This window comes from Ranitomeya imitator, chromosome 3, assembly GCF_032444005.1.
Source record: "Ranitomeya imitator isolate aRanImi1 chromosome 3, aRanImi1.pri, whole genome shotgun sequence".
NCBI classification, from domain to species: domain Eukaryota; kingdom Metazoa; phylum Chordata; class Amphibia; order Anura; family Dendrobatidae; genus Ranitomeya; species Ranitomeya imitator.
The window spans coordinates 310,592,817-311,169,532 of NC_091284.1; the positions used below are offsets into that span (position 1 = coordinate 310,592,817).

Genomic DNA, 576,716 nt, shown 5'->3' on the forward strand with positions numbered 1-576,716 from the left:
CTAAATTATAAGCAGAAGAAGACTAAACAGTGTATGGGGGCGAGTCCGTTCCTCCTCATGGTGCCCCTGGAAAAAACCTGCTGCTGCAGGCAAAACTGAACGCGGACAAATCCTGTTGTAAATCTTTTGTGACAGGCAGAACGGAAGGTCTAATCTTCAAACTTTTAGAGATAACAACTGCAGGAATGCCTGCTGTCACAAATAAGAATATGATGAAGAAGAAGAATATAAAGAAGATGAAGAAGTAGAATATGAAGAAGAATAATAGTTGAATAACAAGAATATGAAGAATGTAAAAAAAAAAGAATAATAGGAAGAAGGTGAAGAAGGTGAAGAAGAAGAAGATGAATAAGGTGAAGGAGAAGTTGATGAAAAAGATGCTGCTGCTGAGGATGATGAAGAAGAAAGTGTGGGAGAAGTAAAAAAGAAGGTGAAGAGCATGGAAGTAGTGAAACATAAATATCTGACAAAATATAAAAAATCTTAACATAGCCAATATCTTTGTAACTCCAAACGTCTTAAAAAAAAATTAATTCCTGCTATTCCGTTTGATTGGGCTAAACCTCTATGCCTTTAATGTCTCCTCCACCTCCCCCAATACATCCTACATTATTCTTAGTTGTTTGCCTTCATGTAGAATTAACCTACAAGGAAAGAAAGGGTTTATTTTAATTCCGATATTTTTGTCCCATTGACTTGCATTGTTATCGGGTATCAGTATCGGCGATATCTGATATTTTTTGAATATAGGCCGATCCAATCCGATACCGATATTTCTGAATATCGGAAGGTATCGCTCAACACTAACCACCACATCAAAACCCGGTCATGGGCAGCCCAATCTCCAGACATAAAACCCATTGAAAACCTCTGGAATGTAATCAAGAGGATGATGGATAGTAACAAGCCATGAAACAAAGAACTGCTTAAATTTTTGCGCCAGAAGTAGTGTAAAAGACTGGTGGAAAGCATGCCAAGACGAATGAAAGTTGTGAATAAAAATCATGGTTATTCCACAAATTATTGATTTCTGAACTCTTCCTGAGTTAAAACATTAGTGTTGTTGTTTCTAAATGATTATGAACTTGTTTTTTTTGCTTTATTTGAGGTCTGAAAGCACTGTTTTTTTTTAATTTTGACCATTTTTCTTTGTCAGAAAAAAAATCCTAAATTTATTGCTTGGAAATTCGGAGACATGTTGTCAGAAGTTTATAGAATAAAAGAACAACTTACATTTTTTCCCAAAAACATACCTATAACGAGAAAAATCAGAAAAACTGAACATTCTGCAGTGATCTTTTAATTTTTGTCAGAGCTGTATATACACACCCAAATGCACCACAGATATACACACTCATACTATATACTGTATATATGCAGACACATACTATATACACATATACAGACACACACACTGTATACTACCCATGTACACACACAGATATACATATATATGTATACTTACCAGTTCCTGCTGATTTACTTGTGCAAGCTCTCAGGATAGTGATGTAGGAGCAGCCAGGATGAGGGGGTGCAACACACACAGGGCTGCAGACATTTTCCTGCCTCAGGTCTGACCACTGTTGTGCTGAGCCCTTCCCCCTCACTCTCAATTTCTAACCTGACATGCAGGGGAGAGAGAAAAGGGGGATTGGAGGGGGTTTGGGCGAGACGATCAAGGACTGCAGAGGATGCACAGCATTATTTACTGTAAGTAATACCCTCTGGGCACTTCATAATGGGGCTGCAGACACAGTGGGCCCCCTTCGTGGGTGGGGACCCCAGGCAGCTGGGTGGCTACATGCTCACTTTGAGTATTTGCTTGTAGAAATTTCTGGTAGGTTTCTGCATCTCTTGGCAGGAAAAAAGCTGTGGGAAAAACATGCGTTTTTGCAGCATTTTGGTGCATTTTGCCGTGTTTTTGTATGCATTTTTTTGTATGTGTTTTTGTACAGCAATTAATGCTTTTTTGAGCTAAATAAAGATATTTAAAAGTGTTGTGATGTAATATCTTGGTTCAACACCACATTTTTCATGCTGATGCAGTGTGGCATCAGTGTAATGGGATTAGGGCTTGGTGTCAGCAGCTGTCATTGACAGCACTTTGTAAACACAAACACACACACACATAAACACACACACACAAACACACACACACATTGTCAGCAGCCTATGTAGGAGCGTTAACAGAACAAATGTACATAGGCTATATCCAGACAGTAACTGTTAGTTTTAAAGAAAAAAAAGTAAGAAGCTGAGGGCTGATGTTAATATTATGAGAAGGGGCCAATAGTCACAAAGGTTCCCAGGTTATTAATATCACCTCACAGCTACCTGCTTAGTCTTTACTGGCTAGTTTACAGGGGGACTCCAGAAAAAACTGACATAGGGTACCCCTACAAAATTTAACAAGCACAGTCTAGGCAAACAACTGCGGGCTGATATTAATAACCTAGGAAGGGGCCATGGATATTGGCCCCTCCCAGACTATAAGATGCACCAAATCTGGTGCCTAGCCTCACTCTTCCCACTTGCCCTGTAGTGGTGGCAAGAAGGGTTGATATTTGTGGGGTGGATGTCACCTTTGTAGTTTCAGTTGACATCAAGCCCACAGGTTAGTAATACACCTATCCATTAGTAACCCCATAGTGATATTGCATAAAAACACAGACACGTAGAATAAAGTTTTTTGTTTCAAATAATGACACAGACTCGTTCAAAGAGAAGAAAAAATATCTTTGGGGACCTATATGTTTTAGAAAAAGTTCACAGAAAAAAATCCCCAGTGTTGACCAGATAAAAATTACCTTTATTATTATTATATTAAAAACCAAAAAAAATTAATATAAGTGCACTCAACACAAACCATCACCATGACAGCAACATATCATAGGAAAGACCAGGGTGGTGCCTAGCCCTGTCCTGCACTACCTGCACCCTACCTGCCAGCAGAGGTTGGCACCCTATAATCCTGCGCAATTGGCGCCCCCGCTCACCGTCGACTATCCCTCCTACCCCTATTAAGCCCTAGTAGGATGGGATAGGAACACATAAACAGTCATAACAAATTGTTTGCATGATTGAAGCAAAACTGGGGTCTATAATGTTATCTACTCTGCCCCTGCCTGTCAGCGGAGGTTGGCACCCTGAAATAGTACGACAATGGCGCCCCAATGACGAATATCCACTAACCTGTCCCTTGTTAGATAATTAAGGGTATAATATATAGTAAGGTGCTGTAGTGCTTATACAAAATGCTCCCCAGGGTTACATATATACTGTATGTACGGGTCCCCTTGGTATGACACTCATTCATAAGGCATGTATTCCAGACACAATGCAGTTTGATGTACAAAAAATCACAAGTATCTGGCCCAATACACATCCAGATCAACCTGATGTGTTAATTATTACCAAATATTTACAATGAACAATCAATCGGTGCCACCACTATTCGGACCCCAAGAGATATGTAACCCTGGGGAGCATTTTGTATAAGCACTACAGCACCTTACTCATGCAGCGGTACCGTGAGAGCACTGGAGCTGATGGAAATCCGGTGAACTCTCATGACAGCTCAGTGATACACTGCGGGAGCGATTACCTACTGTCAGTGTATCGCCTTCAGCCTGGTAGAGCAGTCACATCTCCCAATGTGACTGTTCTATACGTGAGATCGCCACGGGACACACGGGATTATGTGGACTGCTACGGACAGGTGAGTATACGGTGGTTCATTATTTTACATTATTTCTATAAGACGAGGGCATCAGAGATTTGGCATTAAGTGAGTAGAGTAGGTTTTTATTTTTAGGTGAATATGTATGTAATAATTTTACTTTTTCTTTTCAAGTATGAGCACAGGTTCTGGCAGATGAAACTACATCTCACATCAGCGGCACCTGCTATTACTGTTATCAGTGACAGCAGACGAAGCCCGATGGGAGCAGTAGTCTCATCAGCCCATGCCTGCTGACCTGCAGTAAGATTTTTATAGCAGGTCACCGCTGTGAGTCACAGTCACAGCTGCAGAGTCATGCTGACATCTGACAGCATGACCCCCGCAGCGCTCTGACCAACAGTCTGTGGTAGTGTTACCACGGGTCACAGTCACAGCTGCGGGGTCACGCTGACATCTGAAAGCATGACACTGCAGCTCTCTGAATGATGGTCTTACCGGCTGTTGATTTACCACGGATAAAAACCACCGTGCCAGTGTTTCCCATTCTGTCACAAAGGTGAAAGTGTGGGAAACGCCATAGGAAGCCGGTAAAATGCAAAACAAAAAGTCAGCAAATCAGCAGCAAAACCGCACACATTTTTTGTCATAGAAAATATTAAAAATCCTTGAGGTCCTTCATGTCTCCTCCCTTCTCTTTCATCTATGATGTGTATTGAGGAGACAATGGTGGATGCCTTTATGTAAAATGGCAGTGACAGAGATGTGAAACAGATGAATTAAAATGCAAGGATTCCTCTTTATGTCCAGATGACTGACATGGATGTGTATTGTCCACCAAGAGAGACAGGAAAGGTCTTATTAGAGTCTAGAATGGATCAAAGAACATCTGACACCCTTTACAACTATACAGCATGGCTCCAGGAGAAAATATGGAATATTGGATTATCTATACATCCCCAGAAGAAGGCACTACGTCGAAATGAGCGTTGGGGTGGGTGGGATCACGGTCCTTCAGGTAATCCCTCAGGCTTATATGCACTTTATGCTAATGGTCTTTGGCTCTGCACCTCTTCCTTGTTTATGGCTGTTAGCTTCTATGAATTTTTTGTACTTTCGGTGTATCCTTAGTTTTGGGTCTGTTTGTAATTATCCTATCTACATTGATATACTCTGCTGCACAATGCACATGTACTTTTGAGCTGACCTACATGTTTACAATAGTTTACTTTGCCTGAGGTCCCCTTTTTGCATGTTTTACTACCGTGGTCCAATCATTTCTTTGGCTTAAGGTACCGTCACACTTAGCGACGCTGCAGCGATACCGACAACGATCCGGATCGCTGCAGCGTCGCTGTTTGGTCGTTGGAGAGTTGTCACACAGACCGCTCTCCAGCGACCAACTATGCCGGTAACCAGGGTAAACATCGGGTAACTAAGCGCAGGGCCGCGCTTAGTAACCCGATGTTTACCCTGGTTACCATCCTAAAAGTAAAAAAAAAAAAACACTACATACTTACCTACCGCTGTCTGTCCTCCAGCGCTGTGCTCTGCACTCCTCCTGTACTGTCTGTGTGAGCACAGCGGCCGGAAAGCAGAGCGGTGACGTCACCGCTCTGCTTTCCGGCTGACCGACGCTCACAGCCAATACAGGAGGAGTGCAGAGCACAGCGCCGGGGACAGACAGCGGTAGGTAAGTATGTACTGTTTGGTTTTTTTTACTTTTAGGATGGTAACCAGGGTAAACATCGGGTTACTAAGCGCGGCCCTGCGCTTAGTTACCCGATGTTTACCCTGGTTAACAGTGAAGACATCGCTGAATCGGTGTCACACACGCCGATTCAGCGATGTCTGCGGGGAGTCCAGCGACGAAATAAAGTTCTGGACTTTCTTCCCCGACCAGCGACAGCACAGCAGGGGCCTGATCGCTGCTGCCTGTCACACTGGACGATATCGCTAGCCAGGACGCTGCAACGTCACGGATCGCTAGCGATATCGTCTAGTGTGACGGTACCTTTACTATTGTCATTTCCCGGTCTATTTTTCAATGCTCTCATACTGTGTGTTTTATTGATACCTCAATAAAGTTTTTTACTTTTAGTATTTTTGGTTCTATTAGTGCTTTCTTTCTGTTATGATATCCAATATTAATGAGACGTACATTGTTGGCACCGGGATAACTAGGCCAAAAATACACATATTTTCTCATAATTATAACCCCCACCAAAAACCCCAAATCCATAGGGCCATATAACCACCAGCAGATAAGCCATGTTTGGTCTCTAAGAGTAGCTAAAATCCCAATACAAAAGATGACATCAGTCTCAATCCTCTGTGATCGTTCTATGAGGAGTTATTATATAAATTGGGATTTCCTAAAATAATGAAGGGCTGACTCCAGCCCACAACTGGGCCCTTGTGAGGTCATCACAGAGGGGTATGTGGGTGGGACTCAGACTCTAATAAAGATCAATCCCAATTATCATCAATGTTGGTGCAGAGAGCTACATATCGTGTATGTATGCAGGGGCCCTGTTTATCAACAGCCGAATCGAAGCTAAACTGAATTGTCTCTACGATCGGTGTAGTAAGTTCTCCTGTTAATCCCTTTTACTTTATGTAACTGTTTATGTTGTATTGTTTTGTCCCTCTTGTAACATTTTTTCTATATTTTTCATAAACACTGCCTCCCTTTGGGTTAAATATAAAATGTAATAGTTCTGTTCAGTGATAGTTCAGATTGCTGCATATCAGCCCTGAAAGGAGATGGCTTTATTTATTATCGGCCAAAACTGGTGACAGGTTCCCTTTAAATGAAATGTACTGATTATGTGCACAACACTTATCCAGATTCCATAGCATTTTTTGGCCCATTTCCACGTGAAAAAATTCTGCAAAAATACATTAAAAATGCACTGTGTGCACATAGCCTTAGAAGGATTAGGTTACTCCATTTTTAATTATGTGATGTGATAGACCTAATCGAAAACATAAGAATTAGGGTGGTTTCACACTTGCGTTTTTGTCTGCAGCGTTTTTTGCACAAAAAAACGCATGCGTTTTTTTTCCTATACTTAACATTGAAAACGCATGCGTTTTTTTGTGTACGCGTTTGGTCGCGTTTTCAATCGCATGCTTTTTGTTACTGCATGCGTTCATTTTCAAAAATGCAACTTGTAGTATTTTTGAGAGGCGTTTTTGGACACAAAAAAAGGCATGCGTTTTCATGCGGGTTTTTTTGGACCAAAAATACATTGGCGTCAATGGGGACGCATGCGTTTTTTTGTACATGCGTTTGCATGCGTTTTTTTGACGCATGCGTTTTTTTTAACAAAGGTTGAATAGACTGTAGATAAGGTTGTCTAGACACTGATAAGCCTCCCCCATAGCAGCAGGGTTATAAAAGGAAGGTTGGGGGAAGTTTTTGGTCACTTCTCATCAGACTCCAAAGAAGACAAGACCCTGCTCGGACGCATTGGTGGACAAGACCCAGAGCAATGTGAGTATATCCTAGCCAATGCATTTATTTTTAATTTTTTGGATCTACATGTCCTAATTTCTTCTTTTTTTTTATTTCAACATGCATCAGAACGTCTTCTGCGGAGTCTTCATCTGATGAGGAGTTTGAGCCACGTCAGTCAGAAGTGGATCATGTCAGTGAGGTTAGTTTTTTGTCCTTCAGCTTGGTAAGTATTGACTGTCACATCGACACATGAGACAATTTGATTTTTTTTTTTATAGAGCACTTCAACTGAGGGACAGAGAGGGACGGAGCAGCGGAGTCAAGGTCCGGTGGGAAGACGTCAGCGGGTATGTATACAAGGCAGACTGTCCTCATTGTAATATTCTTGAATCTTCCTTTCTGTACCCTTGATTTTCTTTTAATTTTTCTTGTATGATCCTTTTCTGAAAGTTGACTTTCATATTCCTGCCCTTTCTCATCTTCTTTTTTTTTTCTTGTTTCCCAATGTGATTGAGCAAACTTATATGATTTTCTTTTACTTTTAGGTTTCACAACGGGACGATGACCGGATCGATAATGACCTCCTGATCACCCTGGTCCAGGAGCGAGTCCCATTGTGGGATGGCCGGGATCCACAGCACGCAGTCAATAGTACGCTCCGTCGGTTGTGGAGTGAGGTGGCCCAAGCGTTGTGGGATGGCTGGGAGAATGCCCCGCCACGGGTCCGTAAAGCATTTGGTAAGTATTGCACTGCAGTGTGAAGCAGCAGAAACCTTGGCCGGGCTCTCTTGACTGTGTGTAATGAAAGAAACTTTTTGGAGTTTCTGTCATCACACACAGTCAAGAGAGCATGGCCAAAAGTACTTTTTCTGACCATTATATGTTTTTGTTATTTCACAGTGGACAAAATAAGAACACGCTGGCGTTCCATGAAGGACCGCTTCAACAAGGACCTTCGTGCAGAGAATCGTGCAGCTAGTGGTTCCGGAGCAAGGCACCGGCTCTACAAATACCACCGTGTGCTGGCCTTTTTAAGACCGGTCCTTCTCATGAGAACGTAAGTATTTCTCACATGCTTCCGGTTGTATTGCATTGACATAATCTGTAATTTTAAATTCCACAGGATGTACCGTCTTGTTATATTTTGGTATTAATTTTCTGTGTTCTTTTTTCACAGCACACACTGCACGACTGTCGCAACAGGTTCTGGAGCGGTCCTTCAGCCGGCAGCCACGGACCCGTCCTAGCCATCCAGCAGCGCAGCAGCAGGTGGGTCTTCCACACTCACTGGAGACCAGGGGGCTGGCCCATCAGGTTTCCCCTTTCGCAGTCCTCTTTCACTGCACCCATTTTTGCGGGCTCATCCCGGCAGCAACAGAGGGCTTTGGATAGTTCCCTCATGCCCGAGTTTTTGCACTTGAGCTCGGTTTTACACGAAGCAATCAAGGCTTTAGGTGACAGAATGGATGTGTCCCATAATCTCTTAGATTGCCGCATCCAGGATGTCACCAAAAGCGTTGATCAAGTTAAAGCCGACCTCCAGAAGCCAGCTCATCATTTTTTTAATCAAATACAACAGGGCATGTCGGAACACCTTAGCCCTGATCTCCAGCTGAGTGTGATGCAGGCCTGCAATGTTGCTTTTGTGCAGGCTATGCAGCAGAGTCAGAGTCGTAATGTGGCGGCATATCCAACTGTGCCGTCACTGTCACGATTAACCACCATTCCTACCTCTGCTGCATACCACTGCACGGCCACCTCTATTCCCTCCACAGGTGTACTCCACTACAGCGCCAACACGATGACGAGTGCTGTTGGACATCCCACCGCCACCACCGTGACAACCGCTGCTCCGGCTTGGACCTCCTCCGCTGACACCACGATGACGCAGGACCCTGGCGTGGCTTATCGGCCCGGCCCCCTCCCGATGCAGCAGGACCCAGGCATGGCATATCGGACCGCCCCCCCCCCCAATGCAGCAGGACCGAGGCATTGCTTTCCGGGCAGGACACCCCCCGATGCAGCAGGACCCAGGCCTGGCGTATCGCACCGCCCCCCCCACGATGCAGCAGGACCAAGCCATGGCTTTCCGGGCAGGACCCACCCCGATGCCGCAGGACCCTGCCAGGGTTTTATGTTCCCCTCCACCAGCAATGCAGCAGGACCCTGGGAGGGGTTTAGGTCCCCCCCCAACGATGCACCAGGACCCTGGTATGGGCTTATGTTCCCCCCCCAACGATGCACCAGGACCCTGGGAGGGTTTTATGTTCCCCCCCCCAAACAATGCACCAGGACCCTGGGAGGGTTTTATGTTCCCCCCCAACGAGGCACCAGGACCCTGGCAGGGCTTTATCTTTCCCCCCCACTGCGATGCAGTTGGACTCTGACGTTGCCGAGCGCTCCACAATGGAGATGGACTGTGTTATTGTGGAGCCGGATACTGACGTGTCTCCCGCCAACGCTCAACATCCAATTAGCCAAAGAAGACATCCCCCTACAAAAAAACCCCAAAAGAAAACCCCCAAAACACACACACAAAAAAAAAAACTCTGAGTATTCCTCCCCCATCACCTACCGATGTGTCTGTATTGTCTGTTGTGTCTCACCCTTCCAGTGTGTCTCAAGCCTCTCATGTTTTAAGCCCCATCCCCGAACTTCCAGACCCTTCCAGTTTTATTGCCCCTTCTCCTGCCACCTCTGCCTCCTCCACGGTGAGCCAGTTCTCAACACCCCCCGGTTACGTCACTCTACCCCAAGCCGTCGCGGTACAACCCGTCGCGGTACCAAAAAATAAATTTGGTTGTTAAAACTCAATAAAAAAAAAGTTTATTTGCAACAATTATGCTTGGTTTATTGTGTCTTTCACCGCTCTCAATACACACCAATAAACTTCGCCACACACTTATTCTTTTGGCCAAAACATATCTCCAGTAGTATAAAATACAAGACTACATCTATATGTGTTTCTTCAGTATACAGATATGAGTTGGCCAAAAAAATATTAGTTATTTCCATACTCTTATTATTGTACCTAGTGTAGTGTCACTGTACAAAGAGAAAATGGTGGAAATCAAGTTCAGTACCCAACTGAACCGGTCAGATGTCAAATTAGACACCTGACCTATTTAGTTGATTACTGCCTTGTATATTCACCATATTCTCTTATTTATATAGCACATTATGTGACAATGGTTGTCAAACTGATGGGACAATGGTTGTCACACGCTACATATCTATGCTCACCTGGCCAGGTGTAAGAAATTGTGAATTCATGAGCATGTATATGTTTATCATGAATTCATTATTTCTTACACTTGACTTGATGGGTATAGAGAGCGTGACAGTCTTGACGCAATGATGTCAAGAAGATTACCAATAAATCAACATTTTTTTCCATTATTATAAGTATGCGGCCTGTGTTTTATATCATTATATGTAAACCAAAATAGGGAGTGCAACAAGAGGTCAATTATGATAAAAAAAAAAAAAAAAAAAAAAACCTCATCATCTATCACCCACTCATGGTTTTGGATTACAAAATATGATATACATATCTACTGCCCATCTTTGGTCAACCTTTGTTTATAGAGGAAAAAGATAGGAGACATGGTCAACACAACCAACACTCAAGTTTATTAATTTTTAAAATTTGTATCAGTATTTAATAAATTGTAAAGATAAACATACAACAGGACATTTAAACAACATTGTCCTGCCATGACACCCGTCCAATATCGGACACAAAATAGGCCGCAAATTGGTCCCGCATAAGACCAACGGCTGCAGTTGACCGCATCGGGTGATGCTGAAAATCAGGCAATGGGTGTGAAACTGGTTCATCAAGTTCAATGTGTGGTCGCTCCTTAGCAATGAGGTAATTGTGTAGAACCACACAGGCTTTGACCACCTCGTCCACTGTTTCCACTTTTAGATTGATGGCTGTTGCAAGAATGCGCCATTTAGCAACCAGAATGCCAAAGGCGCACTCTACGGTTCTTCTGGCCCTGGTCAGTCTGTAGTTGAATATTCTTCTAGTCCAAGTCCCTACTAGAATATGGCTTCAGGAGATTTTCACACATCTGGAAGGCCTCATCCCCAACCATAACAAATGGCAGCGGTGGGCCTTGAGTGTTGGGGAGAGGCTGTGGAGTGGGAAAATTAAAATTGTTGCCATACACACGACGGCCCATATCCGAGCTCTTAAAAGTCTGGGAATCATTGCCACGGCCAAAAGCTCCAATGTCCATGGCGATGAAGCGACACTCCGCATCCGCTATTGCCATGAGAACTACCGAAAAATATTTTTTGTAGTTAAAAAACTCAGATCCAGTTCGGCAGGTTTTATAATGCGGATGTGCTTTCCATCCACCGCCCCTATACAGTTGGGGAAATCACACACGTTGAAAATTTTTTCAGAAATTTCCCGCCACATGTCCACGGTGGGTACTGGTATAAACTCCTCACGGAGTACATTCCATAACGCACGACAAGTGTCCACAACAATTCCGGACAGGGTTGAGATTCCAAGGCGGTATTGGAAGTGGAGGGAAGATAAACTCTCTCCTGTGGCAAGAAATCTAGAAGAAAAAGAAACAAAAAAAAACATTTAAAATCGGCTCTTTTAAAAAAAAGAAAAAACAACATAAAAAACATGTCATAACCAAAAATTTGACGGTCATTGGTTTAGTTTTGGAACGTACCGTAATGTCACTAACAGACGTTCCTCAGGTGGAATCGCTCTACGGAGCCGTGTGTCCTGTCGCCGTATGGATCCTTCGACACGAGACAGTAAATCCCGGAAAGATTCTTGAGACATTCTCGTGTAATCCTGAAATTTCTCCGGGTTGGCATACAGCTCCGCATAGAGCGTGTGATATGCTCCACGGCTCTCATGCACTTCAATGATGGGGTGCCTCCAAAAACGCAGACGCTGTCTCCTTCTCCATCTTTGGCGGTTTCGGTCTTGCTCCCAAGCAAAAACACAGGCAAGGAACATCTTGAAGCTGAACTCCAGTTTGAAATAAAAGTTCTCCATTGAAAGATCCATCTTGACACCGGAAACAGTAGCAAGCTCTGAACATTTCTGTACCCCTAGGGTCTATATATTGAGAGACAATCATATACGCCCTCTTTATTCCCATTGGTTGTGTCTGGTAACCTTTTTTTTTGCATTTTTTTTGGGGGGAAAATGCTCAAAAAAACGCAAACGCATGCAAAAACGTTAAACGCGTGCGTCAAAAAAACGCAGCGTTTACACGCGTTTACACGCGTTTACATGCGTTTTTGCACCGTGCGTTTTTTTTAAAAAACGCATGCATTCAAAAACGCAAGTGTGAAACTAGCCTTAACTGTGTAGTAGCAAAATGAGCAATAGTAAGTACACAGTGGTATACAATATGATGATTGTAATATGTTAAGATGATACAAATTTTGATGGGAGCAGTGCTTCTTTAACCCCTTTCTGACCTTAGACATACTATCCCATCGAGGTGACCTGGGCCTATCTGACCCTCAACGGGATAGTACGTCATAGCGATCGGCCGCGCTCACGGGGGGAGCGCGGCTGATCGCAGCTGGGTGTCAGCTGACTATCGCAGCTGACATCCGGCACCATGTGCCAGGAGCGGTCACGGACCGCCGCCGGCATATTAACCTCTGGCACACTGCGATCAAACATGATCGCAGTGTGCCGTGGTATAGGGAAGCATCGCGCAGGGAGGGGGCTCCCTGCAGGCTTTCCTGAGACCCCCGGAGCAACGCGATGTGATCCCGTTGCTGCGAGGGTCTCTTACCTCCTCCTCCCTGCAGCAGGCCTGGATCAAAGGTGGCCGCGGCATCCGGGTCCTGCAGGGAGGTTGCTTCACTGCGCCTGCTCAGAGCAGGCGCCGGGAAGCCAGGAGAAGTGCACGTCAGATCGCTGATCTGACACAGTGCACAGCAAAGTGTCAGATCAGCGATCTTACACTATAACATGATGCCCCTCCCCCCCTTCCCGGGGCAATGTTATAGTGTAAAAAAATATATATATTCACATGTGTAAAAAAAATCCCCCACCCCAAAAAAATCTTCTTATAAATACATTTCGTTATCTAAATAAAAAAAATAAATAAAAGTACACCTATTTAGTATCGCCGAGTCCGTAACGACCCCACCTATAAAACTATATCACTAGTTAACCCCTTCAGTGAACAACGTAAAAAAAAGAGGCAAAAAACAACGCTTTATTCTCGTACCGCCAAACAAAAAGTGGAATAACACGCGATCAAAAAGACTGACATAAAAAACCATGGTACAGCTGAAAACATCATCTTGTCCTGCAAAAACTGAGCTGCCATACAGCATCAACAGCGAAAAAATAGAAAAGTTATAGTCCTCAGAATAAACCAATGCAAAAATAATTATTTTTCCTATAAAATAGTTTTTATCGTATAAAAGCGCCAAAACATAAAAAAATGATATAAATGAGGTATCGCTGTAATCGTACTGACCCGAAGAATAAAACTGCTTTATCAATTTTACCAAACGCGGAACGGTATAAACGCATCCCCCAAAATAAATTCATGAATAACTGGTTTTTGGTCATTCTGCCTCACAAAAATCGGAATAAAAAACGATCAAAAAATGTTACGTTCCCGAAAATGTTACCAATAAAAACGTCAACTCGTTCCACAAAAAACAAGACCTCACATGACTCTGTGGACCCAAATATGGAAAATTATAGCTCTCAAAATGTGGTAACGCAAAAAATATTTTTTGCAATAAAAAGCGTCTTTCAGTGTGTGACGGCTGTCAATCATAAAAATCTGCTAAAAAACCCGCTATAAAAAGTAAATCAAACCCTCCTTCATCACCCCCTTAGTTAGGGAAAAATAAAAAAATAAAAAAAAATGTATTGATTTCCATTTTCCCATTAGGGTTAGGGCTAGGGTTAGGGCTAGGGTTAGGGTTAGGGCTAGGGATAGGGTTAGGGCTAGGGCTAAGGTTAGGGCTAGGGCTAAGGTTAGGGCTAGGGTTAGGGCTAGGGTTAGCTTTGGGGCTAGGGTTAAGGCTACAGTTAGGGTTGGGGGCTACATTTACAGTTGGGAATAGGGTTGAGATTAGGGTTAGGGGTGTGTCAGGGTTAGAGGTATGGTTAGGGTTACCGTTGGGATTAGGGTTAGAGGTCTGTTTGGATTAGGGTATCAGTTATAATTGGAGGTTTCCACTGATTAGGCACATCAGGGGCTCTCCAAACGCGACATGGCTTCCGATCTCCATTCCAGCCAATTCTGCGTTGAAAAAGTAAAGCACTGCTCCTTCCCTTCCGAGCTCTCCCGTGTGCCCAAACAGGGGTTTACCCCAACATATGGGGTATCAGCGTACTCAGGACTATTTGGACAACAACTTTTGGGGTCCAATTTCTCCTGTTACCCTTGGGAAAATACAAAGCTGGGGGCTAAAAAATAATTTTTGTGGGAAAATGTTTTTTATTTTTTATTTTCACGGCTCTGCATTATAAACCGTTGTGAAACAATTGGGGGTTCAAAGCTCTCACAACACATCTAGATGAGTTCCTTAGGGGGTCTACTTTCCAAAATGGTGTCCCTTGTGGGGGGTTTCTACTGTTTAGGTACATTAGGGGATCAGCAAACGCAATGTAATGCCTGCAGACCATTCCATCTAATTCTGCATTCCAAATGGCGCTCCTTCCCTTCCGAGCCCTCCCATACGCCCAAATGGTAATTCCCCCCCACATATGGGGTATCAGCGCACTCAGGACAAATTGGACAACAACTTTTGCGGTCCAATTTCTCCTGTTACCCTTGGGAAAATACAAAACTGGGGGCTAAAATATAATTTTTGTGGGAATTTTTTTTTTTTTACGGCTCTGCATTATAAACTTCTGTGATGCCCTAGGTGGGTCAAAGTGCTCACCACACATCTAGATAAGTTCCTTAGGGGTCTACTTTCCAAAATGGTGTCACTTGTGGGGGGTTTCAATGTTTAAGCACATCAGTGGCTCTTCAAACACAACATGGCGTCCCATCTCAGTTCCTGTCAATTTTGCATTGAAAAGTCAAAACAGCGCTCCTTCCCTTCCGAGCTCTCCCATGCGCCCAAACAGTGGTTTACCCCCACATGTTGGGTATCGGCGTACTCAGAACAAATGGCACAACAACTTTTGTGGTCCAATTTCTTCTCTTACCCTTGGGAAAATAAAACAAATTGGAGTTGAAGTAAATTTTTTGTGAAAAAAAGTTAAATGTTCATTTTTTCTAAACATTCCAAAAATTCCTGTAAAACACCTGAAAGGTTAATAAACTTCTTGAATATGGTTTTGAGCACCTTGAGGGGTGCAGTTTTTAGAATGGTGTCACACTTGGTTATTTTCTATCATATAGACCCCTCAAAATGACTTCAAATGTGATGTGGTCCCTAAAAAATATTGGTGTTGTAAAAATGAGAAATTGCTGGTCAAATTTGAACCCTAAGGGTATGTGTCCACTTTCAGGATGGCCGGCGGTATCGTCGGAGCGGCTTAGCCACTCTTCGGTAAGCCCCACCCCCTTTCTGGGACGCGATGATGCCGGATGTGTTCATAGCACACATCCGGGATCATCGCTCCTCACCATAGGGCCCTGTGCTATATCTTGCGGCGACCCTGCGTCGCCGCAAGGTATACGGACATGCTGCGATCTGAAAAGACGCGCAGCATGTCTGGAGTCGCAGGGCCGCCGCGTGCATGTTACCACGCATAGTGGAGATGGGATTTCATTCAATCCCCTCCACTATGCTGTAACATCTGGACGCTGCGTGTCTGACGCTGCGGCTCTATGCAGCGTCAGACACGCAGCGTTTCCTGCACGTGGAAACATACCCTTATAACTCCCGAACAAAAAAAATTGTTGGATCCAAAATTGTGCTTATGTAAAGTAGATATGTGGGAAATGTTACTTATTAATTATTTTACATGACATATCTCTGTGATTTAAGGGCATAAAAAATCAAAGTTTCAAAATTTTCCCCAAATTTCCTTTTTTTCACAAATAATTGCAAGTTATATCGAATAAATTTTACCACTGTCATGAAGTACAATATGTCACGAGAAAACAATGTCAGAATCGCCAAGATCCGTTGAAGCGTTCCAGAGTTATAACCTCATAAAGGGACAGTGGTCAGAATTGTAAAAATTGGCCCGGTCATTAACGTGCAAACCACCCTTGGGGGTAAAGGGGTTAAGGTGTCTCTTCAAATCAACAGTAGTTCCATTTATTATGGGCCATTTTATATAAATCTGTCATTGCAGATCTACGTATCTAGAAATCTATCACTTAAGTAAATTAATGCTACATAGACAAGTGGATGAAGAAAAACGTTATTAAAATACATTTTATTTACCATAATTAAATGTGTTTAAACATACAGTACTTCACAAACATGAGTTTCAAAGACCGAGGGAGCGGTCATGTTGGTCCTTACATTACATTGGTAAGCAGTGACTCTTTACTTTTCTAATAAAGTGAATACTGACCCCTTTTATTTGGATTTACATCACATTTACTTGATCCTACCTCTTTAAACCTCATGTTTGTGAAGTATGTTTAAAAATGCTTTCAATTACGGTATGTTCAATAAAATGTATTTTATATTTTATTATGTGTGAGTGGTTCAGTGAATACGTATGTAGGTATAAATATTGGAGTAACTCTCCTTACTTTTCCACATACTGATGGAGAGACTGATATCAATAAGTCTCTAGCCAAAGTGAATATTCATATGTGTTTTTTGAATAGTTTTGGGAAATGTAGCCTTGAGGCACAGAAGAAGAGCTGGCAGAAAATTCAGAAAAACATTAACAGACCACACGTATCGCTTCAGGGTACTGAAAAGAATATAACAAAGGCGTGGGAAATATTCGTGAGTTTGAGAAATCATTGCCGGCATTGCCAGATACATATAAATATTTTACTGTATTTTTTATATACATATTTTTTAAATGCCCCAAAGAACTTCTTTAAGATTGGCCAGCATAAACCTTGTGACAACCTCCAAGTAAGTGTAGTGGTTCAACAGAACTGAAAATCAAAAAATGTCTGACTCATGCCAAAAAATGTCACTCATGGCCATGTTATGTCAAGTGAAAATCCTTCCTTGAACTGGCATGGCCTGCAATACCAAACTATTCCAACAGACAAGAGTAACACTGTAACTACAAAAAGGAATACCTTATATTCTTGTCCCCAACAACCACTTTATGTTCACTCAGCAACATTCAATCATTCAAAATTTAAGATGGCATCCTTATCCTTGCTCGCGGTCTTTATCAAATTGCATTCTTTAAAACAACGTAGTGAACAATACCCCATGCATAATACTCAGAGACATAGATTACAAAAAAGTCTGAAGAAATGTCTGAGGACTTCATGAGCTAAATGATATATTTCTAAAACTCAAAGCCTATTAGATAAAGAAACTATGAGATTATTTTCTACTCCAATATAAGTCACAATAAATGCCAAAAATGAATCCTCACAACCAACACCAAAATTACATTGCGTCATGCTTGTCATTTGCATGCATCACTATTATAAAATGAAAGGCATGCAATAAAGTGTGCCTTCTTTACCTTCTCAGCAGACTGAGCAGTGCCAAAGAAAATTGGAATAAAAGCCAGCCAAACAATGCAGGTGGTATACATGGTGAAGCCAATAGGCTTTGCCTCGTTAAATGTCTCAGGAACTCCACGGGTTTTGATAGCATAAACAGTGCAGGTTACCATAAGAAGCATGCTGTAGCCCAAAAGACAAATGAGGGAAAGGTCCGAAATGTCACATTTGAGCACTCCTCTTGCAAGTTGTGGGTCTGGTGTACGTTGGTTCTCATAATCCACTATAGGTCGAGATGGGTCCACAAAAAACCACACAAGCACTCCCAGTAATTGGACAGAAGAAAGGCTAGCAGTGATAACTAGCTGTGAAGATGGGCTGATATATTTTGGTGCACTAACTGATCTTTTACCCTGTTCAAAAATACGATATATTCGGTTAGTTTTTGTGAGCAATGCAGCATAGCTAATGCTCATTCCCAGGCCCAAAAATACCCTTCTCAGTGAGCAAGTTCCATAGCCAGGTTGGGCCACCATAATAAAAGTGTTGACATAACATAAGAAAATACCAGTTAAAAGGACGTAACTTAGTTCTCGACCAGACGCCTTAACAATTGGAGTATCGTTGTATCTCATGAAAGTGCCCACAACAATTATTGTTGCTAAAATGCCAAGCACAGCAAGAAGTAAGGGCACTACAGCCCATGGAGAACTCCACTCAAGCTTGATCACTGGAATGGGAGTGCAGAATGTGTGGTTCTCATTTGGTCTCATATGGATAGGGCATCTCTTGCAGGTGTAGGCATCAAGTTGGTACTGATAACCTTCACATTTTTCACAATGCCAACAGCAGGGCATTCCTTTTACCACCTTCTTCCGTTCACCTGGAAGGCAAGGCTGGCTGCAAACGGAAGGGGGCATCTGGAGGAATTGGTAAGAAGCAGAATGTGTACCAGGCCAATGCATACGGTCAATCTTGACAACAATTAATTGGTAAAGAAAGAGGAAAGAAGAGGAAAGCATAAATTAGTTTAGTGCATGCATGTTTAAAATAAAATGACAATGATACAAAAGTTAAAATAATAAGATATAAGCATTACAGGTGATTCTCACAAAATTAGAATATCATCAAAATGTTCATTTATTTCAGTTCTTCAATCCAAAAAGTGATTTAACTCATATATTATATTATATAGAATCATTACATATAGAGTGATCTATTTCAAGTGTTTATTTCTGGTAATGTTGATGATTATGGCTTACAGCCAATGAAAACCCAAAAGTGATTATCTCAGAAAATTAGAATAATTAACAAAAAACACCTGTATGGTCTTCCTAAGCATTTAAAAAGGTCACTTAGTCTGTTTCAGTAGGCTCAACAATCATGGGGAAGACTGCTGACTTGACAGATGTCCAGAAGGCAGTCACTAACACACTCCACAAGGAGGGTAAGCCACAAAAGGTCTTTGCTAAAAAAAAAAAAAGCTGTCTGTTCACAGAGTGCTGTATACAAGCATATTAATGGAAAGTTGAGTGGAAGGAAAAAATGTGGTAGAAAAAGATGCACAAGCAACCGGGATAACTGCAGCCTTGAAAGGATTTTTAAGAAAAGGCCAATTCAAAAATTTGGGGGAGATCCACAAGGAGTGGACTGCTGCTGGAGTCATTTCTTCAAAAGCACCACACACAGACATATCCAGGACATGGGCTACAGGTGTCAAATTCCTTGTGTCAAGTCACTCATGACCAATGGACAATGCCAGATGTGTCTAACCTGGGCCAAGCAGAAAATGGACTGGACTGTTGATCAGTGGGCCAAAGTGCTGTTTTCAGATGAAAGAAAATTAGCATTTCATTTGGAAATCAAGGTCCCAGAGTCTGGAGGAAGAGTGGAGAGGCACACAATCCAAGCTGCTTGAGGTCTAGTGTGAAGTTTCCACAATCAGTGATAGTTTGGGGAGCCATGCCATCTGCTGGTGTAGGTTCACTGTGTTTTATCAAGACGAAGGTTAGCACAGCTGTGTACCAGGAAATTTTAGAGCACTTCATGCTTCTCTCTGCCGACAAGCTTTTTGGAGATGGAAATTTCATTCTCCATCAGGACTTGGCATCTGTCCACACTGCCAAAAGTACCAATACCTGGTTTTAAACAACAGTATCACTGTGCCAGATTGGCCAGCAAACTCACCTGTAATCACTCTATATAATATGAGTTTCACTTTTTTGTATTGAAGAACTGAAAAGTATTAACTTTTTGATGATATTCTAATTTTGTGAGAAGCACCTGTAGATCACATTGCAATATTTCCAAGACAGTAACATTTTCTTTATTATTTCTCTGCATATTAATATTTTTTCTGCTACTTCATCCCTTTGCTCTTTAAATGTTTTCCACCTTTAAAAAAGTGGCTCCCAAAATATAGAACTCTTGAAAAAAAATGTAATTTATAGAGCTAGTGTAAAACCAAAAAACAGGATGAAGACTTTGTGAGCTAAATGGTACATTTCTAAAACATCAAAATAATTAATTTAAGAAACCATAAGATGATTTTCCAGTCCATTATAATAAGTCATAATAAATGTCAAAAATGAATCCTCATGACCCACAAGAAAACCGCAATGTTAGATGTTTGTTGTTTGTATTCCCCACTACTATAAATTAAAGGGAATGCTGTTAACCTTCAGATATGGGGTTAATCTTCAGGTTAATAGCGTTATTAACCTGCCTAGAGGCTACTCTTATCGGAACGCTGCAGGGAGAAAATGACCTTTATTCTTCCAGGCAGCATTCAGGTTTCAGTCACGGGGGCGGCATAGGCATGGGTTCAGTCACTGTTCTGACAATGCAGAGCAGTTGTAACAACGGCTCCGACCCAGAATGACACTGGCTCTGACTTGGGGATGGCTGTAAGTCAGCGCCAAGGGCACGGTTACCACCGCCGCTCAGTATACTCAAAACGGTGACTGAACCCGCCGCCCTGTGACTGAAACCCAATTGCTGCCAGGGAGAATAAAGCTCATTTTCTCCTTTCCAGTGTTTAGCTTCGTGCAAGTGCTGGGCAGGTTAGTAAGGCTATTATCCTGCAGGTTTATAGCATTTGTTCTGGTGACAGGTTCCCTTTAAAGGCAAGCAATAAAGTGTGCCTTCTCAAACTATTCAGCACGCTGAGCAGTGAAGATTGGAATGAAGGACGACCAAACAACACAGGTGCAATATATGTGGAAACCAAAAAGTTTTGCCTTGTTAAATGTCTCAGGAACTCAGGATTTTGATATTACTTATTCACACTACTAATGTAGATGGCATGGGACACTTAGCTCAGTGATTGGTGGCACTGGTGATTTGCACAACATGTCAATACCACCGCAGCCAAAACACTGAGACGGAAGCTGTGACAGAGAGCTGGCGCTGGACCCGAGGAGGGTTAATACTATCTGATTCTCTTATTTTACAAATACTTAGAGAACCATTTTTTTTAAGTTGGAAAACTCAGTTTATTTAGATAATTCCTTGATTCTTCTCTTACTTTGAGATGAAGATGATCAGCCCATTGTCCAATCACTTTGTATTCAGGGGTTCCATTGTAGATCTGGTACTGATAAATTTCATAGCGACCTGGAGCATCACCATTCTCATTAAAGGTCACTGGTGTGCCAGCAATTCCTAAAAAGTGATATCTGCTTGAGTTACAAGTAGTATATACAACAGAACAAGAAAAAAGTGCGCCTGATTCATAAAGAGTGGACCTTCATGAGGGAGCGTGCTGGAGTCAGAGACTCCTGATTCATAAAGAGGTGTGCCATGCCAGAAATCTTACTGCCGTCAGGTATTGGAGTAAGATACCTGGTGTAGGGCAGGGGTGTCAAACTGCATTCCTCGAGGGCTGCAAACAGGTCATGTTTTCAGGATTTCCTTGTACTGCACAGGTGATAATTTAATCACCTACACAAATAATGAGTTGGTGATTAAATTATCACCTGTGCAGTACAAGGAAATCCTGAAAACATGACCTGTTTGCAGCCGTCAAGGAATGCAGTTTGACACCCCTGGTGTAGGGAATGCCACAGCTTGTCATGAATTGGACAGATTGTGGCGCTGCGCCCTCATCACACCCCTGTCACACTTTGTCAGAGCTGGGAGAAAATGGTCAAAAGTTGCAAAAATGTGGTGCAACTCAAAATTCTGCATACATTTTTTTCGACTTTTCAAAGCTTTTATGACAGAATTCTGTTGTGAAAACTTTGATAAACTGGGCCTAGTGTGTTATGTTATTGCTAGGGTTACATAGCAACTTTGGTAGCGACATAGATTGCACAGCCAAAGATCGCTACTTGTCACTGCCACATAGCAGCACAATGTAGGTGAATGGGGTTGTATTGTCACCCTTTGTGCACTGCGACTGCAAAAAGCAAGTTGCAAAAAGAAGACTGGGTCTGACTTTTTGCAACTTGCTTGTCAAGGTCAGGGTACACTAGAGGTCATAATGCGACTCCATTCCTATGTATCATGCTGCAATGTAGCCAAAGTGCATAGCGATTTTTGGCCACGTGACCTGTGTTGCAACCAAAGACGCCGTGTAGCTCCAGCCCTATAGAGACTGCAATCAACAAAATTCCAGTATTCATGTTATGTACAAATTTTTAGGATATATAATCATTTTTAATTACAATTACATCAGTAAACATCAGATGAAATTGCGGTGGCACAATTGATGGGATACAGCAATTGCAGGTTGCAAGAGTTTTTTCCTTTTGCATATAAACATATGATTAATTTCATAGATGTCCTACTACATTTCTCATCATGAAAATTTAGCACCAAAAAGAAAAAGTTATGGAGTTTATGAAAATCACAGGATTGACAGACATGTTAATGATATACAAACGTGAAAAAATGGAAACAAAAATTTTAAAACATCCTAATTTATTCAGCATCCAGTATGAGCACAACACACAAAAACATACAAACTTACACACCTGGCATGCTTTTAACCCCTTCGTGACATGCGCCGTACTAGTACTGCGATGCCGGCACTGCATTAGTGCCAGCAGCAGTACTAGTACGGCGCACCGATCACCGCGGTCTCGCGCTGAGCGCCGCGGTGATCGGGTGCGGGTGTCAGCTGTATATGACAGCTGACACCCCGCAGCAATGCCCACGATCGGCGCTATCGCCGATCGCGGGCATTTAACCCCTCTGATGCCGCTGTCAGTAGTGACAGCGGCATAGAGGGGGATCGCGCAGGGACGGGGGCTCCCTGCGCTCTCCCACCGGAGCAACGCAATGAGATCGCGTTGCTCCGGTGACCCGGAAGGAGTCCCCGGATCCAAGATGGCCGCCGGACTCCTTCCGGGTCATGAAGCTAAGAGCAGGCGCCAGAAAGCCACCTAAACTGCCTGTCAGATCGTTGATCTGACAGTGTGCTATGCACAGTGTCAGATCAACGATCTGATCTAATACAGAGATGTCCCACCCTGGGACAATGTTAGAAAGTAAAAAAAAAAAAAATAGAATGTGTAAAAAAAAATAAAAAAAATCCCCAAATTAAAAAAAAAAAACATTTCCCAATAAATCCATTTATTTATGTAAAAAAAAAAAAAACAATAAATGTACACATATTTGGTATCGCCGCGTCCGTAACGACCCGCTCTATAAAACTATCCCACTAGTTAACCCCTTCAGTGAACACCGCAAAAAAAAAAAAAACAAGGCAAAAAACAACGCTTTATTATCATACAGGCGAACAAAAAGTGGAATAACACGCGATCAAAACGACGGATATAAATACCATGGTACCGCTGAAAACATCATCTTGTCCCGCAAAAAGCTGCCATACAGCATTATTAGCAGAAAAATAAAAAAGTTATAGCTCTCAGAATAATGCGATGCAAAAACAATTATTTTTTTATATAAAATAGTTTTTATTGTGTAAAAGCGCCAAAACATAAAAAAAATTACATAAATGAGGTATCGCTGTAATCGTACTGACCCGAAGAATAAAACTGCTTTATCCATTTTACCACATGTGGAACGGTATAAACGCCCCCCCTAAAAGAAATTCAGGAATAGCTGGTTTTTGTTCATTCCGCCACCCAAAAATCGGAATAAAAAGCGATCAAAAAATGTCATCTGCCCGAAAATGTTACCAATAAAAACGTCAACTCGTCCCGCAAAAAACAAGACCTCATATGACTCTGTGGGCCAAAATATGGATAAATTATAGCTCTCAAAATGTGGTGATGCAAAAACTATTTTTTGCAATAAAAAGCGTCTTTTAGTGTGTGACAGCTGCCAATCATAAAAATCCGCCAAAAAAACGCTATAAAAGTAAATCAAACCCCCCTTCATCACCCCCTTAGTTAGGGAAAAATAATAAAATGTAAAAAAATGTATTTATTTCCATTTTCCCATTAGTGCTAGCGTTAGGGCTAGGGTTAGGGCTAGGGCTAGGGCTAGGGTTAGGGCTAGGGCTAGGGTTAGGGTTAGGGTTTCAGTTATAATTGGGGGTTTCCACTGTTTAGGCACATCAGGGGCTCTCCAAACGCGACATGGCGTCCGATCTCAATTCCAGCCAATTCTGCTTTGAAAAAGTAAAACAGGGCTCCTTCCCTTCCGAGTTCTCCTGTGTGCCCAAACAGTGGTTCCCCCCAACATATGGGGTATCAGCGTTCTCAGGACAAGTTGGACAACAACTTTTGGGGTCCAATTTGTCCTGTTACCCTTGGGAAAATATCCGTGGAAAAAAAAATATTTTTTATTTTCACGGCTCTGCGTTATAAACTGTAGTGAAACACTTGTTGGTTCAAAGCTCTCACAACACATCTAGATAAGTTCCTTGGGGGGTCTAGTTTCCAATATGGGGTCACTTGTGGTGGGTTTCTACTGTTTAGGTACATCAGGGGCTCTGCAAATGCAACATGACACCTGCAGTCCATTCCATCTAAGTCTGCATTTCAAACGGTGCTCCTTCTCTTCCGAGCTCTGCCATGCACTCAAACGGTGGTTCCCCCCCATGTGGGGTATCAGCGTACTCAGGACAAATTGGACAATAACATTTGTGGTCCAATTTCTCCTGTTACCCTTGGGAAAAAAAAATTGCGGGCTAAAACATCATTTTGTGGAAAGAAAAAATGATTTTTTAATTTTCACAATGCTACATTCTAAACTTTAGTGAAACAATTGGGGGTTAAAAGTGCTCACTACACATCTAGATAAGTTCCTTAGGGGGTCTTCTTTCCAAAATGGGGTCACTTGTGGGGGGTTTCCACTGTTAAGGCACGTCAGGGGCTCTCCAAATGCGACATGGCGTCCGATCTCAATTCCAGCCAATTTTGCATTGAAAAGTCAAATGGCACTCCTTCCCTTCCGAGCTCTGCCATGCGCTCAAACAGTGGTCTATCCCCATATATGAAGTATCGACGTACTCAGGACAAATTGCACAACAACTTTTGGGGTCCAATTTATCCTTTTACCCTTGGGAAAATAAAAAATTTGGGGCAAAAAGATCATTTTTTGTGAAAATTAATATAAATTTTTTTTTACGGCTCTACATTATAAACTTCTGTGAAGCACTTGGAGGTTCAAAGTGCTCACCACACATCTAGATTAGTTCCTTAGGGGGTCTACTTTCCAAAATGGTGTCACTTGTGGGGGTTTCCACTGTTTAGGCACATCAGGGGCTCTCCAATCGTGACATGGGCTCCGATCTCAATTCCAGCAAATCTTGCATTGAAAAGTCAAATGGCGCTCCTTCCCTTCCGAGCTCTGCCATGTGCCCAAACAGTGGTTTACCCCCACATATGGGGTATCGGCGTACTCAGGACAAATTGTACAATGACTTTTGTGGTCCAATTTCTCCTGTTACTCTTGGTAAAATGAAACAAATTGGACCTGAAGTAAAAATTTTGTGAAAAAAAAGTTAAATGTTCAATTTTTTTAAACATTCAAAAAATTCCTGTGAAGCACCTGAAGGGTTAATAAACTTTTTGAATGTGGTTTTGAGTACCTTGAGGGGTGCAGTTTTTAGAATGGTGTCACTTTTGGGCATTTTCTGTCATATAGACCCCTCAAAGTCACTTCAAGTGTGAGGTGGTCCGTAAAAAAATGGTTTTGCAAATTTTGTTGCAAAAATGAGAAATCGCTGGTCAACTTTTAACCCTTATAACGTCCTAACAAAAAAAAATTATGTTTCCAAAATTGTGCTGATGTAAAGCAGACATGTGGGAAATGTTGTTTATTAACTATATTATGTGATATAACTCTCTAATTTAAGGGCATAAAAACTAAAAGTTTGAAAATTGCTAAATTTTCATAATTTCCGACAAATTTTTGTTTTTTTCACAAATAAATGCAAGTCATATCGAAGAAGTTTTACCACTATCATGAAGTACAATATGTCACGAGAAAACAGTGTCAGAATCACCGGGATCCGTTGAAGCGTTTCAGAGTTATGACCTCATAAAGTGACAGTGGTCAGAATTGTAAAAATTGGCCCTGTCACTTAGGTGAAAACAGGCTTTGGGGTGAAGGGGTTAAAGGGAATCTGTCACCACATTTGACCTATCTAATGATGATAATGTGTGCAAAACTGTAAAGCGCTGCGGAATATGTTAGCGCTAAATAAAAAAAATAAAGATTATTTATTTATTATTTATCTAAAATATTAAAAAGACCATACAGGCTATAAACTGCTGGAAAAAGTCCTACCTGTTTGTCTCATACCACCTGTGTTGTTGCTGAGAAATCATCTTTTATCACTTTATATAAGTGACCTATTCCAAGCTCTGGGATGAATGGTATCTGGAGACAACTCTGCCCCCAGAGCTTATTTTATATGAAGGGGAAGTTACCAGTGTGACATATAATGGCCACTCTCTGGTCTCCTGATCACACTGCAGAGCTGTGTGTGATTATACCTAACATCTGCAGGTCCCTCTCAGCTTCAGCTTCCAGCTCACAGGCAGACAGAGTTGCAATATGCTGACAATAGAGCAGAGCTGAAAGAGAACCAAAAATGTGCTTGCAAGAAGACAAATTTAATTTCTCCTGTTCTGTGTTGTTTACTTGTCTCACACTGGGAACACCTCCATGTAAAATAGTCTCTGGTGCAGAGTTATCTCTCGGCACGATCTGCTCTGATGCCTGGAAGAGGTCACTTACATTAAGTTATAAAAGATGGTTTCTCAGCAACTAGACATCTGATATGAGACACACAGGGTGGTCTGTTTTCAGCCGTCTATAGCCTGTATGACCATATTAATTGTTTAGAGAGGTTAAATGTGGTGATAGATTCCCTTTAATGAGTTTATTAATGTTCTGCCATGCTAAATCCAGTTGTGCACACAATCATCAAGATTCGCTGCTGGCAGCTCCCTTTGCAATAGCAATAATGATGTCTGAGATGTGCTCAATGGCAGATACGTCAAATCATAGTAGCACATCTAGGCCACGCAGGTGCTCACAGTAGCATGAACAACATGCGACCCAGAGTTGTCTAGTTAGAAAACGGCTCGTGGGATACTTTTACACTCCCTCATGAAGGCTTCTTCAAGGCGTTGCCCACATAGTCTCCAGACAAATCTTTAACTATCTTTGTGTCCAAGACAAAAGCAGGATTCATTGCTGAAGAGGATAAACCTCCATTTTAGCCTCAGTTGCCAACTTTCTATGCACCACACCACTTGAGAGCAGTGGCATAAGGTCAATGGAACTTCTGTCAGAATTTGGCCGAGAAGATGATATCCAGCGTGCCAGGAGTAATTGTACAAGTCTTAAAAAAGGGGTCAACATTGTAAATAATGAGTCTTTGCATTAATTTAAAGTTGAAAAATATTTAAAATGCAAAAGCATTTAAATTTGTAACCAATGGAAAAGCTTACTAAAAGATTTAAAAACATTGATGCAGAATCATTATAAAAAACAAAATTAGTCTGAGTCTCAAACTTTTTGGCCATGAATGTACATGGAATTAAGATTGGTCACAGTGGAAGCAGTAGTTCAGCCATTTCTCCAGTGTTCCAGGAGCCATTTCTCAACACTACTTAGCTCTGCTAAGTTGTGCATGGTACTGTAAGCAGTCTCTTTTGCTCAAACCGTGCTACCATGGCCTGCATGCAGCATCTCTGCACTTGTCTCCCATCAAGCACATATGGGACGTCATAAGTTGGCAATTGGAAAGGAAGCTGCCAGAAGCAGATATCGATGACTGGTCTGCCCAAGTGCTTTTAATGTGTCCGAAAATTCCTGAGACAACCATTAATAATGTCATTGATAGCATGTCAACGCATGTAAGTGCGTACTGTATAAAATTAGATGTTTTAAAAATGTTGCTTCCAATTTTGCATGATTTGCATATTACTATTATGTCTATTGATCTTGTGATTTCCAAAATGCCTTTGTAGTGATGCAATTTCAACAATCAGGAGTTTAAATATATTAAAAGATCATAATGCGGACATGATAACTTCTTGACCGGTGAGGGATCTTTTTTTGTCTTGAATTGAAGATTCTAGGGAAGTTGAGGGACTTTTCTTAGGAAGTCAAATTTGTTATTATTTGTCTTATGGTCTGTTTACACAAACTGACCAATGCCACAATATGACTGTCAAACCTATTATGATCAGCTATCATTTTATAACCTGTTTACACAGGTAGACCAACGTAATCAATGTGCATTGAGCAATTTGTAATAGCTCAATCAGTGCGCAAAGGCTGCCAATGTTCTCAGCAACGTGAGTCCCATTTACACAGGACATTGTACTGCAGACAATGATGATCTTTTGTGCTGCAGAGGCCATGCAAGTCCCATTGAAATCTCTAAGTTTAAAGAGACATGAAAAGAACCAAAATTGAAATATATATCTTATCATGGAAATATGATTCCCTTTCTTTCTGGATTGACCTTTTATTCTCAGTTCATGGGTAAAATCTGTACTCTGTGAACAGATTTTCCCATTACTGAGATAAGAAAATTACAGTTGGTGCTTTCAAAATTCTATGTTAAGACAAATTCTGAAAATACAATTCACCTAAAAACTTTATGAACACCACAAATAATTTCCTATCTCAGTATTGACAATTGAGAATTTTGTTAATGAATGGAGGACAAAAAAGCGGGTTTCTTTAACAGGAAAAATTACAAAGTTTCTTATTTTCACGTGCACTATTGATTACTGAAAAAGAAAAGTAAAATGAGGGTTACTCTTTAAATTGGACTTTTAAATCAAATTTTTCATTTTGAACTGGATAAAGCATGTAATAATAGCTGCAGAACGAAATAATCTTTTTATTTATTTATTTTGTCTCTGATGTGGAGATACAGTCATGGCCAAAAGTTTTAACACCCCTGCAATTCTGTCAGATAATACTCAGTTTCTTCCTGAAAATGATTGCAAACACAAATTCTTTGGCATTTTTATCTTCATTTAATTTGTCTTAAATGAAAAAAACACAAAAAGAATTTTCCTAAAGCCAAATTGGATATAATTCCACACCAAACATAAAAAGGGGGTGGACAAAAGTATTGGCACCGTTCGAAAAATCATGTGATGCTTCCCTAATTTGTGTAATTAACAGCACCTGTAACTTACCTGTGGCACCTAACAGGTGTTGGCAATAACTCAATAATAATAATCATCTTTATTTTTATATAGCGCTAACGTATTCCGCAGCGCTTTACAGTTTTGCACTCATTATCATCACTGTCCCCATTGGGGCTCACAATCTAAATTCCCTATCAGCATGTCTTTGGAATGTGGGAGGAAACCGGAGTACCCGGAGGAAACCCACGCAAACAACATACAAACTCTTTGCAGATGTTGTCCTTGGTGGGGTTTGAACCCAGGACTCCAGTGCTGCAAGGCTGCTGTGCTATCCACTGCGCCACCGTGCTGCCTCAATCACACTTGCAGACAGTTGACACGGATTAAAGTTGACTCAACCGCTGTCCTGTGTCCTTGTGTGTACCACATTGAGCATGGAGAAAAGAAAGAAGACCAAAGAACTGTCTGAGGACTTGAGAAACCAAATTGTGAGGAAGCATGAGCAATCTCAAGGCTACAAGTCCATCTCCAAAGACCTGAATGTTCCTGTGTCTACCGTGCGCAGTGTCATCATGAAGTTTAAAGCCCATGGCACTGTGGCTAACCTCCCTAGATGTGGATGGAAAAGAAAAATTGACAAGAGATTTCAATGCAAAATTGTTCGGATGTTGGATAAAGAACCTAGACTAACATCCAAACAAGTTCAAGCTGCCCTGCAGTCCGAGGATACAACAGTGTCAACCCGTACTATCCGTCGGCGTCTGAATGAAAAGGGACTGTATGGTAGAAGACCCAGGAAGACTCCACTTCTTACCCCGAGACATAAAAAAGCCTGGCTGGAGTTTGCCAAAACTAACCTGAAAAAGCCTAAAACGTTTTGGAAGAATGTTCTCTGGTCAGATGAGACAAAAGTAGAGCTTTTTGGGCAAAGGCATCAACATAGAGTTTACAGGAGAAAAAAAGAGGCATTCAAAGAAAAGAACACGGTCCCTACATTCAAACATGGCGGAGGTTCCCTGATGTTTTGGGGTTGCTTTGCTGCCTCTGGCACTGGACTGCTTGACCGTGTGCATGGCATTATGAAGCCTGAAGACTACCAACAAATTTTGCAGCATAATGTAGGGCCCATTGTGAGAAAGCTGGGTCTCCCTCAGAGGTCATGGGTCTTCCAGCAGGACAATGACCCAAAACACACTTCAAAAAGCACTAGAAAATGGTTTGAGAGAAAGCACTGGAGACTTCTAAGGTGGCAAGCAAATAGTTCAGACCTGAATCCCATAAAACACCTGTGGAGAGTTGTAAAAATGGCATTTTGGAGAAGGTACCCTTCAAATATCAGGGACCTGGAGCAGTTTGCCAAAGAACAATGGTCTAAAATTCCAGCAGAGCATTGTAAGAAACTCATCGATGGTTACCGGAAGCGGTTGGTTGCAGTTATTTTGGCTAAAGGTTGTGCAACCAAGTATTAGGCTGAGGGTGCCAATACTTTTGATTGGCCCATTTTTGGAAGTTTTGTGTGAAATGATCAATGTTTTGCTTTTTGCTTCATTCTCTTTTGTGTTTTTTCATTTAAGACAAATTAAATGAAGATAATAATACCAAAGAATTTGTGATTGCAATCATTTTAGGAAGAAACTGAGTATTATCTGACAGAATTGCAGGGGTGTTAATACTTTTGGCCATGACTGTATTAGTAATCAAAATATTAGGAACCTAATGAAAACTTTTGTTAAGTCCTAAGTGGGTTTTATTAGATAGATTTTACTGGGGGATGTACGTCTTCCCTCTATGAGCTGCTTGTAACACACTGGAGAAAGAACATAGCACTGGTTTCTCAATGTGTGAGATGTAATCATAGAGCTCTGATCTCCTGGTATATCCTTCTGAATGATTAGAAAGTGCAGTTGAGTTTAGTTGTGTCACATTACAAACCCTTCTATCAGCTTTCATCCTCTAATGACACTGTCAGCTCTACTGTACTGCATCTCTCCCCACAGCCTGTCCAGAGATGAGTTACACTTACAGTTGTGTGAAAGTGTTTACCCCTTCTGGATTCCCTATTCTTTTCCATGTTTGTAACACCTAAGTGTTTCAGATCTCTAAATATATTTAAATATTAGTCAAAGATAACACAAGTAAACACATAATGTGGCTTTTAAATGAAGGTCTTTAATCATAAGGGAAAAAGAAATCCAAACCTACAGGCTCCTGTGTGAAAAAGTGATTGACCCCCCTCAACACCACTTAAAACATAAATTAACAGTGGTTTATCACATCATTGGGAAGCTTAGTTCAAATTCCCTAGTCACACCCAAACCTGATTACTACCTCACCTGTTCTCAATAAAGAAATCACTTAAAAAGGACCCGCCAGACAAAGTGAAGCAGACCAAAAGTTCCTCCAAAGCTAGACATCATGCTGAGATTCAAGGAAATTCTGGTATAAATGAGAAACAAAGTAATTGAGATCTCTCAGTCTGGAAAAAGTTATAAAGCCATTTCTAAAGCTTTGAGACTCCAGCAAGCCACAGTGAGAGCAATTCCACAAATGGCGAAAACATGGAATACAGGTGAATCTTCCCAGGAGTGGCCAGCCGACCAGAATTACCCCAAGAGCGCAGCAACAACTCATCCAAGAGGTCTCATCTCAAAAACCCCACAACAACATCCAAAGGTCTGCAAGCCTCACTTGCCTCAGTGAAGGTCAGTGTTCATGATCCCAACATAAGAAAGGGACAGACAAAAATGGCCTGCATAGCAGAGTTCCGAGACAAAAACCACTGCTCAGCAATAAGAACATAAAGGATCATCTCAGTTTTGCCCAAAAACATCTAGATAATCCCAAAGATTTTTTGGAGAATGAACTGTGAATTGATGAGACAAAAGCTGAAAATTTTGGAAGGTGTGTGTCCCGTTACATCTGGCATAGAAGTAACACAGCATTTCAGAAAAGGAACATCATACTAAAACAGCAAAATATGATGGTGGTAGTGTGATGTCTTGGGTTGTTTTGCTGCTTCAGGACCTGGAAGACTTGCTGTGCGTGACGCTGTAAGAATCTGGCTGCACTCGGATGTCACCTGAGTGCAGTCCGATCAGAGCATGTAGATTCAAACAGTGAAAAACGGAGAGTGGACCCACTGGACCGTGATGACGAACCCCTCTCGGACGAGCTGACCAGGTGGACCGCCCCCTATACAGGGAGAGTTAGGGGCAGGCCCGTGAGGGACTATCGCCACGGAAGCCGGAGGGTCGACTGAGAACAGATGGGAACACAGCAGGCACAAAGGGAAAGAGGGCACAGAAAGGAACTACTGAGACAAGGGAGAAGATGGGAACGCTATGGAGGCACGGAGGCTGGCAGGACAATATGGAGACACCGAGGCTGACGGGAGCAAGGAAAAGATATAGGAGTCGGGCAGGTACCGCAGAGGAAAAGGAACTGAAGGAACAAGGCAGGAACACAGGAAACAGGCAGGCACTGCAGAGGGCGGAGGAGACCCAAAGTCAGAGAGCTAGGAACGCACAGAGACCACAGGTGGCCAGAAGCACTTGTAAACACAAATGAACATCAGGCACAGAGAAGCAGCAGGAAGCAGTTTGCAGTTTACATAGCAGCATGGGAGCTACTTCCGGGTTACAGTCCTCCAGGATGACGGAGAGGACAGGAAAGAGCGCCAACAGAGGAATCAGATGTGCGCACGCGCAGAGCTGAATGCGACGCGCGCGCGCACCCGGTGAGCTGCAGTGGGGAGAGGCGGCGGCAGCAACGGCATGACACTGTGGTAAATGGACCCATGAATTCTGCTATTTACCAAAAAATCCTGAAGGAGAATGTCCGACTATCTGTTTGTAACCTCAAGCTAAAGCACCAATTGGGTTATGCAGCAGGACAGTGATCCAAAACACATCAGCACGTCCACCTCTGAAAGGCTTAAGAAAAGCAAAAATTAAGACTTTGGAGTGGCCTAATCAAAGTCCTGACCTTAAGCCAACTGATATGCTGTGACATGACCTTGGAAAGGTGGCTCATGCTTGGAAACCCTCCAATGTGGCTGAATTACAACAATTTTGCAAAGATGAGTGGGTCAAAATTCCTCTAGAGCATTGTAAAAGACTTATTGCCAGTTATCACAAACGCTTAATGGCAGTTGTTGCTGCTATGGGTGGCCCAACCAGTTATTAGATTTAGGGGGCAATCACTTTCACACAGGGCCCTGTAGGTTTATAATTTTTTTCCCGTTAATAATAAAGAACTTCATTTAAAAGCTGCATTTTGTGTTTACTTGTGTTATCTTTGCCTACTATTTAAATTTGGTTGGTGATCTGAAACATATAAGCAATGCATGACAAGCAAACATGCAAATGGATTTGAAATCAGGAAGGGGGAAACATTTTTTTCACACAATTGTATGTCTGTTGTGCTCACATCATCTTGTAATCTCTCTGCGATGAGAGCAGAGCTGGGTGTAATTACATATCATACTGGAGCAGCTAGCTCTTTTCCCACTGCAAAGTGATTACCAGTCTCCCTTTGCATAACAATAAGTGTGACTCATCTCCAGACAGTTGGTCGGTCTGTATTTTTTGATTATTGATTGTTAATTACTGTCTAAATAAAATGTATAAAGTTTTTTAATATTTTCTTCATATGGTCTTTTATGTACCAATCCTTTATATGATCCACTCATCTCCAGACAAGCAGAATGAGAAAAGGTGTAGTACAGCAGGGCTGATAGTGAAATAGTGGTAGAGTACTTACAGAAGAGTTTGTAATTTGACACAGCTAAACTCAGCTGTGCTGCCTCTCTCCCACATTGACCTTAACGGAAAGGTATTAGTCATCCATCATCTAATCTCCACTTTCTAATTATGCAGGAAGTTAGACCGGACATAAGAGCTGTATAATAACATCTCACACACTGAGAAAGCTAAGCTATTGTGGGGTGTTTTCTATTGTGTTACTGCCCGTTTTTGGTTTGTCAGCATTATACAGGGAGAAAAAGTACATGTCCCAGACAAAATGATTTAGCACAGCTAGGCACTCACCCATTCTTCGGGACATGGATAGGGTTTGCAGGAAAACTGAGGAGTGCATTATTTCTCTCTGCACTCCTCTGTTTCCCTGCAAACCCTGTCCATGTCCCAAAGAATGGAATAAAGTACTTTACTTTTAATCGATTTGTGAATGCTGCTCTCTTTAGGCTATGTGCAGAAACGCTGCAGATCCGCACTGTGATTTACATTACTATGTAAATCAATGTGAAAAAAAAATGCTGTGCAGATGGTGCGGAAAAATCCGCGAGCAAATGCTGCGGATTTAAAAGAAGTGCATGTCACTTCTTTTGTGCGGATCTGCAGCGTTTCTGCACCCTTCCATTATAGAAATCCGCAGTGGTAAAAACCGCAGAAAATCTGCATCAATTCCGCATAAAAAACGCACAAAATCAGCATAAAATATGCGGCAATTCTGCACCTGCAGATTTTGCCAGGAGATGCGGATTTTGTGCACCCCATTCCGCAACGTGTGCACATTACTCTTTTTCTAGCTGTATTCCACTATTGTTATATGCTGAGCAACGCATACCAGTCGGCATGCCGAAAATTAATTAACCTGGCTGCAACATAAATGCATGACTGCCAGAGTTACTAGTGCCATGATACTTCTTCCATTTTCATCAAAATGATTTAATAACACCAACTTGGACTTAACAATAGTCAAACACGGTGTTAGGGCTGGCGGAACGCACCGAGTTAATTTGAGGGATGTTATTTGGTGCGTTCGCAGCCCGGGGTCCACCGTGCAGGAGAGAACCTGCTGCTGGCAAATGGCAGACCTAAATGGCGGTAGAAACGCACTCTCTTACTTCACAGAGATGCTGTGACGGATCTCACTCTGACCCTCGGTGGCTTTTAAGCGCGCGCCAGAGGACGCCCCGAGTCAGCAGCTGAGACCTTGGCAACTAAGAAATGCGGAACCCTGTTGACTTCACAGGAGTATCCAGCAACTGCCGAGCTGAAGGCAGTGTGTGGCAAAACAAACATACAATCTCCTCACCGGAGGAGCCGGTATTCTAAGGGCTTATTTTAGCCGGGGGCCTAAATCCATGCACACAATCTCCTCGCCGGAGGTGCTGGCATTCTAGGGGCTTACTTCAGCCGAGTCCCTGAACACACATAATGTGACCACACTGGCGCATGCACATAACTGATTCAATACTAGCGCATGGCCGTGCAGTCATGAGAGCCTTAAATAGCTGCAGCAAGTACAGGACCATCCTAGAAGGACCAATGGATTTAGCTGTAGTATCTGAACATGTGACCCTCGTTCTCCACTGAGAGATCTTACTCTGGGCATGCTCAGAACGAGAAAAGCAGGACTTAGTCCTAGAAGCGTCTGTTCGCTGCTGCCCAACACTGACTTCAATGGCAGAAGCAGGAAAAGCAGCAGTAACTCTTTGTACAGAGTCAGACTGAGCGAGACGCTGGGACTGACATCTCCGCTGAGCAGGCTCCACTGTGGCAGGAGAAGAATGGGAGACGGCAGCAGAGATGGCCCGAGACTCCCCCTGTGCTTTGATTGCTAATATCTCCACAACGGAGAAGAGAAATTTTAAAAAAAGTTTTATTTCACTCTGCAGCCATTATTACATCACATGTCCATTTCAACATGAACAATTTAGTGAAATTAGCATAACGTCATATTTTAAATCAACCTTTTCTTTTTACCTTTATAGTTTGTCTGCATTACAGGTTATACATTTTATACATTTTGCAACACTTAATATAGAATTGTAGAAATAAGAATAATATTTACTAGTGCAATTGTGTGCTATCGTGTGCTTTATATTGGCTACATATACCAACATTGTTAAAAACTAAAGTGAACAATACTGCTTGAAGGAACTGTCATTTAAATTTAACCAGGTCATACCCACTTGTACCCATCACAAAGCAGACTTAAAGTGGTGAATCTTACATGTCAAGTTTAATAGGCTCTAAGCTGAAATGTATTTCTCGTTACCAATTTATTTTTGTGTTTGACTATATACGTGGTATATTATGGACTTTCTACCAGCCTTTACACTTTATCGCTCGAGTCCTTTGGAAAATCTGCATAAGTATTTTCTGTAGTATTTGTAATGTACTTAAGTAATTTAGTATGTGTGTCCTGTTTACCTGTCTGTGTATTTGTCTGACTGACCCATTTATGTCTATTTAAGTATGCATCATAAGTGCCTGCCTGTCCACATTTATGTCTTTGTCCAAATTATTTATCCACTTTTCTATGAATACATCTGTATTTCCAGTGCATACATTCGCCTCAGGTGTAACATTAACAAGAACAATATTTGGATCAGGCATAGTAACTGAGTTCTTTTTTTTTTCTTAATAAGAACTATTTTGACTTTTTTTTACGATTTTACAAGTTGGTATTCAGAATTAAAGCTTTACACAGAACGTACAATGTGTTTTGTATTAAACACTGATCAATACACTCGTACAAAACATTTCCACTAATATGCCATTTATATGTTTTCTTATAGAAATGTGACTTAAAGGAATATTCTATTCTATATACTATTTCCTTAGTATAGGGATACTTTTCCGATAGCCAGATGCCTAACTGCTGGGACATCCACCGATTCAGAGTGTGAATAAAGCGGTGGTTGATCATGTCCAGTGTAGCACTTGGCTTGACTATTTCTGGTAATCCCATAGAAAATGATGAATGGAGAAGCAGTGCACGTGATTGACCACCACTCCATTAATACAGGGTTCTTCAGAACACTGGTTCTTGGGATTGCTGAGGGTTCCATCAGTTGTGTACTCAATGAACAGGAAGCTATAACCCATCCTATGGATAAGAAATAACTTCCAAACTTGAGAATACTCCTTTAAGGTGTATTTAGAGAAGCTAAGAATTGACTCTGTGCAAATATTTCTCAGCCTGAATATTGACTCAAGCAAATATGGCAGCAATCACCCAACGAACAAAAAGCTTATTCTTACGGTGACTGGATCACTTAAGTTAGTGTAAAAAATCACTGTTTTCGGTAGCGCATCACTCAATACAATCAGAGGATGTGCTGCCAATTTCATGATGCTATATGGGACAGAATAATCATGTTAATTGTTTTTACCTGTGAAATTGACATTACGAATATACTTCAATAGTTCAGCTCCATCCACTGGGTCCATGCGGCTGCACAATCCAACACTCCCAGGGCATACAGCTTTGTGTATGTTATGAAGGGCATGGGCCATTGCATACACTGCATCAATAACAAATTGTACCTTGCCTTCCTGTTCATAAGCAGATCCCACACCAATCCTTTCCTGATCTGTGTAAAATAGAAATGCAGATAAGTATACATTATATATATATAATATATGGATTGTAACACACTTGGGCACTAGAGAGCGCCATGGCAGTTATATAGGCAGACACAGTCCATATAAGGAAAACGTGGGGCTTTATTTTCAGCCAAAATTTTGCAACTAAAGCAACCGAAAAACAGCAAAGACTTGCCCGGCTAGGCGTTAACTAATACACCATACCTCTAACTCATGCTACTAGGGATGTGTGCAGGGCTTTTTTCTCCGGCAACTCAGCGTCTAGCACAATTAACTGATCTGCATATCCTTCTCATTACAATAAACTATATCAGCCGCGAGGCTGTGTCTCTCTGAAGCTTTCTCCAGCCTTTTCTGTGTCTTTAATGAGGCGACATCTCTCAGCTGAGCTGACTAAGCCTCCAGTACTACCCATACTACAGTGGGAGTGATTAATCCCATTACAAAATCCTCCTCATCACTTCCATAAAACCCTGCCTGGAACTACCATAGATAAAACGGCACACCACCTAAGCTGCTGCACCAATCAGTACTACCCGGTTTTAATATTTCACCCAGGTTATACAGCTCAAGCAAAAATTAAGAGACCACCACAACAAAACCCTGTCATGGGCAGCCCAATCTCCAGACCTGAACCCCATTGAAAACCTCTGGAATGTAATCAAGGGGATGATGGATAGTCACAAGCCATCAAAGAAGAACTGCTCAAATTTTTGTGTGAAAGACTGGTGGAAAGCATGCCAAGACGCATGAAAGCTGTGATTAAAATTCATGGTTATTCCACAAAATATTGATTTCTCAACTCTCCCTGATTTAAAACATTAGTATTGTTGTTTCTAAATGATTATGAGCTTGTTTTCTTTGCATTATTTGAGGTCTGAAAGCACTGGGGTTTTTTTTTTTTACCATTTTTCTTTGTCAAAAAAAAATACAAAATGTATTGCTTGGAAATTCAGAGACATGTTGTTATAAGTTTATAGAATTAAAGAACAATTTACATTTTACTCAAAAACATACCTATAAAAAGAAAAATCAGACAAACTGAATATTTTACAGTGGTCTCTTAATTTTTGCCAGAGCTGTATATATATATATATATATATATATATATATATATGTCTTTTAATAGGGTAAACGAAAAATTGATCTGGTGCCTTAGTCTATAAAATACCATGATTTTTGCAATTTGTGTTTAGATGGTAGCAACACATAGTGCTAAAGCCCCTTCAAACTGCTGCTAAGGTGCCACAAGAAGGACCTCAGCTGATCATATATTGATAACCTATCCTAAGAGAAAGTAACTTACATTTCAAGTGGAGCCCTGCACTTTTTGTGAAACAATATGAAGGTTCCGCTATATATGTGGATGCCCTGTGTACTGTCCTGTTATTTTAGACCGGACAACTCCTTTAACTTCATTACAAGACTGGACTGCGGATTCATCTGCAACATAATTGACTTTCTGAGGTTTTAAACAATCCACAACATGCTCTTTTTTCTCTACAGATTTTTTTCAAAACCCCATCCAGATGAATTGTACTGTTAGTTGCTGCAGATATGTGGTGCAGATTCCATTTGAATTAAAGGATTTGTCCACTACAAATATTTATACTAAAATTGGGCAAAAGGAAGTGTCAATTAATGGTCACCGACTGCTTGAAGCGGTCATGTGATGTGCCCCACCAGAAGAAGAAATGAGGAGACCACAGACGGCAAGACATGTAGGACTGGTGGGGATCCAGTAAGTGGCTTTCTGCATTTTTCTGCTTATTATACATTTCTCATAACAAACTTGCTTGTTTTTCCAAATTTTGGAAGTTAATTGATTGTGGTAAAGTTTTAGAAAGGAAACTATGGTTATTACAAATTTATGTAGATTTAGATTACAGATTTATTATACAATTAATTCAAAAAGTTCAAGTTTTTACTCCTGCATAGTTGCTCACATACCTTATTGCAAATCAAACACGGTAAAAGAGTATGATAAAACAAGTGTATGCTGCAAGACCAAACTCTAGAGTTGTTGACTGTTTCTATATGCAACTTACTGGTGCATTTCTTTCCATGACCACCTCTACGTAATGCATTTCTGCTCAGTCTGCAATGAAAATTGTCTTCCCAGAATTCAGCAAACCAGACATTCCTCCTATTATTGTCTAGTGTCCGACTAGTAAAGTAACGGTCAAACCCTAAGCAAGAGAAAAATCAAAATATAACATCACATTGGAGGATAAAGGAAACTTGAAGAAAAAGATGTTTAGAAGAAAAAACTAAATGTATGCTTATGTGAATAAACCTCTGACTGAAGCCCGCCTTGGTAGTATAGTGACTGCTCCTTCTGCCACTTCCTCCTGCTGAAGTACTGGAGAAATCTTTGAACCCCAACTGTCGGAGCCAACCCACATGAAGTGTCTGGTTTGATTTGCCCTCTTTGCTGCTGCAAGTACTCGCCTGTAGAAAATTACAGTAAAAAGTAAAAGTAAGATTTCTAAGAAAATCTCAGCCACAAGGACCAAAGTTTATCATACTTTGCATGTAGAACACAAGCAACAGACTTTCTGCTTAGTTGTGAACATAAGTTCACATCTGCAATGTAGAATAACACAGGCTTTTCTGAAATCTTTTTTTCATTGATGAAAACAAATAACAAGGTGAAATTAATTCTGTAAATTACTTTCTTGACTATAATTTAATTTAGACACTTTTCAGTTAGAAAACCTTAAAAATTAATCTAATATGTCATGAACACTGTCCTATTCAGGATCCATATGAAAAGATCCCAAAAACAGTGCTAATTTATGCCTACAATTCTTTATCATGGAGCAAAAGAAAAACGAAGAGACATAAAAGGTAGCTTGTCCTAAAGCATTCCATAATACTGAGCTATTCTCAGTAAAAACTATGATGACCCACAGAGGCAGCAAAAGCCAGCAAACACAGTGCAAACTGTACGGTCAGATGAGTCATGCAAATTGCATAAACTGCTGTAAAAAATATGACTATAGTAGTAGCATAGATACCAGGGAGGGGGGCAGAGGGGGAGGATGCCCTGGCCCCATGCTCAGAGGGGCCCATTCAGAGCTACCACTACTCTTAACTGTATCGGTGTGCACAGCATGCCAATATAATTAAGCTGTACAGTAAAGCAGGGAGACATGGCGTGACCAGCTCGGCATTGAATCTCCTGTGCATGGGCCGGTGCCTAATGTCAGTGGCTAATGTTTTGGTGGCTAATGTGAGGGCCGTTATACAATTTGGTGGCTAATCTAAGGGCCATTATACAATGTGGTGGGGGTTCATTTTACTGGGTTATGGGGGAGCAGTGGGGACATCATGCTGTGTATAGGGGCCCTGTGAGGGTGTCATACTGTGTACAGGGGAGTTGTGGGCCCATCATAATGTGCATAGGGGAGCTGAGGGCCCATCATACTGTGTATAGGTGAGCTTTTGTAACATCATACTGTGCAGAGGGATGCTTTGAGGACATCATACTGTGTATAGGGGAGCTGTAGGGGTATCATACTGTGTATAACAGAGCTGTGGTCCCATTGTACTGTGTATAGGGGAGCTGTGGGGACATTATACTGTGCGCCAGGGAGATATTGGCCCATTATGCTGTGCATAGGGGAGCTGTGGGCCCATCATATTGTGTATAGTGGAGCTATAGGCCCACTATACTGTGTAAAGGGGAGTTGTAATATTATACCTGCATATTAACGTATTTGGCTCCATATTTGTCCGGATAATTAGTAAAGTAAGGAATATTTCATATATACTTATTTATATTGTCAACACATGCATTTGGTAAAAGGGTGATACAAGAAATAAGTCACAATTTTTCACCTGATATCATCTTCACTTGCAAAGATGATGACAGCTCGGGCATTGGATGTCTCCAGAAGTCTTCGTATTATCTTATCATATTCTCCTGCCTTTGGCTCCCGAGGAATTTTAACTGATTGTGCTACACACAAACCTCCTGCAAATACAAGGCAAAAATCCTTTTTTATTGTGGTTTTAGAATTCCCTAACAAAAATTAAACACACAGTTTACATGAACCACAGTTGAACACTAATAGTCATTTTTATTTTCCCTTGAACATACACGCTACATAATTAATAAAGCTGTTTTTTTTAAGCAATGTTTATTACAAGAACCACAAATGACTATGCAATGTTGCAAAAGAGCCGATAAATTGTCTTAGTCAGTAAAGTGAGCAATGGATATGATAAAATAATACATGTCATTTTTTTTTTTTTTAAACTGCTTCTTCTACTATCACCACAGGTTAATTTCAAGAGCTAATTTTTGTCCCTTACCATCTTCCCTGGATTTCTGGATAAATGCCTCTACTCCACTTTCACCATAGCTGCCTTCAGAAGCAAGTGTTGACACATAACTCCACCTTAAGGCCTTGACAATATCCACCATGGCCTGAGCCTGATAGGTGTCAGATGGAACCACTCGAGAAAAAAAGTCATATCGACTGTTGTCACTAAGGTCAGGAGCAGTGGAAGCATAGCTCACTTGTGGAATCTAAGGAGATAGAAAATTAGGGAAGGGAGTTCAATAGAACAATAATGATAGAAGACAGGAGAAGGAAAGACTTTGATGAATGGGTCACATACAGAAACACTTTTATTATTGTCAATAATTGAATTTACCTCCAAACTGCATTACCAGCAAATGTGTAGAGGTACTTCATGTGGATTAAGCATCCGTGCATTGCTTTATATAAATGATAAAAGTAACAATGATTTACACATCTAAAAGAGCAGTTCTACAGTTTGTGGTCTTTTGCGTAGAACAAATATAAAGGGAATGTAGCAATTTTAAGTATGGCTGCTCTTTAATGTTTCAGATTACTTTTAGAAGAGAGAATTACAATGATTTTTATTTAAAAAGAACACAACTAGTTCCTGTAAGTTGGACATAAGCATAATATACAGTGACATTTAAAAGTTTGGGCACTACTGGTCAAAATTATTGTTATTGTGAATAGTTAAACAAGTTGAAGATCAAATGATCTCTGAAAGGCCTAAAGTTAAAGATGACATATTTCCTTTTTATTTTAGGCAATAAAAAATATATATATTTTTCATCTTATACATTTTAAAAATTACAAAAAGGAAAATGGGATGATGTAAAAGTTTGGGCACCCTTGGAGATTTGCATGCTTAAATAACTTTAACGGCTTCGTGACCGCCGATGGTAGATAAACGTCGGTGCTAGCAGGGCTTTGTGCAGCACCGTTTGTCTACAGTCAGCGGTTTTGTGCTGATCGGGGCCCCCACGTACTTTATAACGAGGGGATCCCATTGCAAAATGCTTCCTGTGACCCCCGACCTCATCGAGACCTGATTGGCTCAGGTCCTGATGATGTCAGTGTCACACCAGCCAATGAGACAAATCGGTAGGAAAGTTTGTTGTAGCAGCAAACTTTCCCAGGCAATCTGCTTCATAAAAATGCAGTTTCTCCTTAGATCTCCTGTCAGTGAGAGATTTGAGGAGAAACAGTGTTACAAGTGCTGCTGGCATCATCTGTGTCAGTCAGTGCTATTGCTATAAAGTTAAAAAGACAGATAAGGCAGATTAGGGTTTAGTGCTATAGTTAAGGTCAGTGTTAGGGTTACAGTTAGGGTTACTGTTAGGGTTACAGTTACGGTTAGGGTTACTGTTAGGCTAAAGTTAGGGTTACTGTTAGGGTTAGGGTTACTGTTAGGCTAAAGTTAGGGTTACTGTTAGGCTAAAGTTAGGGTTTATTCTAAAGTTAGGGTTAGGCTAAAGAATTAGGCTTTTCTCAATTGTCTCCCCAATAATTTGGTCACTTCAGTCACGTCACGTCAGTCACGTCAGTCACATCACTCAGTTACATCACTTCAGTCAGTCACGTCACGTCAGAGTTTTCTATTTCTGGAAAGAAAAATAAAAAGGAATAAAATGGCCCATCTGTATTAAAGTGCAGAGGAGGATTTTGCACTTTAATGCTCTGACAGTGAAGAAAGTGCAGTGTCAGATGGTGATGTGGATTTCGTGGGCTTTAGTAGCAGCGACAGTGATAGCTCAGTAACGAGCAGTGGTTCTTGTCCATCCTCACACACAAGGACCAGTAATAATAATAATTTTTATTTTTATATAGCGCTAACATATTCTGCAGCGCTTTACAGTTGGCACACATTATCATCGCTGTCCCCGATGGGGCTCACAATCTAAATTCCCTAGCAGTATGTTTTTGGAATGTGGGAGGAAGCTGGAGTACCCGGAGGAACCCACGCAAACATGGGAAGAACATACAGACTCTTTGCAGATGTTGTCCTTGGTGGGATTTGAACCCAGGACCCCAGCGCTGCATGGCTGCAGTGCTATCCACTGAGCCACCGTGCTGCCCAAAAAGGGCAAATAGCGCTTCTGGAGAAATGTCTCCAACTCAGGAAACAATGCCCAGTATTAGCGCTGTCCCTAGTGCTCGTGAATTGGCGCACACCAATGTCCAAGGGGCTTTGCCTCTTGATGCAGCATTTCCCAGATGGGAGGCTTCTGATTCGGCTACTCCATTCATCCCTAGTTTTAATGCTATTCCTGGTATAAATGTGGAGGTAGAAAATTTTGGACCAATTAATTTTTTTAATTTGTTTATGACAGATAGCTTGCTAGAGCATATTGTCCTACAGACAAATTTATATGCGTCCCAATTCATCAGCCAGAATCCACAATCCTATTATGCTAGGTCAAATTTATGGACACCAACTAATGTCCTAGAAATAAAAAATTTTTTAGGACTTACATTTGCTATGGGGCTTGTTAAAAAAACAAGCATTCGGTTCTATTGGCTCAACCGCCCTGTTGAAGCCACCCCTATGTTTCCTGCCATTCTTCCTAGGACCCGTTATGAAATGCTCATGAGGTTTTGGCATTTTAACGACAATAGTCAATCCCTGCCCAGAGATGCCCCAGAACATGACAGACTATTCAAAATCAGACCCCTCATCAAAGACTTGACAGAAAAGTTCTTAAAGCTCTACACCCCAACAGAAAACATTTCCATTCTAAAATTCAAAGGAAGACTGCACCTCAAGCAATTTATTCCTTCTAAGAGGGTGAGGTTTGGCATAAAGCTCTATAAAATATGTGAGAGTTCAACCGGATACACATCAGCTTTTCGCATTAATGAGGGGAAAGATATCGAACTAAACCCACCAGGATGCCCTACTTATCTGGGGACATCTGGAAAAATCATTTGGGAGCTGATGACTCCATTTTTACAAAAAGTCCATAATCTATATGTTGACAACTACTACACCAGCATACTCCTATTTAAAAAACTGGTTGAACATAACATAGGGGCTGGTGGGACCATTTGCAAAAACCGTCAGGGGTTTCCACAATCATTGGTCAACGAAAAGTTCCGAAAGGGGCAGTCATGGGCATTACGCAATTGAGAGCTGCTTGCCCTTAAGTAAAAGGATAAAAAAAAGTTTATCCTGAGCTCAATCCACACAGATGCCACAAGGGCCACTGAAGAACAGGGATCCACTACTCCAAAACCTGTGTCTGTCATTGACTACAACAAATATATGGGGGTTGTGGACCTTGCAGATCAGGTTCTACAGTCATACAAAGGTATCAAGAAAATCATACACCTGGTATAAAAAGTTAGGCATTTATTTGTTTCAGGTGGCCACATATAATTCTTTTGTGTTATACAAAAAAGCCGGAAATGCAGATACTTTCCTTAATTAGCAGGAAAAGGTAATTGAACATCTTGTTTTTGAAAATTTTGTCTCTGCCAATCCTTTAGAATCTGAAGATGTCAGAAGACTCACTGAGCAACATTTTCTAGCACCCATTCCAGGAACTGAAACAAGAAAGAACCCCCAGAGAAGATGTTGTGTATGTTCCAAGAGAGGAATGAGGCATGATACCCGCTATTATTGCCAACAATGCCTATCATTGCCAGCCTTATGCCTCCATGACTGCTTTAAAATCTTCCACACAAAACCACGTTTTTAAACTGTTTTGACATTCAAGCATTTGGTTTAATTAGTGACAGACATATTTGAGTAGAGCTGACTTAACAATTTCCGGGGGTAGGTGGGGGGATGTCTCCAGAGACACAAGCTGGGCACAATATATTGGGCACTACAATGACATTTTTGCAATTTTTGCTCTAAAACTTTCACTACGTGTTTCTGGAAATCATCCATGTAATGAAAATGGTCACTATATTCATGGATGAATTCCCAGAGGGGTGTCATTTTGAAAATTGGATCACTTCAGGGGGAATTCTGTTGTTCTGGCACTTAGCGGCTCTCCAAAGTGCCATAACAGCAGAATCCCCCTGAAGTGACCCCATTTTGGAAATGACATCCCTCTGCAAATTGCAAATGCCACCTCTCTGGACATTGGAAATGACACCCCTCTGAGAATTCATCTGAGTGTATTGACCATTTACCTCTCAACCTATTTTCCAATGTAAGATTTTTCTTCACTGCCCAATGGTATAATTTTCTATGGAACAGATGTGGTGTCAGTATGCTCACTGCACCACTAGAAGAATTCATTCAGGGAAGAATTTAGAATTTTTTAAAATGCAGTCACTTTAGGGGGATTATGCTGTTCTGGTACCTCAGGGGCTCTGACAATGTGACATGACACCATCAAAACATTCCAGCAAAATCTGAACTCCAATATGGCGCTACTTCCCTTCCGAGCTCTGCCATGCGCACAAACAGTGGTTTACACCCATATATGGAGTGTCACCATACTGAGGACAAATTGCACAATAACTTCTGGGGTCCAATTTCTCCTGTTATCCTTTGGAAAAATAATTGAGGGCAAAAAGATCATTTTTTGTGGAAAAAATATGATTTTTTATTATAATGGCTCTAGGTTATTAACTTCTGTGAAGCACTTGGGGGTTCATAGTGCCCACCACACATCAAGATAAGTTCCATGGGGTGTCTAGTTTCATAAATGGGGTCATTTGTTGGGGGTTTCCACTGTTTAGGCATGTCAGGGGCTCTGACAATGTGACATGTCACGCACAAACAATTCCAGCAAAATCTGCTCTCCAATATGGCGCTCCTTCCCTTCCAAGCCCTGCCGTGCGCCCAAACAGTAGTATTCTCACACATATGGGGTATCGACGTGTTCAGGAGAAATTGCACAACAAATTTTGTGAAGCAATTTCTCCTGTTACCCTTATGAAAATGCAAAATATGGAGCTAAAAAGATTTATTTGTGAAAAATGTTATTTTTTTTATTTCCACGGCTCTATGATATAAAACTTCTGTGAAGCACCTGTGGGTTCAAGATGCTCAATACACATCTAGATAAGTTCCCTAAGGGGTTTAGTATACAAAATGGGGTCAATTGTTGGGGTTTAGACTGTTTAGGCATGTTAGGGGTTCTCCAAACGCAACATGTATCCGTTATCGATTCCAGCCAATTTTGCATTCCAAAAGTCAAATGGCGCTCCTTCCCTTCTGAGCCCTGCGGTGTGCCCAAACAGTAGATTTTGCCCAACAAATGGGGTATCGGCATGCTCAGGAGAAATTGCAAAACAAAATGTATAGTCCATTTTCTCCTGTTACCCTTGTGAAAGTAAAAATAATAGGTCTAAAGGAAAATTTTTGTGAAAGAAAAGCAAATGTTTATTTTTTCTTCCACATTCCATTCATTCATGTGAAGCACCTGAAGGGTTAATAAACTTCTACAATGTGGTTTTGAGTACCTTGAGGGGTGCAGTTTTTATAATGGTGTCACTTTTGGGTATTTTCTGTCATATTGACCCCCCAAACTCACTTCAAATGTGAGGTGGTCCCTAAAAATAAATGATTTTGTATATTTTGTTGTAAAAATGAGAAATCGCTGGCCAACTTTTAACCCTTATAACTTCCTTACAAAAAATGTTGTATCCAAAATTGTTCTAATGTAAGGTAGACATGTGGGAAATGTTATTTATTAACTATTTTGTGTGATATCACTGTCTGATTTAAGGGCATAAAAATTAAAAGTTTGAAAATTGCTAAATTTTCTAAATTGTTGCCAAATTTCCATTTTTTTAACAAATAAACGCAAGTCACATCAAATAAATTTTACCACTATCATGAAGTACAATGTATCAAAAGAAAACATTCTCAGTATCATCGGGATCAATTGAAGTGTTCAAGAGTTATGACCTCATAAAATGACACTGGTCAGAATTTAAAAAAATTGGCCCGGTCACGAGGGTAAAAACAGGCTCTGGCACGAAAGGGTTAACCAAGATGTTAGGATTGGTGGAACGCACCAAATATATATTTATTAGAAGAAGTTGGTGCGTTCGCAACCCGGGATCCACCGTGCAGGAAAGAACCTGCTGCTAGATATGGCGGTACAATACAGTAGTATAAACAGACTCTGTTACTTCACAGAGTCTGTTAGCAAGATAATGCTGTGCCCTGTTAAGCTCACAGAGGAACACAGCTACTTAGTAGAGCAGATAGTGGTCATGCAGTCAAATGCAAACATGCATCTCCTCTCCGGTGGAGCCGGAATTCTAATGGCTATACGCCAGCCCTGAATCCACTCACATGAAACTCCTCGCCGGAGGTGCCAGCATTCTAGGGGCTTATTTCAGCCGGGTCCCTGAATACACACACACAAAACTCCTCGCCGGAGGTGCCAGCATTCTAGGGGCCTATTTCAGCCGGGTCCCTTACTGCATACAAACATGACCACACTGGCGCTGAGCTCATACATAAATTGATTGTCACGGGGCTACTGCGACAGAGAGGTTCCAGAGAACCGCAGCGCTCTGAGCCTCGTTCACACACGATGAACAGAAGCTCTTCTCCTGAGTTCTGACCTGGCTGTCTTGTGCCAGCAGGGCAGGAGTTAAACCTTGTGACTGAAGGTGCTGAGAGCTAGGTCTCTCAGCAGATTAGGTTTTGGTAATCATCGCTCCTATATAGACTCAGCTTTGTCTTCAACTGTTGTCAGTGATCAGTTCTGCTGCCTGGCTTGGAGGTTGAAGGAGTGTGGTGTTTTGGAGCTTGGATGTTTATTTACAGAGATTGGTGTCTGCTGTTTTGGTTGCATGTTAAACCTGTTTTCCTTCCTAGTTTTTTCCTTCTCTTCCCTTCTCTGTGTTACCTCTGTGGTTGTGTGAGTATTTGGTGAGTTTGAGACTTTTACTTACCTTGTCTGTATACCCTTTTTATTGTTGTATTTATACCCTGGTACAGTCCTCCTCCCTTGGGGGGAGAGGGGGCCACTAATAGGGCCTGCACAGGAGACAGGGATACGCTGGCGGCACGGGCCTCCTAACCATCATAGGTACCCCTGAGATATGGGAAAGCCAATGCCCCTTATAGTGGCAGGGACAGGTGCGGATCCCCGTACGCCGTCCTACCCCTTATCGCCGTTATCGGCGTGACATTGATACTAGTGCATGGCCGTGTGGTCATGCGCACCTTTTATAGCTGCAGCAAGTACAGGACCTTCCTAGAAGGACCAATGAGAGGCTGCCACAGATGTTGAGCACACCATTGCAAGGACGCGAGCAGACCCCGGGAGGTCCGCCAGGCACGGCCTCAGAAGATGGGCTCCACATACTCACCAGGTACAGGGACGATGGGCCATTAAGAAGCAAGCACTTCTCTTGAAAGCTGCTTCTCTCTGCTGCCACTGACACCAGCAGTCCCCCTGCCATGTGGTGCTTCCAGTATCCTGGATAGACCGAGGTAGGGGACCCCTGCTACCTGAATCAGTCTTCCAGGAGTGGGCTATCTTTTATTCTTCGACCTACTTCACAAGGCCTGCCGGAAGAGCTTCCTCTGTCAGGGACAGGAAACCAACTGATGTGGGAGAGAGGTGCCGCCCTTTTATGTCTGTAGGTTTCCTGTCTCTGAAGGGCGGATCCCCTCTCTCATGGTGCTGTCATGGCGACTGAATAAATTGACTTTTTCTACTTCTCTTTAACCCCTCATGACCTGGAGTATTTTAGTTTTTTCGTTTTCGTTTTTCGCTCCCCTAATTCCCAGAGCCATATCTTTTTTTTTCCTTCAATATGGCCAAGTGAGGGCATGATTTTATGCGGCACGAGTTGTACTTTTGAACTACATCATTGGTTTTAGCATGTCATGTGCTAGAAAACGGGAAATAAATTCCAAGTGCGGTGAATTTACAAAAAAAGTGCAATCCCACACTTGTTTTTTGTTTGGCTTTTTTGCTAGGTTCACTAAATGCTAAAACTGACCTGCCATTTTGATTCTCCAGGTCATTACGAGTTCATAGACACCAAATATGTCTAGGTTATTTTTTATCTAAGTGGTGAAAAGAAATTCCAAACTTTGCTAAAAAAAAACAAAAAAAATGTGCCATATTCCAATACCCGTAGAGTCTCCATTTCTCATGATCTGGGGTCGCGTGAGGGCTTATTTTTTGCGTGCCGAGCTGTCGTTTTTAATTACGGTATACCATTTTTGTGCAGATACCTTCTTTTGTTTGCCCATTATTGCATATTAATGCAATGTCATGGCGACCAATAAAACGTAATTCTGGTGTTTCAAATTTTTTTCTCGCTACGCCGTTTAGCGATCAGGTCAATCCTTTTTTTTTATTGATAGATCGGGCGATTCTGAACTCGGCGACACCAAATATGTGTATATTTGATTTTTTTATTGTTTTATTTTGAATGGGGCGTAAGGGGGTGATTTAAACTTTTATATTTTTTTTTCATATTTTTTAAAATATTTTTTTTTTACTTTTGCCATGCTTCAATAGTCTCCATGGGAGGCTAGAAGCTAGCACAACTCGATCGGCTCAGCTACATAGGAGCGAAATTCAGATCGCCCTTATATAGCTAAATTCCTGCATTGCTATGAGCGCCAACCACAGGGAGGTGCTCATAGCAATCCGGCATCAACAACCGTAGAGGTCTCAAGGAGATCTCTGGTTGTTATGCTGATGCATCTCTGACCCCACATTATGTGACGGGGGTCAGCGATGCGCTCATTTCCGATAGTTAAATGCTGCTGTCAGCGTTTGACAGCGGCATTTAACTAGTTAATAGCGGCGGGTGAATCGCGATTCCACCTGCCGCTATTGCGGGCACATGTCAGCTGTTCAAAACAGCTAACTTGTCCTGGCTTTGATGCGGGCTCACAGCTGGAGCCGGCATCAATGCAGGGGATCTGACCTAGGACGTACTATCCCGTCCAAGGTCAGAAAGGGATTAAGCAATTAAGCAAGGATATAATAAATCGTATGGTGCCCCAGACAAATTTGTATGCATATCAATTTTTTCCAACAAAATCCAAAGTCATATGCCAGATGGACCCCTGTAAATTCAGCAGAAATTATGTCATTTCAGGGCATTGTGTTTGATTTGGGCATAGTAAAAAAAAACCAAAGCTTTAAAAATACTGGAGTACTGATACGGTGGCTTGCAAAAGTATTAACCTCTTGGCATTTTTTCATGTTTTGCTACCTTACAATGTGACAGGTTTGTGCCATTAACTGGTTACATCATCTCTTCTGGTGGTCTTTGGTATCCAGACAGAGTTTCCTCCATATTGGATTGGCTACAGCCAGTTTCTCAAGTCTCTCTAAAGATTCCTTGGTTTTACGTATTAGTAACGTCAGTTTATTACAAACTACTCTCAAGCCCTGCTGAAGGAACTCACTTGGAAGGGTGGTAATTCCTGGAACTTATCAGAATCTGCTGTTTGAGCTTTTAACCCCTTAGTGACAGAGCCAATTTGGTACTTAATGACCGAGCCAATTTTTGCAATTCTGACCACTGTCAATTTATGAGGTTATAACCCTGGAATGCTTCAACGGATCCCGCTGATTCTGAGACTGTTTTTTCGTGACATATTGTACTTCATGTTAGTGGTAACATTTCTTCGATATTACTTGTGATTAATTATGAAAAAAACGGAAATATGGCGAAAATTTAAAAAATTTTGCAATTTTCAAACTTTGTACTTTTATGCCCTTAAATCAGAGAGGTATGTCACAAAAAATAGTTAATAAATAACATTTCCCACATGTCTACTTTACATCAGCACAATTTTGGAAACAAAATTTTTTTTTGTTAGGGAGTTATAAGGGTTAAAAGTTGACCAGCAATTTCTCATTTTTACAACACCTTTTTTTTTAGGGACCACATCACATTTGAAGTCATTTTGAGGGGTCTATATGATAGAAAATAACGAAGTGTGACACCATTCTAAAAACTACACCCCTCAAGGTTCTCAAAACCACATTCAAGAAGTTTATTAACCCTTTACATGCTTCACAGGAACTGAAACAATGTGGAAGGAAAAAATGAACATTTAACTTTTTTTTGCAAACATTTTAATTCAGAACCATTTTTTTTATTTTCACAAGTATAAAAACAGAAATCTAACCATAAATTTTGTTATGCAATTTCTCCTGAATACGCCAATACCCCATATGTGGAGGTAAACCACTGTTTGGGCGCAGCGCAGAGCTTGGAAGTGAAGGAACGCCGTTTTACTTTTTCAATGTAGAATTGGCAGGAATTGAGATCGGACGCCATGTCGCGTTTGGAGAGCCCCTGATGTGCCTAAACAGTGGAAACCCCCCACAAGTGACACCATTTTGGAAACTAGACCCCTTACGAAACTTATCTAGATGTGTGTTGAGAACTTTGAATGCCCAAGTGCTTCACAGAAGTTTATAACGTTGAGCCGTGAAAATAAAAAAAATCGCATTTTTTCTACGAAAATGATTTTTTGCCCCCAAATTTTTATATTCACAAGGGTAACAGGAGAAATTAGACCACAAAAGTTGTAGTGCAATTTCTCCTGAGTACGTCGATACCCCATATGTGGGGGTAAACCACTGTTTGGGCGCACTGCAGAGCTTGGAAGAGAAGGAGTGCCGTTTTACTTTTTCAATGTAGAATTGTCTGGAATTGGGATTGGACGCCATGTCGCGTTTGGAGAGCCCCTGATGTGCCTAAACAGTGGAAATCCCCCACAAGTGACCCCATTTTGGAAACTAGACCCCTAATGGAACTTATCTAGATGTGTGGTGAGAACTTTGAATGCCCAAGTGCTTCACAGAAGTTTAGAATGCAGAGTCGTGAAAATATAAAATATTTTTTTTTTCCACAAAAAAGATTTTTTAGTCCCCAAGTTTTTATTTTCACAAGGGTAACAAGAGAAATCAAACCCCAAATGTTGTTGTCCAATTTGTCCTGAGTATGCTGGTACCCCATATGTGGGGGTAAACCACTGTTTGGGCGCACGGCAGAGCTTGGAAGGAAGGAGCGCCGTTTTGGAATGCAGACTTTGATAAAATGGTCTGCGGGCGTTTTGTTGCGTTTGCAGAGCCCCTGATGTACCTAAACAGTAGAAACCCTCCGCAAGTGACCCCATTTTGGAAACTAGACCCCCCATGGAACTTATCTAGATATGTGGTGAGAACTTTGAATGCCCAAGTGCTTCACAGAAGTTTAGAATGCAGAGTCGTGAAAATAAAAAAATATTTTTTTTCCACAAAAAAGATTTTGTAGCCCCCAAGTTTTTATTTTCACAAGGGTAACAGGAGAAATTGGACCCCAAAAGTTGTTGTGCAATTTATCCCGAGTACGCTGATGCCCCATATGTGGGGGTAACCCACTGTTTGGGCGCACGGCAGAGCTCAGAAGGGAGGGAGCACCATTTGACTTTTTGAGCGCAAAATTGGCTGTCGTGTTTGGAGACCCCCTGATGTAACTAAACAGTGGAAACCCCCCAATTCTAGCTCCAACCCTAACCTCAACACACCCCTAACCCTAATCCCAACCCGATCCATAATCCTAATCACTAACCCTAACGATAATCACAACCCTTACCCCAAAACAACCCTAATGTCAACCCTAACCATAACCCTAATCAAAACCCTAAATCCAACACACCCCTAATCCTAATCTCAACCCTAACCTCAAACCTAACCCTAATCCCAATACACCCCTAATCACAACCCTAATCTTAGCCCTAATCCCAAACCTAACCCTAATCCCAAGCGTAACCCTAATACCAACCCTAACCCTAATACTAACCCTAATCCAAACCCTAACCCTAATCCCAACTCTAACCCTAACTTTAGCCCCAACCCTAACCCTAACCCTAAGGCTACTTTCACACTTGCGTCGTTTGGCATCCATCGCAATCCGTCGTTTTGGACAAAAAATGGATCCTCCAAATGTGCCCGCAGGATGCGCTTTTTTGCCCATAGACTTGTATTGCCGACAGATCGTGACGGATGGCCACACGTCGCGTCCGTCGTGCACTGGATCAGTTGTCTTTTGGCGGACTGTCGGCACAAAAAACGTTCAATGTAACTTTTTTTGTACGTCGCGTCCGCCATTTCTGACTGCACATGCGTGGCCGTAACTCCGCCCCCTCCTCCCCAGGACATAGATTGGGCAGCGGATGCGTTGAAAAACTACATCCGCTGCCCACGTTGTGCACAATTTTCACAACGTGCGTCGGTATGTCGGGCCGACGCATTGCGACGGCCCCGTACCGACGCATTGCGACGGCCCCGTACCGACGTAAGTGTGAAAGAACCCTAACCCTAAATTTAGCCCCAACCCTAACCCTAAATTTAGCCCCAACCCTAACCTTAGCCCTAACCCTAGCCATAGCCCTAACCCTAGCCCTAACCCTAGCCCTAACCCTAGCCCTAACCCTAGCCCTAGCCCTAACCCTAGCCCTAACCCTAGCCCTAATCCTAACCCTAACCCTAGCCCTAACCTAACCCTAGCCCTAACCCTAGCTCTAGCCCTAACCCTAACCCTAGCCCTAACCCTAGCCCTAGCCCTAACCCTAATTTTAGCCCCAACTGCTGTTCTCCTGCCGGCCGGCAGATGGAGACAGATGGCGGGCGCACTGCGCATGCACCCGCCATTTTCTTTTGCCAGCGGCCAGGAGGAGCAGCAGGAGGACCCAGGGACACAGGTGAGTATGATAGGGTCCCCGAATCCCCCTATTTCTCTGTCCTCTGATGTGTGATCACATCAGAGGACAGAGAATTACACTTTGATTTTTTTTTTTTTTGCGGTCGCCGGTAAACAGTTAATTACCGGCGATCGCAAAACAGGGGTCGGTAAAACCGACCCTGATCATGTTCTTTGGGGTCTCGGCTACCCCCGGCAGCCGAGACCCCAAAGTTTCTCCCGGGGCCGGCCAGTGGGCGCACTGCGCATGCGCCCGCCATTTTGAAGATGGCGGCGCCCACCGGGAGCCACAAGGAGCATCGGGGAAGATAGGTGAGTATCGGGGGGCTATCTGGGACCCCTTTTCTCTGTCCTCTGATGTGCGATCACATCGGAGGACAGAGAAATTAAAAAGAGATCGCATTTTTGTTTTTTTTGCGTTCGCCGGTAAACGGTTAATTACCGGCGATCGCAAATGCGGGGTTGGTTAAAAACCCCCCGAATCATGTTCTCTGGGGTCTCGGCTACCCCCAGCAGCCGAGACCCCGGAGAAAATCCGACTCTGGGGGGCGCTATTCACTTTTTCCACCTTAGCAGCCACCGTTAAAAGGCGTATCGGCGGTCGCTAAGGGGTTAAAGAACTCAAGCCTTGTTTTTCTAGTGCCTCCATCTTGTACAGTCCTATTGTAAAAATTCACTGCTTCCTTCAATTGGATGCCTCCAATTCTCTCTCAAAATTCCTCTAGTGCAAGAAATCATCCCTCTGGATTCTTCTGCAGGAAATTTCCTCCAGCAGAGTGGAATTATTCCATTGGTGATGGTGAACTCTTAGCCATAACATTGGGCTTTGAGGAATGGTGACATCTTTTTGAAGGAGCGATGTTCCCAGTGACTATCTATACTGACCACAAAAACCTGGAGTATCTATAATCTGCTCATTTGACTTTATCCTCACCTATCACAGAGCTGGGAGAAACCAAAGAGCTGACACCATATCCAGGTCCTTTGATCAATTTGATGCTCCTGATGATCCGCCTTCACATGACTTTAGATGCAATTAAACAGAAACGTATGGTTGCTGTCATCTCTTCCTCCCATTCACCATATAAGGGAAGTTCTCGTTTGTCAAAGACACTCAGCCGGAATATCTTATCCTGGACTCACTCATCTCTCTCACCATCCAGATGTCAAACTTCTCTCACATTTGTATTGGTAGCACAAATAGAGACAAGACATCCCACCCTCAGTGTGCGCAGTTCAAACCTTCTAATCCATCACTTCTCAATAATCTTCAGCCTCTTCCAATGCAATCTTTGGGTTGAGTGTTATGATTAGGTAATTCAGAATTACAATGGACCTTGAAGTTCAGAGCACACAAAGTGACCTGATAATAACCAAAAGACATAGGACGTGGGAACTCTGCTGACCGCAATCCCTAATCCTATCCAACCCCTCCAAAGGCAGCCGTGGATTGCGCCTAACGCTCCCTATGCAACTCGGCACAGCCTGAGAAACTAGCTAGGCCTAAGATAGAAAAATAAGCCTACCTTGCCTCAGAGAAATACCCCAAAGGAAAAGGCAGCCCCCCACATATAATGACTGTGAGTAGAGATGAAAATACAAACGCAGAGATGAAATAGATTTAGCAAAGTGAGGCCCAACTTACTGAACAGACCGAAGATAGGAAAGATAACTTTGCGGTCAACACAAAACCCTACAAACAACGACGCAGAGGGGCAAAAAGACCCTCCGCACCGACTAACGGTACGGAGGTGCTCCCTCTGCGTCCCAGAGCTTCCAGCAAGCAAGAAAAACCAAATAAGCAAGCTGGACGGAAAAAATAGCAAACAAAAATAACACAAGCAAAACTTAGCTTATGAAGAGCAGACAGGCCACAGGAACGATCCAGGAGGAAGCAAGACCAACACTAGAACATTGCCTGGAGGCCAGGAGCAAAGCACTAGGTGGAGTTAAATAGAGCAGCACCTAACGACTTCACCACATCACCTGAGGAAGGAAACTCAGAAGCCGCAGTACCACTTGTGACCACAGGAGGGAGCTCTGCCACAGAATTCACAACAGTACCCCCCTCCCTTGAGGAGGGGTCACCGAACCCTCACCAGAGCCCCCAGGCCGACCAGGATGAGCCATATGAAAGGCACGAACAAGATCGGCAGCATGAACATCAGAGGCAAAGACCCAGGAATTATCTTCCTGACCATAACCCTTCCACTTAACCAGATACTGGAGTTTCCGTCTCGAAACACGAGAATCCAAAATCTTCTCCACAATATACTCCAACTGCCCCTCCACCAAAACCGGGGCAGGAGGATCAACAGATGGAACCATAGGTGCCATGTATCTCCACAACAATGACCTATGGAATACATTATGGATGGAAAAAGAATCTGGAAGGGTCAAACGAAAAGACACAGGATTAAGAACCTCAGAAATCCTATACGGACCAATGAAACGAGGCATAAACTTAGGAGAGGAAACCTTCATAGGAATATGACGAGATGACAACCAAACCAAATCCCCAACACGAAGTCGGGGACCCACACAGCGTCTGCGATTAGCGAAACGTTGAGCCTTCTCCTGGGACAAGGTCAAATTGTCCACTACATGACTCCAAATCTGCTGTAACCTGTCCACCACCGTATCCACACCAGGACAGTCCGAAGACTCAACCTGCCCTGAAGAGAAACGAGGATGGAACCCAGAGTTGCAGAAAAACGGCGAAACCAAGGTAGCCGAGCTGACCCGATTATTAAGGGCGAACTCAGCCAAAGGCAAGAAGGACACCCAATCATCCTGATCAGCAGAAACAAAGCATCTCAGATATGTTTCCAAGGTCTGATTGGTTCGTTCGGTCTGGCCATTAGTCTGAGGATGGAAAGCCGAGGAAAAAGACAAATCAATGCCCATCCTAGCACAAAAAGCTCGCCAAAACCTCGAAACAAACTGGGAACCTCTGTCAGAAACGATGTTCTCTGGAATGCCATGCAAACGAACCACATGCTGGAAGAACAATGGCACCAAATCAGAGGAGGAAGGTAATTTAGACAAGGGTACCAAATGGATCATCTTAGAGAAGCGATCACAAACCACCCAAATGACCGACATTTTTTGAGAGACGGGGAGATCCGAAATAAAATCCATAGAGATATGTGTCCAAGGCCTCTTCGGGACCGGCAAGGGCAAAAGCAACCCACTGGCACGAGAACAGCAGGGCTTAGCCCGAGCACAAATCCCACAGGACTGCACAAAAGAACGCACATCCCGCGACAGAGATGGCCACCAAAAGGATCTAGCCACTAAATCTCTGGTACCAAAGATTCCAGGATGACCAGCCAACACCGAACAATGAACCTCAGAAATAACTTTATTCGTCCACCTATCAGGGACAAACAGTTTCTCCGCTGGGCAACGATCAGGTTTCTTAGCCTGAAATTTTTGCAGCACCCGCCGCAAATCAGGGGAGATGGCAGACAAAATTACTCCCTCTTTGAGAATACCCGCCAGCTCAGACAAACCCGGAGAGTCGGGCACAAAACTCCTAGACAGGGCATCCGCCTTCACATTTTTAGAGCCCGGAAGGTACGAAACCACAAAGTCAAAATGGGAAAAAAACAGCGACCAACGAGCCTGTCTAGGATTCAACCGTTTGGCAGAGTCGAGATAAGTCAAGTTCTTGTGATCAGTCAAGACCACCACGCGATGCTTAGCTCCTTCAAGCCAATGACGCCTCGAATGCCCACTTCATGGCCAGCAACTCTCGATTGCCAACATCATAATTTCGCTCAGCAGGCGAAAACTTCCTGGAAAAGAAGGCACATGGTTTCATCACCGAGCAATCAGAACTTCTCTGCGACAAAACAGCCCCCGCTACAATTTCAGAAGCATCAACCTCGACCTGGAACGGAAGCGAAACATCTGGTTGACACAACACAGGGGCAGAAGAAAAACGACGCTTTAACTCTAGAAAAGCTTCCACAGCAGCAGAAGACCAATTGACCACATCAGCACCCTTCTTGGTTAAATCAGTCAACGGTTTAGCAATACTAGAAAAATTACAGATGAAGCGACGATAAAAATTAGCAAAGCCCAGGAACTTTTGCAGACTCTTCAGAGATGTCGGCTGAGTCCAATCATAGATGGCCTGGACCTCAACAGGGTCCATCTCGATAGTAGAAGGGGAAAAAATGAACCCCAAAAATGAAACCTTCTGAACACCAAAGAGACACTTTGATCCCTTCACAAACAAAGAATTAGCACGCAGGACCTGGAACACCATTCTGACCTGCTTCACATGAGACTCCCAATCATCCGAGAAGACCAAAATATCATCCAAGTATACAATCAGGAATTTATCCAGGTACTCTCGGAAGATGTCATGCATAAAGGACTGAAACACCGATGGAGCATTGGCAAGTCCGAAAGGCATAACTAGGTACTCAAAATGGCCCTCGTGCGTATTAAATGCAGTTTTCCATTCATTGCCCCGCTTAATACGCACAAGATTATACGCACCACGAAGATCTATCTTGGTGAACCAACTAGCCCCCTTGATCCGAGCAAACAAATCAGATAGCAGCGGCAAGGGGTACTGAAATTTGACCGTGATTTTATTTAGAAGGCAGTAATCTATACAAGGTCTCAGCGAACCATCCTTCTTGGCCACAAAAAAGAACCCCGCTCCCAATGGCGACGATGACGGGCGAATATGACCTTTCTCCAAGGACTCCTTCACGTAACTCCGCATAGCGGCGTGCTCAGGTACAGATAAATTAAACAGTCGACCTTTAGGAAACTTACTACCAGGAATCAAATCGATATCACAATCACAATCCCTATGCGGAGGTAGGGCATTGGACTTGGGCTCAACAAATACATCTCGGTAATCAGACAAGAACTCTGGGACCTCAGAAGGGGTGGATGATGAAATAGACAGAAATGGGACATCACCATGTACCCCCTGACAACCCCAGCTGGACACAGACATTGATTTCCAATCTAATACTGGGTTATGGACTTGTAGCCATGGCAACCCCAACACGACCACATCATGCAGATTATGCAACACCAGAAAGCGAATATCCTCCTGATGTGCAGGAGCCATGCACATGGTCAGCTGGGTCCAGTACTGAGGCTTATTCTTGGCCAAAGGCGTAGCATCAATTCCTCTCAATGGAATAGGACACTGCAAGGGCTCCAAGAAAAACCCACAACGCCTAGCATACTCCAAGTCCATCAAATTCAGGGCTGCGCCTGAATCCACAAATGCCATGACAGAATAAGATGACAAAGAGCAGATCAAAGTAACGGACAAAAGAAATTTTGACTGTACCGTACCAATGGTGGCAGACCTAGCGAACCGCTTAGTGCACTTAGGACAATCGGAGATAGCATGAGTGGAATCACCACAGTAGAAACACAGCCCATTCTGACGTCTGTGTTCTTGCCGTTCAACTCTGGTCAAAGTCCTATCGCACTGCATAGGCTCAGGTTTATGCTCGGATAATACCGCCAAATGGTGCACAGATTTACGCTCACGCAAGCGTCGACCGATCTGAATGGCCAAAGACATAGACTCATTCAGACCAGCAGGCATGGGAAATCCCACCATGACATCCTTAAGGGCTTCAGAGAGACCCTTTCTGAAAATAGCTGCCAGCGCACCTTCATTCCATTGAGTGAACACGGACCACTTTCTAAACTTCTGACAAGAAATCTCTATCTCATCCTGACCCTGACACAGAGCCAGCAAATTTTTCTCTGCCTGATCCACCGAATTAGGTTCATCGTACAGCAATCCGAGCGCCAGGAAAAACGCATCAATATTACATAATGCAGGATCTCCTGGCGCAAGGGAAAATGCCCAGTCTTGAGGGTCGCCACGTAATAAAGAAATAATGATCCTAACTTGTTGAACTGGGTCACCAGAGGAGCGAGGTTTCAAAGCCAGAAACAGTTTACAATTATTTTTGAAACTCAGAAATTTAGCTCTATCTCCAGAAAACAAATCAGGAATAGGAATTCTTGGTTCTAACATAGAATTCTGAACCACAAAGTCTTGAATATTCTGTACTCTTGCAGTGAGATGATCCACACATGAAGACAGACCTTTAACGTCCATCACTACACCTGTGTCCTGAACCACCCAAATGTCTAGGGGAAAAAAAAGGCAAAACACAGTGCAAAGAAAAAAAAATGGTCTCAGAACTTCTTTTTTCCCTCTATTGAGAAGCATTAGTACTTTGGGCCTCCAGTACTGTTATGATTAGGTAATTCAGAACCACAATGGACCTTGAAGTTCAGAGCACACAAAGTGACCTGATAATAACCAAAAGACATAGGACGAGCTCTGAGACGTGGGAACTCTGCTGACCGCAATCCCTAATCCTATCCAACCACACTAGAGGCAGCCGTGGATTGCGCCTAACGCTCCCTATGCAACTCGGCACAGCCTGAGAAACTAGCTAGGCCTAAGATAGAAAAATAAGCCTACCTTGCCTCAGAGAAATACCCCAAAGGAAAAGGCAGCCCCCCACATATAATGACTGTGAGTAGAGATGAAAATACAAACGCAGAGATGAAATAGATTTAGCAAAGTGAGGCCCAACTTACTGAACAGACCGAAGATAGGAAAGATAACTTTGCGGTCAACACAAAACCCTACAAACAACCACGCAGAGAGGCAAAAAGACCCTCCGCACCGACTAACGGTACGGAGCTGCTCCCTCTGCGTCCCAGAGCTTCCAGCAAGCAAGAAAAACCAAATAAGCAAGCTGGACGGAAAAAATAGCAAACAAAAATAACACAAGCAAAACTTAGCTTATGAAGAGCAGACAGGCCACAGGAACGATCCAGGAGGAAGCAAGGCCAACACTAGTACATTGCCTGGAGGCCAGGAGCAAAGCACTAGGTGGAGTTAAATAGAGCAGCACCTAACGACTTCACCACATCACCTGAGGAAGGAAACTCAGAAGCCGCAGTACCACTTGTGACCACAGGAGGGAGCTCTGCCACAGAATTCACAACAGTTGAGATCTCTATGGACTTTGTTACTGATCTTCCTAAAGTGCAGGCACTCACTACTATCTGGGTTGTTGGGGATTAATTCTCTAGATGTCTTGTTTTGCACCTCTACTTTTTCTTTCATCTGCTCCAAAGTTGGCTCAAGTGTTTTTTAAAGAAATTTTCCTGTTCCATGGTCTTCCAGCTCATATAGTCTCTGACTGTGGGGTGCAATTTGAGATCTCCATTTCTCACAGTGTTCGGCCGATAACCTTGTCTCCCAGTGCCTATTCCAACTAAATGCCTTCTTCTACTGCTGTAGATAATGTCTGCCAGTACATCCATAACATCTGGACTGTGGTACAAGCTAATGTGGCTGCAGCAACAGCAAGAACTGAAAAGAATGCTGATAGACACTGTTGACTTTTTCCCAATATTGCTCCATGATATAAGGCATGGCTTTCCACTAAAAACATTTGATTGAAGACTCATTGCAAAAAAAATGGCCCCAAGTTCTTGGCCTATTTCAAATTATTGAGCAAGTAAACTCTGTTTCCTTCAGTCTTAAACTATCTCCTACTCTGAGAATTGATAGGTTCTCTCCTGTGGTTAAGACTGTCCTTGCTCCCACTTTTGATTCTGACATGGACTATAAGGTAATACAATTCTGGACTATAAGGAGGTTTGTGGTAATCTCCTCTACTTGACTGACTGGAATGGAAATGGCCCTGATGAGAGATGTTGGGTACCAAAAAGGACTTAAATTCTACAAAGTTGCTTAAAAATGTCATGTATCTTCCACTACAAATTTATCTGGGAGGGACCATACGAGGGGGAGGTACTGTTATGCACCTGTTCCAAATCCAAATTTTGCTCCCGTCTACTGAACCCTGTGGTGCTCCACATTGGGCCTTGCAGATGACTCAGCTTGATCCCATGTGATCATCTACTTGGACCTATATAAGACCTACCAAGAAACACACCTGTTTCTTAGTATTAAGACTTCTAAGTGCTTCAGAGTCCTGTGTGCCTGCAGCCTCCAGTACCTCGGCTAGTGGTTCCCAGTCTCCTCTCCACCTGCGGTCTCCAAGACCTCTGCTACCTGTTCCCTGCCTACTGTCTGACCGTGGTCTCCAAGACTTCTGCTACCTGTTCCCAGTCTCCTGTCCACTTGCGGTCTCCAGAACCTCTGCTGTCTGCAGTTTCTAAGTTGTCTTTAACCTATCTTTAGTCTCCAGGACCTCTGCTACCTGTGTGCGGTCTCTAGGACCACTGCTACTTGTCGGCAGTCTCCAATACCACTACTACCTGTCTGCTGTGTCCAAGACCTATGCTAGCTGTCTGCAGTCTCCAGGACCTCTGCCACTTGTCTGTGGTCTCCAGGATCTTTGTTACCTGTTCTTGTTCTCCTGTCTGTCTATGGTCTCTAGTACCTCTGCTACTTGTTTCCCACTTGCCTCAACTGACTGGTGCACTGAACATATTCACCTGAGATTAAGGAACTGACCAACTGTGATGTATCTTATCATGGATTTTGTTTGATCAGTGGATGTATGCAAGTGAGTTGACTGACATTTCTTTTCTATATCCTTCTCCATATTATCAGTAGGTTATCGATGTACCTGAACTGCACATGTGAAGTGGAACTTGAAATGTTGTCATGAAAAACCTGCCTCTCCCAATAGATAACACATGGGTTTGCAAGCGAGGGCATGCATGCCGCAGCCATCGCAGTGTCTTGTTTATACAAAAACAGTATGTTGTGAATACAAAATATATGCATCAAGATGAACTGTAATAGTTTCAATATTAGATCACACATTGGGCTGTCACAGTTGCTCATCGTCAGGAAGAAGCAAACTGCTTCAAACACATCATTGTTGTGTATTTGACAGTTATGTCTATTTCATATCATCTTCATTTTTCATAACAAGAGCATTCAAAAACTAAACAGACTTTCAGAAGACCACAAAAAGCATTAACAAAAGTAAATTCACAGTGATGGGATCAGAACCAAAGCCAAATATGTGGTCCTGTCCATTGTGCATGAGTATGTGTGCATGTGATACAACACACAGGCCAGTCTGTGAAAATATCTTGAGCACCAGTGCTATGATAAAACCGAGCCAAGCACATTTCCAATTATTGTATTTATATAGGTAACACATCAAAGACCAAAATACATTAATTAGCCTTCTTTTATTATGGTGCATATTTTATATAAGCTCACTTCTATTAGCTGGAGACGATTGTTCATTAATGCTATTAAGCTTTGTAACAGAAGTTACTGAAACATTTGAATTTAATACACTGTATATAAGGCAATATTTCCTCACAAGAGTTTTTCAGGCTCAAGAGAAATTTCTGCAGTTATATGTGGCTGCATACTGCCAAAAATGTAACAGTGAGCAATTTGCACACTATGAAAATTTCCCTTTCTTTCCATCGTGACTGGGTGGTCATGTGATTGCATGTATGCATAGTGGAAATAGAAGGGAATTGTACACTGTCACGATTTGGCACAAAGTGACTGCAGAAATTTCTTTTGAGCCTAAAAAAAAACCCTTTAAAATTATTTATGTCCTTAATTTTATACATTTAATAATAATAATAATAATAATAATTTTATTTATATAGCGCCAACATATTCCGCAGCGCTTTACAAATTATAGAGGGGACTTGTACAGACAATAGACATTACAGCATAACAGAAATACAGTTCAAAACAGATACCAGGAGGAGTGAGGGCCCTGCTCGCAAGCTTACAAACTATGGGGAAAAGGGGAGACACGAGAGGTGGAATACATCATATCCTATCAATTTTGAGTTTAAAATACAATTTGCCAGCTAGAGACTTACACATTACATCCATTTTTATCCAATACCTATTAACCTACATGGATGTTTCCTTGAGCTGCTTATGCCTTAAGGTTTTTTAGACATTTCCCAGATAATGTGATGGTGCTAACATCTTACTAGATCTTTGTTCAGCAATTTTTGTATTATTAAGATTAGATTGCACTAAAAACCAGTACCAGCAAATACGTCTGCAGTACATCCCTTCATATATTTCAGGAGTATACAGCAGTGTGCCATGTACCTACATAATGTGCTGGCTGAGAAGTGAGAGCAGATATTATGTATTCCCTTTGGTTTTGCACAGCATCTTAATAGGTTACTGTAATAGAACTCCCCAGCCATGCTTTAAGCTACCTCTTATAGAGTACTGTTTATGGTCGCTAAATCTCTAAAAATAAAGTCATCTTACATGAAATCTATAAAAGAATAAGGAGATACATGAAGAAACTAAAGACCATACAAATTACGTATTAGTAACAGTTTTCTCACAGCAGTCTACCTGATGGATTATTATCCATGCTTATATTTCTTCTATATTTCTCTGTGTAGTTAAAGACTAATTAAGGCAGAATAGCAAATGTTATCCATAAAGTAGTAGAAATATGGGACTTCAATGCAAAGAATAACAAAAGAGACGTAATTATCATCAATTTTATAAGTTATCCGTATAAAAAAGCAAGCAAGTAAAGATGAAAGCAGTTCTATTAATTACAGCTACAGTATATCAGTGTATGTTGCCAGGAAAAAGCAAATACAAATTTGAATAGAAGAACACTGATCTATTTGCAAATTGCTATAAGATCACGATTCCTATCCACCGTGCTTCTGCATCTCCTTGCAGAATACAAAAGTAGCAAATAATGGCTGAATTCTAGAGATTGTGTGTAGAGAACTGCCATTTGATTTTCTCATTGCTGCTTTTCTCTATTAATAAACCATACACTCTTGTGAGGCCTCCTTCACACACAGGTTTTATTTCTAATTAAAATGCATATAAGAATGACACATTTATTCAGTTTTATAGGATCACTCCAGTGTTTTTTTATTGCAGCTCTAGAGTGACACTTCTAATCCAAAGTCCCTGACCTTAGTCTTATACTTAACTACCGTCGTCTTCACCTTCTATTGGCGCTCTATCGGTCAGTCTTTAGCAGGTTGTGTCACCTGCTGGATTGCTGCAGTGTTGGCTGGAGTGAGCCCAAGGTCACTTTTCAATGTATGTCTATGAGAACCTCATTCTGGCTGTCAGAGACTTTCATTGAGAGCTTGTGACGGTTACTTCTGACTTCCTATCAGTCGGAAGTGTCGATCACAAAATGATGCCGTGGGACCAGATAGGTGCCGATTAAAGGTGAAGAAGGCGGCTGTTAAGTATAAGTTTATGGGCAGGGATCTTTGATTAGAAGATTCACACCAGTGCTGAAAAAAAATGCAGAGGTGGCACTTTAGTGGCCTTTTTTTAAATGCCTTTTGGCACTATTTTTTGTTTTGTGACTTTTTGTATAGGCAGGTTTCCTATCTTTTAGGAGCAAATTTATGGAGACAAATTCTCAAAAAAGAGACAATTCAAAATAATTTATTTATAATTTATAAGTATTTACTATTCACTTTATTATTTGGGCATACTATTTTGAACCTAAAAGGTGCAAATAAAAAGACCATCTAAATGCTATAAGAGAAGCTACCCTAAAGGGAGTGGTCAATATAACGTGTGCATATTGGAGAACTGACAACCATGTCATTCTCTAGGGCTACTTTCACACATCAGGCTTTTGCCATCAGGCTAAATCCGGCGAATTTGGAAAAAAACGGATCCAGCTTTTTTAACTGAGCATGCTCCGATACAATTGGCCAGCCCCCAGGAAACAGATACAAACACTGCCAGTGAGGCCTTCACTCATCCATTTACCAGCCAGCCAGCAAGCCATCCACAGAACTAAAACCTGCCAGCCACAGAGCTAAACCTTCCAGCCACAGAGCTAACCTGCCAGCCACAGAGCCAGGCCAGCCACAGAGCCAGTCAAGCCAGCAGTAGCCAGCCAGCCACAGAGCCAGGAAAGCCAGCGGAAGTCAGCTAGCCACAGAGCCAGGCCAGCCAGCCATCCACAGAGCCAGGCCAGCCAGCCAGTGGAAGCCAGCCACAGAGCCAGGACAGATAGCCAGCAGAAGCCAGCCAGCCACAGAGCCAGACCAGCCAGCGGAAGCCAGCCAGCCAGCTACAGAGCCAGGCCAGCCAGCCAGCGGAAGCCCGCCAGCAACAGTTTGCCAGCAGCAAGTCGTAGCCATGTCTTCTTCTGGGAGCCCTCCCCAGCATAATCAGCGCTATGAGGTAAAAAAATTTTTTTTTATCTTTTTGGTGATGTTCACGTAATATATATATATATATATATATATATATAGATCACAAAAACAGGCAGCACTCCATATTCTTAAAGGCAATATTCAGGTGCCTTTAAAGGCAATATGCAGGCTTGAGAAAGGCTCAGTTGGAGCCGAAACGTTGCATGGAGATGTGGGCTCAATAAACACCTGCATATTGCCTTTAAGAATATGGAGTGCTGCCTGTTTTTGTGATCTATCTGGATTGGTAAACAACCATTGGACGGGTTGTTTGGGCTTTGCACCCGAAGATAAGTATAGGATTTGTGCTGTTCCATTTTTTTCTACTATATATATATATATATATATATATATATATATATATATATATATATTATCATAAATATATAATTTTTGTATAACAGGAAGCTGCAGCATCTGAGGTACTTCCAGAAGGACACAAAAGGGGTGGAGAGATGCCTGGAGCGGGCTCAATTGGTAAGTTTCTTACATGCATCGCAGAACCACACCATCACAGACATCACAGTACACACAACACATAAGCCTACATCCAAGCACATAATGTTGTTTCTTTTTTTCCCATAGTCTTCTGATTCTGGGGCTCGATCCAGAGGTCCTCAAAGCGCCTCCCAGGGTCGTCGGCGTTAGAGTCAGGGTGGTCGCCATCGAGTAAGTACTTTTTTTATTATTTTTTTTTTCAACTTTATGTTGTTGCTTTGATTCTAATGTCTTTGTTTTTTTTCTTTTTTAACAGGCTTTACAGCGTGCTCCTGACTCAGACGGTGAGGAGGCTGGCCTAAACATCGGCCTCCTCATCGATCTAATTTGAGAGTGGGAGCCGCTGTGGAACATGGGGCACTGCCTCCACGCCGATATAGTTGTGACCTGTCGACTCTGGGAGCAAGTGTGCCATGACGTTGTGGACAACTGGGAGGAACTCGATGTTCGGCCCCAGAATCAAACGCGTAAGTATTCACAGTTATGTTATGTTGCTGCATGTAATGTGTTGTATACTAACCAATTTGTACTTTCACTTTTTAGGCACGAGAATTGTCAAGCAATGGCGGTCAATCAGGGATCGCTTCAAGAAGGAGTTTAACAAAGAGATGCAGGCCCCGAGTGGATCAGAAGGACGCAGGAGCAAGTACAAATATGCAAAGGCCCTGTTGTTCCTCCGATCAACGATGGTGAGCAAAAGGTAAATATTACCCACCCATTTAATAAAAAATTTTACATGTCTAATACTTTTTTGGGTTTCAGCCAGGGCCAAATATATTAATTATATATTTTTTTCTTTATTCCACAGCACCGTCTGCAGCACTCGGGAGCCTGCAGTGTTGGTCCCTTCTGAGGCAACCCCTCAGGAGTCTGCCACCGAGGCACACTTCGACAGTCCCGGCCCATCTGCACCTTCCCAGACTTCCCATCTGACCCCTCGGTCCCATCCACCAGTGCTGGAGCATCGTGGCCGACTGCGTTAAATGAAGCTGCTGGTGAGGATACAGCTTTTCCTTTACCCCACCCCTCTGATGCTGCCATCTCTAGAACACCTGTGGGTTCTGGGCGGCAGCACCAGAGGGGTCAGGAAAAGAGCTTTGCGCCCGAGTTCTTGCATCTGAATGCAGCATTCCAGAACTGTCTCAAACTGTTGTCTGAGCAAATGACTGTAGGATTTACTTTGCTCAGCAACAGTATTCTTGAGATGCACACATGCCTGGATAGGATGCATTCAGATGCAAGTAAATAACCAAACCACTCCTTTTTCCAGGCAGTACTCGAGCGCATGGACAAGCTATCTCCTGATCAGCAGATGCATGTAATGCAATCGTGTCAGTCTGCTCTAGCGCATTTTAGCTCCCAAGCCCCTCCACCCGCCCCGGTATTTCCTCCCGCACCTGCCTCCCTCCAGCCACTGGCCCTCCTCCCCCTTCTATAAAATACCAGCATCATGGCCTGTATCAGCATCCTGCCCCGTGCCAGCATCCTGCCCCGTACCAGCATCCTGCCCCATACCCCATACCAGTTCCCAACCACATCATCCGTACCTCCATTCCCTGCCCGACCTCTACTCACTAGCCACTACCACCAGTCTCCTACAACACCCATCATGCCCCAAACACAACCCTCTTCTCCACCCACCACCTCTTCTGCCTCCCAATCCCTCCACTCCACCCCTCCAACCTTCCAAATTCCCAACACTACTCCCGGTTTCATGTCCACCCATTCTATTTCTTTCTCCACCCCTTCACCTATTTTACCTACTGATCCATCACCACCACATTCCTCTCTCCATACTCCCAATGTCGAAGTGTTCCTATCTGACAGCCCCTCCAGTCTTATCTCCCCCACACTATTTAAATTTGTAAAAAAAAATTTGGTTCAATAATTTAATAAAAAAAAGTTTTTTGGCTTAAAAATGTTGTCTTTCATTTATTTATAAAGGTTAAATATGTTGGTTAAAACAAGGTAACATACTGTGGGCAAAGATGGTAAAATACTTTGGGAAACACCCAACCAGGTACACAACTTTGGGTAAACAAGGTAAAATACTTTTGGGGAAAACCCAACCAGGTACACAACTTTGGGTAAACAAGGTAAAATACTTTGTGTAAAACCCAACCAGGTACACAACTTTGGGCAAAGAATGTAAAATACTTTGGGTAATACCCAAACAGGTACATAACTTTGGGTAAAGAAGGTAAAATACTTTGGGGAAAACCCAACCAGGAACACAACTTTGGGTTAAAAAGGTAAAATACTTTGGTAAAGAAGGTCAATGACTTTAGGTAACAATGTCCAAGACAAATTTTTCAAACTCTCTCATCCTGCCAGTCTAACATAGTAACATAGTTAGTAAGGCCGAAAAAAGACATTTGTCCATCCAGTTCAGCCTATATTCCATCATAATAAATCCCCAGATCTACGTCCTTCTACAGAACCTAATAATTGTATGATACAATATTGTTCTGCTCCAGGAAGACATCCAGGCCTCTCTTGAACCCCTCGACTGAGTTCGCCATCACCACCTCCTCAGGCAAGCAATTCCAGATTCTCACTGCCCTAACAGTAAAGAATCCTCTTCTATGTTGGTGGAAAAACCTTCTCTCCACCAGACGCAAAGAATGCCCCCTTGTGCCCGTCACCTTCCTTGGTATAAACAGATCCTCAGCGAGATATTTGTATTGTCCCCTTATATACTTATACATGGTTATTAGATCGCCCCTCAGTCGTCTTTTTTCTAGACTAAATAATCCTAATTTCGCTAATCTATCTGGGTATTGTAGTTCTCCCATCCCCTTTATTAATTTTGTTGCCCTCCTTTGTACTCTCTCTAGTTCCATTATATCCTTCCTGAGCACCGGTGCCCAAAACTGGACACAGTACTCTATGTGCGGTCTAACTAGGGATTTGTACAGAGGCAGTATAATGCTCTCATCATGTGTATCCAGACCTCTTTTAATGCACCTGTTTGCCTTGGCAGCTGCTGCCTGGCACTGGCTGCTCCAGGTAAGTTTATCATTAACTAGGATCCCCAAGTCCTTCTCCCTGTCAGATTTACCCAGTGGTTTCCCATTCAGTGTGTAATGGTGATATTGATTCCTTCTTTCCATGTGTATAACCTTACATTTATCATTGTTAAACCTCATCTGCCACCTTTCAGCCCAAGTTTCCAACTTATCCAGATCCATCTGTAGCAGAATACTATCTTCTCTTGTATTAACTGATTTACATAGTTTTGTATCATCTGCAAATATCGATATTTTACTGTGTAAACCTTCTACCAGATCATTAATGAATATGTTGAAGAGAACAGGTCCCAATACTGACCCCTGCGGTACCCCACTGGTCACAGCGACCCAGTTAGAGACTATACCATTTATAACCACCCTCTGCTTTCTATCACTAAGCCAGTTACTAACCCATTTACACACATTTTCCCCCAGACCAAGCATTCTCATTTTGTGTACCAACCTCTTGTGCGGCACGGTATCAAACGCTTTGGAAAAATCGAGATAGACCACGTCCAATGACTCACCGTGGTCCAGCCTATAGCTTACCTCTTCATAAAAACTGATTAGATTGGTTTGACAGGAGCGATTTCTCATAAACCCATGCTGATATGGAGTTAAACAGTTATTCTCATTGAGATAATCCAGAATAACATCCCTCAGAAACCCTTCAAATATTTTACCAACAATAGAGGTTAGACTTACTGGCCTATAATTTCCAGGTTCACTTTTAGAGCCCTTTTTGAATATTGGCACCACATTTGCTATGCGCCAGTCCTGCGGAACAGACCCTGTCGCTATAGAGTCCCTAAAAATAAGAAATAATGGTTTAACTATTACATTACTTAGTTCTCTTAGTACTCGTGGGTGTATGCCATCCGGACCCGGAGATTTATCTATTTTAATCTTATTTAGCCGGTTTCGCACCTCTTCTTGGGTTAGATTGGTGACCCTTAACCCCTTAGTGACAGAGCCAATTTGGTACTTAATGACCGAGCCAATTTTTGCAATTCTGACCACTGTCACTTTATGAGGTTATAACTCTGGAACGCTTCAACGGATCCCGCTGATTCTGAGATTGTTTTTTCGTGACATATTGTACTTCATGTTAGTGGTAACATTTCTTCGATATTACTTGCGATTATTTATGAAAAAAACGGAAATATGGCGAAAATTTTTAAAATTTTGCAATTTTCAAACTTTGTATTTTTATGCCCTTAAATCAGAGAGATATGTCACGAAAAATAGTTAATAAATAACATTTCCCACATGTCTACTTTACATCAGCACAATTTTGGAAACAAAATTTTTTTTTTGTTAGGGAGTTATAAGGGTTAAAAGTTGACCAGCAATTTCTCATTTTTACAACACCATTTTTTTTTAGGGACCACATCACATTTGAAGTCATTTTGAGGGGTCTATATGATAGAAAATAATGAAGTGTGACACCATTCTAAAAACTACACCCCTCAAGGTTCTCAAAACCACATTCAAGAAGTTTATTAACCCTTTACGTGCTTCACAGGAACTGAAACAATGTGGAAGGAAAAAATGAACATTTAACTTTTTTATGCAAACATCTTAATTCAGAACCATTTTTTTTATTTTCACAAGTGTAAAAACAGAAATGTAACCATAAATTTTGTTATGCAATTTCTCCTGAATACGCCAATACCCCATATGTGGGGGTAAACCACTGTTAGGGCGCACCGCAGAACTTAGAAGTGAAGGAGCGCCGTTTGACTTTTTCAATGCAGAATTGGCTGGAATTGAGATCGGACGCCATGTCACGTTTAGAGAGCCCCTGATGTGCCTAAACAGTGGAAACCCCCCACAAGTGACACCATTTTGGAAACTAGACCCCTTAAGGAACTTATCTAGATGTGTGGCGAGCACTTTGAACCCCCAAGTGCTTCACAGAAGTTTATAACGTAGAGCCGTGAAAATAAAAAAATCGCTTTTGTTTACACAAAAATGATCTTTTTGCCCACAAATTCTTATTTTCACAAGGGTAACAGGAGAAATTAGACCACAAAAGTTGTTGTGCGATTTCTCCTGAATACGTCGATACCCCATATGTGAGGGTAAACCACTGTTTGGGCGCACCGCAGAGCTTGGAAGTGAAGGAGCGCCGTTTTACTTTTTCAATGTAGAATTGGCTGGAATTGAGATTGGACGCCATGTCGCGTTTGGAGAGCCCCTGATGTGCCTAAACAGTGGAAACCCCCCACAAGTGACACCATTTTGGAAACTAGACCCCTTAAGGAACTTATCTAGATGTGTGGCGAGCACTTTGAACCCCCATGTGCTTCACAGAAGTTTATAACGTAGAGCCGTGAAAAAAAAAATCGCATTTTTTCTACAAAAATGATCTTTTTGCCCACAAATTTTTATTTTCACAAGGGTAACAGGAGAAATTAGACCACAAAAGTTGTTGTGCAATTTCTCCTGAGTACGCTGATACCCAATATGTGGGGGTAAACCACTGTTAGGGCGCACCGCAGAGCTTGGAAGAGAAGGAGTGCCGTTTTACTTTTTCAATGTAGAATTGGCTGGAATTGAGATCGGACGCCATGTCGCGTTTGGAGAGACCCTGATGTGCCTAAACAGTAGAAATCCCCCACAAGTGACCCCATTTTGGAAACTAGACCCCCCATGGAACTTATCTAGATGTGTGGTGAGAACCTTGAATGCCCAAGTGCTTCACAGAAGTTTATAATGCAGAGCCGTGAAAATAAAAAATATTTTTTTTTCCACAAAAAAGATATTGTAGCCCCCAAGTTTTTATTTTTACAAGGGTAACAAGAGAAATTGGACCCCAAAAGTTGTTGTCCAATTTGTCTTGAGTATGCTGGTACCCCATATGTGGGGGTAAACCACTGTTTGGGCGCACGGCAGAGCTCGGAAGGAAGGAGCGCCGTTTTGGAATGCAGACTTTGATAGAATGGTCTGCGGGTATTATGTTGCATTTGCAGAGCCCCTGATGTACCTAACCAGTAGAAACCCTCCACAAGTGACCCCATTTTGGAAACTAGACCCCCCAAGGAACTTATCTAGATGTGTGGTGAGAACTTTGAATGCCCAAGTGCTTCACAGAAGTTTAGAATGCAGAGTCGTGAAAATAAAAAATATTTTTTTTTTCACAAAAAAGATTTTGTAGCCCCCAAGTTTTTATTTTCACAAGGGTAACAGGAGAAATTGGACTGCAATAGTTGTTGTCCAATTTATCCCGAGTACGCTGATGTGCCATATGTGGGGGTAAACCACTGTTTGGGCGCACGGCAGAGCTCGGAAGGGAAGGAGCGCCTTTTTGGAATGCAGACTTTGATAGAATGGTCTGTGGGCATTATGTTGCGATTGCAGAGCCCCTGATATACCTAAACTGTAGTAACCCCCCAAAAGTGACCCCATTTTGGAAACTAGACCCCCCAAGGAACTTATCTAGATGTGTGGTGAGAACTTTGAATGCCCAAGTGCTTCACAGAAGTTTAGAATGCAGAGTCGTGAAAATAAAAAATATTTTTTTTTTTCACAAAAAAGATTTTGTAGCCCCCAAGTTTTTATTTTCACAAGGGTAACAAGAGAAATTGGACCCCAGAAGTTGTTGTCCAATTTATTCCGAGTACGCTGATGCCCCATATGTGGGGGTAACCCACTGTTTGGGCGCACGGCAGAGCTCAGAAGGGAGGGAGCACCATTTGACTTTTTGAGCGCAAAATTGGCTGTCGTGTTTGGAGACCCCCTGATGTACCTAAACAGTGAAAACCCCCCAATTCTAGCTCCAACCCCTAACCCTAATCCAAACCTGATCCATAATCCTAATCACTAACCCTAACCATAATCACAACCCTTACCCCAAAACAACCCTAATGTCAACCCTAACCATAACCCTAATCAAAACCCTAAATCCAACACACCCCTAATCCTAATCTCAACCCTAACCTCAAACCTAACCCTAATCCCAATACACCCCTAATCACAACCCTAACCTTAACCCTAATCCCAAACCTAACCCTAATCCCAAGCGTAACCCTAATGCCAACCCTAACCCTAATACCAACCCTAATCCAAACCCTAAACCTAATCCCAGCTCTAACCCTAACTTTAGCCCCAACCCTAGCCCTAACTTTAGCCCCAACCCTAACCCTAGCCCTAAGGCTACTTTCACACTTGCGTTGTTTGGCATTCCGTCGCAATCCGTCGTTTTGGACAAGAAACGGATCCTGCAAATGTGCCCGCAGGATGCGTTTTTTGCAGATAGTATTGCCGACGGATCGTGACGGATGGCCACACGTCGCGTCCGTCGTGCACTGGATCAGTTGTGTTTTGGCGGAGCGTCGGCACAAAAAAACGTTCAATGAAAGGTTTTTTTGTACGTCGCATCCGCCATTTCTGACCGCGCATGCGTGGCCGTAACTCCGCCCCCTCCTCCCCAGGACATAGATTGGGCAGCGGATGCGTTGAAAAACTACAGCTGCTGCCCACGTTGTGCACAATTTTCACAACGTGCGTCGGTATGTCGGGCCGACGCATTGCGACGGCCCCGTACCGACGTAAATGTGAAAGAAGCCTAACCCTAAATTTAGCCCCAACCCTAACCCTAAATTTAGCCCCAACCCTAACCCTAAATTTAGCCCCAACCCTACCCCTAACCTAACCCTACCCCTAACCTAACCCTACCCCTAACCTAACCCTAGCCGTAACCCTACCCCTAACCCTAACCTAACCCTACCCCTAACCTAACCCTAGCCGTAACCCTACCCCTAACCTAACCCTAGCCCTACCCCTAACCCTAACCCTACCCCTAACCCTACCCCTAACCCTACCCCTAACCTAACCCTAGCCCTAACCCTAACCTAACCCTACCCCTAACCTAACCCTAGCCGTAACCCTACCCCTACCCTAACCCTAACCCTACCCCTAACCCTAACCCTAACCCTACCCCTAACCCTACCCCTAACCTAACCCTAGCCCTAACCCTAACCCTACCCTACCCCTACCCCTACCCCTAACCCTAACCCTAACCCTACCCCTAACCCTACCCCTAACCCTACCCCTAACCCTAACCCTAATTTTAGCCCTAACCGCTGTTCTCCTGCCGGCCGGCAGATGGAGACAGATGGCGGGCGCACTGGGCATGCGTCCGCCATGTTCTTCTGCCGGCGGCCAGGAGGAGCAGCAAGAGGATCCAGGGACCTAGGTGAGTATGCTAGGGTCCCCGAATCCCCCTATTTCTCTGTCCTCTGATGTGCGATCACATCAGAGGACAGAGAATTACACTTTACTTTTTTTTTTTTTTTGCGGTCGCCGGTAAACAGTTAATTACCGGCGATCGCAAAACAGGGGTCGCTAAAACCGACCCCCGATCATGCTCTTTGGGGTCTCGGCTACCCCAGGCAGCCGAGACCCCAAAGATTCTCCCGGTGCCGGCCGGCGGGCGCACTGCGCATGCGCCCCCCATTTTGAAGATGGCGGCGCCCACCGGGAGACACGAGGAGCATCGGGGGAGCTAGGTGAGTATTGGGGGGCCACCTGGGACCCCTTTTCTCTGTCCTCCGATGTGCGATCACATCGGAGGACAGAGAAATTAAAAAGAGATCGTTTTTTTTTTTTTTTTTTTTGCGATCGCCGGTAAACGGTTAATTACCGGCGATCGCAAATGCGGGGAGGGTTAAAAAACCCCCGAATCATGTTCTCTGGGGTCTCGGCTACCCTCGGCAGCCGAGACCCCGGAGAAAATCGGCCTGTGGGGGGCGCTATACACTTTTTCCACAGCGCCGTTAATTAACGGCGCTGTGGTTTAAGTACCCTTAGCGGCCGCCGTTAAAAGGCGTATCGGCGGTCGCTAAGGGGTTAATATAGGGTTTTCATTGTTTCTTGGGATTTCACCTAGCATTTCATTTTCCACTGTGAATACCGTGGAGAAGAAGGTGTTTAATATGTTAGCTTTTTCCTCGTCATCTACAACCATTCTTTCCTCACTATTTTTTAAGGGGCCTACATTTTCAGTTTTTATTCTTTTACTATTGATATAGTTGAAGAACAGTTTGGGATTAGTTTTACTCTCCTTAGCAATGTGCTTCTCTGTTTCCTTTTTGGCAGCTTTAATTAGTTTTTTAGATAAAGTATTTTTCTCCCTATAGTTTTTTAGAGCTTCAATGGTGCCATCCTGCTTTAGTAGTGCAAATGCTTTCTTTTTACTGTTAATTGCCTGTCTTACTTCTTTGTTTAGCCACATTGGGTTTTTCCTATTTCTAGTCCTTTTATTCCCACAAGGTATAAACCGCTTACACTGCCTATTTAGGATGTTCTTAAACATTTCCCATTTATTATCTGTATTCTTATTTATGAGGATATTGTCCCAGTCTACCAGATTAAGGGCATCTCTAAGCTGGTCAAACTTTGCCTTCCTAAAGTTCAGTGTTTTTGTGACTCCCTGACAAGTCCCCCAAGTGAAAGACAGGTGAAACTGTACAATATTGTGGTTGCTATTTCCTAGATGCCCGACCACCTGCAGATTTGTTATTCTGTCAGGTCTATTAGATAGTATTAGGTCTAAAAGTGCTGCTCCTCTGGTTGGATTCTGCACCAATTGTGAAAGATAATTTTTCTTGGTTATTAGCAGAAACCTGTTGCCTTTATGGGTTTCACAGGTTTCTGCTTCCCAGTTAATATCCGGTTAGTTAAAGTCCCCCATAACTAGGACCTCATTATGGGTTGCAGCTTCATCTATCTGCTTTAGAAGTAGACTTTCCATGGTTTCTGTTATATTTGGGGATTTGTAACAGACCCCAATGAGAATTTTGTTACCATTTTTCCCTCCATGAATTTCGACCCATATGGACTCGACATCCTCATTTCCTTCGCTAATATCCTCCCTTAAAGTGGACTTTAGAAAAGACTTTACATAGAGACAAACCCCTCCTCCTCTCTGATTTTTACGATCCTTTCTAAACAGACTGTAACCCTGTAAGTTAACTGCCCAGTCATAGCTTTCATCTAACCATGTCTCGGTTATTCCCACTATGTCAAAGTTACCTGTAGATATTTCTGCTTCTAGTTCTTCCATCTTGTTTGTCAGGCTTCTGGCGTTTGAGAGCATGCAGTTTAGAGGATTTTGTTTTGTTCCAATCTCCTCGCTGTGGATTGTTTTAGAAATGTTCTTACCTCCCTTCTGAGTATGTTTTCCTGGGTCTTCTTTGTTCAAGTCTAATGTTTTTCTTCCCGTCCCCTCTTCTTCTAGTTTATCGCCCTCCTGATGAGTGTAGCGAGTCTTCTGGCGAATGTGTGTTTCCCAGGTTTGTTGAGGTGTAGTCCGTCTCTGGCGAGGAGTCCATCGTACAAGTAATTCACACCATGGTCCAGGAATCCGAATCCTTGTTGTCTGCACCATCGTCTTAGCCAGTTGTTTGCATCAAGGATCCTGTTCCATCTCCTGGTGCCATGCCCGTCTACTGGAAGGATAGAAGAAAAAACTACCTGTGCATCCAGTTCCTTTACTTTCTTCCCCAACTCTTCAAAGTCTTTTCAGATTGTCGGTAGGTCCTTCCTTGCCGTGTCATTGGTGCCAACATGTATCAGAAGAAATGGGTGGACGTCCTTGGAGCTGAAGAGCTTTGGTATCCTATCGGTCACATCCTTGATCATCGCACCTGGAAGGCAGCATACTTCTCTTGCAGTTATGTCCAGTCTGCAGATGGCTGCTTCTGTGCCTCTCAGTAGTGAGTCTCCCACCACCACCACTCTTCGTTGCTTCTTGGCTGTACTTTTTGCTGTCACTTGTTGCTGTGTGCCCATTTCTTTTTTGCTTGCTGGTATTGCTTCATCCTTAGGTGTGCCATCTTCATCCTCTACAAAGATTTGATATCGGTTCTTCAGTTGTGTGGATGGTGATTTCTCCATGGTCTTCTTGCTTCTTTTGGTCACATGCTTCCACTCATCTGCTTTTGGAGGTTCTCTGACACTTTTTTCACCTTCTGTGACCAGTAGAGATGCTTCTGTTCTGTCTAGAAAGTCTTCATTCTCTTTGATGAGTTTCAAAGTTGCTATTCTTTCTTCCAGACCCCGCACCTTTTCTTCTAAAAGGGCCACTAGTCTACACTTCTGACAGGTGAAATTTGATTCTTCTTCTGGTCGATCTGTGAACATGTAGCACATGCTGCAGCTCACCATGTAGGTTGTCACATCTGCCATGTTGCTCCTAGATCCTGTTGACTTGCTGTGTGTTTTCCTTCTTGTGTAATCTACTCAGTCAAGCTCTCTTGCAATAATGTCCTACAGGCAAAAATTTGCGTGCCTTAAGGCGCGCAGTTTGGTGATGCTTTCCAAGCAGCTGGTCCCGGCTGTACCCAACGATCTTCTAGCTTAGAGAGACTCTTCGCTTTTCCCAGAAGGCACCTGGAATATGCTAATTAGCCTCCTCAAGCTTGAATCCCTGGTTTTATATGAAGTCTACTCTTCCTTGAGGTGAAATAAAGTATTCAGCAAATTTGTCCCTCATTCTGGAAACTGACACAGAACTTCTATAAGTAATGTTCTGATAATCATGCAAGGTGGTTTCTTCAGAGTGGAGATCAATAGAAATCTGTTCCTTGCATATCACAAAATTGTGCAGAACCACACAAGCTTTTACCACCTTGTCCACAGTGTCAGTCTTCAGGTTGATAGCAGTCAATAGAACTCGCCATTTGGCTGTCAGAATCCCAAAATCGCACTCCACCATTCTTTGTGCTCATGTGAGGCGGTAATTAAAAATTATTTTAGTTGTCGTCAATCCACTACTGGAGTATGGTTTCAGCAGGTGTTCCAATAGTTGGACGGCTTCATCCCCAACACAAACAAAAGGCATTGGTGGCCCAGAGGTTTCAGGCAACAGTCTTGGGGGTGGAAATTGGAAGGTGTTTCCAAAGAGATGATGCCGCATTGCAGACAATTTAAAAACTTGGAAATCATTGGAGCGGCCATAGGCCCCTATATCGACCGCTATAAACTTGTATTCAATGGAGAAATATTTTTTATAGTTAAAATATTTCGATCCAATTCCAGCAGGTTTGACGACGCGGATATGTTTCCCGTCCACTGCACCCAAGCAATTGGGAAACTGACAGATTTGTTGAAACTTTTCCGCTATTTCCTACAAACTCTCCGTTGTGGGATGTGGTATAAACTCGCCATGTAAAGAGTCCCACAATGCACGGCAGGTGTGCTTCACAATTCCGGAGATGGTGGAAATCCCTAGTCTGAACTGGAAATGGAGTGATGAAAGGGATTCTCCAGTTGCAAGGAATCTGTGGAAAAAAAAGGGTAAAATGAGTACAAAATACCAGCATTAAAATTACAGCTATAAGTCAGCTTTAACAGTTGGAGATACAATAAAAATAATTTGTAAACACTAAATTAAATTAAATTTCTAAGTGTGCTTTAACACGAGGAGATACAATAAAAATGGCTTACCGAAGAGTCACCATCAGACGCTCCGCCGGTGAAATGGAGAAGCGGCAATATGTGTCACTTCTTCTGATGAGGTGTCCAATTCGTTCCACCAATAAATCAAAGTTCTCCACTTTCATCCGCACATATAAGAAAAATGTCTCTGGGTTTCCTCGTAGCTCCATGTATAGTGTAAAATGCACACCACGCGTCATTTTCTGTGCAGTGATGGGGTGGATCCACAAACGTCGTCGGCACAGACGCATGATCTGTCTCGCTCCTTCTCCAGAACAATCGCTTTCAAACAATTTGCCTCAATAGTAAAATCCACATTAATCTTCAGAATGTTTGCAAACTCGCCTTCCATCTTCGCCACTTGCTCCTCTACAACCTGTGAAAGATGGGCTGTAGGAACACTGTATATGAAGGTTTTCAGTAGCCAATCACGCTTGGGAGACTCCAATGGGTGTGTTTAAAAACCAGATCCGTCGAAAAACGGATAAAAAAATGGATGCAAAACGGATGGGACAGATCTTTTTTTTGCCGGTTCCGCTAGTCGGATCTGGCAGAAAAACGGATCCGTTACATTGTTTTTTCGCATTTAACGCGCGACATCAGATCCAGCCTGACGGAAAAAACCTGATGTGTGAAAGTAGCCTAAGAACCACATATTAGCAACCTCAAGTTGATATGCACTTTTCATCAGAATACTGTATGGTGCCCAAATTGATTCCCAATTATCATAAAATGTGCGTGTAACAGCAGTTTTATTTGAAAATCCAAGTGCTCTGAAGAACTTGTCCTGCCGTGAATTACCCAGACAACCTATTGATTAGAATGAGCAATAAATAATACTTTTTTGCTTCTGTAGCAGCAATGGCAGGGAGTTCATTTGTAATCATCATATTGTCAAAGGACGCATCTAACAAGTACATATTGTCCAAAGAGGACAGCTCTTTTGGTTTGGTTCATTAGAATAAATATTTGGGAATCAAATGTGCTGAATTGTGCAGCCAAGGCAAACTGACATTTAATTTATAGTTTGGACATTAGATGAAAACTTTTTGGTTTTCGAAGCAATAAAGATACAGCTCTGGCAAAAATTAAGAGACTACTGCAAAATGTTCAGTTTGTCTGATTTTTCTTTTAATAGGTATATTTTTGAGTAAAATGTAAATTGTTCTTTTATTCTATAAACTTCTGACAACATGTCTCGGAAGTTCCAAGCAATAAATTTATTATATTTTTCTGACAAAGAAATATGGTCAAAATTAAAAAAAAACAACCCAGTGATTTCAGACCTCAAATAAAGCAAAGAAAACAAGTTCATATTCATTTAGAAACATAGCGCTCACATGTTTGGCATTTCTGTAGTGATGAGAGCCCACCTAATTTATAGGTGCGTGTCTCCATAAGCATGAGCTGGGCATAATGTACTGGTCACTACAATTTACTGGTCACTACAGCATACTATACAAATTGCCTCTTCTGGGGAAAAGAGGATTTAAACTCTATAGCGATCCTACAAGTCACAATCAACTCTTTAACGAGTCGTGCAATATGACTTAGGATTAAAGCCAAATCAGTATCTCAATTCGCAAACACAGTGTTTCGGGCTGTTGGCCCTCGTCATTGCGAAGCATGAGAACTGATTTGGCTAGGTGAGAGGCTCTGGACAGGGGTCTAAGGGGTAACGTTTCTCCTTATGGAGAGTGACATACCAGCTGGCTTGTCAAAGTAAGGAGGCCTATTCGCCGTGCAATGTTCCTCTAGGAAATTAAATATGCAAATTGCCTATTCTGAGAAAAAGAGGACATAAACTCTATAGCGCCACCTTTTGGAAGTAGCGATCCTACAAGTCACAATCAACCCTTTAACGAGTCGTGCAATATGACTTAGGATTAAAGCCAAATCAATATCTCAATTCGCAGACACGGTGTTTCGGTGCATGGCGAATAAGCCTCCTTAACTTGACAAGCCAGCTGGTATCCAAAATGGTGTCATTTGTGGGGGTTTCCACTGTTTAGGCACATCAGGGGCTCTTCAAACACGACATGGCATCTGCTAATTATTCTATCAAATTTTGCATTCAAAAAGTCAAATGGCGATCCTTCCATTCCAAGCCCTGCCGTGTGCCCAAACAGTAGTATTCCCCCACATATGGGGTATCAGCATACTCAGGTGAAAATGCACAACAAATTGTATGGACCAATTTCTCCTGTTACCCTTATGAAAATGCAAAATATTGAGCTATTTGGAAAAAAAATGTGATTTTTTTAAATTTCTACGGCTCTATGTTGTAAACTTCTGTGAAGCACCTGTGGGTTCAAGGTGCTCAATACGCATCTAGATAAGTTCCCTAAGGGGTCTAGTTTTCTAAATGGTATCACTTGTGAGCAGTGTTGAGCCACCCCCCTAGTGTTCGAGTTCAGTTCGGTTTGTTGAAATGGGGCGTGTTCGACGGATGTTTGTTGAATGTTCGACAAACACGGTCGAACCCCATTGAAACCAATGGCAGGCAAAGACAAACACATACAAACACATAGAAACACATAGAAAACACCTTAAAAGGTGTCCAAAAGCTGACAAACTGCTCAGAAGACACAACAAACACATGGAAAAGTCACAAGTACATATAGTCATGCAAAAAGAAAAGAGGTGGAGGAGTAAAAGGAGGAGGAGACACAGATATAGGCATGCCATGCCCTTCTAAAATCAAGAAAGGCTGGAGTAAAAATCTAAAATCAGCCTACCAACACCCAGATGTAGTGACAAAAAAATTTAAAAAAGAAATATCTTTAGGTAGAATGGCGGGTCCATTCAGAACACTTTCCTTAGAACAGGGGTGTCAAACTGCATTCCTCGAGGGCCTCAAACCATGCGTGTTTTCAAGATTTCCTTAGCATTGCACAAGGTGCTGGAATCATTCTCTGCAGGTGATTAAATTATCACCTGTGCAATGCAAGGAAATCCTGAAAACATGACCTGTTTGCAGCCCTCGAGGAATGCAGTTTGACACCCCTGCCTTAGAAAACGTAGTGGAATCACCGTTGGGAGTCGTGCCAAAAAAGGAACCCAATACATTCAGACAAATCCACTATTTGTCATATCCGAGGGGCAGGTCAGTAAACAACAACATCGACGCGGAACCAAGTTCAGTACTATATACTGTACCTCCTTTGACGAGGCAATCAGGCGGGTCAAGAAGTTGGGAAGGGGCACCCTAATGGCCAAAACAGACCATTACTACCTGTGCCTCCGAACAGTGTCCGCTTATTGGGCTGCTTCTGTGAAGGAGCATACTACATAGATCGCTGTTTGCCCATAGGGTGCTCCGTATCCTGCTCACTATTTCAGGCGTTTAGTTGCTTCCTCGAATGGGTCGTCATGGACGTTTCTAAGGGGGCACCTGTGTTTGTCTGCGCCACTCAATACAGCTGTCCTCCTCTGAAAAAAGCTGAGCGTCAATTGTCTGGTTTTCAGCCTATAGGAATTTGAAAACTGCATTGGGGCTACTACTTCGGTAGGGCCTACTAACGGTGTCTGCCGCTCCAAGGTGTTCTCCTGGTAGCATTTCCTGAGCTTCAATTTTCAGGCTCTCGTTGAAGAGTTTTTTAATTTAAAAACTGCAGTGGGCCTACTTGTTTGGTTGAGTTCTAGAAACGGTGTCTGCCGCTCCAAGGTGTTCTCCAGGTTGCCTTTCCTTAGCTTCAATTTTGAGGCTCTCGTTAAATTTTGTAATATAACAATGCATTTGGCCTACTTGTTTTATTGGCCCTACTAACAGTGTCTGCCACTCCTTGCTGTTCTCCACTGAACAAACCAGTGCCGCCTGTTTACTTCTGTTTCCAATTTTGAACTGCATTTAGCCTACTTACTGATTTGGGCCTACTCACTGTGTCAGCCTCTCATTACAGTTATCCTCCACTGAACAAAGCAATGCCCCCTGGTTAGTCCTGTTACCAGTTTTGAACTGCATTTAGCCTACTTTATTCTTTGGGCCTATATCTGTGTTTCCTCCTCATCCTGCCCATTGCCCAGCCAGTGATAGATGAGTCTGCTGGTACATTGCCCCAGACCACTACATTCCCCTTGCATGCTACACAGCCAGAATCTGACCCTGCTGAAATTCAGGTTCCCCTTCCCACATACTATACCACCTTACAAGGGGACAAAGAGGAAGGTGAAGATGAAAGTGCAAGTTCCATCATCAGGTGGGGGGGCATACTCGTTGGCGACGTCACTTGCACAGGGCCCCTCATAGTACGCAAAAGTGTCTCTGCCGTGTGTCTGACGTTGGTTGCGCGCCACCACCACCAGAGACACTTTATTGTACTATGAGGGACCCAGTGGCAGTGCCGTTGACCAAAAGCGTGCACACCCACCTCTTCAGACAAACGGGACTCTCATGGGTGCTTGCACCAAGTGGCGAGACCACGGCCCCGTGGGGGGAGTTTGCCCATTTAGGGAGGTGTAAACATGTCGTATGCTGGACAAACAGCTGCTGCAAATTACGAGATTGGAAAACTCAGTCAGACCAGTCCACAAGCAAGACCTTTTCATAGGAAAGCTAGGTGTCAGCCGGGAAAGGTGGGGCAAAATAATTCGAAATCCAGGAGTGTTTCATTTTAATGAAGGTTAGATCATCAACATTTTGGGTAGCCAGACGAGTACTTTTTTCGGTTAATATTGAACCAGCAGCACTGAATACTCTTTCTGATAGCACACTAGCTGCTGGGCAAGCAAGCTCCTGCAATGCATATTCTGCCAATTCTGGCCAGGTGTCTAATTTGGATGCCCAGTAATCAAATGGGAATGACGGTTGAGGGAGAACATCGATAAGGGATGAAAAATAGTTAGTAACCATACTGGACAAATGTTGTCTCCTGTCACTTTGAATTGATGCTGCAGTACCTGTCCTGTCTGCGGTCATAGCGAAATCACTCCACAACCTGGTCAGAAAACCCCTCTGTCCAACGCCACTTCTGATTTGTGCACCTCTAACACCTCTGCCCTGTTGCCCCCTGAAGCTCGTGTGAGAACCATCACTGGCGCTGTGTGCTGGGAATGCCTGAATCAAACGGTCTACAAGAGCTGCTTGTTTGGTTGCTAATATTTGTTTGAGGTTCTCATGTGGCATGATATTTTGCAATTTGCCTTTATAGCGAGGATCAAGGAGGCAGGCCAACCAGTAATCGTCATCGCCGGTCATCATTTTAATAATGCGTGGGTCCCTTTTGAGGATACGTAAGGCATAATCCGCCATGTGGGCCAAAGTTCCAGTTGTCAAATCTGCGGTTGTGCTGGGTTGAGGGGCAGTTACAGGCAAATCTACGTCACTTGTGTCCCTCAAAAAACCAGAACCTGGCCTTGCCACGCAACCAATTTACATTGGCCCCGTAGAAGCTTCCTCATTAAAAAAATACTCATCCCCATCATCCTCCTCGTCCTCCTCCTCCTGTTCGCCCGCTACCTCATCCTGTACACTGCCCTGACCAGACAATGGCTGACTGTCATCAAGGCTTTCCTTGACGCTTGCTCCTTTATGTGCGTCAAACTTTGCATCAGCAGACGCATTAGGGGGATGCTCATGCTTATTATGGCATTGTCTGCACTAACCAGCCGTGTGCATTCCTCAAAATACTGAAGGACTTGACACATGTCTTGTACCTTCGACCACTGCACACCTGAAAACTCCATGTCTGCCATCCAACTGCCTGCCCGTGTATGTGTGTCCTCCCACAAATACATAACAGCACGCCTCTGTTCGCACAGTCTCTGAAGCATGTGCAGCGTTGAGTTCCACCTTGTTGCAACGTCGATGATTAGGCGATGCTGCGCACTTTGAGGAGCAGGTCGGATAACCCCAAATAACTTTTCAGGAAGCACTGCACCACCAGGTTTAAGGTGTGAGCCAGGCAAGGAATGTGTTACAATTGGGAAAGGGCTATGGCAGCCATGAAATTCCTTCCGTTATCACTCACTACCTTGCCTGCCTCAAGATGTACAGTGCCCAGCCATGACTTTGTTTCTTTCTGCAAGAACTCGGACAGAACTTCCGCGGTGTGTCTGTTGTTGCCCAAACACTTCATTGCCAATACAGCCTGCTGACGCTTGCCAGTAGCTGCCCCATAATGGGACACCTGGTGTGCAACAGTGGCAGCTGCAGATGGAGTGGTTGTGCGACTGCGGTCTGTGGATGAGCTCTCGCTTCTGCAGGAGGACGAGGAGGATGAGGATGGGGGGCGAACGGCTACAGCCAACTGTTTCCTAGACCGTGGGCTAGGCAGAACTATCCCAATATTGCTGTCCCCTGTGGACCCTGCATCCACCACATTCACCCAGTGTGCCGTGATGGACACGTAACGTCCCTGGCCATGCCTACTGGTCCATGCATCTGTTGTCAGGTGCACCTTTGTACTCACAGATTGCCTGAGTGCATGGACGATGCGCTCTTTAACATGCTGGTGGAGGGCTGGGATGGCTTTTCTCGAAAAGAAGTGTCGACTGGGTATCTCGTAGCGTGGTACAGCGAAGTCCATCAGGGCTTTGAAAGCTTCGCTTTCAACTAACCGGTAGGGCATCATCTCTAACGAGATTAGTCTAGCAATCTGGGCGTTCAAACCCTGTGTACGCGGATGCGAGGATGAGTACTTCCTTTTTCTAACTAGAGTATCATGTAGGGTGAGCTGGACTGGAGAGCTGGAGATCGTGGAACTAGCGGGGCTGCCGGTGGACATGGCAGACTGAGAGACGGTTGGAGACGGTATTCTTGCCGGTGCCCTACATGCAGTGTTTCCTACTACGAAACTGGTGATTTCCTGACCCTGACTGCGTTGGCCTGGCAATGAAACCTGCACAGATACTGCAGGTGGTGTGGGAAATGGTGGGCTTACAGTGACGGAAGGGATGTAGCGTTGCTGACTAGCTTCATTGGCCGAGGGTGCTACAACCTTAAGGGACGTTTGGTAGTTAGTCCAGGCTTGCAAATGCATGGTGGTTAAATGTCTATGCATGCAACTTGTATTTAGACTTTTCAGATTCTGACCTCTGCTTAAAGGGACACTGTCACCTGAATTTGGAGGGAACAATCTTCAGCCATGGAGGCGGGGTTTTGGGGTTTTTGATTCACCCTTTCCTTACCCGCTGGCTGCAATATTGGATTGAAGTTCATTCTCTGTCCTCCGTAGTACACGCCTGCACAAGGTGCAATCTTGCCTTGTGCAGGCATGTACTATGGAGGACAGAAAATGAACTTCAATCCAATATTGCAGCTAGCATGCAGCCAGCGGGTAAGGAAAGGGTGAATCAAACACCCAAAACCCCCGCCTCCATGGCTGAAGATTGTTCCCTCCAAATTCAGGTGACAGTGTCCCTTTAAGGTAGTTGAACATTTTTGACAGATGACTTTGCGCTGATCATTTGGATGTTGTTTAAAAAAATGCCAGACTGCACTCTTTCTACCATCGGATATTTTCAGGCATTGCAGACTGAGCTTCTTTAACCGGATGGCCACGCTGTCCTCCAACTGGTTTTGGCTTTGCCTTTGCCACGCGTTTTGGGCCAGATACGGGCCCGGCAGATGGAACCTGTTGCGATGTTGATGCCTGCTGCGGCCCCTCCTCCTCCGCTTCAGAACTACTGCCGCCTGCACCCTGTTCCCCCAATGGCTGCCAATTGGGGTCAACAACTGGGTCATCTATGACCTCCTCTTCTATCTCGTGTGCAACTTCGTCTGTGTCACCGTGTAAGCCGGTGGTAGAGCGTTCGTGACGGGGCACCATAGTCTCATCAGGGTCTGATTCTGGATCAGGGCAATGTTGTGGTCTGAGTCAAAGGAACAGCATAGTAATCTGGCTGTGGCTGTGCATCTGTGCACTCCATGTCCGATTCAACTTGTAATGGGCATGGCCTATTAACTGTTTCACTTTCTAACCCAGGAACGGTATGTGTAAAGAGCTCCATGGAGTAACCCCTTGTGTCGCCTGCTGCATCCTTCTCTGTTGTTGTTTTTGCTGAAGAGGACAAGGAAGCGACTTGTCCCTGACCGTGAACATCCACTAACGACGCGCTGCTTTTACATTTACCAGTTTCAGAAGAGGAGGCAAAAGAGCTAGAGGCTGAGTCAGCAAGGAAAGCCAAAACTTGCTCTTGCTGCTCCGGCTTTAAAAGCGGTTTTCCTACTCCCAGAAAAGGGAGCGTTCGAGGCCTTGTGTAGCCAGACGACGAACCTGGCTCCACAACTCGAGACTTAGGTGCTATATTGCTTTTCCCATGACCACCTGATGCTCCACCACCACTACCATCATTACCAGCTGGCAATGACCGCCCACGGCCACAACCTCTTCCACCAGACTTCCTCATTGTTTGCAAAACGTAACCAAAGTAACGGTATTTGTTACTGTAAAACAACTTACAAGGTGAACTCTAACTTCTGTAAGATTTAGATATCCCTTTATAGGTGGGTGAGACTGCAAGAAAAATCAGGCACAATGTTACACACTAGGTTTTCTGTGGCACAAAATGAGAGAGATGCCACACACGCAGGACTGTCACTCAAGCACAAATGCCAATATTAATCTCCCACTAATTTTTTTCTTTTCAGGGAGAATTAAAAAAAAAATAAAACAGTATTATAGACACTAGGCTTTCTGTGCCCCACAATTTGAGAGAGATGGCACACACGACTGGCACTCAAGCACAAATGCCAATATTAATCTCCCACTATTTATTTTTTTTCAGGGAGAATTTAAAAAAAAAAAAAAAAACAGTATTAGACACTAGGCCTTCTGTGCCCAAAAATTTGAGAGAGATGGCCCACACGACTGGCACTCAAGCACAAATGCCAATATTAATCTCCCACTATTTTTTTTTTTTCTAAGGGAGAATTAAAAAACAAAAAAAAAAACAGTATTATAGACACTAGGCTTTCTGTGCCCCACAATTTGAGAGAGATGGCACACATGACTGGCACTCAAGCACAAATGCCAATATTAATCTCCCACTATTTTTTTTTTAAGGGAGAATTAAAAAACAAAAAAAACAGTATTATAGACACTAGGCTTTCTGTGCCCCACAATTTGAGAGAGATGGCAAACACGACTGGCACTCAAGCACAAATGCCAATATTAATCTCCCACTATTTATTTTTTTTCAGGGAGAATTTAAAAAAAAAAAAAAACAGTATTAGACACTAGGCTTTCTGTGCCCCACAATTTGAGAGAGATGGCACTCACGACTGGCACTCAAGCACAAATGCCAATATTAATCTCCCACTATTTATTTTTTTTCAGGGAGAATTTAAAAAAACAAACAAAAAACAGTATTATAGACACTAGGCTTTCTGTGCCCCACAATTTGAGAGAGATGGCACACACGACTGGCACTAAAGCACAAATGCCAATATTAACCCCTTTACCCCCAAGGGTGGTTTGCACGTTAATGACCGGGCCAATTTTTACAATTCTGACCACTGTCCCTTTATGAGGTTTTAACTCTGGAACGCTTCAACGGATCCCAGTGAATCTGACATTGTTTTCTCGTGACATATTGTACTTCATGACAATGGTAAAAATTCTTTGATAGTACCTGCGTTTATTTGTGAAAAAAACGGAAATTTGGCGAAAATTATGAAAATTTCGCAATTTTCCAACTTTGAATTTTTATGCAATTAAATCACAGAGATATGTCACACAAAATACTTAATAAGTAACATTTCCCACATGTCTACTTTACATCAGCACAATTTTGGAACCAAAATTTTTTTTTGTTAGGGAGTTATAAGGGTGAAAAGTTGACCAGCAATTTCTCATTTCTACAACACCATTTTTTTTTAGGGACCACATCTCATTTGAAGTCATTTTGAGGGGTCTATATGATAGAAAATACCCAAGTGTGACACCATTCTAAAAACTACACCCCTCAAGGTGCTTAAAACCACATTCAAGAAGTTTATTAACCCTTCTGGTGCTTCACAGGAATTTTTTGAATGTTTAAATAAAAATGAACATTTAACTTTTTTTCACAAAAAATTTAATTCAGCTCCAATTTGTTTTATTTTACCAAGGGTAACAGGAGAAAATGGACCGCAATCATTGTTGTACAATTTGTCCTGAGTACGCCAATACCCCACATGTGGGGGTAAACCACTGTTTGGGCGCATGGCACAGCTCGGAAGCGAAGGAGCGCCATTTGACTTTTCAATGCAAAATTGACTGGAATTGAGATGGGACGCCATGTTTCGTTTGGAGAGCCCCTGATGTGCCTAAACATTGAAACCCCCCACAAGTGACACCATTTTGGAAAGTAGACCCCCTAAGGAACTTATCTAGAGGTGTGGTGAGCTCTTTCACCCACCAAGTGCTTCACAGAAGTTTATAATGTAGAACCGTAAAAATAAAAAATCATATTTTTTCACAAAAATTATCTTTTCGCCCCCAATTTTTTATTTTTCCAAGGGTAAGAGAAGAAATTGGACCCCAATAGTTGTTGTACAATTTGTCCTGAGTAAGCTGATATCCCATATGTGGGGGTAAACCACTGTTTGGGCGGATGGGAGAGCTCGGAAGGGAAGGAGCGCCGTTTGACTTTTCAATGCAAAATTGACAGGAATTGAGATGGGATGCCATGTTGCGTTTGGAAAGCCACTGATGTGCCTAAACATTGAAACCCCCCACAAGTGACACCATTTTGGAAAGTAGACCCCCTAAGGAACTTATCTAGAGGTGTGGTGAGCACTTTGACCCACCCAGTGCTTCACAGAAGTTTATAATGCAGAACCGTAAAAATAAAAAAATCATATTTTTTCACAAAAATTATCTTTTCGCCCCCAATTTTTTATTTTTCCAAGGGTAAGAGAAGAAATTGGACCCCAAAAGTTGTTGTACAATTTGTCCTGAGTGCGCTGATACCCCATATGTGGGGGTAAACCACTGTTTGGGCGGATGGGAGAGCTCGGAAAGGAAGGAGCGCCGTTTGACTTTTCAATGCAAAATTGACAGGAATTGAGATGAGACGCCATGTTGCGTTTGCAGAGCCCCTAATGTACCTAAATAGTAGAAACCACTCACAAGTGACACCATTTTGGAAAGTAGACCCCCTAAGGAACTTATCTAGATGTGTGGTGAGCGCTTTGACCCACCAAGGGCTTCACAGAGGTTTATAATGGAGAGCCGTAAAAATAAAACAAAAATTTTTTCGCACAAAAATTATTTTTTAGCCCCCAGTTTTGTATTTTCCCGAGGGTAACAGGAGAAATTGGACCCAAAAATGTGTTGTCCAATTTGTCCTGAGTGCGCTGATACCCCATATGTGGGGGGAAACCACTGTTTGGGCGCATGGGAGGGCTCGGAAGGGAAGGAGTGCCATTTGAATGCAGACTTAGATGGAATGGTCTGCAGGCGTCACATTGCGTTTGCAGAGCCCCTAATGTACCTAAACAGTAGAAACCCCCCACAAGTGACCCCATATTGGAAACTAGACCCCCCCGGGAACTTATCTAGATGTGTTGTGAGAACTTTGAACCCCAAGTGTTTCACTACAGTTTATAACGCAGAGCCGTAAAAATAAAAAATCTTTTTTTTCCCACAAAAATTATTTTTTAGCCCCCAGTTTTGTATTTTCCCAAGGGTAACAGGAGAAATTGGACCCCAACAGTTGTTGTCCTATTTGTCCTGAGTACGCTGATACCCCATATGTTGGGTTAAACCCCTGTTTGGGCACACGGGTGAGCTCGGAAGGAAAGAAGCACTGTTTTACTTTTTCAACGCAGAATTGGCTGGAATTGAGATCGGACGCCATGTCGCTTTTGGAGAGCCCCTGATGTGCCTAAACAGTGGAAACCCCCCAATTATAACTGAAACCCTAATCCAAACACACCCCTAACCCTAATTCCAACGGTAACCCTAACCACACCTCTAACCCTGACACACCCCTAACCCTAATCCCAACCCTATTCCCAACTGTAGATGTAATCTAAACCCTAACCGTAACTTTAGCCCCAACCCTAACTGTAGCCCTAACCCTAGCCCTAACCCTAGCCCTAACCCTAGCCCTAACCCTAACCCTAGCCCTAACCCTAGCCCTAACCCTAGCCCTAACCCTAGCCCTAACCCTAGCCCTAACCCTAACCCTAGCCCTAACCCTAACCCTAGCCCTAACCCTAACCCTAGCCCTAGCCCTAACCCTAGCCCTAACCCTAACACTAGCCCTAACCCTAGCCCTAACCCTAGCCCTAATGGGAAAATGGAAATAAATACATTTTTTTATTTTTCCCTAACTAAGGGGGTGATGAAGGGGGGTTTGATTTACTTTTATAGCGGGTTTTTTAGCGGATTTTTATGATTGGCAGTCGTCACACACTGAAAGACGCTTTTTATTGCAAAAAATATTTTTTGCGTTACCACATTTTGAGAGCTATAATTTTTCCATATTTTGGTCCACACAGTCATGTGAGGTCTTGTTTTTTGCGCGACGAGTTGACGTTTTTATTGGTAACATTTTCGGGCACGTGACATTTTTTGATCGCTTTTTATTCCGATTTTTGTGAGACAGAATGACCAAAAACCAGCTATTCATGAATTTCTTTTGGGGGAGGCGTTTATACCGTTCCGCGTTTGGTAAAATTGATAAAGCAGTTTTATTCTTCGGGTCAGTACGATTACAGCGACACCTCATTTATATCATTTTTTTATGTTTTGGCGCTTTTATACGATAAAAACTATTTTATAGAAAAAATAATTATTTTGGCATCGCTTTATTCTCAGGACTATAACTTTTTCATTTTTTTGCTGATGATACTGTATGGTGGCTCGTTTTTTGCGGGACAAGATGACGCTTTCAGCGGTACCATGGTTATTTATATCTGTCTTTTTGATCACGTGTTATTCCACTTTTTGTTCGGCGGTATGATAATAAAGCGTCGTTTTTTGCCTCGTTTTTTTTTTTTTTTTTTCTTACGGTGTTTACTGAAGGGGTTAACTAGTGTGCCAGTTTTATAGGGCGAGTCGATACGGACGCGGCGATACTAAATATGTGTACTTTTATTGTTTTGGTTTTTTTTTATTTAGATGAAGAAATGTATTTATGGGAATATTTTTTTTTTTTTTTCATTATTTAGGAATATTTTTTTTTAATTTTTTTTACACATTTGGAATTTTTTTTTTTTACTTTTTTACTTTGTCCCAGGGGGGGACATCACAGATCAGTGATCTGACAGTGTGCACAGCACTCTGTCAGATCACTGATCTGACATGCAGCACTGCAGCCTTCACAGTGCCTGCTCTGAGCAGGCTCTGTGAAGCCACCTCCCTCCCTGCAGGACCCGGATCCGCGGCCATCTTGGATCCGGGACCTGGAGCAGGGAGGGAGGGCGGCAAGACCCTCGCAGCAACGCGATTATATCGCGTTGCTGCGGGGGTCTCAGGGAAGCCCGCAGGGAGCCCCCTCCCTGCGCGGTGCTTCCCTGCACCGCCGGCACATCGCGATCATCTTTGATCGCGGTGTGCCGGGGGTTAATGTGCCGGGGGCGGTCCGTGACCGCTCCTGGCACATAGTGCCGGATGTCAGCTGCGATAGGCAGCTGACACCCGGCCGCGATCGGCGCCGCTCCCCCCGTGAGCGCTGCCGATCGCATATGACGTACTATTGCGTCCTTGGGAAGTAGGGCCCACCCCCCATGGACGCAATAGTACGTCTGATGGCAGAAAGGGGTTAATCTCCCACTATTTTTTTTTTATTTCTGGGAGAATTGGCAAGAAATCAGGCCCACTGTTAGACTGTATGTTTTCTGTGCCAGAAAATGAGACACAGATGCCACACACAGGACTGCCACTGATGCAGATTTGCCAATTTTAATCTGCACCCTTTTTTTTTTTATTCAGGGAGACTAGTGAATAAATGTGGGCCACTGTATTAGAGTATATTTTCTGAATCAGAAAGTGGCTTGAAGAGATGTAACGAAAAAAAAAAAAAGGGACTGTCCTACAATTACTGTCTCCCTGCAGTAATCTCAGCAAGGTATGGCAGGCAGCAATAACAAGGAGTGGACTGCTGCACAAATTAAATCAAAAGTGTGGACAAACAAGATAGCTGTGCAGAAAGGAAGGAACAACAGGATTTGTGCTTTGAAAAAAGCAGTTGGTTTGCACAGCGGCGTACACACAGCAATGCAGCTATCAGGGAGCCTTCTAGGGCAACCCAATGAGCTACAGCGCTGAGGAAAAAAAAATGTTGCTTCCACTGTCCCTGCAAACAAAAGGTGGTGTTGGACAGTGGAAATCGCTACAGCACAAGCGGTTTCGGGGTTAATGTACCCTGCCTAACGCTATCCCTGCTTCTGACGAAGCGGCAGCAACCTCTCCCTATGCTCAGATCAGCAGCAGTAAGATGGCGGTCGGCGGAAACGCCCCTTTATAGCCCCTGTGACGCCGCAGACAGCAAGCCAATCACTGCAATGCTCTTCTCTAAGATGGTGGGGACTGAGACCTATGTCATCACGCTGCCCACACTCTGCATCCACCTTCATTGGCTGAGAAATGGCGCTTTTTGCGTCATTGAAATGCGACTTTGGTGCGAAAGTCGCGTACCGCATGGTGGACCCCACACAGGGATCGGGTCGGGTTTCATGAAACCCGACTTTGCCAAAAGTCAGCGACTTATGAAAATGAACGATCCGTTTCGCTCAACCCTAGTAAACAGCTCTGCAGACTCAACCATCTGTGTTACCCAAAGCCATAGTGTATGTGGTTTCTAAAGGTTAAAAGGGGTGGGGGGGAGCGACCCCACCCACCTGGAATTCATGATGCCAACATCAAGTAAAACACAGCAAGGGGACTCCAAAAAGAGTCTCCATTTTTTCCAAAAATTGGGCCACAGACACCACTTAAGTGGCATCAATTTCCTCAGAGTTTCTTAAAATGGTTGGTGGGGTGATTTTCAAAAATCATCAAGCTTTTAGTCTCCCCAGGATGACACAGGGGTAGAAAAGTCCTTGCGGCTCTAGGATTTGTTCATCTTGAGGAACGCTAGTCTGTCTACATTCTCACTGGACAGCCGTGTGCGCTTATCTGTCAGCACACCACCAGCAGCGCTGAACACACGTTCAGGGAGAACATTGGCTGTGGGGCACGACAAGATCTCCAAGGTGTGATTGGCGACCTCAGGCCATTTTTCCAGATTGGAAGCCCAAAATGAGCAAGGGTCTAGTTCCACAGTCATGACATCGATGTTAACTTGGAGATACTCCTGTATCATCCTCTCTAGGCTTAGGCTATGCTTCAGACTTCTTGTCTCCTGTGGCCTTGCAAAGGATGGTTTAAAAAATTGTTGAAATGATTGGAAAAAATTGCTGTTACCACCAAATACGATATTACTGTTACTGTTTGAGTGATGACTCGACAGTCCCACAGTTGGCAAGTTAGAACTCAGAGATTCACTATGTGCACCACTGGTGTTTTGTGGAAAAGCAGATGTAAGATTCTGTAACAGTCTCTGCTGATACTCCTGCATGCGTGAATCCCTTTCTATGGCAGGAATTATTTCGCCAAATTTACTTTTGTACCGGGGATCTAAAAGTGTGGCAGCCCAGTAGTCGGCATCACTTCGGATTCTAACAATCCGAGGGTCATGTTGCAGGTAGTGCAGCAAGAAGGCACTCGTGTCTTGCGCATCCAGGAGGACCAAGTCTTGTTGTCATGGTGGTGGCGAGGTGAGAATCATGCTTCCTTCCTCTGCCCTCTCCCCCCAACCTCGCACAACAGAAATTTGATCAAGGACTCCCTCTGATGAGTCTTCCATGCCCAGCGCCAGTTCGTCCTCCACTTCTTCCTCGGCTCCTGCACCTTCCTCAACAGTTTGGCTGCTACCATGTGCCCTCAGTAATCCAGCTTCCAAGTTTGCAAAAAATGTTTGTATTAAAAAATATTAATCCCTTAGTGACGGCCAATTTTGTTATAAATCTGACCAATGTCACTTTATGTGGTAATAACTCTGGAACTCTTCAACATATCCCAGTGATTCTGAGATAGTTTTTTGTGGCACATTATAATTTATGATCATGGTAAATTTAGGTTGATAGGTTTTGTGTTTATTTAAAAAATATATCAGAAATTTGACTAAAATGTAAAAAAAATAATTTTCAAACTTTGAATGATTATCCCTTTAATCCAGTTAGTCATACCACAGAAAAACATTAATATGTAACATTTCCCTCGTGTCTGCTTTACATCAGCACCATTTGTAATATGTTATTTTATTTTGGTAGCATTTTAGGTGGTTTAAAAATGTAGCAGCAATTTTTCATTTTTTCATGGAAATTTGCGAAATTTATTTTTTTAGGGACCTATCCAGGTTTGAGGTGACTTTGGAGGTCCTATATATTGGAAAACCTCCTGAAGTGATACCATTTTTAAAACAGCACCCCCTGACATACTGAAAACTGCTCTGTAGGTTATTAACCCTTCAGGTGCTTTTCAGGAATGATTGCAAAGTGACATGACAGGAATGAAGAAATATACAGTATATGGGGCCAATTATATATGGAGCATGATATGGGCACATCATACACTGGAGCATTATATATGGGGCCCATTATATATGGAGCATTATATGGGAACTATTCTATATGGAGCATTATATGGGGCCCATCATATACTGTATGGACCATTATTTGGGGCTTATTATACTGTATGGAGCTATATATAGGGCTCATTATACTCTATGGGGTCCATCCTAAACTGTATGGAGCATTATATGGGGCCCGCTATATATGGAGCAATATATGGGGCCCATCATATACTGGAGCATTATATGGAGCCCATCATATACTGTATGGAACATTATATGGGACCCATTATGTATGGAGCAAAATATAGGGCCGATTATACAGTACGGAGTAATACATGGGGTTCATTATTCTGTATGGAGCAATATATGTGGCTCATTATACTGTATGGAGCACTATATGAGGTCTATTATTCTGTATGGATAAATATATGGGGCTCATTATTCTGAATGGGGCCTATTATTCTGAATGGAGCAATATATGGTGCCCATACTACTGTACGGAGCAATATATGTGGCTCATTGTACTGTATGGAAGATTAATATGTGACTCATTATACTGTATGGAGCATTGAATGGGGTCCATTATTCTGTATGGAGCAATATATGTTGCTAATTTTTCTGTATGGAGCAATATGTGGGGCTCATTATTCTGTATGGAGCACTATGTGGTGCCCATAATACTGTAAGGAGCAATATGTGGGGCTCATTATTATGTATGGAGCATTATGTGGTGCCCATAATATTTTATGGAGCAATATATTGGGCACTTTAGTATGAATGGAGAACTATGTGGTGCCCATAATACTGTAAGGAGCAATATATGGGGCACATTATTCTGCATGGAGCATTATGTGACGCCCACAATACTGTATGGAGGACTATACTTTCCGGTTTCTGACCTATTGAAGAATTTACAATAGATATCACTCATGTAATGTAAGAAGTGAAATCTTTGGCAATGTACTATACCTATATTTCTCTGCTGTAATTGTGCATTATGAATTGTGATAGGTGTTAAAGGGGCCCACTGAGACTCTTTCACCCGAGGCCCACGAAAACCTGGTGCCGGCCCTGTATATTGTGATGAGTTCCCTCTAGAAAGAGATCCAAAAAGGAATATATCGTGTTGATTGAATGTATAAGTGAAAGAAAGATTGTATGGATTATTGTTGAAGTACTGGATGAAATTCGGTATGGCAGACACATCGCTCCTCCAGATGAGGAGGTCAATGATGTATCTGCCATATCAAAAGACTTTCAGCAAAAAGGGATTATTGATACTGCATGGATAATTAATTTCCTAAAAGGACATAAGTTTCGCAAGGGAAGGCAAATATTTTGCACCCATTGCTTGTATGTGCATCTTTCTGCCTTAAGTTTTGTCTTACGAATGTCTAAATCATGCCTGATGGCGTTTAGAGGTGACTTACTTGGCAACTGCAGAATATTCCACTTCTTTGCCTTAAACTCCAGGGTTGTTTTCGCATTATGTTTTGAGTCACTGCCCATCCGTACTATAGAGCGCTGTCCAATTAACCTTGCTGCATTTAGTTGAATCTCAGCAGAAAGTATCGCCCTGTACATTTTAGAACATTCTAAACGTACATTCTAGGACCAGTGGAAATAATAGGATTGCTTTGGGACTTCTTATATGTATGGTAAAACTCAACTTGCAACAGATGTGTTTCTTTTTATGCAGTAGTCAGTAGATATATGCCCCACTTGTAAATACCATCCAGTTGGCCAATGACCTAATTCTAGCATGAGTAATATGATGAAAATATGTATGTAGCTTCTGAACCTTAAGACATAAAATATAAAAGTAGTTAATATCTTGGTGGTGAAAGATTATGTAGACTTGTTTTTGGCAGCAGCACTTACTATTTTAGCAGTTAACTCTGTATTCAAATGAATTATAGCAGTTCTAATATATGCAAATTATTGCTATTATATAATAATTTGAATTTGACATGGCATACTATACAACAGGGGTGTCAAACTGCATTCCTCGAGGGCCGCAAACCATGCGTGTTTTCAAGATTTCCTTAGCTTTGCACAAGGTGCTGTAATCATTATGTGTGTAGGTGATTAAATTATCACCTGTGCAGTACAAGGAAATCCTGAAAACATGACCTGGTTGCAGCCCTCGATGAATGCAGTTTGACACCCCTGCTATACAACATATTATGCAGCACTTTAAAGAGAATGTATTAATCCCTTGTCCCACCAGAGCTTAGATTCTGTTTCCTTTAATGAATATGAGAAATCGCTGACTGCATTTCGTGGTGCTATAGAGAAGATCCACAGTTAAAGTATTATCTTTGTATTGACTTAATAACAGAAAAAAATTAGTTTGCATCTGTGATATACTGAAAAAGAATATTTTTGTTAATGCCAAAAGCATCATGACATTAAGCCTATTCAGTGATAATAAATGTTTTACATTTGGTAGCACATTTATTTCTACTGCTTTTAGGCTATGTGCACACATTGCAGATTTGCCTGTGGAATTTTCTGCGCAGATTCTTCCTCTCTTGGCAGAAAACGCGGTTGAAAATCCGCGCATTTTTTATGCGGATTTGATGCGGATTTCAATGCGCTTTTTTCATGTGGATTTGTATGCATTTTTGTAAGCTAAATAAAGATATATTACTTTTTTAAAAATAGATAAATTGTGATGTAATTTCCTTGTCCAACCTCTTCTTTCACATACTCCATTGAAGACCATAATATCATTACATGCCATGTTCACATATAATGTTTACACACACAAAACAAATATAAGTGAATATTATATATACAGCTCTAGCAAAAATTTAGAGACCACTGCAAAATGGTCAGTTTGTCTGATTTTTCTCTTCATAGGTATATTTTTGATTTTTGAGTAAAATGTAAATTGTTCTTTTATTCTATAAACTTCTGACATGTCTCCGAATTTTCAAGCAATAAATTCTGTATTTTTTTCCAGGATCCAAGAAGTATCGTTTCTCCTTGCGGAGAGCGACATTGTAGCATGTCGAGATGAGGAGACTTAAAGCCGCAATGCTCCTCTGGGAAATATGCAAATTGTCTCTTCAGAGAGGAAGAGGACTAGAACTCTAGTGCCACCTATTGGAAGTAGCAATCCTAACAGTCAATGTCGACCCTTTAACGAGCCTTGTCACATGACTGGAACAGGTAATATACTGTTGGTTTATTATTTTCCTTTTTTTGTAGGAGATCGAGGGCATCAGGAATTAGCTGTTTGGTGAGTATGAGTGTTTGTTTTTTTTGCTATTGAACACAGTAGCCGGATGAATGAGACTACTATTTCATCATCGGCAAATACTGTCACTGTTATATGTGACAGCAGACATAGCCAGATGGGACTAGTAGTCCCAACAGATGATGCACACACCCGCAGACCCCTGAAGACACCCGCAGACAGAGAAGCACATCTTCTTCCACACATAGTCTCCGCCCACACACTGTTCCTCCTTCCTTTCCTTAGCGTTTTTCGCACGCACATCCACAGCAGTTTTGCTATGGATTTGACTGACTCAATGGAAGTCAATGGGTGCAGAAACGCTGCAGATCCGCAAAAAATTAACATGCTGTCGAAAATAAATGCTGCGAATCCGCGTGGATTTTTCCGCAGCATGTGCGCACCAATTCTGGATTCCCATTGATTAACATTGGTTGTGCACTACACTGCGTATTTGGTGTAATTCCGCGAGTCCTAAAACGTTGTGGATCTGCAACAAAATCCGCAATGTGTGCAGATAGCCTTAGAGACCTTCTGACTTTTCCTAGTATTGCAATGGGCCAGATGACTCTGAACCTATTAAAATCATTTTGCTTATCTCTACTATCATGCGAAATCTGAAATATATAATCTTTTGTGAAGTCTAAATCTTGTTTAAAATAATTTCTTATTCTGAAAATATTAATTTTGTCCAATCATTAAACCTTTAAAATGTATTTTCGTTCCACTCATAGCTTTACGGTCATAAGCAACCAAATATAGGAAACACATTCAAAACAAGAAGATTTAATTTGATATACTTTATTGTTTACTAGCTATAGTGCTGATATTAAAAATTGACAGGCATTATGTTTAATCATTTAATAATTTTAGTTTCTGTGAGCTTTTTAAGAGGTTCTTAAAATGTCAGAATATAAATGCATAGTATTCTATGACAGAAATGTATCAAGAGAAAAATGAAAGTACATGGTGAAAGAACAAAAACACAAATTTAAAGAATACCATTAGTCCTGAATTCAGGGTTTCAATTTAATTCCATGTGGAACAGATAATAAATGGTAAAAGAGAATTAAAGTCAAAACTTTTCCCCAGTAGGTTTTCTACCAGCATAATGTATGAAACTTATGAATTACATATTTTAACCCCTTCCTGACATTTCGTTCAAGTTTACGTCATGCCATAAATTTACATCATGGCGACCATGCCAGGTACAGGAGCAGTTTCCCCAGATCCCCACCAGGAGTTCAGCTTAAGTGAAAGATGAACCTCAGCTGTCCCTACTAGGAGCATTTCCTGGACTCCCTTGGCATATTTAACCCACTAAATGCCACAATTGCAGCATTTAGAAGGCCCGGAGAGAGAGTGAAATCCTTCTCCCTTCAGATCAGCACCCTGCAACTTCATCACGAGGGATCGATACTTGCCATAATGACTTCCAGGTCAGTCAAGTATGGCAAGCCTCTTAGACCATGCTCAGAGCATTGTGTAAGAGGCTTCTGTCAATGCAACACTGAAAGGTATAATGCATTGCAATGCATTATACTAGGGATCAGACTAATAAAATTTAAAGTCCCATAGAGGGACTAAGTGAAAACAGGTTAAAGAAATGATAAAATATTTTTAAAAAATCATAAAATAAACAAAAAACTGAAAAAATACCAGTAAATAGGTATGTTGAAGTAAAATAAAGTTAACAAAAAAATACACTTATTTGGTATCGTTTCATCCAAAACAACCCAATCTATAAAATGTTACACTATTTAAACCCTTCTGTCTACTCCGTAAAAAATTCTAAAAAATGTGGCAAGAAAACTATGCTTTCATGATGCCGCCCAAAAAAAGTGTAAAAAAAAGAAAAGCGATCAAAAAGTCAAATGTAAATAAAATTGTTAATGGTAAAAATGTCTTCTTGTCCCTGAAAACAAGCCACCATACAGCTCAATCAGTGGAAAAATAAAAAAAAATGTATAGCTCTGAGAATACAGCGATGCAAAACAATTCTGTTTTCTATAAAATTATTTTGTTGTATAAAAGCAGCAAAACATAAAAAATATCTATAAATGTGGTATTGCTGTAATCAACCTGACCAAAAGAATAAAGTTGTTCACTTTTACCATATGGTGAGTGGCATAAAAAAAACTCAAAAAAATAGTACCTAAATTGCTTGTTTTTATTCCTTCTGCCTACCAAAAATTGGAATAGAAAGCAATCAAAAAAGATGATGTTATGTGACCGAAAACAGCATAAATAAAAACGTCAAGTTGTCCTGCAGACATCAAACCCTCAAGTGACTCTGTCGGCAGAAATATAGAAAAATTATATCTCTCAAAATATGGCAATGCAAAAACTTTTTTTTTGCAAACTAAAAGCGTCTTTTAGTGTGTGACAGTAGCCAAACAAAAAATCTATATAAATCTGCTATCGCTGTAATCACACGGACCCAAAAATAAAGTCATCTAATCACTTTAACTTTTAAAATAAATAAAAATAATTTTTGACCTGCTGTTGATTTATTCATTTTGTCTCCCAAAGATGGCAGTAAGGCTCAGCTTACATTTATTCTGCGCTCTTCGCTGAGCACTTACAACGAGATTTCTGTGTAAATCTCTGAAATATGTGATTCAGATGGAACCACAGATGGAAGATTCCCTACAATGAAGGAGATGGAGACACTGTGGACTCTGTCTGGCCTATGATGTGGCAACATCGCATTTAATCTGAATTATCCAGACATTATTTCAGTAGGCCCTGTATCTCTACATATGTGTCTCTATTTTTAAGTGTGCATAAAAGCACAGTTTTGTGCATCTCTGAAAAGAATAACACCACTGAACAGAGGCCAGATGGAGTAGAGAGTATCTCTGCTGCTTCCTTATAGTGAATTTATAGCTCTTTGTTCCATCTCAATCATGTAATTTGTAAATTTAAATAGAAACGCCCATGTAAGTGCTCAGCGTAAAGCAAATGATAAAAATTATACAAAATGTTATGTATAATGCTTCCAATAAAAGCTTCTACTCAATCCACAAAAAAAGCAAGTCCCCACTTGGGTCCATCATCTGTCAATAAAAATATAGGATGCTTCCACATTACTGGTAGTACAAATGCTCTGGAAAAGCACTATGGCTCCTTGCCCCCCAAAAGAAATCCAGCAAATTCTGCACTCCCAAACTGAAATGCCCTCTCCTTTCTGAGCCCCAGAGTATACCTAAACCACAGTTAGCTCCACGTTTGGCATTTTTATAGCATTGAAAGCCCACTTAATTTACTGGTGCATGTCTCCATAAGCATGAGCTGGGCAGAATGTTTGGGCACTTCAATGTACTGGCAGATTCGCAATTTTTACTCCGCAACATTCACTGCTGCTTGATTCTGGAAAACATCCATAGAATCAAATCATCACTACACCTGTAGATAGATTTGGCGTGTAATTTCCAAATGTGGTCACAAGAGAGGGGATTCTTCTCTTCTGGCATTTAAAGCAAACCTGTCATAAGGATTTTCCTATGTAAACTACAGACACTAAGTTTGGTGTCATTATACTGATTAAAATGATACCTGGGTTGATTAAATCCATGCTGTGGCTGTTGTTTAATCTGTATTTCCAAGTTTCAGTTAATGAGATTCTCGTGTTTTGGGGTCGACCTGTAGGTGGGTCTTTATTTTGTGCTGTTTTGTGCTTGTACACAGTAGCATCTATTGCTCGCCAATAGATGCTACTGCGCAAGCAGCGTCAACGGCACAATTTTGCTAGAGGAAAAAAAATTTGGTTGCAGAAAAATGACAGTTGGCCAGCAATAGATGCTACTGTGCATGCACCGCTGCCAGCAAGCTACAGATACACTGCCCAATTTTCTGGAGGAAAAAAAATTTGGCTGCAGCAAAATGACAGCTGGCCAGCAATAGATGCTACTGTGCATGCACCGCTGCCAGCAAGCTACAGATACACTGCCCATTTTCTGGAGGAAAAAAAATTTGGCTGCAGCAAAATGACAGCTGGCCAGCAATAGATGCTACTGTGCATGCACCGCTGCCAGCAAGCTACAGATACACTGCCCATTTTTCTGGAGGAAAAAAAATTTGGCTGCAGCCATTTTGCTGTAGTCACATTTTTTTTCAAAGCTACTACACATTTATGCAGTATATAAAACAGGAGGCAGGTCACTGAAGGGTTAGTGACTTGTCATTAGCCCAAAAGGATGAATATAAAAACAGAGCACCAAATAAAGCCTTGCCCACAGTTTTCCTTAACTGAAAATTGCAAATGCAGATTAAACAACAACCACAAATCAGATGTCATCAACCAAGGTACCATTTTACTTTGTATAATGGTGCCAACCTGACAGTGCATGTGATGTACTTAGCAAAATCCTGCTGAAAGGTTCATTTAAGGGCTACAAACTATTCTACGATAATTGACTCAAAGAGTCAAATAGCACTCCTTCCATTCCAAGTCATGCCGTGTGGCTAAACAGTACAACACAGACACATATTTCCACATTCAGCAGAAATTATGAGGCAAATTTTGATGCTATTTTTATCATTTTTCAGTGTGAAAATATAAAGTTTGGAACTAAAACAATATTTGTGTGATAAAAATGTACAGTAATTATTTTTTCTTCACTGACTGTTATTTATTAACTCTTTTGTGTGGTACAACTATCTGGTTTAAGGGCATCAAAATTAATTAAAAGTTTGAAAATTGTTAAATTTTAGCCAAAATTCCCATATTTTCACAAATGCAAAAAAAATCAGCTTAAATTTACCACTAACATGAAGTACAATGTGTTGCAAAAAAGTTTTAAAATCACTGGGATACATTGAAGTGTTCCAGAGTTATTACCATTTAGCACATAAAATGACAGTGGTCACAAGTGTACACTTGGCCTTGTCAGGAAGGTGAAAATAGGTTTGGTGGTTAAAACCTAAGAATTAATTAGATGACAAATAAAAACAATTAGTTCTAATCTTGACAGTCTTTGTTTCAATCCATAGCACTCATCTTCCATTTGACTTCAATCCTAAAAGGGGTTGTCCATTCGGATCAAACAAAAATGTGAATGATCAATGGCCGCTGATTGACTGCAGCAGGAGCTGCATATTGCTTAGGTTAGGTGACCGCTGAAAGACACAGCTCTGAGATCGAAAGATCAGCACTGGTCTGGGAGGTAATTATGGACTTTTTTATCTTATGGAACTATTAAAAGGAACCTATCACCTGATTCATTTTGCCGAAATTACAGGTAGTATGATCGGACACTGCCTGCGGTACTGCAGCAGTGTATATTTTAATGTGCAATGCTGCGGTGTACTTAGAGTAGCCAGTTTCGGAATATGTATCAGGATAACTTGTCTGGGGAAGGTCAAAAATAAGTAAATATACTGCAAAATATGCATGTGCTTCTCAATAAATTATAATATCATCAAAAAGTAAATTTATTTCAGTTCTTTAATACAAAAAGTGAGACTCACATATTAGATAGAGTCATTACAAAAAGAGGGATCTATTTCTGTTTATGTTGATGATTATGGCTTATAGCCAATGAAAACCCAAAAGTCACCTGCAAAGGCTTCCTAAGCATCTGAAAAGGTCTCTTAGTCTCTTGTTTCAGTAGGCTCTACAATCATGGGGAAGACTGCTGACTTGACAGATGTTCAGAAGGCAGTCAAGGACACACTCCAGAAGGAAGGTAAGCCACAGAAGGTCATTGCTAAAGAAGCTGGCTGTCCACAGAGTGCTGTATTCAAGAATATTAATGGAAAGTTAAGTGGAAGGAAAAAGTGTGGTAGAAAAATGTGCACAAGCAACCAGGATAACTGCAGCCTTGAAAGGATTGTTTAAAGGGAACCTGTCACCCCCAAAATCGAAGGTGAGCTAAGCCCACCAGCCTCAGGGGCTTATCTACAGCATTCTGTAGACCCCTGTCTACGTGTCGGTTATTAAGTGGACAATGCCAGTAACTGCATTGGTAAAGGCACAGGTGATGTACACATGCTGGTTGAAGGAGGGGATGACAGACCAGCAGAAAAAGTGGCGACTGGGGACCGATTACTGAGGTACAACGACCATAATGAGTCGACGGAAACCCACTGTGTCTTCCAGCCTAAATGACAACATTTGCACAGCAAGCAGTCTGGAAATGTGCCTGTTTACCATATAGGCCTGTAGGTGGGTAGCTGGGAATTTTCTTTTTCATTCCAAGGCCTGGGGTAGGGACAGATGAATGTTGTGCTGGGACAAGGATTTGGAAGTGCCTGATGATAAGTCAGAATGTGCAAGGATGAGTGCAGGGTAGAAGGCATTTGCGCCAGTGTTTTGGACAGGGGATTGGGAAGAACCTAACACAGGGGAAATAACAGTGTTGTCACCCAATGGCGCCAATCGTGGACCCAGGCTTTTCGCCCACTGACTCAGGTGCTTAGATGACAAGTGTATGTTGTGGTTAGATGACATGTGCCTGGTGGTGGTTAGATTCTTAGTGGTCAGACCCCTACTGATATTTGCATGGCACAGGTTGCAAATGGTCATTTTGTTTGCTTAAGAAATCACTTAGAAAAGATTTCCCAGACTTGGGAACACCTAACTCTTTGACGGAGAAATTCAGAAGTGGCACTGAACAAAGCTATGCTGCCTGTGTACACCTGTTACCATTTTTGAACTGTATTTAGCCTACTTTTTTATTTTGGGCCTACTAAGTCTGTCTGTGCCACTCAATACAGTTGTCCTCCTCCACTGAACAAAGCAATGCTGCCTGTGTACTCCTGTTACCAATTTTGAACAGCATTTAGCCTACTTTATCATTTGGGCTTACTACCTGTGTTTAGCTGTCAGCCACTCATTACAGTTGTCCTCCACTGAACAAAGCAATGCCGCCTGTGTACTCCTGTTACCAATTTTGAACTGCATTTAGCCTACTTTATTATTTGGGCCTATATCTGTGTTTTCTCCTCATCCTGCCCATTGCCCAGCCACTGCTTGATGAGTCTGCTGGTACATTGACCCAGACCACTACACTCCCTTGCACTCTACACAGCCAGAATCTGACCCTGCTGAAAGTCAGGTTCCCCTTCCCGCATACTATACCACCTTACACGGGGACAAAGAAGAAAGTGCAGATGAAAGTGCAGGCTCCTTCAACAGGTGGGGGGGCATACTCGTTGGCACTGGCGCAGGGCCCCTCATAGTACGCAAAAGTGTCTCTGGCAGTGGGAGGCGCCACCCGCCATCAAACACACCGCCGTACTATGAGGGGCCCTGTGCCAGTGCCAACTAGTGCCCCCCCCCCTGCTTGCTCAGGATCACAGCACTTGCAAAGTTGAAATACTTACCTCTCCCTGCTCCGCCGCCGTGACGTATTCCACGTTTCCTGGACCCACAAAAATCTTGAGGCAGCCCTACCCAACCCACAACTTTAGCCAAATGACCCCCTGTTTTCAATGCCTAACTATTATTATAAAGTAAATTAAGATTGATAAGCTTCAACAATACGAATTGATGTTTTTGGCATTAAAATGGGCACTGTAGGTGTTTTCCTGTCCTCCGTCCTCCACTCACTGCCGACTTCCCCATTGACTTGCATTGGGTTTCGTGTTTCAGTCAGCCCCCGACTTTTCGAAATAATCGGCCGATTTCACCCGACCCAACTTCTGAGAAAGTCGGGTTTCGTGAAACCCGACTCGATCCTAAAAAAGTAAAAGTCGCTCAACTCCACTAAGGAGAGTAAAACTAATCCCAAACTGTTCTTCAAATTAATCAATAGTAAAAGAATCACGAGTGAAAGTGTAGGCCCTTTAAAAAATTGTGAGGAAAGAATGGTTGTAGATGGCGAGGAAAAAGCTAATATATTAAACACCTTCTGCTCCACGGAATTCACGAGTACTAAGCGAACTAACTAATGTAACAGACAAACCATTATTTCTTATATTTAGGGACTCTATAGCGACGGGGTCTGTTCCACAGGATTGGCACATAGCACATGAGGTACCAATATTCAAAAAGGGCTCTAAAAGTTAACCTGGAAATTATAGGCCAATAAGTCTAACCTCTATTGTTGGTAAAATATTTGAAGGGTTTCTGAGGGATGTTATTCTGGATTATCTCAATGAGAATAACTGTTTAAAGGGAAGGTGCCGCATTTTATTTATTGTATTAAAAATGATTGCTTATATAAACAATTATTTTTAATACAAATTTACATTTTTTAACTTTAACATTTTTTTTATTATTCATTTTTTTTCAGCCACTGGGCGCCGCCATTTTGCTTTGCAGGAGTGTAAGTGTAGCTGCACGACACTTACACTCTGCAAATATGGCAGCCCTGGGCATAGAGATCTGCGGTCAGCATCCGACCCTATACCTAGCATTGAGCTGCTCCCTGCTGTGATCTGGCCAAGCCCCCTGAGCCGTCCACATCACAGCAGAGGTAGGAGATCGGCACCATCTTTCTGGAGCTTACAGTGTATCTGTGAGCTCCAGTTTCCCAGTATAATCGCAGGAGCCCTGCGGTTATAGGAGGAGGAGAAGGAGGAGACCAAGGACGGGAGGGAGAAAGGACTCAGCAATGGAGCAGTGAAGTAAGTATCAGTGGGGGAGGGGGAGAGGTAATCTAATCCTATCCTTTGTGATGCTGACTCTGAGCAGTGTATCTCCTCCCATGTGTGTTACTGTGCTGATTGTGTATCTATTCCTCTCCTGTGTGATCCTGTCTGCTGAGCTATGCATCTTATCCTATCCTGTGTGATACTGACTGAGCTGTGTATCTAATCCTGTCCTGTGTGATACTGTCTGCTGAGCCATGCATCTAATCCTGTGTGATACTGACTGAGCTGTGTATCTAATCTGTTATGACCTGGTGGTCAGTACAATAATGGACCTGGTGGTTAAGAGCACACGGAATGACCAGATAGTTACTGATAATATAGGACGAGCTCTGGGACGTGGGAACTCTGCTGACCGCAATCCCTAATCCTATCAACCACACTAGAAATAGCCGTGGATTGCGCCTAAAGCTCCCTATGCAACTCGGCACAGCCTAAGGAACTAGCTAGCCCTGAAGATAGAAAAATAAAGCCTACCTTGCCTCAGAGAAATTCCCCAAAGGAAAAGGCAGCCCCCCACATATAATAACTGTGAGTAAAGATGAAAATACAAACACAGAGATGAAATAGATTAAGCAAAGTGAGGCCCGACTTACTGAACAGACTGAGGATAGGAAAGGTAGCTTTGCGGTCAGCACAAAAACCTACAAAAAGACCACGCAGAGGGCGCAAAAAGACCCTCCGCACCGACTCACGGTGCGGAGGCGCTCCCTCTGCGTCCCAGAGCTTCCAGCAAGCAAGACAACAATCAAAATAGCAAGCTGGACAGAAAAATAGCAAACCAGAGAAAAACAAGCAGTCACTTAGCTTCTGCTGGGAAGACAGGTCACAAGAACGATCCAGGAGTGAACTAGACCAATACTGGAACATTGACAGGTGGCATGGAGCAAAGATCTAAGTGGAGTTAAATAGAGCAGCCAGCTAACGAATTAACCTCGTCACCTGTGGAAGGAAACTCAGAAACACCCACAGCCACCAGAGAAAGTCCATGGACAGAACCAGCCGAAGTACCATTCATGACCACAGGAGGGAGCCCGCCTGCCTGCCAGCCAGCATCTGCACATCTTGCCAGCCGGTGCCAAGCCTTCCAGAAGCCAGAGGCCCTTAAAGCTGCATCATCCCAGCGTGAGTATACATACTGCCATTTTTTGGTGTGTCTTTGTGCATGTGTGCGTCTGCATGTGTTTGTGATGTACTGAATACAGTCAGAGCTATACCAGAGCTAAACCTGAACCAGAGCTAAACCTAAACCAGTGCTAAAACCTGAATACAGCCAGAGGCCTGACATCGTACTGCACCAGCCAGCGTCCTCCAAGAGTCCTGCTCCAGCCTGAGGCCTGCCCTTGTGAATCCAGTCAGCTGAGCTCCAGCCTGATTGCTGCCATTTTTGCATTTGTCTGTGGGTGTGTGTGTGTGTGTGCATGTCTGTTTGTGCCTTGTGCTTCTGGCTGGCTGTGTTATTTTGTGTGTGTGCATGTGTTGGTGTTTGCGTACAGCTGTGTGCTTTTGGGTGTGTTTGTGAGTTTTATGCCTGCACATGTGGTGTTTCGTGCATGTGTCTGTGTGCGGATGATGCGTCCATGAACGTGTTTTTTTTTTATTTTTTATTTTTTCTGTGATGTATTTATCAAGTTGTGAGATTGGTGCAGCCTGTGGTTAATGACAGCGTGTGTCAGCATGTGCCAAGCGTGTGTGATCTTTGTTTTACAACATATAATTTTTGTGTTTTATTGCTGAATTAATTTCAATGTGATGAACTTGTACTTAAAATAAAGAGCAGTATTGCTCCTATTGTGATGATAACACACTAAAAAAATTTAAAACCCCCCAAAAATTAATAAAATGTTTATAAAATATCTCCGTTGTATCATTTCACAAAGGTAAATTTGTAAATGCTGTATGTACAAATGTCCACACAGGCAAAACTTGTGTTGGTGCTGGGTTATTAAGGTAATCTAATATTTTCTTAAGAAGGGAAATGTAATCTGGTTCATTTGGATCTTTTAAGATCACATATATATTACATTTTGAACTGGTGTGTAGGCCTTTCCAGTTTACATTTTTTTTTTTTGGGGGGGGGGCAGGGAGTGGTTGGTTTTAAAGGTAGCACATACAATACCATTATGGAGTTCCGCTCAGACTGGAGGGCCTTTTATTTTTTGGGGCGTTTTTTATCTCCAAACTTTCGCAAGTGGCCTGCATGAACATTGCTCTGATAATGTTAGCAGGGTGGTTATGACATCATTTACATTTTGGACTTTGGTGGGTTTTTTCTAACAATATTAACTTGTTATACTTGCAGAGCCAACTGGGACCAGTGCCGAGGCCCGACCGCCCGCCCACCCACATAGGATCAACGCACACCAGGGACCACAGCCGCCTGGAAGTGACCCACGGACCACAGCCACTTACGATGTAAGTATAAAGTCCCCACAACTACAGCTTCACTTTGAAAGTGTATAGTAGATTACAAGGGTTTTTATACTTGCAGAGCCAAGGGTGACCAACATGCACAGGGGTCAAGAACGATATCTTCTTCTGAGAGCCCTTCTCCACAGCGGGAGCTTGTTGCGGTAATTATCGATATTTACATATGATGTAGCTGTTACATGTTTTCTTATCACTATATGCCTTTATTCTTTTTAACAGGAAGCTGAATCTGCTGAGGGACTCTCAGAAGAAGACAATAGGGGTGGAGACACACAAGGAGAGGGCGCACAGAGTGTAAGTTTTTTCAAAACAGCTTCACGCATCACTGAGCAACCAACACAATAAAAACATGACATTCATAACAGTACACATACAACATATGCCTAACTGTCGCGTAATTATTTGTAATGTTTTCCAGTCTGCTGCACGGCAAGATCCTCCAAGGCGCTCCCGGAGCCGACGTTCTCATGGCCGCGGTCGCCGTCAGGTGTGTGTTTTTTTTTTTGTGGCGTCTCTTACAATCTTTTTCTGATTCAGTGTTGTAATGTTCTTTTTATTTTTGTTATATCAACAGCGCGCTGCCGATTCAGACACTGAGGACACAATGGGCATTGATGTCGAACGGCTCATTGAGGAGGTCCGCGAACGGCAGCCGCTCTGGCATATGGGTGACCGCCGCCATGCAGACACATATGTGACCCGTCGGCTTTGGGAGCAAGTATGCCTAAATGTTTTGCCAAGGTGGGAGGACCTTGAACCAAGTCAGCAGAATCAAGAATGTAAGTATGAACTTTACAGTTATGTTTTGAACAGAATGAAATGCGTTATAACTTACGTGATTGTATTATTGTCTTTACAGGTGAAAGGGTTAGGAAGCGGTGGCGGTCACTCAGAGATCGCTACAAGAGGGAGTTCAACCTGGAGTTGCAGGCCCCGAGTGGCTCAGGACGCCGAAGAAGGACTCCATACAAACATGGGCCGGCCCTGTCCTTCCTACGTGAGAGTATGCTGCAAAGAGTGTAAGTATTCAACAGGCCATCGAATGACCAATTGTAACTACCTTGTTTGGTTTCAGTCAGGGCTTTGTCTCAAATCAATATTAATTGCTATTTGTTGTCTATTTCACAGCACCTTCTCCGGGCGCCTGCAACAACCTCAGACCCCTCTGTAGTGATCTCTCAGGAGTCCGTCACCGAGGGCCACGTCGGTAGGCCACATCCCTCTGACCCCTCATCTGTCCCATACGGTACCTCTGACCCATCCACAGCCACAGCCACCAGCGGTGGAGCAGCATCGCAGCCCTCGTTACTTGAGTCTGCTGGTACAGACGTAGCGTTCCCTTTACCACACCCCTCTGATCCTGCCACCTCTAGACCACCATTAGGTTCGTGGCGGCAGCGACAGAGGGGTCCGGAAAGGAGCTATGCTCCTGAGTTCTTGCATCTGAATGCATCCTTTCAAAACTCTTTCAAGATTTTGGGAGAGCAAGTGACTGCTGGTTTCAGCATGGTGCAAGAACGCATCAGTGAAACCCACACTGAAACCAGCAGTCGCTTGGATAGGCTGCATTCAGATGTAAGTCAATCACCGGCCAACCTTTTTTCCAATCAATGCTCAGGAGCATGGAAAAGCTAACTCTTGACCAGCAGATGCAGGTAGTGCACGAATGCCATACTGCTCTACTGCGGGTCATGAGCCACAATCCCACACTTCCCCACACTGGCACTACAAATTTCCCACCCCAGGCCCAATACCAATCCCAGTCCCAATAACAACCCCAGTCCCAATACCAACCACAATCTCAATACCAACCCCAGTCCCAATACCAACCCCAGTCACAATACCAACCACAGTCCCAAAACCAAACCCAGTCCCAATTCCCATCCCGGCCTCAAAGAACACTGTCTTCCCCAATGTTTTCCTCGTCTGGCTTTCCTTCCCCGTTTACTCTTCCTACCCCTACAACACCCTCCCCAGCTCGGGCTATTGCATTTTCTCCGCATCACTCTGCCCCACAAACACATTCCCCACCTATCGACGTGGTCCAACATTCCAGCCCCTCCAGTAATATACCCACCCAGCATTTTACAGATTTGTAAACACTTTGTTGTATGTATTTTTTTTTTCCCCAAAAAAAAAAAAAAAAAAATGAGTTACATTAACAAAAAAAAAAAAATTTACACTGTACCCTAACAAATTACAAAACAAAATAAAAAAGGTTGACACTATTTGATCAGTCAACCAACCAATAATGTTTTCAAATGTTTGTTAAATTTTATTTTTCAATAAATTATGGTTTTGTTTGAAAAAATAATTGCTTATGGTTGATTCTTTTGATATGTTAATAATTGTTAATAAAAACACACCGCACGTTTGAACGTATAAACATTGGGTTTATTACACCACATATACAAAAGTGTATTCTACTAAGTATGAAGTTGGTGGTATTAAAAAAAAATTAATACACAAACATTTATCAACAAGAACTTAAATTAAAGTTCACACAATGTTATCTTGCCAGGGCACCATACCCACAGGTGAAACAAAATACTGTGCAAAGTCGTCCCTCATTCTGGTTACAGAACCGGCAGAACGTACAGAGCTGCTTTGGTAATCCCACAGTGTGGTCTGCAAATCCTCATCATCCACAGAAACGGGCTCCTTGGAAAGGAGTTATGGAGGACCACGCAGGCCTTCACAACCTCATCCACAGTTCGTATGTGCAGAGTTATGGCGGTGAGCAGTACGCGCCACTTTGCAGTAAGAATGCCGAATGCACACTCCACCACTCTACGTGCTCTAGTTAAGCGATAATTGAAAATTTTTTGTTTCTGGTCAAGTTTCGACTTGAGTACGGTTTGAAGAGGTGTGGAGACAACTGAAAGGCATCATCACCCACACAGACATACGGCATAGGTGGTCCTGTTGTTCCTGGGAGTGGTCTGGCAGGTGGAAAGTCGTATGTATCGCCATACAAACAACGGCCCATCGGTGACGTTTTGAACACTTGGGAGTCGTTGGACCGTCCATAGGCTCCAATGTCCACAACCAGAAATTTGCAGTGGGCATCCGCTATGGCTATGAGTACGATAGAAAAGTACTTCTTGTAGTTGTAGTACTCAGAGCCTGTTCCTGCCGGTTTTGCTATACGGATGTGTTTTCCGTCGACTGCCCCCAAGCAATTAGGGAAATGGCACACTTTTTCAAACTGTTCTGCACTCCGCACAGCCAGATGTCCCTTGTTGGTTCTGGAATGTACTCTGTGTGCAAGGCATCCCATATCGCCAGGCAGGTCACTTTCACAATTCCGGAAATGGTCGATATTCCAAGTAGAAACTGGTAGTGTAGTGACGTTAGAGATTCTCCTGTAGCCAAGAAGCTGTGAAAAAGCAAAAGAAAAGTTAGAATAAATTGTAAAGACAGCTAATTACATTTGAAAGCAATTTAAAGAAATATACCGTATATACTCGAGTACAAGCCGAGATTTTCAGCCCATTTTTTTGGGCTGAAAGTTCCCCACTTGGCTTATACTCGAGTCATATACCGGGAGGTCAGCAGGGGAGGGGGAGCGGGGGCTGTGTAATTATACTTACCTGCTCCCGGCGCCGTCCCTGCAGTCCCTGGCTTCCCCGGCGCTGCAGATTCTTCCTGTACTGAGTGGTCACATGGCACAGCTCATTACAGAAATGAATATGCGGCTCCACCTCCTATAGGGGTGGAGCCGCATATTCATTGCTGTAAATGATCGGTAACTGTGACCGCTCAATACAGGAAGACGATGCGGCGCCGGGGAAGCCAGGGACTGCAGGGACGGCGCCGGGAGCAGGTAAGTATACGGGGAGCGCAGCGCTGCGAGATATTTACCTGCTCCTCGCTCCGGTGTGGCTCCATCTGCAGCTTCCTCTGGCAGTGACGCTCAGGTTAGAGGGCGCTGTGACGTAGTCAGTGCGCGCCCTCTGCTGAGCATCAGTGCTGGAGACGGAGCCACACGAGGAGCAGGTAAACATTGAAAGCGCCGGCGTCCTGAGCGAAGAGAGGTGAGTATGTGATTTTTTTTTTTTTATTGCAGCAGCAGCATTATATATGGCACAGCTTTATATGGAGCATCTATGGGGCCATAATCAATGGTGCAGAGCATTATATATGGGCACAGCTTTATGTGGAGCATCTATGGGGCCATAATGAACGGTGCAGAGCATTATATATGTGGCACAGCTTTATAAGGAGCATCCATGGGGCAATAATGAACGGGGCAGAGCATTATATATGGCACAGCATTATAAGGAGCATCCATGGGGCCATAATGAACGGTGCAGAACATTATATATGGCACAGCTTTATAAGGAGCATCCATGGGGCCATAATCAACGGTGCAGAGCAATATATATAGCACAGCTTTATAAGGAGCATCTATGGGGCCATAATCAATGGTGCAGAGCATTCTATATGGCACAGCTTTATAAGGAGCATCTATGGGGCCATAATGAACGGTGCACAGCATTATATATGGCACAGCTTTATAAGGAGCATCTATGGGGCCATAATCAAAGGTGCAGAGCTTTCTATATGGGGCACAGCTTTCTATGGAGCATCTATGGGGCCATAATGAACGGTGCAGAGCATTCTATATGGCACAGCTTTATAAGGAGCATCTATGGGGCCATAATCAACGGTGCAGAGCATTCTATATGGCACAGCTTTATAAGGAGCATCTATGGGGCCATAATCAACGGTGCAGAACATTCTATATGGCACAGCTTTATAAGGAGAATTATATGGGGCACAGCTTTATATGGAGCATTTTATGGGGCAATAATGAACGGTATGGAGCATCTATTTTTATTTTTGAAATTCACTGGTAGCTGCTGCATTTCCTACCCTAGGCTTATACTCGAGTCAATAAGTTTTCCCAGTTTTTTGTGGCAAAATTAGGGAGGTCGGCTTATACTCGGGTCGGCTTATACTCGAGTATATACGGTATGTATTTTTTTGGAACCAATTTAAAAATGACACTTTTTTGGGGGGTGAGGATGTTGCAGTGCACATTAAACATCAACATTTTTATATCTCTGCATACATGGGCCCATACTTGGGAAATATTTACATGGTCCAGAAAATGCAACGTTGTGTACAGCGCTGTATTTTGGGGACCATGTTCACTGCTGATGTTGTTTTCTATTCGTTAAGATATGCTGGCATGGCATTACATATGAGCAATTTGGTAAACCAAAAAATTTACTTACCGCAGGGTCCCCATCAGCCGCTCCGCCGGTGTAATGGCAGACCTCATGCGTGTGTCCTGCCTTTGGATGACATCCCCGACTTTTTCAAGCAACACATCAAAGTGGTCCTGCCTCATCCGAAGATAATTATAGAATTCCTCCGGGTTCTGCCGTAACTCCATGTACAGGGTAGAATAGACGCCCCGGGTCATCCGCAGTGCATTAATGGGATGAATCCATAATCTGTGACATCGAGGGTGACGCTTCCACCATCTTTCTGCTGCCGCCTCCTGCTCCCGAACCATAATATCCAGGCGATTGGTCTCAAAAATCACATCGGTAACCACGCTCGCAATCCTCCCAAGCACTCCTTCCATCTCTGCCACTTTCTCTAAACCCTTTCAAAGATGGGCTGTAAAAACTGTCTGTATATACTTTACCATATTTTCCAGTAGCCAATCACATACAAGGAGACTCCCACTTGTAGGTGTGGAAAACGCATCCGTCATAAAAACGGATGAAAAAACGGAAACAACGGATGCAACGGATCCAGTTTTTCAACGGAACCGTCTAGCGAATCGCCGACGCATCCGTCAAAATAATGGAAGCGTTGTATCCGTTTTCCTGTCTTTGCGACGCATCCGTCAATGCGTCGCAACGACGCTTTTCGGCGCCCGGAGAAAAACGCTAGTGTGAAAGTAGCCTAACAAAGGAGTTATGTACAATAAGGTGTTTACCAACCACAAACAAATATTTTAGGCAAGAAGTTTAATAAAACTTTAAAGGGGATGCTACAAAAAGTTGAGGCACTAGATGTGAAAAACTGACACTGTATTTGACCTATCTTCTGTTTGCTATACAGGAAGTTCCCCAAGCATCTACAGGGTTTTCTCTTTTTGAGTTGTTGTATGTTCGACACCCCAGATGACTTTGATTTTGCCAAAGAGTCCTGGGAGTAGAATGCTATCCAATGTAAAAATTTTATAGAACACATTGTTCACATGCAGGACTGAATTGTAACAGTGATGCCCTTGTAAATGAACACTTGCAGCATGCCAAGGAGAGTTAGTCCTGGGTGTACAATAGCTCTTCAAAAAAGGAGCATATACCCTGGTGACAGGGTCTTGGTCCTTGATTCCACAGTGAAAAGTACGGTAAATATCTGGCTAAATGGCAGGGGCTTTAAAGGGACTCTGTCACCTGAATTTGGAGGGAACAATCTTCAGCCATAGGGGCGGGGTTTTCGGGTGTTTGATTCACCCTTTCCTTACCCGATGGCTGCATGCTGGCTGCAATATTGGATTGAAGTTCATTCTCTGTCCTCCGTAGTACATGCCTGCACAAGGCAATCTTGCCTTGCGCAGGCGTGTACTATGGTGGGCAGAGAATGAACTTCAATCCAATATTGCAGCCAGCATGCAGCCGGCGGGTAAGGAAAGGGTGAATCAAACACCCGAAAACCCCGCCCCTATGGCTGAAGATTGTTCCCTCCAAATTCAGGTGACAGAGTCCCTTTAAGAAGTGGTGGAAAAGGTGTGGGAGGGAAATTACCAGGTATGTCAACCAGGTATACGTAAGCCCTTCCAAATTTACCATGTGCTGTATATCTGACAGAACCCTGCAAGGACCAAGAGATCTTAACAGTAGTAACAATTAACAAGCCAATGATAGTTAACAAATAACAAGTTAACAATACTCCTAAGGGGATTGAGTTTCTAGTGTCTTAAAGGTATCATTTCAGACATTTTATCAGATACAAAATATGAAGGAGTTTGTACAATAGGGATGTTTTCTGAACTCCCATGTCATATACCGTATATACTCGAGTATAAGCCGCCCCGAGTATAAGCCAAGACCCCTAATTTTGCCACAAAAAACTGGGAAAACTTAATGACTTAAGTATAAGCCTAGGGTGTGAAATGCAGCAGCTACTGGTAAATTTCAAAAATAAAAATAGATACCAATAAAAGTAAAATTAATTTAGACATCAGTAGGTTAATTGTTTTTGAATATCCATATTGAATCAGGAGCCCCATATAATGCTCCATACAGTTCATGATGGGCCCGATAAGATGCTCCATAATAAAATATGCCCCATATAATGCTCCATAAAGTATATGATGGGCCCCATAAGATGCTTCATACAAAAATATGCCCCATATAATGCTGCAAAGAGGTTGATTATGGCCCCATAAGATGCTCCATAGAAACACTTGCCCCATACAATCCTGCATAAAGGCTGATTGCGGCCCCATAAATGCTCCATAGAAAATGTGCCCCATATAATGCTGCATAAAGGTTGATTACGGCCCCATAAATGCTCCATACAAAATGTGCCCTGTTATGATCAGGTGGCCTTGGAGCAGCATGAAATGACCTTCGCTGGAGCAGTGGTAACTATACTGACCGCAAACCCTGATTTTATCACTGCAACTAGAAGTAGCCGTGGGGTGTGCCTAACCAGACCTAGACACCTCGACACAGCCGGATAACTAAATATCCCTAAAGATGGAAATAGGAAAACTCTCTTGCCTCAGAGTAGACCCCCAAAGGATAGACAGCCCCCCACAAATAATGACTGTGAGTAGGAGAGGAAAAGACACAGGCAGACTGAAAACAGGGATAAGCAAAGGGAGGCCACTTCTACCTAGATAGGAAAGGAAAGTACAGGATACTATGCGGTCAGCATAAAACACTACAAAATATCCACAACAGAAAAATACAAAAACTCCACCACCTAACTAAAGATGTGGAGAGTATATCTGCGACTCCAGCGAATCCAACTAGACTGAGAAAAACATCAGGCACAGTGTAGCAGGAACAAAATAGAAACAAGATAGCACAGAAAATAAACACACAGCAGTGTGTCTAAAACAAAAATGAAGCAAAACACTTATCTTTGCTGAATTGGCAGCAAGCAGGAGAGGCCATGCAGGACCAACACTTCCAAAGGAACATTGACAACTGGCAGGGACTAATGAGTCCTGCAAAGCTAAATACCCCAGTCAGCTTTGCAATCAGCAGATACACCTGTCCAATCCTGCAGTCCAGGCACAACTGCATTACCCTCTACAACCACCGGAGGGAGCCCAAAAGCAGAATTCACAACAGTACCCCCCCCCCTGAGGAGGGGTCACCGAACCCTCACCAGAGCCCCCAGGCCGATCAGGATGAGCCCGATGAAAGGTACGAACCAAATCAGCGGCATGGACATCAGAGGCAGAAACCCAAGAATTATCCTCCTGGCCATAACCCTTCAATTTGACAAGGTACTAAGGTACTGAAGCTTCCGCCTCAAAAAACGAGAATCCAAAATCTTCTCAACAACATATTCCAACTCCCCATCGACCAACACAGGGGCCGGAGGATCAACAGGGGGAACAACGGGCTCCACATATTTCCTCAACAAAGATCTATGGAAGACATTATGAATAGCAAAAGAAGCCGGAAGCGCCAGGCGAAAGGACACCGAATTAATAATCTCAGAAATCCTATAAGGACCAATAAATCGAGGCTTAAACTTAGGGGAAGAAACCTTCATAGGAACATGACGGGAAGATAACCAAACCAGATCCCCAACCCGAAGCCGGGAACCAACACACCGACGACGGTTAGCAAAACGTTGAGCCTTCTCCTGAGACAGCACCAAATTGTCCACCACATGAGCCCAAATCTGCTGCAACCTGTTGACCACAGAATCCACACCAGGAAGGTCAGAAGGCTCAACCTGCCCAGAAGAAAAACGAGGATGAAAAACAAAATTACAAAAAAAGGCGAAACCAAAGTAGCCGAACTAGCCCGATTATTAAGGGCAAACTCGGCCAATGGCAAAAAAGCCACCCAATCATCCTGATCAGCAGACACAAAGCATCTCAAATAGGTCTCCAAGGTCTGATTAGTTCGCTCAGTCTGGCCATTTGTCTGAGGATGAAATGCAGCAGAAAAAGACAAATCAATGCCCAGCTTGGCACAAAAGGCCCGCCAAAACCTAGAAACAAACTGGGAACCTCTGTCGGACACAATATTCTCCGGAATACCATGCAAACGTACCACATGCTGAAAAAACAACGGAACCAAATCAGAAGAAGAAGGCAATTTAGGCAAAGGCACCAAATGAACCATCTTAGAAAATCGGTCACAAACAACCCAGATAACCGACATCCTCTGGGAAACAGGAAGATTGGAAATAAAATCCATAGAAATATGTGTCTAGGGCCTCTCGGGGACTGGCAATGGCAAAAGCAACCCACTAGCACGGGAGCAAGAAGGCTTGGCCCGCGCACAAGTCCCACAGGACTGCACAAAAGACCGCACATCACGCGACAAAGAAGGCCACCAAAAGGACCTACCAACCAAGTCTCTGGTACCAAAAATACCAGGATGACCAGCCAACACAGAACAATGAACCTCAGAAATCACTCTACTAGTCCATCTGTCAGGAACAAACAGTTTCCCCACAGGACAACGGTCAGGTTTGTCAGCCTGAAATTTCTGAAGAACCCGTTGTAAATCAGGAGAAATGGCAGAAAGGACCACCCCTTCCTTCAAAATACCGACTGGTTCCAAAACCTCAGGAGAATCAGGCAAAAAACTCCTAGAGAGGGCATCAGCCTTAACATTCTTAGAACCAGGAAGGTACGAGACCACAAAATCAAAACGAGAAAAAAACAAGGACCATCGAGCCTGTCTAGGATTCAACTGTTTGGCAGACTCGAGGTAAATCAAATTCTTATGGTCAGTCAAGACCACAATACGGTGCTTAGCTCCCTCAAGCCAATGTCGGCACTCCTCAAACGCCCACTTCATAGCCAACAACTCCCGATTTCCGACATCATAATTGCGTTCCGCAGGCGAAAATTTACGGGAAAAGAAGGCACACGGTTTCATCAAGGAACCAACAGGATCCCTCTGAGACAAAAGGGCCCCTGCCCCAATCTCAGAAGCGTCAACCTCAACCTGAAACGGAAGAGAAACATCCGGCTGGCGCAACACTGGAGCAGAAGAAAAATGACGTTTAAGTTCTTGAAATGCAGAGACAGCCGCAGAGGGCCAATTCGCCACATCAGCGCCCTTCTTAGTCAAATCAGTCAAGGGTTTAACCACGCTGGAAAAATTAGCAATGAAACAGCGATAAAAATTAGCGAAACCCAAAAATTTCTGAAGGCTCTTCACGGATGTGGGCTGAATCCAATCATGAATGGCCTGAACTTTAACCGGATCCATCTCAATAGATGATGGAGAAAAAATAAAGCCCAAAAAGGAAACCTTCTGCACCCCAAAAAGATACTTAGACCCTTTCACAAACAAGGCATTGTCACGAAGGATCTGAAATACCATCCTTACCTGCTGCACATGAGACTCCCAATCATCGGAAAAAATCTAAATATCGTCCAAATAAATGATCAAGAATTTATCAAGATAACTCCAGAAGATATCATGCATGAAGGACTGAAAAACAGATGGAGCATTAGAGAGTCCGAATGGCATCACAAGGTATTCAAAATGGCCTTCGGGCGTGTTAAACGCAGATATCCATTCATCACCCTGCTTTATACGAACAAGATTATAAGCCCCTCGAAGGTCAATCTTAGTAAACCAACTAGCCCCCTGAATCATAGCAAACAAATCAGAAAGCAAAGGCAAGGGGTATTGAAACTTGACCGTGATCTTATTTAAGAGGCGATAATCAATACAGGGTCTCAAAGAACCATCTTTTTTAGCAACAAAAAAGAACCCTGCTCCCAACGGTGAAGAAGATGGACGAATATGCCCCTTCTCCAAAGACTCCTTAATATAACTCCGCATGGCGGTATGTTCAGGTACAGAAAGGTTGAAAAGTCGACCCTTAGGAAACTTACAGCCTGGAATCAAATCAATAGCACAATCGCAGTCCCTGTGCGGTGGAAGGAAACTGGACTTAGGCTCATCGAATACATCCTGAAAATCAGACAAAAACTCCAGAATTTCAGAAGAGGAAGAAGGGGCGATTGACATCAGAGGAACATCATTATGAACCCCCTGACAACCCCAACTAGTTACAGACATGGACTTCCAATCCAAAACAGGATTATGGACCTGCAACCACGGGAAACCCAGCACGACAGCATCATGCAAATTATGCAACACCAGAAATCGACAATCTTCCTGGTGGGCTGGCGCTACGCGCATGGTCACCTGTATCCAAAACTGAGGCTTATCTTTAGCCAAGGGTGTAGCATCAATTCCCCTTAAAGGAATAGGATTCTGCAAAGGCTGCAAGGGAAAACCACAACGCCTAGCAAAGTCAAAGTCCATCAAATTCAAGGCGGCGCCTGAATCCACAAACGCCATGACAGAAAATGACGACAATGAGCAGATCAAAGACACAGATAACAGAAATTTAGGTTGTACAGTACTGATGGTAAATGAACTGGCGATCCTTTTTGTCCGCTTAGGGCAGACAGAAATGACATGAGAAGCGTCGCCACAATAAAAACACAACCTGTTGAGACGTCTGAAACCTTGTCGTTCCGTTTTAGACAGAATCCTATCACACTGCATAGGCTCAGGAATATGCTCTGAAGATAACACCATAGCGCGCAAAGTTCTGCGTTCCCACAAGCGCCGGTCAATCTAAATGGCCAAAGACATAGAATCACTCAGATTGGAGGGTGTGGGAAACCCCACCATAACATCCTTAACGGATTCAGAAAGACCCTTTCTGAAAATTGCCGCCAAAGCATCATCATTCCATTTAGTCAGCACAGACCATTTTCTGAATTTCTGACAATACAATTCAGCCGCCTCTTGCCCCTGAGATAGGGCCAACAAGGTCTTCTCAGCTTGATCCACAGAATTAGGCTCATCATACAATAACCCCAATGCTTGAAAGAAAGAATCAACATTAAGCAAAGCAGGATTGCCAGATTCCAGGGAAAATGCCCAATCCTGTGGGTCACCACGCAGTAGGGATATGATGATTTTAACCTGCTGAATGGGATCACCAGAGGACCGGGGTCTCAATGCAAAAAACAGTTTACAGTTATTTTTGAAACTCAAAAATTTGGATCTGTCACCAAAAAAATAAATCAGGAGTGGGAATCTTAGGTTCTAAAGCAGGAGTCTGAACAATATAATCCGAAATATCCTGTACCCTAGCAGCAAGCTGATCCACACGAGAAGCTAACTCCTGAACATTCATGTTAGTACTAGGTTCCTCAGCCACCCAGAGATTAAGAGGGAGGAGAAGACAGATCAAACTGAAGAAAAAAAAATGGCTCAAGACCTTTCCTCCCTTCTTCTGAGATGCATTTAACGCATTGCGGGCCAGTTGTACTGTTATGATCAGGTGGCCTTGGAGCAGCATGAAATGACCTTCGCTGGAGCAGTGGTAACTATACTGACCGCAAACCCTGATCCTATCACCGCAACTAGAAGTAGCCGTGGGGTGTGCCTAACCAGACCTAGACACCTCGACACAGCCGGAGAACTAAATATCCCTAAAGATGGAAATAGGAAAACTCTCTTGCCTCAGAGTAGACCCCCAAAGGATAGACAGCCCCCCACAAATAATGACTGTGAGTAGGAGAGGAAAAGACACACGCAGACTGAAAACAGGGATAAGCAAAGGGAGGCCACTTCTACCTAGATAGGAAAGGAAAGTACAGGATACTATGCGGTCAGCATAAAACACTACAAAATATCCACAGCAGAAAAATACAAAAACTCCACCACCTAACTAAAGATGTGGAGAGTATATCTGCGACTCCAGCGAATCCAACTAGACTGAGAAAAACATAAGGCACAGTCTAGCAGGAACAAAATAGAAACAAGATAGCACAGAAAATAAACACACAGCAGTGTGTCTAAAACAAAAATGAAGCAAAACACTTATCTTTGCTGATTTGGCAGCAAGCAGGAGAGGCCAGGCAGGACCAACACTTCCAAAGGAACATTGACAACTGGCAGGGACTAATGAGTCCTGCAAAGCTAAATACCCCAGTCAGCTTTGCAATTAGCAGATACACCTGTCCAATCCTGCAGTCCAGGCACAACTGCATTACCCTCTACAACCACCGGAGGGAGCCCAAAAGCAGAATTCACAACAGTGCCCCATATAATGCTGCACAAAGGTTGATTATAGCCCCATAAGATGTTCTATAGAAACATTTGCCTCATATAGTGCTGCACAAACGTTGATTATGGCCCCATAAGATGCTCCATAGAATATTATACCCCATTCCATGCTGCATAAAGGTTGATTATGGACCCATAAGATGCTCCGTAGAAATATTCACACCATATGCTGCTGTTGCGATTAAAAATAAGTGACATACTCACCTCTTGTCCTGAGCAGGCGGGACATTGGCACTTGCAGTATTCACCTCTCCCCGTTCCACCGCCGTGCGCCGCTCTGTCTTCTGTCTCTCTGCAATGACTGTTCAGGCAGAAGGCGGTGCGCACACTAAACATGTCATCGTGCCCTCTAACCTGAACGTCACAGCCAGAGAATGCGGAAGACACAGCGGCGAGTGGTGGTGGAACGGGGACAGGTAAATATAGCAATGCTTACCCTCCCCCATTATAATCACCCTACCAGCGCGGTCCCTGGCAGCTTCTCCGATGCGATGGTTTCTGACACCGGCAGCCTGTTCCTGTGTTCAGCGGTCACTGGTACCGCTCATTAAAGTAATGAATATGCGCTCCACCCCTATGGGAGTGGAGTCGTGTCCATATTTTTTACTTTAATGAGCGGTACCACGCGACCTCTGAACACAGGAAGAACTGCGGATGCCGGAGAAGCAGGGACATGCAGAGACGCGCCGGGAGCAGTTGAGTATGATTTGACAGCTGCCGCTCCCCCTCCCCCACCGAACCCCTGGGACAATGACTCGAGTACAAGCCAAGAGTGGCACTTTCAGCCTAAAAAAATGGGCTGAAAATCGCAGCCTATACTCAAGTATATACGGTGTATATGTATTAAAACATGACATTAAAACAGAAGCAGGGTTCAAGAAAACCAAAAGTCTTACACGGTACCTGAGACCAGATGGAAATCAATTGCAGAGGAGGTTCAAGTTGTTAAAATTGTGGGTTATCAAGGAGTCATATAAAGACCAAAGCTTAATGGCAACATAGGCTACTGCAATGACTTTAGGAAGCTGAATACTCTGCCAAAGTTTGATGTCTATCCAATGCCTCCATTGGATGAGATGATAGCCTGGGCAATGGCAAGTTATTCATGTCATTAGACCTGCTACAGAAAGTTTATATGGAATTTAGTCAGTAATGCTATGACTTTAACTGACCTTACAACAGGTAAGGCTTTAATCAGGCTGAACTGAACCCGTGAAACTGAGCAGGCTCTCTAGGACTTAAAGCAAGTTCTGTGAACCCAGTAGGATTTTGCGTTTGCAGTACAAACAAATGCTTCTGATGTGGTCCAACAGAGTAAAAAGTTGAATGACATTGAGAAAAATTACCCCATTATGCTTGGCTAATAAATGACTCATGAGATGACTCATCAGGAGGGCGTTAAACTAGAAGAAGAGGGGACGGGAAGAAAAACATTAGACTTGAACAAAGAAGACCCAGGAAAACATACTCAGAAGGGAGGTAAGAACATTTCTAAAACAATCCACAGCGAGGAGATTGGAACAAAACAAAATCCTCTAAAATGCATGCTCGCAAACGCCAGAAGCCTGACAAACAAGATGGAAGAACTAGAAGCAGAAATATCTACAGGTAACTTTGACATAGTGGGAATAACCGAGACATGGTTAGATGAAAGCTATGACTGGGCAGTTAACTTACAGGGTTACAGTCTGTTTAGAAAGGATCGTAAAAATCGGAGAGGAGGAGGGGTTTGTCTCTATGTAAAGTCTTGTCTAAAGTCCACTTTAAGGGAGGATATTAGCGAAGGAAATGAGGATGTCGAGTCCATATGGGTCGAAATTCATGGAGGGAAAAATGGTAACAAAATTCTCATTGGGGTCTGTTACAAACCCCCAAATATAACAGAAACCATGGAAAGTCTACTTCTAAAGCAGATAGATGAAGCTGCAACCCATAATGAGGTCCTGGTTATGGGGGACTTTAACTACCCGGATATTAACTGGGAAACAGAAACCTGTGAAACCCATAAAGGCAACAGGTTTCTGCTAATAACCAAGAAAAATTATCTTTCACAATTGGTGCAGAATCCAACCAGAGGAGCAGCACTTTTAGACCTAATACTATCTAATAGACCTGACAGAATAACAAATCTGCAGGTGGTCGGGCATCTAGGAAATAGCGACCACAATATTGTACAGTTTCACCTGTCTTTCACTAGGGGGACCTGTCAGGGAGTCACAAAAACACTGAACTTTAGGAAGGCAAAGTTTGACCAGCTTAGAGATGCCCTTAATCTGGTAGACTGGGACAATATCCTCAGAAATAAGAATACAGATAATAAATGGGAAATGTTTAAGAACATCGTAAATAGGCAGTGTAAGCGGTTTATACCTTGTGGGAATAAAAGGACTAGAAATAGGAAAAACCCAATGTGGCTAAACAAAGAAGTAAGACAGGCAATTAACAGTAAAAAGAAAGCATTTGCACTACTAAAGCAGGATGGCACCATTGAAGCTCTAAAAAACTATAGGGAGAAAAATACTTTATATAAAAAACTAATTAAAGCTGCCAAAAAGGAAACAGAGAAGCACATTGCTAAGGAGAGTAAAACTAATCCCAAACTGTTCTTCAACTATATCAATAGTAAAAGAATCAAAGCTGAAAATGTAGGCCCCTTAAAAAATAGTGAGGAAAGAATGGTTGTAGATGACGAGGAAAAAGCTAACATATTAAACACCTTCTTCTCCACGGTATTCACGGTGGAATATGAAATGCTAGGTGAAATCCCAAGAAACAATGAAAACCCTATACTAAGGGTCACCAATCTAACCCAAGAAGAGGTGCGAAACCGGCTAAATAAGATTAAAATAGATAAATCTCCGGGTCCGGATGGCATACACCCACGAGTACTAAGAGAACTAAGTAATGTAATAGATAAACCATTATTTCTTATTTTTAGGGACTCTATAGCGACAGGGTCTGTTCCGCAGGACTGGCGCATAGCAAATGTGGTGCCAATATTCAAAAAGGGCTCTAAAAGTGAACCTGGAAATTATAGGCCAGTAAGTCTAACCTCTATTGTTGGTAAAATATTTGAAGGGTTTCTGAGGGATGTTATTCTGGATTATCTCAATGAGAATAACTGTTTAATTCCATATCAGCATGGGTTTATGAGAAATCGCTCCTGTCAAACCAATCTAATCAGTTTTTATGAAGAGGTAAGCTATAGGCTGGACCACGGTGAGTCATTGGACGTGGTATATCTCGATTTTTCCAAAGCGTTTGATACCGTGCCGCACAAGAGGTTGGTACACAAAATGAGAATGCTTGGTCTGGGGGAACATGTGTGTAAATGGGTTAGTAACTGGCTTAGTGATAGAAAGCAGAGGGTCGTTATAAATGGTATAATCTCTAACTGGGTCGCTGTGACCAGTGGGGTACCGCAGGGGTCGGTATTGGGACCTGTTCTCTTCAACATATTCATTAATGATCTGGTAGAAGGTTTACACAGTAAAATATCGATATTTGCAGATGATACAAAACTATGTAAAGCAGTTAATACAAGAGAAGATAGTATTCTGCTACAGATGGATCTGGATAAGTTGGAAACTTGGGCTGAAAGGTGGCAGATGAGGTTTAACAATGATAAATGTAAGGTTATACACATGGGAAGAAGGAATCAATGTCACCATTACACACTGAACGGGAAACCACTGGGTAAATCTGACAGGGAGAAGGACTTGGGGATCCTAGTTAATGATAAACTTACCTGGAGCAGCCAGTGCCAGGCAGCAGCTGCCAAGGCAAACAGGATCATGGGGTGCATTAAAAGAGGTCTGGATACACATGATGAGAGCATTATACTGCCTCTGTACAAATCCCTAGTTAGACCGCACATGGAGTACTGTGTCCAGTTTTGGGCACCGGTGCTCAGGAAGGATATAATGGAACTAGAGAGAGTACAAAGGAGGGCAACAAAATTAATAAAGGGGATGGGAGAACTACAATACCCAGATAGATTAGCGAAATTAGGATTATTTAGTCTAGAAAAAAGACGACTGAGGGGCGATCTAATAACCATGTATAAGTATATAAGGGGACAATACAAATATCTCGCTGAGGATCTGTTTATACCAAGGAAGGTGACGGGCACAAGGGGGCATTCTTTGCGTCTGGAGGAGAGAAGGTTTTTCCACCAACATAGAAGAGGATTCTTTACTGTTAGGGCAGTGAGAATCTGGAATTGCTTGCCTGAGGAGGTGGTGATGGCGAACTCAGTCGAGGGGTTCAAGAGAGGCCTGGATGTCTTCCTGGAGCAGAACAATATTGTATCATACAATTAGGTTCTGTAGAAGGACGTAGATCTGGGGATTTATTATGATGGAATATAGGCTGAACTGGATGGACAAATGTCTTTTTTCGGCCTTACTAACTATGTTACTATGTTACTATTAGGCACACTCAGGTATTACTTGATAGGGATCAAATAAATATTTTGTGTGATCAACTTTGACTTTAAAACAGCAGCAATTCTTCTAGGTACACTTGCACACAGTTTTTGAAGGATCTAAGCAGTTCTTGGAGAACGAACAACAACAATTTTCTGTGGATGTAGGCTTGTGCAAATCCTTATGTCTCTTCATGTGGTCCCACAAAGATTCAATGATGCTGAAATCAAAACTTTGTGGGGGCCATATCATCCCTTTAAGGACTCATTGTTCTTCTTTCTTGTCACAGGTTACTCACTATGGAGGGACTGAGAACAGCAATAAGATGCAAGGTTGCTAAACTGCATCAGTAAGGTGTCTCCCATTAAAAGATTTCAAAATAGACTGTGGTGTCAAAATGTGCTGTTCAAGCTCTTTTGAAGTAGCACCATGAAATGGGCAATGCTTAAGACCGTAAAATCTACTTTTTAGGCACAGTGCAAAGCTCAGAAGGGAAGGAGCACTATATCAGAGTGGAGATTTTGATGGAATGGTTTGTGGAGGTGTCAGGACAGCTGGACTCTCCATAAGTGACCCCATTTTACAAATTACACATCTTAATGAAATCACCTAATGTTACAGTGAGCATATTGAAACTAAATGTGTTTCACAAAATTAAATACTATTGAGCGGTGGTGAAGAAAAAAAAAACATCACTATAATGTTTTAGCCCCAGATTTTACCTTTTCACATGGAAAAATAGGTAAAAATGACCACATAATTTGTTACACAATATCTCTTGAATGTTGCAATATTCAATATGTGCTCAAATAGGAGCTCTATTTAACTCTTGAAGAACACATTTTCGTAGAACAGATTGCAGACTCCATATACAGAGCCCTTAGGTGCTAGAAGAGGACAAAAAAACTCCCTCAATTTACACAAATTTGGGAATTACACCTCTCTGTGAAATCGTCTACAGGTATAGTGATTATTTTGACCCCATTGGTGTTTTCCAGGAACAAGCAGCAATGGATGTTGTATAGTGAAAATGCAAATAATTCATAGTAGTGTCCAATACATTGTGCCCAGATCCTGCTTCTGCTATCACACCCAGTAAATTAAGTGGGCTCTCCTCATTACAGTAATGCCAAACATGTGGACGCTATCTGTGATTTGGGCACACTATGGGGCTCATGAGGAGGGGCATTTGTATTTGGGAGAGCAGATTTCTCTGGATTTGTTATGGCGGGGGCAGTGTTACTTTTCCATAGATTTTGTGCTGCCAGTAATGTGGACACCACTATATTTACAGACCTGAGTGGGGACTTGTTTTTTGTGGGTTGAGTAGAATATTTTATTGGTGGCATTTTGGGACACAGAACATTTTGGATCAATTCACATTTATCTTGCGCCCTACGCTGAGCACTCAGGCTGGTTTCACATTTGCGCTTTTTTTTGCGTTTTTGCGGTAAAAAACGCCAGAAAACGCATGCGTTTTTCCCCCTATATTTAACATTAAAAACGCATGCATTTTTTTGCATGCATTTTGATGCATTTTTGCATGCGTTTTTTCGCGGCAAAAAATGTATTGATGTCTATGTAAACGCATGCGTTTTTAAGCACGTGTTTGCATGCATTTTTATAGCAAAACACAAGAAAACACCCTAACCCAAACTCTAACCCTAACCCTAACACAAACCCTAACCCAAACTCTAACCCAAACCCTAACACAAACCCTAACTCTAACCCAAACTCTAACACAAACTCTAACACAAACCCTAACACAAACCCTAACACAAACCCTAACACAAACTCTAACACAAACTCTAACACAAACCCTAACCCTAACACAAACCCTAACCCAAACTCTAACACAAACTCTAACACAAACCCTAACCCTAACCCTAACACAAACCCTAACCCTAAGGGATCCTAATCCTAACCCTAACCCTAAGGGTTAGGTTTAGGATCCCTAGGGTTAGGGTTAGGGTAAGGATCCCTAGGGTTAGGGCTAGGGTTAGGGTTAGAGTTTGTGTTTTAGGGTTAGGGTTAGAGTTTGTGTTTTAGGGTTAGGGTTAGAGTTTGTGTTAGAGTTTGTTAGAGTTTGTGTTAGGGTTAGGGTTAGAGTTTGGGTTAGGGTTAGAGTTTGTGTTTTAGGGTTAGGGTTAGAGTTTGTGTTTTAGGATTAGGGTTAGAGTTTGTGGTTTAGGGTTAGGGTTAGAGTTTGTGTTTTAGGTTAAGGGTTAGAGTTTGGGTTAGAGTTTGTTAGAGTTTGTGTTAGGGTTAGAGTTTGAGTTAGGGTTAGAGTTTGTGTTTTAGGGTTAGGGTTAGAGTTTGTGTTTTTGGGGTTAGGGTTAGAGTTTGTGTTAGAGTTTGTTAGAGTTTGTGTTAGGGTTAGAGTTTGGGTTAGGGTTAGAGTTTGTGTTTTAGGGTTAGGGTTAGAGTTTGTGTTTTAGGGTTAGAGTTAGAGTTTGTGTTAGAGTTTGTTAGAGTTTGTGTTAGGGTTAGAGTTTGGGTTAGGGTTAGAGTTTGTGTTTTAGGGTTAGGGTTAGAGTTTGTGTTTTAGGGTTAGCGTTAGGGTTAGAGTTTGTGTTAGAGTTTGTTAGAGTTTGTGTTAGGGTTAGGGTTAGAGTTTGGGTTAGGGTTAGAGTTTGTGTTTTAGGGTTAGGGTTAGAGTTTGTGTTTTCGGGTTAGGGTTAGGGTTAGAGTTTGGGTTAGGGTTAGAGTTTGTGTTTTAGGGTTAGGGTTTGTGTTAAAGTTTGTTTGAGTTTGTGTTAGGGTTAGAGATTGGGTTAGGGTTAGAGTTTGGGTTAGGGTTAGAGTTTTTGTTTTAGGGTTAGGGTTAGAGTTTGTGTTTTAGGGTTAGGGTTAGGATCCCTAGGGTTACAACAGATCCTAACCCTAACCCTAACCCTAGGTATTTCTGTTTATAGTGGGTTTTCTAGTTGATTTTGATGATTGGCAGCTGTCACACACTTCTCATCATGCGTTTCAAAAACGCAAACGCAGGAATAAATGCTTGTAAACGCGTCAAAACGCCGTGTTTGCGTTAAAACATGCAAAAAATGCATGCGCCTAAAAAACGCAGCATTTAAACGCGTTTTTGCACCAAATGCGTTTAAATGCGTTTGCGTTTAAAACGCGGCAGATCAAAACGCAAGTGTGAAACCAGCCTTACAGCGTAGTTTCCATCTTAATCTAAAAAAATATGTGATTTCACTAATGAGGCATAAAAGTTACTCTGGACAATGTATGGATTCTGTAAAGAGTTTAAAAAGATTTTAAGAAGTGCACAAAACTGTTGCTAACCACGCATTTATACATGCCTAAACAGACGGGCATGGCTGCATCATAGGCTAAAGTCTACAGTGTCTCCATCTGTCTCATTATAGGGAATCTTCTGCCAGGGGTTCCGTCTTAAACATGGATTTCAAATATTTTCATGGAAACTTTGGTGCAAGTGCTCAGCATAGAGCACAGGATAAATGTGCACTCAGCCTTACTGCGATCTGTGGAAGGCAGAATTAACAAATCTGCAGCAGGAGAAGAATGGGTTTTCTTTATTTTTTTAAGCCATTTATTGTGCGGTATACTGGTTTATTTTTAGGGTCAGTGTTATTAAAGCGATACCAGGTTTATATGGGGTTTTTAGGTTTTGCTGCATGCACACATTAAAAATGTTTTTTTTTACAAAAACAAGTTTTTGCATAATAATATTTTGAAAGCTGTAATTTTTCTATATTTCTGTCGACAGATTTTTTTGCGAGAAGAGTTGGAGTTTTTATTCATATCATTTATGAGCTCATAACATTTTTTGATTGCTTTCAATTCTGACTTTTAGGAGGCAGAATAAACAAAAAGAAACAACAAGATTGTTTTGTGGGTTTCAACATGTGGTTAAAGTGATAAGACATGTTTATTCTTCAGGTCAGTACAATTACAGCGATACCACGTTTATATTATTTTTTATGTTTCGTCTGTTGTACACAATAAAAACTATTTTAGAGAAAAAATATTGTTTTTGCATTGCTGTACTCTGAAAGCTACAGCTTTTTTATTTTTCCACTGATGGAGCTGTATGGTAGCTTGTTTTTTGCAGGACAAGATGTTTTTCTCAGCTATTCCATTTTTATTTATATTAGATTTTTTATTTGTGTTTTATTCCACTTTTTTCCAGTGGTTTGAAGAAAAAATATAGTTTTTTTTAAAATGTATTTCTCTTACGGTGTTCGTTGTAGAGATTAACTAGTTTGGCAGTTTTATAGATAGGGTTGTTTCGGATACGGCGATATCAAATATGTGTACTTGTTTTGTTTATTTTTGTTTACTTATTGGTGTGAAATTGTTTGGTCTTTATTTTGTGTTTTGCTTTTTTAATAGTTTTTTCAATCTTCTTAACTTTTTTTTCTTAGTCCCTCTATGGAACTGTAACTTTCATTAGCCTGATCACTGGTCTGATGCATTGCAATGCATCACCACTGCAATGTATGAGATGTGTGAGATGGCACAGGCAAAATGCCTGCTAGACCCTGCTAATGGCTGGATTGCACAGGCCACCATACCTGACACAACAGGAAGTCATTGTTTGAGCTCCAGGTGACATGACAACAATAGGCACCCCAAAATTTTGATGCAGGGGTGTAGATAGGGTTGAAAGAAGGAGCTTCCTACCTATCATAGCCTAATAAATGCCGATACTGCAGCATCTGGAGAGTTGATCAGCCAGAGGCATTGTGGGCATTGGCCCTGGCTGTTGCCACAGGAGCTCGGCTGACACCAGAGCCAGACTCCCAGTGGTGATCATGCAGGGAGTGCTGATATTTCAGCACCTCCTGCCGAAAACAGGCTGGGATCCATCAGCCAAACTGATTGACCGATCATAGCAATTAGAGATCGGGAACTGTTGCAATGGGTCCCCACGTCTCTAGGCATGCTGTCAGCTGTCATTGACCACTGTTGGCATGGAGCTGTCACTGCGTGTTTTCACATACACATCATTGGTTGTTAAGGGGTTAACCCTGTGTATCTAAAGCTGAAGCTAATTGGATTCCTATAGTTGTCATTTATTTTACAGTGTTCATAAAAATGTCTTATTAAATATTTAGGGTATATAAAAGCATAAATGTGCCTAGCAACATGAAGGGGGCGATATGGCAATGTGCATACTTAGCGCTTTTGCGCCCGCATTTGCAGCACCCCTGTGTCTCATATGCCTTATATGGTTGTCTAAGACTAAGGACGGTGGGTGATTGCCCGCCGCTCCTCCATGTTTATTGTTTCTAAGGTACCGTATATACTCGAGTATAAGCCGAGATTTTCAGCCCAAATTTTTGGGCTGAAAGTGCCCCTCTCGGCTTATACTCGAGTCAATGTGGGTGGCAGGGTCGGCGGGTGAGGGGGTAAGGGCGCTGAGGTATACTTACCTAGTCCCAGCGATCCTCGCGCTGTCCCTGCCGTCCCACGGGCTTCTATGCTGCAGCTTCTTCCCCTCTTCAGCGGTCACGTGGGACCGCTCATTAGAGATATGAGTAAGCGGCTCCACCTCCCATAGGGGCGGAGCCACCTATTCATTCCTCTAATCAGCGGTGCCGGTGACCGCTGACAGGAAGAGCTGCGGCACCGAAGACCAGGCAGAGGGACAGCGCGAGGATCGCCAGGACTAGGTAAGTATAGCATATTCACCTGTCCTCGTTCCAGCCGCCGGGCGCCGCTCCATCTTCCCGGCCGGCGCCTCCATCTTCCCGGCGTCTGCGCTCTGACTGTTCAGGCAGAGGGCGTGATGACGCATACAGTGTGCGCGGCGCCCTCTGCCTGATCAGTCAGAGCAGAGACGCCAGGAAGATGGAGGCGCCGGAACGAGACGCCGGGAGCTGCAATCAAGGGAGGTGAGTATGTGGTTTGTTTTTTTATTGCAGCAGCGGCGGCAGAGATTTCTGTGGGGCACAATGAACGGTGCAGAGCACCGTATATGGCACAGCAATGGGGCACAATGAACGGTGCAAAGCACCGTATATGGCACAGCAATGGGGCACAATGAACGGTGCAGAGCACCGTATATGGCACAGCAATGGGGCACAATGAACGGTGCAGAGCACCGTATATGGGCACAGATATGGGGCACAATGAACGGTGCAGAGCACCGTATATGGCACAGCAATGGGGCACAATGAACGGAGCAGAGCACCGTATATGGGCACAGATATGGGGCACAATGAACGGTGCAGAGCACTGTATATGGCACAGCAATGGGGCACAATGAACGGTGCAGAGCACCGTATATGGCACAGCAATGGGGCACAATGAACGGTGCAGAGCACCGTAGATGGCACAGCAATGGGGCACAATGAACGGTGCAGAGCACTGTATATGGCACAGCAATGGGGCACAATGAACGGTGCAGAGCACCGTATATGGCACAGCAATGGGGCACAATGAACGGTGCAGAGCACCGTATATGGCACAGCAATGGGGCACAATGAACGGTGCAGAGCACTGTATATGGCACAGCAATGGGGCACAATGAACGGTGCAGAGCACCGTATATGGCACAGCTATGGGGCACAATGAACGGTGCAGAGCACTATATGGGGCACAGCTATGGGGAAATAATGAACGGTGTAGAGCACTATATGGCACAGCTATGGGGAAATAATGATCTATTTTTATTTTTGAAATTCACCGGTAAATGCTGCATTTCCACCCTAGGCTTATACTCGAGTCAATAAGTTTTCCCAGTTTTTTGTGGCAAAATTAGGGGGGTCGGCTTATACTCGGGTCGGCTTATACTCGAGTATATACGGTAACTCATCATGAAGGCGAAATGCGCAGTCTGTTCTGTTCCGCTCACTCGGCCGCTCCTCGCTGGACACTGTTGCCAGCGTAACCTTGAGTAGAGGCGACATGCGCAGTTTTATCCATCAGGCGCGCCCCCTATCCAGCAGAGCCAGGGGACCAGAAGCGGTCATGGATCGACGTCACCAGAGGGTGGACTACTGTGAGTAGTGTGCGGTCCAGGGCGGGCATGCGCAGTGACAAGTCTGGGACACTGCTGGAGGAGCCTCTGGCTTTGTTTGCACCCCATAGCGGACATGCGCAGCTCATGGCACTGGACGCTACAGGAAATGAGAAGGAGGGGCCTCTTGTGTGATCAAGTTGGCTGGGATTATAAAAGCAGGTTTGTGTCCTAGGGCAGATTGCTTACCATCAGATATGACACATATCATCTCTGCATCAGGCCTCCTGATGAGCCCGGATGGGCGAAACGCGTAGAGGCGCTAAATAATAAGGGCGTATGGGGAACCACTGCAGACACATCGGGAGATGAGTATCTATATATCCCATATATCTTGGTATCTATGCAAGGTGTTTTTTGGTATCAGGACCAGATCGGTTCTTGCAGGGGATCTAAACTAATGACATGCTCTATGAGCTAAATCTTAATTTGTCCTGCATTGCATATAATAACACATCTATCTAATCAAAACTAAATATTTTCTTATCCTGCATGTATCTATGTGTTATATATAGGTGATTCTGTGACCCTTGCTCCATATTAGGGGATACCTATAAAAGTGATATTTAGATCACTGAGGCTGATACGTGAATGATCTCCTATAGGGCGGTATTATTTGTTTCCCCAATCTATACACGCCATGTGTTCATACACTGTTTTTATTATATTGGGGACCTAGCTTTTCCCTAGCACAGGCAGTCCTCTGTTTAGTGTTAGAGGATCCTTTAGCTTGTGGGTAGAGGTGCTCACTAGCGGCGGTAGGACTTATCAGGGCCACTAGGGACAGCCATCATGGAGCAGGGGCGCCACAACGTTCCCCCCTAGGGTGCCAACCTCCGCAGTCAGGCAGGGGCGTATATAGGTGCCGTAGCTAGGGCTGTCTAGTCTTTTCCCCATTAGACTTTTGTTGTGTGTTTGAGCACTTTTTTGTTCTTTGTGTCTGTTTTCTTTTGAGCACGGCAGTTTGTCTTGGTTTTAAACAATAAAGTATTTTTTAACGTTAGGGCATTCTAAATATGATTTATACCTTTTCCCTATTGTACGAATTTATTATTTACATAGTAACATAGTTAGTAAGGCCGAAAAAAGACATTTGTCCATCCAGTTCAGCCTATATTCCATCATAATAAATACCCAGATCTACGTCCTTCTACAGAACCTAATAATTGTATGATACAATATTGTTCTGCTCCAGGAAGACATCCAGGCCTCTCTTGAACCCCTCGACTGAGTTCGCCATCACCACCTCCTCAGGCAAGCAATTCCAGATTCTCACTGCCCTAACAGTAAAGAATCCTCTTCTATGTTGGTGGAAAAACCTTCTCTCCTCCAGACGCAAAGAATGCCCCCTTGTGCCCGTCACCTTCCTTGGTATAAACAGATCCTCAGCGAGATATTTGTATTGTCCCCTTATATACTTATACATGGTTATTAGATCGCCCCTCAGTCGTCTTTTTTCTAGACTAAATAATCCTAATTTCGCTAATCTATCTGGGTATTGTAGTTCTCCCATCCCCTTTATTAATTTTGTTGCCCTCCTTTGTACTCTCTCTAGTTCCATTATATCCTTCCTGAGCACCGGTGCCCAAAACTGGACACAGTACTCCATGTGCGGTCTAACTAGGGATTTGTACAGAGGCAGTATAATGCTCTCATCATGTGTATCCAGACCTCTTTTAATGCACCCCATGATCCTGTTTGCCTTGGCAGCTGCTGCCTGGCACTGGCTGCTCCAGGTAAGTTTATCATTAACTAGGATCCCCAAGTCCTTCTCCCTGTCAGATTTACCCAGTGGTTTCCCGTTCAGTGTGTAATGGTGATATTGATTCCCTCTTCCCATGTGTATAACCTTACATTTATCATTGTTAAACCTCATCTGCCACCTTTCAGCGCAAGTTTCAAACTTATCCAGATCCATCTGTAGCAGAATACTATCTTCTCTTGTATTAACTGCTTTACATAGTTTTGTATCATCTGCAAATATCGATATTTTACTGTGTAAACCTTTTACCAGATCATTAATGAATATGTTGAAGAGAACAGGTCCCAATACTGACCCCTGCGGTACCCCACTGGTCACAGCGACCCAGTTAGAGACTATACCATTTATAACCACCCTCTGCTTTCTATCACTAAGCCAGTTACTAACCCATTTACACACATGTTCCCCCAGACCAAGCATTCTCATTTTGTGTACCAACCTCTTGTGCGGCACGGTATCAAACGCTTTGGAAAAATCGAGATATACCACGTCCAATGACTCACCGTGGTCCAGCCTATAGCTTACCTCTTCATAAAAACTGATTAGATTGGTTTGACAGGAGCGATTTCTCATAAACCCATGCTGATATGGAGTTAAACAGTTATTCTCATTGAGATAATCCAGAATAACATCCCTCAGAAACCCTTCAAATATTTTACCAACAATAGAGGTTAGACTTACTGGCCTATAATTTCCAGGTTCACTTTTAGAGCCCTTTTTGAATATTGGCACCACATTTGCTATGCGCCAGTCCTGCGGAACAGACCCTGTCGCTATAGAGTCACTAAAAATAAGAAATAATGGTTTATCTATTACATTACTTAGTTCTCTTAGTACTCGTGGGTGTATGCCATCCGGACCCGGAGATTTATCTATTTTAATCTTATTTAGCCGGTTTCGCACCTCTTCTTGGGTTAGATTGGTGACCCTTAATATAGGGTTTTCATTGTTTCTTGGGATTTCACCTAGCATTTCATTTTCCACCGTGAATACCATGGAGAAGAAGGTGTTTAATATGTTAGCTTTTTCCTCGTCATCTACAATTTTTTCCTCACTATTTTTTAAGGGGCCTACATTTTCAGTTTTTATTCTTTTACTATTGATATAGTTGAAGAACAGTTTGGGATTAGTTTTACTCTCCTTAGCAATGTGCTTCTCTGTTTCCTTTTTGGCAGCTTTAATTAGTTTTTTAGATTAAGTATTTTTCTCCCTATAGTTTTTTAGAGCTTCAATGGTGCCATCCTGCTTTAGTAGTGCAAATGCTTTCTTTTTACTGTTAATTGCCTGTCTTACTTCTTTGTTTAGCCACATTGGGTTTTTCCTATTTCTAGTCCTTTTATTCCCACAAGGTATAAACCGCTTACACTGCCTATTTAGGATGTTCTTAAACATTTCCCATTTATTATCTGTATTCTTATTTCTGAGGATATTGTCCCAGTCTACCAGATTAAGGGCATCTCTAAGCTGTTCAAACTTTGCCTTCCTAAAGTTCAATGTTTTTGTGACTCCCTGACAAGTCCCCCTAGTGAAAGACAGGTGAAACTGCACAATATTGTGGTCGCTATTTCCTAAATGCCCGACCACCTGCAGATTTGTTATTCTGTCAGGTCTATTAGATAGTATTAGGTCTAAAAGTGCTGCTCCTCTGGTTGGATTCTGCACCAATTGTGAAAGATAATTTTTCTTGGTTATTAGCAGAAACCTGTTGCCTTTATGGGTTTCACAGGTTTCTGTTTCCCAGTTAATATCCGGGTAGTTAAAGTCCCCAATAACCAGGACCTCATTATGGGTTGCAGCTTCATCTATCTGCTTTAGAAGTAGACTTTCCATGCTTTCTGTTATATTTGGGGGTTTGTAACAGACCCCAATGAGAATTTTGTTACCATTTTTCCCTCCATGAATTTCAACCCATATGGACTCGACATCCTCATTCCCTTCGCTAATATCCTCCCTTAAAGTGGACTTTAGACAAGACTTTACATAGAGACAAACCCCTCCTCCTCTCCGATTTTTACGATCCTTTCTAAACAGACTGTAACCCTGTAAGTTGACTGCCCAGTCATAGCTTTCATCTAACCATGTCTCGGTTATTCCCACTATGTCAAAGTTACCTGTAGATATTTCTGCTTCTAGTTCTTCCATCTTGTTTGTCAGGCTTCTGGCGTTTGCGAGCATGCAGTTTAGAGGATTTTGTTTTGTTCCAATCTCCTCACTGTGGATTGTTTTAGAAATGTTCTTACCTCCCTTCAGAGTATGTTTTCCTGGGTCGTCTTTGTTCGAGTCTAATGTTTTTCTTCCCGTCCCCTCTTCTTCTAGTTTAACGCCCTCCTGATGAGTGTAGCGAGTCTTCTGGCGAATGTGTGTTTCCCAGGTTTGTTGAGGTGTAGTCCGTCTCTGGCGAGGAGTCCATCATACCAGTAATTCACACCGTGGTCCAGGAATCCGAATCCTTGTTGTCTGCACCATCATCTTAGCCAGTTGTTTGCATCAAGGATCCTGTTCCATCTCCTGGTGCCATGCCCGTCTACTGGAAGGATAGAAGAAAAAACTACCTGTGCATCCAGTTCCTTTACTTTCTTCCCCAACTCTTCAAAGTCCTTGCAGATTGTCGGTAGGTCCTTCCTTGCCGTGTCATTGGTGCCAACATGTATCAGAAGAAATGGGTGGACGTCCTTGGAGCTGAAGAGCTTTGGTATCCTATCGGTCACATCCTTGATCATCGCACCTGGAAGGCAGCATACTTCTCTTGCAGTTATGTCCGGTCTGCAGATGGCTGCTTCTGTGCCTCTCAGTAGTGAGTCTCCCACCACCACCACTCTTCGTTGCTTCTTGGCTGTACTTTTTGCTGTCACTTGTTGCTGTGTGCCCTTTTCTTTTTTGCTTGCTGGTATTGCTTCATTCTTAGGTGTGCCATCTTCATCCTCTACAAAGATTTGATATCGGTTCTTCAGTTGTGTGGTTGGTGATTTCTCCATGGTCTTCTTGCTTCTTTTGGTCACATGCTTCCACTCATCTGCTTTTGGAGGTTCTCTGACACTTTTTTCACCTTCTGTGACCAGTAGAGATGCTTCTGTTCTGTCTAGAAAGTCTTCATTCTCTTTGATGAGTTTCAAAGTTGCTATTCTTTCTTCCAGACCCCGCACCTTTTCTTCTAAAAGGGCCACTAGTCTACACTTCTGACAGGTGAAATTGGATTCTTCTTCTGGTCGATCTGTGAACATGTAGCACATGCTGCAGCTCACCATGTAGGTTGTCACATCTGCCATGTTGCTCCTAGATCCTGCTGACTTGCTGTGTGTTTTCCTTCTTGTGTAATCTACTCAGCCAAGCTCTCTTGCAATAATGTCCTACAAGCAAAAATTTGCGCGCCGTAAGGCGCGCGGTTTGGTGATGCTTTCGAAGCAGCTGGTCCCGGCTGTACCCAACGATCTTCTAGCTTAGGGAGACTTCGCTTCTCCCAGAAGGCACCTGGAATATGCAAATTAGCCTCCTGAAGCTTGAATCCCTGGTTTGGTGATGCTTTCGATTTGAAGATTACTATTACATTCCAAGTTTGGTATGGCGAGCTTCTTAGTTAGACCTGTCAATTCGGATCTATGGCTGGAAGATGCTAACCAGGCATTTAGTGTAGGTGGTACACAGGAGGTCGGTATAGGTCCTCTTGCTTTGAAGAATCTGTTCAATGAGGTTTATGGTGGCTACAAGGAGTATATTAAATTCTGGTGGGAGATTAGGGCATTGGAGAATTATCTAAAAAACCTTATCGTCCCGAGGGGACTAAGGATTAATATTTCCCCTTCACAAAGGATTGCATCACCTGAGCTTCTGAATATCTGGTTCAAAGAGTTTGTGGAGTCTTCCATTAGATTCATGCAAATCCTCTTAGCAGAGGAGAAAAAAGTGTTCGAGAAAACCACCAGTCAGCTTAATCAACTTATTGAGCGGGTTCTTAAGTGCAAATTAGACCCGGACTTTAACAGAAGGGAGGGGTTGTTACAGACCTCAGTTGAGAGATATCAGGCACTATTAAAGGAGAGGAAACATCTGCAATTTCAGAGGGACCTAAAAGACTTTAAGGAGAATCAGATCTTTACTCCTCAGGCCGAAAGACCGTCGGAAGCTTCCTCCTCAGACATAGACACATCAGACACAGAAAAGGCTGATTTTACAGGGAGTGGAACACAGTTCAGTTTCAAATGAAACAGAGATGGCAGGACGGAAGGGGAAAATCCGGAAAGAGGGGGAAAGGTACATACAGAAGCGGCATAGGCACTATGACTCCGTTTCTAGCAGTAAATCCAGCACAGGCTCAACCACCTGTGGCCTCCTCATCATCCTCTGCCCTTTTTTGGAGCGAAGTGAGAGAACAGGCTATCAACTCAGAACCCGGTTCAATTAAACAGGGGCCAAATCATAAACCTGTCCTCGCACACACTCTCAAGGGAAGAATATGGTGTACTCCAGAGGGGCCTCAATTTTGTCCCAACGAACCATTTCAACTGTTTTGAGTGGACTAAGGACCTCAACCTATTTTGTAGGAAACTAAAATGGCAAAAATTCTTCAAGCACAAGACACGTGAGGAATGCCATGATTTAGGACTTAGTGAGGGAGATTTCGAGGGGTATGAAGCCCTGTATGGTTTGCTTCAGGAGAATAGTGGGGCACCCAAGGAAGGAAAAGGTCCATTTACCACCTTAAAAAAAAAAGCGTGAGAATGCCACCACAGGGGGATACGGGAAATATTGACCTGTTCTCGTTATTAGTATAAAGCGACCTCAAGAAACTTGGGAAAAAGGATTGGGATACTGAGGATAATCTTACGGAGAAGGAACGGGGGGCACTAGATACCCTTTGAAAAAATGACCAACTAATTATAAAACCCTCAGACAAAGGGGGAAATTTAGTCCTTATGGACCATCTTGAGTATCGCACTATGTGCACCACCATCCTACAGGATAGGACAACATACGAGGTACTTGAAAGTAACCCGTTTGAGGACTTTAAGAGTGAATTGAGGCTAATTCTGGAAGAAGCTGAACTGGTCTCACCAAGTGAATTCGACTTTATGTTACCAAAGTGTCCCCTGGTGGCGACATTCTATACACTCCCCAAGGTACACAAGGGGTGTCACCCCCTTAAAGGACGTCCGATCGTTTCGGGGGTGGACTCCTTAACACAAAACTGTGGAATTTATGTCGACCATATTCTCCATCCCTTTGTCACCTCCATCCCGTCCTATCTGAGGGACACATCTGATCTGTTACTGAAACTAGAAGGAGTGCATTTGGGGCAAGATGCGTGGCTAGCTTTGATCGATATCTAAGCACTTTACAGTAGTATCCCGCATCAAGCAGGGGTAGAAGGGATGAGATATTTTTTGCAACAAAGATCAGTCACATGCTGGGAACACAATGAGTTTGTGCTCAGCATCCTCAGCTATATCCTTACCCATAATGCATTCAGTTTTGATGGGAAACACTTCCACCAGCTCAGGGGCACCGCGATGGGGTGTCTCTGTGCCCCGTCGTATGCTAATATGTTCCTGGGCTGGTGGGAGGAGACCATAGTTTTTGGAGGTGATGACAGATGGTGGGATGAGTATATATCTATATGGTATAGGTATATTGATGATGTTTTTTTAGTGTGGACTGGTTCCAAGGAGGGGTTTGAAGCATTTATGAGACATCTTAACGTGAACGACGTGGGTCTGAGGTTTACCTCTGAAATTGCGGAAAAGGAATTGGCATTCCTAGATTTGAAAATTGTTAAAGAAATTAACGGGGGGATAGCCACCAGTATATATAGAAAACCGACGAGTACAAATAGCCTGCTACATTGGAAACCGACGAGTACAAATAGCCTGCTACATTGGCAGAGTCACCACCCGGCCTCCCTCAAAAGAGGGATCCCTAAGGGTCAATTCCGCAGGTTGAGGAGGAAATGCTCCAGATACAACCTGTTCAAAAGCCAAGCAGGGGACATGTATAACAGATTCAATGAGAAGGGATACCCTAGGCATGTTCTTAACAGAGCTTATGATGTTGCAAAAAAAGCGGACAGACAAGCACTTCTGCAGAAACACACAAGAGAGGGTTCGGATGACATTCTGAGGATCATGGGTACATTTGATACACAACATCAGGAGATCAGGAGGATCTTTTCTAGACATTGGGATGTACTTAGATTTGATCCGGACCTTAGGGACCTTGTGGGAGAGCGTCCGAACATCACGTTTAGAAAGGGCAAATCCATTAGGGACATGCTGGTCCATAGCCAGTACCAGAGACCGAAGCCAAGGGACACATGGCTAAATAGGAGACCATGTGGTTTCTTTAAGTGTGGGGACTGCAGCCTATGTAAATGGATGAGACCCTGTAAAATGTTCCAAAGCTCCACCACGGGTAAAATCTTCTATCAGCGTGAGTTCTCCAATTGTAAAACTGAAGGTGTAGTGTATGTGGCATCCTGCTCCTGTCTGAGAGACTACGTGGGAAAGACAAAGAGGGAGTGGAGAAGAGGGGGGAGCATATGGGAGATATCCGCAATAAAAGGGACTCCCCACTGGCCAAACATATGCACACCTATCACAGTGAGGATCCAACGGATGTGAGATTCACGATCATAGACGTGGTCAAGGTGAATCCAAGGGGAGGCAACCACGACAGAATGATTCTCCAACGAGATCGTGAGTGGATCTTTAGGTTGGAGTCTTTGGAACCGAAGGGACTCAATGAGCAGATATCATATACGTGCTTTCTGTAACTGTCTGATAGGTGGGGGCAACCTAAATGCGAGTAGATTCTAAGTCTTGGTCCTCTTTAAGTTTATTGAGCCATACCATAATCTTGATGGATTCCCTATAGCAGGGGTCCCCAACCTGTAGCTCGGGAGCCACATGTGGCTCGCGGGCCCGTGATGTGTGGCTCCCGGCTGCCTGCCAGCTTGGTGCATTAGCAAAGGTGTAAAGAACTATTAAGAGCAGATGTCTAAATGGTGACTTTTGTGTGTAGCCCTGTATGGTAGAGCAGATCTGAATGGAGGTGAGATAGGAAACCGTGGAGCTTGGCATACTGCCAGGGTGTGATTTCAGTGGAAAAGCTTTAGCTCTCATTATACCGGTAATGGAGGCTCTCGGTGTCACTAGTGTAAGTGGGGAAGGAGCTGGTTGTGGCTCAAAACCCTCTCTCAGAGCTGAATGTGGCTCGCGACCCTCTTTCATAGCTGGAAGTGGCTCTCAAGGTCAGAAAGGTTGGGAACTTCTGCACTATAGTTTAAGGAATCATATGGACCTCCATGATACATCAATGAGGGCATTGTCCCTGCACATATCCTTATATATACCTGCTTTTGCAATTCCCCCTTTTTTTCACTTTTTTCACTTTTTACCATTACTTTTGACATTAACCCCCTTTTTTGCTTTGTTTATCTCTTGGGCTCCCGATGAGGAGGCTAATGGGCAATTGGGTTGCTATGCTCTATATCTGTCAGAATATTCGGCACGGGTATATGTGTGCCTCTTGGCCACTGCCTCTGGGATCTAATAATGAATAAACACGGGCATACTGACAAGCCGGTGATATGTTAACAAATATGGCTCGGCGTGCTGGCTCTATGACAGAGCTGGTGACAGAGCAGCCTCCAGTGAATGCGCAGATATGATGCATCTATAATGCCTATGTATCCCTCTAAATAGTATGAGCAAGGTGTGGGGTGTGAAATCTCTCACACAACGCTGCTGAAACTATGATCTAGCTCTTTTTCATCGGATCCGGTGTTTATGTTGGGAGCTGCAGCTATTGCAATGATCAGGCAGCGTTCTTAGGTGCCTAGCAACATGAAGGGGGCGATATGGCAATGTGCATACTTAGCGCTTTTGCGCCCGCATTTGCAGCACCCCTGTGTCTCATATGCCTTATATGGTTGTCTGAGACTAAGGACGGTGGGTGATTGCCCGCCGCTCCTCCATGTTTATTGTTGCTAAGGTAACTCATCATGAAGGCGGAATGCGCAGTCTGTTCTGTTCGACTCACTCGGCCGCTCCTCGCTGGACACTGTTGCCAGGGTAACCTTGAGTAGAAGCGACATGCGCAGTTTTATCCATCAGGCGCACCCTCTATCCAGCAGAGCCAGGGGACCGGAAGCGGTCATGGATCGACATCACCAGAGGGCGGACTACTGTGAGTAGCGTGCGGTCCAGGGCGGGCATGCGCAGTGACAAGTCTGGGACGCTGCTGGAGGAGCCTCTGGCTTTGTTTGCGCTCCATAGCGGACATGCGCAGCTTATGGCGCTGGACGCTACAGGAAATGAGAAGGAGGGGCCTCTTGTGTGATCAAGTTGGCGGGGATTATAAAAGCAGGTTTGTGTCCTAGGGCAGATTGCTTACCATCAGATATGACACATATCATCTCTGCATCAGGCCTCCTGATGAGCCCGGATGGGCGAAACGCGTAGAGGCGCTAAATAATAAGGGCGTATGGGGAACCACCGCTGACACATCGGGAGATGAGTATCTATATATCCCATATATCTTGGTATCTATGCAAGGTGTTTTTTGGTATCAGGACCAGATCGGTTCTTGCAAGGGATCTAAACTAATGACATGCTCTATGAGCTAAATCTTAATTTGTCCTGCATTGCATATAATGACACATCTATCTAATCAAAACTAAATATATCCTTATCCTACATGTATCTATGTGTTATATATAGGTGATTCTGTGACCCTTGCTCCATATTAGGGGATACCTATAAAAGTGATATTTAGATCACTGAGGCTGACACGTGAATGATGTCCTATAGGGCGGTATTATTTGTTTCCCCAATCTATACACGCCATGTGTTCATACACTGTTATTATATTGGGGACCTAGCTTTTCCCTAGCACAGGCAGTCCTCTGTTTAGTGTTAGAGGATCCTTTAGCTTGTGGGTAGAGGTGCTCACTAGCGGCGGTAGGACTTATCAGGGCCACTAGGGACAGCCATTGTGGAGCGGGGGCGCCACAATGTTCCTCCCTAGGGTGCCAACCTCCGCAGTCAGGCAGGGGCGTATACAGGTGCCGTAGCTAGGGCTGTCTAGTCTTTTCCCCATTAGACTTTTGTTGTTGTGTGTTTGAGCACTTTTTTATTCTTTGTGTCTGTTTTCTTTTGAGCACGGCAGTTTGTCTTGGTTTTAAACAATAAAGTATTTTTTAACGTTAGGGCATTCTAAATATGATTTATACCTTTTCCCTATTGTACGAATTTATTATTTGAAGATTACTATTACATTCCAAGTTTGGTATGGCGAGCTTCTTAGTTGGACCTGTCAATTCGGATCTATGGCTGGAAGATGCTAACCAGGCATTTAGTATAGGTGGTACACAGGAGGTCGGTACAGGTCCTCTTGCTTTGAAGAATCTGTTCAATGAGGTTTATGGTGGCTACAAGGAGTATATTAAATTCTGGTGGGAGATTAGGGCATTGGAGAATTATCTAAATATGATTTATACCTTTCCCCTATTGTACGAATTTATTATTTGAAGATCATATACGAGTGCCACTTATATGTTTACTGAATAACGGGATAGGATTCTGTTTGATCACTCACCCACTGGAAGTGCCATATTTTGTAATTTTTCCATAAGGAGGACTTGGGTATTCGGGTTACAAGTAAGCAGAGCAGCAGTACTCAATGTCAAGCAGCAACCGCAAACGCAAACCAGATTTTGAGGTGTATCAGAAGAGAGAGAAAATCCTGTGATCCCAACGTATTATTACCCCTTTATAAATCACTTGTGAGGTCACATCTAGAATATGGAATCCAGTTTGGGTCTCCAACTTTTAAAAAGAATATTCAGAAATTAGAGTCTGTTCAAACACAGGCAACTAGATTATTGAAAGGAATGGAAGGCCTCTCATATGATGAAAGGTTGGAAAAGTTGGGCTTGATAGCCTAGAAAAAAGACACCTCAGAGTGGATCTCATTTACGTGTGTGTGTGTGTGTGTGTGTATATATATATATATATATATATATATATATAGTATATAGTCAGTACAAAGGACTTGCACATGACTTTTTCCCTCCAAGGACCATAAGGACCAGGGGGTACTCATTATGGGTGGAAGAAATGTGATTCCGCTAGCTAAATAGGAAAGGGTTATTTACAGTTAGAGCAGTCAGACTGTAGAATGACCTACCACAAGAGGTAGTAGTGACAAACACTATACAGCTTTTAAAAAAGGGATGGATGATTTCCTCAATACACATAAAATTGCGAGTTATTGTTAATTTAGTGACAAAATGAACAATTGGTGTAGAAAATTTGAACTTGATGGACCTAGATCTTTTTTTAACCATTTTAACTACGTAGCTATGTAACTATGAGAAACAGCCAGTCAGGGGCCTCTCATCTAGCCAAATCAGATCTCCAACTTTGCACTGAGGAGGTGCAACAACCAGTAAATAGTGTCTACAAATGGAGTTTCTGGTTTGGCTTCTTATCCTAAGTCATGTGGCAAGGCTCGTTAAAAGGTTGATATTGACTTTTTAGGATTGTTACATCCAATAGATGTGCCAAAGTTCAAATTCTCTTCCTTCTGAAAAGACTATTTGCATATTTAATTTCCCAGATGAGTAATGCATGGCCTATAAGTCTCCTTATATCGGCATGTCAAGCATGTCACTCTCCACAAAGGCCTCACATCTAGCCAAATCAGATATCTTGCTTTGCAACAGCCCAAAATACATGTCTGCAAATGGGATTTTTGGTTTGGTGTCTTATCCTAAGACGTGACAAGGCTCATTAAAGGGTCAATATTAACTTTTAGGATAGTTACATCCAATAGATGGTGTCAGAGATGAAATCCTCTTCCTTCTGTAAAAGCTATTTGCATATCCCATGTGTTAGGAGTCGAGTTTCCTCTGCTGCACAGGGGGAATCTCGATCCGTCTCCGCTGCGGTCTCCCATTCTCCTCCAGCCGCAGTGGAGCCTGCTCAGCAGGCACGTCGATCCCAGCGTCTCGCTCAGTCTGACTCTGTGAGAAGAGTTACTGCTGATTCTCCAGCTTCTGCCTGTAAAGCCTATACTGGTCAGCAGCGAGTGGACTTCTCTGGGACTAAGTCCTTGTCTGCGCACACTGAGCATGCCCAGGGCAAGATCTCCCGTTGGAGATCGAGGGTCATGTGCTCAGACTCTGCAGCGCATTCTATTGGTCCTCTTGGCAGGTCTTGGAAGGGCAAAGTTTCTGTGGCCGCTTCCTGTCCTGCAACTATATAAACTGCGCATGACCGCACGGCAATGCGCTAGTGTACAATTTAATACGTGTGTTTGTTGTGAGTGCAAGTCGTTCTTTAAATACCCCTACCCTATTGTATGATTGTTCGCGTATGGAGTATGGCTGCTATCTAGCGCCCGACTTATCACTCAACGTGTCACACACGTGTCAGCGTCTACTGCTGTGACCGCCAGTGCGGTGCCACGCGCCAGTGTGCGCTTCCTGACACACGTCTGGGTGCTTAGTGGTGCCTGCCAGCATGGCACAGTTCGCACTTCGGTGCCTTAATTATATAATTCCTTTCACACCCAGTTGCGGTGTAGTGCCAGCAAGGGTCTAATCGGACTACAATCCCTGTTGGGGTTTAGTTCGCTGACCACTTGCTCGCGCTCTATGTGCGATACCGCGGTCATGTGACGCAACAGGATCGCTTTCTTCACGCTGGGTGAGGTTTAACCCACGTGTGTATACTTTTGAATACCGCCATATTGTCTGTCATTTCCTAGCAGCAGGTTTCACCTGCACGGTGGACCCCGGACTGCGAACGCATCTATATCATCTCTCTTGGTGTGTTCCGCCAGTCCTAACATTACACTAGCGCCAGGGTCTGGCTAGTGATGACAGACAAACAGCAATCTCTGCGGCATATCCAGCAGCTGGAGGGTAGGTTGGCGGCTCTCGAAAGCGCGACCTCAGCTGTGGATGTTACTGCAGTAGCTGTACAGGCTGCCAGCGTGGCTGCAGCTACTATGTCCATTGCCACCCCTGTTCCGACATTATCTCGCCTCCCGCTGCCAGAAAAATTTTCTGGTGATAGCAAGTTTTGTAGGGGATTTGTGAGTCAGTGCTCTATTCACCTCGAGCTCCTGGCTACACGTTTTCCCAGAGCGGGCTAAGGTGGGATTTATTCTGTCTCTATTGTCGGACAGGGCGTTGGAATGGGCTACGCCGCTGTGGGAGCGTGGCGATCATGTGGTGCAGAGTGCTCCGCTGTTTCTGAGCGCTCTGAAACAGGTCTTTTTAGGACCTCAAGTCACCCATGATACTGCGCTCCAATTGCTGGCATTAACTCAGGGTGAGTCCTTGGTCAGTCATTTTGCCGTCCAATTCCGCACCTTAGCATCTGAGCTGGATTGGTCGGATAAAGCTCTTATCCCCATATTTTGGAGGGGCTTGGCTGACCACGTAAAGGACGCTCTGGCCACTAGGGAGATTCCTGCCACACTGGAGGAGTTAATAACTGTCTCCACTCGAATTGACCTCCGTTTTAACGAGCGGAGGTTATAGCGAGCCCAGTGTAGGCAGAGGTTTCGGCTGGCTCCTACTTTCGCCAAACCTCTGGAATTTCCGGTCCTGGTTCCTGAGTCACATGAGGCCAGGGAAGTGTCACAAGCAGGATCTAAGTCCCGGACCGCTTGTGCACTCAGGGTCTGTCATGTTTGCCAGCAGTCAGGACATCTAGCCTCCAGATGTCCTCAGCGGTCGAGGAAACGTCAGCGTCTAGTGGTAGTAGGTGGAGGTACACTAGACACGGCGACGTTTGCCTCTAAGTTGTCCTTTAAGGGGACAATTACTATTGGCTCATTCTCCCACTCGGTAGAGCTCTGCGTGGATTCTGGGGCGGAGGGCAATTTTATGTCTTCTGCCTTTGCCCAACGTCACGCAATACCCCTGGTTATGCTTGCTCAACCAGTAACGGTGCGAGTGGTGAATGGGTCGACATTGCCCTCACAGATAACACACCAGACCATCCCATTTACTCTGTCCATGTCGCCATCTCATCAGGAGATAATTTCTCTGCTCGCCATTCCGGAAGGAATTGATGAGGTCCTGTTGGGAATACCTTGGCTACGGTACCACTCTCCTCATATCGAGTGGTCCTCAGGCAGAATTCTGGGTTGGGGTGAATCTTGTGGGGGTAGGTGTCAGAGGGAGTGCGTTCAGGTTGCTACTACTGAGGTACCCGCAGATCTATCCTCTCTCCCCAAGCAGTATTGGTCTTATGCAGACGTGTTCTCCAAAAAGGCGGCGGAGGTCCTTCTGCCTCATCGCCCCTATGACTGTCCTATTGATCTCTTGCCTGGTGCTGAGCCTCCCCGGGGTCGAGTTTATCCGCTATCTCTCCCGGAGACGGAGGCAATGTCACAGTACATCCAGGAAAATCTGGCAAGAGGATTCATTAGGAAGTCAGTGTCACCTGCTGGGGCAGGGTTCTTCTTCGTGCAGAAGAATGGGGAATTGCGCCCATGCATAGACTACAGGGGTCTTAACGCCATCACCGTTAAGAATAAGTATCCTTTGCCCTTGATATCTGAGTTATTCGATAGACTTCGGGGAGCAAGGGTATTTACTAAATTAGATTTGCGGGGTGCTTACAACCTGATTCGCATCCGTGAGGGGGACGAATGGAAGACGGCCTTTAACACCAGGGATGGGCACTATGAATATCTGGTGATGCCCTTCGGGCTCTGTAATGCCCCAGCCGTTTTCCAAGACTTTGTGAACGATATCTTCCGGGATATGCTTTCCACCTCGGTCGTAGTCTATCTGGATGATATTCTTATCTACTCTCCAGATATTGACTCCCACCGGAGAGATGTTTGCAAAGTCTTCGACCTCCTACGGGCAAACTCCCTCTATGCCAAATTGGAGAAGTGTATGTTTAAGCAGGAGTCTTTACCTTTCCTGGGCTACATCATCTCGGCCCAGGGATTGGCTATGGATCCTGCCAAACTACAGGCAGTGATGGACTGGCAGGAACCCCATTCTCTGAAAGCGGTGCAGCGCTTTATGGGGTTCATAAATTACTATCGTCAGTTCATCCCCCACTTCTCAACCCTGGTAGCTCCCTTGGTATCCCTCACCAAGAAGGGAGCGAATCCTAAATCGTGGTCCGAAGAGGTCTCCAAGGCCTTCACTTCTATTAAGTCCCACTTTGCTAGCGCTCCCATCTTACATCGTCCCGAGGTGGATAAGCCATTGCTAATGGAGGTGGATGCCTCTTCCGTTGGTGCAGGAGCAGTCCTCTATCAAAAGGATGCTCAAGGTCGGAAGCATCCATGCTTCTTCTTCTCAAAAACCTTCTCACCAGCGGAGAGAAATTACTCCATTGGGGATAGGGAGTTGCTGGCAATGAAGTTGGCCTTTTCGGAATGGAGACATCTCTTGGAGGGTGCTCGGTTCCCATTCCAAGTCTACACGGACCACAAGAATTTGGTCTATTTACAGACAGCCCAGCGGCTGAATTCTCGTCAGACCAGATGGTCCTTGTTTTTCTCCCGGTTCCACTTCACTCTACATTATCCTGCCGGGGAGAAGAACATTCGTGCTGACGCTCTCTCTCGCTCCCTGGTGTCAACTGTGGAGGAGGAGGACGAGCCTCGGCTCATTGTCCCTTCAGAGAGTCTGAGAACCGTAGCTCCGGTTTCGCTTGAGTCTGTGCCTCCGGGCAAGACTTTTGTCCCCATCAATTTGTGTCCGGAGGTTCTCTCGTGGGCTCATTCGTCCAGAGTGGGTGGACACTTTGGGGCAAAGAGGACATCTGAGTTGTTGGCGAGAATGTATTGGTGGCCACATATGGTTCGTGACGTTGGAGACTACGTTCGGGCATGTGTCTCTTGTGCCAAAAATAAGTCTCTCCGCCAACGGCCAGCTGGGTTGTTATACCCTCTGCCGGTGGCAGACAGGCCCTGGGAGATGGTCGGGATGGACTTTGTGGTGGGTTTGCCCAAGTCACGTGGCTGTACTGTCATTTGGGTTATCACCGACCATTTTTCTAAAATGGTGCATTTGGTGCCGCTTCCCCGGCTACCTTCTGCACGGGCCTTGGCAGCATTGTTTGTTAAACACATCTTCCGTCTTCACGGTATGCCAGACAAAATTGTCAGTGACCGGGGTCCCCAGTTTGCGTCTCGGTTCTGGAGAGAGCTTTGTCGCCTTCTCAGTATCGAGTTGAATCTCTCTTCGGCATATCATCCCGAGACGAATGGGTTGGTGGAGAGAGCCAACCAGACCTTGGTCACATATCTGCGACATTTTGTCTCTGCTAAACAAGATGACTGGGCATCTTTGCTACCGTGGGCGGAGTTTGCTCTTAACAATGCTGTAGCTGACTCCACTGGACAGACCCCATTCCTCCTTAACTATGGTCAGCATCCGCGGGTACCTGTGCCCATGCCCGTGTCTTCCGCCGATTCCAGGGTGGCAGACTGGGCTGTGGAGGCACGGGACATTTGGGATCGCACTCAGGATGCCATTCGGGCTTCCAAGGAGAGAATGAGGTCCTCCGCCGATGTTCATCGGCGCCCCGCTCCGACCTTTGCTCCTGGCGACTTGGTGTGGCTCTCCGCCCGTAACATCAGGCTGCGAGTTGAGTCCACTAAGTTTGCGCCTCGCTACTTGGGTCCCTTCAAGGTTCTCGAACAGGTTAATCCTGTGGTCTACCGCCTGGCTCTTCCTCAACGCTTGGGTATCACCGACACCTTTCATGTGTCCCTCTTGAAACCCGTATACATCTCCTGGTTTTCCGAGTCATCTGCCGGGACATCGGGTTCGTCTACGGACGATTACGAGGTGAACGCTATTTTGGGGTGTAAGGTGGTACGCGGCAAAAAGTTCTATCTGGTGGATTGGAAGGGTTATGGTCCAGAGAACAGGTCATGGGAGCCTGCTGAAAACATTCGGGCCCCACAGCTCATTGCTGCCTTCGAATGTAGCGAGGCCCAAGGAGGGGGGTGCCCTAGGAGGGGGGGTAATGTTAGGAGTCGAGTTTCCTCTGCTGCACAGGGGGAATCTCGATCCGTCTCCGCTGCGGTCTCCCATTCTCCTCCAGCCGCAGTGGAGCCTGCTCAGCAGGCACGTCGATCCCAGCGTCTCGCTCAGTCTGACTCTGTGAGAAGAGTTACTGCTGATTCTCCAGCTTCTGCCTGTAAAGCCTATACTGGTCAGCAGCGAGTGGACTTCTCTGGGACTAAGTCCTTGTCTGCACACACTGAGCATGCCCAGGGCAAGATCTCCCGTTGGAGATCGAGGGTCATGTGCTCAGGCTCTGCAGCGCATTCTATTGGTCCTCTTGGCAGGTCTTGGAAGGGCAAAGTTTCTGTGGCCGCTTCCTGTCCTGCAACTATATAAACTGCGCATGACCGCACGGCCATGCGCTAGTGTACAATTTAATACGTGTGTTTGTTGTGAGTGCAAGTCGTTCTTTAAATACCCCTACCCTATTGTATGATTGTTCGCGTATGGAGTATGGCTGCTATCTAGCGCCCGACTTATCACTCAACGTGTCACACACGTGTCAGCGTCTACTGCTGTGACCGCCAGTGCGGTGCCACGCGCCAGTGTGCGCTTCCTGACACACGTCTGGGTGCTTAGTGGTGCCTGCCAGCACGGCACAGTTCGCACTTCGGTGCCTTAATTATATAATTCCTTTCACACCCAGTTGCGGTGTAGTGCCAGCAAGGGTCTAATCGGACTACAATCCCTGTTGGGGTTTAGTTCGCTGACCACTTGCTCGCGCTCTATGTGCGGTACCGCGGTCCTGTGACACAACAGGATCGCTTTCTTCACGCTGGGTGAGGTTTAACCCACGCGTGTATACTTTTGAATACCGCCATATTGTCTGTCATTTCCTAGCAGCAGGTTTCACCTGCACGGTGGACCCCGGACTGCGAATGCATCTATATCATCTCTCTTGGTGCGTTCCGCCAGTCCTAACACCATGTTCCTGTGACACAATACAGCATATACTGCAGAGGGGAAGGTATACATGGGTGCTGTCCATGAAGCACATGCACAAAAAAGCCAACCTATAATTTCACAGGGACCATGCTGAAAAATATGAAGATGACTGAGACTCTGTACTCTGGAGTGATACGATCAAGATAAATACTTTTGTAAGTAATGGCTTCAAAGAAAAATGAATGGGTACCTACAGTGAAACAGGGTGGTGGCAGTGTCTTTATGTGGGGCTGCATAAGTGCTGATGGTGTCGGAGCTACATTTCATTGATGGTATCAAGAATTCACAGATGTATTGATCTATGTTGAAAGAGAAGATGCTACCACTACTCCATGTCCTTGGTAGACATGCTTAAAGAATGGAAAGAGAAAGATGTTGTAATATGTTGCCAACTTTTTAATTCAATTTCATGATGTCTGTTGGTCATAGAACTTACGATGTTATTAAACTTACTTTCATATTAAGGGTTAACAATTTTTGTTATGAAAGTCTTCTCGATATTTTGGAAATTGCTCTTGTGTTCAGTGAGATATTGATTAAAATTTTACTTTTCAAAGAGGTGTACTCATTTATGCTGAGAACTGTTGAAGTGATAGAATTGACTAGTAAAATGGTGTGCTAAAACAGACATGCACAATTAAATGTCTGTTATTTTGTTTCATATTTTTTGCTAAAATATATTTACGCTTGCAAAAATAAACTTAACAATAAATGCTAGATGAGTACATAGGTAAAAGCAAGTGCCTGCAACTAACTGTTATATTTGCATGGCATGCATGGAAGCTGCATCCCCTGGTGGCATAAACTCATTTGAACTGTAGCGTGGGAATTTTTCTGAATATTTTCTCACGCTACAGTTCATATGAGTTTATGCCACCAGAGGGCGCAGCTTCGGTGACGGCACCACAAGTTCCCGAATCTACGTTACTTTCATTTCATTAATTCCCCAGTCTTTTACAGCCGGGAGGAGTCGCATTAGCAGCACTCCCTGTTGTAGATGTATTTAACCCCTTCAGATGGATTTATAGCGTGGGACATGACTGTATGGCGGACAGGTATAATAATAATCTTTATTTTTATATAGCGCTAACATATTCCGCAGCGCTTTACACACATTATCATCGCTGTCCCCGATGGGGCTCACAATCTAAATTCCCTATCAGTATGTCTTTGGAATGTGGGATGAAGCCGGAGAACCCGGAGGAAACCCACGCAAACACGGAGAGAAAATAAAAAACTCTTTGCAGATGTTGTCCTTGGTGGGGTTTGAACCCAGGACTCCAGCGCTGCAAGGCTGTTGTGCTAACCACTGCGCCACCGTGCTGCCCAGGTATGGGATATTGTTGCTTTTTTATTTTCTTTTTTTTACAGGAAAGCGAGGGTCTTCAGTTGGATTGAGCGTACAACATAGATAATAAAACCCCATGTGTTTATTTCATTAAAATACTTTATTCTTAATGTGTGTGTATTTTTAACCCTTTACTAATATTGGATTAATAATGGACAGGTGTCTTATTGACAACTCTCCATTATTAACCAGGCTTAATGTCACCTTACAATATCAAGGTGACATTAACCCCTTATTACCCCATGACACACCACTACAGGGGAGTGGCAAGAGAGTGGCTAAGTGCCAGAATAGGCACATCTTACAAATGTACCTTTTCTGGGGCAGCTGGGGGCAGATATTTTTAGCCGGGGAGGGGGCAATAACCATGGTCCCTCTCTAGGTTATTAATATCTGCCCTCAGTCACTGGCTTTCCCACTCTGGCGGAGAAAATTGTGCGGGAGCCCACGCCAGTTTTTCCTGTGATTTAACCCTATATTTTAACACCTAGAGCTCCAAAATTTTGCACACACAAACTACTAACATTATTAGTGAGGAATATGTAAAAATCTAACGGATATGAAATGGTTTACTGTATGTAAACCATGTCTCATATCCTGTCGGGTTTGGTAAGGAGTTGGCAAAAGCCGGCAATTGAATTACCGGCTTTTATGCTATCTAGCTCTGTATTAAGTATAATTATTAGTGAGAAACAAATATATATATATGTATATATATATATATATGTTTCTCACTGACATACATATATACTGTATTATATATATATCTATATATATAATTGCCTAAGGGTTTTTCCGTCTGTCTGTCTGTCTGTCTGTCTGTCTGTCCTGGAAATCCCTGCTCTCTGATTGGTCGAGGCCACCAGGCCTCGACCAATCAGAGACCGGCACAGCATCGATGTAGAAATCCCGCGTCTCTGATTGGTCGAGGCCGCCAGGCCTCGACCAATCAGCAACGGGCACAGCGACGATGATGTCATAAAGGACGTAGAAATCCCACGTTTGATTGGTCGAGGCCTGGCGGCCTCGACCAATCAGCAACGGGCACAGCGACGATGATGTCATAAAGGACATAGAAATCCCGCGTCTGATTGGTCGAGGCCTGGCGGCCTCGACCAATCAGCAACGGGCACAGCGACGATGATGTCATAAAGGACGTAGAAATCCCGCGTCTGATTGGTCGAGGCCTGGCGGCCTCGACCAATCAGCAACGGGCACAGCGACGATGATGTCATAAAGGACGTAGAAATCCCACGTTTGATTGGTCGAGGCCTGGCGGCCTCGACCAATCAGCAACGGGCACAGCGACGATGATGTCATAAAGGACATAGAAATCCCGCGTCTGATTGGTTGAGGCCTGGCGGCCTCGACCAATCAGCAACGGGCACAGCGACGATGATGTCATAAAGGACGTAGACATCTCACGTTTCTGATTCAGCGACGGGCACAATATCGACGTAGATGTCATAATGGTTGCCATGGCGACGATGATGTCATAAAGGTTGCCTCGACCAATCAGCGACGGGCACAGTGTGCCGCGAATTCTGGAATCATCATTGTTTATATACTACAGGGACATGCATATTCTAGAATACCCGATGCGTTAGAATCGGGCCGCCATCTAGTATATATATATATATATATATATATATATATATACTAGCTGAAGAGCCCAGCGTTGCCTGGGCATAGTAAATATCTGTGGTTAGTTATAGCACCTCACTTCTCTTATTTTCCCATTACGCCTCTCATTTTCCCAATCACATCTTTCATTTTCCCCCTCACATCTCTCATTTTCTCCCTCACACCTCTCATTTTCTCCCTCACTCCTCTCATTCCCCCCTAACACTTGTCATTTCGACCTCACATCTGTCATTTTCCAATCACTCCACTATTTTCCCTCACTCCTCTCATTTTGCACTCACACCTTTTCATTTTCACCTCAGACCTCTCATTTTCACCTCAGTATATACATGTTTGTCATCTTCCGTATATATAGTATACACCTGTATGTCATCTCCTGTATATAGTATATACCTGTATGTCATCTCCCCTGTATATAGTATATACTGTACCTGCTGTGTGTCATCTCCCCTGTATATAGTATATACCTGTATGTCATCTCCTCCTATATATAGTATATACCTGTATGTCATCTCCTTCTATATATAGTATATACCTGTATGTCATCTCCTCCTGTATATAGTATATACCTGTGTGTCATCTCCCCTGTATATAGTATATATCTGTGTGTCATCTCCTCCTGTATATAGTATATACCTGTATGTCATCTTTTATATATAGCATATATCTGTATGTCATCTCCTGTATATACTATATACCTGTAGGTCATCTGCTCCTGTATATAGTATATACCTGTGTGTCATCTCCTCCTGTATATAGTATATACCTGTATGTCATCTCCTCCTGTATATAGTATGTACCAGTATGTCATCTCCTCTATATAGTATATAACTGTGTGTCATCTCTCCTGTATATAGTATATATCTGTGTGTCATCTCCCCTGTATATAGTATATACCTGTGTGTCATCTCCTCCTGTATTAGACCTCATTCACAAGTTATTTGCTGAGTATTTTTAACTCAGTATTTGTAAGCTAAATTGGCAGCCTGATAAATCCCCAGCCAACAGGAAGCCCTCCCCCTGGCAGTATATATTAGCTCACACATACACATAATAGACAGGTCATGTGACTGACAGCTGCCGTATTTCCTATATGGTACATTTGTTGCTCTTGTAGTTTGTCTGCTTATTAATCAGATTTTTATTTTTGAAGGATAATACCAGACTCTTGTGTGTTTTAGGGCGAGTTTCATATGTCAAGTTGTGTGTTGAGTTGCGTGTGGCGACATGCATGTAGCGACTTTTGTGAGATGAGTTTTGTGTGGCGACATGCGTGTAGCAACTTTTTGTGTGTCGAGTTGCATGTGACAGGTTAGTGTACCAAGTTGTGTGCAGCAAGTTTTGCGCATGGCGAGTTTTATGTGTGGTGCCTTTTGAGTATGTGCAAGTTTTGTGTGAGGCAACTTTTGCATGTGTTGCAACTTTTGTGCATGTGGCAATTTTTCCGCATGTGCAAGTTTTGCGTGTGGCGAGTTTTCCATGAGGTGAGTTTTGCACTTGTGGCGAGTTTTGCGGGTGGCGAGTTCTTTATTAACCAATACATTTTTATTGAGATATTGCATGTCAAACAACACATCAGAAAACTTCAGAAAGAGGAAGGGGAGGAAGGGAGAGCAGGGAAATAGGGGAGGGAAGGGGGACAAAGGGAAAAACCCAGTACATAATACTTGAAGACCACAGCATAATCAGTACAAAATACACAGTTATAGTGCCAGATACAACAAAAAGTCAAAGAAACATGCGTTTTAAATGAGGGTAAGAGCAGTCTGAGAGATGTAGGTCGAGGACACCCAGGGGTCCCACCATGAGAGGACCTTAGTTTTCCTTGATAAACCCTGAGCCATAATAACCTCATACCAGAAGTGCAGATCAATCTTGGAGATCAGTTCGGCTCTGGAAGGGAGATCCGAGGACTTCCAGTACTTCGCAATACATTGTCTGGCAGCAACTAGGACATTAGAGACTATGGGCCGGAGAGGGGAGGGGAGATCAATAAGGGAAATGCCCAGGACAGCGAGCTGCCCACTCAGCGCAAGGGGAAGACAAGTCAGATCAGCAATCAATGCCTCCACCCAGCGCCAAAAAGCCCGAACCTGCGGGCACGACCACCAGACATGAGAAGAGGACCCCATGGTGCCACACCCTTTCCAGCAAAGAGGAGAGGAAGACGGGGAGAACTTCGCCAAGCGGACAGGGGTAAGATACCAATGCAGCTGAATCTTTTACACCTGTTCCAGGTGGCCAAGACATGAGGAGAACTTGGAGGGATGTACCATTGCAAACTGCCAATCTTCCAGGGAGGCCTCAAAGCCCAGCGAGGACTCCCAGGAAGTCATAAAAGGAAACTTGTCAGTAGTACCATAGGATATGAGGGCTTTATAGATAATGGAGATGCCATGGGGCAATATAGTGGCTGGTCTGAAGAACCTATGAGCCGGGTCCTCTGTCAAAGGCGGGGGTGCCCCGAACGACCGACGTGACCTGAGGAAGCTACGGAGCTGAAGGTATTGGAAAAAGTCAGTATTAGTAAGGGAGAATCTCCCTGAAAGGTCCTCAAACCACAGAAGGCCATCCGAGCCGAATAGGTCAGCCGCTCGAAGCACCCCGCGACTTCTCCAGGAGGAAAGAGAAATGTGCCCGATAGCATACTCCAAAGCCTGCAAAGAGACATAATCATACATAAACACCAGATGGGAGGTGCTAAGCAGCGCCCAAAGTTTAGAAGCATTCCTGATAGAACGGAGACAAGGGCCCACAAGAGGAACCCGAAGCAGCTGAAGCTCTAAGAGCAATTTAAGCGAATTTTTTGGGGCAAAGTGAGATTCAATAAGAAACCAGGGCAAACATGAGTTCCCCTCCCACCAAATTTTAAGGGGCTCAAGGATCGCCGCCCTATAGTAAGACTACACCGCAGGAGCGCCCAGCCCACCCACAGAATACGGAAGGGACATAATCCGACGCCTGATCCTGTGAGGTTTCTTGTTCCAAATAAACCGATCTATAAGCGATTGAAAAGCTAAAATAAATTTCGAGGGGATAAAAAGGGGGAGGCACCGGAAAAGGTACATAATTTTGGGTAGGAATAGCATTTTAGCAGTTTGTATGCGGGCCATCCATGAGAGCGACGCACTCGATAAGTGATCCATGCCCTTCCTGACCTCCGCAAGGGTTTCCTCACAATTTGCACAAACTATATTATCTAACCTAGTTATCCTGATACCTAGGTACGTAAAGCCCAGGGGAGCCCAAATGAACGCATATTGAGATTGAATTTGGATCTGAAGGGGGGTTGGGAGAAAAAGGGGAAAAATTGTGGATTTAGTCAAATTGAGTTTGTAATATGAAACCGCAGAAAACTCAGTTAAAATGGAGGTGATCGCATTCAGCGAAGCTAAAGGTGAGGTGCAGGTCAGGACCACATCGTCGGCATAGAGACCAATTTTATGTTCAGTTCCCCCCACCCCAACCCCCCTTATGTCCGCACTTTGCCTGACAATGGCAGCCAACGGCTCCATGACCAGAGCAAAGATGATAGGGGAGAGGGGGCAGCCCTGACGCGTACCATTCTGAATGGGAAATGTCCGAGACCCAAATCCCGCCGATCGAACCGACACACAGGGATTGGAATATAACGCCATAACCGCTTTACCGATTTGCCCAGTGAGCCCAAATTTCTCCAGCGTGAGTTCAATATATCCCCAATGCACCCTGTCGAACGCTTTTTCGGCATCAAGCGACAGAAATACACTGGGGAGGCCCCCCTCTCCACCACATCCAAAAGATCTATCAGTCGCCTGGTACCATCCCTGGTCTGTCTGCCAGGAACAAACCCAACTTGGTCGGGGTGAATGAGGCTAGGGAGAACCGAGAATAATCTGTTGGCCCAGATTTTTGCATAAATCTTAACGTCGCAGTTTAAGAGTGCTATCGGGCGAAAGTTCCCCGGAGATGTTGGGGGTTTCCCTTGTTTGGGAAGAGTCGCTATGGAAGCTTCCAACCCCTCAGCCCTAATACTGCCTACCGACAACCAATTATTAAAAAGGCGCAGAAGATAAGGGGAGAGGACAGGAAAAAACTGGGCATAATAAAGAAAAGAAAAGCCATCTGGCCCAGGTGAGGAACCTTTATTGGCTTCTCTGACAATCTGAGAGAGCTCAGACTCGACAATGGGAGAGTTCAGATACGAGAGCTGCTCCGGGGTGACCGAGGGGAGATTAGCCCTCTCCAAGAATGCCAAAATTGACTCCCGCAAAGGCTGGGGAACCCCTGGGTCAGACCCAAGATCATAGAGAGAGGAATAGTACGATGCAAACTCCTCGGCAATATGAATAGGGTTACACACCCGGGAACCTTCCGACCTGAGCAGGAATGGGATCTTGGATTGAGCCTCTCTCTTCCTGACACGTCTAGCCAGAACAGCACGCGCTCGATCCCCCATTGTATAAAATTTGGCTCTAGTTTTCCTCAGGGCCTTCTCGGCTTTATGGAGGAGTAAGTTGCGAACATGCATGCGTGCTCTAGAAAGATCAGAGAAAAGCGCTGGAGTAGGGGATAGCTTGTGAGCAGACTCGAGATGAGCTATTTCATCTAGGGCAGATTGAAGGGCTGCATTACACTTCCTTTTTGCCGATGCCGCCAACTTAATGAAACAACCCCTAATTACCGCCTTGTGGGCAAACCAAAGGGTGTTGTCACGTATGTCCGGAGTATCGTTGGAGGCAAAAAATTCCCGCAAAGCCTCCTCTACAAACTGGGAATTGGATTGGTCAGCAAGGAGATGGGCGTTGAGACGCCAGTGTGTGGGGGGTCTGATGGCCAAGGGGTCCTTTAGGGTAAGGGACACCGGGGCATGGTCCGACCAGGTAATACTGCCTATATCTGCTGAAATGCAGTGAGGAAGAGCCACGTCATTCACCAGCACAAAATCAATCCTGCTATAGGAACCATGCCTGGGAGACATGAACGTGTAATCCCTCTCGCCGCAATGCAGATATCTCCAAATGTCATGTAAATTGAAAGAGTTAGTCAGAGGTCCCGCCTCACATCTTGACAGGGAGGAGGCAGAGCAGTCCAGATCTCTAGACATTGGAGCATTGAAATCACCAGCAATCAGTTTGTGACCGTATTGGATGTCGTGTAGAATTTTGAAAACCCCCTCCAGAAATTTAAGCTGCCCTACGTTAGGAGCATATATCGAAGCAATGGTGTAGGGGGCATTATTAATAAGGCATAGAACCACAATGAACCTACCCAGCGGATCCGCTATGGAGCGAACCAGCTGAAAAGAGTTGGCCCTACTAAAGAAAATGGCTACTCCCGCCTTTTTTGACGGGCCATTGGCAAAAAATTGATGGGGGTATAAACCTGAGTGCATTCTGGGATTATCACATTCCAGCAAGTGTGTTTCCTGAAGACACAAAATATCATGACGGGATTTGCCCAACTGACGCCATACCACAGATCTCTTGCCCGGAGAGTTGAGACCATTAACATTAATTGAATACAACGAAATACTCATAGAGACGGCATGTAAACAGTTTTACAATCCTCTGAGCACCAATAACCTGTGTAAAAGAGTAGAGGACATGTGGCCAGTAACCTAGAGCAAAAGTAGGAGGAGACCGGGAGGAAGGGGAGAAAAAAGGGGAGGAAACAAACAAAACAGACAACAAATAAACCAGTGGACCGAGGTCCATTCAGGAATACCCTGAGTCCTAAAGGTGACAATCAAAAAAACAGTTCACCTATGTGGCAAACAAACGCTGCGGATATTCTCAAAAGAGGAACCAGCGCAGCTTGAGAAAAAAAAAAGGAAAACAAAGTAAATCTGTACGGGAAAATAGCCAGGAACCATAGATGCAGTGGTCTCAGGCCACCTCCCAGTCCGATGTAATGCGGGCCCTGAGGCCTCCGCCAGCCCCAGGCTTTGGAAAGGTCACGGAGACCGGAGAGTCAGGAGTTGAGAGTCCCCATTTGGAGAGAGCGATCCATCGATCCATCTTTACGGATGAGGAGCTTGGTAGGAAACCCCCAGCGATACAGGATGCCCTTCTCTCTGAGGATAGCAGTATAGGGGCCAAAGGCCCTCCGAAGGGCCAAAGTACCCGGGGAGAGATCTGGAAAGACAGAGATGCGTGCAAATCTTTCAGGTAGAGCTGGATTCTTCCTTAGAGCCTGGAGAAAATCTTCCTTCATTTCATAGAAATGTATGCGTGCCAGCACGTCTCTTGGGACGGAGGGCCCCAGTCCAGTCGGTTTAGGGATCCTATGCACACGGTCAATTATAATATCCTTTGGAGCAAACTGAGGGAGAACTGCAGCCATAAAATCCTGTAAAAATAGCTTCAAATCCCCTGCCAGGATAGATTCCTCAATGCCTCTGAGTTTAACGTCATTTCTCCTGGACCTATCTTCCAGGTCCAGTGCTTTAGAGTGGGTTTTGGTGGCCAGGGTTTGCAGGGTCTCATGAGCATCCCAGAGTTCGTTATGAGAAGAGACCAGCTCCGCCATCTTGCGTTCCAAGCGATCAGTGCGATTACCCAGCTCCACCACCTCCCCTCTCAATTCAGCCAGCATGGTGCGCATATCCTCTTGAATGGAGGTCCTGAGGTCTCCAAGTAAGCCCTTGAGAAGAGCGGCAGTCACCGGACCATCAGCCGAATCCGACGCTGTACCGCCTGAATGCGACGCTGCTCCGCCTGAATGCGACGCTGCTCCGCCTGAATGCGACGCTGCACCGCCTAATTGCGACGCTTGAGCTTTGCGTTGTGAAGAGCGGGAAGGCCTGGGGGAGGACGGTGCCATCTTGGCTTTCAGCGGTGGCTGTGGGGAGGCCGCAAAGAAATCCGGAATTCTCCTGGAGGGATCACGGGCGCCAGCTTTGGATTTCCCCATACACTCACCACCGCACCGGGGACCGGTACCGATACCGTGGAGGTGAGCGAGGACGCCGGAGAGGTAGATATGAGCCGCTTTAAGGTTCCCAGCCGCGGAGCTCCCGCTCTGTGCGACCTACTCCATCGGCAGATAGGCCACGCCCCCGGGTGGCGAGTTCTGAGCAGCGACTTTTGTGTTTCGACTTTTATGTGGCGAGGTTGGTGTATGTGTGGTGAAATGTGTGCTGAAGGTAATATGTGTTCAAGCACGTGGTAGTGTGTGGCGCATTTTGTGTGTGTGTTCATATCCCCGTGTGTGGTGAGTATCCCATGTCGGGGCCCCACCTCGCTCTCACTCCTTAAGTCCCCCTTGTTCACATCTGGCAGCTGTCAATTTGCCTCCAACACTTTTCCTTTCACTTTTTCCACATTATGTAGATAGGGGCAAAATTGTTTGGTGAATTGGAACGGGCGGGGTTAAAATTTCACCTCACAACATAGCCTATGACGCTCTCAGGGTCCAGACGTGTGACTGTGCAAAATTTTGTGGCTGTAGCTGCGACGCCTCCAATAATTTTCGTTTCACTTTTTTCCTCATTATGTAGATAGGGGCAAAATTGTTTGGTGAATTGGAACGCGCGGGGTTAAAATTTCGCCTCACAACATAGCCTATGACGCTCTCGGGGTCCAGACGTGTGACTGTGCAAAATTTTGTGGCTGTAGCTGCGACGGTGCAGATGCCAATCCCGGACATACATACATACACACACACACACATATACACACACATTTAGCTTTATATATTACTAGCTGAAGAGCCCGGCGTTGCCTGGGCATAGTAAATATCTGTGGTTAGTTATAGCACGTCACTTCTCTTATTTTCCCATCACGCCTCTCATTTTCCCAATCACATCTTTAATTTTCCCCCTCACATCTCTCATTTTCTCCCTCACACCTCTCATTTTCTCCCTCACTCCTCTCATTCCCGCCTAACACTTGTCATTTCGACCTCACATCTGTCATTTTCTGATCACTACACTATTTTCCCTCACTCCTCTCATTTTGCACTCACACCTTTTCATTTTCACCTCACACCTCTCATTTTCACTTCAGTATATACATGTTTGTCATCTCCATTATATATAGTATATACCTGAATATCATCTCCTGTATATAGTATATACCTGTATGTCATCTCCCCTGTATATAGTATATACCTGCTGTGTGTCATCTCCCCTGTATATAGTATATACCTGTATGTCATCTCCTCCTATATATAGTATATACCTGTATGTCATCTCCTCCTATATATAGTATATACCTTTATGTCATCTCCTTCTATATATAGTATATACCTGTATGTCATCTCCTCCTGTATATAGTATATACCTGTGTATCATCTCCCCTGTATATAGTATATATCTGTGTGTCATCTCCTCCTGTATATAGTATATACCTGTATGTCATCTTCTATATATAGCATATACCTGTATGTCATCTCCTCCTGTATATAGTATATACCTGTAGGTAATCTGCTCCTGTATATAGTATATACCTGTGTGTCATCTCCTCCTGTATATAGTATATACCTGTATGTCATCTCCTCCTGTATATAGTGTGTACCTGTATGTCATCTCCTCCTTTATATAGTATATACCTGTGTGTCATCTCTCCTGTATATAGTATATATCTGTGTGTCATCTCCCCTGTATATAGTATATACCTGTGTGATCTCCTGTATTAGACCTCGTTAACACGTTATTTGCTCAGTATTTTTACCTCAGTATTTGTAAGATAAATTGGCAGCCTGATAAATCCCTAGCCAACAGGAAGCCCTCCCCCTGGCAGTATATATTAGCTCACACATACACATAATAGACAGGTCATGTGACTGACAGCTGCCGTATTTCCTATATGGTACATTTGTTGCTCTTGTAGTTTGTCTGCTTATTAAACAGATTTTTATTTTTGAAGGCTAATACCAGACTTGTGTGTGTTTTAGGGCGAGTTTCGTTTGTCAAGTTGTGTGTGTTGAGTTGTGTGTGGTGACATGCATGTAGCGACTTTTGTGAGATGAGTTTTGTGTGGCAACATGCGTGTAGCAACTTTTGTGTGTCGAGTTGCATGTGACAGGTTAGTGTAGCAAGTTGTGTGCAGCAAGTTTTGCGCATGGCGAGTTTTGCGCGTGGTGAGTTTTATGTCTGGTGCCTTTTGAGTATGTGCAAGTTTTGTGTGAGGCAACTTTTGCATGTGTTGAAAATTTTGTGCATATGGCAATTTTTCCGCATGTGCAAGTTTTGCGTGTGGCGAGTTTTCCATGAGGTGAGTTTTGCACTTGTGGCGAGTTTTGCGTGAGCCTATTTTTTGCATGTGGCGAGTTTTGCGCGTGGTGAGTTTTGAGCGGCGACTTTTGTGTTTCGACTTTTATGTGGCGAGGTTGGCGTATATGTGGTGAAATGTGTGCTGAGGGTGGTACATGTGTTCAAGCACGTGGTATTGTGTGGCGCATTTTGTGTGTGTGTTCATATCCCCGTGTGGTGAGTATCCCATGTCGGGGTCCTACCTTAGCAAATGTACGGTATATACTCTTTGGCGCCATCGCTCTCATTCTTTAAGTCCCACTTGTTCACATCTGGCAGCTGTCAATTTGCCTCCAACACTTTTCCTTTCACTTTTCCCCATTATGTAGATAGGGAAAAAATAGTTTGGTGAATTGGAAAGCGCGGAGTTAAAATTTCACCTCACAACATAGCCTATGACGCTCTCAGGGTCCAGACGTGTGACTGTGCAAAATTTTGTTTCTGTAGCTGTGACGCCTCCAACACTTTTCCTTTCACTTTTTTCCCCATTATGTAGATAGGGGCAAAATTGTTTGGTGAATTGGAAAGCGCGGGGTTAAAATTTCACCTCACAACGTAGCCTATGACGCTCTCAGGGTCCAGACATGTGGCTGTGCAAAATTTTGTTTCTGTAGCTGCGACGCCTCCAACACTTTTCCTTTCACTTTTTTCCCCATTATGTAGATAGGAGCAAAATTGTTTGGTGAATTGGAAAGCGCGGGGTTAAAATTTCACCTCACAACGTAGCCTATGACGCTCTCAGGGTCCAGATGTGTGACTGTGCAAAATTTTGTTGCTGTAGCTGCGACGCTTCCAACACTTTTCCTTTCACTTTTTTCCCCATTATGTAGATAGGGGCAAAATTGTTTGGTGAATTGGAACGCGCGGGGTTAAAATTTCACCTCACAACGTAGCCTATGACGCTCTCGGGGTCCAGACGTGTGACTGTGCAAAATTTTGTGGCTGTAGCTGCGACGGTGCAGATGCCAATCCCGGACATACACACACACACACACACATACACACACACACACATACACACATTCAGCTTTATATAGTAGATATATATATATATATATATATATATATATATATATATATATATATATATATATATATGTATATATATATACAGTGCCTTGCGAAAGTATTCGGCCCCCTGGAACTTTTCAACCTTTTCCCACATATCATGCTTCAAACATAAAGATACCAAATGCAAATTTTGGGTGAAGAATAAACACAAGTGGAACACAATTGTGAAGTTGAATGAAATTTATTGGTTATTTTAAATTTTTGTGGAAATTCAAAAACTGAAAAATGGGGCGTGCAATATTATTCGGCCCCTTTACTTTCAGTGCAGCAAACTCACTCCGGAAGTTCATTGTGGATCTCTGAATGATCCAATGTTGTCCTAAATGCCTAATGATGATAAATATAATCCACCTGTGTGTAATCAAGTCTCCATATAAATACACCTGATCTGTGATAGTTTCAGGGTTCTGTTTGAAGCACAGAGAGCATCATGAAGACCAAGGAACACAACAGGCAGGTTTGTGATACTGTTGTGGAGAAGTTTAAAGCCGGATTTGGATACAAAATGATTTCCAAAACTTTAAACATCCCAAGGAGCACTGTGCAAGCGATCATATTGAAATGGAAGGAGTATCATACCACTGCAAATGTACCAAGACCCGGCCGTCCCTCTAAACTTTCATCTCAAACAAGGAGAAGACTGATCAGAGATGTAGCCAAAAGGCCCATGATCACTCTGGATGAACTGCAGAGATCTACAGCTGAGGTGGGACAGTCTGGACCCGTTGAAGCGTATACCACGCGAAACGGCCGTAGTCCATTAACCTAACCAGTTCGTCTTGCAATTATCCTGCCCTCTGTAACCAAGTCCACAGCACGTTGTTAAAATAAAGGACAAAGGTTTTCTTTTACTGGAAGACTTGTGTGGTGCTGCTATTTACTTCCTGCTTGGATTCACATTGAATACTGATCACTGTTCAGGAACTTTTCTGCGTATCTCGGCTGTAAAAAACGGACCATATTTTTATACGTTAGGTCTGACCCCAGCCTATAACTCGGACCGGACGAGTGCAATCCGATAAAAAAAATCGGATTGCAATTCGGCCAATTTTATTCAGTGAGGGAGTGCGGAAGTGCATATTTTTTCTCAGTTGTTTTCAGCATGAGAAAAAAATTGCAGCATGTTGCAATTTCAATCCAAAATTGGATGGATGTGAGAAAAAAAATTGCTGTACGGAGCATCAGTATGGCATGCAATTTCTACAGATGCAATACAATTCTGTAGCATTGGAAACTGTAAATGGCACTGTAAAAGAGTAAGAGCTGCTGGGTAAAAAAAAAATGATTTCATACGGACAGCACATAGATAACAAGTGAGTAAAAATCATCCCACTTTTCTGGTTGAGAATGGGACCGATTGCTTATATGCTAGTGTGAGTATACCCTAAGGTTCCCAACACACATCCGTATAAAACTAATACCGGGAAAAACAATACCGGTGTCAACAGTGTTTTGGATCAGTGTGCGATCCGTGTTTTTCCAGTATGGAAAAAGAAAGAATAAAATTGCAAAGCTTCTCCTATACTTTGCAATGATAAACAAGTACAGCACAGGGACGGCACATGGATGCGTGCGTGTGCTGTACGTGTATTTCACAGACACCTAGACTTGTATTGGTCCTCGTCATGTCGGAAAAAATGGACATGTCTCCATGTGGTTCATGGACATGTCAAGAGTCAAGACCACCATAGGTTGTAATGTGTTTCCTGAGGAAGGACACATTTCCGAAACGCGCGTCAGGGTGAGCTGCGGATGGCACGAAGTGTTGAATTTTAATTTGTGGTATGTACTCCATCAATCTTTGTATCTATTGACTTCTGTTGATATTGGCTAGCGCACATGTTATGTACAACAGATATATTTAACAGCTGTGATGCATATTGACCCAATTCAGCTTGTGATACGATTGGTGGGTTTGCCTTACTAAACACCAACTCCTTGTGTTGTTGACCGGCCCCTATTCTTATGTGTTTGTTATGATCTGGTGGTTTAGGAACAACATGAGACAAGCTCTGAAAGAAGTGGTATCTGTACTGACCGCAGACCCTGAACCTAGCAGCGCAACTAGAAATAGCCGTGGGGGGTACCTGACGCTCCCTAGACCCCTCGGCACAGCCTAAGATCTAACTTCCCCTAAAGATGGAAACAGGAAACCTATCTTGCCTCAGAGAAAATCCTCAAAGGAAAGATAGCCCCCCACAAATATTGACGGTGAGAGGAGGGGGAAATAACATACGCAGAGATGAAATCAGATTTTAGCATAGGAGGCCAGTCTAGCTTGATAGATAGGACAGGAAAGGATACTGTGCGGTCAGTATAAAAACTACAAAACAATCCACACAGAGTTTACAAAATCTCCACACCTGACTAAAGGTGACTAAAGATTATTTGTATTAACTTATTTGGACTTTAGAACTGCTTTAGGTGCTTTGCTTGTCTGTAATGTGTACATGTGTCATCTGTGAAAAAACGGATGACACGTGTACTGCAAACACAAACGTGTGAAGAGGACCTAACATTGAGTATGGCACTGCTGCTGGCACCTCTGTTATCTCTCTCTCCTCCTATCATATGAATCTCTGTATAATACCACGTTCACATGTTCACTATTTGGTCATAATTTTACATTAGTAATTGTAAAGCCAAAATCAGGAGTGGGTGAAAAATCAGACGTGGTGACGTGTTTCTATTATGCTTTTCTTCCGATTGTTCCATTCTTGGTTTTGGCTTACAAATACTGATGTAAAATACTCACCAAATACTGAATGTGTGAAAGTGGTCTTATTCAAAGACTACTACCCTTATCTTCTTCAGTGCTGCAGTTTTATAGAATATTACTGTCTTAAGTATTTGTCCAATACTTCAGGTTTTTCTCTCCCTATTTTTTGTAATGTGCTGCTGCAGTGCAGTATAGAGCAATCTCCACCAGGGGATGCTGGATAAGGAAAGGAGGCTGCACAAACAGCACAGCAACACTGAGCAACAACACAGGTGTCACAGGTAATGAAAGGGACATGAAACAAGCCAAGGTCATACACGGAGATAGCAGCGCGGTACAGAAGGGGCGAGCAGAGAATCGTCGGGGACAAGCAAGACGTCAGAACCTACCGGGAACGTGGTAACCAAAACGTGAGACGGAGACGGAGTCGGGGTACAGGCCAGAGGTCAGAACAAGTCATAAATGGGTGTAGGCAGTCAGAGGCAAACAGGAACACAATAACAGGGATCAGGTCAGGAGCTCAAACCGTGCAGCATGAACTATAGCAGACACTGGCCCAATGGCTTCAGAGGACTTAAATAGCTCAGCCAGCTCCAGGGTGAGGCAGAGAGGATTAACTCCCACATGACCAGTCCAGAGACAAGAGAGCTGAACATAATCTCAGAACTGGATCATGACATTTTTAGTGTTGAGCTGAGCTAAGAATTCTGATGTACTCTCACCATCCTAAATCACCCTAGAATGGCTGCTGCATTCCCTGTCTTGGTTTTCATACAGGATCTGATAGTCCGTACTAATTATCTGCGCTATACGATGTGATGTAATATCTGCAAGGCATTATGAGGAAGCCCACTTGGCTAAGCTGGAAGTGATCTGAGACTTCTGTAACTTATACAATCTTCTGTAAAGTGTAAAATGGTAGTGATCATTACTTTATAATTTATGCAAATTAAACAAAAATAAACATAATTGAATGCACATTGAATTAATTTGCTAATCTCTAATCCTTTAATTAATAACACCAACCAATCAAATTCTAACTGTAAATGTAATTAGATTATCAGAAATTAGATTAATCAAATAGGCAATTAAGGTGGTTAAACAATAGACTTAGATAAAGTCTGTATTCAAAGATGTTTGTATAACTTCATTAAACACATATTCCATTGTTAAACCCAGGGTTAAGTTTCAGAAATTAAAGGATCTGTGTCAACTCATAAAAAATTACATCTGAAATGGACTATAAATGACATTTTCAGCAATATGTAAATTGTTGGGGCCTGTGAAACTCTAGGGGTTTAAATAAAAATTACCATATATACTCGAGTATAAGCTGACCCGAGTATAAGCCGACCCCCCTAATTTTGCCACAAAAAACTGGGAAAACTTAATGACCCGAGTATAAGCCTAGGGTGGGAAATGCAGCAGCTACCAGTAAATTTCAAAAATAAAAATAGATACCAATAAAATTAAAATTAATTGAGACATCAGTAGGTTGTGTTTTTGAATATCCATATTGAATCAGGAGCCCCATATAATGCTCCATAAAGTTGGGCCCCATAAGATGCTCCATATTAAGGCTATATGCAAACGTTGCGGTTTGTATGGTTTTTCGCCTTGAAAACGCAGTGAAAACGCTGAGAAAACTCATACACAACACAACCCATTGAATTCAATGGGATTCCGCAAAGCTGTGCTAATGCTGCATATTTTTCCGCATCAGAATCGCATCGCTGAAAAATATGCAGCATGCTCATTCTTTGTGTGGAATCGCGGCAATTCCGCACACATAGGAATGCATTGATCCGCTTACTTTCCGCATGGGGCTATGCCCACCGAGCGCAAAGTAAGGGGATCATGTGCAGATGGTACCCAGGGTGGAGGAGAGGAGACTCCTCCGGGCCCTAAAAAAAGAATTAAAATAAAAAATAGTCATATACTCACCATCTGGCAGTCCCAGGATCTAGCCCAGGCCTTAGCAATGCTCCCAGCAGCTCCCCGTTCCCAGTACTGCCTTGCGACAATGATCTGTGATGATGTAGCGGTCTCGCGTGATGCTACATCATCTGGGGTCATTGTTGCAAGGCATCACTGCGAACGGGAGTTGCTGGGAACATTGCGAGGATCGAGAAGGCTGCGGGGGCCGCCGGAAGGTGAGAATATCATGATTTTTTATTATTTTTAACATTATATCTTTTTACTATTGATGCTGCATAGGCAGCATCAATAGTAAAAAGTTGGTCACACTTGTCAAACACTATGTTTGACCAGTGTGACAAACCTGTCAATTATTTTTCCAAGCGATGCTACAGATCGCTTGGAAAACGCTAGCATTCTGTAAGCTAATTACGTTAGCAAAACACTAGTGTTTAGCGGGAATATGCATGCCAATTCCGCATGTGTATTTCCCGCAGCAGGGAGTTGCGGAATTGCCGCGGAAATTTCCACAGCAATTCCGCAATGTGTGCACATAGCTTAAAATATGCCCCATATAATTGTCACAATCCATTTTTGGATTTGTGGCAGATCTGGTTTCTCTCAGATTAAAACTTTTTTCCTTTCAGGTCATCGGGGGTTAATGCAGCTTCTCCCGGAGGCCTGCTGGTGTAATTGCATGGCTGCTGGGTCAGCTGATGTGGGTGGTGTCCACTCCCACCATCCTTCAAGAGGTCACCTGATGCATCAGCTGACTGTCGGTGTTAGTTCATTCTGAAGTGACCAAGCAAGGAGGAGCTTGCTGGGAGCAGTTGTTCTTCAGCTGAGTCAGGTGAATCTGGTGTTTCATTCCTGCTGTGCTTTGCAGCAGTGAGCTAAGTGTTGTTTTCCTTTACCTCGTCTGTCCTACCTTCCCTTTGTGTTGTATTAGTAGAGCGGGGGGACCAGTTCTCTCGCTTGCCAATTCCCTACCTAGGGATAGTGCAGGGCAAGCGAGGGCTTAGGTATCTTGCTCAGCGACAGGTTGAAAATCCCGTATAGGGACGTCATGGAGATCATGGCACATCTTTAGGAGAGTGGAGGAGGTGTCCATTTCCCCATTCCCTATCGCAGGGTCCACCGTTGTAATTGTGTCCCTGGTGTTCCATTGTTTGTTGTGCTGTTGGTGACCGACCTACGGTTGGGGCATTACATACTGGATCAGTCACATCGTGACAATAATGCTGCATAAAAGGTTAATGATGGCCTTATAAGATGCTCTATAGCATATTATGCCCCATGTGCTGCTCCATAAAGGTTGTTGGCCCCATAACATGCTTTATAGAATAATATGCCCCATATGCTTCTGCTGCGATAAAAAAAAATGACATAATCACCTGTCACCGCTGGGTGCCGTGTGCTGGGGCCTGACCAGGTGGGAACACCGATGCGCTATGGGGGCCAGGTGCCAGATTTGCCGCTGGCTCCGAACACCGGCACTTGCGATATTAACCTGTCCCCGTTCCACCGCCATGTGCAGCTGTGTCTTCCATCTCTCTGCAGTGACTGTTCAGGTAGAGGGCACGCACTAACCAGGTCATCGCGCCCTCTGACCTGAACATCACAGCCAGAGAACGCGGAAGACACAGCGCGGTGGTGGAACGGAGACAGGTTAATATCGCATGGCTCACCATCCCCCATCAAACTCAGCCCCTCCTGGCACGGTCCCTGCTTCTCCGATGGTCTCCGGCGTGCACCAGCAGCTTGATTCTGTGTTCAGCGGTCACATGGTACCGCTTATTAAAGTAATGAATATGCGCGCCATGCCAATGGGAGTAGTCACGTCCATATTCATTACTTTAATGAGCGGTACCACGTGACCGCTGAACACAGAAACAAGCTGCTGGCACGCGCCGGAGACCATTGGAGAAGCAGGGATGTACAGACACCGCATCAGGAGGGGCTAAGTATGATGTGACAGCCGCCACTCCCCCTCCCCTGCCGACCCCCTGGGACAATGACTCGAGTATAAGCCGAGAAGAGCACTTTTAATCTAAAAAAATGGTCTGAAAATCTCAGCTTATACTCGAGAATATATGGTAATCCTAAAATGTATATAGCAAGTGCTGATGTCCACATGAAGCTAAAAATGGACACATAATGACCATAATTTATAGACAGAATTAAACAAGAAAAACATTCATTCTCCAAGTGCATACCCTTAAATAGGCACTAGCAAATTCCCCACTTGGTAAGGGTGCATTGTAAACCATTTTTGTAGTTCACGCACTGGGGTTGCATTAAGTGAGTGTCCCAGCAATAGAGTCCCAAGTTGATAATCCAGAGGAATAGATCTTAAAAAACTTTTTAAACTAGTAAAAGTTCAAGAGTTCAGGACAAAGGAAACCAACGTTTTCTGAAACGTGTAGGAAAGTAAGAGCATTCTGACCACCAGAAGTCACTGTAATCCTGTTCAGTGTGAGGTCACATGCCGGGTCTCCTTTGTCCCCATTCTATGCTCAGTGAGCCTCACTACCTGCAAGAGCACAGCCACCTGCATGAAGATTTCTCCTGAATAGTGGGGGATTTACCAGTGCCTATTCAGAGGTATCCAGACATTCAATGGGACATAGAATCTTTTGGTTGTGCTAAAAGCTACAGTCTCTTATCCACCATTCAGGACAATTACATCTCTCAACTGGTAGATGAACCAACTAGGGGAGGTAATCTGCTGGATCTGGTACTGTCAAATAGACCAGACACAATTTCAGATCTATAGGTCAGAGAGCATTTGAAAAGCAGTGACCATAACATGGTAAGTTTCAATGTAATTTTCAATCAAGCATTCACAAGAGGAAATGCCAAAACCTGTAACTTTAAGAAAGCTGATTTTAACAAATTAAAGGAAGAGCTTAATCGTATAGACGGGGACAAAGTCATGGTAACTGGGGATACCGAACATAAATGGGTCATTTTTAAGGAAATACTGCTAGAATCCTGCAGAAAACATATAACCTCTGGTAATGAAATGTCAAGGAATAAAAAGAAACCATTATGGATGATCAGACAGTGCAAAGTTCAATAATACAAAAACAAAGGGCATTCAAAATCTTGAAAGCCGAGAATACTGAAATAGCATTTCAGGAGTATAAAGATCTAAATAAGAAATGTGAAAAAGAAATCAAGCTAGCAAAGATATCTACAGAGAAACAAATCGCCAACGACATTAAAATAAATCCCAACATTTTTTACATCAATGCCAAAAAGAAAAAAAAATAGATGTTTTCGGCACCCTTAAAAGATCACAATAACAAGATAATCACAGAAGACAAAGAAAAGGCTGAGAACAGGCACTTTTCATCTGTGTTCACCAATCAAATATCTGTTACAGGGATCATTCAACCAGGCAAAAATCAAAATTCACAACCTGATATAACTATTTTAACACAACAAGAAGTGCATTTATGTCTGAGCAATTTAAACATTGACAAATCCCCTGGCCCAGATGGCATTCATCCCCGGATACTGAGGGAATTGAGCTCAATAATTAACAGACCTCTGTATCTCATATTCTTAGACTCTTTTGTAACAGAGGTGGTGCCACAGGATTGGAGGATGGCTCACGTGGTACCAATATTTCAGAAAGGTAAGAATGAGGATCCAAGCAACTACCGTTCAGTAAACCTGACATCAGTAGTGTGCAAAATTTTTGAGGTGATTATAAGAGATGACCTGCAGAAATATATTGCAGAAAATAATATTATAACTGACAACCAGCATGGATTCATTAAGAACAAGTTGTGTCTGACTAACATGTTGGGTTTCTATGAGGAGGTGAGTGCAAATCTGAATGTAGGTAATGCAGCTAATGTGATTTACACTGTCAATGTCATTACACTGGTTACCCATCCACTCAAGAATCCAGTACAAAACTACTACCCTCATCCACAAAGCACTGCATGGCTCAGCACCACCATACATATCCTCTCTGGTCTCAGTCTACCACCCTACCCGTGCCCTCCGCTCCGCTAATGACCTCAGGTTAGCATCCTCAATAATCAGAACCTCCCACTCCCTTCTCCAAGACTTTACACGTGCTGCGCCGATTCTTTGGAATGCACTACCTAGGTTAATACGATTAATCCCCAATCCCCACAGTTTTAAGCGTGCCCTAAAAACTAATTTGTTCAGATTGGCCTACCGCCTCAATGCATTAACCTAACTATCCCTGTGTGGCCCATTAAAAAAAGACAAAAAACATAATTGGGTTGCTCGCATCATGTTCTCATACACTTTATGCAGTTAATAGCCCTCTGTGTCTATACTGCTACATACTTAGGCAGTTAACTGGTTCATGCAGCTTTACATGAACACCTGAGCCTTACACTATGGCTGGTCTGACTAACTAAGGCTACTTTCACACTAGCATCGGCATCGGCCCGTCGCAGTGCGTCGGGCCGACGTACCGTCGCATCCTGTGTCAACGCAGCACAACGGGAGCAGCGGATGCATTATTACAACGCATCGGCTGCCCCATTGTGAGTTGCGGTGAGGAGTGGGCGGAGTTCCGACCACACATGCGCGGTCGGAAATGGCGGACACAACTCACCAAAAAAGTTACAATCAACATTTTTTGGTGCCGACGGTGCGCCACAACAGGACGCAACCGTCGCACGACGTGTGGCAATGCGTCACAATGCGTCGCTAATACAAGCCTATGGAGAAAAAACGCATCCTGCAAACAACTTTGCAGGATGCGTTTTTTCTGCAAAACGACGCATTGCGACATGCGTCGTACGACGCTAGTGTGAAAGTAGCCTAAAGCAATTGTTACCATCCACCTCTCGTGTCTCCCCTTTTCCTCATAGTTTGTAAGCTTGCAAGCAGGGCCCTCACTCCTCTTGGTTTCTATTTTGAACTGTGATTTCTGTTATGCTGTAATGTCTATTGTCTGTACAAGTCCCTCTATAATTTGTAAAGCGCTGTGGAATATGTTGGCGCTATATAAATAAAATTATTATAATTATTATTATTATCTTGAGTTTGCAAAGCCATTTGATACAGTTCCACATAACAGACTAATACTTAAGCTACAGAAGCAAGGACCAGGGGAAACTATATGCAGATGGGTAAGGAATTGGCTAAATGACCAGAAACAAAGAGTTGTCATAAATGGTACATTCTCTAAATGGGATATAATCAGCAGAGGGGTACCACAGGGATCTGTGGTAGGACCGATTCTTTTTAACCTCTTTATTAGTGACCTTGTGGATGGGATTGAGAGTAACGTGTCAGTCTTTGCTGACGACACCAAACTATGTAGGATATTACAATCTGACCTTGACATTACAGTATTGCAAAACGATCTGAATAAGATGTCTGAATGGGAAAACAGTTGGCAAATGAGATTTAATGCAGATAAATGTAAAGGAATACACCCAGGATGGAGTAATCCTATTGCTACATACACATTAAATGGGAGTATATTCGGAATACAGAACAGGAGAAGGACTTGGGTATTCTCGTTACAAGTAAGCTGAGCAGCAGTACTCAATGTCAAGAAGCAGCTGAAAAAGCAAGCAAGATCTTAGGATGTATAAAAAGATAAATAAAATCCTGCGATACCCAACGTATTACTACTCCTTCATAAATCACTGGTGGGGCCACATCTAGAATATGGGATCCAGTTTTGGGCTCCACATTTTAAAAAGGATATTCAGAAGTTAGAATTAGTTCAATGAAGGGCCAACTAGATTATTACAAGAGATGGAAGACCTCTCATATGAAGAGAGGTTGGAAAAGTTGCCCCTGTTTAGCTTAGAAAAAGACGCCTCAGAGGGGATCTCATTTACATGTATAAATATATGTGTGGCCAGTACAAAACACTGACACATGACTTATTCCTTCCATGGACCATGCTGAGGACTAGGGGGCACTCATTATGGGTGGAAGAAAGGCGTTTCCGACAACTAAACAGGAAAGGGTTCTTTACAGTTAGAGAAGTCAGACTGAGGGATGTCATACCACAAGAGGTAGTAATGGCCGACACTATAACAGCTTTAACCCCTTAACGACCGCCGATACGCCTTTTAACGGCGGCCGCTAAGGGTACTTAAACCACAGCGCCGTTAATTAACGGCGCTGTGGAAAAAGTAAATAGCGCCCCCAGAGTCCGATTTTCTCCGGGGTCTCGGCTGCCGGGGGTAGCCGAGACCCCAGAGAACATGATTCGGGGTTTTTTTACCGACCCCGCTTTTGCGATCGCCGGTAATTAACCGTTTACCGGCGATCGAAAAAAAACCAAACGCGATTTGTTTTTAATTTCTCTGTCCTGCGATGTGATCGCACATCAGAGGACAGAGAAATGGGGTCCCAGGTAGCCCCCTAATACTTACCTGTCTCCCCCGGTGCTCCTCGTGGCTCCCGATGGGCGCCGTCATCTTTTTCTGGCAAAAAATGGCGGGCGCATGCGCAGTGCACCCGCCGGCCGGCACCGGGAGAATCTTTGGGGTCTCGGCTGCCGGGGGTAGCCGAGACCCCAAAGAACATGATCGGGGTCGGTTTTACCGACCCCTGTTTTGCGATCGCCGGAAATTAACTGTTTACCGGCGACCGCAAAAAAAACCCAAAAAAAGTAATGTGTAATTCTCTGTCCTCTGATGTGATCGCATATCAGAGGACAGATAAATAGGGGTATTCGGGGACCCTGCCATACTTACCGGTGTCCCTGGGTCCTCCTGCTGCTCCTCCTGGCTGCCGGCGTCTTCATGGCAAATGAAAATGGCGGGCGCATGCGCAGTGCGCCCGCCATCTGTCGCCATCTGCTGGCCGGCAGGAGAAGAGCAGTTGGAGCTAAAATTAGGGTTAGGGTTAGGGCTAGGGTTAGGGCTAGGGTTAGGGTTAGGGCTAGGGTTGGGGCTAAATTTAGGGTTAGGGTTGGGGCTAAATTTAGGGTTAGGGTTGGGGCTAAATTTAGGGTTAGAGTTGGGGCTAAATTTAGGGTTAGGCTTTTTTCACAATTACGTCGGTACGGGGCCGTCGCCATGCGTCGGCCCGACATACCAACGCACGTTGTGAAAATTGTGCACAACGTGGGCAGCGGATGTAGTTTTTCAACGCATCCGCTGCCCAATCTATGTCCTGGGGAGGAGGGGGCGGAGTTACGGCCACGCATGCGCGGTCAGAAATGGCGGACGCGACGTACAAAAAAACGTTACATTGAACTTTTTTTGTGCCGACGGTCCGCCAAAACACAACTGATCCAGTGCACGATGGACGCGACGTGTGGCCATCCGTCACGATCCGTCGGCAATACATGTCTATGGGCAAAAAACGCATCCTGCGGGCACATTTGCAGGATCTGTTTTTTGTTCAAAACGACGGATTGCGCCGGATGCAAAACGACACAAGTGTGAAAGTATCCTTAGGGCTAAGGTTAGGGTTGGGGCTAAAGTTAGGGCTAGGGTTAAGGTTGGGGCTAAAGTTAGGGTTAGAGTTGGGATTAGGGTTAGGGTTTTGATTAGGGTTGGTATTAGGGTTAGGGTTGGCATTAGGGTTACGCTTGGGATTAGGGTTAGGTTTGGGATTAGGGTTAAGGTTAGGGTTGTGATTAGGGGTGTATTGGGATTAGTTTTAGGTTTAAGGTTAGGGTTGGGATTAGGATTAGGGGTGTGTTGGATTTAGGGTTTTGATTAGGGTTATGGTTAGGGTTGACATTAGGGTTGTTTTGGGGTAAGGTTTGTGATTATCGTTAGGGTTAGTGATTAGGATTATGGATCGGGTTGGAATTAGGGTTAGGTGTGTGTTGGGGTTAGGGTTGGAGCTAGAATTGGGGGGTTTCCACTGTTTAGGTACATCAGGGGGTCTCCAAACACGACAGCCAATTTTGCGCTCAAAAAGTCAAATGGTGCTCCCTCCCTTCTGAGCTCTGCCGTGCGCCCAGTGAGTTACCCCCACATATCGGGCATCAGCGTATTCGGGATAAATTGGACAACAACTTTTGGGGTCCAATTTCTCCTGTTACACTTGTGAAAATAAAAACTTGGGGGCTACAAAATCTTTTTTGTGGAAATTTTTTTTTTTTTTTTCATGACTCTGCATTATAAACTTCTGTGAAGCACTTGGGCATTCAAAGTTCTCACCACACATCTAGATAAGATCCTTGGGGGGTCTAGTTTCCAAAACGGGGTCACTTGTGGGGGGTTACAACTGTTTAGGTACATCAGGGGCTCTGCAAACGCAACATAACGCCCACAGACCATTCTATCTAAGTCTGCATTCCAAAACAGCGCTCCTTCCCTTCCAAGCTCTGCCGTGTGCCCAAACAGTGGTTTACCCCCACATATGGGGCATCAGCGTACTCGGAATAAATTGGACAACAACTTTAGTGGTCCAATTTCTCCTGTTACCCTTGTGAAAATAAAAACTTGGGGGCTACAATATCTTTTTGTGGAAAAAAAAATATTTTTTTATTTTCACGACTCTGCTTTCTTAACTTCTGTGAAGCACTTGGGCATTCAAAGTTCTCACCACACATCTAGATAAGTTCCATGGGGGGTCTAGTTTCCAAAATGGGGTCACTTGTGGGGGGTTTCTACTGTTTAGGCACATCAGGGGCTCTCCAAACGCGACATGGCGTCCGATCTCAATTCCAGCCAATTCTACATTGAAAAAGTAAAACGGCACTCCTTCTCTTCCTGTGGTTTACCCCCACATATGGGGTATTGACGTACTCAGGAGAAATTGCACAACAACTTTTGTGGTCTAATTTCTCCTGTTACCCTTGTGAAAATAAAAATTTGTGGGCAAAAAGATCATTTTTGTAGAAAAAATGTGATTTTTTATTTACAAGGCTCTACGTTATAAACTTCTGTGAAGCACCTGGGGGTTTAAGGTGCTCACCATACATCTAAATAAATTCCATAAGGGGTCTAGTTTCCAAAATGGGGTCACTTGTGGGGGGTTTCCACTGTTTAGGCACATCAGGGGCTCTCCAAACGCGACATGGCGTCCGATCTCAATTCCAGTCACCGCTCTGCGGTGCGCCCAAACAGTGGTTTACCCCAACATATGGGGTATCGACGTATTCAAGAGAAATCGCACAACAACTTTTGTGGTATAATTTCTCCTGTTACCCTTGTGAAAATAAGAATTTGTGGGCGAAAAGATCATTTTTGTGTAAACAAATGCAGCCAATTCTGCATTGAAAAAGTCAAACGGCGCTCCTTCACTTCCAAGTTCTGCAGTGCGCCCAAATAGTGGTTTACCCCCACATATGGGGTATTGGCGTATTCAGGAGAAATTGCATAACACAATTTATTGTTACATTTCTGTTTTTACACTTGTGAAAATAAAAAAATGGTCCTGAATTAAAATGTTTGCAAAAAAAAGTTAAATGTTCATTTTTTCCTTCCACATTGTTTCAGTTCCTGTGAAGCACATAAAGGGTTAATAAACTTCTTGAATGTGGTTTTGAGAACCTTGAGGGGTGTAGTTTTTAGAATGGTGTCACACTTCGTTATTTTCTATCATATAGACCCCTCAAAATGACTTCAAATGTGATGTGGTCCCTAAAAAAAATGGTGTTGTAAAAATGAGAAATTGCTGGTCAAATTTTAACCCTTATAACTCCCTAACAAAAAAAAATTTTGTTTCCAAAATTGTGCTGATGTAAAGTAGACATGTGGGAAATGTTATTTATTAACTATTTTTCGTGGCATATCTCTCTGATTTAAGGGCAAAAAAATACAAAGTTTGAAAATTGCAAAATGTTAAAAATTTTCGCCATATTTCCATTTTTTACAAAAATAATCGCAAGTAATATCGAAGAAATGTTACCACTAACATGAAGTACAATATGTCACGAAAAAACAATCTCAGAATCAGCGGGATCCGTTGAAGCGTTCCAGAGTTATAACCTCATAAAGTGACAGTGGTCAGAATTGTAAAAATTGGCTCGGTCATTAAGTACCAAATTGGCTCTGTCACTAAGGGGTTAAAAAAGGGCTGAACGATTTCCTTGATACACATAACATTGCGGGTTAAATCTAGATTAGTGACGAATTGTACAATTGGTGGAGAAAGGTTGAACTTTGATGAACCTAGGTCTTTATTCAACCTATGTAACTATTTAATTGTGTCCATTAATTGTGGTTAGTGTATCCATTTTTAGCTTCATGTGGACTTCACGGTATATACCTATAAGGATTAAATTAATTTGAGACTGTCTACATGTGCCTATTTTTATCCGAGCAGCAAGTGTGTTTTTCGCTTTTAGTTGTATAATGCTTATTAAATGTATTGATACTTTATGTGGACCCTCCCTTGTCATCAGTGCTGTTGCCAGGGGCTCAGACTAAAGGTACCATCACACTCAGCAACTTTGCAACGAGAACAACAACAATCTGTGACGTTGCAGCGTCCTGGATAGTGATCTCGTTGTGTTTGACACGCAGCAGCGATCTGGATCCCGCTGTTATATCGCTGGTCGGAGCTAGAAGTCCAGAACTTTATTTGGTCGCTAGATCGGCATGTATCGTCATGTTTGATATCAAAAGCAACGATGCCAGCAATGTTTTACATGGAGCAAGAACGATAAGTGAGTCGCCGTTACGTCACTGGATCGCTCCTGCATCGTTCTGGAGTTGCTGTGTTTGACGTCTCTACAGCGACCTAAACAGTGACGCTCCAGCGATCTAGTTTAGGTCGGATCGTTGTCTATATCGCTGCAGCATCGCTGAGTGTGACGGTACCTTTAGGCCGGGGTCACACTAAAAGAATAGAAAATCGGTCCGAGTCTCCCTGCTGAGAGTCGCACAAGTGATCTCATCCGTGTGTAATGTGTTTGCAATACTATGATTACATTTCCTCACATCTATCTGTATGGCATCCATATGGCATCCGTATGGCTTTACATTTCACACTGCTTTTCATCATTGAATTTAATGGCTTTATGGGCTGAAATGAGGAAAACGTGTGTGTATTTCTCACACGTCACACTAATGGCCCGTGTGGTGTCCGATTTTTTTCTCGCACCCATAGATTTGCATTTGCGAGACTCGGGCGATATACGCGTACAATCGCATAATGCTGTGATTTCACTCTCATGCTGAATACGCCTGAGAAGAAACAGTGATTAACCCTGGTCCGAGGGCTATGTGATGTTCTCTCACATAGCACTCATCCATATTCGACGCTAGTGTGACCCCGGCCTAATGCTGCACTCTGCCCATTTGACAGTCTGGCAAATAGAAACCATATAAACTGAACAGAGGCTCTATAATGTTACATTTTTATGAAAAATAGAAGGGTTTCTTAAATGTTCAACCTATTATGATTACTTGTTATTGAAGTCTTTCACTTCCTGCAGTCCTGATGATTCTGACAATGTTTTCTTGTGACATATTGTACTTCATGATAGTGGTAAAATTTCTTTGATATTAACTGCGTTTATTTGTGAAAAGAAATGGAAATTTGGTGAAAATTTCGCAATCTTCCAACTTTGAAGTTTTATGCCCTTAAATCACAGAGATATGTCACACAAAATACTTCATAAATAACATTTCTCACATGTCTACTTTACATCAGCACAATTTTGGAGCCAACATTTTTTTTACTTAGGGAGTTATAAGGGTTAAAAGTTGACCAGCAATTTCTCATTTTTACAACACCATTTTTTTTAGGGACCACATCACATTTGAAGTCACTTTGAGGGGTCTATATGATAGAAAGTACCTAAGTGTGACACCAGTCTAAAAACTGCACATCTCAAGGTGCTCAAAACCACATTCAAGAAATTTATTAACCCTTCAGGTGTTTCACAGGAATTTTTGGAATGTTTAAAAAAAATGAACATTTAACTTTTTTTCACATAAAATTTACATCAGCTCCAATTTGTTTTATTTTACCAAGGGTAACAGGAGAAATTGGACCCCAAAAGTTGTTGTAAAATTTGTCCTGAGTACGCTGATACCCCATAAACCACTGGGCGCATGGCAGAGCTCTGAAGGTAAGGAGCGCCGTTTGACTTTTCAATGCAAAATTGACTGGAATTGAGATAGGACACCATGTCGCGTTTGGAGAGCCCTTGATGTGCCTAAACATTGAAACCTCCCACAAGTGACACCAATTTGGAAATAAGACCCCCTAAGGAACTTATCTAGTTTTGTTGTGAAAACTTTGAACCTCCAAGTGTTTCTGTACAGTTTATAACGCAGAGCCGTGAAAATAAAAAAATAAAAATTTTCCGAAAAATTTTTTTTAGCCCCCAGTTTTCTATTTTCCCAAGGATAACAGGAGAAATTGGACCTCAAAGGTCTGCAAGCGTCACATTGCATTTGCAGAGCCCCTGAAGTAACTAAACAGTAGAAACCCCCCACAAGTGACCCCATAATGGAAACTAGACCCCCCAAGGAACTTATCTAGATGTGTTGTGAGAACTTTGAACCCCCATTTCTTTCACTACAGTTTATAACACAGAGCCGTGAAAATAAAAAAAAAAATTCCACAAAAACTATTTTTTAGCCCCCGATTTTGTATTTTCCCAAGGGTAACATGAGAAATTGAACCCCAAAAGTTGTTTTCCAATTTGTCCTGAGTACGATGATACCCCATATGTTGGGGTAAATGTTATGATCAGGTGACCTTGGAGCAGCATGAAAACTTTCACTGGAGTAGGTGGTAACTATACTGACCGCAAACCCTGATCTTATCACCGCAACTAGAAGTAGCCGTGGGGTGTGCCTAACAAAACCTAGACACCTCGACACAGCCGGAGAACTAAATATCCTTAAAGATGGAAATAGGAATACTATCTTGCCTCAGAGCAGAACCCCAAAGGATAGGCAGCCCCCCCACAAATAATGACTGTGAGTAGTAGAGGAAAAGGCAAACTCAGGCAGAAAACAGGATTTAGCAAAAGAGGCCACTTCTAGCTAAATAGGAAAGGATAGGACAGGACACTAAGCGGTCAGCATTAAAATCCTTCCAAAATATCCATAGCAGAAAATACAAAAATAAACTCCACCACCTAACTAAAGATGGGGAGTGTATATCTGCAACTCCAGAGAATCCAACCAGACTGAGAAAACACTGACACAGTCTAAGCTGGACAATAGAAAAACAAACGAACAGCACTGAAAATAAGCACACTGCATGTGTGCCACAGGAAAAGAAACAGACACTTATCTTTGCTGAACTAGCAGCTAGGCAGGAGAGGCCAGGAGAGATCCAACACTTCCCAAGAAACATTGACAACTGGCCAGGAGTAAGGAGTCCAGCAAACCTAAATACCCCAGTCTGAATTGCAATCAGCAGATACACCTGTGCAAGACTGCAACCCAGGGACAACTGCATTACCATTTACAACCACCGGAGGGAGCCCAAAAGCAGTATTCACAACAGTACCCCCCCTTGAGGAGGGGATCACCGAACCCCACCAGAGCCCCCAGGCCGATCAGGATGAGCCAGATGAAAGGTACAAACCAAATCAGCGGCATGGACATCAGAGGCAAAAACCCAAGAATTGTCCTCCTGGCCATAACCCTTCCATTTGACAAGGTACTGAAGCTTCCGCCTCGAAAAACAGGAATCCAAAATCTTCTCAAAAACATATTCCAACTCCCCATCAACCAACACAGGGGCCGGAGGATCCACAGAGGGAACAACGGGCTCCACATATTTCCGCAATAAAGATCTATGGAAGACATTATGGATAGCAAAGGAGGCCGGAAGCGCCAGTCGAAAAGACACTGGATTAATAATCTCAGAAATCTTATAAGGACCAATAAACCGAGGCTTAAACTTAGGAGAAGAAACCTTCATAGGAACATGACGGGAAGACAACCAGACCAGATCCCCAACCCGAAGACGGGAACCAACACACCGACGACGGTTAGCAAAACGTTGAGCCTCCTCCTGAGACAATACCAAATTGTCCACCACATGAGCCCAAATCTGCTGCAACCTGTCAACCATAGAATCCACACCAGGACAGTCAGAAGGCTGAACCTGCCCAGAAGAAAAACGAGGATGAAAACCAAAATTACAAAAGAAAGGCGAAACCAAAGTAGCCGAACTAGCCCTATTATTAAGGGCAAACTCGGCCAATGGCAAAAAAGCCACCCAATCATCCTGATCAGCAGACACAAAGCATCTCAAATAAGTCTCCAAAGTCTGATTAGTTCGCTCGGTCTGGCCATTTGTCTGAGGATGAAATGCAGAAGAAAAAGACAAATCAATGCCCAGCTTAGCACAAAAGGCCCGCCAAAACCTGGAAACAAACTGGGAACCTCTGTCAGACACAAAATTCTCCGGAATACCATGCAAACGGACCACATGCTGAAAAAACAACGGAACCAAATCCGAAGAGGAAGGTAATTTAGGCAAAGGCACCAAATGAACCATCTTAGAGAATCGGTCACAAACAACCCAGATAACCGACATCCTCTGGGAAACAGGAAGATCGGAAATAAAATCCATAGAAATATGCGTCCAGGGCCTCTCAGGGACCGGCAATGGCAAAAGCAACCCACTAGCACGGGAGCCCGCGCACAAATCCCACAAAACTGCACAAAAGAACGCACATCACGCGACAAAGAAGGCCACCAAAAGGACCTACCAACCAAGTCTCTGGTACCAAAAATGCCAGGATGACCAGCCAACACGGAACAGTGAACCTCAGAAATCACTCTACTAGTCCATCTGTCAGGAACAAACAGTTTCCCCACAGGACAGCGGCCAGGTTTGTCAGCCTGAAATTCCTGAAGAACCCGTCGTAAATCAGGGGAAATGGTTGAAAGGACCACCCCTTCTTTCAGAATACCGACCGGTTCCAAGACCTCAGGAGAATCAGGCAAAAAACTCCTAGAGAGGGCATCAGCCTTAATATTCTTAGAACCCGGAAGGTACGAGACCACGAAATCAAAACGGGAAAAAAAACAAGGACCATCGAGCCTGTCTAGGATTCAACCGTTTGGCAGACTTGAGGTAAATCAAATTCTTATGATCGGTCAAGACCACAATACGGTGCTTAGCTCCCTCAAGCCAATGTCGCCACTCATAGCCAATAACTCCCGATTGCCGACATCATAATTGTGTTCAGCAGGCGAAAACTTAGGGGAAAAGAAGGCACACGGTTTCATTAAGGAACCAACAGGATCCCTCTGAGACAAAACAGCCCCTGCCCCAATCTCAGAAGCGTCAACCTCAACCTGAAACGGAAGAGAAACTTCCGGTTGGCGCATCACCGGAGCAGAAGTAAATCGACGTTTAAGCTCCTGAAAGGCAGAGACAGCCGCAGAGGACCAATTCGCCACATCAGCGCCTTTCTTCGTCAAATCGGTCAAGGGTTTAACCACGCTGGAAAAATTAGCAATGAAACGGCGGTAAAAATTGGCAAAACCCAAAAATTTCTGAAGGCTCTTCACGGATGTGGGCTGAATCCAATCATGAATGGCCTGAACTTTAACCGGATCCATCTCTATAGACGAGGGAGAAAAAACAAAGCCCAAAAAAGAAACCTTCTGCACCCCAAAAAGACACTTAGACCCTTTCACAAACAAGGCATTGTCACGAAGGATCTAAAAATACCATCCTGACCTGTTGCACATGAGACTCCCAATCATCGGAAAAAATCAAAATATCGTCCAAATATACAATCAAGAATTTATCAAGATAATTCCGGAAGATATCATGCATGAAGGACTGAAAAACAGATGGAGCATTAGAGAGTCCGAATGGCATCACAAGGTATTCAAAATGGCCTTCGGGCGTGTTAAACACAGATTTCCATTCATCACCCTGCTTAATACGAACAAGATTATATGCCCCCCGAAGGTCAATCTTAGTAAACCAACTAGCTCCCTTAATCCTAGCAAACAAATCGGAAAGCAACGGTAGAGGCTATTGAAACTTGACCGTGATCTTATTCAAGAGGCGATAATCAATACAGGGTCTTAAGGAACCATCTTTTTTGGCAACAAAAAAGAACCCCGCTCCCAACGGTGAAGAAGATGGTCAAATATGCCCTTTCTCCAAAGACTCCTTAATATAGCTCCACATGGCGGTATATTCAGGTACAGACAGGTTGAAAAGTCGACCCTTAGGAAACTTACAGCCTGGAATCAAGTCAATAGCACAATCACAGTCCCTGTGCGGTGGAAGGAAACTGGACTTGGGCTCATCGAATACATCCTGAAAATCAGACAAAAACTCTGGAATTTCAGAAGAGGAAGAAGAGGCGATTGACATCAAAGGAACCTCATTATGAACCCCCTGACAACCCCAACTAGTCACAGACATGGACTTCCAATCCAAAACAGGATTATGTACCTGCAACCACGGAAAACCCAGCACGATAGCATCATGCAAATTATGCAACACCAGAAATCGACAATCTTCCTGATGGGGTGGCGCCATGTGCATGGTCATCTGTGTCCAGAACTGGGGTTTATTTTTAGCCAAGGGTGTAGCATCAATCCCCCTTAAAGGAATAGGGTTCTGCAAAGGCTGCAAGGGAAAACCACAATGCCTAGCAAACTCAAAGTCCATTAAGTTCAAGGCAGTGCCTGAATCCACAAACGCCATGACAGAAAATGATGACAATGAGCAGATCAAGGACACAGATAACAGAAATTTAGGTTGTACAGTACTGATGGTAAATGAGCTTGCGATCCTCTTTGTCCGCTTAGGGCAGGCAGCAATGACATGAGAAGCGTCGCCACAATAATAACACAACCTATTCTGACGTCTGAAACCTTGTCGTTCCGTTCTATACAAAATCCTATTACACTGCATGGGCTCAGGAATTTGCTCTGAGGATAATGCCACAGCGCGCACAGTTCTGCGCTCCCACAAGCGCCGGTCAATCTGAATGGCCAGAGACATAGAATCACTCAGACCGGAGGGCGTGGGAAACCCCACCATAACATCTTTAACGGATTCAGAAAGACCCTTTCTGAAAATTGCCGCCAAAGCATCGTCATTCCATTTAGTCAACACAGACCATTTTCTGAATTTCTGACAATACAATTCTGCCGCCTCTTGACCCTGAGACAGGGCCAACAAGGTCTTCTCAGCTTGATCCACAGAATTAGGTTCATCATATAATAATCCTAGCGCCTGAAAGAAGGAGTCTACATTAAGCAAAGCCGGATTCCCAGTTTCCAGGGAAAATGCCCAATCTTGCGGGTCACCACGCAGCAGGGAGATGACGATTTTAACCCGCTGAATGGAATCACCAGAGGATCGAGGTCTCAAAGCAAAAAACAGTTTACAGTTGTTTTTAAAACTCAAAAATTTGGACCTGTCACCAAAAAACAAATCAGGAGTAGGAATCTTCGGTTCTAAAACAGGAGTCTGAACAATGTAATCAGAAATACCCTGTACTCTAGCAGCAAGCTGGTCTACACGAGAAGCTAAATCCTGAACATTCATGCTAGCACAAGGCTCATAAGCCACCCAGGGATTAAGAGGGAGGAGTAGACAAAGTAGACTGAAGAAAAAAAAATGGCTCAAGACCTTTCTTCCCTTCTTCTGAGATGCATTTAACTCATTATGGGCCAGTTGTACTGTTATGATCAGGTGACCTTGGAGCAGCATGAAAACTTTGACTGGAGTAGGTGGTAACTATACTGACCGCAAACCCTGATCTTATCACCGCAACTAGAAGTAGCCGTGGGGTGTGCCTAACAAAACCTAGACACCTCGACACAGCCGGAGAACTAAATGTCCCTAAAGATGGAAATAGGAATACTATCTTGCCTCAGAGCAGAACCCCAAAGGATAGGCAGCCCCCACAAATAATGACTGTGAGTAGTAGAGGAAAAGACAAACTCAGGCAGAAAACAGGATTTAGCAAAAGAGGCCACTTCTAGCTAAATAGGAAAGGATAGGACAGGACACTAATTGTCAGCATTAAAATCCTTCCAAAACATCCACAGCAGAAAATACAAAAATAAACTCCAGCACCTAAATAAAGATGGGAAGCGAATATCTGCAACTCCAGAGAATTCAACCAGACTGAGAAAACACTGACACAGTCTAAGCTGGACAATAAAAAACAAATGAACAGCACTGAAAATAAGCACACTGCATGTGTGCCACAGGAAAATAAACAGACACTTATCTTTGCTGAACTGGCAGCTAGGCAGGAGAGGCCAGGAGAGATCCAACACTTCGCAAGAAACATTGACAACTGGCCAGGAGTAAGGAGTCCAGCAAACCTAAATTCCCCAGTCTGAATTGCAATCAGCAGATACACCTGTGCAAGACTGCAGCCCAGGGACAACTGCATTACCATTTACAGCCACCGGAGGGAGCCCAAAAGCAGAATTCACAACAGGTAATCCCCTGTTTGGGCGCACGGGAGAGCTCGGAAGGGAAGGAGCACTGTTTTACTTTTTCAATGCAGAATTGGCTGGAATTGAGATCGGACGCCATGTCGCGTTTGGAGAGCCCCTGATGTGCCTAAACAGTGGAAAGCCCCCAATTCTAACTGAAACCCTAACCAAAACACACTTCTAACCCTAATCCCAACCATAACCTTAACCATACCCCTAACTCTAATCCCAACCCTAATCCCAACCGTAAATGTAATCCAAACCCTAACTTTAGCCCCAACCCTAACCCTAACTTTAGGCTGAACCCTAACTTTAGCCCCCACCCTAACCCTAACTTTAGCCCCAACCCTACCCCTAACTTTAGCCCCAACCCTAACCCTAACTTTAGCTCCAACGCTAAACCTAACTTTAGCCCCAACCCTAACCCCAACCATAACCCAAACCTAACCCCAACAATAACTGTAACCCTAACCCTGACTTTAGCCCCAACCCTAACTCTAACTTTAGCCTCAACCCTAACCCTAACTTTAGCCCCAACCCTAACCTTAACTTTAGCCCCAACCTTTACCCTAACCCTAACCCTAATGGGAAAATGGAAATAAATATATATTTTTTATTTTATTATTTTTCCCTAACTAAGGGGGTGATGAAGGGGGGTTTGACTTACTTTTATAGCGGGTTTTTTAGCGGATTTTTATGATTGGCAGCCATCACACACTAAAATCGTTTTTGCATCTCCACATTTTGAGAGCTATAACTTTTCTATATTTTGGTCCACAGAGTCATGTGAGCTCTTGTTTTTTGCGGGATGGGTTGACATTTTTATTGGTACCATTTTTGGGCACATGACATTTTTTGATCGCTTTTTATTCTGATTTTTTTGAGGTAGAATGAACAAAAACCAGCTATTCATGAATTTCTTTTGGGGGGGCGCTTATACCGTTCCACGTTTGGTAAAATTGATAAAGCAGTTTTATTCTTCGGGTCAGAATGATTACAGTGATATCTCATTTATATAATTTTTTATGTTTTGGCGCTTTTATACTATAAAAACTATTTTATATAAAAAATAATTATTTTAGCATTGCTTTATTCTGAAGACTATAACTTTTTTATTTTTTCATTGATGACGCTGTATGGTGGCTTATTTTTGCGGGACAAGATGACATTTCCAGTGGTACCATGGATATTTATATCCGTCTTTTTGATCGCATGTTATTCCACTTTTTGTTTGGAGGTATAATAAGCGTAATTTTTTGCCTCGTTTTTTTTTACGGTGTTCACTGAAGGGGTTAAATAGTGGGACACTTTTATAGGTCGGTTCATTACGGACGCGGCGATACTAAACATGTGTACTTTTATTGTTTTTTTTATTTAGATAAATAAATGTATTTATTGGAACAATATTTTTATTTTTCTTTATTTAGAATTTTTTTTTTTACACATGTAAATATTATTTTTTTTAACTTTTTTACATTGCCCCAGTGGGGGACATCACATTATAGTGACAGATCGCTGATCTGACACTTTGCAGTGCACTGTGTCAGATCAACGATCACACAGGCACTGCAGGGAGGCTTCCCGGCGCCTGCTCTGAGCAGGCGCTTGAAAGGCACTTCCCTTCAGGACCTGGAAGGCCCCCTGTGGCCATTTTGGATCCGGACCATCAGGGAGGAGGAGGTAGGAGACCCTCGGAGCAACGCGTCTCAGGGAAGCACGCAGGGAGCCCCCTCCCTGCGCGATGCTTCCCTATGCCGCCGGAACGCTGCGATCATGTTTGATCGCAGTGTTCCGGGGGTTAATGTGCCAGGAGCGGTCCGTGATGCTCGGCTCACTGACACCATCGCACAGCCTTGTGACAGTTCTTATTGGAGGGTGAGATTTATTGTCCAGGCATATGTGTGCACAGTTTAACAAATCAAAGTCTGGATACACAAAGGTCTGGATACACATAATGAGAGCATTATACTGCCTCTGTACAAATCCCTAGTTAGACCGCACATGGAGTACTGTGTCCAGTTTTGGGCACCGGTGCTCAGGAAGGATGTAATGGAACTAGAGAGAGTACAAAGGAGGGCAACAAAATTAATAAAGGGGATGGGAGAACTACAATACCCAGATAGATTAGCGAAATTAGGATTATTTAGTCTAGAAAAAAGACGACTGAGGGGCGATCTAATAACCATGTATAAGTATATAAGGGGACAATACAAATATCTCGCTGAGGATCTGTTTATACCAAGGAAGGTGACGGGCACAAGGGGGCATTCTTTGCGTCTGGAGGAGAGAAGGTTTTTCCACCAACATAGAAGAGGATTCTTTACTGTTAGGGCAGTGAGAATCTGGAATTGCTTGCCTGAGGAGGTGGTGATGGCGAACTCAGTCGAGGGGTTCAAGAGAGGCCTGGATGTCTTCCTGGAGCAGAACAATATTGTATCATACAATTATTAGGTTCTGTAGAAGGACGTAGATCTGGGGATTTATTATGATGGAATATAGGCTGAACTGGATGGACAAATGTCTTTTTTCGGCCTTACTAACTATGTTACTATGTTACTATGTAAAGTCCTATAGTGTTGATATTGGTACAGAAGCTGAACTATCAAACTAACAGTCCTTCTAAAGGCTAATCTTGTGCTTTGCTGTTTGTATCAGATACATTCTACATTTAGCATAAGGAGAGAGAGAGTTGCAGGAACAGGGAGAGAGGCTGAATACAATCTCTAGGCAGGGATTAGGCTTTTGCAGTCCGTTATCAAATACATAGCTTTGGCAACTTACCGCATTCTTTTTCTTTTTGTGTGAAAAAACTGACTGTATTGTGATCCATAGAGTATTATGTGCTTTGTGGTACATTTTGGTGTTATGATCAATAAAATTATACTGATACAGTTTTTTATTGAATTTTGTGGGCATGTTTCTTTTTTCTTTTGTTTTTCACATTTTGGTGTTATAGCACACTTCAAAAAAGTGTTGAAACATTTTTCTGGATTCAATTACTCACCCATAGAGTATTCCATGCTGTTGGGTACATTTCTCTTGCATTTAACGCTCCAAAAAAAGAGTTAAACATTTTTCCTGTATTCACTTACTCATTTATCCGTATAGTAATCTGTGCTCTTGGGTACATTTCTGTGGCATATATCACTTAAAAAAAATTTAAAACATTTTCTACATTCATTTACTCATCCATAGCGCATTACGTGCTCTGGGGTACATTTCTGTGGTGTATAACACTCCCAAAAAAATTGAAAAAAATTATTCCTGTAGTCATCCATAGAGGTTCACTGTATTACCCTATTTATCATTTTTTCCTGGCGGCTTTGCACATTCTTCAAAGTGTTTGAGTTTAGAAGTACATCAACTACACTTTCAAAATATTTTTGTTCAAAAATTTCTGGATTCAGTTAGTCATCCATACAGTTTAACATGGTTATTGTTATATTATGGCGCTATCCAAAACTAAAATAAATTAAAAGGTTAGACATTTTTTTTCTGGATTCAATTAGTTATCCATACAGTTTAATGTGCTGTGTGTAAAATTGGGTTAAAATTTTTAAGATCCACTTAGTAACATAGCAAGGCCGAAAAAAGACATTTGTCCATTCAGTTCAGCCTATATTCCATCAGAATAAATCTGCAGGTCTACGTCCTTCTAAAGAACCTAATAACTGTAAGATACAAAATTGATATGCTCCAGGAAGACATCCAAGCCTCTTGAACCCCTCGACTGAATTGTCCATCACCACCTCCTCAGGTAAGAAATTCCAGATTCTCACTGCTCTAACAGTAAAGAATCCTCTTCTATGTTGGTTGAAAAATCTTCTCTCCTTCAGAAGCAGAGAATGCCCCCTTGTGACCGTCACCTTCCTCGGTATAAACAGATTCTCGGTGAGATATTTGTATTGTCCCCTTATATACTTATGCATAGTTATTAGATCGCCCCTCAGTCGTCTGTTTTCTAGACTAAATAATACTAATTTTGCTAATCTCTCTGGGTACTGTAGTTACCCCATTCCCTTTATTAATTTTGTTTCCCTCCTTTGTATTCACCCGAGTTCCATTACATCCTTCCTAAGCACCGATGCCCAAAACTGTACACAGTACTCCATGTGCGGTCTAACCAGGGATTTGTACAGAGGTAGTATAATGCTCTCATCATGTGTATCCAGACCTCTTTTAATGCACTCCATGATCCTGTTTGCCTTGGCAGCCGCTGCCTGGCACTGGCTGCCCCAGGTAAGTTTATCATTAACTAGGATCCCCAAGTCCTTCTCCCTGTCAGATTTACCCAGTGGTTTCCCATTCAATGTGTAATGGTGATATTGATTGCTTCTTGAAACGCTTTGGAAAAAATCAAGATATACCACGTCCAATGACTGACTATATCTTACCTCTTCATAAAAACTGATTAGATTGGTCTGACAGGAGCGATTCCTCATAAACCCATGATGATATGGAGTTAAACAGTTATTCTCATTGAGATAATCCAGAATGACATCCCGCAGAAACCCTTCAACTATTTTACCAATACTAGAGAAGTTAGACTTACTTGCCTATAATTTCCAGGTTCACTTTTAGAGCCCTTTTTGAAAATTGGTACCATATGTGCTATGTGCCAATCCTGTGGAACAGATCCCATCATGATAGAGTCCCTAAACATAAGAAATAATGGTTTGTCTGTTACATTACTTAGTTCTCTTAGTACTCGTGGGTGTATGCCATATGGACCCGGAGATTTATGTATTTTCATCTTACTTAGCCGGTTTCGCACCTCTTCTTGGGTTAGATTGGTGACCCTTAATATAGGGTTTTCTTTGATTCTTGGCATTTCACCTAGCATTTCATTTTCCACCATGAATACCGAGGAGAAGAAGGTGTTTAATATATTAGCTTTTTCCTCGCCATCTACAACCATTCTTTCCTCAAAATTTTTTAAGGGGCCTACACTTTCACTTTTGATTCTTTTACAATTGATATAGTTGAACAGTTTAGGATTAGTTTTACTCTCCTTAGCAATGTGCTTCTCTGTTTCCTTTTTGGCAGCTTTAATTAGTTTTTTAGATAAACTATTTTTCTCCCTATAGTTTTTTAGAGCTTCAACAGTGCCATCCTGCTTTAGTAGTTTGCTTTCTTTTTACTGTTATTTGCTCCTCTTACTTCTTTGTTTAGCCACATTGGGTTTTTCCTATGTCTTGTTGTTCTATTTTCACAAGGTATAAACCGCTTACAGTGCCTATTTAGGATGTTCTTAAACATTTCATGTTTATTATGTATTCTTATATCTGAGGACATTGTCCTAGTCAACCAGATTAAGGGCGTCTCTAAGCTGTTCAAACTTTGACTTCCTAAAGTTCAGTGTTTTTTGTGACTCCCTGACAAGTCCCCCTAGCAAAAGACAAGTGAAACTGCACAATATTGTGGTCTCTATTTCCTAGATGTCCGACGACCTGCAGATTTGTTATTCTGTCAGGTCTATCAGATTATTAATAGGTCTAAAAGTGCTGCTCCTCTGGTTGGATTCTGCACCAATTGTGAAAGATAATTTTTCTTGGTTATTAGCATAAACCTGTTGCCTTTTATGGGTTTCGCAGGTCTCTGTTTCCCAGTTAATATCCGGATAGTTAAAGTCCCCCATAACAAGGACCTCATTATGGGTTGCAGCTTAACCTATCTGCCTTAGTAGTAGACTTTCCATTATTTCTGTTATATTTGGGGGTTTCTAACAGATCTCAATGATAATTTTTTGCTATTTTTTCCCTCCATGTATTTCGACCCATATGGACTCGACATCCTCATTCCCTTCGCTAATATCCTCCCTTAAAGTTGACTTTAGACAAGACTTTACATAAAGACAAACCCCTCCTCTTCTCTGATTTTTACGATCCTTTCTAAACAGACTGTAACCCTGTAAGTTAACTGCCCAGTCATAGCTTTCATCTAACCATGTCTCAGTTATTCCCCCTATGTCATATTTACCTGTAGATATTTCTGCTTCTAGTTCTTCCATCTTGTTTGTCAGGCTTAGGTCATTTGAGAGCATGCAGTTTAGAGGATTTTGTTTTGTTCTAATCTCCTCCCTGTTGATTGTTTTAGAAATTTTCTTACCTCCCTTCTGAGTATGTCTTGGCTCTTTGCCGCACCTCATATCCTTCATCAGTATATTTTCTGGCTTCATGTTCGAGTCTAATGTTTTTCTTCCCGTCCCCTCTTCTAGTTTACAGTTGGCATTTTACAGTTCACAAAATATTTTTGTGCCAAAAATTGACTATTGTCATATATACTGTGGAACCTGCTTCTGCGAAATTTCATTGGTTTAAAATATAAACCACAAATGGCCTGCTACAGATGTACAAATTTGGTTGTTCAAAAAAAGACTAATGTCATATATACTGTAGAACTTAAAGAACAACACGTAAACCAGTGCTTATGTCCAGAGATGCTACATTTCCCTGATGGCACACTGGGTAAACTTTGCGGAGGTCGGGGCCGAGCCATACACTGGTACAGCACATGTGCTACCAATGCTGAGGATTACAACAAAACCAGAACACATGTTTAGGAGAAAAAAGGGGCTATTAGCACTAAATAGTGACAAGAGACCCAAAGCCTAAGAAGAAGGCAACCCACTCCATGCTATTAGAGGAATAAAGAGAAAAATGAGTATAACGGGTATAAAAATATAAATTTTATTTAAATATACAGGATAATCATGAATGATATCCAAAAGTACAACACAAGAAAATACAAAAGATATATATAAGGTGCATAAGGGTGATTTCAGGAAACAGATATCCACCGGTGTGCAATGCCCTGAATGTAAACCACTCTGACACAAATCAGCTTACTGATGGTAAAATATCTGCAAGTCGCTGCTGTTAATAGTAGCCTAATAGCTTGACACAAAGTCTAAAGTCATATAACCATAATGCGCAGCGCTTACCGCTAGAGTGGCGGGCAAGAAGACACACCGGACTGGAAGAGACCCCCGATGCACGTTTCACTTCTGGTATTACTGCTTTCTCAAGGGGAAGTGGTATGTGATGCCAGAAAGGACCTTCATATACAGCCGGTATAGAAGCATGTGACGAGTCACATGTTGTACATCAGCCAATGAGGTGCGGCAATAGCAGCGCATGCGCCAGTCGATCGGCAGGTCCTGCACCAGAACAAGGCGTCAGGCATCCAAACATGAAGGCAGGGAGGAAAACCCCGGTCACATGTAGGAGGCGGAAGAGACACCGTTCAGGAACAGGAGACTGCCGACCAGGCCGAGGCATGCGCACTGCCACAGGTGTAAGAAACAAAGTAGCTCAATACTGCGAGTAATGATACAATGAGGGAAATATAGATAGAAACCTAGTAACAAAGGAAGACAGAGAAACGAGTCCGGAAGAACAATGTACCCAAAAGTCAAAATGACAAAGAGCCCACCATAATATTAGAACAAACATCAGATAATAACATAATCCCGCAATAAAAAATCCCACAATTTAACAGTTATAATATATTAGTTAATTTTGGTGGGACATGCAATCTAGATCTTCCGTAGACTCCATAGATGGTAATGGGAAGTATGCCAAGTCTTCCAATGTGTTAGGCTGTAAGATGCGTCCTCCCTGGCATGAAAAGTAATAGAGTAATAGAAGGAAACTATAAGAAAAAAGAAAAATAAGTGAGACATAAAAAACAATAAACACTACATAATATCAATGTGTATAAAAAGATTAAAAGAATAATAAAAACCAGGAACCAGTAAATAGAAACCTGTTCCTATAAGAGGAGGACTGGGTAAGGTAACATGAGAAGGGAAGAGTAAGCCAATGCAAAAAATATTTTTTTTCCCTTTCCTTTTAATGAACGACAAAAATTACAAAAATGAGGAGAAACTGAGAGATTTGTTCAAACCGTTGGGCGCAACAGTGTTAAGCCGTACAATCCAACTGGCTTCGCGTTGTGCCAGTATTTTCTTGTAGTTACCCCCTCGTGTGTCTAAATGCACACAGTACCCCGCGTCACAAACATGATATAACTTGAAGTGACGGGGGATCGTCTTTAAGCCAGAGGCATCGGCTGCGGTCCTGGCTGCCCGGATGTCAAGCACATGCTCCATAGTGCGGACACGAAGCTCCCTGGATGTTAAGCCAATATAGATTAAGGAACACCCACATGTGGCATAATAAATGACATTTGTGGTGCCACATGATATATATTAGTGTTAAGCGATACCATCCGATATTTGAAAGTATCGGTATCGGATTGTATCGGCCGATATCCAAAAAATATCGGATATCGCCGATACCGATACCCGATACCAATACAAGTCAATGGGACACAAATATCGGAATGTATCCTTGATGGATCCCAGGGTCTGAAGGAGAGGAAACTCTCCTTCAGGCCCTGGGATCCATATTTATGTGTAAAATAAAGAATAAAAATAAAAAATAGGGATATACTCACCCTCGGACGCGCCCTGGTTCTAACGGCTGCAACCGGCAGCCCCCGTTCCTAAGAATGAGCGGGTGAGGGACCTTCGATGACGTCGTGGCTTGTGATTGGTCGCGTGACCGCTCATGTGACCACTCACGCGGCCAATCACAAGCCGCGACGTCATCACAGGTCCTTTACCCGCTCATTCTTAGGAACAGGGGCTGCCGGTTACACCGCTAAGGTCCAGGGTCCGCCGGAGAGGTGAGTATACCCATATTTTTTTATTTTTATTCTTTATTTTACACATGAATATTCATCCCGATCCCGATTCCCGATATCGCAAAAATATCGGAACTCGGGATCGGAATTCCGATACCGCAAATATCGTCCGATACCCGATACTTTCAGTATCGGAATGCTCAACACTATATATGGTGTCTAATGGAAAATGTCCTAGACCCATCAGATGATGAGAAGGATGCAGTCCGTAAAATATTGGCACAAGCCAAACAGTGGCCACATTGGAATCATCCGAGCAGAGGGCCTCCAGTACCAAAGGGGTTACTGGCAGGAGGGATGTAATCGCTCCGAACAAGCATGTTATTCAAGTTTGGGGATCTTCTTGCCGTCATAGAGGGAAAGTCACCAAGGATGGGACCCAGGGATGGCTCTGTTGCTAAGATTGACCAATACCTGGTAAGGATGTCTCTCATATTAGATCATTCGTGGTTATATGTTGTTATAAACCTTACCTTTTCATCCTTTAACCTGGTTTTGGTTTTATCCGCTGTTGTATAGAGAAGATCCCTGCGATGAATCCTCCTGGCCCTGTCATAGCCGTGCCTGATACACGTGCGGCTGTAGCCGCATGCCTCAAAGCGTGCCTTGAGGGCCACAGATTGGGCTTGAAATCTTCCCTCTGTAGAGCAGATCCGCCTCATCCTTAAAAACTGTCCGACCGGGATGGCCCTCACTTGCTGGATTGTGTGCTGAGACAGCATGATGCAATGCATTAACCGCAGTTGGTTTTCTGAAGACATCAGTCTGGATATGGCGTGTGCTGTCAATCTCCAGAGTGATGTCCAGAAAATCAATATGAACAATGTCATATTTGTAAGTCAAGGAGTTGTTAAACGGGTTGTTGTTCAGCTGACTCATGAAAGTCTCGAGCTGCTGTGCCGTCCCCCCCCCACAAAAATAGAATATCATCTATATATTGGAGCCAGCAGAGCACATGGTCAGCGGCCGGTGCCCCCCCCCGTCGCCAAACAAGAATCTCTCCCAGTAGCCTAGGAGGAGATTAGCATACGAGGGCGCACAGGCCGCACCCATGGCTGTGCCGCGCTTCTGCAGATAGTAAGAATCCTTGAAAACAAAGAAGTTGTGGGTGAGGGCAAAGCGCAGCAGCTCAAGAATAAAATTGCACAGAGTGCCGCCCAGGTCGGAGGTTCTCAGGAAAAGGCGGACCGCCTCCAATCCTTGCTCATGATCTATACAGGTGTACAGAGTTTGAATATCCGCAGTGACCAAGAGGACATTAGGGTCCACAAGGACCCCGTCCATCCTTGTAAGCACGTCCGTCGTGTCCTTGACATACGACGGTAAAACCTCAACCAATGGTTTTAGGTAAAAATCTATGAACTTGCATATCGGGTCACAAAGACCGTCGATGCCTGACACGATCAGACGTCCCGGAGGGTTGAAGGCGTCCTTGTGGACCTTTGGTAAAAGGTAAAATGTAGGTGTCTTGGGATACCTGACCGTCAGTCCCTCCCACACTTTTTTGTCAATTATATCCTCCAGAGCTCGTTTGAGTATCACTTGTAACTGAGACAAAAAGGAAAGCATTGGATTATAAGTAAGTTTAGTGTATGTTATGACATCTCTCAGCTGATGGAACACTTCATATTTATAACATGGCCAGATCACGATGTTTCCCCCCTTGTCAGCTGGTTTGTATACCACATCTGTATAGGACTGTAGTTCCTTAATGGCAGACCGTTGGTTATACGTGAGATTGTCAAATTTACATTTTGACAAACGTTTTTTCAAATCTGCAGTTACCAATTTGGTAAACATGTCAACCGCCGGACAAAGTGACAAGGTGGGAAACTTCGTTGATCTAGGCATGATGGTACGTGGGAACCTACCTTGGGGTGTCGGGGATTGTTCGTCCAACAATTCCTCCAAGATGCGCAATGTTTCTCTTTCCGTCTCAGTTAGGGAGTCAGATGAATCATGGCTTTTATGATGTAGTTTCCTCAAAATTAACTTTCTAGAAAAAAGATGGAGGTCCTTCAGTGCTGTAAAGGAATTAAAAGAGTAAGTGGGTGAGAAGGTCAGGCCCCTACTCAACACTGCAATCTGGGTACTAGTAAACGTTCTCGTGGATAAATTAAGTACCTGCAGGCCACCCTGGGTACCCGTCCCCTGCCATCTGCCAGCTGGGCCTTTATTCTTGGAAGTTTGTCTGGTGGTAATCCTGTTCTGGGAAGTAGTAGGTCCAGCTTGGTCCTCTGGCATCTGGGTGTGTATTGCATCCCGAGAGACATTTGATGCCACTGACCGGGACCTAGATCTAGAACTCGAAACATTTCTATAACGGGGACGGGAACGTTCACCTGGACCTCGCCATCTGTATACATTGGCAGTTTGTTTGTCGCGCACATCGCGTTTGAATTTTCACGCTTTGTTACTCTGTATTTCAGTTGCCCATTTCTGCAGATCAACATCAATTTTGTCGTTCAATTTCTTAAGTGCATCGGCAGACATCTCCCTTTTTAATAACAATTGAATGGACTCAATTTCAGTTTCTATATCACTCAACGTTTGTGAGTCCATCTCTTTTAAGAGCGTCATGTAACCCAGAGAGCAGGTGTTGGATAACTCCTCCCATTTATCTTTGAAATCACTGTCAGGGACAGGGAAGGATGGAAAAACATGTATCCTTAAACCACGAGGGATTAACCTCCCTTCTAGATATTTTTCAAAATAGGCATGATTCCACCACACTCTAGTCCTCTTTTGGAGGAGATCTTTAAACCGAGTTATAGATTCTTGTAAATCGCCTCCCGACCCATCCAATCCCCCATCCAAACCATCCTTAAATGCATCGTCAATCTGAGCCCGCCAAGTAGAGTCGCGGGCCCTGAAATCCATAGCAGATTTGGGGAAAACTGTGATAAACACAGAAATAATTACTACAACAAAACCAGAACACATGTTTAGGAGAAAAAGGGGCTATTAGCACTAAAAAGTGACAAGAGACCCAAAGCCTAAGAAAAAGGCAACCCACTCCATGCTATTAGAGGAATAAAGAGAAAAAGGAGTATAACGGGTATAAAAATATAACTTTTATTTAAATATACAGGATAATCATGAACGATATCCAAAAGTACAACACAAGAAAAGCTGATTTGTGTCAGATTGGTTTACATTCAGGGCATTGCACACCGGTGGATATCTGTTTCCTTAAATCACCCTTATGCACCTTATATACAGTGGGGCAAAAAAGTATTTAGTCAGTCAGCAATAGTGCAAGTTCCACCACTTAAAAAGATGAGAGGCGTCTGTAAGTTACATTATAGGTAGACCTCAACTATGGGAGACAAACTGAGAAAAAAAAATCCAGAAAATCACATTGTCTGTTTTTTTAACAATTTATTTGCATATTATGGTGGAAAATAAGTATTTGGTCAGAAACAAAATTTCATCTCAATACTTTGTAATATATCCTTTGTTGGCAATGACAGAGGTCAAACGTTTTCTGTAAGTCTTCACAAGGTTGCCACACACTGTTGTTGGTATGTTGGCCCATTCCTCCATGCAGATCTCCTCTAGAGCAGTGATGTTTTTGGCTTTTCGCTTGGCAACACGGACTTTCAACTCCCTCCAAAGGTTTTCTATAGGGTTGAGATCTGGAGACTGGCTAGGCCACTCCAGGACCTTGAAATGCTTCTTACGAAGCCACTCCTTCGTTGCCCTGGCGGTGTGCTTTGGATCATTGTCATGTTGAAAGACCCAGCCACGTTTCATCTTCAATGCCCTTGCTGATGGAAGGAGGTTTGCACTCAAAATCTCACGATACATGGCCCCATTCATTCTTTCATGTACCCGGATCATTCGTCCTGGCCCCTTTGCAGAGAAACAGCCCCAAAGCATGATGTTTCCACCACCATGCTTTACAGTAGGTATGGTGTTTGATGGATGCAACTCAGTATTCTTTTTCCTCCAAACACGACAAGTTGTGTTTCTACCAAACAGTTCCAGTTTGGTTTCATCAGACCATAGGACATTCTCCCAAAACTCCTCTGGATCATCCAAATGCTCTCTAGCAAACTTCAGACGGGCCCGGACATGTACTGGCTTAAGCAGTGGGACACGTCTGGCACTGCAGGATCTAAGTCCATGGTGGCGTAGTGTGTTACTTATGGTAGGCCTTGTTACATTGGTCCCAGCTCTCTGCAGTTCATTCACTAGGTCCCCCCGCGTGGTTCTGGGATTTTTGCTCACCGTTCTTGTGATCATTCTGACCCCACGGGGTGGGATTTTGCGTGGAGCCCCAGATCGAGGGAGATTATCAGTGGTCTGGTCTTGTATGTCTTCCATTTTCTAATTATTGCTCCCACTGTTGATTTTTTCACTCCAAGCTGGTTGGCTATTGCAGATTCAGTCTTCCCAGCCTGGTGCAGGGCTACAATTTTGTTTCTGGTGTCCTTTGACAGCTCTTTGGTCTTCACCATAGTGGAGTTTGGAGTCAGACTGTTTGAGGGTGTGCACAGGTGTCTTTTTATACTGATAACAAGTTTAAACAGGTGCCATTACTACAGGTAATGAGTGGAGGAAAGAGGAGACTCTTAAAGAAGAAGTTACAGGTCTGTGAGAGCCAGAAATCTTGATTGTTTGTTTCTGACCAAATACTTATTTTCCACCATAATATGCAAATAAATTGTTAAAAAAACAGACAATGTGATTTTCTGGATTTTTTTTCTCAGTTTGTCTCCCATAGTTGAGGTCTACCTATGATGTAAATTACAGACGCCTCTCATCTTTTTAAGTGGTGGAACTTGCACTATTGCTGACTGACTAAATACTTTTTTGCCCCACTGTATATATATTTTTTTGTATTGTAGCAGAAGGTACAACAGCCAATGGAACTACCGAGGACCAGCTGACGGTACTGGAACCCGGTTACTAAGCAGGAGGTACCCGTGCCACAAAGCACTACCAAGGACCACCTGACGTTGGTGGAACTCGGATACCCAGAAGGAGGTACCTAAGCCAAAGGCTCTGCCCGGAACCAGCTGACGGTGCTGGAACCAGGATGGGGAGCAGAAGGTACAAGAGCATAAGACACTGCCGAGAACCAGCTGACGGTACTGGAACCCGGATGGCTACCCGAAGGTAGAAGAGCCAATGGCACGACCGAGGACCAGCTGACAGTACTGGAACCCGGTTACTAAGCAGGAGGTACCCGTGCCACAAAGCACTACCAAGAACCACCTGACGTTGGTGGAACTCGGATACCCAGAAGGAGGGATCTAAGCCAAAGGCTCTGCCTGGAACCAGCTGACGGTGCTGGAACCAGGATGGGCAGGAGGGAGTACCCATGCCAAAGACACTTCTGAACAGCAACTGGCGGTGTTGGAGCCCAGGGATTGCATGACAAACAGAGTGTAGGCTGAGGCCTAACTGGAGCAAGATGAAAGGGAACCTTTAACCCCCCAAGGCGTTAGCAACTGAAAGAGCCACCTTGTGCAGCACTAATGCTGCACAAGGAAAAGGTGGCTCTTTTAATTATGCTCCTTGCACACGCTGAACTAAACACTTATAAAATGTGTCCCCTGATACCGTGAAACCGTCACGGAGGTGGGACTTTCCTTTGTAATGAGATGCAGCACAGCCGGCATTCATGCCCCCTTGGCGCCAGGCGCCGCCTCCTCAGCGTTGTTTGAATCTGTCACAGAGCACGCGCTGTTGTGTTAAGCGTAGGGCCATGCGCAGTTAGCGCTGCCCGTCTTCTGACATCATTTGGTGTCAGGCTGACTGCGCCTGTGTGGCCGCACTGCCTGAGATCCCACCCCGCAGTGTCTTCTGATTTAGTCACACTGCGGTGCTGGGATTCATGGGCATGTGCAGTGCATATCTTAGCCTCTCACTCATCTCCTTCCGCCTTCCTCAGAGTGTGCGGCGTCAGCTGATCCTTAATCACATGCCACGGCCGTGATGCCGCACAGTCTGAGGAAGGCAGAAGGAGATGACTGAGAGGTGAAGATATGCACTGCGCATGCCCATGAATCCCAGCCCCACAGTGTGACTAAATCAGAAGACACTGCGAGGCGGGATATCGGGCACCGCGGCCACACAGGCGCATTCAGCCTGACATCAAATGATGTCAGAAGACGGGCAGCGCTAACTGCACATGCCCAAGGTTAAACATAACAGCGCAGGCTCCGTAACAGATTCAAACAACGCTGAGGAGGTGGCGCCCGGCGACAAGGGGGTATGAATGTCGGCTGTGCTGCGTCTCATTACGAAGGAAAGTTCCACCTCCGGGACGGTTTCACGGTATGAGGGGACACATATTTTATAAGTGTTAAGCGCAGCGTTTGCAAGGAGCATAACTAAAAGAGGCACCTGTTCCTTGTGCAGCATTAGTGCTGCACAAGCTGGCTTTTTCAGTTACAAACGCCTGGGGGGGGGACAGGTTCCCCTTAATTGCTGTTGTAGTGTCAGTGTGACGGTCGCAAGACACATTGCCGGATACACAGCTGGGGATCAGCTGACGTTACTGAACCTCAATAACATGGCAGCAAGTGTTGACTGTGCATACAGCACTTCCAGGCAGCAACTGGCGGCGTTGGAGCCCAGGGACAGCAGGAGGAGTAGACTTGTGTTATTGCTGCACACACAGCAGGGGAGCAGCTGGCGTTACTGAACCCCAATAACAGAGGAGCGACTGTTGACTGTGCAGACAGCACTTCCATGCAGCAACTAGCGGTGTTGAAGCCCAGGGACAGCAGGAGGAGTAGACTTGTGTTATTGCCGCACACACAGCAAGGGAGCAGCTAGCGTTACTGAACCCTAATAACAGAGGAGCGACTGTTGACTGTGCAGACAGCACTTCCGGACAGCAAATGGCGGTGTTGGAGCCCAGGGACAGCAGGAGGAACAGAGTGTAGGCCGAAGCCTGCACTCGAGGCAGTTTAATATACAGTTATATGAAAAAGTTTGGGCACCCCTATTAATCTTAAGCTTAATGTTTTATAAAAATTGTTTTTTTTGCAACAGCTATTTCAGTTTCATAAATCTAATAACTGTTGGACACAGTAATGTTTCTGCCTTGAAATGAGGTTTATTGTACTAACAGAAAATGTGCAATCTGCATTCAAACAAAATTTGACAGGTGCATAAGTATGGGCACCCTTATCATTTTCTTGTTTTAAATGCTCCTACCTACTTTTTACTGACTTACTAAAGCACTTTTTTTGGTTTTCTAACCTCATTGAGCTTTGAACTTCATAGCCAGGTGTATGCAATCATGAGAAAAGCTACTTAAAGTGGCCACTTGCAAGTTGTTCTCCTGTTTGAATCTCCTCTGAAGAGTGGCATCATGGGCTCCTCAAAACAACTGTCTAATGATCTGAAAACAAAGATTATTCAACATAGTTGTTCAGGGGAAGGATACAAAAAGCTGTCTCAGAGATTTAACCAGTCAATTTCCACTGTGAGGAACATAGTAAGGATATGGAAGAACACAGGTACAGTTCTTGTTAAGGCCAGAAGTGACAGGCCAAGAAAAACATCAGAAACGCAGAGAAGAAGAATGGTGAGATCAGTCAAGGACAATCCTCAGACCACCTCCAGAGAGCTGCAGCATCAACTTGCTACAGATGGTGTCACTGTGCATCGGTCAACTATACAACGCACTTTGCACAAGGAAAAGCTGTATGGGAGAGTGATGCTTTGGCAGGGCAGGGACGGCTTGCCTGCTGAATTAAAAGCGGCTGGGCACATTGTATTCTGGGACTGCCAATGCCATCAAGTTACGGAAGATGTCAGTCTCCACCAGCCTGAATGACAGCATTTCAAGGGACAGTAGTTTTGCAATGCCATCATTCAGAGCCTGTGCTCGTGGGTGGTTTGCCGAGAATGGCCGCCTTTTCTCCCATGCCTGTGCTACCAATGGCTGTAGACTGGGCTGGGAGTGTGAGGATGACTGGGAACGTGGTGCTGTGGGTGGAATTACAGTGGGTCTCTTGACAACAATGCCAGAGGTTCTTCCATGGCGATCCTGTGAGGAAGCCGAACCAGCAGTGTGTGAGCTGGAGGAAGAGGCTCCAACACGAGCTGAAGAGGTGGTAGGTGCCGCTGTAGGTTGGCCTAGGACTTCCGTGTGTTTTTGGAACTCCACCGCGTGCTTGGTCTGCACATGTTTCTACATATTTGTGGTATTGAGGTTGCTGACATTTTTCCCTCGTTTGATTTTCTGATGACACAGCTTGCATTTTACAAGTCTTTTATAAAGGTGACTATGTAAGACAGCTGTCTTTAATGCAGGTAACGAGTTGATTAGGTGTTAGGAGTCGAGTTCCCGCCGCTGCACAGGGGGAACCTCGAACCATGTCTGCTGCAGTCTCTCATTCTGCATCAGCCGCAGCAGAGACGTCGGTCCCAGCATCTTGCTCAGTCTGATTCTGTGCAAAGGGTTACTGCTGCCTTTCCAGGCTCTGCCATTGTAGCCTGTACTGATCAGCGGCGAGCAGACGTCTCTGGGACTAAGTCCTGCTTTTCCCCTTCTGAGCGTGCCCAAAGGAAGACCTCTCAGTGGAGGTTTGGGGTCACATGCTCAGGTACTGCAGTAGCCCCTATTGGTCCTCTAGGAAGGTCCTGAAGCTGCTCAGTTAGTGTAGTAGTTCTCATTGGTACTCTAGGAAGGTCCTGAACTTGCTACAGCTATAAAAGGTTTGCATGGCCACACGGCCATGCGCTAGTGTACACTTGTTTATGTGTGTGTTGTGAGTGAAAGTCGCTCTTTAATCATCCCCTCCCTTGTGTTTAAATGCTCACGTATGGAGGATGCTTGTAATCTAGCGCCCGACTTGTAACCAACACTGGTACACAAACAGCGTCTATTGCTGTGACCGCCAGTGCGGTGCCCTGTGCGCTATCACCACGCTTTCCAAACCCAAGTCTGGGTCGTTAGTGGCGTCCGCCAGTGCGGCATCGCATGCACTATCGTGCTATTTAATTATTATTTCTGTTACGTACGGTACTGTGACGCAACAGGGTTCGCTTCTTTCACACAGGGTGAAGCTAATCCGTGTGTATCCTTATTGTACCGCTATATAGTCCGTCATTGCTAGCAGCAGGTTCCATCTCTGCACGGTGGACTCCGGTCTGCGAACGCACCTTATTCCTTTTCTCTAATTATTTGGTGTGTTCCGCTAGCCCTAACATTATACTAGCGCCAGGGTCTGGCAAAGTAATGATGGATGAACAGCGATTGCAGGGGTACAAGGGCAGGTTGGTGGCTCTCGAGCGTGCAACCTCAGCGGTGGATGTTACCGCGATAGCTGTTCAGGCTGCTAGCGTGGCTGCGGCAGCTTTACCCACGGCCAAATCTGTTCCGACCTTATCTCACCTCCCGCTGCCAGAGAAATACTCTGGTGACAGTAAATCCTGTAGGGGTTTCGTGAGCCAGTGCGGTATACACCTCAAGCTCCTGGCTGCATGTTTTCCCTCAGAGTGGGCAAAGGTGGGTTTCATAAGTTCTTTGCTGTCGGACAGGGCATTGGAGTGGCCTACGCCGCTGTTGGAGCGTGACGATCATGGGGTGCAGAGTGCTCCTCAGTTTTTGAGCACTCTGAAACAGGTCTTTTTAGGACCCCAAGTGACCCATGATACGGCGTTCCAACTGCTGCCATTAACTCAGGGTTCGTCCATGGTCAGCCATTTTGCCGTCCACTTCTGGACATTAGTGTCTGAGCTGGAATGGTTGGATAAAGCCCTTATCCCGGTACTTTGGAGAGGGCTGGCTGACCATGTGAAGGACGCTTTGGCCACTAGGGAGATTCCCGCCACATTGGAGGAGCTCATAGCTATATCAACCCGCATCGACCTTCGTTTTCATGAGCGAAGATTGGAGCGAGCCCAGTGTAGGCAGAGGTTTCGGCTGGCTCCCACCTTCGTCAAACCTCAGGAATCTCCGATCCAGGCATTCAAGTCACATGAGGCCATAGAGGCATTGCATGCGGGATCTAAATCCCGGTCCGCTCGTGCACCTATGGTCTATCATGTTTGCCGGCAGTCAGGACATCTTGCCTCCAAGTGTTCTCAGCGGTCATGGGAACATCGGCGTCTAGTGGTAGTTGGAGGAGATACACTAGACACGGAGACGTTTTCCTCTAAATTGTCCATCAAGGGGACGATAACCATAGGCCCATCCACTCTTATGGTAGAGCTTTGCCTGGACTCCGGGCGGAAGGCAATTTCATGTCATCTGCTTTCGCCCAGCGTCACGCTATACCCCTGGTGATGCTCGCCAAACCTGTGACCGTTCGAGTGGTAAATGGGTTGACACTACCCTCACAGATTACACATCAGACCATTCCATTCACTCTTTCTATGTCTCCATCACATCAGGAGATTATCTCCCTATTAGTCATTCCTGAGGGAATTGATGAGGTCCTGTTGGGGATAGAATGGCTTCGCTATCATTCTCCTCATACAGAGTGGTCCTCAGGGAAAATTTTGGGATGGAGTAAATCATGTGAGGGTAGATGTCAGAGGGAGTGCGTTCAGGTTGCTTCTACAGAGGTACCCGCAGATCTATCCTCTCTCCCCAAGCACTATTGGTCCTAGGCGGACGTGTTCTCCAAAAGGGCTGTGGAAACCCTTCCTCCTCACCACCCCTATGTCTGTCCTATTGACCTCTTGCCTGGTGCAGAGCCTCCCCGGGGTCGAGTCTATCCGTTATCTCTCCCGGAGACGGAGGCAATGTCCCAGTACATTCAAGAGAATCTGGCAAGAGGATTCATTAGGAAGTCAGTGTCAACTGTAGGGGCTGGGTTCTTTTTCATGCAGAAGAAGAATGGAGAACTACGTCCGTGCATAGACTACAGGGGTCTTAACGCCATCACCATTAAGAATAAATACCCACTACCCCTTATATCTGAGCTTTTTGATAGGCTATGGAGAGCAGGGGTATTTACTAAGTTGGATCTGCGGGTTGCTTACAACCTGATTCGCATCCATGAGGGGGACGAATGGAAGACGGCTTTTAACACCAGGGATGGGCACTATGAATATCTGGTAATGCCCTTCGGGCTCTGTAATGCCCCGGCCGTTTTCCAAGACTTTGTGAACGACATCTTCCGGGAGATGCTCACCTCAGTCGCAGTCTATCTGCATGATATTCTCATTTCCTCTCCAGATATTGGCTCCCACAGGAGAGATGTTTGCAGAGTCTTCGACCTCTTACGGGCAAACTCCTTCTACGCCAAGTTGGAGAAGTGTGTGTTTGAGCAGGAGTCCTTGCCTTTCCTTGGTTATATCATCTCTGCCCAGGGATTGGCTATGGATCCTGCCAAGCTACAGGCTGTGATGGACTGGCAGGAATCCCATTCACTTAAAGTGGTGCAGCGCTTTATGGGGTTCATTAATTACTATCGCCAGTTCATCCCACACTTCTCAACTTTGGTAGCTCCCTTGGTTGCCCTCACCAAGAAGGGAGCAAATCCCAAGTTGTGATCGGAGGAGGTCTCCAAGGCCTTTCTCTTGATTAAGTCACACTTTGCTAGTGCTCCCATCCTACGTCGCCCCGATGTAGATAAGCCATTTATTATGGAGGTGGATGCCTCATCCGTTGGTGCTGAAGCAGTCCTCTTCCAAAAGCGCTATCACCGCGCTTTCCAAACCCAAGTCTGGGTCGTTAGTGGCGTCCGCCAGTGCGGCATCGCATGCACTCTCGTGCTATTTAATTATTATTTCTCTTACGTACGGTACTGTGACGCAACAGGGTTCGCTTCTTTCACACAGGGTGAAGCAAACCCGTGTGTATCCTCATTGTACCACCATATAGTCCATCATTGCTTAGCAGCAGGTTCCATCTCTGCACGGTGCACCCTAGGCTGCGAACGCACCTTATTCCTTTTCTCTAATTATTTGGTGCGTTCTGCTAGCCCTAACATTAGGTACAATAAATTATTTATATCAATTAATATGATTTCCAACATGAAAATATATCATCCAAACATCAGAGTATAACAGTGTCATGCTAGTGTAGTCAGTAATACACCATGTGAATTTCCCTAAGTGTATCGCAGCTGGACTGCGGATGTGCTGCTGAACAATGATGATCTTAAAGAATGTGAAAAAATTATGAGTATTTTGTGGTTTGATTATTGGGTGTTTTACACTGGACAAAGAACAAGATAGAATAGTCAGTTGAATATGCATTTGGGCAATCATCAACTGGTGTAAACGGCTCTTTATCAGAGACGCTTCATTGTATGGAAAAAAATGTAATGCAAACTTAGAATTATAATTTGAAAGGTTAAGGACGGCTTGTGGTATTTAGTATGCTGCAAAAAATAATATACATGCATCTGCCTATACTGATATGACAGCTAAAGCATTACACTTGCCTCTAATCAATAATATATGTGCGTAGCCCATGCATCTGCTATTATGAAGATAGCAGATAACCTAACTTTCATCTAGTTCCCATTATTTGCTGCTAAAGTTCACCAAATGCAAGAGAAAGGCAAGAGGAGGGAGAGATAAAAGGGTTTGACGAATGGTGTACACGGAATAGAGTAAAAGAGGGAGGTAGTGTGGAAGGAGAGATAAGCAAATCAATCCTTGTAGTAATATACCCACAGCATAAACATTTACATTTTACACCGGTTCTGTGACCCTCCAACATCTTACACCGTCTGATTGCACAGCTAAATACTGGTTAGTCCCTCTGTCCAATGTCCTACAATATTTTACACAGACCTCTGTCAGAGACAATCTTTGCAGCTAAAGAAATAAAGGAAAACTGCTTCAAAAATGCTTTATAATTGAATATGAAATGTCTATAACCTGATTGTTTTTCTACCAAGTCTATGTCATTTAACCCTTTAAATTACCATCAATAAGCAAATACTCGTACACTGGTATATTAGCCAAATTTCCACTTCAGAACATTATTGCTAAAGTAGATTCAGCTACAACTATGTGATGTCACAAACGCACTCATAAATATATATACTAGATGGTGGCCCGATTCTAACGAATCGAGTATTCTAGAATATGCATGTCCACGTAGTATATTGCACAGCCCACGTAGTATATTGCCCAGCCACGTAGTACATTGCCCAGCCACGTAGTATATTGCCCAACCATGTAAAATATTGCCCAGTCACGTAGTACATACAGCCCATGTAGTATATTGCCCAGCCACGTAGTATATTGCCCAACCACGTAGTATATTGCCCAGTCACGTAGTATATACAGCCCATGTAGTATATTGCCCAGCCACGTAGTATATTGCCCAGCCACGTAGTAAATTTCCCAGCCACGTAGTATATTATTATTATTTATTTATATAGCACCATTGATCCCATGGTATATTGCCCGGCCACGTAGTATATTGCCCAGTCACGTAGTATATTGCCCAGCGATGTAGTATATTGCCCAGTCACGTAGTATATTGCCCAGTCACGTAGTATATTGTCCAGTCACGTAGTATATTGCCCAGCCACGTAGTATATTGTCCAGTCACGTAGTATATTGCCCAGTCACGTAGTATACAGCACAGAACCACGTAGTATATTGCACAGCGATGTAGTATACAGCGCAGAGCCACGTAGTATATTGCACAGCGACGTAGTATATTTCCCAGCAAAGTAGTATATTGCCCAGCGAAGTAGTATACAGCACAGAGCCACGTAGTATATTGCACAGCGACGTAGTATATTGCCCAGTCACGTAGTATATTGCCCAGTTACGTAGTATATTGCCCAGCCACGTAGTATATTGCCCAGTCACGTAGTATATTTCCCAGCAAAGTAGTATACAGCACAGAGCCACGTAGTATATTGCCCAGCGACGTAGTATATTGCCCAGTCACGTAGTATATTTCCCAGCAAAGTAGTATACAGCACAGAGCCACGTAGTATATTGCCCAACCACGTAGTATATTGCCCAGTCACGTAGTATATACAGCCCATGTAGTATATTGCCCAGCCACGTAGTATATTGCCCAGCCACGTAGTATATTTCCCAGCAAAGTAGTATACAGCACAGAGCCACGTAGTATATTGCCCAACCACGTAGTATATTGCCCAGTCACGTAGTATATACAGCCCATGTAGTATATTGCCCAGCCACGTAGTATATTGCCCAGCCACGTAGTATATTGCCCAGTCACGTAGTATATTTCCCAGCAAAGTAGTATACAGCACAGAGCCACGTAGTATATTGCCCAACCACGTAGTATATTGCCCAGTCACGTAGTATATACAGCCCATGTAGTATATTGCCCAGCCACGTAGTATATTGCCCAGCCACGTAGTAAATTTCCCAGCCACGTAGTATATTATTATTATTTATTTATATAGCACCATTGATCCCATGGTATATTGCCCGGCCACGTAGTATATTGCCCAGTCACGTAGTATATTGCCCAGCGATGTAGTATATTGCCCAGTCACGTAGTATATTGCCCAGTCACGTAGTATATTGTCCAGTCACGTAGTATATTGCCCAGCCACGTAGTATATTGTCCAGTCACGTAGTATATTGCCCAGTCACGTAGTATACAGCACAGAACCACGTAGTATATTGCACAGCGATGTAGTATACAGCGCAGAGCCACGTAGTATATTGCACAGCGACGTAGTATATTTCCCAGCAAAGTAGTATATTGCCCAGCGAAGTAGTATACAGCACAGAGCCACGTAGTATATTGCACAGCGACGTAGTATATTGCCCAGTCACGTAGTATATTGCCCAGTTACGTAGTATATTGCCCAGCCACGTAGTATATTGCCCAGTCACGTAGTATATTTCCCAGCAAAGTAGTATACAGCACAGAGCCACGTAGTATATTGCCCAGCTACGTAGTATATTGGCCAGTCACGTAGTATATTGCCCAGCCAGGTTTGTCACAGGTTTAAAAAAAAAACATATACTCACCTTTCCGAGGGAGCCCTTGTAGTCCACGGCAGCTTCCGGTCCCAGGGTTGGTATGAGCGCAGGACCTGTGATGACGTCGCGGTCACATGACCGTGATGTCATGGCAGGTCTTTGTAGCGCAGGGCCTGTGATGAAGTCGCGGTCACATGACCGTGACGTCATGGCAGGTCCTTCTCGCACAGGCGCGCAGGGCCTGTGATGATGTCACGGTCACATGACCGTGATGTCATGGCAGGTCCTTCTGCCATACTATCTTTGCCACCGGAACCTGCAACGGAAGATGGCGGCCGGTGCGAGCTGCTATGGAAGGTGAGTATAGCAGGGTTTTTTAACCCCTCTGTGACCTTAGACGTACTATCCCGTCGAGGTGCCCTGGGCTTATCTGACCCTGGACGGGATAGTATGTCATAGCCGATCGGCCGCGCTCACGGGGGGAGCGCGGCCGATCGCGGCCGGGTGTCAGCTGCTCATCGCAGCTGACATCCGGCACTATGTGCCAGGAGCGGTCACGGACCGCCCCCGGCACATTAACCCCTGGCACACCGCGATCAAAGATGATCGCGATGTGCCGGCGGTGCAGGGAAGCACCGCGCAGGGAGGGGGCTCCCTGCGGGCTTCCCTGAGCCCCCCGCAGCAACGCGATGTGATCGCGTTGCTGCGAGGGTCTTACCTCCCTCCCTCCCTGCTCGAGCCCCGGATCCAAGATGGCCGCGGATCCGGGTCCTGCAGGGAGGGAGGTGGCTTCACAGAGCCTGCTTAGAGCAGGCACTGTGAAGGCTGCAGCGCTGCATGTCAGATCAGTGATCTGACAGAGTGCTGTGCAAACTGTCAGATCACTGATCTGTGATGTCCCCCCCTGGGACAAAGTAAAAAAGTAAAAAAAAAATTTTCCAAATGTGTAAAAAAAATAAAAAAAAATATTCCAAAATAATGGAAAAAAAAAAAAAATATTATTCCCATAAATACATTTCTTCATCTAAATAAAAAAAACAAAACAATAAAAGTACACATATTTAGTATCGCCGCGTCCGTAACGACCCGACCTATAAAACTGTCCCACTAGTTAACCCCTTCAGTAAACACCGTAAGAAAAAAAAAAAAAAAACGAGGCAAAAAACAACGCTTTATTATCATACCGCCGAACAAAAAGTGGAATAACACGCGATCAAAAGGACAGATATAAATAACCATGGTACCGCTGAAAGCGTCATATTGTCCCGCAAAAAAAGAGCCGCCATACAGCATCATCAGCAAAAAAATAAAAAAGTTATAGTCCTGAGAATAAAGCGATGCAAAAATAATTATTTTTTCTGTAAAATAGTTTTTATCGTATAAAAGCACCAAACCATAAAAAAATTATATAAATGAGGTATCGCTGTAATCGTACTGACCCGAAGAATAAAACTGCTTTATCAATTTTACCAAACGCGGAACGGTATAAACGCCTCCCCCAATAGAAATTCATGAATAGCTGGCTTTTGGTCATTCTTCCTCACAAAAATCGGAATAAAAAGCGATAAAAAAATGTCATGTGCCCAAAAATGTTTTCAATAAAAACGTCAACTCGTCCCGCAAAAAACAAGACCTCACATGACTCTGTGGACCAAAATATGGAAAAATTATAGCTCTCAAAATGTGGTATTGCAAAAAATATTTTTTGCAATAAAAAGGGTCTTTCAGTGTGTGACGGCTGCCAATCATAAAAATCCGCTAAAAAACTCGCTATAAAAGTAAATCAAACCCCCCTTCATCACCCCCTTAGTTAGGGAAAAATTAAAAAAAATGTATTTATTTCCATTTTCCCATTAGGGCTAGGGTTAGGGCTAGGGTTAGGGCTAGGGCTAGGATTAGGGCTAGGGTTAGGGCTAGGGTTAGGGCTAGGGCTAGGGTTAGGGCTAGGGTTAGGGCTAGGGTTAGGGTTAGGGCTAGGGTTAGGGCTAGGGTTAGGGCTAGGGTTAGGGTTAGGGCTAGGGTTAGGGCTAGGGCTAGGGTTAGGGTTAGGGCTAGGGTTAGGGCTAGGGTTAGGGCTAGGGTTAGGGTTAGGGTTGGGGCTACAGTTAGGGTTGGGGCTAAAGTTAGGGTTAGGGTTTAGATTACATTTACAGTTGGGAATAGGGTTGGGATTAGGGTTAGGGGTGTGTCAGGGTTAGAGGTGTGGTTAGGGTTACCGTTGGAATTAGGGTTAGGGGTGTGTTTAGATTAGGGTTTCAGTTATAATTGGGGGGTTTCCACTGTTTCGGCACATCAGGGGCTCTCCAAACACGACATGGCGTCCGATCTCAATTCCAGCCAATTCTGCGTTGAAAAAGTAAAACAGTGCTCCTTCCCTTCCGAGCTCTCCTGTGTGCCCAAACAGGGGTTTACCCCAACATATGGGGTATCAGCGTACTCAGGACAAATTGGACAACAACTTTTGTGGACCAATTTCTCCTGTTACCCTTGGGAAAATACAAAACTGGGGGCTAAAAAATAATTTTTGTGGGAAAACAAAAAGATTTTTTATTTTCACGGCTCTGCGTTATAAACTGTAGTGAAACACTTGGGGGTTCAAAGTTCTCACAACACATCTAGATAAGTTCATTGAGGGGTCTAGTTTCCAATATGGGGTCACTTGTGGGGGGTTTCTACTGTTTAGGTACATTAGGGGCTCTGCAAACGCAATGTGACGCCTGCAGACCAATCCATCTAAGTCTGCATTCCAAATGATGCTCCTTCCCTTCCGAGCCCTCCCATGCGCCCAAACGGTGGTTCCCCCCCACATATCAGGTATCAGCGTACTCAGGACAAATTGGACAACAACATTTAGGGTCCAATTTCTCCTGCTAACCTTGGAAAAATACAAAACTGGGGGCTAAAATATAATTTTTGTGGAAAAAAAATATTTTTTATTTGCATGGCTCTGCGTTATAAACTGTAGTGAAATACTTGGGGGTTCAAAGCTCTCACAACACATCAAGATGAGTTCCTTAGGGGGTCTACTTTCCAAAATGGTGTCACTTGTGGGGGGTTTCTACTGTTTAGGTACATTAGGGGCTCTGCAAACGCAATGTGACGCCTGCAGACCATTCCATCTAAGTCTGCATTCCAAATGGCGCTCCTTCCCTTCCGAACCCTCCCATGCGCCCAAACGGTGGTTCCCCCCCACATATGGGGTATCAGCGTACTCAGGACAAATTGGACAACAACTTTTGGGGTCCAATTTCTCCTGTTACCCTAGGGAAAATACAAAACTGGGGGCTAAAAAATAATTTTTGTGGGAAAAAAATTTTGTTTTATTTTTATGGCTCTGCATTATAAACTTCTGTGAAGCCCTTGGTGGGTCAAAGTGCTCACCACACATCCAGATAAGTTCCTTAGGGGGTCTACTTTCCAAAATGGTGTCACTTGTGGGGGGTTTCAATGTTTAGGCACATCAGTGGCTCTCCAAACGCAACATGGCGTCCCATCTCAATTCCTGTCAATTTTGCATTGAAAAGTCAAACGGCGCTCCTTCCCTTCCGAGCTCTCCCATGCGCCCAAACAGTGGTTTACCCCCACATATGGGGTATCAGCATACTCGGGACAAATTGGACAACAACTTTTGAGGTCCAATTTCTTCTCTTACCCTTGGAAAAATAAAAAATTGGGGGCAAAAATATAATTTTTGTGAAAAAATATGATTTTTTATTTTTACGGTTCTGCATTATAAACTTCTGTGAAGCACTTGGTGGGTCAAAGTGCTCACCACACATACAGATAAGTTCCTTAGGGGGTCTACTTTCCAAAATGGTGTCACTTGTGGGGGGTTTCAATGTTTAGGCACATCAGTCGCTCTCCAAACGCAACATGGCGTCCCATCTCAATTCCTGTCAATTTTGCATTGAAAAGTCAAATAGCGCTCCTTCCCTTCCGAGCTCTCCCATGCGCCCAAACAGTGGTTTACTGCCACATATGGGGTATCAGCGTACTCAGGACAAATTGGACAACAACTTTTTGGGTCCAATTTCTCCTGTTACCCTTGGTAAAATAAAACAAATTGGAGCTGAAGTAAATTTTTTGTGTAAAAAAGTTAAATGTTCATTTTTATTTAAACATTCCAAAAATTCCTATTAAACACCTGAAGGGTTAATAAACTTCTTGAATGTGGTTTTGAGCACCTTGAGGGGTGCAGTTTTTAGAATGGTGTCACACTTGGGCATTTTCTATCATATAGACCCCTCAAAATGACTTCAAATGAGACGTGGTCCCTAAAAAAAAATGGTGTTGTAAAAATGAGAAATTGCTGGTCAACTTTTAACCCTTATAACTCCCTAACAAAAAAAAAAATTGGTTCCAAAATTATGCTGATGTAAAGGAGACATGTGGGAAATGTTACTTATTAAGTATTTTGTGTGACATATCTCTGTGATTTAATTGCATAAAAATTCAAAGTTTGAAAATTGCGAAATTTTCAAAATTTTCGCCAAATTTCCGTTTTTTTCACAAATAAACGCAGGTACTATCAAAGAAATTTTACCACTATCATGAAGTACAATATGTCACGAGAAAACAATGTCAGAATCACCAGGATCCGTTGAAGCGTTTCGGAGTTATAACCTCATAAAGGGACAGTGGTCAGAATTGTAAAAATTGGCCTGGTCATTAACGTGCAAACCACCCTTGGGGGTAAAGGGGTTAATTTTTTAAATATTTTTAACATTACATTTTTTACTATTGATGCCGCATAGGCAGCATCAATAGTAAAAAGTTGGGGAAACACAGGGTTAATAGCGGCGGTAACAGAGTGCGTTACCCGCGGCATAATGCTGTGTTACCGCCGGTATTAACCCTGTGTTAGCGGTGACCGGAGGGGAGTATGCGGGCGACAGGCAGTGACTGCGGGGAGTAAGGAGCGGCCATTTTCTTCCGGACTGTGCCTGTCGCTGATTGGTCGCGGCAGCCATGACAGGCAGCTGCTGAGACCAATCAGCGAATGAATAACCGTGACAGACAGAAGGACAGACGGAAGTGACCCTTAGACAATTATATAGTAGATATTTAGTAAGTTTCTGTTTTTAAATATACAATTTTCCATAGACACCTTAACATTTCTAGGGTCCAACAGTAGTGGATGACACCTGAAAAAGAGTACAGATGCTCAACATATATATGCTAACATATTCAGTCATACTGTATTAAAGTCTGGAACTAAGATGCCAAAGGCAAAAATCAGGTCCTTATTTATTGCTTTCCAAATCGAAAAAATAGCAGAATGGTGAGCCATTATGTTTATCATTTATATGCAATCTAATAAGATTATTTTAAGATGACAGTGCCCCCATTTATGCGCAGAACGACCAGGATGCACTGTTATATGTCTATACCTAGGAAAACTTAGATTTTAGTTCTCATATTTTTAGATATATGACATACAGAATGGAGAGGGGCTCTCACAGGATGTCAGAGACCTGGGGCAGGGGGCACAATGACGTCACAGTGTGGCTCCACCTGCTCTAGGACCCTGACTGTGCTGACAGACTCTAATATCCAAGGTTAGGTGAATATATTTATGTGTGAATTTTTTATTTTAGTATTTGTAGTGGGTTGTGGGGTCATCTTGCTATGTGTTGGGGATGTGAAGGGATCATATTATATGTGAGGTGCGGTGGTGGAATCATATCTTGTTAAGGAGCTGTAGGGCCCTCATACTGCTCAATAGGTGCTTCAATAGGGGCAAGGTTACTTCAGATATGCTTTTAAAAGTTGACAGATATGAAATGTTTTGACCTACTAGCAGTAACACTCCTACTCCTACTAGGTTTTTGGCGCGCTATTATTTTTTATGGCAGAACTCAGGCCTTATTATTAGTATATATGCGTGAGACTCAGAGAACATTATTACTATATGTGGGAGGAATCTGGGGATATTATTACTGTATGTGTGGTGACCCTGGAGCCATAATTTTTGCCTCAGGGGACATTAATACTATATGGGAGAAGACTAAGGAAACATTATTATTGTATGGAGGAACTAAGGGGCAATTATTATTCTAAGTAGTAAGGATTTAGAAGACTTAAAACTATACAGGTCCTTCTCAAAAAATTAGCATATAGTGTTAAATTTCATTATTTACCATAATGTAATGATTACAGTTAAACTTTCATATATTATAGATTCATTATCCTCCAACTGAAATTTGTCAGGTCTTTTATTGTTTTATTCCTGATGATTTTGGCATACAACTCCTGATAACCCAAAAAACCTGTCTCAATAAATTAGCATATCAAGAAAAGGTTCTCTAAACGACCTATTACCCTAATCTTCTGAATCAACTAATTAACTCTAAACACATGCAAAAGATACCTGAGGCTTTTATAAACTCCCTGCCTGGTTCATTACTCAAAACCCTCATCATGGGTAAGACTAGCGACCTGACAGATGTCAAGAAGGCCATCATTGACACCCTCAAGCAAGAGGGTAAGACCCAGAAAGAAATTTCTCAACAAATAGGCTGTTCCCAGAGTGCTGTATCAAGGCACCTCAATGGTAAGTCTGTTGGAAGGAAACAATGTGGCAGAAAACGCTGTACAACGAGAAGAGGAGACCGGACCCTGAGGAAGATTGTGGAGAAGGACCGATTCCAGACCTTGGGGAACCTGAGGAAGCAGTGGACTGAGTCTGGTGTGGAAACATCCAGAGCCACCGTGCACAGGCGTGTGCAGGAAATGGGCTACAGGTGCCGCATTCCCCAGGTAAAGCCACTTTTGAACCATAAACAGCGGCAGAGGCGCCTGACCTGGGCTACAGAGAAGCAGCACTGGACTGTTCCTAAGTGGTCCCAAGTACTTTTTTCTGATGAAAGCAAATTTTGCATGTCATTCGGAAATCAAGGTGCCAGAGTCTGGAGGAAGACTGGGGAGAAGGAAATGCCAAAATGCCTGAAGTCCAGTGTCAAGTACCCACAGTCAGTGATGGTGTGGGGTGCCATGTCAGCTGCTGGTGTTGGTCCACTGTGTTTCATCAAGGGCAGGGTCAATGCAGCTAGCTATCAGGAGATTTTGGAGCACTTCATGCTTCCATCGGCTGAAATGCTTTATGGAGATGAAGATTTCATTTTTCAGCACGACCTGGCACCTGCTCACAGTGCCAAAACCACTGGTAAATGGTTTACTGACCATGGTATTACTGTGCTCAATTGGCCTGCCAACTCTCCTGACCTGAACCCCATAGAGAATCTGTGGGATATTGTGAAGAGAAAGTTGAGAGACGCAAGACCCAACACTCTGGATGAGCTTAAGGCCGCTATTGAAGCATCCTGGGCCTCCATAACATCTCAGCAGTGTCACAGGCTGATTGCCTCCATGCCACGCCGCATTGAAGCAGTCATTTCTGCCAAAGGATTCCCGACCAAGTATTGAGTGCATAACTGAACATTATTATTTGTTGGTTTTTTTGTTTGTTATTAAAAAACACTTTTATTTGATTGGATGGGTGAAATATGCTAATTTATTGAGACAGGTTTTTTGGGTTATCAGGAGTTGTATGCCAAAATCATCAGTATTAAAACAATAAAAGACCTGACAAATTTCAGTTGGTGGATAATGAATCTATAATATATGAAAGTTTAATTGTAATCATTACATTATGGTAAATAATGAAATTTAACACTATATGCTAATTTTTTGAGAAGGACCGGTATATACAAGAACTCTAGCCATTATTACATTATGTAGAGTGACTCTGGGAAAAGTTACTATATGGCAGGGCCCACTCAGATGTGTTTCTCCCTCCCACCTCAAGCTGAATCGCTAGCTACACTTCTGCTACCTCTCCATCCAATACAGTTTCATTCTTGCTTGACTTGGACAACACAAAAATGGTAAATCAAAAGCTACGTATATCAAGATTGTACAACCGATAAGCAATGGAAGCAAAACACTCAAAATTATATATATATATTCTGTTTTTTTAGTCTGTTTTTAGACTGTTGATAATTTATTAATAATGATTATCCACATATGTAGTATTAATAAGTTATCAAAAATCAAAAAATAGACTAAAAAATAGGAATGTGTAACAAAAAAATCCCCACTTCCGCAAGAGGCAAATATTCACATTATAAAGGAACACATACATGTACGGTTACATATTGCAGTATAAATCCATTACATATAAACTGCAGCCACAAGCTTGGCAATAATAAGGTGGAACAAAGCCCTACAAGAAAACTAGCACAAAGTAGACACAGAATCATGAATACGTTTACGGTAATAAATACTAAAACATGCAAATAACAAATGTAAGAGTATACAGATGACAAATCTACTATATAAAGCTAAATGTGTGTATATGTGTGTGTGTGTGTGTATGTGTGTGTGTGTGTATGTCCGGGATTGGCATCTGCACCGTCGCAGCTACAGCCACAAAATTTTGCACAGTCACACGTCTGTACCCCGAGAGCGTCATAGGCTATATTGTGAGGCGAAATTTTAACCCCGCGCGTTCCAATTCACCAAACAATTTTGCCCCTATCTACATAATGGGGAAAAAAGTGAAAGGAAAAGTGTTGGAGGCGTCGCAGCTACATAAACAAAATTTTGCACAGTCACACGTCTGGACCCTGAGAGCATCATAGGCTACGTTGTGAGGTGAAATTTTAACCCCGCGCTTTCCAATTCACCAAACAATTTTGCCCCTATCTACATAATGGGGAAAAAGTGAAATGAAAAGTGTTGGAGGCGTCGCAGCTACAGCCACAAAATTTTGCACAGTCACACGTCTGGACCCTGAGAGCGTCATAGGCTATGTTGTGAGGTGAAATTTTAACTCCGCGCTTTCCAATTCACCAAACTATTTTTTCCCTATCTACATAATGGGGAAAAGTGAAAGGAAAAGTGTTGGAGGCAAATTGACAGCTGCCAGATGTGAACAAGGGGGACTTAAAGAGTGAGAGCGATGGCGCCAAAGAGTATATACCGTACAGTTGCTAAGGTGGGACCCCGACATGGGATACTCACCACACACGGGGATATGAACACACACACAAAATGCGCCACACACTACCATGTGCTTGAACACATATACCACCCTCAGCACACATTTCACCACACATACACCAACCTCGCCACATAAAAGTCGAAACACAAAAGTCGCCGCTCAAAACTCACCACGCGCAAAACTCGCCACATGCAAAAAATAGGCTCACGCAAAACTTGCCACAAGTGCAAAACTCACCTCATGGAAAACTCGCCACACGCAAAACTTGCACATGCGGAAAAATTGCCACATGCACAAAATTTGCAACACATGCAAAAGTTGCCTCGCACAAAACTTGCACATACTCAAAAGGCACCAGACATAAAACTCACCACGCGCAAAACTCGCCATGCGCAAAACTTGCTGCACACAACTTGCTACACTAACCTGTCACATGCAACTCGACACACAAAAAGTTGCTACACGCATGTTGCCACACAAAACTCATCTCACAAAAGTCGCTACATGCATGTCGCCACACACAACTCAACACACACAAAACGAAACTCGCCCTAAAACACACACAAGTCTGGTATTAGCCTTCAAAAATAAAAATCTGATTAATAAGCAGACAAACTACAAGAGCAACAAATGTACCATATAGGAAATACGGCAGCTGTCAGTCACATGACCTGTCTATTATGTGTATGTGTGAGCTAATATATACTGCCAGGGGGAGGGCTTCCTGTTGGCTGGGGATTTATCAGGCTGCCAATTTAGCTTACAAATACTGAGGTAAAAATACTGAGCAAATAACGTGTTAACGAGGTCTAATACAGGAGATCACACAGGTATATACTATATACAGGGGAGATGACACACAGATATATACTATATACAGGAGAGATGACACACAGGTATATACTATATAAAGGAGGAGATGACATACAGGTACATACTATATACAGGAGGAGATGACATACAGGTATATACTAAATACAGGAGGAGATGACACACAGGTATATACTATATACAGGAGCAGATTACCTACAGGTATATACTATATACAGGAGGAGATGACATACAGGTATATGCTATATATAGAAGATGACATACAGGTATATACTATATACAGGAGGAGATGACACACAGATATATACTATATACAGGGGAGATGACACACCGGTATATACTATATACAGGAGGAGATGACATACAGGTATATACTATATATAGAAGGAGATGACATACAGGTATATACTATATATAGGAGGAGATGACATACAGGTATATACTATATATAGGAGGAGATGACATACAGGTATATGCTATATATAGGAGGAGATGACATACAGGTATATACTATATACAGGGGAGATGACACACAGCAGGTATATACTATATACAGGGGAGATGACATACAGGTATATACTATATACAGGAGATGACATACAGGTGTATACTATATATAAGGGAGATGACAAACATGTATATACTGAGGTGAAAATGAGAGGTGTGAGGTGAAAATGAAAAGGTGTGAGTGCAAAATGAGAGGAGTGAGGGAAAATAGTGTAGTGATCGGAAAATGACAGATGTGAGGTCGAAAACACAAGTGTTAGGCGGGAATGAGAGGAGTGAGGGAGAAAATGAGAGGTGTGAGGGAGAAAATGAGAGATGTGAGGGGGAAAATTAAAGATGTGATTGGGAAAATTAGAGGCGTGATGGGAAAATAAGAGAAATGACGTGCTATAACTAACCACAGATATTTACTATGCCCAGGCAACGCCGGGCTCTTCAGCTAGTCTAATATATAAAAGCTGAATGTGTGTATGTGTGTATGTCCGGGATTGGCATCTGCACCGTCGCAGCTACAGCCACAAAATTTTGCACACTCACACCCCTGGACCCCGAGAGTGTCATAGGCTATGTTGTGAGGCAAAATTTTAACCCCGCGCGTTCCAATTCACCAAACAATTTTACCCCTATCTACATAATGGGGAAAAAGTGAAAGGAAAAGTGTTGGTGACAAATTGACAGCTGCCAGATGTGAGCAAGGGGGACTTAAAGAGTGAGAGCGATGGCGCCAAAGAGTATATACCGTACAGTTGCTAAGGTGGGGCCCCGACATAAAAGTCACATAAAAGTCAAAACACAAAAGTCGCCTCTCAAAACTCGCCACATACAAAACTAGGCTCACGCAAAACTCGCCACACGTGCAAAACTCACCTCATGGAAAACTCGCCACACGCAAAACTTGCACACGTGGCAAAATTGATACATGTACAAAAGTTGCCTCACACAAAACTTGCACATACTCAAAACGCACCACACATAAAACTCGCCACGCGCAAAACTCGCCATGCGCAAAACTTGCTGCACACAATTTGCTACACTAACGTGTCACATGCAACTCGACACAAAAAGTTGCTACACGCATGTCACCAGACAAAACTCACAAAAGTCGCTACATGCATGTAGCCACATGCAACTCAACACACACAACTTGACACATGAAACTCGCCCTAAAACACAAACAAGTCTGGTATTATCCTTCAAAAATAAAAATCTGATTAATAAGCAGACAAACTACAAGAGCAACAAATGTACCATATAGGAAATACGGCAGCTGTCAGTCACATGACCTGTGTATTATGTGTATGTGTGAGCTAATATATACTGCCAGGGGGGAGGGCTTCCTGTTGGCTGGAGATTTATCAGGCTGCCAATTTAGCTTACAAATACTAAGGTAAAAATACTGACCAAATAACGTGTGAACGCGGTCTAATACAGGAGGAGATGACATATAGATATATACTATATACAGGGGAGATGACACACAGATATATACTATATACAGGAGAGATGTCACACAGGTATATACTATATACAGGAGGAGATGACACACATATATACTATTTACAAGGGAGATGACACACAGGTATATACTTTATACAGGAAGAGATGACATACAGGTATATACTATATACAGGAGGAGATGACACACTGGTATATACTATATACAAGGGAGATGACATACAGGTACATACTATATTCAGGGGAGATGACACACAGGTATATACTATATACAGGGGAGATGACACACAGGTATATACTATATACAGGGGAGATTACACACAGGTATATACTATATACAGGAGGAGATGACACACAGGTATATACAGGGGAGATGACACACAGGTATATACTATATACAGGGGAGATGACACACACATATATACTATATACAGGGGAGATGACACACAGGTATATACTATATACAGGAGGAGATTACACACATATATACTATATAGAGGGAAGATGACATACAGGTACATACTATATACAGGGGAGATGACACACAGGTATATACTATATACAGGGGAGATGACACACAGGTATATACTATATACAGGGGAGATGACACACGTATATACTATATACAGGGGAGATGACACACAGGTATATACTATATACAGGGGAGATTACACACAGGTATATACTATATACAGGAGGAGATGACACACAGGTATATACAGGGGAGATGACACACAGGTATATACTATATACAGGGGAGATGACACACATATATACTATATACAGGGGAGATGACACACAGGTATATACTATATACAGGAGGAGATTACACACACATATATATTATATAGAGGGGAGAAGAGATACAGGTACATACTATATACAGGTGAGATGACACACAGGTATATACTATATACAGGGGAGATGACACACAGGTATATACTATATACAGGGGAGATGACACACGTATATACTATATACAGGAGGAGATGACACACAGATATATACTATATACATGAGCAGATGACACACAGGTATATACTATATACAGGAGGAGATGACACACAGGTATATACTATATACAGGAGGAGATGACACACAAGTATATACTATATACAGGAGGAGATGACACACAGGTATATACTATATACAGGAGCAGATGACACACAGGTATATACTATATACAGGAGGATATGACATACAGGTATATACTATATAAAAGAGGAGATGAGACATAGGTATATAGAGGAGGAGATGACATACAGCAGGTATATACTATATACAGGGGAGATGACATACAGGTATGTACTATATACAAGAGATGACATACAGGTATATACTATATATAGGAGGAGATGACATACAGGTATATAGTATATACAGAAGAGATGACATACAGGTATATACTATATACAGGAGGAGATGACACATAGGTATATACAATATACAGGAGGAGATGACATACAGCAGGTATATACTATTTACAGGGGAGATGACATACAGGTATATACTATATACAGGAGATGACATACAGGTGTATACTATTTATAAGGGAGATGACAAACATGTATATTCTGAGGGGAAATGAGAGGTGTGTGGTGAAAATGAGGGGTGTGAGGTGAAAATGAAAAGGTGTGAGTACAAATTGAGAGGAGTGAGGGAAAATAGTGGAGTGATCGGAAAATGACAGATGTGAGGTCGAAATGACAAGTGTTAGGGGGAATCAGAAGGATGAGGGGGAAAATAAGAGGAGTAAGGGGAAAAATGAGAGGTGTAAGGGAGAAAATGAGAGATGTGAGGGGAAAAATGAGAGGCGTGATGGGAAAATAAGAGAAGTGAGGTGCTATAACTAACCACAGATATTTACTATGCCCAGGCAACGCCGGGCTCCACAGCTAGTCTAATATATATTAAGCTGAATGTGTGTATCTGTGTGTATGTGTGTATGTGTGTATGTCCGGGATTGGAATCTGCATTGTCGCAGCTACAGCCACAAAATTTTGCACAGTCACATGTCTGGACCCCGAGAGCGTCATAGGCTATGTTGTGAGGCAAAATTTTAACCCCGCACGTTCCAATTCTCCAAACAATTTTGCCCTTATCTACAGTACATAATGGAGAAAAAGTGAAAGGAAAAGTGTTGGAAACAAATTGACAGCTGCCAGATGTGAACAAGGGGGACTTAAAGAGTGAGAGCGGTGGCGCCAAAGAGTATATACCATACAGTTGCTAACGTGAGGTCCCGACATGGGATACTCACCACACATGGGGATATGAACACACACAAAATGCAGCACACAATACCACGTGCTTGAACACATATACCACCCTCAGCACACATTTCACCACACATACACCAACCTCGCCACATAAAAGTCGAAACACAAAAGTTGTCGCTCAAAACTCGCCACGCGCAAAACTCGCCACATGCAAAACTAGGCTCACGCAAAACTCGCCACACATGCAAAACTCACCTCATGGAAAACTCGCCACACACAAAACTTGCACATGTGGAAAAATTGCCACATGCACAAAAGTTGCAACACATGCAAAAGTTGCCTCACACAAAACTTGCACATACTCAAAACGCACCACACATAAAACTCGCCACGCGCGAAACTCGCCATGCGCCAAATTTGCTGCACACAACTTGCTACACTAACCTGTCACATGCAACTCGACACACAAAAAGTTGCTACATGCATGTCGCCACACAAAACCCATCTCGCAAAAGTCGCTACATGCATGTAGCCACATGCAACTCAACACATACAACTTGACACATGAAACTCGCCCTAAAACACGCACAAGTCTGGTATTATCCTTCAAAAATAAAAATCTGATTAATAAGCAGACAAACTACAAGAGCAACAAATGTACCATATAGGAAATACGGCAGCTGTCAGTCACATGACCTGTGTATTATGTGTATGTGTGAGCTAATATATACTGCCAGGGGGGAGGGCTTCCTGTTGGCTGGAGATTTATCGGGCTGCCAATTTAGCTTACAAATACTAAGGTAAAAATACTGACCAAATAATGTGTGAACGCGGTCTAATACAGGAGGAGATGACATACAGATATATACTATATACAGGGGAGATGACACACACATATATACTATATACAGGGGAGATGACACACAGGTATATACTATATACAGGAGGAGATGACACACAGGTATATACTACATACAGGAGGAGATGACATACAAGTACATACTATATACAGGACGAGATGACACACAGGTATATACTATATACAGGAGAAGATGACATACATGTATATACTATATACAGGGGAGATGAGACACAGGTATATACTATATACAGGAGGAGATGACACACAGGTATATACTATATACAGGAGGAGATGACACACAGGTATATACTATATACAGGAGGAGATGACATACAAGTACATACTATATACAGGACGAGATGACACACAGGTATATACTATATGCAGGAGGAGATAACTTACAGATATATACTATATACAGGAGGAGATGACACACGTATATACTATATACAGGTGGAGATAACATACAGGTATATACTATATAAAAGAGATGACACATAGGTATATAGAGGAGGAGATGACATACAGCAGGTATATACTATATACAGGGGAGATGACATACAGGTATATACTATATACAGGAGATGACATACAGGTATATACTATATATAGGAGGAGATGACATACACGTATATACTATATACAGGAGGAGATGACACATAGGTATGTACAATATACAGGAGGAGATGACATACAGCAGGTATATACTATTTACAGGGGCGATGACATACAGGTATATACTATATACAGGAGATGGCATACAGGTGTATACTATATATAATGGAGATGGCAAACATGTATATACTGAGGGGAAAATGAGGTGTGAGGTGAAAATGAAAAGGTGTGAGTGCAAAATGAGAGTGAGGGGAAATAGTGGAGTGATTGGAAAATGACAGATGAGAGGTCAAAATGACAAGTGTTAGGGGGGAATGAGAGGAGTGAGGGGGAAAATGAGAGGCATGATGGGAAAATAAGAGAAGTGAGGTGCTATAACTAACCACAGATATTTACTATGCCCAGGCAACACCAGGCTCTTCAACTAGTATACACATATAAGTGAATTCAGCCTCGGGGAGATGGGGTACAAAAACCCCAATGAGCTTCATCAGGGGTGTTAGGACTGGCGGAACGCACCAAGAGAGATGTAATGGATGCGTTCGCAGTCCGGGGTCCACCGTGCAGGTGAAACCTGCTGCTAGGACATGACAGACGATATGGCGGTACTCATAAGTATACACGCGTGGGTAAACCTCACCCAGCGTGAAGAAAGCGATCCTGTTGCGTCACAGGATCGCGGTACCGCACATAGAGCGCGAGCAAGTGGTCAGCGAACTAGACCCCAACAGGGATAGTAGTCCGATTAGACCCTTGCTGGCACTACACCACAACTGGGTGTGAAAAGTATATACAATAGAGGCACCGAAGTGCAAACTGTGCCGTGCTGGCAGGCACCACTAAGTACCCAGACATGGGTCAGGAAGCGCACACAGGCGCGTGGCGCCGCACTGGCGGTCACAGCAGAGGAAGCTGACACGTGTGTGACACGTTGAGTGTTAAGTCGGGCGCTAGATAGCAGCCATACACCATACGCGAACAATCATACAGTAGGGTAGGGGTATTTAAAGGACGACTTGCACTCACAACAAACACACGTATAAAGTTGTACACTAGCGCATGGCCGTGCGGTCATGCGCAGTTTATATAGCTGCAGGACAGGAAGCGGCCACAGAAACTTTGCCCTTCCAAGACCTGCCAAGAGGACCAATAGAATGCGCTGCAGAGTCTGAGCACATGACCCTCGATCTCCAACGGGAGATCTTGCCCTGGGCATGCTCAGTGTGCGCAGACAAGGACTTAGTCCCAGAGAAGTCCACTCGCCGCTGACCAGTATTGGCTTTAAAGGCAGAAGCTGGAGAAGCAGCAGTAACTCTTCTCACAGAGTCAGACTGAGCGAGACGCTGGGATCGACGTCCCTGCTGAGCAGGCTCCACTGCGGCTGGAGGAGAATGGGAGACCGCAGCGGAGACGGATCGAGATTCCCCCTGTGCAGCAGAGGTAACTCGACTCCTAACAAGGGGTGTATCAACTATCAAGACTATAAAATTGTAATGACTATTATAGTTATTTTAAAAAATGGTAAAGGTGTCACCGTACACCAAACCCCAGCATTGCCAACCAATTAATATTTAGCAAGATAGTCCTCCTGGCTGCAGCCTTTGTGGGAGTCAGATCTGTACCACAAGGTGTTCAGAAGACTCCTAGACAATCCCAGAAATTAGACTAATATAACATGTAGAACTATTCGCATACACAGCATGTTTCAAATACTGTTGTATGATGACTTCTCCCCTTGTACAGTAATTTAGTGAAATATCCATAATACAGATCCATACACTGTGCAAATTAGACATTGCCAGACACTACCTCTCATGCTGTGAGAGTGCAGGAACAAGACTGGATACTCTAATGTTCTCATTTAAGTAATTGACAAGGAAAAGACATTAAGTATTAGAATACTACTGGGCAAATATAAATAGAAAAAAACAAAGCAATATCCCAAAATAGAATTGTAACTTAAATGCCACAAAATGAGCAGGAAATAACAAGAATAAGCGAGATTGCAGAACAGAAATCAAAGTGTGGAGAAATGAGAGGTGGAGACAGCAGACTGAGAGGGTGAAAATAGCTGACAGTGAATCACAAGAAATCACAGGATTTATTTTTGCCTTAATACGCATTCAGATAAAGAATGATTAGAATGTTGGGTATTGAGAGCTTTGCATCAGAAATTATGAAGGACTTATTCACTCCATCTCTAACTTTAACTTCAGTGCACACTTTGACTTGACTAGAAACCTTAAAGGGGTTTTCCAAAAGATACATAATTGGATTAAGAGATAATGCCATAAATATCTATCCTGGGGTCTATAATGTGCTGACGTTATTTCTTGGAGGTCAAGTGAGGAGAATCTTATGGCGCATTCTGCTCAGAAGAGAATCTTAACCATTGTTTTAGCAATCACAGTGATTCTTGTGCTCAGACTAATTCATATCGAAATATCAAGTTCCATATATACAGAATACTATACATTTATATGATTATAATACTGTTTCTTTATTATATATGTAAAAATATGTAACCCATGATTAGAGATGGGCAAACCCAAACAGGAAGTCCGTGTTACTGTTCGGGTTCGGCACCCCGAACATCTCTTGTTTCCCACACTGTTATGCACAGCAGCTCTGATCGGTGGTAAGATTATTACCACCGGTCAGAGAGCTGTGGTTCTCATGCTGCATGGGCCAGCAGCTGTGAGAGGCGAGAAAGAGTTTACCGCTGTTCACAGGCAGTGGCTGATGAGAGAGTACTACTGACAGTATTCATCAGCAGGCACCTGTACTGTAAATGAAAAAAAAAAGATTTAGGACTGCTCAATTTTTGATAACCAGAACTGGCAAAACTGACAACTGCAGGCTGCAACCCTCAGCTATTAGCTTTATCATGACTGGTTATCAAGAATAGAAGAGTACCCACACCATATTTTAAATGGCAAACAGATGTCCGGCACCTCATTCATTTGAATAAAGTTCAGGTTCAGGCCACATCCCATCCTGCCCCATCTCCTCAACCGCACATCCATTTGCCACAGCTGCCTAAATGTCAAAAATTTACAAATTTTTGTTCAATTTTGTGTTGTGTGAAAATTCGGCCACTTTTGAAGGTGTTTTACAACAGAATTCTGGCATCTAGACCATAACGAATTGCCTACAACCTTTTGTAGTGATCTTTTGGCATAGGACAACATTCTCTTTATAGAAAGTGATTTACAGATTATTTATTCAGCACATTATGATATCATTAGCTGCCTGTGCTGTGCTTATTTCAAATGGTCTCTAAAGTGCATAGAATGATAGTCATGTGAAGTCTGATAGAAAAATATTTTGTATGTTCCCTTATGATATAGGAGTTATACTATAACAAAATATACTTCAGTGGATGCATTATTATGTCTCTGGAAGTTGTAAACACATTACTAGGGAGGATTCTACCTAACAAGGGACAGTAAAAGGAAACTATATAATTAAGGATGGAGCTATATACACCATGTTTCAAATTATTATGCAAATTGGATTTAAGTGTCATAAAGATTTACGGTAATTGTTTTGTTTTTCAAATAAACTCGTGGATGGTATTGTGTCTCAGGGCTCAATGGATCACTGAAATAAATCTTAAACACATGTGATAATTAGTTTTCCAGGTAATTCTAATGAAAGGAAAACTACTTAAAATGATCTTCCACATTATTAAGCAGGCCACAAGTTTCAAGCAATATGGGAAGTAAAACAGAGCACAGACAGAAACAGAGCACAGACAGAGTCCATGCAGATAAAGGCATAATGAGGAATATTTCTGCCAGACAAATTCATTGGATTAAGAGAGCAGCTGCCAAAATACCATTACAAAGCAGCAAACAGTTATTTGAAGCTGCTGGTGCCTCTGAAGTCACTCGAACCTCAAGGTGTAGGATCCTTCAACGGCTTGCTGTGGTGCATAAACGTACTATTCGGCCACTCCTAAACAGTGTTCACAAACAGAAATGGTTAAAGTGGGCCCAGACATACATGAAGACTAATTTTCAAACATTCTTGTTTACTGATGAGTGTCGAGAAACCCTAGATGTTTCAGATGGATGGAGTAGTGGATAGTTGGTGGATTGCCACCATGTCCCAACAAGGATGCGACGTCAGCAAGGAGGTGGAGGAGTCATGTTTTGGGCCAGAATCATGGGGAAAGAGCTGGTAGGGCCCTTTAAGGTTCCTGAAGGTGTGAAAATGACCTCTGCAAAGTATATAAAGTTTCTGACTGATAACTTTCTTCCATTGTATAAAAAGCAGAAACGTGCCTTCAGGAGCAAAATCATCTTCATGCATGACAATGCACCATCTCATGCTGCAAAGAATACCTCTGAGTCATTGGCTGCTATGGGCATAAAAAGAGATAAACTCATGGTGTGGCCACCATCTTCACCTGACCTCAACCCTATAGAGAACCTTTGGAGTATCATCAAGCAAAACAGCAGCTCTGAGAGGCAATTCTGATTGTAAGCTTGTGAGCAGGGACCTCATCCTTAATGTCACTGTTTAAATTGTCTTAACTTGTACTGAATTTATTGTCTGTACATGTCCCCGCTTAATTGTAAAGTGCTGCGGAATATGTTGGCGCTATATAAATAAAAATTATTATTATTCTTATTATTATTAAGAAACACAAGCAGAAACTATCCAAAAACTCACACGTTCAGTGGATGCAAGAATTGTGGAGGTGATATCAAAGAAGGGGTCCTATGTTAACATGTAACTTGGCCTGTTAGGAGGTTTTGGAGTTAAATCGCTTTCTGGTTCAGTGAATGTGACCTCCTAATGCTGCAAATTCCACAAATGAGCATTTCCAGTTCTTTAAAACATATCAAATGTTTAGAAATTCTACTGTGCCTAATAATTTGGAACAGTGCATTTTGAGTTTTTATTTATTTTGGAGATTATGCTGTTATCATTGGGAGGTTTCTTCAATAAAATTCGATGTATACTTTAACGGGTGATGACTTTTATTAGACTGACTGTCATTTGCCCCGACCATTTAGGAAAATCCGAGAAAAATGTCATCTGCATAATAATTTGGAACATGGTGTATAACATGAAACATACAAGAAAATACATTGTATACTAAGGGACAGTTCTATAAATAATAAGTGTGTACACTATATATTATGAGACGGCGCTATAAATTAGAATACATTGCTGTAACTATGTCATTGTGCTGCCCGATTTTTTTATCGTACAACACATAGACCCATTGAGTATATCCTCAAAATCAAATCAGAAATCTAAATTCACAGATTCTCGCAAATCTCATCTTCAGATTTGTGATTTTCACGGATATGTGAATGGATCTATAAAACTCTCTATCCGTTTGTCGTCAGATTAAAAATCTGGCAGCACACAGACATTTCACAAGAATGTGAGAATGTGGCCTAATGGAGGTTGTTTTACAAGTAATAGAATTACTCCAAGTCACACAGTATAAAGAAAGTTTACATCAAGTGATATTTCTTCTGATTGGAGTTGTTTGCTATTTTTTCTTCTCCATTTGGTCGGACCTCCATGTCGACATCTTCCAGCCATGACTTATCTTGTCACATGATCACCACAGCATTGAAAATAACAAGGTCAAATATATTGCATGTATACATTTGTCTCCTGAATAAAAAATTCCAGCACTGCGCAACTGACTACAAATATGTAACCCAGCATTAATATACTATTAGTCATGCCCCCCATTAACTATAATCTACGCCACCCAATAAATATAAATAAATCAGTCACTGTGACTCTCTCAATTCATCTGAAGGCTTTGCGCACACGTTGCATCTTTTTAGCATTTTTCCCCCGTGGATTTGTTATGAAAATAATGCAGCAGAGTCCTGAATTCTCATGCACATGCTGCTTATTTTTTAATTTTTACAGGTTAAAATCTGCAGCATATTGAACCTTGCAGTGTTTTAACAGAATATTTCACCCATAGTAATGAGTGGGGAAAAATACGCAACACAAGATTATGGAAAAAAACACCACAAAAACACATTTTATGCAGTGTTTTTCTGCAATGTTCTGCTGCAAATCCTGAATGTGTGCGCATAGGCTTAGTCCAGTCTTGTGTCCATCCCCACGCACACATTAATTATAACTTCCTGATAGCGTCATAAATTAGATGGCAGAAGACATTATCATTGTCTTATGATGAATTGGGGGTGGAAGAGGATGCTATCAGGTATTAAGCAAAATTAGGACCTCTCCCCACCTGCATGTTGGTCAAGTGTATGGGCCTTGGTAGCTTCTTGCTCCTGAAAAGATATATGAATTTGCCTCCTATATAATAATGACTCACATCCTAGTATAATATACCCCATACCGGGACCAATAGTATAATAATATACCCCCTCCTGGCCACTCCATGGTATAATGTCCTTCATCCTAGGCTCCTACATGGTAAGATGTCCTCCATCCTGGGCACCTCCATGGTATAATGTCCCTCATCCTGGGCCACATCCTATGATAATATCCCTCATCATGGGCCCTTGATGGTGTAATCTCCCCCATTCTAAGTCCCTTCTAGAAATAATGTTCCCTGTTGTCTTTCAACACATAAAAAATAAACAATTCATCTCACCTTCCTTTGTTCCCATGCAACAGAGCAGCCTTTTCAAGAGCCTCATCCTCATCCTTATTTTTGCCTATTCCATATAATAGCACTACACATCTTCCTCATTGCAAACCAGGGTTTTAGACCAGTAGTTAGGCCTGTACTTGTGTTTGGCACTCCTATTGTCATTTTTATACTATGGATTTAGGATAGTTGTTTATTATCTACCTTGAATGCTGGGCATAGATACCGAACTGTATGGTCAAATAAATTATACTAAAGACCAATGATTATAAGTAATAAAATACAAAATTTAATGAGACAAAAAATGAAAGGGGTAAAAAAACACTACTAACAACGTACAGTGTATATCTTCCAAGTACACAGGTGATCAATAGTAACTGGCATAAATCAGGAAATATATCCAAGGTGAAACCCATGTAAATAGTGTTTACATATAATAAAGACTAAAGTAAAATCCCCTGACGAGGGACTTGATCCGAAACAAGCGTCAGGGTACGTTCCTGCCTTACCAGTATAACCATTTGTCATACTTTTATTCATGGTCACAATTGCTATTCTGCACTTGTACATGTGCTACTTGCTGACCAATTACAAATAGACTTTCCACTATGGTACAGCATTGGCTTACTACACATTGACTATCTATTAGGGTATGTGTACATGTATTCTTGAGGTCTGCGGATTTTTCCGCAGTGGATTTGTGAAAACCGCAAGTAAAAGGCACTGCGTTTTTTACCTGCGGAATTACCGCGGATTTACCGCATTTTTTCTGCGGATTTCACTGCGGTTTTACACCTGTGGTTTTCTATTATGGAGCAGGTGTAAAACCGCTGCGGATTCCGCACAAAGAATTGACATGCTGCGGAATGTAAACCGCTGCGTCTCCGCGTGTTTTTTCCACAGTATGTGCACTGCGGATTGCGTTTCCCATAGGCTTACATTGTACTGTAAACGCATGGGAAACTGCTGCGGACCCGCAGAGGCGGAAACGCTGCGGATCAGCAGCAAAATCCGCAGCGTGTGAACATAGCCTTATGGTGCTATATCAGACATGAATTTCACCGCTTTTCTCATACAGTGCAATCACTTTTATGCATCTTTCAGGCCTATTTGCCTTTTTAAATGGCTGAGTCTAGGGCACATGTTATGCTGACAGTTCATTTTTCTTTTCATTTTTAAAGGGGACACGCTTGCACTTTATACTTGATATTCATATCTTTATATATGTAATTTGTTTCCAGTTGGATATATCCTACAAATTGTGCATTTATTGCTTACAGCTTTTTTTACTTTAGCCTCTATTTATTATTATATGTAAACACTATTTACATAGTTTTTTGCCTTGGATATATTTGTTGCTACACATGTGTATGTATACAGTATATTTTTTCATTTTTCATTTTTCCATTATCTTCATATATTTTATCATCATTTTTTCACTGACATGTCGCCTTGCTTGCACTTGCTATTATAGAGATTCTTTGCATGTTTCCTGATTTATGCCAGTTACCATTGGTCACCTGTGTACTTGGCAGGTATACACTATATGTTGTTAGTACTGTTTGATTACCCCTTTCTTTTTTTGTCTCAATAAATTTTGTATATTATTACTTACTGTATAATCATTGATCATTACTATCATTTATTTGACCATACCGTTTGGTTGTTCCTCAATAGCTATGCATATGTTTCCGAATGGTCTGCCATTTAATCGTGAAACAAGCTCTTTAGTACACCCATATCATTTTGGTTAAACACCACACAGGATATACGTGACTTTTCTTCTTCGCTTAGTGTGTTATTTTTCTCTTGAATGCTGGGCATACATTCACCCTGATCACTGGTAAACCATACCCCCCAAAAACCTGTTTATTTGATCATTATTAGGGTACTGGTAGGGTTTGGTACGAATTATTATTGTTTTATTTCTTGAATTTATCTAGAGTTTGGTTATTTGTAATGGTATTAATTATGGTGCAATGACTAACTAATGATATATCATTCTTATTCATGATGCTTAAAGTCTTGATGGTATCTATTGAGGGGCAGACGAGGCTAGGCGGTTGCTATACTTTTGCATGCCTCTATTAGAATGTTTGTAGCCTTTTGTCTCCAAGTGTTCTTTTGTTGCTAAATTAAAATTATTGAATGATCCCAAACTGCCTATGCATACTACATTTCTTCTCATTAAACTGGTCTTTTCAATAGCCGGCGCATGAAGTCTATGTGCTGCAATACATTCACCTCCACCTCTGGGCCCAGCGTGACTGCACCGTCGGCATGTCCGCCCCTGAGCAGGCTGCTGTGCACAGAATTTGTGGATATGTGACACACTTTCCTTAGGTAACCGCAACTCCCAACACGGTTCATTTCGAAATTAATTTTTATTTTTCAAAACAATATTCTTACAAAGTTTCCACAAAATTGCATTTCTGCCCATTCTGTCAGACTTGTTCAGTCATCTCCTGCTGCAGATTTCAGCTCCAATCTGCACCTTCAGGGCACAGAAGACACTAGCAAATCATCCCGTCAGCCAATCACAAATGTTCTTATGAAGCAAAGTCTGTGATTGACTGACAGGCATTGAGGCACAAATGTCACTGTGGGCAGTGCCTAGAAGTTTATAAGGCTGTACCTGGAGGCATCTGCAGATCCCCTTCCCCCTGTGTTTTGTTAATTATGCCTTAGTTAAGTAATCTTTCTCTCCCTCCCAGTGTTGTCCCCTTCTTATACCCTTCAGTGGGTCTCCAAGAAAAAAGTGTGCACAGCACAGGCAGCAGTAGACTGAGCAGAGGGAAACATAGGCTGAGGCTCAGCATGAGTGACTCCCTCTCTGCAGTGCAATGCATCTCAAAAGATATGACTAGCGGAAGCATCAACATTAATAGGTGAGGAAAGAGGCCTGTTTCAGCATAATCATATGTGTGCACAGAGCAGGTCCCTGCTCCTCCTGTTAGTGCTGACACTGCCACCGACTATGCTCTTTTATTCAGTGCCCGAAGCAGCTGCAGTAGCTGCACTGGCGGTATGTCAACCCGTGATTGCCAACACTGCTCACAAAAACCTCACCTCTTTAACACACATTAATACAGTTGCACTCAATAGTTTACATATCCCGGCAGAATTTTTGCTTTCTTGGCCTTTTTTCAGAGAATATGAATGATAACACCAAAATGTTATCTCCACTCATGATTAGTGGTTGGGTAAGGCCATTTGTTATCAAACTACTGTGTTTTCTCTTTCTAAATCATAATGACAACCCAAAACACCCAAATGACCCTGATTAAAAATTTACATACCCCATTTTTTAATACCATGTATTGCCTCCTCTAACATCAATGCCAGCTTGAAGTCTTTTGTGGTAGCTGTGGATGAGGCTCATTATTTTCTCAGAGGGTAAAGCTGCCTACTCTTCTTGGCCTCAAGTTCCTGTAAATTCCTGGGCTGTCTAGCATGAACTGCGTGCTTGAGATCTCCCCAGAGTGGCTCAATGACATTGAGGTCAGGAGATTGAAATGGCCACTCCATGACCTTCATTTTGTTCTGCAGTAGCCAATGAAAGGTCAACTTGGCCTTGTATTTTGGATCATCGTCTTGTTGGAACGTCCAAGTACGTCCCATGAGCAGCTTCCAGGCTGATGATTGCAAATTTGCCTCCAGTATTTGCTGATAACGTGCTGCATTCATCTTTCCTTCAACTTTGACCAAGTGTCCTATGCCTTTGAAGCTCACACATCCGTGTAGACCTGCACCAGGCTGGGAAGACTGAATCTACAATAAGCAAGCAGCCTGGTGTATTGAAGTCAACTATGGGAGGAATACCCTCACCGATTACCCACCAAACCATTCCTTTCACTCTTTCTGTGTCTCCATCACATCAGGAGATTATCTCTCTATTAGTCATTCTTGAGGGAATTGATGAGGTCCTCTTGGGGATACCATGGCTACGCTATCATTCTCCTCATATAGAGTGGTTCTCAGGGAGAATTTTGGGATGGAGTAAATCCTGTGAGGGTAGATGTCAGAGAGAGTGCGTTCAGGTTGCTACAACAGAGGTACCCGCAGATCTTTCCTCTCTCCCTAAGCACTATTGGCCCTATGGGGACATGTTCTCCAAAAGGGCTGCGGAGACCCTTCCGCCTCACCGCCCCTATGACTGTCCTATTGACCTCTTGCCTGGTGCAGAGCCTCCCCGGGGTCGAGTTTATCCGTTATCTCTCCCAGAGGCGGAGGCAATGTCTCAGTACATCCAAGAGAATCTGGCAAGAGGCTTCATTAGGAAGTCAGTGTCACCTGCAGGGGCTGGGTTCTTCTTCGTGCAGACTTACGTCCATGCATAGACTACAGGGATCTTAGCGCCATCACCGTTAAGAACAAGTATCCACTACCCCTGATATCTGAGCTTTTTGATAGGCTGCGGGGAGCAAGGGTATTTACTAAATTAGATCTGCGGGGTGCTTACAACCTGATTCGCATCCGTGAGGGGGACGAATGGAAGACGGCTTTTAACATCAGGGATGGGCACTATGAATATCTGGTGATGCCCTTCCGGCTCTGTAATGCCCCAGCCGTTTTCCAAGACTTTGTGAATTACATCTTCCGGGATATATGCTCACCACCTCGGTTGTAGTCTATCTGGATGATATTCTCATCTACTCTTCAGATATTGACTCCCACAAGAGAGATGTTTGCAGAGTCTTCGACCTCTTACGGGCAAACTCCCTCTACGCCAAGTTGGAGAAGTGTGTGTTTGAGCAGGAGTCCTTGCCTTTCCTTGGTTACATCATCTCTGCCCAGGAATTGGCTATTGATCCTGCCAAGCTACAGGCTGTGATGGACTGGCAGGAACCCCATTCACTTAAAGCGATGCAGTGCTTTATGGGGTTCATTAATTACTATCGCCAGTTCATCCCACACTTCTCAACTTTGGTAGCTCCCTTGGTTGCCCTCACTAAGAAGGGAGCAAATCCCAAGTTGTGGTCGGAGGATGTCTCCAAGGCCTTCCTCTCGGTTTAGTCACACTTTGCTAGCGCTCCCATTCTACATACATCGCACCAATATAGATAAGCCATTTATCATGGAGGTGGATGCGTCATCCATTGGTGCTGGTGCAGTCCTTTTCCAAAAGGATGCTCAAGATCGGAAGCATCCTTGCTTCTTCTTCTCCAAGACCTTCACACCGGCGGAGAGGAATTATTCAATCAGGGACCAATGGAAGGCTGCCACAGAACTTGATCAGGTACAGGACCTTCCTGGAGGACCAATGGAAGTTGCAGCAGTACCTGAGCATGTGACTCTTGATTTCCACTGAGAGATCTTACCCTGGGCATGCTCAGTGTGTGCAAAGCAGGACTTAGTCACAGAAAAGCCTGCTCGCCGCAGACCAGTGCAGGGTACAATAGAAGAGCCTGGAGAGGCAGCAGTAACCCTTTGCACAGTATCAGATTCAATGAGACACTGGCACCGACGTCTCCACTGAGTAGGCTCCACTGCGGCCGATGCAGAATGGGAGACCGCAGCAGACGTGGTTCGATATTCCCCTTGTTCAGCGGCAGGAACTCGACTCCTAACATCTAGTAGCCATTGAAACACATTTGTGTCAACTTCTGTGCATGTTATCATGCCAAAATCACCAGGGTATGTGAACTTTCGATCAGGGTCATTTGGATGTTTTGGGTTGTCTTTATGATTTAAAAATAGTACAAAGTAGTTTGACAATAAATGGCTTCACCCAACTACTAACCATGAGTGGAGAAAAAGTTTTGGTGTTATCATTCATATTCTCTAAAAAAAAGTCCAAGAAAGCAAATATTCTGCCTGAGTATGTAAACTTTTGAGCACAACTGTAGATGTCACTGAATAAATTGTTGTAGAAATGTGTTAAATACAGTGGAGAAGAAAAGTATTTAGTCAGTTCTACTTAAAAAGATGAGCGAGGCTTGTAATTGACATCATAGGTAGACCACAACTATGAGAGTCAAAATGAGAAAACAAATCCAGCAAATGACCTTGTCTGATTTGGCAACATTTATTTTGCAAATTATGGTGGAAAACAAGTATTTGATCACCTAAAAACAAGCTTTCTGGCTCTGACAAACCTTTAACTTCTTCTGTAAGAGGCTCCTCTTTCCTCCACTCATTTACCTGTAGTAATGACACCTGTTTGAACTTGTTATCAGTATAAAAGACACCTGTACACAACCTCAAACAGTCACACTCCAAACTCCACTATGGTGAAGCCCAAAGAGTTGCTGAAGGACACCCAAATCAAAATTGTAGACCTGCACCAGGCTGGGAAGACTGAATCTACAATAAGCAAGCAGCCTCGTGTATTGAAGTCAACTGTGGGAGGAATAATAAGAAAATGGAAGACATACAAGACCACTGATAATGTCCCTCGATCGGGGGCTGCACATAAGATCTCACCAAATGGGGCCAAAATTATCACAAGAACAGTGAGTGAAGATCCTAGAACCACATGGGAGGACCTAGTGAATGACCTGCATAGAGCTGGGAACACCGCAACAAAGGCTACCATCAGTAACACACTATGCCGCCAGGGATTCAGATCCTACAGTGCCAGACGTGTCCCCTTGCTTAAGCCAATACATGTCCGGGCCCATCTGAAGTTTGCTAGAGAGCATTTGGATTATCCAGAAGAGTATTGGGAGAATGTTATATGGTCTGATGAAACCAACGTAGAACTGTTTGGTAGAAACAAAACTCGTCTTGCTTAGAGAAGACGGAATGCTGAGTTGCATCCAAAGAACACCATACCTACTGTGAAGCATGGGGGTGGCAACATCATAATGCTTTGGGACTGTTTCTCTGCAAAGGGACCAGGACAACTGATCTGTGTACATGAAAGAATGAATGGGGCCATTTACTGTGAGATTTTGAGTGCAAACTTCCTTCCATCAGCAAGGGCATTGAAGATGAAACGTGGATGGGTCTTTTAGCATGATAATGATCCCAATCACACTGCCAGGGCAACAAAGGAGTGACTTGGTAAGAAGCATATGAAGGTCCTGGAGTAGCGCAGCCAGTCTCCAGATCTCAACTCCATAGAAAACCTTTGGAGGGAGTTGAAAGTCTGTGTTGCTCAGCGGCAGGCCAAAAACATCACTGCTCTAGAGGAGATTTGCATGGAGGAATGGGCCAACATACCATCAACAGTGTGTGCCAACCTTGTGAAGTCTTACAGAAAATGTTTGACCTCTGTCATTGCCAACAGAGGATATATAACAAAATATTGAAATTAACATTTGTTGACCCCTTTACCCCCAAGGGTGGTTTGCACGTTAATGACCGGGCCAATTTTTACAATTCTGACCACTGTCCCTTTATGAGGTTATAACTCTGGAACGCTTCAACGGATCCTGATGATTCTGACAATGTTTTCTCATGACATATTGTACTTCATGATAGTGATAAAATTTTGTTGATATCTCCAGCGTTTATTTGTGAAAAAAACAGAAATTTGGTGAAAATTTTGAAAATTTTTATGCCCTTGAATCACAGAGATATACAGGTCCTTCTCAAAAAATTAGCATATAGTGTTAAATTTCATTATTTACCATAATGTAATGATTACAATTAAACTTTCATATATTATAGATTCATTATCCACCAACTGAAATTTGTCGGGTCTTTTATTGTTGTAATACTGATGATTTTGGCATACAACTCCTGATAACCCAAAAAACCTGTCTCAATAAATTAGCATATCAAGAAAAGGTTCTCTAAACGACCTATTACCCTAATCTTCTGAATCAACTAATTAACTCTAAACACATGCAAAAGATACCTGAGGTTTATATAAACTCCCTGCCGGGTTCATTACTCAAAACCCCCATCATGGGTAAGACTAGCGACCTGACAGATGTCAAGAAGGCCATCATTGACACCCTCAAGCAAGAGGGTAAGACCCAGAAAGAAATTTCTCAACAAATAGGCTGTTCCCAGAGTGCTGTATCAAGGCACCTCAATGGTAAGTCTGTTGGAAGGAAACAATGTGGCAGAAAACGCTGTACAACGAGAAGAGGAGACCGGACCCTGAGGAAGATTGTGGAGAAGGACCGATTCCAGACCTTGGGGAACCTGAGGAAGCAGTGGACTGAGTCTGGTGTGGAAACATCCAGAGCCACCGTGCACAGGCGTGTGCAGGAAATGGGCTACAGGTGCCGCATTCCCCAGGTAAAGCCACTTTTGAACCATAAACAGCGGCAGAGGCGCCTGACCTGGGCTACAGAGAAGCAGCACTGGACTGTTGCTAAGTGGTCCCAAGTACTTTTTTCTGATGAAAGCAAATTTTGCATGTCATTCGGAAATCAAGGTGCCAGAGTCTGGAGGAAGACTGGGGAGAAGGAAATGCCAAAATGCCTGAAGTCCAGTGTCAAGTACCCACAGTCAGTGATGGTGTGGGGTGCCATGTCAGCTGCTGGTGTTGGTCCACTGTGTTTCATCAAGGACAGGGTCAATGCTTTATGGTGATGAAGATTTCATTTTTTCAGCACGACCTGGCACCTGCTCACAGTGCCAAAACCACTGGTAAATGGTTTACTGACCATGGTATTACTGTGCTCAATTGGCCTGCCAACTCTCCTGACCTGAACCCCATAGAGATTCTGTGGGATATTGTGAAGAGAAAGTTGAGAGACGCAAGACCCAACACTCTGGTTGAGCTTAAGGCCGCTATTGAAGCATCCTGGGCCTCCATAACATCTCAGCAGTGTCACAGGCTGATTGCCTCCATGCCACGCCGCATTGAAGCAGTCATTTCTGCCAAAGGATTCCCGACCAAGTATTGAGTGCATAACTGAACATTATTATTTGATGGTTTTTTTGTTTGTTATTAAAAAACACTTTTATTTGATTGGATGGGTGAAATATGCTAATTTATTGAGACAGGTTTTTTGGGTTATCAGGAGTTGTATGCCAAAATCATCAGTATTAAAACAATAAAAGACCTGACAAATTTCAGTTGGTGGATAATGAATCTATAATATATGAAAGTTTAATTGTAATCATTACATTATGGTAAATAATGAAATTTAACACTATATGCTAATTTTTTGAGAAGGACCTGTATTACACAAAATACTTAATAAGTAACATTTCCCACATGACTACTTTACATCAGCACAATTTTGGAACCAACATTTTGTTTTTGATAGAGAGTTATAAGGGTTAAAATTGACCAGCAATTTCTCATTTTTACAACACCATTTTTTTTAGGGACAACATCACATTTGAAGTCACTTTGAGGGGTCTATATAATAGAAAATACCCAAGTGTGACACCTTTCTAAAAACTGCACCGCTAAAGGTGCTCACAACCACATTCAAGAAGTTTATTAACCCTTCAGGTGTTTCACAGGAATTTTTGAAATGTTTAAGCCCTTCAAGACCTTGCCCTTTTCTGTTTTTGCGTTCTCGTTTTTCGCCCCCCTCCTTCCCATAACTTTTTTATTTTTCCGTCAATATGGCCATGTGAGGGCTTGTTTTTTGCAGGACAAGTTGCACTTTTGAACGACATCTTTTTTTTAACATGTTGTGTACTAGAAAATGGGAAAAAAATTTCAAGTGCGGTGAAATTGCAAAAAAAGTGCAATCCCACACTGGTTTTTTGATTGGCTTTTTTGATAGGTTCACTAAATGCTAAAACTGACCTGCCATTGTGATTCAAGTTCATAGACACCAAACATGTCTAGGTTACGATTTACCTAAGTGGTAAAAAAAATTCCAAATTTTGTGAAAAAAAATAAATTGCGCAATATTCCAATACCCGTAGGGCCCCCATTTTTGGAGATCTGGGGTCAGGTGAGGGCTTATTTTTTGCGAGCTGAGCTGACGTTTTTAATGATACCATTTTGGTGCAGACACGTTCTTTTGATCGCCCATTATTGCATTTTAATGCAATGTCGCTGCGACCAAAAAACCGTAATTCTGGCGTTTCAATTTTTTTTCGCTACGCTGTTTAATCCTTTTTTTTCATTGATAGATCGGGAGATTCTGAATGCGGCGATACCAAATATGTGTAAGTTTGATTTTTTTTTATTGTTTTATTTTGAATGGGGCGGAAGGGGGGTGATTTAAACTTTTATATATTTTTTTATTTTTTTCTTATTTTTTAAACTTTTTTTTTACTTTTGCCATACTTCAATAGTCTCCATGGGAGGCGACAAGCTGGCATAGCCTGATCGGCTCTGCAATCATCAGATCACTCCTATGTAGCTGAATTACAGACTTGCTATGAGCGCCGACCACAGGGTGGCGCTCACAGCAAGCCGGCATCAGCAACCATAGAGGTCTCAAGGAGACACGCGCTGACACCCGATCATGTGTGTTCAAAACAGCTGACATGTCCTGGCATTAAGGTGGGCTCACCGCCGGAGCCCACATCAAAGCAGGGGATCCGACCTCCACAGTAATAGTAAGGCAGAGGTCGCGAAGGGGTTAAATGAACATTTAACTTTTCTTCACAAAAAAATTATTCAGCTCCAATTTGTTTTATTTTACCAAGGGTAACAGGAGAAATTGGACCCTAAAAGTTGTTGTGCAATTTGTCCTGTACGGAGATACCCCATATGTGGGGGTAAACCACTGTTTGACGCATGGCAGAGCTCGGAAGGGAAGGAGCGCCATTTGACTTTTCAATGCAAAAGTGACTGGAATTGAGATCGGACGCCATGTCACGTTTGGAGAGCCCCTGATGTTCCTAAACAGTGGAAACCCCCCAATTCTAACTGAAACCCTAATCCAAACAGCCCTAACCCTAATCCCAACCCTAACCCTAACCCCTAACCCCAACACACCTCTAACCCTAATCCCAACCATACCCCTAACCCCAACACACCCCTAACTCTAATCCCAACCCTAACCCAAACACACCCCTAACCCTAATCCCAACCCTAACCCTAACCACACCCCTAACCCTAATCCCAACCCTAACCCTAATCACACCCCTAACCCGAACACGCCCCTAACCCTAATCCCAACCCTAACCCAAACACACCCCTAACCCTAATCCCAACCCTAACCCAAACACACCCCTAACCCTAATCCCAACCCTAACCCTAACCACACCCCTAACCCTAATCCCAACCCTAACCCTAACCACACCCCTAACACCAACACACCCCTAACCCTAATCCCAACTACAACCCTAACCATACCCCTAACCCTAATCCCAACTGTAAATGTAATCCAAACCCTATCCCTAACTTTAGCCTCATCCTTAAGTTTAGCTCTAACCCTAACTTTAGCCCCAACCCTAACCCAATCCTAACTTTAGCCCCAACCCTAGCCTTAACCCTAATGGGAAAATGGAAATAAATACATTTTTTTTATTTTATTATTTTTCCCTAACTAAGGGGGTGACAAAGGGGCTTTGATTTACTATTTATAGCGGGTTTTTTAGTGGATTTTTATGATTGGCAGCCGTCACACACTAAAAGACGCTTTTTATCGCAAAAATGGGTTTTGCGTCCCCACATTTTGAGAGCTATAATTTTTCTATATTTTGGTCCACAGAGTCATATGAGGTCTTGTTTTTTGCGGGACGAGCTAATGTTTTTATTGGTACCATTTTCGGGCACGTGACATTTTTTGATTGCTTTTCATTCCGATTTTTGTGAGTCAGAATGACCAAAAACCAGCAATTCTTGAATTTCTTTTGGGGTGGCGTTTATACCATTCTACGTTTGGTAAAATTTAAAAAGCAGCTTTATTCTTCGGGTCAGTACGATTACAGCGATATCTCATTTATATCATTTTTTAATGTTTTGGCACTTTTATACAAAATAATTATTTTTGCATCGCTTTATTCTGAGGACTATAATTTTTTTATTTTTTCGCTGATGACGCTGTATGGTGGCTCATTTCTTGCGGAACAAGATGACGTTTTCAGCGGTACCATGTTTTTTTATATCCCTCTTTTTGATCGCGTGTTATTCCACATTTTGTGCGGCAGTATGATAATAAAGCGTTGTTTTTTACCTTGGTTTTTTTTTACGGTGTTCACTGAAGGGGTTAAGTAGTGGGACAGTTTTAAAGATCGGGTCATTACGGACGCGGCGATACTAACTATATGTACTTTTATTGTTTTTTTATTTAGATAAAGAAATGTATTTATTGGAACAATATTTTTTTTTCTTTATTTAGGTTTTTTTTTTTTAACACATGTAAATATTTTTTTTTTTTACTTTTTTACATTGTCCCGTGAGGACATCACTGTATAGTGTCAGATCGCTGATCTGGCATTTTGCTGTGCACTGTGTCAGATCAGCAATCTGACAGGCACTGCAGGGAGGCTTGCCGGCGCCTGCTCTGAGCAGGCGCTTGCAAGCCATCTCCTTGCAGTACCCGGAAGGCCCCCCGCGGCCATTTTGGATCTGGGGCCTGCAGGGAGGAGGAGGTAGAAGATATGATCGCGTTGCTCCGAGGGTCTCATGGAAGCACGCAGGGAGCCCCCTCTCTGTGTGATGCTTCCCTATGTCACCGGAATGTTGCGATCATGTTTGATCGCAGTGTTTCGGGGGTTAATGTTCCAGGAGCGGTCCGTGACATAGTCAGCTGACACCAGGCCCCGATTGGCCGCGCTTCCCCCGTGAGCGCGGCTGATCAGTGATGAAGTACTATCCCGTCGGTGGTCAGATGGGCCCATACCACCTCGACGGGATAGTACCTCATATGTCAGAAAGGGGTTAATGACCAAGTACTTTTTTCCAACATAATTTGCAGAATAAATCTTGCCAAATCAGACAAGGTGATTTTTTGGATTTGTTTTCTCATTTTGACTCTCGTAGTTGTGTTTCACCTATGATGTCAATTACAGGCCTCGTTCATCTTTTTTTGTGGGAGAACTGGTGGCTGACTAAATACTTTTTTCTCCACTGTAATTAAGCTATCTGTTCTGGCATTGGCGGCACGAAGTTTCCCCATTTAATTTATTAACCTTTTTCTGACCTTGGATGTATTATCCCGTCGAGGTGACCTGGGCCTATTTGACCCTCGACGGGATAGTACGTCATAGCGATCGGCCACGCTCACGGGGGGAGCGCGGCCGATCGCGGCCGGTTGTCAGCTGTCTATCGCAGCTGACATCCGGCGCTATGTGCCAGGAGTGGGCACGGACCGCCCCTGGCACATTAACCCCCGTCACACTGCGATCAAACATGAAACATGATCGTGGTGTGCCAGCGGTATAGGGAAGCATCGTGCAGGGAGGGGGCTCCCTGCGGGCTTCCTTGAGACGGTTGGGAATAGGGTTGGGATTAGGGTTAGGGGTGTGTCTGGGTTAGAGGTGTGGTTAGGGTTACCGTTGGGATTAGGGTTAGGGGTGTGTTTGCATTAGGGTTTCAGTTATAATTGGGGGGTTTCCACTGTTTAGGCACATCAGGGGCTCTCCAAACGCGACATGGCGTCCGATCTCAATTCCAGCCAATTCTGCGTTGAAAAAGTAAAACAGTGCTCCTTCTCTTCCGAGCTCTCCCGTGTGCCCAAACAGGGGTTTACCCCAACATATGGGGTATCAGCGTATGGAGGACAAATTGGACAACAACTTTTGGGGTCCAATTTCTCCTGTTACCCTTGGGAAAATACAAAACTGGGGGCTAAAAAATAATTTTTGTGGGAAAAAAAAAGATTTTTTATTTTCACGGCTCTGCGTTATAAACTGTAGTGAAACACTTGGGGGCTCAAAGTTCTCACAACACATCTAGATAAGTTCCTTGGGGGGTCTATTTTCCAATATGGGGTCACTTGGGGGTTTCTACTGTTTAGGTACATTAGGGTCTCTGCAAACGCAATGTGACACCTGCAGACCAATCCATCTAAGTCTGCATTCCAAATGATGCTCCTTCCCTTCCGAGCCCTCCCATGCGCTCAAACGGTGGTTCCCCCCACATATCAGGTATCAGCGTAGTCAGGACAAATTGGACAATAACTTTTGGGGTCCAATTTCTCCTGTTACCCTCGGGAAAATACAAAACTTGGGGCTAAAAAATAATTTTTGTGGGAAAAAATTTTTGTTTTATTTTTACGGTTCTGCATTATAAATTTCTGTGAAGCCCTTGGTGGGTCAAAATGCTCACCACACATCCAGATAAGTTCCTTAGGGGGTCTACATTCCAAAATGGTGTCAATTGTGGGGGGTCTCAATGTTTAGGCACATCAGTGGCTCTCCAAATGCAACATGGCGTCCCATCTCAATTCCTGTCAATTTTGCATTGAAAAGTCAAATGGCGCTCCTTCCCTTCCGAGCTCTCCCATGCGCCCAAACAGTGGTTTACCCCCACATATGGGGTATCAGCGTACTCAGGACAAATTGTACAATAACTTTTGGGGTCCAATTTCTTCTCTTACCCTTGGGAAAATAAAAAATTGGCGGCAAAAAGATGATTTTTGTGAAAAATATGATTTTTTATTTTTACAGTGCTGCATTATAAACGAAGCACGTGGTGGGTCAAAGTGCTCATCACATCTCTAGATAAGTTCCTTAGGGGGTCTACTTTCCAAAATCGTGTCACTTGTGGGGAGTATCAATGTTTAGGCACATCAGTGGCTCTCCAAACGCAACATGGCTTCCCATATCAATTCCTGTCAATTTTGCATTGAAAAGTCAAATTGCCCTCCTTCGCTTCCGAGCTCTGTCATGCGCCCAAACAATGGTTTACCCCCACATATGGGGTATCGGCGTACTCAGGACAAATTGTAAAATAACATCTGTGGTCCATTTTCTCCTGTTACCCTTGGTAAAATAAAACAAATTGGAGCTGAAATAAATTTTTTGTGAAAAAAAGTTAAATGTTAATTTTTATTTAAACATTCCAAAAATTCCTGTGCAACACCTGAAGGGTTAATAAACTTCTTGAATGTGGTTTTGAGCACCTTGAAGGGTGCAGTTTTTAGAATGGTGTCACACTTGGGTATTTTCTATCATATAGACCCCTCAAAATGACTTCTAATGAGATGTGGTCCCTAAAAAAAAAATGGTGTTTGTAAAAATGAGAAATTGCTGGTCAACTTTTAACCCTTATAACTCCCTAACAAAAAAAAATTTGGGTCCAAAATTGTGCTGATGTAAAGCAGACATGTGGAAATGTTACTTATTAAGTATTTTGTGTGACATATCTCTGTGATTTAATTGCATAAAAATTCAAAGTTGGAAAATTGCAAAATTTTCTAAATTTATGCCAAATTTCCGTTTTTTTCACAAATAAACACAGGTAATAACAAAGAAATTTTACCACTATCATGAAGTACAATATGTCTCGAGAAAACATTGTCAGAATCACCAGGATCCGTTGAAGCGTTCCAGAGTTATAACCTCATAAAGGGACAGTGGTCAGAATTGTAAAAATTGGCCTGGTCATTGAAGTGCAAACCACCCTTGGGGGTAAAGGGGTTAAATGGAGACAAGGAATTTATTAATGGTAAAATGAATGTTCACAGTTCTCCTGATGACAGCGTAGCACAGTTAAGAAAGTATTAAGCTCAACATCACAGTAATTTATGCACCGCAAAAGTGGAAAGTAGAACACACATGCTCATAGGTCTATTTTTGTGCAGGTGCTCTTAATTTTAAAATGCAAAGTATCCATGCAGGAACCAGATGTTTCTATAATTAAGGCTACTTTCACACATCAGGTTTTTGCCATCAGGCACAATTCGGCGAGTTTTGAAAAAAACAGATCCGTTTTTTTCTCATAGAGTTGTATTAGCGCCGTATTGTGCCTGATGGCCACACGTTTGATCCGTTTTTTTCTGGATATATCTAAGATTAGTTTTCCAGTGGCCGGAGAGAACGTTCATAGGAACGTTTTTTCAGTCCGGCGAAAAAGCACTAAGCTATGGTTCCAGCGATAAACGGATGAAACTGACATGTGAAATGCTGGATGATTTAATTGGAAATATGTTTATTTGTTTATTTAGCGAATCTCAGGTGTAAATAAAATAGATAGATAAAGAGAGACATTGTTATAATAGCAGAGAATAAAAAATCAATGTCCCCGAGCCAAAAAAAATAAAATAAAAGTCCTGATACAGTTCAATAATCCTTAAGACCCCAATGGTGGTCCGACTGGGAGAACATAAGAGTGCTTTTATGGCAGACAGCTATTCAGGTACCTTCACACATAACGATATCGTTAACGATATCGTTGCTTTTTGTGACGTAGCAACGATATCGTTCAGGAAATCGTTATGTGTGACAGTGACCAACGATCAGGCCCCTGCTGGGAGATTGTTGGTCGCTGAACAAAGTCCAGAACTTTATTTCGTCGCTAGATCTCCCGTGGACATCGCTGGATCGGCGTGTGTGACACCGATCCAGCGATGTCTTCACTGGTAACCAGGGTAAACATCAGGTAACTAAGCGCAGGGCCGCGCTTAGTAACCCGATGTTTACCCTGGTTACCAGCATAAAAGTAAAAAAAAACAAACACTACATACTTACCTACCGCTGTCTGTCCCCGGCGCTCTGCTTCTCTGCACTCCTCCTGTACTGGCTGTGAGCACAGCGGCCGGAAAGCAGAGCGGTGACGTCACCGCTCTGCTTTCCGGCTGACCGACGCTCACAGCCAGTACAGGAGGAGTGCAGAGAAGCAGAGCGCCGGGGACAGACAGCGGTAGGTAAGTATGTAGTGTTTGTTTTTTTTTACTTTTACGCTGGTAACCAGGGTAAACATCGGGTTACTAAGCGCGGCCCTGCGCTTAGTTACCCGATGTTTACCCTGGTTACCGGCATCGTTGGTCGCTGGAGAGCGGTCTGTGTGACAGCTCTCCAGCGACCAAACAGCGACGCTGCAGCGATCCGGATCGTTGTCGGTATCGCTGCAGCGTCGCTTAATGTGAAGGGGCCTTTCCTCTTGACCCTCCACCACCACATACACCTGTTATGTTAAAACAGACACACCAAAAATCACTGCCAATAATATATATATAATATAAAATATGAATACAAAAATCACGATGCTCTGTGAAGAAGAGTGGATACCACCAAACACGGAGAAAAACCCAAACAACTAATCTATGGACTACCAGAGAAGCACCACGCAAGTAATAGATTAAAAAATGCCTTTATTTAATATTAGTGGCAAGATTAAAAAACAAACATCTGTGCGCATAACAGGACTAAAAACAAAAAACAACACTTATGATTGCTTCAAAGGACAGATGGTATGGCAGACCCAATTTATATTTAACCAAATCCCATTCCGAGTGTAAAAAACTAAAGGTGCAACGTGCAAAGAGGGATTTGAGCAATTATGGGTATATACCTTCAGGGGTCGCCACATCCTGTGGGGGGCGTGATTACAATTATTATAATCAAAACTCACTTTCCCTTGAGATCATCTATTAGAGAGTCAGGAGAACGCCATGCACAACATTTAACATGATTTACATATTTTCAGGGAAAACAGGAAAACATATTTTAGTGCCAATTGTCATGTTTGCGCTTTATTGCCCCCCCCCCCCCTTCTTCAAAGAACAAAGACTTTTTTACTTTTCCATCAACATCACCATATGACGGCTTGTTTTTGAATGACACCAATGTTTTTACCAGATAATGCACAGAAAATGAAAAAAAAAATTCTAAATGCAGTGAATTAATGTGAAATGCAATTACATCATTTTTGGGAGGTAAAATGACCCAGCAACATGATTCTTCAGGTGATCACAAGGGCAATACCATATTTGTAAAGTTTTATTTTTTATTAATTAAAAAAATCAGAAATCTGATTAATTTGTATTGTCATTTTCTGAGATCTATAGCGTTTTTTATTTTTGACTTAACAGAGCTGTATTAAGGCTTATTTTTTACATGGCATTTTTATTGATACCAATTTGGTATCAATGCAGGTGGAGGTGTGGCAAATAAAAAACAGAATGATCAATTTTCTCTCTCTTTATTTAATTAACTTTACATTTTGATTGTTTTGGATTTCTACAGATGCGGAAATATTAGATGTTTATTTTTTATATCTTTATTTTTAATGGAGGATTAGAATTATTATTTTTTAAAACTTTTTTATATGTTTAAAAATCTTTATATTTATTTATTTTTTAATGCTTCGATCCCCTTAGCAGACTTGAACCTGCAATCTTTTGATTACTTCTTTATGTAATGCCATACATTATATAGACAAATTTACTATCGAGGACTAAGATGGCAGCGAGTGTAGCTTCCAACAAACCACCGCCTACCATGACAACCCATTAGAATATCAATATTTTTTATTTTACCATAATTCACAAAGAAAAATCTATAAAAAATGTAAAAAACACAGACAAGTGATACAGAAAAAATGTCCTGTTGTGCACATGATTAGCCTGAATCTCGGTGCTATAAAGTATAAGTGCATATAACGCCCAACAAGAATGTATTAATAGAGCAGTCAATAACTTATAAGGTGCATAGTGATATGATCAGTTAATAAGATACAAGAAAACTTCAGCTGCTACATAACAGGTGATTTCTGCATTGATCAGTGTTCTTTCTTAACACCCCTCATCCCTATAGTGTTAGGGCTTCTTCACTTGTCCGTGTTAGCAGTATGTGTGGCATCTGTTTTTTTCACGGATGCCACATTGTAACGGGGTCTACCAATCTGGGGTACCTCTCTCAGTACCAACCCGTGTTTCCGGAGGTCCACTCTGCTTTGGCTGGAGTCTGAATGAAGGACGCTGGCTGGAATTGCTTGGTTACATGGGCGCATATAAAAGATCACTGCTTCTCCACGTATTTCCAGTCTGATAACACTTTACTCACAGGACACAGAATATATCACACAGATACAGAGGGCAGGCCAATAGAAAAGCGGCAGGCCAGACATACATTACAATAGCCTCAGGTGGCCGAAGCCTGCCGATATTTACTGTGGGAATTACAAAGGTTGGGGGGGGGGGCAGACAAAATCGTGAATATCATGTCCCCTCTGCCCAGGGGCGCAGCCTGTGGGGTGATGCATTAGGGACATGCATCTCACATGGAACCTATTATACATACATATAACTGCACAACATATTCTGGGTGCTGAGTGGCTCGGCAACACGTAACACGGCTCTCCTTTTCAGCGATGCGATCGGCATACACAGTCTGATCCTTAACGGATCGGTTTGGGGATGACAGAAGTTTATGGGGTTGGTACAAGTTCCGTTTGTCGACTTATTCCATTGGCGTTACCGTTTTGTTTGCCGGGTCTGTAGTGGATGGTGAAGTCCAGAGGTTGTAGGGCTAAACTCCACTGCAGCAATCCGGCGTAGTCTCCGGAGACCCAATTAAGCCAGACTAGGGGATTATGGTCCGTTAGGAGGGAAAACTGTCGTCCATACAAATATGGTTGCAACTTTTTGAGTGCCCATACTACCACCAGGCACTCCTTCTTGATGGCCGCATAGCTTGCTTCACGGGGCAGTAGTTTCCGACTCAGGTAAGCTACCGGGTGTTCTTGGCCGTCTGGCCCGACTTGACTCAGTACTGCCCCCAATCCAAACATAGAAGCGTCTGTGTGTACAAGGAAACTTTTAGTTGGATCGGGCGCGGCTAATACAGGGGTATTGGTAAGGGCGTCCTTTAGTTGGCGGAAGGCTTCCTTACACTCTGGGGGTCCAGGTTACCTGGCGGGGTTGGTTCTTACGGGTCAGATCAGTGAGGGGCTTGGCTGCGCTGCTGTAATTGGGAATGAATTTCCTGTAATACCCCACTGTCCCTAGAAACGCCATGACCTGGGTTTTAGTGCGTGGGGTGGGCCATCTGGCTATGGCTTCAATCTTGTCTGGTTCTGGTCATTGTTTCCCACTTCCCACCCAATGCCCTAAATACTGAACCTCTGCTTTGCCCACGTGACTCTTGTTTGGGTTCAGGGTGATTCTGGCCTGGTGGATCCTGTCCAATACTGTCTGTAGGTGATTTAGATGCTCTTCCCATGCACAAGCATAGTCCTGGAGACCATCCAGAAGCCGGTCAGCCAGCCTCTGAAAGGTCGCCAGGGCATTCTCATCCCGAATGGCATAACTCGAAACTGGAATAAGCTGAACGGGGTGACAAATGCCAACTTGGGAATAGCGTCAGGACTAAGGGGAATCTGCCAGCAGCCTTTGCATAGATCGATGGTGGTCAAATACTTTGCCCCCACCAGCCGGTCTAACAACTCATCCACACGCGGCATGGGATATGCATCCGTCACTGTTTTCTCATTAAGCTTACGATAGTCTACACAAAACCGTGTAGTCCCATCCTTCTTGGGCACTAACACTACTGGGGATGCCCAGGGACTATCTGACTCTTCAATAACCCCCTAAACGCAACATCTCTTGTCGCATCCCCTCTCGTACACACTCAGGGATGCGGAAGGGGTTTTGTCACAGGGGGGTCTGATCCTGGGTCTCAACCTTGTGTTGTGCCAGACGAGTGTACCCTGGTCTCCCTGAAAACATCCTCTGTCGCTGCCTCAACAACTCCTCTGCCTGCTGTCTCTCCCAGGGGCTTAGGTCTTCACCCAAGTGTACCTGGTCCCATGTTTTAGACCTTTCCCCTAAGACATCCGGCAAGGGAAGTCCGGCTAAATCCTCTTCTTCAGGTGAACAGATGGCCACTACATCTTCAGGGCGCTCCCAGTAGGGCTTCAGCATATTCACGTGGAACATGCGGATAACTCTGGGGTCGTCACAATTGGCGACATTATAGGTTCTGACGGCTATTTTCCCCATTTGCTGGTAGAGCCCCTGCCATGCAGCTTGGAACTTGTTCTGCCTGGTGGGCTCTAACACCAGGACCTTCTGTCCTATTTCCAAGGTGCGCTCTCTGGCCCTCCGATCGTACCATACGTGCTGGCGCCACTGGGTCACCTGCATGTTCTCACGTACAGCCTGGGTCAGCTCCTGTAGGCGGTCCCGATATTCCAGCACATAGGGTACAATAGGTACCCCTACTATGAGGCCCTCCCTTTCCCAGTGTTCTAGCACTAAGTCTAGGGGTCCCCTTACCCGTCTCCCGTACACCAGCTCGAACAGGGAGAACCCCGTGGATTCTTGGGGCACCTCCCAATAGGAGGTGTGGCAAGAATTTCTCCCAGTCCCTGTAGGTCCTGGTAAAAGTCCCAATGAGCTGTTTTAACGTCCCGTTAAAGCGTTCACACAACTCTTTGGTTTGCGGGTGGTACGGGGCGCTTCTAATGGACTTTACGCCACACAGCTTCCACAGGTGGTTGGTTACCTCTGCTGTAAACTGGGTACCCTGGTCCGAGATAATCTCCCGGGGAAATCCAACCCATGAGAAAACCTGGAGCAGGCCGCCACTGTTTCTGCCAGTATGTTAGGTAACGCAACCGCCTCTGAATACCGTGTGGCATAATCTACCACTGTCAATATATACCTTTTCCCTGACGGACTGGGTTTGGCTAACGGCCCTATCAGATCGACCGCTACTCGGCTAAATGGTTCCTCCACAATGGGAAGGGGGCGTAATTTGGCTTGCATCGATCCCCCCTCTTGCCAATGCGCTGGCAACTGTCACAGGTCAGGCAGTATTGACGAACATCATAGGTTACCCACGGCCAAAAGAAGTTTTGTGTCAGACAATGCCTGGTGCGACTGACGCCGAAGTGCCCGGCCAAGGGTATGTCATGAGAGATTCGCAGTAACTCCTGCCTATACTTCTTGGGAACTACCAGCTGTCGTTTTATAGTGGGGCTCGTGCCTGTGTGGTGCTGCTCTGTGATTCAGTAGAGGAGTCCCTGCTTCCATACAAACTGTTCCCCTTCCAGTACCCCTCTCCCCTCCTGTGCCTTCCCACGATATCCCTCCAATGATGGATCCTCAAGTAACTCCCTCTTAAATTCATCTGGGGTGGCCCAAGAAATGTGTCTGGCTATGGGAATACGTGTAGGGCTGGGATGTCTTACCTGGGCCTCCTCTGAGTGTGATTCCGCCACCACAGCTCGAGCTTGTCTCCGGGTGGTCACAGGATATGTCTCAGCCAGAGGGGCAACCGAGAAGGAAGACAACATGGGCCCCAAGTCATTTCCCAGCAAGACGTCTGCAGGCAAATCCTCCATCAAGCCGACCTCAACAAGGCCATCCCCAACTCCCCAGTTCAGGTGAATCCTGGCAGTGGGCAGTCGATGTATAGCTCCCCCTGCTACACGGACTGCCACTGTCCGGTCCGTCTTCTCTTGGTCCCGGACAAGATGAGGCTTCACAAGGGTCAAAGTTGCCCCGGAATCTCTTAGTCCTTGCATATGTTTCCCATTAACCCACACGACCGGCTTGAAAGAGAGGGCAGAGTCAAGGATCGCCTCGAGGCACCAAGCGTGTGGGACTGTGGAAAGTGCATAGCCATTGACATTGATGGGCAGAGTGAGATAGCGAAAGATGATGAATTATGTTTTGTCCATGTTCAGTTTTAGAAATCGAGCAGAAAAGAAAGCTGAAATAGCAGACAGATATTGTGGGATTTTGCTCAGTAAGGAAGTGTCGTTGGCGTAGAGATGATACTGCAAACGTGGGATTCTATGAGCTGTCCAAGGCCAAGGTGTAGATGGAGAAGAGCAGGGGCCCTAGGACTGAGCCTTGGGGTTGCATTATATTCTATGAGGAGGCTACATTATATTCTATGAGGGAGCTATCCCAACCCCTGCTACATAATTAATACGTATACTACCTTATATTATACCTTGATATTAGTGTGTTTTACCGCACAATCAGTGGTCTTGTATTTATTTCTATGTAGCTACATAGTGGGCCCCAAAAATGATTTGCTCTGGTGGGTCCAAGGTGCTCCAGTCCGATGCTGGAGACATGTCAGTTTTTTTCCAGCAGCATGGATGACAAGGGCCAATACAAGTCTGCAGGATGAGTTGACGTTTTTATTTGTACCATTTTCGGTCGCATTACATTTTTTAATGAAATGTCCAAAATATGTACCAAATTCAATTGTACATCTGAAGTAAATCTTAAAATCATGTAAGTGTTATTCAAATAACTGACAAAATACACCTCTCAATGAACTCATCTTGGTGATACTGCATTGTTACAGGTATAGAAAAAATTAAGAAACCTTTGAGAGGAGGAGATTTACATAGGATACTTTTAAATCGAGGAGCTTGGTGGATATTTGAATGAAACACTAAAATCAGGCAAAGATTAAATATTAAACATGATTTAATATATCACTATTAATATTGAAAACTAAAATTGTGATAATTATTTGTATAAATTATTTCCTTCCACCTGATATGTTTGGTTAATTGATTTCTATTGAGCCCTACAGCATTAATTAAATTCCAAGAGATTGAATTGAGAATGGAGAAAAGGAATGAACTGTCATGCGAAAGATAGAAAAATACATGGATCATGTAAATGTTATAATTTTCAATGGATTAATTTGACTATAATGAATTTGTACCATGCATTATATAGATCTTCAAAGTTTCATTTGTATAAGTAAGAACTTGATGACATGTGATTGGTAGTTCTACTGTATACCTCATGACTGCACAAGATATGACATAAAAAGCTATTCATTGTTAAAATAGTATGTAATGAATAAGGATTAAATTCCAAACTGAATAAGCGAAATTTGCACATTTTTTCTGCCCATGTACATTATCGTTCAAAAGTTTAGGGTCACTTAGAAATGTCCTCATTTTTTAAAGAAAAGCACAGTTGTTTCCAATGAAGCTAACATTAATTGATTCATAAATAGAGTATACATTGTTAATGTGGTAAATGACTATTCTAGCTGCAAACGTCTGGTTTGTAATGCAATATCTTCATAGGTGTATAGGAGCCCATTTCCAAAAACCATCACTCCAGTGTTCTTATGGTACTTTGTGTTTGCTAACTGTGTAAGAAGGCTAATGGATGGTTAGAATACCCTTTAAAACTGTTGTGCAAGTATGTTAGCACAACTGAAAACAGTTTGGCTGATTAGAGAACCTTTAAACCTGACCTTCCTTTGAGCTAGTTGAGAATCAGGAGCATTACATTTGTTGGTTCCATTAACCCCTTAATCCCATATGACGTACTATCCCGTCCAGGTGACCTGGGACTTAATTACCAGGGACGGGATAGTACGTCATATGCGATCGGCCGCGCTCACGGGGGGAGCGCGGCCGATCGCGGCCGGGTGTCAGCTGCCTATCGCAGCTGACATCCGGCACTATGTGCCAGGAGCGGTCACGGACCGCTCCCGGCACATTAACCCCCGGCACACCGCGATCAAAGATGATCGCGGTGTGCCGGCGGTGCAGGGAAGCATCGCGCAGGGAGGGGGCTCCCTGCGGGCTTCCCTGAGACGATCGGTACACGGTGATGTACTCACCGTGTACCGAGCGTCTTCTCCCTGCAGGCCCCGGATCCAAAATGGCCGCCGGGCTGCATCCGGGTCCTGCAGGGAGCACTTCCGGGTCAGGATCAGGCTGCAGCTGCAGCTCTAATCCTGCCCGGCTGTATGTCAGATCACCGATCTAACAGAGTGCTGTGCACACTGTCAGATTGGTGATCTGTATTGTCCCCCCCTGGGACAAAGTGAAAAAGTAAAAAAAAAAATTTCCACACTTGTAAAAAAAAAAAAATTCCTAAATAAAGCAGAAAAAAAAAAAAATTTTTTATTCCCATAAATACATTTCTTTACATAAAAAAAAAACAAAAAAACAATAAAAGTACACATATTTAGTATCGCCGCGTCCGTAACGACCCGACCTATAAAACTGGCCCACTAGTTAACCCCTTCAGTGAACACCGTAAGAAAAAAAAAAAAAAACGAGCCAAAAAACAACGCTTTATTATCATAACGCTGAACAAAAAGTGGAATAACACGCGATCAGAAAGACAGATATAAATAACCATGGTACCTCTAAAAACGTCATCTTGTCCCGCAAAAAACGAGCCGCCATATAGCATCATAACCAAAAAAGTAAAAAAGTTATAGTCCGCAGAATAAAGCGATGCCAAAATAATTATTTTTTCTATAAAATAGCTTTTATCGTATAAAAGCGCCAAAACATAAAAAAAATGATATAAATGAGGTATCGCTGTAATCGTACTGACCCGAAGAATAAAACTGCTTCATCAACTTTACCAAACGCGGAACGGTATAAACGCCTCCCCCAAAAGAAATTCATGAATAGCTGGTTTTTGGTCATTCTGCCTCACAAAAAATCGGAATAAAAAGCGATCAAAAACTGTCACATGTCCGAAAATGTAACCGATAAAAACGTCAACTCGTCCCGCAAAAAACAAGACCTCACATGACTCTGTGGATCAAAATATGGAAAAATTATAGGTCTCAAAATGTGGAGACGCAAAAACTTTTTTGCTATAAAAAGCGTCTTTTAGTGTGTGACGGCTGCCAATCATAAAAATCCGATATAAAAAACGCTATAAAAGTAAATCAAACCCCCCTTCATCACCCCCTTAGTTAGGCTAGGTTCACATTGCGTTAATGGGTTAACGCTAACGGACAGCGTTGCACGGCGAAAATGTCACAATTAACGCCGTGAACGGGTCTGTTAACACAACCATTGACAGCAATGTGATTTTCGGGTGTAGCGCATCGCTAGAGCGTGCCATTTTCGGCTCGCGCTAGCAAGGTGCCATTCTTTTGTGGGGCGCCTCAGACGCTGCTTGCAGCGTCCGCGGCGCGCCCGAGGTCCGATCTCCGATCTTCCAGACCGGGGACGTTAACGCGACCACTAAACACGACACCTAAAAAGACATTGCGTTAGCGCAATCCGCTAGTGCTAAACGGATTTCGCTAACGCAATGTGAACCTAGCCTTAGGGAAAAATAATAAAATTTAAAAAAATGTATTTATTTCCATTTTCCCATTAGGGTTAGGGTTAGGGCTAGGGTTAGGGCTAGGGTTAGGGCTAGGGTTAGGGTTTGGATTACATTTACGGTTGGGATTAGGGTTGGGATTAGAATTAGGGGTGTGTCAGGGTTAGGTGTGTGGTTAGGGTTACAGTTGGGATTAGGGTTAGGGGTGCGTTTGGATTAGGGTTTAATTTATAATTGGGGGGTTTCCACTGTTTAGACACATCAGGGGCTCTCCAAACGCGACATGGCATCCGATCTCAATTCCAGCCAATTCTGCATTGAAAAAGTAAAACAGTGCTCCTTCACTTCCGAGCTCTCCCATGCCCCCAAACAGGGGTTTACCCCAACATATGGGGTATCATCGTACTCGAGACAAATTGGACAACAACTTTTTGGGTCCAAGTTCTCTTGTTATCCTTGGGAAAATAAAAATTTGGGGGGCTAAAAATCATTTTTGTGGGAAAAAAAAGGATTTTTTATTTTCACGGCTCTAAGTCTGCATTCCAAATGGCGCTCCTTCCCTTCCGAGCTCTGCCATGCGCCCAAACAGTGGTTCCCCCCCCACATATGGGGTATCAGCGTACTCAGGACAAATTGAACAACAACTTTTTGGGTCCAATTTATTCTGTTACCCTTGTAAAAATACAAAGCTGGGGGCTAAAAAATCATTTTTGTGAAAAAAAAAAGAATTTTTATTTTCACGGCTCTGCGTTATAAACTGTAGTGAAACACTTAGGGGTTCAAAGCTCTCACAACACATCTAGATAAGTTCCTTGGGAGGTCTAGTTTCTAATATGGGGTCACTTGTGGGGGGTTTGTACTGTTTGGGTACATCAGGGGCTCTGCAAATGCAACGTGACGCCTGCAGACCAATCCATCTAAGTCTGCATTCCAAATGGCGCTCCTTCCCTTCCGAGCTCTGCCAAGCGCCCAAACAGTGGTTCCCCCCCACATATGGGGTATCAGCGTACTCAGGACAAATTGGACAACAACTTTTGGGGTCCAATTTATTATGTTACCCTTGTGAAAATACAAAACTGGGGGCTAAAAAATAATTTTTGCGAAAAAAAAAAAAAATTATTTTAACGGCTCTGCGTTATAAACTGTAGTGAAACACTTGGGGGTTCAAAGCTCTCAAAACACATCTAGATAAGTTCCTTAGGGGGTCTAGTTTCCAAAATGGTGTCACTTGTGGGGGGTTTTAATGTTTAGGCACATCAGGGGCTCTCCAAACCAACATGGCGTCCCATCTTAATTCCAGTCAATTTTGCATTGAAAAGTCAAATGGCGCTCCTTCCCTTCCGAGCTCTGCTATGCACCCAAAAAGTGGTTTACCCCCACATATGGGGTATCATCGCACTCAGGACAAATTGCACAACAACTTTTGTGGTCTAATTTCTTCTCTTACCCTTGGGAAAATAAAAAATTGGTGGCGAAAAGATTATTTTTGTGAAAAAATATGATTTTTTATTTTTACGGCTCTGCATTATAAACTTCTGTGAAGCACTTGTTGGGTCAAAGTGCTCACCACACCTCTAGATAAGTTCCTTAGGGGGTCTACTTTCCAAAATGGTGTCACTTGTGGGGATTTCAATGTTTAGGCACATCAGGGGCTCTCCAAACGCAACATGGCATCCCATCTCAATTCCAGTCAATTTTGCATTGAAAAGTAAAATGGCGCTCCTTCCCTTCCGAGCTCTGCCATACGCCCAAACAATGGTTTACACCCATATATGGGGTATCAGCGTACTCAGGACAAATTGGCCAACAATTTTTGAGGTCCAATTTCTTCTCTTACTCTTGGGAAAATAAAAAATTGGGGGCGAAAAGATCATTTTTGTGAAAAAATATGATTTTTTATTTTTACGGCTCTGCATTATAAACTTCTGTGAAGCAATTGGTGGGTCAAAGTGGTCACCACACATCTAGATAAGTTCCTTAGGGTGTCTACTTTCCAAAATGGTGTCACTTGTGGGGGGTTTCAATGTTTAGGCACATGAGGGGCTCTCCAAACGCAACATGGCGTCCCATCTCAATTCCTGTCAATTTTGCATTTAAAAGTCAAATGGCGCTCCTTTCCTTCCGAGCTCTGCCATGAGCCCAAACAGTGGTTTACCCCCACATATGGGGTATCAGCGTACTCAGTACAGATTGTACAACAATGTTTGGCATCCATTTTATCCTGTTACCCTTGGTAAAATAAAACAAATTGGAGCTGAAATAAATTTTGTGTGAAAAAAAGTTAAATATTCATTTTTATTTAAACATTCCAAAAATTCCTGTGAAACCCCTGAAGGGTTAATAAACTTCTTGAATGTGGTTTTGAGCACCTTGAGGGGTGCAGTTTTTAGAATGGTGTCACACTTGGGTATTTTCTATCATATAGACCCCTCAAAATGACATCAAATGAGATGTGGTCCCTAAAAAAAAATGGTGTTGTAAAAATGAGAAATTGCTGGTCAACTTTTAACCCTTATAACTCCCTAACAAAAAAAATTTTGGTTCCAAAATTGTGCTGATGTAAAGTAGACATGTGGGAAATGTTACTTATTAAGTATTTTGTGTGACATATCTCTGTGATTTAATTGCATAAAAATTCAAAATTGGAAAATTGCGAAATTTTCATAATTTTCGCCAAATTTCCGTTTTTTTCACAAATAAACGCAGGTACTATCAAAGAATTTTTACCATTGTCATGAAGTACAATATGTCACGAGAAAACAATGTCAGATTCACTGGGATCCGTTGAAGCGTTCCAGAGTTATAACCTCATAAAGGGACAGTGGTCAGAATTGTAAAAATTGGCCCGGTCATTAACGTGCAAACCACCCTCGGGGCTTAAGGGGTTAAACTCTCAAAATGGCCAGAAAAAAAAGAACTTTCATGTAAAACCAGACTGTCTATTCTTGTCCATTTCTATTAAGGCTATTCGATGCGAGAAATTGCCAAGAAACTAATGATTTCCTACAACGGTGTGTACTACTCCCTTCAGAGGAGAGCACAAACAGGATCTAACCAGAGTAGAAAGAGAAGTGGGAGGCCCCGCTGCACAACTGAGCAACAAGACAAGTACATTAGTGTCTGTAGTTTGAGAAATCGACGCCTCACAGGTCCTCAACTGGCAGCTTCATTAAATAGTACACGCAAAACGCCAGTGTCAACGTCTACAGTGAAGAGGTGACTCCGGGATGCTTACCTTCAGGGCAGAGTGGCAAAGAAAAAGCCATATCTGAGACTGACTAATAAAAGGAAAAGATTAATATGGGCAAAAGAACAGACATTGGACAGAGGAAGATTGGAAAAAAGTGTTATGGACACAGACGAATACAAGTTTGAGGTGTTTGGATCACACAGAAGAACATTTGTGAGATGCAGAACAACTGAAAAGATGCTGGAAGAGTGTGTGACGCCATTTGTTAAGCATGGTGGAGGTAATGTGATGGTGTGGGGTTGCTTTGGTGCTGGTAAAGTGGGAGATTTGTACAAGGTAAAAGGGATTTTGAATAAGGAAGGCTATCACTACATTTTGCAACGCCATGCCATACCCTGTGGACAGCGCTTGATTGGAGCCAATTTCATCCCACAACAGGACAATGACCCAAAGCACACCTCCAAATTATGCAAGAACTATTTAGGGAAGAAGCAGGCGGCTGGTATTCTATCTGTAATGGAGTGGCCAGCGCAGTCACCAGATCTCAACCCCATTGAGCTGCTGTTGGAGCAGCTTGACCGTATGGTACGCAAAAAGTGCCCATCAAGCCAAACTAACTTGTGGGAGTGGCTTCTGGAAGCATGGGGTGAAATTTCTCCAGATTACCTCAGCAAATTAACTGCTAGAATGCCAAAGGTCTGCAATGCTGCAATTGCTGCAAAGGGAGTCATGAAAATACAGAAAAATCTTTAAATGAGAAGGTGTGTCCAAACTTTTGGTCTGTACTGTATATGTAGGTGAGGTCTGATGGAAGGAGTGACTCAGACACAAATCAACAGGGGCCTTTCACTGGCAGCATTTGCCCCTGGCTGCCGTAATGCTACACCCTTTTAGAGAAGTACCCTTATAGAGAAGCTTGTGGGCTGAGAGATGAATTGCCATGACTTAAGGTACCGTCACATTTAGCGATGCTGCAGCGATATAGACAACGATGCCAATCGCTGCAGCATCGCTGTTTAGGTCGTTGTGTGGTCGCTGGAGAACTGTCACACAGACAGCTCTCCAGGGACCAACGATGCCGAAGTCCCCGGGTAACCAGGGTAAACATCGGGTTACTAAGCGCAGGGCCGCGCTTAGTAACCCGATGTTTACCCTGGTTACCATTGTAAAAGTTAAAAAAAACAAACAGTACATACTTACATTCCGGTGTCTGTCACGTCCCCCGGCGTCAGCTTCCCTGCACTGTGTCAGCGCCGGCCGGCCGTAAAGCAGAGCACAGTGGTGACGTCACCGTCACCGTATTGAGTTATACAGTCAGTGTGTGGCACAGAGGCATGCAACAGCTCTCTTGATCTTCAGGTGGGGGAGTGGGTGATGATTTTTGAGAATGGAGAGCCTTATATGCCTATGTAACAGGGGTGTGTGATTAAATGTGTATAGTTATGCAATATTTTAATTATTATATAAATTATTTATTACAAATTGGAGAGGAGTGATAACTGTAAGTTAAGAAATAAATGTAAACTGGGGTAAAGTGATTTATGATGGTGGGGATGATGGCTGCAATACTTTATCAACGGTAGGATTCTGTAAGGCTGATATATCAGTAATGGGGACTAATATGACCAACGAAGATATGATGTTTGTAGGAGCACGTAAAAAACCCCTACTGAAATAATATCAGCTCCTACAGACATCACATTGACCTAAGGAGGTCATGTTAGCCTTTGCATGCATATACAGAGGAAATATCAGCCCCTTGTGTTACCACTGATAAGAGCCTTGTAGAAGTTAATTTAAACAGACTTGTTGAGCTAACTGTAATGCTGATGGGTACTTAAAGGGAACCTGTCACCTGAATTTGGCGGGACTGGTTTTGGGTCATATGGGCGGAGTTTTCGGGTGTTTGATTCACCCTTTCCTTACCCGCTGGCTGCATGCTGGCTGCAATATTGGATTGAAGTTCATTCTCTGTCCTCCATAGTACACGCCTGCACAAGGCAAGATTGCTTTGCGCAGGCATGTACTATGGAGGACAGAGAATGAACTTCAATCCAATATTGCAGCCAGCATGCAGCCAGCGGGTAAGGAAAGGGTGAATCAAACACCCGAAAACTCCGCCCATATGACCCAAAACCAGTCCCGCCAAATTCAGGTGACAGAGTCCCTTTAAATTAGTCAAAAATAAAAAAAATCGTTGATACATGGTTGCAATCAGTGTTTATGCAGGATGTTGTTAGGTTGTCTTGGGACTCGTAGTTGTTTTAAATCACTTATATGTTCTTACAGTGATGAGTAGAATTTGCCTGTGTAGGACGGGGGAGCCAGGGCAGTAATCATGGCCAACAGCAATCCCTATCCCTGTATCACTCCCTGGGCCCCTTCCGGCATAGGATCACATCTTTCTGTTGCAGTACCTTGTAGCTGGCTCTCTGTACCATCTGGACTTGCCCGATACGGGGATATATTCCTCACAGATGGTTCCGCAACAAAGACACACTCCGGCTTAACTTCAATGTTAACTCTTTTACTCAGCACAGCATGTTCAAATACAGGCACTTCAAGTATCACAGTTGATTTCTTCCTTTCTATCCCTTCTCTGTCCATTCCTTCACTATGTTCAGCGCCGGGTTGGACTGAATCTTCCAGACCCACAGAATCTGTTCCATCTGGAATTCTTGCCTCACATGGGGGAGTCCAACACTGCTTCACCCCAGTTCTAAGAACTGCTGCCCAGGCAAAGATCTGCCACATCTTGTGTGTACTGACCAGACTTCTCTCTTCATGGGGCAGACTTCTGTCAGCCACATCTGCAACGCTTCTGTGCTTCTTCCTCCTAGAGGAGCCTTTAGTGTAGCTGTACTATGTTAGGCCCCTTTCTTTAATGGTGCAGGGGCACAGTGACTCCTGGCCAAGCAGCCCAGTGAGCTGCATGGGCGCCCAGGCCCCGACTGACTAAACCAGGAAGCTTAACTATTCTTATCCCCACCGTGCCCCCTCCTATTCTAACTATATCCTACAGTGTCCCCATCTAATGGCTAACTATGGGCACTACACCCCTATCACTATGATGTGCCTGGGGACATACTGTACCTAAAAACTATACAGTATGTGCATAGAAAATAATGGCATTACATAAATATACAGAGCAATATACGGAGGGTATAGCAATGCTCTTGTACACGGTGGTAATACACTTTAGGTGTAGCAGTACCACCGTGTACGAACCCATTAATACTATGCAATATTTGCATTCTTAAAGGGGTTGGGGAGAACAGGGAACAACAAAAACATTTCCCATCCCCTACATCTGTTTGGGGTTTTTTCGATATGCCGAGAAGTTATTTTCCACTAATTTATTGTCACTTATAAAGGTCTGGGTTCTCTGTAGACCACAGAGCATAATAAATGTAAGCTGATGAAAAAAAAAAATAATGAAGATATGAAAAAAGATAATACATCACAGCGTGTCCTGCGACCTTTGCGTTCCCATGTACAGAACCCTCTTGATCCTAGCAAACCCACATCCTAGTGACCAAGGCCTAGGGATTTCACTGCTGTCGACACTGATCCCAAGATGTGATGAGTACTGGACAGGTGGTATGAAGATTAGAGGAGCGAGAGAGGTAAGTATTAGTTTTTTTTAATTTTTGTTACCATTTTGATGGCCTTTTATGGTTTAGAAAAAAGACGAGCATCTGCTATCTTAAAGAAATTGGTACTTTGTCAGATGCTGATTTCTTGTAGAATTAAATTCCACTCAATTTATTGGTTCATCTCTAGTGATGAGGCCTGTGATTTATTTTTTGCATTAATTTTATTAGAAAGTTTGCATCAACTTCTTGATTTACACACTTGTTATGACCTGGTGGTTAAGAGGCCACACTGAAATGACCTGGTGGCTAAAACGCAACATGGAACGAGCTCTGAGAAGGTAGTATCTTTACTGACCGCAGTCCCTAATCCTAACAACACAACTAGAAATAGCCGTGGGATGTTCCTGACACTCCCTAGACACCTCGTCACAGCCTCAGATATAACTACCCCTAAAGAAGGAAATAGAAAGCTATCTTGCCTCAGAGAAACCCCCAAAAGGAAAGACAGCCCCCCACAAATATTGACTGTGAAAGGAGAGGGAAATGACGAACACAGAAATGAAATTAGAATTCAGCAAAGGGAGGCCAATACTAAACTAGATAGACAGAGAGCAAAGGATACTGTGCGGTCAGTATAAAAAACTACAAAATCCACGCAGAGTTTACAAAAATGAACTCCACGCCAACTCACGGCTTCAAGGGGCAAATCTGCTTTCCCAGAGCTTCCAGCTAGCCTGAATAATACATAGTGACAAGCTGGACAAAAGAGACAAAAATGCAAAGCAATAGAGTCCAAACAAATGGACAATCAAACTAGCAAAACTTATCTTTTGCAGACAAGGACTGGCCATATGAGAAATCCAAGGGAAGAATCAAATCCAACCAAGAACATTGACAGCAGGCAAGGACTAAAGCCCAGAGCAGGTTTAAATAACAAACCCAGGCAAGGCGATTAGTGAAGGCAGCTGCTACAGCTACCTAACGGAGCAGCAGTTCCACTCGAAACCACCAGAGGGAGCCCAAGGGCAGAATTCACAAAAATACCATTAGCAACCACAGGAGGGAGCTCACGAACGGAACTCACGACAGTACCCCCCCTTGAGGAGGGGTCACTGAACCCTCACCAGAGCTCCCAGGCCGATCAGGACGAGCCAAATGGAAGGCATGAACCAAATCGTGAGCATGAACATCGGAGGCAACAACCCAAGAATTATCCTCCTGGCCATAACCCTTCCACTTGACCAGATACTGAAGCTTCCGCCTCGAAAAACAAGAATCCAAAATCTTCTCTACTACATATTCCAATTCCCCCTCAACCAACACCGGAGCAGGAGGATCAACGGAGGGAACCATAGGTACCACATATCTCCGCAACAAGGATCTATGGAACACATTATGAATGGAAAAGGAAGCTGGAAGGGCCAAACGAAAAGACACTGGATTGATAATTTCAGAAATCTTATAAGGCCCAATAAAGCGAGGCTTGAACTTAGGGGAAGAAACCTTCATAGGAACATGACGAGAAGACAACCAGACCAAATCCCCAACACGAAGCCGGGGACCAACACACCGACGACGGTTAGCGAAACGCTGAGCCTTCTCCTGAGACAACGTCAAATTGTCCACCACATGAGTCCAAATTTGCTGCAACCTGTCCACCACGGAATCCACACCAGGACAGTCAGAAGGCTCAAGCTGCCCTGAAGAAAAACGAGGATGAAAACCAAAGTTACAAAAAAAAGGCGAAACCAAGGTAGCCGAACTAGCCCGATTATTAAGGGCAAACTCGGCCAACGGCAAAAAGGTCACCCAATCATCCTGATCAGCAGACACGAAGCATCTCAAATAGGTCTCCAAGGTCTGATTGGTTCGCTCCGTTTGGCCATTTGTCTGAGGATGGAATGCAGAAGAAAAAGACAAATCAATGCCCATTCTAGCACAAAAGGACCGCCAAAACCTAGAAACGAACTGGGAACCTCTTCTCTAGAATACCATGCAAATGAACCACATTCTGAAAAAATAATGGAACCAAATCAGAAGAGGAAGGCAACTTAGGCAACGGCACCAAATGGACCATCTTAGAAAACCGGTCACAAACCACCCAGATGACAGACATCTTCTGAGAAACAGGAAGATCAGAAATAAAATCCATGGAAATATGCGTCCAGGGCCTCTCAGGAATAGGCAAAGGCAAAAGCAACCCGCTGGCACGGGAACAGCAAGGCTTAGCCCGAGCACAGGTCCCACAGGACTGCACAAACGAACGCACATCCCGCGACAAGGAAGGCCACCAAAAGGACCTAGCCACCAAATCTCTGGTACCGAAAATCCCAGGGTGACCAGCCAACACCGAACAATGAACCTCAGAAATTACCCTACTAGTCCATCTATCAGGAACAAACAATTTCCCCACAGGACAGCGGTCAGGTTTATCAGCCTGAAACTCCTTGAGTACCCGCCGTAAATCAGGGGAGATGGCAGAAAGAATCACCCCCTCCTTGAGGATCCCAGCCGGCTCAAGAACTCCCGGAGAATCACGCAAAAAACTCCTAGAAAGGGCATCAGCCATCACATTCTTAGATTCAGGAATATACGAGACCACAAAATCAAAACGTGAGAAAAACAAAGACCACCGAGCCTGTCTAGGATTCAACCGCTTAGCAGACTCGAGGTAAATCAGATTCTTGTGATCAGTTAAGACCACCACGCGATGCTTGGCTCCCTCAAGCCAATGTCGCCACTCCTCAAATGCCCACTTCATAGCCAACAACTCCCGATTGCCGACATCATAATTACGCTCAGAAGACGAAAATTTTCTGGAGAAGAAGGCACATGGTTTCATCAAAGAGCCATCAGAATTTCTCTGAGACAAAACGGCCCCTGCCCCAATCTCAGAAGCATCAACCTCAACCTGAAAAGGGAGAGAAACATCTGGCTGACGCAACACAGGGGCAGAAGTAAAATGACGTTTAAGCTCCTGAAAGGCCTCAACAGCCGCAGAGGACCAATTCACCACATTAGCGCCCTTCCTCGCAAATCAGTCAGAGGCTTCACCACACTAGAAAAATTAGCAATAAAGCGCCGATAAAAATTGGCAAAGCCCCAAAATTTCTGAAGGCGCTTTACAGATGTAGGTTGAGTCCAATCATGAATGGCCTGGACTTTAACAGGGTCCATTTCAATAGCCGAGGGAGAAAAAATGAAACCCAAAAAAGAAACCCTCTGAACTCCAAAGAGGCACTTAGACCCCTTCTCAAACAACGCATTAGTACGAAGGACCTGAAACACCGTCCTAACCTGCTTCACATGAGACTCCCAATCATCGGAGAAAACCAAAATATCATCCAAATACACAATCATAAATTTATCCAGATAATTCCGGAAAATATCATGCATAAAGGACTGAAATACCGATGGAGCATTAGAGACCCTGACATAGGGCCAACAATGTTTTCTCAGCATGCTCTACAGAATTAGGTTCATCATACAACAATTACGAGCGCCTGAAAAAATGCATCTACATTCAATAATGCCGGATTCTCTGTTTCAAGAGCAAGTGCCCAATCTTGAGGATCACCACGCAGTAAGAATATGATGATTTTCACTTGCTGCATGGGATCACCAGAAGAACGGGGTTTCAAAGCAAAAAACAATTTGCAGCTGTTTTTAAAGTTCAAAAACTTGGATCTGTCCCCAAAAAACAAATCAGGGGTAGGAATTCTTGGCTCTAGAGCCGGAGTCTGAACAATATAATCTTGGATATTCTGGACTCTTGCAGCAAGTTGATCCACACGAGAAAACAAACCCTGAACCTCCATACCAGAGCATATATCCAGCAACACCCAGATATCAAGAGGAAAAAAAAGACAGAACAGAGCACAGAAAAAAAAATGGTTCAGAATTCTTTTTTTTCCCTTCTTTTGAGATGCATTCAATTCATTCTGGGCCTGCTGTACTGTTATGACCTGGTGGTTAAGAGGCCACACTGAAATGACCTGGTGGCTAAAACGCAACATGGATCGAGCTCTGAGAAGGTGGTATCTTTACTGTCCGCAGTCCCTAATCCTAACAACACAACTAGAAATAGCCGTGGGATGTTCCTGACACTCCCTAGACACCTCGTCACAGCCTCAGATATAACTACCCCTAAAGAAGGAAATAGAAAGCTATCTTGCCTCAGAGAAACCCCCAAAAGGAAAGACAGCCCCCCACAAATATTGACTATGAAAGGAGAGGGAAATGACGAACACAGAAATGAAATTAAAATTCAGCAAAGGGAGGCCAATACTAAACTAGATAGACAGAGAGCAAAGGATACTGTGCGGTCAGTATAAAAAACTACAAAATCCACGCAGAGTTTACAAAAATGAACTCCACGCCGACTCATGGCGTGGAGGGGCAAATCTGCTTTCCCAGAGCTTCCAGCTAGCCTGAATAAGACATAGTGACAAGCTGGACAAAAGAGACAAAAATGCAAAGCAATAGAGTCCAAACAAATGGACAAACAAACTAGCAAAACTTATCTTTTGCAGACAAGGACTGGCCATATGAGAAATCCAAGGGAAGAATCAAATCCAACCAAGAACATTGACAGCAGGCAAGGACTAAAGCCCAGAGCAGGTTTAAATAACAAACCCAGGCAAGGCGATTAGTGAAGGCAGCTGCTACAGCTACCTAACGGAGCAGCAGTTCCACTCGAAACCACCAGAGGGAGCCCAAGGGCAGAACTCACAAAAATATCATTAGCAACCACAGGAGGGAGCTCCAGAACGGAACTCACAACACACACTGCCTCCGTCTTAATATAGTCTACTCTGCATTACTGAATGTAGACCATTCCAGTCCCAGCATTTTTGCTCATAGAGCAGTTTGTGACCATATCTGTCTATCAGCGACATCTATAAAATTAGATTGTGCATGGTGCTGTACATGTACTGGTATTTTCAAATATTGTCTGTTATAAACTGCAACGCTTTACCCATTTTGCACCTTTGTATACACTTAGCATTCAAATGGTTAAATATTCCCACACTGTCTCCTATCTCGGCCTTCTTTTCTGCTCACTTTCTAAAACTGAACATGGACAAAACAGAATTCATCATCTTTCCCCCATCTCACTCTACCCCTCCAACAGACCTATCCATCAATGTCAATGGCTGCTCACTTTCCCCAGTCCCGCATGCTCGGTGCCTCGGGGTGATCCTCGACTCTGCCCTCTCTTTCAAGCCACATATCCAAGCCCTTGCCTCCTCCTGCCTTCTCAAGCTCAAAAATATTTCCTGGATCCGTGCATTCCTCGACAACAAAACCACAAAAACACTAGTGCCTGCCCTTATTATCTCCTGCCTTGACTACTGCAACCTCCTACTCTCTGGCCTCCCCTCTACCACTCTGGCACCACTTTGATCCATCCTACACTCTGCTGCCTAACTAATCTACCTGTCTCCACGCTACTCCCCAGCCTCTCCCCTATGCCAAGCCCTTCACTGGCTTCCTATCGTCCAGAGACTCCGGTTCAAAACCCTTACTATGACATACAAAGCCTTCCACAACCTGTGTCCTCCATACATCTGTTACATCGTCTCCCTGTACTTACCTACATGCAACCTTCGATCCTCAGAAGATCTCCTTCTCTACTCCCCTCTTATCTCTTCTTCCCACAACCACATCCAAGACTTCTCCCGTGCTTCCCCCATACTCTGGAACTTTCTACCACAACACATCAGACTCTCGCCTGTCATAGAAACCTTCAAAAAGAACCTGAAGACTCACCTCTTCCAACAAGCCTACACCAGCAGTGATACTCAACCTACTGAACCACCGCACAACCAGCTCTACCCTCTCCTAGTCGTCCCTCCTTCTGTACCTGTTAGTGCCTTGTTTTCTACTCATGTTTATTGTATTCGTCTATATTTGCCCCTGTTCACATGTAAAGCACCATGGAATAAATGGCGCTAAAAAAATGTATATTAATAATAATTCAGTGACAAAATCTGAAAAAAACAAACAGCACAGTAAGACACTAGGTTTTAAATAAGACATTATTGTTCACTGATATGGCATTAAAAATTTGCAGCTATGAATAAAATTGCAATCTACTTCAGACAATAAAAGGTTATTCACATGTTCTTGCATAGATAGATCATATATCACATAGATCATATAGCATTAGAGAACCGCTGGTCCAAACTTTTTAGCAGGAGAAAGAAAATAAAATAAAAAAATTGATGGTATCGGCCCGTTAAAAGATGACAACAACAAGATAATCACAGAGGATATAGAAAAGGTTGAGATATTAAACAGGCACTTTTCATCTGTGTTCACCAATAAACTGCCTGTTACAGGGATCATTCAACAAGACAAAAATCAAAACTCACAACCAGATATATCCAGTTTAACACAAAAAGTATCTATGTCTGAGTAATTTAAACATGGACAAATCCCCTGGCCCAGATGGCATTCATCCACGGATACTGAGGGAATTGAGCTCAATAATTGACAGACCACTGTGTGTTCTTAGACTCTCTTGTAACAGGGGTGGTGCCACAGGATTGGAGGATGGCTCACGTGGTACCGATATTTAAGAAAGGTAAGAAGGTAGATCCAGGCAACTACTGTCCGGTAAGCCTGACATCCGTAGTGTGCAAAAGTTTTGAGCGCATTATAAGAGACAACCAGCATGAAGGGCATTATAATAACTGACAACCAGCATGGATTCATGAAGAATAAGTTGTGTCTAACTAATATGTTGGATTTCTATGAGGAGGTAAGTGCAAGTCTGGATGTAGGTAATGAGGCTGATGTGATTTGTCTGGACTTTGCAAAGGCATTTGATACAGTTCCACATAACAACCTTATACTTAAGCTACAGAAGCAGGGACTGGAGAAACCATATACAGATGGTTAAGAAATTGGCTAAATAACAGGAAACAAAGAGTTGTCATGAATGGAACATTCTCTAAATGTCATATTGTCAGCAGTGGGGTACCACAGGGATCTGTGCTAGGAACAATTCTTTTTAACCTCTTTATTGATGACCTTTTGGATGGGATTGAGAGTAAAGTGTCAGTCTTTGCTGATGGCACCAACCTATGTAGGATATTAAAATCTAACCTTCACATTACAATATTGCAAAATGATCTGAATATGATGACGGAATGGGGAAACTCTTGGCAAATGAGATTTAATGTAGATAAATGTAAAGTAATGTACCTACTGTAGGACGGAGTAATCCTATTGCTATATATACATTGAATGGGAGTATACTCGGAATACAGAACAGGAGAATGACTTGGATGTTCTGGTTAAAAGTAAACTGAGCAGCAGTACTAAATGTCATGCAGCAGCCGCAAAAGCAAACACGATTTTAGGATGTATAAAAACAGGGATAAAATCCCGCGATTCGAACGTATTATTACCCCTTTATAAATCATTGGTGAGGCCACATCTAAAGTATAGGATCCAGTTTTGGGCTCCAAATTTTAAATAGGATATTCAGAAGCTAGAATCAGTTCAAAGATGGGCAACTAGATTATTACAAGCGATGGAAGGTCTCTCATATGAGGAGAGGTTAGAAAAGTTCAGCTTATTTAGCTTAGAAAAAAGACGCCTCAGAGGGGATCTCATTTATACGTATAAATATATGTGTGGCCAGTACAAAACACTGGACTGTGGAATGCCGACCACAAGAGGTAGTAATAGCAGATACTATAACAGCTTTTAAAAAGAGCTAGACGATTTCCTTGATACACATAAGATTGCGGGTTAGGCTACGTTCACATTAGCGTTGTGCGGCGCAGCGTCGGGCGCAGCCGCGGTGACGCATGCGTCATGTGCCCCTATATTTAACATGGGGGCGCATGGACATGCGTTGTCTTGCGTTTTGTGACGCATGCGTCATTTTGGCGCAACTGTCAGGGCGCAGAGGACGCTGAATGATGCAGTTTTTTCTGCGCCAAAAATCATGCAAAAAATGAACGCATGCGTCACAAAACGCTGCGTTGTGCATGCGTTTTGCATGCGTTTTGCATGCGTCGTCCGTTGCGTCGCCGACGCTGCGCCGCACAACGCAAATGTGAACGTAGCCTTATTGTTAAATTAGTGGTAAAATGTACATTTGGTAGAGAAAGGTTGAACTTGATGGACCTAGGTCTTTTTCAAGCAGCATAACTAAGTAACCATGAGCACACCACCACACAAGCAAAAAGCTAGCAGGATATTTGCTCTGGATTGTGAACATGGAACAACCCCTCTAAGACATACGAGTATCTTTACAAACTAGAAAATTGTTAAATAGTAATTATAAAAGATTCCTGCTTTTCAGTGTGAAATATTTAATTATAGTAAGGCTAAAAAACCTGTATTATTATGGTAGATTTTGAGTTTAACTAGGATGTAAATATGTACCGTATCTATATCTTGTTCCCTGTCCCCAAAGTTATCATGGTACAACAATAAATAGGTAGGGACAAACCCCCAGGCTCCCTGGCTTAATGTGCATAAGTACATTGAGCAGACTAGTAAGCTAAAAGACTAAGACAACACCAGGATATCATAACAGCTCAGAGGATTGCAGCTTCAGATTTTTGACATGTACCAAATCCTATTGGGTCATATTCCAAAACATTTGAGATCTTCGGCGTTTGAAATGATTTGACCGCTATTTACCTTCAAAACAGCATTCGTTCTTTTAGGTATACTTGCATACGATTTTTGAAAGAGCATAGTAGGGAGGTTGTTCCAAACACCTTGGAAAACTAACCACAGATCTGTAGATGGAATCCTTCTGTCTCTTCATGTAATCCTAGGCAGAATGGATGATGCTGATATCAGGGCTCTGTGAGGGCCATATCATCACTTACAGAACTCCTCGTTCTTCTTGACTCTCAAGTTATCTATTAAAGGAGTGTGCCATTTCATCTTTACTTTAACGAATTTTATTAGAACATAATTTTGTTTACTTTCCATTATATAGGCATGACAGGTTCTCCTATTGCTCTGATAGTGCGTATTTCCTCACAGTTTATTTGTGAAAATATCAGAATTTTGGTGAAAATTTTGACGATTTCGCAATTTTCACAATGTCAGTTTTTATATCTTTAAACTAATTAGTCATGCTGTACAAAATGAAAAGCTGATCAGCAATTTCTAATTTTACCAACTAAATTTACAATACAGCTTTTCTTTGGGACCACATCACGTTTAAAGTAATTTTGAGTGGCCCATATGACAGAAAATATCCAGGTTTGATACCATTTTAAAAACTGTACACTTCAAAGTGCTTAAAACCATACTCAAGAAGTCTACTAACCTTTTAGGTGCTTCACAGGAATTAAAGCAATTTAAAAGTAAAAAATTAACATTTTAATTTTCCCACAAAAATGTTAATTTAGCACCAAATTTTGCATTATTACAAGGGTAATAAGAGAATTTGTTGTGCGATTTCTCTATTTCTCTTGCCGATACCCCATATGAGGAGAAAAAGTACTGTCTTGGTGCATGGCAAGGCTCAAAAGGGAAGGAGCGCCATTTGAGTTTTGGAGCGCAAAATTGGTTGGAATAAATAGTGGACACCATGTCAGGTTTGCAGAGCACCTGATGTACTTGAACAGTGGAAACCCCCTAACTGAAAAGATAGTAACAAATTGCAAGCTTTCGAGACTACTCAGGTCTCTTCATCAGGCATAGACTTGTAGTCTCGAAAGCTTGCAATTTGATACCATCTTTTCAGTTAGCCATTAAAAGGTATCAACCACTGAGGACTCTCAATTCTAAATATTTTTCTATCTACTGGCTTTCACGGTACCAAGATATATATCTTTCCTAGATTCCATAGTAGAAACTATCAATGTGGGAAGTTTTTTGGCTTACTTACCAACTGCAAAAAACTTGCTCAACCAGATATTAGTGCAGCTTTATCAGCAAAATATGTCCCCTAAATATCTGTTAAATATGCCATACTGAATAACACCTCAAAATGTATTTTCTATCTCCTAATGCCTAGCTCAATAAGTATATATATTTATATATATATATATATATATATATATATATATATATATATCCCAAGGTAAACACAGTTAACAATAGAGAGTTTTCAAATAAAAAAGTTTATCTAATTTTAGCTTTATTGCTTATTACACATGTTCAAAATTGTTGGTACCCCTCATTTAATCACAGAAAAACCCACAATGGTCACAGAAATAACTTGAATCTGACAAAAGTAATAATAAATAAACGATCTATGGAAGTGAGCAAATGAAAGTCCGACATTGCTTTTCAACCATGCTTCCACGAAATAAAAAATTAAAAAAAAACTCATGAAATAGGCCTGGACAGAAATGATGGTACCCTTAACTTAATATTTTGTTGCAGAACCTTTTGAGGCAATCACTGCAATCAAATGATTCCTGTAACTGTCAATGAGACTTCTGCACCTCTAGACAGGTATTTTGCCCACTCCTCAAGAGCAAACTGCTCCAGTTGTCTCGTGTTTGAAGGTTGCCTTTTCCAGATGGCATGTTTCAGCTCTTTCCAAAGATGTTCAATAGGATTTAAGTCAGGACTCATGGAAGGCCACTTCAGAATAGTCCAATGTTTTCCTCTTAGCCATTCTTGGGTGTTTTTAGCTGTGTGTTTTGGGTCATTATCCTGTTGCAAGACCCATGACCTGCGACTGAGACAAAGCTTTCTGACACTGGGCAGCACATTTCTCTCTAGAATCCCTTGATATTCTTGAGATTTCATTGTACCGTGCACAGATTCTAGACACCCTGTGCCAGATGCAACAAAACAGCCCCAGAACATAACAAAGCCTCCTCCACGTTTCACAGTAGGGACAGTGTTCTTTTCTGGAAAAGCATCATTTTTCCATCTGTGAACATAGAGCTGATGTGCCTTGCCAAAAAGTTCGATTTTTGTCTCATCTTTCCATAGGACATTCTCCCAGAAGCTTTGTGGCTTGTGAACATGTATTTTGGAAAATTCTAGTCTGGCTTTTTTATGATTTTTTTTTTCAACAATGGTGTCCTCTTTAGTCATCATCCCTGGAGTCCACTTTGGATCATACAACGACGGATGGTGCTATCTGACACTGATGTTCCTTGAGCTTGAAGTCCACCTTTAATATGTTTAGAAGTTTTTCTGGGTTCTTTGTCATCAATTTTCCTCCTGCGGCCATGTCCAGGGAGGTTGGCTACAGTCCCATGGATCTTAAATTTCTGAATAATAAGTGCAACTGTAATCACAAGGACATCAAGTTGCCTGGAGTAGGTCACAACATTTACTTTTAACATGTTTGTCTATAATTTTCTTTCTAATCTCCTGAGACAACTCTTTCCTTCTCTTCCTCTGGTCCACGTTGATTGTGATAAAACCATGTCACCAAACAGCACAGTCAGCATCTGTAGCCCTATATACAGGCCCACTGAGTGATTCCAAGATTGTAGACACCTGTGATGCTAGTTAGTGGACACACCTTGATTTAACATGTCCCTTTTGTCACATTATTTTCAGGGGTACCATCATTTCTGTCCAGTCAATTTCATGAGTTTTAATTTTTTTAAATTCTGTGGAAGCATGGTTGAAAAGCAATGTCTGACTTTCATTTGTTCATTTTCAATTTTTCATAGATCTTTTATTTATTATTACTTTTGTCAGATTCAAGTTATTTCTGTGGGTTTTTCTGTCATTAAACGAGGAGTACCAACAATTTTGACCACGTGTGTATATTTGAATCTCAGCTTAATATGTGATTTGATACGTACCACCATGTATATCATATAGTCCCCATTGTGCACAAATGCCTGTATCATGCCATACAATGAGAACTTATGACTATGTGATACTTACAGTAACGCTCAAAAGTTTAGCTTTTTTTTAAAAGTGTGATTACTGCTGTCTGGTTGTTGTGCTGCCATTTTCCTGGTCATTTTAGTAAACCAGAAATAAATGATTGTTAGCTATAAAGATGAAAATTGTGTTTGACATTGTTTTATCCCTTTATGTGTTAGTTTTCAACATTTGCTGGGCCAAATGTTATGCATATTTTTGGGTGGTCGAATTTTGCCTAAAATATTTTATTTGGGTGAATTAGGCATTGGGATGGAATAAATATTAGTGCAGCAGTTGGCAATCTCAAACAAATAGTTAATGTCTTCAAACCACTGTAAAAATGTGAATGCAGAATGCAGTCTTCCTTTATACTAACAAAAGATTCCATTTTCTTACCAGTTCATAAAACTGGAGAAAAAGATCTGACAAGAAGGATATTCTCATTATCTGTGGTAGGTCAGCTGATATTTAATAGTTTTTAGCACTGCAGATCTACTGTAAAGGCTGTGAAACTTTGGAATAATCTTCCTCACTAATACAGTTTATTGAAAAAAGACAACCAACTAGTTCAGTCTATTCTCCTGCAATGTGATCCTGAAGAAAGCAAAAAAAAAAAACATTATGCAGAAGCTAGTTTTCCTCCTCATGAATCAATTCCTTCTCTAAATCTCCAGGGACCTAAATTTCTAATATTATTAGACTGAAGAAAAGGCCCCTTTTAAACTCTATAAATTAATAAGTCAAGGCAATTTCCTCTGACAAAGGGTTGCATAGTCTCTTTGCTCTTTCAGTAAAGAACTCCACTTCTATGGCTTTAGATGTTTTCTTAAAGTGAACCTGTCACCAAGTTTGTCCCCTATGAGATAAGACCACCACCTTTCAGTGGTCATATACAGCATACTGATATATTATATACACCCAAAATCCGGCCTGCAACAAAAGAAAAACACCTTTTATTATACTTACCTATGGGGTGGTCAGACCCGATGGGTGTCATTGGTCTTGGTCCAGTGCCTCCCTTCTTCTTGCGATGCCGTCCTCATTCTATGCTTTGTGTGAATGATGCGTATCAGGTCATCCACGCAGTGTCCCTGGCATCGCGCTCCTATGCAGGTGTACTTCTCAGCCCTGACCAGGGCAGAGCAAAGTACTGCAATGCACATGCGATGGGTGTCTTTGACCATTTCTGTCACCTGCGCACTGCTCTGCTCTTTGCTCTGCCTTCAACAGGGCAGGAGCGCGCTGCTGGGGACATCGTGTGGATGATGTAATTTGCTAAGCAGAATGCTTTAAGAGCAGAAAAGCTCACTACTGTAGTATTTCTCAATGCTGGTGCATTTATATGCAGCTCCAGTGGAGCTTAAAAGTTTTTAAAACCTTGAGAATTTGTCATATTTCTGCACAAATTTGTCCAAGAACTACATCACATTTTCACACAAGTCCTAAAATGAAATAAAAAGAGATGCGTCAAAACATATTAATCATTTTTTTATTGAGGAAAATGATGCAATATCACGTCTGTGAGTGGCAAAAATATGCAAACTTTTATGGTTAGCAGATAGTTTGAAGGTTAAGTCTAGGGTTTTCTATCAATGGGATGATAAATAGGTTACAGTGGGCCACCTAATGTATTTAAAGAACAGGGATCGATGAAATTGTGATCTATACAGCATGTTGTGGAAGGGTATCAAGAAATAAACAAAGAGTTCTGATGACTTCAGAAAAAGAGTTGATGTGCTTCAGGTTGGAATATGTTACAAAACTATCTCTAAATAAATTGGACTCCACCAATCCAAATTCAGAAAAATTGTGTTCAAATGGATGAAATTCAAGACCATTACTACCCTCCTCAGAAGTATTTGACTAATAAAAATCACTTCAAGAGCAAGGAGTATAATAGTCTGCAAGGTCACAGAGGAACCCAAGATAAACTCTATGCCACTAACGGCCTCTATCACAATTGCAAATCTTAATGTATGTTCACAAGTCCACTATGAAGAACACACTGAATGGCAGAAGTGTACATTGCTGTATTGCAATGAGAAAGCCACCACTCTCTAAAATAAACATTACTGCCTGTCTGCAGTTTGCTAAAGATCAGCTGGACAAGCCATAAGGCTATTCAACAAAGTTTTATGGACAGATGAAATAGATCGCTTTTGTTTAAAAGTCTTAAGGCCCCGTCACACATAGCGACGCTGCAGCGATACCGACAACGATCCGGATCGCTGCAGCGTCGCTGTTTGGTCGCTGGAGAGCTGTCACACAGACAGCTCTCCAGCGACCAACGATCCCGAGGTCCCCGGTAACCAGGGTAAACTTCGGGTAACTAAGCGCAGGGCCGCGCTTAGTAACCCGATGTTTACCCTGGTTACCATCGTTAAAGTAAAAAAAAAAAACAGTACATACTTACCTACCGCTGTCTGTCCTCGGTGCTCTGCTTCTCTGGTCTGGCTGTGAGCACAGCGGCCGGAAAGCAGAGCGGTGACGTCACCGCTCTGCTTTCCGGCTGACCGGCGCTCACAGCCAGACCAGAGAAGCAGAGCACCGAGGACAGACAGCGGTAGGTAAGTATGTAGCGTTTGTTTTTTTACTTTTAGGATGGTAACCAGGGTAAACATCGGGTTACTAAGCGCGGCCCTGCGCTTAGTTACCCGATGTTTACCCTGGTTACCAGCGAAGACATCGCTGAATCGGCGTCACACACGCCGATTCAGCGATGTCAGCGGGACCTCAACGATCAAAAAATGGCCCAGGCCATTCCGACACGACCAGCGATCTCACAGCAGGGGCCTGATCGCTGGTACGTGTCACACATAGCGAGATCGCTACTGAGATCGCTGTTGCGTCACAAAACTTGTGACTCAGCAGCGATCTCGCTAGCGATCTCGCTATGTGTGACGGGGCCTTTATGTTTGGAAAAAGTAAAACACTGTATTACAGCATAAAAACCTTACAGATCTGTAAAACATGGTTGTGTTAATATCGGTGGGGCTGTTTTTTTGGCATTTGGGCAAGGACAGCTTGCCATCATTAATGAAACCATGAATTCTAATTTTTTCAGCAAATTCCAAAAGAACATGTCCAGCCTTGCACATATTCTCAAGGAGACATGAATCCTGCAGTAAAACAATTAAGTTAATTGGTTAAAGAAGAATAAAGTTAACATTTTGGAATGGCCAAGTCAAAGTCCTCACCTTATTCCTATAGAAGCACTGTACAAGGGTCTCAAGTCAGAAATTTGTGGGATTCAACTCACCACAGAGTTAAAGTTGTTTTGTAGGTTGGATTGGGCTAAAATTCCTCCAAACTAATGTGCAGGACTAATCAACATTGATTGGAAATATTTAGATGCAGTTATTACTATACAAGGGGGTCACACCAGATACTGATAGGAAAGGTTCTCGGTTGTGAATTCCGCTCTTGGGCTCCCTCCGGTGGTTGTAAGTGGCACTTTTGTGAGTTCTGCTCTTGGGCTCCCTCCGGTGGTTTTAAGTGGTATGGCTGCTCCTTGGATTTAGCAGTCTGCAGCTGCTTCCACTGATTGTCTTTCTGCTCGGCTATTTATGCCTGGCTCTTCCCTTCAGCCAGTGCCACTTGTCTATGGTTCCTGGTTGGATTCACATCTCTCTTGGATTTCCCTGATATCCTGACCAGTTCATAACAGTACAAGTTGCCGAAAATGAATTAAATGCATCTCAAAAGAAGGAAAAAAAAGTTCTGAGCCATTTTTTTTTCTGTGCTCTGTTTTGTCTTTTTTTTCCTCTTGTTCTCTGGGTGGTTCAGGATTTATACTCTGGCATGGATGTTCAGGGTTTGTTTTCTCGTGTGGATCAACTTGCTGCAAGAGTACAGAGTATCCAAGATTATGTTGTCCAGACTCCGGCTTTGGAGCCTAAAATTCCTACTCCTGATTTGTTTTATGGGGACAGATCCAAGTTTTTGAACTTTAAAAATAACTGCAAATTGTTTTTTGCTTTGAAACCCCGTTCTTCTGGTGATCCCATTCAGCAAGTTAAAATCATCACATCCTTGCTGCGTGGTGAACCTCAGGACTGGGCATTCTCCCTTGAATCAGGGGATCCGGCATTGCTGAATGTAGATGCATTTTTTCAAGCGCTCGGATTATTGTATGACGAACCTAATTCTGTGGATCATGCAGAAAAAACCCTGTTGGCCCTGTGTAAAGGTCAGGAAGCGGCAGAATTATACTGCCAGAAATTTAGGAAATGGTCTGTGCTCACTAAATGGAATGAGGATGCTCTGGCTGCTATTTTCAGAAAAGGTCTTTCTGAAGCCCTTAAAGATGTTATGGTGGGCTTCCCTACGCCTGCTGGTTTGAGCGAATCTATGTCTCTAGCCATTCAGATTGATTGGCGTCTGCGCGAGCGCAAAGCTGTGCACCATATGGCAGTGTCCTCTGAGCAGAGTCCTGAACCTATGCAATGTGATAGGATTTTGACTAGAACAGAACGGCAGGAATTCAGACGTCAGAATAGGCTGTGTTTTTACTGTGGTGATTCTGCTCATGTTATTTCTGATTGCCCTAAGCGTACTAGGAGGGTCGCTAGGTCTGTTACCATCAGTACTCTACAGCCTAAATTTATTTTATCTGTGACCCTGATTTGTTCATTGTCGTCCTTTTCTGTCATGGCATTTGTGGATTCAGGCGCTGCCCTGAACTTAATGGATTTGGAGTTCGCCAGGCGCTGTGGTTTTTCCTTGCAGCCTTTGCAGAGCCCTATTCCTTTGAGGGGCATTGATGCTACACCATTGGCCAAGGATAAACCTCCGTACTGGACGCAGATGACCATGTACATGGCTCCAGCACATCAGGAAGATTGCCGTTTTCTGGTGTTGCATAACCTGCATGATGTTGTTGTACTGGGTTTTCCATGGTTACAGGAACATAATCCAGTGCTGGATTGGAAAACTATGTCTGTGACTAGTTGGGGTTGTCAAGGGGTACATAGTGGCGTTCCTTTGATGTCAATTTCCTATTCCCCCTCTTCTGAGGTCCCTGAGTTTTTGTCGGATTTCCAGGATGTATTCGATGAGCCCAAGTCCAGTTCCCTTCCTCCACATAGGGACTGTGATTGTGCAATTAACTTGATTCCAGGTTGTAAGTTCCCTAAGGGCCGACTTTTCAATCTGTCTGTGCCAGAGCATGCCGCCATGCGGAGTTATGTTAAGGAATCTTTGGAGAAGGGGCATATTCGGCCGTCTTCGTCGCCATTGGGAGCGGGTTTCTTTTTTGTTACTAAGAAGGATGGCTCCTTGAGACCCTGTATAGATTATCGTCTTCTTAATAAGATCACGGTCAAATTCCAATACCCCTTGCCTTTGCTTTCTGATTTGTTTGCTCAGATTAAGGGGGCTAGTTGGTTTACTAAGATTGACCTTCGAGGGGCATATAATCTTGTTCGTATTAAACAGGGTGACGAATGGAAAACTGCATTTAATACGCCCGAAGGCCATTTTGAATACCTCGTTATGCCATTCGGGCTCTCTAATGCTCCATCTGTGTTCCAATCTTTCATGCATGATATTTTCCGCAATTATCTTGATAAATTCATGGTTGTATATTTGGATGATATTTTGATTTTTTCCGATGATTGGGAGTCTCATGTGAAGCAGGTCAGGATGGTATTCCAGATCCTTCGTGATAATGCTTTATTTGTGAAGGGGTCTAAGTGCCTATTCGGAGTTCACAAGGTCTCTTTTTTGGGTTTTATTTTTTCTCCCTCGTCTATGGAAAAGGATCCTGTTAAGGTCCAAGCTATTCATGACTGGATTCAACCCACATCTGTGAAGAGCCTTCAAAAACTTTTGGGCTTTGCTAATTTCTATCGCCGTTTCATTGCCAACTTTTCCAGTGTGGTTAAGCCCCTTACTGATTTGACGAACAAAGGCGCTGATGTGACGAATTGGTCCTCTGCGGCTGTTGAGGCCTTTCGGGAGCTTAAACGCCGATTTACTTCTGCCCCTGTGTTGCGTCAGCCGGATGTTTCTCTTCCTTTTCAGATTGAGGTTGACGCTTCTGAGATTGAGGCAGGGGCCGTTTTGTCTCAGAGGGATTCTGATGGTTCTTTGATGAAACCGTGTGCTTTTTTTTCAGAAAGTTTTTGCCTGCGGAACGCAATTATGATGTCGGCAATCGCGAGTTGTTGGCTATGAAGTGGGCGTTTGAGGAGTGACGACATTGGCTTGAGGGAGCTAAGCACCGCGTTGTGGTCTTGACTGATCATAAGAATCTGATTTACCTCGAGTCGGCCAAGCGGCTGAATCCTAGACATGCTTGATGGTCCCTGTTTTTCTCCCGTTTTGATTTTGTGGTCTCGTATCTTCCGGGATCTAAGAATGTTAAGGCTGATGCCCTCTCTAGGAGTTTTTTGCCTGATTCTCCTGGAGTCCTTGAGCCGGTTGGCATTCTTAAGGAAGGGGTGATTCTTTCTGCCATCTCCCCTGATTTGCGGCGGGTGCTTCAGGAATTTCAGGCTGATAAGCCTGACCGCTGTCCAGTGGGGAAGCTGTTTGTTCCTGATAGATGGACAAATAAGGTAATTTCTGAGGTTTATTGCTCAGTGTTGGCTGGTCATCCTGGGATTTTTGGTACCAGAGATTTGGTTGCTAGGTCCTTTTGGTGGCCTTCCTTGTCGCGCGATGTGCGTGCTTTTGTGCAGACCTGTGGGACTTGTGCCCGGGCCAAGCCTTGCTGTTCCCACGCTAGTGGGTTGCTTTTGCCTTTACCAGTCCCTGAGAGGCCCTGGACGCATATTTCCATGGATTTTATTTCGGATCTTCCTGTTTCCCAGAAGATGTCTGTTATCTGGGTTGTTTGTGACCGGTTCTCTAAAATGGTCCATCTGGTACCTTTGCCTAAGTTGCCTTCCTCCTCAGATTGGTTCCATTGTTTTTTCAGCATGTGGTTCGTTTGCATGGCATTCCGGAGAATATTGTGTCTGACAGAGGTTCCCAGTTTGTCTGTAGGTTTTAGCGGGCCTTTTGTGCTAGGATGGGCATTGACTTGTCTTTTTCTTCGGCGTTTCATCCTCAGACTAATGGCCAAACTGAGCGAACTAATCAGACCTTGGAAACCTATTTGAGATGCTTTATGTCTGCTGATCAGGATGATTGGGTGGCTTTCTTGCCGTTGGCCAAGTTTGCCCTTAATAATAGGGCTAGTTCGGCTACTTTGGTTTCACCTTTCTTTTGTAATTTTGGTTTTCATCCTCGTTTTTCTTTGGGGCAGGTTGAGCCTTCTGATTGTCCTGGTGTGGATTCTGTGGTGGACAGGCTGCAGCAGATTTGGACTCATGTGTTCCCCTAAATTTAAGCCTCGGTTTATTGGTCCTTATAAGATTGCTGAAATTATCAATCCGGTGTCTTTTCGTTTGGCTCTTCCAGCCTCTTTTGCCATTCATAATGTTTTCCATAGATCTTTGTTGCGGAGATATGTGGTGCCCGTTGTTCCCTCGGTTGATCCTCCTGCCCCGATGTTGGTTGAGGGAGAGTTGGAATATGAGGTTGAGAAAATTTTGGATTCTCGTTTTTCGAGGCGGAGGCTTCAGTATCTTGTCAAGTGGAAGGGTTATGGCCAGGAGGATAATTCTTGGGTTGTTGCCTCCGATGTCCATGCCGCCGATTTGGTTCGTGCTTTTCACTTGGCTCGTCCTGATCGGCCTGGAGGCTCTGGTGAGGGTTCGGTGACCCCTCCTCAAGGGGGGGTACTGTTGTGAATTCCGCTCTTGGGCTCCCTCCGGTGGTTGTAAGTGGCACTTTTGTGAGTTCTGCTCTTGGGCTCCCTCCGGTGGTTTTAAGTGGTATGGCTGCTCCTTGGATTTAGCAGTCTGCAGCTGCTTCCACTGATTGTTTTTCTGCTCGGCTATTTATGCCTGGCTCTTCCCTTCAGCCAGTGCCACTTGTCTATGGTTCCTGGTTGGATTCACATCTCTCTTGTATTTCCCTGATATCCTGACCAGTTCATAACAGTTCTCATACTATTGCCACTTACAGGCAATCACATTATACATCTTACAAAATGACAGTCTAATATTTTTGACTTGTTTGATTTGGCAGCAGCCATAGGCCCTCCATCTACTTTTATAATACAGGTTACAATGGAACTTTGCATAATCTGTTTTCCTGGATCCATATGAATTCACCTAGAAAAAATACTGTATACCGCTGTATGACGCCGACGCATGTGATGTTATGGTCATACCTCAGTGACTTCCAAGACATTAGAGGGGGCATGTGGCACTGAAACAGTTTATAGTTTCTGTCCTAAAGGTACCGTCACACTAGACGATATCGCTAGCGATCCGTGACGTTGCAGCGTCCTCGCTAGCGATATCGTCCAGTGTGACAGGCAGCAGCGATCAGGCCCCTGCTGTGCTGTCGCTGGTCGGGGAAGAAAGTCCAGAACTTTATTTGGTCGCTGGACTCCCCGCAGACATCGCTGAATCGGCGTGTGTGACACCGATTCAGCGATGTCTTCACTGGTAACCAGGGTAAACATCGGGTAACTAAGCGCAGGGCCGCGCTTAGTAACCCGATGTTTACCCTGGTTACCATCCTAAAAGTAAAAAAAACAAACACTACATACTTACCTACCGCTGTCTGTCCTCCAGCGCTGTGCTCTGCTCTCCTCCTGTACTGGCTGTGAGCGTCGGTCAGCCGGAAAGCAGAGCGGTGACGTCACCGCTCTGCTTTCCGGCCCTGCGCTTATTTACCCGATGTTTACCCTGGTTACCGGCATCGTTGGTCGCTGGAGAGCTGTCTGTGTGACAGCTCTCCAGCGACCAAACAGCGACGCTGCAGCGATCCGGATCGTTGTCGGTATCGCTGCAGCGTCGCTTAGTGTGACGGTACCTTAAGACTAATCAACTCACCAATGCATGAATAAACAGCTTCCAAAAATGTCAATGAAAATACAGTGCATAATGAATATGTAAACAAATTACATCTCACATTTGCGCATCTCATTTTTTAATTTAATTTTTCTTTTTCATACTTAACCCCTTCATGACCAGGGGATTTTTCGTTTTTCCGTGTTCGTTTTTCGCTCCCCTCCTTCCCAGAGCCATAACTTTTTTATTTTTCCGTCAATTTGGCCATGTGAGGGCTTATTTTTTGCGGGACGAGTTGTACTTTTGAACGACATCATTGGTTTTAGCATGTCGTGTACTAGAAAACGGGAAAAAAATTCCAAGTGCGGTGAAATTGCAAAAAAAGTGCAATCCCACATTGGTTTTTTGTTTGGCTTTTTTGCTAGGTTCACTAAATGCTAAAAATGACCTGCCATTATGATTCTCCAGGTCATTACGAGTTCATAGACACCAAACATGACTAGGTTATTTTTTATCTAAGTGGTGAAAAAAAATTCCAAACTTTGCTAAAAAAAAAAAAAAAAAAATTGCGCCATTTTCCGATACTCGTAGCGTCTCCATTTTTCGTGATCTGGGGTCGGTTGAGGGCTTATTTTTTGCGTGCCGAGATGACGTTTTTAATGATAGCATTTCGGTGCAGATACGTTCTTTTGATCGCCCGTTATTGCATTTTAATGCAATGTCGCGGCGACCAAAAAAACGTAATTCTGGCGTTTCGAGTTTTTTTCCCGCTACGCTGTTTAGCGATCAGGTTAATACTTTTTTTTATTTGATAGATCGGGCAATTCTGAGCGCGGCGATACCAAATATGCGTAGATTTGATATTTTTTTTATTGATTTATTTTGATTGGGGCGAAAGGGGGGTGATTTAAACTTTTATGTTTTTTTTATTTTTTTCACATTTTTTTAAACTTTTTTTTTTAACTTTTGCCATGCTTCAATAGCCTCCATGGGAGGCTAGAAGCAGGGACAGCACGATCGGCTCTGCTACATAGCAGCGATCTGCTGATCGCTGCTATGTAGCAGAATTGCACGTGTGCTGTGAGCGCCGACCACAGGGTGGCGCTCACAGCGACGGGCAATCAGTAACCATAGAGGTCTCAAGGACCTCTATGGCTACAATGGAGACGCATCGCCGACCCCCGGACATGTGACGGGGGTCGGCGATGACGTCATTTCCGGCCGCCCGGCCGGAAACGGTAGTTAAATGCCGCTGTCTGCGTTTGACAGCGGCATTTAACTAGTTAATAGGTGCGGGCAGATCGCGATTCTGCCCGCGCCTATTACGGGCACATGTCAGCTGTTCAAAACAGCTGACATGTCCCGGCTTTGGTGCGGGCTCACCGCGGAGCCCTGCATCAAAGCAGGGGAGCCGGCATCGGACGGTATAGTACGTCCGATGCCGGTAAGGGGTTAAGTAATATTGTCATCACACAATCATTTTCCTTCATCACTGCAGACATCTTGTCTGCTCAGTGTTTGTATGTATTTATTGAGGCTTTTCTCTCTCCTCTGTTAGCTCACAGATAAATATAACAATACTTTTTATCTTAAAGGGAACCTGTCAACCCGTTTTTTCAAGAAGAGCTAAAAATAGCGTTAAATAGGGGCAGAGCTGGGCTTTACATTAGTGTATTTTGGAGCCTTTATTCCCCACCAATGCTGCCGAAATACCTTTGTAAAGTCGCCATTTTGGGCTGTCACGCTGGTCAGGTCATATGGGCGTGGTGACAGCGCTGTTTCTCCCCCAGATCTCCGTTGGTGGCATAGTGGTGTGTGCATGTCCAAGTGGCGAATCCACTGCACAGCTTCAAGGAAAATAGCGCAATCTGCGCTATTCAGCCATTTATCGGTGGGCGCGGCCATCTTTGTGAGGCCGCGCGTGCGCAGATGGTTCTTCTTGGCTTCCCGGGGCTTCAGGAAAATGGCCGCGGGATGCCGCACGTGCGCAGATGGAGATCTCGACGGCCATTTTCCTGAAGCCGAGTTCGCTATTTTTAGCTCTTCTTGAAAAAACGGGGTGAGAGGTTCCCTTTAAAGGGAATCGTTCACATTAAAAAACGCAATTAACCTACAAATATTGGGTTAATCTACAGGTTAGTAGAGCTCTGATCCTGCCCAGTGACTGCACATAGAGCCCCACTGTTGGGAGGAAATTAACTTTATTCCTCCCGGCAGTATTTGGCATGCAGTCATGGAGGCGGCGCCGGCACAGGTTCAGTAACGCTTTGTGTACAGAGAGTGAAGGCTGTCTCCATGCCCTCTGCACTGCCTGGCAGCAGACTCATCATTAAAGTCATCTGTCCGTTAGTGTCAGGGGTGCGATTACAGACGTCTCTCACTGTACAAATAGCGGTGACTGAAACCGGGCTGGCGCCGTCTCGATGACTGAATGACGAACGCTGATTAATAGAATTTTGTCAAGTAACAGGTTCCCTTTAATTGTATTGTTCTTGAAAGAACCTCTGCTGGTTGTTAATAACATGGCCTGCACAAAGCACATAATCTTTCACTATTTTCTGAGAAATTGTACATCACAACTCTGAGACAGAATGACAAGTGTGGGCTACAATTCTGCAGAAAGGGACTGGAGCTGTGAGTCACTTTCTCTTTTTGTCTATTTGCAGTGCAGGTGATCTGTTGGGAATTAGAAGTGACACCTTGTTGCCAGATATTTTCTGTTTCAGATTCTAATAATGCAAAATCGTTGTCTAACTGGACTAATTTCAATGAAAAATGGAAATGGCAGCTATTATAGCAAAAAAATGTAGCATGTGTGTTACATGCAGCTGCCATTCTGCATCTCTATCTCATTTTAGCCTGCCTTTCTTTCGCTGTCTTTCTTCTCTCAATTAATTATTTAATATAGGCTTCTCATGCTGCATTACTGCTCGTTAAGAGCTTCCCTAGAAAATCTAATTCTATCAGCACTTCAGGGGAATTCAGAGAGGAGACTACCGAACAAGAAAGAAGAAAATGGAGGTTGCGGAGAGAAGTAAAAATATGAAGCATGCCAGAAAGCGTGAGCAATAAAGCATTACAACAATGCAATGGATCAGCATTTAGCTGGCAGAAAACAGGTACAACATTGCTCACAAACTAAGATTATCATGCAGTTTATAGTATTGGAATAACATAACAATAGATTGTAGGATTATAGAAATCCTAGAAATACCAAAAATGCAAAAATAGACAGATCAAAAATAATAAATGACAGCGAAGAATGATTTGGAAAAGCATGAAAATACAGAACAAAAATGTAGGAAGATCACCCACCTACTGTGTTCACAATATTAAGATCACCATTAAAATCCGATTCACGCTTTTTGAGGCTTCAGGAAATGTCCTGAATTGGTTTTATTTTTCTTATTATTCTGAGCATAAGAGGTTAGCTCACTGCAGATGATATAACTGATGTATACATAGCACCCATAAAAGTGTATTACATCCTGCGACTGCTCCAAGGCACACCTTGTCCCATATAACTACCCAAAGTGGCAATTTCCAGAACAAGTCTCTGCAGTTATTTATTGCTGATGTAAACCTCAGTTAAGTCCTGATATAAATGTTTAGCCATTTGGGATAGTTTAGTATTGTACCAGCGCTGTTCTGTGCTATAAAATGGAACTGTCTGTCAATAGAAACCAGAACAAATCATAAAGCTTTACAATACAATACTATAAATGACTTTTTACAATTTTATTGTCAATTACAAATAGTTGCTGAAACGTGATAATATTGTGTATGTCAATGTGTCAACCACATAACAGGTACCAGGGCCGGACTGGCCATCACTTCTGTGAAGCACTTGGAGGTTTAAAGTGCTCACCACACATCTAGATAAGTTCCTTAGGGGGTCTACTTTCCAAATGGTGTCACTTGTGGGGGGTTTCAATGTTTAGGCACATCAGGGGCTCTCCAAACGTGACATGGCATCCTATCTCAATTCCAGTCAATTTTGCATTGAAAAGTCAAATGGTGTGCCTTCCCTTCCGAGCCCTCCCATGCGCCCAAACAGTGCTTTACCCCCACATATGGGGTATCTCCGTACTCAGGACAAATTGTACAACAACTTTTGGGGTCCAATTTCTCCCGTTACCCTTGGTAAAATAAAACAAATTGGATCTGAAGTTTTTTTTTTTTTTTAAAGTTAAATGTTTATTTTTTTAAAACATTCCAAAAATGTCTTTGAAGCACCTGAAGGGTTAATAAACTTCTTAAATGTGGTTTTGAGCACCTTGAGGGGTGCAGTTTTTAGAATGGTGTCACGTTTTGCTATTTTCTATCACATATACCCCTTAAAGTGACGTCAAATGTGATGTGGTACCTAAAAAAATGGTGTTGTAATAATGAGAAATCGATGGTCAACTTTAAGCCCTTATAACTCCCTAACAAAAAAAAATGTGGTTCCAAAATTGTGCTGATGTAAAGTAGACATGTGGGAAATGTTACTTATTAAGTATTTTATGTAACATATCTCTGTGATTTAAGGGCATGAAAATTCAAAGTTGCAAAATTTAAACATTTTCAAAATTTTCAGCAAATTTCCATTTTTTTTTACAAATAAATGCAAGCAATATCAAAGAAATTTTACCACTATCATGAAGTACAATATGTCACGAGAAAACAATGTCAGAATCATCGGGATAAGTTGAAGCGTTCCAGAGTTATAACCTCATAAAGGTACAGTGGTCATCAGAATTGTAAAAATTGGTTCGGTCATTAACGTGCAAACCACCCTTGGGGGTAGAGGGGTTAAAAGGCTGTTGAGGGGCTTCTCGTGCCTCCTGAGGAACCAAAGTGGGGGTCCGTAACACAGTCAGCAAGGGGAGAAAAGCGTACAGGTGGACACGAAGACCAGGGTGAGAAACTTAAAGGGGTTGTCCAGTACAAACTGATAAATCTGCAGTCACTCTGTGTAACTGCAGACTTATGAATTCCCCAGCGCACACACTGTGCGCTGCTGGGATTTGCCGATTTATAAGTCGAGATCGGAGGGTATGTATATGTTAAACATACTCCCAGCCAGAGCCTGTCCAGTGGGTGTGGCTTTGCTCCATACACAGTATGGAGTGACGTCATGCCCTCTAGTTGGTCACGCCCACTGGTTAGCCGCGTCAGTAGTAGGTGCACAGCCTCAGTGAATGCATGTGTTTGGAGTGAGGCCACGGCCACTGGAAGGGCTCTGGCTGTGAGTATATACAGCTCATACATACCCTCCAATCTTGGCTCAGAAACCGGGGGAATCCCCGAAGTGTACATTGCGTGCGCTGGGGGGATTCATAAATCTACAGTCACACAGAGTTAGAGAACAAACCTGGGCAAGGTCAGATGATATATGTCAGGCACTTAATATGTAAGTGTCAAATGCTCAGATTAGTACTGCAGAAAGATATATCTGCAGGACATGGTAGGAAAATGACCATTCAGATTTAAACATAGAAACCAAACAACAGTAAGAAAGTCGAACTGTTTAATCATAAATATACACATAAAGTCAGTTAATAAAAAAACTTTATTTGAATGCATGGTTGGAATGAGTGATCCAAAAGTGTGAAAAAACAAGGGTAGAAAAAAATCTCATTGCCCGATTGATTGTACAAACTGTAAGCATTCCTCAGAATCTTAGGCACCAATTCATCAAAGCTATCACACCAGAAAACTGTCTTAAAACATGTTGAAAACTGGCAAAATTGATGTGCAATATAGTGTAGCACAAAATCGTTTTGGCATTTTCATGCCATTGTGAAGCAGCTGTGCCAAAATTGGTGGTGCTGAAGAAGAGCTGGCGCTAGACTATGTGGCTGCACTGTCCAAATTTGTTATAAGTGCCAGCCTTTCTTAAGTCAGGAATGCTACTTCAGTCCGGAACTGGAGTAGCACATCTGGTTAGGCGCACCATGCCAAACACCACAGAGAAGATGTGCAAAATTGTTCAAGTGGCTGGCGCATCTTAATGAATTTGCCCCATTTTACTCCAGAGACTCCTTCATTAGGATTGGCGTGTGCAATACCAGTCTTACTGAATCGGCCCCGTAGACTACAGAATAATGTAAGGGGTAATGGTCACATACAGAAAATACGTCTTTGCTTGTAAGTTATGCATAAAATGGGTAATGTTAGAATAACGGCAATGAGTTCATAACATCGCAGAAAATTTTCCAATTGTTGATCCTAACTAAATGATTTCCTGTGACAATTAAAGTTACGTTCTAAAATAGAAAAACAAGGCATACTCAGCTTAGGCTAGTTTCACACTAGCGTTTACCTGATCTGCGGAGGGCTGCGGACTTCCTCGCTAGCTCCGCCTACTTCTGCATGTGGTCTGATTGCGGCCTGCGTACCTATCTTTAACATTAGGTACGCAGGTCGTGCCGCTATATGTGGATGCTTCCGCATGCGTCGTTTTGACGATGCGGTGACCAGCGTAGGACGCAGCTTGTAGCAATTTTTTTTTCTCCACATCGTCAAAACGACGCATGCGGAAGCATCCGCATACAGCCGCACGACCTGCGTACCTACTGTTAAAGATAGGTACGCAAGCCGCAATCAGGCCGCATGCAGAAGTAGGTGGAGCTAGCGGTGGAGGTGTGGCCGAGGGCGGGGCTTCACGGGGGAAGTCTGCAGCCCTCCGCAGATCAGGTAAACGCTAGTGTGAAACTAGCCTTACTGAACCTATGCTGCCCTAGTTCTGATGCTTCCAGGATCCCCCAACAGTTTCTACTTCCAACCCTAGTGAAAGAAGTCCCAGAAATGGACATCTGACCACTGCTGTTATTTTAAAAAATGTTTAGCTTGGCTGAATAGCTCTTTTAACCTTTACATATGTAATCATAACATTTATCTGTGTAATTTCTAGGAAAGGCTTTCCATTTGTGCAGTGTATAGGAAGTGTGATATGTTAAACCTCCTATGTTTTTCCACATAGAATTGCTTTAATTGGTTATTTAATCTATTGTGATTAATTATTGAATACATTTTTTGGATTGCAGGATATAATTTTACATTTATCAGCATGAAAAATATTTTTCTATTTCTCTGCCAAAACCTCTAGCTTCACCAAATTCCACTATAACATTAAATTATCCTCATTAGTGTTAATACCCAAACAGAGCTTAGCATTATCTGCAAATATCTAAATTATTCTCTATGAGCAATGAAAAATGTAATTAATCCCGTAATGAACAGGCCAAAAAAGCCCTCAATGACCCGCCAATTTTTTGCAGGTTCGCCTCTCTGCTTTTCAGGAGCCATACATTTTTCATTTTTATACTGACATGGCAGCATGAAGCTTTGTTTTATGTGGAAGAAATTATATTCCTTTCTAGAATTCAATTTCCAGAATACACACTGCTTCCCATGCCAGGACTATGAGCGTGTGGAATAGTGAATATTCATTTCACTTTAATATCGGGCACAGTAACCGCAGCAGCAGGCTTCCTGCTGCTGGGCGATCACGTGTGCCCACTACTAAAATGAATATATATTTGCTGCTCCTCACTCCCATGGCCATGGAGAGCAGTGAATATTCAGTCTCCTTAATAGCGGGCACATGTGATTGCCTGGCTGCTGCAGAAAGCCAGCAGCTGTGACTACTGTGCCCGCTATTAAGGATCAATGAAAGTCTGAGCAACACCTAAAGACGTTCCACAAACAATAAAAACCTTAAAAAATTGGCGCAAAGTGTCAAAAAAAAGGGCTAGATCCTGCAGCGAGTCGAACAATGTCCACAGAAAATTGTAAATATTAAATATCCAAAAAGCAAAAGGTAGACATACGTGTATCTGATTCGCGCTAAGGAGTAAAGCCACTAGTGACTGGAGGTGTGTCCATAAAATAATAATCTTAAAAACATCCAAAAAGGTACAACAGAGAGCGTATCTAAATGTATCCCTAACAGCTGGCTGACGATCGTATACTTGCACGTAATGGAAGACCGTGCCCGGAAAAACCAGTGTTCTTACCCGCCGTACAGGAGATCTCCCAGATGCAGGTGATAATCCAGTAGAATAGCGATGAAGGAAGATCTAAGACGGAGTCTTTTGATACAGTCTTGAGTGGCTGCCCCGGCCGGTAGCAGCCACTACTCACCAGGCTGTTGCTCACAGCAGAGGTCCGATAACGCCGGCGCCGCGTGTGGTATGAGCGGCGATTCCGGCGTGAATGCAGGACCTGTCTGACGTAGTAGCACGTGACCGCTACTCCGATCCCGGTGATGTGTGCACAGTGCACAGTGCGGTACGGACCTCTATCCTACGCGTTTCAGAGACAACGGTCTCCTTCGTCAGGGATGGTCCCGCCCGCACAGAAATGGTTCTTATAACTGTTCCCGCAATTAGCCCGATAATTTCAATTACTGGAAACCAAAAAGCTCTGCTCCAATATTAAGTCCCCTTGGAGCAGCGGTATCCAATAGAAATATCCATTTCGTCTCTTCTCTGGACATAGCTTTAATATAATTACCGCCTCTCCAATCTTGATGTACCACTGCAATACCCGATACTTCCATATCTTGGATTTGTCCGTCATGAAAGTCTATAAAATGTTTAGACAGGGGGTGACCCAGATTTTTCTTTTTAATATTACGGATATGTTCATTGATTCTGATTTTCATGGGGCGTTTTGTTCTCCCAACATATCTCTTACCACAGGGGAATTTGATGGTATAAATAACCCCAGAGGTGGAACATGTGATGAAATCTTTAATAAAGAATTTTTTATCATCTTTCTCAATGTGTGTTACTTTGTGGACTGTAGTCTGTTTACACACTCTGCATTTATGACATGGAAAAAAACCTTTAAGTGTGTTCTGGAAGAGGGTCAGTGGTTTAGAGGCGGATTTATTCTGGACAGTGGGCGCAATTAAATTCCCCAGATTATGAGATCTTTTATGTGGTAAGAGATATGTTGGGAGAACAAAACGCCCCATGAAAATCAGAATCAATGAACATATCCGTAATATTAAAAAGAAAAATCTGGGTCACCCTCTGTCTAAACATTTTATAGACTTTCATGACGGACAAATCCAAGATATGGAAGTATCGGGTATTGCAGTGGTACATCAAGATTGGAGAGGCGGTAATTATATTAAAGCTATGTCCAGAGAAGAGACGAAATGGATATTTCTATTGGATACCGCTGCTCCAAGGGGACTTAATATTGGAGCAGAGCTTTTTGGTTTCCAGTAATTGAAATTATCGGGCTAATTGCGGGAACAGTTATAAGAACCATTTCTGTGCGGGAGGGACCATCCCTGAGGAAGGAGACCGTTGTCTCTGAAACGCGTAGGATAGAGGTCTGTACCACACTGCGCACTGTGCACACATCACCGGGATCGTAGTAGCGGTCACGTGCTACTACGTCAGACAGGTCCTGCATTCACGCCGGAATCGCCGCTCATACCACACGCGGCGCCGGCGTTATCGGACCTCTGCTGTGAGCAACAGCCTGGTGAGTAGTGGCTGCTACCGGCCGGGGCAGCCACTCAAGACTGTATCAAAAGACTCCGTCTTAGATCTTCCTTCATCGCTATTCTACTGGATTATCACCTGCATCTGGGAGATCTCCTGTACGGCGGGTAAGAACACTGGTTTTTCCGGGCACGGTCTTCCATTACGTGCAAGTATACGATCGTCAGCCAGCTGTTAGGGATATATTTAGATACGCTCTCTGTTGTACCTTTTTGGATGTTTTTAAGATTATTATTTTATGGACACACCTCCAGGCACTAGTGGCTTTACTACTTAGCGCGAATCAGATACACGTATGTGTACCTTTTGCTTTTTGGACGTTCCACAAACACTTTAAGAATTTTCATCCTACAATCAACTTAACTCTCAGCTACTCCTGTACTGAAATTAACTTTTTGGAAAACATCATTAAGCTGCAGAACAATAAAATAGAGACATCCCTGTACCAGAAGCCAAATGACCATCCAACATACATTAAATGGGACAGTTTCCATCCAAAACACATAAAAAACTCTGCTGTCTACAGCCAAGCCATTAGATACTATCAGATATGCTCCAAACCAATGAACAGAAAGAAACACCTTGGTGGTCTCAAAACAACTTTTTGATCCAGGTCTACCACCCAAAAACAATTGAAAACCAGATTGCAAGAGCCACAAGAATATCAAGGAATAATTTTCTATATTACAAAACTAAACAAGAACACAACCGGGTGCTTCTAGTGATCATCTACAAACGAAATCTGGGGGTGCTAAGGGGAGCTCATGGAATCTACAGCCTTTATTACAAAAAGATGCTTGATTACAATCCATATTTCCGGACCCCCCACTTCTGTGTTTTAGACAGCCCCCAAATCTAAGAAGCACTATTGTCAGAAGCTCTCCTTCCTCTCCAACAGCTACAGGAAGCTTTCCCTGCAACCAGAAAAATTTCAAACCTGTCCATTTATAATGACCATGGACAAAATAAAGATCCCCAATTCACATCAGGACTACAAATTCTAGATAAAAGTGTGTAATAAGCAAATCAAGGCAGCAAAGCCTGATACATACTAATTTATTGCTAAAGAAAGTAATAATAATAATAATAATAAATATTCTTTAATTACAGTACTGTGCAAACATTTTAAACCGATATGGAAAAAATTGGCAAAGTAAGAATGCTTGCAAAAATAGAAGTGTTAATAATTAGGTGATAATTATGATTAACTTCATATGTAGGTTGAAACACATAATAATATGAGGCTTAAAAATAAGTGAGGAACAGCCAAAATCTGCTGCTGAACATTGTAACACTGTAACATAGTTATTAAGGTTGAAGGCAGACTTTAAGTCCATCTATTTCAACCCATAGCCTAACCTAACATGCACTAACATGTTGATCCAGAGGAAGGCAAAAAAAACCCATGTGGCAAAGAGTAAGCTCCACATTGGGGAAAAAAATTCCTTCCCGACTCCACATACGGCAATCAGACTAGTTCCCTGGATCAACGCGCTATCAAGGAATCTAGTATATATACCCTGTAACATTATACTTTTCCAGAAAGGTATCCAGTCCCCTCTTAAATTTAAAGGGAACTTGTCACCTGAATTTGGCGGGACTGGTTTTGGGTCATATGGGCGGAGTTTTTGGGTGTTTGATTCACCCTTTCCTTACCCGCTGGCTGCATGCTGGCTGCAATATTGGATTGAAGTTCAGTCTCTGTCCTCCATAGTACACGCCTGCGCAAAGCAATCTTGCCTTGTGCAGGCGTGTACTATGGAGGACAGAGAATGAACTTCAATCCAATATTGCAGCCAGTATGCAGCCAGCAGGTAAGGAAAGGGTGAATCAAACACCCGAAAACTCCGCCCATATGACCCAAAACCAGTCCCGCCAAATTCAGGTGACAGAGTCCCTTTAAGTAATGAATCAATTATTACAACATCATACGGCAGAGAGTTCCATAGTCTCACTGCTCTTACAGTAAAGAATCTGCATCTGTTATTATGGTTAAACCTTCTTTTCTCCAAACGTAGAGGATGCCCCCTTGTCCCTGTCTCAGGTCTATGATTAAAAAGATCATCAGAAAGGTCTTTGTACTGTCCCCTCATATATTTATACATTAAAATAAGATCACCCCTTAGTCTTCGTTTTTCCAAACTAAATAGCCCCAAGTGTAATAACCTATCTTAGTATTGCAGACCCCCCAGTCCTCTAATAACCTTGGTCGCTCCTCTCTGCACCCACTCTAGTTCAGCTATGTCTTTCTTATACACCGGAGACCAGAACTGTGCACAGTATTCTAAGTGTGGTCACACAAGTGGCATCACATTATTTTATTTGCCTTTGTAGCAGCTGCCTGACACTGGCCACTAAATGTGAGTTTGTCATCCACCCATACACCCAGGTCTTTTTCATAGACGGTTTTGCCCAGAGTTTTAGAATTAAGCACATAGTTATACATCTTTTTAGTTCTACCCAAGTGCATGACCTTACATTTATCCCCATTAAAGCTCATTTGCCATTTATCAGCCCAAGCTTCTAGTTTACATAAATCATCCTGTAATATAACATTGTCCTCCCATGTATTGATTACCCTGCAGAGTTTAGTGTCATCTGCAAATATTGAAATTCTACTCTGTATGCCCCCTACAAGGTCATTAATAAATGTTAAAAAGAAGTGGGCCCAATACTGACCGCTGTGGTACCCCACTGCTAACCGCGACCCAGTCCGAGTGTGCTCCATTAATAACCATCCTTTGTTTCCTATCCCTGAGCCAGCTCTCAACCCACTTACACATATTTTCCCCTACCCCCATTATTCTCATTTTATGTATCAACCTTTTGTGTGGCACCGTATCAAAAGCTTTTGAAAAGTCCATATACACTACGTCCACTGGGTTCCCTTGGTCCAGTCCGGAACTTACCTCTTCATAGAAGCTGATCAGATTATTAAAGCTAAGTTGTCAAAGACAGTTTCATGTCACACATCTTACACAATGGCAACAAGACATGAGGTAGTTAATGTACATCAGCAAAGTCTCTCCCAGGTAAATATTTCAAGGTAGACTGGGTTTTCAAGAAATGCACCAAGAAATGGCCAACGTTGAGGACACAATGGTCAGCCAACTTAGTACAGCTTATGAAAGACACGTCATGCTTACTTCCCTTTGAAATTGGAAGATATCAGCTCAGAGGGACCCAGCTATACCCATTTGGAAATGTCTGGCTCCAAATGGTCTTCATTGAAGAACTACAGTAAAAAAAAACCATGAATATGAAAATATAGGAGCTGAGGTACAGAAAAGTGTTAGCAGGTGCTGAGGACTGATGAGTCAAAATTTGAAATATTTGGCTGTAACAGAAGGCAATCAGTTCACTGAAGAATTAGAGAGTGCATAATAATGAGTGCATGCAGGCAAAGGTGAAGCATGGTGGAGGATCCTTGCAGGTTTAGGGCTACATTACTGCAAATTAAGTTGGGGATTTGGTCTGGATTAATGGTGTCTGCAATGCAGAGAGATACAGGCAGACACTAATCCTTCATCTGATTGGCTTCAATTCTATTCTGCAGCAGGACAACGACCCCAGTCTTTAAGAACTGTCTTCAGTGTGAAGAAGAGTGAAGATTCTTGGGAGTGATACTCCCCTCCCACCTGATGTCAACATCATTGAGTCTGTCTGGTATTATATGAAGAGACAGAAATATTTGCACAAGCCTACATCAACAGGAGATCTGATTTTAGTTTTCCAAGATGTTTGCAACAACCTCTCTGCCGAGTTCCTTCAAAAATGATGTGCAAGTGTACCTAGAAGAATTAATGCTGCTTTGAAGGTAAAAGGTGGTTACAACAATGTTTTATTTTAACTTAGATATATCTTTTTTCATTCGCTGTCCATTTTCCTAATTGGTAAAATAAACTATTACTATGTCTATTGTAAAAAGCAATCTTACTGGCATCTTTTCCACACATGCCTAAAACATTTGCATAGTAATGTTCGCAGATAGTAAAACACTCAAAAATGATAGTGTTGACCTCACCTCTGGGTGAAAAGGTGGTGGAGAATGAGGGCAAGGCCAATTTATTAAACTCCTTCACTAGAGCATTTTTCACAAGAAATCTCATGACATAACATGGTGAAGGATACCGTACACTCTCCATTAAATTCTGTATCACCCACTTGCAGCAGAAATTACAACACCACCTCAAAAACACTAAAATTGACAAATCACAGGACCCGGATAACATTAACCCCTGAGTACTGCGAGAATTAAACACCATGATAGACTGACAATTAATTTTTATATTCAAGGAATCTTTATATAATAGCATCTATTCTTGAGGACTGGCACATTTTTTAACATTTGTACGCTTTTTTAATCAAAACAGTGTTAACTAAGTACCTTATGTTATTTACATGTATTATTACTATTTATTTACTTATGTTATAAAAACATCATTGTAAAAAAAACAGATGGTATTGGCACCTTAAAAGATGATAATAACGGAATAATTAGAAGACAAAGAAAAGATTGAGATATTAAACAGGCACTTTTCATCCATGTTCCAGGGATCTTTCAACAAGGCAAAACTCAAAGTTCACCACCTGATATACCTAGTTTAAACCAAAAAGAAGTATGCTTGCATTTGAGCAATTTAAACATTGACAAATCCCCTGGCCGAGATGGCATTCATCCATGGATACTAAGGGAATTGAGCTCAGTAATTGACAAACCACTGTATCTCATATTCTTAGACTCTCTTGTAACAGGTGTGGTGCCATAGGAATGTAGGATGGCTGATGTAGAACCAATATTTATGAAAGGTAAGAAGGTGGATCCAGGCAACTACAGTCCGGTAAGACAGGCATCAGTAGTGTGCAACTGTTAGGGCATTATAAGAGATGACCTGCAGAAATACATTGCAGAAAATACTTTAATAACTGCCAGCCAGCATGGATTCATGAATAATAAGTCGTGTGTAACTAACATGTTGGGTTTCTTTGAGGAGGTGAATGCAAATCTGGATGTTGGTAATGTGGCAGATGTGATTTATCTGGACTTTGCAAAGGCATTTGATACTGTACCACATAACAGCCTTATACTGAAGCTCCATAAGCAGGGAATGGGGGAAACTATATGTAGATGCGTAAGGAATTGGCTAAATGACAGGAAACAAAGAGTTGTCATAAATGGTACGTTCTCTAAATGGGATATAGTCAGCAGTGGGGACCGCAGAGATCTGTGCTAGGATGTATAAAAAGAGAAACAAAATTCCTCGATCCCAATGTATTTTTACCCTTTTATAAATCACTGGTGCGGCCACATCTAGAATATTTGGGCTCCACATTTTAAAAAAGGATATTCAGAAATTAGTCAGTTCAAAGGCGGCAACTAGATTATTACAAGGGATGGAAGATCTCTCATGCAGCAGCCGCAAAAGCAAACACGGTTTTAGGATGTATAAAAACAGAGATAAAATCCTGCGATTCCAACGTATTATTACCCCTTTATAAATCATTGGTGAGGCCACATCTAAAGTATAGGATCCGGTTTTGGGCTCCGAATTTTAAATAGGATATTCAAAAGCTAGAATCAGTTCAAAGATGGGCAACTAGATTATTACAAGCGATGGAAGGTCTCTCATATGAGGAGAGGTTAGAAAAGTTGCCGCTGTTTAGCTTAGAAAAAAGACACCTCAGAGGGGATCTCATTTACATGTATAAATATATGTGTGGTCAGTACAAAACACTGACACATGACTTATTCCTTCCAAAGACCATACTGAGGACCAGGGAGCATTCATTACTGGTGGAAGAAAGGCGATTCTGACAACTAAATAGGAAAGGGTTCTTTATAGTTAGAGCAGTCAGACTGTGGAATGTCCTCCCATAGGAGGTAGTATTGGCCGACACTATAACCTCGATACACATAACATTGTGGGTTATAGCTAGATAAGTGCCAAAATGTACAATTGGTGCAGAAAGGTTGAACTTGATGGACTTAGGTCTTTTTTCAACCTTCAGAATGTAACTATGTAACAGGATATTTGCCCATTTTTCTTTATCTTACTTTCCATTTGTTAAATGGCTACAGGGTGAATGCACACCTATGCATTGCCTTGAAACTCTAGCCATGTAAGTTGAACCTCTACTGTGTGAAATAATGCTCAGGGCTTTCTAAGAGTTGCTATCCTTGAGTATCACAATAAAAATGAACCCATAGCCCTGCATCAACATGAGTTTATGAGGGATCAATCCTGTTAATTTTCAGACTTGACCAGGGTAAGGCGGTGGATGGTTTCAAAGGCCAAAGAAAAGGTTGGTACATAAAGTGAGAACAAATGGACTAGGGGAAGAAAACATGTTTTTTGTCCTGAAGAAGTATGTTAACTTTAAAAAGCATCAACAAATAAAAAACAGCATATTATTCCTGTGTGTACCTGGATTTGCTAGTCCACCCACCAGCAGAGTAGGTGGAAAAACAATTTCCCTTCCTTAAATTCATATCTGGTCTCAAGACCCAAGGACCTGCAGTAACTGGGATCATATGCTCCAAAACTGTTGTGTGATCACAACCTAACCAGGTTAGCATAACCTTTATATTTCTTTAAAAAAAATAGCTGGATAAGACCCTATTGCTCTTCTTTTTCATGCTTTCTAGCTCTTTACTATACAATGTACACAGAAAACTGCTAACGAGGGTGTTGGCGGGGTTATACAAGTTGAATATCTTATCTCTGCTAGATATGCAACAGAGAAAACTGTGATTCTATCATAACTACTGCACCCAGTAAATTAAGTAATCCATCACTGGAACTAGGGACTCTGTGCCCACCAAAATGCTGCTGTCAGATCACATAGCGAAAACCTGCTTACATGTTTCCTTTAAGTGCATGAGGAGAACCTGCAATACTTATCAGCTTAGCAAGTAAGATAAATATGTTAAAAAAGACACAGTGGACAATTCTTTAACTATAGTAAAAATATTGGTCTGTCTATTATTATAGTTAATTTTTTTCAGAAATCAAGTTTGAACGACATAACAAGCAATGAAAGCGATGTACTTCCAGTTATGAGCTTCTGAATGTATTTTTTGATTTTAGGAATCTCTACAACATGGATAATATTTAGGGTAATGATTGGAAACCTTTGTAGTAATGTCAGGCAATTTCAATTATAAAATGGCATGCCAATCACCTAACATATAGCTAATTATCCATTAAACAATACAAGTTTTTTAACAAAAGTTCTTCATAAAATCAAAAATCATGTATTAAAAATGTACTTACCTTAAAAAGTCTCAATATGTTGGCCACCATGATGGAGACAGAGCTAGAAGATGCTCCTATCACTCCAACCACCCTCTCCGGTTGAGCAATTATAGGGTTTCCACCACTTAGACACCTAACTTCTGCCCTATCCTTGTCTATAAGAGGCTGCACAAAGCTCAGAGATTGCTCTAAAGCATGTGTATCTCGTGAACAGGTATCCAGAATTCTTGCACCCAAGGTAATATTGGGCAAAAGGTCGGGATCAGCATTGATGCGATCAAGGGCATACAGCATAGCTTCTAAACGATGTATTCCTTTCTCTTTCTTGAGTTCGCCACATGCTCTGCCATCACTTCCTCTTCCATGGACAGGGAAAAGACCTCCTAAAATGAGGTCACCATCTATCCTTACAGAATTCATATGTGGGGAACCTTTTGGTTTGGACCAACAAGTCCATGAACCTAGAAGTACCAACGTGCATACCATTACTGTAACCTTTGGCATATCCATAATGCAGGATTTTGGTAAAACAAAAAGTGTCCTTTCTCTTTCAGATTCCAATCCAAAGTCAAATTGTCCAGTGGTCTCTTTGACAATTTAAGATGCCGAGGCCATGATGTCATGCAGTTATTGGTCATGAGGCATCAGACATTCTGAAAGAAAAGATGAGTAAAATATAGATATTAAAAAGTCATAATTCCATAAAACTTTTAACTTCAGATGCATGACAGATATATAGAACATCTTATTTGAATGTGGATCTTTATGTGTTCCATTGTGTAGCATTTTCCCTTACTTATATAGTATTAATAATGAATTATTTTACCTGCATATCGGAAATAAATGGTGACTTATTTAATATTTCATATAACAATATTAAAGAAATACAAATAGGATCTTATGGTAAGGCATATACAGTATATCAGCAATAGTGATGAGCGAATATACTCGTTGATCGAGATTTCTCGAGCATGCTCGGGGTGTCCTCCGAGTATTTTTTAGTGCTCGGAGATTTAGTTTTTGTTGACGCTGCTGAATGATTTACATCTGTTAGCCAGCATAAGTACATGTGGGGGTTGCCTGGTTGCTAGAGAATCCCCACATGTAATCAAGCTGGCTAAGAGATGTAAATCATTCAGCTGCGGCGATGAAAACTAAATCTCCGAGCACTAAAAAATACTCGGAGGACACCCGAGCGTCCTCGGGAAATCTCGAGTAATGAGTATACTCGCTCATCACTAATCAGCAATTAAGAATTAGTAAGGGAAATAAGTGTACTGTTCTGCCAAGAAAGTGGCATATATTTGACACGTCCTATGTAATTAGCCATCTCATAATGTAAACAGATGAATACTGCAAATGTTGATTTTTAATTATATGCTGCCATTTGCTGCTAAATGTATGTTGAGCCATCACAATAAATAAGCTTTTGTTGACTTTTCCAAAAATTAGCCTAAAAATTATATTTTACTATATACAGGAGATGTAATATAGTTGTTGCTACTGCACCACATGGTCATAAAAAAACAAAAAATTGACATGGTGCTTCCAAACTATAACACCACAAGACCAATTACCAATGGAATACTGGGCCTGGTAAATCAATAATCCTTATTTATGAATAATAGGCAGAAATGATTTAAATACACACAAAGTTAAAATCACAGACAATGTAACATAAAAAACAATCTGAACCGCAACATGACGCCTTGTTCAATTATAAAATACACCAAAATGATATGCTGTTCACCAGTACCTGTAATATAAATAGAGCCTCATGAATAAGTAAAGTGAGATAAATAAAACAATAAATCAAATAAAGCATACACCTCAATCAAACATCAATTTTTACTGAAATGATAAAGTGATGCTTGGCAGTTTGTAAACCTGTCATGATTCTGCCACTCACAGTGTTTGAATGACTCTATAAGTGAAAGCTCAGCCGCCCTATAGGATTAAAGGCATGCTGGGCTGTCAGTATTGTGAAAGGCAGCCCAACTGTCTAATCTGGCCTGTGGGTTTCCTCAATGTGTCACTCGTTCGGGTAACTACCTCGCTATTTTGCTTGCTGGCAATGATCACAGCATTGCCAGTTGTAGCCTTGCTCTGTAATGTGTTTGCTCTGTGCTCTATGTTCTGATTTTCTGATCTTTGTTGCTGGACCTTGGATTTGCTTTTTGACTACTCGTTTGTATTATCCCTTTGGACTTTGACGCAATATGTCCTACTACCTGACCCCGGACTTTGCCTCTGACTATCCGTTTGTCTTAACCCCTTGTCTTTGATGTACCCTCCAGGCTTTTGACCTCAGTCTCTTTGACTTCCCTGCCTCACAGCTGGTTCATGAGAAAAGACTCAGAATCACAAAACCCTTCAGAATTATGCATAAATTTGACCTAAAACTAGGTCAGATTATCAAAAGTTCTAAAAGTATATATAAAAAAAATTAAACAAATGAGTCAAAAATATTAGACTTTGTCAATTTTTGGGGATTTAAGTAAATTATACAATATCATATGTATGTGAGTGGAAAATTATTTGAGCATTTAGTCTTAGCAATAGTGATGAGCGAGTGTACTCTTGCTCGGGTTTTCCCGAGCACGCTCGGGTGGTCTCCGGGTATTTATGACAGCTCGGAGATTTAGTTTTCATCGCCTCAGCAGTATGATTTAAAGCTATTAGCCAGCTTGATTACATGTGGGGATTACCTAGCAACCAGGCAACCCCCACATGTACTCAGCCTGGCTAATAGCTGTAAATCATTCAGCTGTCGTGATGAAAACTAAATCTCCGAACACTAACGAATACTCGGAGGTCATCCTAGCGTGCTCGGGAAAACCCGAGCAACGAGTACACTCGCTCATCACTACTTAGCAAATAGTTTGAAGGAAAAATTGGAGTCCGATGTTTTCAATCAATGGGATGACAATCAGGCAGGTGTGAGCAGACAACCTGTTTTACATATATATAAAACAAAACAAAACAGGGATCTATGAAAGTCTCTTTGGCTCCAGAGTTGACACTAGAGTCTCTCTGTGAAAAGGCTATTTGCATCACTAGAGTCTAGTCTCTTTCTATGTAAAGAGTGTATTTATATTTTTAATTTTTCAGGGGATCATTGCATGGACTATAAGCCTCCTTTGCCAACTTGTTGCTTTCTATTCATAGAAGCTTTAACTTTTAGGCCTCCAGAGGAATTCCAAACATAAAAAGGTTTCTATAGCACAAAGAGTTCTTACTAGGCACTATCACTCCAAATAAAATCAAGTCTAGGTATGTTCAATAACATTAAAATATTTATTTCAATAAGAACATATAATATGTTTCAAGGTTGGGCTGACCTCCTATTCAGGTTTCTTGGTGCATTAAATAACAAATAAAGTAGCATTCTGTATCACTCTAGCATGTAACATGGATTATATGCTATCTGAGTTGCATTACTGCTCTAGAAAATAGGAAATGCTTAGCACATAATTTGGTCAATTCATGCATGCCCAGCAGCCAACGACAAGGTGATCTTCTTTTGCTGGGAACCTATTATCCTGGGCTGATAGTCTACACTTATTTGGTTAGGTAGGATCCTGCTGTAATTAAATCCACCACGGGCTGATGGGTGGAGTGCTCAGTTAGAAGGTCTATATATAAAAATATCAAAACACTGATTGTAACTTCCAAACAGAATATTTGTCTGAACAGGTGCATATTAAGAGTAGCCATCTCAATAAATCCTTATGCCGCGGCCACTGGGCAATGCATGAATTGGCCAACTATTGTGCTAAGTATCTTCATTTTTTCCTATTTTCTAGTGCAGTAATGCAATTCAAATTTCATGTGCTACTTTATTTGTTAGTTATGTAAGGAGAAGGTTACTCCTACTATGCACCTGTTCAGGCAAGTATTCTGTTTGAAATTAATGGTCATTGTCAAGGATGACATCAAGATATTTTATTCAGCTTTCAATGACCTACAAGCCCATATAGACAGCTTAGGAGGGTTGATCCTTCTGACAGATTCCCATTAATTATGTCAAATTTAAAAGAAATTGTAATTCTAGATTGGCTATTTCTTTTATGTTTTTAGCTGTATGAATGTAAGCAAATGTAAAATGTTTACCTATTAAATTATATGAATGTTAATTGAAAAATATTTCATAGTTCATGAATTGTCAAAAACTTTCTGTAGTGTGTTATGATTTCTACTACTTAAATGAAGCAGATTATTTTTGAGCTGTATTAAAATAATAATTTTCAAAGCTAAACCATGTTGAAATACAGGAAGTAATTGATTAAGGTTGGTGTTTTTCACACCAGTCTTAATAATGGGAGCTCCGGAGTCAGATGTGGCTAATTCATTAAGAGGCGTGCACACTGTAATGAATTTGATGCATCTTTCAACTGCCATGTGGCACTACCAGAAATGTACACTAGGCAGGGGCTGGCATACAATTTTGGTGTAATTTACACAACCTTTGTAGTATAAATTCTGATGAATTTATTGAGTGAGCACGAGTCCAACCCATGTCGGCTGAGCTCCGCCCACTTTTCAAACATGTTGTAGAGATGGTGAGGAAAGTCGTAACATTTTTGCCCGAATTCGAGCTGAGCAAAAATTAAGCAAAATTTCATGATTGAAGAAAGAGTCAGGATCTTTCAGGATTGACATATGACTTCCAGGATACCATATAAGCCAGCTCCCTGCCTTTGGTGTGGGCTCCCAAGCTAAGCCTACATCTTTGCCCGCAGATGATTAGCCATCACCTGCCTGAAACACCCGCAGGTGGAGCAGCATTTACAGAGGGCCCACTGTTCTTTGTGCCAATTGGCACACCCATGACATGACCATGGGGCACCGATGGGTTGCTGTGATGATGAGGGGTCTGCTGAAAATCCCTGTCTCTATCATAACATCACACCTGTGAAAGACAGCCTATGGCTGGCGTTCATAGGAAACAGCAACTTTTGCTATTGTGACAAAGTCACTGGCAAAGTACTGGAGGGGAGATATGTTTCACTGAGGCTACTAGCTTCAGGGATTTCAAACCTGAAAGTTTGCTCCAGTACACTAAGTGCTGAGAGAGGTTAATCGGCCATTTTAAGGGCTAGGTTTTTATGAGAACAGCTGAAGAGTGGATGGGAGCCTGATCACCATATCTCCTCCCCAGGGTGGGGTTTAGAAGGTAAATAGTAAATAGTCAGCCTTCTGAGTCATTCGCTGTTCCGCGTGCCAAGAGGCGAGAGCTCCATTTATAGTATAAGCTAATTACTAAACCCTGTTGTTTTTCCTGAGACAATTGATCGCCGCAGCCATATGGATGGTGCTATAAGGCTATATGCACACGTTGCAAATTCGATTGTGGAATTTTCTGTGCAGATTCTGCATTTCTTGGCAGAAAACGCAGGTCAGAATCTGCGCCTTTTTTTTGGTATGTGCACACGTTGCAGATTATTGTGCAGATTTCTTCTTTTTCACCCCTAAAGATTTCTATTATGGAATGGGTGCAGAAACGTAGCAGATCTGCACAAAGAATTGACATGGATCCTGATGAAGGACATCCGAAACGCGCGTCGGGGTGATGCGCCAGCCTGAGTGAACATACGTGTGCCACTCACTCAAGGTAATTATTTATATCTTGGCATTTATTACTTGGCACTTGTCATTTGGTATTTACAATGAGGCACTTTCCTTGTCTTATCTCATACAAGTAACCATACTGGTTTTCTTCAACGTAATCTTGTACTTTTGTATGGCAATATATATTGGTGAACAAATAAGATAGATACACAGTATGGGATGGGTCAATGAAAGCCATTTTTGATTATATAATTGGATAAATCATTTTGTGTTACTTAGGCTGGTGGCATCCATTTGAAAGCTGCATGTGGGTTTAATCGCTGCATTTTATGCTTCTTGTCACCATCATCTACTTGTATATTTTTTGAGATTCTAAATAAAGTTTTGCATTTATTATGGATGTACTGAGTCACAATTCTTGTTTGTGGTTTCCACATCCCCCCTTTGTCTACTATAGAGTCTGCCTATGGGGGTGCAATATGGATTCTGCCTACAGGGGGCTGTATTATACTATAGAGTTTGCCTGTGGGGGGGTTCATTATGGAGTCTGCCTACTATAGAGTCTGCCCATGGGGTCGCTGTGCTCTGCAGTGTCTGCTTATGGGAGCTGCATGATACTCTAGAGTCTGCCCATGGTGGGCTGCATTACACTATATAGTCTGCCGATGAGGGTCTGTATTATACTAGAGTCTACCAGTGGAAGGGGTGCATTATGGAGTCTGCCTAATATAAAATCTGCCTACGGGGGGCTGTATTATACTATAGAGTCTGCCTGTGTGGGGATTCATTATGGAGTCTGCCTACTGTAGTCTGCCCACGGAAGGGCTGTATTATACTATAGAGTCTACCTATGGGGGGCTGTATTATACTCTATAGAATCTGTTTATGGGGCTGCATTATACTCTATAAAGTTTGCCCATTGGGGGCTGCATTATACTATTTAGTCTGCCTATGGGGGGGTCTGTATTATACTATAGAGTCTGCCTATGGGGGTGCATTATGGAGTCTGCCTACTATAGAGTCTAACTACAGGGGGGCTGTATTATTCTAGAGTCTGCCTGTGGGAGGGGTGCATTATGGAGTCTGCCTACTATAGTCTGCCTATGGGGGTTGTATTATACTATAGAGTCTGCTTGTGGGGGGCTGTATTATAATATAGAGTCTGCCTATGGGGGATGTGCATTATACTATTGAGCCTGCTTATGGGGGGAGTGCAGTATACTATAGAGTCTGCCTATGGAGGGGTGCATTATACTATACAGTCTGCCTGTGTATGGGAGGGAGGTGTTGCATGATACTACAGAATCTGCCTATGAGGGGCTGCATTATACTAGAGTTTGTTATGGGGGTACATTATACTATATAGAGTCTACCTAGGGGGAGTGCAGAATACTATAGAGTCTGCCTATGGGGAGTGCATTATACTAAATAGAGTATGCCCATGGGGAATTCGTTATACTATATAAGTCTATCGGGAGTACATTATACTATATGGAGGCCTATGGGGAGTGCATTATACTATATTTAGTACTATCTGGTGCATTACCCTATATGGAGGCTATCTAGGGGGTCATCATAAAACGTGGAGATTACAGTAAGGGGGTCATCATACAGTTTTGCAGCCATTAAACAGTTTTGTGTCTACTAAGGGGTCAGAATACTGTGTGGGTGGTACTATACAGCGAGGGGTGATTATACTGTGTATAAGGGAGCTGTATAGGGAGAAGACTCGGGACATTATTAAATGTAAAGTGGGCACTTATTGTTATAGGGGAACTCAAATTATTGTGACTGTCAAAGGGGCACAAGAGGGCATTATTACTTTCTAGGGGATAAAATGTGGGCACCGTTTTCTAGGGAACTTGCACCCAACATTACTATATTCTAAAGGGTTGCTTTAGAATTTAGAGGGCACTCAGAACCACACAGTAGGTGCAGTTTTTGGGACATATATGGCAGCAGTGGCTCAGCATTGGGATATCAGCAGGATGTGCAGGTTGGGAATAGATGGTGATGGCTGGAATATGAGAAGTGAAATGTGTCTTTGTTGTAATCTCTGCAGCTCAGTCCTGGCTGGAAGAATTTGTCATGTCGGTCTGGGCCAGATGGAAAAGACGGGAAAAGTGGACAATTCCATTAGGAAGAACGTCCTCTGTATGTCACCATGTGCTATAATCACATTTTGGATTTATGAATTCAAGCCCCGTAGATTATCCAGAGATCTTCCTCCACTCCTGAAATAGCCCTCCACCCATGGGAAAAGTACACAGATCCCCACAAGAGCAGAACTTTTGCCAATTGGCAAGAGAATTAGAGACCACGTGTTAATGAAGGCAAGTGGAGCTAGAGCCCCTGCTGTCTATTGTGCATGTCTGCCTACTTCAAGAGAAAACCCCAGACCCAGCATCATCGACATCTAGAGATTAATTGTGAGCATACCGTGCAATCCCGGGAGCCCTCTGCACACACCCATGCATCTCATATTTCTTTAGCTGTCCCGGTTCCAAGTTATCGAGACTGGCCGTCCAGAACCTCTTAGGCGACCCAAGTTTGGACTCTCTGTATCAGTCCAGCCCTAATGAACCCGTTGAGACGTCAGTCGTACCGTTTGGAGCACCCCTAGGAAGTTATGACCCATCCTAGATATTGGGAATTATTTCAGCTAGGCGGTCAAGGGAGGAGAATTCAGTACAACCCAGAGGAGAGGTGGAAAATATGGGAGGGGGCGAGCTAGGGGTTGAAGGCTAGCTACACACTTTCAGCCTCGTCTTTGTTCTGCCATGGAAGCCCCGTCCCGTCGCGTGTGGAGACGGACCAGGAACTAAGGTGTCTGGATACGAGAGCTTCCCTCATCCACAAGTGATAAGAACCGGTAATGTGAAACATACAGCTAACTGCTATACTCAACCTATACCCTACTTTTATCTGTACTTCTGACCGTAATATCTGTATATTACCCTAAGCATATGTTTATGAATAAGCGGACACCGTCAATCAATACAAGAATACTGGGATCACCCAATGCATACAAAACAGAGCACAAATCAAAGAAAAAGTGTATGCATAAAAAAGAAGGGGATCACCAAGAGAATTTTTTATGAATTGTTATATAAGAATGCTTTTTATTGAAAACCACCATACAAAAACCATTAAAAAATACACAACTTCGATTACAATCAAAAGAGTACACCAGAAATACACCAGAGTCCTACATGCCATAATATTTGATAGTTAACAAACCTCTAAATAGTAGCCCGATGCAAAGATTTTCAGATCCGAATAAATAAATGCAGGTTGGTAGCAATCACAAAATATTTACAAAATATACCTGCTGCTATCATATAGTAAGTTTTAGATATTCAAATCATCCTCTTGTGAGAGGGTTATATGAAAGCAGTCAGCTGCAAGTGGAGCGCCCCCAGACGCAGGGCCGCAGGTTACTTGGTACCGGTCCTCTCTATCTCAGTTCTAGGGTTGTAACGGTGGCTGGACCCGGTCCATGACCCTGCTAAGGGGCGTCCAATTAAAGGGGGTGATGAAAGTCAGCTAAGGTTTCGTGACGCCACCTGTGGTATTTGGTCAGGGCGACCGACGCTGCTTGGGGTCCACTGGGGTGATGTGATGGCAGCTAGATGGTATACCTTCCCACAGGTGAAGTATATCCCCAGGGCTTCCCAGTAGTGTAGGTGGTGATGGTGTGAGGCGCAGTTAATAACGAGGACACAGGGTTGCAGTCTCTTTACCTTTTACTGAAGGCTTCGGGATCCTCAATCCAGAGCACTGCTAACTGGGCTGTCTGAGACCGGCCGGTCCGAAGGCACATCCAGAGTTCCATTTGCAGGTGGAAATCAGTGCCTACCACTAGCGCCTGTGCGTTGTAGTTCTTCCCTGCTGAGCATTCGGGATAGTCCTCACAACTCTCGTGTTCATTCTTTCTCTCTCTCTCTCTCCGTCCCCCAAGTTTATCTGGATAGGACGCACCCGTTTGACGGGAAGGCTCGGAGCTATTCTGGGACCCTAGAGACGCCCCTCTCCACGCTTGCCCCCTATGTCTTCTTAGGTGATGTATGGTAGACAGCCAATCTATAATCAACTGTCCTGCGGTATTTGAAGTAATGCTTGAAGTCAGTTACTCCCTCGGTGTTTCGGTCACCGGCTACGGGCCTCAGTAGGATGTTGCCGTTCTCGGGGCACGACTCCTACTGGCTCTCCTCTGTGCTTTGATCTCGTTTCTCACTTCTCCACAATATCCTTCACTTCGTGTTCTTTCTTAGGATACCGCCGCAAGGTAGTGCAGGCGCGGTTCCATCACTTTCTACTCTTTCTGCTAGGCCCCTGTCAGGAACCCACCCCTGGCAGGTCCTCCCTGGACTCTCCCAGGCTGCGTTCTGTCCTAACTTCCTATCCGACCCCTAGTTTTACCAGTGTGAGGAGTGGCCTAATACATAGTGCCTTTTGCTCCCCCTAGTAGCCAGATTGTGAAATGTAATGTGTGCTTGTGATACCTGGTCAGGTGAACTCCTTTAGTGCAATCAGACATAACATCACTCCCCTTAGTGGCAGAGTCACGTTACTGCAATGACCAGGACTCTGGGGCGCTGCACAAGGACCTCATTAAGCATAGATTTTAATTAATGAAGCTAGCAAGTAATGTGTAAACCGCTGACACATAAGGAACATAATACCCTTATCACAATTACCAGATAATAATTTAGACCCATATGGGTATAATGGTCCAGAAAAAGTGCAAAAAAAGGCAAAAGGCAAAATGAGGAATAAAGAGAGAGACTGCCACTTGAGATACCAAAGAACCAGTAAGACCAAATACTTTACCCTATTCTAAGGTCATGGTCGCCCCCCATGTGGCAGAACAGTCAGGCAGAGTAGGTGCTAGACCCATCCGTATCGACACAACAGGGTGTCTTTCTCAAGGTCAGATGCTCTGTGGTGATAACAATGTGCAATATATACAAGTTGTAATTAAACAAAAGCATACCAGGAGTGCATCCGCTGCGGCCAAAAAAAAAACACCATAGTGAGACGGCGTCCCGTCGTTTGCATTGCGCAAGCGCAAGTCAGGAATCCGGAAATTGTATCCGAGCTTACTGCTCCTGCGCCGATGATAGAGACACACAGTTACGTGTGTGAGAGAATAATTGCTAATGCGCAGGCGCGAAAATTGTAGCTGAGCTCAGCGCGCGTTCGCCAATAATAGCAGCACATACGAAAGGATAACCGCTAGTGCGCAAGCGCTAATCACGGCGCAACCAAACAATGGCCATACATCCAAATAGGTAATCCCCACATCTATCCATTCCATCCGGGAATCCTCCCCTGTTTCCAATGTATGTCAGATCTCCAGGTATCAGACCACATGCAAGTACATAGGGCCAGTATAGACTCCAAGCTCATGTAAATAAGTACACAAAAATCATAGTGTATATATAAAAAAGGTAAATATATACCGCCATATTTAGATCCATATTTTAGTACAGAAAAATAAATATGCATAAATACAAAGTATACCATAGCAGCAAGCATACCAAGAAGACAGATATTTAAAAAGGCTTAGTCCACAACATAAAGTATGGTGGTAGGAGGGATGTAGTAAGCTGATGGCCTAGGAAGTCCATGCAAAAGGAGCTCTTATTTTCTTTTTCTATATATTCGACAAGATGTTAATCCTCACTCATCTGTAGCCTAGAAGGTGAACAAAGCAAAGGGAAGAAAATGAGTCAAGAGCAAATAAAGAGCTACTAACTGCACACTATGTGAACAAGGAGCAAATCAATAGGATTGTTAGGACCTCTTGTAGAGCCCAGTGTACAGTAATTCCTCATTAGGGCCTTCAGGTGCTAGGCTTTTAAGGTCAAAGATCCACCTGGCCTCCTATCTCAGTAGTTCATCCGTAACACGACCTCCCCTGATGTTGGTAAGGACCCCCACCAATCCCATCACCCGGTGAGTAGCTGGAGAGCCATTATGATGGTCCAAAAAGTGTGCTGCTACTGAGGTAATCTGCTTACTTAGCTTTGTCCTTCCTGGCTGTAGCTATGTTAGATGTATGTTGCTGTAACCTCAGGCGAAGCTGTTGAGTGGTTTGCCCGACATATATTTTATCACACCCACAAATGAGTGCATAAACCAAATTGCATGACTGACAATTAAAGAAAGCTCTTGACGAAATCTATGTAGATAAACAAGGGTATATTACCCTGTATATATTTGTAGTTTCTAGTGCGCCTTTCGGCAATTAAGATATCAATTAATTTTGTGCTACTTTTTTATCTTGAAACCTGATTTCCCATGTCCGTGAGCGCTGCTAGTACTTATACGCTACCTGAGGTTGGTTTCTGACCCAATATAAGCTTGTTAACGGATCAGGCTTATATCTAACGAGGAACTGGTGGCAGCATACAGTTCCGATGTTATTGGGGGATCCTGGCAGTGACTGACCGGAGTTTTATATATATATATATTCCCGGCCTTGGACTGGTGAAATATACAGTATATCACCATCACTGCTGAGTGTCACCGTAACCAGTACGTGACAGCGCAGCCTCTCAGACAACTATTTAGCCTAGGTGCAGTTCCCTTATTGACCTGAGGGTATGGGTGGTGCTGTGACTGTGTAGCTCCATCACAGATTGGTGATGGCGGGGGAATATCTGTATCACCCGACTCCTCTCGTGTGTGGTTTTCCCTTACAAGTGGTGGCAGCGGTGGGATCGAGATAATAGTGTGTGTGGGACACCTGTTGTGAATTCTGTGGCCAAGCTCCCTCCTGTGGTCGAGAGTGGTACTTCGGCTGGTTCTGTCTATGAGCTTCCTTTGGTGGATGAGAGTGGTACTGCGGCTTCTGAGTTTCCTTCCTCAGGTGATGAGGTTAAGTCGTTAGGTGCTGCTCTATTTAACTCCACCTGGTGCTTTGATCCTGGCCTCCAGTCAATGTTCTAGTATTGGTCTTGCTTCCTCCTGGATCGTTCCTGTGGCCTGTCTATCTGCATAAGCTAAGTTTTGCTTGTGTTATTTTTGCTTGCTATTTTTTCTGTCCAGCTTGCTTTATTGGTTTTTCTTGCTTGCTGGAAGCTCTGAGACGCAGAGGGAGCACCTCCGTACCGTTAGTCGGTGCGGAGGGTCTTTTTGCCCCTCTGCGTGGTTGTTTGTAGGTTTTTGTGTTGACCGCAAAGCTATCTTTCCTATCCTCGGTCTATTCAGTAAGTCGGGCCTCACTTTGCTAAATCTATTTCATCTCTGTGTTTGTATTTTCATCTTACTCACAGTCATTACATGTGGGGGGCTGCCTTTTCCTTTGGGGAATTTCTCTGAGGCAAGGTAGGCTTATTTTTCTATCTTCAGGGCTAGTTAGTTTCTCAGGCTGTGCCGAGTTGCATAGGGAGCGTTAGGCGCAATCCACGGCTACCTCTAGTGTGGTGTGTTAGGATTAGGGATTGCGGTCAGCAGAGTTCCCACGTCTCAGAGCTCGTCCTTTGTTTTTGGTAATTGTCAGGTCACTTTGTGTGCTCTGAACTTCAATGTCCATTGTGGTTCTGAATTACCTGTTCATAACAGACACCTACTTCCAGACACTAAAGACTACCAGCGGTAGCTTTTGCTGCTGGGGTCTTAAGATCAACCCTGCACTAGACTGTCAATGTGCAAATAATATAAGGTCTGTGGGTACAGAGGTGGCAGCTCTGTGTCAGTGGAGAGGAGGTGGACGTTTGTTCTGTTTAAGGTGATGGAGAGTCCAGCCAAGGCTCCCCAAGGAGCCTGCCACCCGTGCTCAGTCCTGCAGTGGGCTGCCCCTCATCTGCCCACCCCAGCCGAGCAGGATCAGATGCCCTCCTGCAATCAGATATGGCCAGTCTAAACACTCAGGATCAGGCCACTTGTGACAAGCTCCTGGCATTGTGGGAACGCCAGGCACAGCGTGAAGCTGTAGAGCGTGAACACCAGCAACAAATGCTTCAGCTGCAACTCCAGCTGCAGACCCTAGCCTGTCGTGAGTCCTCGGAGATCCAGATCCCGAAGCTATGGGCAGAGAACTTCCCTCTGCTGGACCAAGGAGAGGACTTGGAAACTTTCTTGCTGGCATTTGAAAAAGCCTGCCATCAGTACCATCTGCCTGAGGACTAGTGGGTCCGGTTCTTAACCCGTTGTCTCAGGAGTAAGGCCCTGGAAAGCTTTGGCTACCTGCACAGCGAAACAACTCTGAGCTATGAGGACTTCAAGCAGGCTCTGGTCCGGCAGTACAATTTGACCGGAGACCTACCGGAAGAAGCTCCGGAGAATGCAGCGGGGCTGCAGAAAGCTGGGTGTTGTGAATTCTGTGGCTGAATTCACTCCTGTGGTCACAAGTGGTACTGCAGCTTCTGAGCTTCCTCCCTCAGGTGTTCTGGTGAGCTCGTTGGCTGCTTTGTTATTTAACTCCGCCTGATTCTGTCTTCCTTGCTCCTTGTCAATGTTCCAGTGTTGGATCTGAGCTTCTGGATCTTTCCTGTGGCCTGCTGCTCTGCTTAGATAAGTGCTTTTTTGCTTTTGTTGCTACTTTTTCTGTCCAGCTTGTCTATTCGTTTTGCTGGAAGCTCTGAGACGCAAAGGGTGTACCGCCGTGCCGTTAGTTCGGCACGGTGGGTCTTTTTGCCCCCTTTGCGTGGTTTTTTGCTTTAGGGTTTTTTGTAGACTGCAAAGTTCTCTTTGCTATCCTCGCTCTATCTAGAATATCGGGCCTCACTTTGCTGAATCTATTTCATCCCTACGTTTGTCTTTTCTTCTTGCTAACAGTCATTATATGTGGGGGGCTGCCTTTTCAGGCTTGTTTTTCTATCTTCAGGCTAGTCAGCTCCTCAGGCTGTGCCGAGTTGCATAGGTAGTGTCAGGCGCAATCCACAGCTGCCTTTAGTTGTGCTTAGGATAGGTTCAGGTATTGCGGTCTACAGAGATTCCACATCTCAGAGCTCGTTCTATTGTTTTTGGGTTGTTGTCAGATCACTGTATGTGCTCTGATTGCTGGCACACTGTGTCACTGGATTGCCTACATAACAGTACAAGGAGCCAACCTAATGATTCTCAATAGAGGGAAAAAAGAATTTCTGACATCATTTTTTTTTCTCAGCTCTGTGTTCAGTCTTTTTTTTCCCCTAGACATTTGGGTGTTTCAGGACACAGGTGTGGACATGGATATTCAGGGTCTGTGCTCTTCAATGGATAATCTCGTTACAAATGTACAAAGGATTCAAGATACTATTGATCAGAAATCTATGTTAGAACCAAGAATTCCTATTCCTGATTTGTTTTTTGGTGATAGAACTAAGTTTCTTAATTTCAAAAATAATTGTAAGCTATTTCTGGCCTTGAAACCTCATTCTTCTGGTAATCCTATTCAAAAGGTTTTGATTATTATTTCTTTTTTGCGCGGCGACCCTCAGGACTGGGCATTTTCTCTTGCGCCAGGAGACCCTGCATTGAGTAATGTCAATGCGTTTTTCCTGACGCTCGGATTACTTTACGATGAGCCTAATTCAGTGGATCAGGCTGAGAAAAATTTGCTGGCTTTGTGCCAGGGTCAGGATGATATAGAAGTATATTGTCAGAAATTTAGGAAGTGGTCAGTACTCACTCTGTGGAATGAATCTGCGCTGGCAGCTTTGTTCAGAAAGGGTCTCTCTGAGGCTCTTAAGGATGTCATGGTGGGTTTTCCTATGCCTGCTGGTTTGAATGAGTCTACGTCTTTGGCCATTCAGATCGGTCGACGCTTGCGCGAGCGTAAATCTGTGCACCATTTGGCGGTATTGTCTAAGATTAAACCTGAGCCTATGCAGTGCGATAGGACTATGACCAGAGTTGAACGGCAAGAACACAGACGTCTGAATGGTCTGTGTTTCTACTGTGGTGATTCCACTCATGCTATTTCTGATTGTCCTAAGCGCACTAAGCGGTTCGATAGGTCTGCCGTCATTGGTACTGTACAATCCAAATTCCTTCTGTCCATTACCTTGATATGCTCTTTGTCATCGTATTCTGTCATGGCGTTTGTGGATTCAGGCGCTGCCCTGAATCTGATGGATTTGGATTATGCTAAACGTTGTGGGTTTTTCTTGGAGCCTTTGCGGTGTCCTATTCCGTTGAGAGGAATTGATGCTACACCTTTGGCCAAGAATAAACCTCAGTACTGGACCCAGCTGACCATGTGCATGGCTCCTGCACATCAGGAAGTTATTCGCTTTCTGGTGCTACATAATCTGCATGATGTGGTCGTGTTGGGGTTGCCATGGCTGCAAACCCATAATCCAGTATTGGATTGGAACTCTATGTCGGTATCCAGCTGGGGTTGTCAGGGGGTACATGGTGATGTTCCATTTTTGTCTATTTCGTCATCCACTCCTTCTGAGGTCCCAGAGTTCTTGTCTGATTATCAGGATGTATTTGAAGAGCCCAAGTCCGATGCCCTACCTCCGCATAGGGATTGTGATTGTGCTATCAATTTGATTCCTGGTAGTAAATTCCCTAAAGGTCGATTATTTAATTTATCCGTGCCTGAACACGCCGCTATGCGCAGTTATGTGAAGGAATCCCTGGAGAAGGGACATATTCGCCCATCGTCATCACCACTGGGAGCAGGGTTCTTTTTTGTAGCCAAGAAGGATGGTTCGCTGAGACCGTGTATTGATTACCGCCTTCTTAATAAGATCACTGTTAAATTTCAGTATCCCTTGCCATTGTTATCTGACTTGTTTGCTCGGATTAAGGGGGCTAGTTGGTTCACTAAGATAGATCTTCGTGGTGCGTATAATCTGGTGAGAATCAGGCAAGGAGATGAATGGAAAACTGCATTTAATACGCCCGAGGGTCATTTTGAGTATCTAGTGATGCCGTTCGGACTTGCCAATGCTCCATCTGTGTTTCAGTCTTTTATGCATGACATCTTCCGTGAGTATCTGGATAAATTCCTGATTGTTTACTTGGATGACATTTTGATCTTCTCAGATGATTGGGACTCTCATGTGAAGCAGGTCAGAATGGTTTTCCAGGTCCTGCGTGCTAATTTATTGTTTGTGAAGGGATCAAAGTGTCTCTTCGGTGTGCAGAAAGTTTCATTTTTGGGGTTCATCTTTTCCCCTTCTACTATCGAGATGGATCCGGTTAAGGTCCAAGCCATCCAGGATTGGACTCAGCCGACATCTCTGAAAAGTCTGCAAAAATTCCTGGGCTTTGCTAATTTTTATCGTCGCTTCATCTGTAATTTTTCTAGCATTGCCAAACCATTGACCGATTTGACCAAGAAGGGTGCTGATTTGGTTAATTGGTCTTCTGCTGCTGTGGAAGCTTTTCAGGAGTTGAAGCATCGTTTTTGTTCTGCCCCTGTGTTGTGTCAACCAGATGTTTCTCTTCCGTTCCAGGTCGAGGTTGATGCTTCTGAGATTGGAGCAGGGGCGGTTTTGTCACAGAGAGGTTCTGGTTGCTCAGTGTTGAAACCATGTGTTTTCTTTTCCAGGAAGTTTTCGGCTGCTGAGCGTAATTATGATATGGGCAACCGAGAGTTGCTGGCCATGAAGTGGGCATTCGAGGAATGGCGTCATTGGCTTGAAGGAGCTAAGCATCGCGTGGTGGTATTGACTGATCATAAGAACCTTACTTATCTCGAGTCTGCCAAGCGCTTGAATCCTAGACAGGCCCGTTGGTCGTTATTTTTTGCCCGCTTCGATTTTGTGATTTCGTACCTTCCGGGCTCTAAAAATGTGAAGGCGGATGCTCTGTCTAGGAGTTTTGTGCCCGACTCTCCGGGTTCATCTGAGCCGGCGAGTATCCTCAAGGAAGGAGTCATTGTGTCTGCCATCTCCCCTGATTTGCGGCGAGTGTTGCAAAAATTTCAGGCGAATAAACCTGATCGTTGTCCGGCGGAGAAACTGTTCGTCCCTGATAGGTGGACTAGTAAAGTTATCTCTGAACTTCATTGTTCGGTGTTGGCTGGTCATCCTGGAATCTTTGGTACCAGAGAGTTAGTGGCTAGATCCTTCTGGTGGCCATCTCTGTCACGGGATGTACGTACTTTTGTGCAGTCCTGTGGGATTAGTGCTAGGGCTAAGCCCTGCTGTTCACGTGCCAGTGGGTTGCTTTTGCCCTTGCCGGTCCCAAAGAGGCCTTGGACACATATTTCGATGGATTTCATTTCTGACCTTCCCGTTTCTCAAAAGATGTCAGTCATTTGGGTGGTCTGTGATCGCTTTTCTAAAATGGTCCATCTGGTGCCCTTGGTTAAATTGCCTTCCTCCTCTGATTTGGTGCCTTTGTTCTTCCAGCATGTGGTTCGTTTGCATGGCATTCCTGAGAATATTGTTTCTGACAGAGGTTCCCAGTTTGTTTCAAGGTTTTGGCGAGCCTTTTGTGGTAGGATGGGCATTGACCTATCTTTTTCCTCGGCTTTCCATCCTCAGACTAATGGCCAGACCGAACGAACCAATCAGACCTTGGAAACATATCTGAGATGTTTTGTTTCTGCAGACCAGGATGATTGGGTGTCCTTTTTGCCGTTGGCTGAGTTCGCCCTTAATAATCGGGCCAGCTCGGCTACCTTGGTCTCTCCATTTTTCTGCAATTCTGGGTTCCATCCTCGTTTCTCTTCAGGACAGGTTGAGTCTTCGGACTGTCCTGGTGTGGATTCTGTGGTGGACAGGTTGCAGCGGATCTGGACTCAGGTAGTGGACAATTTGACCTTGTCCCAGGAGAAGGCTCAACTTTTCGCTAATCGCAGACGCCGTGTGGGTCCCCGACTTCGTGTTGGGGATCTGGTTTGGTTATCTTCTCGTCATATTCCTATGAAGGTTTCCTCTCCTAAATTTAAACCTCGTTTTATTGGTCCGTATAGGATTTCTGAGATTCTCAATCCTGTGTCTTTTCGTCTGACCCTCCCAGACTCCTTTTCCATACATAATGTATTCCATAGGTCGTTGTTGCGGAGATACGTGGCACCTATGGTTCCATCTGTTGAGCCTCCTGCCCCGGTTTTGGTGGAGGGGGAATTGGAGTATATTGTGGAGAAAATTTTGGATTCTCGTGTTTCTAGACGGAAACTCCAGTATCTGGTTAAATGGAAGGGTTATGCTCAGGAAGATAATTCCTGGGTTTTTGCCTCTGATGTCCATGCTCCAGATCTTGTTCGTGCCTTTCATGTGGCTCATCCTGGTCGGCCTGGGGGCTCTGGTGAGGGTTCGGTGACCCCTCCTCAAGGGGGGGGGGGTACTGTTGTGAATTCTGTGGCTGAATTCACTCCTGTGGTCACAAGTGGTACTGCAGCTTCTGAGCTTCCTCCCTCAGGTGTTCTGGTGAGCTCGTTGGCTGCTTTGTTATTTAACTCCGCCTGATTCTGTCTTCCTTGCTCCTTGTCAATGTTCCAGTGTTGGATCTGAGCTTCTGGATCTTTCCTGTGGCCTGCTGCTCTGCTTAGATAAGTGCTTTTTTGCTTTTGTTGCTACTTTTTCTGTCCAGCTTGTCTATTCGTTTTGCTGGAAGCTCTGAGACGCAAAGGGTGTACCGCCGTACCGTTAGTTCGGCACGGTGGGTCTTTTTGCCCCCTTTGCGTGGTTTTTTGCTTTAGGGTTTTTTGTAGACTGCAAAGTTCTCTTTGCTATCCTCGCTCTATCTAGAATATCGGGCCTCACTTTGCTGAATCTATTTCATCCCTACGTTTGTCTTTTCTTCTTGCTAACAGTCATTATATGTGGGGGGCTGCCTTTTCCTTTGGGGTATTTCTCTGAGGCAAGTCAGGCTTGTTTTTCTATCTTCAGGCTAGTCAGCTCCTCAGGCTGTGCCGAGTTGCATAGGTAGTGTCAGGCGCAATCCACAGCTGCCTTTAGTTGTGCTTAGGATAGGTTCAGGTATTGCGGTCTACAGAGATTCCACGTCTCAGAGCTCGTTCTATTGTTTTTGGGTTGTTGTCAGATCACTGTATGTGCTCTGATTGCTGGCACACTGTGTCACTGGATTGCCTACATAACAGCTGGGCCGACCACATGCGGGCCTGAGAGCAGTGGACCACAGGACTGGAGATCACAACCATCCAGCAGCTGAAGGAGCTTATTGCAACTGAGCAGTTTTTGTGGAACTGCCTGGAGGACCTCCAGCAGTTAATACATGATCGGAAACCAAAGGGGTCCTCAGCTACAGCCGCCCTGGCATATGAATACGCCAATAATAGAGCACCATGGCCCCTAGAATGGAAGGTGTGCTCTGCTCCACTCTCCAGGTAGGGGTGGAACCCCGATGATGTCATCATTGCAACCAACCAGGACACTTCAAGGCCATGTGTCCCCAGCGCCATAAGGCCCCGCCCCTATCCCAGAAACTGTTCACTGTTTTGTATGTGGGAAGGGGTGGTGGTAAGTACCTTGACAATTACCAACTCGTCACCATTGGCTGCCCAGCGGTCATGGGACTGCAGGACACCGGGTCTGAGATGACTCTTGTATGGCAAAGAGGCTAGAAGTAGGAAGGCACTAAGGCGGCTAAGAGGCAAACAATTCACTTCTTCATGCAGGATTCAATTCAGGACATATGCGGCACGAAATCCAGGATGGCAACTAGTGGGTGGTGCTCAACCATAAGATATATAATAACGATCCACGTAGAGAATAAATGAAAGTGGCAAGCACCCAGATGTTGCAACATCTGGGTGAGTGCCACTTTCATTTATTCTCTACGTGACCCTTTTATGGCCTGTGGTGGTGTCTTCCCAGGATTTGGCACCCAGAAAAACCTTGTCTCCGGTATTGGAGGCGTCGAACTGGCGCTGCCCATTGCCAAGGTGTTTTTGGACTTCAAATCAAATATTCCTGCCAATGTTTTGCATGGGCTCCGATTTGGGGTGAATAGCGTCCCAGTATGTGGCCACTGAACCCCCAAGTTCGGCTCCCATAGACTGTCTTGAAATGTCCACTGCTAACGATGTTGATGTATTGAATGTACCACCTGCTGTGGAGGGGGAAGCGAAATCTGAAACTTTCCCATACACTGACACTACATGCACAGGGAAGGCAGCTGTGACAAGCAAGAGGTGTGAAGATGCCCTCAGGTGTGATCAGCCCGTGTGCTGGGATCTGTAGTCCTCTAGTGGGAGAGACAGGGGGCATGAAGCTGCAGAGGACGGAAACTCAGAGTTGGGGGGGCTGATACGGAAAGTGCAGGGCCCCTAGATGAGTCCAAAATGCTGAGTTCAGAACTGCTGTAGGGAGAGGAACAGACCCTGGGGATTGGGGGTGTCACAGAAACCACCAGGAAAGGCCCCAGGACAGGAGTTCCCCACGTCAGGGATGTCAGGAGGTTAGTCTGCCTGACCCGGCAACTTGGTCAGGAGCTGAGGAGAATCGGGCACTACTCACAGTTGCAGAGGTTGTAAACGCTGTCACCAGGAGTGGGAGCACCAGAGTCTAAGTAACCTCAAGTAGGTCCGGCGGCTTCCCGACCTCCAACCAAGTGGCTGACGAGTCAGATGGAGGCCAGAAGACAGGTCCTGAGGAACTGACGGAAGACACAACAGTTTCATCCATTTTGGCCACATCTAGTCTTGGGTTTCAGGCAGTGTTAGAAGCTGACGACAGCCTGAAAGCTCTCAAAGAGCAGGTGGCACAGCCTCCCATGGAGTCAGACTGCAAGCGTGTGGTCTAGGACTAGGGACGGCTGGACCGGGTAATGGACCAGCAAGGTTGACTGGAGGCACGGCCCAGGGACCGACAGTTAGTGGTACCCTATCCGTTCAGAGCGGAATTGTTGTGGATCGCACATGAGATTCCGATGGCCAGACACACAGGGATTGCTAAAACCAAGGCCAGGCCAGCACAGTATTTCTACTGGCCATAAATGGGGGCTGATGTGGCTCCCTACTGCCATTCACGTGACACCTGTCAGAGGGTGGGGAAGGTAGGGCTGCGCCCCAAAGCCCCACTGGTAACGCTGAACATCACTGAAGAGCCTTTCAAGAGGGTAGCTGTGGATTTCACTGGACCACTGTCCATTCCTAGCTGCTCCGGGAACTGCTTCATACTGACAGTAGTAGATTATGCTACCCGGTACCCGGAAGTGGTAGCTTTGTCATCCTTTCGGGACGACAAGGTGGCTACCGCCTTACTGGAGATTTTCTCCCGAGTGGCGTTTCCCCATGAAATGCTAACTGACCGAGGGACCCAGTTCATGTCACAGCTAATGGAGTCCCTTTGTAAGCAAATACATGTGCAACATCTGGTGGCCAGCCCGTACCACCCACAGACTAATGGCCTGTGCGAGTTCAATGGCACCTTGAAGAAGATGCTTAAGATTTTGGTCGACTCCCACGGGAGAGATTGGGAGCAGTACCTCCCACACCTGTTATTTGCCTACTGGGAGGTTCCACAGGCCTCAACGGGGTTCTCCCCTTTTGAGCTCCTGTATGGGTGACGTGTGCAGTGGCCACTGACTCTGGTAAAAGAGGCATGGGAAGGGGACTTGGTCACCCCTGGAGTGTCGGTTATCGAGTATGTCATGCGCTTCCGGGATAAGATGATGGCCTTGACGCAGCTGGTGCATGACAATATGGCTCAAGCCCTGACTGACCAGAAGCATTGGTATGACCAGAATGCTTGTGAGAGGACCTACCAGTTGGATCAAAATGTGTGATTACTCGTCCCTGTACCAAAGAACAAGCTTCAGGCGGCCTGGGAGGGCCCAAACCTTGTGCACCAGCAGCTCAGTGATGTCACATACGTGGGCACCCTGGACCACACCCATGGAAGGAGGAAGGCCTTCCATGTGAACATGATGAAGACCCATCATGAGCAGGAGACCAGTTGGATCAAAATGTGTGATTACTTGTCCCTGTACCAAAGAACAAGCTTCAGGCGGCCTGGGAGGGCCCAAACCTTGTGCACCAGCAGCTCAGTGATGTCACATACGTGGGCACCCTGGACCACACCCATGGAAGGAGGAAGGCCTTCCATGTGAACATGATGAAGACCCATCATGAGCAGGAGGCCTGCGCCTTCCCTGTGTGCAACCTTCCCGAGGAAAGAAAAGGCAGAAACCCTCCTGGATCTGCTCACCCAGGCCAAAGCGGGTGGATCCATTGAGGATGTGAAGGTTGGCCAACCAGCTCTCAGAGGACCAACAGTCCCAGCTGGGAGTCACCCTACACACCTTCTGGAAGATGCTCAGCAGCCTGCCCAGAAGGACAGAGACAGTCATCCATAACGTGAACACCGGAAATCACCCCCCAAACCGGCGTTCAGCATATAGGGTCTCTCTCGAGGTGCAGCAGCACATGTGCCAAGAGATTAATGAAATGCTGAAGCTGGGGGTGATACAAGCATCCAGCCGCACGTGGGCTTCACCTGTAGTCCTCTTTCCCAAAAAGGACTGAACAACAAGGTTCTGCGTGGACTACAGGGGGATCAACGCTGTGACAGTCACCGATGTGTTTCCCATACCACGCATCGATGACCTGCTCAACCAGTTGGGCAGGGCTAAGTACCTGACTATCAGGGATCTGAGCCGGGGATATTGGCCGATTCTCCTGACCCATGAGGCATGGAAACACTCTGCCTTTATTACCCCTTTTGAACTGTACGAGTCCACTGTGATGCCGTTCGGCATGAAGAATGCCCCTGCCACTTTTCAGCGGATGGTCAACACACTGCTCAAGGGACTTGAAAGGTATGCAGCAGCGTACCTGGATTATATTGCCTTCTTCAGTCCACCCTCGGAGGATCACCTAAAGCATTTGGCGCTGGTGCTTGGGTGGATCCAGCGGGCTGGTTTGACCATCAAGCTGTAAAAATGCCAGCTGGGCATAAACAAGGTCCTCTACCTGAGTCACTGGGTAGGCTGGGGGGGTTCTGAAGTCAGAACCTGGGAAAGTGGATGCCATAGCATCCTGGCCCACCCCCAGGAGCAAGAAGCAGGTGTCCTTCTTGGGGACTGCCAGGTACTATAGGAGATTCGTCCCACACTATAGTACCCTTGCAAAGCCCCTGACGGACCTCACCAAGAAGAAGCTGCCCGTCACAGTTGACTGGACAGTCCCCTGTGAGACAGCTTTCCAGGTGCTCAAGACCTCTCTCTCTAACTTCCCAGTACTATGAGCTGCTGACTATGAACGGTGTTTGTAGTACAGACCAATGCCAATTACTTTGGCCTCGGTGCTGTGCTCAGTCAGGTTAACTCGAAGGGCCAGGAACATCCTTTCTTATACCTGAGCAGGAAGCTATTTCCATGAGAGGTAGCATACTCCACGATGGAAAAGGAATACCTGGCAATTGTATGGGCCCTGCAGCGTCTGCAGCCCTACTTATATGGGCGCCACTTCACCGAGGAGATGGATCACAACCCCCTCAGCTGGTTATGCACGGTCTCCAGGATGAATGGGAGGTTGCTACGCTTGAGCCTCACGCTCCAGCAATACGACATCACCATTCGCCATAAAAGGGGGTGTGACCATGGGAATGCTGATGGGTTGTCCCGGCAAGGGGAGATTGCGGAAGGCCGCGCGGCAGAATACAGGAATGTGATACCCCCTAGCACATTCAAACGGGGAGGTGTGAGGGATGAGGGAGACTCCATTTTGGATTTATGAATTCAGGCCCCATAAATTATCCAGAGATCTTCCTCCACTCCTGAAGTGGCCCCACCCTTTGGAAAAGTACACAGATCCCCACAAGAACAAGGACACCCACAACCAAGACCCCTGACGAAGGACTTAGATCCGAAACGCGCGTCGGGGTGTGCTCTTACAAAGGACCGGACTGACCCTGAGCTTTATGAGATAAGGTACGGTGAGCTTTTATATCACCTATGCTAATTTGCACCTTGTGGTGGGACACCTGCTGGATTTTGTCTGTAGCTGTGTGTGCTACTCTAGAGGAGCCCGTTACTGACAGCCACACATATTTTGACCATATTTCATTTAAGGCATGGTGTGTCTTTCTTTATTCTAGTATAATATTTTATACTGCACGTTAGCACTTTTTCACTCAGTATTGTGTAGGATATTTGTGGTGAAATTCCCCCCCTCTTTTTTTACACAGCATATAGTCTTTGATTAAAAGTTCAGTGTTGGCCATACATACTGCACAGGTGATTGCACTTTTTCTGCAGCCTTATTTGGCTACAGCTGATTACTTGGTTACACTACTGTATACTTTGGAGCCAAATGGTTTAGTTGTGGTTTTATGCACTGTCATTGCATACACCTTTTGCTATAATTGCACTTTATCATCTAGTTTATATAATCTTTGTGTTGTTATTTATATAGCTTTATAGATTGCTTATTTTGCACATTGTTCTTTGTGCACTTATAATTATATTTTCTATCACATAGCACTTTAGATAGGACAGTTGCTTCCCATATACCATCTCTGGGATTTTTTTACCACACTTCTATTTTTTATTTGGGGTTTTTTATATAAAAATTTTTTTTTATTTTTTAATTCATCTTGGTCACTTTATGTGGTAATTTTTTGACATATACTTATTTTATTATGTGGCTATTTTTAGTGGTTGCTCCCACCTTTATATAAACAAATATTATATTTATTATTTTTGGGGGTCAGTCCGTTACAATAGTCCATCTTTTATTGTACATATACATTGTTTTTATGGTTTTTATTGTTAAATAATTCCCTTTGTTTTTTGTGCGCACAAATTATGTATTGTTAAAATATTAAATATATTCAATTGCCAGTCATATATAATAAAGGCATTTTATATCTATTCTCTGTCTGGTGTTTTACCTGGTACTAGTCTATATCTTGGTTGTGGGTGTCCTTGTCCTTGAATAGTGGTTTTGGTCCACATTCTTTTCTTCCACAGAGCACTGGTCACTTTTATTAAATTCCACAAGGGTATATTGCCATTATGGCACAGATATAAGTATATAGTGTTGTGGTGTATCTGTGGTTGTGTTTAATTAGATCCCCAAAAGAGCAGATCATTTGCCAAATGGCCAGAGAATTAGAGGCCACGTGTGTTAATGAAGGCAAAGAGAAGCATAGCTAGACCCCCTAGTGTCTTTTGTGCAAGTCTGCCGACTTCAAGGGAAAACCCAAGACCCAGCATCACCGACATCTAGAGATTAATTATGAGTGTACCGTGCATCTCAGGGTTATGTACGATATACCACCAGAATCCTGGGAGCTCCCCCTGCACGCACACCTGCTGGGAGCCCAACCTCGCCCCCGGCAGGCACGCACACCTGAGCTTAATATTTCTCTAGCTGTCCCAGATTCCAAGTTATCGAGACTGGCCCTCCCGTCTCTGGCCTGGCCAGAAACTCTTAGCTGACCCAAGTTTGGACTCTCTGTATCGGTCCAGCCCCAACAAACCTGTTGAGACATGAGTCGTCCCGTTTGGACCTACCGCTAGGAAGTTATGACCCATCCTAGATATTGGGAATTATTTCAGCTGAGAGGTCAAGGGAGGAAAATTCAGTACAACCCAGAGGGGCGGTGGCAAATATGGGAGGGTGAGAGCAAGGGGTTAAAGGCTAGCTACACACTTTCAGCCACGTCTTTGTTCTGCCATGGAAGCCACATCCGCGTGTGGAGATGGACCAGGATCTAAGAAGGTTCCTGTGGATAGAGCTTCCCTCATCCACAAGTGATAAGAACTGGTAATGTGACAGATACAGCTATCTTCTATCCTCAACCTGTGCACCACTTTTATCTGTACTTTGGACTGTAATATCTGTATATTACCCTGTATATATTTGTAATTTGTAGTGCGCCTTTCAGGTAATTAAAATATCAATTAATTTTGGGCTGCTCTTTTATCTTGAAACCCGATTTCCCATATCCATGAGTTCGGCTAGTACTTATTCACTTCCTGGGGTTGGTTTCTGACCCAATATAAGCTTGTTAACGGATCGGGCTTATATCTAATGAGGAACTGGTGGCAGCATACTGTTCTGGTGTTATTGGGGGATCCTGGCAGTGACTGATCGGAGGTTTATATATATTCCCAGCCTGGGACTGGTGACTTATATACGGCCCTCACTGCTGAGTGCCCCGATAACCAGTATGTGACAGGGCAGCCTCTCCTGCGACTACTTAGCTTACGTAGGTGCAGTTCCCTGACTGACCTGAGGGTAAGGGGGTGCCAGAGAGCTGTGACAGTGTAGCTCCATCACAGATTGGTGATGGTGGGGGCATATCCATATCCCCCGGCTCCTCTCGTGTGTGGTTTACCCTTACACTGTAGGACTGGTATTTACCACTGACCATATGGCGGTAATATCAGTGTTGGTTTTTGCATAGAGATTATTTTCAGCAACAGTGAAGTTATCTGCTGAGGTTCTCCTACATCCACTATTAGTGTGCGTCACCGGATTGCAATTAAGGTTAACTGGTTAAGGGTTTGTGGCGCCCTGGGGTCCAGTCGCCATAGAGATACAGCATCTCATCTAGAGGTGTGGTATTCCGCTCTCAGGTGAGGAGGGGGCACTGCACAGAACCCTAACACCAACAACCAGTACTAGAGACTTCACTCAGGGCTTCTGGGTGTACGCTAAGGGAGGTTGGCCCCATCCCAGTCTGGAGAGGGTTAATAGGTAGAAGGTGTGTGTGGAGAAAACAGAGATGTCCTGGAAACAGTAGGGGGAGTCAGGAAAGATCTAGAAAGTTAGTCAGTAAGTGAGAGGAAGTGAAAAGAAGCAGATGTGCTGAGAAGGAGCTCCCTGTCAGAGGGAGCTAGAGAGAGAAAAAGCTGAAGGAAAGTGAAACAACAGAAGGAAGAGAAGGAAGGGGTCCTAGAGGCACGGGTAGTGAGAAGTCCATCCATGGGGGCTCGTATTCACGCTGACCAGAGTCAGGTGGAGGGACCAGGTCGCAGTCAGGCCCCATTTTAGTGGAGAAACTAAGGACTCAGCTAGATAACCGGAGGCTGTGGCTTTTGCAAGAAGCACAGCCACATCTGCAAGTTGAAAAGGCTCGCCGCCCGACAAGATCCGAGGCTGCTGGTTTCAGACACTGTGTGGAAGGCGCAGGGCAGGAGAGGCCAGCGCAGAGACGGCCAGGAAAGAACATAAGAAAGAGGGTTTTGAAAAGTGTACCCTAATTGCTTGAGAGCTGGCTGGACCACCTACTCGGAGGACACCGCACCCAGGCTGGGGCAACTGAAAATTGTGAGAAAAGCATTGGAAACTGCACTCCGTTGTGTCCTCACACTTATTTTCTGCGCCATCCCCCCTGCACCACATCCACTATCAACATCTTCATCTTTTACAACTGAAGTGACCTGGGACTAAAGCTCTACCTGTGGTGAGCTGTACCAACTCTGCTGCATCACCATTAGCCCAAGCGGTCTCTTTAAGCAGAGTCAGCTAACATCACCTTTATTGCCGAATACCACAGGTGGCCCGGTACCGAGTATCCCCATGGCCCTAGCAGGCGCTCCATGTTCACTCAGAAGTTTTGCCCCCCCTGAACCAAAACCCTAGCTATGCCTCTGTCAACAGGTTTTTTGTACCCCATCTGAGAGTAGCCTGAAGTAGGCAAAGAGAAGCTGAATCCAATGATGTATGATTTACTGGTTGCATCTGTTCTGACAGAGTTTTTTAGATTTAGCATGAAGAAGATGCTCAGAATCTAACTCTGCTCACACCAGTTTCTCCTTGTGCAATGATAAGCTCCTGATTCTAAAGCAATCATTGTGAGCTTGATAAGATAGGCATTGCTGAAATCCATGTTTTAGGCTATGTGCACACGTTGCGGATTTACTGCGGATCTGCAGCGTTTTTTTCCATGCAGAAATGCTGCAGATCTGCAAGTGATTTACAGTACAATGTAAATCAATGGGGAAAAAAATGCTGTGCAAATGGTGCCTGGGAGCTTTCTAGGTAAGTTCCCACGATCTATGAACAGCCAGCAGAACTGGTAATGTGACAGATACAGCTATCTTCTATCCTCAACCTGTGCACCACTTTTATCTGTACGAATACCACAGGTGGCCCGGTACCGAGTATCCCCATGGCCCTAGCAGGCGCTCCATGTTCACTCAGAAGTTTTGCCCCCCCTGAACCAAAACCCTAGCTATGCCTCTGTCAACAGGTTTTTTGTACCCCATCTGAGAGTAGCCTGAAGTAGGCAAAGAGAAGCTGAATCCAATGATGTATGATTTACTGGTTGCATCTGTTCTGACAGAGTTTTTTAGATTTAGCATGAAGAAGATGCTCAGAATCTAACTCTGCTCACACCAGTTTCTCCTTGTGCAATGATAAGCTCCTGATTCTAAAGCAATCATTGTGAGCTTGATAAGATAGGCATTGCTGAAATCCATGTTTTAGGCTATGTGCACACGTTGCGGATTTACTGCGGATCTGCAGCGTTTTTTTCCATGCAGAAATGCTGCAGATCTGCAAGTGATTTACAGTACAATGTAAATCAATGGGGAAAAAAATGCTGTGCTAATGGTGCCTGGGAGCTTTCTAGGTAAGTTCCCACGATCTATGAACAGCCAGCAGAGGGCGCCTCACCGCAAATGAAGCTAAATATAGATCATTGACCTATATTTAGCTTCATTCCCCGGGTTTTTGCAGCAAGGAGCAGCCTGCATTAGCGGAACTCCTTGCTGCAAAATGTTTTAACCCCTTCTGAAGGATTTACATCGTTGGACTTTACAGATCTGCGGAAGGTAAGTATATTGTTGGTTTATTATGTTTTTTCTTTTACAGAACGAGGGTCTTCAGTGATTGGATTGGGCGTTAAATAAAATATTACAACAACCTTTGTTTTTATTTCATTAAAATAATTTTTAATAATGTGTGTTTTTTTTAACCCTTTCATTCACTTGGATAAATAATGGATAGGTGTCATAATTGACGCCTCTCCATTATTAATTAGGCTTAATGTCACCTTACAATAGCAAGGTGGCATTAACCCTTCATTACCCCATATCCCACCGCTACACGGGAATGGGAAGAGAGTGGCCAAGTGCCAGAATAGGCGCATCTTCCAGATGTGCCTTTTCTGGGGTGGCTGGGGGCAGATGTTTTTAGCCAGGGGGGGGCCAATAACCATGGACCCTCTCCAGGCTATTAATATCTGCCCTCAGTCACTGGCTTTACTACTCTGGCGGAGAAAATTGCGCGGGAGCCCACGCCAATTTTTTCCGCCATTTAACCCTTTATTTTAAGAGCTAGAACGGCCAAATTTTGCAGATACACACTACTAACATTAGTAGTGTGGATTATGCAAAAAAAATGGTGATATGAGATGGTTTACTGTATGTAAACCATGTCTCATATCATGTCGGGTTTAGGAAGGAGAAAGCAAAAGCCGGTAATTGAATTACCGGCTTTTTGCTATCTCGCGCTGTATGAAGGAATAATATATATATATGTGTCTACTGACATATATATATATATATATATATATATATATATATATATATATATATATATATATATAGACAGTATATATGTTTTTATTTTTTTTTTCACACATGGATCCCTTGTATAGGCGTATGTTGGTTTGGCAAGCCTGCGATAAAAACACGCAGTACGGCTGCCATACGGATTACATACGGAGGATGCCATGCGCAAAAAACGGCGACACACCCTGCCTACGGAGGAGCTACGGACCACTATTTTCGGGACTTTTCAGCGTATTACGGCCGTAATATACGGACCGTATTTGCATACGCTGAGTGTGACGCCGGCCTAAGGGCACAGGATGCTAGAGACAGCATCAAACTAACAAACTGAATTAGAAATATGACCTTTTATTAGTTGCCATTTTTTATATATTAGATCCACACTAATCTCTAACATGTTTGCACAAGAACTAAGAAGAAGATAATTGAGTCATGGAGCCATTTAAAAGTATTATTATAACAAATATTTTAAACAACGGGTTTTATTGACGGGTTTGTTTCAACATGAAGACCATGTGCATACATGCCATGTGTGTCAAGGCTACGATCCGATAGGCCACAGAAAGAGCTAGTCCTTGTTATTGGCTCCTGTTCTTACCATAAAGGGGGTTCTTTAGGCTGTGTGCACACATTGCTGATTTTTCGCAATAAAAACGCTATAAAACCGCAAAAAAACAGCATACATTAAGCATTCCCATCATTTAGAATGAATTCCGCAATTTTTGTGCACATGATGCGTTTTTTTCAGCGAAAAAAAAATGCATCGCAGTAAAAAACGCAACATGTTCATTAATTTTGCGGATTTTTCGCGGATTTCCCACTATATAATGCATTGGGAAATGTCCGGAAAAATCCGCAAAAAAAAGCTCCAAAAACGCGGTAAAAACGCACAAAAAAACAACAACATTTTCTCAGGAAATTTCTGCACGAAATCCTGAACGTGTGCACATAGCCTAAGCCCCCCATTTGTGATGGACTGCAAACAACTCCTTTATGAATGTGAAAACAGATGCAGACGTAAAGCCAACTAGGATGTGATAAGAATTTCTTCACTTTCAGCTCATCCATTCAGTTTACGTGAATCATTCTCTTTAATGACAAACTTTTTGAACTTTTTCGCTGCGTGCGTGACTTTAGTTCTTCTGCTTCTATTTTGTTACAGGGTATATTCATTGCAATCTCCCCTTATTACCAAGCTTTCCCTTTTCATTATCTGTCTCCTCTTTTGCTTTCTCCCTCTGGCTCTCATTACAGAGAATATTTGTCCTCTTTGCGCGCTGCAGCTTCTGCCCTGTGGCCCCTGCCTGCACACAGAGGCTATAGGCCACGCAGTTTAGCTTACAATCTGCTGCGGACAGTACTCAGGACACGAGAAAGGTGCTGTGATAGCATGATGTGTTTAGGGGAGGGAGGCTTCCATTTTTCAGATCTGGAGTAACAGTGGCATCTCCATGGAAGGAAATAGCTGACAGTGCCATGAACATGAATACCATATAGGCACTGTCTGGGACATTGCAGAAAGTGACAAAAAATGCAATGTATTCAGCTTATTTGTATTGAGTTTATTCACTATGACAAATTCCAGAGGCTACTGTTCCAGAAGTTACATTTCCCTTTTCTTGGCCCGAAAATCAATGTCCACTAATAGAAACTAATGTCACTCATTCAGCACCATTTTGTTATTGTATAAATTCTTCAATGATATTGACTTGTACAATACTGAGCATCAATTCAGAGGCGACATACTGTATGTGCATCTGGTTTAGGGGTTATCAAGACAAATATCTGCAGCCACTATGTGCACAGTGTGGGGAATTTCCTGTATTCCCAGAACGCGTGGGTGGCCACTGGACTACAAAAATACAATTTGCATACTTACAATCACATGCCAACTAGATTCTCATCCTTATGTTAGGGTCAGACGGCCATAAATTCTCTCATTGGAGAGAATCGGGCCAATTATGCTACAGTAAATACATGCTGATCAACCTCTGATCCGAGTGTCCGCATATTGTGATCTGATTCTCTCAGATGAGAGAATCGTAGCACACTGTGAGGAGAAGATGGAGAACAAAATATCTCCATCTTCTCCATTGTGTGAGTCCACAGAAATCAAACTGCACTCAGATGTCATCCGATTGCAGTCAGATGTTTTCCAGACATCCATAGACTTGAATGGGTGAGTGGCATCTGATTTCAAGTCAAATCACAGCATGCTGTGATTATTTTCACTGACAGATTCTGCCAGATTACCCCATTGAATAACACTGATCCCAAGTAACTCGTCTGATGTATATGCTGGTGTGAGCGAGTCCATACTCTCAATATTCTGCTGAGAGATGCGGATGAGAATCTAGTCAGCACATTTACCACTACTATGCCAATGTAACCTTCCACTCACACTGAGAATACAAGGGAATCGTGACAATATGCACATAGAGCGACTGCAGAAATGTATCTAAATCACAAATACATTTTCTATAAAATGCAGGAGGGATAGTGTAGGGGCCAGGCACTAGTCCTGCTTAGGGGCCCTTCACTAGTAGTGTCTGTGCCAAAATCAAGAGCAACAGGGGGAGGGGGGAATAAATCAAAATGTAAGTAACCTTAACCCTAACCCCAAAGGAATCCTAACCCTAACCCTAGCCCTAACCCTAAGCCAAAAGGGATCCAAACCCTAACCCTAGCCCTAACCCTAACCCTAAGCCAAAAGGGATCCAAACCCTAACCCTAACCCTAAGCCAAAAGGGATCCAAACCCTAACCCTAACCCCAAAGGGATCCAAACCCTAACCCTAACCCTAGCCCTAACCCTAAGCCAAAAGGGATCCAAACCCTAACCCTAGCCCTAACCCTAAGCCAAAAGGGATCCAAACCCTAACCCTAAGCCAAAAGGGATCCAAACCCTAACCCTAACCCCAAAGGGATCCAAACCCTAACCCTAGCCCTAACCGTAGCCCTAACCCTAAGCCAAAAGGGATCCAAACCCTAACCCTAACCCTAGCCCTAACCCTAAGCCAAAAGGGATCCAAACCCTAACCCTAGCCCTAACCCTAAGCCAAAAGGGATCCAAACCCTAACCCTAGCCCTAACCCTAAGCCAAAAGGGATCCAAACCCTTACCCTAACCCTAATGGGAAAATGGAAATAAATACAATTTTTAAATTTTTTAATTTTTCCCTAACTAAGGAGTTGATGAAGGGGGTTTGATTTCTATTTATAAGGGGTATTCTAGTGGATTTTTATGATTGGCAGCTGTCACACACTGAAAGACGCTTTTTATTCCCAAAAATATTTTTTGCGTTACCACATTTTGAGAGCTACAATTTTTCCATATTTTGGTCCACAGAGTCATGTGAGGTCTTGTTTTTTGCGGGACGAGTTGACATTTTTATTGGTAACATTTTCGGGTGTGACATTTTTGATTGCTTTTTATTCCGATTTTTGTGAAGCAGAATGAACAAAAACCAGCTTGTGAAATTTCTCATCATGCGTACCAAAAGCGCAAACTGTTATGATCAGGTGACCTTGGAGCAGCATGAAAACTTTTACTGGAGTAGGTGGTAACTATACTGACCGCAAATCCTGATCTTAACACCGCAACTAGAAGTAGCTGTGGGGTGTGCCTAACAAATCCTAGACACCTCGACACAGCCGGAGGACTAAATACCCCTATAGATGGAAATAGGAATTCTACCTTGCCTCAGAGCAGAACCCCAAAGAATAGGCAGCCCCTCACAAATATTGACTGTGAGTAGTAGAGGAAAAGACACACGCAGGCAGGAAACAGGATTTAGCACAAGAGGCCACTCTAGCTAAAATAGGAAAGGATAGGACAGGATACTAAGCGGTCAGTATTAAAATCCTTCCAAAAATATCCACAGCAGAAAATACAAAAAACTCCACCATCTAACTAAAGATGTGGAACGTATATCTGCAACTCCAGAGAATCCAACAAGACTGAGAAAACACTGACACAGTCTAAGCTGGACAAGAGAAAACAAATGAATAGCACAGAATATAAGCACACAGCTTGTGTGCCACAGAAAAAGAAACAGACACTTATCTTTGCTGAATTGGCAGCTAAGCAGGAGAAGCCAGACAAAGATCCAACACTTCCCAAGAAACATTGGCAACTGGCAAGGACTAATGAGTCCTGCAAACCTAAATACCCCAGTCAGAATTGCAATCAGCAGATACACCTGTCCAAGACTGCAGCCCAGGGACCACTGCATTACCACCTACAACCACCGGAGGGAGCCCAAAAGCAGAATTCACAACAGCAAACGCAGGAAAAAACGCATGTAAACGCGTACAAACGCTGCGTTTTTTTTAACCGCATGCAACAACGCATGCGTCTAAAAAACCACAGCGCTTGTACGCGTTTACATGCATTTTTTTCACCACTTGCGGATGCGTTTAAAACGCTGCAGATTTAAATGCAAATGTGAAACCAGCCTGACTGTGCCCCAAAAATGAAAACAAAATGAAATTGTACACTACAATACAATCATAGAATTATTTTTTTTTAATGAATGTTTATCAATTGTACATTTTTGAAAATGTCTTTAGTAAATGTCTATCTTACACTTGAAACTCTAGGCCAACATAGTTGTTGGGATCATTAGGTGGTGAATAAGAGGTGTGATTTATAGACATTGGCTAGACAACTTAAATTCAAACTGACAGTTTTTGCTTTCCTCAATGCCTTAAAGGGGTTCTCTGAGAAATGTAATAAAATAAATAAATAAAATGTAAATATTACAAATTTTACTAAATATTATTATTATTACATATTTATATAGCACCATTTATTCCATGGTGCTATACATGAGAAGAGGTTACGTACAGAATACAGATATCACATACAGTAAACATACCAACAATGACCGACTGGTACATAGAGGAGAGTGCCCTTCCCTTGCGGGCTTACATTTTACAGTATGATGGGGAAGGAGACAGTAGGTTCGGTGGTTGCAGTAACTCCGAAGGTGATGAGGAGGCAGCGTGGTCATTGTAGGCTGCAAGCTTTCTTGAAGAGATAGGTTTTCAGGTTCTGTCTGAAGTATATTAATGTGGTGGATAATCAGACATGTTGGGGCACAGAATTCCAGAGGATGGGGCATATTCAGGGGTAGTCTAAGAGGCAATTGGGTGACAAACAAATAAGTGATGAGGAGAGAAGGAGGTACTGGGAGGACCAGAGATTATGTGAGGCAAGTAACATGGAGTAGCAGGAATAAAACAGGAGCAACAACTGGTCATTTATGATCTGGTGACAAGATCCTCCTTGACAATGGAGAATATAACCCCTACATTACATGTACTGATGCAGCACAAAACTACTGTGGGTGCAACGGAAACACCAGAGTTGATGTGCAAGGCCGGATTAGAGGTGTTGTGATGAACGAGCATAAGATCCCACTTTAATTAAATACGGGTGGAGTTTATATACATCTCTGGTAGAAATGGCTTTATGCCAACAAGCAAGAAACTGTTTTGCGGGATTCAGAAATAGTTTGTATGGACTGATCTGAGTTGGAATAGTGATATTGCAGCCAATAGGGACAGCACCAGCAGGTAGTGAAGTAAGGGAATCACCAGAGGTCGGTACATGGAGCAAGAGTGTAGTGGGAAGAATAAGCAGGAATCGTAGTCAGGAAATAGACAGAGGTCGGTAAATGGCAGCAGCAGTAGAATCTTGAGGATAATCACCAGGTGGAAAGAAGCTAGACTAAAGGCTGGGAGCTCCATAATCTCGCAAGGAAGGAAGCAGAGCTCCTGCCTGGTGCACAAGAGCTGCTGGGTTGTAGTCCTGACAGTACTCCCCTCCTTCTAGGATGGCCTCTGGACATCTCAGGCGCTGACTTCTCTGGATGTCCCTGGCGAAAGGCTCTTATAAGGCTGGGTGCATTGACTTTGCCCTCTGGCTCCCATGAATTATATTCTGGTCCATAATCCTTCCATTGCACCAAATGTTGTAATCTTCCTGTAAATCTTCTAGAGTCCAGAATTTTATCCACACCTACTCTCTGCAATAAAACTGCTCCCACCTCAGAGTCTGAGACGCTTTCTTAGACAACAAACGATAGTTCAGGTTTTGGATGGACTATTAATGGTGTGGAAGTGAAAAGTGTATTTAGTTTATCGAAATCCACTTGTGCCTCTGGAGACCAAGAAAACAATTTGGTTTTCTTTGTGAGTGAAGTAATTGGTAAAATGTTTTTTGAAAAGTTTTCAATGAATCTTCTGTTGAAATTTGCAACTCCTATAAGGCGCTGGATGTCTTTTAGAATTATTGGGGTAGACCAGCTAACTACCGCTCTGATTTTACTGGGATCCATGCTCAGACCTTCTAGGGAGATGATGACATATCCCAGAAATTGAGTCCTGGCAAAGAAGAAGGTTGAATGAAGCCATTCTCTCAATTTTCATTTAAGTATTCTTTAGTTCTTTCAATTCCGGTTCAGAAAGATTGTAAATTGACATTGATTGTAAACAGAATGGATGCTCCAGGAAGCAATTCAATGGGACAGTCGAAAGAACGATGAGAAGGCAGTTGATCGGCTTTCTTTTTACTGCAGACCTGACTGAACTGCTGGTACTGAGGTGGTAGTTTATCATTCTGATGAGAGATCTCGGATACTTGAATTTGTTTGATAACAGATAAATCAGCGTAGTAAATGTTCTTACAGTACTCAGAGGTAAAGGCAATGGTCCTTGATGCCCAGTTGATCGACGGTTTATGGATTGAAAACCACGGAATTCCTAGAATAACTGGAAATTTTGGAGAGGACATAACATGGAACTAATAGCTTCATGATGATTCAGTTCAATACAGATTTCAAGTTCAACTGTCTCGTGAGTAACAGGTCCAGAATATAAAGGTGCTCCATCCAACGTTTCCATATTGATTGGCATGGATTTAGTTCCACTTGCAATGTTATTATCAAGTGTAAATTGTAAGTCTATAAAACTTCCTCCTGCTCCAGAATCTAACATGGCAGAGCATTGTATTTTTTGGCTCCCAGTTATGTCGTGTATAGGAACAACAAAATGAGAAGTTGGCAATTGAGCCTTGCCTTTATCCTGCATTACAGATGAAATAATCACTTGAAGTTTTTGCATTTATGAAGGCAATAGTTCTTTTATTATTACAGTTAATGGCAAAATGTCCAGAGTCCACTCAATAGAGGCATACATTTTCTGAATGTCGCATCTCCTTATCTACTACAGTGAGAGGTTTAGGAATTACCGTACATCAATTTGCATAGGTTCAGGCACACTTTCCATTTCCTGTTGGTGTTTTAAGGCTGATTGAGTAAAAGAGTAGTTATGGTTGTTTCCAAATACTCGCAGTTTTTCCTTTCTCCGTTCAGCGAGTCTCTGATCAATTCGTATTCATACAGTGAAGGACATCATTATTTCATCCCTTGCTGATTTTGTAAGTTTGCCCACTGATAAGCACATGAAAAGTCTATAATTTTAAGGCTACGTTAATTTTAACATTGAGAGATAGAATATCAAAACTAAAATCCAGAAAATCACATTGGATTAAATATATAATTTTTTTGCATTTTGCAGTGAGAAATAAGTATTTGATCCCCTACCAAGCATTAGGCTGGGTTCACACTGCGTTAACAGCAGCCCGTTCAACACATATGTTAACAGGCTGCTGTTAACCCAAGTGCCGGTATGGCAGCGCGCTAGCGCAGATAGAGCATCTGCTAGCTCTTTCTACGCTAGCGGTGACCGACCCGGAAATGCTGCAGCCCGCATCTCGGGGTCCGTCACTCAATGATGGCACATCGCTAGTGCACGCCCATTGTGGGCGTGCGCTAGCGATGCATCCGACATTGGATTCAATGGCGGCGTTAACGGACTGCGTTACACCGTGTTATGCCACGGTGTAACGTAGTCCGTGTAAAGGACGGGTTCAACGCAATGTGAACCCAGCCTTAAGAGTTCTGGCTCCTGCAGACCAGTTAGCCGCTCCTAATTAACTCATTACCTGTATTAAAGACAGCTGTCTTACATAGTCACCTTTATAAAAAGACTCCTGTCCACGGACTATTAATCAGTCAGACTCTAACCTCTACAACATAGGCAAGACCAAAGAGCTTTCTAAGGATGTCAGGGACAAGATCATAGACCTGCGCAAAGCTAGAATGGGCTACAAAACCATACATAAGATGCTGGGTGAGAAGGAGACAACTGTTGGTGCAATGCTAACAAAATGGAAGAAATACAAAATGACTGTTAATCGACATCGATCTGCGGCACAGTGCAAAATCTCACCTCGTGGGGTATCCTTGATCATGAGGAAGGTCAGAGATCAGCCAAAAACTACATGAAGGAACTTTTTCATGATCTCAAAGCAGCTGGGACCGGAGTCAGCAGAAAACCATTGCTAACACATTACGCCGTAAAGGTTTAAAATCATGCAGTGCCCACAAGGTCCCCCTGCTCAAGAAGGCACATGTGCAGGCCCATCTTAAGTTTGCCAATGAGCACCTGGATGATTCTGTGAGTGATTGGGAGAAGGTGGTTTGCAGATGAGACAAAAATTGAGCTCTTTGACATTAACTCAACTCGCCGTGTTTGTAGGAAGAGAGGTTGAAACATTATGTTTTGGGGGTGTTTCTCTGCTAATGGCACAGGACTACTTCACCACATCAATGGTAGAATGGATGGCGCCACCTACCGTAAAATCCTGAGTGACAACCTCCTTCCCTCCACCAGGACATTAAAAATGGGTCATGGCTGGGTCTTCCAGCAAGACAATGACCCAAAACATACAAAGGAGTGGCTCAAAAAGAAGAACATTAAGGTCATGGTCTTGCCTAGCCAGTCTCCAGACCTTAATCCAATAGAAATCTTATGGAGGGAGTTGAAGCTCCGAGTTGCCAAGTGACAGCCTCAAAATCTTAATGATTTAGAGATGATCTGCAAAGAGGAGTGGACCAAAATATCTCCAGACAGGTGTGCAAACCTCATCAACTACAAAAAATGTTTGACTGCTGTGCTTGCCAACAAGGGTTTTTCCACCAAGTATTATGTTTTGTTTGCCAGAGGAACTTATTTCTCACTGCAAAATGCAAATAAATCTATATAATTTACACAATGTGATTTTCTGGATTTTATTTTTGATGTTCTATCTGTCAATGTTATAACCTACTCTTAAAATTATAGACTGTTCATGTCTTTGTCAGTGGGAAAACTTACAAAGTCAGCAAGGGATCAAATAATTATTTCCTTCACTGTAGTTGAATAAAGTCCTCTAAATTATCAGGGGTCTTGACCCTTGCAAGCTCATCCTTAATTAGCTATGATAATCCTTGTTGAAATTGACTCCTCTGGGCAGCTAAGTTCCATGTAATAGACTAGAAAAGTAGATGGCTAGCACTCAACTCAAATTGGTATAACGGTGCTAGTGAAAGGAGCCAATGGTCCCATAGACCATAGTTCATGTAATCACTGCACATGTACCAGTTGAAAAATATGCTTCAAGTGAGAGTTTATTTATAGTGATTGGTGAAGTGACAGGCAAATGATGTTTCGGCCAGTTAATGGCCTTGATCACATAGTCTCTCTTTTAGTGGTGCTTCATAGGTCAAAAACAGTTGTGTCCCTGTAGTGTGGTTGTTGAGGTTGATTATACGATAAGATATATCATCCGTTGGTGGCACAGTGGTAGGTGCTGACACATCAGTGACTTTGCATGGAGTGGCACTGCAGCGGAATTCAAAGGTACATTCAGCTACAGAGCACCACCTTTGACACAAGCTATGCAACTTGGTTTCAGCTGTAGCACAACAATTCGCGTCATCAAACACTTGATTCATAGATGTGATGAAGGAAACTAAGTCATTCAGGATGTCAGAATTCTTTTCCACATAAGGTGAAGTTCATGCAAGAGCCTCATCAGTCAGGAGATTAATGATGAAAATAAGCTTTTTCCTGTCACTGGTAAATGGAGAAGGTTGCTGCATCTGGAAATAGATACGACACTGATTAAGAAATGCATGATAATGATAATGAACCCTACTGAACTTTGCAGGATTCTGGACCTGAGTTATGTAAATCCAAAAATTGCCTCTGTAACTCAAAAAGTTCCTTTCACCGACCTAACATTTGTGTTTGCAACTTAGAAAATATTTCTTGGTATGTAGCACGATTTTGTGTGCAAGATTATTCTGTTATGGACTGACCTGAGTTGGAGCAGTGATATTGCAACCAATAGGGGGAGCACCAGCAGGTAGTGTAGTCAGGGAATCGCCAGAGGTTGGTACAAGGAGTAGAAGTGTAGTTGGAGGATAAGCAGGAATTATAGTCAGGAAGTAGTCAGAGGTTGGTACAAGGAGCATCAGTGTAGTTGGGAGGATAAGCAGGAATCAGGTTCAGGAAATAACCAGAGGTCAGTGCACGGTAGCAGCAGTAGAATCTTGAGGATAAGCAACAGATTTAAAGAAGCTAGACTAATGGCTGGGAGCTCATTAATCTCGCAACGAGGGAAGTGCAGGTTTAATTAGGGTGTTCAATCAGGACATCACAGGTTTGAGCCAATCAGGAACTCAGGGTGGAGACCATCAGGAACAACACAGGCACTGGCATCTGGTTTAGCAAGGAACTGTCCAGCGAGCTAAATAGCTCAGAGGGAAAAGCTGCCGCCTGGTGCACAAGAGATGCTGAGTTTGAGTCCTGACATAGTTGTGTCTGGTCTGTGTCTGATTCGATACAGAATCTCAGGGACTTAGAATGTGTAGGGAGGGAGGTTTCTGTGTAAGGCTATGTGCACACGTATTCTTGAGGTCTGCGGATTTTTCCGCAGCAGATTTGAGAAATCCACAGGTAAAAGGCACTGCGATTTACCGCGGATTCCACCTGCGGTTTTACACTTGTGGATTCCTAGAGAGGAGCAGGTGTAGTCCGCTGAGGAATCTGCACAAAGAATTGACATGCTGCGGAATGTAAACCGCAGCGTTTCCGCGCATTTTTTTCCGCAGCATGGGCACACAAGTTTCTGTTTTCCATAGGTTTACATGGTACTGTAAAGTCATGGAAAACTGCTGCGGACCCCCAGCTGCAGATCAGCTGCGGATTCGCAGCAAAATCCGCAACATGTGCACATAGCCTCAAAGTTCTGCATGATAGATTTACAGCATAAAATGCAGATTGAGAAGACAAAATGGACCTTGATTTCTCACAGTTCCCTCCTTTTGTGATTCTTGAAGACTGAAAATGTTCCTGTGCCCGTACTTCAGGGGCTAATCCATCCTGCCGGACTCATTAACTCTTAATTATTTCACTTTTTTGGAGGACAGGTCTGAGATCCAATTTAAGTTTAAGAGTCTTGTCTGGGTGGCTAATTAATTTGAAGAGTCTGGTGTCTGAATTAACTTTAACGGCATGGGATTTTAATTGTAAAAGCTGGTTTGCGTGCTAAATGAATTGTAGGGGCTAGGCTGGGATCCAAATGAACTGTAGGGGTCTCATATGAGGTCAAATGAGTTCAGGAGGTGGTGCCTAAATGAGTTTAGGGTAATGAGTTCTGAATAAGTTTAGGCATCTGACTTGAATGAATTTAGGGGTCTGAGTTTTTTATCTATTAAAAATTATTGATTTAAATACAGTCGCTTTCCAAATATTGTGAAAACAAAATATGTATACTTGGTGTTCAGCTCAGACCTTCAGGAGATTACAGAATCATTTTTAAATTTTTTATGTGCAGGTCATTCAATACAACTGTAATTAGCCTGAAACTGTAGCATGTACCCAGTTTCTCAATTGCATATACTGTATATTGAGGGGTTCAGGCTGTCCAGGATTGTATAAACATATCTGTAGTGTTCCAAAAATGGTGCAATATCTGTCATCTATGTGATCGATAAAGATCCACAAAATTTGATATTTTTATTGTTTATGATTGATCTTTCCTGCATTCAGATAGAGCAATTAAGATTATGCTTGGTAAAATACTAAGGAATATTAACAATAACTAAAGAATATAAACTACTCATAAAATGAAGGTCCACTATTTAACATCATGTGGTTTATACAACAATATTTCTCAGAGCTCTCTTTTTCCGATTTTAGTTCTGATTCAGAATCCAAATCTTATGCATTAATATAGAGTTAAGGGATGAGTTATCATTGAGTTTGATGTATAAATAGTGTGCACTAAACTGATTTCTGTGCAAGTAGACTGAACTTCATCATTAACTCTATACTATGCCCATACAGAGGAGTGGAGAAAAGCAGACGTTTATAAGGGTGACTCTGAGTGAGAGGAGATGGAAGAAGGAAGGATAGCATGGTCCTTAAGAAAAGTGACAGAGTGGCCTTCTGAAGACTGGTCCTAGGAGTGGATGCCTACCCATGAGACTTTGAGCTTCTGACGCAGAAGGTAATGGGCCTTAGCATTACTGAGAGACAAGACTATTGAAGGGTCCCGAGAGGGAGATCTGGGGTGCCAGTAGGGGAAGAAATGGGATGTGGAACTGTTGTGCAAGTAAAGCAGACTTTGGAATAAGGACTGTAGCGTTACAGTTGGATTGCGGCACAGTAGGGAGAAACAAACCCTGGAGTATACTATAGAGAAAGGATACTGTGCGGAAAAATACTTCATACTGTATAGTAAACGTCCATAAGCCTTTGTACCAACTATCCCTTCTACAGTCATGGCCAAAAGTTTTGAGAATGACACCAAAATTATATTTTCACATGATCTGCTGCCCTCTGGTTTTTATTAGTGTTTGATGTTTATATCACATACAGAAATATAATTGCAATCATATTATGAGAACCAATAGGTTATATTGACAGTTAGAATGAGTTAATGCAGCAAGTCAATATTTGCAGTGTTGACCCTTCTTCTTCAAGACCTCTGCAATTCTCCCTGGCATGCTCTCAATCAACTTCTGGACCAAATCCTGACTGATAGCAGTCCATTCTTGCATAATCAATGCTTGCATTTTGCCAGAATTTGTTGGTTTTTGTTTGTCCACCCGTCTCTTGATGATTGACCACAAGTTCTCAATGGGATTAAGATTTGGGGAGTTTCCAGGCCATGGACCCAAAATCTCTATGTTTTGTTCCATGAGCCATTTAGTTATCACCTTTGCTTTATGGCAAGGTGCTCCATCATGCTGGAAAAGGCGGTGTTGGGTGCCAAAGTGTTCTTGGACGGTTGGGAGAAGTTGCTCTTGGAGGACATTCTGGTACCATTCTTTATTCATGGCTGTGTTTTTAGGCAAGACTGTGAGTGAGCCGATTCCCTTGGCTGAGAAGCAACCCCACACATGAATGGTTTCAGGATGCTTTACAGTTGGCATGAGACAAGACTGGTGGTAGCGCTCACCTCTTCTTCTCCGAATTAGCTGTTTTCCAGATGTCCCAAACAATCGAAAAGGGGATTCATCAGAGAAAATGACTTTGCCCCAGTCCTCAGCAGTCCACTCCCTGTACCTTTTGCAGAATATCAGTCGGTCCCTGATGTTTTTTCTGGAGAGAAGTGGCTTCTTTGCTGCCCTCCTTGAAACCAGGCCTTGCTCAAAGAGTCTCTGCCTCACAGTGCGTGCAGAAGCACTCACACCAGCCTGCTGCCATTCCTGAGCAAGCTCGGCACTGCTGGTAGTTCGATCCCACAGCTGAAACAGTTTTAAGATACGGTCCTGGCACTTGCTGGTCTTTCTTGGGCGCCCTGGAGCCTTTTTGACAACAATGGAAGCTCTCTCCTTGAAGTTCCTGATGATGCGATAGATTGTTGTTTGAGGTGCAATCTTTGTAGCTGCGATACTCTTCCCTGTTAGGCCATTTTTGTGCAGTGCAATGATGGCTGCACGTTTCTTTAGAGATAACCATGGTTAACTGAAGAGAAACAATGATACCAAGCACCAGCCTCCTTTTAAGGTGTCCAGTGATGTCATTCTTACTTAATCATGACTGATTGATCGCCAGCCCTGTCCTCATCCACACCCACACCTGTGTTAATGGATCAATCACTAAAACGATGTTAGCTGCTCCTTTTAAGGCAGGACTGCAATGATGTTGAAATGTGTTTTGGGGGTTAAAGTTCATTTTCTGGGCAAATATTGACTTTGCAAGTACAGTAATTGCTGTTAAGCTGATCACTCTGACATTCAGGAGTATATGCAAATTGCCATTAGAAAAAATGAAGCAGTAGACTTTGGAAAAATTAATATTTGTCTCATTCTCAAAAATTTTGTCCATGACTGTATATAACCCTTACCAAGGTACCATTCATTAAAGAGTTTATTTTCGAATGATGGTCTCCCTCATTGGCAAGCCCACATCAGCGGTTACATGCGGCCTCCATGAGCGCAAGGTCCTCATTGCACAAGTCCACACACTTTCATGTAACATGCGCTGAAGACAAGTGCCTTTCCCACAGCTACTACCTTGCGCCACATTACACTATCCTGTGGTTAAGTCCCAGTTTGCATGCATTGCTGCTATTAACCAATACCTTGTACTAAGATACCTGACTGCATTTACTCATTTATCACTCATGTGATTAACTGCATCCTTTTTGCAAGATACCAGTTTTCCTATACAGTTACAGTTCTAGTGTGTATCTGCACATTTGACTCAACTTCATCTGATGCTACATGCTATGCTTGTTTGTCTACCATCCTGCATTACCTGCTGTCGTGGTCCCTGCCGATCCGCGTGTCATCTGTCAATATCATCTCTGCTACCCACCCAGATCTAGGAGAATCCACCTCACCAAGTCAGTCATAACATTCACTTTATTGTTTAGCGCCTTATCACATTATCATATTAGTAGAACCAGCCTGATGCTGTGCACCTTTCAAGAAAATCTAAGTTGTTTGATGTTGATTAATGTTGAGAAAAATAGGTGTCTTATATGAAAAGTCTTCATATCATTTCATCACTAATAGGTGCAGTTTAAGTGGCTAAGTATAAGTGATTTAGGGCAAAATATTGGATGTACACTGATCAAAAAAATAAAGGGAACACTTAAACAACAGAATATAACTCCAAGTAAATCAAACTTCTGTGAAATCAAACTGTCCACAAAGGAAGCAACACTGTTTGACAATCGATTTCACATGCTGTTGTGTAAATGGAATAGACAACAGATGGAAATTATTGGCAATTATCAAGACACACTCAATAAAGGAGTGGTTCTGCAGGTGGGGACCACAGACCACATCTCAGTACCAATGCTTTCTGGCTGATGTTTTGGTCACTTTTAAATGTTGGTTGTGCTTTCACACTTGTGGTAGCATGAGATGGACTCTACAACCCACACAAGTGGCTCAGGTAGTGCAGCTCATCCAGGATGGCACATCAATGTGAGCTGTGACAAGAAGGTTTGCTGTATCTGTCAGTGTAGTGTCCAGAGGCTGGAGGTGTTACCAGGAGACAGGCCAGTACACCAGGAGATGTGGAGAGGGCCACAAGAGGTCAATAACCCAGCAGCAGGATAGCTACCTCAGCCTTTGTGCAAGGAGGAACAGGAGGAGCACTCCAGAGCCCTGCAAAATGACCTCCAGATGGCCACAAGCGTGCATGTGTCTGCACAAATGGTTAGAAACCTACTCCATGAGGATGGTCTGAGTGCCCGACGTTCACAGATGGGGGTTGTGCTCACAGCCAAACACCGTGCAGGATGCTTGGCATTTGCCACAGAACACCAGGATAGGCAAATTCACCACTGGCGCCCTGTGCTCTTCACAGATGAAAGCAGGTTCACACTGAGCACATGTGACAGACGTGACAGAGTCTGGAGATGCCGTGGATGAGCGATCTGCTGCCTGCAACATCCTTCAGCATGACCGGTTTGGCAGTGGGTCAGTAATGGTGTGGGGTGGGATTTCTTTGGAGGGCCGCACAGTCCTCCATGTGCTCGCCAGAGGTAGCCTGACTGCCATTAGGTACCAAGATGAGATCCTCAGACCCCTTGTGAGACCATATGCTGGTGCAGTTGGCACTGGGTTCCACCTAATGCAGGACACTGCCAGACCTCATGTGGCTGGAGTATATCAGCAGTTCCTGCAAGATAAAAGCATTGAAGCTATGGACTGGCCTGTCCGTTCCCCAGACCTGAATCTGATTGAACACATCTGGGACATCATGTGTCTCACCATCCACCAACGTCACGTTGCACCACAGACTGTCCAGGAGTTGACGGATGCTTTAGTCCAGGTCTGGGAGGAGATCCCTCAGGAGACCTTCCCCCGCCTCATCAGTAGCATGCCCAGGCATTGTAGGGAGGTCATACAGGCACGTGGAGGCCACACACACACTACTGAACATCATTTCCTTGTTTTGTGGCATTTCCACCGAAGATGGATCAGCCTGTAATTTGATTTTCCACTTTGATTTTGAGTATTGTTCCAAATCCAGGCCTCCGTGAGATATTAATTTTGATTTACATTGATAATTTTTATGTTTTATTGTTCTCAACGCTTTCCACTATGTAATGAATAAAGATTTACAAGTGGAATACTTTATTCAGTGATATCTAGGATGTGGTATTTTAGTGTTCCCTTTATTTTTTTGAGCAGAGTATTTTTTATACACTAGTTACAGGTTTTGCAAACTATCCTTATTGTTCTAGATACCAGGTGTCATGATAATGTACAAAATGTAATATGATTTTGTGACTTTGCCTGTTAGAACCATACTGTGGGCTAAAAAACCCCCTCCTCTGTGTATGTGTTTGTTTGCGGAGATGTGTATGTGTAGATCCCAAACCCCTCATGCCCCTTCCAGAAGAATTTTTACGACCGCTATAGCTGCAGTGGACAGTTGTGCCAGCTAGAACTGGTCTGATATCCCTCTCAAGACATGCAGTTCTTTGTCCTGTTATAGTGAGATATTGGGCCACCGATTTGGGCTAGGAAAATAAGAAGTCCATGTTGCGAATCTCCATCGGCAGATCTGTCAGCTACTGTAAGCACGAGCTTCTAATTGCAACAGGTAAAAATTACGGATTTCACTGGAACTGTGTGTCCCAACTAGGACAAATTTGGTCTCATTAGAAAGCCAATTTTAAAATAAGAGGAATGCTGGGTGTGCCGGGATTCTGACATGTTCTGGAGCAGAGATACAAGCATTATACAAATTTGTGTTAAATTTGGTAAGTCTGAGGAGAGGGGAGGGGCTGGGGAAACCAGCCCTGTTAGTGATGTCACAGGGTTGCAGTTTATAAGTTTCTACACTTAGCAAAGCCTTGAGTCTTACCTGAGGTGCTGTTCCTATCCAGACCTCCTGATGCACTGGGACATTTGGGGTTCTGCCAGCCAGCATGGTTTTGCCTGACATGATCTGAGAACATGTGAGTTTTAGCTTTTCTCATTTAATCCCTGTTATGTTATAATTACCTTTGTACATATTTCCAATTGTCTCATATTGTAACATCTTTATATATCTTTTCATAAACACTGCCTTAATCTTTCGGAGTAAAATATTTAAATGACTAGTTTTCGTTCTCCTGCTCTAAAACGTACCCTAAGTCTTCTGAAGGGAATTACGCTACTGTTTTTGGTTAGCTTCGGACCCGTTTAATCAATGCTGGTGGCAGCATACCTTGTTCTGTGCCTTTGGGAGTCATAGCGACAGCGGCATTGATATTGTTCCTGCCTGAATGGGAGTAGTTATATCGCCTCGCTGCAGCATGCCCAATAGCCAGTACTTGGCAGGCAGCCTTTCTGGTGACAAATTACCCTAGGTGCAGTACCTAATCTGACCTGAGGATAAGTGGGGCGCCAGATAGCTGCAACTTTTCAAGTGGAACTGTAAAGTGGGATATACATAAATCCCTGCAGTTCGTGGTATATTGAAGAGCAGTGGGATAACTAAAATAAGCCCCTGCTGTAAACTGATAGGCCAGTAGCCTTGTGTGTGTTTTCATCACAGTGTAGCAGTGGAGGGATAACTAAAATAAGCCCCCCTGCACATGTGATAGCCGTCTGTTGGCCTAAAGTCACCCCGATCTGTGACGTAGGGGTGACAGTCACGGTGTGAATCGTGACACCAAGCACTTATGCTATGGCTGCACAGTGATATCTGGGCATGTGACATAAGAATGCAATGCTGTATAGCCACATCATGAGTAAAGTTGGACCCTGAAAGTGGCTGCAACCTGACTGCTATCAGAAATCCAACCCTGCTGGATTATTGTACAACCCCCTCCACCTTTATTATTCGCAACCGTGACAGTGGATCGGTGGATTTTATGTTGTGTTGCCACAAGTCTCTGTTAAGCCCTAGCCTAGGACACAAAATCACTAGGACATTATCAATGCTGTGACTATCTAGCACGCGATCACTAGTACGACATCGCCCCTTTTAGTGATAAGCACCTCACTGTCTATAAACAATGTACATACAGATGAACCAACAAACAAGGCAATGGATCAGTAAAATAATATATTAGGAAATGCAAATACATTCACAGGATAATTGTGCACAAAATCCATGCCAGGCTGCTCTCAGACGAGGAATTGAAAACCTTCTGATAGATTCCCTTTAACCCCTTTACCCCCAAGGGTGGTTTGCACGTTATGGACCGGGCCAATTTTTACAATTCTGACCACTGTCCCTTTATGAGGTTATAACTCTGGAACGCTTCAACGGATCCCGGTGATTCTGATATTGTTTTCTCGGGACATATTGTACTTCATGATAGTGGTAAAATTTATTTGATATTACCTGCGTTTATTTGTGAAAAAAATGGAAACATGGCGAAAATTTTGAAAATTTCGCAATTTTCCAACTTTGAATTTTTATGCAATTAAATCACAGAGATATGTCACACAAAATACTTAATAAGTAACATTTCCCACATGTCTACTTTACATCAGCACAATTTTGGAGCCAAAATTTTTTTTGTTAGGGAGTTATAAGGGTTAAAAGTTGACCAGCAATTTCTCATTTTTACAAACACCATTTTATTTTAGGGACCACATCTCATTTGAAGTCATTTTGAGGGGTCTATATGATAGAAAATACCCAAGTGTGACACCATTCTAAAAGCTGCACCCCTCAAGGTTCTCAAAACCACATTCAAGAAGTTTATTAACCCTTCAGGTGTTTCACAGGAATTTTTGGAATGTTTAAATAAAAATTAACATTTAACTTTTTTTCACAAAAAATTTACTTCAGCTCCAATTTGTTTTATTTTACCAAGGGTAACAGGAGAAAATGGACCCCAAACCTGGTTGTACAATTTGTCCTGAGTACGCCGATACCCCATAAGTGGAGGTAAACCACAGTTTGGGCGCATGGCAGAGCTCGGAAGGGAAGGAGCGCCATTTGACTTTTTAATGCAAAATTGACTGGAATTGAGATGGGACGCCATGTTGCGTTTGGAGAGCCACTGATGTGCCTAAACATTGAAACCCCCCACAAGTGACACCATTTTGGAAAGTAGACCCCCTAAGGAACTTATCTAGAGGTGTGTTGAGCACTTTGACCCACCAAGTGCTTCACCGAAGTTTATAATGCAGAACCGTAAAAATAAAAAAAAAAATTTTTTCACAAAAATGATCTTTTCACCCCCAATTTTTTATTTTCCCAATGGTAAGAGAAGAAATTGGAACCAAAAAGTTGTTGTACAATTTGTCCTGAGTACGCTGATACCCCATTTGTGGGGGTAAACCACTGTTTGGGCGCATGGGAGAGCTCGGAAGGGAAGGAGCGCCGTTTGACTTTTCAATGCAAAATTCACAGGAATTGAGATGAGACGCCATGTTGCGTTTAGAGAGCCACTGATGTGCCTAAATATTGAAACCCCCCACAAGTGACACCATTTTGGAAAGTAGACCCCCTAAGGAACTTATCTAGATGTGTGGTGAGCACTTTGACCCACCAAGAGCTTCACAGAAGTTTATAATGCAGAGCCGTAAAAATAAAACAAAAATTTTTTCCCACAAATATTATTTTTTAGCCCCCAGTTTTGTATTTTCCCGAGGGTAACAGGAGAAATTGGACCCCAAAATTTGTTGTGCAATTTGTCCTGAGTGCGCTGATACCCCATATGTGGGGGGGAACCACCGTTTGGGCGCATGGGAAGGCTCGGAAGGGAAGGAGCGCCATTTGAAATACAGACTTAGATGGAATGGTCTGCAGGCGTCACATTGCGTTTGCAGAGCCCCTAATGTACCTAAACAGTAGAAACCCCCACAAGTGACCCCATATTGGAAACTAGACACCCCAGGGAACTTATCTAGATGTGTTGTGAGAACTTTGAGCCCCCAAGTGTTTCACTACAGTTTCTAACGCAGAGCCGTGAAAATAAAAAAAAACATTCCCCCCAAAATTATTTTTTAGCTCCCAGTTTTGTATTTTCTCGAGGGTAACAGGAGAAATTGGACCCCAAAATTTGTTGTCCAATTTCTCCTGAGTGTGCTGATGCCCCATATGTGGGGGGGAACCACCGTTTGGGCACATGGGAGGGCTCGGAAGGGAAGGAGCGCCATTTGGAATGCAGACTTAGATGGAATGGTCTGCAGGCGTCACATTGCGTTTGCAGAGCCCCTAATGTACCTAAACAGTAGAAACCCCCACAAGTGACCCCATATTGGAAACTAGACCCCCCCACGAACTTATCTAGATGTGTTGTGAGAACTTTGAGCCCCCAAGTGTTTCACTACAGTTTATAATGCAGAGCCGTGAAAATTAAAAAATCTTTTTTTTCCCACAAAACTTATTTTTTAGGCCCCAGTTTTGTATTTTTCCGAGGGTAACAGGAGAAATTGGACCCCAAAATTTGTTGTGCAATTTGTCCTGAGTGCGCTGATACCCCATATGTGGGGGGGAACCACCGTTTGGGTGCATGGGAAGGCTCGGAAGGGAAGGAGCGCCATTTGAAATACAGACTTAGATGGAATGGTCTGCAGGCGTCACATTGCGTTTGCAGAGCCCCTAATGTACCTAAACAGTAGAAACCCCCCACAAGTGACCCCATATTGGAAACTAGACCCCCCCACGAACTTATCTAGATGTGTTGTGAGAACTTTGAGCCCCCAAGTTTTTCACTACAGTTTATAACGCAGAGCCGTGAAAATTAAAAAATCTTTTTTTTCCCACAAAACTTATTTTTTAGCCCCCAGTTTTGTATTTTCCCAAGGGTAACAGGAGAAATTGCACCCCAAAAGTTGTTGTCCAATTTGTCCTGAGTACGCTGATACCCTATATGTTGGGGTAAACTCCTGTTTGGGCACACGGGAGAGCTCGGAAGGGAAGGAGCACTGTTTTACTTTTTCAGCAGAATTGTCTGGAATTGAGATCGGACGCCATGTCGCGTTTGGAGAGCCCCTGATGTGTCTAAACAGTGGAAACCCCCCAATTATAACTGAAACCCTAATCCAAACACACCCCTAACCCTAATTCCAACGGTAACCCTAACCACACCTCTAACCCAGACACACCCCTAACCCTAATCCCAACCCTATTCCCAACCGCAAATGTAATCCAAACCCTAACCCTAACTTTAGCCCCAACCCTAACTGTAGCCTTAACCCTAACTGTAGCCTTAACCCTAACTGTAGCCTTAACCCTAACTGTAGCCTTTACCCTAACTGTAGCCTTAACCCTAGCCCTAACCCTAGCCCTAACCCTAGCCCTAACCATAACCCTAACCCTAGCCCTAACCCTAGCCCTAACCCTAACCCTAGTCCTAACCCTAGCCCTAACCCTAACCCTAGCCATAACCCTAGCCCTAACCCTAACCCTAGCCCTAACCCTAGCCCTAACCCTAGCCCTAACCCTAACCCTAACCCTAGCCCTAGCCCTAACCCTAATGGGAAAATGGAAATAAATACATTTTTTAATTTTTTTTTATATTTCCCTAAGTAAGGGTAATGAAGGGGGGTTTGATTTACTTTTATAGCGGGTTTTTTAGCGGATTTTTATGATTGGCAGCCGTCACTCACTGAAAGACGCTTTTTATTGCAAAAAATATTTTTTGCGTTACCACATTTTGAGAGCTATAATTTTTCCATATTTGAGTCCACAGAGTCATGTGAGGTCTTGTTTTTTGCGGGACGAGTTGACGTGACATTTTTTGATCGCTTTTTATTCTGATTTTTGTGAGGCAGAATTAGCAAAAACCAGCTATTCATGAATTTCTTTTGGGGGAGGCGTTTAAACCGTTCCGCGTTTGGTAAAATTGATAAAGCAGTTTTATTCTTCGGGTCAGTACGATTACAGCGACATCTCATTTATATAATTTTTTTTATGTTTTGGCGCTTTTATATGATAAAAACTATTTTATAGAAAAAATAATTATTTTTGCATCACTTTATTCTGAGGACTATAACTTTTTTATTTTTTTGCTGATGTTGCTGTATGGCGGCTCGTTGTTTGCGGGACAAGATGATGCTTTCAGCGGTACCATGATTATTTATATCTGTCTTTTTGATCGCGTGTTATTCCACTTTTTGTTCGGTGGTATGATAATAAAGCGTTGTTTTTTGCCTCGTTTTTTTTTTTTTTCTTACGGTGTTTACTGAACGGGTTAACTAGTGGGCCAGTTTTATAGGTCGGGTCGTTACGGACGCGGCGATACTAAATATGTGTACTTTTATTGTTTTGTTTTTTTTATTTAGATAAAGAAATGTATTTATGGGAATAATATATATATTTTCTTCATTATTTAGGATTTTTTTTTTTTTTTACACACTTGCAAATTTTTTTTTTTACTTTTTTACTTTGTCCCAGGGGGGGATAATACAGATCGGTGATCTGCCAGTTTGCACAGCACTCTGACAGATCACCGATCTGTCAAACAGCGCTGCAGCGTTAACAAGTGCCTGCTCTGAGCAGGCACTTGGTAAGCCACCTCCCTCCCTGCATGACCCGGATCCGCGGCCATCTTGGATCCGGGACTTGCTGCAGGGAGGAGGTAAGAGACCCCCGGAGCAACGCGATCACATCGCGTTGCTGCGGGGGTCTCAGGGAAGCACGCAGGGAGCCCCCTCCCTGCGCGATGCTTCCCTGCACCGCCGGCACATCGCGATCATGTTTGATCGCGGTGTGCCGGGGGTTAATGTGCCGGGGGCGGTCCGTGACCGCTCCTGGCACATAGTGCCGGATGTCAGCTGCGATGAGCAGCTGACACCCGGCCGCGATCGGCCGCGCTCCCCCCGTGAGCGCGGCCGATCGCCTATGACGTACTATTCCGTCCTTGGGAAGTAAAGCCCACCCCACATTGATGGAATAGTACGTCTAATGGCAGAAAGGGGTTAACAGTAATAAAACTCACATCGCATGTAGAGCTCAGGAAAAAAAAAACTACAAGCTGTTATCTTAGGCTTCTTTCACACTTCCATCGGTACGGGGCCATCACAAAGCGTCAGCGCGATGTACCGACGGACTTTGTTAAAATTCGGCACAACGTGGGCAGCGGATGCAGTTTTTCAACGCATCCGCTGCTCATTCTAAAGTCCCGGGGAGGAGCTAGAGATCTACGCCTGGGCATGCGCACTCCAAAGTGCAGGATGTGACGTACGAAAAAACGTTCCCTTGAATGTTTTTTCGTGACGACGGTCCGCCAAAACACGACGCATCCAGTGCACGACGGATGCGACGTATGGCCATACATCGCGATCCGTCGACAATACAAGTCTATGAGAAAAAACGCATCCTGCGGGCACATTTGCAGGATACGTTTTTTTCCCAAAACGACGCATTGTGACGGATCTAAAAAGACGGAAGTGTGAAAGAGGCCAAAGGCTACGTTAATATTTGCGTTGTTGGGTGCAGCGTCGTCGACCCAACCAACAACGCATATACACAACGCTGCGTTTTTCGACGCATGCGTTGACATAAACTAGTATTGTTCATGAATTTTGGCGCAGGGAAAACGCTACAAGTAGCGTCGTCCGCGCCCTGTCTGGTGCGTCAAATTGATGCATGCGTCGTAAAACGCAATACAACGCATACCAGCACATGTCCATGCGCCCCCGCAGTTAAAGATAGGGGCGCATGACGCATGCGTCGGTATGCGTCGACGACGCTGCGCCCAACAACGCAAATGTGAACGTAGCCTTAGTGGTACAGATATCATACATTTCTCCATAAACTATGCTCCACATAAGGTGGGACTGTTCAAAACTGAAACCCCCATGGAACACTGTCTTCTTAATTTGTGAGATGAGTGGTCAAATACCAGCAACTCCTAGACCACATTACTTTCTCTGCCACTAAAATGTCTTAGTTTTGTCATTAAAAAATACTTATTGCAGCATGTTCATATTCATGATGCAACATATACATTTATTCCTAGACATTGGAAAAAATACAAACCCCAGCAGTAGTAGTTGTGGTTTCAGAAGTTTAACTTTGTGATGATGTAGTATGGAATAGCTGGTAGAAAAGGATTTGGATGATCCTTTCACAGTGGCATGCAAAAGTTTGTGCACCCTGGTCAAAATTACTGTTATTGTGAACAGTTAAGCAAACTGAAGATGAAATGATCTCTGAAAGCCCTAGCGTTAAAGATGACACATTTTCTTTGTATTTTAGGCAAACAATATACAGCTCTGGCAAAAATTTAGAGACCACTACGTCAAAACCTTGTCATGGACAGCCCAATCTCCAGACCTGACCCCCATTGAAGACCTCTGGAATATAATCAAGAGTATGATGGATAGTCACAAGCCATTAAACAAAGAACTGCTTAAATTTATGTGCCAGGAGCAGGGCGGAAAGCATGCCGACGCATAAAAGCTGTGATTAAAAATCATGGTTATTCCACAAAATATTGACTTCTGAACTCTTCCTGAGTTCAAACATTAGTATTGTTGCTTCTAAATGATTATGAACTTGTTTTCTTTGCATTATTTGAGGTCTGAAAGCACTGTTTTTTTTGTAATTTTGACCAATTCTCCTTTTCAGAAAAAAAAACAAAATGTATTGCTTGTAAATTCAGAGATATGTTGTCAGAAGTTTATAGAATAAATAAAAAAATTACATTTTACTCTGAGAAAAATCAGACAAACTGAACATTTTGCAGTGGTCTCTTAATTTTTGCCAGAGCTGTATATATTGTCATTTTTTTTCATGTAAAAAAGTACAAAAAAGAAAATGGGCTGATGCAAAAGTTTGGGCACTCTTGGATTGTGCTGAGTTTGTGTGCTCAGAAAACTCTGTCCAAGATTTCAGATCTTAATCAGCCGGTTCGGGTTATGGCTTGTTCACTATCATTGCTAAGAAAGGTCAGGTGATGCAAATTTCTGAGCTTTATAAAAACCCAGCCTCGTCTAACCTTGTGCCAAAAAACAGCAGCCATGGGTTCTTCTAAGCAACTGCCTAGGTCTATGGAAATGAAAATCGTGGAGGCCCACAAATCAGGGGAAGGCTAAAAGAAGATTGCAAAGCATTTTCAAATTATCCTTTCCTCAGTCCAAAATGTAATTAAGACATGGCAGTTAACAGAAAAGTAGAAGTCAAGATAACTTCTGGAAGCCCAAGGAAAAATTTTAGTGAGAGCTGCTCATAGGATTGCTAGAGAGGCAAATCAGAATCCCCGCTTGACTGCAAAAGGCCTTCAGAAAGATTTAGCAGACTCTGGAGACTTGGTACATTGTTTTACGGCTGTGACTAGGGTTGAGCGACTTTTAGTTTTTTAGGGTCGAGTCGGGTTTCGCGAAACCCGACTATCTAAAAAATCGAGTCGAGTGAAATCGGCCGATTATCGCAAAAAGTCGGGGATCGACTGAAACACGAAACCCAATGCAAGTCAATGGGGAAGCATAGTCGGCAGTGAGTGGAGGCCAGGAAAACACCTACAGTGCCCATTTTAATGGCCAAAACATCCATTCTTGGTACTGAAGCTTGTCAATCTTAATTTACCTTATAATAATAGTTAGGCATTGGACATTGGGGGTAATTTAGCAAAATTTGTGGGGGGTATGGCTGGGTCAAGTATTTAGTGGGCCCAGGAAACGTGGACCATGTCACGGCAGTGGAGCAGGGAGAGGTAAGTATTTCAACTTTGCAAGTGCTGTGATCCTGAGCAAGCAGGGGGGGCCCACTCGTTCGCATTGCCACTGGCACAGGGCCCCTCAAAGTACGGCGGTGTGTTTGCACGGCGGGGGCAACTCCCACCGGCAGCGACACTTTTGCATACTATGAGGGGCCCTGTGCCAGTAGCAATGCGAAAGAGTGGGCCCCCCCACCTGATGAAGGAACCTGCACTTTCATCTGCACCTTCCTATTTGTCCCTGTGTAAGGTGGTATAGTATGCGGGAAGGGGAACCTCACTTTCAGCAGGGTCAGAATCTGGCTGTGTAGCGTGCAAGGGGAATGTAGCGGTCTGGGTCAATGTACCAGCAGTGTCATCTAGCACTGGCTGGGCAATGGGCAGGATGAGAAGGAAACACAGATCTAGGCCCAAATAATAAAGTGGGCTAAATGTATTTCAAAATTGGTAACAGGAATAACCAGGTGGCATTGCTTTGTTCAGTGGAGGACAACTGTAATGAGAGGCTGACACAGAGAGTAGGCCCAAATCAGTAAGTAGTCTAAATGCAGTTCAAAATTGGCAACCGTAGTAAACAGGCGGCACAGCTTTGTTCAGTGGAGGAGAACAGCAAGGAGCGGCAGACACCGTTAGTAGGCCCCAACCCAATTAGTAGGCCAAATGCAGTGTAACATTAACAACTACTTAACGAGAGCCTGAAAATGGAAGTTCAGGACAGGAAACCAGGAGAACAGCACGGAGCGGCATACACAGTTAGTAGGCCCCAACCACACTAATAGGCCAAATGCAGTGTAATATTAACAACTAGTTAACAAGAGTCTGAAGATCGAAGTTCAGGACAGGAAACCAGAAGAACAGCAAGGAGCGGCAGACACCGTTAGTAGGCCCCAACCCAACTAGTAGGCCAAATGCAGTGTAACATTAACAACTACTTAACGAGAGCCTGAAAATGGAAGTTCAGGACAGGAAACCAGGAGAACAGCACGGAGCGGCATACACAGTTAGTAGGCCCCAACCACACTAATAGGCCAAATGCAGTGTAATATTAACAACTAGCTAACGAGAGTCTGAAGATCGAAGTTCAGGACAGGAAACCAGGAGAACAGCAAGGAGCGGCAGACACCGTTAGTAGGCCCCAACCCAACTAGTAGGCCAAATGCAGTGTAATATTAACAACTACTTAACGAGAGCCTGAAAATGGAAGTTCAGGACAGGAAACCAGGAGAACAGCAAGGAGCGGCAGACACCGTTAGTAGGCCCCAACCCTACTAGTAGGCCAAATGCAGTGTAACATTAACAACTACTTAACGAGAGCCTGAAAATGGAAGTTCAGGACAGGAAACCAGGAGAACAGCAAGGAGCGGCAGACACCGTTAGTAGGCCCCAACCCAACTAGTAGGCCAAATGCAGTGTAATATTAACAACTACTTAACGAGAGCCTGAAAATGGAAGTTCAGGACAGGAAACCAGGAGAACAGCAAGGAGCAGCAGACACCGTTAGTAGGCCCCAACCCAACTAGTAGGCCAAATGCAGTGTAATATTAACAACTACTTAACGAGAGCCTGATAATGGAAGTTCAGGACAGTAAACCAGGAGAACAGCAAGGAGCGGCAGACACCGTTAGTAGGCCCCAACCCAACTAGTAGGCCAAATGCAGTGTAATATTAACCCCTTCATGACCCAGCCTATTTTGACCTTAAAGACCTTGCCGTTTTTTGCAATTCTGACCAGTGTCCCTTCATGAGGTAATAACTCAGGAACGCTTCAATGGATCCTAGCGGTTCTGAGATTGTTTTTTCGTGACATATTGGGCTTCATGTTAGTGGTAAATTTAGGTCAATAAATTCTGTGTTTATTTGTGATAAAAACGGAAATTTGGCGAAAATTTTGAAAATTTCGCAATTTTCACATTTTGAATTTTCATTCTGTTAAACCAGAGAGTTATGTGACACAAAATAGTTAATAAATAACATTTCCCACACGTCTACTTTACATCAGCACAATTTTGGAAACAAAATTTTTTTTTGCTAGGAAGTCATAAGGGTTAAAATTTGACCAGCGATTTCTCATTTTTACAACGAAATTTACAAAACCATTTTTTTTAGGGACCACCTCACATTTGAAGTCAGTTTGAGGGGTCTATATGGCTGAAAATACCCAAAAGTGACACCATTCTAAAAACTGCACCCCTCAAGGTGCACAAAACCACATTCAAGAAGTTTATTAACCCTTCAGGTGCTTCACAGCAGCAGAAGCAACATGGAAGGAAAAAATGAACATTTAACTTTTTAGTCACAAAAATGATTTTTCAGCAACAATTTTTTTATTTTCCCAATGGTAAAAGGAGAAACTGAACCACGTACGTTGTTGTCCAATTTGTCCTGAGTACGCTGATACCTCATATGTGGGGGTAAACCACTGTTTGGGCGCACGGCAGGGCTTGGAAGGGAAGGAGCGCCATTTGACTTTTTGAATGAAAAATTGGCTGCACTCTTTAGCGGACACCATGTCACATTTGGAGAGCCCCCGTGTGCCTAAAAATTGGAGCTCCCCCACAAGTGACCCCATTTTGGAAACTAGACGCCCCAAGGAACTTATCTAGATGCATAGTGAGCCCTTTAAACCCCCAGGTGCTTCACAAATTGATCCGTAAAAATGAAAAAGTACTTTTTTTTCACAAAAAAATTCTTTTAGCCTCAATTTTTTCATTTTCACATGGACAACAGGATAAAATGGATCCTAAAATTTGTTTGGCAATTTCTCCTGAGTACACCGATACTTCACATGTGGGGGTAAACCACTGTTTGGGCACATGGTAAGGCTCGGAAGGGAAGGAGCGCCATTTGACTTTTTGAATGAAAAATTATCTCCATCGTTAGCGGACACCATGTCGCGTTTGGAGAGACCCTGTGTGCTTAAACATTGGAGCTCCCCCACAAGTGACCCCATTTTGGAAACTGGACCCCCCAAGGAACTTATCTAGATGCCTAGTGAGCACTTTAAACCCTCAGGTGCTTCACAAATTGATCCGTAAAAATGAAAAAGTACTTTTTTTTCACAAAAAATTTATTTTCGCCTCAATTTTTTCATTTTCACATGGGCAATAGGATAAAATGGATCCTAAAATTTGTTGAGCAATTTCTCCCGAGTACGCCGATACCTCATATGTGGGGGTAAACCACTGTTTGGGCACACGGCAGGGCTCGGAAGGGAAGGCGCGCCTTTTAACTTTTTGAATGGAAAATTAGCTCCAATTGTTAGCGGACACCATGTCGCATTTGGAGAGCCCCTGTGTGCCTATGCAATGGAGCTCCCCCACAAGTGACCCCATTTTGAAAACTAGACCCCCCAAGGAACTTATCTAGATGCATACTGAGCACTTTAAACCCCCAGGTGCTTCACAGAAGTTTATAATGCAGAGCCATGAAAATAAAAAATAATTTTTCTTTTCTCAAAAATGATTTTTTAGCCTGGAATTTCCTATTTTGCCAATGGTAATAGGAGAAATTGGACCACAAATGTTGTTGTCCAGTTTGTCCTGAGTATGCAGATACCCCATATGTGGGGGTAAACCACTGTTTGGGCGCATGGCAGGGCTCAGAAGGGAAGGCACGCCATTTGGCTTTTTAAATGGAAAATTATCTCCAATCATTAGCGGACACCATGTCGCGTTTGGAGAGCCCCTGTGTGCCTAAACATTGGAGATCCCCCACAAATTACCCCATTTTGGAAACTAGACCCCCAAAGGAACTAATCTAGATGTGTAGTGAGCACTTTGAACCCTCAAGTGCTTCACAGAAGTTTATAACGCAGAGCCATGAAAATAAAAAAAAAAAATTATTTTCTCAAAAATGAATTTTAGCCCGCAATTTTTTATTTTCCCAAGGGTAACAGGAGAAATTTGACCCCAAAAGTTGTTGTCCAGTTTCTCCTGAGTACGCTGATACCCCATGTGTGGGGGTAAACCACTGTTTGGGCACACGTGGGGGCTCAGAAGGGAAGTAGTGACTTTTGAAATGCAGACTTTGATGGAATGGTCTGCGGGCGTCACATTGCGTTTGCAGAGCCCCTGGTGTGCCTAAACAGTAGAAACCCCCCACAAGTGACCCCATTTTGGAAACTAGACCCCCAAAGGAACTTATCTAGATGTGTGGTGAGCACTTTCAACCCCCAAGTGCTTTACAGAAGTTTATAACGCAGAGCCGTGAAAATAATAAATACGTTTTCTTTCCTCAAAAATAATTTTTTAGCCCAGAATTTTTTATTTTCCCAAGGGTTACAGGAGAAATTGGACCACAAAAGTTGTTGTCCAGTTTCTCCTGAGTACGCTGATACCCCATGTGTGGAGGTAACCCACTGTTTGGGCACACGTGGGGGCTCAGAAGGGAAGTAGTGACTTTTGAAATGCAGACTTTGATGGAATGGTCTGCGGGCGTCACGTTGCGTTTGCAGAGCCCCTGGTGTGCCTAAACAGTAGAAACCCCCCACAAGTGACCCCATTTTGGAAACTAGACCCCCCAAGGAACTTATCTAGATATGTGGTGAGCACTTTGAACCCCCAAGTGCTTCACAGACGTTTACAACGCAGAGCCGTGAAAATAAAAAATCATTTTTCTTTCCTCAAAAATGATGTTTTAGCAAGCAATTTTTTATTTTCTCAAGGGTAACAGGAGAAATTGGACCCCAGTAATTGTTGTGCAGTTTGTCCTGAGTATGCTGGTACCCCATATGTGGGGGTAAACCACTGTTTGGGCACACGTCGGGGTTCGGAAGTGAGGGAGCACCATTTGAATTTTTGAATACAAGATTGGCTGGAATCAATGGTGGCGCCATGTTGCGTTTGGAGACCCCCTGAAGTGCCTAAACAGTGGAAACCCCTCAATTCTACCTCCAACACACCCCTAACCCTTATCCCAACTGTAGCCGTAACCCTAATCACAACCCTAACCCCAATACACCCCTAACCACAACCCTAACCCCAACACACCCCTAACCCTAACCACAACCCTAATTCCAACCCAACTCTAAGGCTATGTGCCAACGTTGCGGATTCGTATGAGATTTTTCAGCATCATTTTTGAAAAATCCGCGGGTAAAAGGCACTGCGTTTTACCTGTGGATTTACCGTGGATTTCCAGTGTTTTTTGTGCGGATTTCACCTGTGGATTCCTATTGAGGAACAGGTGTAAAACGCTGCGGAATCCGCACAAAGAATTGGCATGCTGCGGAAAATACAACGCAGCGTTCCCGCGCGGTATTTTCTGCACCATGGGTACAGCGGATTTGGTTTTCCATATGTTTACATGGTACTGTAAACCTGATGGAACACTGCTGCGGATCCGCAGCGGCCAATCCGCACCGTGTGCACATAGCCTAATTCTAAAGGTATGTGCACACGCTGCGGAAAACGCTGCGGATCCGCAGCAGTTTCCCATGAGTTTACAGTTCAATGTGAACCTATGGGAACCAAAAATCGCTGTACACATGCTGCGGAAAAACTGCACGGAAACGCAGCGGTTTACATTCCGCAGCATGTCACTTCTTTCTGCGGATTCCGCAGCGGTTTTACAACTGCTCCAATAGAAAATCGCAGTTGTAAAACCGCAGTGAAATGCGCAGAAAAACCGCGGTAAATCCACGATAAATCGGCAGCGGTTTAGCACTGTGGATTTTTCAAATCCGCTGCGGAAAAATCCGCATAGGACCAGAATACGTGTGCACATACCGAAACCCTAACCCTAGCCCTAACCCTACCCCTAACCCTACCCCTAACCCTAACCCTAGCCCTAACCCTACCCCTAACCCTACCCCTAACCCTACCCCTACCCCTAGCCCTAACCCTACCCCTAACCCTACCCCTAACCCTAACCCTACCCCTAACCCTACCCCTAACCCTAACCCTAGTTCTTACCCCAACCTTAGTGAAAAAAAAAAAATTCTTTGTTTTTTTTATTGTCCCTATCTATGGGGGTGACAAAGGGGGGGGGTCATTTACTATTTTTTTATTTTGATCACTGAGATAGGTTATATCTCAGTGATCAAAATTCACTCTGGAACGAATCTGCCGGCCGGCAGATTCGGCGGGCGCACTGCACATGCGCCCGCCATTTTGGAAGATGGCGGCGCCCAGGAAAGAAGACGGACGGACCTCGGGCGGCTAGGTAAGTATAAGGGGGGGGAGATCAGGGCACGGGGGGGGCGTCGGAGCACGGGGGGGTGGATCGGATCATGGGGGGGGTGGATCGGAACACGGGAGGGAGGATTGGAGCACGGGGAAGGATTGGAGCACGGGGTGAGGGATCGCTGTGCGGGGGGGTGGATCGGAGCACGGGGGGGTCGCTGTGTGCGGGGGGGGGGATCGGAGTGCGGGGGGGTTTGATTGGAGCGCGGGGGGTGTGATTGGTGCACGGGGAAGCGGACAGGAGGACGGGGGAGCGGAGCACAGGACGGAGGGGAGCGGACCACAGATCGGGGGGCTGGGGGGGCGATCGGAGGAGTGGGGTGGGGGCACATTAGTATTTCCAGCCATGGCCGATGATATTGCAGCATCGGCCATGGCTGGATTGTAATATTTCACCAGTTTTTTAGGTGAAATATTACAAATCGCTCTGATTGGCAGTTTCACTTTCAACAGCCAATCAGAGCGATCGTAGCCACGAGGGGGTGAAGCCACCCCCCCTGGGCTAAACTACCACTCCCCCTGTCCCTGCAGATCGGGTGAAATGGGAGTTAACCCTTTCACCCGGCCTGCAGGGACGCGATCTTTCCATGACGCATATGCTGCGTCATGGGTCGGAATGGCACCGACTTTCATGACGCAGCGTATGCGTCAAAGGTCGGGAAGGGGTTAACAACTACTTAATGTGAGGCTGAAAATGGAAGTTCAGGACAGGAAACCAGGAGAACAGCAAGGAGCGGCAGACACCGTTAGTAGGCCCCAACCTAACTAGTAGGCCAAATGCAGTGTAATATTAACAACTACTTAACGAGAGCCTGAAAATGGAAGTTCAGGACAGGAAACCAGGAGAACAGCAAGGAGCGGCAGACACCGTTAGTAGGCCCCAACTCCACTAGTAGGCCAAATCCAGTGTAATATTAACAACTACTTAATGAGAGCCTGAAAATGGAAGTTCAGGACAGGAAACCAGGAGAACAGCAAGGAGCGGCAGACACCGTTAGTAGGCCCCAACCCAACTAGTAGGCCAAATGCAGTGTAATATTAACAACTACTTAACGAGAGCCTGAAAATGGAAGTTCAGGACAGGAAACCAGGAGAACAGCAAGGAGCGGCAGACACCGTTAGTAGGCCCCAACTCCACTAGTAGGCCAAATCCAGTGTAATATTAACAACTACTTAATGAGGGCCTGAAAATGGAAGTTCAGGACAGGAAACCAGGAGAACAGCAAGGAGCAGCAGACACCGTTAGTAGGCCCCAACCCAACTAGTAGGCCAAATGCAGTGTAATATTAATAGGCCCCAACCCAACTAGTAGGCCAAATGCAGTGTAATATTAACAACTACTTAACGAGAGCCTGATAATGGAAGTTCAGGACAGGAAACCAGGAGAACAGCAAGGAGCGGCAGACACCGTTAGTAGGCCCCAACCCAACTAGTAGGCCAAATGCAGTGTAATATTAACAACTACTTAATGAGAGGCTGAAAATGGAAGTTCAGGACAGGAAACCAGGAGAACAGCAAGGAGTGGCAGACACCGTTAGTAGGCCCCAACTCCACTAGTAGGCTAAATCCAGTGTAATATTAACAACTACTTAATGAGAGCCTGAAAATGGAAGTTCAGGACAGGAAACCAGGAGAACAGCAAGGAGCGGCAGACACCGTTAGTAGGCCCCAACCCAACTAGTAGGCCAAATGCAGTTGTTCCATTTAACAACTATTTAACAAGAGCCTGAAGATAGAAGCTCAGGAAAGGCAACCAGGAGAACACCTTGGAGCGGCAGACACTGTTAGTAGGCCCCTACCAAACTAGTAGCCCCACTGCAGTTGTTCCATTTAACAACTATTTAACAAGAGCCTGAAGATAGAAGCTCAGGAAAGGCGACCAGGAGAACACCTTGGAGCGGCAGACACTGTTAGTAGGCCCCAACCAAACTAGTAGCCCCACTGCAGTTTTAAAATTCCGCTGAAAACCTGATAATTGCAGGTCATTTTTTTAAAGAGGACAGCTGTATTGAGTGGCGCAGCCAGACACTGCTAGTAGGCCTTACACCACAAAGTTGGCTCGAAGCAGGTTTAAAAAAGGTTACATGGGTACACGGTCTGCATTGGTGTGCTCAGTGGAGGACAATTGGAAGGAGGGACCGCAGAAAGACTTAGTAGACCTAAAATAAAAAAGTAGGCTCTATGCACTTTTAAATAGGTTGTAGGGGTACACAGCCAGCATTGGTGTGGTCAGTCGAGGACTATTGGAAGGAGGGACCGCAGACAGACTTATGTGGCACCCCTAGGGGTATTTGCCACAAAAATAGTTACTGACAGTAAATGCAAATACTAAAATAGCAAGACTGCACTACCACCTCCGGCCAGAAGGGGGAGCTCCAGAGACTCCCCTTGATCCATTCTGGTCTGAGAGAAGAACTGGCAGTTGGGCTAAGGAGCTGAAAGTGAGAGGTCATACAGTTGAATCTCTAACAGCCCTGTGACTGTTACCAGGCCTAAATCACCGGCCTGAGGAGAAGAGGGATAGAGAAAAAGGACATTGTGAGAACCGGGTAGCATTAATCACTACCCAGAACAGGCGCAAAGACGGATACCGGATCCGTGGCTGTATTCATTACATATAATACAGCAACCGGAAAAACGTGAGGTGATATCAGCTTCACTAGGGTCGGACGCAGCAACAGACACAGAGTTCAGCGGTACTCCTGGAGGGGGTAAGCCGATAAAAGGACTCGGGTTGCCCGTCGAACCAGGACCCGGAGGGGACAGATTGGGCCGGCAGCCAGTTCACATACAGCAGCAGGGCCACACAGATATTGCGTACAATAAGAGGCGAAGACCCCGGCAGGGTCAAAGTAACTCAGAGTTCCCATACAGACTCCGGTGACAGGACTGGTTGTAAATCCTTTTTTGTTAAAGTAAACTGGTTAAACGTTTCAGTGCCTCAGTCTTTCATTTGGACAATAGCCATCTATCCAGGATTGGGATCATCACCGCTGGGAGAACCTGCTGCTGATCAAGTAAGTGCCTGTTCCCTCACGATACCCTTTACACTGTGCATTGCCTGAGGCCACAGCACCGGGTCAAGCCACCCGTGACACCCCCCTCAAGAGACAGACCCCATTGGTCCGGTGCTGGGTATCCCGGTCTCTTGGGCGTCACAATTGGCGTCACGAACAGGATTTAGCCAGCCAATTATACCGGGTATTGTGTGCCGTGATTGGAGCCCAAAACTGTGAAAACTTGGATGAAAAATCTTGAAAATTGACTTTAAAGAAAAATCCATTCTCCATTGAAAACTATTGAAAGTGACTTTTCCCCATTGGTTATAATGGAGTAAAGATGGCCGCCATCCCCTGAGGTAATCACTTCATAACCGTTAGGCACGAGACTGTTAATTGAGCTACGCCATCACCTGAGCCCCAGTCTAACTGAAAAACTTCAGAATCCGCCATTACAGAGCGCGGTGTGTGGGAGCAGCAGGGGGCGTGTCATTGTGGGCGGCACCAAGCTGAGCGCTCTGACATCAGAGCAAGGGGAAAATCGATCCTGCTGCACAGCGGAACGAATCTACACTATCCCGACGGAAGCGGAGGACCGGAAGGGTCCGGATTAACTAAGGGGGCACAGTATGTCGCAGCACGGAGACGCCACAGCACCCGGCGACGCTAATGCAGCTGAAAGACAGAGTGTCGATAGAGAGTCTGGTAGCGCAGCGGTGCAAGGAGTGGCGCCCATCATGCCGGTGCTGATGCCATATACCCCGGGTGGCCCATGGCTTCCAATGTATAAAGGTGAGCCTAATACCCTTGACGATTTCAGAGAAAAGATGCTGGCCCATTTTGACATGTTCCCTGTGGGTGAAGTTCAGCGTGTTAGTCTCCTGATGATGCAGTTAAGTGGCCATGCTAAGCGAGAAGTCACAGCATGGGCAGCTGATCTAAAAGGCACTGTTGAACGCATATTTGCTGGATTAAAAGCTACATTTGAAACCACTGCCAGCAGCAAAGCTAAAGTACGATTCTTTAATTGCAAACAAAAAGTTAATGAGGGCGTGAGAGACTTTGCCTTAAACCTGCAGGAAGCCCTTAAATCACTTACACTGGCTGAACCCATTTTTAACACCGGAGCGGATAAACTGCTAAGAGATCAATTTACTGAGGGACTCTACACCCCTTCTCACCGGGGGCATGTGAGCATGCTTGTTTTTAAGAACCCTGAATTGACATTTGCCCAATTAAAGGAGAGCGTTATACGTCTCCAGCTGGCAGAGGTACCTCGGGATCAGGATCCTGCGCAACTCATGGCAGAGGCTCCTCAACAACATGGAGTACCAGTGACATCAGCTATGTCCGGGGCCATTGCTAAGCCCCTGGGGCCCAGTACTAATGAGGCTCTTCAACAAAAGCTTGACTCTTTAACTGATGTTGTTGCTTCAATGGCTAAAACCATGCAGGAGATGAGAGGACCCAAGATGGAGTTGTCAAACCGTAGAGAAGGTGTTCCATGGATGAGACCCCGGAGATACCCGACATGGAGAGGACGACCCCGCGACCGCTACCAACCGGATGGACAGCCCATTTGCCGCCGTTGCCAGCAGCCAGGCCACTTTGCACGAGATTGTGATTTAAACGGGAATCCCCTGGGAATGCGGGCCGCTTCGCAGGAATGAACTTTCAAGGCCCAACACCCTGGCACGACAGGTACATCGGAGGACGACCCATTATCCCTATCGTGCTGGACGGAATGCCCCTCAACGCTTTGCTGGACACAGGTTCCCAGATTTCATCTATACCGTATATCCTTTATAAGAGGTACTGGGCTGATGCAGATATTGATAAAGGGCCCTCTGATGTTGAACTAGATATATGGGCCAGTAATGGTAAGTTGGTACCGAAACTAGGATTCAGGGAGATGACCATAAAGATTGGTAAAGTAGAATTGAAGAAACAGGGTATAATTGTTGTTGATGTTGACCGGCGGAACTGTGAACCAACTGTATTGATAGGAATGAATGTGTTAGAGAACTGCTTTTCCGAAGTCATTTCTGTCTTACAGCAAATTGCTGAAACTGCCCAATCCTGCCAGCAGAGAGTTCTCCGGAGGGAAATAAAAGTATTGATGTTGAGGCAACAGGTAGAAGTTGCAGGTGGAGAAATCGGCAGTGTGAGGGTAAGTGATCCAACATCTATTGTAATCCCACCAAAAACAGAAATGCTGGTATGGTGTAGAGCAGCCATTGGTACTAAGGGACGAGATTATCAAGCCTTAATAGAACCAGTGTACACCGACAGCAGGCCCACTATACTCACAGCGCGAGGGATAGTCGAGGTACACCGGGGACGAGTGCCGGTACGACTTTTGAACTGTGGAGAGGAAGAGGTCACTTTGCCAAGGTATGCTACAATGGCAAAGCTATATACTGTTGACAACAATGCCATCACAACCATTGAGCCCTTAGAACCAACCTGTCAGGTGGAAGGCAATGGCTCAGATGGAGAAATGGAGGATTGGTGCCAACAGCTACACGTGGGCATAAATTCAACACCTACCCATCAAAAACAAGGGGTGTATAGGCTAGTGACGGAATATGAACAAGTCTTCAGTAAACACCCATTGGACTTCGGACGGATAGAAGGGGTAGAACACACAATCCCCACCAGTGACCATCCCCCAATAAAAGAAAGATATAGACCCATACCGCCCGCTCACTATCAATGTGCAAAAGATATGCTGAGGGAGATGAAACAGGCCGGGGTAATAAGAGACAGCTGTAGCCCCTGGGCGGCCCCTCTAGTGATTGTCAAAAAAAAGGACGGAACCATGAGAATGTGCGTAGACTACCGGAAGATTAATAACATCACCCATAAAGACGCCTACCCCTTGCCTAGGATAGAAGAGTCCTTAACTGCTTTGAAATCTGCTAATTATTTTTCCACCTTAGACTTAACAAGCGGGTATTGGCAAGTCCCTGTGGCTGAGCGAGATAAGGAAAAGACGGCATTCACCACACCAATGGGTCTATGTGAATTTAATCGCATGCCGTTCGGACTCTGCAACGCATCCGGTACCTTCCAGCGGCTGATGGAATGCTGCCTCGGACACAAGAACTTCGAGACCGTCCTCCTGTACCTAGATGATGTGATCGTCTACTCAAAGACTTACGAACAACACTTAATAGACCTGGCAGAAGTGTTCGAAGCCTTATCCAGGTATGGCATGAAAGTCAAGCCATCCAAATGTCACCTTCTCAAGCCAAAGGTACAGTACCTGGGACACATCGTGAGTTCGGAGGGAGTAGCACCAGATCCCGAGAAAATAAGCACCATAAGGGATTGGCCAAGACCTACCAGCGCAAAAGAAGTGAGACAATTCCTGGGATTGGTGGGTTACTATCGCAGATTTATAAAAGGATTTACCAAGTTGGCAGCACCCTTGCAAGACACCTTGGTAGGGCAGACGAAGAAACCTTCAAACCGAAACCCTCCTTTTCAGTGGAACGACGAAAGGGAAGACTCCTTTGAACAACTAAAGAAGGCACTAACCGGAGAAGAGGTTCTGGCATACCCAGATTACCATCAACCTTTCATCCTCTACACCGATGCCAGTAATGTTGGACTAGGAGCGGTGCTGTCACAAAAGCAAGAAGGTCGGGAGAAAGTCATCGCCTTTGCAAGTAGAAAGCTCCGGCCTACTGAAAGAAATTCAGAAAATTACAGCTCCTTCAAATTGGAACTACTGGCAGTAGTTTGGGCTGTGACTGAACGTTTCAAACACTATCTGGCCGCTGCAGAATTTATTGTCTATACTGACAACAATCCGTTGACCCACCTGGACACAGCCAAATTAGGTGCGTTAGAACAGCGATGGATAGCCCGGTTATCTAATTACAACTTCAAGATCAAGTATCGAGCAGGTCGCAAGAATGGAAATGCCGATGCCCTATCCCGGATGCCACACTTGAGAGATGTAGAAGAAGAAATGGGGGAGCTTGAAGAAATTGAACTACCAGCCTTCCATCATCCCAAGGCAAAACATCATCAGTCAAGTACCTATCAGAAACAACAAGAGGTGAATTTAAATCCGTTAGCACACCATAGATGGGCTGACACCCAAGACAGCAATCCGGCTGTGAAGTTGGTGAAGGAACTGTTAACTGAGCAAAGTGCATATCCCGATGAGGATGCCCCAGAAGAGACGCATCAACTCTGGAAAGAGAGAGGCAAAATGTTCCTGTATCAAGGGAAGCTCTGTAGAAGGTACACCAATCCGAAAACACATGAATTGGTTTGGCAGATTATCGTGCCTAAACAAGATGTCAAGATGGTCCTCGAAGCTTACCATAATGGTGCTGGTCACTTCGGTTGGAAAAAGTTAGAAGTACTTCTAAGAAAAAGATTTTATTGGGTCGGGATGAGAAAATCAATCGAACAGTGGTGCAGAAATTGTGGCCCGTGCAACCTCAGAAGAAACGATCAAAAGAACCAAAGAGCACCACTGCAGCCCATAATCACCAAACAACCACTTGAACTTGTAGCCATGGACCACGTGAAGTTGACACCAAGCCGGTCTATGCCTATGCCTTGACCATCGTGGACCATTATTCACGCTTCTTGGTAGTAGTACCCGTAAAAGATCTGACAGCAAAAACAGCAGCCAAAGCGTTCCAAACGTACTTTTGTAGACCCCATGGATATCCGGAACAGGTTCTCACCGACCAAGGTACAGCCTTTGAATCAGAGATCTTCAGAGAATTCTGTAATATGTATGGTTGCAAAAAGATCCGGACGACGGCCTATCATCCACAAACAAACGGCTTATGCGAGAAGATGAACCATATTGTAATAGAACTACTAAAGACTTTACCTGAGGCAGAAAGGAATCAATGGCCAGAGAAATTGCCTGACTTGGTGGATCTGTATAATCATGTCCCGGTGAGTTCCACCAATTGCACCCCAGCTTACCTTATGCGTGCAAGACCCGGCCAATTACCAATCGATCTAGAAATGGGAATTCTGAAACCAGACGCAGAAGTCCAAGACTCCAATTGGGATATCATACGGCAAAAGCAGTATCGCCAAGTGCAAGAGAGTGTGGAAAGAAGCCTTCAGCAAACTAGAGAAAGACAAGAGCGAACTTTCAACCAGAATGCTCTAGCGACCCCATTAAGACCAGGTGACCAAGTGCTCAAGAGAAATCGTCGAACCAATAAACTGGACAATCAGTGGGAAGCCGTACCCTACACAGTTTTACCAACAAGAGTGGATAATCCTAAAATGTGTCTCATTAGCAAAAACGGAGGCTTAACATCTGTACTAGTGTCAAGAGACAATCTTAAATTATGTCCGGAAGCATTGAAAGAGCCAGACGTTGTCCAGCCAGAACCAGAAGTTATTCAACCCATACAGGTTCAACCAGTAAAGGAAAAAGAAGAGGAAGTGTATCACACCAGTATAGGAGACTTTCCCAAAACCCTACTAACATACCATGGTGCAGTAGTGGTTCCCATGGTGGCCTTTTACCCAACACCAAACCCAATACCAGAAGTCCCAAGACAGGAAGAGGCTGACCCCGTACTACAGGAGGTTCCAGGCCAGGAAGAACAGATTCCTGGTCAGAGTAATCCCATTCACGGTGGACTTGCCAACTCCATAGTCGTGGAATTATCTTTAGCAGAGCGGGCAGATACTACATCCGCAGTAGACAGTAGTACACCACATGAAGAGACACCGCTATTACGTAGATCACAGCGTAGTACCCAGGGTCAATTACCGGCCAGGTATGCAGATTACCAACTATAAAGCTCATAATGTGAATTGTATATATGTTATGCCGTATATAGTTAAACAGAAAATGTAGTATAGTCATTGTTATCAGTCTGCAACGTTTAAGCCCAGTGCCTACAGAGACTTGTCTGTATGAACTTCTTGCATATTCTTGAACTTTTTATCAGCCCGGAGGCACTAAATCAAAGCTCCGGAAAGACTGCTTTTTGAACTTTGCTCCTCGCTCTTTTTGAACTTTCTTTAGACTTTATATTGATAACTCCGTTGGAAAAATGGAACTAAATTCCTGGACACTAAGTACAGTGCCTTTCCTAATACCTTCAAGGATAGAACTGTATTAATGGACGCTATTTGAAGTGACTTTGTACAGAACTATATTTTTGTTTCCTCGAGTGGTTTTTGTAACTTTTCATTTTTAAGACTCTGTACATATTAATTGTTATTTCAAAATGTTATTGTCCCACAGTCCCGGAGTACTGTTCTTAACTAAGGGGGAATGTGGCACCCCTAGGGGTATTTGCCACAAAAATAGTTACTGACAGTAAATGCAAATACTAAAATAGCAAGACTGCACTACCACCTCCGGCCAGAAGGGGGAGCTCCAGAGACTCCCCTTGATCCATTCTGGTCTGAGAGAAGAACTGGCAGTTGGGCTAAGGAGCTGAAAGTGAGAGGTCATACAGTTGAATCTCTAACAGCCCTGTGACTGTTACCAGGCCTAAATCACCGGCCTGAGGAGAAGAGGGATAGAGAAAAAGGACATTGTGAGAACCGGGTAGCATTAATCACTACCCAGAACAGGCGCAAAGATGGATACCGGATCCGTGGCTGTATTCATTACATATAATACAGCAACCGGAAAAACGTGAGGTGATATCAGCTTCACTAGGGTCGGACGCAGCAACAGACACAGAGTTCAGCGGTACTCCTGGAGGGGGTAAGCCGATAAAAGGACTCGGGTTGCCCGTCGAACCAGGACCCGGAGGGGACAGATTGGGCCGGCAGCCAGTTCACATACAGCAGCAGGGCCACACAGATATTGCGTACAATAAGAGGCGAAGACCCCGGCAGGGTCAAAGTAACTCAGAGTTCCCATACAGACTCCGGTGACAGGACTGGTTGTAAATCCTTTTTTGTTAAAGTAAACTGGTTAAACGTTTCAGTGCCTCAGTCTTTCATTTGGACAATAGCCATCTATCCAGGATTGGGATCATCACCGCTGGGAGAACCTGCTGCTGATCAAGTAAGTGCCTGTTCCCTCACGATACCCTTTACACTGTGCATTGCCTGAGGCCACAGCACCGGGTCAAGCCACCCGTGACACCCCCCTCAAGAGACAGACCCCATTGGTCCGGTGCTGGGTATCCCGGTCTCTTGGGCGTCACAATTAGTAGGCCTAAAATAACAAAATAGGCTCTATGCACTTTTAAATAGGTTCCAGGGGTACACACGCAGCATTGGTGTGGTCAGTGGAGGACTATTGGAAGGAGGGACCACAGACAGACTTAGTAGGCCTAAAATAACAAAATAGGCTCTATGCAGCTTCGATTATGTGGCAACCTGGAGAACACCTTGGAGCGGGAGACACCGTCTCTACAACCCAGACCCAACTTGTGGGCCTAATGCAGTGTTGTTACAACAACTACTTAACAAGAGCTTCAAGATAGAAGCCAGGGAGAGGGAACCTGGGAGAACACCTTGGAGCGGGAGACACCGTCTCTAGAACCCAGACCCAACTTGTGGGCCAAATGCAGTGTTGTTTCAACACCTACTTAACAAGAGCTACAAGATAGAAGCTATCGAGAGTCAACCTGGAGAACACCTTGGAGTGGCAGACACCGTCTCTACAACCCAGACCCAACTTGTAGGCCAAATGCAGTGTTGTTTCAACACCTACTTAACAAGAGCTACAAGATAGAAGCTATTGAGAGTCAACCTGGAGAACACCTTGGAGCGGCAGACACCGTCTCTACAACCCAGACCCAACTTGTAGGCCAAATGCAGTGTTGTTTCAACAACTACTTAACAAGAGCTTCAAGATAGAAGCTAGGGAGAGGCAACCAGGAGAACACCTTGGAGCGGCAGACACCGTCTCTACAACCCAGACCCAACTTGTAGGCCTACTGCAGTGTTGTTTCAACAACTACTTAACAAGAGCTTCAAGATAGAAGCGAGGGAGAGGTAACATAGAGAACACCTTGGAGCGGAAGACTCAGTTTGTAGACAACAACGAAACTTGTGGCCCCAATGCAGTTTTATAATTCCGACAGGCTGAAAAACAGACAATTGTGTTTTTTTGTTTTTTTTTAGAGGAGGACAGCTGTATTAAGTGGCGCAGACAGACACTGCTAGTAGGCCTTACACCACAAAGTTGGCTCACTGCAGGTTGAAAAAAGGTTACATGGGTACACGGTCGGCATTGGTGTGCTCAGCGGAGGACAATTGGAAGGAGGGACCGCAGACAGACTTAGTAGGCCTAAAATTTTAAAAAAAATAGGCTCAAAGCAGTTTGAATTATCTTGCAGGGGTACACAGGCAGCATTGGTGTGGTCAGCGGAGGACAATTTGAAGGAGGAACTGCAGACAGACTTAGCAGGCCTAAAATTAAAAAAAATAGGCTCAAAGCAGTTTGAATTGCCAATCTTAATCTCCCACTATTTTTTTTTCTGGGAGAATTGCCAAAAAATCTGGCCCAGTGTTACACACTAGGTTTTCTGTGGCACAAAATGAGAGACAGATGCCACACACAGGACTGGCACTGAGGCAGAAATGCCAATCTTAATCTCCCACTTGTTTTACTTTATTGTGGGAGAATTGTCAAGAAATCAGGCCCAGTGTTACACACTAGGTTTTCTTTGGCACAAAATGAAAGACAGATGCCACACACAGGACTGGCACTGAGGCAGAAATGCCAATCTTAATCTCCCACTATTTTTTTTTTTGGGAGAATTGTCAAAAAATCTGGCCCAGTGTTACACACTAGGTTTTCTGTGGCACAAAATGAGAGACAGATGCCACACACAGGACTGGCACTGAGGCAGAAATGCCAATCTTAATCTCCCACTATTTTTTTTTATTTATGGGAGAATTGGCAAGAAATCAGGCCCACTGTTAGACTGTATGTTTTCTGTGCCAGAAAATGAGACACAGATGCCACACACAGGACTGCCACTGATGCAGATTTGCCAATTTTAATCTGCACCTTTTTTTTTTTTTCTTCAGGGAGACTAGTGAATAAATCTGTGCCACTGTATTAGAGTATATTTTCTGTGGCAGAAAGTGGCTTGAAGAGATATAACAAAACAAAAAAAGGGACTGTACTACAATTACTATCTCCCTACAGTAATCTCAGCAAAGTGTGGCAGGCAGTAATAAAAAGGAGTGGACTGCTGCACAAAAAAGTCAAAAGTGTGGACAAACAAACAAGATAGCTGTGCAGAAAGGAAGGAGCAACAGGATTTGTGCTTTGAAAAAAGCAGTTGGTTTGCACAGCGGCGTACCAACAGCAATGCAGCTATCAGGGAGCCTTCTAGGGCAGCCCAATGAGCCACAGCGCTGAGGGAAAAAAAATGTAGCCTCCACTGTTCCTGCAAACAAAAGGTGGTGTTGGACAGTGGAAATCGCTACAGCACAAGCGGTTTCGGGGTTAATGTACCCTGCCTAACGCTATCCCTGCTTCTGACGAAGCGGCAGCAACCTCTCCCTATGCTCAGATCAGCCGCAGTAAGATAGCGGTCAGCGGGAACGCCCCTTTATAGCCCCTGTATCGACGCAGAAATCAAGCCAATCACTGCCATGCCCTTCTCTAAGATGGTGGGGACCAGGAACTATGTCATCACGCTGCCCACACTCTGCGTCCACCTTCATTGGCTTAGAAATGGCGCTGAACGCGTCATTGAAACGCGACTTTGGCGCGAAGGTCGCCGACCGCGTGGCCGACCCCACACAGGGATCGGGTCGGGTTTCATGAAACCCGACTTTGCCAAAAGTCGGCGACTTATGAAATGACCGATCCGTTTCGCTCAACGCTAGCTGTGACATCTGCACAAATATGGCCTTAATGGAAGAGTTATCAGAAGAAAACCTCTCCTGCATCCTCACCATAAAATTAAGATTCAGAAGTATGCAAAAGAACATCTAAGCAAAAACAACAAAAACTTCCCATATGTATAATACTCATGGGAATATGAAGAGATCCAATACAAATTAATATAAAATTCAGCTTTATTAAATATCAATTAAAAATACCATACAAAAAAGCAAAATACCATCAAGGGACACCAAGCAGAAAAAGAAGGGGAAATATTGCACCCAAATAGATTTAAGTAACAAAAAATATGCAAATCATGGGCCATCATATGTAAAACAAGAATTATACTAGTAAATGAGACTATACATAAGCTATATCTGAACGTAGTTACGCTTTATAAGTTCAACTAATGACCAATGTAAAATAACATGTGAACAATATCCTGATACAGTTTCCTCTCCTAAGCAATTACTGGTAAGTAAAAAGGACATAAGGCAGTACCTATCCCAAAATTTCAAGATACCCAAACATCAGATGCAACAATCATGCTGTAATAGCTGTAAAAGATATAGTTAATCCTACCCAAGATAGTTATATTCCTGAAAATAGAGGTAGCATTACCGGTAGCTAAAGGTCCTGTAGATCTGCTCGGTGTCCCCTCACCCCGATGCGTGTTTCGCTGCCAGCTTCTTCTGGGGTAAAGCCAGAACAGCATGTACAGAGACCATCAAGGAACATGATATCATTGGTAGTAAAGCAGCAGGGAATAAGTAAGGTCAAAATCCTTTATTTCACTATACTTTTTGTAGAGTATTCTGAATGGTTTTCAAATACAATTTTTGGGTGGACAACCCCTTTAACTCCTTTCTGCCATTGGACGTACTATTCCGTCCATGTGGGGTGGGCTGTTATGAAAGGCAATTCAGAATCACAATGGACATGGAGGTCAGAGCACATACAGTGAACTGACAATAACCCAAAATAATAGAACGAGCTCTGAGACGTGGGAACTCTGCAGACCGCAATCCCTAAGCCTATCAAACCACACTAAAGGTAGCCGTGGAGCGCTCCTGACCAGAACCTAGGCGCCTCGTCACAGCCTGAGAAACTAGCTAATCCTGAAGATAGAAAAATAAGCCTACCTTGCCTCAGAGAAATTCCCCAAAGGAAAAGGCAGCCCCCCACATATAATGACTGTGAGTAAGATGAAAACACAAACATAGAGATGAAACAGATTTAGCAAAGTGAGGCCCGACTAGCTGAACAGAACGAGGATAGGGAAGATAACTTTGCGGTCAGCACAAAAACCTATAAAAAAACCACGCAGAGGGGAAAAAAGACCCTCCGCACCGACTAACGGTACGGAGGTGGTCCCTCTGCGTCTCAGAGCTTCCAGCAGGCGAGAAAAACCAATTAAGCAAGCTGGACAGAAAAATAGCAACAAAATAACATAAGCAAAACTTAGCTTTGCAGAGCAGCAGGCCACAGGAATGATCCAGGGAAAAAACAAGTCCCACACTGAAACATTGACAGGAAGCATAGATCAAAGCATCAGGTGGAGTTAAGTAGAGAAGAAGCTAACGAGCTCACCAGATCACCTGAGGGAGGAGACTCAGAAGCTGCAGTACCACTTTCCTTCACAAACGGAAGATCCCAGAGAGAATCAGCCGAAGTACCACTTGTGACCACAGGAGTGAACTCTGCCACAGAATTCACAACAGTACCCCCCCCCTTGAGGAGGGGTCACCGAACCCTCACGAGAGCCCCCAGGCCGACCAGGATGAGCCACATGAATGGCACGAACAAGATCGGGAGCATGGACATCAGAGGCAAAAACCCAGGAATTATCCTCCTGAGCATAACCCTTCCATTTAACCAGATACTGGAGTTTCCGTCTTGAAACACGAGAATCCAAAATCTTCTCCACAATATACTCCAATTCCCCCTCCACCAAAACCGGGGCAGGAGGCTCAACAGATGGAACCATAGGTGCCACGTATCTCCGCAACAATGACCTATGGAATACGTTATGTATGGAAAAAGAATCTGGAAGGGTCAGACGAAAAGACACAGGATTAAGAACCTCAGAAATCCTATACGGACCAATAAAACGAGGTTTAAACTTAGGAGAGGAAACCTTCATAGGAATATGACAAGAAGATAACCAAACCAGATCCCCAACACGAAGTCGGGGACCCACATGGCGTCTGCGATTAGCGAAAAGTTGAGCCTTCTCCTGGGACAAGGTCAAATTGTCCACTACCTGAGTCCAAATCTGCTGCAACCTATCCACCACAGTATCCACACCAGGACAGTCCGAAGACTCAACCTGTCCAGAAGAGAAACGAGGATGGAACCCAGAATTGCAGAAAAACGGTGAAACCAAGGTAGCCGAGCTGGCCCGATTATTAAGGGCGAACTCAGCCAAAGGCAAAAAGGACACCCAGTCATCCTGATCAGCAGAAACAAAGCACCTCAGATATGTTTCCAAGGTCTGATTGGTTTGCTCGGTCTGGCCATTAGTCTGAGGATGGAAAGCCGAGGAAAAAGACAAGTCAATGCCCATCCTACCACAAAAGGCTCGCCAAAACCTCGAAACAAACTGGGAACCTCTGTCAGAAACAATATTCTCTGGAATGCCATGCAAACGAACCACATGCTGGAAGAACAAAGGCACCAAATCAGAGGAGGAAGGCAATTTAGACAAGGGTACCAGATGGACCATCTTAGAAAAGCAATCACAGACCACCCAAATGACTGACATCTTTTGAGAAACGGGAAGGTCAGAAATAAAATCCATAGAGATATGTGTCCAAGGCCTCTTCGGGACCGGCAAGGGCAAAAGCAACCCACTGGCACGAGAACAGCAGGGCTTAGCCCGAGCACAAATCCCACAGGACTGCACAAAAGCACGCACATCCCGCGACAGAGAGGGCCACCAAAAGGATCTAGCCACTAACTCTCTGGTACCAAAGATTCCAGGATGACCAACCAACACCGAACAATGAAGTTCAGAGATAACTCTATTCGTCCACCTATCAGGGACAAACAGTTTCTCCGCTGGGCAACGATCAGGTTTATTAGCCTGAAATTTTTGCAGCACCCGCCGTAAATCAGGGGAGATGGCAGACACAATTACTCCTTCCTTGAGGATACCCGCCGGCTCAGATAAACCCGGAGAGTCGGGTACAAAACTCCTAGACAGAGCATCCGCCTTCACATTTTTAGAGCCCGGAAGGTACGAAATCACAAAATCGAAGCGGGCAAAAAATAACGACCAACGGGCCTGTCTAGGATTCAAGCGCTTGGCAGACTCGAGATAAGTAAGGTTCTTATGATCAGTCAATACCACCACGCGATGCTTAGCTCCTTCAAGCCAATGACGCCACTCCTCGAATGCCCACTTCATGGCCAGCAACTCTCGGTTGCCCACATCATAATTACGCTCAGCTGGCGAAAACTTCCTGGAAAAGAAAGCGCATGGTTTCATCACTGAGCAACCAGAACCTCTCTGCGACAAAACAGCCCCTGCTCCAATCTCAGAAGCATCAACCTCGACCTGGAACGGAAGAGAAACATCTGGCTGACACAACACAGGGGCAGAAGAAAAACGACGCTTCAACTCTTGAAAAGCTTCCACAGCAGCAGAAGACCAATTGACCACATCAGCACCCTTCTTGGTGAAATCGGTCAATGGTTTAGCAATACAAAGAAAATTGCAGATGAAGCGACGATAAAAATTAGCAAAGCCCAGGAACTTTTGCAGACTTTTCAGAGATGTCGGCTGAGTCCAATCATGGATGGCTTGGACCTTAACAGGATCCATCTCGATAGTAGAAGTGGAAAAGATGAACCCCAAAAATGAAACCTTCTGCACACCAAAGAGACACTTTGATCCCTTCACAAACAAAGAATTAGCACGCAGGACCTGAAAAACCGTTCTGACCTGCTTCACATGAGACTCCCAATCATCCGAGAAGATCAAAATGTCATCCAAGTACACAATCAGGAATTTATCCAGGTACTCTCGGAAGATGTCATGCATAAAGGACTGAAACACTGATGGAGCATTGGCAAGTCCGAACGGCATCACGAGATACTCAAAATGACCCTCGGGCGTATTAAATGCAGTTTTCCATTCATCACCTTGCTTAATTCGCACCAGATTATACGCACCACGAAGATCTATCTTTGTGAACCAACTAGCCCCCTTAATCCGAGCAAACAGATCAGATAACAATGGCAAGGGGTACTGAAATTTAACCGTGATCTTATTAAGAAGGCGGTAATCTATAGAAAGTCTCAGCGAACCATCCTTCTTGGCTACAAAAAAGAACCCTGCTCCTAATGGCGACGATGACGGGCGAATATGCCCCTTCTCCAGGGATTCCTTCACATAACTGCGCATAGCGGTGTGCTCAGGCACGGACAAATTAAACAATCGACCTTTTGGGAATTTACTACCAGGAATCAAATTGATAGCACAATCACAATCCTTATGCGGAGGTAGGGTATTGGACTTGGGCTCATCAAATACATCCCGGTAATCAGACAAGAACTCTGGGACCTCAGAAGGAGTGGATGACGAAATTGACAGAAATGGAACATCACCATGTACCCCCTGACAACCCCAGCTGGACACCGACATGGATTTCCAATCTAATACTGGATTATGGGCTTGTAGCCATGGCAACCCCAACACGACCACATCATGCAGATTATGCAACACCAGAAAGCGAATAACCTCCTGATGTGCAGGAGCCATGCACATGGTCAGCTTGGTCCAGTATTGAGGCTTATTCTTGGCCAAAGGCGTAGCATCAATTCCTCTCAATGGAATAGGACACTGCAAGGGCTCCAAGAAAAACCCACAACGCTTAGCATATTCCAAGTCCATCAAATTCAGGGCAGCGCCTGAATCCACAAATGCCATGACAGAATATGATGACAAAGAGCAGATCAAGGTAACGGACAGAAGAAATTTTGACTGTACAGTACCAATGGTGGCAGACCTAGCGAACCGCTTAGTGCGCTTAGGACAATCAGAGATAGCATGAGTGGAATCACCACAGTAGAAACACAGACCATTCAGACGTCTATGTTCTTGCCGTTCAACTCTGGTCAAGGTCCTATCACACTGCATAGGCTCAGGTTTAAGCTCAGGTAATACCGCCAAATGGTGCACAGGTTTACGCTCACGCAAGCGTCGACCGATCTGAATGGCCAAAGACATAGACTCATTCAAACCAGCAGGCATAGGAAATCCCACCATGACATCCTTAAGGGCTTCAGAGAGACCCTTTCTGAATATTGCTGCCAGCGCAGATTCATTCCATTGAGTGAGCACTGACCACTTTCTAAATTTCTGACAATATACCTCTATCTCATCCTGAGCCTGACAAAGAGCCAGCAAATTTTTTTCTGCGTGATCCACTGAATTAGGCTCATCGTACAGCAACCCAAGCACCAGGAAAAACGCATCGATATTACTCAATGCAGGATCTCCTGACGCAAGAGAAAACGCCCAGTCCTGAGGGTCGCCGCGCAAAAAAGAAATGACGATCCTAACCTGTTGAATTGGGTCACCAGAAGAGCGAGGTTTCAAAGCCAGAAATAGTTTACAATTATTTTTGAAACTCAGAAATTTAGTTCTATCTCCAAAAAACAAATCTGGAATAGGAATTCTCGGTTCAAGCAAAGAATTCTGGACCACAAAATCTTGAATATTTTGAACTCTTGCCGTGAGCTGATCCACACATGAAGACAGACCTTTAATGTCCATTGCTACACCTGTGTCCTGAACCACCCAAATGTCTAGGGGAAAAAAAAGACAAAACACAGTGCAAAGAAAAAAAAATGGTCTCAGAACTTCTTTTTTCCCTCTATTGAGAATCATTAGCACTTTTGGCTTCCTGTACTGTTATGAAAGGCAATTCAGAATCACAATGGACATGGAGGTCAGAGCACATACAGTGAACTGACAATAACCCAAAATAATAGAACGAGCTCTGAGACGTGGGAACTCTGCAGACCGCAATCCCTAAGCCTATCAAACCACACTAAAGGTAGCCGTGGAGCGCTCCTGACCAGAACCTAGGCGCCTCGTCACAGCCTGAGAAACTAGCTAATCCTGAAGATAGAAAAATAAGCCTACCTTGCCTCAGAGAAATTCCCCAAAGGAAAAGGCAGCCCCCCACATATCATGACTGTGAGTAAGATGAAAACACAAACATAGAGATGAAACAGATTTAGCAAAGTGAGGCCCGACTAGCTGAACAGAACAAGGATAGGGAAGATAACTTTGCAGTCAGCACAAAAACCTATAAAAAACCACGCAGAGGGGACAAAAAGACCCTCCGCACCGACTAACGGTACGGAGGTGGTCCCTCTGCGTCTCAGAGCTTCCAGCAGGCGAGAAAAAACAATTAAGCAAGCTGGACAGAAAAATAGCAACAAAATAACATAAGCAAAACTTAGCTTTGCAGAGCAGCAGGCCACAGGAATGATCCAGGGTAAAAACAAGTCCCACACTGAAACATTGACAGGAAGCATAGATCAAAGCATCAGGTGGAGTTAAGTAGAGAAGAAGCTAACGAGCTCACCAGATCACCTGAGGGAGGAGACTCAGAAGCTGCAGTACCACTTTCCTCCACAAATGGAAGATCCCAGAGAGAATCAGCCGAAGTACCACTTGTGACCACAGGAGTGAACTCTGCCACAGAATTCACAACAGTGGGCCTTACTTCCCAAGGATGGAATAGTACGTCCAGCGCGATCAGCCGCGCTCACGGGGGGGGGCGCGGCCGATCGCGGCCAGGTGTCAGCTGCCTATCGCAGCTGACATCCGGCACTATGTGCCAGGAGCGGTCACGGACCGCCCCCGGCACATTAACCCCCAGCACACCGCGATCAAACATGACCGCGGTGTGCCGGCGGTATAGGGAAGCATCGCGCAGGGAGGGGGCTCCCTGCGGGCTTCCTTGAGACCCCCGCAGCAGCATTGCTACGAGGATCTCTTACCTCTCCTCCCTGCAGCAGGCCCGGATCCAAAATGGCCACGGCATCCGGGTCCTGCAGGGAGGGAGGTGGCTTACCAAGCGCCTGCTCAGAGCAGGCGCTTGGTAAACCTGTAGTGCTGTGAGTCAGATCGCTGATCTGACAGAGTGCTGTGCAAACTGTCAGATCAGCGATCTGTGATGTCACCCCCTGAGACACAGTAAAGAAGTAAAAAAAAAAATGTCCACATGTGTAAAAAAAAAAATTCCTAAGTAAAGAAAAAAAATATTATTCCCATAAATACATTTCTTTATCTAAATAAAAAAACAAATAAACAAACAATAAAAGTACACATATTTAGTATCGTCACGTCCGTAACGACCCAACCTGTAAAACTGTCCCACTAGTTAACCCCTTCAGTAAACACCGTAAGAAAAAAAAAACGAGGCAAAAAACAACGCTTTATTATCATACTGCTGAACAAAAAGTGGAATAACACACGATCAAAAAGACAGATATAAATAAACATGGTACCACTGAAAACGTCATCTTGTCCCGCAAAAAACGAGCCGCCATACAGCGTCATCAGCAAAAAAATAAAAAAGTTATAGTTCTGAGAATAAAGCGATGCAAAAATAATAATTTTTTCTATAAAATAGTTTTTATCGTATAAAAGCGCCAAAACATAAAAAAATGATATAAATGAGATATCACGGTAATGACCCGAAGAATAAAACTGCTTTATCAATTTTACCAAACGCGGAACAGTATAAACGCCTCCCCCAAAAGAAATTCATGAATAGCTGGTCATTCTGCATCACAAAAATCGGAATTAAAAGCAATCAAAAAATGTCACGTGCCCAAAAATGTTATCAATAAAAACGTCAACTCGTCCCGCAAAAAACAAGACCTCACATGACTCTGTGGACTTAAATATTGAAAAATTATAGCTCTCAAAATGTGGTAACACAAAAAATATTTTTTCCAATAAAAAGCGTCTTTCAGTGTGTGACGGCTGCCAATCATAAAAATCCGCTATATAACCCACTGTAAAAGTAAATCAAACCCCCCTTCATCATCCCCTTAGTTAGGGAAAAATTAAAAAAATGTATTTACTTCCATTTTCCCATTAGGGTTACGGCTAGGGTTAGGGTTAGGGCTAGGGTTAGGGATAGGGCTAGGGTTAGGGCTAGGGTTAGGGTTAGTGCTAGGGTTAGGGCTAGGGTTAGGGTTAGGGTTACGGCTAGGGTTAGGGCTAGGGTTAGGGTTAAGGTTAGCGCTAGGGTTAGGGCTAGGGTTAGGGCTAGGGTTAAGGCTAAAGTTAGGGTTTGGATTACATTTACGGTTGGGAATAGGGTTGGGATTAGGGTTAGGGGTGTGTTTGGATTAGGGTTTCAGTTATAATTGGGGGTTTCCACTGTTTAGACACATCAGGGGCTCTCCAAACGCGACATGGCGTCCAATCTCAATTCCAGCCAACTCTGCGTTGAAAAAGTATTTACCCCAACATATGGGGTATCAGCGTACTCAGGACAAATTGGACAACAACTTTTGGGGTCCAATTTCTCCTGTTACCCGTGGGAAAATACAAAACTGGGGGGCTAAAAAATAATTTTTGTGGGAAAAAAAAAGATTTATTTTCACGGCTCTGCGCTATAAACTGTAGTGAAACACTTGGGGGTTCAAAGCTCTCACAACACATCTAGATGAATTCCTTAGGGGGTCTACTTTCCAAAATCGTGTCATTTGTGGGGGGTTTCTACTGATTAGGTACATTAGGGGCTCTGCAAACGCAATGTGACGCCTGCAGACCATTCCATCTAAGTCTGCATTCCAAATGGCGCTCCTTCCCTTCCGAGCTCTCCTGTGTGCCCAAACAGGGGTTTACCCCAACATATGGGGTATCAGCGTACTCAGGACAAATTGGACAACAACTTTTGGGGTCCAATTTCTCCTGTTACCCGTGGGAAAATACAAAACTGGGGGCTAAAAAATAATTTTTGTGGGAAAAAAAAGAGATTTTTTATTTTCACGGCTCTGCGTTATAAACTGTAGTGAAACACTTGGGGGTTCAAAGTTCTCATAACACTTCTAGATAAGCTCCTTGGAAGGTCTAATTTCTAATATGGGGTCACTTGTGGGGGGTTTCTACTGTTTAGGTACATTAGGGGCTCTGCAAACGCAATGTGACGCCTGCGGACTAATCCTTCTAAGTCTGCATTCCAAATGGCGCTCCTTACCTTCTGAGCCCTCACATGCGCCCAAACGGTGGTCCCCCCCACATATGGGGTATCAGCGTACTCAGGACAAATTGTACAACTTTTGGGGTCCAATTTCTTGTCTTACCCTTGGGAAAATAAAAAATTGGGGGCGAAAAGATAATTTTTGTGAAAAAATATGATTTTTTATTTTTACAGTTCTGCATTATAAACTTCTGTGAAGCACTTGTTGGGTCAAAGTGCTCACCAGACCTCTAGATAAGTTCCTTAGGGGGTCTACTTTCCAAAATGGTGTCACTTGTGGGGAGTTTCAATGTTTAGGCACATCAGTGGCTCTCCAAACGCAACATGGCGTCCCATCTCAATTCCTGTCAATTTTGTATTGAAAAGTCAAATGGCGCTCCTTCGCTTCTGAGCTCTGTCATGTGCCCAAACAGTGATTTACCCTCACATATGGGGTATCGGCGTACTCAGGACAAATTGTACAACAACTTTTGGGGTCCATTTTCTCCTGTTACCCTCGGGAAAATAAAACAAATTGGGGCTGAAGTACATTTTTTGTGAAAAAAAGTTAAATGTTCATTTTTATTTTTACATTCCAAAAATTCCTGTGAAACACCTGAAGGGTTAATAAACTTCTTGAATGTGGTTTTGAGCACCTTGAGGGGTATAGTTTTTAGAATGGGGTCACACTTGCGTATTTTCTATCATATAGACCCCTCAAAATGACTTCAAATGAGATGTGGTCCCTAAAAAAAAATGGTGTTGTAGAAATGAGAAATTGCTGGTCAACTTTTAACCCTTATAACTCCCTAACAAAAAAAAATTTTGGTTCCAAAATTGTGCTGATGTAAAGTAGACATGTGGGAAATGTTACTTATTAAGTATTTTGTGTGACATATCTCTGTGATTTAATTGCATAAAAATTCAAAGTTGGAAAATTGCGAAATTTTCATAATTTTCGCCAAATTTCCGTTTTTTTCACAAATAAACGCAGGTACTATCAAAGAATTTTTACCATTGTCATGAAGTACAATATGTCACGAGAAAACAATGTTAGAATGACTGGGATCCGTTGAAGCGTTCCAGAGTTATAACCTCATAAAGGGACAGTGGTCAGAATTGTAAAAATTGGCCCGGTCATTAACGTGCAAACCACCCTTGGGGGTAAAGGGGTTAAAGTTATTTTTTTTCTGTTCCATTCAATGACCCACCACTTTCCAATGGTTATGAATTTAAAACTTTGTGCATTTTACACACAGAAGATAATAGGGAAACACTAACATTAATAGAAAAAATAAGGAGATACAGACAGTCTTCTCCTAGGTGTACCATGTCGATGGGGGGTGCAAGCCAGATAACGGCGATATGAGGAGGAGTAAAATCTCCTGCCTGGTGCCTGGGATCAGCAAGGCAGCCAACTAGCAATCAAAAGAGGGAGGCATGTTCTACAGATGTAAAAGGCCAAGGAAGGTAGACATTCATTAGTTGCTCTGCATGGAACGAAGGACTTAACACTTCGATTGCATACTTATAAAACTGTGGTCAACAAACAGACAATAAATATAAAGTTATTAATGCATTTATTTTTCAATTACCTACATGTGTATGTAAATGATAAAGAGGGGTCACATTTGCTGACAGATTTCCTTTAGAGGAAAACTTTCTATTCTAGGAGCAAAATACTGAGAAGACAAAGCATTTTTGGAAATGATTCTACTTTCAAGCATGGCCACATAATTTACAACTTTCTCTTCTGATCACATTACCTAAGGATTTAATGGTAAGCATATCCTCATTCTGCCTTTTACAATTTACTCCTACATTTTGAAATAATAGTAAACATAATAACTAGGAGTCTAAATGGTGAAAATCATCTCGCAGTATAGATTATGTAAGAAGATCACATAGGGTATGTCTGCTTACCAGACCGCCACTGATTTCCAGAACTAAAAGGCTCTGTAAAGAGGCCACACCCCTTTGGCATTCCACAGGGATTTCTGCTGTTTCAAATCTGACACGTCATTCAAAACTAGACTTCGTAAATGTAATTTTCTGACACTGATGGATCTGAGACAAGAAAGTTTCCAGCAGTCTACTGACTTAACACTACTGAACAGTCCTGAGTTAAGAGGTCAAGCTGCTGTGTACTTGATACAATCTCAGCAATACCGTTCCAGTAAAAGCGCTGTTGCTGAAGAATGCTCCCAGCATGCAGTCTGCAGACATTTGCATTCCTTGCCCGTTCACACCACTGAACAAAGCTCCCATGTAAATCTTCCCATATAAGCACATCAGAACCTATCATCTCATAATCTGCAGGCTAGAGGATCCATCAGTTGTACATTAAACTGTGTGCAACCTGCCTATACCTAGGGGCATCTGTACACCAGGGCGTGTAATGATACAGGAAAGAAGAAACAAAATGCGTCGCCCATTCTCTTCCAATGGTGAATAAAAGTCGGTACCGTCTACGGTGTATGCATGATGCTTCACAAGTCCTGTGTGGGTCCGGTCCTAGAAGGTGGTTTGCTACATACGGTAGTTTCTGTAAATCACTTATTCTCTCATTTAGAAATCATTTCAAGCAGCTCATCCTATTCAAGATGTTGTCTGATGGCATCACTTGAAAATCAGACATCAGATGTCATATTCCAGCAATAAATCATACATAGGTTAACATGACTAAATCTAGAATTGTTTGACAGTTCAACAGAACCCTTCAGTCTCCAAATTGCCCATCTCCACCTGCTCTTTAATGAAAGTAGGACATCACTTAGCGTAACCTAGTAAGTAGGAATCTAGAAATATATGGCCATACTATCCTATCTCCAGCACTGTAATCTACACCCTTCCTCCCCCAACTAAAATGGATCTTTAATTGCCCACTGTATTCCAGCCACTATAAATCAAGAGAGCTGGTCTGATTGTAATCACGACTTCTCGCTGCCAACCACAGACTGGAGCAGTCTGCCCTAAAGATGGTAAATGGGTGCAATTCAGAGGAGCAGATGAAAATATTTAACGCACGGAAAACATAAGGGGGTGGAGGGTGTATAGGAGATGAGAGGGAGAGCTACACGGGGAGCGCGAGAGAGGTATAGAACATGGACAGGGCGTGCATGGGAGATCCAGGGCGCAACCGAGGAGGTGACAGCAAACACATGTCCAGTTATACCAGGTCACAATGCAGATAAGTAGGGCAGAAATGAGGCTCAGTGATAGGCATAATGAGACAGCAGACAGGAAGAATTGATTCCTAATGATAGGGGATTGTGCAGAGAGCAGGCAGGGACTGCACAGAGATGGACAGGTAGGACAGACAATGCCGCACAAGACAGGATCACAGGCAGCCGCCTGTCTGGCATGAGCCATCCAGAGCCATGGGAAATAGGTACATGGAGCAATTCACAGACCCGAGCACATCTGCAGGTCCCGATCACAGCACTGAGAAGCCACACTCATTCCTTGGGAAGATTCCATCTCTTCTTCTCCACCTGACTTTCCAGGCAGTAAGGAAGGATGCTGCGATCATGGGCTCCGAGCAGCAGATACCATGCTGGAATTCAGGATATTTAACTGCCATCAAGTTACTACACAGATGTTTCTCCAAGTGTTACACTGAGTGGTATATACCAAGGATTGCACTGAGTGGTATATACCAAGGATTGCACTGAGTGATACATACCAAATATTACACTGAGTGGTATATACCAAGGATTGCACTGAGTGGTATATACCAAGGATTGCACTGAGTGGTATATACCAAGGATGACACTGAGTGGTATATACCAAGGATGACACTGAGTGGTATATACCAAGGATTGCACTGAGTGGTATATACCAAGGATTGCACTGAGTGGTATATACCAAGGATGACACTGAGTGATACATACCAAATATTACACTGAGTGGTATATACCAAGGATTACACTGAGTGGTATATACCAAGGATGACACTGAGTGATATATACCAAGGATGACACTGAGTGGTATATACCAAGGATTACACTGAGTGGTATATACCAAATATTACACTGAGTGGTATATACCAAGGATTACACTGAGTAGCATATACCAAGGATTACACTGAGTGGTATATACCAAGGATTGCACTGAGTGGTATATACCAAGGATGACACTGAGTGGTATATACCAAGGATTGCACTGAGTGGTATATACCAAGGATTGCACTGAGTGGTATATACCAAGGATTGCACTGAGTGATACATACCAAATATTACACTGAGTGGTATATACCAAGGATTACACTGAGTGGTATATACCAAGGATTAGACTGAGTGGTATATACCAAGGATTACACTGAGTGGTATATACCAAGGATTACACTGAGTGGTATATACCAAGGATTGCACTGAGTAGTATATACCAAGGATGACACTGAGTGATATATACCAAGGATGACACTGAGTGGTATATACCAAGGATTACACTGAGTGGTATATACCAAATATTACACTGAGTGGTATATACCAAGGATTACACTGAGTAGCATATACCAAGGATTACACTGAGTGGTATATACCAAGGATTGCACTGAGTAGTATATGCCAAATATTACACTGAGTAGTATATACCAAGGATTACACTGAGTGGTATATACCAAGGATGACACTGAGTGGTATATACCAAGGATTACACTCAGTAGTATATGCCAAATATTACACTGAGCGGTATATACCAAGGATTACACTGAGTGGTATATACCAAATATTACACTGAGTAGTATATGCCAAATATTACACTGAGTGGTATATACCAAATATTACACTGAGTGGTATATACCAAGGATTACACTGAGTGGTATATACCAAGGATTGCACTGAGTGGTATATACCAAGGATTGCACTGAGTGGTATATACCAAGGATTGCACTGAGTGGTATATACCAAGGATTGCACTGAGTGGTATATACCAAGGATTGCACTGAGTGATACATACCAAATATTACACTGAGTGGTATATACCAAGGATTGCACTGAGTGGTATATACCAAGGATTGCACTGAGTGGTATATACCAAGGATTGCACTGAGTGGTATATACCAAGGATTGCACTGAGTGGTATATACCAAGGATTGCACTGAGTGGTATATACCAAGGATGACACTGAGTGGTATATACCAAGGATGACACTGAGTGGTATATACCAAGGATTGCACTGAGTGGTATATACCAAGGATTGCACTGAGTGGTATATACCAAGGATTGCACTGAGTGATACATACCAAATATTACACTGAGTGGTATATACCAAGGATTGCACTGAGTGGTATATACCAAGGATTGCACTGAGTGGTATATACCAAGGATTGCACTGAGTGGTATATACCAAGGATTGCACTGAGTGGTATATACCAAGGATGACACTGAGTGGTATATACCAAGGATTGCACTGAGTGGTATATACCAAGGATGACACTGAGTGGTATATACCAAGGATGACACTGAGTGGTATATACCAAGGATTGCACTGAGTGGTATATACCAAGGATTGCACTGAGTGGTATATACCAAGGATGACACTGAGTGGTATATACCAAGGATTGCACTGAGTGGTATATACCAAGGATTGCACTGAGTGGTATATACCAAGGATGACACTGAGTGATACATACCAAATATTACACTGAGTGGTATATACCAAGGATTACACTGAGTGGTATATACCAAGGATGACACTGAGTGATATATACCAAGGATGACACTGAGTGGTATATACCAAGGATTACACTGAGTGGTATATACCAAATATTACACTGAGTGGTATATACCAAGGATTACACTGAGTAGCATATACCAAGGATTACACTGAGTGGTATATACCAAGGATTGCACTGAGTGGTATATACCAAGGATGACACTGAGTGGTATATACCAAGGATTGCACTGAGTGGTATATACCAAGGATTGCACTGAGTGGTATATACCAAGGATTGCACTGAGTGATACATACCAAATATTACACTGAGTGGTATATACCAAGGATTACACTGAGTGGTATATACCAAGGATTAGACTGAGTGGTATATACCAAGGATTACACTGAGTGGTATATACCAAGGATTACACTGAGTGGTATATACCAAGGATTGCACTGAGTAGTATATACCAAGGATGACACTGAGTGATATATACCAAGGATGACACTGAGTGGTATATACCAAGGATTACACTGAGTGGTATATACCAAATATTACACTGAGTGGTATATACCAAGGATTACACTGAGTAGCATATACCAAGGATTACACTGAGTGGTATATACCAAGGATTGCACTGAGTAGTATATGCCAAATATTACACTGAGTAGTATATACCAAGGATTACACTGAGTGGTATATACCAAGGATGACACTGAGTGGTATATACCAAGGATTACACTCAGTAGTATATGCCAAATATTACACTGAGCGGTATATACCAAGGATTACACTGAGTGGTATATACCAAATATTACACTGAGTAGTATATGCCAAATATTACACTGAGTGGTATATACCAAATATTACACTGAGTGGTATATACCAAGGATTACACTGAGTGGTATATACCAAGGATGACACTGAGTGGTATATACCAAGGATTACACTCAGCAGTATATGCCAAATATTACACTGAGCGGTATATACTAAGGATTACACTGAGTGGTATATACCAAATATTACACTGAGTAGTATATGCCAAATATTACACTGAGTGGTATATACCAAATATTACACTGAGTGGTATATACCAAGGATTAGACTGAGTAGTATATACCAAGGATTACACTGAGTGATACATACCAAATATTACACTGAGTGGTATATACCAAATATTACACTGAGTGGTATATACCAAATATTACACTGAGTGGTATATACCAAGGATTACACTGAGTGGTATATACCAAATATTACACTGAGTGGTATATACCAAGGATTAGACTGAGTGGTATATACCAAGGATTACACTGAGTGATACATACCAAATATTACACTGAGTGGTATATACCAAATATTACACTGAGTGGTATATACCAAATATTACACTGAGTGGTATATACCAAGGATTACACTGAGTGGTATATACCAAATATTAAACTGAGTAGTAAATGCCAAGGATTACACTGAGTGATATATACCAAATATTACAATGAGTGGTATATACCAAGGATTACACTGAGTGGTATATACCAAATATTACACTGAGTGGTATATACCAAGGATTACACTGAGTGGTATATACCAAATATTACACTGAGTGGTATATACCAAGGATTGCACTGAGTGGTATATACCAAGGATGACACTGAGTGATATATACCAAGGATGACACTGAGCGGTATATACCAAGGATTACACTGAGTGGTATATACCAAGGATTACACTGAGTAGTATATGCCAAATATTACACTGAGTGGTATATACCAAGGATGATACTGAGTGGTATATACCAAGGATTACACTGAGTAGTATATGCCAAATATTACACTGAGCGGTATATACCAAGGATTACACTGAGTGGTATATACCAAATATTACACTGAGCAGTATATGCCAAATATTACACTGAGTGGTATATACCAAATATTACACTGAGTGGTATATACGAAGGATTACACTGAGTGGTATATACCAAATATTACACTGAGTGGTATATACCAAGGATTAGACTGAGTGGTATATACCAAGGATTACACTGAGAGGTATATACCAAATATTACACTGAGTGGTATATACCAAGGATTAGACTGAGTGGTATATACCAAGGATTACACTGAGTGGTATATACCAAATATTACACTGAGTGGTATATACCAAGGATTAGACTGAGTGGTATATACCAAATATTACACTGAGTGGCATATACCAAGGATTACACTGAGTGGTATATACCAAATATTACACTGAGTGGTATATACCAAGGATTAGACTGAGTGGTATATACCAAATATTACACTGAGTGGCATATACCAAGGATTACACTGAGTGGTATATACCAAATATTACACTGAGTGGTATATACCAAGGATTAGACTGAGTGGTATATACCAAATATTACACTGAGTGGTATATACCAAATATTACACTGAGTGGCATATACCAAGGATTAGACTGAGTGGTATATACCAAATATTACACTGAGTGGTATATACCAAATATTACACTGAGTGGCATATACCAAGGATTAGACTGAGTGGTATATACCAAATATTACACTGAGTGGTATATACCAAGGATTACACTGAGTGGTATATACCAAGGATTAGACTGAGTGGTATATACCAAATATTACACTGAGTGGCATATACCAAGGATTAGACTGAGTGGTATATACCAAATATTACACTGAGTGGTATATACCAAGGATTAGACTGAGTGGTATATACCAAGGATTACACTGAGAGGTATATACCAAGGATTACACTGAGTGGTATATACCAAGGATTAGACTGAGTGGTATATACCAAGGATTACACTGAGTGGTATATACCAAGGATTAGACTGAGTCGTATATACCAAGGATTACACTGAGTGGTATATACCAAATATTACACTGAGTGGTATATACCAAGCATTACACTGAGTGGTATATACCAAGGATTACACTGAGTGGTATATACCAAGGATTAGACTGAGTGGTATATACCAAGGATTACACTGAGTGGTATATACCAAGGATTACACTGAGTGGTATATACCAAGGATTACACTGAGTGGTATATACCAAGGATTACACTGAGTGGTATATACCAAGGATTACACTGAGTGGTATATACCAAATATTACACTGAGTGGTATATACCAAGGATTAGACTGAGTGGTATATACCAAGGATTACACTGAGTGATACATACCAAATATTACACTGAGTGGTATATACCAAATATTACACTGAGTGGTATATACCAAATATTACACTGAGTGGTATATACCAAGGATTACACTGAGTGGTATATACCAAATATTAAACTGAGTAGTATATGCCAAGGATTACACTGAGTGATATATACCAAATATTACACTGAGTGGTATATACCAAGGATTACACTGAGTGGTATATACCAAATATTACACTGAGTGGTATATACCAAGGATTACACTGAGTGGTATATACCAAATATTACACTGAGTGGTATATACCAAGGATTGCACTGAGTGGTATATACCAAGGATGACACTGAGTGATATATACCAAGGATGACACTGAGCGGTATATACCAAGGATTACACTGAGTGGTATATACCAAGGATTACACTGAGTAGTATATGCCAAATATTACACTGAGTGGTATATACCAAGGATGATACTGAGTGGTATATACCAAGGATTACACTGAGTAGTATATGCCAAATATTACACTGAGCGGTATATACCAAGGATTACACTGAGTGGTATATACCAAATATTACACTGAGTAGTATATGCCAAATATTACACTGAGTGGTATATACCAAATATTACACTGAGTGGTATATACGAAGGATTACACTGAGTGGTATATACCAAATATTACACTGAGTGGTATATACCAAGGATTAGACTGAGTGGTATATACCAAGGATTACACTGAGAGGTATATACCAAATATTACACTGAGTGGTATATACCAAGGATTAGACTGAGTGGTATATACCAAGGATTACACTGAGTGGTATATACCAAATATTACACTGAGTGGTATATACCAAGGATTAGACTGAGTGGTATATACCAAGGATTACACTGAGTGGTATATACCAAATATTACACTGAGTGGCATATACCAAGGATTACACTGAGTGGTATATACCAAATATTACACTGAGTGGTATATACCAAGGATTAGACTGAGTGGTATATACCAAATATTACACTGAGTGGTATATACCAAGGATTACACTGAGTGGTATATACCAAGGATTAGACTGAGTGGTATATACCAAATATTACACTGAGTGGCATATACCAAGGATTAGACTGAGTGGTATATACCAAATATTACACTGAGTGGTATATACCAAGGATTACACTGAGTGGTATATACCAAGGATTAGACTGAGTGGTATATACCAAGGATTACACTGAGTGGTATATACCAAGGATTAGACTGAGTCGTATATACCAAGGATTACACTGAGTGGTATATACCAAATATTACACTGAGTGGTATATACCAAGCATTACACTGAGTGGTATATACCAAGGATTACACTGAGTGGTATATACCAAGGATTAGACTGAGTGGTATATACCAAGGATTACACTGAGTGGTATATACCAAGGATTACACTGAGTGGTATATACCAAGGATTACACTGAGTGGTATATACCAAGCATTACACTGAGTGATATATACCAAGTATTCCAAGCACACAACTCACCAGTATTAGACTTTACAGACCATCCTGCTCGGTGGGCATCTGTAGGAGGGGCTGGAGACACAGATGGGTTTCCCCCTTTCCTGCAGCACTTTAGGGGTTCTGCATCCCCAGGAAGTGTGTGAATGCCCTGTGAGGATGCATGGCAGGCCAACAAATAAAGAGAAGAGATGGAAGAGACAACAGCTCCCCTCCTTATTGATCTGGAGCAAGGTGGCGAGCCTGAGCCCCGGAGCCGGCAGGGAGCCCGGAGGAGCTGTCCCCGGTCAGGCAGGCAGGGAGCCCGGAGGAGCTGTCCCCGGTCAGGCAGGCAGGGAGCCCGGAGGAGCTGTCCCCGGTCAGGCAGGCAGGGAGCCCGGAGGAGCTGTCCCCGGAGCAGGCAGGCAGGGAGCCCGGAGGAGCTGTCCCCGGTCAGGCAGGCAGGGAGCCCGGAGGAGCTGTCCCCGGAGCAGGCAGGCAGGGAGCCCGGAGGAGCTGTCCCCGGAGCAGGCAGGCAGGGAGCCCGGAGGAGCTGTCCCCGGAGCAGGCAGGGAGCCCGGAGGAGCTGTCCCCGGAGCAGGCAGGGAGCCCGGAGGAGCTGTCCCCGGAGCAGGCAGGGAGCCCGGAGGAGCTGTCCCCGGAGCAGGCAGGCAGGGAGCCCGGAGGAGCTGTCCCCGGAGCAGGCAGGGAGCCCGGAGGAGCTGTCCCCGGAGCAGGCAGGCAGGGAGCCCGGAGGAGCTGTCCCCGGAGCAGGCAGGGAGCCCGGAGGAGCTGTCCCCGGAGCAGGCAGGGAGCCCGGAGGAGCTGTCCCCGGTCAGGCAGGCAGGGAGCCCGGAGGAGCTGTCCCCGGTCAGGCAGGCAGGGAGCCCGGAGGAGCTGTCCCCGGAGCAGGCAGGGAGCCCGGAGGAGCTGTCCCCGGAGCAGGCAGGGAGCCCGGAGGAGCTGTCCCCGGAGCAGGCAGGCAGGGAGCCCGGAGGAGCTGTCCCCGGAGCAGGCAGGGAGCCCGGAGGAGCTGTCCCCGGAGCAGGCAGGCAGGGAGCCCGGAGGAGCTGTCCCCGGAGCAGGCAGGGAGCCCGGAGGAGCTGTCCCCGGAGCAGGCAGGGAGCCCGGAGGAGCTGTCCCCGGTCAGGCAGGCAGGGAGCCCGGAGGAGCTGTCCCCGGTCAGGCAGGCAGGGAGCCCGGAGGAGCTGTCCCCGGAGCAGGCAGGCAGGGAGCCCGGAGGAGCTGTCCCCGGAGCAGGCAGGCAGGGAGCCCGGAGGAGCTGTCCCCGGTCAGGCAGGCAGGGAGCCCGGAGGAGCTGTCCCCGGTCAGGCAGGGAGCGGAGCCCGGAGGAGCTGTCCCCGGTCAGGCAGGGAGCGGAGCCCGGAGGAGCTGTCCAGCGCGTAGTCCTGAATGAAGCTGTGCTCAGTGTCCTGCTCCTCGCACTGTGCTCGTCCTCTGATCTGTGGAGCTCCTGCACAGCTTACTGGTGTAGAACGGTAAAGGTCTTCTCCAGCCCCCCACCCCCGGGAGAAGAAGGTTGTCCACAATCCAACGTTGCTCCTTGTGTGATCGGGCAGCACCCACCCTCCATCTCCTCCTCTTAGCAGGCAGGTCCTTACATTCCTGCACTTACACGCACAGGCATTGTCACCCTCCTTCCCAAACCCTTTTCCCTCCCTCTATAATGGGATGTGTTCGTGACTTGTCCCAGCTTCATGTTGTTGTCGGATGCTGCCAAAATCTGACTGTCTGTGCCCCATTGAATGCAAGTATGTGAGATTTCTGTCTTGCACTAGAATGAGCTTCAGTACAGGCTTCCTGCAGGCTATAGCGACCCAGTGAGGGGCTTCCTGCAGGCTATAGCGACCCAGTGAGGGGCTTCCTGCAGGCTATAGCGACCCAGTGAGGGTCTTCCTGCAGGCTATAGTGACCCAGTGAGGGGCTTCCTGCAGGCTATAGTGACCCAATGAGGGGCTTCCTGCAGGCTATAGCGACCCAGTGAGGGGCTTCCTGCAGGCTATAGTGACCCAGTGAGAGGTTTCCAGCAGGCTATAGCGACCCAGTGAGGGGCTTCCTGCAGGCTATAGCGACCCAGTGAGGGGCTTCCTGCAGGCTATAGCGACCCAGTGAGGGGCTTCCTGCAGGCTATAGCGACCCAGTGAGGGGCTTCCTGCAGGCTATAGCGACCCAGTGAGGGGCTTCCTGCAGGCTATAGCGACCCAGTGAGGGGCTTCCTGCAGGCTATAGTGACCCAGTGAGGGGCTTCCTGCAGGCTATAGCGACCCAGTGAGGGTCTTCCTGCAGGCTATAGTGACCCAATGAGGGGCTTCCTGCAGGCTATAGTGACCCAGTGAGAGGTTTCCAGCAGGCTATAGTGACCCAATGAGGGGCTTCCTGCAGGCTATAGCGACCCAGTGAGGGGCTTCCTGCAGGCTATAGCGACCCAGTGAGGGGCTTCCTGCAGGCTATAGCGACCCAGTGAGGGGCTTCCTGCAGGCTATAGTGACCCAGTGAGGGGCTTCCTGCAGGCTATAGCGACCCAGTGAGGGTCTTCCTGCAGGCTATAGTGACCCAATGAGGGGCTTCCTGCAGGCTATAGTGACCCAGTGAGAGGTTTCCAGCAGGCTATAGCGACCCAGTGAGGGGCTTCCTGCAGGCTATAGCGACCCAGTGAGGGGCTTCCTGCAGGCTATAGTGACCCAGTGAGGGGCTTCCTGCAGGCTATAGTGACCCAATGAGGGGCTTCCTGCAGGCTATAGTGACCCAGTGAGAGGTTTCCAGCAGGCTATAGTGACCCAATGAGGGGCTTCCTGCAGGCTATAGCGACCCAGTGAGGGGCTTCCTGCAGGCTATAGTGACCCAGTGAGAGGCTTTCTGCAGGCTATAGTGACCCAGTGAGGGGCTTCCTGCAGGCTATAGTGACCCAGTGAGGGTCTTCCTGCAGGCTATAGTGACCCAGTGAGAGGTTTCCAGCAGGCTATAGTGACCCAGTGAGGGGCTTCCTGCAGGCTATAGCGACCCAGTGAGGGGCTTCCTGCAGGCTATAGCGACCCAGTGAGGGGCTTCCTGAAGGCTATAGCGACCCAGTGAGGGGCTTCCTGCAGGCTATAGCGACCCAGTGAGGGGCTTCCTGCAGGCTATAGCGACCCAGTGAGGGGCTTCCTGCAGGCTATAGCGACCCAGTGAGAGGCTTCCTGAAGGCTATAGTGACCCAGTGAGGGGCTTCCTGCAGGCTATAGCGACCCAGTGAGGGGCTTCCTGCAGGCTATAGTGACCCAGTGAGGGGCTTCCTGCAGGCTATAGCGACCCAGTGAGGGGCTTCCTGCAGGCTATAGTGACCCAGTGAGAGGCTTCCTGAAGGCTATAGTGACCCAGTGAGGGGCTTCCTGCAGGCTATAGTGACCCAGTGAGGGGCTTCCTGCAGGCTATAGTGACCCAGTGAGAGGCTTCCTGAAGGCTATAGTGACCCAGTGAGGGGCTTCCTGAAGGCTATAGTGACCCAGTGAAATTGTTGGTTGTTGTAGTCCGGTTGCTGATGACGGTTTTGGACTCTCCCCAAATCGAATAGGTATGTTTTCACGTTCAGGATTGCATCAGGATTTGACACAGGTAAAATCTGCACCTGAGGTCACTGGCAGGTCACCTGCGTTTTTGATGCGTTTTTCATGCATTTTTTTAATGCGGATTTGTGTTTGTTTTTGTAAGCTCAATAAAGATGTACAAAAAAAAGAATTGTGATGTAATTTCTTGTCCAACCTCTTCATTTACATACTCCATTGAAGAATATACACAGATAGATAGATAGATAGATAGATAGATAGATAGATAGATAGATAGATAGATATCGTATCTATCTATCATATCTATCTATGGATCTATCTATCGTATTTACCTATGGTATCTACAGTATCTATCGATATATCTGTCTATTATCTACCGATATATCTATCTATAAATATATCTATATATAGATATATTGATAGATATATTAATAGATAGATAATAGATAAATACGATAGATAGATACATAGATATCTATCGTATCTATCTATCTATCATATCTATCTATTGCATCCATCTATCGTATCTATCGTTATATCTATAAAAATATCTATCGATATATCGATAGATAGATATATCTATAGATGGATAATAGATAGATAATAGATAGATAGATAGATAGATATAATACGATAGATAGATAGATAATCGATAAATAGATGATTGATAGATAGAGACGATAGATGATACGATAGATAGATAGATAGATAGATAGATAGATAGATATGATAGATGATCACACAAGTGAGAAACTCGGACGAGTCTCGCATCTTAATACCCGGCACTGCCGCCGGCACCCTGGAGCGGAGCAGGCAGCTGCATGTATTTCTATGCAGCTGCACGCTCCACTCCTGAGTGCTGGCGCCAGTGTCAGGTATTAAGATGTGAGACTCGTCCAAGTTTCTCGCATGTGTGATCCCGGCCTTAAATGAAGACACACACGAAATCTGCGTTATGCCGGGGTCATACTTGCGAGAAACTCACACAAGTCTCTCACTTCAGCACTCGGCACCACCGGTACTCAGGAGCGGAGCATGCAGCTGCATGTATTTCTATGCAGCTGAACGCTTCGGTCCCGAGTGCCCGTGGCAGTGTCGGGTATTGACCCCGGCCTTAAACGCAATATGTTTCATTTAAAAAAAAAAAAAAAATCGAAAAAAAAATGGCGCAGGCTCCCACGCAATTTTCTGCGCCAGAGAGGGAAAGCCAGTGCCTGGGGGACTGATGTTCGTAGCCTGGGAAGGGGTTAATACCCATGGAGCTTCCCAGGCTATGAATATCAGCCCACAGCTGTCTGCATAGCCTTTACTGGCTATAAAAATAGGGTGACCCCCAAAAAAATGCTGTGGGGTTTCCCTATATTTTATAGCCAGAAAGGCTACGCAGACAGCTGCAGGCTGATATTCATAGCCTAGAGAGGGGCCATGGATATTGCCCCCCCCCCCCCCGGCTACAAATACCAGCCCGCAGCCGCCCCAGAAATGGCACATCTGTAAGATGTGCCACTTCTGGCACTTAGCCCCTTTCTTCCCACTCCTCTGTAGCGGTGGGATATGGGGTAATAAGGGGTTAATGTCACCTTGCTAATATAAGGTGACATTAAACCCGGTTAATAATGGAGAGGCGTCAATAAGACGCCTATCCATTACTAATCCTATTGTAGTGAAAGTGTAAAAAAAAAATAAAGACACAGCCAGAAAAAAGTATTTTATTAATATTAATTTCACCATACTTACCATACTTGAGAGCCTGCAAAAAAGTAAAAATAATAAACCAACCGTATACTTACTTTCCACCGCAGTCCAATTAATAACGAATGTCCCACGATGATCTCCCCTATAGAACAGTGACAATGGCTGATGTCACTGCTCTATAGGTCTCCAGTGACACACTGACAGGAGACAATGGCTCCTGCAGTGTATCACTGAGGTTACCTTAGTTCAGAGTCTCACTTTATGGCAAAGCTGTGTGGGAATTTTCCCACACAGCAGTGTCACAAGTGAGACTAGGGACTATTTTCCCACAGGGGCGGAGGAATACATTGTGGAGAATACATTGTGGAAGGATACCTTCCATCATTGTATTCCTGGAGCCCCTGGAGAGTGGTCACATCAGTTGTTGTGGCTGCTCTACACTGGAGATAGTCATGGGACACTCATTTTAATTAGATATCTGTGGATCAGGGAGTATATTGTTTGTTTATTATTTTATTATTTGTTACAGGTGACACTGGCTTTGGGATCAAGGTGACAAGGTGATGGTGAGTATGTACTCTATGTTTAATGTACTATATGTCTATATCTATGTATTGTATGTACTGTTTGTATGTACTGTATGTATGCTATGAATGTTGCATGTTCTATATGTATGTACAGTATGTTGTATGTAGCATGTTGCATGTCGTATGGTGCATGTCGCATATGTTATGTCACATGTTGCATGTCGTAAGTCGCATGTGGTATGTTGCATGTTGCACGTCACATGCAGCATGTTGCATGATGCATGTGACATGTTGCATGTCGTATGTTGCACGTCACATGTTGTATGTTGCATGTCACATGTTGTATGTTGCACGTCACATGTTGTATGATGCATGTCACATGTTGCATGTTGTATGTCGCATGTTGTATGTTGCATGTTGTATGTTGCATGTTATATGTTGCATGTCACATGTTGCATTCACATGTTGCATGGCACATGTTAAATACCGCATGTTACATGTTGTATGTCACATGCTGCATGGTGCATGTCGCATGTCGCATGGCGTATGTTGCATGTCGCATGTTGCATGGTGCATGTTGTATGTCACATGGTGCATGCTGTATGTCACATGGTGCATGTTGCATGTCGCATGGTGCATGTTGTATGTCGCAAGGTGCAAGCTGTATGTCGCATGGTGCATGTTGTATGTCGAATGGTGCATGTTGTATGTCACATGTTGCTTGGTGCATGTTGTATGTCGCATGGTGCATGTTGCACGTCACATGGTGCATGTTGTATGTCGCATGTTGCATATCGTATGTTGCATGGTGTATGTTGTATGTGCACACAGTCTAAACAAGTCCGGATCTGCTACATCTGGATGCCTGACATCCAGATGTAGCAGAGCCTGTAGATGATCGCCTGAGATAACTCTCCAGGGATCACCTACACTGCAGCGATCTCACAATCGGCTGATCAGACTAGTGACCGGAGATAACTCCCGGTTACGTGCACGGCAGTTCTCACGATAAGATAAGTTATCGCGAGAACTGCAGTGGACGAGGGACTTCTGGCGGCGGGACTGGTGAGCCGGCATGGACACGCGTAGTAAGCTGCGTTTATGCAGTTACTACGCATGTGACTAATCATTAGATGCGGTTTTATGTTAAATTTACGGCACGGCGACGGAGCATGTCCGCATTGCAAACAGACATGCCGCGTTCTTAAAAGACGCGCCGCATGTCCATTTACGCGGGTCTGCCTCCTGCGTGTTTTACCACATAGTGAAGATGGGATTTCATGAAATCCCCTCCACTATGCTGTAACATCTGGACGCTGCGTGTTTGACGCTGCGGCTCTACGCAGTGTCAAACACGCTGCGTTTCCTGAATGTGGAAACTTACCCTAATGCGGCCTATTCCCCTATGATCTTTAAATTCAGAGAAGAGGATCGTTAATTCTAGACTTACTACAGCGTGAAGGTACGTTGTCGAGAAAGTGGCATGTACTCATGGGGTGCTTAGAAGTAGGACCAGAGAGTACAACAAATATTGTAAAGGCGTGTGTGGTGTTACACAATTTTGTTCGGCGACATGATGTTAACCAAGACCACTTGCTTTCTGTTGAAACTCCATCGGACAACACTATCAACACCTTTGATCAGCAAGTTAAACGTGAACGCCCTATTGCAGCCGCAATTATAATTCGAGAGAATTTTGCAAATTATTTTGTGTCCTCCCAGGGAGCCATCTCCTGGCAGCAGGCGGCCATTTCATCAAATGAATATTAGGACCAAAAGTGTGTAAAAACAATATAAATAGTTAGTCTACGGCATTCACATTCTCTATTAAGTAGGTTAACCCCTTCCCGACCTTTGATGCCACGTAGGCGTCATGAAAGTCAGTGCCAATCCGACCCATGACGCCTATGCGGCGTCATGGAAAGATCGCGTCCCTGCAGATCGGGTGAAAGGGTTAACTCCCATTTCACCCGATCTGCAGGGACAGGGGGAGTGGTAGTTTAGCCCAGGGGGGGTGGCTTCACCCCCTCGTGGCTACGATCGCTCTGATTGGCTGTTGAAAGTGAAACTGCCAATCAGAGCGATTTGTAATATTTCACCCATTATAACGGGTGAAATATTACAATCCAGCCATGGCCGATGCTGAAATATCATCGGCCATGGCTGGAAATACTAGTGTGCCCCCACCCCACCCCTCCGATCGCCCCCCCACCCCCCCGATCTGGCCGGTACACTGCTCCGGCTCCCCTCCGCCCTGTGCTCCGCTCCCCCCCGTGCTCGTGTCCGCTCCCCCCGTGCTCCAATCACCCCCCCGTGCTCCAATCACCCCCCCTGCACTCCGATCCACCCCCCCGTGCTCCGTTCCACCCCCCCGTGCTCCATTCCAGCCCCCCCGTGCTCCGTTCCACGCCCCCCGCGCTCCGTTCCACCCCTCCCGCGCTCCGATTCCCCCCCCCGTGCTCCGATCCCCCCCCCCGTGGTCCCCCCCCACCCTATCATACTTACCGATCCAGCCGTGGTCCCGTCTGTCTTCTCCCGGGCGCCGCCATCTTCCAAAATGGCGGGCGCATGCGCAGTGCGCCCGCCGAATCTGCCGGCCGGCAGATTCGTTCCAAAGTGCATTTTGATCACTGAGATATAATCTATCTCAGTGATCAAAATAAAAAAAATAATAAATGACCCCCCCCCCTTTGTCACCCCCATAGGTAGGGACAATAAAAAAATAAAGAAATTTTTTTTTTCCACTAATGTTAGAATAGGGTTAGGGGTAGGGTTAGGGGTAGGGTTAGGGGTAGGGTTAGGGTTAGGGGTAGGGTTAGGGGTAGGGTTAGGGGTAGGGTTAGGGTTAGGGGTAGGGGTAGGGTTAGGGGTAGGGTTAGGGGTAGGGTTAGGGTTAGGGTTAGGGCTAGGGTTAGGGCTAGGGTTAGGAATGTGCACACGTATTCTGGTCCTCTGCGGATTTTTCCGCTGCGGATTTGATAAATCCGCAGTGCTAAACCGCTGCGGATTTATGGCGGATTTACCGCGTTTTTTTCTGCGCATTTCACTGCGGTTTTACAATTGCGATTTTCTATTGGAGCAGTTGTAAAACCGCTGCGGAATCCGCACAAAGAAGTGACATGCTGCGGAATGTAAACCGCTGCGTTTCCGTGCAGTTTTTCCGCAGCATGTGTACAGCGATTTTTGTTTCCCATAGGTTTACATTGAACTGTACACTCATGGGAAACTGCTGCGGATCCGCAGCGTTTTCCGCAGCGTGTGCACATACCTTTAGAATTAGGCTATGTGCACACGGTGCGGATTTGGCTGCGGATTCGCAGCAGTGTTCCATCAGGTTTACAGTACCATGTAAACATATGAAAAACCAAATCCGCTGTGCCCGTGATGCGGAAAATACCGCGCGGGAACGCTGCGTTGTATTTTCCGCAGCATGTGAATTCTTTGTGCGGATTCCGCAGCGTTTTACACCTGTTCCTCAATAGGAATCCGCAGGTGAAATCCGCACAAAAAACACTGGAAATCCGCGGAAAATCCGCAGGTAAAACACAGTGCCTTTTACCCGCAGATTTTTCAAAAATGGTGCGGAAATATCTCACACGAATCCGCAACGTGGGCACATAGCCTTAGGGTTAGGGTTGGAATTAGTGTTGTGGTTAGGGGTGTGTTGGGGTTAGGGTTGTGATTAGGATTATGGCTACAGTTGGGATTAGAGTTAGGGGTGTGTTGGGGTTAGTGTTGGAGTTAGAATTGAGGGGTTACCACTGTTTAGGCACATCAGGGGTCTCCAAACACAACATGGCGCCACCATTGATTCCAGCCAATCTCGTATTCAAAAAGTCAAATGGTGCTCCCTCACTTCCGAGCCCTGACGTGTGCCCAAACAGTGGTTTACCCCCACATATGGGGTACCAGCATACTCAGGACAAACTGCGCAACAATTACTGGGGTCCAATTTCTCCTGTTACCCTTGTGAATCTAAAAAAATGCTTGCTAAAACATAATTTTTGAGGAAAGAAAAATGATTTTTTATTTTCACGGCTCTGTGTTGTAAACGTCTGTGAAGCACTTGGGGGTTCAAAGTGCTCACCACATATCTAGATAAGTTCCTTGGGGGGTCTAGTTTCTAAAATGGGGTCACTTGTGGGGGGTTTCTACTGTTTAGGCACACCAGGGGCTCTGCAAACGCAACGTGACACCCGCAGACCATTCCATCAAAGTCTGCATTTCAAAAGTCACTACTTCCCTTCTGAGCCCCGACGTGTGCCCAAACAGTGGTTTACCCCCACATATGGGGTATCAGCGTACTCAGGAGAAACTGGACAACAACTTTTGGGGTCCAATTTCTCCTGTAACCCTTGGGAAAATAAAAAATTCTGGGCTAAATAATTATTTTTGAGGAAAGAAAACGTATTTATTATTTTCACGGCTCTGCATTATAAACTTCTATGAAGCACTTGGGGGTTCAAAGTGCTCACCACACATCTAGATAAGTTCCTTTCAGGGTCTAGTTTCCAAAATGGGGTCACTTGTGGGGGGTTTCTACTGTTTAGGCACATCAGGGGCTCTGCAAACGCAACGTGACGCCCGCAGAGCATTCCATCAAAGTCTGCATTTCAAAACGTCACTACTTCAATTCCAAGCCCCGGCATGTGCCCAAACAGTAGTTTACCCCCACATATGGGGTATCACCGTACTCAGGAGAAACTGGACAACAAATATTGGGGTCAAATTTCTCCTGTTACCCTTGGGAAAATTAAAAAACTCTGGGCTAAATAATTATTTTTGAGGAAAGAAAACGTATTTATTATTTTCACGGCTCTGCATTATAAACTTCTATGAAGCACTTGGGGGTTCAAAGTGCTCACCACACATCTAGATAAGTTCCTTTGGGGGTCTAGTTTCCAAAATGGGGTCACTTGTGGGGGGTTTCTACTGTTAAGCCACATCAGGGGCTCTGCAAACGCAACGTGACGCCCACAGAGCATTCCATCAAAGTCTGCATTTCAAAACGTCACTACTTCACTTCCGAGCCCCGGCATGTGCCCAAACAGTGATTTACCCCCACATATGGGGTATCAGCGTACTCAGGAGAAACTGGACAACAACTTTTGGGGTCAAATTTCTCCTGTTACCCTTGGGAAAATAAAAAATTGCAGGCTAAAAGATCATTTTTGAGAAAATAATTTTTTTTTTATTTTCATGGCTCTGCGTTATAAACTTCTGTGAAGCACTTGGGGGTTCAAAGTCCTCACCACACATCTAGATTAGTTCCTTTGGGGGTCTAGTTTCTAAAATGGTGTCATTTCTGGGGGATCTCCAATGTTTAGGCACACAGGGGCTCTCCAAACGTGACATGGTGTCCGCTAATGATTGGAGCTAATTTTCCATTTAAAAAGCCAAATGGCGTGCCATCCCTTCCGAGCCCTGCCGTGCGCCCAAACAGTGGTTTACCCCCACATATGGGGTATCAGCGTACTCAGGACAAACTGGACAACAATATTTGGGGTCCAATTTCTCCTATTATCCTTGGCAAAATAGGAAATTCCAGGCTAAAAAATCATTTTTGAGGAAAGAAAAATTATTTTTTATTTTCATGGCTCTGCGTTATAAACTTCTGTGAAGCACCTGGGGGTTTAAAGTGCTCAATATGCATCTAGATAAGTTCCTTGGGGGGTCTAGTTTCCAAAATGGGGTCACTTGTGCGGGAGCTCCAATGTTTAGGCACACAGGGGCTCTCCAAACGCGACATGGTGTCCGCTAACAATTGGAGCTAATTTTCCATTCAAAAAGTCAAATGGCGCGCCTTCTCTTCCGAGCCCTGCCGAGTGCCCAAACAGTGGTTTACCCCCACATATGAGGTATCGGCGTACTCGGGAGAAATTGCCCAACAAATTTTATGATCCATTTTATCCTACTGCCCATGTGAAAATGAAAAAATTGAGGCGAAAAGAATTTTTTTGTGAAAAAAAAGTACTTTTTCATTTTTACAGATCAATTTGTGAAGCACCTGAGGGTTTAAAGTGCTCACTAGGCATCTAAATTAGTTCCTTGGGGGGTCTAGTTTCCAAAATGGGGTCACTTGTGGGGGAGCGCCAATGTTTAGGCACACAGGAGCTATCCAAACGCGACATGGTGTCCGCTAACGATGGAAATAATTTTTCATTCAAAAAGTCAAATGGCGCTCCTTCCCTTCCGAGCCTTACCATGTGCCCAAACAGTGGTTTACCTCCACATGTGAGGTATTGGTGTACTCAGGAGAAATTGCCCAACACATTTTAGGATCCATTTTATCCTGTTGCCCATGTGAAAATGAAAAAATTGAGGCTAAAAGAATTTTTTTGTGAAAAAAAAGTACTTTTTCATTTTTACGGATCAATTTGTGAAGCACCTGGGGGTTCAAAGTGCTCACTATGCATCTAGATAAGTTCCTTGGGGCGTCTAGTTTCCAAAATGGGGTCACTTGTGGGGGAGCTCCAATTTTTAGGCACACGGGGGCTCTCCAAACGTGACATGGTGTCCGCTAAAGAGTGGAGCCAATTTTTGATTCAAAAAGTCAAATGGCGCTCCTTCCCTTCCAAGCCCTGCCGTGCGCCAAAACAGTGGTTTACCCCCACATATGAGGTATCAGCGTACTCAGGACAAATTGGACAACAACTTTCGTGGTTCAGTTTCTCCTTTTACCATTGGGAAAATAAAAAAATTGTTGCTAAAAGATAATTTTTGTGACTAAAAAGTTAAATGTTCATTTTTTCCTTCCATGTTGCTTCTGCTGCTGTGAAGCACCTGAAGGGTTAATAAACTTCTTGAATGTGGGTTTGAGTACCTTGAGGGGTGCAGTTTTTAGAATGGTGTCACTTTTGGGTATTTTCAGCCATATAGACCCCTCAAACTGACTTCAAATGTGAGGTGGTCCCTAAAAAAAATGGTTTTGTAAATTTCGTTGTAAAAATGACAAATCGCTGGTCGAATTTTAACCCTTATAACTTCCTAACAAAAAAAAATTTTGTTTCCAAAATTGTGCTGATGTAAAGTAAACATGTGGGAAATGTTATTTATTAACTATTTTGTGTCACATATCTCTCTGGTTTAACAGAATAAAAATTCAAAATGTGAAAATTGCGAAATTTTCAAAATTTTCGCCAAATTTCCGTGTTTATCACAAATAAATGCAGAATTTATTGACCTAAATTTACCACTAACATGAAGCCCAATATGTCACGAAAAAACAATCTCAGAACCGCTAGGATCCGTTGAAGCGTTCCTGAGTTATTACCTCATAAAGGGACACTGGTCAGAATTGCAAAAAACGGCAAGGTCTTTAAGGTCAAAATAGGCTGGGTCTTGAAGGGGTTAAGGACCAACTAAACAATGATGAGCCTTGATGCTCTCTTGTGGGCTAAAGGATATTAATATGGTTGGTAGTCAATCTTTGCTGATCATACTTCAATGTATAATCAGTAGTGTTGAGTGATACCTTCCGATATTCAGAAATATCGGTATCGGATCAGCCGATATAAAAAAAATATCGGATATCGCCGATACCGATACCCGATACCAATGCAAGTCAATGGGACAAAAATATCGGAATTAAAATAAACCCTTTCTTTCCTTGTAGGTTAATTCTATATGAAGGAAAACAACTAAGAATAATGTAGGATGTATTGTGGGAGGTGGTGGAGACATTAAAGGAATAGAGGATTAGCCCAATCAAATGGAATAGCAGGAATTAATTTTTGTAAGACGTTCAGAGTTACAAAGACATTGGCTATGTTAAGATTTTTTATATTTTGTCACATATTTGTTTCACTACTTCCATGCTCTTCACCTTCTTTTTAACTTCTCCGACACTTTCTTCTTCATCATCCTCAGCAGCAGCATCTTTTCATCAACTTCTCCTTCTCCTTATTCATCATCTTCTTCACCTTCTTCCTATTATTCTTTTTTTTTACATTCTTCATATTCTTTTTATTCAACTATTATTCTTCTTCATATTCTACTTCTTCATCTTCTTGATATTCTTCTTCTTCATCATATTCTTCAGGCATTCCTGTAGTTGTTACCTATAAAAGTTTGAAGATTACACCTTCCGTTCTGCCTGTCACAAAAGATTTACAACAGGATTTGTCCGCGTTCAGTTTGGCTTGCAGCAGCAGGTTTTTTCCAGGGGCACCATGAGGAGGAACGGACTTACCCCCATACACTGCTTAGCCTTCTTCTGCTCATAATTTAGATAATATCTTTTCCTCTGATTTTTAGTCTTATGCTTAATGTTCTACTGCTTATTGTTCTGCAGCTACTTGTTTTTCTGCTTCTTGGTCTTCAGGGTCGTCGTCTCCAGGGTCGTTGTCTCCAGGGTCGTCGTCTCCGGGGTCGTCGTCTTTTTCTGGGAAGTCTTCAGGGTCGTCGTCTCCGGGGTCGTCGTCTCCGGGGTCGTCGTCTTCTTCGGGGTTGTCTTCAGGGTTGTTGTCTTTAGGGTCTTGAACTTGGAAATGTAGCAGAAGGTACAAGAAGGCTGAGGAACAGCCGAGAACCAGCTGACAGTACTGGAACCCGGATGGCTACCAGAAGGTACAAGAGCCGATGGAACTACCGAGGACCAGCTGACGGTACTGGAACCCGGTTACTAAGCAGGAGGTACCCGTGCCAGAAAGCACTACCAAGGACCACCAGACATTGGAGGAACTCGGATACCCAGAAGGCGGCACCTAAGCCAAAGGCTCTGCCTGGAACCAGCTGTAGGTACTGGAACCAGGATGGGGAGCAGAAGGTACAAGAGCCAAAGACACTGCCGAGAACCAGCTGATGGTACTGGAACCCGGATGGGTAGCCGAAGGTACAAGAGACAATGGAACTACCGAGGACCAGCTAACGGTACTGGAACCCGGTTACTAAGCAGGAGGTACCTGTGCCAGAAAGCACTACCAAGGACCACCAGATATTGGTGGAACTCGGATACCCAGAAGGAGGCACCTAAGCCAAAGGCTCTGCCTGGAACCAGCTGATGGTACCGGAACCAGGATGGGGAGCAGAAGGTACAAGAGCCAAAGACACTGCCGAGAACCAACTGATGGTACTGGAACCTGGATGGGTAGCAGAAGGTACAAGAGCCAATGGAAATACCGATTACCAGCTGATGGTACTGGAACCCAGTTACTAAGCAGGAGGTACCCGTGCCAGAAAGCACTACCAAGGACCACCAGACGTTGGTGGAACTAGGATACCCAGAAGGAGGCACCTAAGCCAAAGGCTCTGCCTGGAACCAGCTGACGGTACTGGAACCAGGGGACCTATTCAAGATTGTCTTCCAAAGAACCAGCTAATGGTGCTGGAACTCAGGCAGCAGAAGGTCCATAGGAAAAAAAAAATTGTTAGGCCACGAGCCGGCCGTAGTTACTAAAAACCCACAGTCCTACAGGGGGAGCTTGTCCTATTGGCACTACTTAACCAGCCTTGATTGCCAGTTACCGCAGCCCACATAGGAAGGACCTAAACTGCAGGCACCATAGAGTTGGCTAACCCGACCGCAACCTGACAGGACAACGTATTGGAGGCAAAGTAACCTTGACACTACCCAAAAACAGCTTGTGTTCTGGAACCAGGCTGGGTAGGAGGGAGTACCCGTGCCAAAGACACTGCTGGGAAACAGCTGGCGGTGCTGGAACCCAGATGGGTAGCCGAAAGTACAAGAGGTACTGGAAACCAGTTACTAAGCAGGAGGTACCCGTGCCAGAAAGCACTACCAAGGACCACCAGACGTTGGTGGAACTCGAATACCCAGAAGGAGGCACCTAAGCCAAAGGCTCTGCCTGGAACCAGCTGACGCAAGGGGGTATGAATGACAGCTGTGCCGCATCTGATTAGTGTTGGAGCCCAGGGTCAATGCTAGAAACTGAGTGGAGAAATTGCCGTACACACAGCAGGGGAGCAGCTGACGTTATTGAACCCCAATAACAGAGAAGCAACTGTTGACTGTGCAGACAGCACTTCCAAGCAGCAAATGGCGGTGTTGGAGCCCAGGGAATCCAGGAGAAGCAGTGTGTAGGCAGAGGCCTAATTTGAGCTAGTTTAATATCAGTTGTAGTGTGAGAGTGGACGGAGCAGGAGAAATTGTCGGACACACAGCAGGGGAGCAGCTGACGTCCCAATAACACGGCAGCAAGTGTTGACTGTGCAGATGGCATTTCTGAGAAGCAACTGGTGGTGTTGGAACCCAGGGTAAATCATGGTGTAGGCCGAGGCCTAATTGGAGCAAGTTTAATATCTAAGGTAATGTGAATGTGGAGGGAGCAGGAGACATTGCCGGACACACAGGAGGGGAGCAGCTGACGTTACTGAACCCCACTAACACAGGAGCTAGTGTTTTTCTCTGTGGAAATGGTACTTCCGAGGAGCAACTGGTGGTGATGGAGCCCAGGGTCAATGTTAGAAACAGAGGGTAGGCTGAGGCCTAATTGGAGAAAGTTTAATATCTGTTGTAGTGTAAGAGTGGACGGAGAAGGAGAAATTGCCAGACACACAGCAAGGGAGCAGCTGACGTTACTGAACCCCAATAGCACGGCAGCAAGTGTTGACTGAGCAGACGGCACTTCTGAGCAGCAAATAGCAGTGTTGGAGCCCAGGGTCAATCATGGTGTAGGCCGAGGCCTAATTGGAGCAAGTTTAATATCTGATGTAATGTGAATGTGGAGGGAGCAGGAGACATTGCCGGACACACAGCTGGGGATCAGCTGACGTTACTGAAACCCTATAACACTGGGTCATGTGTTGACTGTGCAGACGGCACTTCTGAGCAGCAACTGGCGGTGTTGGAGCCCAGGGATTACAGTTTAGGTGGTAGAAGCATGAACACAACAGGAGACCTGGATACTGTTGTCAACCAATTATTTAATCGGGAAGAGATGTGGCAAATTCCTGCGAGATCCAGGACTTGTTCATTTTCAGAAAAGTAAGCCGGTCAACGTTATTGGAGGATAGTCGCATGCGATGGTCTGTTAGTACACCACCTGCAACACTAAAGAGGCATTCCGATAATATACTAGCAGCAGGGCAAGCCAGCTCCTCCAATGCATACTGGCTAAGCTCTGGCCATGCATCCAGCTTAGAGACCCAAAACTTGAAGAGGGAAGAGCCATCTGGGAGTACACTGAGAGGGCAAGACATGTAGTCTGTCACCATCTGACGGAAACATTGCATTCTGCTGACTGGAGCCGTCTGTGACATTTGTGGCGGGCACAAAAAACTTTGCCACAGTTTGGCCATACTGGTCTTGCCTTGTGCTGAGGTACTGCTTCTGCTTCCTCTGTGTGCAGAGCTTCCTCCACTGCCTCGACTCACTGAGCTGCTTTGTAAAGCACTAGCAGCACTGCTCTCGGTTGGACTGGAGAAGGTGATGGAATGCACCAGTGTGTCTTGGTACTCCCGCATTTTACGCTCCCGGTTTAACGGTGCTATGAGGCTTTGTAAGTTGTCCTGGTAGCGAGGATCTAGGAGGGTGTACACCCAATAATCAGCCGTGCTGAGAATGTGGGCGATGCGGCGGTCGTTTCTCAGGCACTGCAGCATGAAATCAACCATGTGCTGCAGACTGCCAATTGGCCAAAAAACGCTGTCCCCTGCTTGAGGCGTGATCTCTGCCTGCTCTGCATCACCCCACCCTCGCTCTACATACTGACTACTGGAGCATTGTGTAACTCCCTTCTCTGGACAGATGTCTTCCTCCTCCATTGACTCCTGCTCATCCTCCTCACAAAGTGTCCCCTGCCTAGGCCTTTGTGAGGAACCACATTGCTCAGACTGTCCAGAAGCAGATGGCATTTCTGACTCCTCATCCTCCACCTCTTCCACAACCTCATCCCTTAGCGCTTGCAGTGTTTTTTCAAGCAGGCAGATAAGGGGGATAGTCATGCTGACTAGTGCATCATCTGCACTTGCCATCCGTCTGGGATTATCGAAGGCACGCAAAACCTGGCAGATGTCCTTCACAGTGGCCCACTCAGTGGTTGTGAAGTCTGAACAGCGCGCAGTGCGACTTCTTTGCGCCTGATGCAGCTGGTACTCCTTTACTGCTGGCTGCTGCTCACACAACCACTCCAACATATGTAATGTTGAATTCCACCTGGTGGGCAGGTCACATATGATGCAATGTTCCGGAAGGCGTAATTGGCGCTGCAGTGCTGCAATGCGCGATCTTGCCATGCTGGAATGCCACAAGTGAGCACACTCTAGGCGGTCCTTGTGCAGCAGTGCATCAAGATCCGGATAGTCCCTCAAAAAACTCTGCACGACCAAGTTGAGCACATGTGCCAGACATGGCATGCGAGTGAGGTTGCCTAGGCCCAGAGCTGCCACCAGATTTCGGCCATTGTCACACACTACCATGCCTGGCTGGAGATTCGCTGGCACAAACCACACGTCGCTCTCCTGCTTGATGGCATTCCAGAGCTCCTGCGCTGTGTGGCTTCGATTCCCCCAAAAAATTAATTTCAATACGGCCTGTTGACGTTTGGCCACGGCTGTGCTCATATCGGTCATAACAGGCAAGCGTTCACGGGTCCGTGTGGAGGTGGACTGTGACGGCTCCTGCAGCGCTGATTCAGAGGAACTGGAGTATGAGGAGGAGTCAATGTGTACGGACTGGATTCCTGCAATCCTTGGAGTTGGCAGAACACGTACAGCGCCCCTCGCAAGATCTGTACCTGGCTCCACAACATTTACCCAATGGGCAGTGAGGGAAAGGTATCGTCCTTGTCCATGGTGACTGGTCCAGGCATCGGTGGTGAGGTGGACCTTGCTACTGACGGCGTTTAGTAGCGCATGTTTAATGTTTCCCTCCACATGATTTTGCAGGGCAGGGACTTCTTGCCTCCTGAAATATAAGTGGCTGGGCACGTATTTTGGGACTGCCAATGCCATCAAGTAACGGTAAGTGTCAGTCTCCACCAGCCTGAATGAGAGCATTCAGAGCCTGTGCTCGGGGGTGGTTTGCCGAGAATATCCGCCTTTTCTCCCATGCCTGTGCTACCGATGGCTGTAGAATGGGCTGGGAGTGTGAGGATGACAGGGAACGTGTTGCTGTGTGTTGAATTACACTGTGTTTCTGTACAACAGTGCCAGAGGTTCTTCCATGGCGATCCTGTGAGGCAGCCGAACCAGCTGTGTGTGAGCTGAAGGAAAAGGCTACAACATGAGCTGAAGCAGTGGTAGGTGCCGCTGTAGGTTGGCCTAGGTCTTCAGTGTGTTTTTGTAACTCCACCACGTGCTTGGTCCGTACATGTTTCCACATATTTGTGGTATTGAGGTTGCTGACACTTTTCCCTCTTTTGACTTTCTGATTACACAGCTTGCATTTGACAAAGCAAATGTCATCTGCAACTGTGTCAAAAAAGGACCAGGCACTGCAAGTCTTGGGAGCGCCCGTTTTGGCTTTTAGAAGAGGCAAGCTCCTAATGGGTGCCGAAGTGGAGGCTACAGGCAACGCAGTCTTCCCTTTCCCTCTCCATCTTTTGGCCGTTCGGGGAATCTCTTCCTCAGAGCTGCTCCCACCACCTTCCTGTACCTCACGCCATGATGGGTCAAGGACCTCATCATCTACACTGCCCTCTTCCAACAACTGCTTCTCCTGGGTAGTCTCGGCAGCACATTACGCACCAGAAAGTGGCACCTGAGTCTCATCATCATCATCAGATGCGTACTGAGGTGTGCTGACCGTAGGCACTGGCCCACCCGCCTCTTCAGATTGAGAGAGACAAAGCAGTTGCACATCACTGCATACTCCCTCTTCTTCAGTTTCTCGAATGCTGCTTGGCTGGCCCCCTCTTTCCAAACCAAGAGATTCAGAGAACAGAAGTAGAGATGGCTCCTGTCCTGGGCTCTCTGACTGCCTGGACAATTTGGCAGGTGGTGAAGAGACAGATGGGTGCTCTTCAGTGCTCTTTGCCTGAGAGGATGGGGCACTAATTGAAGTCGATGCGTTAGCTTCAATCCCTCCGACAACAGCTTCAATTTGTTCGTCCCGCAGCAGCGGGGTACGGCGATCTCCAACATGAAGGACTGTTCCCTACTAAAACTGGAGGATGATGAGTCACCGGTGCCCATAGCAGGCACAGAATGCCCATGTCCTCTCCCTGCTCCACCTCCACGCCCATGACCACGTCCCTTACTCCCTGCCTTCTTCATCTTGGTAGACTGATAAAGATAGGCAGAAAAGTAGTAAGGGCTTAGTGTGCTTATTCCTGAACAGCTGCTAACAGGTATAAGAAACACTAATTTTATAAAGTGTGCACTAGACTTTAATATGAGCTAATGTGGCCTACACAACTGTAAAGTGGAGTGTTTGGTGAACTATATCTACTTTTTGTTTTTTTCGCAAAACAGACTACAGCGTGAGCTGCACTCACACAGAGACCTTGCAGACAGCCGTGATCGGCGCTGCAAGGCCTAAAAAGCTCCTCTATGTACTCCTATATAGTGTTTTTCCACAATCTAGCAGGATACGGATGGAAACCCACTAATAGGATAAATCAGGACAAAATGTGGATCAGGCTGCACTAATTGAAACAAAGGACAATGGAACATTGAATTATGAGAACCTTGTTTTTGCCTTGCAGCGCTGTTCACAGCTGTCTGCAAGGTCTCTGTGTGTGAGTGCAGCTCACTCTGTAGTCTGTTCGCAGCCACAGCCGGTTGTAGTCAGCTCAGGGTGCGTCACTGCCTCATACTGTTCAATCCATTGTCCTTTTTTGCAATTAGTGCAGCCTGCTGCACATTTTTTCAAATTTATCCTATTAGTGGGTTTCTATCCGTATCTTGCTAGATTGTGGAAAAACACTATATAGGATTAGATAGAGGAGCTTTTCTTGGCCTTGCAGCGCCGTTCACGGCTGTCTGCACGGTCTCTGTGTGAGTGCAGCTCACTCTGTAGTCTGTTCTGCTGTCACAGCTGGTTGTAGTCAGCTCAGGGTGCGTCACTGCCTCATACTGTTCAATTGTCCTTTTTTGTATTGTTGCAGCCTGCTGCACATTTTTTCAAATTTATCCTATTAGTGGATTTCCATCCGTATCCTCCTAGATTGTGGAAAAACACTATATAGGATTAGATAGAGGAGCTTTTCTTGGCCTTGCAGTGCAGCTCACTCTGTAGTCTATTCTGCGAAACAAACAAAAAGTTTATAAAGTTCACCAAACACTCCACTTTACAGTTGTGTAGGCCACATTTGCTCATACTAAAGTGTAGTCCACACTTTATAAAAGTACTGTTTCTTATACCTGTTTACAGCTGTTCAGGAATAAGCACACTAAGCCCTTAGTACTTTTCTGCCTATCTTTATCAGTCTACCAAGATGAAGAAGGCAGGGAGTAAGGCACGTGGTCATGGGCGTGGAGGTGGAGCAGGGAGAGGACATGGGAATTCTGTGCCTGCTACGGGCACGGTGACTCATCATCCCCCAGTTTTAGTAGGGAACAGTCCTTCATGTTGGAGATCGCCGTACCCCGCTGCTGCGGGACGAACAAATTGAAGCTGTTGTCGGAGGGATTGAAGCTAACGCATCGACTTCAATTAGTGCCCCATCCTCTCAGACACAGAGCACTGAAGAGCACCCATCTGTCTCTTCACCACCTGCCAAATTGCCCAGGCAGTCAGAGAGCCCAGGACAGGAGCCATCTCTACTTCTGTTCTCTGAATCTCTTGGTTTGGAAATAGGGGGCCAGCCAAGCAGCATTCTAGAATCTAAAGAAAAAGCAGTATGCAGTGAGGCCCAACAGCTTTGTCTCTCTGAATCTGAAGAGGCGGTTGGGCCAGTGCCTCCGGTCAGCACACCTCAGTACGCATCTGATGATGAGACTCAGGTGCCACTTTCTGGTGCATAATGTGCTGCCGAGACTACCCAGGAGAAGCAGTAGTTGGAAGAGAGTAGAGTAGATGATGAGGTCCTTGACCCATCATGGTGTGAGGTACAGGAGGGTGGTGGGAGCAGCTCTGAGGAAGAGATTCCACGAACGGCCCAAAAAGGAGGGAGAGGGAGGGGGAAGACTGCGTTGCCTGTAGCCTCCAATTTGGCACCCATTAGGAGCATGCCTCTTCCAAAAGCCAAAACGGGCGCTCCCAAGACTTGCAGTGCCTGGTCCTTTTTTGACACAGTTGCAGATAACATTTGCTTTGTCAAATACAAGCTGTGTAATCAGAAAGTCAAAAGAGGGAAAAGTGTCAGCAACCTCAATACCACAAATATGTGGAAACATGTGCGGACCAAGCATGTGGTGGAGTTACAAAAACACACTGAAGACCTAGGCCAACCTACAGCGGCACCTACCACCTCTTTAGTTCGTGTTGGAGCCTCTTCCTCCAGATCACACACAGCTGGTTCAACTTCCTCACAGGATCGCCATGGAAGAACCTCTGGCACTGTTGTACTGAGACCCAGTGTAATTGCACCCACAGCACCATGTTCCCAGTCATCCTCACACTTCCAGCCCACTGTACAGCCATCGGTAGCACAGGCATGGGAGAAAAGGCAGCCATTCTCGGCAAACCACCCACGAGCACAGGCTCAGAATGTTGGCTTTGCAAAACTACTGTCCCTTGAAATGCTGTCATTCAGGCTGGTGGAGACTGACACCTTCCGTAACTTGATGGCATTGGCAGTCCCACAATACAACGTGCCTAGTCGCTTTTATTTCAGCAGGCAAGCCGTCCCTGCCCTGCAAAAGCATGTGGAGGGAAACATTAAACCTGCGCTACTAAACGCCGTGAGTAGCAAGGACAACCTCAACACCGATGCGTGGACCAGTCACCATGGACAGGGACGATACATTTCCCTCACTGCCCATTGGGTAAATGTTGTGAAGCTGGGTAAAGATCGTGAGAGTGGCGCTCTATGTGTTCTGCTAACTCCAAGGATTGCAGGAATCCAGTCTGTACACATTGACTCCTCCTCATACTCCAGTTCCTCTGAATCAGCGCTGCAGGAGCCGTCACAGTCCACCTCCACATGGACCCGTGAACGCTTGCCTGTTACTACCGATATGAGCACAGCCGTGGCCAAATGTCAACAGGCCATATTGTAATTAATTTCTTTGGGGAATCGAAGCCACACAGCTCAGGAGCTCTGGAATGCCATCAAGCAGGAGAGTGACGTGTGGTTTGTGCCAGCGAATCTCCAGCCAGGCATAGTAGTGTGTTACAATGGCCGAAATCTGGTGGCAGCTCTGGGTCTAGGCAACTTCACTCACATCCCATGTCTGGCACATGTGCTCAACTTGGTCGTGCAGAGTTTTTTGAGGGACTATCCGGATCTTGATGCACAAGGTCCGCCTAGAGTGTGCTCACTTACGGCGTTCCAGCATGGCAAGATCGCGCTTTGCAGCTCTGCAGCGCCGATTCCGCCTTCCGGAACATCGCATCATATGTGACCTACCCACAAGGTGGAATTCAATGTTACATATTTTGGAGCGTTTGTGTGAGCAGCAGCCAGCAGTAATGGAGTACCAGCTGCATCAGGTGCAAAGAAGTCGCACTGCGCACCGTTCAGACTTCACAACCACTGAGTGGGCCACTATGAAGGGCATCTGCCAGGTTTTGCATGCCTTCGATGATTCCACGCGAATGGCAAGTGCAGATGATGCACTAGTCAGCATGACTGTCCCCCTTATCTGCCTGCTTGAAAGAACACTGCAAGCGCTAAGGGATGAGTTGGTGGAAGAGGTGGAGGATGAGGAGTCAGAAATGCCATCTGCTTCTGGACAGTCTGCGCGACGTGGTTCCTCACAAAGGTCGAGGCAGGGGACACTTTGTGAGGAGGATGAGGAGGAGTCAATGGAGGAGGAAGACATCTGTCCAGAGGAGGGAGGTACACAATGCTCCAGTAGTCAGTATGTAGAGCAAGGGTGGGGTGATGCAGAGCAGGCAGAGATCACGCCTCAAGCAGGGGACAGCATTTCTTGGCCAGTTGGCAGTCTGCAGCACATGGTTGATTTCATGCTGCAGTGCCTGAGAAACGACCGCCGCATCGCCCACATTCTCAACACGGCTGATTACACAGGTCTGCGACTAAAAAGCTGTTTGATTATTTTCATCTAATTTCCATGTATTTTGGTGTGCTGAAAACGAAAAAAATCAGGATTTGCCTCAAAATTCAAAATTCTCTTCAAATTTAGTATATTTTTCTCAATTTTTGGTACTTTTATCTTAGGGTTTTGCAAGTCAAAATTACTATAAATTAATTCACATCAATGCATTGAAGATATACAATGCCAAAAAAATATAACTTTCAAAGAAAAGAACTTTCAGAGTGAGCTAACGAAGCCAGCATCAACATGTTGCAAGCTGAACGAGCAGGCTCTGACATGCTCGGGCTTGATTCAATTGTTTTATCTTGGTTCTCGCCTGTTCACACTTTTTCATCTCAGTTCGTGTTAGCTCGTCATATTCAACTGTGCTTCCCAAAATTAGCATTATGGCTCAGCGAAAGTGTATTAATTCGCCTGACAGTTTCTGTTACATTTGTGGTGAATATCCTCAAAAAGAAGGGTGGTTTGCTTTTAAAGAGGTCGTAGAGAAATTTTTAGGCAATAACAAAGACCCTGACTACAAAAAAATCGTCGGACGAATGCTGAAAGCATTTCAAGCTTTAGGTTGCCTGATGAGTGTGAAAGTGCCTTTCCTCCATTCCCACCTTAACAACTTTCCTGAAAATTTGGGAGCTGTGAGTGAAGAGCAAGGTGAACGATTCCACCAGGACGTTAAAGAGATGGAAAGAAGATACCAGGGAAGATGGAGCATTACAATGATGGCAAGCTACTGTTGGACGCTTCAGAGAGACATTCCAGATGCTACTCACAAGCGTAAATGTACCAAGAGAAGCCTCACAGGGAAGAAGAATCGTTTTTAGTGTGTGTGTTAGTGAGCTCATTGCAGTTAAAAACTGATTTTCATGAAATATTTGGAATAAAAAATAAATTTTATGAATCTATTTTCATTTATTTTGAGGTATTGTTTTATTTAACATAGTTACTTAAATTGTCAGAAAACGTGATGTCCTATGACAAAACGGAGGTCATTTTCGGATTCAGCGCACGTAAAAACATAAGATTACGTGGAATAACCAAAACAGCTCTTGAAAACAAATTTTGCGCAGACCTGTGTTATTGGGTGTACACCCTCCTAGATCTGCTCTACTGGGACAACTTACAAAGCCTCATAACACCGTTGCAGCGTGAGCGTAAAATGCAGGAGTCCTAAGACACACTGGTGCAGTCCATCATCTTCTCCAGTCCAATCGAGAGAAGTGCTGCTAGTGCTTTAAAAAGCAGATCAGTGCATCGAGGCAGTGGAGGAGGCTCTGCACAAAGAGGGAGCAGAAGCAGTGCCTCACCACAATGCAAGACCAGTATGGACCAACAGTGGCAAAGTTTTGTGTGCCCGCCACAAATGTCTACACCATCACAGATGGGTCCAGTCAGCAGGAGGCCACGTTTCCGTCAGATGGTGACAGACTACATGTCTTGCCCTCTCAGTGTACTCCCAGACGGCTCTTCCCCCTTCAAGGTTTGGGTCTCTAAGCTGGATACATGGCCAGAGCTTAGCCAGTATGCATTGGAGGTGTTGGCTTGCCCTGCTGCTAGTGTATTATCGGAATGCGTCTTTCGTGCCGCAAGTGGTGTACTAACAGAACGTCACATGCGACTATCCTCCGATAACGTTGACCGGCTTACTTTTTTCAAAATGAACAAGTCCTGGATCTCGCAGGAATTTGCCACTCCTCTTCCAAATTAAATAATTTGTTGGCAATAGTATCCAGGTCTCCTATTGTGTTCATGTTTCTACCACCTGAACTGTAATCCCTGGTCTCCAACACCTCCAGTTGCTGCTCGGAAGTGCCGTCTCACAGTCAACACATGACCCAGTGTTATTGGGTTTCAGTAACGTCAGCTGATCCCCAGCTGTGTATCCGGCAATTTCTCCTGCTACCTCCACACTCACACTACTACAGAAATTAAAGGGAACCTGTCCCCCCCAGGCGTTAGTAACTGAAAGAACCACCTTGTGCACCACTAATGCTGCACAAGAAACAGGTGGCTCTTTTAGTTATGCTCCTTGCACACGCTGAACTTAACACTTATAAAATATGTGTCCCCTCATTGTGAAACCTGTTGTGAATTCTGTTATCGAACTCCCTCCTGTGGTCATGAATGGTACTTCGGCGAGTTCTGTCCATGGACTCCCTCTGGTGGCTGTGAGTGGAGCTGCTGGTTCTGAGGTTCCTTCCACAGGTGACCTAGTTTATCCTTTGGCTGGCTGCTCTATTTAACTCCACTCAGATCGTTACTCCATGCCAGCTGTCAATGTTCTAGTACTGATTCAGTTCGCTCTTGGATCTTTCTGGTGACCTGTCTACTCCAGCAGAAGCTAAGTCCCTGCTAGTTTATTTGTTGTTCATTGTTTTCTTGTCCAGCTTGCTATCATGATTTTGCCTTGCTAGCTGGAAGCTCTGGGATGCAGAGTGGCACCTCCACACGGTGAGTCGGTGCAGGGGTCCTTTTGCACACTCTGCGTGGTCTTTTGGTAGTTTTTTGTGCTGACCGTAAAGATACCTTTTCTATCCTCAGTCTGTTTAGTAAGTCTGGCCTCCCTTTGCTGAAACTTGTTTCATTCCTGTGTTTGTGACTTTCATCTTAACTCACAGTCAATATTTGTGGGGGGCTGCCTTTTCCTTTGGGGAATTTCTCTGAGGCAAGGTAGGCTTTATTTCCTTTCTCTAGGGGTAGTTAGCTCTTAGGCTGTGAAGAGGCGTCTAGGCAGAGTTAGGTACGCTCCACGGCTATTTCTAGTGTGTGTGATAGGATTAGGGGTTGCGGTCAGTAGAGCTCCCACTTCCCAGAGCTTGTCCTGTGTTAGTTTAACCATCAGGTCATTCCGTGTGCTCCTAACCACCAGGTCCATAACAGAAACCGTCCCGGAGGTGGGACTTTCCTTCATAATGAGACGCAGCACAGTCGGCATTCATACCCCCTTGGCGACGGGCACCGCCTCCTCAGCGTTGTTTGAATCTGTCCCGGAGCCTGCTCTGTTATGTTAAACCTTGGGCATGTGCATTTAGCGCTGCCCGTCTTCTGACATCATTTGATGTCAGGCTGACTGCGCCTGTGCGGCCGCACTGCCCAATATCCCAACCCGCAGTGTCTTCCGATTAATTCACCCTGCGGGGCTGGGATTCAAGGGCATGCACAGTGCATATCTTCGCCTGTCACTCATCTCCCTCTGCCTTCTTCTGACTGTGCAGCGTCAGCTGATCCCTAATCACATGCCACGGCCGTGACGCCACACACTCTGAAGAAGGCGGATGGAGATGAGTGAGAGGCAAAGATATGCACTGCGCATGCCCATGAATCCCAGCCTGTAGTGGGAATAAATAAGACACTGCGAAGCGGGTTCTTGGGCAGCGCGGCCGCACAGGAGCAGTCAGCCTGACACCAATGATGTCACAAGATGGGCAGCACTTACTGCGCATGGCCAAGGTTTAACATAATAGTGCGGGCTCCATGACAGATTTAAACAATGCTGGGGAGGTGGCGCCCGGCACCAAGGGGGTATGAATGCCGGCTGTGCTGCGTCTCATTACGAAGGAAAGTCCCACCTCTGGGATGGTTTCACGGTATCAGGGGACACATTTTATAAGTGTTTAGTTCAGCGTGTGCAAGGAGCATAACTAAAAGAGCCACCTTTTCCTTGTGCAGCATTATTGTTGCACAAGGTGGCTCTTTCAGCTACAAACTGGGGGGGGGGTTAAAGGTTCCCTTTCAACTTGCTCCAATTAGGCCTCAGCCTACACTCTGCTACTCCCTGGGCTCCAACACCGCCAGTTGCTGCTCGGAAGTGCCGTCTACACAGTCAACAGCTGCTCCTCTGTTATTGGGTGTTGTGAATTCCGTTCTGGAGCTCCCTCCTGTGGTTGCTAATGATATTTTTGTGAGTTCTGCCCTTGGGCTCCCTCTGGTGGTTTCGAGTGGAACTGCTGCTCCTTTAGGTAGCTGTAGCAGCTGCCTTCACTAATCGCCTTGCCTGGGTTTGTTATTTAAACCTGCTCTGGGCTTTAGTCCATGCCTGCGGTCAATGTTCTTGGTTGGATTTGGTTCTCTCCTTGGAATTTTCTTATGGCCAGTCCTTGTCTGCAAAAGATACGTTTTTGCTAGTTTTTGTTTGTCCATTTGTTTGGACTCTATTGCTTTGCAAATATGTCTCTTTTTTCCAGCTTGTCACTATGTCTTAGTCAGGCTAGCTGGAAGCTCTGGGAAAGCAGATTTGCCCCTCCACACCGTGAGTAGGTGTGGAGTTCATTTTTGTAAACTCTGCGTGGATTTTGTAGTTTTTTATACTGACCGCACAGTATCCTTTTCTCTCTGTGTATCTAGTTTAGTATTGGCCTCCTTTGCTGAATTCTGATTTCATTTCTGAGTACGTCATTTCCCTCTCCTTTCACAGTCAATATTTGTGGGGGGCTATCTTTCCTTTTGGGGGTTTTCTCTGAGGCAAGATAGCTTTCTATTTCCTTCTAGTGTTGTTGTTAGGATTAGGGACTGCGGTCAGTAGAGATACCACCTTCTCAGAGCTCGCTCCATGTTGCGTTTTAGCCACCAGGTCATATCAGTGTGGCCTCTTAACCACCAGGTCATAACAGTACAGCAGGCCAAAGATGAATTAAATGCATCTCAAAAGAAGGAAAAGAAAGTTCTGAACCATTTTTTTTCTGTGCTCTCTTCTGTCTTTTTTTTCCTCTTGTTATCTGGGTGGTGCTGGATATATGCTCTGGTATGGAGGTTCAGGGTTTGCTTTCTCGTGTGGATCAACTTGCTGCAAGAGTCCAGAGTATCCAAGATTATATTGTCCAGACTCCGGCTCTAGAGCCTAGAATTCCTACTCCTGATTTGTTTTTTGGGGACAGATCCAAGTTTTTGAACTTTAAAAAAAGCTGCAAATTGTTTTTTGCTTTGAAACCCCGTTCTTCTGGTGATCCCATTCAGCAAGTAAAAATCATCATATCCTTACTGCGTGGTGATCCTCAAGACTGGGCTTTTGCTCTTGAAACAGGGGATCCGGCATTGTTGAGTGTGGATGCATTTTTTCAAGCGCTCAGATTGTTGTATGACGAACCTAACTCAGTAGAGCATGCTGAGAAAACACTGTTGGCCCTGTGTCAGGGTCAAGAAGCGGCAGAGTTATACTGCCAGAAATTTAGAAAATGGCCTGTGCTCACTAAGTGGAATGAAGAGGCTCTGGCTGCTATTTTCAGAAAAGGTCTTTCTGAAACCCTTAAAGATGTTATGGTGGGCTTTCCTACGCCTACCGGTTTGAGCGAATCTATGTCTCTAGCCATTCAGATTGATCGGCGCTTGCGTGAGCGCAAGGTGGTGCACCATATGGCAGTGTCCTCTGAGTAAAGTCCTGACTCTATGCAATGTGATAGGATTTTGACTAGAGCAGAAAGACAGAAATTCAGACATCAGAATGGCCTGTGTTTTTACTGTGGTGATTCTGCTCATGCTATTTCTGATTGCCCAAAGCGTACTAGGAGGGTTCCTGGGTCTGTTACCATTAGTACAGTAAACCTAAATTTCTCTTGTCTGTTACCCTGATTTGCTCATTGTCGTCCTTCTCTGTTATGGCATTTGTGGATTCTGGCGCTGCCCTGAACTTAATGGACTTAGAATTTGCCAAGCGCTGTGGTTTTTCCTTGGAGCCTTTGCAGAGTCCTATTCCCTTAAGGGGGATTGATGCTACGCCATTGGCCAAGAATAAACCTCAGTATTGGACTCAGTTAACCATGTACATGGCTCCAGCACATCAGGAAAATATTTGCTTTTTGGTGTTGCATAATTTGCATGATGTTGTTGTGCTGGGTTTTCCATGGTTACAGGTACATAACCCAGTGCTGGATTGGAGATAGATATGTCTGTAACTGGTTGGGGTTTTCAGGGGATACATAGTGATATTCCTTTGATGTCCATTTCCTCGTCCCCTTCTTCTGAAGTTCCTGAGTTTTTGTCGGATTTCCAGGATGTATTTGATGAGCCCAAGTCCAGTTCTCTGCCTCCTCATAGGGACTGCGATTGTGCCATTAATTTGATTCCTGGCTGTAAGTTCCCTAAGGGCCGACTTTTCAATCTGTTTGTGCCAGAGCATGCCGCTATGCGGAGTTATGTAAAGGAGTCCTTGGAGAAGGGGCATATTCGCCCCAGTCTTCGTCACCGTTGGGAGCGGGTTTTTTTTTTGTTGCCAAGAAGGATGGCTCCTTGAGACCCTCTATAGATTATCGCCTTCTCAATAAGATCACTGTCAAATTCCAGTACCCTTTACCTTTACTTTCTGATTTGTTTGCTCGGATTAAGGGTGCCAGTTGGTTTACTAAAATCGACCTTCGAGGGGCGTATAATCTCGTGCGTATTAAACAAGGTGATGAATAGAAAACAGCATTTAATACGCCCGAAGGCCATTTTGAATATCTTGTGATGCCATTCGGGCTCTCTAATGCTCCATCAGTATTTCAGTCCTTTATGCATGATATCTTCCGGAATTATCTGGATAAATTCATGATTGTGTATTTGGATAATATTTTGGTTTTCTCCGATGATTGGGAGTCTCATGTAAAGCAGGTTAGGATGGTATTTCAGGTCCTTCGTGCTAATGTGTTGTTTGTGAAGGGGTCTAAGTGCCTCTTTGGAGTTCAGAAGGTTTCTTTTTTGGGTTTCATTTTTTCCCCCTCGGCTATTGAAATGGACCCTGTTAAAGTCCAGGCCATTCATGATTGGACTCAACCTACATCTGTAAAGAGCCTTCAGAAATTTTTGAGCTTTGCCAATTTTTATTGCCGCTTTATTGCTAATTTTTCTAGTGTGGTGAAGCCTCTGACCGATTTGACGAGGAAGGGCGCTGATGTGGTGAATTGGTCCTCTGCGGCTGTTGAGGCCTTTCAGGAGCTTAAACGTCGTTTTACTTCTGCCCCTGTGTTGCGTCAGCCAGATGTTTCTCTCCCTTTTCAGGTTGAGGTTGATGCTTCTGAGATTGGGGCAGGGGCCGTTTTGTCTCAGAGAAATTCTGATGGCTCTTTGATGAAACCGTGTGCTTTCTTCTCCAGAAAGTTTTCGCCTGCTGAGCGTAATTATGATGTCGGCAATCGGGAGTTGTTGGCTATGAAGTGGGCATTTGAGGAGTGGCGACATTGGCTTGAGGGAGCCAAGCATCGCGTGGTGGTCTTGACTGATCACAAGAATCTGATTTACCTCGAGTCTGCTAAGCGGTTGAATCCTAGACAGGCTCGGTGGTCTCTATTTTTCTCACGTTTTGATTTTGTGGTCTCGTATATTCCGGGTTCTAAGAATGTGAAGGCTGATGCCCTTTCTAGGAGGTTTTTGCCTGATTCTGTGGGAGTTCTTGAGCCGCCTGGGATCCTTAAGGAGGGGGTGATTCTTTCTGCCATCTCCCCTGATTTGCGGCGGGTACTTCAGGAGTTTCAGGCTGATAAACCTGACCGCTGTCCTGTGGAGAAATTGTTTGTTCCTGATAGATGGACTAGTAGGGTAATTTCTGAGGTTCATTGTTCGGTGTTGGCTGGTCACCCTGGGATTTTCGGTACCAGAGATTTGGTGGCTAGGTCCTTTTGGTGGCCTTCCTTGTCGCGGGATGTGCGTTCGTTTGTGCAGTCCTGTGGGACCTGTGCTCGGGCTAAGCCTTGCTGATCCCGTGCCAGCGGGTTGCTTTTGCCTTTGCCTATTCCTGAGAGGCCCTGGACGCATATTTCCATGGATTTTATTTCTGATCTTCCTGTCTCTCAGAAGATGTCTGTCATCTGGGTGGTTTGTGACCGCTTTTGTAAGATGGTCCATTTGGTGCCGTTGCCTAGGTTGCCTTCCTCCTCTGATTTGGTTCCATTATTTTTTCAGCATGTGGTTCGTTTGCATGGTATTCCGGAGAATATTGTGTCTGACAGAGGTTCCCAGTTCGTTTCTAGGTTTTGGCGGTCCTTTTGTGCTAGAATGGGCATTGATTTGTCTTTTTCTTCAGCATTCCATCCTCAGACAAATGGCCAAACGGAGCGAACCAATCAGACCTTGGAAACCTATTTGAGATGCTTCGTGTCTGCTGATCAGGATGATTGGGTCACCTTTTTGCCGTTGGCCGAGTTTGCCCTTAATAATCGGGCTAGTTCTGGTACCTTGGTTTCGCCTTTCTTTTGTAACTTTGGTTTTCATCCTCGTTTTTCTTCAGGGCAGCTTGAGCCTTCTGACTGTCCTGGTGTGGATTCCGTGGTGGACAGGTTGCAGCAAATTTGGACTCATGTGGTGGACAATTTGACGTTGTCTCAGGAAAAGGCTCAGCGTTTTGCTAACCGTCGTCGGTGTGTTGGTCCCCGGCTTCGTGTTGGTGATTTGGTCTGGTTGTCTTCTCGTCATGTTCCTATGAAGGTTTCTTCCCCTAAGTTCAAGCCTCGCTTTATTGTGCCTTATAAGATTTCTGAAATTATCAATCCAGTGTCTTTTCGTTTGGCCCTTCCAGCTTCCTTTTCCATTCATATTGTGTTCCATAGATCCTTGTTGCGGAGATATGTTTTACCTATGGTTCCCTCCGTTGATCCTCCTGCTCCGGTGTTGGTTGAGAGGGAATTGGAATATGTGGTGGAGAAGATTTTGGATTCTCGTTTTTCGAGGCGGAAGCTTCAGTATCTGGCCAAGTGGAAGGGTTATGGCCAGGAGGATAATTCTTGGGTTGTTGCCTCCGATGTTCATGCTGCCGATTTGGTTCGTGCTTTCCATTTGGCTCATCCTGATCGGCCTGGGAGCTCTGGTGAGGGTTCGGTGACCCCTCCTCAAGGGGGGGGGTACTGTTGTGAATTCCATTCTGGAGCCCTCTCCTGTGGTTGCTAATGGTATTTTTTTGAGTTCTGCCCTTGGGCTCCCTCTGGTGGTTTCGAGTTTAACTGCTGCTCCTTTAGGTAGCTGTAGCAGCTGCCTTTACTAATCGCCTTGCCTGGGTTTGTTATTTAAACCTGCTCTGGGCTTTAGTCCATGCCTGCTGTCAATGTTCTTGGTTGGATTTGGTTCTCTCCTTGGAATTTTCTTATGGCCAGTCCTTGTCTGCAAAAGATAAGTTTTTGCTAGTTTTTGTTTGTCCATTTGTTTGGACTCTATTGCTTTGCAAATATGTCTCTTTTTTCCAGCTTGTCACTATGTCTTATTCAGGCTAGCTGGAAGCTCTGGGAAAGCAGATTTGCCCCTCCACACCGTGAGTCGGTGTGGAGTTCATTTTTGTAAACTCTGCGTGGATTTTGTAGTTTTTTATACTGACCGCACAGTATCCTTTTCTCTCTGTCTATCTAGTTTAGTATTGGCCTCCTTTGCTTAATTCTGATTTCATTTCTGAGTACGTCATTTCCCTCTCCTTTCACAGTCAATATTTGTGGGGGGCTATCTTTCCTTTTGGGGGTTTTCTCTGAGGCAAGATAGCTTTCTATTTCCTTCTTTAGGGGTAGTTATTTCTTAGGCTGTGTAGAGGTGTCTAGGGAGAGTCAGGAACATCCCACGGCTATTTCTAGTGTTGTTGTTAGGATTAGGGACTGCGGTCAGTAGAGATACCACCTTCTCAGAGCTCGCTCCATGTTGCGTTTTAGCCACCAGGTCATATCAGTGTGGCCTCTTAACCACCAGGTCATAACAATTGGGGTTCAATAACGTCAGCTGCTCCCCTGCTGTGTGTGCGGCAATTATTACACTCAGTTTCTAGCATTGACCCTGGACTCCAACAACGCCAGTCGCTGCCCGGAAGTGTTGTCTGCACAGTCAACACTTGCTGCCGTGTTATTGGGGTTCAGTAATGTCAGCTGATCCCCTGCTGTGTATCCTGCAATTTCTCCTGCTACCTCCACGCTCACACTACTACAGGTTTGAAACTAGCTCAAATTAGGCCTCGGCCTACACTCAGTTTCTCCTGTAATCCCTGGGCTCAAACACCGCCAGCTGGTGCTCGGAAGTGATGTCTGCATAGAGAAAAACACTCGCTCCTGTGTTAAGGGGGTTGAGTAACGCCAACTGCTCCCCTGCTGTGTATCCGGCAATTGCTCCACTCAGTTTCTCCTGTAATCCCTGGGCTCCAACACCGCCAGTTGCTGCCCGGAAGTGCTGTCTGCACAGTCAACAGTTGCTCCTCTATTATTGGGGTTCAGTAACGCCAGCTGCTCCCCTGCTGTGTGTGCGGCAATTATTACACTCAGTTTCTAGCATTGACCCTGGGCTCCAACACCGCCAGTTGCTGCCTGGAAGTGCTGTCTGCACAGAGAAAAACACTCGCTCCTGTGTTGATGGGGTTCAGTAATGTCATTTGATCCCCTGCTGTGTATCCGGCAATTTCTCCTGCTCCCTCCACACTAAGACTACAACAGATATTAAACTTGCTCCAATTAGGCCTCGACCTGCACTATGCTTCTAGCATTGACCCTGGGCTCCAACACCGCCAGTTGCTGCCTGGAAGTGCTGTCTGCACAGCCAACAGTTGCTCCTCTGTTATTGGGGTTCAGTAACGCCAGCTGCTCCCCTGCTGTGTATGCGGCCATTAATATACTCAGTTTCTAGCATTGACCCTGGGCTCCAACAATGCCAGTTGCTGCCCGGAAGTGCTGTCTGCACAGAGAAAAACACTCGCTCCTGTGTTAGTGGGGTTCAGTAACGCCAGCTGCTCCCCTGCTGTGTATCCGGCAATTGCTCTACTCAGTTTATCCTGTAATCCCTGGGCTCCAACACCGCCAGTTGCTGCCCGGACGTGCTGTCTGCACAGAGAAAAACACTCCCTCCTGTGTTAGTGGGGTACAGTAACATCAGCTGATCCCCAGCTGTGTATCCTGCAGTTTGTTCTGCTACCTCCACACTGACACTACTAGAGCAATTAAAGGGAACCTGCCCCCCCCAGACATTTGAAACTGAAAAAGCCATCTTGTGCAGCACTAATGCTGCATTTGGACAAGGTGGCTATTTTAGTTATTCTCCTTGCACACGCTCAACTAAACACTTATAAAATGTGTCCCTTCATACCATGAGTGTCCCGGAGGCAGGACTTTCCTTCCTAATCAGACGCGGCACAGCCGTCATTCATAACCCCTTGGCGCCGGGCGCCGCCTCCTGAGCATTGTTTGAGTCTGTCCCATAGCCTGCGCTGTTATGTTTAACTTTGGCCATGTGCAGTTAGCGCTGCCCGTCTTCTGATATCATTTGATGTCAGGCTGACTGCACCTGTGCGGCCGCGCTGCACGAGATCCTGCCCCACAGTGTCTTCAGATTTATTCACGCTGCGGGGCTGGGATCCATGGGCATGCACGGTGCATATCTTTGCCCCTTACTCATCTCCTTCCGCCTTCTTTAGACTATGTGGCGTCACGGCCGTGGCATGTGATTAGGGATCAGCTGACGCCGCACAGTCTGAAGAAGACGGAAGGAGATGAGTGACAGGCGAAGATATGCACTCCGCAAGGCCATGAATCCAAGCCCCGCAGTGTATTCTGATTTATTCACACTGTGGGGCTGGGATTCATGGGCATACGCAGTGCATATCTTTGCCTCTAACTCATCTCCTTCCGCCTTCTTCAGACTTTGCGGCGTCACGGCCGTGGCATGTGATTAGGGATCAGCTGACACTGCCAGTCTGAAGAAGGCAGAAGGAGATGAGTGGCAGGCGAAGATATGCACTGTGCAAGGCCATGAATCCCAGCCCCGCAGTGTCTTCTGATTTATTCACACTGCTTGGCTGGGATTCATGGGCATGTGCAGTGTATATCTTTTCCTCTTACTCATCTCCTTCCGCCGTCTTCAGACTATGCAGCGCCACGGCCGTGGCATGTGATTAGGGATCAGCTGACACCTCACAGTCTCTATAAGGCAGAAGGAGATGAGTGACAGGCCAAGATAAGCTCTGTGCAAGTCCATGAATCCCAGCCCCGCAGTTGGAATAAATATGAAGACACTGCGTGGCGGGATCTCGGGCAGGGCGGCCGCACAGGCGCAGTCAGCCTGACACCAAATGATGTCAGAAGACGGGCAGTGCCAACTGCGCATGGCCAAGGGATAGCATAAGAGCGCAGGCTCCGGGACAGATTCAAACAATGCTCAGGAGGCACCAAGGGGGTATGAATGACGACTGGGCCGCGACTAATAAGGAAGGAAATTTCCGCCTACGGCACATTCATGGTATGAGGGGCCACATTTTACAAGTCTTTAGTTCAGCGTCTGCAAGGAGCATAATTAAAAGAGACACCTTTTCCTTGTGCAGCGTTTGCACAAGGTGGCTCTTTCAGTTGAAAACGCCTGGTGGGGGTTAAAGGTTCCCTGTCAACTTGCTCAAATTAGGCCTCAGCCTACACTCTGTTTCTCATGTAATCCCTGGGCTCCAATACCGCCAGTTGCTTCTCAGAAGTGTATTTGGCACAGGTACTCCCTCCTGCCCAGCCTGGTTCCAGCACGCGAGCTGTTTCCAGGTAGTGTCAAGGTCACTTTGCCTCCAATACGTTGTCCTGTCGTGTTACGGTTGGGTTAGCTGCCTCTATGGTGCCTGCAGTTTAGGTGCTTCCTATGTGGGCTGTGGGAAGTGGCAATCAAGGCTGGTTCCGTAGTGCCAATAGGACAAGATCTCCCTGTAGGACTGTGGGTTTTCGGTAACTACGGCCGGCTTGCGGCCTAGCTATTTTTTTTGTCCTGTGGACCTTCTGCTGCCTATCTGAGTTCCAGCACCGTTAGCTGGTTCTTAGGAAGACAATCTTGAATAGGTCCCCCTGGTTTAAGTACCATCAGCTGGTGCCAGGCAGAGCCTTTGGTTTAGGTGCCTCCTTCTGGGTATCCGAGTTCCACCAGCGCCTGGTGGTCCTTGGTAGTGCTTTCTGTCACGGGTACCTCCTGCTTAGTAACCGGGTTCCAGTACCGTCAGCTGGTCCTCGGTAGTTCCATTGGCTCTTGTACCTTCGGGTAGCCATCTGTGTTCCAGTACCATCAGCTGGTTCTCGGCAGTGTCTTTGGCTCTTGTACCTTCTGCTCCCCATCCTGGTTCCAGTACCGTCAGCTGGTTCCAGGCAGAGCCTTTGGCTAAGGTGCCTCCTTCTGGGTATCCGAGATCCACCAACGTCTGGTGGTCCTTGGTAGTGCTTTCTGGCACAGGTACCTCCTGCTTAGTAACCGGGTTCTAGTACCGTCAGCTGGTCCTCGTAGTTCCATTGGCTCTTGCACCTTCGGGTAGCCATCCAGATTCCAGTACCGTCAGCTGGTTCCAGGCAGAGCCTTTGGCTTAGGTGCCTCCTTTTGGGTATCCGAGTTCCACCAACGTCTGGTGGTCCTTGGTAGTGCTTTCTGGCAAGGGTACCTCCTGCTTAGTAACCGGGTTCCAGGACCGTCAGTTGTTCCTCAGTAGTTCCATTGGCTCTTGTACCTTCGGGTAGCCATCTGGGTTCCAGTACCGTCAGCTCGTTCTCGGCAGTGTCTTTGGCTCTTGTACTTTCTGCTCCCCATCCTGGTTCCAGTACAGTCAGCTGGTTCCAGGTAGAGCCTTTGGCTTAGGTGCCTCCTTCTGGGTATCCAAGTTCCACCAACGTCTGGTGGTCCTTGATAGTGCTTTCTGGCACGGTACCTCCTGCTTAGTAACTGGGTTTCAGTACCGTCAGCTTGTCCTCAGTAGTTCCATTGGCTCTTGTAACTTAGGGTAGCCATCCGGGTTCCAGTACCGTCAGCTGGTTCTCGGCAGTTCCTCAGCCTTCTTGTACCTTCTCCTACATTTCCAAGTTCAAGACCCTAAAGACGACGACCCTGAAGACCACCCCGAAGAAGACGACGACCCCGGAGACGACGACCCTGGTGACGACGACCCTGGAGACAACGACCCTGAAGACCACCCCGAAGAAGAAGTCGACCCCGGAGACGACGACCCTGGAGACGACGACCCTGTAGACAACGACCCTGGAGACCAAGAAGCAGAAGAACAAGAAGCTGCAGAACAAAAGGCAGAAGAACATTAAGCATAAGACTAAAAATCAGAGCAAAAGATATTATCTAAATTATAAGCAGAACAAGAAGAAGAATAAGAAGTGTATGTGGGTGAGTCCGTTCCTCCTCGTGGTGCCCCTGGAAAAAACCTCCTGCTGCAGGCCAAACTGAACGCGGACAAATCCTGTTGTAAATCTTTTGTGACAGTCACAACGGAAGGTGAAATCTTCAAACTTTTATTGATAACAACTACAGGAATGCCTGTCACAAAGAAGAATATGATGAAGAAGAATATGAAGAAGATGAAGAAGTAGAATATGAAGAAGAATAATAGTTGAATAAAAACAATATGAAGAATGTAAAAAAAAGAATAATAGGAAGAAGGTGAAGAAGAAGAAGATGAATAAGGTGAAGTTGATGAAAAATATGCTGCTGCTGAGGATGATGAAGACGAAAGTGTGGGAGAAGTAAAAAAAGAAGGTGAAGGTCATGGAAGTAGTGAAACATAAATATCTGACAAAATATAAAAAATCTTAACATAGTCAATATCTTTGTAACTCTGAACATTTGATTGGGCTAAACCTCTATGCCTTTAATGTCTCCTCCACCTCCCACAATATATCCTACATTATTCTTAGTTGTTTTCCTTCATGTAGAATTAACCTACAACGAAATTTTAATTCCGATATTTTTGTCCCATTGACTTGCATTGGTATCGGGTATCGGTATCGGCGATATCCGATATTTTTTTGATATTAGCCGATCCAATCCGATACCAATATTTCCGAATATCGGAAGGTATCGCTCAACACTAGTAAAGAGGCTATGCAACCTTTAAGATTCTTTCTACTGCCTCAAAAAGAACAGTTACATGATATCTGTCCCAGTGTGTGTAGAAGCATATGAAAATCTTCAGCTTTGGAAGAAGTGAGTATTTGTGTACATCAACATGTGGCCGCATTATGCCGACTGATTTCCCTGCAGATTTTGAAAAACACACAAAGAAATCAGTGTTTTTTCCATCTGCAAATTTACAGTCAATGTGACCTGCTTTGGGTAGCTGTATGTAGCTACGTGCTTCCAGACTTGGAAACTGACGTCACTTACTTTACATGTCAATAATCTAATTGGATCTACTTAACCCCTTCACCCCAAAAGCCTGTTTTCACCTAAGTGACAGGGCCAATTTTTACAATTCTGACCACTGTCAATTTATGAGGTCATAACTCTGAAACGCTTCAACGGATCTTGGTGATTCTGACACTGTTTTCTCGTGACATATTGTACTTCATGAAAGTGGTAAAACTTCTTCGATATGACTTGCATTTATTTGTGAAAAAAACAAAAATTTGTCAGAAATTATGAAATATTAGCAATTTTCAAACTTTTAGTTTTTATGCCCTTAAATTAGAGTTATATCACACAATGTAGTTAATAAACAACATTTCCCACATGTCTGCTGTACATCAGCACAATTTTGGAAACATAATTTTTTTTTGTTAGGGAGTTATAAAGGTTAAAAGTTGACCAGCGATTTCTCATTTTTGCAACAAAATTTGCAAAACCATTTTTTTTACGGACCACCTCACACTTGAAGTGACTTTGAGGGGTCTATATGACAGAAAATGCCCAAAAGTGACACCATTCTAAAAACTGCACCCCTCAAGGTACTCAAAACCACATTCAAAAAGTTTATTAACCCTTCAGGTGCTTCACAGGAATTTTTTGAATGTTTAAAAAAAATTTAACATTTAACTTTTTTTTCACAAAATTTTTACTTCAGGTCCAATTTGTTTCATTTTACCAAGGGTAACAGGAGAAATTGGACCACAAAAGTCGTTGTACAATTTGTCCTGAGTACGCCGATACCCCATATACTTCATATATGGGGATAAACCACTGTTTGAGCGCATGGCAGAGCTCGGAAGGGAAGGAGCGCCATTTGACTTTTCAATGCAAAATTGAGATCGGAACCCATGTCGCATTTGGAGAGACCCTGACGTGCCTTAACAGTGGAAACCCCCCACAAGTGACCCCATTTTGGAAAGAAGACCCCCTAAGGAACTTATCTAGATGTGTGGTGAGCACTTTTAACCCCCAATTGTTTCACTAAAGTTTAGAATGTAGCGGTGTGAAAATTAAAAAATCATTTTTTCTTTCCACAAAATGATGTTTTAGCCCGCAATTATTTTTTTTGCCAAGGGTAACAGGAGAAATTGGACCACAAAAGTTATTGTCCAATTTGTCCTGAGAATGCTGATACCCCATATGTTGGGGGGAACCACCTTTTGAGTGCATGGCAGAGCTCGGAAGGGAAGGAGCGCCGTTTGAAATGCAGACTTAGATGGATTGGTCTGCAGGCGTCATGTTGATTTGCAGAGCCCCTGATGTACCTAAACAGTAGAAACCCCCCACAAGTGACCCCATATTGGAAACTAGACCCCCCAAGGAACTTATCTAGATGTGTTGTGAGAGCTTTGAACTAACAAGTGTTTCACTACAGTTTATAACGCAGAGCCATGAAAATAAAAAATATATTTTTTCCACGAAAATGATATTTTAGCCCTCACGTTTTTATTTTCCCAAGGGTAACAGGACAAATTAGACCCCAAAATTTGTTGTCAAACTTGTCCTGAGAACGCCGATACCCCATATGTTGGGAGGAACCACTGTTTGGGTGCACGGCAGAGCTCGGAAGGGAAGGAGCGCCGTTTGAAATGCAGACTTAGATGGATTGGTCTGCAGGCGTCATGTTGATTTGCAGAGCCCCTGATGTACCTAAACAGTAGAAACCCCCCACAAGTGACCCCATATTGGAAACTAGACCCCCCAAGGAACTTATCTAGATGTGTTGTGAGAGCTTTGAACTAACAAGTGTTTCACTACAGTTTATAACGCAGAGCCGTGAAAATAAAAAATATTTTTTTTCCACGAAAATGATATTTTAGCCCCCACGTTTTTATTTTCCCAAGGGTAACAGGACAAATTAGACCCCAAAATTTGTTGTCAAACTTGTCCTGAGAACGCTGATACCCCATATGTTGGGAGGAACCACTGTTTGGGTGCACGGCAGAGCTCGGAAGGGAAGGAGCGCCGTTTGAAATGCAGACTTAGATGGATTGGTCTGCAGGCGTCATGTTGATTTGCAGAGCCCCTGATGTACCTAAACAGTAGAAACCCCCCACAAGTGTCCCCATATTGGAAACTAGACCCCCCAAGGAACTTATCTAGATGTGTTGTGAGAGCTTTGAACCAACAAGTGTTTCACTACAGTTTATAACGCAGAGCCGTGAAAATAAAAAATATTTTTTTTCGACGAAAATGATATTTTAGCCCCCAGGTTTTTTTTTTCCCAAGGGTAACAGGACAAATTGGACCCCAAAAGTTGTTGTACAACTTGTCCTGAGAACGCTGATACCCCATATGTTCGGGGGAACCACTGTTTGGGCGAACAGGAGAACTCGGAAGGGAAGGAGCAGAATTTTAGTTTTTCAAAGCAGAATTGACTGGAATTGAGATCGGACGCCATGTCGCGTTTGGAGAGCCCCTGATGTGCCGAAACAGTGGAAACCCCCCAATTCTAACTGAAACCCTAATCCAAACACACCTCTAACCCTAATCGCAATGGTAACCCTAACCCTAGCCCCAACCCCAACCCCAACCCTAACCCTAGCCCTAACCCTAGCCCTAACCCTAGCCCTAATGGGAAAATGGAAATAAATACATTTTTTTTACATTTTATTATTTTTCCCTAACTAAGGGGGTGATGAAGGGGGGTTTGATTTACTTTTATAGCAGTTTTTTTGGCGGATTTTTAGGGTTGGCAGCTGTCACACACTAAAAGACGCTTTTTATTGCAAAAAATAGTTTTTGCATCACCACATTTTGAGAGCTATAATTTATCCATATTTTGGCCCACAGAGTCATGTGAGATCTTGTTTTTTGTGGGACGAGTTGACGTTTTTATTGGTAACATTTTCGGGCAGATGACATTTTTTGATCGCTTTTTATTCCGATTTTTATGAGGCGGAATGAACAAAACCCAGCAATTCCTGAAATTCTTTTAGGGGGGGGGGGCGTTTATACCGTTCCACGTGTGGTAAAATTGATAAAGAAGCTTTATTCTTCAGGTCATTACGATTACAGCGATACCTCATTTATATCATTTTTTTATGTTTTGGCGCTTTTACACAATAAAAACCATTTTATATAAAAAAAATAATTGTTTTTGCATCGCTTTATTCTGAGAGCTATAACTTTTTTATTTTTCTGCTGATGATGCTGTATGCGGCTTTTTTTTTGCGGGACAAGGTGACGTTTTCAGCGGTACCATGGTTATTTATATCCGTCATTTTGATCGCGTGTTATTCCACTTTTTGTTCGCCTGTATGATAATAAAGCAATGTTTTTTGCCTTGTTTTTTTATTTTTTTTTTGCGGTGTTCACTGAAGGGGTTAACTAGTGGGATAGTTTTATAGAGCGGGTCGTTACGGACGCGGCGATACCAAAAATGTGTACTTTTATTGTTTTTTTTTAATTTACATAAATAAATGGATTTACTGGGAAAAAAATTTTTTTTCTTTATTTGGCGATTTTTTTATTTTTTTTTTATACATTCTATTTTTTTTTTTTTTTTACTTTCTACCATTGTCCCAGGGTGGGACATCACTGTATTAGATCAGATCGTTGATCTGACACTGTGCATAGCACTCTGTCAGATCAACGATCTGACAGACAAGCTTACGTGGCTTTCCGGCGCCTGCTCTCAGCAACTCTCAGCAGGCGCCGGCTAGCCATGTCATTTCATGACCCAGAAGGAATCCGGCGGCCATCTTGGATCCGGGGACTCGTTCCGGGTCACCGGAGCAACGCGATCTCATCACGTTTCTCCGGTGGGAGAGCGCAGGGAGCCCCCATCCCTGCGCGATCCCCCTCTATGCCGCTGTCACTACTGACAGCGGCATCAGAGGGGTTAAATGCCCGCGATCGGCGCTACCGCCGATCGTGGGCATTGCTGCGGGGTGTCAGCTGTCATATACAGCTGACACCCGCACCCGATCACCGCGGCGCTCAGCACGAGACCGCGGTGATCGGTGCGCCGTACTAGTACTGCTGCTGGCACAAATGCAGTGCCGGCAGCGCAGTACTAGTACGGCGCATGGCGCGAAGGGGTTAAGGTACCGTCACACTCAGCAACTTTGCAAAGAGAACGACAACAATCCGTGACGTTGCAGCGTCCTGGATAGCGATCTCGTTGAGTTTGACACGCAGCAGCGATCTGGATGGCTGTGCCATCGCTGGTCGGAGCTAGAAGTCCAGAACTTTATTTGGTCGTCAGGTCGGTGTGTATCGTCATGTTTGACAGCAAAAGCAACTACGCCAGCAACGAGCATTGGGCCCCTAGATGTGTGTCGGATCGATATGGAGCTAACAACCAGCGAGAACGAGAAGTGAGTCGCCGTTATGTCACTGGATCGCTCCTGCATCGTTCTGGTGTTGTCGTGTTTGACGTCTCTACAGCGACCTATACAGCGACGCTCCGGCGATCTAGTTTAGGTCGGCTCGTTGTACCTTTACTACAATTATCGTTTGTTCCGATCTTGAGTGGCACAATGAAACTAGAGTACTAATCTAGTCTCAGTATGCCACACAACATCTGAACTAATGGCTGCACTTTTACTGATCACAATAAAGTTGTGATCACAAAGTTTGGTTTATAACTTGTATTTTTTAAAAGGTTTTTTTTTGTAAAATAATTTCATAAGGGCAGCACGGTGGCTCAGTGGATAGCACTGCAGCCTTGCAGCGCTGGAGTCCTGGGTTCTAATCCCACATTGGACAACATCTGCAAGGAGTTTGTATGTTCTCCCCGTGTTTGCGTGGCTTTCCTCCGCTTTCCTCCCACACTCCAAAGACATACTGATAGGGAATTTAGATTGTGAGCCCCATCGGGGACAGTGATGATAATGTGTGCAACCTGTAAAGCGCTGCGGAATATGTTAGCGCTATATAAAAATAAAGATTATTAAAGATTATTATTCATAAACATCACAGTTTTTCAAATCCAAGTTTACAACAACAACAAAAAAAATCCCCAACCATTTTTCATAAAAAACAAAAACAAAAGTCACAAGTTCACATGTTAAGGTACCTTCACACTAAACGATATCGCTAGCGATCCGTGACGTTGCAGCATCCTCGCTAGCGATATCGTTCAGTTTGACACCCAGCAGCGATCAGAATCCTGCTGTGATGTCGTTGGTCGGGGCTAGAGGGCCAGAACTTTATTTGGTCGCTGGCTCTCCCGCTGAGATCGCTGAATCGGTGTGTGTGACACCGATTCAGCGATGTCTTAGCTGGTAACCAGGGTAAACATCGGGTTACTAAGCGCATGGCCGCGCTTAGTAACCCGATGTTTACCCTGGATACCATCCTAAAAGTAAAAAAAAACAAACGCTACATACTTACCTTCAGCTGTCTGTCCCCGGCGCTGTGCTTTCCTGCACTCACTGTGAGCACAGCGGCCGGAAAGCACAGCGGTGACGTCACCGCTCTGCTTTCCGGCCGCTGTGCTCACAGCCAGTACAGAGAAGCAGAGCGCCGGGGACAGACAGCGGAAGGTAAGTATGAAGCATTTGTTTTTTTTTACTTTTAGGATGGTATCCAGGGTAAACATCGGGTTACTAAGCGCGGCCCTGCGCTTAGTAACCCGATGTTTACCCTGGTTACCGGCATCGTTGGTCCCTGGAGAGCGGTCTGTGTGACAGCTCTCCAGCGACCAAACAGCGACGCTGCAGCGATCCCGATCGTTGTCTGGATCGCTGCAGCGTCGTTTAGTGTGAAGGTACCTTTAGACACATGTTGTAGGTAGCCTATGGCTTCAGGAGTGTAGTTTACAGAGCAAGAGGAACAAAGCTATTGAATGTTATATTTAATCCAGAAAGATAGGCATAAAATATGTTTCATGTGTTCATAAAATATACAAGATGATACGGAATGGGAAAAAAACAATACAATATATAAAATTATATATTAATAATATTATATAAAATAAAAAGGAATAACTAAAGCAACTTACTAACCCTGGTCACAGAAATGGCTCAGATCTTAGTGAAGTGAAGCACTTCAATTTGAGAAAAATAGATAGAACCTCCATAGCAATCTATGTCTTCTGTATACTGATAATTGCTTCACACCCAAATTCTGCTATTCATTAGCTCCTAAGTTATGCCCACACACCTCACCTTGATGACTGCAAGTGGGACAGACTGCGGGATGTACTGTGTCTGTTCTAAATTTAGGAGATCCCCTATTTACAATATAACTCCTCCTCTAAAGGTCCCAGGCATTAGACATTGCCGTCATAATTTTTGTCATGATTTCACCATTACATAGAGGCCAAATATGACAGATATAGCATCATCTATCAGATTGTTATTCGATTGGAGGAGTTTTAGTGGATTTACAGTGATGTGAGTGAGTGCATCACGTCAGTTCTTTAACTACAATGCAGAAAATCTATTTCCCATAAATATTGGATAGATGAAAACCACAATATTCATATCTGGACAATGAAGACACCATGCCTGGAGTTGCCTCTAGAGATGCTATATTTGTACTTCTCTACCTCCATGAATCTACAAATCACAGTATTGGTGGATATCCTGTTTTAACCCCTTCACGACATGTGCCACATATGTACTGTGCATGTCCTTTCTCTCCCTCTTCGCTGAGCCCACATCTTTCCAGGCACATGTCAGCTGTTTTGATCAGCTGACATGTGCCCCTAACAGCCGAAGGTGGAATCACAATCCACTCATGGTTATTGACATGTTAAATGTCACTGTCAATCTCTGTCTTCTCTTAAAAAAATGTTGAAAAAATGAAAAAAATATAAAAGTTTAAATTGCCCTCCATTCACCCCATTCAAAATAAAACAACTAAAAAATTAAAAATATACATTTGGTATCCCCATGTTCAGAATCGCCCAATCTATCAAGATATAAAAAGAATTAATCTGATCGGTAAACGGCTTAGCGGAAAAAAGTCAAAACACCAAAACTACGTTTTTTCGATCGCCTTTAAAATGCAATAATGAGCGATAAAAAGATTGTATCCACACCAAAATATTATCATTAAAAATGTCAGCTTGGCAGGCAAAAAATAAGCCCTCACCCAGTCCCATGTCACAAAAATTGAAGACGCTACGGGTCTCGGAAAATGACGCTTTTTTTTTTTTAAAGAAACTTTGGATTTTTTTCACCACTTAAATAAAAAAGAACCTATACATGTTTAGTATATACGAACACATGACCTGGAAAATCATAATGGCAGCTCAGTTTTAGCATTTGGTGAACATACTAAAAAAAAATAAAATAACAATTGTGTAATTGCACTTTTTTTTGCAATTTCACAGCACTTGGAATTTTTGTCCAGTTTTCCAGTACATGATATGGTAAAATCAATGGTGTCTTTCAAAAGTGCAACTCATCCCACAAAAAACAAGCCCTCACATGGCCATATTGACAGAAAAATTAAAAGAAGTTATGGTTCTGGGAAGAAGGGGCATGAAAAACAGAAACGCAAAAACAAAAAAGGCTGAAGCGTTAAGGTTAATCACCTGTCCACAGCAGGTGGCCCCTGCCTCTAAATGAACTTCAATTGTTACCTCTTCACATATTAATTAGTTTTCTTCTGTCTACTTCACAGATTTTGAAGTGTAAGCTCTTCTCCCAGATGTACTATGTGAGGGTGGTGTCCCCTCCTTGGAGATGTTTTTTCATGATAATATACATAGTAACATAGTAACATAGTAACATAGTTAGTAAGGCCGAAAAAAGACATTTGTCCATCCAGTTCAGCCTATATTCCATCATAATAAATACCCAGATCTACGTCCTTCTACAGAACCTAATAATTGTATGATACAATATTGTTCTGCTCCAGGAAGACATCCAGGCCTCTCTTGAACCCCTCGACTGAGTTCGCCATCACCACCTCCTCAGGCAAGCAATTCCAGATTCTCACTGCCCTAACAGTAAAGAATCCTCTTCTATGTTGGTGGAAAAACCTTCTCTCCTCCAGACGCAAAGAATGCCCCCTTGTGCCCGTCACCTTCCTTGGTATAAACAGATCCTCAGCGAGATATTTGTATTGTCCCCTTATATACTTATACATGGTTATTAGATCGCCCCTCAGTCGTCTTTTTTCTAGACTAAATAATCCTAATTTCGCTAATCTATCTGGGTATTGTAGTTCTCCCATCCCCTTTATTAATTTTGTTGCCCTCCTTTGTACTCTCTCTAGTTCCATTATATCCTTCCTGAGCACCGGTGCCCAAAACTGGACACAGTACTCCATGTGCGGTCTAACTAGGGATTTGTACAGAGGCAGTATAATGCTCTCATCATGTGTATCCAGACCTTTTTTAATGCACCCCATGATCCTGTTTGCCTTGGCAGCTGCTGCCTGGCACTGGCTGCTCCAGGTAAGTTTATCATTAACTAGGATCCCCAAGTCCTTCTCCCTGTCAGATTTACCCAGTGGTTTCCCGTTCAGTGTGTAATGGTGATATTGATTCCCTCTTCCCATGTGTATAACCTTACATTTATCATTGTTAAACCTCATCTGCCACCTTTCAGCCCAAGTTTCCAACTTATCCAGATCCATCTGTAGCAGAATACTATCTTCTCTTGTATTAACTGCTTTACATAGTTTTGTATCATCTGCAAATATCGATATTTTACTGTGTAAACCTTCTACCAGATCATTAATGAATATGTTGAAGAGAACAGGTCCCAATACTGACCCCTGCGGTACCCCACTGGTCACAGCGACCCAGTTAGAGACTATACCATTTATAACCACCCTCTGCTTTCTATCACTAAGCCAGTTACTAACCCATTTACACACATTTTCCCCCAGACCAAGCATTCTCATTTTGTGTACCAACCTCTTGTGCGGCACGGTATCAAACGCTTTGGAAAAATCGAGATATACCACGTCCAATGACTCACCGTGGTCCAGCCTATAGCTTACCTCTTCATAAAAACTGATTAGATTGGTTTGACAGGAGCGATTTCTCATAAACCCATGCTGATATGGAGTTAAACAGTTATTCTCATTGAGATAATCCAGAATAACATCCCTCAGAAACCCTTCAAATATTTTACCAACAATAGAGGTTAGACTTACTGGCCTATAATTTCCAGGTTCACTTTTAGAGCCCTTTTTGAATATTAGCACCACATTTGCTATGCGCCAGTCCTGCGGAACAGACCCTGTCGCTATAGAGTCACTAAAAATAAGAAATAATGGTTTATCCATTACATTACTTAGTTCTCTTAGTACTCGTGGGTGTATGCCATCCGGACCCGGAGATTTATCTATTTTAATCTTATTTAGCCGGTTTCGCACCTCTTCTTGGGTTAGATTGGTGACCCTTAATATAGGGTTTTCATTGTTTCTTGGGATTTCACCTAGCATTTCATTTTCCACCGTGAATACCGTGGAGAAGAAGGTGTTTAATATGTTAGCTTTTTCCTCGTCATCTACAACCATTCTTTCCTCACTATTTTTTAAGGGGCCTACATTTTCAGTTTTTATTCTTTTACTATTGATATAGTTGAAGAACAGTTTGGGATTAGTTTTACTCTCCTTAGCAATGTGCTTCTCTGTTTCCTTTTTGGCAGCTTTAATTAGTTTTTTAGATAAAGTATTTTTCTCCCTATAGTTTTTTAGAGCTTCAATGGTGCCATCCTGCTTTAGTAGTGCAAATGCTTTCTTTTTACTGTTAATTGCCTGTCTTACTTCTTTGTTTAGCCACATTGGGTTTTTCCTATTTCTAGTCCTTTTATTCCCACAAGGTATAAACCGCTTACACTGCCTATTTAGGATGTTCTTAAACATTTCCCATTTATTATCTGTATTCTCATTTCTGAGGATATTGTCCCAGTCTACCAGATTAAGGGCATCTCTAAGCTGTTCAAACTTTGCCTTCCTAAAGTTCAATGTTTTTGTGACTCCCTGACAAGTCCCCCTAGTGAAAGACAGGTGAAACTGCACAATATTGTGGTCGCTATTTCCTAAATGCCCAACCACCTGCAGATTTGTTATTCTGTCAGGTCTATTAGATAGTATTAGGTCTAAAAGTGCTGCTCCTCTGGTTGGATTCTGCACCAATTGTGAAAGATAATTTTTCTTGGTTATTAGCAGAAACCTGTTGCCTTTATGAGTTTCACAGGTTTCTGTTTCCCAGTTAATATCCGGGTAGTTAAAGTCCCCCATAACCAGGACCTCATTATGGGTTGCAGCTTCATCTATCTGCTTTAGAAGTAGACTTTCCATGCTTTCTGTTATATTTGGGGGTTTGTAACAGACCCCAATGAGAATTTTGTTACCATTTTTCCCTCCATGAATTTCAACCCATATGGACTCGACATCCTCATTCCCTTCGCTAATATCCTCCCTTAAAGTGGACTTTAGACAAGACTTTACATAGAGACAAACCCCTCCTCCTCTCCGATTTTTACGATCCTTTCTAAACAGACTGTAACCCTGTAAGTTAACTGCCCAGTCATAGCTTTCATCTAACCATGTCTCGGTTATTCCCACTATGTCAAAGTTACCTGTAGATATTTCTGCTTCTAGTTCTTCCATCTTGTTTGTCAGGCTTCTGGCGTTTGCGAGCATGCAGTTTAGAGGATTTTGTTTTGTTCCAATCTCCTCACTGTGGATTGTTTTAGAAATGTTCTTACCTCCCTTCTGAGTATGTTTTCCTGGGTCGTCTTTGTTCGAGTCTAATGTTTTTCTTCCCGTCCCCTCTTCTAGTTTAACGCCCTCCTGATGAGTGTAGCGAGTCTTCTGGCGAATGTGTGTTTCCCAGGTTTGTTGAGGTGTAGTCCGTCTCTGGCGAGGAGTCCATCATACCAGTAATTCACACCGTGGTCCAGGAATCCAAATCCTTGTTGTCTGCACCATCGTCTTAGCCAGTTGTTTGCATCAAGGATCCTGTTCCATCTCCTGGTGCCATGCCCGTCTACTGGAAGGATAGAAGAAAAAACTACCTGTGCATCCAGTTCCTTTACTTTCTTCCCCAACTCTTCAAAGTCCTTGCAGATTGTCGGTAGGTCCTTCCTTGCCGTGTCATTGGTGCCAACATGTATCAGAAGAAATGGGTGGACGTCCTTGGAGCTGAAGAGCTTTGGTATCCTATCGGTCACATCCTTGATCATCGCACCTGGAAGGCAGCATACTTCTCTTGCAGTTATGTCCGGTCTGCAGATGGCTGCTTCGGTGCCTCTCAGTAGTGAGTCTCCCACCACCACCACTCTTCGTTGCTTCTTGGCTGTACTTTTTGCTGTCACTTGTTGCTGTGTGCCCTTTTCTTTTTTGCTTGCTGGTATTGCTTCATTCTTAGGTGTGCCATCTTCATCCTCTACAAAGATTTGATATCGGTTCCTCAGTTGTGTGGTTGGTGATTTCTCCATGGTCTTCTTGCTTCTTTTGGTCACATGCTTCCACTCATCTGCTTTTGGAGGTTCTCTGACACTTTTTGCACCTTCTGTGACCAGTAGAGATGCTTCTGTTCTGTCTAGAAAGTCTTCATTCTCTTTGATGAGTTTCAAAGTTGCTATTCTTTCTTCCAGACCCCGCACCTTTTCTTCTAAAAGGGCCACTAGTCTACACTTCTGACAGGTGAAATTGGATTCTTCTTCTGGTCGATCTGTGAACATGTAGCACATGCTGCAGCTCACCATGTAGGTTGTCACATCTGCCATGTTGCTCCTAGATCCTGCTGACTTGCTGTGTGTTTTCCTTCTTGTGTAATCTACTCAGCCAAGCTCTCTTGCAATAATGTCCTACAGGCAAAAATTCGCGCGCCATAAGGCGCGCGGTTTGGTGATGCTTTCGAAGCAGCTGGTCCCGGCTGTACCCAACGATCTTCTAGCTTAGGGAGACTTCTCCCAGAAGGCACCTGGAATATGCAAATTAGCCTCCTAATATAAATATAAATATAAATATTCCATATTCTGAGTTTACTTCTAGAAGGTTCCATGGCTTTACAGACACCCGCTGTGGGCTTTCTGACCCCCCCCCCCCACTTCCCCCAGCTGCCTGTGGGTGAATACACTTCTTCTCTGCCCGCCAGCTTTGTGTAATCCTATGCTCCTTCCCCCCTCCTTCAGGAATGTTAATTAGCAGAGCTCAGCTCTTTTGTTTGCAGCCATGCACTTTCTGATTTGTGTGAGAGTTTTTCATGATGAATAATTCGACACCAGGTGGTGACAGAGCTATACAAGTTACATATTCCGAATGTCCCCCGTTAGATGTATGAACCACTGAAATTTCTAGGATCCAAACCCAATGGAATTCACGGAACGGAGTTGTCCATAAGCAGGTCATGTATCCACTTTATGTTTATAGTTAAATGAACCCTCATGTCATGTTGAGCATAATAATAATTTTGTCTTTCTTCTACGAGGTTCACCCAATGAGAAATGAGTAACAGCAGCATTTTATATCTTTCAGAAAGGGGAGTATTCAGCCACCCAGTGAGGTCACCACAGGGGGGAGTGCCTTGATTTTGGGCACAGACATAAGATAGTAGGAGCTCATTTTGCACTAATCTTTGTCCAGAAGCTAGTGGAGAGATGGTCTATGATGCATTTTGATGTATCGCCCCTCCCCCGCACTGTATGTTCTGCTTCTGCTATGAAATGACTTAAGCAACTGTAAGTGTATTTTCATCTTTAATCCCTTTTTATTTTGTAATTGTCTGTAGATACGATAATTGTCTCTTTTTACAATATCTTTTATATACTGTTGTAAACACTGTTATGTTTGCTAGCAATGTTTTCCCTGCTCTAAAACTCACCCTAAAGTCTCTGACCTAAGCCATTGCTACTAATTGGGATGGCTCCTGACCAGTTATTAAATAAGAAATAGGAGCTGGTGGCAGCGGAAATGTCCTGAGCTTTTGGGGAAGCTGGCAGCGACGGACGACGTTGATAAATATTTTTCTCGCCTGAGTGGGAGTAGTCATATTACCCTAGCTGCAGTGTGCCCATTAGCCAGTACATAGCAAAGCAGCCTTTCTGATGATCACTTATCCTTGGTGCAGTTCCCTGTCTGACCTGAGGGTAAGGGGAGTGCCAGAGAGCTGCAAGTTCCAAACCGGAACTGGGAAGCGGGATATAAATAAATCCCCTTCAGAAAGGAACTGGGGCAACCAAATAACCTCCAGTTCATGACACATTAATGGCAGCAGTGGGATAATCTAAAATATCCCCCTGTGATTCATGACATGTTTTATGGATTTTAACCCCTTTCTGCCAGCTGACGGAACAGTATGTCAGCTGGCAATATTCCCCGCTTTGAGATGAGCTCTGGCAGTGAGCCCACCGCAAATCCGCGACGTCAGCTGACATGTGCCCACAATGGGCGCAAGCAGAATCGCAATCTGCCCTCGCCCATTAACTAGTTAAATTCTGCTGTCAAACTCTGACAGCGGCATTTAACAAGCGCTGCCGGCCGCGCACCGCTGACTCCCGTCGCATGATCGGGCATCATCAGTGCGTTGCCATCACAACCAGAGGTCTCCTCAAGATGGCAGATTGCTATGAGCGCCACCCTGTGGTCGACGCTCATAGCATGCCTGTAATTCTGCTGCAAAGAGGTGATCTATGCATCACCACTATGTAGCAGAGGCGATCGAGTAGTGGATGCTTCTAGCCTCCCATGGAGGCTATTGAAGCATGCAAAAAAAAAAAAAATGTGTTTAAAAATATTAAGAAAAATTAAAAGTTAAAATCACCCCCTTTCGCCCCAATCAAAATAAAACAGTAAAAAAATAAAACCTACACATATTTGGTATCGCCGTGTTTGGAATCGCCCGATCTATCAATGAAAAAAATGATTAACCTGATCGCTAAATGGCGTAGCAAGAAAAAAAATCAAAACGCCAAAATTACATTTTTTTGGTCGCTGCGACATTGCATTAAAATGCAATAACGGGCAATCAAAAGAAAGTATCTACACCAAAGTGGTATCATTAAAAACGTCACCTCAGTATGCAAAAAATAAGTCTTGACCTGACCCCATATCATGAAAAATGGAGACGCTACCGGTATCGGAAAATTGCACAATTTTTTTTTAGCAAACTGTGCAATTTTTTTTCACCACTTAGATAAAAAAATACCTAGACATGTTTGGTGTCTATGAACTCGTAATGACCTGGAAAATCATAATAATATGTCAGTTTTAGCATTTAGCCAACCTGGCAAAAAAGCCAAACAAAAACCAAGTGTGGGATTGCACTTTTTTTTCAATTTCATCGCACTTGGAACTTTTTCCCATTTTCTCTTACACGAGATGGTAAAACCAATGGTATCGTTCAAAAGTACAACTCGTCCCGCAAAAAATAAACCCTGACATGGCCACATTGACGGAAAAATAAAAAAGTTATGGCTTTGGAAAAAGGGGAGCAAAAAACGAAAAGAAAAAAGATGGCAAACACTTATATATACATACACGGCACACGCTTATACACACACATGGCACACACACGTATATGGTACCCACTTATACACACATACATGTACATGGCAAACACTTATACACACATACATGGCACACACTTATACACATATACATTTATGTACATGGCACACATGTACATGGCACATGCTTATACACATACACACAGCGCACACATGTACATGGCAAACACTTACACACACATACATACATCTGCATGGCAAACACTTATACACACGTACACTGCACACGCTTATACACACATACACGTACATGGCACACGCTTAAACACACACGTACATGGCACACACTTATACACATACATACATGTAGATGGCAAACACTTATACACACGTACATGGCACACACACGTACATGGCACATGCATATTTACACACATACATGGCACACACTTCTACACACATACATACATGTACATGAAACACGTACATGGCAACCACTTATACACACACATACATGGCACACACTTATAAACATACATACATGTATATGGCAAACACTTATACACACACGTACATGACACACACTTATACACACACATGGCACACAAATACACACACATGTACATGACAAACACTTGTACACAATTGTACATGACACACACACGTACATGGCAAACAATTATACACACAGATACATGTACATGGCACACACACATACATAGCACACACTTATACACTCAGACTGTGTGTGATATGTACATGGCTCACAATTATACACACATGCATACATGTACATGGCAAACATACACACATATATGTCACACGCTTATACACACACAGCACACATATGTACATGGCACACACTTATACACACATGCATATATGTACATGGCAAACATACACACATGTATGGCACACACACACGTACATGGCACACGCTTACACACACGTACATGGCAAATACTTACACACACGTACATGGCAAATACATACACACATACATACTAGTACATGAGAAACACTTATACACACACACACATACAAGACAAACACACGTACATGGCACACACTTATGCACACACATGTACATGGCACACACTTATACACATGCATACATGTACATGGCACGCACTTATACAAACACATACATATATGGCACGCACTTATACACACATACATATGGGTCGCCCACCAGGGCAATGTGGATACTCGGTTCCTGGTGCGGTCGCTCTTAAAGGGGATGTCACGGTGGCTGCGACCCGGTCCGTGGCCCTGGGCACTCGATAAAAGGGAATAGGTGTTTAAAGGGAATTTGGTAATAAAGTCTATTCGTGACGCCACCTGTGGTTCTCGATCAGTGGGACCGACGCTGCTTAAAAGGGGTCCTCTGGGGTGATGTTGTTGCTGCAAGATGGTGACGCTTCCCACAGGTGAAGCGGGGTCCCTAGGGCTCCCAAGGTGTATGGCATGGATGGTAGTTTGCCAATAAATAAGTGGAGGATACAGTGTTGAAAAGTCTTTACCTGGTTTACTGACAGTAGCATTCCACAGTCCAGAGTACCAGGTACAGGTATAGCTGTGGTACGGCAGGCTTGGAGGCAATAGTAAATCCCTCTCCCAGGTGAGGTCCGTAAGTCTTCCTGATGTCTTGCTGATGCTCACTGCATTCAGTCATTGCTGATGCTCACTACATTCAACTCCTCCGGTTATCTTCTGTTCTGGGGCTGCAGCTCACACGTCTGCTGCACGGCTCACTGTCTGTTCTCAATACTTTCTTCCACTTTCTGCCAGGAGCTGCAGACTCCCACATCTGCTCAGCTGCACCTCTCTTGCCAGCTCCACCTAGCTGAGGTTCCTCAACCAGGTCCTCTCTGGCAATCTCTCTTGGACTCCCTGGACCAGCTGTCTTTGTCCACTGTCTCCAACTAACTTAACTCTTCCTCCAGACCAGAACACTTAAAGCTGGGGAAGCTCCCCTGAATCTGGGTCCTGAGCTCCCCCTTCTGGCCTGAACTTGGAATGTGCTGTGTGTGGGTGCTTACCTGGTAAAGAGAATCCTCGTTGTCTCCAAGCATGCTATCACCCTCCTCGAAAATAAGGCAACATCACTGTAATAACCGGTTACCTACGGTGTTACACATACGTGACACACACTTATACACACACACACACACATACATACATGGCACACAGTTATACACACACATGTACATGTCACACATTTATATACACACACATACAGTACATGTGCAGCGCCCCAGAGATCTGGTCGTTGCAGTATGACACTCTGCCGCTAAGGGGAGTGATGGTACGTCTGATGGCACTGAAGGAATTCTACTGACCAGGTATCACCAGCACACATTACACTTCACACTCCGGCCACTAGGGGGAGAAAAAGGCTTTATTTATTGGGCCACTCCTCACACTGGTAAAACTAGGGGTTGGATAGGAAGTTAGTCAGAAGCTGACTGGGTGTTATGGTCTGGTGATTAAGGAGCGACATGCGACTAGCTCTGAGCAGGTGGTAACTATACTGACCGCAGTCCCTAAGCTCAACAAAACACTAGAAGTAGCCGTGGGATGCTCCTAACTCTGCCTAGGCATCTTGTCACAGCCTAAGAGCTAACTACCCCTAAAGATAGAAGCAGGAAAACTATCTTGCCTCAGAGAGAATCCCCAAAGGATAGATTAGCCCCCCACATGTAATGACTGTGAGAGGAGAAGGAAATGACATATGTAGTATGAAACAAGATTTAGCAAAGGAGGCCACTTCTAGCTAGAAAGAAATAGTACAGGACAGAACGCTGTGCGGTCAGTAAAAAACTAGAAAAAGTCCACCGCAGAGAAATGCAAAAATCTCCACACTTGACTAAAGGTGTGGAGGGCAAACTCTGCAGCCCAGAGCTTCCAGCTTAGCTGAATAGATCCATACTGATAAGCTGGACAAATGAGCAAAACAAAGAAAGTGCTGAACACCAAAGTCCACAACAAGTGAACTGCAAAAGGACAAGCAAGGACTTAGCTTTGCAGAACTGGTCAGAGTGTCAGGAAAATCCTAAGAGCAATGACTCCAGGCTGGAACAATTGACAACTGGCATTGAATGAGGGATAAGGCCAGACTAATATAGCCGAGCCAGAAAGACGATCAGTGAAAACAGCTGCAGAAGCTAACTCCAAGAAGCAGCCACACCACTCAAAACCACAGGAGGGAGCCCAAGAGCAGAACTCACAAAAATGCTACTTACAACTACCGGAGGGAGCCCAAGAGCGGAATTCACAACAGTACCCCCCCGCCTTGAGGAGGGGTCACCGAACCCTCACCAGAGCCCCCAGGCCGATCAGGACGAGCCAAATGAAAAGCACAAACCAAATCGGCGGCATGAACATCGGAGGCAACAACCCAAGAATTATCCTCCTGGCCATAACCCTTCCACTTGACAAGATACTGAAGCTTCCGCCTCGAAAAATGAGAATCCAAAATTTTCTCAACCACATATTCCAACTCCCCCTCAACCAACACCAGGGCAGGAGGATCAACAGAAGGAACAACGGGCACCACATATCTCCGCAACAAAGATCTATGAAAAACATTGTGGATGGCAAACGAGGCTGGAAGGGCCAAACGAAAAGACACAGGATTGATAATCTCAGAAATCTTATAAGGACCAATAAAACGAGGCCTGAACTTAGGGGAAGAAACCTTCATAGGAACATGACGAGAGGACAACCAGACCAAATCCCCCACACGAAGCCGAGGACCAACACACCGACGGCGGTTAGCAAAACGTTGAGCCTTTTCCTGGGACAATGTCAAATTGTCTACCACATGAGTCCAAATCTGCTGTAACCTGTCCATCACAGAATGTACACCAGGACAATCAGAAGGCTCAACCTGCCCTGAAGAAAAAACGAGGATGGAAACCAAAATTATAAAAGAAAGGCGAAACCAAAGTAGCCGAACTAGCTCGATTATTAACCCCTTCATGACCCAGCCTATTTTGACCTTAAAGACCTTGCCGTTTTTTGCAATTCTGACCAGTGTCCCTTTATGAGGTAATAACTCAGGAACGCTTCAACGGATCCTAGCGGTTCTGAGATTGTTTTTTCGTGACATATTGGGCTTCATGTTAGTGGTAAATTTAGGTCAATAAATTCTGCGTTTATTTGTGATAAAAACGGAAATTTGGCGAAAATTTTGAAAATTTCGCAATTTTCACATTTTGAATTTTTATTCTGTTAAACCAGAGAGATATGTGACACAAAATAGTTAATAAATAACATTTCCCACATGTTTACTTTACATCAGCACAATTTTGGAAACAACATTTTTTTTTTGTTAAAAAGTTATAAGGGTTAAAATTTGACCAGCGATTTGTCATTTTTACAACGAAATTTACAAAACCATTTTTTTTTGGGACCACCTCACATTTGAAGTCAGTTTGAGGGGTCTATATGGCTGAAAATACCCAAAAGTGACACCATTCTAAAAACTGCACCCCTCAAGGTACTCAAAACCACATTCAAGAAGTTTATTAACCCTTCAGGTGCTTCACAGCAGCAGAAGCAACATGGAAGGAAAAAATGAACATTTAACTTTTTAGTCACAAAAATTATCTTTTAGCAACAATTTTTTTATTTTCCCAATGGTAAAAGGAGAAACTGAACCACGAAAGTTGTTGTCCAATTTGTCCTGAGTACGCTGATACCTCATATGTGGGGGTTAACCACTGTTTGGGCGCACGGCAGGGCTTGGAAGGGAAGGAGCGCCATTTGACTTTTTGAATCAAAAATTGGCTCCACTCTTTAGCGGACACCATGTCACGTTTGGAGAGCCCCCGTGTGCCTAAAAATTGGAGCTCCCCCACAAGTGACCCCATTTTGGAAACTAGACGCCCCAAGGAACTTATCTAGATGCATAGTGAGCACTTTGAACCCCCAGGTGCTTCACAAATTAATCCGTAAAAATGAAAAAGTACTTTTTTTTCACAAAAAAATTCTTTTAGCCTCAATTTTTTCATTTTCACATGGGCAACAGGATAAAATGGATCCTAAAATGTGTTGGGCAATTTCTCCTGAGTACACCAATACCTCACATGTGGGGGTAAACCACTGTTTGGGCACATGGTAAGGCTCGGAAGGGAAGGAGCGCCATTTGACTTTTTGAATGAAAAATTATTTCCATCGTTAGCGGACACCATGTCGCGTTTGGAGAGCTCCTGTGTACCTAAACATTGGCGCTCCCCCACAAGTGACCCCATTTTGGAAACTAGACCCCCCAAGGAACTTATTTAGATGCCTAGTGAGCACTTTAAACCCTCAGGTGCTTCACAAATTGATCTGTAAAAATGAAAAAGTACTTTTTTTTCACAAAAAAATTCTTTTCGCCTCAATTTTTTCATTTTCACATGGGCAGTAGGGTAAAATGGATCATAAAATTTGTTGGGCAATTTCTCCCGAGTACGTCGATACCTCATATGTGGGGGTAAACCACTGTTTGGGCACTCGGCAGGGCTCGGAAGGGAAGGCGCACCATTTGACTTTTTGAATGGAAAATTAGCTCCAATTGTTAGCGGACACCATGTCGCGTTTGGAGAGCCCCTGTGTGCCTAAACATTGGAGCTCCCCCACAAGTGACCCCATTTTGGAAACTAGACCCCCCAAGGAACTTATCTAGATGCATATTGAGCACTTTAAACCCCCAGGTGCTTCACAGAAGTTTATAACGCAGAGCCATGAAAATAAAAAATAATTTTTCTTTCCTCAAAAATGATTTTTTAGCCTGGAATTTCCTATTTTGCCAAGGATAATAGGAGAAATTGGACCCCAAATATTGTTGTCCTGTTTGTCCTGAGTACCCAGATACCCAATATGTGGGGGTAAACCACTGTTTGGGCGCACGGCAGGGCTCGGAAGGGATGGCACGCCATTTGGCTTTTTAAATGGAAAATTAGCTCCAATCATTAGCGGACACCATGTCACGTTTGGAGAGCCCCTGTGTGCCTAAACATTGGAGATCCCCCAGAAATGACACCATTTTGGAAACTAGACCCCCAAAGGAACTAATCTAGATGTGTGGTGAGCACTTTGAACCCCCAAGTGCTTCATAGAAGTTTATAATGCAGAGCCGTGAAAATAATAAATACGTTTTCTTTCCTCAAAAATAATTATTTAGCCCAGAATTTTTTATTTTCCCAAGGGTTACAGAAGAAACTGGACCCCAAAAGTTGTTGTCCAGTTTCTCCTGAGTACGCTGATACCCCATATGTGGGGGTAAATCACTGTTTGGGCACATGCCGAGGCTCGGAAGTGAAGTAGTGACGTTTTGAAATGCAGACTTTGATGGAACGCTCTGTGGGCGTCACGTTGCGTTTGCAGAGCCCCTGATGTGGCTTACCAGTAGAAACCCCCCACAAGTGACCGCATTTTGGAAACTAGACCCCGAAAGGAACTTATCTAGATGTGTGGTGAGCACTTTGAACCCCCAAGCGCTTCATAGAAGTTTATAATGCAGAGCCGTGAAAATAATAAATACGTTTTCTTTCCTCAAAAATAATTATTTAGCCCAGAATTTTTTAATTTTCCCAAGGGTAACAGGAGAAATTTGACCCCAATATTTGTTGTCCAGTTTCTCCTGAGTATGGTGATACCCCATATGTGGGGGTAAACTACTGTTTGGGCACATGCCGGGGCTTGGAATTGAAGTAGTGACGTTTTGAAATGCAGACTTTGATGGAATGCTCTGCGGGCGTCACGTTGCGTTTGCAGAGCCCCTGATGTGCCTAAACAGTAGAAACCCCCCACAAGTGACCCCATTTTGGAAACTAGACCCCGAAAGGAACTTATCTAGATGTGTGGTGAGCACTTTGAACCCCCAAGTGCTTCATAGAAGTTTATAATGCAGAGCCGTGAAAATAATAAATACGTTTTCTTTCCTCAAAAATAATTATTTAGCCCAGAATTTTTTATTTTCCCAAGGGTTACAGGAGAAATTGGACCCCAAAAGTTGTTGTCCAGTTTCTCCTGAGTACGCTGATACCCCATGAGTGGGGGTAAACCACTGTTTGGGCACACGTCGGGGCTCAGAAGGGAAGTAGTGACTTTTGAAATGCAGACTTTGATGGAATGGTCTGCGGGTGTCACGTTGCGTTTGCAGAGCCCCTGGTGTGCCTAAACAGTAGAAACCCCCACAAGTGACCCCATTTTAGAAATTAGACCCCCAAGGAACTTATCTAGATATGTGGTGAGCACTTTGAACCCCCAAGTGCTTCACAGACGTTTACAACGCAGAGCCGTGAAAATAAAAAATCATTTTTCTTTCCTCAAAAATTATGTTTTAGCAAGCATTTTTTTTGATTCACAAGGGTAACAGGAGAAATTGGACCCCAGTAATTGTTGCGCAGTTTGTCCTGAGTATGCTGGTACCCCATATGTGGGGGTAAACCACTGTTTGGGCACACGTCAGGGCTCGGAAGTGAGGGAGCACCATTTGACTTTTTGAATACGAGATTGGCTGGAATCAATGGTGGCGCCATGTTGCGTTTGGAGACCCCTGATGTGCCTAAACAGTGGTAACCCATCAATTCTACCTCCAACACTAACCCCAACACACCCCTAACCCTAATCCCAACTGTAGCCATAACCCTAAACACAACCCTAACCGCAACACACCCCTAACCACAACCCTAACCCCAACACACCCCTAACCATAACCACAACCCTAATTCCAACCCTAACCCTAAGGCTATGTGCCCACGTTGCGGATTCGTGTGAGATATTTTCGCACCATTTTTGAAAAATCCGCGGGTAAAAGGCACTGCGTTTTACCTGCGGATTTTCCGCGGATTTCCAGTGTTTTTTGTGCGGATTTCACCTGCGGATTCCTATTGAGGAACAGGTGTAAAACGCTGCGGAATCCGCACAAAGAATTGACATGCTGCGGAAAATACAACGCAGCGTTTCCGCGTGGTATTTTCTGCACCATGGGCACAGCGGATTTGGTTTCCATATGTTTACATGGTACTGTAAACCTGATGGCACACTGCTGCGAATCCGCAGCCAAATCCGCACCGTGTGCACATAGCCTAATTCTAAAGGTATGTGCACACGCTGCGGAAAACGCTGCGGATCCGCAGCAGTTTCCCATGAGTTTACAGTTCAATGTAAACCTACGGGAAACAAAAATCGCTGTGCCCATGCTGCGGAAAAACTGCACGGAAACGCAGCGGTTTACATTCCGCAGCATGTCACTTCTTTGTGCGGATTCCGCAGCGGTTTTACAACTGCTCAAATAGAAAATCGCAGTTGTAAAACCGCAGTGAAATGCGCAGAAAAACCGCGGTAAATCCGCCATAAATCCGCAGCGGTTTAGCACTGCGGATTTATCAAATCCGCAGCGGAAAAATCCGCAGAGGACCAGAATACGTGTGCACATACCGAAACCCTAACCCTAGCCCTAACCCTAACCCTACCCCTACCCCTAGCCCTAACCCTAACCCTAACCCTACCCCTAGCCCTAACCCTAACCCTAACCCTAGCCCTAACCCTAACCCTAGCCCTAACCCTACCCCTAACCCTAACCCTAACCCTAACCCTATTCTAACATTAGTGGAAAAAAAAAAATTTCTTTATTTTTTTATTGTCCCTACCTATGGGGGTGACAAAGGGGGGGGGGTCATTTATTATTTTTTTTATTTTGATCACTGAGATAGATTATATCTCAGTGATCAAAATGCACTTTGGAACGAATCTGCCGGCCGGCAGATTCGGCGGGCGCACTGCGCATGCGCCCGCCATTTTGGAAGATGGCGGCGCCCAGGGAGAAGACGGACGGGACCCCGGCTGGATCGGTAAGTATGATGGGGTGGGGGGGACCAAGGGAGGGGTGGAACGGAGCACGGGGGGCGTGGAACGGAGCACGGGGGGGTGGAACGGAGCACCGGGGGGGGTGGATCGGAGTGCAGGGGGGGTGATTGGAGCACGGGGGGGTGATTGGAGCACGGGGGGAGCGGACAAGAGCACGGGGGGGAGCGGAGCACTGGACGGAGGGGAGCCGGAGCAGTGTACCGGCCAGATCGGAGGGCTGGGGGGGCGATCGGAGGGGTGGGGTGGGGGCACACTAGTATTTCCAGCCATGGCCGATGATATTTCAGCATCGGCCATGGCTGGATTGTAATATTTCACCCGTTATAATGGGTGAAATATTACAAATCGCTCTGATTGGCAGTTTCACTTTCAACAGCCAATCAGAGCGATCGTAGCCACGAGGGGGTGAAGCCACCCCCCCTGGGCTAAACTACCACTCCCCCTGTCCCTGCAGATCGGGTGAAATGGGAGTTAACCCTTTCACCCGATCTGCAGGGACGCGATCTTTCCATGACGCCGCATAGGCGTCATGGGTCGGAATGGCACCGACTTTCATGACGCCTACGTGGCGTCAAAGGTCGGAAAGGGGTTAAGGGCAAACTCGGCCAACGGCAAGAAAGTCACCCAATCATCCTGATCAGCAGACACAAAGCATCTCAAATAGGTCTCCAAGGTTTGATTAGTTCGCTCAGTTTGACCATTTGTCTGAGGATGGAACGCTGAAGAAAAAGACAAATCAATACCCATCCTAGCACAAAAGGCCCGCCAAAACCTGGAAACAAACTGGGACCCTCTGTCAGACACAATATTCTCCGGAATGCCATGCAAACGAACCACATGTTGGAATAACAATGGAACCAAATCAGAGGAGGAAGGCAATTTAGGCAAAGGTACCAAATGGACCATCTTAGAGAACCGCAATCCTGAACTTAATCCCAAATCTGCTGCAACCTGTCCACCACAGAATCCACACCAGGATAGTCAAAAGGCTCAACCTGCCCAGAAGAAAAACGAGGATGAAAATCAAAATTCCAAAAGAAAGGCGAAACCAAGGTAGCAGAACTAGCCCGATTATTAAGGGCAAACTCGGCCAATGGCAAGAAGGCCACACAATCATCCTGATCAGCAGACATAAAGCATCTCAAATAAGTCTCCAAGGTCTGATTAGTTTGCTCGGTTTGGCCATTTGTCTGAGGATGAAACGCAGAAGAAAAAGACAAATCAATGCCCAGCCTAGCACAAAAGGCCCGCCAAAACCTAGAAACAAACTGGGAACCTCTGTCGGACACACTATTCTCCGGAATACCATGCAAACGAACCACATGCTGAAAGAACAACGGAACCAAATCTGAAGAGGAAGGCAATTTAGGTAAGGGCACCAAATGAACCATCTTAGAGAACCGGTCACAAACAACCCAGATAACAGACATCTTCTGGGAGACCGGAAGATCAGAAATAAAATCCATCGAAATATGCGTCCAGGGCCTCTCAGGGACTGGCAATGGCAAAAGCAACCCACTAGCATGGGAACAACAAGGCTTGGCCCGCGCACAAGTCCCACAGGCCTGCACAAAAGAACGCACATCATGTGACAATGTAGGCCACCAAAAGGACCTACCAACCAAATCTCTGGTACCAAAAATGCCAGGATGACCGGCCAACACGGAACAGTGAACCTCAGAAATCACTCTACTAGTCCATCTGTCAGGAACAAACAATTTCCCCACAGGACAGCGGTCAGGTTTGTCAGCCTAAAATTCCTGAAGAACCCGTCGTAAATCAGGGGAAATGGCAGAAAGGACCACCCCCTCTTTCAGAATACTGACCAGCTCTAAGACCTCAGGAGAATCAGGCAAAAAACTCCTAGAGAGGGCATCAGCCTTAATATTCTTAGAACCCGGAAGGTACGAGACCACGAAATCAAAATGGGAAAAAAACAAGGACCATCGAGCCTGTCTAGGATTCAGCCGTTTAGCAGACTCGAGGTAAATCAAATTCTTATGATCGGTCAAGACCACAATACGGTGCTCAGCTCCTTCAAGCCAATGTCGCCACTCCTCAAACGCCCACTTCATAGCCAACAACTCCCGATTGCCGACATCATAATTGCGTTCAGCAGGCGAAAACTTATGGGAAAAGAAGGCACACGGTTTCATTAAGGAACCAACAGGATCCCTCTGAGACAAAACGGCCCCTGCCCCAATCTCAGAAGCGTCAACCTCAACCTGAAACGGAAGAGAAACATCCGGTTGGCGCAACACCAGAGCAGAAGTAAATCGACGTTTAAGCTCCTGAAAGGCAGAGACAGCCGCAGAGGACCAATTCGCCACATCAGCGCCTTTCTTCGTCAAATCGGTCAAGGGTTTAACCACGCTGGAAAAATTAGCAATGGAACGCCGATAAAAATTTGCAAAACCCAAAAATTTCTGAAGGCTCTTCACAGATGTGGGCTGAATCCAATCATGAATGGCCTGAACCTTAACCGGATCCATCTCTATAGACGAAGGAGAAAAAATGAAGCCCAAAAAAGAGACTTTCTGCACCCCAAAGAGACACTTAGACCCTTTCACAAACAGGGCATTGTCACGAAGGATCTGAAATACCATCCTGACCTGTTGCACATGAGACTCCCAATTATCGGAAAAAATCAAAATATCGTCCAAATATACAATCAAGAATTTATCAATATAAGTCCGGAAGATATCATGCATGAAGGACTGAAAAACAGATGGAGCATTAGAGAGTCCGAATGGCATCACAAGGTATTCAAAATGGCCTTCGGGCGTATTAAACGCAGTTTTCCATTCATCACCCTGCTTAATACGAACAAGATTATATGCCCCCCGAAGGTCAATCTTCGTAAACCAACTAGCTCCCTTAATCCTAGCAAACAAATCGGAAAGCAAAGGTAAAGGGTATTGAAACTTGACCGTGATTTTATTCAAGAGGCGATAATCTATACAGGGTCTCAAGGAACCATCTTTTTTAGCAACAAAAAAGAACCCCGCTCCCAACGGTGAAGAAGATGGCCGAATATGCCCTTTCTCCAAAGACTCCTTAATATAGCTCCGCATGGCGGTATGTTCAGGCACAGATAGATTAAAAAGTCGACCCTTAGGAAACTTACAGCCTGGATTCAAGTCAATAGCACAATCGCAGTCCCTGTGCGGTGGAAGGAAACTGGACTTGGGCTCATTGAATACATCCTGAAAATCAGACAAAAACTCTGGAATTTCAGAAGGTGAAGAAGAGGAGATTGACATCAAAGGAACATCATTATGAACCCCCTGACAACCCCAACTAGTCACAGACATGGACTTCCAGTCCAACACAGGATTATGTACCTGCAACCATGGAAAACCCAGCACGATAGCATCATGCAAGTTATGCAACACCAGGAATCGACAATCTTCCTGATGGGCTGGCGCCATGCGCATGGTCACCTGTGTCCAAAACTGGGGCTTATTTTTAGCCAAGGGTGTAGCATCAATGCCTCTTAAAGGAATAGGGTTCTGCAAAGGCTGCAAGGGAAAACCACAACGCTTGGCAAACTCAAAATCCATTAAATTCAAGGCGGCGCCTGAATCCACAAAAGCCATGACAGAAAATGATGACAATGAGCAGATCAAGGACACATATAACAGAAATTTAGGTTGTACAGTACGGATGGTAATTGAACTGGCGATCCTATTTGTCCGCTTAGGGCAGACAGAAATGACATGAGAAGCGTCGCCACAATAATAACACAACCTATTTTGACGTCTGAAACCTTGTCGTTCCGTTCTAGACAGAATTCTATCACATTGCATAGGCTCAGAAATTTGCTCTGAGGATAACGCCACAGCGCGCACAGTTCTGCGCTCCCGCAGGCGTCGGTCAATCTGAATGGCCAGAGAAATAGAATCACTCAGACCGGAAGGCGTGGGAAACCCCACCATAATATCTTTAACAGATTCAGAAAGCCCCCTTCTGAAAATTGCCGCCAAAGCATCATTATTCCATTTAGTCAACACAGACCATTTTCTGAATTTCTGACAATACAATTCTGCCGCCTCTTGACCCTGAGACAGGGCCAACAAGGTTTTCTCAGCTTGATCCACAGAATTAGGTTCATCATATAATAGTCCTAAAGCCTGAAAAAAGGAGTCAATATTAAGCAAAGCCGGATTCCCAGATTCCAGGGAAAACGCCCAATCCTGCAGGTCTCCACGCAGCAAGGAGATTACGATTTCTACCTGCTGAATGGAATCACCAGAGGATCGAGGTCTCAGGTCAAAAAACAGTTTACAGTTGTTTTTAAAACTCAAAAATTTAGACCTGTCACCAGAAAACAAATCAGGAATAGGAATCTTCGGTTCTAAAGCAGGAGTTTGAACAATATAATCAGAAATACCTTGCACCCTAGCAGCAAGCTGGTCTACACGAGAAACTAATTCCTGAACATTCATGCTTGCACCAGGCTCTTCAGGCACCCAGAGATAAAGAGGGAGGAGAAGACAAATCAGACTGGAGAAAAAAAATGGCTCAAGAGCTTCCTTCCCTTCTTCTAAGATGCATTTAACTCATTGTTGGCCAGTAGTACTGTTATGATCCGGTGACCTAGAAGCTGCATGAGAACTTTCACTGGAGAAAGTGGCCACTGTACTGACCGCAATCCTGAACTTAACACCGCAACTAGAAGTAGCCGTGGAGTGTACCTAACACACCTAGACACCTCGTCACAGCCGGAGAACTAAATACCCCTAAAGATGGAAATAGGAATACTATCTTGCCTCAGAGAAATTCCCCAAAGGATAGACAGCCCCCCACAAATATTGGCGGTGAGTCGGAGAGGAAAAAACATACACAGGCAGAAAAACAGGATAAGCACAGGAGGCCACTCTAGCTAGATAGGACAGGATAGGACAGAGTTCTGTGCGGTCAGTATAAAAACCCTTCAAAACATCCACAGCAGAATATACAAAAACTTCCTACATCTTTACTAAAAGATGTAGGAGCGTAAATCTGCAACTCCAGTCAATCCTACAATCAGAGCTGGAATAAAACTGAAACAACCACACTGGCAGTGTGCCACAGAAACAAAAACCAAACACTTATCTTTGCTGAAATAGGCAGCGAGCAGGAGAAGCCAGAAAGTGATCCAACACTTCACAAGGAACATTGCTTACTGGCAAGGGCTAAAGGATCCTGCCTACTTAAATATCCCAGTCAGAATTGTAATCATCCGATACACCTGGCCAGGTCTGTGACTAAGAGACAACTGCATTCCCACCTACAACTACTGGAGGGAACCCAAGAGCAGAATTCACAACAGCGTCCTAGCCATAACATACCTGGGGGACGAGAAACTAGTAACATCTGGAACAAGAGAGAGAGAATTAGAAAGAACGAACGAGAACAGAAGTTGTGAGGACTATTCCGAATGCTCAGCAGGGTAGCACTACAACACACGGGCGCTAGTGGTAGGCACTGATTTCCACCTGCAAAGGGAACTCTGGATGTGCCCATCGGACCGGCCGGTCTCAGATAGCCCTGTTAAGTGTGCTCTGGATTGAGGATCCTGAAGTCTACAGTAAAGAGGTAAAGAGACTGCAACCTTGTGTCCTGGTTATTGACTGCACCTCACACCATCACCATCTACCTTACTGGGAAGCCCTGGGGACACACTTCACCTGTGGGAAGGTATACCATCCAGCTGCCATTCCATCACCCCAGTGGACCCCACAGCAGCGTCGGTCACCCTGACCGAACGCCACAGGTGGCATCACGAATCCCTGGTAGACTGTACCACCTTTATTGGACGCCCCTTAGCAGGGTCGCAGACCGGGTCTAGCCACCGTGACAGCCTCAGAACCGAACCAGAGAGGCCCGGTACCGAGAACTCGTGGCCCTGTGTCTGGCACGCACTTATACACATACATACATGTATATGGCACGCACTTATACACACACATACATACATGGCACGCACTTACAGTATACACAGATACATACATACATGACACACACACATATATACAGTGGGGCAAAAAAGTATTTAGTCAGTCAGCAATAGTGCAAGTTCCACCACTTAAAAAGATGAGAGGCGTCTGTAATTTACATCATAGGTAGACCTCAACTATGGGAGACAAACTGAGAAAAAAAAATCCCGAAAATCACATTGTCTGTTTTTTTATCATTTTTTTGCATTTTATGGTGGAAAATAAGTATTTGGTCAGAAACAAACAATCAAGATTTCTGGCTCTCACAGACCTGTAACTTCTTCTTTAAGAGTCTCCTCTTTCCTCCACTCATTACCTGTAGTAATGGCACCTGTTTAAACTTGTTATCAGTATAAAAAGACACCTGTGCACACCCTCAAACAGTCTGACTCCAAACTCCACTATGGTGAAGACCAAAGAGCTGTCAAAGGACACCGGAAACAAAATTGTAGCCCTGCACCAGGCTGGGAAGACTGAATCTGCAATAGCCAACCAGCTTGGAGTGAAGAAATCAACAGTGGGAGCAATAATTAGAAAATGGAAGACATACAAGACCACTGATAATCTCCCTCGATCTGGGGCTCCACGCAAAATCCCACCCCGTGGGGTCAGAATGATCACAAGAACGGTGAGCAAAAATCCCAGAACCACGTGGGGGGACCTAGTGAATGAACTGCAGAGAGCTGGGACCAATGTAACAAGGCCTACCATAAGTAACACACTACGCCACCATGGACTCAGATCCTGCAGTGCCAGACGTGTCCCACTGCTTAAGCCAGTACATGTCCGGGCCCGTCTGAAGTTTGCTAGAGAGCATTTGGATGATCCAGAGGAGTTTTGGGAGAATGTCCTAAGGTCTGATGAAACCAAACTGGAACTGTTTGGTAGAAACACAACTTGTCGTGTTTGGAGGAAAAAGAATACTGAGTTGCATCCATCAAACACCATACCTACTGTAAAGCATGGTGGTGGAAACATCATGCTTTGGGGCTGTTTCTCTGCAAAGGGGCCAGGACGACTGATCCGGGTACATGAAAGAATGAATGGGGCCATGTATCGTGAGATTTTGAGTGCAAACCTCCTTCCATCAGCAAGGGCATTGAAGATGAAACGTGGCTGGGTCTTTCAACATGACAATGATCCAAAGCACCCTGCCAGGGCAACGAAGGAGTGGCTTCGTAAGAAGCATTTCAAGGTCCTGGAGTGGCCTAGCCAGTCTCCAGATCTCAACCCTATAGAAAACCTTTGGAGGGAGTTGAAAATCCGTGTTGCCAAGCGAAAAGCCAAAAACATCACTGCTCTAGAGGAGATCTGCATGGAGGAATGGGCCAACATACCAACAACAGTGTGTGGCAACCTTGTGAAGACTTACAGAAAACGTTTGACCTCTGTCATTGCCAACAAAGGATGTATTACAAAGTATTGAGATGAAATTTTGTTTCTGACCAAATACTTATTTTCCACCATAATATGCAAATAAAATGTTAAAAAAACAGACAATGTGATTTTCTGGATTTTTTTTTCTCAGTTTGTCTCCCATTGTTGAGGTCTACCTATGATGTAAATTACAGACGCCTCTCATCTTTTTAAGTGGTGGAACTTGCACTATTGCTGACTGACTAAATACTTTTTTGCCCCACTGTACATGGCACACACACACACACACATGTACATGGCACACACCTATACACACATACATACATGTACATGGCAAACACTTATACACACATACATGGCACACACTTATACACACAGAAATTTATGTACACGGCACACACGTACATGGCACATGCTTATACACATACACACAGCACACACATGTACATGGCAAACACTTACACACACATACATACATGTACATGGCAAACACTTATACACACGTACATGGCACACACTTATACACACACACTCGGCACACACTTATGCACACACATGTACATGGCACACACATATACACATACATACATGAACATGGCATGCACTTACACACATATGCATACATGGCACACACTTATATAAACATACATACAGCCCCTTGGAACTTTTCAACCTTTTCCCACATATCATGTTACAAACATAAAGATACCAAATGTCAATTTTTGGTGAAGAATCAACAAGTGGAACACAATTGTGAAGTTGAATGAAATGTATTGGTTATTTTACATTTTTGTGGAACTTCAAAAACAGAAAAGTGGGGCGTGCAATATTATTCAGCCCCTTAAACTTAATACTTTGTTGCGCCACCTTTTGCTGAGATTACAGCTGCAAGTCACTTGGGGTATGTCTCTATCAGTTTTGTACATCGATAGACTGAAATTCTTGCCCATCCTTCCTTGGCAAACAGCTCGAGCTCAGTGAGGTTTGATGGAGATCGTTTGTGAACAGTTTTCAGCTCTTTCCACAGATTCTCGATTGGATTGAGGTCTGGACTTTGACTTGGCCATTCTAACACCTGGATACGTTTATTTGTGAACCATTCCATTGTAGATTTTGCTTTATGTTTGGGATCATTGTCTTGTTGGAAGACAAATCTCCGTCCCAGTCTCAGGTCTTTTGCAGACTCCAACAGGTTTTCTTCAGGAATGGTCCTGTGTTTGGCTGCATCCATCTTCCCATCAATGCCGAATACTTTCGCAAGGCACTGTATATACATGACACACACTTATACACACACATACATGCATGGCACACAGTTATACACACACATGTACATAGCACACACTTATATGCACACACATACATGTACATGGCACGCACTTATACAGACATACATGGCACACACTTATACACATGTACATGGCACACACTTATACATACACTTATACATGCACATGTACATGGCATACACACATACATACATACATACACGTACATAGCACGCACTTATACACATGTACATACATGGCACACATACATACATGTACATGGCACACACATACACAAACACACACATGGCACGCACTTATACACATACATACATGGCACACATTTATACACACACACATGTACATGGCACGCACTTATACACACACACACAGGCTCGGACTGGCCCACCGGGGAACCGGAGAATCCTCCGGTGGGCCCTGACACTGGCATCTGCTGGCAGGGCCTCCCCCCGCTCCAGGCCCCCCCCCCCCCCCGCCGCCGCCCGCTCGCTCGCCTGCTCGCCTGCTCGCCTTGAATACTCACCCTGCCTGCTCCAGCGATGGTCTCGGCGTCTGCACTGCACGAACGGTCACGTGACACCGCTCATTAAGATCATGAATATGCGCATATTCATGATCTTAATGAACGGTGTCACATGACCGCTCAAGCAGGAAGAAGGTGCTGCGCCGGCGCCGCCGCCTGGAGTCGGGACAGAGCGCGAGGGATGTCGGCACGGCCGTGCAGTGGGAAGACAGGTGAGTATGAGGGACGGGGGAACGGGGGGGGATGAAGGAGGACATAAGCCGGCGCGCCGAGCAGGAGCAGGAGCGGAGAGATAAGCCTGCATACAGGGGGGAATATGAGCCATGCAGGGGGGGATATGAGCCATGCAGGGGGGATATAAGCCATGCAGGGGGGAATATGAGCCATGCAGGGGGGGATATGAGCCATGCAGGGGGGAATATGAGCCATGCAGGGGGGATATAAGCCATGCAGGGGGGAATATGAGCCATGCAGGGGGGATATAAGCCATGCAGGGGGGAATATGAGCCATGCAGGGGGGGATATAAGCCATGCAGGGGGGAATATGAGCCATGCAGGGGGGGATATGAGCCATGCAGGGGGGAATATGAGCCATGCAGGGGGGAATATGAGCCATGCAGGGGGGGATATGAGCCATGCAGGGGGGAATATGAGCCATGCAGGGGGGGATATAAGCCATGCAGGGGGGAATATGAGCCATGCAGGGGGGATATGAGCCATGCAGGGGGGAATATGAGCCATGCAGGGGGGGATATAAGCCATGCAGGGGGGAATATGAGCCATGCAGGGGGGGATGTAAGGCATGCAGGGGGGAATATGAGCCATGCAGGGGGGAATATGAGCCATACAGGGGGGAATATGAGTCATGCATACAGGAGGGGTAATATGAGCTATGTATATGGGATAGGAGGGAGATGAGCCATGCATACAGGAGGGGGGTCATTATACAGTATGGAGCATCATGTGTGACCGTTATACAGTATGGAGCATCATGTGTGGCTGTTATACAGTATGGAGCATCATTTGTGGTCATTATACAGTATTGAGCATTATGTGGGATCATTATACAGTATGGAGCATCATGTGCGGCCGTTATACAGTATGGAGCATCATGTGCGGCCGTTATACAGTATGGAGCATCATGTGTGGTCATTATACAGTATGGAGCATCATGTGTGGCCGTTATACAGTATGGAGCATCATTTGTGGTCATTATACAGTATTGAGCATTATGTGTGGCCATTATACAGTATTGAGCATTATGTGGGATCATTATACAGTATGGAGCATCATGTGCGGCCGTTATACAGTATGGAGCATCATGTGTGGACATTATACAGTATGGAGCACTGTGTGGCCATTATACAGTATGGAGCATCATTTGTGGTCATTATACAGTATTGAGCATTATGTGTGGCCATTATACAGTATTGAGCATTATGTGGGATCATTATACAGTATGGAGCATCATGTGCGGCCGTTATACAGTATGGAGCATCATGTGCGGCCGTTATACAGTATGGAGCATCATGTGTGGTCATTATACAGTATGGAGCATCATGTGTGGCCGTTATACAGTATGGAGCATCATGTGTGGCCGTTATACAGTATGGAGCATCATTTGTGGTCATTATACAGTATTGAGCATTATGTGTGGCCATTATACAGTATTGAGCATTATGTGGGATCATTATACAGTATGGAGCATCATGTGCGGCCATTATACACTATGGAGCATCATGTGTGGTCATTATACAGTATGGAGCATTATGTGGGATCATTATACAGTATGGAGCATCATGTGCGGCCGTTATACAGTATGGAGCATCATTTGTGGTCATTATACAGTATTGAGCATCATGTGTGGTCATTATACAGTATGGAGAACTGTGTGGCCGTTATATACTATGGAGCATCATGTGTGGTGGCCGTTATACAGTATTGAGCATCATGTGCGGTCATTATACAGTATGGAGCACTGTGTGGCCATATTTTTTTGTTTATAATTATTGTATATAAAACAGTGTGATCAGCAATGCTAAATGGCTGCGGTTGGGACGTGGATATGGGTGTGACTAGTTGTGAAATGGGTCTAGTCAGAGGCGTGGCCTAAAATTTGCCGCAGCGCACTACGCGCGCCGCAAACTTTATACCTCCTTCCCTTCTTCAAAAGTTGGGAGGTATGGTACCACATTTGCCAGATCACGGCAAGTGCCGCAAATCCCATAGAGAATGACTGAGGTCGAACGCAGTGTTGCTGTAAGTGATCCGTTACGCGGCAGATGCAGAAAAACTGCCCGATCTGCTGCAAAAGGCGACTTTCACATCAGCGATTTTTGCCAAAGTCACTGCCGATAGTGTCATACTCACCAATAGGGGAGGCAGCGCTAAAAGTGCCTAGGGCAGCAGAAACTCTAAATACGGCCCTGGGGGGCTACATTATATTCTGTGGGAGGACTGCATTATACTCAAGGTACTACATTATATTATGGGGGCTACATCATACTTTATGAGGGGTTACAGTATACTCTATGGGGGGCTGCATTATATTCTGTGGTGGGGCTGCATTATTCTCTCAGGGGACTACATAATATTATGGGGTCTACATCATACTATATGAGGGGGCTACAGTATACTCTATGGGGGGCTGCATTATATTCTGTGGTGGAACTGCATTCTCTCAGGGGACTACATTATATTCTGTGCTGGGTGGCATTTTACTATATGAGGGGGGGCTGCATTATACCCTATGGGGGTGCTACATTAGATTCTATGGTGGGGACTGTGTCATACCTGAGAGGGTTGCATTATATTTTGTGGGGTGCTGCATTATATTCTATGAGAGGGGACTGCATTATATTTTATGAGGGGGCTACATTATATTCTGTGAGGGGGCTACCCCAACCCTTGCTACATTATTAAGATGTGAACTACCTTATATTATACCCTGATATTAGCGCTTTTTACCGCACAATTGGTGGTCTTGTATCTATTTCTATGTAGCTACATAGTGGGCCCCAAGAATGATTTTCTCTGGTGGGCCCAAGGTGCTCCAGTCCGACGCTGCACACACATATATGGCATGTACTTATACACACCCATACATACATGGCACACACTTATACATACATGTACATGGCACATACATACATGTACATGGCACACACTTATACACACACTCACATGACACGCACTTATGCACACATATACATGGCACACACATGCTGCAGAACAAATGCTCATTTGATATATAGGATTCACATAAACACATACACATAGCTCACAGACAGCACACACTACACATACCACACGCTATACACCAGGGGTGTCAAACTGCATTCCTCGAGGGCCTCAGACCATGCGTGTTTTCAAGATTTCCTTTGCATTACACAAGGTGCTGGAATCATCCTGTGCAGGTGATTAAATTATCACCTGTGCAATACAAGGAAATCCTGAAAACATGACCTGTTTGCGGCCCTCGAGGAATGCAGTTTGACACCCCTCCTATACACACCACACATACATACACTGCACACACCTCAGATATACACAGTGCTTTATGCTGGAGGGAATGAGATGTTCCCAGGGGCTGGCTGGCAAATTTTAGACTGGGGGGCAAGCACAATGCAGTGGCCCACTGTGACACGGGCCGTGGCTCATCTTAAGGCTTGAGTCTCCTGTAGTAGCCCCCCTCAATGTAACCTGAAAGATAAGAAAGATAAGAAAAAGAAGTTACTCACCCAGGGGCGGTCCGGTGCGGTCCGATCTGATGGGCATTGCAGTTTCGGGACCGGCGCCTCCCATCTTCATACGATGTCGTCATACTCCTTGCTTCTGTTACAGCTCCAGCGCAGGTGTACTGATTTGCCCTGTTGAGGGAAGTGTAAAGTCCGGCAGTGTGCAGGCGCTGGGCCTCTCTGACCTTTCCTGGCACCTGCGCACTGCAGTATTTTGCTCTGCCCTCAACAGGGCAGAGAACTACACTTGCGCAGGAGCCGTGACAGAAGAAAGGAGGATGACAACATCGTATGAAGATGGGAGGCGCCGGACCTGGACCACGACGCCCATCCGATCCAGACCGCATCGGATCACCTCTGTGTGAGTATAATATAGCTTGTTTTTCTAATCTTTCAGGTTACATCTGGGGGCTTATCTACAGTATTACAGAATGCTGTAGATAAGCCCCTGATGGCGGTGGCCGCAGTTTATAGGGCCAAAATTAGGTGACAGATTCCCTTTAAATCAATAAATATCAGATAGACGATTTTAAGTGCTCTTCCAAGCAAATGCACTAATAAGACTGGCACAAACCCTACCGTTGCATACAGTGGGGCAAAAAAGTATTTAGTCAGTCAGCAATAGTGCAAGTTCCACCACTTAAAAAGATGAGAGGCGTCTGTAATTTACATCATAGGTAGACCTCAACTATGGGAGACAAACTGAGAAAAAAAAATCCAGAAAATCACATTGTCTGTTTTTTTTAACATTTTATTTGCATATTATGGTGGAAAATAAGTATTTGGTCAGAAACAAAATTTCATCTCAATACTTTGTAATATATCCTTTGTTGGCAATGACAGAGGTCAAACGTTTTCTGTAAGTCTTCACAAGGTTGCCACACACTGTTGTTGGTATGTTGGCCCATTCCTCCATGCAGATCTCCTCTAGAGCAGTGATGTTTTTGGCTTTTCGCTTGGCAACACGGACTTTCAACTCCCTCCAAAGGTTTTCTATAGGGTTGAGATCGGGAGACTGGCTAGGCCACTCCAGGACCTTGAAATGCTTCTTACGAAGCCACTCCTTCGTTGCCCTGGCGGTGTGCTTTGGATCATTGTCATGTTGAAAGACCCAGCCACGTTTCATCTTCAATGCCCTTGCTGATGGAAGGAGGTTTGCACTCAAAATCTCACGATACATGGCCCCATTCATTCTTTCATGTACCCGGATCAGTCGTCCTGGCCCCTTTGCAGAGAAACGGCCCCAAAGCATGATGTTTCCACCACCATGCTTTACAGTAGGTATGGTGTTTGATGGATGCAACTCAGTATTCTTTTTCCTCCAAACACGACAAGTTGTGTTTCTACCAAACAGTTCCAGTTTGGTTTCATCAGACCATAGGACATTCTCCCAAAACTCTTCTGGATCATCCAAATGCTCTCTAGCAAACTTCAGACGGGCCCGGACATGTACTGGCTTAAGCAGTGGGACACGTCTGGCACTGCAGGATCTGAGTCCATGGTGGCGTAGTGTGTTACTTATGGTAGGCCTTGTTACATTGGTCCCAGCTCTCTGCAGTTCATTCACTAGGTCCCCCCGCGTGGTTCTGGGATTTTTGCTCACCGTTCTTGTGATCATTCTGACCCCACGGGGTGGGATTTTGCGTGGAGCCCCAGATTGAGGGAGATTATCAGTGGTCTTGTATGTCTTTTATTTTCTAATTATTGCTCCCACTGTTGATTTCTTCGCTCCAAGCTGGTTGGCTATTGCAGATTCAGTCTTCCCATCCTGGTGCAGGGCTACAATTTTGTTTCTGGTGTCCTTTGACAGCTCTTTGGTCTTCACCCTAGTGGAGTTTGAAGTCATACTGTTTGAGGGTGTGCACAGGTGTCTTTTTATACTGATAACAAGTTTAAACAGGTGCCATTACTACAGGTAATGAGTAGAGGAAAGAGGAGACTCTTAAAGAAGAAGTTACAGGTCTGTGAGAGCCAGAAATCTTGATTGTTTGTTTCTGATCAAATACTTATTTTCCACCATAATATGCAAAAAAAATGATAAAAAAAACAGACAATGTGATTTTCTGGATTTTTTTTTCTCAGTTTGTCTCCCATAGTTGAGGTCTACCTATGATGTAAATTATAGACGCCTCTCATCTTTTTAAGTGGTGGAACTTGCACTATTGCTGACTGACTAAATACTTTTTTGCCCCACTGTATATTCCTGTTAAATCAGTCCAAAGATAAAAAACTGGAGCGCACTCACCGGTATTCAGGTGTCAGGACCTGTTGAAGTGCCTTGTGCATGAAACAGCTGTCGTCTATCTGCATCTACATCCCTCCCTGCTGCACTACATTATGTCCGAATAAAGTTTGACACCTGAACACCCGATGAGTGCGCAGTTTTTATTATCTTTGAAGTGATTCACGATGATTTTTTGTGGATGCAGCACCTGGTTAACCATTGAAGGGTGATATTGCGGCCGCACAGTTTAGCAAGGTAGCGGTATTTGAGTCTAACTGATAGCAGCAGTGCGGACGTGTTTTTCTTTCTGTTTGGAGCATATATTCCTGTTAATATCATCTAATGCAGTTTGCTATTAAAAAAATGGCATAATATAACCCAAAGGTATCTGTGTGCCTATATTATTAGCAGTCAAAGTGAGAAATATAAGCAGAATACATGCAAAGAAAGATCCAATATTTGATGTCCAATGTCCGCATGGAGTGTAATTAAATATCTGACTGCTGATCGGCGCAGGAGGCTGCAAAGTCCAGACATCGGCACTATAAGGCTATGTGCACATGCAGCGCCCCAGAGACCTGGTCGTTGCAGTATGGCACTCTGCCGCTAAGGAGAGTGGCGGTACTTCTGATGGCACTAAGGAGTTCTCCTGACCAGGTATCACCAGAACACATTACACTTCACACTCCGGCCACTAGGGGGAGAAAAAGGCTTTATTTATTGGGCTACTCCTCACATTGGTAAAACTAGGGGCTGGGGAGGAAGTTAGTGAGAAGCTGACTGGGTTGGAACCAGGCAACATCCCGTGGCAGGGGGTGTTGCAGGGAGAAGGCACAGGGGGGTCCCTGTCAGGCATGGGAACCTGACAGATGCCTAGCGAACAGAACGTAATGGAACCGCGCCTGCACACCCTGCGGCGGTATCCAGGAGAGAGACACGAAGGGAAGGATATTGTGGAACAGTGTAAACGAGATCAAGCACAAAGGAGAGCCAGTAAGAGTCGTGCTGAGAGAGAGAGAGAGGCAACATCTTACTGAGGCGCGTAGTCGGTGGCCGGAACACCGCAGGAGTAACTGACTTCAAGTCTTACTTCCAACTCCGCCGGACAGTCAATTATAGGTTGGCTGTCTACCTTAAATTTCCTAAGCAGACATAGGGGGCAACATTGGGAGAGGGGCGTCTCTAGGGTCCCGGAAGACCTCCAAGCCTTCCTGTCATACGGGTGCGTCCTAGCCAAAACATACTAGGGGATGAGAAACTAGTAACATCTGGAACTGAAGAGAGAGAGAGAGCTGTAGAGAACGAACGAACGAACGAGAACAGCAGTTGTGAGGACTACACCCAATGCTCAGCAGGGTAGGACTACAACACACAGGCGCTAGTGGTAGGCAACGATTTCCATCTGCGAAGGAAACTCTGGATGTGCCCATCAGACCGGCCGGTCTCTGATAGCCCTGTTAAACGTGCTCTGGATTGAGGATCCTGAAGTCTTCAGTAAAGAGGTAAAGAGACTGCAACCTTGTGTCCTCGTTATTGCCTGCACCTCACACCATCGCTAAATATACCACTGGGAAGCCCTGGGGACTTACTTCACCTGTGGGAAGGTATACCATCCAGCTGCCATTCCACCACCCCAGCGGACCCCATAGCAGCGTCGGTCACCCTGACCGAACACCACAGGTGGCGTCACGAACCCCTGACAGACTGTACCACCACCTTTATTGGACGTCCCTTAGCAGGGTCGCGGACCGGGTCTAGCCACCGTGACAACCACAGAACCGAACTAGAGAGGCCCGGTACTGGATCGTGTGGCCCTGTGTCTGGGGGCGATCCAACTTGGCGTCACGAACAGGATCGTACTTAAGCCTGAAGAATTGGGTCATGTGTGCCTTGGAACTGTGATTGAAACGTGTTGGACTGTGATTTATTGCAAGGACTGTGTATTGCTATCTGCCGCAAGATTCCCGCCAAAACTGCCACCATTGCAGCTCCACGAGGAGCGCAAGAGAAGAAGAAAAGCGTGGAAGTGGGCGTGAGTAAGCTGGAGAGCGCGAAAGATAATTGCCGCCCAGTCTAAATATCTCTGCACCTTGAGGACGTGTCCGTCAGCAGCAGAGATCCGCCTCCTGATCCTCAATGGGGGGCGGAGGAACAAGAAATTAAACCGCCCACGAAGGAGAGAGCGGGAAAGAGACCAGGAAGCGACCCACGTGGAGGACGCCATGGCTGACCGCTCAGACCCAGACTGCGGGGTCGAAGCAGAGGGCTCCCCCAGCTACCCAGATGAGCATCACGGCCAGGGCCTTACATCTGGGACCCGTCTTCTACAGGGCGAGATGGAGGATCTTGTGGAGCAGCTTCTCCAGTGGCGGCTTGAGACTGCGGCCTCGTGCAAAGAGGTACCCGCAGAAGAGCTCCTGACTCTGGAAACTTCACCATCGTTGGAGTCGGTCGCGCCGGAGGAAGCCGCATCGACCGGTGAGTCCGCCGATCCCACCCCGGCTGCGAAGGACCTGCTGATAGACCCGGTCGCGGCGCCTCCTCTCCCTGGGACCCATAAACTCCAGCGCCTTCCACAATGGGACCAACCCACTGGCAAGGAGCACTTCCTCAAGGCCCCGATCTTGCCGCTTACAATGCCAGGCGAGGTCTATGCAGAGCATACGGTGTGCCGCTGGGTGAACCCGGGGTTGAACATCATGGGGTTCCCCGGGGTGCAGACACAGGAGGGAGAGATGGTGGAGGCCCTTAGCTGGGAGCAGTGTTGTGAATTCTGCTCTTGGGCTCCCTCCGGTGGTTATGAGTGGTAGTGCTGCTGTCTGTGGATCGCAGCATTTATCAGGTGTGTTCACTTTTTGCAATTTGGACTCAGCTATTTAGTCCTGCTTGATCCTTTAGTCAGTGCCAGTTGACCATTGTTTTTGGAGGATTCACATCGCTTACTGGTCTCTCCTGTTTGCTGTGCTTTTCAACAAAGATAAGTCCTGGCTTTGTTTCTGCTGTCCACATGCTGTGGGCCTTATAGTTCAGTGCATTTTCATGTTTTGTCTTGTCCAGCTTGTCTGTGAAAGGATTTTTTTTGCAGCCAAGCGGTATCTCTGGAGATGCAGATATACCCTCCATGTCTTTAGTCAGATGTGGAGTTTTGTATTTTCTGTGGTGGATATTTTCTAGTGTTTTAATACTGACCGCATAGTTCTCTGTCCTATTCTTTCTTTTTAGCTAGTAAGGCCTCCTTTGCTAATCCTGATTTCAGTCTGCGTTTGTCATTTCCCTCTCCTCTCACAGTCAATATTTGTGGGGGGCTGTCTATCCTTTGGGGATTTTCTCTGAGGCAAGATAGTTTTCCGTTTCTATCTTTAGGGGAAGTTAGTCCTTAGGCTGTGTCGAGGTGTCTAGGGAGTGTTAGGTACATCCCACGGCTATTTCTAGCTGCGCTGCTAAGTTCAGGGTCTGCGGTCAGTACAGGTACCACCTTCTCCAGAGTACGTCACATGCTGCTCCTAGGCCACCAGATCATAACAGAGCAGTACCAGGCCCAGCTGGATCGGCAGTGGGAGGAGACAGAGAGACAGCACTAGGCCCAGCGGGAAGCCCACTACCGGCGAGACCTTGAAGTAAAGGACCGGGCCCGCAAGGACCGTACCACCCACCAGGCCCCGCGCAGGCAGGGCACCGTTGTTGAGTTCTGGCTCCGTGGAGGATGGGGTTTCATCAGGGAGCCGGACCTATATTCCGAGGTTTTTGTAAACCGGAGGGATGTAGAGTCCCATCTCAAAGAAGGCCACCCGGACCGGGATCTGTACAAGAGGGACGAAGTTACCTACACCCGGTATTTCGGGGAGAGGGGTTGGTTCGCCCTGAATGTGCGCAAGCGACCAGCCCCATGACGTCATCAACCAAAGCGGTGGAGAAGCCGCCCCCCATAGCGAGGGTGCCCCCTTGTGATCGGACCACGACCGTCACCAAGACCACTGTGGTGACCCCTACATGCACTGTTGTGAAAACCACCACTTGCACTGTGGATACTGTTACTACGGTGGTGGCGGAGAGCTCGACCTTGGTAGTGGTTGGCGCCTCGGTTGTTGCGTGGTCCATGACAATCGCCACACAGACCCCTGACTGGAGCCCGGGATCTCCTGTGACCACACCGAGTGCCCGCGAGTACCCGGCGGGGTGGCCCCGCCCACTGCTGCCGGTGGAGTTGTCACAGCCACTAACGCCGAGGAAAAAAACCTCGGAGACCCGACTTGTATATAGTTAACTGTTTCCTGCTGCTACCTTAAACCCGTAGGGGTTAGAGAGAGAGTCCTCCTGAGAACTGTAGAAAGATGGTCGGCACAATGACAGTATGCCCAGCCAAGGAGCTAGGCGGTCCTGCATTGGGGAAGTTAGAGCGGAAAGAAAGTTGAGTTATTTATATAGCATTTTATAGTAGGCCTTTAGTGGGTTCAGCGTATACGCCCTTAAAGGAAAGTTAACTTATTGTTCAAAAGTTTGCACTTAATAGAATACCCGGCTGGGTACTGAGAGTTATTTATAGTCAAAATGTTATTTAAAAATATTTAATCCTGTGTTTTGATTGTAACGTTCAAGTGTCCTTACCTCCCATAAAGGGAAACACCTTTTCTATTTACTTGTTCTAAGCATTTCAAAAATTTTGTATGTCTTTTGCTGTATTATATTGTTGTTCTTCCCAGTCCAAGAGTAGTGGATTTAACCGGGGGGGAGTGCAGCACCCCAGAGACCTGGTCGTTGCAGTATGGCACTCTGCCGCTAAGGAGAGTGGCGGTACGTCTGATCGCACTAAGAAGTTCTCCTGACCAGGTATCACCAGAACACATTACACTTCACACTCCGGCCACTAGGGGGAGAAAAAGGCTTTATTTATTGGGCCACTCCTCACACTGGTAAAACTAGGGGCTGGGGAGGAAGTTAGTGAGAAGCTGACTGGGTTGGAACCAGGCAACATCCCGTGGCAGGGGGTGTTGCAGGGAGAAGACACAGGGAAGTCCCTGTCAGGCGTGGGAACCTGACAGGTGCCTAGCGAACAGAACAGAACGTAACAGAACCGCGCCTGCACACCCTGCGGCAGTATCCAGGAGAGAGACACAAAGGGAAGGATATTGTGGAACAGTGTAAACGAGATCAAGCACAAAGGAGAGCCAGTAAGAGTCGTGCCGAGAGAGAGAGAGGCAACATCTTACTGAGGCGTGTAGTCGGTGGCCGGAACACCGCAGGAGTAACTGACTTCAAGCCTTACTTCAAACTCCACCGGACAGTCAATTATAGGTTGGCTGTCTACCTTAAATTTCCTAAGCAGACATAGGGGGCAACATTGGGAGAGGGGCGTCTCTAGGGTCCCGGAAGACCTCCAAGCCTTCCCGTCATACGGGGGGGTCCTAGCCAAAACATACTGGGGGACGAGAAACTAGTAACATCTGTAACTGAAGAGAGAGAGGGAGCTGTAGAGAACGAACGAATGAGAACAGCAGTTGTGAGGACTATACCGAATGCTCAGCAGGGTAGGACTACAACACACAGGTGCTAGTGGTAGGCAACGATTTCCATCTGCGAAGGAAACTCTGGATGTGCCCATCGGACCGGCCTGTCTCTGATAGCCCTGTTAAACGTGCTCTGGATTGAGGATCCTGAAGTCTTCAGTAAAGAGGTAAAGAGACTGCAACCTTGTGTCCTCGTTATTGCCTGCACCTCACACCATCGCTACCTATACCACTGGGAAGCCCTGGGGACCTACTTCACTTGTGGGAAGGTATACCATCAAACTGCCATTCCACCACCCCAGCGGACCCCATAGCAGCGTTGGTCACCCTGACCGAACACCACAGGTGGCGTCACGAACCCCTGACAGACTGTACCACCACCTTTATTGGATGCCCCTTAGCAGGGTCGCGGACCGGGTCTAGCCACCGTGACAACCACAGAACCGAACTAGAGAGGCCCGGTACCGGAACGCGTGGCCCTGTGTCTGGGGGCGATCCACACATGTTGCGGATTTGCCTGTGGAATTTTCTGTACTGATTCTTCCTCTCTTGCCAGAAAACACGTGTAAAAATCCACATGGATTTGATGTGTATTTTCATGTGGCTTTCTCTGCAGATTTGTATGTGTTTTTGTAAGTTAAATAAAGATATTTACTTATTTAACAAATAAATAATAATAATTGTGATGTCAGTTCCTTGTGCAACCTCTTCTTTTACATACTCCATTGAAAACCACCACAATATCACATAAAATGCACACACAAAACAAATATAAGTGAATATATTATATATCTATGTGTACGCAGCACCCAATCTGCAGCAAATACAGTACAGACCAAAAGTTTGGACACACCTCATTTAAAGATTTTTCTGTATTTTCATGATTATGAAAATTGTACATTCACACTGAAGGCATCAAAACTATGAATTAACAAATGTGGAATTATATACTTAAGAAAAAAAGTGTGAAACAACTGAAATTATGTCTTATATTCTAGGTTCTTTAAAGTAGCCACCTTTTGCTTTGATGACTACTTTGCACACACTTGGCATTCTCTTGATGAGCTTCAAGAGGTAGTCACCGGGAATGGGTTTCACTTCACAGGTGTGCCCTGTCAGGTTTAATAAGTGGTATTTCTTGCCTTATAAATGGTGTTGGGACCATAAGTTGTGTTGTGCAGAAGTCTGGTGGATACACAGCTGATCTGTGTCCTACTGAATAGACTGTTAGAATTTGTATTATGGCAAGAAAAAAGCAGCTAAGTAAAGAAAAGCAAGTGGACATCATTACTTTAAGAAATGAAGGTCAGTCAGTCTGAAAAATTGGGAAAACTTTGAAAGTGTGCCCAAGTGTGGTGGCAAAAACCATCAAGCGCTACAAAGAAACTGGCTCACATGAGGACTGCCCCAGGAAAGGAAGACCAAGAGTCACCTCTGCTTCTGAGGATAAGTTTATCTGAGTCACCAGCCTCAGAAATCGCAGGTTAACAGCAGCTCAGAATAGAGACCAGGTCAATGCCACACAGAGTTCTAGCAGCAGACAGATCTCTACCACATCTGTTAAGAGGAGACTTTGTGCAGCAGGTCTTCATGGTAAAATAGCTGCTAGGAAACCACTGCTAAGGACAGACAATAAGCAGAAGAGACTTCTTTGGGCTAAAGAACACAAGGAATGGACATTAGACCAGTGGAAATCTGTGCTTTGGTCTGATGAGTGTTGTGAATTCTGTTGTCGAACTCCCTCCTGTGGTCGTGAATGGTACTTCGGCGAGTTCTGTCTATGGGCTCCCTCTGGTGGCTATGAGTGAAGCTGCTGCTTCTGAGGTTCCTTACACAGGTGACGTGGTTTATCCTTTGGTTGGCTGCTCTATTTAAATCCTCTCAGATCGTTACTCCATGCCAGCTGTCAATGTTTTTGCATTGGTTCAGTTCGCTCCTGGATCTCTCTGGTGACCTGCCTTCTCCTGCAGAAGCTAAGTTCCTGATAGTCATTATTTGTTCACTGTTTTCTTGTCCAGCTGGTTATCATGATTTTGTCTTGCTAGCTGGAAGCTCTGGGATGCAGAGTGGCCCCTCCGCACCGTGAGTCGGTGCGGAGGTCTTTTTTTGCACACTCTGTGTGGTCTTTTGTAGGTTTTTGTGCTGATCGCAAAGTTACCTTTCCTATCCTCTGTCTATTTAGTAAGTCTGGCCTCCCTTTGCTGAAACCTGTTTCATTTCTGCGTTTGTGACTTTCATCTTTACTCACAGTCAATATATGTGGGGGGCTTCCTTTACCTTTGGGGAATTTCTCTGAGGCAAGGTAGGCTTTATTTTCTATCTCTAGGGCTAGATAGCTCTTAGGCTGTGACGAGGTGCCTAGGTCTGGTCAGGCTATTTCTAGTGTGTGTGATAGGATTAGTGATTGCGGTCAGCAGAGCTCCCACATCCCAGAGCTCGTCCTGTATGAGGTTTAACTATCAGGTCATTCCCGGTGCTCCTAACCACCAGGTCATAACAGTAGAGCTGGCCCAAAGTATTAACCCCTTCCCGACCTTTGACGCCACGTAGGCGTCATGAAAGTCAGTGCCAATCCGACCTGTTACGCCTATGTGGCGTCATGGAAAGATCGCGTCCCTGCAGATCCGGTGAAAGGGTTAACTCCCATTTCACCCAATCTGCAGCGACAGGGGGAGTGGTAGTTTAGCCCAGGGGGGGTGGCTTCACCCCCCTGTGGCTACGATCGCTCTGATTGGCTGTTGAAAGTGAAACTGCCAATCAGAGCGATTTGTAATATTTCACCTATTATAACTGGTGAAATATTACAACCCAGATATGGCCGATGCTGCAATATCATCGGCCATGGCTGGAAACACTAATGTGCCCCCACCCCACCGATCGCCCCCCCCAGTCCTCCGATCGGTGCTATGCACCGCTCCGTCCTGTGCTCCGCTCCCCCGTGCTCTTGTCCGCTCTCCCCGTGCTCCAATCCAACCCCCCTGCACTCCGATCCACCCCCCCGTGCATCATCCACCCCCCCGTGCTCTGATCCCCCCCATGCTCCGATCCCCCCCCATCCTCCCCCCACCCCATCATACTTACCAATCCTGCCGGGGTCCGTCCGTCTTCTCCCTGGGCACCGCCATCTTCCAAAATGGCGGGCGCATACGCAGTACGCCCGCCGAATCTGCCGACCGGCAGATTCGTTCCAAAGTGCATTTTGATCACTGAGATATCATCTATCACAGTGATCAAAATAAAAAAAATTATAAATGACCCCCCCCCTTTGTCACCCCCATAGGTAGGGACAATAAAAAATAAAGAATTTTTTTTTCCCCACTAAGGTTAGAATAGGGTTAGGGTTAGGGCTAAGGTTAGGGCTAGGGTTAGGGTTAGGGCTAGGGTTAGGGTTAGGGGTAGGGGTAGGGTTAGGGGTGAGGTTAGGGTTAGGGGTAGGGTTAGGGGTAGGGTTTGGGTTAGGGTTTCGGTATGTGCACACGTATTCTGTTCCTCTGTGGATTTTTCCGCTGCGGATTTGATAAATCCACAGTGCTAAACCGCTGCGGATGTATCGCGCATTTACCGTGGTTTTTCTGCGCATTTCACTGCGGTTTTACAACTGCGATTTTCTATTGGAGCAGTTGTAAAACCGCTGCGGAATCCGCAGAAACAAGTGACATGCTGCAGAATGTAAACCGCTGCATTTCCGGGCAGTTTTTCTGCAGCATGTGTACAGCGATTTTTGTTTCCCATAGGTTTACATTGAACTGTAAACTCATGGGAAACTGCTGCGGATCCGCAGCGTTTTCCGCAGTGTGTGCACATACCTTTAGAATTAGGCTATGTGCACACGGTGCGGATTTGGCTGCGGATTCGCAGCAGTGTTCCATCAGGTTTACAGTACCATGTAAACCTATGGAAAACCAAATCCGCTGTGCCCATGGTGCGGAAAATACCGCGCGGAAACGCTGCGTTGTATTTTCCGCAGCATGTCAATTCTTTGTGCGGATTCCGCAGCGTTTTACACCTGTTCCTCAATAGGAATCCACAGGTGAAATCCGCACAAAAAACGCTGGAAATCCGCAGGTAAAACGCAGTGCCTTTTACCCGCGGATTTTTCAAAAATGATGCTGAAAAATCTCACACGAATCCGCAACGTGGGCACACAGCCTTAGGGTTAGGGTTGGAATTAGGGTTGTGGTTAGGGTTGTGGTTAGGGTTATGGCTACAGTTGGGAATAGGGTTAGGGGTGTGGGGGGGTTAGTGTTGGGGTTAGTGTTGGAGGTAGAATTGAGGGGTTTCCACTGTTTAGGCACATCAGGGGTCTCCAAACGCAACATGGAGCCACCATTGATTCCAGCCAATCTTGTATTCAAAAAGTCAAATGGTGCTCCCTCACTTCCGAGCCCCGACGTGCGCCCAAACAGTGGTTTACCCCCACATATGGGGTATCAGTGTACTCAGGACAAACTGCGCAACAATTACTGGGGTCCAATTTCTCCTGTTACCCTTGTGAAAATAAAAAATTGCTTGCTAAAACATCATTTTTGAGGAAAGAAAAATGATTTTTTATTTTCACGGCTCTGCGTTGTAAACGTCTGTGAAGCACTTGGGGGTTCAAAGTGCTCACCACATATCTAGATAAGTTCCTTGGGGGGTCTAGTTTCTAAAATGGTGTCACTTGTGGGGGGTTTCTACTATTGAGGCACACCAGGGGCTCTGCAAACGCAACGTGACGCCCGCAGACCATTCCATCAAAGTCTGCATTTCAAAACGTCACTACTTCCCTTCTGAGCCCCGACGTGTGCCCAAACAGTAGTTTACCCCCACACTTGCGGTATCAGCGTACTCAGGAGAAACTGGACAACAACTTTTGGGGTCCAATTTCTTCTGTAACCCTTGGGAAAATAAAAAATTGCAGGCTAAAAGATCATTTTTGAGAAAATATTTTTTTTTTTTCATGGCTCTGCGTTATAAACTTCTGTGAAGCACTTGGGGGTTCAAAGTCCTCACAACACATCTAGATTAGTTCATTTGGGGGTCTAGTTTCCAAAATGGGGTCATTTGTGGGGGATCTCCAATGTTTAGGCACACAGGGGCTCTCCAAACGTGACATGGTGTCCGCTAATGATTGGAGATAATTTTCCATTTAAAAAGCCAAATGGCGTGCCTTCCCTTCCAAGCCCTGCCGTGCGCCCAAACAGTGGTTAACCCCCACATATGGGGTATCAGCGTACTCAGGACAAACTGGACAACAACATTTGAGGTCCAATTTCTCCTATTACCTTTGTCAAAAAAGTACATTCCAGGCTAAAAAATAATTTTTGAGGAAAGAAAAATTATTTTTTATTTTCATGGCTCTGCATTATAAACTTCTGTGAAGCACCTGGGGGTTTAAAGTGCTCAATATGCATCTAGATAAGTTCCTTGGGGGGTCTAGTTTCAATAATGGGGTCACTTGTGGGGGAGCTCCAATGTTTAGGCACACAGGGGCTCTCCAAACGCGACATGGTGTCCGCTAACAATTGGAGCTAATTTTCCATTCAAAAAGTCAAATGGCGCGCCTTCCCTTCCGAGCCCTGCCGTGTGCCCAAACAGTGGTTTACCCCCACATATGAGGTATCGGCGTACTCGGAAGAAATTGCCCAACACATTTTAGGATCCATTTTATCCTATTGCCCATGTGAAAATGAAAAAATTGAGGCGAAAAGAATTTTTTTGTGAAAAAAAAGTACTTTTTCATTTTTACAGATCAATTTGTGAAGCACCTGAGGGTTTAAAGTGCTCATTAGGCATCTAGATAAGTTCCTTGGGGGGTCTAGTTTCCAAAATGGGGTCACTTGTGGGGGAGCAAAAAAAGGGGAGAAGCCAGCGCAGCCTAAGGTTAAGACGCAATACATAAAGTGCAAATGCACATATTAATTTCTAACTGTATTTTCAAAATGAGACATTTAGCAGCAAACCATTGATCAATTCTTTGAGCCACCCCGCCTCTTCACGGCAATCTCATATTGGGGCAGTCCTACACTACGTTTTTTATATTCGCTGTGCCATAAAGGCCTCCGAAATTAACTAAATGCAAGACCACATTAAAAACATGCTGTACCTGGAGCATATACTGAGTCACCCCCATGGCGCCAGAGTAGGCAAGCGAGGATAAACGTTGACCAGGTCCAGACAGACATTTCGGATCCAACCTCCACACTGCCCATCCAGAGCCACAGATGAAGAGTGAAACAGGCTGAGGCACAGGTGCATAATTAAACTAAGCCTGAGGCAGGGCAGGGCTGCTGTGTGTGGACAGCAGCCTATCAATCACTGAGACACAGAAAGAATGGCGCACATAACCAGGCGCGGCGCACGGCAACAGTGGTGGTCAGCCACTTACCAATAACAGAGCAAAAAAAGGGGAGAAGCCAGCGCAGCCTAAGGTTAAGACGCAATACATAAAGTGCAAATGCACATATTAATTTCTAACTGTATTTTCAAAACGAGACATTTAGCAAACAATTGATCAATTCTTTGAGCCACCCCGCCTCTTCACGGCAATCTCATATTGGGGCAGTCCTGCACTACGTTTTTTATATTCGCTGTGCCGTAATGGCCTCCTAAATGAACTAAATGCAAGACCACATTAAAAACATGCTGTACCTGGAGCATATACTGAGTCACCCCCATGGTGCCAGAGTAGGCAAGCGAGGATAAAGGTTGACCAGGTCCAGACAGACATTTCGGATCGAACCTCCACACTGCCCATCCAGAGCCACAGATGAAGAGTGAAACAGGCTGAGGCACAGGTGCATAATTAAACAAAGCCTGAGGCAGGGCAGGGCTGCTGTGTGTGAACAGCAGCCTATCAATCACTGAGACACAGAAAGAATGGCGCACATAACCAGGCGCGGCGCACGGCAACAGTGGTGGTAAGCCACTTACCAATAACAGAGCAAAATTAGGGGAGAAGCCAGCGCAGCCTAAGGTTAAGACGCAATACATAAAGTGCAAATGCACATATTAATTTCTAACTGTATTTTCAAAACGAGACATTTAGCAAACAATTGATCAATTCTTTGAGCCACCCCGCCTCTTCACGGCAATCTCATATTGGGGCAGTCCTACACTACGTTTTTTATATTCGCTGTGCCATAAAGTCCTGCTAAATGAACTAAATGCAAGACCACATTAAAAACATGCTGTACCTGGAGCATATACTGAGTCACCCCCATGGCACCAGAGTAGGCAAGCGAGGATAAAGGTTGACCAGGTCCAGACAGACATTTCGGATCCAACCTCCACACTGCCCATCCAGAGCCACAGATGAAGAGTGAAACAGGCTGAGGCACAGGTGCATAATTAAACAAAGCCTGAGGCAGGGCAGGGCTGCTGTGTGTGGACAGCAGCCTATCAATCACTGAGACACAGAAAGAATGGCGCACATAACCAGGCGCGGCGCACGGCAACAGTGGTGGTCAGCCGTGAAGAGGCGGTGTGGCTCAAAGAATTGATCAATTGTTTGCTAAATGTCTCATTTTGAAAATACAGTTAGAAATTAATACGTGCATTTGCACTTTATGTATTGCGTCTTAACCTTAGGCTGCGCTGGCTTCTCCCCTTTTTTGCTCTGTTATTGGTAAGTGGCTGACCACCACTGTTGCCGTGCGCCACGCCTGGTTATGTGCGCCATTCTTTCTGTGTCTCAGTGATTGATAGGCTGCTGTACACACACAGCAGCCCTGCCCTGCCTCAGGCTTTGTTTAATTATGCACCTGTGCCTCAGCCTGTTTCACTCTTCATCTGTGGCTCTGGATGGGCAGTGTGGAGGTGTGATCCGAAATGTCTGTCTGGACCTGGTCAAGCTTTATCCTCGCTTGCCTACTCTGGTGCCATGGGGGTGACTCAGTATATGCTCCAGGTACAGCATGTTTTTAATGTGGTCTTGCTTTTAGTTCATTTAGGCTGCGTGTCCACGTTCAGGATGGCCGGCGGTATCGTCGGAGCGGCTTAGCCGCTCTGCGGTAAGCCCCGCCCCCTTTCTGGGACGCGATGATGCCGGATGTGTTCACAGCACACATCCGGGATCATCGCTCCCCACCATAGGGCCCTGTGCTATATCTTGCGGCGACGGAGCGTCGCCGCAAGATATACGGACATGCTGCGATCTGAAAAGACGCGCAGCATGTCCGGAGTCGCAGGGCTGCCGCGTGCGTGTTACCACGCATAGTGGAGACGGGATTTCATTAAATCCCCTCCACTATGCTGTAACATCTGGACGCTGCGTGTCTGACGCTGCGGCTCTATGCAGCGTCAGACACGCAGCGTTTCCTGACCGTGGAAACATACCCTTAGGAGGCCTTTATGGCACAGCGAATATAAAAAACGTAGTGTAGGACTGCCCCAATATGAGATTGCCGTGAAGAGGTGGGGTGGCTCAAAGAATTGATCAATTGTTTGCTAAATGTCTCATTTTGAAAATACAGTTAGAAATTAATATGTGCATTTGCACTTTATGTATTGTGTCTTAACCTTAGGCTGCGCTGGCTTCTCCCCTTTTTTACTTGTGGGGGAGCTCCAATGTTTAGGCACACAGGGGCTCTCCAAACGCGACATGGTGTCCGCTAACGATGGAGATAATTTTTCATTCAAAAAGTCAAATGGCGCTCCTTCCCTTCCGTACCTTACCATGTGCCCAAACAGTGGTTTACCCCCACATTTGAGGTATCGGTGTACTCAGGAGAAATTGCCCAACAAATTTTAGGATCCATTTTATCCTGTTGCCCATGTGAAAATGAAAAAATTGAGGCTAAAAGAATTTTTTTGTGAAAAAAAAAGTACTTTTTCATTTTTACGGATCGATTTGTGAAGCACCTGGGGGTTCAAAGTGCTCACTATGCATCTAGATAAGTTCCTTAGGGCGTCTAGTTTCCAAAATGGGGTCACTTGTGGAGGAGTTCCAATTTTTAGACACACGGGGGCTCTCCAAACGTGACATGGTGTCCGCTAAAGAGTGGAGCCAATTTTTCATTCAAAAAGTCAAATGGCAATCCTACCCTTCCAAGCCCTGCCGTGCACCCAAACAGTGGTTTACACCCACATATGAGGTATCACCGTACTCAGGACAAATTGGACAACAACGTTCGTGGTTCAGTTTCTCCTTTTACCATTGGGAAAATAAAAATATTGTTGCTAAAAGATAATTTTTGTGACTAAAAAGTTAAATGTTCATTTTTTCCTTCCATGTTGCTTCTGCTGCTGTGAAGTACCTGAAGGGTTAATAAACTTTTTGAATGTGGTTTTGAGTACCTTGAGGGGTGAATTTTTAGAATGGTGTCACTTTTGGGTATTTTCAGCCATATAGACCCCGTAAACTGACTTCAAATGTGAGGTGGTCCCTAAAAAAAATGGTTTTGTAAATTTCGTTGTAAAAATGAGAAATCGCTGGTCAAATTTTAACTCTTATAACTTCCTAGCAAAAAAAAATGTTGTTTCCAAAATTGTGCTGATATAAAGTAGACATGTGGGAAATGTTATTTATTAACTATTTTGTGTCACATAACTCTCTGGTTTAACAGAATAAAAATTCAAAATGTGAAAATTGCGAAATTTTCAAAATTTTCGCCAAATTTCCGTTTTTATCACAAATAAAAGCAGAATTTATTGACCTAAATTTACCACTAACATAAAGCCCAATATGTCACGAACAAAAAGGTTCTCAGAACCGCTAGGATCCGTTGAAGCGTTCCTGAGATATTACCTCATAAAGGGACACTGGTCAGAATTGCAAAAAACGGCAAGGTCTTTAAGGTCAAAATAGGCTGGGTCATGAAGGGGTTAATGCATCTCAATAGAGGGATAAGGGAACTTCTGAGACAATTTTTTTTTCTTTGCACTGTGTTTTGTCTTTCTTTTCCCCTAGACCTTTGGGTGGTTCAGGACACAGGTGTAGATATGGACATTCAAGGTCTGTCCTCTTGTGTGGATCATCTCACTGCAAGGGTACAAAACATTCAAGATTTTGTGGTTCAGAATCCTATGTTAGAGCCTAAAATTCCTATTCCTGACTTATTTTCTGGGGATAGATCTAGGTTCTTGAATTTCAAAAATAATTGTAAACTGTTTCTAGCTTTGAAACCCCGCTCCTCTGGTGACCCCGTTCAACAGGTAAAAATCATTATTTCTTTGTTGCGTGGTGACCTGTTGTGAGTTCTGTTTTTGGGCTCCCTCTGGTGGTTACTGATGGTACTAGGTGACTTGTGTTCTCTGCGGTCTCTGGTGTCCACCTATTCCATCAGGTTATGGGAGTTTCCTATTTAACCTGGCTTTTTTGTCATTTCCTCGCCGGCTATCAATGTAATCAGCGTGTCTTTTTACCTCTGCTACCTGCGTCTGTTATCTTCAGGACAAGCTAAGTTTTGATTTTCCTGTTCCACGTTTTGCTTAATTTTTGTCTTAGTCCAGCTTGCAGATATGTGATTCCTTGCTGCTGGTTGCTCTAGTGGGCTGAAATTACTCCTCATGTTCCATGAGTTGGCACATGAGTTCAAGTAATTTCAGGATGGTTTTTTGAAGGGTTTTTCGCTGACCGCGCAGTTCACTTTTGTATCCTCTGCTATCTAGCTTTAGCGGGCCTCATTTTTGCTGATTCTATTTTCATAGCTACGTATGTGCTTTCCTCTCATTTCACCGTTATTACATGTGGGGGGCTGCTATTTCTGTGGGGTGTTTCTCTGGAGGCAAGTGAGGTCTGTGTTTCTTCTAATAGGGGAAGTTAATCCTTCGGCTGGCGCGAGACGTCTAGGAATCATCGTAGGCACGTTCCCCGGCTACTGCTAGTTGTGTGTTTAGGTTCAGGATCGCGGTCAGCTCAGGTTCCATCACCCTAGAGCTTGTTTTGTTTTTGTGCTTGTCCTTTTGTGATCCCCTGCCATTGGGATCATGACAGTGACCCTCAAGACTGGGCATTTTACCTTGCGCCAGGAGATCCGGCATTGCGTGATGTTGATGCGTTTTTTCTGGCGCTTGGATTGCTTTATGATGAACCAAATTCAGTGGATCAGGCAGAGAAAATCTTGCTGGCTTTGTGTCAGGGTCAGGATGAGGCGGAGGTGTACTGTCAGAAGTTTAGAAAGTGGTCTGTGCTTACTCAGTGGAATGAATGTGCCCTGGCGGCAATTTTCAGAAAGGGCCTTTCTGAAGCCCTTAAGGATGTCATGGTGGGATTTCCCACGCCTGCTGGTCTGAATGAGTCTATGTCTTTGGCCATTCAGATCGATCAGTGCATGCGTGAGCGCAAAGCTGTGCACCATCTGGCGGTATTCTCTGAGCATAGGCCTGAGCCTATGCAGTGTAATAGGACTTTGACCAGAGCTGAACGGCAAGAACACAGACGTCGGAATGGGCTGTGTTTTTACTGTGGTGAATCCACTCATGCTATCTCCGATTGTCCTAAGCGCACTAAGCGGTTCGCTAGGTCTGCCACCATTGGTACGGTACAGTCTAAATTTCTTTTGTCCGTTAGTCTGATTTGCTCTCTGTCGTCCTATTCTGTAATGGCATTTGTGGATTCAGGCGCTGCCCTGAATTTGATGGACTTGGAGTTTGCCAGGCGCTGTGGTTTTTTCTTGGAGCCCTTGCAGTATCCTATTCCATTGAGAGGAATTGATGCTACGCCTTTGGCCAAGAATAAGCCTCAGTATTGGACTCAATTGACCATGTGCATGGCTCCTGCACATCAGGAGGATATTCGCTTTTTGGTGTTGCATAATCTGCATGATGTGGTCGTTTTGGGGTTGCCATGGTTACAGGTCCATAATCCAGTGTTGGATTGGAAATCTATGTCTGTGTCCAGCTGGGGTTGTCAGGGGGTACATGGTGATGTTCCATTGTTGTCTATTTCGCCTTCCACTCCTTCTGAAGTCCCTGAGTTTTTATCAGATTACCGGGATGTATTTGAAGAGCCCAAATCTGGTGCCCTACCTCCTCATAGGGATTGCGACTGTGCTATTAATTTGATTCCTGGTAGTAAGTTTCCTAAGGGCCGTCTGTTTAATTTATCTGTGCCAGAGCACGCCGCTATGCGGAGTTATATAAAGGAATCCTTGGAGAAGGGTCATATTCGTCCGTCGTCGTCACCATTGGGAGCAGGGTTCTTTTTTGTGGCCAAGAAGGATGGTTCTTTGAGACCTTGTATTGATTACCGCCTTCTTAATAAGATCACAGTCGAATTTCAGTATCCTTTGCCGCTGCTGTCTGATTTATTTGCTCGAATTAAGGGGGCTAGTTGGTTCACCAAGATAGATCTTCGTGGTGCGTATAATCTTGTGTGAATTAAACAGGGTGATGAATGGAAAACGGCATTTAATACGCCCGAGGGCCATTTTGAGTACCTGGTTATGCCATTCAGGCTTTCTAATGCTCCATCTGTGTTTCAGTCCTTTATGCATGACATCTTCCGAGAGTACCTGGATAGATTCATGATTGTATATTTGGATGACATTTTGGTCTTTTCGGATGATATTTGAGTCTCATGTGAAGCAGGTCGGAATGGTGTTCCAGGTCCTTCGTGCGAATTTCTTGTTTGTGAAGGGGTCAAAGTGTCTCTTTGGAGTTCAGAAGGTTTCATTTTTGGGTTTCATTTTTTCCCCTTCTACTATCATGATGGACCCTGTTAAAGTCCAGGCCATTTACGATTGGACTCAGCCGACATCTGTGAAGAGCTTGCAGAAGTTCCTGGGCTTTGCTAATTTTTATCGTCGCTTCATCGCTAACTTTTCCAGTATTGCTAAACCGTTGACCAAGAAATGTGGTTAATTGGTCCTCTGCGGCTGTAGAGGCTTTTCAGGAGTTGAAGCGTCGTTTTGTTTCTGCCCCTGTGTTGTGCCAGCCAGATATTTCGCTCCCTTTTCAGGTGGAGGTTGATGCTTCTGAAATTGGAGCAGGGGCTGTTTTGTCGCAAAGAAGTTCTGATGGCTCGGTGATGAAACCCTGTGCCTTCTTTTCTAGAAAATTCTCGCCTGCTGAGCGCAATTATGATGTGGGCAATCGGTAATTGTTGGCCATGAAGTGGGCATTCGAGGAGTGGCGACATTGGCTTGAAGGAACTAAACATCGCGTGGTGGTCTTGACGGATCACAAGAATTTGACTTATCTCGAGTCTGCCAAACGGTTGAATCCTAGACAGGCTCGATGGTCACTCTTTTTCTCCCGTTTTGATTTTGTGGTTTCATACCTTCCGGGATCTAAGAATGTGAAGGCTGACGCCCTGTCAAGGAGTTTTGTGCCTGACTCTCCGGGTGTTCCGGAGCCGGCGGGTATTCTTAAAGAAGGGGTAATTTTGTCTGCCATTTCCCCTGATTTGCGGCATGTGCTGCAAAAGTTTCAGGCTGATAGACCTGACCGTTGTCCTACGGAGAAACTGTTTGTCCCTGATAGATGGTCTGGGAGAGTTATCTCGGAGATTCATTGTTCAGTGTTGGCTGGTCATCCTGGAATCTTTGGTACCAGAGATTTGGTGGCTAGATCCTTTTGGTGGCCGTCTTTGTCACGGGATATGCGTTCTTTTGTGCAGTCCTGTGGGATTTGTGCTTGGGCTAAGCCCTGCTGTTCTCGTGCCAGTGGGTTGCTTTTGCCCTTGCCGATCCCGAAGAGGCCCTGGACGCATATTTCCATGGATTTTATTTCTGATCTCCCTGTTTCTCAAAAGATGTCGGTCATTTGGGTGGTTTGTGATCGCTTCTCTAAGATGGTCCATTTGGTACCCTTATCTAAACTGCCTTCCTCCTCTGATTTGGTGCCATTGTTTTTCCAGCATGTGGTTCGTTTGCATGGCATTCCAGAGAACATCGTCTCGGACAGAGGTTCCCAGTTTGTTTCGAGGTTTTGGCGGTCCTTTTGCGCTAAGATGGGCATTGATTTGTCTTTTTCTTCGGCTTTCCATCCTCAGACTAATGGCCAAACCGAACGAACTAATCAGACTTTGGAGACATATCTGAGATGCTTTGTTTCTGCTGATCAGGATGATTGGGTGTCCTTCTTGCCTTTGGCTGATTTCGCCCTTAATAATCGGGCCAGCTCGGCTACTTTAGTTTCTCCTTTTTTCTGTAATTCTGGTTTCCATCCTCGTTTCTCTTCAGGGCAGGTTGAGACTTCGGACTGTCCTGGTGTGGATGCGGTGGTTGACAGGTTGCAGCAGATTTGGACTCATGTGGTGGACAATTTGACCTTGTCCCAGGAGAAGGCTCAACGTTTCGCTAACCGCCAGCGTTGTGTTGGTCCCCGACTTCGTGTTGGGGATTTGGTTTGGTTGTCATCTCGTCACGTTCCTATGAAGGTTTCCTCTCCTAAGTTTAAGCCTCGTTTCATTGGACCATATAAGATTTCTGAAGTTCTTAATCCTGTGTCATTTCGTTTGGACCTTCCAGCTTCTTTTGCCATCCATAATGTGTTCCATAGGTCGTTGTTGCGGAGATATGTGGCGCCTATGGTTCCCTCCGTTGATCCTCCTGCCCCGGTGTTGGTCGAGGGGGAGTTGGAGTATGTGGTGGAGAAGATTTTGGATTCTCGTGTTTCGAGACGGAAACTCCAGTACCTGGTCAAGTGGAAGGGTTATGGTCAGGAAGATAATTCCTGGGTTTTTGCCTCTGATGTTCATGCTGCCGATCTTGTTCGTGCCTTTCATTTGGCTCATCCTGATCGGCCTGGGGGCTCTGGTGAGGGTTTGGTGACCCCTCCTCAAGGGGGGGGTACTGTTGTGAATTTTGTTGTCGAACTCCCTCCTGTGGTCGTGAATGGTACTTCGGCGAGTTCTGTCTATGGGCTCCCTCTGGTGGCTATGAGTAAAGCTGCTGCTTCTAAGGTTCCTTACACAGGTGACGTGGTTTATCCTTTGGTTGGCTGCTCTGTTTAACTCCTCTCAGATCGTTACTCCATGCCAGCTGTCAATGTTTTTGCATTGGTTCAGTTCGCTCCTGGATCTCTCTGGTGACCTGCCTTCTCCTGCAGAAGCTAAGTTCCTGATAGTCATTATTTGTTCACTGTTTTCTTGTCCAGCTGGTTATCATGATTTTGTCTTGCTAGCTGGAAGCTTTGGGATGCAGAGTGGCCCCTCCGCACCGTGAGTCGGTGCGGAGGTCTTTTTTGCACACTCTTCGTGGTCTTTTGTAGGTTTTTGTGCTGATCGCAAAGTTACCTTTCCTATCCTCTGTCTATTTAGTAAGTCTGGCCTCCCTTTGCTGAAACCTGTTTCATTTCTGCGTTTGTGACTTTCATCTTTACTCACAGTCAATATATGTGGGGGGCTTCCTTTACCTTTGGGGAATTTCTCTGAGGCAAGGTAGGCTTTATTTTCTATCTCTAGGGCTAGATAGCTCTTAGGCTGTGACGAGGCGCCTAGGTCTGGTCAGGAGCGCTCCATGGCTATTTCTAGTGTGTGTGATAGGATTAGGGATTGCGGTCAGCAGAGCTCCCACATCCCAGAGCTCGTCCTGTATGAGGTTTAACTATCAGGTCATTCCGGGTGCTCCTAACCACCAGGTCATAACAGATGAGTCCAAATTTGAGATCTTTGGTTCCAACCACCGTGTCTTTGTGTGATGCAGAAAAGGTGAACGGATGGACTCTACATGCCTGGTTCCCACCGTGAAGCATGGAGGAGGAGGTGTGATGGTGTGGGGGTGCTTTGCTGGAGACACTGTTGGGGATTTATTTAAAATTGAAGGCATACTGAACCAGCATGGCAAAAGGTGGCTACTTTGAAGACCCTAGAATATAAGACATATTTTCAGTTGTTTCACACTTTTTTGTTAAGTATATAATTCCACATGTGTTAATTCATAGTTTTGATGCCTTCAATGTGAATGTACAGTTTTCATAATCATGAAAATACAGAAAAATCCTTAAATGAGAAGGTGTGTCCAAACTTTTGGTCTGTACTGTACGTCACATATGCATATAGCCTAACACACTACAGCGGCAATCAGGTATTTAATTACACTCCATGCAGACATCACATATTGGATCTTTCTTTGGATGAGAGACCATGATGAATTCATTGTCACAGGAGCACTGCACTGCTTCAGAGTCAGATGGCCACTAACAGCACTCTACAGCAGTCTGTGCAGCCAGAATAGGGGATGTATGGACGTCGGTGAACACTGGACACTTCATTAGTGATGGTCAGTCCAGCTCTTTTTTGGTGATCTGGCTCATTCAGCTCTGCTCACCAAAAAGAGCCGAGAGCCGGCTCTTTTTGGCTCAAAAAATGTCTCTTCTTGCACATAGTGCTACTTTTACCACTGTTATTGGGATGGAAATATATATTTCATATAGATCTCACTTGCATATAAACTCATATATACTCACAGCTAATATACACCATGTTCCAAATAATTATGCAAATTAAATTTTTCTCGGATTTTCCTAAATGGTCGGTGCAAATGACTGTCAGTCTAATAAAAGTCATCACCCGTTAAAATATACATCAAATTTTATTGAAGAAACCTCCCAATGATAACAGTATAATTTCCAAAATGAATAAAAACTCAAAATGCACTGTTCCAAATTATCAGGCACAGAATTCTAAACACTTGATATGTTTTAAAGAACTGAAAATGGTCATTTGTGGAATTTGCAGCATTAGGCGGTCACATTCACTGAACAAAAAAGCTATTTAACTCCAGAACATCCTACCAGGCCAAGTTACATATTAACATAGGAACACTTCTTTGATATCACCTCCACAATTCTTGCATCCATAGAACTTGTGAGTTTTTGGAGAGTTTCTGCTTGTATTTCTTTGCATGAAGTCAGAATAGCCTCCCAGAGCTGCTGCTTTGATGTGAACTGCCTCCCACCCTCATAGATCTTTTGCTTGATGATACTCCAAAGGTTCTCTGTACGGTTGAGGTCAGGTGAAGATGGTGGCCACACCATGAGTTTATCTCCTTTTATGCCCATAGCAGCCAATAACTCAGAGGTTTCTTTGTAGCATGAGATGGTGCATTGTCATGCATGAAGATGATTTTGCTCCTGAAGGCACGTTTCTGCTTTTTATACCATGGAAGAAAGTTGTCAGTCAGAAACTCTATATACTTTACAGAGTTCATCTTCACACCTTCAGGAACCTTAACCCCTTCATGACCATGGGATTTTTCATTTTTCCGTGTTCGTTTTTCACTCCCCTCCTTCCCAGAGCCATAACTTTTTTATTTTTCCGTCAATTTGGCCATGTGAGGGCTTATTTTTTGCGGGACGAGTTGTACTTTTGAACGACATCATTGGTTTTAGCATGTCGTGTACTAGAAAACGGGAAAAAAATTCCAAGTGCGGTGAAATTGCAAAAAAAGTGCAATCCCACACTTGTTTTTTGTTTGGCTTTTTTGCTAGGTTCACTTAATGCTAAAACTGACCTGCCATTATGATTCTCCAGGTCAGTACGAGTTCGTAGACACCTAACATGACTAGGTTTTTTTTTTAACTAAGTGGTGAAAAAAAATTCCAAACTTTGCTAAAAAAAAAAAATTGCGCCATTTTCCGATACTCGTAGCGTCTCCATTTTTCGTGATCTGGGGTCGGTTGAGGGCTTATTTTTTTGCATGCCGAGATGACGTTTTTAATGATAGCATTTCGGTGCAGATACGTTCTTTTGATCGCCCGTTATTGCATTTTAATGCAATGTCGCGGCGACCAAAAAAACGTAATTCTGGTGTTTCGAATTTTTTTCTTGCTACGCTGTTTAGCGATCAGGTTAATGCTTTTTTTTAATTGATAGATCGGGCGATTCTGAGCGCTGTGATACCAAATATGTGTAGATTTGATTTTTTTTTATTGATTTATTTTGATTGGGGCGAAAGGGAGGTGATTTAAACTTTTATATTTTTTTTATTTTTTTAACATTTTTTTCAACTTTTTTTTTTTACTTTTGCCATGCTTCAATAGCCTCCATGGGAGGCTAGAAGCAGGCACAACGCGATCGGCTCTGCTACATAGCAGCAATCTGCTGATCGCTGCTATGTAGCAGAAATGCAGGTGTGCTGTGAGCGCCGACCACAGGGTGGGGCTCACAGCCACCGGCGATCAGTAACCATAGAGGTCTCTAGGACCTCTATGGTTACCATCCAGATGAATCGCCGACCCCCGATCATGTGACGGGGGTCGGCGATGACGTCATTTCCGGCCGCCCGGCCAGAAGCGGTAGTTAAATGCCGCTGTCTGCGTTTGACAGCGGCATTTAACTAGTTAATAGGTGCGGGCAAATCGCGATTCTGCCCGCGCCTATTACGGGCACATGTCAGCTGTTCAAAACAGCTAACATGTCCCGGCTTTGGTGCGGGCTCACCGCAGAGCCCTGCATCAAAGCAGGGGATCTGACCTTGGACGTACCATCCCGTCCAAGGTCAGATAGGGGTTAAAGGGCCCTACCAGCTTTTTCCTCGTGATTCCGGCCGAAAACATGACTCCACAAAAAAACAAAAGATAGCTCACCTGAATATCGGCTATTCCACACCTGTTCCTGCACGGAAAAGTTGAGCACTCAGTCCACAGAAAAATCGATGAATCCAGCAGGAATGTAGTAAAATCACTAAATTTATTTCTTCATTTTTTTTTTAAAAAGGAAAGGGTTGTATCCTATGGTACACCACCTGCAAATAAGTATAATTTCTTACAGCATTATGCACACATGGCAGCGTTCTTCCGACGCTTTTCGACTAACGTCTTAATCATGGTGAGTCCATAGTGAGACTAAACCGTTCTTATAATTTTTTTTTTTTTTTTGTGTCATCGCAGCTGATTTCAGCTGAAATTGATTGTCTCACCAGAGGCACTCCGAGTTTGCTGCAGTAGGATTGTTGTGAAAGAAAAAAAAAAAATTTAAAGGAAAAAAAAAATATATATATATAAAGAGTTAAATTAAACAAAAGTGAGAAAGTCATACCATATACATGTGTCATATATTAAAAACAGGCATAGATAGCTGTGTAATTGGACATATAGGATGGATAAGAGAATCTTTAGTACTGCAAGATTAAATCTTGTCTGCTATTCAGACCATGCGGATTTCTGGTCTCTAGCATGAAGATCCAGAAAGATTCCCTATTTAGTAATTTTCTTTTGTGGTCTCCTCCTCTCTCTGGTCTATAAACCTTTTCTATAGCACAAAAGGAAAACCCCGCTGTATCTCCCTTGTGCACATTAGCAAAATGTCTCGATACTGCAGAGGATGAAAATGCTGCCGGATTAATAGCATCTGACAAATGTCGGCAGATCCTGGTTTTCAGCGTGCATGTTGTGCACCCTACATACTGCAATTTGCATATAGTGCATTCAACAAGGTATTAACGTACCTGCACACCAAACAGCGGTTCGCTCCACATTTGTAGAACCCCACTAAATTTAACCATGTTCTCTTTCCTCTATTTTTTGTATTTTTGTCCGGTCCATTAAAGAGACTTGGTGATAGAAAGAAGACATTTTTCTGTACAGTGAAGATAACACGTTAATAAAACTAGTGTATTTCAATCATGTTATAATCTCAGAAACTACAACATCAGGGACTTTATTAACTGTAATGATACTTATGTGGTATACCTTGTTGAATGCACTATATGCAAATTGCAGTATGTAGGGTGCATCAATTTTTCTGAAAACATGACTCCTCCACCTCCTTGCTGACATTGCATCCTTGTTGGGACATAGTGGCCATCCATCAACCATCCATCTGGACCATCGAGGGTTGCTCGACACTCATCAGTAAACAAGACTGTTTGAATATTAGTCTTCATGTATGTCTGGGCCCACTGCAACCGTTTCTGCTTGTGAACACTGTTTAGGGGTGGCCGAATAGTAGGTTTATGCACCACAGCAAGCCTTTGAAGGATCCAACACCTTGAGGTTTGAGGGACTCCAGAGGCACCAGCAGCTTCAAATAACGGTTTGCTGCTTTGTAATGGTATTTTGGCAGCTGCTCTCTTAATCCAGTGAATTTGTCTGGCAGAAACCTTCATTATGCCTTTATCTGCATGAACTCTGTCTGTTCTCTGTTTCAGTCACAAATCTCTTCATAGTATGATGATCACTCTTAAGTTTTTGTGAAATATCTAGTGTTTTCATACCTTGTCTAAGGCCGGCTTCACACTCAGCGTATGAAAATACGGTCCGTATCTTACGGCCGTAATACGCTGAAAAGTCCCGAAAATAGTGGTCCGTAGCTCCTCCGTAGGCAGGGTGTTTCAGCGTTTTTTGCGCATGGCATCCTCCGTATGTCATCCGTACTGCGTGTTTTTATCGCAGGCTTGCAAAACCGACATACGGCTATACAAGGGATCCATGTGTAAAAAAAAAAAAAAAAACACATATATACTGTCTATATATCAGTAGACACATATATGTATATATATTAATATTTCATCCAGCGCGATATAGCAGAAAGCCGGTAATTCAATTACCGGCTTTTGCTTTCTCCTTCCTAAACCTGACATGATATGAGACCTGGTTTACATACAGTAAACCATCTCATATCACCATTTTTTTAGCATATTCCACACTACTAATGTCAGTAGTGTGTCTATGCAAAATTTGGCCGTTCTAGCTAGTAAATTAAGGGGTTAAATGGCGGAAAAAATTGGCGTGGGCTCCCGCACAATTTTCTCCGCCAGAGTAGTAAAGCCAGTGACTGAGGGCAGATATTAATAGCCTGGAGAGGGTCCACGGTTATTGGCCCCCCTGGCTAAAAACATCTGCCCCCAGCCACCCCAGAAAAGGCACATCTGGAAGATGCGCCTATTCTGGCACTTGGCCACTCTCTTCCCATTCCCGTGTAGCGTTGGCATATGGGGTAATTAAGGGTTAATGCCACCTTGCTATTGTAAGGTAACATTAAGCCAGATTAATTATGGAGAGGCGTCAATTATGACACCTATCCATTATTAATCCAATACTAGTAAACGGTTAAAAAAATACACAAACACATTATTAAAAAATATTCCTAGAAAGCTCCCTGGCTCGAGATCATAAGAGGGCGCCCTCTGCTGGTTGTCCTCATATGAACTCGAGCCAGGGAGCTTTCTAGGAAAGTTCCCACGATCTAGGAACAGCCAGCAGAGGGCGCCTCACCGCAAATGCAGGTAAATATAGGTCATTGACCTACTTTACCTACATTCTCCGGGGTTTTGCAGACATGAGCAACGTTGCATTCGCAAAGCTCGTGGCTGCTAAATATTTTAACCCCTTCAGATGGATTTACATCGTTGGACTTTACAGATCTGCGGAAGGTAAGGATATTGTTGGTTTATTATGTTTTTTTTTGTTACAGATTGAGGGTCTTCAGTGATTGGATTGGGCGTTCAATAAAATATTACAAAAACCTTTGTTTTTATTTTATTAAAATATTTTTTAATAATGTGTTTGTGTATTTTTTTTAACCCTTTACTAGTATTGGATTAATAATGGATAGGTGTCATAATTGACGCCTCTCCATTATTAATCTGGCTTAATGTCACCTTACAATAGCAAGGTGGCATTAACCCTTCATTACCCCATATCCCACCGCTACACGGGAATGGGAAGAGAGTGGCCAAGTGCCAGAATAGGCGCATCTTCCAGATGTGCCTTTTCTGGGGTGGCTGGGGGCAGGTGTTTTTAGCCAGGGGGGGGCCAATAACCATGGACCCTCTCCAGGCTATTAATATCTGCCCTCAGTCACTGGCTTTACCACTCTGGCGGAGAAAATTGTGCGGGAGCCCACGCCAATTTTTTCCACCATTTAACCCCTTAATTTAATAGCTAGAACGGCCAAATTTTGCATAGACACACTACTAACATTAGTAGTGTGGAATATGCAAAAAAAATGGAGAGAAGACATGGTTTACTGTATGTAAACCATGTCTCATATCATGTCGGGTTTAGGAAGGAGAGAGCAAAAGCCGGTAATTGAATTACCGGCTTTCTGCTATATCGCGCTGGAAGAAATATTAATATATATATATATGTGTCTCACTGACATATATATATATATATATATATATATATATATATATACCTATTCTATGTGTACACATTTATTCTACCTATTCTAATGTAACCTGTCAGTGTGATTTTACTGTACACCGCAATGAATTACCGGCTTTTCTCGCTAACACCGCTGCGTATTCCTCGCAAGTCACACTGCTGGTCCGTGTGTGATCCGTATTTTTGGGGCTTCCATAGACTTTCATTGACGTTTTATTTGCGCAATACGGTGACAAACGCAGCATGCTGCGATTTTCTACGGCCGTAGAAAGCCGTATAATACTGATCAGTTTAATACGGCAGATAGGAGCAGGGGCATAGAGAATAATTGTGCCGTATGTTTTGCGAGTTTTACGGACGTAGTTTCTGCGCTCTTAGGTCCGTAAAACTCGCAAGTGTGAAGCCGGCCTAAGGCATTGCACTATTTAACGCTTTTCAGCAGCAGAGAGATCCTTTTTATTTCCCATATTGCTTGAAACCTGTGGCCTACATAATAATGTGGAATATCATTTTTAAGTAGTTTTCTTTTAATTAGAATCACCTGGAAAACTAATTATCACATGTGTTTTAAGATTGATGTCAGTGATCCATTGAGCCATGAGACACAATACTATCCACAAGTTTATTTGAAAATCAAAACAATTAAATCTTTATGACACTTAAATCCAATTTGCATAATAATTTGGAACACAGTGTATACAATATAATCAGTTGCTTAAAATGGCTGACATAAACTGATATAAAGGCACAGATGATTGGCCTCGGGGAGACCAAAACATCCAACACCGGGGAGACACCATCACGTGTTTCTCAACGCAGTGATTCCAGAACACTGCCCCCATCCCTTATGGAAAATATGCAGATGCATGTAAAGAAGCTGCGGAGACACCATCACGTGTTTCTCAACGCAAGCAGTGAATAGCCAGGCCTTTCCCCGAGGCCAATCATCTGTGCCTTTATATCCTTTTTACTAGGCACTGCTCCTAATAGCCAGATTCCTACTCCACATTGATGAGGGACAAAAACCCCGAAACAGCTGTCTGTGGATGGATACCATGCTTGGCAGAGGTGGCTTTCCTTCATAGGGTGCTGCCCTTCCCGTGGTTGTTCCTTCCCGGGGAAAGGCCTGGCTATTCACTGCTTGCATCGAGAAACACGTGATGGTGTCTCCGCAGCTTCTTTACATGCATAAACTGATATAAATCAGACAGACTGTTTGGGGCTTTCCAGGCAAAAGCGGAACAGCACCAGATGTACTAAGTGATGATCAGATGTCTCAACTTTGTCCTAGATGCAGAAAAAGGAGGCAGCTACACTTTAGTTGCTTAATCAACATTCATATGTGCATTAATCACAATATTCCATATGTATTTAGATAACCAATAAGAGAGGAGCTCGACAGTATGGTAATTAACTAAGCACCCCTAACCACCCCCTTTCTATATGCAATTATAAAACTATGTATGTACAATAAACCGTCAGTATTGGTGGTTATTGGTGGTTGGAATTGGTGGTTATTCTTTCATTATGGTGTACAATCTCATTCTTGATGAGCGCTCAAAATACTCAGTCTTATTGGGAACAGCCGCAGCACACACAGGGATAGATTTATCCAAACCAAATTTCCATAACATCAGGCGCCCAATGTGGGGCAATGGACAAAATGCACGGGGACTCTGCTGACTGGAGAGACGGAGGTGTTGGCCACGGCCTCGACTCATGGGATGGAGACTGCGCAGCTCCATAAGTAAGGTAAGAAAATCTAGTCATCTTACCTGAAAGTCCACTGTGCCCAGTCCGGGTCTATAGAGAGAGATTTGCGCAGCATGTGGCGCACCCTGCCCATCCCTACAGGAGAAGGCATCATTGTTCCAACCATGCGTCTCAAGCTGCACAAAAGGGGGATGAACTCTCTCCTTCCCCTCCTCTGTCACTCCCCTCTCCTTCTTCATTTCTATCTCCTCCCTCTCTCTCCTCCTCCTCCTTTGCCACATCTCTTATCGCCTCCTTCTCTCTCTCCTCTGCACCTCTCTTCTCCTCCTCCCCCTTCTCTGCCACACCTATCTCCTTCTGCTCCTCCTTCTCTACACCTCTCTTCTCCTCCTCCTTCTCTACCACACCTATCTCTTCCTGCTCCTACTTCTCTTTGGCACCTATCTCCTCCTGCTTCTCCTTCTCCACACCTCTCTCCTCCTTTCTTCACCACACCTCACTCCTTCTCCTCCTCTTTCTTCTTCACAACTTACTCCTCCTCCTCTTTCTTCTCTGCCACAGCTATTTCCTCCTTTTACACACCCTTCTTCTTTTTTGTTGCCTGCTGGACCTACGCCCAATTCAAACAGCGTGATGTCTCTGTATCCAGTGCTTACAGCACAAGGCACCTTCTATGTCCCAGGCACAGTCCAGCCATTGCCAGTTATGATATCGGGGGAAGAAGATGAAAATCTCCCTACCACCCAAACCACAGCAGGTAGCCTCCAGACACATCAGGCAGCAGACAGCTCAGCCCCAGGTGTAGAGGGGGGAGGGCAGACATCACCATCTGCTGATAATGTACAACTTCAGCACCGATCAGAGATGTCAACATTCACACCAACATGGAACTATAATCCACCACAGCTTCAGCAAGGGGGAGAGATCCTTAAACAAAAAGGCAACTTCTAAGTCCAAATATCAGCCAATGCATGAGCCCAGCATATGCTATCACTACTATTCCTCTGATGAAGATGAAGAGGGAACATCATACATGCTGCGTAGTACTAGGAAAAGAAACCCACAGGCACCAAGAATGCAGGGGCAGATAGAGGCACAGCCCTTACACTATGTGCACCTCACCCCAAGTCAGGTGAACAGCATTCTGAATAATCTGCCAGACCCAGAGATGCACCCCATGCCATTTTACCAAAGAATGCAGCAGAACCAGCGAACATATGCAGCCACCTGGAATGATCTCTGGGCCGTAATGGAAATAAAAGCAGGTGATGCACTCTGGCCAATCACGAGGGAACACTTCAAACTTCCAGCAGAATTAGCTGTACAAGCTTTGGAGTCAGGGCTACAGCTAATTGAACAGCTCAGAGAGTGGGCCAAAGGCAGATTGGTAGGACAAGCCCTCAGCTTACATGACATGAGCCAAGACATGAGAGAGTCTGTAGAGAAGTTTCATCGCAGAGTAATGCAAGTTTTCCAAGACTTGGGCTTCACCATTCATGACCAAATATACAGGCAAATGTTGACACAGGCCTTTGTGCATGGACTAAGGGAGCCAATCAGGAAACCACTGATAGTGGCCAGGCCCGAGTACAGGTCAATAGCAATGGACACCCTGCTCACAGTAGCCAAAGAGATTGAGTCCCAACAAGGAGTGTGGAAGACAGCCCTTCTTATGGTGACCACTGACCTGGAAGATCAACCACCCTACAAAGAGAGAAGTGTCAAGTGTTACAACTGTGGCAAGTTTGGCCATTTCCTAAACCAGTGCAGAGCACCTACGCAACCCAAGAGTTGGCCCAGAGAAACAGGTCAAGGAAGAAGTACAGAAATCAGTGAAGAGCTCCGCCCATAGGACAGGGGCAAGCCCCCAGGTCCACAAGACACCATCCAAAATGCCACCGTTGGGACAAATACCTCAAATTACCCTGAAAGTGTATGTTTGTAAGATCTTCTCTTATGGACACTGGTGCAGCCAGAAGTGTAATGAGACATGTGGAACTCTCCAATCCCACCTGGCTATCAAAATCCTCTGTGTCTTGCGTGGGGATTGAGGGTCAAACCAGACATTCCCAGCTTACAAAGCCCCTGAACGTGTGGACTCAGCCAGGACACTCTGTTCTGTCCCAATTCGTGGTGTCAAAGACCTGTCCACTCAAACTGCTGGGAGCAGACCTACTGCAGAAGCTGAAGGCGACCATAGTGTTCCAGGAAGATGGGACCGTGACACTTTCTTCACCCCTGACCCAAGAAGAATCAATCATGCTCGTGGCCCTACAACAACCTCAAACAACTGATGCAGGCCTACCCAAGGAGGTATTGGCTGTAGTACCAGAAAGTCTATGGTCTAAGGGACCCCAGGACGTGGGAAAGCTTCAAGTTGCCCCAGTACAGGTGTCACTCAAGCCAGGTACCTCGTACCCTCATAAGGCCAAATATCCCCTGTCCATCGCCCAGAGTCAAGCTGTCTGAAGGTCTACCTGGAGATAGGAATCATTAGTCCATGCACATCACATTGCAAAACCCCGCTTTTCCTGGTCAAGAAAAAGGCTGTAAAAGCAGAGCCAGCCAAGTTCAAAATGGTGCATGACCTGAGGGCTGTGAACGTGGCTACGGTATTTGAAACCCCAATTGTGCCAAATCCACACACTCTGCTCTCAAATGTGCCAGCCACAGCAACAGTGTTCACAGTGGTCGATCTGGCCAACGCTTTTTTCAGTGTTTCCTTTCACCTAGACAACCAGTACCTGTTCACCTTCACTATAGGGCACAGTACACATGGACAGTGATGCCCCAGGGGGCCCAGAACAGCCCTTCACAATTCACCAAAGCAATGTCCTCCATCCTTGCCAATTGGATTACAGAACATGCGAAGGTCACTCTACTACAATATTTGGATGATCTTCTTTCTGCATCTGATATCGATACCTGCACAGCCCATTCCTTGTCTCTCCTACTCTACATGGCAGAGCAGCAATGCAAGGTCTCGAAAAACAAAGCCCAGTGAAGTCAGAAGTGAGTTATGCTCCTGGGACACTGTATTGCTCACCAGACGAAACACCTGACAGATGACCGAAGACCACAGTGGAGAAGATGGCTCCCCTAACAACTACAAAGATGCTACAGGCCTTCTTTGGTCTAGTTTTGTATTGCAGAACTTGGATCCTTGATGCCTCAGTCTTAATGCAGCCTCTGTACGATTGCACCAATGCAACCCCGTTCTTTCTCTCGGATGCGGTCTTCAACTCGTTCAGGAAACTGAAAGACTCCATAGTCTCAGTGCCAGAACTAGGCCTACCTGACTACAAAAAGCCATCTCGTCTATACCTGATGGAAAAAGAAGGTCATGCCACCGGAGTCCTGACGCAGATTCACGGGAGAAAGAAGAGACCTCTACGCTACTTTTCAGCTCACCTGGATCCAGTTGCAAGGGAGCCCCCTCCTGTATGAGGGCAGTACTTGCAGCGCATGCACTCCTGGGCAAGACTGCTGACATCATTCTTGGACATCCACTGGAGATCCTGGCTTTGCATGACATCGCAGCAATCCTCAACCAAACCCAGCCAAAGCATCTCTCCACCACCAGGCATCTTCGCCTCCAGTGCTCTCTGCTCTTGTCTGACAATGTCACCATCTCCAGATGCACAGTCCTCAACCTAGTCACTCTACTCCCACTCCCAAGGGGGATGCGGATATGGATTCTTCAGATCAAAATCTCCCAAGGGGGGTTGCGGATATGGATTCTTCAGATCAAAATCTGCATGATACCTTTCACAAGGATCTGGATTTGCTCCGGACTGATGACCATGATTGCTTCAACATCATGCAACAGGAAACAGCAGGATTACCTAATGTGGCGGATGAGCCACTGACCAACCCAGAGTTGATCCTCTACGTAGATGGCTCCAGATTTGCAGATGATGAAGGAATATTTCACACGGAATGTACAGTGACTGGCAATCAAGAAATCCTATGGTCCAGAAGTCTGCCGCTTAGCCTGTCAGCCCAGGAAGCAGAACCAATAGAGAAGACGAAGGCCTGCCAGATTGCGAATGGCAAAACTGCAAGCATTTATACCAATTCCAGGTACTCACATGGCATAGCACACAGCTTTGGACCCATCTGGGCTGCGAGGAACTTCATCATGGCAAGCGGGACAACCGTAAAGCATCATGGAACCATCAGAGACTTGCTGGATGCACTCCAACTACCGAAGGTGGTGGCAATATTAAAAGTCAAAGCACATGGAAAACTGAACACAGTAGAGGCACGGGGCAATAACTTGGTGGATATGGCAGCCAAAGAAGCAGCCAAAGAGAGACCATATGGAGCAGTGGGAGAGGTTGTAGAGCCAGACGGCTACTACATGACGACTGAAGACAAGAAACCTGACAAAATGATGTCCTGGGATCTGTACAAGAAGTTGCAGGACCAGGCTCCAAAGGAGGAGAAAGAAAGCTGGATGGGGAAGGGAGCAACACATGAAGAAGGAAGGGTATACCAAGGCTTTTCTCCCACAATTGCTCAGTTTGGCTGGGCAGCTAGGTCTAGGAAGACTTCTGGTGGTCCCAAACTTCTTCCATTTAAGGATTATGGAGGCCACTGTGCTCTTAGGAACCTTGAGTGCTTCAGAATTCTGTTTAACCATGGCCAAATCTGTGCCTCGCCTCAATTCTGTCTCTGAGCTCCTTGGCCAGTTCCTTTTGATCTCATGATTCTCATTTAGTCTGACAAATAATACAATAATGTCATCGCACTGCCTGCATTAGTACGCTGAGGTCTCATAAGCAGGGCTGCCACTAGAAATTTCGGGGCCCCATACTGGCAAAATTTTCGGGGCCCCCTTGAGACTCCGCCCAGGCTCCACCCCAGCCCCGCCTCCAGGCTCCACCCCTCGAACTGTCCACAGTCCCACCGCTCTCTCTTGGAAAAACTCCACTTCTCATCAATCACACATTAACAGTTCCCATCACCAGATCACACATATAGCAGGCAGCTTTTGTTTTGGCCAAAAGATTTTTTAAGCCGCCACCATAACACGGTAGACACTTTTGGCCGGGCCCTACTCTGCTGTAACCTATTAAATATTTGTTAAAATATGCAATACAATTTAGGTATATTTTTATTTATTTTTCAATTTTTAAAATGCCCAATAATATCACATAGAAGGAACAAATACCACAACACCATGACCAGACCACATATTACCACCACAGTGATCGAATAATATCACATATAAGGAACAAATACCACAACACCATGTCCAGACCACATATTACCACCACATAGTGACTGAATACTACAATTCTGATCAGTAATTTTTAAAAAAGCACCATACTATCACCATAAGTGCCATTATACACAGGAGATCTGTACTTAGTATGCAGTGTCTGTGTACAGATAATATAGTGATCACTAGTGAAATTATACACTGGAGCTCTGTATACAGTGTATAGTGTCAGTGTATAGGTAACACACTGACTCACCAGTGACGTCTCTAGGTGAAGTCCTTCATCTTTCATCCAGCACAAACCGCCATCATTTCATCCAGCCAGGACTTCTCTCTGCAGGAAATAACACAGTTATCTCGAGCTCCGCTTGCAGAACACATTACTTAATTTTTCACAACTTCTACATTACACCACATGAAGAAGGCGGCATAGTATCACTCTATACAGTAACAGGACCGCCCCCCATTTAAAACAGTATACTCAAAAAATAAAATAAATACATCACTGCAGTAATAATATCCCTAAATTAGCCCCTATGGTATTAATAATATCACCCAGCCTGGCCCCGTGTGTCTCATTCCTGGCGTCAGCCAGATATTCTCCCATCCTGCCCTCATGAGTATCTATTCTGCCCCATATGATCTCCTTATCCTGCCCCATATGATCGCCCCATGTGATCTCTCCATCCTGCCCCATCTGTCTCCATCATATCCATCCTGCCCCATGATCCTGCACGATCTGTCTCCAATTCTGCCCCCAGTGTCTCCAATCATGCCCCATGTCTCCATTCTGCCCCCTATGTCTCCAACCATGCCCCCATGTCTGCAATCCTGACACTTGTCTCCAATCATGCCCCCTGTGTCTCCATTCTGCCCCATCTGTCTCCAATTCTGCCCCATCCCAGTCATGCCCCCATGTCTTTCATCCTGCCCCGTGTCTCCAATCATGCCCCGTATCTCCATTCTGCCCCGTGTCTCGCATTCTGCCCCTGGGTCTCACAGTCTGCCCCTGTGTCCAGCATTCTGCACCTGTCACTGTGTCCAGCATTCTGCCCCTGTCACTGTGTCCAGCATTTCTGCCCCACTGTGTCCAGCATTCTGCCCCACTGTGTCCAGCATTCTGCCCCACTGTGTCCAACATTCTGCCCCACTGTGGGTCCAGCATTCTGCCCCACTGTGTCCAGCATTCTGCCCCACTGTGTCCAGCATTCTGCCCCACTGTGTCTCGCATTCTGCCCCATTGTGTCTAGCATTCTGCCCCACTGTGTCTCGCATTCTGCCCCAATGTCCAGCATTCTGCCCCTGTCACTGTGTCCAGCATTTCTGCCCCTGTCTCCAGCATTCTGCCCCACTGTGTGTCCAGCATTCTGCCCCACTGTGTGTCCAGCATTCTGCCCCACTGTGTGTCCAGCATTCTGCCCCACTGTGTGTCCAGCATTCTGCCCCACTGTGTCCACCATTCTGCCCCACTGTGTCCGGCATTTCTGCCCCTGTGTGTCCAGCATTCTGCCCCACTGTGTCCAGCATTCTGCCCCACTGTGTCCGGCATTTCTGCCTCTGTGTGTCCAGCATTCTGCCCCACTGTGTCCACCATTCTGCCCCACTGTGTCTGGCATTTCTGCCCCTGTGTGTCCAGCATTCTGCCCCACTGTGTCCACCATTCTGCCCCTGTGTGTCCACCATTCTGCCCCTGTGTGTCCACCATTCTGCCCCACTGTGTCCAGCATTTCTGCCCCACTGTGTCCAGCATTTCTGCCCCTGTGTGTCCACCATTCTGCCCCACTGTGTCCAGCATTTCTGCCCCACTGTGTCCGGCATTTCTGCCCCTGTGTGTCCAGCATTCTGCCCCACTGTGTCCACCATTCTGCCCCACTGTGTCCGGCATTTCTGCCCCTGTGTGTCCAGCATTCTGCCCCACTGTGTCCACCATTCTGCCCCTGTGTGTCCACCATTCTGCCCCTGTGTGTCCACCATTCTGCCCCACTGTGTCCAGCATTTCTGCCCCACTGTGTCCAGCATTTCTGCCCCTGTGTGTCCACCATTCTGCCCCACTGTGTCCACCATTCTGCCCCACTGTGTCCAGCATTTCTGCCCCACTGTGTCCGGCATTTCTGCCCCTGTGTGTCCAGCATTCTGCCCCACTGTGTCCACCATTCTGCCCCTGTGTGTCCAGCATTTCTGCCCCTGTGTGTCCATCATCCTGCCCCCCGGGGCCCCCTGGATCGCAGCAGCTCTCAAAGAAAAAAAAAAAACACAACTTCTTACCTGGCCAAGCTCCAGCGCCGGGTGAAGCTCCCTCTCCAGGCTCCACACAGACGCACTCGCCGCCGGGCCCGGCGGCTGACAATGACGTCAGATGCCGGCGACGCCGGCGAGTGCGCACTGCGGCCCTATTCAGCCGCCAGCCTCGGACTGGCTGGCGGCTGTTAACTATTGACGTGTTCCGGCTCGGGCCCGCACGTCAATAGTGTGCCGCTGCCGCAGCGCCTGCAGGGGGGGCCCGGTGACCAGATGAGACGGGGCCCGATGCGGGCCCCCTCTGCTCACCGGGCCCCATACGCCAGTCACGGCTGTCATGCCCTGATGGCGGCCCTGCTCATAAGCAACAGTGTGCAGCTTATGAAGAGACTGACAGTGATAGGGCAGGGAGCTCATGGCTCGCTATTCTGTCATGGGATTGAACCATTCAATGCAGCAGTTGCAGGAGATCCGAGGCCCCGGTCAAGAAGTTTGGGGCTGGAGCATTGGATCTTTAACGTTAGCGATGCCCCTGTTCTAGGTGCATGTTTTTTTGCAGTAGTTTCTCACTAGAGTTTTAGAGTACAGGTGAGAATAATGACATTCAAGAATAAAAAAAATCAAAAGTAAAAGTACCAGGGGAACAGGCAAAACGAGTAGTCAGAACGAAGCAGAAGTCAGAAACCAGGCAGAACTAATGAGCAGTACAGAATCAATAGACAACAGCAAAAACGGGGGACAGAACCGGGTCAGTAACAGGATAACACACAAGAGTAGGCATAAGGCACAAGGCACAAGGGTCAAACTACTCAGCCAAGGGCAGAAGTATAACTGACAAAGACCAGAGCCCAGCTGCGGCCATATAAAGCCCTGACACAGCCAGAGAGAGGCTGAAAATTCTTAACCCCCGAGATACCAGGCAAAACTTCCAAACAAACCATGACAGTACTCCCCTCTCAATGGAGAGCCACTGGACCCCCAGGCTTCTCAGGGTGTCTGGTATGAAAAGCCCGAACCAAATGATCAGCGTGCACGGAGTGGGCAGGAACCCAAAACCAATTCTCTGAACCATACCCCTTCCAATGAACCAGATACTGCAAGAAGCGACGCACCAAATGAGAATCCCCAATGTGTCGACCCTCATACACTATATGACCCTCAACCAATACTGGAGAAGGAACTGATTTATGAAATACATTAGCAATCTTAAAAGAAGTTGCAAGACTTAACCTATATGCTACTGGACTGACCTCCTCCACAATTTCGTATGGCCCAATAAACTTAGGACCTAACTTGGAAGGTGGAAGTTTAAGGTTGATATTCCTTGTGGAAAACCAAACCTTCTCCCCAACTTGAAACGCATGTCCCGAAATGCTTCTCTTTTCAGCGAAGAACTTATACCTCTCCTGAGTCTTGGAGATATTACGACGGACCTCGACCCACAGATTTTTTAACCGCTGAACCACCCCAGGGCAACCAGAATCCAGGCGTGAGAGCTCCTTAAAATGTGGGCTAAACTCATAGTTGACCAGAAATGGGGACACTCTGGTGGACCTACGCACACGATTGTTAAAGGTGAACTCCGCCAAAGGTAGTGCATCAGACAAGTCGACCTGCGTAACTGAGGCCATACATCTAAGAATCTGTTCCAGGGACTGATTGGTGCATTCCGTCTGACCATTACTCTCAGGATGGTAAGCCGAAGAGAAAGGCAAAGAAATACCCAGTTTCTTACAGAATGCCCTCCAAAATTTGGCCACGAACTGCACACCTCTGTCAGACACCACATTCAAGGGTACCCCATGCAAGCGCACCACATGAAACACAAACAACTTAGACAAAGTTTCAGCTGAAGGTAGTGCAGGTAAAGGTACAAAATGGGCTTGTTTAGAAAACCTGTCCACTACCACCCATATCACAGTATTACCCCTGGAAAGAGGGAGATTGGTGATAAAGTCCATGGACAGGTGAGTCCATTGTATATCAGGAACTGTGAGAGGCACTATTTCCCCGGCCGGCAATGGGAGGTCTTAGAACAGGCACAAACCCCACACACAGATACAAATCTTTTGATATCCGTAACCAGTGAGGGCCACCAAAAAATTCTTGCCACCGCTTCCCATGTGGCCAAAATACCAGGATTAGCACTAAGCTTAGACTCATGGAACTCATGAAAGAGCCTAAGCCAAAACCTCTCTGGGACAAAGAATGTGCCAGAAAAACTAGAAAATCCAGCTCCAGGAAAGAGAAATAGTCCGTATATAAAATCCAAAATAGCTTTATTGAAGTAACAAGATTAAAAATGTGGACTCCGATATCAAGTGGCTGATAATGGAATCACATATCAGCTCTCACTGCACTGAAGTTACTTCAATAAAGCTATTTTGGATTTTACATACGGACTATTTCTCTTTCCTGGAGCTGGATTTTCTAGTTTTTCTCATATCCATGACGTTGCTGGCTGGACGTTTTATCCCTGCTTGGATTTTTCCATTGCATTTGGACTCCTGTTGGGTGAGCTGAATACTTTTTCCTTTTTTCCGCACAAAGAATTTACCCCCCAGTTTGGAGTCAGGGGCAAGAGACTGAGTTCCCACAATTTCCTGCTCCAACTCCGACGAGACCCCAGCCACCACCACCCTAGCATGAAGAATGGAGGACGGCAGCTCTGGGGGAGACACAGAATCAAAACTTTGGGAAGAAGCATCAGCTTTAACAATCTTGGACCCAGGATGGAAAGTAATAGAAAACCAGAACCAAGAAAAAAAGGGACCAACGGGCCTGTCTGGGAGTCAATCTTTTAGCAGACAATATAGGCTAAATTTTTGTGATCCGTAATAACAGTGATCGGATAAGCCGCCCCTTCCAAAAAGTGCCTCCATTCTTCAAATGCCAATTTAACTGCAATAAGTTCTCTATTGCCCACATTGTAATTTCTTTCAGCTGAAGAGAACTTCCAGGAAAAGAAGGCACATGGCTTGAGATAGATCAAAGGGGCAGGTCATTGAGACAGCACTGCTCCAATCCCCACTTCAGATGCATCCACCTCCACAATAAAAGGTTTAGACGAGTCTGGTTGCACCAACATCGGAGCAGACATGAAGCATTTTTTCTGAGTCAAGAAGGAATTTTGGGCAGATTCAGACCAATTTTTTATATTCGCGCCCTTACATGTAAGATCAGTAAGGGGTTTGCCCACTTTTGAAAACCTCTTAATAAATTTACGTTAATAATTGGCGAACCCTAAGAAACGCTGGTGCCCCTTAAGATCCGGGGGTTGAACCCAGTCAGCAATATCCTGTACCTTCTTAGGGTCCATACAAAACCCCTCACAGGACACAATCAGGCCCAAAAAAGACAGTTCCTGTACGAAAAATGAACATTTCTCCAATTTAGCGAACAACTGATTTTCCCAGAGCCTTTGGAGAACAGTTTGTAAATGTTGCAAATAAGTATGACTGTCTGGGGAATACACCAAAATGTCATAAAGATAGATAAAAACAAAACATCCTATAAGATCAGCAAACACTACATTAATGAAATTCCGAAATATGGCGGGAGCATTAGTAAGACAAAACTGCATAACGAGGTTTTCAAGAGACCCTCGGATATGAGGAAGGCCATTTTCCACTCGTCCCCTCTTGAACCATTATCATATTATAGGTTCCCCAGAGATCAAAGTCTGGAGAACCAAACTTGATGTCCTCAGACAGTTGATTACATAGATCTGGGATAAGGGGAAGACAGGAAGGAATTTTTCACGGTTATATTGTTTAGTTCTCAAAAGTCGAGGTAGGGACGTAGGCCGCCATCTTTCTTTTTAACAAAAAAGAATCCGGCAGCCAAAGGAGAGATGGAAAGACGTATATGCCCCTTGCGGAGGCTTTCTGCAACATACTCCTTCATAGCCAAACGCTTAGGACCGGACAAATTGAACAGACGGGCTTTAGGAACCAATTCAATGGCACAATCAAAAGGTCTGTGTGGCGGTAAAACTTCAGCCTCGCTTTCAGAGAACACATCCTCGAAGTATTTCAGGTCCTCCAGAATACCCTCCAGACAGACAGGCGACACAGAGACAGACCTGACAGGTTCAGACAAAAATGCAGATTTATAACATTCATTGAAACAGATAGGCGCCCATTGAACAATTTCTCCAGTCTCCCAATTGATGGGTTGCAACAAAGGCATCCCCAACACCAACCAAGCAGGCAGATTTTCCAAGACAAAACAACTTATTTTTTCAACATGAACAGAGCCCACCTTTAGTGAAAAAACGTCCGACACATAGAGAATCCCTCCCTTGGTGAGGGGAGAAGAGTCAATAGCCACCCCTTTAATTGGAGACTTAAGCCTGACTGCTGTCCCTATCCTGCATTGAGAAAGCAACCGAGAGTCGACCAAGTTGATGGATGAACCACAGTCAGCAAAAACTGTAGAAAAAGAAGGACAGTCGTCCACCAGAAGCTCCACTAGCAGCCAAACTTTAGAAATGGAGGAAAAGTGTACCTGAGGGTCTGGATAGTCTCCTCGACAACTACCCAGACCTAGTCGTTTCCCGACACCTTGGTCTATGAAGGGCAGGAGGGACAGTCCTTCCTCCAGTGTCCAAACTCCCCATAATAAAAGTACAGCTGCTTCTCACGACGGTGTTTCCTCTCTTTCTCCTTGACGGTGACAGCCCCAACTCCATGGCCCCAGATGAGGACACAGCTTCACTTCCTCTGGGGAATAACGGGGTTTCTAATTGCATCACCCCTCTTGCCCACAACCTACGGTCCATACGGACAGCCTGGGTCATGGCATCCTCCAGAGAGTCAGGTGGAGGATGAAGGGACAACGCATCTTTCAGGCATTCAGAGAGGCCCCTGAGGAACAAGCCCGGAAGGGACACATCCCAGGAAGCCTCAGCAGCCCAGCATCTAAACTCAGTATAGAACGAATCGGCAGAGTGCTTCCCCTGACAAACACTCATCACCATGTCCTCAGCCAGCCGCAGACGATCAGGCTCATCGTAGATATGATAATGTGTGCAAAAAGCTAGCGCTTTTTAAGCGCTGCGGAATATGTTAGCGCTATATAAAAATAAAGATTATTATTATTATATGCCCAAGGGCCTCAAAAAATACATTCACAGACATTCTCTCAGGGGCCATGGAAGGGAGAGAAAAATCCCAAGCCTGCAGGGCTCCCCTTAATAAGGAGATTATGACCCCCACCCTCTAACTTTTATCCCCAGAAGAGCAGGGTCTTAACGGAAAAAAAGCTTACAGCCCTCCTTAAAGGCTCTAAATTTTGTTTTGTCCCCAGCAAGTGTATTTGGCAACTTAACTGGAAGTTCAGGACGAATTGGAGTAACATCCCTATCCCTTGGCCCCTGAAACCCCAATGACAGGGCTCCTTGCACCGCATCAGATACCAGTTGCTGAGTCTGTGCAAGAGCTTGTTGCTCCATGGTCAATTTCTGCATCATCTGAGTCAGGTGCTTCACCTGCTCAGAAAGGGTTTGCATGGGATCCATACTACCACCAGCACCATGAGACTGTGTTGGTCAGTTATAATGTAAGGAACACCATGACTGGTAAGGCTAACTCAGTACACATGTTCCGCTATGTCCTGGATGAGTGAGACAATACAGCGCATGGAAAGCTTACCGGGTGGAGCGCAACCGCTGATGTGCAGGACCTGCGGCACGTGGGGTGGAACAGGGGGCAGAGCAAGCCGCAGCACTCCTGGAGAAGACAGCGGAGGACGGCAGGCAACAACAGAACAAGAGAAGGTCAGGAAAGCCGAAGTCAAAACCGAGGTGGTCAGCGAGGTACCCAAGCGAGGTACAAAAGAGGAGTCAAATACAGGTCAAGTGTCAGAAACCAGAGAGGGCAGCAAAAGTACCAGGGGGACAGGCAGAACGAGAAGTCAGAATGGAGCAGAAGTCATAAACCAGGCAGAATGAATGAGCAGTACAGAATCAATAGATAACAGCAAAAAAGGGGACAGAACCGGGTCCGTAACAGGATACCACATAAGAGCAGGCACAAGCACACAAGGGTCAAACTACTCAGCTGCGGGCAGAGGTATAACTGATGAAGACCAGAGCCCAGCTGAGGCCATATAAAGCCCTGACACAGCCAGAGAGAGGCTGAAAAGTTTTAACACCTCAAATTCCATCCAAAACTTCCAAACAAACCATGACAGAAGCTGCCTGGAAGATAACTCTTCCTCCAGAGCTTATTTTACATGAAGGGGTAGTTACCAGTGTGATAGGTAATGACATTCCTTTGCTCTACGGATCTCACTGCAGAGCTGTGTGTGATTATAACTGATGCATCTGCAGGTTCCTCTCAGATTCAGCTTCCATCTCATGGGCAGACAGGGCTCCAACATTATTACAATAAAGCAGAGCACAGAGAGCTGCAAAAAATGTGCTTACAAGAAGACAGATTTAATTTCTCCTGTTATGTGATAGTTATTTGTCTCACACTGGCAAATCCTCCCTTTTATTTATAATAAGCTCTGGAGGCAAAGTTTTCCAGAGCCTGGAAGAGGTCATTTAATATATAAGAAAAATTTGAATTTCTCTGGAATAAGAGTTCAGATCACAGATATCAAGGTATCATTTTTTTCAGCTTTCTATGACTTGCACGCCCATATAGACGACTCAGGAAGGTTGATCTTACTGACAGATTCCCTTTAAAGGGTCAATTCTCCTTCAGTCACTTCTACATTCAGAGATGACCAGGGCAGGTGATGTTACATTTATTGATAAAAGCCAAAATATGTGCATAATCAACAGCTATCATGCACATGTCCAACCCATATTAATAGACATAACATGACCTACTTGTCTCACCTCTCGAAGCGGCAGTGAGCTGAGAAGAGCTAACCCTTTAAAGGGAACCTGTCACCCCGTTTTTTGAGATTGAGCTATAAATACTGTTAAATAGGGCCTGCGCTGTGTGTTCCTATAGTGTATGTAGTGTACCCCGATTCCCTATGTATGCTGAGAAATAACTTACCAAAGTCGCCGTTTTCGCCTGTCAATCAGGCTGGTCAGGTCGGGAGGGCGTGGTGACATCGGTGGTTCTTCCTCAGCTTTACGTTGGTGGCGTAGTGGTGTAGTGGTGAAGACACAGCGCGCGATCTGCGCTGTAATCCCTTGCATCAGTGGGGGCGGCCATCTTCCTGGGGCCGCGCGTGCGCAGATCGAGTGCTCTGCTGCACGGGGCTTCAGGAAAATGGCCGCGGGATGCCGCGCGTGCGCATTAGAGATCGCGGCGGCCATTTTCCCAAAGCCGAGTTTGCATCTCGGCTTTGGGAAAATGGCCGCCGCGATCTCTAATGCACACGCGCGGCATCCCGCGGCCATTTTCCTGAAGCCCCGTGCAGCAGAGCACTCGATCTGCGCACGCGCGGCCCCAGGAAGATGGCCGCCCCCACCGATGCAAGGGATTACAGCGCAGATCGCGCGCTGTGTCTTCACCACTACACCACTACGCCACCAACGTAAAGCTGAGGAAGAACCACCGATGTCACCACGCCCTCCCGACCTGACCAGCCTGATTGACAGGCGAAAACGGCGACTTTGGTAAGTTATTTCTCAGCATACATAGGGAATCGGGGTACACTACATACACTATAGGAACACACAGCGCAGGCCCTATTTAACAGTATTTATAGCTCAATCTCAAAAAACGGGGGTGACAGGTTCCCTTTAAGTATTTTAGTTCCTCTGCAGTTCTACCACAGGATAAATAAAGCACTGCAAGGTTTCTATTAAAATCAATGTCCTATCTGCGTAAAGAATAGGTCTGTTGGGTCCTTCAAAGGGTGAGATACTATTTGTAACTACTCTCAGCTCTTGGGAACAGATGAGGTTTGTGAATGAAGAACACCCCTCTGCTTGCTAACTCAAAATGTACTCATATGGTATTTAAAATTGTATTCTAAATCAATCTCTTTTGGAATCCTGCAGCTTTTTCAGTTGTTATAGAAGCATAAAATGACAAAATGTATATGAATAGATGCTGTAATTTACTCTGTACTGATATAATCCTTAACAGTTGAAAAGGACATGTGTATGTTATGAATTGAATAAATTGGTGTTATTCATTATTATGTAAAATTGTCATTCTTAGCTTCACATGTTGGTATCTTAAGACTCTGCATTATCAATTACTCATGAAATGCTTGATTGTGCACTATATCTGTTTGTTCTGTTGTTACTGCAATACTGGTCTGCCGTTGTGTGTTAAGATGTCAACATTAAAAACAACTCAAGAGAAAAATGAATTCATGTAAAATATTAAACAAGAGCATAAAGTATTGCAGGCAGATAGCAGAGGAAAAGGGGGATGTGGTGACAGAGATGCAAGTGGAAAGATGAGAGAGAACACAGTATGCAAACATGCAGCAATCTGGAGACATTCAGTAAAGTGTGTGGTTCTTTTGCAAATTGATGTGGTGCCCAAGGATGTCAAATTAAAAATGCCCTCCCGCATTTTCTCCTTAAAGGACTCAAATACAGGATTGCCTGGGCTAATTATAGGGGAACTTCTGCTAATTATATAGTGCCAGGGGCAGTAGAGACAGAAATGTGTGGAGAAAAAAATGGAAGAAAAAAAAGCTACAACATATAATGTGTTCATTCAGAGATTATTTCTGCAAAAGAAAAAAAGGAAGAATACCTAAACCAGGCTTAACCCCTGCATTGCCAGAGATGCACAGTATACATTACGCTTTCCTTTTTCAGATATTTATATACAATATGTTCTTACCATTAAATATTCATGAAGTTGGTGAAGTAGAGAAGGTAAATAAGGAATGTTAGAGAGACAGGGATATCATCTGGAAGAAAGGAAGCAGGGAAGCAATCTGCACATCTTAGAAAAATCGCACACATAGCAACTGTTTACAGAAACAGTATGTAACCTGATTTTTTAAAAATTAATTGGTCTTTACGAACTAAGTAGTGATGAGTGAGCACTAAAATGCTCGAGTGCTCGTTGCTCGGGTCGAGCAGATTGGTATACTCGGGTACTCGGCCAGAACAACGAGCCCAATGTAAGTCTATGGGAGACCCGAGTATTTTTACCGCGATCCCCCCAGGGGTCCTTTTAAGGGCTAAAAACATATGAAAATGATGGAAACTCTGCTCAAATGACTCAAGGAAATCATGGGGATCGCTCCTGGAAGCATTCCTGACTCCTAGTTCACAGCTGTAAACATTTTTTCCCGAGATTCATGCCATTTTTCCCGGTGCCACAAAAAACACACTAAAATGAAACCAAAACGGATTTTGCTGGGAAATATGTCAAGGTACATCCTCTGCAGGTTAATGACTTGCCTGTAAGGCCAAATATTTAACCCCAGAATGAAAATTTCCTCCCCCACTTTGGCTTAGTTCAGATGCAGCGATTTTGAAGCGTTTTTCAACTTTAACATTGCTTTCAACCACTATAAATGCATTCACTGGGAAATGTCATTGTAACATTCAACAATCCTAGCTGGCCATGTGGTGTGTGACACATAAGCAGACCCATCTTATTTCATTTATGAAGGAGGGACTCTTAAGGTACCGTCACTAGTGTTGAGCATTCCGATACCGCAAGTATCGGGTATCGGCCGATACTTGCGGTATCGGAATTCCGATACCGAGATCCGATACTTTTGTGGTATCGGGTATCGGTATCGGATCCATAGGGATGTGTAAAATAAAGAATTAAAATAAAAAATATTGATATATTCACCTCTCCGGCGGCCCCTGGACATCACGCTGGTAACCGGCAGGCTTCTTTGTTTAAAATGAGCGCGTTTAGGACCTGCGAATGACGTCGCGGCTTCTGATTGGTCGCGTGCCGCTCATGTGACCGCCACGCGACCAATCAGAAGCCGCGACGTTATTCGCAGGTCCTAAATTCCTAGAATTAGGAGTTTAGTGAATGAGAATGACGTCGCGGCTTCTGATTGGTCGCATGGCGGTCACATGAGCGGCACGCAACCAATCAGAAGCCGCGACGTCATTCGCAGGTCCTAAACGCGCTCATTTTAAACAAAGAAGCCTGCCGGTTACCAGCGTGATGTCCAGGGGCCGCCGGAGAGGTGAATATATCAATATTTTTTATTTTAATTCTTTATTTTACACATTAATATGGATCCCAGGGCCTGAAGGAGAGTTTCCTCTCCTTCAGACACTGGGAACCATCAGGATACCTTCCGATACTTGGTGTCCCATTGACTTGTATTGGTATCGAATATCGGTATCAGCGATATCCGATATTTTTCGGGTATCGGCCGATACTATCCGATACCGATACTTTCAAGTATCGGACGGTATCGCTCAACACTAACCGTCACACATAATGATATCGTTAGCGATATCGTTGCTTTTTGTGACGTAGCAACGATGTTAAGGAAATCGTTATGTGTGACAGCGACCAACGATCAGGCCCCTGCTGGGAGATCGTTGGTCGCTGAGGAAAGTCCAGAACTTTATTTCGTCGCTGGACTTCCCGCTGACATCGCTGGATCGGCGTGTGTGACGCCGATCCAGCGATGTCTTCACTGGTAACCAGGGTAAACATCGGGTTACTAAATGCAGGGCCGCGCTTAGTAACCCGATGTTTACCCTGGTTACCAGCGTAAACGTTAAAAAAACAAACACTACATACATACCTTCAGCTGTCTGTCCCCGGCGCTCTGCTTCTCTGCACTCCTCCTGCATCCTGTGTCAGCGCCGGCCAGCCGGAAAGCAGAGCGGTGACGTCACCGCTCTGCTCTCCGGCTGACCGGCGCTGACAGTGCAGAGGAAAGCAGAGCGCCGGAGGACAGACAGCTGAAGGTAAGTATATAGTGATTGTTTTTTTAACGTTTACGCTGGTAACCAGGGTAAACATCGGGTTACTAAGCGTGGCCCTGTGCTTAGTAACCCGATGTTTACCCTGGTTACCGGGGACCTCGGGATCGTTGGTCCCTGGAGAGCTGTCTGTGTGACAGCTCTCCAGCGACCAAACAGCGACGCTGCAGCGATCGACATCGTTGTCGGTATCACTGCAGCGTCGCTTAGTGTGACGGTACCTTTAAAGTCACAGAGTCTATTTTTACTGGTGCATCAGGCGGCATTAATCTTCATAAAGGGCCATTATTAAACAGTGGGTCTCCTAAGCTGTTGTAGCCTATGCTGTGAGTGGATGGGCTGTCAAGAATTATGATGCACCACAATACCCCTATCATAAGATGTCCAGGGGGGACTCCTGAAAAAGTGTTGCATTGAATTCAAGGCCAGCCCTGCTACCGATTCATATGCACTCCAATAAGCTTTTGAACCCACATACTGGATGGGCCCATGAAAATCCACTTCACAATAAGCATTTTGTACTCCCGTACTCTTTTGTTTTACACATTGGCAGTAAGGCCAGCCCTGCTGCATAGTCAGTCATATACACCCCATTATGCCTTGTAACCCACATACTGAATGGGCCCATGCAAACCCACTTGACAATATTCATTTTGTACTCCCGTACTCCTTTGCTTTACACATTGGCAGCAAGGCGAGCCCTGCTGCATAGTCAGTCATTTGCACCCCATTAGGCCTTGAAACCCACATACTGGATGGGCCCAGGAAAATCCACTTCACAATATTCATTTTGTTCACCCATGTCATGTCGTTGGAGATAAGGAAGAGACATTGCAGGAAACAGAGTTAAGAAGTAGGCCAAATGTAGGGGTGTGGGTTTCTGAGACTTGTAATGGAGGGCATGAGCTGACAAACAATTCCCCAATGTGGGGTCCTTTTTTTAATAAATAAAATAATGCCATCACAGCCCCCTTGCCCAAAATTCACCGTACAAAGCACGTTCACCCTGGTGATCTAGTGGCAGGTACAGGACACATTGCAGGAGACAGAGTTAAGAAGTAGACATTCTGCACATTTAGAGGGGGACCGCTGACATTATGTGTTCATTTTCACTTGCCAACACCCCTATATTCCGGGATTTCTTTCCTCTCTTTATGTAATGGCCGCTGATAGTGCGCGTGCGCACTGCGATCCATCCCGCACAGCGTACCTCTATGGGGCGACAAGAATGCACAGTGCGCATGCCTCTGACGTCACCGGGTGTACTTTCACCCGCATGCGCACTGTGCAATTACGCCGATGGGAGGAGGCTTTCTGTGCGTGTGGGGGACGCAGGCGCATGCGCCACCTCCCAATCAGTGGGTTACATGGCTATAAAAAGACGGGTAGTTGCAGGAGTAGTTTACCTCCCCTTTGAGAAAGCCATCAAACGTGAAACGCGCGTCAGGAGTCATAGGGCGGACCACTGCACCTCTTGGACTCACAATGGGTAAGCATTGATGCTAATGATATATATGTTTCTTTCCAACTGGGTGGTGCTTTTAACACATGTGCACTTTCTGATACAAGCTTGATTCCTCTTATATGAATGTGTAAGCACCCGCAGCAATGGAGCTGTGTTCTGTGTACAAATATATGCTATACCAAGTCTTACTAATGGAGCAGTGTTCCCCCTTTTGAGTGCTCAGCTATTGTTCCTTCTGGTAGTTTTATGTTATATGTAATTTCAATATATGTTTAATAAAAATTATTTTTATTAAATTGATGTGGTGGTGATATATGTACTCTGTTTTTCTTGTGTTAAAATTGTTGTTTGGAGTATGTCACCCGGCGGTATGCCAATCTAATATATTGGAAAGGTCTTGACGATAGTGTACCTTTGGCCCTGATGAATATGAAGTGCTGGATTATTTTTCTGTGTATATTTACCTTTTCTGTGTTATTCACAGTTTCTAATCCTAAGCACATGGATTTTCGTGCTCGAGACCAATCTTGGTTATCTCGCTTGAATGACGTTTTTAAGGAGGACTCAGCTGGCACTCTGGAGTCAAGCAACAGGGATTCTAAAGAACAAATTAGTAGATTAAAAACTTTACTCCACAAACGAACTAGACTGTGGTGGAACAGGGCATCTTTGGGGCAGTACCTGACTCGGGGCTTAATTCCTAGAGGATTACGTGTTCAAATCTTCCCCTCTTTCCCAATAGAGGATGACACGTTTAAAAAAGAATGGGAGGAGACTGCGACAAAATGTTCTCGAGGCTTCATAGAACTTCTCATCAGGTTGGATGAAAATAAACTGGGAGAATTAGAAAAAGAAATTGACGGACTACAGTCCTCTATTAAGGGTGATCTGACCCCTGATGCTTTGGATAGACTTAATGCTGACTTAGAAAAGGAATTTTCGGTATGGGAAAAAGAAATTGGTGAGCTTAGGGTTGAGCGACCTTGACCTTTTTAGAGTCGAGTCGTGTTTCGCGAAACCCGACTATCTTAGAAGTCGAGTCGAGTGGAATCGGCCGATTATGGCGAAAAGTCGGGTATCGCCCGAAACACGAAACCCAATGCAAGTCAATGGGGGAGCATAGTCAGCAGTGAGTGGAGGCCAGGAAAACACCTACACTGCCCATTTTAATAGCAAAAACATCCATTCTTGTTACAGAAGCTTGTCAATCGTAATTTAGCTTATAATAATTGGAAGGCATTTGAAATTGGGGGTCATTTGGCTAAAGTTGTGGGGGGTAGGGCTGGTTCAAGTAATTGGTGGGCCCAGTAAATCTGGACCACGTCACGGCAGTGGAGCAGGGAGAGGTAAGTATTTCAACTTTGCAAGTGCTGTGATCCTGAGCAAGCAGGGGCGGCCCACTCACTGGCATTGGCACTGGCACAGGGCCCCTCAAAGTACAGCGGTGTGTTTGCACGGCGGGGCGCCTCCCACCGGCAGCAACACTTTTGCGTACTATGAGAGGCCCTGTGCCAGTGACGTCGCCAACTAGTATTCCTCCCCCCACCTGATGAAGGAACCTGCACTTTCATCTGCACCTTCCTCTTTGTCCCCGTGTAAGGTGGTATGGTATGCGGGAAGAGGAACCTGACTTTCAGCAGGGTCACAATCTTGCTGTGTAGCGTGCACAGGGAATTTTGCGTTATGGGTCAATGTACCAGCAGACTCATCTATCACTGGCTGGGCAATGGGCAGGATGAGGAGGAAACACAGATATAGGCCCAAAGAATAAAGTTGGCTAAATGCAGTTCAAAATTGGTAACACAGGACTAACCAGGGGGCATTGCAGTGGAGGACAACTGGAATGAGAGGCTGACACAGAGAGTAGGCCCAAATCAGTAAGTAGTCGAAATGCAGTTCAAAATTGGCAACCGTAGTAAACTGGCGGCACAGCTTTGTTCAGTGGAGGAGAACAGCAAGGAGTGGCAGACACCGATAGTAGGCCCCAACCCAACTAGTAGGCCAAATGCAGTCTAACATTAACAACTACTTAACGAGAGCCTGAAAATGGAATTTCAGGACAGGAAACCAGGAGAACAGCAAGGAGTGGCAGACACCGATAGTAGGCCCCAAACCAACTAGTACGCCAAATGCAGTTGTTCCATTTAACCACAATTTAATGAGAGCCTGAAGATAGAAATTCAGGAAAGGCAACCTGGAGAACACCTTGGAGTGGAACACACCATCTCTCTACACCCCATACCCAATTTGTAGGCCTAATGCAGTGTAGTTTTCAACAACTACTAAACGAGAGTCGGAAGATCGAAGCAATGTGGACGAAACCTGGGGAACACCTTGGAGTGTAACACACCGTCTCTCTACACCCCATACCCAATTTGTAGGCCTAATGCAGTGTAGTTTTCTACAACTATGCATAACTTACATGATGGCTGGACCATGATTGTAAATACATCATTGTAAATACACACCTGTACTTTGTATCTCCCCCACCTCATTGTAGATTGTAAGCTCTCACGAGCAGGGTCGTCTTATTTTGCTTTAATTATTGTATTGTTAACGTTGTTACTTATGACTTTTGTGTTTGAAACTGTTAAACTGTAAAGCGCTGCGGAATATGTTGGCGCTATATAAATAAAGATTATTATTATTATTATTACAACTACTACACGAGAGTCGGAAGACCGAAGCAATGTGGACGAAACCTGGGAAACACCTTGGAGTGGAACACACCATCTCTCTACACCCCATACCCAATTTGTAGGCCTAATGCAGTGTAGTTTCCAACAACTACTAAACAAGAGCATGAAGATTGAAGCAATGGACAGGAATCCTGGGGAACACCTTGGAGTGGAACACACCATCTCTCTACACCCCATACCCAATTTGTAGGCCTAATGCAGTGTAGTTTCCAACAACTACTAAACGAGAGCATGAAGATCGAAGCAATGGAGAGGAAACCTGGGGAACACCTTGGAGTGGAACACACCATCTCTCTACACCCCATACCCAATTTGTAGGCCTAATGCAGCGTAGTTTCCAACAACTACTAAACGAGAGCCAGAAGATCGAAGCTCAGGAAAGGCAACCTGGAGAACACCTTGGAGTGGAACACACCATCTCTCTACACCCCATACCCAATTTGTAGGCCTAATGCAGCATAGTTTCCAACAACTACTAAACGAGAGCATGAAGATCGAAGCAATGGAACGGAAACCTGGGGAACACCTTGGAGTGGAACACACAATCTCTCTACACCCCATACCCAATTTGTAGGCCTAATGCAGTGTAGTTTCCAACAACTACTAAACGAGAGCCGGAAGATCGAAGCTCAGGAAAGGCAACCTGGAGAACACCTTGGAGTGGAACACACCATCTCTCTACACCCCATACCCAATTTGTAGGCCTAATGCAGTGTAGTTTCCAACAACTACTAAACGAGAGCATGAAGATCGAAGCATTGGCGAGGAAACCTGGGGAACACCTTGGAGTGGAACACACCATCTCTCTACACCCCATACCCAATTTGTAGGCCTAATGCAGTGTAGTTTCCAACAACTACTAAACGAAAGCATGAAGATCGAAGCATTGGCGAGGAAACCTGGGGAACACCTTGGAGTGGAACACACCATCTCTCTACACCCCATACCCAATTTGTAGGCCTAATGCAGTGTAGTTTCCAACAACTAGTAAACGAGAGCATGAAGATCGAAGCAATGGAGAGGAAACCTGGGGAACACCTTGGAGTGTAACACACCATCTCTCTACACCCCATACCCAATTTGTAGGCCTAATGCAGTGTAGTTTCCAACAACTACTAAACGAGAGCATGAAGATCGAAGCAATGGAGATGACACCTGGGGAACACCTTGGAGTGGAACACACCATCTCTCTACACCCCATACCCAATTTGTAGGCCTAATGCAGTGTAGTTTCCAACAACTACTAAACGAGAGCATGAAGAGCGAAGCATTGGCGAGGAAACCTAGGGAACACCTTGGAGTGGAACACACCATCTCTCTACACCCCATACCCAATTTGTAGGCCTAATGCAGTGTAGTTTCCAACAACTACTAAACGAGAGCATTAAGATCGAAGCAATGGAGAGGAAACCTGGGGAACACCTTGGAGTGGAACACACCATCTCTCTACACCCCATACCCAATTTGTAGGCCTAATGCAGTGTAGTTTCCAACAACTACTAAACGAGAGCATTAAGATCGAAGCAATGGCGAGGAAACCTGGGGCACACTTTGGGGAGGCAGACACCGTTAGTAGGCCCTACCAAAGTTGTACCCCCAATGCAGTTTTAAAATTCCTAGAGGCTGAAAACAAGACTATTGACGCTCAGCTTTTTTCAAAGGAACACAGCTGAATTGAGTGGCGCAGACAGACACAGGTAGTAGGACTTAAACCAAAAATGTGGCTCACTGCAGCTTAAAAAAGTTACAGGGGTACACAAGCAGCAGTGCTCTGGGCAGTGGAAGACAATTTCAATAGTGGACCGCAGACAGACTTTGTACGCCTACTATTAAAAAAAGGATGCTCTATGCAATTAAAAATAGGTTCCAGGGGTCCACAGGCAGCAGTGGTGTGGTCAGTGGACGAGTATTGGAAGGAGGGACCGGCAGACAGGCGTAGTAGACCTAACATAACAAAATTAGGCTGTAGACACTGTAAAATTGGTTCCAGGGGTACACGGGCAGCAGTGGTGTGGTTAGCGGAGGAAAATTGGAATTAGGGACTGCAGACAGACTTTGTAGGCTGTCCCCTGTGGACCATGCATCCAACACATTAACCCAGTGCGCCGTAATGGACACGTAACTTTTTGTGGACATGCCTACTGGTCCATGCGTCTCTTGTCAGGTGCACCTTTCTACTGTTTGATTGCCTGAGTGCTATGACAATGCAGACTTTTTCATGCCGCTGGAGGGCTGGGATGGCTTTTCTCGCAAAAGAAATGTCGACTGGGTAGCTTGAACCGTTGCACAGCGTAGTTCATCTGTGCTTTCTAAATATAAAACAAAGAAAAAAAGGAGGCTACATGCACTTTCAGCTGGGTTCCAGGGGTACACGGCCAGCATTGGTCTGGTCAGTGGAGAACTATTGGAAGGAAGGACCGCAGACAGGCTTCGAAGGCCTAACATAATAACAGATGGCTGTAGGAAATTTTAAATTGGTTCCAGGGGTACACGGGCAGCAGTGGTGTGGTCAGTGGAGGCCTAGTGGAAGGAGTGACCGCAGACAGGCATCGAAGGCCTAACATAATACCAGATGGCTGTAGGCAATTTTAAATTGGTTCCAGGGGTACACGGGTAGCAGTGGTGTGGTCAGTGGAGGCCTAGTGGAAGGAGTGACCGCAAACAGGCATCGAAGGCCTAACATAATAACCGACGGCTGTAGGCAATTTTAAATTGGTTCCAGGGGAACACGGGCAGCAGTGGCCTGGTCAGTGTAGTAGTAGTAGAAAGAACGGACCGCAGACAGGCTTCGAAGGCCTAACATAAAAAAATCGGGCTGGCTGTAGGCAATTTTAAATTGGTTCCAGGGGTACACGGGCAGCAGTGGTGTGGTCAGTGGAGGCCTAGTGGAAGGAGTGACCGCAGACAGGCATCGAAGGCCTAACATAATAACACATGGCTGTAGGCAATTTTAAATTGGTTCCAGGGGAACACGGGCAGCAGTGGCCTGGTCAGTGTAGTAGTAGTAGAAAGAACGGGCCGCAGACAGGCATCGAAGGCCTAAAATAAAAAAATTGGGCTGGCTGTAGGCAATTTCAAATTGGTTCCAGGGGTAGACGGGCAGCAGTGGTGTGGTCAGTGGAGGCCTAGTGGAAGGAGTGACCGCAAACAGGCATCGAAGGCCTAACATAATAACAGATGGCTGTAGGCAATTTTAAATTGTTTCCAGGGGAACACGGGCAGCAGTGGCCTGGTCAGTGTAGTAGTAGTAGAAAGAACGGACCGCAGACAGGCTTCGAAGGCCTAACATAATAAAATTGGGCTGGCTGTCGGCAATTTTAAATTGGTTCCAGGGGTACACGGGCAGCAGTGGTGTGGTCAGTGGAGGCCTAGTGGAAGGAGGGACCGCAGACAGGCTTCGAAGGCCTAACATAAAAAAATAGGACTGTTGGCAATTTAAAATTGGTTCCAGTGGTACAAGGGCAGCAGTACAATGGTCAGTGGAGGCCTAGTGGAAGGAGGGACCGCAGACAGGCTTCGAAGGCCTAACATAAAAAAATAGGGCTGTTGGCAATTTAAAATTGGTTCCAGGGGTACACGGGCAGCAGTACAATGGTCAGTGGAGGCCTAGTGGAAGGAGGGACCGCAGACAGGCTTCGAAGGCCTATCATAAAAAAATAGGGCTGTTGGCAATTTAAAATTGGTTCCAGTGGTACAAGGGCAGCAGTACAATGGTCAGTGGAGGCCTAGTGGAAGGAGGGACCGCAGACAGGCTTCGAAGGCCTAACATAAAAAAATAGGGCTGTTGGCAATTTAAAATTGGTTCCAGTGGTACAAGGGCAGCAGTACAATGGTCAGTGGAGGCCTAGTGGAAGGAGGGACCGCAGACAGGCTTCGAAGGCCTAACATAAAAAAATAGGGCTGTTGGCAATTTAAAATTGGTTCCAGGGGTACACGGGCAGCAGTACAATGGTCAGTGGAGGCCTAGTGGAAGGAGGGACCGCAGACAGGCTTCGAAGGCCTATCATAAAAAAATAGGGCTGTTGGCAATTTAAAATTGGTTCCAGTGGTACAAGGGCAGCAGTACAATGGTCAGTGGAGGCCTAGTGGAAGGAGGGACCGCAGACAGGCTTCGAAGGCCTAACATAAAAAAATAGGGCTGTTGGCAATTTAAAATTGGTTCCAGTGGTACAAGGGCAGCAGTACAATGGTCAGTGGAGGCCTAGTGGAAGGAGGGACCGCAGACAGGCGTCGAAGGCCTAACATAAAAAATAGGGCTGTTGGCAATTTAAAATTGGTTCCAGGGGTACACGGGCAGCAGTACAATGGTCAGTGGAGGCCTAGTGGAAGGAGGGACCGCAGACAGGCTTCGAAGACCTAACATAACAAAAATGTCAATACAATGGTATTGTCAGTGCCCGGCATTGAAGGATGTCAGCGCATAGACTAAACATTGGTGGAGCTGTGAGAGATAATTTTGCAAGTGGCAGAGCACTGTTTGAGCTGGGGGGGGGGACAGAGACACTTTATTGTACTATGAGGGACCCAGTGGCAGTGCCGTCGACCAAAAGCGGGCACACCCACCTCTTCAGACAAACAGCACTCTCACGGGTGCTGGCGCCAAGTGGCGATACCATGGCCCCGTGTGGGGAGTTTGGCCATTTAGTGAGGTGTAAACATGTCGTATGCTGGACAATCAGGTGCAGAAAATTACGAGATTGGAAAAGTCATTCAGAATAGTCCACAGGCAAGACCTTTACATAGGAAAGCTAGGTGTCAGCCGGGCAAGGTGGGGCAAAAGATTTCGAAATCCAGTTGTGGTTCATTTTAATGAAGGTTAGATCATCTACATTTTGGGTAGCCAGACGAGTCCTTTTTTCTGTTAGTATTGAACCTGCAGCACTGAATACTCTTTCTGATAGGACACTAGCTGCCGGGCAAGCAAGCTCCTGCAATGCATATTCTGCCAATTCTGGCCAGGTGTCTAATTTGGATGCCCAGTAATCAAATGGGAATGACGGTTGAGGGAGAACGTCGATAAGGGATGAAAAATAGTTTGTAACCATACTGGACAAATGTTGTCTCCTGTCACTTTGAATTGATGCTGCAGTACCTGTCCTGTCTGCAGTCATAGCAAAATCACTCCACAACCTGGTCAGAAAACCCCTCTGGCCAATGCCACTTCTGATTTCTGCCCCACTAACACCTCTGGTCTGCTGGCCCCTGCAGCTCGTGTGAGAACGATCACGGGCGCTGTGTGCAGGGAATGCCAGAAGCAAACGGTCAACAAGAGTTGATTGTTTGGTTGCTAATATTATTTCCAAGTTGTCATGTGGCATTATATTTTGCAATTTGCCTTTACAGCGAGGATCAAGGAGGCAGGCCAACCAGTAATCGTCATCGTTCATCATTTTAGTAATGCGTGTGTCCCTTTTGAGGATACGTAAGGCATAATCTGCCATGTGGGCCAAAGTTCCAGTTCTCAAATCTGCGGTTGTGCTTGGTTGAGGGGCAGTTTCAGGCAAATCCACGTCACTTGTGTCCCTCCAAAAACCAGAACCCAGCCTTGCCGCGCCAACAATTTCCAGTGGCCCCGGAAAAGCTTCCTCATTAAAAATATAATCATCCCCATCATCCTCCTCGTCCTCCTCCTCCTCTTCGCCCCCTACCTCGTCCTGTACACTGCCCTGGCCAGACAATGGCTGACTGTCATCAAGGCTTTCCTCTTCCTCAGCTGCAGACGCCTGATCCTTTATGTGCGTCAAACTTTGCATCAGCAGACGCATTAGGGGGATGCTCATGCTTATTATGGTGTTGTCTGCACTAACCAGCCGTGTGCATTCCTCAAAACACTGAAGGACTTGACACATGTCTTGAATTTTCGACCACTGCACACCTGACAACTCCATGTCTGCCATCCTACTGCCTGCCCGTGTATGTGTATCCTCCCACAAAAACATAACAGCCCGCCTCTGTTCGCACAGTCTCTGAAGCATGTGCAGTGTTGAGTTCCACCTTGTTGCAATGTCTATGATTAGGCGATGCTGGGGAAGGTTCAAAGAACGCTGATAGGTCTGCATACGGCTGGAGTGTACGAGCGAACGGCGGATATGTGAGCAAAGTCCACGCACTTTGAGGAGCAGGTCGGATAACCCCGGATAACTTTTCAGGAAGCACTGCACCACCAGGTTTAAGGTGTGAGCCAGGCAAGGAATGTGTTTCAGTTGGGAAAGGGAGATGGCAGCCATGAAATTCCTTCCGTTATCACTCACTACCTTGCCTGCCTCAAGATCTACAGTGCCCAGCCACGACTGCGTTTCTTTCTGCAAGAACTCGGACAGAACTTCCGCGGTGTGCCTGTTGTCGCCCAAACACTTCATAGCCAATACAGCCTGCTGACGTTTGCCAGTAGCTGCCCCATAATGGGAGACCTGGTGTGCAACAGTGGCAGCTGCGGATGGAGTGGTTGTGCGACTGCGGTCTGTGGACGAGCTCTCGCTTCTGCAGGAGGACGAGGAGGAGGAGGAGGGGGTGCGAACGGCTACAGCCAACTGTTTCCTAGACCGTGGGCTAGGCAGAACTGTCCCAAACTTGCTGTCCCCTGTGGACCCTGCATCCACAACATTCACCCAGTGTGCCGTGATGGACACGTAACGTCCCTGGCCATGCCTACTGGTCCATGCATCTGTTGTCAGGTGCACCTTTGTGCTCACAGATTGCCTGAGTGCATGGACGATGCGCTCTTTAACATGCTGGTGGAGGGCTGGGATGGCTTTTCTGGAAAAAAAGTGTCGACTGGGTAGCTCGTAGCGTGGTACAGCGTAGTCCATCAGGGCTTTGAAAGCTTCGCTTTCAACTAACCGGTAGGGCATCATCTCTAACGAGATTAGTCTAGCTATGTGGGCGTTCAAACCCTGTGTACGTGGATGCGAGGCTAAGTACTTCCTTTTTCTAACCATAGTCTCATGTAGGGTGAGCTGGACTGGAGAGCTGGAGATCGTGGAACTAGCGGGGGTGCCGGTGGACATGGCAGACTGAGAGACGGTGGGAGATGGTATTGTTGCCGCCGGTGCCCTAGATGCAGTGTTTCCTACTACGAAACTGGTGATTCCCTGACCCTGACTGCTTTGGCCTGGCAAAGAAACCTGCACAGATACTGCAGGTGGTGCAGAAAATGGTGGCCCTACACTGCCGGAAGGGATGTTGCGTTGATGACTAGCTTCATTGGCCGAGGGTGCTACAACCTTAAGGGACGTTTGGTAGTTAGTCCAAGCTTGCAAATGCATGGTGGTTAAATGTCTATGCATGCAACTTGTATTGAGACTTTTCAGATTCTGCCCTCTGCTTAAGGTAGTTGAACATTTTTGACAGATGACTTTGCGCTGATCAATTGGATGTTGTTTAAAAAAATGCCAGACTGCACTCTTTCTAGCATCGGATACCTTTTCAGGCATTGCAGACTGAGCTTTAACCGGATGGCCACGCTGTCCTCCAACAGGTTTTGGCTTTGCCACGCGTTTTGGGCAAGATACGGGCCCGGCAGATGGAACCTGTTGCGATGTTGATGCCTGCTGCGGCCCCTCCTCCTCCGCTTCAGAACTGCTGCTGCCTGCACCCTGTTCCCCCGATGGCTGGGTCATCTATTACCTCTTCTTGTAGCTCGTGTGCAACTTCGTCTGTGTCACCGTGTCGGTCGGTGGTATAGCGTTCGTGATGGGGCAACATAGTCTCATCAGGGTCTGATTCTTGATCATTACCCTGCGAGGGCAATGTTGTGGTCTGAGTCAAAGGACCAGCATAGTAGTCTGGCTGTGGCTGTGCATCAGTGCACTCCATGTCAGATTCAACTTGTAATGGGCATGGACTGTTAACTGCTTCACTTTCTAAGCCAGGGACGGTATGTGTAAAGAGCTCCATGGAGTAACCCGTTGTGTCGCCTGCTGCATTCTTCTCTGTTGTTGTTTTTGCTGAAGAGGACAAGGAAGCGACTTGTCCCTGACCGTGAACATCCACTAACGACGCGCTGCTTTTACATTTACCAGTTTCACGAGAGGAGGCAAAAGAGCTAGAGGCTGAGTCAGCAAGATAAGCCAAAACTTGCTCTTGCTGCTCCGGCTTTAAAAGCGGGTTTCCTACTCCCAGAAAAGGGAGCGTTCGAGGCCTTGTGTAGCCAGACGACTAACCTGGCTTCACAGCTCCAGACTTAGGTGCAATATTTTTTTTCCCACGACCACCTGATGCTCCACCACTACCACTACCCTCATTACCAGCTGACAATGAACGCCCCCGGCCACGACCTCTTCCACCAGACTTCCTCATTGTTTTAAAAACGTAACCAAACTAACGGTATTTGTTGCTGTCACACAACTTACACGGTGAGCTATAACTTCAGTATGATTTAGCTACCCCTTTACAGGTGGGTGAGACCACAACGAAAATCAGGCACAATGTTACACACTCTGTTTTTGGTGGCACCAAATGAGAGAGATGCCACACACGCAGGACTGTCACTGAAGCACAAATGTTAATATTAATCTCCCACTGTTTTTTTTTATTTATTTATTTTTTCAGGGAGGCTTTAGAAACAAAATAAAATAAAATGATTTTTTCAGGAAGAATTTAGAAACCAAATAACATAAAATGATTTTTCCAATGACAATTTAGAAACCAAATAAAAAAAATAAAATAAAAAAAAGGCTTTCTATGCCCCACTGAGTGAGAGATGGCACACCAAGGAGTCAAGACTGGCACACAAGCAGAAAGGGCAATATTAATCTCCCACTGATTTTTTTTTTTTTTTTCAGGGAGACTTTAGAAAAAAAAAAATAATAGAATAAAATGATTTTTTCAGGAAGAATTTAAAAACCAAATAAAATAAAATGATTTTTTCAGGGAGAATTTAGAAAACAAATAAAACAAAAAATAGGCTTTCTATGGCCCACTGAGTGAGAGATGACGCACACAGGAGTCAGGAGTGGCACACAAGCCCAGAGGCCAATATTGTTCTCCCAATGATTGATGTAGTGATTTTTTCAGGTAGATTTTGGAACCCAAATCAAGCTAAAAAAAAATAGGCTTTCTATGGCCCTCAATTGGAGAGAGAGAGAGAGAGAGAGAGAGAGAGATGGCACACCCAGGAGTCAAGACTGGCACACAAGCAGAAAGGGCAATATTAATCTCCCACTGATTTTTTTTTTTTTTTTCAGGGAGACTTTAGAAAAAAAAATTAATAGAATAAAATGATTTTTTCAGGAAGAATTTAGAAACCAAATAAATAAAATGATTTCTTCAGGGAGAATTTAGAAAACAAATAAAACAAAAAATAGGCTTTCTATGGCCCACTGAGTGAGAGATGACGCACACAGGAGTCAGGAGTGGCACACAAGCCCAGAGGCCAATATTTATCTCCCACTGATTGATTTAGTGATTTTTTCAGGTAGATTTTGGAACCCAAATCAAGCAAAAAAAATAATAGGCTTTCTATGGCCCACAATTGGAGAGAGAGAGAGAGATGACACACCCAGGAGTCAAGACTGGCACACAAGCAGAAAGGGCAATATTAATCTCCCACTGATTTTTTTGTTTGTTTTTTTTTCAGGGAGATTTTAGAAAAAAAAAATAATTAAAAAAATGATTTTTTCAGGAAGAATTTAGAAACCAAATAAAATAAAATGATTTTTTCAGGGAGAATTTAGAAAACAAATAAAACAAAAAATAGGCTTTCTATGGCCCACTGACTGAGAGATGGCACACACAGGAGTCAGGAGTGGCACACAAGCCCAGAGGCCAATATTAATCTCCCACTTTTTTTTTTTTTTTTCAGGGAAAATTTATAAACCCAATAAAAAAATAATAAATAGGCTTTCTATGGCCCACTATCTGAGAGAGAGAGATGGCACGCTTAGGACTGGCACACAAGCCCAAAGGCCAATATTAATCTCCCTTTTTTTTTTTCAGGGAGAATTTATAAAACCAAAAAAAATAAATAAATAGGCTTTCTATGGCCCACTATTTGTGAGAGAGATGGCACGCTTAGGACTGGCACACAAGCCCAAAGGCCAATATTAATCTCCCACTGATTGATTTATTGATTTTTTCAGGTAGAATTTAGAACCCAAATAAAGCAAAAAAAAAAAAAATAGGCTTTCTATGGCCCACTGAGTGAGTGATGATGCACACAGGAGTCAGGAGTGGCACACAAGCCCTGAGGCCAATATTTTTCTCCCACTGATTGATGTAGTGATTTTTTCAGGTAGATTTTGGAACCCAAATCAAGCAAAAAAATAAATAGGCTTTCTATGGCCCACTGACTGAGAGATGGCACACACAGGAGTCAGGAGTGGCACACAAGCCCTGAGACCAATATTTTTCTCCCACTGATTGATGTAGTGATTTTTTCAGGTAGATTTTAGAACCCAAATCAAGCAAAAAAATAAATAGGCTTTCTATGGCCCACTGAGTGAGAGATGGCACAGACAGGGATGGCACTCTAGCAGAAATGCCAATCTTAATCTCCCACAAAAAAAAAAAAAAAAAAAGGAACTGTCCTTCAATTACTATCTCCCTGCAGTAATCTCAGCCAGGTATGGCAGGCAGCAATAAGGAGTGGACGGATGCACAAATTAAATAAAAAGTGTGGACAAACAAACAAGATAGCTGTGCAGAAAGGAAGGAACAAGAGGATTTGTGCTTTGAAAAAAGCAGTTGGTTTGCACAGCGGCGTACACACAGCAATGCAGCTATCAGGGAGCCTTCTAGGGCAGCCCAATGAGCTACAGCGCTGAGAAAAAAAAAAAAAAATGTAGCTTCCACTATCCCTGCACACCGAAGGTGGTGTTGGACAGTGCAAATCGCTACAGCACAAGCGGTTTGGTGGTTAATGTACCCTGCCTAACGCTATCCCTGCTTCTGACGAAGCGGCAGCAACCTCTCCCTAAGCTCAGATCAGCAGCAGTAACATGGCGGTCGGCGGGAACGCCCCTTTATAGCCCCTGTGACGCTGCAGACAGCAAGCCAATCACTGCAATGCCCTTCTCTAAGATGGTGGGGACCAGGACCTATGTCATCACGCTGCACACACTCTGCGTTTACCTTCATTGGCTGAGAAATGGCGCTTTTCGCGTCATTGAAACGCGACTTTGGCGCGAAAGTCACGTACCGCATGGCCGACCCCGCACAGGGGTCGGATCGGGTTTCATGAAACCCGACTTTGCCAAAAGTCGGCGACTTTTTAAAATGAACGACCCGTTTCGCTCAACCCTAGGTGAGCTTAAAGCCAAGAAATTACATAAAGATAATCTTGACTTCCAAGAGAATAAAGTATATAGATGGAAGAGGAATCGTAATGGCCATCGCTCCAAATTCCAAATAAGATCGGGATCGATCTCTTCCCTTACATCAGCTGACGAGTCTAGTATTGCCTCTGAAAGTGCCAAAGTCTCAGATAAAGATGGATATGGGAATCCTAGATACCCCAAAAGAAATCCCACAAGCAGTAAAAGGAAACAAACTTTCCCTTCAACATATGAGCGAAAGGCAAAAAATACGAATTTAGAGGTAATTAACTTATCATCTTATCCTCTATCTGAGACTCAATGTGATTTGCTTAAATTGGGGTTAAATTTTGTGCCACGTAACGGCTTTGATTTTTTCACAGCCTTGAAAGAAGTTCATCTTCTATGTCGCAAACTTGTGCTAAAGAAACTTCACAACCAGACTAACGTACAATTGGGCCCTATGAGTGCCATTGAACAGCAAGCACTGGCTGCACTAGAAGATTTATTGAATGAACAACAAGCAGAAAATCAAGGTATTTCCTTCCCCTCCTCGGTCGTGCCTAGATCACATACGTTCCCTTCCTTTTCTGTCTGTCCTCAAGTAGAAATCTTCTGTAGATTGGTTACAGAGGATTTAAAAGGACTGTCACACAAAATATTTAATGACAATCTTACGAAGAGACAGAGACAAGCCTTGAGGGAACTACAATCACTTGATACAGTAGTGATAAAACCGGCAGACAAGGGAGGGAATGTCGTGATCTGGCTGACCGATAAATATGAGAAAGAGGCATTTCGTCAGTTAAAAAATAAGGACTTTTATCGCATGCTCCCACAAAATCCCATGTCAAAATTTCAAACGGAATTGGAATTAATTATAAACTGTGCCCATGAGTCTGGTATTGTCCCCAAAAAGGTCCTGGATGGTTTGCTGCCAAAATTCCCAAAAGTGGCGACACTGTATTTTCTGCCGAAAATACACAAGGATAAGGTAAATCCCCCTGGATGTCCAATAGTCTCTGGCATAGGAGGGTTGAGCGATAGTGTATGTAAATTTATTGATTTTTATTTAAAACCTTTAGTTGAAACGCTCCCCTCCTATGTCAGAGACACAACAGATGTCCTTACCAAGATCGATGGTGTCTCAATTGATGAAAACATGCTGTTGGTGACTATTGACATCGAGTCACTATATACTTCAATAAGACACTCTGACGGGCTAAGAGCAGCCCGATTCTTTCTTGAGACGGCCAACTGGGATGGCCATCTATCGGATTTTATTTTGGATTTGCTGGAATTTATTTTGACACATAATTTTTTTGTTTTTAAAGACCATTTTTTTTGCAGATACAAGGTACCGCAATGGGCGCAGCCTGTGCTCCGGCGTATGCAAACCTGTTTCTCGGACTATGGGAGAGGCAGGTTTTTCAGGGCGACGGAGCACAGGCCGCTGACCCAGTGATGGGCTGGTTTCGTTACATCGATGATGTACTAATGATTTGGGAGGGTGACGAGACCAGCCTATCTAATTTCATGCGGTACCTTAATGACAATTCATTTAATTTAAAATTCACTTATAATTTTCATAAAAAACATATTGATTTTTTGGACATTAGCTTGTTTGTCGGGGAGGATGGAAGGATAGAAACAGATTTATATAGAAAAGATACTTCTGTGAACGCACTCCTGCATGCCTCTTCGGCACACAGCTACTCCACGATTAAGGCTATCCCAGTTGGCCAGTATCTCAGAAACAAGCGGATCTGCTCAACAGTGACCCGTTTTGAGAGACAATCCACGATCTTGGCAGAAAGATTTAAGTCCAGGGGTTATAGTGCCCGCAGCATAAAAACTGGATACAGACGTGCACAACACGTAGATAGAAGAGAACTTTTGAAACCATCTAGGAAAAAGGATGAAGTGAGCGATTATAGGATGAGTTACATTTCCACGTCCAATTGCCAGTGGGATCGGATCCATGGAATTTTAAAAAAACATTGGCCAGTACTGGTCACGGACTCAGTCTTGGTGGCCCATATACCTAAGACGCCGCACATGACACAGAGGAGGAGCAAAAACTTACGTGACCATCTGGTAAGAAGCCACTATGTGGTGAAAGAAAAAAGACTGTTCAATTATGGTGGCCCAAAGAATGGTTGCTTCCCCTGTGGGTCGTGTGTGGCATGCCCCAACATCTTAAAATGTGACACATTTTTGACATCTGATGGGAGCAGGGAATTTAAGATTCGTGAATACATCTCTTGTGGTACGTCATATGTTATTTACTATGCTACTTGTCCCTGCTCCCTTATATATGTGGGGCTGACCTCTAGGGAGCTCAAGATTAGAGTCCGTGAGCATGAACATGATATTAAGGCTGCCAAGGATGAGTTAGATATATCTACTCTTAAGACTTTACCTAAACACTTCAGGGAATTCCATGGATCCGATCCCCGTGGTTTGAAAATCAGGGGTATTGACTGCATTCACAGTGGGGTGAGAGGTGGGAATCTTAAACAGGTTCTCGCTCAGGGTGAGTGCAGGTGGATTACAATCCTAGATACCCTATCCCATAAGGGGTTAAATGAAAAATTGACTTTCGCACCCTTTTTGTGACTATCTTTTATAGTATGAAAGCTGGGACCTTCAGATGTCCTGTTCCTTCCACAGTCTATAGGAGTTTAAGATATATATTTACCTTTTATTTTGGGATAATCCCACTAACTGTTCCCATGTTGCTGTATTTTAACTTTTTGTCCTGTTTGTCCTTTTAGTGTATTTTTCGTTTTGTACTGAATATGTATCGGACATAGAAGACTATTCCAGTCCTTTGAGGAACTTGAATTGGGAGGACAAGGAGAAATTATCGGCGGCCGTCCAAAAAGAAATTTCTATCTTCATAGAGCTTTATTGTAATAGTCACTACCAATATTGGTAGAGAGTCCCCTCTTTTTTTCTTAGCAAAGATGCACTATGTCACTTTATTAGGTTTCACTTAATTACTGTATCTGGATATTGAGTATGCGGCATATTAGCAGTGATTTTAATGTATTTAAATTTGCACTTTATAGTCCTTTTTTGGACCACCTCCTTAATATATGCTTGTTCAATTGAAGTATCTTTTATATGACACTGTGTTCTTAGCGCTCTTAAGCGGCTTTTTTTGCGGCTATTTAAATTCAACTTATGTTATGTATGGTCACTTTATGACTGTCTCTTTTTTCTCCCTTTTTCACCATTTTTTGTGAATATCGGGTCAGCGATCTCCTTCCTCTGCACATTTAGAGGGGGACCGCTGACATTATGTGTTCATTTTCACTTACCAACACCCCTATATTCCGTGATTTCTTTCCTCTATTTATGTAATGGCCGCTGATAGTGCGCGTGCGCACTGCGATCCATCCCGCACAGCGTACCTCTATGGGGCGACAAGAATGCACAGTGCGCATGCCTCTGACGTCACCGGGTGTACTTTCACCCGCATGCGCACTGTGCAATTACGCCGATGGGAGGCGGCTTTCTGTGCGTGTGGGGGACACAGGCGCATGCGCCACCTCCCAATCAGTGGGTTACATGGCTATAAAAAGATGGGTAGTTGCAGGAGTAGTTTACCTCCCCTTTGAGAAAGCCATCAAACGCGAAACGCGCGTCAGGGGTCATAGGGCGGACCACTGCACCTCTTGGACTTACAATGGGTAAGCATTGATGCTAATGATATATATTTTTCTTGGAACTGGGTGGTGCTTTTAACACATGTGCACTTTCTGATATAAGCTTGATTCCTCTTATACGAATGTGTAAGCACCCGCAACAATGGAGCTGTGTTCTGTGTACAAATATATGCTATACCAAGTCTTACTAATGGAGCAGTGTTCCCCTTTTGAGTGCTCAGTTATTGTTCCTTCTGGTAGTTTTATGTTATATGTCATTTCAATATATGTTAAATAAAAATTATTTTTATTAAATTGATGTGGTGGTGATATATGTACTCTGTTTTTCTTGTGTTAAAAGAGTTAAGAAGTAGGTCCAATTTAATGTAATACCCAATTCCCCAATGTGGGGTCCTGTTTTTACTAAATAAAATAGTGCCATCACAGCCCCCTTCCTCAAAATGCACTGGTCTATAACAGTACGCTCTAGACTGTAAAAGACGTGTAACAACCTCAGTCCCTGCAGGCTCAGCAGGCCAGGCCAGTCCAATTACAACATGTAACCAATCCACCCAGACACCAGTGGTGGAACCAGCCAGCGGGTCCTGGTGTGCAGTACCAATGGAAAGATATGACACTGAATTTTCCCAGTCAGGAAGTAGAAATCGTCCAGAGCTACCCTGGCAAAGGAGATAAACACTTTTTCTTGATTGCAAAATTTGAATATGACTACTGAAAGTTAAATTAACCCTGTTGGGTTATACCTTTGTTGTTCAAGTTGGAACGTGTCATTAAACCTGACCAGGTTTCATTTAAAGGGATCATTTATTTAAAAGGACATCTGGATCATGGACAGTGAATGATTCACAAACTTTATTGTACAAAGTTGGCACCTCTTAAGGTGCTCCTTACTGGTGTTACAAAAGACCTTTAAAGAAACTGTTTCTAATGTTTGCCTTAAGAATTGATTTGCTTACAGACCTGAAGAAAAACCTGTTTGGCATGGCAGAAGGCAGGGTCTGGATATACGCCTTGTAGCCAAGACCTACGTTGGTAGTTGACAAAAACGGGTCTCTCGCATCGTTGCTGCTGTTCAAATGATTTACTTGAATGATAAATTGCATAATTTAAAGCACTACCTCAGCTTATATAGTTGATAAGAAAAATATGCAGAAGAAAGCATAGTAAAATTTTGAATTGGTTACACTTTGTTTAATGAAAACATAGTGTTTGATATAGTCAGAATAGAAAGGAAAAGTATGCAGAAAGTGTTGAATGACTTGAAAAATGTTTGCACCTTTAAATATGTTAAGAGAATGTTCAGATTTGTTGCACTTTAGGAAAGTGGTTAATGTTGTTAGAAGAAGAGATCTAGTATAATAAGTGATAATATTATATGCAGAGAATTATAGTGAGAGTAGGACAATGAGAACGAAAATGTTTATTGTTGTTAAGATGTGTCAGATAGTCAGAGAAGCTAATGTTTGATTTGCACTTAAAAATCTAAGTAGTATACCCGTAAGTGTAGTCGCCATTCCGTAGCATAATACAGTAAGGTTCTATTTTTGAAAAGTTATTTTATACCATGTATATATGTTCTTGTAACATAAGAACCAATTACCTCCCATAAAGGGAAGCCAATGTTATACCTATTTATAAACATTTAAAATTTTGCATGTCTTTTAATAACCTGTAATAATTGTTGTTTTCTTTTCCTAGTCCGGGAGTACTGGATTTAATGGGGGGGGAGTGTGATGCCCCAGGGTCCTGGTTGTCAAAGTGGCATTGCTTTCCTCACGAGGAGAGTGATGTCACACTTGGAAGCGATTAAAGATCTCTTTTATCAGGTAATATCATGCGCACAACATGTTCATACTCCAGGCCAGAAGGGGAGTGTTGTGAATTCTGCTCTTGGGCTCCCTCCAGTGGTTATGAGTGGTAGTTCTGCTGTCTTTGGATCGCAGCATTTATTAGGTGTGTCCACTTATTGCAATTTGGACTTGGCTATTTAGTCTTGCTTTATGCTTTAGTCTGAGCCAGTTGTCCATTGTTTTTGGAGGATTCACATCCCTACCTGGTCTCTCCTGTTTTGCTGTTCTTTTCAACAAAGATAAGTTCTGGCTTTGTTTTTGCTGTCCACATGCTGTGGGCCTTATAGTTCAGTGCATTTGCATGTTTTGTCTTGTCCAGCTTTGTCTGTGCAAGGATTTTTTGCAGCCAAGCTGTATCTCTGGAGATGTAGGTATACCCTCCATGTCTTTAGTCAGATGTGGAGATTTTGTATTTTCTGTGGTGGATATTTTCTAGTGTTTTAATACTGACCGCATAGTACTCTGTCCTATTCTTTCTTTTTAGCTAGAAAGGCCTCCTTTGCTAAATCCTGATTTCAGTCTGCGTATGTCATTTCCCTCTCCTCTCACAGTCAGTATTTGTGGGGGGCTGTCTATCCTTTGGGGATTTTCTCTGAGGCAAGATCGTTTTCCCGTTTCTATCTTTGGGAGAAATTAGTCCTTAGGCTGTGTCGAGGTGTCTAGGGAGTGTTAGGTACATCCCACGGCTACTTCTATTAGCGGTGCTAAGTTCAGGGTCTGCGGTGAGTACAGGTACCACCTTCTCCAGAGTACGTCTCATGCTGCTCCTAGGCCACCAGAGCATAACAGGGGAGCTCTAAACCCAGATTAAGGGGAACTTCCCTGATATATTCTGGCTGGAGGGGAAGTTAGTAGCAGTCTGTCAGAGGACAGAGAAGTGTGCAGTCAGACAGTGAGTGTCAGAAAGACTGAAGGGGCCATGTAGCCAGAGACACTACACTGAGGATGTGTCAGGCTCTAAGAGGCATAGCAGAAACCGGCAGGAAAGCTGAACTTTAAGTTACCTGTCCGCCTTAATACCCAGGAAGCACAGTGGCATATAGAGCCCGGGTCGTGATAGAGACCCTTAAAAAGGCTTGAGTCAACTGTCATATGGGTTTGTGTCCTAACCTATATGGGGGACAGGGAAGAACTGTGAGGACCTTATCAGAAGCCATAGGCAGTAAGGGGCTACAACACCTCCGTGCTTTGAGGAAGGCTTTCATCTCCACCTGGTAAAGGGGATTCTGGATTCACTTCCAAGCCATCTGTACCCTGCCTATACCTTTGATCTGGCGCCCAGGACTGCGGTTGCCTGAAGATACAGTAAACCAGGTAAAGAGACTGCAAACCTGTTTCCTTAATTCTTTACTGCACCACGTACCATTCTCATCTATACACCGGGAGCTCTGGGGACCTACTTCACCTGTGGAAAGTTACACCATCATAGCTGCCATAACATCACCCCAGAGGACTCCTTTAAGCAGGGTCGGTCCTTTCTGACCGAATACCACAGGTGGCGTCAGGAACACAAATTTTATTCAGCAAACCACTTAACGTTCTTCCCTTTTAATTCTGTGCCCAGGGCCACGGACCGGGTCGCAGCTACCGTGACATTCCCTTTAAGTGCGACCGGACCCAGTATTGAGTATTCCACTGCCCTGGTGGGTGACTCATATGCATGATTCCTGTTAAACTATAGCATCCTATTTACCAGTAGCTCTGTCTTCTGGCCGAGCAATCACATGGGCCCGGCTCATTAAGGTAATGAATATGCACTCCATGCCTATGGGAGTGGAGAGACGTGCATATTCATTACCTTAATGAGCAGAGCCAAGTGATTGCTCGGCACAGGAAGAGCTGCTGGCACCAGAATGAAGGAGATGCAATGCCAGCAAGGGCGCACCGGTAGGTGAGTAGGATGTGTGCTAGATGCCGGCGGCTGCGACTGGCACTGTGCGCTATTACAACAGCGGCACAGGCTTTAGTCACAGCCGCCGCCTCCTGCCTCTGTGACTCGCTACTCCGCCGCTCCCCTTCCCCCGCCGGCTTCTGGGACAATTGACTCATGTATAAGCCGAGGGGGGCATTGTCCAGCACAAAAAAGTGCTTAAATCCTCAGCTCATACACAAGTATATATGGTACTTTATAAAATGTGAAAACTCCTTTTTTCAGAAGATGAAACTTTGAATCAGTATCCATAACGGAAGTTTGGAGCATAGCTAACGGTGTTCTACTACAAGCGGTGATGTGATTTAGAATTAGCATCTATTTCAGGGGTGGGGTACCTTTTTTCTGCTAAGGGTCATTTCAATATTTACAGTATACGCACAGAATTACCAACTTGAAAATTATCCTGCTGTATTGGGTAAAACAGTTAATTAACTCACCCATAATGTGATGGCTGGAACTGTTTTTCTTTGGTGAGATTATGGATGTATTATGGTATTGATCATGTTGCTTCTCGCAAATCTTTTCCAGGTTTGTGTCAGTCTGGAGTGCAGTCAAGTCTTTGTGATGATAAGTTTTGTAAAGAACTCTCAGCATTAGGTTGTCCTGAACACAGATGTGTATTACACTGCAGTTCTCCTCACAGTGGGAAATTCATCACTGCCCACATAACATTTATAGAACACAAGCAATGGGAGATCTGTAGTATATACAGTACATCACATAGGATACACTGAGGCTGGAGCATAAATATCACATAGGAGACAATGGGGCTGCTGCATATACAGCACATAGGAGACGCTGGGTCTGGAGCATATACAGTACAGACCAAAAGTTTGGACACACCTTCTCATTTAAAGATTTTTCTGTATTTTCATGACTATGGAAATTGTAAATTCTAACTGAAGGCAAAACTATGAATTAACACATGTGTAATTATATACTAAACAAAAAAGTGTGAAACAACTGAAAATATGTCTTATATTCTAGGTTCTTCAAAGTAGCCACCTTTTACTTTGATGACTGCTTTGCACACTCTTGGCATTCTCTTGATGAGCTTCCAGAGGTAGTCACCGGAAATGGTTTTCACTTCCCGGGTGTGCCCTGTCATGTTTAATAAGTGGGATTTCTTGCCATATCAATGGGGTTGGGACCATCAGTTGTGTTGAGCCAAAGTCTGGTGGATACACAGCTGATAGTCCTACTGAATAGACTGTTAGAATTTGTATTATGGCAAGAAAAAAGCAGCTAAGTCCGAAAAATTGGGAAAACTTTGAAAGTGTCCCTAAGTGCAGTTGCAAAAATCATCAAGCGCTACAAAGAAACAGATTCACATGAGGACCGCCCCAGGAAAGGAAGACCAAGAGTAACCTCTGCTTCTGATGATAAGCTTATCCGAGTCACCAGCCTCAGAAATCGCAGGTTAACAGCAGCTCAGATTAGAGACCAGTTCAATGCCACACAGAGTTGTAGCAGCAGATACATCTCTACAAAACTGTTAAGAGGAGACTTTTTGCAGCAGGCCTTCATGGTAAAATAGCTGCTAGGAAACCACTGGTAAGGACAGGTAACAAGCAGAAGAGACTTGTTTGGGCTAAAGAACACAAGGAATGGACATTAGACCAGTGGAAATCTGTGCTTTGGTCTGATGAGTCCAAATTTGAGATCTTTGGTTCCAACCACCGTGTCTTTGTGCGATGCAGAAAAGGTGAACGGATGGACTTTACATGCCTGGTTCCCACCATGAAGCATGGAGGAGGTGTGATGGTGCGGGGGTGCTTTGCTAGTGACACTGTTGTGGCTTTATTCAAAATTAAAGGCATACTGAATCAGCATGGCTACCACAGCATCTTGCAGCGGCATGCTATTCCATCCGGTTTGCGTTTAGTTGGACCATCATTTATTTTTTAACAGGACAATGACCCCAAACACACCTCCAGGCTGTGTAAGGGCTATTTGACCAAGAAGGAGAGTGATGGGGTGCTACGCCAGATGACCTGGCCTCCACAATCACCAGACCTGAACCCAATCGAGATGGTTTGGGGTGAGCTGGACCGCAGAGTGAAGGCAAAAGGGCCAACAAGTGCTAGGAATCTCTGGGAACTCCTTCAAGATTGTTGGAAGACCATTTCCGGTGACTACCTCTTGAAGCTCATCAAGAGAATGCCAAGAGTGTGCAAAGCAGTCATCAAAGCAAAAGGTGGCTACTTTGAAGAACCTAGAATATAAGACATAATTTCAGTTATTTCACACTTTTTTGTTAAGTATATAATTCCATATGTGTTAATTCATAGTTTTGATGCCTTCAGTGTGAATTTACAATTTTCATAGTCATGAAAATACAGAAAAATCTTTAAATGAGAAGGTGTGTCCAAACTTTTGGTCTGTACTGTACATCACAGGAGATGCAGGGACTGGTGCATATACATCACAGGAGACAGTGGGGCTGGAGCATATACATCACAGGAAACAGTTGGGTTGGTGAATGACGTAACAGGAGACAGTGGCTCTGGAGCATGTATATCACACGAGAGAGTGGGACTGGAGCATGTACATCACAGGAAACAGTGAGGCTTGAGCATGTACATTACAGGATACAGTCGGGCTGGAGTATGTACATCACAGTAGACAGTGGGACTGCATCATGTACATCACAGGAGAACATGGGATTGGAGCATGTACTGTGGCTGGAGTATGTACATTACAGAAGACAGTGGGTCTGGAGCATGTGCATCACAGGAGACATTGTGGCTGGTGCATGTACATCACATGAGACAATGGGGCTGAAGTATGTACATCACATCACAGGAGACAGTGGAGTTGTTGCTGCTGTTTTCATCTGTAGGACATGATAACTCCATCCATGGACATAACTCTCGATGCACGAGCCCCAGAGTTTTTGCAATTCTAGCAAGAAGGAATTAAAGGTCCATTATAACACGACCACCGACCCAAGCATTGGGGTACCTAGGAATTTGCCTGAGGATCCCCATCCGTGATGTAATTGATACTGTTTCTTTAACCCCTTAGTGACAGAGCCAATTTGGTACTTAATGACCGAGCCAATTTTTGCAATTCTGACCACTGTCACTTTATGAGGTTATAACTCTGGAACGCTTCAACGGATACCGCTGATTCTGAGATTGTTTTTTCGTGACATATTGTACTTCATGTTAGTGGTAACATTTCTTTGATATTACTTGTGATTATTTATGAAAAAAAACAAAAATATGGTGAAAATTTTTAAAATTTTGCAATTTTCAAAATTTGTATTTTTATGCCCTTAAATCAGAGAGATATGTCATGAAAAATAGTTAATAAATAACATTTCCCACATGTCTACTTTACATCAGCACAATTTTGGAAACAAATTTTTTTTTTTGTTAGGGAGTTATAAGGGTTAAAAGTTGACCAGCAATTTCTCATTTTTACAACACCATTTTTTTTTAGGGACCACATCACATTTAAAGTCATTTTGAGGGGTCTATATGATAGAAAATAACGAAGTTTGACACCATTCTAAAAACTACACCCCTCAAGGTTCTCAAAACCACATTCAAGAAGTTTATTAACCCTTTACGTGCTTCACAGGAACTGAAACAATGTGGAAGGAAAAAATGAACATTTAACTTTTTTTTGCAAACATCTTAATTCAGAACCATTTTTTTATTTTCACATGGGTAAAAACAGAAATGTAACCATAAATTTTGTTATGCAATTTCTCCTGAATACGCCAATACCCCATATGTGGGGATAAACCACTTTTTGGACGCACCGCAGAACTTAGGAGCGCCGTTTGACTTTTTCAATGCAGAATTGGCTGGAATTGAGATCGGACACCATGTCACGTTTAGAGAGCCCCTGATGCGCCTAAACAGTGGAAACTCCCCACAAGTGACACCATTTTGGAAACTAGACCCCTTAAGGAACTTATCTAGATGTGTGGTGAGCACTTTGAACCCCCAAGTGCTTCACAGAAGTTTATAACGTAGAGCCGTGAAAATAAAAAAATCGATTTTGTTTACACAAAAATGATCTTTTCGCCCACAAATTCTTATTTTCACAAGGGTAACAGGAGAAATTAGACCACAAAAGTTGTTGTGCGATTTCTCCTGAATACGTAGATACCCCATATGTGAGGGTAAACCACTGTTTGGGTGCACCGCAGAGCTTGGAAGGGAAGGAGCGCCGTTTTACTTTTTCAATGTAGAATTGGCAGGAATTGAGATTGGACGCCATGTCGCGTTTGGAGAGCCCCTGATGTGCCTAAACAGTGGAAATCCCCCACAAGTGACACCATTTTGGAAACTAGACCCCTTAAGGAACTTATCTAGATGTGTGGTGAGCACTTTGAACCCCCATGTGCTTCACAGAAGTTTATAACGTAGAGCTCTGAAAAAAAAAATCGCATTTTTTCTACAAAAATGATATTTTTGCCCACAAATTTTTATTTTCACAAGGGTAACAGGAGAAATTAGACCACAAACGTTGTTATGCAATTTCTCCTGAGTACGTCGATACCCAATATGTGGGGGTAAACCACTGTTTGGGCGCACCGCAGAGCTTGGAAGAGAAGGAGTGCCGTTTTACTTTTTCAATGTAGAATTGGCTGGAATTTAGATCGGATGCCATGTCACGTTTAGAGAGCCCCTGATGTGCCTAAACAGTGGAAACCCCCCACAAGTGACACCATTTTGGAAACTAGACCCCTTAAGGAACTTATCTAGATGTGTGGTGAGCACTTTGAACCCCCATGTGCTTCACAGAAGTTTATAACGTAGAGCTGTGAAAAAAAAAAATCGCATTTTTTCTACAAATATGATCTTTTTGCCCACAAATTTTTATTTTCACAAGGGTAACAGGAGAAATTAGACCACTAAAGTTGTTGTGCAATTTCTCCTGAGTACGTCGATACCCAATATGTGGGGGTAAACCACTGTTTGGGCACACCGCAGAGCTTGGAAGAGAAAGAATGCCGTTTTACTTTTTCAATGTAGAATTGGCTGGAATTAAGATCAGACGCCATGTCGCGTTTGGAGAGCCCCTGATGTGCCTAAACAGTAGAAATCCCCCACAAGTGACCCCATTTTGGAAACTAGACTCCCCATGGAACTTATCTAGATGTGTGGTGAGAACTTTGAATGCCCAAGTGCTTCACAGAAGTTTATAATGCAGAGTCGTGAAAATAAAAAATATTTTTTTTTTCCACAAAAAAGATTTTTTAGCCCCCAAGTTTTTATTTTCACAAGGGTAACAAGAAAAATTGGACCCCAAAAGTTGTTGTCCAATTTGTCTTGAGTATGCTGGTACCCCATATGTGGGGGTAAACCACTGTTTAGGCGCACGGCAGAGCTCGGAAGGAAGGAGCGCCGTTTTGGAATGCAGACTTTGATAGAATGGTCTGCGAGCATTATGTTGCGTTTGCAGAGCCCCTGATGAACCTAACCAGTAGAAACCCTCCACAAGTGACCTCATTTTGGAAACCAGACCCCCCAAGGAACTTATCTAGATGTGTGGTGAGAACTTTGAATGCCCAAGTGCTTCACAGAAGTTTAGAATGCAGAGTCGTGAAAATAAAAATATTTTTTTTTCACAAAAAAGATATTGTAGCCCCCAAGTTTTTATTTTCACAAAGGTAACAGGAGAAATTGGACTGCAATAGTTATTGTCCAATTTATCCCGAGTACGCTGATGCACCATATGTGGGGGTAAACCACTGTTTGGGCGCACGGCAGAGCTCGGAAGGGAAGGAGCGCCGTTTTGGAATGCAGACTTTGATAGAATGGTCTGTGGGCGTTATGTTGCGTTTGCAGAGCCCCTGATGTACCTAAACAGTAGTAACCCCCCACAAGTGACCCCGTTTTGGAAACTAGACCCCCCAAGGAACTTATATAGATGTGTGGTGAGAACTTTGAATGCCCAAGTGCTTCACAGAAGTTTATAATGCAGAGTCATAAAAAAAAAAATAAAAAAAATTTCCACAAAAAAGATTTTGTAGCCCCCAAGTTTTTATTTTCACAAGGGTATCAAGAGAAATTGGACCCCAGAAGTTGTTGTCCAATTTATCCCGAGTACGCTGATGCCCCATATGTGGGGGTAACCCACTGTTTGGGCGCACGGCAGAGCTCAGAAGGGAGGGAGCACCATTTGACTTTTTGAGCGCAAAATTGGCTGTCGTGTTTGGAGACCCCCTGATGTACCTAAACAGTGGAAACCCCCCAATTCTAGCTCCAACAAAACTCCAACACACCCCTAACCCTAATCCCAACCTGATCCATAATCCTAATCACTAACCCTAACCATAATCACAACCCTTACCCCAAAACAACCCTAATGTCAACCCTAACCATAACCCTAATCAAAACCCTAAATCCAACACACCCCTAATCCTAATCTCAACCCTAACCTCAAACCTAACCCTAATCCCAATACACCCCTAATCACAACCCTAACCTTAACCCTAATCCCAAACCTAACCCTAATCCCAAGCGTAACCCTAATGCCAACCCTAACCCTAATACCAACCCTAATCCAAGCCCTAACCCTAATCCCAAATCTAACCCTAACTTTAGCCCCAACCCTAGCCCTAACTTTAGCCCCAACCCTAACCCTAGCCCTAAGGCTACTTTCACACTTGCGTCGTTTGGCATCCGTCGCAATCCGTCGTTTTGGACAAGAAACGGATCCTGCAAATGTGCCCGCAGGATGCATTTTTTGCCCATAGACTTGTATTGCCGACGGATCGTGACAAATGGCCACACGTCGCGTCCGTCGTGCACTGGATCAGTTGTGTTTTGGCGGACCGTCGGCACAAAAAAAGTTCAATGAAACGTTTTTTTGTACGTCGCATCCGCCATTTCTGACCACGCATGTGTGGCCGTAACTCCGCCCCCTCCTCCCCAGGACATAGATTGGGCAGCGGATGCGTTGAAAAACTACATCCGCTGCCCACGTTGTGCACAATTTTCACAACGTGCATCGGTATGTCGGGCCGACGCATTGCGACGGCCCCGTACCGACGTAAGTGTGAAAGAAGCCTAACCCTAAATTTAGCCCCAACCCTAATCCTAAATTTAGCCCTAGCCCTAACCCTAGCCCTAACCCTAGCCCTAAGCCTACCCCTAGCCCTAACCCTACCCCTAACCCTACTCCTAACCCTAACCCTAGCCCTACCCCTAACCCTACCCCTAACCCTAGCCCTAACCCTAGCCCTAACCCTACCCCTAATCCTACCCCTAACCCTACCCCTAACCCTAGCCCTACCCCTAACCCTACCCCTAACCCTACCCCTACCCCTAACCCTAGCCCTAACCCTAACCCTAACCCTACCCCTAGCCCTAACCCTAGCCCTAACCCTACCCCTAACCCTACCCCTAACCCTAGCCCTACCCCTAACCCTACCCCTAACCCTACCCCTAACCCTAATTTTAGCCCCAACTGCTGTTCTCCTGCCGGCCAGCAGATGGAGACAGATGGCGGGCGCACTGCGCATGTGCCCGCCATTTTCTTTTCCCCGGCAGCCAGGAGGAGAAGCAGGAGGACCCAGGGACACAGGTGAGTATGCTAGGGTCCCCGAATCCCCCTATTTCTCTGTCCTCTGATGTGCGATCACATCAGAGGACAGAGAATTACACTTTACTTTTGTTTTTTTTTTGCGGTCGCCGCTAAACAGTTAATTACCGGCGATCGCAAAACAGGGGTCGGTAAAACCGACCCCGATCATGTTCTTTGGGGTCTCGGCTACCCCCGGCAGCCGAGACCCCAAAGATTCCCCCGGTGCCGGCCGGCGGGCGCACTGCGCATGCGCCCGCCATTTTGAAGATGGCGGCGCCCACCGGGAGCCACGAGGAGCATCGGGGGAGATAGGTGAGTATCGGGGGCTATCTGGGACCCCTTTTCTCTGTCCTCCGATGTGCGATCACATAGGAGGACAGAGAAATTAAAAAGAGATTGCGGTTTTTTTTTTTGCGATCGCCGGTAAACAGTTAATTACCGGCGATCGCAAATGCGGGGTGGGTAAAAAAAACCCCGAATCATGTTCTCTGGGGTCTCGGCTACCCCCGGTAGCCAAGACCCCGGAGAAAATCCGACTCTGGGGGGCGCTATTCACTTTTTCCACAGCGCCGTTAATTAACGGCGCTGTGGTTTAAGTACCCTTAGCGGCCGCCGTTAAAAGGCGTATCGGCGGTCGCTAAGGGGTTAAAAAAAGAATTGAAAAATTATAGAAAATTAAGGTATAGACAATTTATTTGCATATTCTAGAAGCCTATATCTTATTTTTAGTCTCTTGTGTACTAGTTTACTAAATATTTAATATATTAGAACATCCATGGTTCTTTGCCATAGGGGAAACCACACAGTGTATACATATAAACGTAATGTTACATTGGGATGAAAAAAAAACAAAAAAAAAAACACTCTACTGAAATACTGGACAGTAATTCCTTTAGCTAATGGCTTACCAGCTCTCTTTTCACTGTAATAAGCATACTTTAAGCTATGAAAGCATGGAATCACTTTCAGCACTCATGAGGTGATCTGATGAGTGACATATATCTATATATTGAGTGGATTTCCAGTCTAAGGCTACGATTAGGCAGCTGTAGCTGTTCTCTGATAAAAAAACAAAATGTATTCATATTTTGTGTGAGTCCGGAAGGCAATCGTCCATATGTTGATCCACACCAATTTGACAAACATTTGTGTCTTGTGATATCTTTTGCAGCTCATTGCCAATGGAATGAATGGGACTGAACATAGATCTTTATTTTAAACACTATTATTCATATCTTCTCTGCAGCAAACGCTGCTGCAGGGAAGATATGAATCGCGGCTTCAGCACCAGATGCTGGTACATGTGGTACCCAGCACGGTGCGTGTGGTACCCAGTGGGCACACAGGCGGCCCACATGTGCCGCACGTGTGCCACACTGATGTGCCACAGAAACGTAGGGGCACACGGACACCGATAATTCCGGTACCGATTTTTTCCGGTGCCGGAATTATCTGGACGTGTGAAACCGGCCTAAAACAGTATAAACCCCCACAAGTGACCCCGTTTTGGAAACTATGCCCCATAAGTAAGTTATCTAGGGTTTGTTGAGAATTTTGAACCCATTTGTGTTTTACAGAACTTTTTAAAATGTGAATGTGAATATGAAAATTACATTTTTTCCTCTAAAATGTCGTTTTCACCCAATGTTTTTAATTTTCACAATGAATAGTAGGAAAAAATGGACCCATAATTTGTTATGCAACTTTTACCAAATGCAATAAACCCCATATATGGTCAAACAATGGTGTTTGGGCACATGGCAGGGCTTAGAAAGGAAAGAGTGCTGTTTGATTTTTGGAAAATAAATTTGTTTGGAATAGATTGTGAATCACAATCACATTTGCAGAGCTCCTGCCATGCCAAAAAAGCAGAAACCCCCACAAGTGACCTTTTAGAAACTAGAACCCTCAAGGAATTCATATCATGGTGTACTGACCATTTTTAATGTACAGGTGAATCACAAAACTTAATAATGTTTAGAAATGAAACCAAAATAATTATTTTTTCCACTAAAATACTGTTTTAGCACATTTATAACTTCCATGAAGAGAATGTTAACCCATAAATTGTTATGCAATTTCTCTCAAGCAAAATGAAAACCCATATGTGGTCAAAAATGAATGTTTGGCGCATGACAAAATTTGGAAAGCAAAGTGGGCTATTTAATTTTTAGAATGCAAACATGGACACCATGTTGCATTTCAAGAGCTCATGTGGTGCAAAATAAGCAGAAACACCCATAAGTGACTCCATTTGGCAAACTATACTCCATATTAAATTCATTTATGGGTGTGGTGAGCAATTCTAACCCACAAACTACATCACAGAATTGTAAAAGTTTGGACCGTGGAAATGAAAAACTTACTATTTTTCAGCTCGAATTTTACATTAGCCTCAAAATTTTAATTCACAAGGGGTAATAGGATAAAGTGGTAAAATTATTTTTTAAACACTTACATTTAACATTTAGGGATAATACAGCCATCATTAAATAGGATATTAGGAGGCTGAAAAGGCTCTTTTAATACCTTTTATGGATAAATCCTTATGATAGGTTCCCTTAAGGGTACATTCACGTATCGCGAATTTGGTGCAGATTTTCAGTAGCATGGTGAAATCTATACTGAATTCCACAAAAAGAATTGACATGCTGCCAATATTAAAATTAAAACCTAATGTGAATTTCTGTGCTGAATTTTTCAGCAAAGTGTTGATGAGGTTTGTTGAACTCCTCATTTCATAGTTGGTATTGTATTAGGCTGTGGATTTTGGGCATGAAGATATACACCAGATGAACAATGTGTGAAATTATCCATTTTCTCATAAATATCTTCTTGAAGAGATTGTCCATTTTTTGGACAAAAATCAATAAATACATTAAAACGGGACCTAAAAAAAGCAGAACTACTTGCAGATTGCATCCTCATCCTCCAATATAGCCAATAAAGGCTTCCAGCTGCTTATTTTAAAGGTGTTGCGGTAGCCTCTAATTTGGGTTGAGATACAAACAATCTCCAATATCTCTGCCTTTATGGTTCAAATTAAAATGAAATAAAATAAATGTGATGCATCGGAGCCAAGAAAATACACACAACCAGTGTGTGTCCATGTACAATTCTTGTCTGGTTCTCAGAAGCCCAGTCACAAGTCTTTATTACAACTACAGATATAAGGAAAGTGGGAATGCCTTCTTACATTACATTACCTAAGAGAGAAGATATTTAACCCCTTAACGACCGCCGACACGCCTTTTAACGGTGGCAGTTACTTAAACCACAGCGCCATTAATTAACGGCGCTGTGGAAAAAGAGAATAGCGTTCCCCAGAGTCGGATTTTCTCTGGGGTCTTGGTTGCCGGGGGTAGCCGAGACCCCAAAGAACATGATCAGGGTTGTTTTTTACCAACCCCTGTTTTGCGATCGCCGGTAATTAACTGTTTACCGGCGGCCGCAAAAAAAAAAAAGCGATGTGTAATTCTCTGTCCTCAGATGTAATCGCACATCAGAGGACATAGAAATAGGGGGATTTGGGGACCTTATCATACTTACTGGTGTCCCTGGGTCCTCCTGCGTCCCCTCCTGCCCACCGGCTTCTTCATCCAGTAAGAAAATGGTGGGTGCATGCGGAGTGCGCCCGCCATGATCTGCCGGCCGGCAGCGGGCTAAATTTAGGGTAAGGGTTGGGGCTAAATTTAGGCTTAGGGTCAGGGTTGGGGCTAAATTTAGGGTTAGGGTTAGGGTAGGGGCTAAATTTAGGGTTAGGGCTAGGGTTGGGGATATATTTAGGGTTGGGGTTAAATTTAGGGTTAGGGTTGGGGCTAAATTTAGGGTTAGGGTTGGGGCTAAATTTAGGGTTAGCGCTAGGGTTAGGCTTCATTCACACTTGCGTCGGTACGGGGCCGTCACTATGCGTCGGCCCGATGTGCTGACACACGTTGCGAAAATTGTGCACAACGTGGGCAGCAAATGCAGTTTTTCAATGCATCCACTGCCCAGTCTATGTCCTGGGGAGGGGGTAGAGTTACGGCCATGCATGCGCAGTCGGAAATGGCGGACACGACGTACAAAAAAATGTTACATTGAACTTTTTTTGTGACGACGGTCTGCCAAAACACAACGGATCCAGTGCACGACGAACGCGACGTGTAGCCATCTGCCGCGATTCGTCGGCAATACAAGTCTATGGGCAAAAAACGCCTCCTGCGGGCACATTTGCAGGATCCGTTTTTTGTCCAAAACGACGGATTGAGACAGATGCTACACAACGCAAGTGTGAAAGTAGCCTTAAGGCTAGGGTTAGGGTTAGGGTTAGGGCTAGGGTTAGGTTTGGGGCTAAAATTTAGGGTTAGGGCTAGGGTTAGGGTTGGGGCTAAAGTTAGGGCTAGGGTTGGGGCTAAAGTTAGGGCTAGGGTTGCGGCTAAAGTTAGGGTTAGAGTTGGGATTAGGGATAGGGTTTGGATTAGGGTTGGTATTAGGGTTAGGGTTGGCATTAGGGTTACGTTTGGGATTAGGGTTAGGTTTGGGATTAGGGTTAAGGTTAGGGTTGGGATTAGGGTTAGGGGTGTATTGGGATTAGGGTTAGGTTTGAGGTTAGGGTTGAAATTAGGATTAGGGGTGTGTTGGATTTAGAGTTTTGATTAGGGTTATGTTTAGGGTTGAGATTAGGGTTATTTTGGGGTTAGGGTTGTGATTATTGTTAGGGTTGTGATTAGGATTATGGATCGGGTTGGGATTAGGGTTAGGGGTGTGTTGGGGTTAGGTTTGGAGTTAGAATTGGGGGGTTTCCACTGTTTAGGTACATCAGGGGGTCTCCAAACACGACAGCCAATTTTGCGCTCAAAAAGTCAAATGGTGCTCCCTCCCTTCTGAGCTCTGCCGTGCGCCCAAACAGTGGTTTACCCTGACATATGGGGCATCAGCGTACTCGGGATAAATTGGACAACAATTTTGATGTCCAATTTCTCCTGTTACCCTTAGGCATTCAATGTTCTCACCACACATCTAGATAAGTTCCTTGGGGGGTCTAGTTTCCAAAATGGGGTCACTTGTTGGGGGTTTCTACTGTTTAGGTACATCAGGGGCTCTGCAAACGCAACATAACGCCCCCAGACCATTCTATCAAAGTCTGCATTCCAAAACGGTGCTCCTTCCCTTCCGAGCTCTGCCGTGCACCCAAATAGTGGTTTACCCCCACACATGGGGTACCATCTTACTCAGGACAAATTGGATAACAACTTTTGGGGTCCAATTTCTCCTGTTACCCTTGTGAAAATAAAAACTTGGGGGCTAAAAAATCTTTTTTGTGGAAAAAAAATATTTTTTATTTTCACGACTCAGCATTATAAACGTCTGTGAAGCACTTGGGCATTCAAAGTTCTCACCACACATCTAGATAAGTTCTTTGGGGGTCTAGTTTCCAAAATGGGATCACTTGTGGGGGGTTTCTACTGTTTTGGTACATCAGGGGCTCGGCAAACGCAACATAACGCCCGCAGACCATTCTATCAAAGTCTGCATTCCAAAAGGGCGCTCCTTCCATTCCGAGCTCTGCCATGCGCCCAAACAGTGGTTTCCCCCCCCACATGTGGGGTACCAGCCTATTCAGCATAAATTGCACAATAAATTTTGGGGTTCAATTTCTCCTGTTACCCTTGTGAAAGTAAAAATTTGGGGGTGAAAAGATCATTTTTGTGGAAAAAATATGATTTTTTTTATTTTCATGGCTCTACAATATAAACTTCTGTGAAGCAGTTGGGGGTTCATAGTGCTCACCACACATCTAGATAAGTTCTTTGGGGGGTCTAGTTTCCAAAATGGGGTCACTTGTGGGGGTTTCTACTGTTTAGGCACATCAGGAGCTCTGCAAATGCAGCATGACGCCCGCAGACCATCCCACCAAAGTCTGCATTCCAAGCGGCGCTCCTTCCCTTCCGAGCCCCGATAGGTGCCCAAACAGTGCCCCCCCCCCCCACATATGGGGTATCAGCATACTCAGGACAAACTGGTCAACAGATTTTTGGGTCCAATATCTCCTGTTACCCTTGAGAAAATAAAAAATTGCAGGCTAAAAAATAATTTTTGAGGAAAAAAAAAGGATTTTTTATTTTCACGGCTCTATTTTATAAATTTCTGTGAAGCACTTGGGGGTTTAAGTGCTCACCACACATCTAGATAAGTTCCTTAAGGGGTCTAGTTTCCAAAATGGGGTCACTTGTGGGGGGTTTCTACTGTTTAGGCACATCAGGGGCTCTCCAAACGCGATATGGTGTCCGATCTCAATTCCAACCAATTCTACATTGAAAAAGTAAAACGGCACTCCTTCTCTTCCATGCTCTGCGGTGCGCCCAGACAGTGGTTTACCCCCTCATATGGGGTATCTACGTACTCAGGAGAAATTGCACATCAACTTTTGTGGTCTAATTTCTCCTGTTACCCTTATGAAAATAAAAATTGTGAGCAAAAAGATCATTTTTGTAGAAAAAATTTGATTTTTTATTTTCACGGCTCTACGTTATAAACTTCTGTGAAGCACCTGGGGGTTTAAAGTGCTCACCACACATCTAGATAAGTTCCTTAAGGGATCTAGTTTCCAAAATGGTGTCACTTGTGTTTTTTTTTTTACTCTTTAGGCACATCAGGGGCTCTCCAAACGCGACATGGCGTCCGATCTCAATTCCAGCCAATTCTACATTGAAAAAGTAGAATGGCACTCCTTCTCTTCCAAGCTCTGTCGTGCGCCCAAACAGTGGTTTACCCCCATATATGGGGTATCAGCGTACTCAGGAGAAATTGCGCAACAACTTTTGTGGTCTAATTTCTCCTGTTACCCTTGTGAAAATAAGAATTTGTGGGCAAAAAGATCATTTTTGTGTAAACAAATGCGATTTTTTATTTTCACGGCTCTATGTTATAAACTTCTGTGAAGCACTTGGGGGTTCAAAGTGCTCACCACACATCTAATTAAGTTCCTTATGGGGTCTAGTTTCCAAAATGGTGTCACTTGTGGGGGTTTTCCACTGTTTAGGCACATCAGGGGCTCTCCAAATGCGACATGGCATCCGATCTCAATTCCAGCCAATTCTGCATTGAAAAAGTCAAATGGCGCTCCATCTCTTCCAAGCTCTGTGGTGGGCCCAAACAGTGGTTTACCCCCACATATGGGGTATCGGCGTATTCAGAAGAAATTGCACAACAAAATTTATGGTTAAATTTCTGTTTTTACACTTGTGAAAATAAAAAAAATGGTTCTGAAGTAAAATGTTTGCAAAAAAAAGTTAAATGTTCATTTTTTCCTTCCACATTGTTTCAGTTCCTGTGAAGCACGTAAAGGGTTAATAAACTTCTTGAATGTGGTTTTGAGCACCTTGAGGGGTGCAATTTTTAGAATGGTGTCACACTTGGTTATTTTCTTTCATATAGATCCCTCAAAATGACTTCAAATGTGATGGGGTCCCTAAAAAAAATGGTGTTGTAAAAATGAGAAATTGTTGGTCAAATTTTAACCCTTATATCTCCCTAACAAAATTTGTTTCCAAAATTGTGCTGATGTAAAGTAGACATGTGGGAAATGTTATTTATTAACTATTTTGTGTGACATTTTTCTCTGATTTAAGGGCATAAAAATACAAAGTTTGAAAATTGCAAAATTTTAATTTTTTTTGCCATATTTCCATTTTTTTCATAAATAATCGCAAGTAATATCAATGAAATGTTACCACTAACATGAAGTACAATATGTCACAAAAATCAGTCTCTAAATCAGCAGGATCCGTTAAAGCGTTCCAGAGTTATAACCTCATAAAGTGACAGTGGTCAGAATTGTAAAAATTGGCTTGGTCATTAAGTACCAAACTGGCTCTGTCACTAAGGGGTTAAGTTGGGAAAAACAAAATCATAAATTATGGATTCTGTCAAATTATTTTCAAAACAGTTCTACCCAGCTTACTATACTTTCAGAGACAAATGATTGTTTAACACACGACACCTCTATATCAGAGAGAACACCTTGTGCTATTGCTTTTATGAATAACACTTATAAAACTAATACTAAAATTGTCCAAAATCATAATCAAAGTAAAGTATAAATATTTACCATAAAAAAGGGAGCATGACATATCAAAAAACACTATTAACCTGCAGATATAGGGTTAATCTGCAGTGTCCTGATGACATGCAACCGCCGCACTGAAAACTTAGCTGCCAGGAGGATATTCACTTTATTACTCTCATCAGCTTCAAACTTTCAGTCATACAGGTCCAACTCGGTTTCTTGTCAATGCTCAATAGATATTGAGTGTCAGCTGTAATCACATCCATATATTGACTGACAGCCAGCTCTGCTCTGAGTGGTTCCTTTTAGGCCACTTTCACACTATTAATATTTAGTCACTATTTTACATCAATATTTGTAAGCCAAAACCAGACGTGGAACAGTCAAAGGAAAAGTATAATAGAAATGCAGCGCCCCAGAGATCTGGTTGTTGCAGTAACATCGCTCTGCCACTAAGGGGAGTGATGGTACGTCTGATGGCACTGAAGGGATTCTACTGACCAGGTATCACCAGCACACATTACACTTCACACTCCGGCCACTAGGGGGAGCAAAAGGCTTATTTATTGGGCCACTTCTCACATTGGTAAAACTAGGGGTTGGACAGGAAGTTAGGCAGAACAAAGCCTGGGAAAGCTCCAAGGAGGACCTGTCAGAACTGGGAAATCTGGCAGGTACCTAGCGAAAGGACAGATTGTTACGGAACCGCGCCTGCACTACCTTGCGGCGGTATCCTAAGAAAGAGACACGAAGCGAAGGATATTGTGGAACAGTGAGAAACGAGATCAGTACAAAGGAGAGCCAGTAGGAGTCATTCCCCGAGAACGGCAACATCTTACTGAGGCGCATAACCGGTGGCCGGAGCACCGAAGAAGTAACAGTCTCCACGCATTACTTCAAACAGCGGCAGGACAGTTAATTACAGGTTGGCTGTCTACCATACAACACCTAAGAAGGACATAGGAGGCAATCGTGGGAGAGGGGCAACACTAGGGTTCCAGAATAACTCCAGGCCTACCTGTCCTGAAGGGGCGTCCTAGCCATAACATACCTGGGGAATGGAGTAGAGAAAGATCTAGAAAGAACGAGAACAGAAGTTGTGAGGACTATCCTGAATGCTCAGCAGGGAAGCACTACAACACACAGGCGCTAGTGGGTAGACACTGATTTCCACCTGCAAGGGGAACTCTGGATGTGCCTTCGGACCGGTCGGTCTCAGACAGCCCTGTTGACAGTGCCCTGGATTGAGGATCCTGAAACCTTCAGTAAAAGGTAAAGAAACTGAACCCTGTGTCCTCGTTATTCCTCGCTCTACGCACCATCACCCTTTATTGGACGCCCCTTAGCAGGGTCACGACCGGGTCCAGCCACCGTGACAACTCCAGAACTGAGACAGAAAGGACTGGTACCGAGTAACCTGTGGCCCTGTGTCTGGGGGCGCTCCAACCTGGCGTCACGAACAGGATTGTACTTAAGCCTGAAGAATCAGGTCATGTGTGCCGAAGGAACATCGACCCTCGCACCCATGAATTAGTGTGGCAGATTGTGGTCCCCAGACAAGATGTGCCCATGGTCCTGGGAGCGTACCACGACGGGGCAGGACACTTCGGATGAAGGAAGCTGGAGAGGCTACTCCGTGGGAGGTTTTACTGGGTCAGCATGAGGAAGGCCATCGAGAAGTGGTGTCGAGAGTGTGGCCCCTGTAGCCTACGCCGGAAGGATCGTGACAGCCAACGGGCTCCCTTGCAGCCCATCATCACCAAACGGCCGCTCGAGTTGGTCGCACTGGATCACGTAAAGCTAATACCTAGCCGGTCAGGGTATATCTACGCTCTCACCATTGTGGACCACAATTCCAGATTCCTGGAAGTCGCACCAGTCAAAGATCTGACAGCTAGGACGGCTGCCAAAACCTTTCAGCAGTACTTCTGTCGACCCCATGGGTACTGTCATGATCCCAATGGCAGGGGATCACAAAAAGGACAAGCACAGATACAAACAAGCTCTAGGGCGATGGAACCTGAGCTGACCGCGACCCTGAACCTAACACACAAATAAAAGTAGCCGGGGAACGTGCTTACGATGATCCTAGATGTCTCGCTCCAGCCGAAGATCTAACTTCCCCTATCAGAAGAAACACAGACCTCTCTTGCCTCCAGAGAAATACCCCACAGCAAATAGCAGCCCCCCACATATAATGACGGTGAAACGAGAGGAAAGCACATACGTAGTATGAAAACAGTTTCAGCAAAATGAGGCCCGCTAAAGCTAGATAGCAGAGGATACAAAAGTGAACTGCGCGGTCAGCGAAAAACCCTTCAAAAAACCATCCTGAAATTACTTGAACTCATGTGCCAACTCATGGTACATGAAAAGCAATTTCAGCCCACTAGAGCAACCAGCAGCAGAGAATCACATATCTGCAGGCTGGACTAAAAACCAAATTAAGCAAAACACAAAACAGGAAAATCCAAACTTAGCTTGTCCAGAAGGTTCTAGGAGCAGGGAGCAGAGGTAACAAGACACACTGGATACATTGATAACCGGCGAGGAAATGCCAGCAAAGCCAGGTTAAATAGGAAACTCCCATAAGCTGATGGAACAGGTGGAACCCAGAAACCCAGGAGAGACAAGTCACCCAGTACCATCAGTAACCACCAGAGGGAGCCCAAAAACAGAACTCACAACAGTACCCCCCCTTGAGGAGGGGTCACCGAACCCTCACGAGAACCACCAGGGCGACCAGGATGAGCCCTATGAAAAGCGCGAACCAAATCATCAGCATGAACATCCGAGGCAACCACCCAAGAATTATCCTCCTGACCATAACCCTTCCACTTGACCAAATACTGGAGTTTCCGTCTGGAAACATGAGAATCCAAGATCTTCTCCACAACATACTCCAATTCTCCCTCCACCAGCACTGGAGCAGGAGGCTCAAGAGAAGGAACAACAGGTACCTCATACTTCCGCAACAACGACCGATGAAACACATTATGAATAGGAAACGATGCCGGGAGATCCAAACGAAACGACACAGGGTTAAGAATTTCCAAGATCCTATAAGGACCGATGAACCGAGGCTTGAACTTAGGAGAAGAGACCTTCATAGGAACAAAACGAGAAGACAACCACACCAAGTCATCAACAAGAAGTCGAGGACCCACGCGGCGACGGCGATTAGCAAACTGCTGAGCCTTCTCCTGGGACAACTTCAAATTGTCCACCACATGACTCCAAATCCGATGCAACCTATCCACCACCATGTCCACTCCAGGACAATCAGAAGGTTCCACCTGACCAGAGGAAAAACGAGGATGAAACCCCGAATTACAAAAGAAAGGAGAAACCAAGGTAGCAGAACTAGCCCGATTATTAAGCGCAAACTCAGCCAGCGGCAAAAAGGTAACCCAGTCATCCTGATCAGCAGAAACAAAACACCTTAAATAAGTTTCCAAGGTCTGATTAGTTCGTTCAGTCTGGCCATTCGTCTGAGGATGGAATGCAGACGAAAAGGACAAATCAATGCCCATCTTAGCACAGAAAGTCCGCCAAAATCTAGACACAAACTGGGATCCCCTGTCAGAAACGATGTTCTCAGGAATCCCATGCAAACGAACCACATTCTGAAAAAACAGAGGGACCAACTCAGAGGAGGAAGGCAACTTAGGCAAGGGTACCAGATGAACCATTTTAGAAAAGCGATCACACACAACCCAGATGACGGACATTTTTTGAGAGACAGGGAGATCCGAAATAAAGTCCATGGAAATGTGCGTCCAAGGCCTCTTCGGGATAGGCAAAGGTGACAACAATCCACTGGCCCGAGAACAGCAAGGCTTAGCCCGAGCACAAACCTCACAAGACTGCACAAAAGAACGCACATCCCTCGACAAGGAAGGCCACCAAAAAGACCTGGCCACCAAGTCTCTAGTACCAAATATTCCAGGATGACCTGCCAACGCAGAAGAATGGACCTCGGAGATGACTCTACTGGTCCAATTATCCGGAACAAACAGTCTCTCAGGCGGACAATGATCAGGTTTAGCCACCTGAAACTCCTGCAAAGCACGTCGCAAGTCTGGGGAGACAGCAGACAAAATCACCCCATCCCTAAGGATACCAGAGGGCTCAGAATTTCCAAGGGAGTCAGGCACAAAACTCCTAGAAAGAGCATCCGCCTTCACATTCTTTGAACCTGGCAGGTATGAAACCACAAAATTGAAACGAGAGAAAAACAGTGACCAACGAGCCTGTCTAGGATTCAGACGCCTGGCAGACTCAAGGTAAATCAAATTTTTGTGATCAGTCAAGACCACAACACGATGTCTAGCACCCTCTAGCCAATGACGCCACTCCTCAAATGCCCACTTCATGGCCAAAAGTTCCCGATTACCAACATCATAATTCCGCTCAGCCGGCGAAAACTTTCTAGAAAAAAACGCGCATGGCTTCATCACTGAGCCATCGGAGCTTCTCTGTGACAAAACCGCCCCCGCTCCAATCTCGGAAGCATCAACCTCAACCTGAAAAGGAAGCGAAACATCTGGCTGACGCAACACAGGAGCAGAAGAAAACCGGCGCTTAAGTTCCTGAAAGGCCTCCACAGCCGCAGGAGACCAATTAGCAACATCAGCACCCTTCTTAGTCAAATCCGTCAAAGGCTTAACAACACTAGAAAAATTAGTTATAAAACGACGATAGAAATTAGCAAAGCCCAAGAACTTCTGTAGACTCTTAAGAGATGTAGGCTGCGTCCAGTCACAAATAGCCTGAACCTTGACGGGATCCATCTCAATAGTAGATAGAAGGGGAAAAAATATACCCCAAGAAAGAAATCTTCTGGACTCCAAAGAGACACTTTGAGCCTTTTACAAACAAGGAATTGGCCCGCAGGACCTGAAACACCTTCCTGACATGCTGAACATGAGACTCCCAGTCATCAGAAAAAACCAAAATATCATCCAAATACACAATCATAAATTTATCCAGATATTCACGGAAAATATCGTGCATAAAGGACTGGAAGACTGAAGGAGCATTAGAAAGTCCAAAAGGCATTACCAAATACTCAAAATGGCCCTCAGGCGTATTAAATGCGGTTTTCCACTCATCACCTTGCTTTATTCGTATAAGATTATACGCACCCCGAAGATCAATCTTAGTGAACCATTTAGCCCCCTTAATGCGAGCAAACAAATCAGTCAACAATGGCAAAGGATACTGATATTTTACGGTAATCTTATTCAAAAGACGATAATCTATACAAGGCCTCAAGGAACCATCTTTCTTGGCCACGAAAAAAAAACCTGCTCCCAAAGGGGACAAAGATGGACGGATATGTCCCTTTTCCAAGGACTCCTTAACATAATCCCGCATAGCAGTATGCTCTGGCACTGACAGATTGAACAAACGACCTTTAGGAAATTTACTGCCCGGAATTAAATTTATAGCACAATCGCAATCCCTGTGAGGAGGAAGCGAACTGAGCTTAGGCTCCTCAAAAACATCCCGATAGTCAGACAAAAACACAGGAATCTCAGAAGGAGTAGATGAAGCGATAGAAATCGGAGGTGCATCATCATGAACCCCCTGACAACCCCAGCTTAACACAGACACTGATTTCCAGTCAAGGACTGGATTATGAGTTTGTAACCATGGCAGACCAAGTACTAGAACATCATGCAAATTATACAGTACCAGGAAGCGAATCACCTCCTGATGAACGGGAGTCATACGCATGGTCACTTGTGTCCAGTACTGAGGTTTATTCATAGCCAAAGGTGTAGAGTCAATTCCCTTCAAAGGAATAGGGACTTCCAGAGGCTCCAGACTAAACCCACAGCGATTGGCAAATGACCAATCCATAAGACTCAGGGCAGCGCCTGAATCCACATAGGCATCGACGGAAATGGATGATAATGAACAAATCAGAGTCACAGACAGAATGAACTTAGACTGTAAAGTACTAATGGCAACAGACTTATCAACCTTTTTTGTGCGTTTAGAGCATGCTGATATAACATGAGCTGAATCACCACAATAAAAGCACAACCCTTTTTTCCGCCTATACTTTTGCCGTTCACTTCTGGACTGAATTCTATCACATTGCATTATCTCAGGTGACGGTTCAGACGACACCGCCAAATGATGCACAGGTTTGCGCTCCCGTAAACGCCGATCAATCTGAACAGCCATAGTCATAGACTCATTCAGACCAGCAGGCGCAGGGAACCCCACCATAACATCTTTAATGGCCTCAGAAAGGCCATCTCTAAACTTTGCAGCCAGAGCGCACTCATTCCACTGAGTAAGTACCGACCACTTCCGAAATTTTTGACAATAAATTTCTGCTTCATCTTGCCCCTGAGAGAGGGCCAACAAAGCTTTTTCAGCCTGAATCTCTTGGTTAGGTTCCTCATAGAGCAAACCCAATGCCAGAAAAAACGCATCTGCATTAAGCAACGCAGGGTCCCCTGGTGCCAATGCAAATGCCCAATCCTGAGGGTCACCCCGCAGGAAAGATATAATTATCTTGACTTGCTGAGCAGGGTCTCCAGAGGAGCGAGATTTCAAAGAAAGAAACAACTTGCAATTGTTCCTAAAATTCAGAAAACGAGATCTATCTCCAGAAAAAAACTCTGGGACAGGAATTCTAGGTTCAGACATAGGAGCATGTACAACAAAATCCTGTATATTTTGAACCTTAGTGGCAAGATTATTCAGGCTGGAAGCCAAACTCTGGACGTCCATGATAAACAGCTGAGATCAGAGCCATTCAAAGATTAAGAGGAGGAGGAAGTAGCCAGGCTGCAATAGGCTAGGCAGCAAACTCTGAGGGGAAATAAAAAAAAAAAAAAAAAAACTTCCTCAGACTACTTATCCTCCTACTTCAGCCAATACAATTAACACTTTGTGGGCCGGTTTTACTGTCATGATCCCAATGGCAGGGGATCACAAAAAGGACAAGCACAGATACAAACAAGCTCTAGGGCGATGGAACCTGAGCTGACCGCGACCCTGAACCTAACACACAAATAAAAGTAGCCGGGGAACGTGCCTACGATGATCCTAGACGTCTCGCTCCAGCCGAAGATCTAACTTCCCCTATCAGAAGAAACACAGACCTCTCTTGCCTCCAGAGAAATACCCCACAGCAAATAGCAGCCCCCCACATATAATGACGGTGAAATGAGAGGAAAGCACATACGTAGTATGAAAACAGTTTCAGCAAAATGAGGCCCGCTAAAGCTAGATAGCAGAGGATACAAAAGTGAACTGCGCGGTCAGCGAAAAACCCTTCAAAAAACCATCCTGAAATTACTTGAACTCATGTGCCAACTCATGGTACATGAAAAGCAATTTCAGCCCACTAGAGCAACCAGCAGCAGAGAATCACATATCTGCAGGCTGGACTAAAAACCAAATTAAGCAAAACACAAAACAGGAAAATCCAAACTTAGCTTGTCCAGAAGGTTCTAGGAGCAGGGAGCAGAGGTAACAAGACACACTGGATACATTGATAACCGGCGAGGAAATGCCAGCAAAGCCAGGTTAAATAGGAAACTCCCATAAGCTGATGGAACAGGTGGAACCCAGAAACCCAGGAAAGACAAGTCACCCAGTACCATCAGTAACCACCAGAGGGAGCCAAAAAACAGAACTCACAACAGGGTACCCAGAGAAGGTGTTGACCGATCAAGGGCCGGCATTTGAGGCGGAGGTGTTCCAGGAGTTCTGCAATTTGTACGGGTGTAAGAAGATCAGAACCACACCGTACCATCCACAGACCAACGGGATGTGTAAGAAGATGAACCAAGTGGTGATCGACTTACTGAAAACCTTACCTGTAGAGGAGCGGAACTTGTGGCCTACAAAGTTACCAGACTTGGTGGACATGTACAACCACATCCCGGTGAATTCCACCAACTGCACCCCAGCGTACCTGATGCGAGGAAGGTCTAGCAAGTTACCCGTCGATCTGGACATGGGGGTTCTGACCCCCGAAGATATATCACCAGATGCGGATTGGGATACCGAGAGGCAGCAGAAGTACCGCAAAGTACAGGAATGTGTGGAAAAGAGTCTCGCTCAGGCAAGACAGAAGCAAGAGAGGTACTACAACCAGCATGCTCCCGCGGCTCCATTGGCACCTGGTGAACAAGTACTAAAAAGAAAGAGGAGACTACACAAGCTTGATGATCAATGGGAAGCGGAACCGTATACCATTCTCCCCTCCGACTTTGACAATACAAAGGTCTGTCTCATCAGTAAAGACGGAGGAGAGACCTCAGCGGCCATATCCCGAGACCACCTGAAAATATGCCCTGATAAGCTGAAAGATGGGGAAATAGATCCCAGGACTTCTCCGCCCATGGAAGAAGAGAAGATGATACACACTGTTCTTGGCGATTTTCCCCAGTCCTGGACTCAAATAAATTAGGCCATTGTAGTACCTGTCCTAACGTTCCGTCAACCGAAACCGCCAGAACTAAATGTGGTGCCAGGGCAGCTGGACCTGCCAGCGCAGCCGACCCCACCAGAAGATGCGATGCCAACGGTCGAACCAGCGGGTCCTGCCTCTGTCATCGGTGAATCTGCTATGCCCACCACTAATAGTGGTAGCACTGAGGACGCCAGTATGCCAGTGCTGCCCAGACTCACTAGAAGTGTAGCTAGAAGACAGTGCACTACACTAGTGATAGCAAGCGTAGCGGGTCCTGTCAGGCCATTAGCAACCCCTGCGCTGCGGAGGTCCACGCATAGCACCAAGAATCAGACTCCACTTCGTTATAGACCTTGGCGATACTAACGATAGTTGTTATTTGGTTGAAAATGCTTGTGTAAATATCTGTGTTATAGGTTAAAAATGGACAATGGTGTGATGGACAGTGAATCACTCCAAAACTTTCACAGGGGCCCCTTTGTTTACCCGGGGTCCCTGCTATTCTATGGTTGCACCTACAGAACTGGGAGTCATGGACTGTGCATGACCAATCTTTTGCAACGTTCAAGCGTCCTTACCTTCCATAACGGAAAGCACTGTTATATTTATTTGTTCATAGTATATATATAAGATTTTTTGTGTGTTTTCTATTAACATGTATTGTTGTTCTTTTCCCATTCCGGGAGTACTGGATTTAACCAGGGGGGAGTGCAGCGCCCCAGAGATCTGGTCGTTGCAGTAACATCGCTCTGCCACTAAGGGGGGTGATGGTACGTGTGATGGCACTGAAAGGATTCTACTGACCAGGTATCACCAGCACACATTACACTTCACACTCCGGCCACTAGGGGGAGCAAAAGGCTTATTTGTTGGGCCACTTCTCACATTGGTAAAACTAGGGGTCGGACAGGAAGTTAGGCAGAACGAAGCCTGGGAGAGCTCCAGGGAGGACCTGTCAGAACTGGGAAATCTGGCAGGTACCTAGCGAAAGGACAGATTGTTACGGAACCGCGCCTGCACTACCTTGCGGCGGTATCCTAAGAAAGAGACATGAAGCGAAGGATATTGTGGAACAGTGAGAAACGAGATCAGCACAAAGGAGAGCCAGTAGGAGTCGTGCCCCGAGAACGGCAACATCTTACTGAGGCACATAGCCGGTGGCCGGAGCACCGAAGAAGTAACAGTCTCCACGCATTACTTCAAACAGCGGCAGGACAGTTAATTACAGGTTGGCTGTCTACCATACAACACCTAAGAAGGACATAGGAGGCAATCGTGGGAGAGGGGCAACACTAGGGTTCCAGAATAACTCCAGGCCTACCTGTCCTGAAGGGGCGTCCTAGCCATAACATACCTGGGGGATGGAGAAGAGAAAGATCTAGAAAGAACGAGAACAGAAGTTATGAGGACTATCCTGAATGCTCAGCAGGGAAGCACTACAACACACAGGCGCTAGTGGGTAGACACTGATTTCCACCTGCAAGGGGAACTCTGGATGTGCCTTCGGACCGGCCGGTCTCAGAGAGCCCTGTTGACAGTGCCCTGGATTGAGGATCCTGAAACCTTCAGTAAAAGGTAAAGAAACTGAACCCTGTGTCCTCGTTATTCCTCGCTCTACGCACCATCACCCTTTATTGGACGCCCCTTAGCAGGGTCACGACCGGGTCTGTTGTGAATTCTGTGATCAAGCTCCCTCCTGTGGTCACAAGTGGTACTGCGGCTTCTGAGTTTCCTTCCTCAGGTGATGAGGTTAAGTCGTTAGGTGCTGCTCTATTTAACTCCACCTAGTGCTTTGATCCTGACCTCCAGTCAATGTTCTAGTATTGGTCTTGCTTCCTCCTGGATCGTTCCTGTGGCCTGTCTGCTCAGCATAAGCTAAGTTCTGCTTGTGTTACTTTTGTTGCTATATTTTCTGTCCAGCTTGCTTTAATTTATTTTTCTTGCTTGCTGGAAGCTCTGAGACGCAGAGGGAGCACCTCCGTACCGTTAGTCAGTGCGGAGGGTCTTTTTGTCCCTCTGCGTGGTTGTTTGTAGGTTTTTGTGTTGACCGCAAAGCTATCTTTCCTATCCTCGGTCTATTCAGTAAGTCGGGCCTCGCTTTGCTAAATCTCTTTCATCTCTGTGTTTGTACTTTCATCTTAACTCACAGTCATTATATGTGGGGGGCTGCCTTTTCCTTTGGGGAATTTCTCTGAGGCAAGGTCGGCTTATTTTTCTATCTTCAGGCCTAGCTAGTTTCTCAGGCTGTGCCGAGTTGCATAGGGAGCGTTAGGCGCAATCCACGGCTACCTCTAGTGTGGTGTGATAGGATTAGGGATTGCGGTCAGCAGAGTTCCCACGTCTCAGAGCTCGTCCTATGTTTTTTGCTTATTGTCAGGTTACTTTGTGTGCTCTGAACTTCAAGGTCCATTGTGGTTCTGAATTACCTATTCATAACAGTACTGGAGGCCCAAAGTACTATGCTTCTCAATAGAGGGAAAAAAGAAGTTCTGAGACCTTTTTTTTTTCTTTGCACTGTGTTTTGCCTTTTTTTTCCCCTAGACATTTGGGTGGTTCAGGACACAGGTGTGGTGATGGACATTAAAGGTCTGTCTTCATGTGTGGATCTTCTCACTGCAAGAGTACAAAATATTCAAGACTTTGTGGCTCAGAATTCTATGTTAGAACCAAGAATTCCTATTCCTGATTTGTTTTCTGGAGATAGAGCTAAATTTCTGATTTTCAAAAATAATTGCAAACTGTTTCTGGCGTTGAAACCTCGCTCCTCTGGTGACCCAGTTCAACAAGTTAAGATCATTATTTCTTTATTACGTGGCGACCCTCAAGACTGGGCATTTTCCCTTGCGCCAGGAGATCCTGCATTATGTAATATTGATGCGTTTTTTCTGGCGCTCGGATTACTGTACGATGAACCTAATTCAGTGGATCAGGCAGAGAAAAATTTGCTGGCTCTGTGTCAGGGTCAGGATGAGATAGAGATTTATTGTCAGAAGTTTAGAAAGTGGTCTGTGCTCACTCAATGGAATGAATGTGCTTTGGCAGCAATCTTCAGAAAGGGTCTCTCTGAAGCCCTTAAGGATGTCATGGTGGGATTTCCTATGCCTGCTGGTCTGAATGAGTCTATGTCTTTGGCCATTCAGATCGGTCGACGCTTGCGTGAGCGTAAATCTGTGCACCATTTGGCGGTATTATCTGAGCATAAACCTGAGCCTATGCAGTGCGATAGGACTTTGACCAGAGCTGAAAGGCAAGAACACAGACGTCAGAATGGGCTGTGTTTCTACTGTGGTGATTCCACTCATGGTATCTCCGATTGTCCTAAGCGCACTAAGCGGTTCGCTAAGTCTGCCACCATTGGTACGGTACAGTCGAAATTTCTTTTGTCCGTTACTTTGATCTGCTCTTTGTCTTCCTATTCTGTCATGGCATTTGTGGATTCAGGCGCTGCCCTGAATTTGATGGACTTGGAGTTTGCTAGGTGCTGTGGGTTTGTCTTGGAGCCCTTGCAGTGTCTTATTCCATTGAGAGGAATTGATGCTACGCCTTTGGCCAAGAATAAGCCTCAGTATTGGACCCAGCTGACCATGTGCATGGCTCCTGCGCATCAGGAGGATATTCGCTTTCTGGTGTTGCAAAATCTGCATGATGTGGTCGTGTTTGGGTTGCCATGGCTACAAGTCCATAACCCAGTATTAGATTGGAAATCAATGTCTGTGTCCAGCTGGGGTTGTCAGGGGGTACATGGTGATGTTCCATTTCTGTCTATCTCATCATCCACCCCTTCTGAGGTCCCAGAGTTCTTGTCTGATTACCAGGATGTATTCGATGAGCCCAAGTCCAATGCCCTACCTCCGCATAGGGATTGTGATTGTGCTATCGAGTTGATTCCTGGTAGTAAGTTTCCTAAGGGTCGACTGTTTAATTTATCTGTACCTGAGCACGCCGCTATGCGGCGTTATGTAAAAGAATCTTTAGAGAAGGGTCATATTCGCCCGTCGTCATCGCCATTGGGAGCAGGGTTCTTTTTTGTGGCCAAGAAGGATGGTTCGCTGAGACCTTGTATTGATTACCGCCTTCTAAATAAAATCACGGTCAAATTTCAGTACCCCTTGCCCCTGCTATCTGATTTGTTTGCTCGGATTAAGGGGGCTAGTTGGTTCACCAAGATAGATCTTCGTGGTGCATATAATCTTGTGCGTATTAAACGGGGCGATGAATGGAAAACTGCATTTAATACGCCCGAGGGCCATTTTGAGTACCTAGTTATGCCATTCGGACTTGCCAATGCTCCATCAGTATTTCAGTCCTTTATGCATGACATCTTCCGAGAGTACCTGGATAAATTCCTGATTGTATACTTGGATGATATTTTGGTCTTCTCGGATGATTGGGAGTCTCATGTGAAGCAGGTCAGAATTGTGTTCCAGGTCCTGCGTGCTAATTCTTTGTTTGTGAAGGGATCAAAGTGTCTCTTTGGTGTTCAGAAGGTTTCATTTTTGGGGTTC

At 44.2% G+C, this 576,716-nt stretch overlaps 1 protein-coding gene across 1 annotated transcript; it reads right to left on the reverse strand.

The window, feature by feature from the left end:
• Positions 1-37,397: 37,397 nt before the first annotated feature.
• LOC138669823 (metabotropic glutamate receptor 4-like) lies at positions 37,398-306,628 on the reverse strand. The gene is made up of 6 exons (XM_069756599.1): positions 306,051-306,628; positions 41,946-42,162; positions 41,469-41,604; positions 39,922-40,076; positions 39,674-39,814; positions 37,398-37,612 (listed from the first exon to the last, which is right to left on the reverse strand). The coding sequence occupies exons 1-6, from the start codon at positions 306,540-306,542 to the stop codon at positions 37,398-37,400; spliced, it is 1,356 nt and encodes a 451-aa protein (XP_069612700.1). The 5' UTR covers positions 306,543-306,628.
• Positions 306,629-576,716: the final 270,088 nt, after the last annotated feature.

What these genes read in the sequence shown, in the direction of transcription:
- LOC138669823 (XM_069756599.1), bottom strand. Translation starts at nt 306,542, where the DNA reads ATGGATATGCCAAAGGTTACAGTAATGGTATGCACGTTGGTACTTCTA. An exon ending in CCAGAAATCCAGGGAAGATG is followed by an intron (nt 41,605 to 41,945) that starts GTAAGGGACAAA and finishes TTGTATTTGCAG; the next exon opens with GAGGTTTGTGTGTAGCACAA. An exon ending in AAGGCGGGCTTCAGTCAGAG is followed by an intron (nt 39,815 to 39,921) that starts GTTTATTCACAT and finishes TCTCTTGCTTAG; the next exon opens with GGTTTGACCGTTACTTTACT.